The sequence below is a fragment of the Nelumbo nucifera genome, chromosome 1, assembly GCF_055504915.1.
Source record: "Nelumbo nucifera cultivar China Antique chromosome 1, China Antique-T2T, whole genome shotgun sequence".
Taxonomy (NCBI): Eukaryota; Viridiplantae; Streptophyta; class Magnoliopsida; order Proteales; family Nelumbonaceae; genus Nelumbo; species Nelumbo nucifera.
In genome coordinates this window covers 8,428,042-9,004,757 of record NC_142649.1, presented here as the reverse complement: position 1 = coordinate 9,004,757, position 576,716 = coordinate 8,428,042, and the positions used below count along the sequence as shown (strand labels likewise).

Sequence of the window (576,716 nt, the reverse complement as noted above, 5' to 3'; positions counted from 1 at the left end):
GTGTAACTTTCCAGTTTTGCCCACTAGTCTCCAAGGTCCAGGGCATAATTGGAAATTGGTCTGGGTTTAGAGTTTTGAACAAACACACATTGCATGTGCTTTGGGTCTAATCCTGGTTGTTGAGACAGGCTGCCCCAATGTTCTTGGTAGCACATCAATGTTAGCCTTGGCAGGATAAACTTCCCCATGTCTATCCAATGGCTGAGAACATTCTAAACTAGCACGAGTCTCATAAGTGTCCATTTTAAGGGTAATTACTCAGAAACACACCAAATATAACATGAACCAATTATGTACTTTTATCCATTTATAATAAATGGATATGTACATTAATTTGATTGGAGCTAAGGGCATACACTATCTAACACGAACAACCTTTATCGCGTTGCGTTGGGAATATCTCCCCATGTAGTAAAATACTTAGGTACTTAGATATTCCCAGTGTAAGGTTGTGAAGGCTGTTCAAACGGGCCTTGCAGTGACTGAAGCCGATCTCTCCAAAAACAAACTCGATCCTAAAAACACAGCAAAAGCATTGAAAGGGAGTGAAGTCCGATATGTTTGGTGTGAAAGTTGGGTCTACCTCTATTTTAATGTCAAGCTTTGTCCACGATCAAGACCCCTTTGCTTTCATGTTTAAGTCAAATGGTCCCCCAGTTTTCACATTAAACCCAGAAAGATCAAGCTATTAAGCATTGAATATCTAAGACTATGTTTGGTTTGAACTTTGAAGGAAATGGTAGGGAAAGGAAGGGAAGGACAAGGAATCCTATGCAAAATTTGTAAAGATTTCCCTACTTTCCCCTTCATTTCCTTACATTTTCCTTCAAACCAAACATAGCCAAAATGTCCCCTCTATTCTCACTTGGAATGGAAAGAAGTTTTCTTATTAAATTAGGTAAGGGAAATATAGAACAGAGCAAAAGTCCAACTTGTTAGTAATTTTCGCAATTATATCACAACTTAGAATCGTGAATGATTCTAGGTCTGTTTTAAACCTGGGAGTGGAAATGGGACATACTTGATTGGTTACAATATGGCGCTTGAAAAGCCATTCGACGTGGCCAAGAATGGATCAAATACATGAATTCCATTCATCAGATACTAAAAAAAACATGGATTTAAAAAATAAAAAATTCATAAAAAGGATAAAATTTCTAAACTTCATTCTTTTAATATATATTAAATCTAACACTGGGGAAACCTTTACAAACCTTGTATAGGTTCTCCTTCCTTTCCCTACCTTTTCCTTCAAACCAAACATAGCCTAAGTGCTATTTAAAAAGTGTAAATTCACTTATATTCATCATTACAAACTACAAAATTACAAGCACATTCTACCTAGGGACATGAGCCACTTGTTTAATGGGCCTAAAGCCCAAGATTAATTGGACTAATCAAGTGGTCACATGATAGCTTTAGGAGTCATGTGACTTGGGCGAATATGGGTTTGGATTTGGGTCTGGATCAGCCATTGGGATAAAATGATAAGTTTTATCCACTTAAAGAGTTCAAATCCAAATAAATATTTGGATTAGGAGCCTTCAAATTCGATTAGGAGTGGTGATCCTTAAGGTTTAAGAATGTTCATGACCACATGGATGACCGAAAGCTAACATGTTCATGACCACACCATGTGGATGATGGGATATATAAATGAATTGGAGGCTCTTGGATCCCAGCTCAATGATGACACAAAAATCGATAACATCCTAAACTCTTTGCCTCCCTCCTTTAATCAGTTTGCCATGAACTACAACATGAACAAGCTAAAGGTTAGTCTTCAGGAACTCAATAATATGCTATAGAGGGATGAAGAACTGATTAAGAATGATAACCAGTAGCCATGCTTGTTGAAAGTGGCAAATCTGGTAAGAGAAAAAGGAAGGGTAAGAAGAGGCCTCAGAAGAAAGGGGGCAAGCCGAAAAAGAAGAAGAAAGACAAAGCATTAGATGAATGTCACTTCTGTAAACAGATCGGACATTAGAATAGAAACTGTCCTCAATATCTGGAATCCAAGAACAAAGAAGGTAATTTTGAATCTCTTGTCATAGAGACCAATATGTTGATCACTTCTGCATCCTAGTGTATTAACTCTGGGGCTTCTACTCATCCATGTAATACATTGTAGGGGTTTAGAGAAAGTAGAAGGCTGAATGATGATGGGGTGGTTCTTTACTTGGGGACTTCTACAACAGTTGCGACTACAACTATAGGAACTATAGATTTAAATTTTAAAGAAGGAATTGTAACACTTAAAGATTGTTTATGTACCGTTGCTAAGAAGAAATCTGATTTCAGTTTCAAAATTGTGTAAGGATAGTTATTATGTTCTATTTAGTGATACGATTACTATTAAATTGAATAACAAATTTCTTACTCATGGAGAATTGAGAATGGTCTCTATGTCCTCCGTCCTTCTCTTGAAATGAACATAACTGAAATTACGTCGGATTCTAACCACAAGAAAAGAACACGTGATGTGGTTAATCCCACGTGCCTATGGCATTACTGACTTGGCCATATCAACATAGATCGTATCACAAGATTGGTAAATGATGGTCCTTTGGATTTTCTAACTGTAGAAGATCTTCCAACTTATGAACCTTGCCTTCAGGGTAAGATGATGAAACAACCATTTACGGGTATGCTTGAAAGATTAACAGGCACACTTGACTTGATACATACTGATGTATGTGGTTCCATGAATGTTATGATTTGCAACCAGCACTGTTATTTCATAACCTTCACCAATGATTATTCTCGGTATGGTTACGTGTTCCTAATGAGGCAAAAGTCCAAATCCTTTGAAAAGTTCAAGGAGTTCAGGCAAGAAGCTAAGAAATAGTTGGGGAGATAGATCAAAGTCCTTCAATCAGATCGAGGAGGTGAATATCTCTCCAATGAGTTCATGGTCTACCTTAAGGATAATGGGATTATATCACATTTGTCTCCTCCTACTACACCACAATTAAATGGTGTGTCGGAGAGGAGAAACCGGACTCTATTAGATATGATCTAATTATTCCTCGTAGATTCAAAACTACCTATATCCTTTTGGGGACACGCATTGGAGACTGCTATATATGTGTTGAATCAGGTTCCAACTAAATTTGTTCCTAAGACTCCCTATGAGCTATGGACTGGTATGAAACCAAGTGTGAGACACTTGAAGATTTGGGGTTGTCTGGCATATGTTAAAAGAACAAGTGCTGACAAATTGGAATCCAAGACCAACCGTTGCCTATTTGTAGGCTACCCCAAGGGCTTTGTAGGATACCTCTCCTATGACCCAAGAGAGCAAAAAGTGTTTTATAGTTAATATGTCTACTTGTTAGAAGAATATTGCATCTTGAATGATTATCGTTAGGAAATTGTTCTTGATGAGGAGAGCTCAGGAGTAGTGGGAGATGTTCCACAGGTTCCAGATAATACCCAACTTAGAAGATCTACCTAGGTATCTAGGCCTTCAATTCGTTGTGGTTATGATCAAGAAAGTTACTTGATGGAAGCCACAATTAGTGAGGAAGATCTCGTGACTTATATGAAAGTTATGTTGGACATAGATTCCTTGAAGTGGGTAGATGCCATGAACGTCGAGATGAACTCAATGAAAACCAATAGAGTATGGACTCTTGTAGACCCCCCTAGGGTGAAAAGCAATTGGTTGCAAATGGATCTACAAGAGAAAGAAGGGCCCTGATGGAAAGGTTGAGACCTATAAAGTTCGTCTTGCAACGAAAGGGTACACTGAAAAATAGGGAGTCGATTATGAGGAAACATTTTTGCTAGTGGCCATGCTTAAATCCATACGAATCCTTCTAGATGTAGCAGCACACCATGATTATGAGATTTGGCATATGGATGTCAAAACCGCATTACTGAATGGAGATCTTACTAAATATATCTATATGCAACAACCACAAGGCTTTAGTGCTGCTGGTCAAGAACACATGGTGTGTAAACTTAACAAATCCATTTATGGACCTAAGAAAGCTTTAAGAAGTTAGAACATCCGATTTGACTCTATAGTCAAACAGTTTGACTTTGAGCAGAATTCGGATGAGCCCTATGTTTACAGGAACTCAGTTGGAGATAAGGTTACATTCCTTGTTTTGTATGTAGATGACATCCTAGTCATTGGGAATGATGAAGGAATGTTGACTACGGTGAAGGTATGGCTTTCGCAACAATTCTCTATGAAAGATCTTGGAGAAGCCTCCTACATCTTAGGACTTTGACTCTGTAGAGATAGATCAAATAGGATAATAGAATTATCCCAATCTATTTACATTGACAAGATTGTCAACATATATAACATGAACTCCAAGAAGGGGTTTGTCCCTTTCAGACATGGAGTCAATCTCTTTAAGGGTATGTCTCCAAGACTCCTAAGGAGATTGAGAGAACGAGAGATGTTGCATATGCCTTAGCCGTAGGGAGCATCATGTATGTCATGTTGTGCACTCGGCTAGACATTGCTCAAGTTGTGAGTATAATAAGTAGATACCAGTCAGACCCAGAATAGGAGCATTGGACTGATGTAAAGAACATACTCAAATACCTTCGAAGGACAAAAGAGTTTTGTCTAGTATTCGGTGGTAGTTCACTACAAGTCATCGAGTATACTAATGCCGGCTTCTAGTCAGTCCCAAATGATAGAAAGTCCACATTTGGTTACATCTTCATAATGGGGTCCTGTGTAGTTAGCTAGAAAAGTAGCAAACAAGGGTCCACAGTAGATTCTAGGACCGAAGCCAAGTACATTGCCGCAAGTGAAGCTGCCAAGGAAGCAGTGTGGATGAAGATGTTCATTCACGAATTATGAGTTGTTTCATCCATCACATCACCCATTCCACTATTGTGTGACAACATTGGAGTCATTGCTCAGTCTAAGGAGCCAAGAGACCACTCAAAGTTAAAGCACATTGAGAGGAAGTATCATGTACTACGGGAGATAGTTGGTAGAGGGGACGTCCATATTTAGAAGGTAGCATCAACGGAGGATGTGGCAGGCCCATTGACTAAGCCACTAACACAGAAAGTGTTTGAGAAACATGTGGACAATATAGGACTCTGGCTTGTACCCGGTTGGACCTAAGTGCAAAGTGGGAGCTGTTAGACAGTGTATGCCATTTGTAACAATCAGATTGATGTATATATCCATTTATTGTAAATGAATAAAAGTACATAATTGATTCATGTTATATTTGGTGTGTTTTTGTGTAATTACCTTTAAAATGGACACTTATGAGACTTGCGTTAGTTTAGAATGTTCTTAATCGTTGGATAGACTTGGGGAAGTTTATCCTGCCAAGACTAACACTGAAGTGCTGCTAAGAAGGTTGGGGAAGCCTATCTCAGTTGCTAGGGTTAGACCCAAAGCACATGTAGTGTGTGTTTGTTCAGAAAATTGAACCCGTACCAATTTCCAGTTATGCCTTAGACCTTGGAGAGTGGTGGGCAAAACTGAAAAGTTACACCTAACCCCTAGAATCGATTATGATACTACACTGGGTGTCGGATTGGGATGTCTTTGATGTGCCACTCAGTGAGATCCATCAGGGTCAAAACCTGGGTATGTTGGGGTAGTTTGAGAATTCACTCGAGTGGGTGATCATAGTGACAAGATCAGCCCCTTTGTTGGACAAAGTGAATGATCGAGCCTACACTCTTTCTTATGGAAACCAAAACTGTCGGTAGTCAACTTCAAACTTGTTTGAGATTTGTTTTGCAAAATATATTTATATGATAATATATATTTTAAAGAAAAATGTTTGGAAAAGGTTTTAATTCCCAAGATCCATTCGAGTAGAGAGTGCAATACTGCAGCTTGTAGTTAGGGGAAAGGTCATTCCCTGTCGAGCATTAGTTGATCATTAAGGGCTGAGAGGTTAAGTGTAAGAGACCATTTAGGGCTATTTTACCTGATGGGCTATATCTCACTTAAGTCCATTGTTTTTGGGCCTTCATAGGATGGCTGAACTCAATGATCATTTAGTGTAAATGTTGGGCCTACTAAGAGCCCATACTGATGGACTTAGGGGTTCACTGTACTTGATAATGAATTCGGCCAAGCTTTTTCACAAAAGTTGGGCTGAACCCATATGGGTTTATGTGAGGTCATTGTTGGGGTCCCATGTCATACAAAGAGAGCCAAATGGGCCAACAACTACCTAGGGACGTGGGCCACTTGCTTAATGGGCCTAAAGCCCAAGATTAATTGGATTAATCAAGTGGTCACATGATAGCTTTAGCAGTCATGTGACCTGGGCGAATATAGGTTTGGATTTGATTCTAAATCAGCCATTGGGATAAGATGATAAGTTTTATCCACTTAAAGAGTTCAAATTCAAATAAAGATTTGGATTAGGAGCCTCCTAATTCGATTAGGAGTGGTGATCCTTAAGGTTTAAGAACAGAGAGTTCAATCTGCTCTAGATCACTATGCTATCAGCTCTTTCTCTCTGTTCTTGCCGCCCTAGAAACCCTAATTCAATCTCTAGTTCTTGAACTGATAAAGATCAGTTCTAATATCTGAGTTTTCCAAGAAAGCATCAGATCCAATTCGTGCTCACCTCCCTTGCTCGATCCAAGCTATCGGATTACAGTTCTTGCTGAAGAACTGTGTTGCTGAACCGACTTTAACCTACGCTGCGCCATTTTCAGTGGAAGCTGGTTTTGGTACCATCTTTGGGTGTGAACTATCACTTTGGGAGCTATACTTGTGGATTCCGTATCAAGTATATTTCTCCATTTCTTTTCGTTTTAGATTTTGTCTGGTTCGGTGTAAGAACGATTTTTGAAAAATGCGATTTTTCTAAAACTGGGAATACAACTCCCAGAAGGGTAAAAGAAATTTTTGAAATTTCGCCCAACCATCTAGCATGGTTCAAACATCTATATAATGGATTTGCCCTTACTTCAGTTTAAACGGGCTTTGTACTGATTGAAGTCAAGTTCGTTTTTGCACTCTAATTTCAAGGATCAACAACATTGTGTCACAAGCACCAGTTTTAGGGACTAGTGAAGCTATGTTACAGGTATGTATTTGGCTCTACATTTAACAGAAAACAAGGGTTCTGCCCCATTCTTTTTCTCAATTATAGAATAGGGGCTTCGACACATTCTTTTCTTCTTCTCTATAAATAAATATAGAACATTGCTTTTAAGAGAGAAAAAAAAAATTGGATTCCATGAAGTTAATCCTTCCAGGTGGAGAAGATGATGAGTAACGTTGCTTTTCAGAGGGCGTTTGTGTTCCAAAATGATAGAGATTTGATTTCAAATTTTGGTTTGTTAAAGATATTTAATTTAAAAGACGTTTCCTAATAATTGTAGAAGTTCTTGAATGGCGTTGTGAGGGTTTATAGAAATTTCGGAACAGCATCGTTTTTTCAGGTATATTCAACAAACTTCAGATTTTTCGCAATTTTTTTTTTCATAATTTGGTCGGCCCTTAATTTGGTCGCAATTTTTTTTTCATAACTAGGGTGCCGAAAGGTGAAATTTTATGAACCCTAATATGCTATTGTGTTTTCTATTATTGTTAACAATGATAAATTATTAAATTTAATTAATAGTTGTTAATGAATATTAAATTCAATATAATTCATAGTTAATTAATGGTAAATTATTAGTAAAAATTTTATGTTAATTTACTAATAAGTAGTAGAAAAATTTGCTAAAAATAACAGTTAATTAATAGAATATTTATTATAGCACCGCCATTTAAGTACAATTTTTGAAATTTAATTTTCAAGAAATTAATTATTAGAGTTAATTAAATATTTAGGAAATTAAATTTCTGGAAATTAAATATTCCAGAAACATAATCAGAATTAAATATTTTCTGAAAATAAATTTGTGAAAATTAAGTATTCCAATAAAATATCACAATTAAACAATTTTCTGAAAACGACTAAATAAATACCTGAAAATATATTTCTGAAAAACTATCTGAAAAATAACTAATAATTACTGTAGTTATATAATATGAAGAATAATTTAATAATTATTGTTATTCTAAATGATAGAGTAATTTAATTATATAATGTAAATAATTTAATGATAATCCTCTGAAATGAATTTAATTTTGGTAAATTAATTTTCTGACCAAAATCAATGTTTTTGAGAAAATCCGATTTTGGGGGAAACGAAACTGATCACCTGACCTGTTCCCTGTTTTTCCGGTCCGACCTTCTGGTCCAGTCCGGTTTTGAAAACAATGCCAAAGAGTTGTGAATTACGAGATCGAAAGACGAGTCTTTAGGGTTTTAAGGAGGGTAAATTTGGTTAAAAAAACTTCACCTTTTATCCCGCTATTTGATTTTTGCAATTTGTTTCAAGACATATCTGATTTTGTCCATGTATTAGTAAAACTTATATTGTTTTTTTTTTTTTTAAATCCCAATTAACAATAGTTCTCCAATAATAATTGAACACGTCTCTTGTATGTCATTGAGAACTAATAATAACTTTACAACCAAACCCCCTTCTCTCTTTGAAACGCAAACGCTACCCCCTATTTGAAGAACTTTGGAAAATGTGGCGACCAAGATATAGATCGTTTCTCATATAACAACTATTATATGAGAAACTAGAAGAATACACATGATTCTAGCAGTGTGTTTTGAGTTGAACTACAGTGGGTTTTGGAACTAAATATATCACAAAATTTTGAATCACGCCAAAATCTTGTGTTTTAAAACCCACCACAACACTAACAATGACCATACTACAAAATGTCTAATGTGATGCGTAGGGGTATAAATTCATCGAATTTGAATCGAATAAAGCAATATTCGAATGTGAATCTGATAAGAAGATTTCAATATCTAAATTCTATTCGATATTCAATGGATATTGAAAATCAATGTTTAAATTTGAATTCGATTAAATACTCAAATATTTGATTCAATTTGGATTCGACCGATTTATTATTTTAGGTAATTAATAAATATATGAAACAAATATTTATTTATATAAAGTATATAAATATATAAATTATTTAAATATTATATATATATATATATATATTGATGGATCGATTTTTGGTGATGGCCAACTTTTTGTGTTAAGTACCTCGTCATTTGATCTGCTTCAAGTGGCCGATGACTCAGAGGCCAAAGTGGAGAACTTTGGCTGGATGAGGACTTGGATGCCGAGCTGATCAGTCCAAACTGCCTGTGAGGTGTCGGGCTGACCAGGTGGCGAGCTGCCTGTGAGGTGCTGGGCTGACCAGGTGGCGAGCTGCCTATGAGGTGTTAGGCTAACTAGGTGTAGGGCTGCCTATGAGGTGCCAGGCTGACCAGGTGGATAGTTGCCTGTGAGGCATCGGGCTAACCAAGTGCAGGGCTGCCTGTGAGGTGCCGAGCTGCCTTTGAGGAGCCGGGCTGACTAGGTGCAGGGCTGCCTGTGAGGTGCCGAGCTGACCAGGTGGCGAGCTGCCTGTGAGGCACCGGGTTGACCAGGTGCAGGGCTGCCTGTGAGGTGCCAAGCTGACCAGGTGGCGAGCTACCTGTGAGACGTTGGGCTGACCAGGTGTAGGGCTGCCTGTGAGGTGCCGAGCTGACCAGGTGGTGAGCTGGATTGATGAGCTTCGTTGCTCTTTAGAGACCTACAAGGAACCAAATGTCAGAGGACCCAGGGTGGCTAACCCGGTGAGGTCGCTCTGATGCTTAAGTCAACACTCCCATAGTAGACTGCGAGCTAAAAATCACACAGTATGAGAGTTAGAATTTTTTTACTTGCTTGCCTCCTTGCCTCTGGGGTTGGTGCCTTTATATAGGCATTGCTTGGCGTGGGCTTCACGCACCATATTCGAGATTTCTGCGAGGTCGTCTAAGTGGTTTGAGATTCCTGGAGGTAATCGTCATGCACGTTGACCACCCTCCAGATCGTTCAGCACGTGGGCCAACTTCTAAGGATTGTGGGAGTGTTTGGATATGCATGCCGAATTCGTCGGCGAGCACGTCTTGCAAGTCGCCAGGTCGGCGCATGTGCCAGGTCGTGCCTGGGCCAGGCCGTCAGGTCGGTGCCTGTGACAGGCCGCCAGGTCACACCTGTGCCAGGCCGCCAGGTCACGCCTGTGCCAGGCTGCCAGGTCACGCCTGGGCCAAGCCGCCAGGTCGGTGCCTGTGCCAAGCCGCCAGGTCGTTCCTGTGCTAGGCTGCCTGCTCGCAACAGGGCCAGGTCGTGCTTGGGCCAGGCCGCCAGGCCACGCCTGTGCCATGCTGCGCCTGGGCCGTCAGCGAGACACCATCAACTTGGCTAAGGCAAGTTGTTGCCAAAGTGGTTCCGGATGTCACCTAATTGTTCTGAGGTGCCATGTGTCACAATATCATTGGAGGGCCAAATCCGCCCTCATCATATATAAAGTTATTACAAGAAATATAAATGAAACATTCAACAAAAATAAGGGTAATTTCACCTGTGATCTAATGAAGGTTTTTAAAACTGAACCAGACAATGAACTGGTCAGGGATCTGGTTCTTGGGTCAAATCGACGGCTCATTTTAACAAAAAATAAAAAATTAAAAAAAAATGAAAAAACGGCCAAACTGTTGAATGGTTCAACCACTCGGGTCAACGGTTTACTGAGAAAATTAATGGTTTTTGGCGAAATAACGGTTCTGGGGTAAAACAGAACCGATCACCTGACTGGTTTCTGGTTTTTCCGATCCAAACATCCTGTCCGGTCTAGTTTTGAAAACCATGGATCTAATCCTAATTAAATTCCTAAGTAACAATCTTAATCTTAACACCAAACATATAGAGAGTTGATATTAGCATGTTAGTTCCAAAAATATCTCAACGAGAACTTAATTAACCCAACAACCATATAGGCTGGAACACCAAATTTGGTGCTCATAACTTATTATCGAACAAAAATTAAAATTCGGTTACATATTATCTTTCCTATACCAGCAAAAAACAACGACATCTAGAACTTGATATAAAGAAAGATCCTGAATGTGTTTTCTCATCCACGCAATTCTTTCTTTCTTTCTTTCTTCTTCTTCTTCAAGGTTGAAGCTTAGCCTGCCTGTGGGAGAGAGAATGACGACTCGTGCACATCCTGCGTTCATCCATCACGACACTAATGCTTCGGTTAACAAACATGAATTTGTATGCTTCTACAATTTCAGAGCATTCAACTCCAAAAGCATATGGTTTGGATATGATCCTCTAAAATTCTCCATACCCATCTTTATGTCTCAACTTGTCTTGTTCATGCTCTTGTCTCGTTCCATTCAATTTATCCTCAGGCCTCTCAGGCAACCCAAGTTCGTTTGTAATATCATTGTAAGTGAACAAATTTTATTTATTTATTTGTTCTTCTTCCATGAAAATTACAATTAATTCATAATTATTTTAACTTTGTATTCTCTCTTTTAATTTCCTTTCTATTTGCATGATTGTAAAGGGTGGTATAATCTTGGGTCCCTCTGCCTTAGGGCATAGCCAATCTTTCATGGACACGATTTTTCCAAAGGGAGAAATGCGCTTTGTGAATGTATTGTCTACGCTAGCAACAATCTACTTTGTGTTCTTGATTCCTGTGAAAATGAACAGAAATCTGCTACGATGGCCTTCCAAGAATGCACTGAAAATTGGTATCACATGTTTTCTAATTCCTTTTATAATCACTGGTTCCATTGGTTTCTACCTAGGTAGGCTGGTTTCCCACCCTGGGCAAGGATTTTTCTTTATCTTTGTGGCTGCATCTTTGTCCATCACAGCCTTCCCTGTTCTTGCTTACACCATAAGTGAGTACAATCTAGTCAATTCTGAGATGGGGAGGCTTGCGTTATCGTCTTCAGTGGTTAATGACATGATCGGATATTTCTTCATAGCAGTGTTCATTGTTGTAAATCAAACCACCACAAGGAACTCATTGCTTGCATTGATGTCCTTGATTGCTGTGGTGATTTTTGTTTTCTATATGTTACGGCCCGGCATATTGTGGATTAATAGGACAGCATCAATGGGGAGACCAATCAATCAGATTGTCATTGTGCTTATATTGCTTGGAGTATTAATCTTTGCAACAGTTGGGGAAATTATAGGTGCATCTGCTGTTGATTTGCCGCTTCTGCTAGGTTTGGCTATACCTGAAGGCTCACCCCTTGGCATAGCCCTTGCTGAAACCATTGATACCATGCTTGAGGACTTTCTTCTTCCTTTCTTCTACATTCGACTTGGGTTGAGTATTGATGTTTACCAAATCAATGACATGAGAAAATTTCTAGTGCTTCAATCCATTATTATCATTGGATACATAGCCAAGTTGGTATCAACTATGATACCATCCTTTTTCTGTGGCCTCAACCTTAGACATGCATTGTCCCTTGGTCTTATGATGAATATCAGAGGCATAGTTGAGATACTTACCTTCATAACTTGGAGAACAAGTACGGTACGTGTAATGATAAATGACAATAACTTCTTTAATTTACTCACTCATTATATATTTATTTTTCTAATCAAGTTTTTGAACAACTAATCCCTATGTGCAGTTGATAGACGACCAAAGCATGGCTATTATAACACTGTCAACCATTTTCATTACAGCCATTGCAGCACCCTTGTCAACAATTTTTTGTAAGCAGTCTTCCAACTATTTTGCAACAGCAAAGACAAGGGGAACAATACAAAATGCCAGAATGGATTCAGAATTTAGGGTCCTTCCATGCATTCATAGTGATGATGATGTTCATGCCATCATCAGCCTCCTTGAGGCTTCCCACCCAACCAATGACAACCCTATAAGTGCTTATGTGCTCCACCTGGTCGAGTTGGTCGGCCGAGTTGTTCCTATGGTACACCATACAGATATATACAAGCAGACATCAAGTGGCAACCATTTTGATCATGTCGTAATTGCCTTCAAAAACTACTCAAACAACTCAAATGAGCGTTTCTTCTTCCAACCTTGCACTGTGATTGCCCCTTACAAGAGCATGCATGAGGACATTTGTAGACTAGCGCTTGAGAAAAGGGTTGCTCTCATTATCATTCCTTTCCAAAAGAAACACTCTCTCACCAATGGATGGGTGTTTAATAGCTCCTTGAGCAAACTTAATCGAAATGTTCTAATTAATGCACCTTGCTCAGTGGGGATCCTTGTACACCGTGGCAACCATGGTTTCACAATGTGTGACTTCTTCTCTTATAATATTCTTCTAATATTTTTAGGCGGAGCAGATGATCGTGAGGCACTGGCCTACTGCACTCGAATGTCAGCACACCCTGGCGTGAGTGTCACTGTGGTAAGGTTTTTGCTATGGGAAAAGAACCGAGACAAGAACAATGAGACTGAGAGGCGAATGGATGACTTAGTTGTGAATGAATTCAAACTCAACAATATTAGAAATGAACATGCTATGTACTATGAAAAAGTGGTAGAGGAAATGGAGCAGGTGTTTTATGGAATTCGATCTCTACAATATAATAATTACAACCTTGTGATGGTGGGGCGACGACATAGCACAAATTTGATGAACGACATGACTATGGAGGATTGGTTTGAGAATCCTGAGCTTGGGGTGATTGGCCATATGCTTGAGTCGTCGGATTATGCAGCTACTGTGTCATCTATCTTGGTAATGCAACGATGTACGTTACGATAGATGGAAATCATTTTAATTGACAAATTGGAAGTTCACCTTTTGTGCACAAAAATTGTTAGACGGTATGTATGCGTGCCCTCCATTCCAATTGATGTATTATACATATTGTGTTTACAACAATGAATAGACATGGGGAGTCTATCTTCCCAAGGTAGTGGAGTAATGGGTCTCAGCTATTTAGGTTGTGAACTAAAGTGTGAGGATTAGTGCTTATAAGAAACATTGAATTGGACCAAATCCAACATGTTCCTGTGGACTTTCTGACAAGTGGAACAATTGAGGGCTGATTTTAAATCCTAGATTTGATACTGATGTTAGATTGTGTATCAAATTTGTCTATATTTGATATGCTAATTAGTGAGATCCTTTTATGATTAAATATCAAGGTATGTTGGGATATTCAAAGATGGCATGTCAACGGGTGATCAATGTGATACTATGGTAAGATGTAGAGATCCATACTTTGTACAACTTCCTCTTTGGATTCTTGAATCTACCAATATTAGGGTTATCTAAATCTTCAATGAAGGATCCATTAGTGTTGGAAGTTAGACATCATGTCATAAAGATAAAGAGGGAAAAAGTCATTCTTCTAATGTGGTGTTAAGTATTATTAGCAGAGAGATTAATTATATGTGAAAGATTGTAATGTATAGACTTAATTATCACATAATGGGATCAACCAATACAATTGGGCCTTTAGGATGGTAAATAATGGGGTCGTACACTGCCTGGTTTGGTTGCCACCTCGTATATGACATGGCATAGCTTGTGGTGTCAATCTAACCACATCAGGAGCGGATTGGCAATCGTGGAACCACCAAAGAACCCTAGATGATGAGGGATATCGGCCGAAGGGCAGGGACTCTATAACCAGCCATGGTGAAGGAATTGGAACTACCCTATAACCTTGAACAGTAGGCACCTCGGCCTGTGCCATGTGTCCCAAGTATTTAAATGCACTCCCCTTGAGGTATCCACTCTTCCACTCTCTCTCAACTCTCCCTCTCTCCTTTAGCACAACTCTGTTAAGACCAGCTTGTCCTTAGTCCCTTGGCCTAGTCAACCTCATCCATCCTTCACTAACTTGAGTGATAGAGTGCCTTTCCTAGGAAACCTCCTGAGGGCCTTTGAGTTTGTTTTCTCACATGTCGTGTTTGGTGTACCACCTCGCCCTACTCACATAGTCCCAACCTCAACTTCACCTCTCCATATCACTTCCAACTCAACTCGTCCAGTTCAATGAGACACTATTTAGTATCTACTGCTCGTCCACCTCAATACGGACAACATCACTAAGGTTCAAGTGTTGGTTCTCTCATTAAGTTGTGGGTTTCATTCCATACGAAATTTTCTAATTAGAAGGTGTAATTTAAGACCAATCTTACTAGGGTTTTGGATCCTATCCATCAATTGATCCATTAGCCAACATATCTACCGTTAATCTACACTTATTTTGGGATCAAATTATCACCCAAATTGATGACAAAGGTTAGACCTTGCTCTTGGAAACTCTATAGAATTTTCTAAGACTACAAAATCATAGTTGCGCCATTTTCAGCTAGTTTCAATGTTTTGGGTAGATCAAAGCTTGGGTGTGAGCAACACTTTGGTTTATGCAATTATAGACATCATAATCAGGTATTATACTCATTCTTGATCCAAAGATCTGATCTCTCTTCATCAAATATAATCCCAAATGATCCAAGGACAAAAACTGTTTTTTCTCACTCTGCGATTTTAGCATTTTGGTTTTCATCCTTTCTAATTGCTGGAATTTGTTCACATAATGATCACTATATGATCATTTTTTTGTGGTTTCAAATCATGGTTTCATTTGGGATGTTGAACCGTGATGAAATAAATTATTTGGATGCCCAGATTTTTCTTTTTCTTGCATATCGATTTGGGCAATTTCAATTGTTCTAAAAGATTTGATAGTTTAAGTGTTTCACACTCATGGGGCGTATGATCTGAAATAAATTAAGGTTTTATTTTTTTAATTTTAATGTGATTACGATGATTTAGCCATTGGATGATTGTTGGATTCAAGATTTGCAATTGTTACCATTCTTGAATATTTATCAAAAAAAATCGTTATCATTCTTGAATCTCTAGATTGCTAGTTGATTTGATAAATTTGTAATTTTTATTCCTTTTATTCTTTCATTAGATAAAATTGTATTTAGCTTTTGCTTATAAGCATTAGAATTATGGTTTTTCATATTTTATTGGAGATCAAGAATCAATGTGCACATTATGTAGGTGATTTTCACTATTTTCTTGACATTGAAACTCATACTATACCAAAAGGTCATCAGTTAAAGGAGATCCACTAGCTAGGGGTAGAGTCAAGTATATTGGTGGGGTCCTTGGCCCCTCCAAAACATGAATAGAGATGTTAAGGATCACTCTTTAATGCCCCTCTAAAAGAAAATTACTAGCTCCCCCATTGACGCCCACCAACTCTCATATCTATCCAAGCATGGTGGTATATTTTGGCTAATTTACTTCTTATCATAGTATTGTTGGTTCCTTGTTGTATGTTATTATTACACTAATAAGGGTTGTTAGTTCCTTCAAGCCCCTATTGATGTAAATTGGGACCTTGGTAAAAAGGATTTTACAATATTTCAATGGGGACCACTGATCAGAGTTTACATCTGGGCCCCACCCGGAACATCCCAAAAACGCCCCACAAGCACATCTCGGCGATTGGCTGTAGGGGTTTTTGAGGCGCAGATCGATGTGAATTCCACTGATCGTATTTTACACTTTCATCAGTACTCTTTTCTCTGCATTTTTGGTTAATGGTGACTGTTAAGGAGGTCCAATAAGCTTTTGGCTGTAGAGCTTTTAGTCGGTATACATGGTTGTCTATCCCTTGATGAGCTCGACCGACAATCCCATCATCAGGTGATCTCCCACTGGAGAGTTGATTAAGGCTAACCTATGGCTTGGCTGCAATCACTTGCATCTTTTATTCCTTGGATGGGTAGGCGGTGGCTACGGTCGGGAGCTCCGAGCTCGACCCTGTGTCACTATGTGCTTCGGTGCTTAGACACCAAATGTAAGGGTTGTGGCTTTTGCTTGTGCAAAAGCAGGTAGTCACGGATCTCCCAAGGTTAATATTTTATTTCTTTGGGACATGAGGAAGAGGATGGAGTCACACTCACTCGGGCAAGGTTTTAAAAATCGGACAGGATACAGAGCTATTTTGGGGACTGATTCTCGGTGAACAGATTAATCATCTAGTTTGAATGGACAGTATTTCAGTAGATGGTGTAGACTTTTGACTTTATAATTAAATAATTATTTTCTTTTTCGAAGAAAATAATAAACTAGTTTTGGGCCCATGTAAAAATCAAAAGTATTGTTATCAAAGATTTGAGAATCCGCAGTACGCCCTAGAATTTTTCTAGACGTAAATTGAATGGAAACCGTGTTTTTGGACTTGTCTTACACATGGTGGGACAAAAATAAATGGCTCTTGGAAAACTTCAATCTAATTAATTGAAATACTGAAATAAATTCCATTATTATTCGAAAGTTGAAACATGCATCGAATTTACTCCCACGCATTATGAAATGTTTCTCACTAGGGTTAAGTTATATGATATGAAATATCTGAAAAACTTTTGATCAATGATCAAAACTCTTTCTGTATCATATCCTTTCTGCATCATATATTTTCCCATTTCACAAACAGCTAAAGTTTTTCCTCTCTCTCCTAATAATTTCAATTTAAATCACGTTGACGTACGCCGAGGTCTTCTCTCTCTTTAATGGTCTTTTAGTTCGGTTAGTCTTTGCTTCTTTGGTATTCTCAGATCAAACTTCCAAGCTCGAAGACTCTGAACCAGTTGAGGCCCAAGTAGAGGGGGTGTATTAAAAATGCATAAATTATTGGATAGGTTTTAATAATTGGGTGAAACTATAGGGACTCTCTTACTAAATCAACCATTGATTTAATTTTTTGACTGGAGTGGTGTAGCATGGGCATATTTCAATCTATCGGCGCTGCTTAAGCTCTTCAAGGGATTCTAACTATGGTTTTTGAACCGCCGTTGATTGGACGGTCAGAACTGTTCAGCTCAGAAATTGTTCAGGAAATTGGTTATGTTTTATCTTAAACCCGGTCCCTGGTAAAAAACTATTGAATCGATCAATAATTCATTGATTCAGACAGTCAAATCGTCAATCCATCGACTTATTCAACAATTTTTAGCCGTTTTTTTATTTTTTTATTTTTTTAGTTTTTATTATCAAAACAAATCATCCATTTGAACCAGATGATCGAACCATCCACCTAAAAACCAGTGACCAGAATGATTAAATTTCCAAAAGGATTAATCTATAAATGAATTGAGGTTGACTTCTAGCATTCAGATGGAGAATAGAACAGGGTCTTAAACAACTGATATATGCCTCTCGGACATATGGCTCGATCAGGGGTCCATGTTCCCAAAGGGTCTTGAGAATTGCAATAACCATTGGCCGTGTTATTGCAACATCTTCATATATTCAGTCATCTCTACAAGACTGACCAACCTCGATATCTGGGCAAATATATCTGAGCATCCTCAAGCTCGGCAGGCGGCAAAACAGCAAGCTTCACGTTCAGGAATCGATCGGTGACCTCAATCGATGAAGAAGGAAGAAGTTGAAAGTAAGAGATGGATAGAGCCTCTCATGAAGGTGTCTATCTTACTGTTTGCTCTCTTGTCTATGGTTATATTAGCAGGTTTTGAGGTTTGGAAGTTCTCCGATGTTTCCTTTAAGAGGGGATTGGTGGTTGGCTGGGTGGTGGGAATAGTTCCCTTCCTCGGCGGATTTGTGGGAGGTATTGTTTTATTTCCTCTCCCTTGGGTTTCTAACAAGAGGAAGCGAGATTCTCATCAAAGAACCAAACAACAAAATGCAAAGCGTCGAAACAAGCACAACAAGGCAAGCTCTCTCTCTCTCTCTCTCTCTTACAGGAAATTATCAAATTAAACAAACAGATCAGGTATCGACCCAAAACAGAACATCAAAACAATACGACACCCAATTACCTTTAACCTGGCATTTGGACTTGCTAACTCTTTTGTACTTTTCTTCTCAAAATATCCTTTGTATCTCCAATAAATGGTAATTATAGACATCTTATGTGAAGTCATTACAAATAGTTCATCAGAATTCAGAAACATGCATATGAAATGTTTCATATTAAGAAATATATATCTTTTTTGTCACATACACATGGTGGAGGAAGGGGCGTTTGATAACAGCTGCAGTGACTCAACTGAATGATTTATTGCTTTGCTTTTCAGTGACTAAAGTTATCAAATAGGTTCTGAGCCTGTAATAATGATTGAACGCCTGAGTTCGATTGATTATCATACCCTTGAATTTTTACTTATTATATAATTATTTTATACACTAAAAACTAATTCTATAAGTCAAATAATCCGGCCAGTTCACTCGTTTGTCAAATGGTCCCTTGACAATTTGAAGCAAATAAAACCATAAAACCTGAGTATACTCTACTAGATTCAAGAACCAGACCCATCAAATTGACCAGGACCAATGACAAACCTGCTCTGACAATTAAAGCATTAAAAGCCAGCTGAAGAATAATTTTCTGCTACATTAATTAATTTTTTCTAAATGCTTCACTGTTGTTTGTATATGAAATTGGAACATACCCTTTTGGTAATTTTATCCCTAGAAAAATCTTTATTTCCTAAAAGCCAGTTGATTTGCATGTTTGATGCTGTGTCAATATCAATGATAATCGACTACATTAATTTTAATTTCCTTACATTCTTTATTCATGTAAAAGTTATTCTGATCACCAGGTCTCCATGTTGGATGATTTAGTAACTGAAATGAAGTTGGAGGATTTAATGAAATTCACCAAAAATTTTGACAAGGACCATATCATTGGTTCAGGAAGGTCAGGGACAGTGTACAAGGCAACACCGGACACTGATTGTTTCCTTGCAATTAAGAGATTCGAGGATTCTGAGCATTTAGAGAGGCAATTCAGAGCCGAGCTTACCACTCTAGGGAAAGTCATGAGACATCGTAACTTGGTACCACTGTTGAGCTTTTGCATGGCTGAAGAGCAGAGGTTGTTGGTCTATGAATACATGCCCAACAGAACCCTCTATGACTGGCTACATCCTATGGATCAAGGCAAGAGCAAAGCCTTAGAGTGGCCTAAGAGGCTTAGAATTGGGATTGGCCTAGCAAGAGGTCTGGCATGGCTGCACTATAACTCTGATACCCGCATTATTCATCGCAACTTAACCTCCAAAAGCGTCCTGTTGGATGAGAATTTTGAGCCAAAAATATCCAACTTTGGGTTTGCAATGCTCCTCAACTGGGATGAATTCCAGACAAATACCTCCATGATAAGCGAAGCTGGTGACTTGGATTATGTTGGTCTGGACTATACACAAACACCGGTGCCAGCTCTAAAGAGAGATGTTTATAGCTTCGGAATAGTGCTTCTTGAGCTGCTAACAGGAAAGCAACCTGATCAAGTGACTAATGCTCAAGGAAGCTTTAATGGGAGTTTAGTCGAATGGATTGCCCATCTCTCAGATAAAACATCAGGGATCTACAGTGCCATAGACAAATCCTTGATTGGAAGGGGTTTTGATGGAGAAATCTTACAGTTTCTTGGAGTAGCATGTAATTGTGTCCTGTCTCCACCTAAAGAAAGGCCCAAAATGTTTGAGGTGTACAAAACTCTAAGGGCAGTTGGAGAGGGATACGAGTTCATAGACAACGATGATCTCTTGATGTAACTTCAATGCATCTGTAATTAATTCTAGTTTAAGCTCATTAAAGAATTAAATTTATTGGCTTTAGAATTAAATGAGAGAGCGGATTATCTGAACATTTTCTTTTATATTTTTGAGCATAATTAAGTGGATTATCTGATTTTTTTTTAGGGAAATTGTCTAAAACTTAATTTTTAATATTTTTCTTAAATTCACCATTACTTTTCAAAATGTTTAAAATTCAGGATGTAAGCGAGTTTTTATTTTCCAAAACTCACCTTCTGTTAAACCACTTTACTAACAGAAATTATCCACATCAACATAAATACAATTCTCATGACCAAATTACCCTTGACTGGCAAATTAGAGAAAAAAATTACCCTCGACTGTAATAACCGTGTGAACTGGCCAAGAAACTATCACTGTCAGCCAGATGCTGAATCTCAGTAGCTTTGGTAATATATCCCGGCCCGGCGAAGGATTTCAGTGTTTTCTTCAAAGAACGAGAAGCGTTCGAAGTTGAATGTGTTTTTACTCGTCTGAAATGGTACATGATTTTTGCAGCAACCGACTTTCACTACTATCGCTTTTTTAATCTATTTTCTCGGTTTTTTCGTCTTCATTTTTCCAATTACAACAACCGTTTTTCGTTTTTGTGCATGCTTAGTTTTATCGGCGAATTTCCAGCTGGGTGGAATCTATTGTTTCCCCGTCTTTGGTGAGAGTTTCAGACATCCCATTCATCTTGAGAGCTTGCTTGTCTCGAGAATTTGGCATATTGAATGGGGATATTAGGCGAGAATTGATTATTTTCGGAAATGATGACCACCGTAATTCTGAATGCTGGTGCGCAGTAGTTGATACCTAGACGACGTTATGTAGGAGTTGAATAGATGGACCAAATAAATAGATGGGCATGTGGAGTTGAATGACAGTTAACAAAGCTAGCTTGAGCTGTATATATATATATATAGTTAATTCATTGGATAATATACGAATGAAGAGTTCATGTCAATATTGTGTATACTGCGAAGTCTTCGTTGACTAAGAAGTTTGGCGTAGTTGACGGTTCAATAGGAAAAAGCATCTTATTTTCCGACAAGTACTTGAGTGGTTGAGAATAAACACAAGACCAAACCCAAAATAATGAAGAATGATAGATATATATCGGGAAAAAACACTAAGCAAATTAACTGTTAGTAAAATATAGATAGATGTTTCTTGTCTCCATTAAACCTCCTTTGAAGTTTAGTTATTGTAATCACCTCTCCTAAAAGTTTTTGATACGGTTGAAAATTGACCCTCTAGTTAGATTTCTTATAATCTTCTAAAAAAAACAAAAATATCTAAAATACTCATGTAATTACTGATGATGCTGGTTTATAAAAACAATACAAACTATATAAACAACAAAAATAAATAGAGAAGTTAAAGTTGCATCTTTAATTACATTTGAGTGATTATATGACGGGAAAATTTGGAAAATAAATCAATTTCAGAAAAGAGATTGGAAGGATTTGGACTAGTGATTCATATAAAGAGAAAATTTGAAAAATAAATATTTTGGTTATAAAAAACCCGCATGGGTATTTTGAACATTTTGATGTCTTTTCTTAAAAGATTCCAACAAAGGGGGGTCAACAACTTGAAACTAGTTAGGAAATTTAGGAGAGGTGATTAAAATTACCAAACTTCAAGGGAGGTTTCAGCAACAAATAGTAGACTGTTGAAACTTGAAACTTGGAAATGAGTTATTTGCACTTTTTTTCTCAAAACTATAGGGGAGGCTTTTGTTAGGGTCAAAACACAAAGGTGGTTTATAAAAATATTATAAGAGGATATTTTTTTTTATAATTTTACCTAATAATAGTATAAAAAATAATAACAAACCAATAAAATTAGCACTAAGATATAAAAAAAAATACAAAATTATCTAGAAAATAGGAAATTGTCACTCTCATTAAAGCGGAACTTATATTGTGATTGGATAAACCAAGCAGAACCCCCAAAAATAATACTTTAATTGAACTTAGATGGATACTATTTAATTAAAAATGTCATAGAAATAAAGTCCATGCGTCGTACGAGTCCTAACTAATCTTCACTTTATTTTCTGTAGCCGTAACTGCAATTTTCTCTCCCAAAGAGAGAAAGAGGGGAAATGAAAAAAGTGAGGAGAGAGAAGGAAATATATTTCTAATAAACAGTAAAGTTTTCGGAGGAGATTTTCGGTACACGTGTTCCATAGTAGTAAAATAATGGGACAACCATCGGTCCGTCCGTTATCTGACCCATTGGCGCTCCTGTTTCATGCCAATTGCCAAGTTCGCTGCATTGGATGTAACCCACTGGTGCTCTTATTTCATGCCAGCTGCCAAGTTCGCTTTATTGGATGTTGAATGATCCTAATAGTAGCTAAAAGTTTTATGTTAAACTCTGCACAATACATCGGAACGGAGATGTTCCCAGACTGATGTGATCTCCCAAGTTTGACATAAATGGTTGTTAGAACTTAGAGCTGTCAATTGCCTCTAATGCTGTCGTTGGACTGCTAAAGTTGATGTCACCACTTCACCAACTACACCAACACCATCCACCGATGTACCGATGTAGACAACTAATTCAGCACTGATCTCTTGACGATTAACTCATGAATCATGTCCTAAAGCCCTATGCGTGCCTCACTTTTAGAATCCATATTTACCCACATCACCTGCACCTAAATTTCTATGATCCATTCAATCAGTTCTTGTTGTTTACCAACCGCAAGGAGAGAGCAAAAAGAGGGAAGTTGCTGGAGAAAAAAAATGTCAGCGAAGATACTCTAAGCAAGGTTTAAGACATGATTCAAGCCATGAAAATAGGGAATTATTTGGGCAATATTTGGCAGCCAAGTTACTAAGAAAAACAACCACTATAGCTGAACAAAACAACTTGATATTTTCGGATTCTTTTCATGAAAATATTGGCCAACATAATCTTTGGGTATTTTTAGGAGCTAAAACATTGTAAAAAAAATGTGCTTTTTTGTTTAAAATACCAGTTTGTTTTGTTATTGTGATCGCGAATGACCACTGTAGCTAAAAAATGAGTGAGGAAGGAGATATTGCGTCGGGTTTCGACAATTCAAACCGGATCCCAATCCATATCCATGTTTACATTAGTTATATTCAGTCTAGTCAATCAGTCTATGCCGTTTTCTAAGTCCAAACAACTCAGGCCCGACCAACTTGTCATTCATTCTATCAACTCAGGCCCAATTAACAATGGTTTGACCACACTTGTCAATTTAGGCCTAGTTAATAGTGGCCCGACCAACCCAAATTAGGGGTGTTCACAGGTCGGGTTGGGTCGATTTGAGTGATTTTCTTAAATCGATCTGACTTTGTCGGTTTACTTATTGATTAAATCGAAACTGACCAACACAAACATGAAGGGTCGGTTTATCGATTTAGTCAATTTTTAAATATATTTTAAACTGAAATATTTATATCAAAATATCTATTTATATTTAAGTTTAGTTTTTTATTTTTTATGCAAAATCAAAATATATATTTAATTCGATTAGTTTTCTTGTACAAAACTGATTTTTTTGTCAATATATATTTAAATTTATACAAAACTGAACTAAATATTGTACCATTACATTATATTTGTATTGGTTTTGCATTTTTTTGTTTTTATCATAAGTAACCATAATAAAATATATCAACAATTAACATATAAGGTAGGGACTAATTAGTGATTACATAAACAAAGTATCGGTTTGACTTTCACACATGAAAGCCGAAACTGAACTGAGTTGGTTTATTTTCTCACACAAACTGAAATCGATCGGTGGTTTTGAAAAACTGATCAACTCGGGTTGGGTTGGGCCAATTTGGTTGGTTTGACATTTAATGTGAGCACCCCTAACCCAAATTATTGTTAATAATTAATAATTCTAGAAATACTATTAATAATTATAAAAAAAATATTAACATGAACAATTTACCAAGATTTTTAGGAAAATATTATTAGCAAAACCATCATTATATTACTTCCTTTAAATTATGGAAAATTACCTATACTAATTATTTAACTAATCAATCAATATTAAAATTATCAAAATGGTTATTAAAATTAATCATCTATGATAATTAATATTATTCAAAAACCAACAATTGAATCAAGATAATTAGTTACTGATAATTAATATTACATTAATATATCTGATAATTTTTGATAATGATAATTCATATTAAAATTAATATTTCAGATAATTAATAGAAAATGAAAATTGATTTATGACAATTTTTATAACCACTCAAAATTATTTACTACAATATGTTTTATTTTCTATAATAATTATTTGAAATAGTAATTAATAATTATCAATTAACAACAATTATTAACAATTAATAGAAATTATAAAAAAATATTCATGATAATAATTTTTAATAATAATATTGATAGTGATATTAATAATCCTTTGATAATATCTGATATTACTTACATTTTTATAAAAGTATTGATATTAATAGTAATTATTTATCTTTGAAAATATTAATAGCAATTAGTACTTATTAAATATTTATGAAAATTCTACAATTTCTAAAAATATTACCAATTTAATAATATATGAAAACTTGTTTAGTTAAATTATTTAGTTCATGTAAACTTGTTTGTCTTTTTGGTCGATAATTACTTTTATATCCCGCATCAATTTACCTAAAACCTAAACTGTTTGTTCCCAATAACCAAAACCTGTTCAGCTCAGCCCTCGGAATTCTAAGTTGTACATCGAAAACATCTCTTATTCTAGCTAAGTTATCATTCATGAAGAGATGTATGGGTAGCGCCTTCTGGTAAACAAATCTGAGTTCCATCTAACTCAATAATCTCTTATTCTGCACAAACAAAATCGGCTTAGGAATTTTGAGAGTAAACAATCATCGAACACGACTTTAATTTTCTGAAGCGCATATTTCACACGTTTTATTGTATAGGAGCTATTTCTAAACTCTAAAGCGGTGAGAACCACTGAACCAGGGAGGGGTCAATCATGAACTCAACCCATTCGGTACTCCATTGTTCTGCATGCTTCAATTTTATTTCAGTAGATGGTGTAGACTTTTGACTTTATAATTAAATAATTATTTTCTTTTTCGAAGAAAATAATAAACTAGTTTTGGGCCCATGTAAAAATCAAAAGTATTGTTATCAAAGATTTGAGAATCCGCAGTACGCCCTAGAATTTTTCTAGACGTAAATTGAATGGAAACCGTGTTTTTGGACTTGTCTTACACATGGTGGGACAAAAATAAATGGCTCTTGGAAAACTTCAATCTAATTAATTGAAATACTGAAATAAATTCCATTATTATTCGAAAGTTGAAACATGCATCGAATTTACTCCCACGCATTATGAAATGTTTCTCACTAGGGTTAAGTTATATGATATGAAATATCTGAAAAACTTTTGATCAATCAACTAGAATAAAAAACGTGATAGCCAATCACCTGTTATTTATCAAAATTGGTTTTGATTGATCAAAACTCTCTGTATCATAGATTTTCCCTTTTCACAAACAGCTAAAGTTTTTTCTCTCTCTCCTAATAAGTTCAATTTAAATCATGTTGACGTACGCCGAGGTCTTCTCTCTCTCTCTTTGATGGTCTTTTAGTTCGGTTAGTCTTTGCCTCTTTGCTATTCTCAGATCAAACTTCCATGCTCGAAGACTCTGAACCAGTTGAGGCCCAAGTCTTGTTTGTCTTACAGCTGCTAGCCTTCTCATCACTTGTCTATAGTAGTGCTAACCTGTGTTGATTTTCTTGCTTTCTAAATCTACAACTCGCTTCCTCTCTCCCTCGGCCGCCCTTGCTTGGTACTTCTGGATCTTCATCGTTTTCCTTGTGCTTCTTCTTCAATCAGAACAGAACAGATAGAGAGAGAGTCTATAAATATGAATTCCAATAATATTGAAGGCGGCTTTGTCCTACTTTCATTTGTTGTCTACTGCAATTTCTTTTTATAATTTTAAATAATCCTTTATCTCTGTTGTAGTTATATAAAGAAATTAAAAGGATTTTTTTACGATATCGCTATGCAAACGACAATGGGTAGCAGCAGATCTCTAGTCCTCTTGTATTTGTTTATTTCCTTATTGCTGAGTATTCGTAGTGTAATAATCCATGGTACCGAGACTGATATTTACTGCTTGAGAACCCTAAAAGCTTCACTAGAAGACCCCTTCGGCTACTTAAACACTTCATGGAATTTCGCCAACAAAACAGAAGGATTCATATGTAAATTTACTGGGATCGATTGTTGGCACCCCGACGAGAGTAAGGTCCTAAACATCCGCCTCTCAGACATGGGACTCAAAGGCCAGTTCCCCAAGGGTATTGAGAACTGCACTAGCTTGACAGGTTTAGATCTTTCCAGCAACAATCTCTCTGGACCCGTTCCATTGGATATCTCTAAAAGGCTCCCTTTTGTAACCACCCTTGATCTCTCCTCAAACGATTTCAGTGGTCCGATCCCAGCAAGTCTTGCGAACTGTTCCTATTTGGCCTCAGTTAAACTCGACAACAACCAATTAACAGGGAGTATCCCGATTGAATTCAGTGGGCTCAATCGGCTCAAGACATTTAGTGTCTCCAACAATCGCTTATCCGGACGTATCCCTCACTTTTCTAGCGCCAATGCTACTATTTCAGCAGATAACTTTGCGAATAATCTGGGACTCTGTGGACCTCCTTTGGATAATGAATGCATTGGAGCTCCTAAGAAATCACATGGTGCAGTTATCATCGGATCGGCAGTTGCTGGAGTGGTTGTTACACTTTTAGTCGTTTCTGTTGTCGTCTTCTTGTTGCTTAAACTACCAATAATCAGCGGTAGTAAACAAGACATCAAGAGAAACAGATGGGCAAAGGCCCCTCTAAAGATGTTGTCATTTCTCATTTTTCTTTTGTCTGGTATTATTTTCGCAAGTTTGGAAGCTAGGAAGAAGTTTGGTCCTACCTTCATGAGCGGATATATGGTTGGCTGGGGAATGAGCATGCCTCCATCTATAGCTTTTCTTTCCATTTATTCTCGCTGGATGTCTAAGAGGAAGCAACAACATCAGAAAAACAAGCAACAAAATATAACGGGTGGAACCATGAACATCACCAAGGTAGTTCTCTCTCTTTCTCTGTTTCACAATCACTTAGAAACGCGTTCCGATTTCCTTGATTATCTCTTCCTAACTGTTTGATTTTGTTCAAAAATCATCTTTTTTTTTTTTCTTGTTTCCCTTACAATAACAAAGGTTATATCATTCACAGACCTCTCTGTCGGAGGAAGTAGTCACCGAAATTAGTCTTGGCGAACTCATGAAGCTCACCAACAATTTCAACCAAGCCAACATCATCGGTTCAGGGAGGACAGGGACCATATACAAGGCCAAGCTCCAAGATGGAACTCTGCTTGCAATTAAGCGGTTCCAGGATTCTGAACATGTTGAGAGACAATTCAAATCCGAGCTTATGATTCTAGGCAAAGTGAAACACCGCAACCTGGTCCCACTTTTGGGCTTCTGCAGTGCTGAAGAGCAGCTCTTGATCTATAAATACACGCCCAACGGGAACCTCTACGATTTACTCCATCCTGAGGAAGCCAATGGCAAGGCCATAGAGTGGCCTCAGAGACTTAGAATTGGAATTGGGCTGGCAAGAGGCCTGGCGTGGCTGCACTATAACTGTGACAATCGCATTGTCCATCGCAACATAAGCTCCAAATCCATTCTGTTGGATGAGAACTTCGAACCCAAGTTATCAAATTTTGGATTCGCCACGCTTCTCAACTTGGATGAGTCCCATATGAGTAGTACTACCTTCATGACATGTGAAGCGGACATGGATTATGTTGCTGCTGAGTATATACAGACACCAGTGCCAGCCCTGAAAAGGGATGTCTATAACTTTGGAGTTGTGCTTCTGGAGCTTCTCACAGGAGAGAAACCAACCCATGTGACAAAAGTTTCAGAGAGCTTCAATGGTGGTTTAGTCGAGTGGATCGCCCATCTTTTAGATAGAAACTCAAGTCCCTTCTGTGCCATAGACAAATGCTTAATTGGAAAGGGATTTGATGGAGAAATCATTCAGTCTCTTAGAATTGCTTGTAACTGTGTTCTGTCTTCACCGAAAGAAAGGCCAAAGATGTTTGTAGTTTATCAAACTCTAAAGGCTGTTGGGCAGAGATACGACTTCACAGATCAAGATGATCTCTTGATTTGAATATGTCAAGGCTACCTTTTTGCTTCTGTCACCAGAAGATGATCTCTTGATACGACTTCACAGATCAAGATGTAATTTTATGCCATTTGACTCTGTCACCAGAAGATGATTATCTCCAGGCTACCTTTTTGCTTCCCCCAAGTGGGCTTCCCCCACACTAGTTCTTCGTGTACTAGGAAAATTACTTGTTTTTTTTAGTTCATGGAAATTCCCTTTTTTTCCATAGAATGATTTTGGTCCGTGGAATTTAGGGAGGATTTTTCGTATTGAAACTTCAAATTAGGAGATCTTGCAGGGACCTCAAGCAAATCCCCTGTTTTCTTATTAAGAATGATAGATGTTTCACGGCCAAGTTGTTTATTTTCTTCTTCTTGGGTCTTTGTTGTGATTTCTTTTGATTGTGTACTTTACTGGATAAATTTCTCGAACTGATTTCACAATTTAGACCAACGTCACATCATAGAAAGTGGAAATTCTCGTGTGACCATTCAGGCATCCATATATGGGAATGTAAATTGGGACTCAATTCGTTTGTGGTTAAGAAGGCTCACTCCATAACTTAATGATACAATAATTAACTAAATTACTTAATTTACCAATCTAAAGTGGGCATGGCATTATTCAATTCAACCACTGAAATTCTAATTTTGAATCCAATTTGAGATCAATATTTTGGTTCAATAATCAAAATTTATGTTTAAACTAAATGTTTAGTTTAATGATTTAAAATTATTGTTTTATAATATAAGAACATGGATCAGACTTAAATCCAAATCCATTTCATTTTGGTAATATAAAAAATGTAATTTTAAAATATAAGAACTTGGATCATATTTGTATTTTATCAGATTCTGGTTTAATCCAACTTCATTTCTTAAACAAATAAAAATTTAAAATTTAAAATATAATTATTTTTCTATTAGAATTTACTTTTTATGTTAACATAAAAGTAATAATTGGCGCTCAAGCCAATGTTGAGCAATCTGTATTCCTTATGTAATTTAAAATATAATTAATTTTATATTTAGTATTTATTTGTGTATATTAATATAAAAGTAACAACTGGCCCTACAAGCCCGTGTTGAGCAATCCATATTCCTTATGTAACTTGATTTATTATAATAATTTATAAAAAAAGAAATGAAATAGCTGGGTTGCGCTTTAGTTGGATTTGGTCTTGGTTATTAATTTGGATTAGTTAAATGCTTTAGTTGTTTAGGGGGAATTAATGATGAAGTTCTATGCCAGTAATAAATTCATAGGCTCCATAGTAAAAAATGTGGGCTCCATGTATTTAAATATAGGCGTAGAAAAAAACTTTAGCTGTTGGGGGCCAACCTCCTATGCTGTTTAGAGAATTTCTAAGAATGCCACGTTACCCTGAGAATGGGTAAATTAGTAATTACATTTTAATTTACTTTTACTAAAATCCAAAGCATGAGCGTGAATAGATGAACTGCCCAGAACGTGGTCAGCCCAAAAACTGTCTCAACAGCCTAGGGCTGTTGGGCCCCAACAGCCAAAATTAACCCTAGGCGTTGAACCTTATCATCGGTTTTACAGCCCACTAAAACGTTCAGGTAAACCTTGCTCCTTGGTCATGGGCTTGGGGTGATGTTGGCAGTTTAGATTTGGGTTTGATGGATAGGGCACAAGTTGGTTTCTTAATAGTGTGTGTAGTAGTGATGATTGATTATGATGGGTCCAGTGACCCATCTGCAATGATGCTTTTTACCTGAAATACTTAATTTTTTGAAATATATATTTTTTATGTATTTTTTATTAAATTCTTGATTTTTTGACTGAAATATATATTTTCTAATTTTTTTATCATTTTATGTGTTTTGTGCAATTGTTATCATTTAACGTATTTTCTACAACTTTTACTTCTTTTGGTTATATATAATAAATTTTTATCATTTTCTGTATTTTTTGGCATTAGTTGAAATATATATGTTTGTAAATTTTGTATAATTTCATTTGTCCTCTGTAAATTTTGAGATTTTAGTTAAAATATGTTTTTTTTTTTAATTTTTGTAATTTTTATTTTGTTTTTGATTGAACCATTTTGCAAATTTTTAGGGCAAATTATGGACTGCTCCAACTTCCAAATTTGTCATTGACGCCCAGTTTTTCATATTCTGAACAGATTGCTTCCTCTACCTTGCTAGGCATTTTTTGGACCTTTTAATTGCGCATCTTAATAACAGAGGGTCTATGAATATGAATTTCAAAATATGCTTTCCCCCAGTTTAATTTGTTTTAATTTTTAGTTTTAAATCCTTTTATCGTTGCGCAAATGACAATGAGTAGCAGCAGAGCGCCGGTCCTGGTGTATTTATTTATCTGCTTGTTGCCAAAGTGTAATCCATGGTACTGAAACTGATGTTTTGTGCTTGAAAAAACTAAAAGAGTCAATGGAAGACCCCTTTGGCCACTTAAATTCTGCATGGAAATTCTCCAAACATACAGAAGGGTTTATATGTAGATTTATTGGAATCGATTGCTGTCACCCCGACGAGAGCAGTCTTAACTCTCAGACATGGGACTTAAAAGGCCAGTTCCCCAAGGGTATTGAGTCAGTTACGGTTCTGCTATAAGATGTATTTATAATTACCCTCATTTACTCAATACAATTTTCGATGAGATCCTTGCTCTTGAGACGAGTTCTTTGCTCTGTTTCCACTGTATTTTTACATGGTATCAGAGCCTGTAATTTCTTTCGCTGCTGCCTTTCGCCTCTGAAGCAGTCTGTGATTCCTCTCATCACTGAATTCCTTTTTCTTGCTGCTTCCGCTGCAACCATGAAGTCAACACCGGTAATGACATCAACAACAGTGACGGCCATGGAATCCGATCCAGCATCTCCTTACTACCTATACACATCCGATAATCCAAGGAACATTCTTCTATCTTTTCCTTTGACCGGAGACAATTACCCGATACGGCAACGGACCTTGTGAAATGCACTAAGAGCAAAGAATAAATACCGGTTTGTGGATGGATCTTTATCGCGTCCACCAAGATCATCACTAGACGAGAATGTTTGGGTTAAAAGTAATTAAATGGTGTTTTCTTGGTTGTTTAAATCTCTGGCCAAGGAACTCCATGAGAGCATAGCCTTCATTGACTCGGCTTCGGAGATCCGAAGAGAGTTAAAAGAAAGATTTGTGTAGAGCAACGTCCCACAGCTCCAACGACGTGGTGATGCTACAACAAGAAGACCTAACCGTAGCAAGGTATTTTACAAAACTCAAAGGGCTGTGGGATGAACTCGGAAGTGACGCAACGTGACGCACTCGACCAGGTTAACTATACAAGTACCCGGACGATTGAGCCGGCTTCGGACTTGAAGTCTCGCAAAAGAACTAGGCGTAGAGCCTTAGAATAGAGATAAGTGAATAAAGAAATTATGTGTGTTATTAAAGCTCATAAACAGGAGTATTTATAATAGATATTGGTAAACTTCGTAGAGTAAAATAATTAAGTAATTCAGACTTGTAAAACAAGAAGGAAATGTGACTTGTCATCCGATGTCAATGCCTTCGATGCCCACAGCCTGATGTCCACCCTCATCCAAGGTCGGTTGGCATAAGGAGTATGTCCTTCTAATCTTGAGCTGGCGCCGGTTGGTTCGGTGGGTCCCGCGTTGGCCCTCCATCATTCTTCCCCACTTGGAAAGAACTCGACCTCGAATCATGATCAGGATAGGCAAGCGTTGCTTCCGGCAAATAACGATGAAGATCAGCAACATTAAATGTTTTGGAAATACCCATGTGATCCAGCAAGTCCACTACGTAAGCGTTGTCATTGATCTTCTTAATGATCCTGTATGGGCCGCACTTCCGAGGTTGTAGCTTGCTATGTTTCCCCACGGGTATGCGTTCCTTCCTTAAGAACACCATGACTTCATCACCGACGTCAAACACTTGGTGCCTGCGATGCCTATCAGCTGCAACCTTATACTTTGCATTGGTTCTTTCTAGTCTCTGTTGTAATTCTTCCTGTACTGACTAGATCTGTTCTGCGAGCTGCTCTGCAGAAGTGTTAAGGCCGTGTACTCTAGGTAGCTTCACTAAGTCCAACGCATGGTTAGGTACCTTCATGTAAACAATTGAAAACGGGGATCTACCTATAGAGCTATGAACTGCGTTGTTGTAGGCGAACTCTGCCTGTGCTATAGAAAAATCCCACTGCTTCGGTCTCTCCTTGCAGATACTGCGGATCAAGTTACCTACGGTTTGATTCACCACCTCTATCTGTCCATCTATCTGTGGATGAGCTGTACTACTGAAATTTAATGATGAGTCAAACAGTTTCCACAAGGTCATCCAGAAGTGACTTAAGAACCTCGTATCTCGGACCGATGTGATGGTCTTAGGTACCCCATGTAAACGGACAATCTCTCTGAAAAATAACTTGGTTGTCGCTGTTGCATCTGTGGTCTTCTTGCATGGGAGGAAGTGAGCCATCTTGGAGAACCGGTCAACCACTACGAAGACGAAGTCCATATTTCTTGGAGTCTTTGGCACGCCTAACACGAAATCCATGGACAAGTCTTCCCAAATCGCAGTAGGAACAAGTAGAGGCATGTAGAGGCCAGTATTCTGGGTTTGTCCCTTAGCTGTCTGACATATATAGCATCTCCTCACAATAGTGGTCACATCTCTCCTTAATTTAGACCAGTAGAAACGCCCCTTGACAGCCTCAATCGTCTTGTCACTCCCGAGGTGTCCTGCTAAGCCTCTCCCATGTAGATCCCTGATGATCTTCTCGCGTATAGAGATGCAAGGAATGCACAGTTGGTCCCCCTTCATAAGGAACCCATCATGTATGTAGAAATCACCTAGTGGTTGTCGATTCATGCACTTTTCCCAAACCTGTTTGAAGTTTTCATCTTGGGCGTACAGATCTCTCAAGCATTCAAAGCCCACAATTTCAATACTGAGAGTCTTGATGAGGGCTACAGGCCTACTTAGAGCATCAACCACTATGTTCTGTTGTCCATCCTTATACACAATTTTGTATGGGAATTTATCAATAAAAGCAGACCACCTTGCATGCAGATCGCTCCTCAACTGTTTTTGCTTACTTAAATACTTAAGAGCTTGATGGTTAGTGTAAAGGACAAATTCTTTAGCAATTAAGTAATGTTCCCAGGTTTTTAATGCTCTAACAACAGCATAAAATTCTTTTTCATAAGTGGACCACTTCTTCTTGGCTTCGCATAGATTTTCACTAAAGAAAGCAACTGGTCTCTTTTCTTGTGACAACACAGCCCCTATGCCGACTCCACTGGCATCACACTTAACTTCAAATAGTTTATCAAAACTGGGTAGTGCTAAGACAGGAGCGGTGCATAACTTCTCTTTTATGAGAGCAAAACTTTGCTCTTGTTCCCCTCCCCATTGAAACTTTCCCATTTTCAAACACTCAATGATAGGGGCTATAATACTACTAAAGTGTTTGATAAACCGCCTATAGAAAGTTGCTAACCCATGGAAACGCCTTACCTCAGTAACGTTTGTTGGGGTCGGCCACTCCCTAATGGCTCACACTTTCTCCTCATCCACTTTAATTCCGTCCTTACTTATAATGAACCCCAAGAACAACAAGCTATCGCTCATAAAAGTACACTTCTTTAAATTAGCTTATAGTTTGTTCTCCCTTAATGCACTCAATACCTCTCGGATATGCCCTAGGTGCTCAGGGATAGATTTGCTGTAAATCAAGAGATCATCAAAATATACTACAACAAATTTACCAATAAAAGGGCGTAGTACCTGATTCATTAGCCTCATGAAGGTGTTGGGTGTGTTAGTTAGTCCAAAAGGCATGACTAACCATTCAAACAGTCCATCTCTGGTCTTGAAAGTTGTTTTCCATTCGTCTCCAGGACGGATCCTGATCTGATGGTAACCACTCCTGATATCGATTTTGGAGAAAACCACAGCCCCATCAAGTTGATCCAGCATGTCGTCCAGCCTGGGAATGGGAAACTTGTAGCCAATACTGATCTTGTTAATTGCTCTGCTGTCGACACACATCCTCCAACTCCCATCTTTCTTGGGTGTTAATAATGCTGGTATTGCACATGGACTCATGCTGACTTGGATATGCCCCTTTCTCAGCAATTCTTCTACCTTCTCTCGTAAAATCTCGTTCTCTTTAGGACTCATCCTGTAGTGTGGTAGATTAGGTAGACTAGCATCAGGAACAAAATCAATATGATGCTGAATATCTCGCATTGGTGGGAGCTCATTAGGTAACTCATCAGGAACTACATCATGGAACTCATCGAGTAGTCCCTGCACTTCTACTGGAATTTTGTTCTCCTCTAGTGACTCATTCATACTTTCTTCCTTTACTACCAGCAAGTGGATCTCGCGGGTATCCATACATTCTTTTACAAACTCAGAATGGTGATGCGTTATGGTCAGGAACTTTCTCTCTTCTGCCTTCGGAGCCTTGGGTGGGTTCTTTTCTGCCATGGGTAATAAGGTATAGCGTACACCCTCTTTCTCGAGGTGGTATGTATTCTTCCTACCCAGGTGTTTGGCATCTGCATCAAACTGCCAAGACCTACCGAGCAAAATATGGCAAGCATCCATATCCACAATATCACAATAAACCTCATCAGTGTACTTACCAATAGAGAATGGAACCTTGTAGCGTTCCTCCACACGTACGTCCCCGACTTCCTTGATCCACCCAATCGTGTAAGGGTTCGGGTGTTTTTCAGGAAGTAGTTGCAGTTTTTGTACCACATCCCTGTAGATAACATTTTCCTAACTGTCGCTATCAATAATTAATTCAAATAATTTACCCTGTACAGTACACCTAGTGCGAAACAGTCGGTGTCGTTATGTGGTATCTTTGCTTCTCTGAGATAGCATTAGCTTCCTCACGACACACGTGTATTCATCATGCTCAAAGGTACCTTCTTCGTCCTCCCCATCGGGTCCATAATATACTTCATCGTCACACACTTCTTCCTCATCCCTCTCCACCATGTTAATTGTCTTTCTTCTAGGACAATCACTAGACCTATGCCCAATTTCATTGCACTTGAAGCACTTAAAAGGAGCAGGTTTTGCATAGGGATTATTGGGTTTAGGAGGGTTTGAAGTGTTACCTCAAGTGTTTCCTCCCGTGGCAGCCTTAATCTCTCTTCGAGGACTGCCCCATCCTGAAGCTACTGTGTTGAGTACTGTATCAAGATCCATGCCTTGAGACTATGAGAATCACAATCGTTCAAGACATATTTGCGATCACTGCAAGAAAACTGGACACAAAAGGGAGCGATGTTACAAGCTCATGGGTTACCCTGTCAGCTAGGATAAGGGTAGACCAAATCAATCTACAAAGCTTGGCAAAATTCCCCAACAAAGTTAATGTGCTAATAAATACACTAATAATGAATCACCTATCATTGGTCTGACCATCCAACAATATAACTAGTTGATGGGTCTTTTGAGCAAAGAAAACCATGAATCAACTGCAACTATTAATCTTTCTGGTAAGCACTCCACTATTTCTGTTCGATGGGTCCTAGATAGTGGTGCCTCTAACCACATGGTTTTCACTACATCATTGTTATCTAGTCACACTCAACTACATTCTTCCAAACCAATTCATCTTCCGAATGAGATTGTAACAACTGCATCCCATTACAGAACTATGTATCTTGGGTCGAACCCGATCACCTATCATGTTTTACATGTCCCACAATTCCACTACAACTTACTTTTTGTTAGAAAACTTACAAAGGAGTTGTAATGTGTTGTTCTGTTTTTTCTTCATTTTATGTCTTCCAAGACCTAGTCTCTCGGATCGTGATTGGGACGAGTAAACTCATGGATGGACTGTATTACTTTACCACTACTACTTTTGTAAATATTTTTGTTGTATTTACTACAACTTCAAATAAAGGTCAGGAGCTTTGGCACAAACGACTTGGACATGCCTCATCATGGCACCATTCTCTCATTCAAAAATTCCGACTCTTCCTCCAAACAACTGTTGTGACACACGTCACAAAGCCAAACAGTACAGGACACCATTTCCTGTTCGACAATCTCAAGCTGCTCAACCCTTTAACTTAATACATTGTGATTTGTGGGGAGGGTACAAGACTCCATCACAAACAGGTGCACATTACTTTCTTACTATTGTTGATGACCATACGAAAAGTACTTGGACTTATCTTTTGAAATTTAAATCTGAAGTTCATCATCTTATATCATTTTTCACTATGGTTAAAAAGCAGTATGTTTACTCGGTTCGACAAATTCGATTGGATAATGGCAAGGAATTCTTTTCTAGTCATCTTCTTAATTATTTTGCTGAAGAAGGCATAACTCAACAACATTCATGCATAGCAAGTCCTCAACAAAATGGTGTTGCAGAGCGCAAGCATCGTCACCTGTTGCAAGTCACTTGTGCGCTACAATTCCAGGCTTTGTTGCCCACCACTTTCTGGGTAAATGTCTCCTCACGACCATATATATCATTAATTAGTTACCAACACCATTCCTTTCAAGAAAGTCTCCGTCAGAGGTATTACTACAACAAACCCCAAGTTACAACCATATGTGAATGTTTGGTTGTCTCTGTTATGCACACAAGTACAGCCCAAACCTTGGGATAATTTTTCTAGCAAGGCAACACACTATGTGTTTGTTGGGTACCCCTTTTGTCAAAAAGGGCATCGTGTTTTTGCTATTAGCACTCGCCACATTTTTGCATTCTAGGATGTCATATTTTATAAAGATCAGTTTCTATTTCAGAATTCACACTCGCCATCAACTACTCCGATCATCCTATTGCTTGTGCCAAACCATGACTCAATTATATCACCAAATCCATTGGTCCATGACATACCTAACCGCCACCATCAATCACAAACCCACCTACTAGCAGCCTAGAAATAGAATGCTTAGAACCTTCTGAGCATTTGTCTCTTGATGATATACTAGCCAATGCAAACTCATCTAGAACTGCTATTGAAGAGAATAACCAAGTTTCAACCCAACCTAGTTCACGACTGCGTAGACCTTAGCAAGTCTCCACCCGCTTACGCTCCTATGACTACCACCTACCTCCTCTTGCTAACGTGGTTACTAGCTTGGGTGCTTGTCTAGCTACGATTTCCTCAGACATAAAACCATTTTCTTTTGTTGATGCTGTTAATGATGCCAAGTGGTAGCAGACAATGGCAACCGAAATTAAACCACTTGAATGGAATAATATATGAATACTTGTTGACTTGCCACCCGGTAAGAAGGCCATGGGATCAAAATGGGTATATAAGATCAAATTGACGGATGATGGTAGTATTTAGAGATATAAGGCCCATTTAGTGGAAAAAGGCTACAATTAAGTTGAAGGCCTTGACTACCATGATACCTTTGCACTTGTAGCAAAGATTATTATTGTTCGTTGCCTACTCATAGTGGCTAGTGCCAAGTGTTGGGAACTTCACCAGCTTGATGTAAACAATGCATTTCTCCATGGTGAGCACCATGAAGATGTTTACATGCACATCCCTCTTGGATTTTCCAAAGATGGTAACCATCGTGTTCGCAAACTCTAAAAATCCTTATATTGCCTCAAACAAGCTTCACGGATGTCATTCCAAAAATTCACTCATGCCCTCGTACATGCTGGTTTTACCCAATTAGTGGCAGACTACTCACTTTTTACAAGCAAAGCAAGGCAACTCCTTTGTTGCAGCCCTTGTATATGTAGATGACCTAATCATCATAGGAAATGATCCAAGTCATATTGACTCCCTTAAATCTTATCTCAATGAGTGTTTCAGCATCAAGGATCTTGGACCCTTGACATATTTCTTGGGCATTGAGGTGGCTCATTTAGACTCAGGCATCTTCCTTATTCAGCATAAACATATCATTGACATTTTGCACGAAATTGGGATGCACAAATGCAAACCATGTTCAACTCCTATGGAACAACAATGACACTTCAATAATGATGCCAATCCAACACTTTCAAACCCAGCCCAATACAAGAGTTTAGTGGGTCGCCTCCACTACCTTATGGTCACAAGGCCTGACCTTAGCTTCGTAGTATATCAACTTAGTCAATTCATGCAAGATCCATGAGAAGATCACCTCTATGTTGCTTTACGAGTGGCTAGATATCTCAAGACCACTCTTCATCATGGCATCTTTATCCCATCCACTAAGGACTTTGTGGTCCGGATAATCGATGATCCACAACAAGTTATATTACTCGGCAGGAGCGTCAGGGATCATTTGCAGCCCCTCGACATCAAAATCTAGCAGCACCAGTAGGAGTGCCTTCTTGGTATCTTCAATATCGTCGAGGTAGGACGACGAAGCGTACCCCGCCAGCGCATCCAGGTAGTCAGAAGACTTCTTGTACACTTCCACCTACTCGGTCGCTACTTTCTTTGACTGTTCTGTCGAAGTTAGGGCTTCGACAACTTTCGCCTCCGCCTCGGTAGCTCGTCTCTCCGCTTCCATGATGATGCTTTCCAGCCGCACCCGCTCCATCTGCTCCTTCGAGAGCCCTTGCCACGCCTCCTTCAGCTGAGCCTCGAGGAACTCCCAAACTGATTGCTCATCCAAGAGCATCTTTAGGAATTTCTAGTACTTGTCCTCGGCAGTGGCGCCTGCCTTCTAGAGCTTCTCCCTTTTCCTTCTAGAGCTTCTCCTCGGCGGCATTCTTCTCCTTCTCTACCTTGTCAGCATGAGACATGGTCAGTCTTGTTCAGTCCCCTAAACCAACGAAGTGCAAACAAGCCTACCACAAAACCGATTACTACGAATGGAGTCCCCCTCCCGGAGCTGCCATTGTGGGCAGAAGGTCTTCCCAGCCCCTTCGGTTCTCTCGGGGACCCCCTGTATTGATGGAGGGGCTGACAAAGGCCCATATGGATGCTCCCCAGGCATGGACCTCCTCACCACCTCCTTGACCTTCCTATCCGTGTTGGCAAGCATCCACGAGGGCTCCTCCCCCGGCGTGTCTACAACGGGCCTCTTCCTACCCGCCTCGGGCCCATCCGTGTGATTCTTCGGTGCCTCTACCTTGGTGGTGGGCTTCTTCGGAACCTCCATCATCTTCTCCGATGCCACCAACGGCTACTTCCCCTTGGTGGGAGCTTGCGGATCTCCCCCCTTCACCGGAGCAGGGGGCAGCTTCATCGTCGGGCCTCTTTGGCGTTTGCCCTCCAGCTTTCTTCCCGGCCTGCTTCGCCTGAGCCTTCTCCAACAAACGTTGTTTGGCATCCATTGGCACTTCTACGAAGCAACAAAGAAAAATAATTAGTACATTTGTGAAAAAGAAAAGAACGTGGAAGATGCACTAACCACAAAACCTCTCCTACAGAGGGGGGTTGGGCTAATCCCAATGAAGACTAGGGGGACCTCCTCCTCCACCAATGGCTTCGCCTAGAATGTCCCCATCACAAGCAGGTGAGCTATAGTTGCAGCCTCTTCGTCTCAGAATGGTGGGGGACATAACTCGATGATGACACAGGCCTCCCCTTAGTCGGACCTAAAACGCCAGTCCTCAAGGCAAGAGACGTAGAAGAACTTATCCTTCCACCCGTGAACGGATGAGGGTTATGCATAGGCTTCCCCCTCCTCGGGTGGAAGTAATACATGTTGGTCTCAGAAGATTGCTTCCTCAACGCAAACATGGCATGGAATAGTATCAACGTCAGCTCCACGCCCCTGAGCCGAGCCCACACCATCATCGCCACGATGGTCCTGAGGGCGTTGGGTACGAGCTAGCTGATAGTGATGTCATACCACTCCAGCAACTCGAAGATTAAGGTAGGGAGGGGAAAACTAAGGCCAGACTCCAAAATATGCTGGTAGACACAGATTTCCCCTCTTCGGGGGTCCATGGCCTATCACCCACATCAAAGACCCTCAGGTCCATAAGACCAGGATATGTGGAACCTTCTCACCAAGGATTTGACCTGGCACACCTCCAAGGAGTTGTCAAACTCCGAACGCAGGACACAAGCGTCAGCAACCCTTCGGGCAGAACTCCCTCCCACTGGTCCGGCGACGAGTTACACGGCACGATCCTTGGAGAGAGGAGATCCCTCGGGCTCCCTCGATGACACCGAGGCGGCGCTTTCATGGGGAGAGTCATTCCCCACTGACTACCCTCGGTACCCCCTGAGGTTGACCTCTCCCTCAAAACGGCCACCTCCTATCGAAGGGGGGCTACGGCTAAGGAACCCAAAGAAGATAGGAGAGAGGGGGTTAAAGGAGAGCTCCCTCTCGAGATGTTCGAGAGTTCATGGCATTCAAGACCAGAATCTGAAAATGACATGTTTTGATTACCTAAGAGAGGGAAAAATGTCCAAAAGAAGGGAAGAAATAGGAAAATTCTGGAGAGTTGAGAGTTGGGGAGCTGGGTTCACTCGAGAGCAAGGGCATCTAAGTTCAAATGAAGAAGAAAATCACTATCATGGCCCCTATTTAAAAGGAAATGAATGGCTTGGACTTCTCCGAATCTGACGGCTGAAACTAATCCTCTCTCACCATCCAACTGTGATGCGCCACCTGGCGCTCGGCCTCGGAAGACGAAATGATGCCCAAAGCAACGGTTCAGATCGACAAGAATCCAACGGATGCGGGAGCCTCCCGCTCCTGCGAACCAGTCCCACTGCACCTCCTAGCGCATGCCCTCGGAAGGCAAAATGACGTCGGGTGGACCGCAAAGATTGCCCGTAGCAACCCGCCAAGTGAACCGAAAGGCCCACTCATCACAAACCGTTCAACCCAGCAAACACATGACTCCTAGGACGGTCGTCCCCTGCACGGTAGCCCCTAACGTGACCTGCCCATGCATGATACGGGACATCCTCGCCAAGCCGAGGCATCCACATCACATGCACTTCCGAACCGAAGAGAGATGATGCAAACAGCGAAAACGACACCACTGTAGGACATCCCTCAGTTGATGAATCCGAAGGTGTAACAACCACTACTCCCAACGACCGAAGCCGAAGCCTTACTTTGACTACTTCCCTCATTACCAGCCAAAGCCGAGGCCTCACCTTGGTCTCAGAAGTGGGGGGCAAGTGATGTGGGTTAGCTTGGCTCAGCCCACCGAGGGCCGGGAGGCCCAGCCCGCTAACACCTGACAACATCAGTTGCAGTAGGAGGGAGCCCAGTTGCCTCCGTACGGAGCCAACCACATAACTATCAGACATACCTGCCAGGGCCTACAACCTGACCTCGTACGGCTCTCATTCGGGGCGATCATCTTCACCTACCCCCAGCACGCTCAATATAAATAAGAGGTAAATACCCCTTAAAGGGGGCCAAAACAGAAAAACTCCAACACCACTCACTCATTTACTCCCTGCACCTACCTTGTCTTCTTATCATTAATTTAGGGAGATCTGGTGCATCTGAGGACTCTCTCCAAGTGCTCTCCTACACCCTCCCCTACTTTACACCTCGTACTAATTTGAGCATCGGATCCTCCGCTTCGGGTATTCACCCTAGGGCCTCTAACACTCCCTATCTTGCAGTATCTTTGGTCATCAGGGACTTCGCCTCGACTTGTAATCTTCGGCTACCATAGTCCTTGGAAGAAATACTTCACCTTGACTTACAGTCCTCGGCTTCAGTCAACCTTTTTCGAAACCCCAAGATATTCGAAACTTGAAAAATGAATTTACCTCGTTGCCCCCGACCAATCCGCACGGCAACAGATTGAACCTACAATCTTTTTCACCGACTCCATCCAACTGTTGACTGAGTCAACACTGCAAGTCTTAACCTTGTTCTCTCTCTCTCGACTTGCGTCTTGTCTTTCGGGACTTCAGTTTCAGTTGGGAAGCTTTTAATATTATATTTGTTTCGTCATTGGTTTGATGACACATTTGAGGGTTTTGAATCTTCACCTTTTGGTTAGTATAATTCATATTCTTCTTTCCATTTCAACTTATAGAGCTCTTCATTGTTGCCCTGCTTTCCAGAAGTTGGACTCTGTCTGAATATGAATTTACAGGTTTCATGGGTTCTATTTATTTATTTTTCCTTTTTTCTCCAATGAAATTTCTTTATTTGTTTTGAGTTTTTTCACATTTTCTGTGCGCATACTAATAAGGCCTGGGCTTACTATTATATATGTAATGCGTATATAGATGAATGCTATAGGCTCGGGCCTGGGCTTATTATTTCAACCCGGAAACCAAGGCAATAGCCAATTAGCCATATCAACAAATGAAAAGGCCAGCCTGACCTGGTCTATATCGCCCTTACATCATACTAGGCTTTCAACGATATTTCTGAAGGAAAAAGAACAAAATTTCTGGAAGACATATCCACATAGACAATCACGAATAAGAGAGCTCTAACTCTTCTACATCCACAGCCCACAGGCGATAGAGGAGCAGAAATCCACTATAAAGAGCAATAATTGATGAAGATACATGGTTTAACAGCCTCTCACACACACACAGAAAACACTAAACCCCAATACACCCAAAACACTGAAGCCCTCTATATCCACCACAGGCCTCAATGAAATTTCCCCTTTCAGGTTCTTCTCCACAAATATCAGTTGTGGTCATAGAGTGGGTAACAAAGAAAAATTCAAGACAACTCAACATGATGTCTTCAACTTAAAACACTAAGGGCCCGTTTGGTTTGCAGGAATAAAGGTTTAGAATTGGAATCAAAATGGGCCATTTTGATTATTACTGTTTGGTTTGGCAGATTCAGAATCCATTCCAATTCCTAGTAGAATGGCCATTCCCCATTAATTAAATCCCAGTCCAGCTGACCCCAATTCCTCTCTAAACCAATAGACTATAGAAATAAAAGACCATTGCGATTTCAATTCTAATTCCAATTATGAGGGATTTTGATTCCAATTCCACTTCCGACCATAAACCAAATGTACCCTAAAATAGTCACCAGAAGACCCTTTTCTCTATTTAAACTATTCATGTAATTTCGCCAACAATACAAAAGGATTCACATATGGACTTATTATTAGGATCGATTGCTGGCACCCCAACGAGAATAGGGTATTAAATATCCGCCTCTGAGACATGGAATTCAAAGGTCATTTCCCATAGGGTCTTAACAGCCTTGCTGAAGGAAGAAGATGATGAAAGAAACAGAGCAGACATAATTGGTGTAGAACCAATAACATCAATCCTCTCTCTCTCTCCACACATACCTCACAGAACTAAGCTTGCTTAATGGTGGAATATTAAGATCCTGTTGCATTTATTTGTGTATTGTCCCCTCCAAATGAATGGTTGAATTATACCCAACTCTGAATGCCCTTGGAAAGAGATGCTGATGATGATGATGATTTGTTTATATGAATGTGATAAAGGTACAAATAAGAATTGGCTAGGTGTGGATTTATAAAAACAAATTAAATATAACAACAGAATTGGAAATTGAAATGTTTAGTTGTACAACATGAATGTTTTTTATTTATTTATTTTAAATGGCACAAACAAGTTGTTGTTGGTTTTGCTTAAAAACACAAAAGATAACATCAAAATAATGAATTTTGAAAACACAACAAATTTTGTAGTGTAAAGGTTATATGATTTACGACACATCTTATGTTTATAACATTCTGTGTGTTCGCAAACCTTTTTATTTTCTATCAAAACTTTTGTTTTTCTCTTCTTTTCTATCAAGCCAAACATAACCTAAAGTTCAGAGGTAGACAATGGTAATATCTGTCCCATGATCTAGAAATGGAATAAGGTCCAAAGACTTTTCTTCAACCAGTTCTAAGAAAAATGACTAGAGATCTTTGTTTAAGATGATTGTTTTCCAAGTATTTCATGGATATGTAGTTAATCTTGGTCACTAAGAATGCAAATCAGGTTGTCTAGTTTGAAGAATTTTAACTGCATCAGATTAAAGTTTACACTTATTAAAAATTTAATAAATTCCAACTCAACCCAATCTTAGTATACCCTCCCAGTCTCAATTAGCTATAACATGCAAAAGCCTTCTACTCAATGTTCAAAAAATCATTATATATCGATTCGTATCGGTCAATACGTATTCCGATACGCCCCTACTGGTGTATGGAGCATATCAATATTTAGAACCTTACTTCTACCAACTGTAGTAGTTCAAGTTACTACAATCAAGTCTTAGGTTGCATATAGCATTCCTTATTTTAAGGACTTATCTCTTTTTTGCAATTAAAAAATTAGTATTTATAAGAATATTTTAATAGCAAAAAGGAGATAAAGTTCTAAAAGTAAGAAATGCCAAATAAAATCTTAATAGGCATGTGTAGGGATCTTAGACACATGACGGGATCTCCTGAAAGCAAATTCTCTACATCTAACTACACATTAAGAATATCTTCCATCAATTTATTACAATATATGTATAATAGTGTACGGCTGATTTCCATGTTCTCAGTCTTTGTTTTTAGGAGAATTAGGCCCCTGTTGTGGGCTAAGGTTATATCCTCGTTTGTTTGGGTCCAATAGTAACGGGAAGGACTTGGGTACGGAGCTTCTACATGGAAAAAAAATTAGATAAGGTTGATGGACCCATAATGGACGAGTTTCGTTTAGTCAACGATGATCAATCGAGGTCGAAACCAGACCTGACAATGTCTAGTACAGGCTACTTTAAATGTGGGGTAAAATAATTATTACAATCAATATTATTTAATTGAAAAGACAAATAAAGAACTTTGTTTTTGAAAAAGTTTGGTCGTTTTGGTTTCCAATCTGTCCCCGCGATAAGTTGCCAATAAACCCCCTTATGTAGTGACGCCGTCAAAAAACGCTTAAGTCCAAAGAGCAGCTCGGACGTGTTTACGGAGGGAAAACGACGTTAGAGGGCCCGGGCTTATAATTTCGATGGTCAAGTCAGTTATGCTGATTTATCCACGGGGTGGATGTTCAGTGAGTTATAAAGTATGAATTGAATGTTAAACTGCACCTTATATAGGATTCGATCAAAGTATATACGTGTTGGACAAATATAAGACACTTGTCGTAGCTTAAGACAACTGAAACTTGCTCTACCTTGGTGAATCTCGGGTAGGACACCTAGGGCTTTGTCTAGACACCTGTTACCCAAGCTCGGCCACATAGTGCTCGGCTCAGACATCTGTGGCTCGATTCAGGCCATCTGGTATCCAGTTGAGACACCTGGAAGTCGACATGGGCACCTAGAGCCTAATTAAGGCCACCTATTAAGCCACCTGTTGCATGTATCAGCCACCTAGTGCTTAGTTGTGGCATGTTGTGGCCAAGGTTCAAAAAATCGTTATGTATCGGCTCGTATCGGCCGATACGTATCGTATCGAGAGCATCCCGATACACCCCTACAAAGGGTGTATTGGGGTTTTGACCGGTTCAAGGGTGGAGGAACCTTAAATTGGCTCCTCTGAACTGGATTTGAAAAAAAAGTAAAAAATAAATAAAAAAAACAATACTGATACTGCTCGATACGCCCCTACTAGTGTATCGGGCATATCGATATTTAGAACCTTTATTGTGGTGATTTGTCCTCTACATTTCCAATGTATGAAGTGGGCTCGAGACCAGCTACCTGGCAAGATACCTTACATGTCACTAGTCTTGTGGCATGTACCTCCAAGTAGTCACTTGATGGACAAGGGTTAGAGTGTGGAGCTCTCTTGGAAGGGACCTCATCTCAATAGGGAGGCCTCCTTGCGGAGGTCGGAATTACTTGTAGATACGAGTTGAGTTAAGAATCCCAAAGTAGTTTTACATGTCATCGAGGTGACTCTTATTCTCTTAGATGACGGCGGGATGGCGAGTTCTGAGTTGGAGGCAAGGCTGCAAGTCCACCTAAATGTGCCACGTGTCCAGTAGTTTGGAAGTCGGATACTCTCATCACTTGCCCCCCCCCCCTCCAAAGCTGAGGTGACTAAGCTCGAGTGAAGGACGTACCTGATTATGTTGTCTGTTTGGGTGTTAACTCTTTTTTGACCCTTGATTTAAGACCTCAAGAAGCCAAATGGTCATGAACCATTGATCCCATTCGATCGCAGCCGTTTGACGTCCACCCCTTTTGGCTATAAATAAAGTCCCCAAGGGGGGACCATTTGCACATTCATCCTTGGAGTGGTCCCATTGAGGTCAGAGAACTCGTCCTCTGAAGCTTGGTTTGCCCCCTGTTCCAGTTGCTTGTCTTTGTTTCCATCTTATCCCATGTGAGTCTCCTCTTCCCAAGTTCTTTTTCTATTTGTTTAATAGTTCCATGTCGAGATGGAGAGAGATGAACAAGCATATAGGGAGGTCGCGAAGTCAACCTCTCAAGCTCGCAGGGATTCAAGGTAGCTCACCTTGATTCCTAGTCAACACATTTTTATCCCGAACCTACTTGTTATTAGTCCAACTGAAATTTTCACTCCTTCCTAGTCCACTTTGGCCGACCTGCAAAGGGTTTAGCTTCTTTATGGAGTCCCCAATGAGTTCAAGTTTTTAGACTCCCCACTCCCAATGAGATCCCTTGGCATCACAATGACAACGAGGTCTATGTGTTTGAGTAGCACTTCGTTGTAGGGTTAAGGTTCCCCTTACCTCGTATTGTCATCAACGTCTTGTACATTTTCTTTGTCACTTTATGGCAGCTCACCCCAAATACTATTAGGATAATAGTCAGTGTCATCTCGGCTTTTCACACCCATGGCATCCCCATTGACATCCAAACTTTTATTGCCTTGTGAGCTATCAAGCACATTCCTAGGGATGAGAAGTTTTTCTACTTTGCTTTCAAATCCAGTAAGAAGTTCCTTGAAGGTCTTCCTAGCAGGTCTCAGAGTAGAAGTCGAAGTACTTCTTCATTGTCCATGATGGCCCTTGGCAGTTCATTAACCGGTGGGGCGTAGCTATCACCGACCCTAAGGGCCAGTTCTTGTCCTCCGAGGTAAAGAATCGATTGTGGGAGCTTGTGCTTCTCGGGTTGAAGATAGATGACGACTTGACCGAGGACACTCTCCTACGAGAAAGCCTGAGCCAAGTACGTCGAAGTAGTTAGAACTTAGTTCTTGGAACTTTTCTCATGCTTTCTCCTTTCCGAGCCCTTTTTTATTGATCCCCTCCTTTTCTTCCTTTTTTTTAAGATCCAAGTACAGGTATTGACTGACTGGTTGGAGGCTAACTGCTCCAAAGAGGCAGAGGCGGATGAAGAGGAATGCCACAGAGGGTGAGTGGTCCCAAGCTGTCATTGATCGACCTGCCCCTAGTTTAGCAGAAGTCATCACTTTAGAGGAGGAAGTTCCTCCAGCCCCTACAACTGAGGCGCAGGCTCAACGAGAGGGAGCCCCAACACCATTTTGTTTAGAGGTTGTTTCGAACTTCACCGTTCAACCTCCTACCTCAACTACAATAAGAGAGGGTTCTTCTACCTTGCCCCCCCCCCCCCCCCAATGCACACCTATTTGGAATCCGGGCTAGATAGTTCACAGTGGTGACTTTGTGAGGGACCACGTAGTCGCCTGCAAGATGAGTAGGGGCATGGTGCTGCCAACGTCTTGGGAGGAGAAGGAGAACCTCCCCTTTAATGTTCTGGAGACTCATCTTTTCTCCCACATCGTGCACAGGGGGTTTGCACTCGAGCTCATAGTTAGCAGGCCCGAGTTGATAACCTAGCTCAAGTTGAGGAAGGCTACTTGAGCCAGATCAATAGCTGGGCAATGGAGAAGGCCCAAGTCGAAACTGACTTTGCAACCGTTAAGGCCAAGTTTGTACATGAAATCTCTGGTCTCCGGTCCACTATTACCGAGATGATGCAGAAGTTGGAGGCTTCCGATTCGAAGTGCTAGAAGTCGCTCATCGAACTCACTACCAGCATAGAGAGGAAGGAGGCTCTAAAAATCCAGCTCGCAGAGCATGAGGAGGAATGGAAGGTCGAGCTAGAGTTGGCCAGAGAGAAGGCAGTTGCTACTTACAAGCTCTTGGAGGAATTTGATGCTAAGAAGCTTGACTTTGCCATCCCTTTTGTTAGGAAGGGCTTTAGACTCTACAAGCTCCTCTCAACCATCGTGCCTGACCGCCCAATCAGCGAGCTAAAAGTGGAACAAGCACCCAAGGAGCTCATCTTGGCGGTCGATGTGGAGAGAGAGCCCGAAGAAGAGGAAGAAGATGCCCAACCGACGACTAATAATCCGGGGTCTACTACTCCTAGCGACCAGGCCTCCTGGTAATTCACTTTTCCTGTCTTTCAGATGTACTCTCCGAGTTGTTGAGCTCAGTTTTAATGAAAAGAACTTTTGTTGTTTTTGCTCCTCACTCTTTTTTTTTATGTACTGAACTTTTTTTATCAATAATAGAAATATATTTTTTGCCACATCTACGATTTCATCTAAGTTACTAACTTGAGTCATTTACCCAAGTATTTTCCACCTCAGTTGAGTTACTAATCCCTAACTGTTATCCCTTTTCCCCGAGCTAACTTTTTTAGTCTACCCGAGTCATCTCAACAGGTTCCCCGAGCTAACTTTTTTTGTTTAATAGTATTTTGACACAGCATCGAACTACGAGAATAAGGTTCCTAGCTCGGTCTTACTCCAAATTGAGTTGCAACAAATTTGATCGTTGAAAACTCAAAACTTTATTATAATTCCAAGTCTTTTTATACATAATACATTCTTAGGTTCATGGCGTGCCAGGTGCGTGGCATAGCTCGCCCACCTAGAGTCTATAGTTTGTAGGTCATTGAACCCCACACTTTGACAACTTTATAGGGGCCTTCCCAATTTGGACCGAGCTTTCCTACTGCTAGCTCGGGTACAATCATCTTCCTGAGGACAAGGTCTCCTACTCTGAATCTTCACTTATGAACTTGAGCATTTGTAGTACCGTGCTACTTGTTGTTGATATGTTGTTGTCCTTATGTGGGCCTGTTCCCTTATTTCTTCAATCAAATCCATGTTGTTAGATTGTCATCATTGTGGTCTTCCTCATAAGTCACGGTCCGCAATGATTGCACCTCTAACTTGGCTGGTATCACTGCTTCTATCTCGTACACCAGGTTGAAGGGTGTCTCTCCAGTGGCTATTTGACTTGTAGTTCTATATGCCCACAACACACTTGATGAGAGTTCTTCAACCCACCGTCCTTTAGCTCAATCTAGTCGGGTCTTCAATCCTTACAGTAGCGTGTAATTTGTCACCTCGACCAACCCATTGGTTTGTGGGTGGTTGACTGAGGTGAATCGTTGATGGATACCCATTTCTCTGCACTAGTTCTAAAACCCAATGTCGTCGAACTGTTTTCCATTGTACAAGACTAGGGGTGGGTTCGAGCTGAATACTTGGATATTCGAGCTCGGCTCGTTGAAACTGTGTTAGTTTTGAACTCGAACTCGAACTAGAGACTTTAGCTCGAGCTCAGCTCGATTAAAAGCTTGCAAGTTTGAACTCGGCTCGAGCTCAATTACAAGCCATGTTTTTTTTCTAAAAAATAAAAATTATACAAATAAAAATATTTTTATTTTACACACAAAAAATTAAGAATTATAAAAATTATTTATTATTAAACATAAAAGTAAAAAATATACATATAAATTTTTTTTTTATTTTACATACAACAAATAAGAATTATAAAAACTATTTACTATTATACATAAAATAAAAATAGTATATATAATAAAAATTATTTATTATATATATTTATATATTTATATGTGTATATATATGTATATGTATGTATGTATGTATGTATGTATGTATATAATAAAAATTTATTTATTTATTGTACTAGGCTTGTGAGCCTCACGAGCCGAGCTTCACTAGGCTCGAGCTTAGCTCAATTAGAAAATGACACCACATATCAAGCTCGAGCTTGGCTCAAAGCTCAGTTTAAATCGAGCCGAGCCGAGCTTTTCATGAGTAGAGCTTGAATAGCTCGTGAAAAGCTTGGCTTGTAGCCACCCCTATCCGGGACGAGCACCCATAGCAAGCCAAACCTACAAATGATGTTCTTCCAAACAAAGTTTTGTATGTTGCATGATGTGACTATGGCCAGTGGCTCAACTACTACCTATTTAGTGAAATAGTCTATAGCGACTATGAGCTACTTTCATTGCCTTGACGTTATTGGAAAGGGTCCCAATAGGTCAATTCCCCATTAGGTAAAGTGCCAAGGACTAACAAGATACTGGAGGTTGGCAACGAGCTAGCGAGGTATATTAGCATGGCGTTGGCAGCGATCACATTTCTTCACAAGGCGGAGCGCGTCTTCTTTCATGGTAAGCCAGTAATATCCTTGCTGTAGAGATTTATGAGCTAGCGGCCTACCCCAAGTATGTGCCCCACACCTTCTTCCATGAATATCCTAGAGCACACGTTACGCCTTAGAAGGTCTAAGACACCTGAAGTAGGGCAAGGTAAATGACTTTTGGTACAGTTGGTCCTTAATGACTGCATACCAAGCTAACCTCCTTTGTGTCTTTTTCGCTTGTAGCCGATCTCATGGCAAAGCTCCTATCTACAAGTAACTTAGAATTGAGTCCATCCAACTCGCTTCTATATGCACTGTTCTCTTAGAGTTGACATCTGCTAAGCCAGTAGTCTTGATAGTGCATAAGCTTGGGCATTCTGTGACCTGGGAATCTAGCGGATATAAAACTTCTCAAAATGATGAAATAATCCTTGTACTTTGACTTGATACTTGGCCATAGCCAACTACTTGGTAGGCTACCTTACTTGTCAATGGTCTTGTGGCATGTATCGCTAGGTGGTCACTTGATGGACAAGTGTTGAAATGTGGAGTTCTCCTGAAAGGGAGCTTGTCTTGACAATGAGGCTTCCTCGCGGAGGTCGGACTTACTTGTACATACTAGTTGAGTTAAGAAGCCCAAAGTGATTTTACATGTTGCCAATGTGACTCTTATTCTCCGAGGTGATGACAGGATTGCAAGTTCCAAGCTGAAGACAAGACTACAAGTCCACCTAAATGTGCCATCTATCCGATAGTTTGGAGGTCGGATTTACTCTCATCACATAGCTTGTAATCACCACCATTCCATTAGGCTATGTTTGGTTTGATAAAAAATAAGACAAACAAAAATTTGATGGATTATTGTTAAAGAATTTTGTAAAAATTGTTATCAACTTTTCCCTAACTTACTATTTCGGTCAAACCAAACATAAGCATAGAAAACCATAGTTGCAATGGAAAAGTTTTCACTCCTTGGATGAAGAACGTTCAAGGAGGTTATTATAAAGAAGTGAGGATCATATCTTGTGGGTTGATTCAGTAAATCAAAATCAGCTGTGGTCATGCACCCACCCACCAACTAACCAATTCAAATGAATCTTTTCAATCCATTTTTTATTTTTCGATTCTAGGTCTGATACTATACTAAGCTACAAATTAATTTGATAACGCTTTTAAGTTAGAATCTACAAAAGATAAAAATTGGTTTGAGGAATAGCAAATAAAGAAAATGATGAAGGTTCAAGTTTGGATATTACCTACACCAAGAAACCATCCGGATCAATGGATTAACCCCTGATTTCTATTATATCATTTCGTTCACAAGAATAGGGCCGGGTCTACATCCAAAATGATTCATTCTAATTTCAATTATTTGATTGGGCTGAATCGGAATCTGATTCCAGTCAATTACAATTTCAATTTCAATTCTTATTTGCACCAAACAGGTGGGGAAATAAACTATTATGATTTCAATTCCAATTCCAATTCCAATTGTAAATAAACAAAACCTAAAAATAAAAGAAAAATACAAAAAATTGAAACCCATTTGAAGGGATTAGATGAGTCAACAATTAATTCAAGCATCTGAATCAATGGGTCATTGGCAAGGTCGACTTTTTTAATAACGCGTAAGAGATTGATCCGAACCGGGATTGTGACCCGATCACTAGTTAAACCCCAGCTAGGACAAAACTTCAAGACGGGTTGAGACTTGAGAACAATGCTTTTGTGAACTCTGTGAAGTGTGAACCATATGGCGCAATTAATCTTTTTGGAGGGGACCATTGTATTTTGTAAGTCCAGCTCTTTATTGTAGAAATGGCATCCATGTTATGGGGGACCTACAGCATTCTATCCCTATATTAGTTCTACAGCCTAACTAGACCAAATTAAAAAAAAAAAAAAAAAAAAAAAAAAAAGAAAAAGCTTTCTTTTCTCCACCACTTTTTATTAAATATTAATGGGTGCTCTATGAATATGAATTGACTGGTGGAAAGTTTCTACATCCACGACACCACCATTAAAGATGTTTGAATTTATCTCAACTGTATTGACCAGTGAAGAGGGCGTTCTAGGTGAATACTGTAGCTTAGTTGACTGCTCTAGATTGGGAATTGGGCTTTAGCCATTCTCGTTAAGGTTCTGTTTGCTGTGTAAATGTGAATCAGATACAAGTTTTATATTTGTTTGGTTATGATTTATTCTACATGATACAAAATTTGTACTCATTGACAATATAAATTTTGAATCTCAAAAATTGATGCAAAATTTATATCATCTTTCTCCTACCTCAATTCTCTTTCAGACAAAGTGGGAATCACATCATCCTACTTCTCACCACACTCCCACAGAAATAACCTCCTCCTACCTTGGTTCTTTTTCATAGAAGGTGGGACTGACCCTACCATTTTACTTCCCACAAACAAAAGAGACATATATCAAATGTAAACCAGAATTTACATGATCAATCTATTTGCATGAAATTTGCACTCCAACCAAACACAGCCTAAGAGCCATTACTTGGTCAATGGTAAAACCTTGGGCTGGCAAGCATTGGAGCGTGGGTTCAAGTCTGACAGCAACCACACTGTGAAAAAACAAAAAGGATTAGGACTGTATCTGGTGCACCCCTCTCAAAACCCTAAATTGTGGGGACCAACAATGGGAAATGAGTCAAATGACCACTCTAGCCACTCTGATTGCCACAACCCTCAACCCTACCAATCTGGGATGGGATAAAGATGAAAGGGTTGGACTCTAACCAGTCCCATTGCCCCAATATATATTTACAACATCAACCATCTTGTTGTGACTTGCGAGAAGTTCATAAATTTTGTTTCAGAGAAAAAACAGTTTCAGACTGCTAAATGGGTTCCCTATGTTTCCAAGCATCAGCAGGTGTCCCATACTAAACCTAGGTAAGGGAATTCAGTTTTCTCTTAGACTGTGTTTGGTTTGAAGAAAAAAAATAGGGAAAGAAAAGGAAAGGCAGAGAAATATTTATAAACCTTGTATAGGTTTTCATATCTCTCCCTACCTTTCTTTCAAATCAAACCACACGACCATAAGAAATTAGCTAAAATAACTGTTGAAAAAGAAAACTTTCATGCTTCAATAGTTCGAAGTATGGATTTAAATCCAAGAAATCTTGATTTCGTATCTTAGATCTCAAATAAAATGTTTTGAAATTTTAGAATTTTGGACAACTTGTAGTATTTTAATTATAAATAGTACTTCTATTATTTCATATTTATATTTTCGATTTATTTTTTTATCCCATCTGAAATTTTGGATGAAATAGACCAAATACTAAAATTTCGGTGAAAATAAATTCACTCGAAAACATGTTTTTATAATCCAAGTCATTTATAACCTCAAATTAATAAATTCCAAATAACGTAAATTTGTAGTGTCGTAAATACAAAAAGGCACAAAAATGAGAAAATGGATGCAAAATCCGTTAGCATCTAATATCTACATGTACAAGTAGCAGAACCAAACAATTGGTTGTCCTGATTTCTCAAAGACAGTTTTGCCTATCAAATCATCCATTGATTGATTGATTCTCCTAAAAAAATTATGCTTTAGTCTCTGTTTGTTTGCAATGCAAATATGAACCGGATACAAATTTTTTTGTTCATTTTTTGCAACTATAATTTGGATTGTTATTTGATGCAAAATTTGCACTTATTTATCTCATTTGCATCAATTGGCATTGCAAGTTTTGCATCTAAGAAGCTGATGCAAAATTTGTACCCTTTCGTACCGCAGTCGAATCTCTCTTCCACGATTCTCTCCTGAACTCCGACATGAGCATCGTCGAAGAAGAACTCCGTACAAATCTCGTGTTTTCCGACAGCCGAAGGTAGGTTCATCCCTCACAAAGATGTCAGCTTTCCTCACCTCAACGACCAACATCTTCACGCGCCGCCCGGCAATGGAACTGCCAAGTACCTGGGCTACTTAAACCTAAACGGCAGCGGGGATCAAAATGGGAAGCTCGAATCGACGTTCTCGAACGAATTGCGTGGCGATCCCCAGTTCCTGGTCGAATCCGAGCCGTCTGATCCCGCGTTGTATGCGAAGGAGGCTATCGAGCAGTAAGTTCTGCTTGTTTTTCTACGGAGGAAATATTTCAGGAATCGGAGACGCGTTGCAGATCAGTTGCGTGTCGGTGGTGATTACGGAGCGTCCGATTCTGGATCTTCCGTTCATGGACGTGCTGAGATGGTCGGAGACCACGGTGTTTGTGGGGGCGGGAGGAGGGGTTGAGGGGATGAAGAAGCAACTGGATCGCACGTGCAAGAGAGAGAGAGACACGAGAGAATGAAGAATCTAGCCATGGTGGCGAGTCAGCATTTTGTTTGGAATTCGTCCCCGCAGCCGAACGATGCCTTCCACACGGTCATGTATCAGCTGTGGCTGAGACGGCATACGATTAGGTATGCGAGATGGGAATCGATTTGACGAGGGTGATTTGATTTGAACAGTAAATGTATGTATTTGGATTATGAACAGAAAGATAGATGTTTCCAATAAATGTAAACATATTTCAACTTGATTATCTTCTCTCCATTAAAGGTTCTTATTTCTTGGTGTTTGAGCATCAAAAACAGCTTAGACAAATTGAGACGGAACGGAAGCACTTCTTTGGTATTTTGTTGAATTGGATAAGGCTTGAGAATGTTTGGCATCGATGCAACACACAGCATTCAGCACACAACAAACAACTCTCTTGAAGCAGCAATCTCACCCCACCTAATAAACCTTACAATTAATCATCTTATTCCAGCACACAGCATCCCTTTCAAATGTCATTGCTTTGAATAGACTAAATGCTGTCCAAGCCACCGCATCTCTACCCCATCTTCGGGAAAGAAAGTTTTGAAACCATGGTGAAAATACACTCTGGGTTGAGACTATGAAATAGGATTAGGCGCTTAAGGAAACTTCGGTTAAAAAAATGTTTACCAGGTCGATTCATCATTCAGGGTCAGTTTACTCATAAAATATGCATTTAGGTTAACTTGGGTCATTGAACTTTAATGGTGTTCTATGTTGTAACGGATGATGAGTTTTAGAAAATAAGATCTCACTGACATGGTGAGTTTTGTGCGTTTTAAAAAGTGATGGTGAGTTTAAGAAAATTCATAAAAAGTGATGATGGGTTTTGAACAATTTCCCTTCTTGTAAATACAAGCAACTTTATGTACAAACTCCTTAATTTTGAATTTACTAACAATCTTTAAAACTTCCCATAACTTTAAATACCTCCAATTAAGGTCTCTCATATTCGAAAAGTGAGAAGTTTCATTAAGGCTCGGTTTGGAAGGAATACAAATACGAACATGTACAGTGCAAATACATACAAAATATAAAATTTTACACTCTACAAATTTGCATTTGTGCTCCTTACAAACCGAGACTAAATGACAAAAGGAAATTGCAAAATTATTGTAAACGGCCAAAGTGCCACCAATGTGTAGGTAAGGACACACCTGAACCAACAAAATGCATGACTATGAAGGCATATCAATATTAAGCCTTCGGCATCCCAACTCCTTAATAACTCAGTTTAAAGTTTTTATTTTGGCACACCAATGGAAAGCCAAATGAATATATTCAGAGTTACTTTACAGTAAACTCTGAATAATTTGACCAACAAAAAATAGATCATATGGTGCTAATTCCATGACCAGAGAGAGACTTGATGTGTTGTTTAGCATTGCCACTTTTGCTTGCATGTTTTAGGTTGTTCAATACAATGTTTTGAGAAATGATCTTGTCACATTACATCGGATAACCATTTATGTTAAAAGAAATATAGGCATTGGATTGGATGATGGCATTTCTGATAGCAACATCAAAATTGACATTTATAGTAGAAACACCAAACAGCAATGGTACAAAATGTTGTATCAATAACTCAAAGCATTTGTGGTAGGAAAAAACATATTCTCCTAAAACTTGCATTGACCAACCTAAAGCGTTGCAATTAGAAGTGACAATGATACCAAACACAACCTAAATCATCCCTTACTACTTCAACCCATGACTTCTTTCCTTTACCCTAGCCCTTTTCACTCCTTTAACTTGCAATAGATTGCTTCTTACAGGTGCTGGAGATGGCCTTCTAGGGAGCTAAGGCTTTGACCCTTTGGGACAGGTTTTACAGTCCCTTGGATCCTTTGGTATTGGTGGAAAGAAGTGTAGCCACTATTAGACTCTTTGAGTGCCTTCCTACACCTGTGCAAATTCTTTTTGTAGATGATGGTTTAGGTATACATCTCTTTCATTCGTTCTTAATTTGAGGTATTTACCCATTCTAGGTTTTTTTTTTTGGAATTATTTTAATAAAATTTCCTACCCTCCAGGATGTTGGGGGTCAAAACCTTTGTCTGGTAAGAATGGTTTGACTTCCCAGGTCAGCAGGTCACTGATCAAGTCTATGGTTTTTAGCAAAAAACAGTTCAGGGGTGAAACGAAACCAACTGCCTGGATAGGACCAAACAGTCCAACCATCCAGGTCAGCAATGGTTCAAAAACCATGATGTACATGATCAATGGTACACCACTTTAAATATTACACTCATTATTTGGAAAAGTATTGTTAAAGTGTACAATGGTCTTAGGGTGCAATAGTTACAGCCTAAGGTGGCGTTTGATAAATCTAAAAAGTTAAAAAGATATTAAGTGTCTAAAATCTGAAAAGAGACATAGTTGTTTTTCGACTTTTTAGAGGCTCTCAATAAAGAAGGTTGTTTGTATTGGATTAAACGTTTAGCATCTCAAATTCATTGATTTTACTATTTTACCCCTAAAATAGACTATTTAGTAATTTTGAGTTCAATTTGCATGATTTCATAAAAAATAATTTATTAAGTTCAAAATAATATTGAAAAATATGAGTAAATTATAAAAATAAAAAATAATTTATTAAAATAAGAATAAAAATTGAAAAATATATATAAATTTATAAATTATTATGAGTTAAAATACTAATGAAAATAGTAAAAAAGACCATGAAGAAAAATAATAATAATTATTAAATTAATATCTTAAAACTATTAAAAGGAAGGAAGAAAGAAGAGGAGGAAAAGATAACGAAGAAGAAGAGAAAAAAGGATTACCAAATAAGGAAAGAAGAAGATGAATGAATGAATGAATGAAAGAAATAAGGAAAGAACATAACGAAGATGAAGGATTACCATTGGTGCATGGGTTTCATAGTTTGAGATTCAATAGTGAGTGTCATTTCGCTCAAAAAGCTAAAAGGCCAAAGCCTAAAGGTTTTTTTATTTTTTTTTTTTCTGACTTTGGGATTTTGGCCCTTAAGTAACTGGCTTTTTGGACTTTGGTTTTTAGAAGTAGACATTACCAAATAAACAAAGCAAACTTTTGGAAGCCCAAAAGTCTGAAGGTAAAAATTTATCCAAACAGCGCCTTAGACACTTAAGCACCCAATAAAAAGAATGTACAAACCAATTAAACTAAAGCCTAAAAAGTAAATTTCTGAAACCTCCCCTAAAGTTTTGGACCATTGCTAAAACCTCCCTAACGTTTACTAACTGCAATCACCTACCCTGAAATTTATGACACATTTGCAAGTAAATCCCCTTTGTTAGAATCCTCTAAAAAGAGGCATGAAAATATCCAAAATACCCACACAATTACTATTGAGGCTAAGTTTATATAGAAAAAAAAAAAACAATACAAGCTTTAAGAATATTAAAAAAAAGTGAGAATTTAAAGTTGCTGAGCGATTGATATCAAAGGCAATTTTGAAAAATAAATCAATTTCATAAAAGAGATTGGAAGGGTTTGGAGTAAGATTCATATGTAGAGAAAATTTGAAAAATAAACATTTTGATCAAAAGTAATTGTATGAGTATTTTGGACACTTTCATGCCTCTAAAAAATTCCAACAGGGGTTCTTCTTACAATTACGTCTAAAAGTTCAGGGGAGGTGATTGCAATTAATAAACTTGAGGGGAGGTTTCAGCAACAACCAGAAGCTTCAGGCAACATAGTTTAACTTAGGGGGTGGGCAAATGGGTAGGTTCTACCCGGAACTGAATGGAACTGACCTTGAACCGGCCTTGAACTAACCTTTACCCAAGGGTAGGATCTGGTTTCGAATTCTTGGAACCAACCCCCACCCAGGCTTGTTCCAAGTCTAGGGGTTTATTGTACCTGAATTGGCCTTGAAACCGAACTTGACGTAAAATAAACCACAAAATACTTTTGGGAATGTGAAAATTTGAACCCAAGCACTCATGGTTATAAAAGGCCATGGTCTAATTTGACCATTGAGTTACTTTAAGTGATTTGATCATTTGTTTACATGTTAATATTTGAATGTGTATAGTAACTAGTAAGTAATGCAAAATGTAATATTTACAAAATTTAAATTTAAATAAGTTTTGAACCATATAATGATAGCCTACATATTAACTTACTCAATTTAATCAATAAAGATAATATAAGTTTTAAACTATATATATCATATGTATTGAAAATCAAATTTTTAAAGAACATGTTTTTTTTTTTTCAAGGGGAGAGTAAACAAAGAACAGGTCCCACGAATAGACCCTGGAAGTAACCCTGGAACCAACAAGGCCAAAACCAACCTTGAAACTGACCTTCACAAGGTAGGTTCCAGGTTCTACCTTGGAACCAAACCAAACCGACTCATGCTCAACCCTAATTTAACCAAAAAGGAAATTTTAGAAATGTATTCCTGACAAATGGAATCATATTAGTGTCAATGTTACAAGAGTACAAAGTTGAATTCAAACTAAAATTGAACTAACAAAGTAGCAGGTAATAGGGTTGCAAATTGTATTCATTTGTAATTTGATCCACTTAACTGTCATTCCGGTAGCACTGAATCGACTGTCGAATGCTGAAATTGCACCTTTGAATCAACAGTCTGAACACGAAAAGAGTGTGAATTTTTTTCATAGTTGTCTCCGAGCGCTTTTGGAGGTAACAGATAAAAATTCATTTACAATCATGCCCCTTATAAAGTTGGATCAAATATGAATCTATCCCTTTCCAATCCAATATAATCTAATTTTATATGATTAAAAAATATATACACTTTTTCAAAGTAATCAACATGAAAAATATTCATTTAAAGTTTATCTCAGTGTTTTTGAACCATCACTAACCTGGACGGTCAGACTGTTCAGCCAGAAAACCATATAGTCAATTGGTTCTGTTTCACCTTTACTTGTTTTTTGGCCCAAAACTGTTGACTTGGTCAGTAATTTATTGACTCAAGCAGTTGAATCAAGGTTTTTAAAACTGACCCGGAGACCGAATCGGTCAAGAGTTTAGTTTTTGGGTCGAACGGTCAGCCCATTCTGATAAAAAAATTAAAAAATTAAAAATTGTCAAAACCATTGAATGGTTCGAATAGTTTGACCGCTTGAGTCAATGGTTTGCTGACCAAGTCAATATTTTTTTGCAAATATCCGATTTTGGGGAAAAATGGAATCGATTCCTGATTTTTCGGTCTGACCATCCAATTCGGTCTGGTTTTGAAAACCATAGGTTGAATAATCGACCCATTCCACCTGGACTATAGTTTTTGGCTATTTTATTTTAATTTTTTTATTTTTTTTAATTTGAAATGAACTATCTATTCAAACTAGACGGTTGAACCACTGACTAAGAAACCAATGGCCGTGGTTCCGGTTCGACCTCGGTTTATCTTATTTGATTATATCTATTAACAAATTTTTTTTTGAGTGTCATACTTTTACTAATCCATTTTTTGCATGTAAATCTGAATTGGATGTGAATTTTCCACTCACTCCAGGTTTGTATCTGTTTGTTGTAATTATGATTTGTATTAACCAAAATTTGCATTTCTCTCTTTCATTTGCACTCATCGACATGCATCTAATGCAAAACTTTACCACCTTCCTTTGTTTGTCCTACATATAGAATGAGGACCACATTTTACTTTCCACTACCTCTCGTCTCAAACCTATTTCATATAAAATGGGAGCCACATCATTTTATTTCTCACAAACAAACAACACAGTCAAATCTCAAGAAAAAGCAACTCAAAATTTACATTATGATTTTACACCAGTGTAAATGAACCGCAAAACAACGGAGCCTAAGAGATACAACTACAAGTACAATAAAGTGTAAGACAAATTATTTTCAATTAATATTGTTGATCCAAATTCGATTCGAATCCAACGTATGAGATTTGGTTCGTGACACCCACCATGAAAAGGACCCACAGTGGAGACCAATTGCACCAGGAAAGCAACCTCAAAAAACTCCGGTGTCCGTTCGAATCGAAGGCTGCTGACACGATACCGGTCCGACGGTCTTCATATTCATAGTTCATCCTCGGTCAACAACCATGTGAATGGAGCTCAGATTTCACTCCAGTCTTCAGCGATAGTTTCACACTCCACGCATGAAGCATGATAAGCCTAACCCCTTCTAACCCTCTTAAATGAGTGAAAGATCAGCCTCACCGGTGGATTCATGAGTCATCAATGGAGCTTTGGACCTCTGGTCCCACAGCTAATGAAGCCAAACTCTTAGCGTGTGAACACAACACCAGAAATATTAAACACGCAGCTGTAAAATCCATTTTCTTCCACTGATTTTTATCAAAAGCGAGTCAATAATTTGTCGTTATGGTCAGTGATGGCATCACTTGGCTTGAAAATGGCATTTCGTGTTTGACCCGAACCGTCGTTTCTTCATCACAAACAGTCGAATCAGTGAAGGATAGAAGAAGAAAAACCAATCTGGAGTGGTTGTTTTATATAGTGATCTCTCTTTCTGCGTCTTTGTGGTTATTGGGTTTGGCCCCATTTTTTTACTGTTTTGCAGGCTTTGATTTTTTCAAACAAAGACTCGACTTTTGGATTTTTTGGGGGGTCTTTGCGCCCCAAAAGTCTTCGTGCTGAAGAGCGTTGTTTCGTCGTTGTTTCGACCACAACTCTGTGGGGGGGTTACTTTGAGCGTGTTCTGTTAGGTTCTGGGGGTGAGTGTTCTTGGTCTCCTCACTGTCATGGAATGGAAATTGCAGGTCAGTTTCTGAACTTAATGTGTTTGACTTAATTATCTTCCGATTTTTTTTCCATCTGGGTCTCTTTGAATCTCCTTGGTTTTTGATGGGTGAGTGAGGGAGTTCAATTGAGTCCTCGAGTTCTTGGGGTTCGAGGAGGGGAGGGGCGTTGGGAATCTATGGTTTGGAGGTCAGAGTCTGTAATTCAGGGGTTGATGTGGTTTTTCTGATCTAGACATGTTTTAATTTTGGGTGTTTTCCGTGGATCGTAGTGATAAGGAGTCGAATTGCTTTGTTCTGATCTCTTTCTCTCCTCCTCTTTCCCCCCTCTCTCTTTTTATGTAATCTGAATTTTCAGCGGGTTTCTGTCTACAATTGATCTATATCGTGGATTGAAGGCTTGTTCTTTGTATTGAATAAAGCCGTGGACTAGTGGTTGTTGGGCTTGTTCTTCTCTTTCCAGTATTTGAATGTATTTCTACTCGTGAGAATATTTTGAAGAAAAAACAATAAGGGATTTTTGATGGATCTTTATGTGTTGATGACCATGAATATCAATGTTCTGGCTGTTCTTTGCTTTGCTTTTTTCTGGTTGTTGCTGAGTGCTAGTGTAATCCATGGTACCGAGACTGATATTTACTGCTTGAAAACCCTAAAAGATTCACTAAAAGACCCCTTCGGCTACTTAAACACTTCATGGAATTTCGCCAACAAAACAGAAGGATTCATATGTAAATTTACTGGGATCGATTGTTGGCACCCCGACGAGAGTAAGGTCCTAAACATCCGCCTCTCAGACATGGGACTCAAAGGCCAGTTCCCCAAGGGTATTGAGAACTGCACTAGCTTGACAGGTTTAGATCTTTCCAGCAACAATCTCTCTGGACCCATTCCATTGGATATCTCTAAAAGGCTCCCTTTTGTAACCACCCTTGATCTCTCCTCAAACGATTTCAGTGGTCCGATCCCAGTAAGTCTTGCGAACTGTACCTATTTGAACTCCCTCAAACTCGACAACAACCAATTAACAGGGAGTATCCCGCTTGAATTCAGTGGGCTCAATCGGCTCAAGACATTTAGTGTCTCCAACAATCGCTTATCCGGACCTATCCCTCACTTTTCTAGCCCCAATTCTACTATTTTAGCAGATAACTTTGCGAATAATCTGGGACTCTGTGGACCTCCTTTGGATAATGATTGCATTGGAGCTCCTAAGAAATCACATGGTGCAGTTATCATCGGATCGGCAGTTGCTGGAGTGGTTGTTACACTTTTAGTAGTTTCTGTTGTTCTCTACTTCTGGATGCGCAGAGTGTCTATAAAGAAGAAGGAAGAAGACCTTGAAGGAAACAGATGGGCGAAGAATATCAAGGGAACAAAGGGTATCAAGGTAAGCTGATTTAATCAATCCCTTCCCCAATTATTGTTTTTTCTTATTTATTTTTTCCCTGTTCCTACTTTTAGCCACAAAGTTCTAAAAAAGAAAGTACTCTGTTTTCTAGGTTTCTATGTTTGAGAAGTCAGTTTCAAAAATGAGGTTGAGTGATCTCATGAAGGCTACTAACAGTTTCAGCAAAGACAACATCATTGGCTCAGGAAGAACAGGGACAATGTACAAGGCATCGCTCCCGGATGGTTCTTCACTTATGGTGAAGAGATTACAAGACACTCAACATTCAGAGAAGCAATTCATATCTGAAATGTCTACCTTGGGGAGTGTAAAGCATCGTAATTTGGTTCCGCTTTTGGGCTTCTGCACGGCAAAGAAAGAGAGGTTTCTGGTATATAAGCATATGCCAAATGGGAACCTCCATGATAAATTGCATCTCGTGGAGGCTGAAGCCAAGCCCATGGAATGGTCACTAAGACTAAAGATTGGGATAGGAGCAGCCAGAGGTCTGGCATGGCTCCACCATAGCTGCAACCCCCGCATTATTCATCGAAACATAAGTTCCAAATGCATCTTATTGGATGAAGATTTTGAGCCAAAAATATCCAATTTTGGACTTGCAAGGCTCATGAACCCTGTTGATACACACTTGAGTACTTTTGTGAATGGAGATTTTGGGGACTTGGGTTATGTTGCTCCTGAGTATACCCGAACACTGATGGCTACTCCTAAGGGAGATGTTTACAGCTTTGGAATTGTGCTTCTTGAGTTGGTCACAGGTGAGAGACCTACCCACGTGTCAAATGCTCCTGAAGGCTTCAAGGGGAATTTGGCTGAGTGGGTGACACATCTGTCAAGCAACTCTAATCTCCATGATGCCATTGATAAGTCTTTGGTTGGAAATGGTTTTGATGGTGAGCTCCTCCAGTTTCTTAAAGTTGCTTGTAATTGCATAGTGCCAACTGCAAAGGAGAGGCCTACTATGTTTGAAGTATACCAGCTTCTAAGAGCTATTGGGGAGAGATACAATTTCACAGTTGATGATGAGATTTTGGTGCCATCTGACTCTGGTGACGCTGACATCCCTGATGAACTTATTGTTGCTCGAAATGAAGAACCACTAAAAACCTACAAGTAAAATGTGGTACAATATTTTAACAGAAGAACTACAAGAAATCTTTAATGTTTGTACTTGAATAGAATGGTTCTATTTATAGAATTTTGGTTTTCAATTTAGCTGTTCTATGTTGGAAGCTCATCTGTGTATGTTGTATTTCCCATGTAATTGAAGAATTATCCCTTACCTCTGTCTGTCTTTCTTTCTGTTTATTGAATTATAGATGGAATCTGGAATAGATAGGATTTTATTGTAGCTTTAAAATCCAACTTATTGTTTCTCAAGAAATGAGAACCAATGAAAAGTCACAAGTTAAATGCGGTTCAAGATTTTAATGGGTTTTACTACATTTGATCTGTAAATTATGTAGTTGTACACTTTTTGAATGGAATTCTTATTTCACTTATATTGATAAAAAAAATATTCTTATTTCACTTACATTTATGGATGTATATTTATTTGCTGTAACCTTTATATATTGGAAACCTGCTTGTATTTGTTATGTTTACCACTCTAAGTATCATAAATTTATCCATTGTCTTCTAAGCATGTTCTGTTTGGTAATACCTTTCTTTCCATTTATGTAATTTCACATGGGTGGAGTTTTTTTCTGCCTTTGGTGCTTAAATCTGTATCCAAAGAATGTTTTTTCATGCCAGCAAGTTGTTACTTGCATTTCCATGTGCTATATGGTATTCATCATGTTCACCACTGTCAATTATTGGTTAAATGTTCAATGGTTCAGTATTTATGCTGTTGCCAATGTTTTACATTGACTTCATGTTCTTTAAGATGGTATGAGTGAAAACATGATGCATGGATGGATAGGGATTCGGTAATGGACTTCATTTCTATGTTTGTGATATTCAAGGTATCAATGTGAAGTTCGCAGCAAAAACCAGAACCAATTTCATGTGCCTAAACATGATTTTAGAGAATAAAACTTTGCAGCTGGAATTATTCATTGGACTTGTAGAAACCACACATAAATAAATCATAACTCCTGGTCTGGTTGGCCTTTTGTCAAATCATACCTATCTCATATTTTGAGTCTTCTGTGTTCCAAAATTACACTTCCATTCATGATTCTTATTCAATTTTCCAAGATACTCATCAATTCCTTTCAAAGAAGCAACTATCGGGAATTCAGGATTGACTGCTTGTTTTGGCCATAGAGTCCAGTGAGTGGATTTGGGTTTTTACCCCATGTCTGCATCATCTGTGTTCATTGAATTCATAATGAAAGAAAGGGTAAATAAATGGTACATATACTTTTTCATTGTTAAGACTTGGTTATCTTAATTCTGAGCCAGAACTTTGATAGGCAGAGGTCGAATTTTAGGTGGCATGGCTTCTAGGAGAACAGACTACATCTTACTTAAGTTTCGATGCTCAAAAAAATCCAAACCCTAAAGACTTCGGTTTTTTCCCCTCTCCAAGTAATAGTTATCTATGTTCATACTCTTTGTATAGAACATTGATTCTGAGTGTGCCAAATTGTCCAAGCCAAGCTTTTAGTTCCCAACACCTGGAATTTATGTCCTGTCTGTTTCCCTTTTAAATATGGACTCTTATGAATTTGGTTTGAATTTTCAAATTTTTTAAATTGTGGAATAGATTCAATAGCAAATATCTGTTTGCTTCTCATATGGTTATCATTTAAACAACCCACTTCTTCAAATATTCTCAGATTGATTGAACCTTGCCGAGGCGTTTCTCATTGGTTTTTTTCCTGGGTAACGCAACCTTGAGAAGAAGAACAAAATGGACAACTGAATTAGGGACGAAGCTCCTCAGAGAAAGATCTGAGGAGAGTAAAAATTTTGTAAAAATTAAATGATCAGGACACCCAGTTATTATTTTTTTTAGAAACCCCCATCAATCTCAGAAGGCATTCCTCCTGTTACCAGAACCTTTCCTCAATGTTTGTCTCTCTGTTATTTTTAATTAAACTAAACACAGCCAGTGAATCCTGACTTCTGAGATAGTTGAAGTAAAAGAAATTGATCGAGAGAAGGGTGGGGATTTTATGGGTGGAACAAAGTTAAACATGCATATATGTTGCATACTTGCATATATCCTTTAGTCACTCTCCTGATAACCCAGTTCAGGGCTGCAAGTCAGGGTTATGTCAGGTTGGGGTCAACCCTAATCCAACCAAGTTGTTAATGCCGTTCGGGTTGATTGAGATTCTTATATAACAGGGATTTTTCACTTAATTTTACTAAGATCAGCAGATTAAGGTTCACTGACTTTAGGAGTACTAGTATGCATGCATACATAACATATTTATATAATGTTTATACATACAAATATGAAGACACGCTGGGGTGGACAAGGCCTCAACTCTAACCCGATCTGAAGTTAGGGTTCATATTTTTTAACCCTAGCCTAACCCGATATCAATTGAACCCTAATGCCCTAATCTAGTTGAAACTAAGAATTTGGAGCACATGGGGAACCACTAGAGAGTAGGATTTATAAAAAGAGTGCACATCTTGTTCTTACTTCTTACTTTCTTAGTGCTGACTGTATTTCTTTCCATTTGAAATCGCAAATTTGTAAATTAAAGAGGACAGAAATTCATGTTCCTTTGATGGGCATTAAATTATGGGCTTTTGGATTGCCGTACTCGTTTCAAATAGAGTAGCCTTGGATATTGGTTTATTGACCGAGATGCCATAACTTTTTTTTCCTGGCCAGACCTTTAAGCTATGTTTGGTTTAAGGAAAAAGCAGGGAAAGGAAGGGAAATGTAGAGAAACCGTTACAAACTTTGTATAGGTTTCCCTGCCTTTTCCTTCCTTTTTTTACTTTTTCCTTCAAATCAAACACAACCTTAGTTGATTTGCTCCAGCATAAAGGCGGATTCTATTCTCACAACCACCGACTTTGTGGAGAGGTATTATTAGTGTGGTGTGTGACTCCGGATCTCCTGCCTACGAGAACTCTGTCCACGCCTACCCACAATGCACTGCCCCCCGTGAATTGGGAACATTTCCCCCTTCATAATACTATGCAGAGGATGAGATATTCTTCATGTATGATTGAGATAAACGTGAGTAGAGTTCTCGGGGCAAGAGACATGATCTGTCACGATGGAATATATTTTGTTGGGAACGGGTCAGGGTTCAATTATAATGCTTCACACCAGTCAGAAGTTACGGGCCATATACACTTTATGTCTAGTGTGGGATGTTTTGATTGGTCCACAGCCCATAACACAGTTATCAAGTTCAGATAATCCGCTCTGGAATGAGTAGTTGCAACCTGGGAACCTAAATTTTCCATGTGAACCGTGATGCGTATTGAGAGAATCAGGCTGATGATTTGCCCACTGATTCATATGCATAATTGCATATAGTAACAACCATTGGAAAGCTTATCAGATGTTTGATTTTCCTTTTTTTTTCTGACATTCTAAGGTAGTTTCTCCAACGTGAATTTTTTGTTTCTTAAAACAAAAACATGGAAAACATGTTTTTATTGTAAATGTGTTGTTGTCTCTATTCTCTAAAACTAAAACAAAAGGTATCTTCTTGAATTTCTGCTTTGGAAGCATGTTTTTTGATGATTTTAAAAACATGAATTGTTTTTTGAAATAAAACCAACTTGTTTTTGCTTCTCAAAACAAAACATTGTTCAAGAATATGATTTTGTTTTGTCTTTTTTTTTCTTTTTCTTTTTTCAAATGTGGTAACTTGAAAAATAAATGAAAACAAAAACATTATGTTGTAGGATACCTCCTAATTCCTAAATGGTTTGAATCAATATTATTTCTTTTAAAATAAAAGGAAAACAACTAAACCCTGGAAATGGAAACTGAAAAAAGAAATTAATTTTTTTACAAGGCAATGAGGCATGTATGGATACTTCTGGAATGTTGCCACATTCAAGATGCCGAAATTTGATTTTTTTAATAAATTAAAGGGCTAAAGACAGTTCAGCCCAGGGTCAGAATTCATAGGCACAAAGTACAGTTGAGGTAGGTGCCAGCTCAGAATTGATGCCAATTCATAGGTGGATATGGATGCATAGAATGTGGTTTTTGGACCTTTTGAATGTTTATAGATTTGTAGTGTAAATCAGAAATCTGCATTAAGCTTGTTTGTACTTTTCCATAAATTAAATGTGTTAAAAAAGAGTATTATACCTTGGAGGCTCTGGATACGTAATTTTTTCATATCCAGTATATTGATACTCTCTACCAAAATAAAATAAAAAAGAAAAAAAAAAAAACATAAAACACAAAAGAAACAAGCATATCAATATTTTGAAGGGTGAAATACAAAAACCTCCCCTGAACTTTCTGATAATCATAATAACCATTCTTGTAGTTTTACTTTAGCAAAAACCTCCCCGTTATTTTTAAAAAATTAACAAAAACCACCCTTCCATCAATAATCATGATGGAAAACGTTAAACCCATGATCAAATCTTTTCAAATACCTATTTTACCCTTTCATACGTTAATGATTTTCCTAATCCTACTGAAACTGACTATCATTTCCGTTTATCTAACTATAAAATAGGCCTGCCTCCATCTTAAAACCGGAAGAATCATCTGGGTTTGCTGTAGAAGGCTCCGCAAATGAAGAACAACATCGGCAGCAACCCGTGTTCGTGGTTCCAGTCAATCTGTCGACAAGTTTGCAATTCATTGGAAATCTGTCCAACGGGAGTGAGAGCCATACATCGATGCAAGAGTTGTGACAAGACAGTTCCTACATATATCTCATCGGAAACTAGGTGTTCTAACCCATAAAGCTAAAATGTCAAATTAAAGAAACTTAAAAAGGAAGTATTTATCTTACAAAATCATTAATTTAAAAATCAGTCAAAATTCCAAAAGATGTATCACAGTCAAGTTTTTCACCACAACCATTTTTTTAAGAAAAAAAAGGGAATTACAGAACAAAAAATTGTTCTTCCTTCTCCAATCATCCAATTCCCACCCCAATCACACTGATATTTTACAATATCTTAGAATTTTAACACCCCCAATCCCCAGAAAAGAAGAAAAACAAAAATAAAGAGAGACAGACAAAGAGAAAGAGATAGAAGCTACTACCAATAGTGAGATCACAGAGTTTGTGATTCACTTCGATCGGTAATAGGAGTTCAGATTGGCATCAGTGTGATCACACAATTGGTGATGCACTCAGAGTGGTGCTGGGAGTGCTAGCACCATGAACCTGTCGGCTTCTTCGACGGATCATCGTCATGGTAGACGTATGCGAAGCCATCGTGCTAGGTCAAATCCATTCCAGCCATCTCATCCTCACCAAATATCCTCAACAAATTCAATAACGCATAGAACAGATGACCCATGGTGGCACTGACCCACCCAAGCTCCACAAGCAACTGCAAATAAGGCCGTGAATATGATCCCCCAAGCTCCACAACCACCAAGCAACTGCGCCGCCTCAACTGGGTCGTCGTATTTGTACTTCTCAGCAAGCCTGAGCAGTCGGCAGTGATGGCTGCAAACCCACCAAGTAACCCCTTGCAGACGTCGGTAACGTTCCAGTGTCTGAGCTGGTCCGTCAATGCAAAGCAAGGTCGTAAGTGTCTCGTTTCTGTTGTTGCTGCTTCTCCAGTTCCCCAGGCCGTTTATGATCTACTGTCTCTTTAGAACAAGCGAAACCACAGCGAACAAGCTAAGGATGAGGCTGCAGGGGCAAAAGATTTACCTCCGTCAAAAAATGGCAAAACCAAACGCTTTAATGGCGAAGCAGTTGAAGAAGATGAACAATGTTGGAGGATCAGATACACATTAATTCATAAAAGGGTAAAATAGATATTTTTGAAAAAATATCTGGAGGTATTCGTTGATTTTTTCAAAAATAAAAGAGAGGTTTTTGTTAAAGTAAAACTATAGGGGAGGTTTTTATAATTATTAAACATTTCAGGGGAAGTTTTTGTATTTTACCCTATTTTGAATCATGCATCTAAAAATGTATTCTTAAGAAACAATAAAGCAAATGCATCTATATTGGAGAATACCCATAAGAGTTATTGCACAAATTCTTCCCAAATTCTAAAATAAACAGTAAAATTATATATTCAAAAATTTCTACCAAAGAAAATCGGGTTCCAATATGGGGGAAAGACAGAGCCTTATTGGTATCATGTCTTTTCAGTATCATACATGTTTGCAAAAAATATTACATATCAAAAACAAAAAAACAAAAAAAAAAAAATTAACTACTATTGGTTCAAGTTCATTATTGGCCCATCTAACCTTTATGGTTGAGATATATTTAGCCTTAGAATAGAGAAATGGCAAGTTAAGATGTTATTTATTCACTTACGAGAAGGGCTATCAATTGGACTGGATTTGGTCCAAGCTGATCTAGTCCAATATTGGTCCATTTATAAATGGACTGGATCAAATCCGGTCCAAATCCCATACAAATCGGATCCAATCCAGTCCATTTGAAATGCAAATGAATTGGATCGGACCCAATCTAGTCCAAACTAAATGAAACTTTAAAAATTACATGAAAGTTTAGAAAATATAAAAAAAATTGCATAAGTATATTATTAAAAATTTAAAAATATTAAAAATTGCATAAATAAAGCCTACATTAAAACTGTATCAAGAATTATAGTTGTATATGTGAGTATATTATATAGTTATATCTAAAGTTTTTTAAAATCGGACCGGATAGGGAATCGTTCTGGGGCCGGTTCCCATGCCGAACAGTCCGACCATTCAGACCAAATGGACAATCTGTTTTGACAAAAAAAGATAAAATAATTAAAAAGGGGCCAAAAATTATTACCCAAGTCAATGGTTCGACTTCTCAAGTCAGTAGTTCACTGACCAAATCAACAGTTTTTGGCCAAAAAGCGGTTTTAGGGTGAAATGAAACCAATTAGATGATTGATTCCCGGTTTTTCTGGTTCAACCATCCAGTCCAATTTTGAAAGCACTAGTTATATCAAGAATCAAAGCTTGCATTCATTGATGCGAACCCAACCACAACAATTTCATAAAGAAAATTGAGTTAAGTGGGTGACGTGGATTATGGATAAAAGGTTGATCCCTAGACTTCTAAGCAAAGTTTTTAAAATCATATCAAACAAGGAACGGCTATGGGGGCCGATTCTCGGGTCGAATGGTCCAACCATTCGGACTGAACGGACCATCTATTTTGAAAAAAATATATAAAAAATTAAAAAACTGGCAAAAAACCGTTCTTCGGGTCGACGGTTCAACGGTTTGACTTTCCTGGTCAGCAGTTCGCTAACTAAATCAATGGTTTTTGGCCAAAAAGCGGTTTGGAGGTGAAATGGAACTGATTAGGTGACCGATTCTCGGTTTTTCCAGTCTGACCATCTTGTTTGGTCCAGTTTTGAAAACACTGATTCTGGGTGAGTGGACCCAACTCAGATCGCATCTGAATGGTAAACAAGTTATTGTCCCAATATCCAATATATTTGTGCATCAGGGCTGATCATATACTGTCCAAATCTGGTAGGAAAAGAAATCCATATTATCATATCAGGTTTGGTTTCATTTCAAAATATGAACTTTGGTAGATGATCAAAATCCAAAATATGAGTACGAGCAAGGTTGGATCTTGGACTGTATCATTCCATTTAAGGGTGTCAATGGACCGGTTTTGGATTGGATCCCATCCAGTCCAAAATCAATTTGGATGGATTAGACAGATCAATAAGACATATTGGATACCAATCTAGTCCAAAATATTTATTAGATTGGATTGGACCTGGTCTGTCCATAACAAATTTACATTGGATTGGGTTGGATTAAGTTAATATTTGGTCCATTGATATAAGATAAGAATATATGTATCAATGGACCAGGTTTGTGTTGAAACCAATCTAAATCAAAATGAATTTGAATAAATTAGACGGTCCAAACATTGAATTGGACCGGTCCAAATTGGTCCAAAACATTCATTGGATTAGATTGAACCTGATCCATTTATAATAAACTCACATTGGACTGGATCGGATTGGAACAAATCCAGTCCAATTGACACCCCTAAATTTCTGTTTCATCACGTCGCGTTGAGATTGAGAACCGATAAGGGAAGAACACAAAGTCTGCAACATGCTTAATTCTTATTGCAGAAGTCTTTGTAAAATGTGCATGCTTCAATACAGTACATATGGCGTCATCTCTCTGCCTGTGTGAGACTGTCGGTTGGAAGTTTCAAATGAAAAGAATGGTTCAACGAACTTTCGAATTAATCCAACTTCAGTCCATTCTATACATGGACGATTTTTGGTATGGACCGGTCCGAGTCCATACCGTCTTTAGAACTGTCCAATCCATTCATACCACTTCCGATTTGGGTGGTGTCCAACCCGAAACCGGTATTGACACCCCTACTTACGAGTCATTATGATTCTAATATGGCCCAGAATGGGTCTGAAAAATTGAGGCCAAGCATTGCCCTCTATGTATTAGGAATATTCCCCATCAGTAATAACATACGAGTGGCTGAAACATGTTGTGAGATTGGTGTGAGGAATGCTTAGTAAGTAGCCGATTTTGGACCCCCTCTGGTATGACTATAGTTGAGCTTGTTCTTAAAACAACGTACTGGCCCCCTTTCTTTTATAAATGCAATTTACACAAAAGGTCTGGACATGTCCTTTCATACAACCCACCTTATCTGGTGAAGAAATTTTAGAGTTGCATGAAGTCGCTTGCTCTTAAAATTGGCAATAAATGGGGTTGGCTCTGGCACTTTGTGTTTGGCAAAACAGAAAGTCAATTATCTTTTATTCCTCACTTTTATAAAATAAATACCTGGACCATACCACATGAACTAGACCAAGAAAGTCATGGAATCAACACGCAGCTATATCACTGGTTCAAAATATCGCAATATATTAATGCATATTATTCACTACATATCAGTTTTTCAGGGATCAATACATTAAGGGTATGTTTGGTTTGAAGGAAAAAGTAGGAAAAGGAAAGTAAACCTTTACAAATCTTGTATAGGTTTCCCTACCTTTTCCTTCAAACCAAACATAGCATAAATAATTGGAGTTGAGTTATTTCAATTGATTTGATCACTAACAATTAATATGACATGACTCGTGTAAAATTATCAAATCAAAAATAAATAAATAAAATTTCTTGAAGTATTCTTATGGTTTATCTAATTGATTAAGTATATTTTTACTATTTAAAAATTGGTTGGCATTACCCTTACTGTTTTGGACAATTGACTAACTCTACCCTTACTGTTAACATCGGTTAATATTCCGTCAAAACCAATATATACGTGAGACCACGTGACATTTAAAATTCTTTTAAAACCCAATATTACCCCCTCCCTCGTCCCCTTCCTCTGATCGGCAACCCCTTCCTCCTCAGACCTCCAGTCTCTTCTCTCTTACCTCTCTCTATTTTTCTCTCTTACCTAGGATCGTGTAGGTGTAATCGCTCAGAGGAGCAAATCTGGATTTTGATGGCTGACGGAGAGACCAGAGGCTAATGATCGAGATATACTGATGGTTGATGCAAAGACCGAATCAGGAATCATTTGTCTAAGATATACTGAAACTACCATTCGCCTGAGGACAAGTTGATGATTGAGATGATCAAGTTTCCTGGCAATATTTGTTTTGGCCCATTTCTATTCTCTTCTTTAATTTTTTAAGTCTTTAATCTTCCGACCACCTTCTCTCCCCCTCTCAGTTTTCTCATTTTTTTCATCTACAGTCACCACTACAACTCCAACAGTGGCAATGTTTTCAATCTCATCCTCACTAGCAACAGGAGGATAGGTCTGAATCGGATACAAGAAAGACAAAGTCAAACTTGATTTGTTTTCTAGCACTTTTTCTGGCACTGAATCCATGCCTCATCGAGAGAAAATTTCAGGGAGATGGGGGGAACAGGGGCAAGACGAGTCATCTTCGACAGAGGGCAAATGAGTGGCAGTGGTTTGATCAGAGATCTTTTTGATCGGAGCTCATGGCTAACTCCTGTCCCACTATCTCTCTCTCTCCTACTCTTTCTTTCTCCCCTCCTCTTTCACTTCCTCTGTTCTATCATCGCTGTTGCAAGTTGCAGCGGCGGATTTGGTACTTCTCCTTAGTGTTTCAATTCTCCCCTCATGTATATAGAATACACATAGATCAAAACCAATAAATAGAAACCAAACTATCCACCGCTCCACACCATTTTCAAACTCTGCTCAAACTATAAAGCACCAATACGAGATGAAGAAACGATGACCACCAGAGGGAGTGGAAACAAGAAGCAACTGAAATGAATCCCCATCATCGCATTCTCCAAATCCTTGATCACCGACTGGTAAATTACTCAAACTCGCTGATATCGTAGATTCCCATGTAAGAGTTATCAGAGATTTTTGGTGGAAGCAAAACCAGAAGAGGAATTCGGTTTGCGGTAACCCACATAGCCAATGGTGTTCATTCTCCACTCAGGTTTAGATTGATTCTCTACGGTTCAGACTAAGTTCTCCACTCAATTAATGAAGCTATTAAAGTGATGGACAAAAACACTGACACACCACCAGGAGTTGCAGCGGTAACCCACACAGCCAATGGTGTTCGTTCTCCACTCAGGTTCAGACTGATTCTCCACGGTTCTGATTGAGTTCTCCACTCAGTCAATGAAGTTATTAATGCGATGGACAAAAATGGCATCGCACCGTTGGGAGTTGCAATGGTAACCCACATAGCCGATGGTGTTCGTTCTCCACTCAGGTTCAGACTGAGTTCTCCACTCAGTCAATGAAGCTATTAAAGCAATGGACAAAAACACCATCGCATCACCGGGAGTTGCAGCGGTAACCCATGCAGCCAATGGTGTTCATTCTCCACTCAGGTTCAAACAAACATTCGGTGGCTCTCATCAGGGTTTGGAAGGAGAGAGAGAGAGGTCGAATGTTCACTACAATGTTTGAGTTGAGTTAAAATGAGGAATAGATTGGTTGAGTGTTTGAGTTTAAGGGTAAAATGGTCATTTTACATTTTTCGTTTATGTTTAACGACCTTGGTAATGTTTAGACAATTGTCAGAAACAATAGGGGTAGCACCAATCAATTTTCAAACAGTAAGGGTATGCTTAGTCAATTAGCTAAACCATAAGGGTAGTTTAAGAAATTTACCCTAAAAAATACATTTTAGATGCACAAATTTTGTGTATCCAGAGTATACTCTACTTTGAACCATGAATACGGGTATAAATTGAGCTGGGTTGCTGGATTAAAAGTTTGGGTTAAAGTCAGGGTTGAGAAGCATGATCCCAACTTAACATTTGGTTGGGTTAGGTTTTTTTTCGGTATTTGGTGAAAGGTTGATTTGATTGGGTAAGGATTGACTATTGAGACCTTGCACAACCTGATCCAATTGGAATTAGATATGTATACAATTATGGTTGTGTCAGAATTTAGCTTGCTCGAATATTAGAGGAATTTCTTTCCAATCGGAATCAGACATGTATTCAGTCATGGTTGTGTCAAAATCTAGCTTGCTCGAATATTGGAGGAATTTCTTTCGAGGTGCAAACATGGATATATCTATTGTTATTGAGAGGGTAATCACGGTTTCCTCTTTGGATCATCCTGATAAATTCAAGAGGAACAAAGAGAGAATTATCAAGATACTCTTCTCATATGGAATGAAGATGGCAGCAACGATAGGTTTATTGGGTCTGATAGCATGCAATTTGAAGTTATTGTTAGAGAAGCTATTATTACCAAGGATGGTAGTTACTATCAACCAACAGAGGTGGTTAAGCCGAAAAAGATTGAAGGAGATGACATGACAGAGAAGATTGCAAAGGTTTTAAGGATCAAAGTGGTTTTTTACATTGGTCATCAGGATGAGAAGTTATTGTTGGAGAAGCTAGAAAGACTACAAGGAATGGAGATATCTTTCTAGACTCTCATGACAGCCAAGATTGAAATGGTTATGGTTATGAATGAAATCAGAAAACAAACCAAATCCAAGAAAGTAAGTAAAGTGGCATGGGCTCTCATTGAAGGGTGGAGAGTGGGTAGGGATATCTGGTTGACCTATGGATAGTGATACGTGGCATCGGTCGGATGCATCCTGGCCATCCATCATCAACCATTGCTAACTGTCACACCTGCTCCCAACTGCCCATCTTCTAAAGCAACTCTGGCTATAAAAGGGGCTCACACATTAAGGTAAAGACACATAGGCTTAAGCTCTAAGTTTCCTCTCTTGCTTGGTCCGACCCCTTATAGCTTTCAACTAACTTGACTGTTGGAATCTTCGCCCCTGGGCAACTCCCAAGGCCTCTGACATCTTCTTTCTCTCAATAGGTTGGACCCATCGGCCTTAGACACCAGAAATTATGTTGTTGCCCTCGACTCCGTATTTGGCAGCAACAATTAGTGTCGTTTGTGGGAATCGTCTTCAAAAATTTCCCCTAAGAAAAATAAATTTGAACTAATCAACTAGGGTCTCTGAAATGGTTGACAAGCAACACCATTCCTAATGTTCAGAACTTAATCACAATCAGCTAGTTTGAGCTGGTCCTGAATAGGCTGGACAACTTGGCACAGTGGTTGGACAATATAGGGCATTCAGTAGAAGGCCACCCATAGGGTGGCCGCCCCATCAGAAGCCATGGATAGCACAACGAGCAATTTGCCCATACCCCACTAAGCCAGCGCTTGGGTGGCCTAGAGGGGGCCGACCCCTTGGATTCCAACATCAACACCCGACAGACTAGCAAGCCCCGTTCCATGACCTCTCAGCTCCCCAATCGAGGGGTCAACCCCGTGGGGTCCCACGCCGAGCACAAGAACCACGACCGTCAGCACCATTGTGCAGCGACCAACCAAGACGATGGCGGGTGCTCAGGCCACTATAGTCCTCCTAGGGGCAGGAGGTCGGCGCCATGCCTCTCCACTGCTTGTTTTCAACCTCCTTAATGATCATCGTGCCCATAAGGCTTAGGACGTTCCGACGTTCGATCACTCCAAGAATAGGGTCGGCCCTTCCTGTGTAAGAGAGAACCTAGGCTAAACCAGACAATGATGCCATACATCGACTAGTGCCTCAAAGATATTCAGGCACAAATTGGCACCATTCAGGATCAACTTTGACAAGTGAAGGAGGGTCAAGGTGACGCCTTCACTAGTTGCCATGCCTCATTTAGCCGAATGGAGGCCTTCGTGGATTCTATCAGCTCCAAGCCTCTCCTATCGAATTTCAAGGCAGACCTATGATGAGAGCACAGACCTTGAGGACCACCTGGAAAGCTTCTGGGCCCTCATGCTCCTACATGGATACTCTGACGCTCTCATGTGCCGAGCCTTCTAGGCCACATTCAAGGGGCAGCACACCGATGGTTCATGACACTACCTCCACACTCTATCGACTCTTGGGAACAATTCACGGACCTCTTCCTAGGTCACTTTGTGAGTAGCCGACGGTGTTAGAAATCGTCATCTCCCTAATGTCTGTCAAGCAGAAGCGCAGGAAGAGCCTTTGAATGTTTATGAAGAGATTCAACCAAGAAGAACTTGAGGTCAAGGACTTCAACCCCTCGATATCCATGTACGTGGCCATTAGTGGCCTCTGACCTAGACCCCTCAGTTGGTCCATTTACAAGATTCCACCCAAGCCTAAGCTGAGTTCTTGAAGAAGGTCCAGAAGTACATTGCCACCGAGGAGGCCGAAGCCAACAAACACCTCAAAGATCCGAAAGCAGGGCCTAGTGACAAGAAGAGGAAGGAAAGGGATGGCCATGACGATGACCACACCAATAAGGGCGGTGAGAAGAAGTCGTCGGCCCCTTCCTTCAGCAAGTACACACCATTTAACTCTTCCTGAACGCACATATTGATGCAAGTAGGGAAGGAGAAATTCATGAAGTGGCTAGCCAAGTTGAAGAGGAACTCAAAAAAGGGGAACCCCAAGAAGTACTACAAGTACCACTGCGGCACCGACCACGACACCAAGGACTGTTACGAGCTTAAGAATGAGATCAAGTCCCTCATCTGCTACAGGCACTTAAAAAATTATGTTGAAGGTGATGCCCTAGTGTCATCCTTGCAACAGCCACAGGCTGGGCCCCATACCCATTGCCCTCAAGGGGAGCATCTGCCTCATTTTGAAAGGCATATGACAAGCAATGTAACATTCAGACAGAGCCCAACACTAAAGAGGCTGAGGCCAGAGGATCTCATCTCCTTCTCGGATGACGACCTATAGGGGATTTCTATACCCCACGATGATACATTGGTGGTGTCAATGATCATCGCCAACTACATGGTGAAAAGGATCCTCATAAACAATGGCTCTTCGGAAGATATCCTATTTTATGAAACATTTGAGAAGATGCAGCTGACACCAGACCGACTACAATCCATTGACATGCCTCTCATCGGGTTTTCTGGAGCAACTTATAGATAACCCTACCGATCACTATAGGGACCAAACCTCGGTACGCCACTCAAATGACTGAGTTCTTGGTCATGAAGATAGGCTCACCTTACAAAGTCATCATAGGGAGGCCGAACCTTTACGCACTCAAGGTAGTCATCTCATCTTAACGCCTAAACATGATGTTCCCCATAGATCATGGTGTAGGGGTAGTTAGGGGAAACCAGCAAGCCGCTAGACAATGCTACGTTGTGGCGCTGAAAGGCAAGAACAAGGAAGCCCTACTACTATTGGGGTTCGATCTTAGGGACGAACCATCAGGCCAAGGCCAACCAACCGAGGACCTCATCTCTATTCCACTAGACAAGGACGAGCTTGAGAAAATGATATAAGTCGGGTCGCCTCCCATAGGACACCCTTTTCGAGCTAGTAAGCTTCCTCAAAGCTAATACCGATGTGTTTACTTGGTCCACCACTAATATGCCAAGAATTGACCCCTTGGTCATTATTCACAAGATGAGCGTGGACCCAAGATATAGGCCGGTTCAGCAAAAGAAGAGGAACTTTGCATCAGAGCACTGAAAAATCATTTGAGAGGAGGTGGACAAGCTACTCAACGCTGGCTTCATAAGAGAAGTACACTACTCTAAGTGGCTATCTAATGTGGTCATGATTAAGAAAGCTAATGAGAAATGGTGCATATGCATTGACTTCACTAATCTCAACGAGGCCTATCCTAAAGACAACTTTCCTTTGTCGAAGATTAATCATCTCATCGATGCCACCATGGAATATCAGCTACTACGCTTCATGGACACCTTCTCTGGCTATAACCAAATAAAAATGCACCATAATGACAAGGAGAATACATCATTCATCACCGAGCACAACACCTACTGCTACAAGGTGATGCTTTTTGGACTGAAGAATGCTGGGGCCACTTACCAAAGACTAGTGAACAAGATTTTGAAAGAGCATATGGGGAGGAACATCAAGGCCTACGTCGAAGACATGGTTGTGAAGAGTCTTAGGGCAAACTGGTACACCTCAAACCTTGGAGAGACATTTAGGGTACTGAGGAAATACAACATGAAGCTAAACCCTACTAAATGTGCTTTCGAGGTCACATCGGGAAAATTCCTGGGTTTTGTAGTTACCCAATGAGGCATAGATGCCAACCCTGAAAAGATATAAGCCATATTGGACATGGAGCCCCCTCTATCAATTAAAGAAACCTAGAGGCTCACCGGCCAGGTCGCAGCCCTTAGCCGATTCATGTCCAAGTCGGTCGATTGGTTTATACACTTCTTCTGGGCCATCAAGAAATTGAAGGACTTCCAATGGATAAAAGATTTCTAGAAATCCTTCGAAGAGCTAAAGTCCTACCTCACGTCACCATCATTGCTCACGCGACCCATCTCAAGAGAAACCTTATTCTTGTATCTCTCGCCTGGGGATGAGGTAGTCAGCTCGGTGTTGGTTCGGGAAGATAAGGGAATTTAGATACTAGTATATTATGTTAGCAAGGCCCTCCATGAGGTCGAAACCAAATACCCAGAAGTAGAGAAAATAGCCTTTACATTGGTGGCCTCAACCAAGAAGCTAAGGCCTTATTTTCAGGCTCACAACATCTCGGTGTTGGCCAACCAATCCCTCAAGTCAGTGCTCTCGAAGCCTAACAACTCGGGTCGACTAACCAAGTGGGCCATCGAGCTATCGAAGTTTGACTTAAAGAATTAGTCGAGGCCTGGAATAAAGGTGCAAGTATTGGTAGACTTCTTGGTTGAATGCACCTTTAGCCATGGCCACAACCAAGCCCTTGAGAATGAGGAGGAGACTCGGCCAACCTGGACCTTGTTCATAGGTTGATCCTCCAATTCCAGTGGAAGTGGAGCCGGCTTCATACTTCTCACCCCAAACGCTAATGAGTTGGAGTATGCATTGCGGTTCAATTTCCTTGCCTGCAACGACGAAGCAGAGTATGAGGCCTTGCTCATTGGCCTCCAACTTACAAAAGACCTCGGAGCCAAGCACATTTAGGTCTTCAACGACTCACAGTTGGGGGTGAACTAGGTGAATGGAGAGTATGAGGCCAAGGAGCCAAATATGGCCAAATACTTGGTGAAGTTCAAGAGTTAACTAGTCACTTTCAACACTTTGCTATGCACCAAGTCCCACGGGCCTAAAATGCTCGAGCCAACGCCCTGTCAAAACTTGCAAGCTATTTGGGATCGGCCCTCGGTTGCACTATGCACATCGAAAAGTTAACACATCCCAGCATCAAAGAGAGGCAAGTGTATCCCATCGGCTGAACCTTGTTGGATGGATCCCATTCTTGCATACTTGCAACATGAGCAGTTGCCATTTGAAAAGAATGAGGCAAGGAGAGTCCGGCGGCAGTCAGCACGATACGTCATACTTAAAGACGAGTTGTACAGAAGATCCTTCACCTTGCCCTATCTTAAAGACGAGTTGTACAGAAGATCCTTCACCTTGCTAAGAGAAATCCATGAAGGCATCTACAACAATCATCTAAAGAGCAAAGCCCTATCACAAAAAGCATCCAAACATGGATATTTCTAGGTGACCATCCAAAAGGACATTTTTGAGTTGGTACAAAAGTGCGACTGATGCCAAAGGCACTCCAACATCCTCCATTGGCCTGTGATGACCCTCTCGACCCTCAGCAATCCTTGTCCCTTTGCTAAATGGGGAATGGACCTCCTTGGGCCTTTCCCACCGACCAAGGGGAACAGGGGACACCTCATCATGGTTGTAGACTACTTTACCAAATAGGTCAAAGCCAAGGCCTTGGCAACCATTATGGCTAAGACGATTTAGAACTTCTTCTAGAAGAACATTATTTGCCAATTTGGCATCCCATACATGCTCATCACCAACAACGACCGACAGTTCGACGACTCCAAGTTTAGGGAATGGTGTAGAAGCCTAGGAATAAGGCAGCAGTACACCTCAGTCGGTTACCCTCAAACTAATAGGATAGATGAGGTCACCAATAGGGCAATTCTAGACGGGTTGAAAGCAAGGTTAGATAAAGCCAAAAGGGCTTTGGGTGGACAAGTTGTACAACATTCTATAGGCATATCGAACGACACCTCGGACTACCACGGGTGAAACTCCCTTCAACTTGATATATGGAACAGAGGTTGTCATCCCAGCAAAGATCGGCCAGCCAACACTTTGAATTGAGGCATAATAGGAAGTTGAGAACAGTGAAGAGTTAAAGAATAACCTTGACCTGTTAAAATGCGTCAGAGAGTGATGAGGGCAGATTTGGCCCTCCACTGACATCATGATGCATGGCATCTCAAAACAGCTGGATGACACCCCGACATCACCTAGGTGATGACTTGCCTTAGCCAAAATGATGGAGTCCTACCTGGCAAACTACCTGCCTCTGCCGCCGACCTGGCGACCTGCCTTTACTGTCGATCTGGTGACCTGCCTTGACCGCCGACCTAGCGACATCATCTATAAATCAGGCACCCTAATGTGCATGGCTAGCAGCACCTCGTCCAAGTCCAACCTAAGGTACCTCGTCAATACCGGTCGAAGTGACCTCAATGTGAGGAGTGACCTCCCTCAAGGGCTTGCCGACCTGATTGAGGTCCAGGTGGCGACCTGTGAAACGTGCTCGCCAAACAACTCTGCATGCAAATCCAACTTAGGGTTGCGAACTACCAGCAAAAAATTGCAGGATATTACAACTCCCGAATTAAAGAGCATCACTTCAAGGAAGGCAATCTCATCCTTAGAAAGGTCATGGCTCCTAAGTCCAATATCGGAAAGCTTGGCCCAAACTGGGAAGTGCCCTACAAAATCAAGCAAGTAGTATGGCTTGGCACCTTTCGACTAGAATATATGGGTGGAAATCCAGTGCCTCATACATGGAACTTCGAGAATCTCTGAATGTACTATCAATAGCATTGTAAATACCTTAGTGGAAAATTGTAAATGAAAAGTGCAAGTTCCTCTCACTTTGAATCTTTTTTTGTGTAAACATTTTCGTCTCTTCCAACCATCGGGACCACGCGGCTGACCAACCATAGCATACGACCTTCCTTAAGGTTATACTCTCAGACTAAGCATCATCCCAAGGCATACGACACTTTGTGAGTTACACGCCTAGTTGCCTTTTGACCTTCTTTGACTAATGCAAGAGCTTTCGGGACCTTGGCAACTATTGATAAGTGGCCCATGATGGTGGCCTTAAATTCAAATACCCTTAAAAAAGCGAGTCTTTGTAAAGGTCAAACAGCCGACGTTAGCGAATTACTTAATAAAATACTTGATGAAAGACACACCTAAGTAAACAACACTTCTCCACTAGGGCAATTGCTCGCGACCTCGGCCACAAAACCCCCAAGGAATGACGTACTAAGCAAAGGGAATTTTTCACCAAGGCAAAAAGTTTTGAGACCTCGACAATTGTTATCGAGTGACTTATGACATCGGCCTCAACCTAAAAGACTAATACGGAACGTCTTCATGAAAGACTAGGTAAAGAATACTTTCACAAAAAAGAGATACTTTATTACAGAATAGCAAGTTTCTTTACAAAAATGCCTCTTCGAGGGGAGGCATTGGCCCCTTGCATGAAAGAAGAAAGAGAAGAAGAACATCTTTTGACAAAAAACTCATGTTCCATTAACTCAAGTGTCTTTACTAAAAAGGGCCTCTTATGGGGGAGGCGTCGGCCCCTTACAGAAAAAAGTACATGGAATAACCATTGAAAAAAGGCACCTCTGCCCTAAACAAATATTTTCACTGGGCATCTCTAGTTTGAACCTCGGCCTCAACATTCTCTTTGGCCATTGCATCTTGCCTGATAATCTGGTGAGTGTCACCTTGAGCCTCGGTTGTGTCAACCACATCGACCTCTTGTTAGTTCTCGGCAAAGGGATCTAACTGATTAATATCAAAGTTCGGGGAAAACTTTGATACATGGACTTTGTAGTCCGCATACTCCTCCAAGTAGACTATAGAGGCGAAGTTGGCTAAGTCTTTCTTGTGCTCCTCTAAGGCCTTATAATCCTCCACGGCCCAAGAAGATGCTAACTGAAGCCTTTGCTCCATGGACTCTAGCATGGACTTCGCAGACCTCAACTGATCCTTCTTCGCTGCCATGTCAGCCTCAAGTTTCTTCCGACGCTCGTACTCCTCATGAGCCTTCCCATCAACAACCTCTTGGTCGGCCTACACCTCGGTTAGCTGATGCCTCAGGCACCCGATCTCTTCTTGCGATTGGCACAACTATTGTATGAAGACCTCCACATTGTCACAGAGGCCCACTCCACAAGAAGCCACCTACAAAGGAAGAATAACTTCGCATTAGGTGGAAAATTTTAACCAAGGGAGAAAGTAGCACCACCGAGGAAACAAGATCTCTTCCTACCTCGGCTATCTTGTCCAGTAGTGTGTCCCGGACAGCCTAGGCGGAATGTTGTGTCCAAGACTGGCAATCCCTTGAGGGAATCATGTCAACCACCAACTGACGGCTGACGCCTACATAGCCCAAGTTGTCCCCCTCCCTAACATTCCAAACTGGGTGGATTTGATGATGCGACAACGGCTCGTCCTCTAAAGGGTCCAAAGAATGAGGAGCCGCTGGCTGTGATCCTCCAGAAACACCCTCAGCCTGACTATCCTTCAGCAAGACCTTCTTCAAAGTCTGCTGATCATAGACACCTTCGTATGGCCAGTTTTGCGTGACCGCTTTCATCCTTCTAGACTTAGCGCCACCCCTCGGCCATGGTGAGTTCTCCTCATTCTACCTCCACGGCGTCCCCTCAGCCAGGCCCTTTCGGGACTTCATAGCTGCCTCCACCTGTAGCATGGATTTCATGTTATACATTTTTGCCAACAAGAGAAACAAATAAGTTAGAAAAGTGGCATTGAGATTCAAGTAATGTCATAACTGGCAAACAGCAGGAGTGTCCATACTAAGGGGGGCAGGACTAAGGCTGGGCCATCACCAAGGGTCCAAAATGAATCGTCTCGCCTAGCCAAAGCTGATTCGTCACGACTTTCTCCTCTTTGCTACTGCGTGGTGCGATCGTCTTGGCTAGCGTATCTGGGTTCCCCCAACCGGACCGAAAGGACCGAAAGGACCAGCCTTAGGGGCAACCGAAAGGACCAGTGTATCTGGCTAGTATTTCTTCTTCCAATTATGGATAGACGACGGGTTGTCCACTACCTTTCCCCATCAACCTTGGAAATACTACAAGCCTTCCCCATCGGGATTCTTCTTCAATGCGAACAAACTCTGAAATATGTTTAAGAGTTATAGACACATCTCAGAGATGGGCCATCACCAACACAACCACTATAGTCCTAATGTCAATGGGAGCGAACTAGCTAAGGGTGAGCTTATATTGGTTCAAAATCTCAAAAATTAGGGGGTGCAGGGGAAACCACAATCCAAAGTGAAGGTAATGCTCATGGACGCACACCTCCCCTTTAGGAGCGAGCCATGAGCTATCACCAAGGGGACTCTAATGCTATTGTCCCCCAGAATGTAGTACTTCTTGGCCAAAGCCCTAACTTGCTCATTGCCGAGAATGTTGTCTAGGTCAAAGCGGGGATAACGCCTAGTGTTACACCTCGGTGCTTAGCCTTGGCCCACTCCTTGGCCATGGGTTCCTCAGCCTCTTCCACATCCACCATTTCAGGAAGTGCAAGAACAGTTCCTATGGCGCCGGCCCTCGGCCGCGTGGAACCAATACTCTCATTGGTAGATTCCGCACTCTACTGGTCATGCTCGGCCCTGTGAGACATGACCCTCTCCCTGAACACCTGGACGTTAGACGTCCAAGAGGAGCTCTTGAAGTCACTGTTGTCACTCCCATCGCTACTAGGAGTGATATTGGGAGTACTCCAGTCAAGAAGGTTGTATGCTTCACAACCACAATTTGAGGCCGACATGTCGAAGACAGAGGTTCTTTACCTAAAGATGTTAGTGAAAGGAAATCTCAGGAATTGGTTGTGGAAAGTCGAGGTGTCCTCAATAGCTCCAAGACTAAAGGTTTCGAGCAAATGGTGAAGTCTCGCTCAACCAACCTTCCTATTTAAAGGAAAATGTACGACCCATATTCAATTTATCCAATGGCTGCGGATCGACCGATCTAACAACCCAAACCGATGGGCTTCACGTGGCACCAACCTCGGGAGACAAAACGACGCCAAGGGATGGGGCCAATTCGCCCATCGACTCTGGCTCAAGGACGCGTCGGACCGAACCCCCCCCCCCCCCCATGACGTCTCGTGCATGGCCTCAGTCAGTCGACCCTGGCGCCCGTCCTATGTATGGACTTACGACGTATGACATTAGTGCCCATATGGGGCACGAGCAATGCACACGGGTAGCCTACACTCGTATGCCACACAACTGCTGACAAACACTCACACACCCTCCACGTGCATGGGCAATGCATGTGGAGGCTGGCGCCTCCATGTGAATCTACCATACTCTCTTCAGCCGAAGTTGAGGCCTTAACACAACCCGCCAACCGATCTTGGTCGCTATGGCCTCGTGAGGGGGGGCAAGTGATGTAGGGATATCTAGCCGACCTGCGGATCCTGACACATGGCGTCGGCCGAATGCATCCCGACCATCCATTATCAACCACTGCCACCTGCTCCTAAATGCCCCTCTTCTAAGGAAATTCCGGCTATAAAAGGGGCTCCCACATTGAGGTAAAGACACACAGAATTAAGTTCTAAGTTTCCTCTCTTACTTGGTCCGACCGTTCACAGCTCTCGGCTAACTTGATCGTTAGAGTCTTTGCCCCTGGGGTAACTCCCAGGGCCTCTGATGTCTTCTTTCTCTCAACAGGTTGGACCTGTCAGCCTTGAACACCAGAAATTATGTTGTTGCCCTCGGCTCCATATTTGGCAACAACAAAAACTGATGATCAATGGGTGGAGTAAGAAAACAAAGCTTTATCGTCAATTTCTACCTTGGTTACTATGGTTGGTTCAAGAACCGATGGTTGCTAGTAACACTCTGTGAGAAAATTGAAACCAGCAAGAGAAATCTTCAAGAAACATACACCAACGAGCTGAGAATGCCAAGAGGGAAAGAAGCAGCGCTGCACAAGGGTTTTGGAGTTTCAGAATCTTCCCAAGAAGTCTGTGCCTCGTGGGAATACACATATGAGAGCTGCCGGTCAGAGGAATATTGGCCTTTGTTAGATAAGGCCATATAATTTGTTGTTTCATCATTTTTACTCTTTTACTTCTTTTACTGTAAAATGAAAAATGCCAAAAAAGTTGTAAGATGAAACTACTTTTTCATTGCAAGAAGTATCTCAAATAGTTTATTTTTTGTTTTTCTCAGATTGTATCTAGTTCAAACAAATTGGCAATGGTGTTATGAATCTTAACCAATATAGTCTGCATTAAAAATAAAGTGAAGAAGAACGAAGGTTGAAAAGATGTTTAATTTCAGGAATATTAAGGGATTTTAATCCATGTTAAACAGAAACTACTTTCTAAGAAATTCTAAATGAATTCATTCTGTATTTAATTATTGTACTATGAAGTCATCAAATGTTTCATTTTGTCATTAAATCTCATCTAAAAGGAGCTATGCACCTCTGACATTCTTTCCTCTGGTGACAGAAACCAAACACCTTGTAAAATTTGTGCAGATATATAATTTATTTATCACCATCAACCAAGCTTCAATTACTCTCTTTAATTATTGACCTTCTCAACTTAACCTAATGTGAAAAAAAGAATAAATGAGCCTGAAGTTTTATCATTTTCATCTCCTTATCTTTAGCTTGAACTGCTTTAATTTCAATTAAAATCTTCTTTTCGGGAAATTGAACCATTTAATCCAATAATTAATTGTACTCTTTCACATGTTCATTTGCATATAGAGAAATCAAGTTGATTTATTAGTTGAGTGAGATGGCTAATATTGTACAGTTGTTTCTTGTCAAACTTGCAACTAATGGTAAGTTAAAGTATGCAGTTCTCTTCATGCAAAATTAATATATACTCTGCCATAATTGTAAAAGAACTCCACTATTCAGGGGAGTCATGTAATTCTTTGGTGAAAATTGAACTAAGGGCGGAACTACAATATTTTCTTGAGGGGCCAAAACCTAGAAAAAATTAAGGGGGGGGGGCATGGGGCAAAAACTAAGAAACATGGGTAAGGGGGTTAAAATATAAGTGGAATTTAAATGGGTTTTGTGGGAATTTTGAAGGCATAGGGAGGCCATGGTTCCCCTCTGCCCCTGGTTGAACTTAGGGGGCGTTATTTTTTTGGATTTTGAGAGGGGGGAAAGTTGGTCAATGGGATTTTGGTTCTCATTGACCAGGAATCCCATGTTCTTTTTTCAGATTATTGTGGGGATCAGGGAAAGTTTATTTTCCTAAATATCACTTACCCGTGTAAGTAATACCCATCTCCTAGGTGAGTAAATAACTTTCCCACTTGGGGGGAAGTTTCTAACACTTGAATGGGACAAAAATGCCCATTTTAATAATGAATTTTTATTGTTAAAATGGTCATTTCCTTTTTTACTTGGAGAATAAAAGAACATGGGTAAATACACTTACTTGGGTAAATGTTTCCTAGGAAAAACTTACCCAGGTAATTGCATTTACCTGGGTATGTAACTTACCAGAAAACGAACGGGCCTTAATCTCAATATGACTCACAATCTTCCATTGATAAAAGTATGGAATTCCATGTTTCTAGAGCTTTCTGAAAGCATATATCACTTTAAATTTAATAAACAATGGTGAATCAGGGTCATTTCTTGAACCTCAAAGAGTGACCATTTCTCTTGTGATTTTTTTTCCAATGGTTAATAGAATATCAATACCAAAAACTGAACCTTTTAGTTTGTTTAATTCATCATGTTTCTCTTTTTTCTTTTAATTTGGTGATGTCACAATTGATCTATTGCTTTGTTTCTATAGACCTTTTACATTAGGGCCTTGTTCATTTGTAACAATGCAACTTACTTGGGTAAGTGCATTTACCTAGGTATTTGGGTAAATGCACTTACCCATGTTTTTTTTTTTAATTTTAGATTCTTAGGTAAATAATAAAATGATATTTTTACCCACAAAAAATAATTATTAAAATGGGTAAAATGGTTCCATCATGTTTTGTAAAAATTTCTCTAAGGTGAAAAAGTTACTTATCCATAAATAAGTTTTACCCAAAAAAATAAGGATAGTTTTACCATGGGACCCATTGCTTAAGGCAAAAATAATACGGGGAAACTGATCAATGGAAAAAAAATTACCCATTGACCAAATTTACGGCCCAGTATGTTTTTCTTGCTTATGTTCAGGCTAATTTTTGTCATTAACGTAAGAAGAGTTATGAGAAGATTGATAGGCATAAGGGCAAAACAGACATTTTAAAAAACAAGCACATTAAATAGGCTTTTGCGGAGATAGTTGCATATTTTCTAAATTGTACAGGGGATGTTTTTGATATTCTTTCCTCGGTAATAAAAGCTCTTTCGAGTGGTTGCTTAAGTATTTTTCTCTTTTTATTTGCATTTTACGCACGTTACAGTACACGTAGCCCTTTTGATTTGTTTCTTTTTCTTCTATGTGCAACAAGAGGGGCTGCTACCTGGTTCCTTGTATGTTTTGAGAGTCTACAATAGTGTCCGGCGCCTTCATTTTCTTCGTTTTTGGTTGATTCAGAAACCCGAAATGGACCAGAGCCAAGAGTTGGTGGATGAGAATTCTGAAGAAGTTATAGGAAATGTACCCCCGAAGAGTTCTGAAGAAAATGTAGGAACTGTACCCAAGGAGAAGCAGGAAACTCGGGAGGAAATGCTATCTAGGCACCGGTAACAAACTCTTCTTTATATGCTCTGTCTGTCTCCCTGATCTGTCTCTGTTTGGGTTTAAGAAAGATGAACTTATTGGCAATGCAAATACAGGAGGCAAAATAAATACTGTTTTTATTTTATCATTAAAAGAAGCTATTTATTGATAAAGAAAGGGTGTATTTACATCATTGAGTAGCCTCGGCTACCCCTTACAACAGAAGACAGAGAAACCCTAAAGATTTTGCTTTTCTATGTTACAACTGTGCCCAGAATACATGTTCTCTGTTCAGCCCTTGTTTTGCCAACTGATCAGCTAGATTGTTGGCTGATCATGGAGCCCGCTGAAATAATAACTGTAGGTCTTTTGACAGCTTTCTAAATTTTTTTTATCTCATTTCTGAACCACCATGGATGCTTTTCCTCTTTTCTCAGCCAGCTTAGGATTACTTTAGATTCACCTTCAATTACCAGCTTTTGAGAGCCTAATTCCACAGCTTTCTGTAGGCCAAACATGACTGCTCTGCTCTAGTGGAATCCCCTTCCCCAATTGGTCCTGAGAATAATCCCAGCCCCTATCATTTCTTAATACTCCACCTATCCCACAAGGGCCTGGGTTGCCAAAACAGCTGCCATCAAAATTCAATTTGAGGAAATCAGTTGTGGGTGGGGCCATTGTTCTACCAGTTTTTTCTTGAAAGAGGTAGAAGCTGCAATCACCCCCCAGGCAAAATAAATACTGTTTGCTACTTGGAGGTTTATTTTTATCTGGTAATGTGCTTGTATGATACTTGATTTTGTTAGTGAATTGATAGTAGAAAACATATAATTGTAATATGCATGAAATACAAATACTTGTTATCCTTTTAGATTTGTATTAGAATGGTAATTATTTGCATATTGAGATGCATGATTCTTCATTATGCCAATTACTTAATATGAGGTTCAATTTGCTTCCAGTTTATGCCCTTGTCAAAATATTTGTGTCTCAAGATTGTGGCCATCCTTTTCCCTTTTTTTTTTTTTCATTTTGTTCTGCTTATATATGCCATCTTTAATATGGTCATTCTATCATACTCCGCACTAGTTGATTCTATACAAACTTGGTGAAGATTGGTATTGTGAGCATCATTGGTATAGCTTCATAGGTTATTTAGAAATATGGGCTGCAGTGCAGCACTTATTAAGGAATCTTCATATTTAGTAATGGGGTTAATTGGGTTGGAGGTCCTGCCCTCCTTGGCTTCTGCCAGTCTGTAGAGGCCTTTTTTTGCATTTGCAATGAAACTTTCTTTTCATTTGTCTCTTTGAAGAAACTAGATTCTTGAAATAAAATTGGCCCTATTTACTCATAAAAAAATAAATAAAATTTGCCCTATTTGTGCAATCAGAATGGAGGACCCATGATAAAATACCTCATGTATCTTAGAAGCAAAGCTGGAAGCTATAGTATTTTGGTAACTATTTGCCAAATACAAGCATGGTTTTAAATTTCGTCAAAATTTTCAAAATCTTGACATTCCATTTCAGTTTGGTTTACCACTCAAATGAACCATAGATAGATGGATTTAGAAATTTAGACAAAATAGGAAAGCTTCAAAGAGATTTAGATCAGGGAAGTAGGAGAAATAGGCATTTGTTAGATCTTGATGTTGGAAAGGAGAGAAAATATAAATTTTCCAAGCTAGAAGAAAATTTTCTTGTATTTTTGTTCTGACTCTTGAAATTCTGATGAAATCTTGTGAAAAAGAAATTTATTAAGAGGAGTTCAAGATCATCTGAAACCAAATTCTATTTAGGACGCAAAGATACAGATACTGACATGGACATGTATAAAAGAAACAGGGATACAACTCCCCATTTCTAAGATCCTGGATATGGGAACAGCCGTATAGGTTTGAAACTTTGGATATCCAATTTAATAAGCTTGTGTCATGTAATATATGTAATATCTGGTTTTGGAGTATCGATCAAAAAAAATTTATCAATAAAAAAAATATCTGGTTTTGGAGCTAAGTATCACTTAATGATTACAAGAAAGGGCCATTACTCAATGCTTGTCCTAGTTATCCTGGGTTTTGGGAGGGGTGTGCTGGATGCAGACCTAACCTCTGGCATTTTTGGCACAAAGTGACCACTCTCAGACTCAAACTTGCTTTTATTGGTACTTATATCTTGCAAAATTTATTGAAATTCTAACATATAAAGACTTTTTATAGAGTGTTTTAAATCTGCAAGGTGCAAAAAAAAAGAAAAAACAAGTGCAGTGCAAAGGGCATGTTGCACACAAGGCAGAAGGCGAGGTGCATTCCTTTTTGAAGCTAGGTGCAAAATTTAAAAAAAAGTCAATGCAAAAATTGCAAAAAGATGTAAAAAATTCTATACATTAAGAAAATGCTAAAATAGTTAATTAAGAATCAAACTTTAATTTTAAACTAAATGTTTTAAAAATCCTATTAGCTCAGATTAACATACATAAACATAACATATAAAACACATTCAAACATGCTAAACTTTCAATTTATTAATTTTTTTCCCAATTGCATTATTTCAAATAGCTAATGTGATGTTAAACATCATTTATTCCAAATTCATCAAATTTTGTTCATTATTCATCCTAATAAAAGACATTTTAAAAGATAATTGAAATTATAAAATCATTTTTTGTGGGGATTAAGAATTTATGACCCTAACATGGACTTCTTCGCACTTGCCTGAAGGGGCTTGGTCCGGGGTCCAGGGGTGGAGCCCCAGCCTAGCCACTGTACTTAAAAAAGAACAAAAAAGTGCAAAATTTTGAAAAGGCACGCGCCTGAATCGAGACATAAGGCGTACCAGGTTCACGCCTAGGCACATTTAGGTGCAGGCCTTTTCAAAGGGGTTGTGCCTGGGCCAAGTATAATGTTTTTAACATACTACGTATAAAAACGTTATGCTATAATCTATAATTCTGAAGGGGGTTGGAATATGTCATGTGCCCAAGTGTCTGACTCAGCAAGATGAGAAAATGTTGACTCACAAGATATTGCTTTTGTTGCTAAGTAAAATTTTATGAAACGGGTTTCATCTTGTACATTAGCCATCCATTCATGTCAAATTAGAAAGGAGATACAAAGGAAATGCTACAGATTGAGTTTGTCTTGTGTACATTAGCTGTCCATGTCGGTACCCATTGTCACGTTGAGTTTGTCTCGTGTGAATAACACTTTTATTGTCTGCAAAGGATCTAAAATTTCCATTTGAGGAATGAATATCCTTAAAACAGAATGTGAGAGAGAATGGGCAGCCCAGTGCATGACGCTTCCACCAATGTGGGGTCTGGGAAGGGGCAGATATACGCACCCTAACCCCTGAACATACAGAGAGGCTGTTTCAAAGAATGTGAGAGCATCTGGTTGACAAACTATTACGTGTCTGGTAGTCCTACTTAGGTCATGGCAGAAACGAAATGATGTTTCTTTAACCCTGTTACTGAAATAATTAATAACAAACTTTTGGCTAGGAACTCTAAACTCCTATGTTCAAGAGACAAATTGATTCTTCTCAAGCATGTTATTGATAGCAAGCTCATTTACTCTCTCACCAATGACTTCTCTAGTCTGTTCTGGTCAAAATAAAAGAATGTAGTGTCCTTTTTAAGGGAAGAGCCCGATGTTGGTTTAAAACTAAATGGTTAACATTGTAAATAGACCTGTTCATGGGCCAGGCTTGGGCTTAGCTTTTGCCAAAGTTTCAATGGGTCCAACCTGAAGCCTGGCCCATGAACAGGTTTGATTGTAAAATATTAGTCACTATACAGTGAAGGATGGGAATCAAGAAACTCTAGCATGTAGAAATGGCTTCAGGTATAAAATTTGTTGAAATCTTTGACTGGGTAATGGTCTCTGAGCATCTTACTTTGAAAGGTAAATATATTATGTATTGCTGCTCAAAGTTGTCAAGGCGATGCCAAGGCGCCTGCCTAGGCGATAAGGCGCCCTTTGAGGCTCACCTCGCCTAATCGCCAAGCAGTTTTTTACTTTCTATTATAAAATACTTTTTGGTTCATTTTTTTGAGACTATAATTATAAAGTAGACATTATTAAACTAAAATAATCATTTTGTGTTTATATACTATTTTCTTTTTATTATTTTCTTATTTATTAGGGTTTAATGAACACAAACATTGCTAAATGCTGTGTTGAACCCTCAAAGACTTCAAAACCTGAACCAATAAGTAAGGAAGAACTTAAAATTTTATCTAATCAGCACATTTTCTTCTTCCATATATTCTTCTTCTTCTTCTTCTTCTTCTTCTTCTTCTTCTTCTTCTTCTTCTTCTACTACTACTACTACTACTACAACTACTACCAATACTTCCTCTTTTCTTCTTTTCCTATAACAAAAATAAGGGTTCAGCCCCTATATTTTTTGAATTTTATTTTCCTCCTTTTTCTTCTCATGAATATGTTGATTTTCTCTACTTCAATATGAACTTTATACTTTTCATATGAAAATGATGAATAATTATTAAGGAAATATGGTTATGGTACCCATTTATCAAAAAAAAAATATGGTTATGGTACCTAGGGAACTACCTAGGATCTATGTTTTTAACATAAAAAAAAATCCATTGCCTAGGTGACGCCTAGGCGACAAGGTGCCCCCCTGTCGCCTAGCCTTGCCTTGGCGCCTTGAAAACTATGTTGCTGCTTGTACCATGAGAAGAAGCTGAAGGTAAAAAGGGCACTACCCAATGTTTGTCTCAGCTTGCTCTTTTGGCACTTTTTTTGCACTGTGGCCACTCTTAGACTTGAATTGACATTCTTGTGCTTGTCAGTTTGAGATTTTACCATTACACCAAGCAATGACCCCCAAGAGCAAGCTGCAGTTCTGGTCTAGATATCAGGGAGATAGACAAAGGAATATTTATTCTTGGAAAAATTGTTGGTGGGTCTTTGATATTAAGATGCCAAATTTTGGTATGATGAATGGCATTACCAGTTTCTATTGATCAGTTTGGTCAATAATATGTTTATTTTTTACCATGTTTGAAGCTTTAGAATGTTCTAGATTGTCATGACACTCATAATTGGATCAGTTGGGAGGCTGCCTTCCTCCTGTTGTGCTTGATATCCAACATCTTAGGGTTTATTTCATGTCCAAACATTGTTAAAGGGGATAAGTGTCTCCTCCATGTCCATTTTGGTGTTGGTCAGTGGTGTTTCAAATTTCAACTGAGTTCTTTCTAGTTGGTCGAGGGATAAGGCAAGGAGATCCAATATCTCCAGTGCTATTTGTTTTGGTGGTAGAAGTTATAAGTATGATATTGACTAGTGGAAAATGTTGGGCTGATTGGAGGTTTCAGTTTGGGAAGACCAGAAATATAGTATTATACGCCTGCAATATGCTGATGATACCTTGATTTTTCTAAAGGCAGAGGTCAAGTACTTCATGCAAGAGCAGTTTTAAAAAACGTTTAATCTGCTTTCAGGGTTGAAAGTTAATCTCTCTAAGAATGTGATGATTGGAGTTGGAGAGATTTCTCTGGATCTTTTCACTACTGTTTTTATACTGGGCTGCTTTGTAATCTTTTCACTACTGTTTTTTCCGTAATATTCTTTTCAAGGTGCCTCTCCTTGGGATGCCTGTAGGCCCTGTACTAGCTATCATTTCTTGATTAATCAAATCACAATCCAATTATCAAAAAAAAAAAACAGATTTCTCAGGATCTTCTCGAGGAGTGTGCAGCTGAATTGGAATTTAGAATCGCTGAGTTTCCTTTTACACATCTAGGGCTGCTTATTGGAGCATGATCATCATCACCATCTATGTGGCAATATGTGATTGACAGAATTGATAACGGATTGGTTGATTGGAAGGGTAAGTTGCTAAGTTTTTCTCTTTAGGGGGCCATATTACGTTAGTTAAAATTATCCTGTCCACTTTCCTATTTACTATATGTCCTTGTTGAAAATACCAAATTCTATTGCTGATTGCTAGAAAAACTGCAGACTTGTAGAGGAATTTTCTTTGGAATGATGGGATGGAAAGAAGAAATATTTAGTGAAGTTTGGTTTGCAGACCAAAAAAATTTGGTGGTGATGAATGCTGTACACTATCTTTTTGCACATGGGCTTTTGGATTACACAAATAAATATACTTTAACCTTTTCAGAAAAAAAAGTTTGCTGAATTATTCAACAAGATGGTATTGGAGCAACTAGAAGACTTTGATAATGATGAAGATGTTGATATTGATCAAATCTGAAGTTGATTAAGATCAGATCTGAACTACGAGGTTCCTTTGGTGTTTATTCTTCTTTTTGATATTGTTCTTGGTCAGTTTTCATTCAGAATTTGTTTAGTTTCCTTTGTGCCTTTGATTTCCCCCTTGCTAGACCTGTTAATTTAATCTCCCTATTCTAAATCTTTCTCTTCTTGGGGTTCCTGTTATGGGGATTACTTATAGCAAGTTTGTAAATTATTGTAGATAGTAATTTCATTTTCAAAAATAGTAATCATGTTGCATCCTTAAATTGCCTGATTTTTAGAATATTTTTGGAGAATCATTTAGAATTTTTTGATGCCAAGGATGATGTTGTAGAAATTTTGCCCAAATTTCAAAAGAAAATCAGAAATTTACTTACGTATATTTCTGAAAATTGTTCTCTGGATGGTGACTTGGCTTTGTTAGTCATTTGCATATTTTTACAAAGGTAGGAAGTGATAGAGAGACTTTTTGTGAAGTTAGGGATCAAGTGCCCACCTCTTCTCCCTCTCTATATTAGTGTCAACTCAAATTGGGACTATACCTACAGTGTTTTTTGGGAGTGAGTTTTTAGTCTGTTGGCTGATAATTGGTGGAGAAATTATCCATTGTTGAATTGCCTGGTTTTAGATGATTTTTTTGGAGAATTAATTGAAATTTGGTCTGTCTTAAGGAAGGAGTCTTGATACTTTCCCCAAAAAAATGACGAAGAATCAGAGAAAGTTTTTTGTTCAATATTGGATGGAATCTGCTGTGGGACATAGGTATTTCTAGTATGCTTAATCATTTTAGAGCTTAGATGGGTGGATTCTTGAAGTTCCAAGACCTATAGAGTGTTTACGACAGTCTTGTTTTCCGTGCTATGGGGAAGAACTCAGATGTCCAGTTGAAGGTGGAGAAACATCAGATCTAACAATTACAAGAATTGGGATTGGTTCTTTGGTTATGATTTATTTCAGTTGAAGATACTTGGTGATGCATATTGCTGATTTTTTCAAGTGTTTCCAGCACTAAGGTTCTTTGTGCTTTTCACCATTCAGTGAAATTTCTGAAAGGCCAAGAATTTCTTGCTTTAGGGAGTGTTGAAAGTATTAGCTGTTTTTCCTTAAGTTTCTTAGGTCTTGTTTGGTTCATGGGAATAGGGGTCTGGGATTGGAATTGGTCATTCCGATTCCAACTTTTTGGTTGGGCGGAATCGGAATCCCATTCCCATTCCTGCTGGAATGGCATTCCCCCATTCCTTCCCCCTCCCTTGGGAATGAAATCCCATTCCAACTTATTCCAATTCCGATTCTGATTTCTGTCTGAACCAAAAAGACTGGTAATAAGCCATTCAGATTCCAATTCCAAGGGATTTTGATTCTGATTCCGACTGCAAACCAAATGGACCCTTCTTTTTCTTTATAAGTTTTCTTATGTTTCTTTTTTACTTTATGAACTTATTCTTATTGGGCCATGGGCCTGTTTTAGTTTTTTATAGCTCCTTTCTTTCTGCCACCTTACTAAGGACACTTATGTAACTTTTCACATATTTGCAACAACTATAGAAGACACTAGAGAATGATCACCCTGTACCAAGTACGGGACCATTGTAAATTTAGGTTTTTTTATTTGATATTTTTTTGTTATATAGATTTTTTATTTAATATAAGAGATTAAATCAGGTTTTATTTCTATACATTAACCCACTTTATGGATCCTACACCATTTGAAATGAGCTTTTTTTTCCTTTTTAGTGGAGGTAAATACCATTTGAAGCTCATACTTTTTTTTGAGAGTAGGTAGACATGTTTAAAAAAGAATGTTTCTATTTGAGAGTGGAAATAACCATGCTTTTGATTGGAGGCGGGGGGTCATTTTGTGCTCCACTATCTATTTGATTCTCTCTTCTCTCCTTTTCTTTCATTCTCTTATTCTTATATCTTTGCTATTCTCTTATTTAACACCAGATTTTTATTCTTTGATTAATTGTTACTGAATTATTTGAAAAGAGTTCTTCTAGGAAAGATTGAAAAAGGAATTGTTTCTCCTGGGGAACCTGATGCTACGTAGTGGAAGGAATTTAAGGCCATGTTTGGGAGTGTTTAAAAATAAGTGCTTGTTTCGGCCGGGACCACACCATTAAGCACTTATTGGTGTTTGGGAAATAAGCCTGAAACAAGTGCTTATTTTGTAAGCCCAAATTTCCATCTGTTTTTAAGTGCTTAAACAATAAGCACTTATTCGATTTTTTTTCTACCAAAACTATCCCCATTTAGTTTTTACAATTCCATTTGTGCCCTTAGAAGAATCCCAGTTCAAAGGTACTGCAGTTGAAGAATCAGTTTGAACGGTGACTGATTTTCTCTCCAGATTCCGTTCTTCGATATCAATCTGGTGGAGCACGAGCAGCAGTGGATTTCTTCTCTGCTGAAACAGGGCTGCATGCCAGAGCGTGTATTCACCTTATGGGTTTTTTTCTCCACAGAAACAGGATCCACAGGAGCAGCAGCGGTGGCAGAGCTGAATGCCGGATTTCTCCTGGGTCAGAGAGGGAAGGCGTCGCTGTTCTGTTTTTTGTTTTCTTTCTTTCTTTCCTTTCTTATTCGTTCTTTTTCTTCCTTCGTTCCAGGCAACCCAGGCCTGAACTGATTTGTCCTCCCCTGTTCTGTTTCTGCCGCTGGGTTGGTGGCATCATATCCTCGTCACTGGAAGCAGAGAGAGGGGGATGTATCTGAGCGAGCGTTGAAGTCGAGCAAGTTTCTGTTCCCTTGTTCATCTTCATCTTGATCAACCTCCACTCCCTCCTCACACAAGATCCTTCTGTCATTTTTCCTTCATCTGTAACTTTTTTTTAATTGGGGTTTTCATTGTTGTGCCTGATCGGGGCCATTGCCAGCTACCCATCTCTATTTTAAATTTTCTTTCCAAAGATCCATGTTTTGTTCTCCACAATTCAGATATTTGAGGGTATGGGTCTTGACTCGGGATCCATCTACATCTCTTGAGATTTTATTGTGTCAGAAACCTATCATTATCAAGGATCTGCCTTCATTTGCTTTCAGTTCTTTGGCTTCACCCCGTAAAAACTCATTCTTGTCTATTTGCTACCTCTGACTAACAGCTGTAGTAGATGCTTGACCACTCCTAGCAGTCGTGATTCGACACTATGCAAAGTTTACCTGAACGAGTAGTTGTAGTCGAAGTCGAGCGTCAACTTTCTGTTCCCTCATGGCTACTGTCCGGAAGAACAGAGGCACTTCGATCCTTGTCCAAAGAGAGAGAGAGAGAGAGTACTAAACACCCAATATGAAATAAGTGCACACTTGAAAAAGCTGGGTGACAAATGCAAATAAGTGCTTATTCGAATAAGCACTTGTTTTTAAGCACTTATTCTATAAGCACTGCCTAAGAATGGTTTATTCATTGTAAGGTCTTTTTATAATGCTTTAATAAGTAATCTGGCTAATAGAACTGAGGTAAAAGGTTTTTGAGGCAACCCTACCCCACCTATGGTTAAGGCTTTTGCTTGGGTGGTAGTAGTGAACAACATTCTGACTATTGACCAACTGAAGAGGAGGGATTTTCAGTTACCTAGCATCTGTTATTTATGTTTCAGTAATGAGGACTCAAATCCAATTTTTGGTAGAAACAATATAATCAATAAGATCCATTAAATAAGTAATTTTGCTGTACTATTAGCGCATTCACCTTCAAGGGCATGTAGGAAGGTCGGTCATTTATGCCGATTCCATTATGACCTTGTGCTAGTAAATGGTTTTTAGCTTTAACTGAAAAACCATGGCTTGCAAAAAGAGTTTTCTGTTTTTTTTTTTTTTACCTTTTTCAAAGAAAATTACAGTGGCTATTCTCTAACTACCAATATGTGATTCAGCTTCTCCATGAAATTGTTTTATCAAATTACTTTTTTAAGGAAATATTCTTAATTACTAAACTTCAAGATATGATTGTTTGTAGGAAAGAGATCACCCAGTTACAAAACAAGGAAGTTGCTTTAAAAAAGGCAGCTGCTAAAGGAAGCAAGGCTGAACAGAAGGCCAAGAAGAAACAGGTGGAGGATGAGATATCTCGACTTTCTTCGAAACTCAAAGAAAAGCATGCAGAGGAACTTGCTTCATTAGGCTATACCAATAACAATGTCATGGAGAACAATAATCTTGATACTTTGGTGAAGGCAATAGCTGGAGTATCTGTGACTAGTCAACGTGACAATTCAAAACCCAGTAGGAGTGTAAAGAGGCGTGAGAAAAAAGCTCAGCAAGAAGCAACAAGAGAGCAACGAATACGGGAAGAACAGAGTAACATTGTTAGCGATCGTATAATTGAAAACGAGAAATTGGAGAGAAAGATTGAGCCCCTCGGATTGAAGGTTAATGAAATAAAGCCAGATGGACACTGTCTCTATCGGGCTGTTGAGGATCAACTGGCCTATTTTTCAGGAGGTTGTTCACCTTACAATTATCAACAACTTCGGCAAATGGTGGCTGCTTATATGAGGGAACATGCATCAGATTTCCTTCCCTTTTTTCTGTCAGATAATAAGATGGAAGAAGATTATGATAATTCACTTTCAGAAAGATTTGAAAAATATTGTAGAGAAGTGGAATCAACAGCAGCATGGGGAGGACAATTAGAACTGGGTGCTTTGACCCATTGCTTGAGAAAACATATCTTGATCTTTTCAGGATCCTTCCCAGATGTTGAGATGGGACAAGAATACAAGTCTAACACTGAGATTGGCTCCTCTAATCCAAGTATCATGTTGTCATATCATAGGCATGCATTTGGACTTGGCGAGCATTACAATTCTGTTATTCCAATGTGATCAATGTTGTAGTTTATTGTATCTTTTCTGAGAGAACGTCTTTTTATGCGAGTCATATTAACCATTCCTTTTTCTTTTTTGTACGACTTTATATTCATATTTGGTTTTGTTTTAAACTTAAAACCTTATTAATACAGTTTTGCATTTAGGGTAATTTGGTTTCCATACTATAATTTATGGTATTTCTAGTGATTTTCACATATAAACATTATACAAAGAATGGAATTAAGGTTCAAAATATCGATACACCCAATACGTTGGTAGGGGCATATCGTGCAATATTGATACTGTTTTTTTACTTTTTTTATTTTTTTTTTAAATCGGTTCAGGGAGGCCGGTTTCAGGCTCCTCCACCCCCTGAACCGGTCAGAACCTTGATACATCCACTGTAGGGACGTATTGGAGAGGTCCCGAAACAATACATATCGGCTGATATGGGCCGATATTTTGAACCTTGAATGGAATTAAAGTTTTTCTTTTTTTATGCCAATTGAAACTGTCGAAAACTCCAGCAAGTGTATAATGTTAGCTCCATGCAAACAGATTGCATCGAATCTAGACGGGTCTATTCAAATTTGAACCGATAATCTAAATTTGATACAATATCCTGCTGATAAAAACATAGATTTGATTTTGACCCAAGAAAGTTGGGTTGGGAATTTGTTTACTGATGGGCCCAATGTAGTTGAAATTCTTAAAATCAGGGCAACCTAACTTGCACCCCTTGCTAGTCCACTATTTTTCAAGTCATGATAAACAGGATTATGTTAGAATATTTAATTTTAACATAAAAAAATAAACAAGCCCCCACTATGATACCGGAGAGTCATGATACCTGAAACTTAGATAACCAATACTGGCTTAACATCACAAAATATCTTCTCTCTCTCTCCTGTACATTGTAAATTTGTAATTTTCTAATTTTAATTTCAACTTTTTTTTTTTTAATTTTGTGAGACCTATATGAAATAATACAATGTGCAGATATATGGTCAACGAACTTAACCTTTTTTTTCTTTCTTGATCAAAACGGTTGACCTGTTTCCCTTCTAAAAGGAGCTGAAAATAGTCTTCACTCGCTATAAAATTAAGATGGAGTATTAACATACTATAGATTGAAATTTTTAAGCTTCCTGTAGTGAAAGAAAATCAAATCAACCAACGGTGAAGATTGAAGACTCATGCAGTGACTGATTATTCACGAGCAACTACAACTTGTTTTCCAACATTGCGCCCGGTGATGAGTCCTATCAGAGCTGCGGGCCCGCTCTCAAGACCTTCAACTGTGTTTTCTACATAGACAATTTTCCCTTCTCTGGTGTATGGGAGAATAAACTCTAAAAACTTGGGGTAGAGGTGATAATAGTCAAAGACAATGAATCCTTCTAGGCGGATTCGTTTGGTGATAAGACAAGACAATTTGTGAACTCCCTCAGGCTTTTCTAGGTTATATTGGGAGATCATCCCACATGCAGCAATGCGGCCATGGAGTCTCATGTTGAGAAGAACTGCATCAAGCATGTTACCTCCTATGTTCTCAAAGTATATGTCAATGCCTTGAGGAAAATACCTGAGAACGATCAAACAGCAACAAACACTATCATGGATCAAACATCAAAGTAAAACAGAGATAAAGGAACTGTGATCCTAAACAACAGTGGCATTTCAAGACAAGACAAATACAATGTAGTGATGCACTAAGTCTACCCGACCAATTTCACAAAATGCAGGAGGATTCAAGAGTGTAAAGGTTCTCAATGTGTTGGGGGCATGGAGATATTGGCAATAAGTGGTGGTGGTTATTGCATGTGAATTACCTAAATAACTAGTTTTACTTGGGGAACAAAGGGAATGTTTCATACCATTAGCCATCATTGTTTAGAGATGATTGCATATTTTTTGAAAAGGTAAGGTAAAGTTTTATTGAAAGCGCATAACAGAAAAAGGAAAAAGTATACAAATGAGGCCTCTACAAGCCTCTACCGCCAAGCCCAAGACAAGGCAGGCCTTCGGAGACCTCTTCAAGCCTCAACAAAGGCTAGAACCAAAAATCCACCCAAAGAGAAAAGCAACCTAAATAGGACAAAAGTACTATCCTAACTCAGCACACCAAAAACAAGAAAAGGCTGCAAATCTTCCTCTGCCTCGTCTACCCCTTCCTCTTACACTTCTCACACTCCTATTACCTTTCAAGCCACTAGACGGATTTGTAACCTTTACATCATAGAACAAATCCAAGTATTTTGACTTTCTGCTACCTGGGAGGTAATCCAAACTACCGGATGACCAATCCGAGCTATAGCTCAAGGATTCAGTCTCATCTTCTGCAACAGGGCTGTCTACTGTGATTGGTTGAATCAGTTTGGCCACGTTGAAACCTTTGACTTGAACTACTCACGAACCTGGACGTACTGCAATTCATCTAATGACACCCCAAGCAATTTCCCGAGGCTCATAAACTTCTCCACCTGACTAATGCCTCTCTCCGATTCTTGGGATCCACCCACCAAATCCGAAGAAAGAGTAGGGTTTTCCTCCGAAGGATTCAAATGTGATTGACACTCAGGGTCTGTTTGATTGCTGAGAAAATTGGACTGAGAAAGGATGGGATGAAAAATGTTGGGATGAGAAAAGGAAAATTTATTTTCTTAGTTAATTATAATGTGTTTGTTTGCTGAAAAAAATTTTGTGAGAAAATCCACTTTCTAGTGTTTGTTTTGCAAGAAAATTTTTTTGAGCTGATTGTCGCCAATAATCAGAGACAAAACTTTGGATCGCCGCCAGCAAGATTGGATCCAGAAATCCGAAATTACTAGAGATTTCAACTGTCCTGAGATAGCCGACAACCATTGAGACATGAAATTAACCGTCGTGAGGTAGAGATCGTCGGATTCATTGTCGGCGTCGGCGTCGGGTATCCCCCGAAATGGTTTTTCAACGCCAATAGAGCCACCGAGTTCTCTGGATTGCTCAGCACAAGGATCACAGTCTGCTTCATTATGATCTTTGGCATGTTCAACTGTTCCATGCTGGGATGGCGCATCTTCAGAATTCCTGGCGATGGTTGGCTGGGATTGGGGCTTAGAAGCGAGATAGAGCTTTCTCCCGTTTTGTTTGGAACAACCATTGTCTCCAATGCCTTCCTCTTGTTTGAAATCAGGGTTAGGGTTAGGATTTGAGCTAGTGGGGGTGGTGGTGCTGGAGATGCGAAACAGAGCTTTCTCCCGTTTGTGGAGGAGAATCCTGAAATCTTTGAGGGAAATGCAAGGGATTGGCATGAGCCATCGCCGAGGGACGTCGGGCACCCTGTGCAGGTTTCCTCTATACAGTGAGATCGCCACCATCTCGTTACTCGAATATCGATTGATCAAAAACGACGACGACCACCCTTCTGTTCCGTTTCCTATTGCTTCTTTCTATTCGGAATTTGGACTCTCGAGTTTCGATCTCGGATTTCGCCCCTTTTCCTCCTCTTTTGATGTTTCTCGACCGCCTGAAGGCGAAGGGCGCCACCTTCGTGAGGGAATGCCTTTTTTCTTCGTCCGATTGGAATCTATTTTACACCGCATCCCACCTTGTATTAGATTGCTCAGCTTGCATTTTCTTAGCGTTTTCTTTTCTCACCGGGGTCGCACTGTTTTGGTGCGACCCCACTCACTTAATTTTGGGATCCCGCGTCCCTCTTGTTTCTCATCCCAAAACACTGTTTACCAGTAAACAAACACAAGAAAGGAAGAATAATTCAGGAATATTCCCTTTTCTCATTCCTTTCTCAGCAATCAAACAGACCCTGAGGGTCTGTGGGCCCTCACTCTTTGTGGGCCCAAGAATGGGCTTGAATCTGCTCCACACAGTGCATAGTGGAACCAACCTCCTTGCATCACTGACACATGGGCTTAGAACTGATGACGAGTGCAAGCCAATAAGCCTCGTATGGACCACATTTGAATAACCTGAAGTAAGAGGCCCTTTAAAAGATAGAATTCTGTCTGGGTTTGGGCTTAAGATGATGGGCCCACTTGATCTCTCAATGCGTGCTTATTCATCGGGACGAAGCAATGATTCAAAATTTGAATTGCCCGCCTTCACCGGTGACTTACGCGGGAAGACGATAGATAGAGGAACGATTGGGAGGGTTAATGGTGATGGGCTATCCAAGAGACTACCAGCGGTCGAGGATACAACCCCTTCCCTATCCACCGATTGGAACACTAGTGGATCCTCTTCCTTACGCCTTTTGCGACGCCTTCTACGACGTCGTTTTGGACCTCTGTTTTCCTTCGAAATAGGTGAAGGTCTTTGGGCACCTCTAATTACCGCTGATGTTGGTTGATCGGAGCGACGATCCCCAACGCTTGAGAATCGAAAAAGCCTCTCCGTGTCGCAGGTTGCACCTCTTCTTAACCACTCTCCATTTAAAGGGTCTGAAGCAGAGTTCCGCTTCCCTGTTTTACTATCACCATCTTCGACTGCAAGGCCAAGAACATAACTTGTGCCCAGAATTTCTAAACCAACAAATTTTGGAACGTCATAGACTGACCTGCTCCTTGAAAACGGCAGGACACCACGCATGGAGAGGTATTCCAAATACTCTAACCCACCAGCGTCCATATCCGATTGCTTGCCTATCGCTGCAACCTAAGGAGCTCCACCTGGAAAGGGTAATACGAGAACCATTGAACCATGCCTTACCGGAAAGTAATGCCCCAGTCGCTTCCGTTTCTGAAGAGAAAATTAGGAGAACTTTGTTTCCTTCCAACTGCCTCGCTTGTGGCTTAACCTGTGTTTTCCACATCAAGGAAGCCCAACTCTCCACTTCTTGAATAGGAGGGCTTAAACCTGGAAAACCAATAACTAGGCATTGGGGTAGAAAGATTTCACGCTTCCTCAGTCCCTCCTCCAAAACTGCCACTTTGATTGAGGCCCCATAAACTCTCACACAAGCTCTTCCTTCCTCTGAGACACCCAAAGTAGCCATCCTCAGGCTTGTTCTCTACTTCCAGAAAAAAACGCAAGCCTTCTTACCAAAAAAATAAACAAGAAAAATGCAAGCCTAAAACATACTTGAGTGATTGAACTAGATTAAGGTATCAAAGGTATTATAAACATTAATTCATCAAGGAGTTTGATTTGAACACATCTCTATAGCTAAAAAGATGGGGCAAATACACCCTGTAGTTCAAGGGATGTGAGACTTGGCCCCCTGTACTACGAATAAAATGGTCATAACTCAACTTTCCCAAAACAGATAGGATTCACAATATCTTGGTCTTATTGGATGTGTAACTATAAAACCTATATATTGACTCCAAAAATAATACAATTGGATGTGTTGTTGCTCAACATTCAGGCTGCAAGATTAATAAAAAAAAAAAAGAAAACATTCAGGCTGCAAGAAATTTGTTGAATCTGCTAGTTCCAATATTTTGAACTTCAAGTACTGTTTAAATTACTATAGCCTTTAAGATAATTAAACTTGTTCCATTATACCACAAACTAGAAAATAGTAACTCTTAAAATATGAAATCAAGTACATAAAACTGCCACTGGTGATGGAATCTAGAAAAAAAGTTGATCTATACTCAACCTCCCCTATGGTTTTTGTGAAATATTAAGACCTCCCCTTTTACTCAACCCTAGGGATGTTAGTTGATTGGGTTTAATTGAAAACCCACATTGACCCAACTCTTTTTGGGTTAGGGTCAGGTCAACCGTAATAAGGTTGAGGTGAATCCATAACAAAACCAACCAATTGGCGTTGCAGCGTTTTTAGAGATAGCCTTGGTTGAGTATAGATGCACTATCTTGTTTTTGCTCAGTTCAGTTTAAGGTTGAAACTAATTTCGGTTTGGGTACACTATATGAAGACTTTACAATTTTTTATATATTTATTTGTTACACAAAAGGTGCTCATATATTTATATTTATTGGTCTAGGGATGATGCTAAGCGCCTAGCTGCAAAATTATAATTCACTGTAGCAAATGTTGTTAAGAGAATGGAGGTTGGTATAGTGCCATTCTCTGTTGAGAAATACCAAGTTTCCACTGTTTATAAGCTAAAGCTAAAGCTCTATCTGATACGGGTCCCCCCAATAACCCAGACCATCAGCAGGACACGTGGTCACTCATGGAGGAGGGATCAATGGTTAGGTAGCCTTTTCTAAAACTTTTCTTGAATTGGGAATCATCCCCCGACAGTTGTAACAATTTTGTGATGTGACGGTCTCCTGGAGACCTCTATTAAAAGCCAACTCTCGATAATAAGGGCATGCCAATTTTACCTTGAATATGTTTCTGTAGAGTCCTCTTCAGAAGACCTAGCCCCCTTGAGCAGCCGCAACCATAGCTTGGGGGAATCCTAGCCTCTCTCTCCAGCAATGGGAGGAGGTTCGTAACATACTGGTATCAGAGCAGGCTAACCCTGTGGGATCCAGAATGTCTAACCTAGAAGAAAGAATGAATGGCATGGAGAAGAGACATGAGATCAGCCAACAGCTGGCTGCCATTCTTGAACTGTTGAGTCGAGGTGGGGAACTAGCATGACCTTGGATGGGGGAGAGGACAGAGTATCACAACCCATTCTCGACCAGAGCTCGAGAGTGGCAGAGAAGACTTCATTAGCATAGGCCACGACAAACTTCCTCAAGGCTGCTAAACTCAATCTCCCTCGTTTCGGAGGAGATAATTTGGAAGGATGGCTGGTACTCGTTAAGCAGTACTTCGAGCTTCATTTGGTTCTGAAGGATCAATGGGTAGCAGTGTCAAGCTTGGCCTTCGACGGCAAGGTAGTGGACTGGTATTGCTGGTTCAAGGCCTACCAACCAAACCCTTCTTGGCGGCAACTGGTGATGGATCTCGACGCATGATTCGACACCTCCCAAGGCCTCAACCATGTAGGGAGGCTTTCAAAACTTACCCAGACGACCTCGATCCAAATTTACATGAAGGAGTTTCAATGCCTCTCCAATTGGGTGACTGGACTGGCTAAAAACTACTTGGTGGGGTTTTTTGTCATTGGTTTAAAGCCTGAGATTAGAGTGGGTGTGGAGTGGTTCGAACAAGAATCCTTAGCAAGGGCGTTCTGCCTGGCTCAACTAGAAGAATAGGCCATCAACCTGCATAGGCAAGTTGTCAGGGTTGAACAGTTTCACCCACGACCTCCCACCACTCCTGTCCAGGTAGCAACAAAGGTAGGGATGGAAGGGAAGCGGCAAACTTCGGCAACGGCTCGAGAATGTTAGGAGAAGGGACTATGTTATTATTGTGATGAAAAATACTTCCCCCCATCACCGGTGTAAGAATCCAAAACTCTATTGGATGGATGGCACGGTGGAAGAAGGTGAGGACATAGAGGAGGCCGAATCTGAAGTAATAGAGGAGGACCCCCCACCAGAAATCTCATTGCACGCCATAATCGACTTGAGCTCCCCTCAAATGAAGAGGTTGTGGGCCACCCTTCAACAACAACCACTGGTTATGTTGTTTGATAGTGGGCCGACACACAACTACCTCGACCCCCTGTTCGCTAAGAAATGCCACATCCCGATGACCTATGAGTCTTCATTTGACGTAATGGTAGCAAATGGAGAGAAGCTACATGGCTCAGGTAAATGTCTCAATCTGCAACTTCAAGTTCAAGGTACCACCATTACTACTGACTTTTATATGCTTCCTTTACAAGGATATGACACTATATTAGGGGCACAATGGTTAAGGACCTTGGGTCCTGTAACCTGGGATTTTACTAAGATGTCTCTATAGTATCGAAATACTCAAGGAAGCCACACATTGAAGGGCATTCAGGCTAAAGAATGGAAGCTCCTGAAGCCAACCCGAATGGTGAAGACCCTAAACAAGGGGGACATTTGTATGTCATGTGTCTCAGTGCTGAAATAAAGGACTCCCACCATTGCTCTATTGCCCCCGCATATAGGCAGTGATAGAACAATACTCAAAATTTTTTCAGGTACCAAATAAACTACCCCTATTCTGATTCTGTGATCATGCTATTGAAAGGGATGGTAGAATCTATCGTATGGACGCCAAAACAGTTGCGGGATGGGTGGGTGAATTTCAAAAATTTTCTACTTACCTTTCAACTGGGAATCACATTCCCTAATTTCAGAATCAAGATTCAAGGATCCCACTTGAACCAACGAACCAGATCTGAACCAAAAAGAGAATGGAGTAATTATACCTGATCCAGATAAATAATATCTCCCAAAGTTGGTGTTCACGCCCAAAGAAGGCACCAAGATCTACTCCTACTGAAGATGACATAGCAACTGTGGAACAGAACCAGCAGAGTGCGTCCTATACACTGAATAATTCACAAGAATCCTTTGGATGACAATGAGCACCAAACAGAATCAGCCTTTCAACAAAAACTAATATCAAGAACTTTTCTTGATCTTTCTTTGACAGGGAAAAACGAACTGCAATAGATAGTGGCGGCTGCAACAGGAGGGAGCTAGAGAAGAAGATGGTGAACTGTTTTTTTTTTTCTAGGGTTTCTAAGATTCTATCTCCCAAAACTGCAGGGTGTTTTCTATGTAAATCCCCTAGGGTTCGAATTCTAGTCAATCGAATAGGGTTTCCTCCAGTTGCTTAATGATTAAGAAAATATCTCCTGATCATATCAAGAGTTGCCCTTATCCAAATCTATATTTGGATTATGACTCTTCTTTAATCCTATCTGCATATTAGATAAGCTTTGGGGCTCATCCTAATCTCAGATTCGCCCATTGTTAATGACTGATCAAATTAGCCCAGTTCAAAATGGGCTTTAGGTCCAATAAGAATCAAGCGCTCAAAAGTCATCCAAACTGTTGTCCAATTGGGCTTCTTTGTATGGCGTGGGACCCAAGCATTGATCTACACACCAGCCACATGGGTTCGGCCCAACCTCTGTTACAAGGTCTGGCCGAATTCACTAGAGAGCCCAGTGAACCCCCTAAGCCCATCATATGGACCCTATGGGCCCAACACTTACACTAAGTAGTCCCTGGGCCAAGCCATCTTATAAAAACCCAAGGACTGTGGGCAGGTGCAAGATTAGCCCATCAAGTGTTATCCCAAATGGCCTTACACTTAACCTCTCAGCCCATAATGATCAAGCACTACCCGACAAGAGAGGACCTCTCCCTCGGCTGCAAGGAACAGTGCTGCACTCTCTACTTACATGGATCCCAGAAATTAAAACCATTTGCAAATATTTTGAAACCATACTTAAATATATATCATATATATAAATTTTGCAAAACAAAATTCCAACGATTGAAATCAACTGCCGGCAGTTTAGTTTCCATCAGAGAGAGTGCATCCCCGATCATTACCTTTGTCCGAAAAAGGGGTTGATCTTGTCACTATGATCACCCACTCAGATGAATTCTCAGACTATCCCAATATACCCAGGTTTTGACCCCTGCTAAGGATCTCACTGATTGGCATATCAAAGACAGCCCAATCCGACACCTAGTGCAGTACCATAATCGGGTATGGGGGTCAGGTGTAACTTTATAGTTTTGCCCATCAATCTCCAAGGTCCAGGGCAATATTGGAAATCTGGTCCGGTTCAAGGGTTCAAGTAAACCTACACTACATGTGCCTTGGGTCTCACCCTGGCGGTTGAGACAAGCCACCCCAACAGTTGGCGGCACACCAGTGCTAGCCTTGGCAGGATAAATTTCCCCAGACTTATCCAACGACTGTGAACATTTAAAACCAACACAAGTCTCATTAAGTGTCCAGTTTTAGGGTCTTACACAGAAATATACCATATAACATGAATCAAACATGTACTTCATTTATTTTCATTAAATATCAAAAGTACATCAAAACTGATTGAAGCTAAGGGCATACAAAAACTGTCCAACAGCTATAACCTTGGTAAACAAGGCTAAACCAGTTAGCCTCAGGCCATACCACTACTCCTATCAAAAGAATGAAATAGAAAAAAATAATTAAGGAGTTATTGCAATAAGGAATAATTAGACCCAATTAAAACCCTTTTTCGTGTCCTTTTTTACTAGTAAAGAAAAAAGATGGGGGCTGAAGGCTCTATATTAATTATAGGGCATTAAATCAAGTTACAGTAAAATGTAAGTACCCCATGCTAGTGATAGATGAACTACTTGATGAGCTGAAGGGGTCCATAGTGTTTTCTAAGCTCGACCTTTGATCGGGCTATCATCAGATCAGAGTCCAAGAGGAAGATATACCCAAGACAACCTTCTACATCCATGATGGGCACTATGAGTTCGTAGTCATGCCTTTTGGCCTTACCAATGCCCCCTCTACCTTCCAATCCCTGATGAATGACTTATTTCGGCCTTACCTGAGGAGGTTTGTCTTAGTCTTCTTTGATGGCATCCTCATATATAGTCCTACATTGGAATCTCACTGCAATCATTTGAGAACAGTCCTCCATATCCTCAAGAATAGACTTGTTCATGGGTCGGGTCGAGCCGGGGTCGGGCCGGGCTTTGCCTCTTTATAAATAGAAAAATACTAAGCCTGGCCCGACCATTGGGCCTAAATCTTAAGCCTAAGCCTAGCCCTATATTAAGCCTAAAGCCTGGGCCCGAGCCTAAAGCCCGACTTTGATAGGTATTTTATAACATATTAATTATATATGGTTAATACTTTTTTTGCTATTAATTTTATTATCATATAATATATATTATGTATTATTAACATATATATTAAATTTCTATTATATATTTAATATTATTGGGCCGGGCTTATTTAGGGGTGCAACTTGGGCAGGCCCCACCCGAGCCCAAACTAGCCCAACCCGGATTTTTACACGGGTTGGGCTTGGATTTTTAGTCCTTGGGTTGGGCTCGGGCCCAAGAAGTTGGGCTTTTCTATTTTTCGGGTTGGGCTTGGGCCTAGACCTTAGGTAGCCCGAACCCGACCCAAGACCAGTCCAATTACATACATTTATACATATATACGTGTATATATGTAAATGTTGCATACATATTTACATATACATACATACATATTTGTATATATAACATTTGTATAGATATTTTGCAAACATATTTACATACATACATAAATATATGTATATATATATATATATATATATATATATATATATTTGCATAAATACATTTATATATGTATAATTTTAGAGTGGTTCATTGACCCACTCGAGCCCAGCCCGAGCCTGAGCCCAACCCGAGTGCATCAAATTACAGGACAGGCCGGGCTCAGGTTGGGAAAATCGGGCTTGACCTTGGGTTTGGGGCGAGCTCTGGCCTTAAGCCCAAATTTTAGGGCCGGGCCTAGGTTGACCATAAAGTCAGCCCAACCCGCCCGACTTGCACCCCTAGGCTTATTTGGGAAAGCCCAAGCCTGACCCAAATAATAGTCGGGCCCGATTTTTAGAGCTCAAGCCTGAGCCCGTGGGCTTAAAATTTTGTCCAAGCCTGAAGTGAGTTACTTGTGTCATCTAGCTTTGATGAAGGGGGTAAGGGTGGATCTGAATAAAATACAGGGGATGGTGCAGTGGCCACAAAACATTGAAAGGAATGAGGGGGTTCTTGGCTCTCACGGGATATTACAGAAAATTTGTACAAAATTATGGAAGGATTGCAAGGCCTCTAACAACATTGTTAAAGCACGGGGTTTGGTCCTGGACAAAGGAAGTCGAGCTAGCCTTTCAGAAGCTCAAAGAAGCTATGGTAAGCACACCAGTCCTATTCTTACGAGATTTCAGTAAACCTTCTATATTGAATATGATGCTAATGACTTGGGAATTGGAGCAGTGTTGACTCAAGAGAAATGGCCAACTACATTCTTGAGTAAGGCCTTAAGGGGTAGAAACCTGTCATTATCCACTTATGAGAAGGAACTTCTGGCAATAGTAATGGTTGTCCAGAAGTGGAGAACTTACCTATTGGGTAGGAAGTTTGTTATACAAATTGATCACCAAAGTCTAAAGCTTATTCTACAACAAAATATTACAACTCCTATTTAGCAAAGATTGTTGGCCAAGTTGTTGGGTTATGATTTTAAGATTTCCTACAAAAGGGGGAAGGAAAATACTGCAGTTGACGCACTATCAAGGCAAGAGGAAGGGAAGTATATGGCCATTTCGTTTCCTATCCTGTCATGGATTGATAGTTTGAAGACCGAAACTTCTCAAACTTACCATATCTATAAAGACAGGAGAAAATTCTAGTTCCAAGTTCTTAAGGATGGCATCATATGGCGTAAGGGTTGGATGGTACTTGGTCCTAGTTCCCTTCTTAGAAGGAAGTTTTTGAAGAACTTCACTTTTCACCTACAACTAGCCATTCTGGGTAGCACAAGACATTGCAGAGAGTTTAGGTCGTTTTCTATTGGAAGAGATACCACAAGGAGTTAAATGCTTGGGTTCGTGAATGTGATTGTGCCAGCATAATAAGTGAGAATATCCTTCTCTCTGGGGTACTACAGCCCTTACCTGTACCTGAAAAAAATATGGGCTTCCATTTCCATGAATTTTATAGAGGGGTTATCCTTATCTCACCGTATGTCTACCATCCTGGTTGTAGTTGATAGCCTATCAAAGTATGGGCATTTTTTGTCCTTGTCTCACCCCTACACCACCAAGGATATTGCCCAGATTGTCATGGACAATGTGTTAAAGCTACATGGCCTCCCGTCTAGCATAGTGAGTGATAGAGACCCTGTATTTAGTAGCCTCTTCTGGAAAGAACTCTTCAAGATTCAAGGGATTTCACTAGACATGAGCTTCTCCTATTACCCTCAGACTGACAGACAAATAGAGGTGTTAAACAAGGCCCTTGAAGCTTATCTCTGATATTTTTCCAACTCTTGTCCTCAAACCTGGTCTAGGTGGCTTCCATTAGTCGATTGGTGGTATAATACAACTTACCACTCAGCCACCAAGACAACTCCATTTCAAACTGTTTATGGAACTGCCCCACTGAACCTATTAAGCTACGTACATGGGACAACTAAGGTAGAAGCAGTTGAAGCTAAACTTTGGGATCGAGAACAAACTCTCTCTGAACTCAAGGGCCACCTAGCTATAGCCCAAGAGAGAATGAAGAGGTTTGCAGATAACCACCAGACTAATAGAGCCTTTGAAAAGGGGGATTGGGTCTACTTGAGGCGACAACCATACAGGCAGAGCAAGGTATTAGTTAGAAAGAACCAAAAGTTATCAACTAGGTTCTATGGTCCCTTTCAAGTTATAGAGAGAATCAGACCTATGGCATATCGGCTAGACTCGCCGATAGGCTGTAAGGTTCACCCAGTTTTTCATGTCTCTTGTCTCAAGAAGAAGTTGGGATCACACTACATTAGCAGCCCAATCTTGCCTCCACTGATGCAAAATGGAACTCTCTCCCCTCACCCTAAGGCCATACTTAATTGAAGAATGACCAAGAAAGGAAACCGTGCTGATACTGAAGTTTTGATTCGCTGGGAAGGTACACTAGACATCAATGCCACTTGGGAGAGATGGGAAGACCTAATTTGAAAATACCTAGGTGTTAGCCTTGAGGACAAGGTTAATCCTAAGGGGGGTGGAGTAATATGGGTCCCCAATAACCTAGACCGTCCAGTAGAACACATGGCCACTCATGGAGGAGGGTTTAATGCTTAGGCAGCCTTTTCTAGAACTTTTTTGATTCGAGAATCATTCCGTGATAACCGTATTAATTCTGTTATGTAACGGTCTCCTAGAGGCCTCTATTAATAGCCAACTCTTGATAATAAAGGCATGCCAATTTTACCTTGAACATGTTTCTGTAGAGTCCTCTTTGTTGGACAGTTTTTGTATGCCCTTAGCTTCAATCAATTCTGATGTACTTTTGATATTTAATATAAATAAATAAAGTACATGTTTGATTCATATTGTGTGGTATACTTCTGTGTAAAACCCTAAAACTGAACACTTAATGAGACTTGTGTTGGTTTTAAATGTTCACAATCGTTAGATAAATCTGGGGAGATTTATCCTACCAAGGCTGACACTAGTGTGCTGCCAACTGTTGGGGTGGCTTGTTTCAGCCGCCAGGGTGAGACCCAAGGCACAGGTAGTGTAGGTTTACTTGAACCCTTGAACCCTTGAACCCTTGAACCGGACCAGATTTCCAGTATTGCCCTGGACCTTGGAGATTGATGGACAAAACTGGAAAGTTACACCTGACCCCTACATCCAATTATGGTATTGCACTAGGTGTCGGATTGAGTTGTCTTTGATATGCCAATCAATGAGATCCTTAGCGGGGGTCAAAACCTGGGTATGTTGGGACAGTTTGAGAATTCATCTGAGTGGGCGATCATAGTGACAAGATCAGCCCTTTTGTCGGACAAAGGTAATGGTCGGGGATGCACTATCTCTGATGAAAACCAAACTGTCGGCAGTTGATTTCAATCGTTGGAATTTTGTTTTGCAAAATCTATATATATGATATATACTTACATATGGTTTCAAAATGTTTGCAAATTGTTTTAATTCCCGGGATCCATGTAAGTAGAGAGTGCAACATTGTTCCTTGCAGCCAAGGGAGAGGTCCTCTCTTGTCGGGCAATGGTTGATCATTATGGGCTGAGAGGTTAAGTGTAAGGCCATTTAGGATAATACCTGATGGGCTAATCTTGCATCTGCCCATAGTCCCTGGGTTTTTATAAGATGGCTTGGTCCAGGGACCACTTAGTGTAAGTGTTGGGCCCATAGGGTTCATGTGATGGGCTCAGGGGGTTCACTAATCTCTCTAGTGAATTCGGCTAGGCCTTGTAACAGAGGCTGGGCCAAACCCATGTGGCTGGTGTGTAGATCAATGCTTGGGTCCCACGCCATACAAAGAAGCCCGACTGAACAGTAGTTTGGAAGACTATTAAGCACTTATTACTTAATGGGCCTAAAACCCATTTCGAACTGGGCTGATTTGATCAGTCACTAACAGGGGGCGGATCTGAGACTAGGATGAGCCCAAAAGGTTATCTAATATGCAAATAAGATTAAGAAGCGTCCTAATCCAAATACAGATTTGGATAAGGGCAACTCCTGATATGATTAGGAGGTGGAGGAAACCCTAATTCTAATTACAAGAATTCGAACCCAAGGGATTTCGCAGAGAAAATACCTGCATTCTGAATATTAGATCTCAGAAACCCTAGAGGAGAAAAGCAGTTCGCCACTTTCTTTTCTAGTTCTCTTCTCCATCAGCCGCCACCAACCACCAACAGTTTGATTTCTCTGTGAGGGAAATATCAAGAAAGAGTTCTTGATACCAGTCTTTGCTGAAAGGCTGATTTTGTTCGGTGCTCATTGTTTCCAAAGGATTTTTGTGAAGGATTTAGTGTGTAGGACGCACTCTGCTGGTTCTGTTCCACAGTTGTTGTGTCATCTTCAGCAGGAGTAGATCTTGGTGTCTTCTTTGGGCGTGAATACCAACTTAGGGAGATATTGTTTCTCTGGATCAGGTATAATCACTCCCTTCTCTTTTGGTTCAGATCTGGTTCGGTTCTGGTTCAAGTAGGATCCTTGAATCTTGATTCTAAAGTCAGGAAATGCGATTCTCAGTTGGAAGAAAGGTAAGAAAGTTTTTTTTTGAAATTCGCCCACCCATTTCGCAATTGTTTTGGCATCCATACGATGGATCCTACCATCCCTTTCACTCTTTGGAAGACCTAGCCCCCTTGAGTAGTTGTAGACATAGCTCAGGGGAATTCTAGCCTCTATCTTTGGCAACGGGAGGAGGTTCGTAACACTATCCACCTGAACTATATCTTCAATATTCAGGTATGACTAAAGATGCATTACAAAGTCATCTACTTATGCTATCGAAAATCAAAGGCATTAGGAATGAGGTGTACATCACGCAGTCAAAATCTTGTGAAGGGGTAGATGAAGATGGTCCTACCAGAAAATCTCAAGAAGTTGAAGAAAATTGTTAGTAGCATTCCATTTAAAAACTGTTGGTGCTTCCAAAAAAATTCAGAATGGTTATTGAAAAAATAGAGAAAAAAGGTAGTAATCATAAAAACCTTATGCGATTCAAAGTGGGGAAAAAAAGCTCTTCCGGTTGAAATTGAAGGAGCAGCTAAAACACGATGGCTAATGTATAATGATGCAGTTGGAAGGAAGAATTAAGAGAGAAGAAACTTATCGTGTATTGAGGCAAAGAAGAGTAGAGCAGAGAGATGGTATTTGGTTGGTTAATTTCAGTAGCTGCAGAATCCGTTCTTTGAGCAAAACACAAAAACAAAGAACGACGACATTTATTTACTAATCTTGAAAATAGCAAACAAATCCACATATGAGCATTGGCTATTAAATGAGATAATGAAATGGAATCAATTGCCTCGACAATTCCCTAGCCGAATGGTCCAACCGTTTGAATCAACGATAGTTCAAAAAACATATGTCAAGGATGCGAAAAAACTAATAAGGAAAATTTTATTTTAATACCCTGAACTTTGGGGGTAGTGTCAAGTTAATACCCAAACTTTAAAACGTGTCATTATAGTACCCAAACTTTCAAAAACTACCAAGCTGGTACAAAACTGTTAACCGATGTTTATGTTAACAGACAAGTGTGATGACATTGTTCATTCCAAGCATCTATTCGAAGTTGCACTGTTTGCCACTGATGGGTTTGCTTGAAAAATCGATACCAAAGATGACTAATTTGACGATTGAAGTCACCGACGACAACCAGAAAATGTTATTATACCCTTTACATTTAGGGTTTTCGTTTGAGAAATCTTTCTCTCTCTCTCTTATGCCGCTTCTTTTATTTGGCTTGTTGAGTTCACGGATAGGGAGGTGATGAAACCATGCTGCGTTCATTGTGCTTCGATCAGATGTTCTTCGGATAATCCGGTGTGGAATCTCAAAGCTGAAGAAGCAAACTAAATCTCACTGGAAGGACGCATGAATTGATATCCTTTCACATATCTCCTCATCGGAAACCTGGATCTCAAGATTCTGGTGGCTTCCAAACTTGCACGCTCCGGCATCCACCCTGGAGGGCACTTGTTTTGCCCGTGGACACTTTCAGCCTTCATTCAATGCTATACCAACATCTCCCCTTTTCTTCTCATTCAACCCTTCCTTTACTTGCTCCTCCTATGTAATTTCTTCTCCTTATCTTCCATCATTGTCTTTCCAAGTACCCTTTTAATTGAATTAAGGAAGAATAACTTGTGGAAATATTATTTGAAACTGTTCCAGGCTGAACTTTCGTTCTTCTATTCGCTTATAGGTAAAACCAGAAATGGAGTGTGTTGGAGCGAGGGTGTTGGAACTAATCTGTTGCCGCAGATGGCTTTGAAAATTGAAATCAAACCAACAAGTGTCTTGGGATGATGAGTGATATGTTAATGGCGCAAATAGTATTGCAGTCTTGCAGAGGATGATTTTTTTGTGGACGACCTTTTTGACTTCTCTAATGGGACGGAGCAACAGAAATAATTGAATTCAGAGCACAACAGTTAGGTGAGCCATTTATAGTTGCATAAGAACCCTATAAAAGAAAAATTATACATCCTATACTTGATCACTCCACATGCATCTTGGATGACACTAAAAGAAGACCTACATTTTAAAAATCAAACACTATATAGTCAACTAAATCTGCGACTAGAAGGACGAAAGCCTCAAAGACAAATTCAAGAGGGAAAGAAGTTGGTACGATTGGCAAGCTCTTATGACCAATCGAGCCCAGACAAATATGAGAAAGAAAATTGTCCTGATTCTAAGGGGGTGTTTTTTTTTTGGATTTTGAGAGGGGGAAAGTTAAAGTCTCATTGACCAAAAATCACATGTTGTTTTTTCAGATTTATGTGGGGACCAGGGAAAGTTTATTTTCTTGCCCATCTCCTAGGTGAATAAATAAGTTTCTCACCTTGAGAGAAAATTGCCAATACTTGAAAGGGACAAAAATGCCCATTATAATAATGGATTTTTATGAATAAAATTGTCATTACCTTATTTACATGGAAAATAAAAGAACATGGATAAATGCACTTATCGGATTAAATATTTCTTAAGAAACAAATTATCTGGATAAATGCATTTACCTGATAAGTAACTTACCGAAACATGAACGGGCCTACAAGATAGAAACTAAAATCTACTAGGCAAGTAGAATGCGTAGAGAAAAATGAAAATCTAGTTGTAGGGATTGAATAGATGATGCCCACGCTAGCCCCTCTCTCTATCTCTCTCTCTCTTTCGTATGTATCCTGCTCCCTCCTCTCTAAAACCGATACAATACTTAAAAGGGTAGTTTTGACGTTTTGAAAATTTTTATTGTAACATATCACGTGATCGAGATAACGGACGGATTGCTAATTTAAGTACTGCACTGACATATTTTAAAATTCCAGTACTAATTTGACAATATCCCAAAGTTCACGGTACTAAACTGGAAATTTCTCAAACTTATAATCAATCAATCCACATCCTAAAAAGTGATAACCAATTAACCATTCAATTGGGCTGTCATCAAAATTCACGAGGGGGGTTTTCGTCAATTGGGTATCCTTCATTCCTTCTGAACTCATTCTTCTTCGACTTTGTTATTCTTTCCTCGGTAACTGACTTTTCTGGTGGTTCATTTAGTCGTAAAAATAAAACAAAACAAAACAAAATAAAAGCTCTTTCGAGTGATTGCCTATGCATTTTTCGCTTTTATTTGCATTTTTACCCACGTAGCCCTATTGATTTGTTTCTTTTTGAGAGGCTACAATAGTGTTCGGCGCCTTCATTTTCTTCGTTTTTGGTTGATTTCAGAAACCCCAAATGGACCAGAGCCAAGAATTGGAGGATAAGAATTCTGAAGAAGTTGTAGGAAATGCACCCCAGAAGAGTTCCGAAGAAAATATAGGAACTGTACCCCAGAAGAAGCTGGAAACTCGGGAGGAAATGCTATCTAGGCACCGGTAACAAGCTCTTCTTTATGCTCTGTCTGTCTCCCTGATCTGTCTCTGTTTGGGTTTTAGGAAGATAAACTTATTGGCAATGCAAATACAGGAGGCAAAATAAATACTGTTTGCCACATGGAGGTTTATTTTTATCTGGTAATTTGCTTGTATGATAAACTTGATTTTGTTAGTGAATTGGTAGTAGAAAACATTTAATTGTAATATGCATGAAATACTTATTATCCTTTTAGATTTGTATTGGTATGGTAATTATTTGCATATTGAGATGCATGACTCTTTATTATTTCAAGTACTTAATATGAGGTTCAATTTGCTTCCAGTTTATGCCCTTGTCAAAATATTTGTGCCTCAAGATTGTGGTCATTTTTTCCCTTTTTTTTTGTTTTTTTTTTTCATTTTGTTTTGCTTATATATGGCATCTTTAATATGACCATTCTATTATACTCCAGAGTAGTTGATTGTACACAAATTTGGTGAAGATTGGTATTGTAAGTGAGCATCATTGATATAGCTTCATAGGTTATTAGAAATATGGGCTGCAGTGCGGCACTTATTAAGGAATCTTCATAATTGGTAATGGGGTCTATTGGGGTCGGAGGTCCTGGCAAGGGGCTTCTGCCAATCTGTAGAGGCCTTTTTTTTGAATTTGCAATGAAACTTTCTTTTCATTTGGTTCCTTGAAGAAACTAGGTTTTTGAAATAAAATTGGCCCTATTTGTGCAATCAGAATGGAGGACCCATGGTCAAATACCTCACTTATGATGTATCTTAGGAGCAAAGCTGGAAGCTATAGTTTTTTGTCAACTATTTTCCAATTACAAGCAAGGTTGGAATTTTGTCAAAAATTTCAAAACCTTGGCATTCCATTTCAGTTTGGATTACCACCCAAGTGAAAATAGAACTGATTGTATTTAGAAATTTAGACAAAATAGGAAGCTTCAAAGAGATTTAGATCAGGGAAGTAGGAGAAATAGGCATTTAGATCTTGATATGGAAAGGAGAGAAAAATATAAATTTTCTTGTATTTTTGTTCTGACTCTTGAAATTCTGATGAAATCTTGGGAAATTGAAATTTATTAAGAGGAGTTCAAACTTCAAACCCATCTGAAAACAAAATTTTATCTAGGATGCGAAGATACAGATACTGACATGGACATGTATACAAGAAACAGGGATACAACTCCCCATTTCTAAGATCCTGGATGTGGGTACAGCTGTATAGGTATGGATATCCAATTTAATATGCTCATGTCATGTAATATCTAGTTTTGGAGCTAAGTATCAGTACTTACAAAAAAGGGCCATTACTCAATGCTTTTCCTAGTTATCCTGGGTTTTGGGAGGGGTGTGCTGGATGTGGACCTAACCTCCGTCATTTTTGGCACAAAGTGGCCACTCTCAGATTCAAACAATGTAATATCTAGTTTTGGAGCTAAGTATCAGTACTTACAAAAAAGGGCCATTACTCAATGCTTTTCCTAGTTATCCTGGGTTTTGGGAGGGGTGTGCTGGATGTGGACCTAACCTCCGTCATTTTTGGCACAAAGTGGCCACTCTCAGATTCAAACATGCCTTTATCAGTACTTATATCTTGCAAAATTTATTGAAAATTTAACATATAAAGACTTTTTATAGCAGTGTTTTAAATGTGCAAAGGGCTTGTTGCACTCAAGGCACAAGGCGAGGTGCGTTCCTTTTTGAAGCAAGGTGCAAAATTTTAAAAAATTCAAAACAGTAAAAACTGCAAAAAATTCTATACATTAAGAAAATGTTAAAATATTTAATTAAAAATCATACTTTAATTTTAAACTAAATGTTTTAAAAAGCCTATTAGCTCAAATTAACATATATAAACATAACATATAAAACATATTCTAAGTGAAAATGCAAGAATAAAATAAAAATAGAATATAAAACACATTCAAGCATGTCAAACTTTCAATTATTCCAATTTCTTTTCCAATTGCATTATTTCAAATAGCTAATGTGATGTTAAACATCATTTATTCCAAATTCATCAAATGTTGTTCATTATTCATCCTAATTAAAGACATTTTTAAAATATAATTGAAATTATAAAATCATTTTCTGTGGGGATTAAGAATTTATGACCCTAACATGGATTTGTTTGCATTTGTCTCAAGGGGCTTGGTCCGGGATCCAGGGGTGGAGCCCCTGGCCAAGCCGTTGTACTTCAAAAAGAACAAAAATGTGCAAAATTTTGAAAAGGCACATACCTGAATTGAGACACAAGGTGTATCTGGTTCACGCCTAGGCACACTAGGTTTGTGCCTTTTCAAAGGGGCTGTGCCAAGGCCTAGGCAAAGTGCATTACCTTAAAATGTGCCTATGTGCCCCTTTTAAACCACTGTTTTATAGTATAATTTTTTTTTTTTTAACATACTACGTATAAAAATGTTATGCTATAATCTGTAATTCTGAAGGGAGTTGGAATTTGTCATGTGTCCAAGTGTCTGACTTAGCAAGATGAGAAAATATTGACTAAAAAAATATTGCTTTTGTTGCTAAGTAAGATTTTATGAATGGGTTTCATCTTGTACATTAGCTGTCCATTTATGTCAAATATGAAAGGAGATAAAAAGGAAATGCTACAGATTGAGTTTGTCTTGTATACATTAGTTGTCCATGTGGGTACCCATTGTCACATTGAGTTTGTATCGTGTCCAGCCTTTATGTGAATAACGCTTTTATTGTCTGCAATGGATCTAAAATTTCCATTTGAGGAATGAATATCCGTAAAGCAGAATGTCTGAGAGCATGGTTAGCCCAGTGCATGAGGCTCCCACCAATGTGACAATGGGTACCCACACATGGTTAGCCCAGTGCATGAGGCTCCCACCAATGTGGGGTCTGAGGGACAGATATATGCAGCCTAACCCCCCTGCACATATAGAGAGGCTGTTTCCAAAGAATGTGAGAGCATCTGGTTGACAATTATTACTTGTCTGAGAGTCCTACTTAGGTTATGGCAGAAACAAAATGATTTTTCTTTAACCCTGTTACTGAAATAATTAATAACAAAATTTTGGCTAGGAACTCTAAACTCCTATGTTCAAGAGACATTGATTCTTCTCAAGCATGTTATTGATAGCTAGCTCATTTACTCTCTCGCCAATGACTTCTCTAGTCTGTTCTGGTCAAGATAAAAGAATGTAGTGTCCTTTTTAATGGGAAGAGCCTGATGTTGGTTTAAAACTAAATGGTTAACATTGTAAATAGACCTGTTCATGGACCTTGCTTGGGCTTAGCTTTTTCCAAAGTTTAAATGGGTCCAGCCTGAAGCCTGGCCCGTGAACAGGTTTGATTGTAAAATATTAGTCACTATACAGTGAAGGATGGGAATCAAGAAACTCTGGCATGTAGAAATGGCTTCAGGTATAAAATTTGTTGAAATCTTTGACTGGGTAATGGTCTCTATGCATCTTACTTTGAAAGGTAAATATATTAGGTATTGCTGCTTGTACCATGAGAGCAAGCTGCAGGTAAAAAGGGCACTACCCAATGTTTGTCCCAGCTTGATCTTTTGGCACTTTTTTTACACAGTGGCCACTCTTAGACTTGAATTGGCTTTCTCATGCTTGTCAGTCTGAGATTTTACCATTACACCAAGCAATGGTCCCCAAGAGCAAGCTGCAGTTCTGGTCTAGAAATTGGGGAGCTTGATAAAGGAATATTTATTCTTGGAAAAATGCTTGGTGGGTCTTTGATATTGGAGATGTCAAATTTTGGTATGATGAATGGCATTACCAGTTTCTATTGATTAATTTGGTCAATAATATGTTTATTTTTTACCATGTTTGAAGCTTTAGAATGTTCTAGACAGTCATGACACTCATAACTGGATCAGTTGGGAGGCTGCCTTCCTCCTGTTGTGCTTGATATTCAACATCTTAGGGCTTATTTCATGTCCAAATATTGTTAAAGGGGATAAGTGTCTCCTCCTTGTCCTTTTTGCTGTTGGTCAATGGTGTTTCAAATTTCAACTGAATTCTTTCTAGTTGGTAGAGGGCTAAGGCAAGGAGATCCAATATCTCCAGTGATATTGACAAGAGTGGAAGTTGTTTGGCTGATTGGAGGTTTCAGTTTGGGAAGACAAGAATATAGTATTATACACCTGCAATATGCTGATGATACCTTGATTTTTTCTTAAGTCAGAGGTGGACCAAGTACTTCATGCAAAGAGCAGTTTTTAAAACTTTTGATCTGCTTTCAGGGTTGAAAGTTATATCTCTCTAAGAATATGATGATTGGAGTTGGAGAGATTTCTCAGGATCTTCTCAAGGAGTGTGCAGCTGCATTAGAATGTAGGATCGCTGAGTTTCATTTTACATATCTAGGGATGCTTATTGGAGCTTGATCATCATCACCATCTATGTGGCAATCTGTGATTGATAGAATTGATAGTGGATTGGCTGATTTACTAAGTTTCTCTCTTTAGGGGGCTATATTACGTTAATTAAAAGTGTCCTGTCCACTTTCCTATTTACTATATGTCCTTGTTGAAAATACCAAGTTCTATTGCTGATTGCATAGAAAAACTGCAGACTTGCAGAGGAATTTTCTTTGGAATGATAGGGTGGAAAGAAAAAATATTTAATGGAGTGAAGTTGGGTTTGCAGACCAAAAAAATTTGGTGGTGATGCATGCTTTGTACACAATCTTTTTGCACATGGGCTTTTTGATTACACAAATGAATATACTTTACCTTTTTCAGAAAAAAAGTAAGTTGTTGCTGAATTATTCGACAAGAAGGTATTGGAACAACAAGAAGACTTGGATAATGATGGAGATGTTGATATTGATCAAATCCAGTAATGAGAGTTCTCTCCATTTACTGATTTCCTGCCCTTTTGTTGCAGATATTTGGCTTTGGTTTTTTTCTTTGTTTGTGTGCAGGCGGACTTTACCAGCGGAGGTTAATATGTTATTTGATCCCTCCCTTTTTACTTGGCCAAAGAAAAGAGGGAGGATAATGTGGAGATGTGTCAAAGCAACCTTGATTTGGACCATCTGGGAGGAGAAGAATGCAAGAATATTCTTAGAAAATGAGAGAATCAAGGAAGAAATCAGGATTTGTGTGATGGTTAGGGTGATCCATTGGATCAAAACTCTGGAGTTGTTTTCCCAGCTTTCCTTTGATGATATTTGGAGTAATTGGGAAGCAGTTGCTAAAAGTTCCAAGAGAAAGGACAGAATGGAGGTTGTTTGGGCTCCACCAACTGAATGTTTTGTTAAACTGAACTTTGATGGGAGCAGCCGAGGTAATCCGGGCCCTTATGGAATAGGAGGGGTTTTGAGAGATGGGGAAGGTAAATTTATAGCACTTTTTTTCTGTTCCTGCGGGTATGGGTGACTCCCTCAAAGAGGAACTGCTAGCTGCAACTGCAATCCTAGGGGTGAAGATAGCTAGTGAGCTAAACTCATAGTTTTCAAGGCACCAAGGTGAGGCTAGGCAATAGGGGGGTGCCTTGTCACCTAGGCGATGTTTTTTTTTATGTAAAAAACATAGATCCTAGGGTAGTTCCCTAGGTACCATAACCATATTTCCTTGATAATTATTCATAATTTTCATAAGAAAAGTATAGAAAATCAACTTATTCATGAGAAGAAAAAGAAGGAAAAAATTAAAAAAATAAAGGGGCTGAACCCTTAGTTTTATTATAGGAAAGAAGAAAAGAAAAAGTATTGGTAAAGAACAAAATCTGAGTTCTTCCTTATTGATTCAGGTTTTGAAGTCTTTGAGGGTTCAATACAGCATTTAGCAATGTTTGTGTTGATTAAACCCTAACAAATAAGAAAAATAATAAAAAGAAATTAGTATATAAACACACAAAATGATTATTTTAGTTTAATCAAGTCTATTTTATAATTATAATCTCAAAAAATAAATAACAAAAAAGTATTTTATAATACAAAGTAAAAAACTTCTTGGCGATTAGGCGAGGCAAGCCTCAAGTGGCACCTTGTCGCCTATCCGTCTCCTTGACAAATATGATGATTGAAGGGGATTCAAAAGTGATGATAGATAAGAATGGCTAAAAAACCCAAAGTCTATAATTTGGTGCTACTGGATTGAAATGAAAACAATTTACATGGTTAACCAGGAATATGAACTTGAGGATACAATGGGTGAGGAGATCCACAAATAGGATGGCAGATGCTTTGGCTAAGCAAGGGGTGGAGAGGTCTATTTTGTTCAGGGCACATTTGTAATGTGATTCCTTTTATGTATGAGAGGTAGCAGCTCATTCAATCATTTATCCAAAAAAAAAAAGATATTGATCAAATCTGAAGTTGATCATGATCAGATTGAACTATGAGATTCCTTTGGTGTTTATTGTTCTTTTTGATATTGTTCTTGGCCAGTTTTCATTCAGAATTTGTTTAGTTTCCTTTGTCTTTGATCTCCCCCTTATTAGACCTGTTAATTTAATCTCCCTATTCTAAATCTTTCTCCTCTTGGGGTTCCTGTTATGGGGATTACCATATAGCAAGTTTTTAATAAAATTTACCTTACCTTTTTCAAAAAAAAAAAATTATTGTAGAAGACGTTTGGAGAATCATTTAGAATAGTAATCATTTTCTAAAATAGTAATCATGTTGCATCCTTAAATTGCCTATTTTTAGAAGATGTTTGGAGAATCATTTAGAATTTTTTGATGCCTAGGATGATGTCCTAGAGATTTTGCCCAAAATTCAAAAGAAAATCAGAAATATACTTACGTATTCATTATGGTCATTGAAAATTGTTCTCTGGATGGTGACTTGGCTTTGTTAGTCATTTGCATATTTTTACAAAGACAGGAAGTGATAGAGAGACTTTTTGTGAAGTTAGGGAGCAAGCGTCCACCTCTTCGCCCTCTTTATACTAGTGTCAACTCAAATTGGGACCGAAATTATTTTATAATTGGTGGAGAAATTATTCATTACTGAATTGCCTGGTTTTAGATGATTTTTTTGGAGAACTAATTGAAAGGCATTCTCAGAGGAAGTTTTTTGTTCAATATTTGGTGGAATCTTCTGTGGCACATAGGTATTTTGTAGTATGCTCGAATCATTTTAGAGCTTAGATGGGTGGATTCTTGAAGTTCCAAGACCTATAGTGTTTACAAGGCCAGTCTTGTTTTGCATGCTATGGGGAAGAACTCAGATGTCCAATTGAAGGTGGAGGAACATCAGATCTAACAATTACAAGAACTGGGGATTGGTTCTTTGGTCATGATTTATTTCAGTTGAAGATACTTGGTGATGTATGTTGCTGATATGTTCAAGTGTTTCCAGCACTAAGGTTCTTTCTGCTTTTCACCGTTCAGTGAAAGTTCTGAGAGGCCAAGAATTTCTAGCTTTAGGGAGAGTATTGAAAGTATTATCTTTTTTTTTTTTTTTTTAAGTTTCTTAGGGCCTGTTTGGTTCAGGGGAATAGGGGTCTGGAACCGGAATTGGAATTCCAACTTTTTGGTTGGGTGGAATCAGAATCCCATTCCCATTCTTGCTGGAATGGCATTCCCCCATTTGAGGGAATGGCCATTCCCTGCCCCTCCCTTGGGAATGAAATCCCATTCCAACTTATTCCAATTTTGATTCCGATTTCTGTCTGAACCAAACAGACTATGAGAATAAACCATTCCAATTCCAATTCCAAGGGATTTTGATTCCCAATTTCCGATTCCGACTGCAAACCAAACAGACCCTTATTTTTCTTTATAAGTTTTCTTATGGTTCTTTTTTAGTTTATGACATTGTTATTGGGCCATGGGCCTGTTTTAATTTTTATAGCTCTTTTTTTCTGCAACCTTACTAGGAACACTTATGTAATTTTTCACATATTTCCAGCAACTATAGAATGACCACCTGTACAAAGTATGGGACCATTGTAAACTTAGGTTTTTCTTTGCTTGTTTTTTTTTTTTTTGTTATATAGATTTGTTATTTAATTTAAGAGAATAAATCAGGTTTTATTTCTAAGCAATAACCCACTTTATGTATCCTCAATAGCAAAAATAAACCACTTTTTGGATCCTACATCATTTAAAACAAGCCTTTCTTTTTCTTTTTTTTTTGAAAGTGGGTAGACGTATGATTGAAAAAGAATGCTTCCATTTGAGAGTGGAAATAATAAATATCTATCTATCTATCTATCTATATATACATATACACACACACATATATATAATAAAATTGGACTATCCATGTCAGCATGTCTCTCCTTTGAGAGAAGCTATTTATCTATTTTCTCTATTTTTTGCATTTTTTCTATTTTCTTTTGTTTTAAAAATATAAAAAGTAATCATTACCTATTTTGATTAGATTAATAAAGCTGCACACTATTAGAGAGAGAGAAAGAGAGACCTTTGGGTTTTCCAATGTCTCCTATTTTAATGCATGTCATCATTACGTTTAAAGTAAAATATTAATAAGTCAAATAATATAAATAGGTTGAGGTTAAACAATCAAACATAAAACAACAAAAATAAAAATATTAATTTAAAAATCCACTAAACATCCACTTAAAACTAATAAATATTAACAAAACTTAGTAAAAATTAAAAACACTAATAAAAATCAAACTTAATAAACATTAATAAAATTAAAAACATTTCAATTCCACTTAAAAATAAAACTTAATAAACACTAATAAAAATAATAAATTTAAATACAAAAATATTAATTGATAGTTTTAATAATATTATGATTTAAATATGGGTTTGATATATTGCAAATAGAACCCATGTTCTAATGTTGTATTTTGTTTTGTTTATTCTTTTTTATTTTATTAGATAACTTTGTATTAATATATTTTTAATTAATTAATTAATAATTTTTATAAGTTGAGACCTTTATTGTGCATAGTGCCCATACTAAAGAAGAGACTTGTATAAAACAGAAGACCCATTAAAAATGATATAAAAATAAAAAATTAATGAAAATTTAAAATGTAGAACCTGTTTTATCACTTATACAAAGAAGACAAGCTAAACGGGTCTGTATAGAAACCCGTAACGTGTGATACATGACATACAACAATAATAATAATAATAATAATTTATATATAATTTAAAACCTAATAACTATAATTAATAAAAATTACTAAATACAAATATAAAAATTTAGCAAGTTTTTATCTAGCAACTATTAAAAGTTAAGAAATTAATAAAAATTAGTATTAATTTGTACTTAGGGATGACCATTTATAAGAATTAGTATAATTAATAATAAAAATTAATAAAATAACCATTTATTAGAAAATATTAATAGGATAATTAATATTAATTTGTACCCAAAAGTTCGTAAATCACCCCCTTAAGGACTAAAGAACACATGATACAAAATCCCCAAAACCCTAATATTAATAAAGTAATAAAATATAATTAAATTAATAATAAGATAATAATAAAATAATAGCACTATAATAAAATATTACTAAATAATAATAGCAAACAAATATACTAATTATTAAATATAATAATAATGTATAAATAAAATATTAATACAATATATTTTAGGGTAGGAAAAATAATTTGTTATAATAATATTACTACTAACTAAGTGATAAATAAATAATAAAATAAAATTATTAATATTAATAATTAAAAATAAAATATTAATATAAAGTCATTATAAATACTAAGACATTAATTAATAAAAAAGTACTAATAAAATAATAAAATGAGTAAAATTGTTAGTTGATTCCAATTCCAACTCCAAATGAACCAAACAATAGCAATTAGAATCCAATAATTATGTATACATACATATTATGTGTAACTATATAAAGTTTATAATTGATAAATATAATATTTTATGTTTATATACATTTATTATACATATGTGCTTTAAAAAGAATTGATTTTTTAAAATATTTTTATTTTTTGTCATTTCAAAATTTAAACACAATAAGGTGGTTGCAAATTAAATGCGAAGATCCAAAACCCAACATAATAATCAGATGCAAAATGTGGATCTAGATTTCATAATCGAATGCGGATGTAGATGCAGTTGGTTCAAATCTGAATCCAAACCATTTATAGTCCTACTGTCTACATTGTGTGGGGTTGGTGTAGATCTGAGCTAGACCTAGCTCAGAAGAAAATAGTTGCTTGAGCTCGAAAATTTGTTGGTTAAGCTAGGTTTAGGCTAAGTTATAAATGATCATCCCTAAGTAGGAGTCTTAAGACATTTATAATTAGGTCTTTATTAGTTTTAATAATTTAATTAAATTTTATAATTTTTAAATAGAATGCAAGTGGTTTATTTTATTATTTTTAATATATTTAATATTTTTATTATTATTTTATGAATTTCTTAATTTTTAATAGTTGCTAGATAAAAATTTTCTAAAATTTAATTTTACTTATAAGGTTTCGAATTACAGTTCCACAATCCGATGGGGTTGAGGATGGATATTGCCTTGGCAGGGATGGGATTGATAATGATACCCAACCGAGGATGGGGATGAGGATTTATTTCACAGTCTTAAACCTTGAGCTTGGACTTAGATTAATTTAATTATGACTAAAGAAGTTAATTTATAGATTAATTTAATTATAACATTTAATGATTAATAAACTAAAATAAATAAAATAAAACACTAAGGGATAACATGAAAAAAATAATTATGTATTGAGTAATTAGCAATAATTTATTATTTTTATTCAAAATTATTAGTGTATTTAATCTAAATTATTAAATTGTTTTTGTAACAAATTACTAAAATTATAAATATAATTATTAGTTTCCATTGTTTCACTTTTCCTTGAAAAATCTCGTGCACCACACAGGTCCCCGTTAGTATATATGTACGGGAGGAACCCGGATCTACTCCTCATAGTCTAGCACCTCACTACATCCTCTCCATTTCTCCCTTTCGAAACTTCTGTTTTCTTCTCCGGCTCAAAGCCCTTTGCCTCTCCTCTTTTCTCTTTGGCAATGACAGCATGAAACTTAGTGCCTTCCACCAGTTGCAGTGCTCCCCCGGCGGTTGGCGAGTCCACTTGCGATAATAGACACTGGCGACAATACGAGGGCTCCCTCCACTAGAGTTTTTTCCGTTTTTTACATGTAGTCTACTATCACTGGTGACCATTACCAGGTTCAGCTATTTTTCCCGTTTCATTTTCCTTTACTTCTTATTGGCTTGTGATTTTTACTTGGTTCATGAGATCCCTGTTTTTATCTACCTAGCGTGAATTGCCGATGTCCGTTTGTCAGTTTTTTTTTCTCACTGATGAGATCCCTGGCCGTCGGGGAGAGGACTGCAACCAATGGAATGAGGGGGAGCTAGGGGATCGTTGCTAGAGAGAAAAGAAGAGCAGAGGGAGCTAGGGTTTTAATCCTCATATTGTCGCTGGTGTCCATTATCGCCGGTGATATTGCTTGTTGCCAGGGGAGAATTGCAACCGGTGGAGGGAACTAGGGTTTCATACTTTTGCTGCTGGAGAGAAAAGAGGAGAGGCAAGGGGCTTTGAGCGGGAATAGAGAAAGAAAATTAGAAGTTTTGAATGGGGGGAGGGGGCCTAACGGAATGCGGACCTAATGGATGTCAGGCTCCTCCGGTAGTGTAACATGGCTCACATGTTTCTAGGGATGCATGGCGTCCTCAGGTTTTGTGAGGATGCTGTGAGGCGCCCAACTGTTAGGAGCACATCTGGACAAGGAGTGATTCTCTCGTCACTCCTTGTCTCTTCTTTCATTCTCTTTTTCTTCAATCTTTTCTATTCTCTTATTTAACACCAGATTTTTTTCTTTGATTAGTTGTTGCTGAATTATTTGAAGAGTTCCGCTAGGAAAGATAGAAAAAGGAATTGTCTCTCCTGGGGAACCTCATGTTAGGTAGTGTAAGGAATGTAAGAATGGTTTATTCATTGTAAGGTCTTTAATAAGTAATCTGGCTGATAGAACTGAGGTAAAAGGTTTTTGAGGTAACTCTACCCCACCTATGGTTAAGGCTTTTGGTTGGGTGGTAGTAATGAACAACATTCTGACTATTGATCAACTGAAGAGGAGGGATTTTCAGTTACCTAGCATCTGTTATTTATGTTTCAGTAATGAGGACTCAAATCCAATTTTTGGTAGCAACAATATAATCAATAAGATCCATTAAGTAATTTTGCTGTACTATTAGCGCATTCACCTTCAAGGGCATGTAGGAAGAGGAAGGTCATTTATGCCGATTCCATTATGACCTTGTGCTAGTAAATGGTTTGTAGCTTTAACTGAAAAACCATGGCTTGCAAAAAGAGTTTTCTGTTTTTTTTTTTTTTTTTTTACCTTTTTCAAGGAAAATTACAATGGCTATTCTCTAACTACCAATATGTGATTCAGCTTCTCCATGAAATTCTTTTATCAAATTACTTTTTTAAGGAAATATTCTTAATTACTAAACTTCAAGGTATGATTGTTTGTAGGAAAGAGATCACCCAGTTACAAAACAAGGAAGTTGCTTTAAAAAAGGCAGCTGCTAAAGGAAGCAAGGCTGAACAGAAGGCCAAGAAGAAACAGGTGGAGGATGAGATATCTTGACTTTCTTCGAAACTCAAAGAAAAGCATGCAGAGGAACTTGCTTCATTAGGCTATACCAATAGCAATGGCATGGAGAACAATAATCTTGATACTTTGGTGAAGGCAATAGCTGGAGTATCTGTGACTAGTCAACGTGACAATTCAAAACCCAGTAGGAGTGTAAAGAGGCGTGAGAAAAAAGCTCAGCAAGAAGCAACAAGAGAGCAACGAATACGGGAAGAACAGAGTAACATTGTTAGCGATCGTATAATTGAAAACGAGAAATTGGAGAGAAAGATTGAGCCCCTCGGATTGAAGGTTAATGAAATAAAGCCAGATGGACACTGTCTCTATCGGGCTGTTGAGGATCAACTGGCCTATTTTTCAGGAGGTTGTTCACCTTACAATTATCAACAACTTCGGCAAATGGTGGCTGCTTATATGAGGGAACATGCATCAGATTTCCTTCCCTTTTTTCTGTCAGATAATAAGATGGAAGAAGATTATGATAATTCACTTTCAGAAAGATTTGAAAAATATTGTAGAGAAGTGGAATCAACAGCAGCATGGGGAGGACAATTAGAACTGGGTGCTTTGACCCATTGCTTGAGAAAACATATCTTGATCTTTTCAGGATCCTTCCCAGATGTTGAGATGGGACAAGAATACAAGTCTAACACTGAGATTGGCTCCTCTAATCCAAGTATCATGTTGTCATATCATAGGCATGCATTTGGACTAGGCGAGCATTACAATTCTGTTATTCCAATGTGAACAATGTTGTAGCATATTGTATCTTGTCTGAGAGCGCTTTTTTACGAGTCATATTAACCATTCCTTTTACTTTTTTGTATGACTTTATATTTATATTTGGTTTTGTTTTAAACTTAAAACCTTATTTATTGTTACAGTTTTGCATTTAGGGTAATTTGGTTTTCATACTGTAATTTATGGTATTTCTAGTGCTTTTCACATATAATTGAAACTGGCGAAAACTCGACCAAGTGTATAATCTTAGCTTCATGCAAATGTTGTATGCAGTCATCTTCATGATCTTCATTGAGATTGAAATCTTCATCACTGCTCATATTCATTAAGGGAATTATTCACTCTTGTCACTGAGGCTCAGTTAGGAGTACAAATACAAATTTGTAGAGTGCAAAACCTTGTATTATTTTGTATGTATTTGTATTCTTTCCAAACTGAGCCAGTGAGCCTAAGATTCTCAACCAAGAGTGCAAACAGATTGCATCGAATCTAGACAGGTCTATCCAAATTTGATCCAATATCCAGCTGTTAAAAACATAGATTTGACAACTGGAATGATGCTCATATCAACTAACCATCAAATATTAATAAAAATATTTTGTTTTTCATCCATAAGATAGCTTTGCTTCGGATTCAAGTATAACCATAAATGGATTAAAGGGGATCCATAGCCAACTTAAATCATGTAGGCTAGAGATGCATCTCTGGCAACTGGAATGATGCTCATATCATTTTAATTAGTCACAAAATTCACACAAAACACTGAAGATTCATTAGTTTCCGTTTGTTTCCCTTCTAAAAGGAGCTGAAAATAGTCTTCACTTACTATAAAATTAAGATGGAGTATTAACATATTATAGATTGAAATTTTTACGCTTCCTGTAGTGAAAGATAATCAAATCAACCAACCATGAAGATTGAAGACTCATCAAGTGACTGATTATTCACGAGCAACTACAACAACTTGTTTTCCAACATTGCGCCCAGTAAACAGTCCTATCAGAGCTGCAGGCCCGTTCTCAAGACCTTCAACTGTATCTTCTACATAGACAATTTTCCCTTCTCTGATATATGGGAGAATAAACTCCAGAAACTTTGGATAGAGGTGATAATATTCGAAGACAAGGAATCCTTCCAGGCGGATCCGTTTGGTGATAAGACAAAACAAATTGTGAACACCCTCAGGCTTTTCTAGGTTATATTGGGAGATCATCCCACATGCAGCAATGCGGCCATGGAATCTCATGTTGAGGAGAACTGCATCAAGCATCTTACCTCCTACGTTCTCAAAGTATATGCCAATGCCTTGAGGAAAATACCTGAGAACGATCAAACAGCAACCAACACTATCATGGATCAAACATCAAAGTAAAACAGGGATAAAGGAACTGTGATGCTAGACAACATTGGCATTTCAAGAATCAAGACAAGACAATACAATGTACTCAGTCTACCGACCAATTTCACAACAGCAGCAAACATTCAAGAGTGTAAAGGTTCTCAATGTGCTGGGCATGGAGATATTAGCAAAAAGTGGTGGTGGTTATTGCATGTGCATTACCTAATAACTAGTTTTACTTGGGGAACAAAGGGAATGTTTCATACCATTAACCATCATTGTTTAGAGATGATTGCATATTCTATACTTCCAGAAAAACGCAAGCCTACAACATACCTGGGTGGTTGAACTAGATTAAGGTATCAAAGGTATTATCAACATTAATAAGAAGTTTATTTTGAACACATCTCTATAGCTAAAAAGATGGGGCAAATACACCCTGTAGTTCGAGGGATGTGATACTTAGCCCACTGTACTATTTTTTGCTGTACAGTCCCCCTACTTTTATATAATGTCAAACCCCAATGGTGTAAATGATAAATGAGAAATTACTAATTGCCCGTATATCATTTTTATTCTTTCAAAGTAAAAAATCAAAATTACATAATGCCTGATTTTTGTTAAAAGCAGAGATCATATTTTCTACCACTTGAAAACTCTGGCACAACATTTAGATGGTTCTAGATCCATTAACTCATAATGATACCACTTTGACAAACCAGATTATTGTTTTAATTTGGGTACTTCACGTGGATGGGTGAACTAATCCATTGCTATAGGAGATCATTTTGATGCCTTGATTTTTGGGTTGATTTGATACATTATTTGGATAGCATGTATTAGTTGAAATCTTGGTATCTATGTGGATTCAGTACCTTATTTGGATAGACTAAATTATTGCTACATAATTTGGATTGCTGAGATCAATTGAATGATCTTAGGAGGCTATTTTGATGCTCCAGATAATTGACATATTTTGTAGATCACTTTATTTGGCTTAGGTCATTTAGAAATTTTGGTTCTTTACTTGAATGGCCAAAATCAATTGAAACCTTGGGCTTGGATGGTTTAGATTAATTCTTTGCTCTTAGGGTACCTCTTTGATAGCCTAGATATTTTGGGTTTATTCCATATATTGTTTGAACAACTGGTGTTATTTGGCACATCACTTTATTTGGCTCAGATTTTTAAGGCAATTGGTACATTGCTTGGATGATAATGCAGCCAGTGAGATTACAAACTCCTAGGTCAAAAGTCAAGCTATGCCAGGATGGAAGTGAGGTCGCATTTCATGAGACCCAGGAAAACAAGTGTGAGCCCCGTAATATTGCAAGGGGCGAGACTCAACCCAGTGAGGCCAAGAACCCACCCTATGATGTTGCGAGATCACATACGCAAGATTCCAAGTGGTGCCTGTTTTATAACAGTAGAAATCACTGATTGTAGATTTAGTTGAATTTCTTGTGAAAGGAAAAGGGAACGAAGATAAAGATTTCAGTAGTAGAGAAGAAAAGAGAGAGAGAAAAGAGTAGGAAGTCAACCAGGATTCTTGAATTAACCCTAGCCGCCAACCCCTCATTATATTTATACTTAACTCAAAGGATGAGATATTACGAGGATGCCTTTAGTAGGGCGGCTACTAATGTAGCTGAACAGTCACAACTTAAAAACATAAACTAATGGGCCTAAAGCCCAACAACTTCCTAACTAAATAGCTTAAAATAAGAATAAAAAACAACTAGGCCCAACTCAACAACAACATTCCCACTTTGCGAGATCACCTCACTGGAGAAGCTGTATCGCCTTCCTAACAAGCTATCATGCCTGTTTCACGACAAGCTTTTTGCTAAGTTTGTATCATCTCTTTCCTTACTCTCTTGTTGACTTGTTATAGAGCCACAAAGATCATACCCTTAGCACCTCCTACGTGTGTGGAGACTAAGGTCACTATCCTCGTTGAGTTGCAAAACCTAGAGGAAAGCGTTGTCCCATTGCTTCAGTATTTGACTGTTGTAGTGTTTGCACTACCGTTGGTTGTCCTCTGAGAGACTTCATTTAGGGACTACTGGCCACACCATCTAGTATCAGAGCTAATGGCATCTAGGTGTGGAGGCCACAGTACCTAAGAGAGTTCTGTTTGAGGCCTACAAAGGAACAACCCCTTGATACAAGACATTAAGGCCTGCATCACCAACATAGAAAGAAGATTAGACCAGATTTTAGCTTAAGTCCAAGACCTTACCAACTTGGTCCTTGAGCTCTGTGATAGGAGGATTCCCGAAATGCTCACCTATCCCTACTTCCTTCCCTATCCGGCTCACCTCGTAGATCCCATGTGGCTGAGTATGACGAAGCTTTGGCATTGTTCACTTGTGAGTTACCAAAATGAGAGCATTGTTCACTTGTGAGTTACCAAAATGAGAGCATTGTCATCTTGACGTCATGCAGCCATTGAAACACCCCTGGTTCAACACTAGGATGGTGGAACCAAGTGTGAAATCGCTGAGTTTGCAAGTATGGTACATCCTAAGGACTTCATTGGCTAGTTACGCAATGACAAGAAGTTTTCTGATTATAAGATGGTTCTTGAGGATAAGAAAGTTCCCCTCGTACCCCTTAAGCTACGGGGACAGGCCCTTGCTTGGTGGGACAGCCTGGGGTAGAACCGACACCAATAGGGTAAGCCCAAGGTTAGGACCTAGGAAGCCATGCAGTTTAAGATGAAAGAGAGTTTCTTCCCCCTAATTACCACTAAAACCTATTCATCCAACTACAGTCCCTGTGACAAGGAAAAAAGTTTGTTAACGAGTACACCTTTTTGTTCTAGTTACTCTTGACCCGGATGAGTCTCCAAGAACCCAAGGAAACCACTGTTGCCAAATACATTGAAGGACTCAAGCTTACTCTAAGGCAGCAGCTTTTAGTGGCCTCACACATCTACTCCATCTTTGATGCTAAACAAGTTGCACAGAGAATAAAGAAGTTGTGGGCCCAATGACCTCTTAAGCCCACTACACCCTTGACCTTGCAAAACAGCAAACCTGTAGCCCTGACCCCACCAACTCAAGGAGCAACATCGTCACTCAGACCACCAATGAGATCAGACTCGCAAAGGGTGTCTGATGCTTCAAGTGCAACGAGGTCGAACATACTGCCAAAAACTACAAGTTGAAGCGGGTTATGTATGATAATGAAAATCCTCAGCATGATGACCCTCCATTTGAAGTAGAGAATGTTGAGTTTATGGATGACGACTTGGAAAAGACCTGGTCATTTGTAGTAGTTTTCTAGCACCTCAGAAGGGAGAGAGTTATTTTCCATCCTCTAACCACCTTAAATGGGGGGACACATGTCACCCTAGGAAGAAGGATTTATTTTCCCACATTTAACCACTTGAAGTGGGGGAGCACATGTCACCCTAGGGGAGAGAGTTATTTTCCCTCCTCTAACCACTTTAAGTGGGCGGACACATGTCATCCTAGGGGAGAGAGTTTTCTTTTCCCTCCTTAACCCATTTTAAGTGGAGGGACACTTGTCACCTTAGGAAGGAAGAGTTTTCTTTTCCCTCCTTAACCCATTTTAAGTGGGGTGTCACTTGGCACTCTAAGAAGAGAGGAGTGGGGAGTTACTTAACCACCTCCCTCCTCTATATAAACCCCTCTCCTACAAGGAGAAGGGGCTAATGCCTTTTTGTTGGCTAATTCTATTCAGTTGATAGAATTTACAGCAACAAGAGAAAAACCAAAGGAGAAAGAAGAAAAGATTGTGGTGTGGAAGAAAAGGGAGAAGAAGAGAAAGAAGAAGTTAGGGATTGCAGTATTCCTCCTCCACCTCTTCATTACGATACTCCTACAACTTCCTCTATTAGACTTATGTCTTTACTTATACTCCTTTCACACACTTTCCTTCTTTGTTATTATTTCCTTTTTTTTCTCTTATTCTCCCTGTCTCGTTTTAATCATATCTGAGGGAGACAACCATCTACAGCCTTGTTCATGAAACTTGGCTGATTATGTGATAAGATCACTTTGACATTCTGAAAACCTAAGATGGTTCGAGGGAGCTCACCCTCCTGAAAACAGAGTAGAGTAAAGGAGAAGAAGAAGAGAAAGGAAGAGAGGAGGAGAGATGGAGGAGATCAGTAGGGTTTCATTTTTCATGCCTAGAATAGGTGAGGTAATACAATACTTATACTCTCTCTTCAGCCTCTCCTGTACATGGCTTGATTGAGACGGCTAACTAACTGGAGGGACGTGGCCTCCTCATGTAAACAAACCTCAGTGGAGGTTGCACATGGGAGATCGAGTGCTTCTCTCGTGCTTGGCCTGGCTCTGGCTGCTACATGTCATGGGCCTGGGTCACCTGTGATGGGCCCGAATGGGTAGTCGAGGGCCTATCAGTCCCACCCTCTTCAAGAAACACCTTTTCCTCAAGGTTGATGTGAGGATATAGGTCTTGCAGTTTGTCATAGTCCTCCCATGTGGCATCTTCTGGTGGCAAGTTCTTCCACACGACCAGGGTCTGTTTGTGTGACTTCTTGCCCATTTTGACCCACCTTATATTTCTGATTTTTTGTGGCTCAATCAATATGTCCCCGTCTTCCGTGAACTATAGGAGGGCTGGGCTGACCTTAGTGGTAGGACTTAAACATGGTTTCAGCATGTTGACAGGAAAAACTGGGTGTAACTTCAAGGAAATAGGAAGCTCCAGTTTGTAAGCTACCTGCCCTACTCATTCAATAACCATGAATGGGCCGAAATACTTAGGAGCTAGCTTCTGCCAAACCCGTCAGGCTACCGAAGCTTGTCGGTAAGGCTAGAGTCTTAAGTAGACCCAATCCCCCACTGCAAATTCAAGCTCCCGGTGACTGCGGTCATAGGATAACTTCATGCGCTGATGGGCTCTCTGCAAATGCAGCTTGAGGGATCTCAAAATCTCATCTCTGTTCAATAACTGGTCTTCTACCTCAACCACTGTAGAAGTCCCCTTCTCGTAAGGAAGCACAGCTGGAGGATCTCTCCCATAAACTATTTTAAATGGAGTGGTCCCTGCTGAAGCTTGGTATGTGATGTTATACCAATATTCGGCCCATGGCAACCAATAAGCCCACTGTTTGGGCTTCTCCTCAATGAAGCAACGCAAGTAAGTTTCAAGGCAATGATTGACCACCTCGGACTGCCCATCTGTCTGGGAGTGGTAGCTGGTGGTGTGAAGCATATGTACCCCTTCAGCAGAATAATAAGAATCCCAGAATTTGCTCATAAAGAGGGGGTCTCTGTGGGTGAAGATAGAGTTCGGAGTGCCGTGCAATTTGGCTACCTCCTGGACATAAGCTTGAGCCACTGTGGAAGCTGTGTACGGCTGTGGTAGAGCCAAGAAATGAGCATATTTGCTCAGGCGGTTCACAATCACCAGGATCACCGACTTCCCTGCTGATTTAAGCAACCCGGTAATAAAATCCATGGTAATGTCTTCCCATACTCGTTTTGGAATGGGTAAGGGCTGAAGTAGACCTGCAGGAGACTGGATGCTATACTTGTGCTGCTGGCATACGTCACAACATGCCACATTACTCTGAACCATACGTCTCATTCCCCTCCAGTAGTAATGGCTCGCTATCCTCTTGTAGGTTCTGAGAAACCCAGAATGCCCACCTATAGCCGAGTCATGAAATAGCTTGAGCAACTCCTTCTGATACTCTGATTTGCTGGCTACTACCACACGACCTTTATAGAAGAGTGTAGTACCAGTTACGGAATACCCTGGCACTAAAGTGGGATCCTTGCTCCATTGGGATCGGATCCGGCTGAGTTCTGGATCTGATTGTGCCTCCTGCTGGACGAGGACATACAAAGGATAATTGGGCTTAGACAGGCCCATCAACTGGAAATCTTCTACCCTAGATAGTGCATCTGCAACTGCATTTGAAGGTCTATGTTTATATTCAATATGCCCTCCATTTGTGTACTGCTAAGGTAATCGCCATCAACTCTTTCTCATTTGTGGACTTGGATTGGGCCTGGGCTGATAGAGCTCGGCTGAAGAAAGCCAATGGTTGCCCATTCTGCATTAAGACTGCATCAATTCCCTTTCCTTCCTCGCCATGGGTGTGGATAGTCGCTCAAACTACCCCACCAGTGCCAACAAGGTCTCCTTGATGTCCTTCAGTTCTGATGTGGTTCGATGGACTTCTACTTCAATTCGATCAACACGATCATCTACTGCAGTGGATTTCGTATTAGTCATCTGTGCTAAAGCTCTGATACCAATTGATAAGATCACTTCAATATTCTGAAAACCTGAGCTGGTTCGAGGGAGATCACCCTCCTGAAAACAGAGTAGAGTAGAGGAGAAGAAGAAGAGAAAGGAAGAAGAGAGGAGGAGAGATGGAGGAGATCAGTAGGGTTTCATTTTTCATGCCCAGAATCAGTGAGGTAATACAATACTTATACTCTCTCTTCAACCTCTCCTGCACATGGCTTGACTGAGACAGCTAACTAAATGGAGGGATGTGGTCTCCTCACGTAAACAAACCTCAATGGAGGTTGCACATGGGAGATCGAGTGCTTCTCTCGTGCTTGGCCTGGCTCTGGCTGCTGCATGTCTTGGGCCTGGTTCACCTGTGATGGGCCCAAATGGGTAGTCGAGGGCCTATCACTATGGTTTCTCATAACCTATTAACCTATGTGTGAGGGGAAAAACCATCTACAACCTTGTTCATGAAATTTGGTTGATTATGGTTCTTCACACCATGATAAATGCACATAACCACAATTTAAAGGCCATTTGCAGCCTTATTGATGAAATATGACTATTTATAATACCTATTTACTTGTTATGTATAAAAAGTTTGTTTATTTATTTGCTGGTTTTCTCTCAAACAAAGAGGGAATATATACCAGAATTTTCAAAGGAAAATTCTGTAGAAAAATGATACTTAGTTTAGTCTATTCATTTGTACTTCTGAATCAGAATCAAAAGGTTTTCTCTGCCCCTAGTAGAGATGTAATTAAGGGAATATCTACATGATTTCCTGAATGGGGCTTACTCAAATAACAAAAAAAGACCCAGTTATTAGTCTAATTGGGTGAATTATGTTATGTGAGAAGTTATACTAAAATAAATTTTCCACTAACAGATGTTAAGCATTATGCAACCACCTTTGTAGCAAGCCCCTTGAGGCAAGCCTAAACAAATCTATGTCAGGGTCTTAAATTTTTCATTTGTACAAAAAAAAAGATTTTATAACTTCAATCATCTTTTAAAAATCACTTCTATTAAGATCGATGAATGAGCAACATTAGCAAATATGGGGTGGGTTTTCAAAGCTTGTTTGGGCTTGTCTTGATGGGTTTGGTCAAGGGGGTTTGGAGGCATGCGGCTTTTAAAAGTGTTGTGCCTAGAAGCTAGGCAAGGCACATACCTTAAAATGCACCTCACTTGTGTGCCTAGGTCCACCTCAGGAGCACCTTTCAAATCACTAGTCCCTGTGATCCTCATGAGTCTTCAATCTCTCATCAGTGAGTACGCACACACCTCTTTCCAGAAGAGTTACCAAACAATTTTCCCCATTTGTGAGACATCCAACACCAGGTTGACCTCGTCCCAAGCGCCCATGCCCAACCAACCCCATTATAAACTCAGCCCTTAGGAACATTTTGGGCTGCAGCAACAAGTCAATGGGTTGCTTGAGAAGGAACACATCTAGCCTAGCCTAAATCTCTATGCAGTCCCCACCTTGCTCATTCCAAAGAAAGATGACTCTTGGTGAATGTGTATAGTATATTCTTATATTATATATATAATATAAAAACATATTTTACATAAAAATATTTTTCCTAATATGTTATATAATATATTTTTCTATTCTAAAAATATATACGTACTTATGTATGTATGTATGTGTTAATCGAGCCAAGCTTGCTTACCTTGAGGTTCGAACTTGAGCTCGAATAACTAATCAAGCTTACCCTGAGGTTCGAACTTGATTCGAGCTCGATTAGAATCGAACTCAAATTAGCCTAATCAAACTCAAGCCCAAACTGTTCAATTAGAGCTCGATTTGACTGAAGCCTTAGTTGCAACAATCCATGAGTGGCCTACACCAAAGAACTTACACAAGACTGAGTTTCCATGGACTCCCCTCCTACAAGCAATTCATCCATGACTTCAGCACAATTATGGTCCCTACCACAAACTGACTACATAAAGATCAAGAAGAAGTTTTGAAGGACCAAGGCAACACAAGCAGAGCATTTTGCGAGATCCAAGGATAAACTAGCTAGTGCCCCTGTCCTCACACTCCTTAATTTCAATATTCTATTCAAGCTTGAGTACGATGTGTCCAAGGTAGGGTTTGAAGCAGTCTTATGCAGCTCAAGTGACTTGTTACCTAGTTCAGTGAGAAGCAAATAGGACCCTAGCTTAACTACAGTACTTACAATATTGAGTTCTTCACCATTGTTAAAGCACTAAAGCATTGGTGCCACTATCTCATTTCTATAGAGTTCATCATCTACTCTGATCATAAGTCCCTCAAGCACCTAAACTCACAAAGACACCTCAATGTGAGACACGCTAAGTGGATCAACTACATCTGGGAGTTCACTTCTTCCCTGAAGCATAAGACCAACAACAAAACAAAGTGGTTGATGCTCTCAGCAGAAGAGTGTTTGTCATTGCAATGTCACAGATAAAGGTGTTTGGTTTTGATTAACTTTAGAGGGATGTCTTGACAGTATGGCCGGCCAGAAATAAGAGAAAGAGAAGAGAAGAGAAGAAGAAGAGAGAAGGGAAAAGAGAAGAGAAGGGATTTGCAATGTAACAGTGTTGGCGGCGCCAACTTTTATTATAATATATATAGGGCGGCAAAAATAAGAAGGGAAAAGACCCTTGTGCCCCTGCTATAAGTGAGTACAATAACAAACATAACAGAAGTAAAAGATAGAAATAAAAAACACTTTAACTAGCCAAACAGACCCTAACACCAACCACTAAATTATTTCAACACTCCCCCTCAAGTTGGAGCATAGATGTCAATCATGCCCAACTTGTCACACAAATCTTTGTGCCGCACATGATGAAGACCTTTGGTGAAGATATCTGCAAGTTGTTCTTCTGAGCTGACATATGGAGTACAAACTTCTCCATTTTCAAGTCTCTCTAATAAAATGCTTGTCCACTCCAGTGTGTTTCGTCCTATTATGCATGACTAGATTAGTAGCAATATTGATGGCAGCTTTATTGTCACAGTAGAGTGACATAGGATTGCTCACTGCAAAACCCAGTTCACCTAACAGATTTCTTATCCACATGATTTCAGCAACCCCATGAGCCATCGCTCTATACTTTGCTTTAGCACTAGATCTAGCCACCACACTTTGTTTTTTACTTCTCCATGTGACCAGGTTTCCTCCTATAAAGGCACAATACCCACTGGTAGACTTTCGGTCATTGATTGCTCTTGCCCAATCTGCATCAGTATATACTTCCACCTTTAAGTGACCATGTTTCTGGAACAACAAACCAGCTTCGGGAAACTTCTTGAGGTATCTCAAGATCCTCTCTGCAACTTCAAAGTGAGTTGTCCTAGGATTGTGCATGAATTGACTAAGGACACCCACTGCATAGGCAATATCAGGCCTGGTCATAGACAAATACAAAAGTCTCCCCACGAGTCTTTGGAACTTCTTCACATCTTTCAAAAACTCTCCCTGACTGTCTCCTAGATGATTAGATTCAATTGGTGAATCAATTGGTTTTACCCCCAACTTGCCTGTATCTTCTAGTAGATCTAGTACATATTTCCATTGGGAAATAAAGATGCCCTTGTGAGAGCGGGCAACTTCAATTCCAAGGAAATAACGTAAGGGGCCTAGATCTTTCACCTCAAATTGAGTGGTTAAGAATTTTTTTGGTCTCCATATTTCAGCCTCCCAATCTCCTGTGATCACTATGTCATCCACATACACAATAAGAGCTGCAATTTTCCCTTCACCTCTTTTCACAAATAGAGTGTGATCTGACTAGCATTGTTTGAACCCCATCTGTTGAACTTCTAAATGGAACTTACTAAACCAAGCCCGAGGTGATTGTTTCAACCCATATAAAGATTTTTTTAACCTACACACCTTTTGTTCACTGCCTTTGGCACAAAACCCTGGAGGTTGGGTCATGTACACTTCCTCTTCCAAGTCACCATTCAAAAAAGCATTTTTGATGTCCAATTGGTGAAGTTCCCAGTCAAGATTTGCTGCCAATGAAAGAAGGATCCTGATAGAATTCATCTTGGCTACTGGAGCAAAAGTCTCTGCATAGTCCACTCCATATACCTGTGTAAAGCCTCTTGCTACTAGTCTAGCCTTGTACCTTTCAACAGTTCCATCAGCCTTGTGTTTCTCTGTGAACACCCACTTGCAACCCACTGGTTCCCTTTAGGAAGGTCCACCAACTCCCAAGTGTCATTTTTGTGTAAAGCATCAATTTCTTCCTGCATTGCATCTGTCCATTCAGGTTTAGACAAAGCTTCTACCACATTCTTAGGAACGGGGACACTGTCCACAAAAGAGAGGAATGCACGGTATGAAAGTGAAACATGATCATAGGACACAAAATTAAAGATAGGATGATTAGTGGTACAAGACCTAACACCCTTTCTCTTAGCAATAGGAATATTAAGATCATTGATGACAGGTGAATCAACATTTAGAGGAATAGACATATCAATAGGAGCAAGTGTACCTAGCTGATGAGACGGATCTGCCTCGGGTGAATTCGATGATGTTAGTTGCAGTGTCAGGTTCCACGGCTCTTGAACTCTACTGGCTTTTATGGCGACGATGAAAAACCCGAAATGGAGGAGGATCGGGAAAAGGAGGTAGTTGAGTTTGAGTCGCCTGTTTCTCCTCAACCCTACTCTCCCCTTGAGGAGAAACCGAGAAAAAAGGTTGATTCTCAAAGAAGGATACATCAATGGATACATAGTACTTGCGAGAGGTAGGATCATAGCAGCAATACCCCTTTTGGGATAAAGGGTAACCAAGAAAAACACAAGGAATAGCCCGAGGATCAAGCTTACCTCGAGTAGGGGACAAGTTATGGACAAAGCAACGACACCCAAAAACACGCATCGGAATGGTGGACAACGGAGCTGTAGGAAACAAAAGCTGATGTGGGGCCTTATACTCTAGTAGCCGAGAGGGCATGCGGTTGATGATATATGTAGCACACAAGAATGCATCAATCCAAAAACATTTTGGCACATTCATATGAATTAATAAGCCACGAGCGACTTTGAGAAGGTGGCGGTTCTTCCGTTCAGCCACACCATTTTGTTGGGGTGTCCTGACACAAGAGCTTCGCTGAAGTGACCCACTCGAAGCAAAAAACTCCGTGAGATCACTATGGAAGTATTCCTTTGCATTGTCCGACTGGAAGATATGGATTTCTGTTTGGAACTGAGTGAACACCATGTGTTGAAAGTCTTTCACAATTTTTGGCACTTCATCTCGAGATCGCATAGGGTAAACCCAGGTGTATCTAGAATAATCATCAATCAAGGTAATGAAGTACTTATATCCAGCCCCAGTAGGTAGAGTAACAAGGCCCCAAACATTAGAATAAACAATATGAAATGGAAATTCGGATCTTTTATTTCGCGAAGGTAAAGAACTTCTACAATGCTTACTCAATTGACATGTCTGACACTGTAACTAACTCACTGACACGGACTCAAACAACTTTGGAAACCTAATTTTTAATGACTCAAAAGAAAGATGACCTAGACGACTATGCCATAAATAGGCTTGACTCTCACTTGACGAATTCATGGACTCTGTAGCCACAAGACCAACTTTATTCTCCAACACGTAGAGACCATCCACTATGCTTCCTCTACCAATCGTCTTCCTCGAGGCCAAATCTTGAAACTATTAGCATAGGGGTATTTCTGTCTTTATACCTAGATTAATGTTGCTGATCTGTAATGTTGTGTTGGAACATGTGCTCTTAACTTAAGTAAGGGCACATAGGTCTTTTCAGTTATGTTTTAATAATAATATAAATACTTCCTGGCCGATTGGGAGAAGTCATGTTGACTCTTTCAGTTCGAACCAGAATTCTCTCTTCTCTCTTTCTCTCTCTCTTTCACCTTTCTTCTTCTACATAACTGATCTCAGACAGGCAGAACTCTAAGGCAGACCTGAATTCTAACATGGTATCAGAGCAACTTGAATCTGCCTAGATTTCTGCTTGCCTAGGTTTCTATTCTCTGCACACCCTATCTATGGTTTTTCCTTTTTTTCTGTGTTCAATTGGAGATAAGGGAAAGGGCTGAAAAGGAGTGATCGCCCTCTTCCCTTGGAGGTTTCTATGCCTCCAGTCAGGTTGTATGTGGTTGGTTGCTGTGATTTCTGAGATCGCCCTCTCCTAGTAGAGGAAGAATAGAGGGCCGAACTGTGTGTGGCTGTTGTGTGTGCAGTGGTTGTCGTGTGTGGATTGATTTTCTACTCGTATGGGTGTTACTTCAGTGATAAGGTAAGAGATTTTAGAGCATGATATCTGTTATGGATTAAATAGGAAGTGTGTTTCAGACCATATGCTAGGGTTTCAGACAGTAATGTGCTAGGGTTTATGCTGGTTTCTTTGTGCATTTTGAAGGAAGAGATATGATCATATAGTGGTGAGATTTCAGGTAGTTCTAGGAGTAGGGTTTGTGGTGTGAGCACACTTTTCAGCAACAACAAGTGCTGAAATCAGTGTGACAGGTGTGATTTAGGGTTTGTGGTGTAAAGAGCACACATTCCAGCAACAATAAGTGCTGCAATCAGTGTGACAGGTGTGACCTAGTGGTGTGTAGTGTGCAGATCTCAGTGGTAATAGAATTCAGCAAGTGTGCAGAATCGGTGATAACATAATGGGAGATAATAATGATTATAAACCTAGTGTGATGGTGCCTACAGACTACCTGAATGTTCAGATGACCTCCATTAAATTAAATGGAGAGAATTATGTGCCTTGGGCTAAATCCGTTGAAGTCTTTCTGAAGGCAAAGAAGAAGGTAAAACACATTAGAGAGGAGAAACCCTCATCTGACTCTCACAAGTATGAAGATTAGGAGCAAGAGGATGCTCAGATCATCACATGGTTGTGGAACAGTATGGAACCCAGGATTAGTGTGAACTTCATGTTTCTTGATACTGCCAAAGATGTGTGGGACCATGTGAAGAAATTGTATTTGGGGCAGGACAATACAATCAGAGTTTATCAGCTTTATCAAGAGTACTTTAACCTGCAACAGGGCAATCAAAGTCTTGAGGATTACTATGCCAACATGAGGAACATACGTAATGAGTTGAATGTCTATCATCCTCTCACTTCTAATGTCAAGATTCAACAACAATAGAGAGAGCAGCTTGATGTGACTAGATTTTTGGTGGGACTAAAGTCTGAATATGAACCAGTACGGGCTCAGAAATTAGGAGGATCAGCTCTTCCGTCCCTAGAAGAAGTATTTGCTCGACTCTGGAGGATTTCTATCAGATCTACTGAGAACTCTAATATCTCAGATAGATCTGCCTTTGCTGCATCGAGAGGTTGTGGTGTTAGAGGTGGAGCTAGGGGAGCTCAGCCTGGCCGTGGTGGTGGTAGTGGTTCTGCGTATGGCCGAAGTGGAAATGGTGGGTCTACTCATAATCGTGGTGGTGGTCGTACTGGGGGCAGAGATTCAGGGGGAGCCCGTGGTAGAGGACGTAGCTCAGGCCCGAGGAAGTGCACTCATTGTGGTATGGATGGACATACCATCAACTATTGTTATGATCTACATGGTCCTCCTTCAACCTGAGCCAATCATGCCGCGACCGGTGACTCAAGTTCTAGCTTTAGACAGGAGAATCATTCATCTGATCAGATGCCTCCTACATCCACAGATGGTCTCATGAAGGAGATGGTGAGTGTTCCCCGTGATGAATACGAGAGGTTTATCCAATCACAGCAGAACACGACGACTTTTGCTCACTCAGGTATGGCTTGTCTGGCATCTACACCCAATCCCTGGATCATTGATTCTGAAGCCTCCGATCACATGACTGGAACTCCAGGTGTGTTTTCCTCCTTATCTCATTGCTCAACATCACAACTTGTCACCCTCGCTAATGGTTCCACATCCTCAATTTGTGGTGTTGGTAATGTTGACCTAGATCCTGTATCCCTCTCATCAGTTCTGTATGTTCCTAAATTGCCTTTTAACCTTATGTCTGTTAGTAAGCTGACCAAATCACTTAACTGCTCCATTACCTTTTATCCTTCTATGTGTGTTTTTCAGGATCTCAAGATGGGGATGAAGATTGGTGGAGGGCATGAAGCAGGTGGACTGTATTATCTTGATGGTGGTGGTGGTAGAACTTCAACAACTCTCCAGTCATCTCTTTCTCCTCTTCAGTGGCACTACCGATTTGGTCATCCGTCGCTAAAAGTCTTGAAGTCCTTGGTTCTGTCCTTGAGTCAGCTTTCTGTTTTGGATTGTGAGTCGTGTTAGTTTGGGAAACACCATCGTGTTCCCTTTAGTTCTAGGGTTGATAGCCATGTGTCGAGTCCTTTTTCTTTAGTTCATTCAGATGTTTGGGGTCCTTATAAAGTGATGTCATATAATGGATACAGATATTTTGTCATTTTTGTTGATGATTTTTCAAGGATGACGTGGCTCTATTTAATGAAAGAAAGAAGTGAATTGTTTACCATTTTTCAAAAATTTTATGCTGAGATTCGTAACCAATTTGGTACCCACATCAAAGTTTTTCGTTCTGATAATGGCCGCGAATATTTATCCTCATCATTTCAGGAATACCTAGACCAACACGGCATTATACATCAGACCTCGTGTACCTACACCCCACAACAAAACGGGGTGGCTGAGAGAAAGAATCGCCATCTCCTTGAAACAACAAGATCCCTCATGCATCACATGCATGTTCCCAAGCCTTTTTGGAGTGATGCAGTGCTTACCTCTTGCTTTCTGATTAATTGGATGCCCACGTTCATCCTTGATGGTCATTCTCCGTTTCAGGTCTTGTTTCCCACTTTGTCTCCGTTCCCTCTTACGTCGAGAGTTTTTGGGTGTGTCTGCTTCGTCCATTATCTGGGTCCTGGGAATGACAAGTTCGATGCCCGTTCTCTCAAGTGCATCTTCCTTGGATATTCTCGAACCCAGAAAGGGTATAGGTGTTACCATCTTGGTTCTCGACAGTTCTTTGTGTGTGCTGATGTCAGTTTCTTTGAGTCTACTCCGTTCTTTTTGGGGTCCGGTGATGCTTCTTCCTCCTCTTCCACTTCCCGTTGTCGATCCTCCTTCTTTTGTTTCAATCGTGACCAAATCCTTGCCTTCGGTGCCACCACCTGTTGAACGCCCACCTATCCATCACGTGTATACACATCGCCCACGCGCACCAGCTACTACTCCTCCGGCTACATCTCCGCCAACGGATCTGGCACCAAACCTGCACTTAGCATCTGAGCTTGATCTACCCATTGCTTTGCGGAAAGGTAAACGTACTTGCACCCTTCATCCCATTTCTAATTATGTTTCTCTTACTCACCTTTCCGCTTCCCATCGCCAGTTTGTTACCCTGTTATCATCAGTTATTGTTCCTAAAGATGTCTAGGAAGCCCTTGCCTCTCCAGGGTGGTGCCGTGCCATGGAAGAAGAACTCTCAGCCCTTCATCATAATCATACTTGGGACCTCACTACTCTTCTTCCTGGGAAGCAAGCTGTTGGTTGTAAATGGGTTTATACGGTCAAGTATCTGCCTGATGGTAGTGTTGAACGCCTAAAAGCGCGGTTAGTTGCAAAAGGGTACTCCCAAATCTATGGTATTGACTACACAGAGACCTTCTCACCGATTGCTAAGATAGGGTCAGTTCGTGTTGTGATCTCTCTTGCAGCCATGTATGAGTGGCCACTATATCAGCTTGATATCAAGAATGCCTTTTTGCATGGTGACTTACTCGAGGAGGTCTACATGGAGCAACCTCCAGGTTTTGTTGCTCAGGGGGAGGATGGTAAGGTGTGCAGACTAAGGAAGGCTATATATGGGCTTAAACAGTCTCCTCGAGCATGGTTTGGTAGGTTCAGTGAGGTGGTAAAGAAGTTTGGTATGAAACAGTGCAAAGTTGACCATTTTGTATTTAGTCGTGACTCTCCGGGAGGAAAAATACTGTTGGTGGTGTATGTAGATGATATTGTTATTACTGGGAATGATAACATTGGTGTTGACAGGCTGAAGACTTATCTGCAAAATCACTTTCAGACAAAGGATCTGGGTAAGCTGAAATACTTCTTGGGGATAGAGGTAGCGAGATCCAAGTATTAACCTGTGCCAGAGGAAGTATGTGCTTGATTTGCTGGAAGAAACAGGCTTGTTGGGTACCAAACCAGCTGAAACACCCATGGACACAAATACCAAACTAAGCAGTGATATGGGTGAAGTGTTTGAAGACCCTGGCAGATACTAACGACTTGTGGGCAAACTGAACTACCTAACCATTACCAGACCAGACATCTCATTTGCAGTTAGTGTGGTAAGCCAGTTCATGCAAAAACCTTTGATTCCTCATTGGAATGCAGTTATGAGAATTGTGAAGTATCTAAAAGGGGCTCCGGGTCGCGGTCTAATATACAAGAGTGGGGGAAAACTAGAAATAGAAGGGTATTCTAATGCTGATTGGGCCGGTTCTATGTCTGATAGGCGGTCTACTATAGGCTATTGCACGTTTCTGGGAGGTAACCTGGTGACATGGAAAAGTAAGAAGCAGACGGTTGTGGCAAGAAGCAGTGCAGAAGCAGAATATAGGGCTATGGCGCACACCGTTTGTGAATTAGTGTGGCTAAGGAACCTTCTACAGGAAGTAGGGTACAACATTAACACTCCAATGAAGCTCTATTGCGATAATCAGGTTGCAGTTCATATCTCTTCTAATCCAGTGTTTCATGAAAGAACCAAGCACATTGAGGTTGACTGTCACTTTGTGAGGGAGAAGGTGCTGAATGGAGAGATAGACATTACACATGTTAATACAGGAAATTAGTGGGCTGACTTATTTACAAAAGGCTTGAGTCAGGGAAGAGTGGACTACATATGTAACAAGCTGGGAGTATATGATATATACTCACCAGCTTGAGGGGGAGTGTTAGCGTAGGGGTATTTCTGTCTTTATACCTAGATTAATGTTGCTGATCTGTAATGTTGTGTTGGAACATGTGCTCTTAACTTAAGTAAGGGCACATAGGTATTTTCAGTTATGTTTTAATAATAATATAAATACTTCCTGGCCGACTGGGAGAAGTCATGTTGACTCTTTCAGTTCGAACTAGAATTCTCTCTTCTCTCTTTCTCTCTCTCTTTCACCTTTCTTCTTCTACATAACTGATCTCAGACAAACAGAACTCTAAGGCAGACCTGAATTCTAACAGAAACATACATGAAGACGGAAAAAAAGTGACTGAGCAGTTCAAGGAGTAAGTTATACTACTAATAGACAGCAAATTAATAGGTAATTTTGGAACATGCAGTACATTAGGAAGGGTAAGGCCAAGTAGGAGAGGTATGGTAGAAAAAGAAGCATCAACTAGTCTTACCTTATCTCTCCCAGAGAGAAGGTTATATGTCTGAAACAAATTTGACTTACCAGTCATGTGGTTTGAGGCTCCGGAGTCAATAATCCAAGGAGAATCAGTGATATGAGATGACACATGGAAGGCAATGATAACATTACCTGATATAGACGCAAACAAGGTAGAGAGAGTAGGACCAGAATCCATCTGGCGGAGAGTCCTACCATACAATTCCAAATGTTCACGAAAGGAGTTGATAATTTCTTCCTTAAGGTCAAAACTGGGATGCCTCTCCCAAGTTACCAAAGGACTAGTCTCTGTCGACGCCATATTAGCTGAGTTATTCTTTTTCTGATTTTGCTGGCTTGGTTTCTTGCCCTGATCAGGTGTTGATTTATTACCCAAATCCTATGCCCATTTAGGTTTTCCATGGAGATCCCAACATGTATCTCTCATGTGTCGTGTCTTTTGGCAGTAAGTGCACCAAAGTTTACTCTTGTCATCTGTTTTTTTCTAAGAGTCACCTTTTTTAAAACCACCTCCGACATTTGTATCTGAATTTCCCCGGACAGCTAGGGCAACTGACTCCTCTTCTACACAATTCATCACACTTCTTCTACTCTCTTCTGACTACATTAAGGCATACACCTCCTGAACTGATGGCAAGTCTTTACTACCCAAGATCTGCACCCTGATGGACTCATACATAGGATTCAGCCCTAGGAGGAAGGCAAAGACTCGTTGCTGAGATACAAGTGACTTATATGCCTTTGCATCTTCATCACACTTCCAATTCACATTCTGATAGTGATCAAGTTCTTTCCATATCGATGTCAAATCAGAATAGTACATCGAGAGACTCCTCTCCCCCTACTTGCAAGTAGAGGATTCAGCTTGCAGTTGATATATCTTGGCATAGTGTCTCTGCTCTGAATAGGTGGACTTCGCTTGTTCCCATATCTCACAAGCAGTTTCAGCCCACATAAAAGTCTTCCTTACTTGTGGCAGCATGGAAACCAAGAGCCAAGACATCACCATACTATTCTCTTGGTTCCACCTATCATATTCAGCACTTCCGTACTTCGGTTCCTTCACTCTCCCATTGATGTATCCTATTTTCCCCCTAGCAGTGATGTAGAGTTTTATTCCCCTAGACCACTCAAGGTAGTTCAGACCATCAAAGGGAATAACAGCCATGGGAAAACTCGTATCCATTCCCCCACTCACTCCATTGTGGCTCCCTGAAATCTCTGAAGTAGCAGAATTCTCAGACGACATGGTCAAAACAGATAATCAGTCCCAAACACCGGACTTAGGACCCCTCCTTACTCCACAAAAAACGCTCCACTCAGTCTACACCCACACACTTGGGTTTGAAAAACAGTCTGAGCACAAACAGTACCAATTTCAGGACAAAACAGAGGCAATATTCGGCAGATTTCAGACCTGTACGGTTTTAACAGTCCCAACCTACCAGCCTTCCAGAATGTCTAAAACCATTAATCAGCAGGAGAGATCCTTAACACTTATAATCAAGTCAAATAATTGAGATGACAAGTCATCCTTGACCTACAGTCGTCTTAACACATGAACAGGATCACACGATCCAAAAAAATAGAGGTATAAAGATCTGACAACATTCAGCAGCCTAGATTCATTTGGTTTTTCACTTGGTACATGACCAAGGAGGGTAAAGAAGAGAAAACGGAAGAACTGTACCAGTTCTAGATCTGTTTTCCTCAGTCCAAATTTAGATCTCTGTTCCGCCCAGATTCAGCAAGTCTATTCGATCTGTTCTCTCAGTGAAATTTGTTCGATCTGCTCTCTTAGTTAGTATTCCTGCTCTGATACCATCTTGATTGTATGGCCGGCCAGAAATAAGAGAAAGAGAAGAGAAGGGAAGAAGAAGAGAGAAGGGAGAAGAGAAGAGAGAAGGGAGAAGAGAAGAGAAGGGATTTGCAATGTAACAGTGCTGGCGGCGCCAGCTTTTATTATAATATATATAGGGCGGCAGAAATAAGAAGAGAAAAGACCCTTGTGCCCCTGCTATAAGTGAGTACAATAACAGACATAACAGAAGTAAAAAAAATAGAAATAAAAAACACTTTAACTAGCCAAACAGACCCTAACACCAACCACTAAATTATTTCAACAGGATATATGTAGATGACTTTGATTTCTCTTCAATTTTTAGTCCACTTGTAATGGTGAAAACCCTAGCTATCATTTGCATGATGTCTATTTATTCAAGGACAATTGGTTATGTGTTCTCAATTGCTCCCAAACAAAATCTACACCTTGATTACAAAGCAATACTGTTGGCCAAAGCTAAAACAAGATGTGGATAAATTTTTCAATATAGAATTCATCCTCATTCTACCTAGAACCCCACGCAGTGTCAATAGCATTTTGGCCATGATTGATAGATTCTCCAAAATGGCACACTTCATCCCTTGACAAAAGGCCAACGATGCATCTCACATGGCCTAGTTCATGATCTGGGAAGTGGTAAGACTACATTGGGTTCGCGAATCCATTGTCTCATATCGAGACAAGAAATTCTGGGACACTTTTGGCAATACCTTTGGGAAAAATTGAACACTAAATTGAAGTTCAACAGTTCCTACCACTAGGGGTGGCCACGAGCCGAGCTGTTCACGAGCTGTTCGAACTCGGCTCGGCTAGGTCTAAACCAAGCTTTGAGCCAAATTCGAGCCTAACATATGGGTTCGTTTGTTAATCGAGCCGAGCTCAAGCTTAATATAGCTCGGCTCGTAAGGCTCGCGAGTCTAGTTGAGTACATATACATAAGGTGTCACCTCGACTCGACTACTGAAGGAGACCTCGGCTCGACACCTCAGCTACTAAGGGAGACCTCGGTTCAGCACCTTGGAAACTAGGGAGACCTCGGCTCGGTACCTCGGCACAGCACCTCATCAGTTGAGGGAGACCTCGTCTTGGCAGCTCATCTCAACACCTCGACTGAGGGAGACCTCAGCCTGGCAACTCAGCTCAACACCTCGACTGAGGGAGACCTCGGCCTGGTAGCTCAACTCAACACCTCGGTTGAGGGAAACCTCAGTTTGGTAGCTCAGCTCAACACCTCAGCTGAGGGAGACCTCGGTTTGGTAGCTCGGCTCAACACCTAAGCTGCTAAAGAGACCTACAATTAGAGGCAGCCAAGCTTGAACTTCCGAGCTTTTGACTCGAGCCGAGCTCGAGCTCAAGTCACTAGTTCGAACCGAGCTCGAGCCTGATAATTTATGACCAAGCCGAGCTCGAATAGCTAGACATTCGGCTCGGCTCGGCTCGAATCCACCCCTACCTATCACCCCTAGACTGATGGCCATACCGAAGTAGTAAACAAAGAAGTCAGAAAACTCTTACGAGCAAAGTTCAACAAAGCTCCCCAATCTTGGGACACTACTCTATCCCTTGTTGAGCTATACTACAACAAGAGTCCCCACTACAACACGTAGTTCAGTCCCTTTCAAGTAGTCTATGGCTTCAATCCCATGGGTCCCTTGGAGAACTGAACTACCAGTTCCATTGAAGTCAATTGCTATGGTAGAAAACATGCTTGCCAAACACTAGGATATCTACAAAAGAGTTAAAGCATAGCTCAAAGCTTCAAAAATCTATTACAAAGACCAGGCTGACAAGCATAGAAGGAAGGTAACCTTTAATGTAGGCGACTTAGTTTGGATCGTGCTTTCCCCTGAATGCTTTCTAGTAGATGGATCTTGCAAGTTACAAGGTAGAAAACTTGGACCCTACCACATTCTTGAGAAGATCAATGATAATACCTACTGAGTTGAATTTCCTTTACACTTCAAGACTTCCAACGTGTTCAATGTCAAAAATTTGTATCCTTACTTTGGTGAAAATGACACCTATGAAGTCTTAAACTCGAGGTCTAGCTCTCCTCAACCCGATGAGGATAATGCAGCCCATGGAACCACAAACTATGAGGTCACAAGTTAGGCTAAGGCCAGGATGGCAGCGAGGTTGGGTTCCGTAAAATCTAGGAAAACAAGTGTGAACCTTGCTAGATCGCAAGGAGTAAGACTCAACCCGGTGAGGCCAACAATGCATCCTATGACATTGTGAGATCACAAAAACAATGATTCACTTTGCGAGATCGCCTTGCTGGAGAAGTCGTATTACCTTGCTAACAAGCCATTGTGAGATCGCCTCACTCACCACTCAGGTCTTACCCCACAAGCTTGATCCCAGTAATTGTTGAAGCAGTGAAGTTGACTTCCAGCTGCTGGCCACCATTGAACCAACCTGCCAACGAAGATCATGTTGAGTAGCCACTAAATCTTGACAACCAAATCGTGTGTTTGACTTTACCAGTCAATAGTTTGCATTTTAATCTTTTGAGCACTTAATTGATTCAACCACCCCTTTTGCTTAACTATTTCAATGTAATGCTTAGGTGCCAAAGTTGTAAATCTTTTCTCTCTCGGCTACATATATAAGACTGGTTGATCTTGTAACACAGTTGATTTTTGAAGAATTTAACTTTTTGTTAAAGTTTGTCTCATCTCTTTCCTGACCTGTTGTTGAACTTGTTATAGAGCCACAAAGACCAAACCCTTAGCACCTCCTATGTGTGTAGAGATTAAGGTCACTATCCTAATCAAGTTGCAAAACCTAGAGGAAAGTGTTTTCCCATTACTTCAATCCTTGATTGTTACAGTGTTCACGTTGCCATCAATTGTCCTTTGAGAGAATCCGTTTAGGGACTATCGGCCACACTAGATGACCAAGAATAGTTCTTCACTCTTAAGAGACCATTTTGATAGCTTAGATGTTTGTGTTGATATGATACATTTTTTGGATGGCCTTGATTAGTTGAATCCTGGTACATTAAGGTTGAAATTAATGCACTGATCTTAAAAGACCAATTTGATGGCCCATATTTTTAGGTTAAATCAGTACATCATTTACAGACCTTGAGGCATGAGTTCTATGGTCTAGAACTTTTATTAGAAAATCATGACTATAAATATCTCCTTTAGTAATATTAAACAAGTATAAATGGGTAAAGAGTAAAATTTTCTTCTAAAGTAAGACAATGAAATTTTAAGATTTTAAAAATTTCTAACAATGCATATGTCATGACCTGCACATTGGCGAGAAAGGGACTATTTGCATGATAAGAAAGTACAAGGGGCTAAGTGTCACACCTCCAAAGTATAGCGGGTCCTTGTTATTATTTACCCTAAAAATTAATAAATAGGGTGTGTATCTTTCCAAAAGCATGTACTTTTGACTAACAAATGATTAAGGATTTTCCCCCTTTTGGTGCAATAGGTAGACCAAAGTAAAGATACAAGTTGGACCTATCTCTTCTTGCAGGACTGTTTGGAAGAGTACCAAAGTCGAGGAAAGCAGAAGATACCTGACTGAGAGGAGGAAGAATGCTAATAGGTTTTTTCACTCTCTGAATATTTTGGTGATGGCAGGAAGAAGTTAGTTTGCTTTCCTGAAGGGTCAAGGATGGAAGGAGACTTCTGAAGTGTTGCAAGAATTCCTTGGATGATTGGAGGCTGGTCTTGTGAGAAGGAAACCAGAATTGGAACAGAATGGGAGCCTAATAGAGGGTTCCTCTTCGCTAAGGGTAGGGTATTGGAGGAGAGTTGCTAATCCACTGATTTGAAGTTTGAATCTGAAGGGCACATTCATTTTAACCCCCTTTGAGTTGAATAAGGCAGTACTAAATTTAGTTAAAGATGATAAGCCAGTTGTTAACTGTTTTCAATTGGTGTCCTTATTCCAATGTGAAGAAAATTGTTGTTGAAGATGGGGTGATTTTGTGCACCACCGGACTTCCTTTTCACCTATGGAACTTGGAAGTTGCACAGTTAATCTCTTCAATCTGTGGCAGCATTTTTGTTGGATCTTTCTTGCACGATCTTCATTCTATTACCATAAGGTTGGGCAGTGTGAAACCTGAAATATTCCCAAGAAGATTGAAGTAGTTTTAGAAGGGTTAGTGTTCCTGGCTTGGTTGGTTTCTTCTGTTGAAGCTCTGCTGTGGAATGAGAGATGCAAAGAGAGAGATCAGAAGGTAGATGATGAAGTATTATGTGGCACGAGCAGGTTGGATGATTCAAACAAGGGGCAATCTTTGATCAATATGGAGAAACAAAAAGTGAGAAGAGCAAAAGGCACAAGGCAATGTTTGAAGAATAGAGATCATATGTGGAAGGGGAAGAGGCAAAGTGGTAGATTGATGGCGCAGACTTTAACAGGTGTTGACATCAGGCAGAGAGAATTTTTATGTGGTGTATGGGAGAATCTGAAAAGACATGAGGATGGATTTAGGTCGGGTCGAGGGGTAGATGTTAGCCAGGAAGACCGTCTTGACTGCTATGGTTTACTAAGTTGTCATCAGAGAGGTCCTAAGGATGGGTCCCTGGAGGGTTATGGATTGTTGATTGAACCCATGAATGTTGGGCCAGATGTCTTAAATTTCAAGGTTAATGGAAGAGATGGGCTGATGTGTTCCAAGCCCAACAGCTGTGAGCTGAATAACCCCCTTAATAAGCACATGGGTTGATAGACCTTAACGTGGGAACTAAGAAGGGACAGGGGTGGGGGTTTTGATAGACCTTAACGTGGGTCCATCCTCGTCTTCTTTGGAGAGGGCGGAAGGAGTTGCGGGGAATGCAGTGGAGAATAGTCCTTTGCACAAGGCTTCTGAGTTTCCTTCGAGCACGGTTGATGGTTGTGTGTGTAGTTTCTCTGCAGCTACTCTGCCTGATAAAGAGAAGATTGTAAAGTTAAGGCAGGTGCACACAAGATCTGAAGTACTTGAGAATGTTTCAGTGAATCTGCAAGGAGTTGTTGGAATTGGGGATGAGAGGGTAGAAGCTGATGGTTTTGATGAAGCACAGGTTTCCCTGGATGCTTGTGAGCCGCGACAGGTTGGTGAAGGAAAAAAGGAAAGGTATTGTTTTGGCTCCTTCAGATGGGTGGGAAAGAGATTGGAAGGGGGTGGGGGAAGAAGAGACAGAGGAATTGAAGGAAGGGTGTAAAGTTGAAGGAGACAGTTTGGGGAAGGTATATATAACTTCTTTTAGAGGAGAAGTTGAAGAGGAATTCATGGAGACAGAAGAAGATGGGGAGAGAGTTCAGTGGTTCAGATGTCTAAGATTTCTAGAGGGGTGGGGTTGGGAATTACAAGGAGGGATTGGAGAAGGCTGAAGTAGAAGTTGTTAACAATTCAGGGGGCATGGAGGAACAAATAGGTGAAGTGAAGAATTTTGGGGAGTTGGAGGAGAGAGATGAGGTGAGAAAATAAGGGGAAGGAAATGAAGGAGGAGAACAATTAGGTGGTTTAGAGGCTAAAGGATCAAAGGTTTAAAGAAGAAAAAGGAAGAATAAAACTAAACCACTGACAAAAGTGGACTCAAGTGGATATGAAATCATGAAATTATGATTGATGAGACCCACAAAGTTCCAAAAACTGTTGATTTAGAGACTGGTGAACAAAAAATTGGAGGTAAGTAAAATTTTGGGTTTTTTTTTTTTGGGGGGGGGGGGAGAGGATTTCACAAGGAACTTTAGAGAAATGGAAGAAAATTTTTGCAGGTTTTTGTTTGGAGAAAGTTCTAACAATGTTAAACTTAAAAAGGTTAATAAAGAAGATCAGGTGTTTGAGAAAAATGAGGTGTTGAAATTATAAAGGATAGCTTCCAATCAAAAGGAACTACAAGTTTTTGAGAAGGGTCTGACTGCAGCCAGAAGATTTAGGAGACAGAAAGTTCAAAAAACAGTTCGGGTTTCAGAAAATGTTTGCAAGACTGAAGGGGACCTATTTGGTTTGAGTCCTATTAAGAAGGTGAATAAAATAAGGAAAATGCTAAAGAAAAGTAACGAGTATTCTCTCCAAGGGATGGTGTTGATCTGCAGTAAGGATAAAAAGATTAGAGGGGCTCAGATCTTTTAGAAGATGGGATTTTGGTTGGATGGGAGGAGTGGTTTCTGTGAAGTTGTTTAGTTTGCTGAAGTTCTTTGTTTTTGGGTTTTGATCTTTGTTTTACGGGTGGGTAGTTTTTCTTTCTTTTTTTTTTGTTTCTTTGTTTCTGTTGAAGGAGTTTCTTTGTTTTGATTGTGGGTTGTTTTGTTTTGTTAGTTCTTTCTTGAATAAATTTTATTTTTTATTTATCTTCAAAAAAAAAAAACACCAGGGGGATGGCAAGAAAAATGAAAAGATAATACAAAAACAACCAGAGGACTCTCATCCTAACAGCAGATATGGCTCTCAATACAATGGAACAGCAAAGCAGGATTTATGTAAATCATAGTTGAGAATTGAGATAAGCTGCTATAAGTTGAATTGGACAATTAATACAGCTTAAATATTAAAATATTAGGCCAATTTAGAAAGACAATAGAATTCATACAAAAAGGAAGTTGTGTCCCACAGAACAAGTGTGCCACCAAAACTCAAAACAACAATAAGATAAGATGTTCAATCAGTTTAACAAAGCTTGCATTAGATGTTTGGGAATTGAATTTTCTTGCACAAAAATGAATACTGACCTTTTCAATGCAGCATCCAAGTCGTGCTCTTCTTTGTATTTGAAAGCGTCGTCAAACCCAAACTTGTTCTTCAATAAATCAACCTTAGTTTGTGCCAATACGAAAAAAAAAAAAAAAAAAAAAAGAAAGAAAAAAAAAAGTTGACTAATGTCGGTCTTTACAGTGTTGATTACTAACAATAACCATTCTTTCCACCTCCTAAGTTACTATTTTATGTTTGAGGACATTTAGAAATACTCTTTAGGTATCAAGCAGGGGCCATCATTTAGTAATGGTAAAATCTCCGGAAAGCATGACAACATGTGTTTCAGGTTTGAGAGCAGCCACTTGGTGCGAAAAAGAAATGCCAGAGGTTGGGACTGTACCCAGTCTACACCTCCCCTACAGTTGGGACCAACATTTTTTTTTATTAGCAAAAAGGACTGAGATTTTTATTAAAATGTACTAAATTTTGAAATTACAATAAGTCCGATCAAGCCCCAGAAGGTACAAATGTTACAATTGCACCAAAGATAATTGTTGCCTATTTACCCCTTGTTTTGCATGAGTATCAGCCATCCCATTTGCATTCCTTCTTACCCAATTGAATATAATGTTTAGCTCTTATTTTATGTTTTCAATTTCCCTAAACTCATGCCTATAGATCCATGGTGTGAGTTGTTTACTCTTTGCCCAAGAAATGATGAGCTTTGAATCCCCCTCTACTTCCAACTGCTGAAAGTTTGCTTGTTTGGCAAATCTTAAGCCTTGTAGTAGTGCCATCAGTTCTGCCTTTAACAAGTCTCCCGACCCCAAGGGACCTGAAAACATAGCCAAAACTTTCCCTGTGCAGTCTCTAAAAACCCCTCCAATACCTGCCATTCCAGTGTTTCCCATGGAGCTCCTATCAATATTCAATTTTATTTTATTAGCTGCTGGGGGTGAACATACCATAACCCTCTTTTCCTTTTCTCTTGAGGAGGCTGCCACTTCAGCCCATGCCCTTATGATGTCATTTACTGAAAAATCTTTGAATAAATCAATTGCTTTCTCATTAAAAATTCTTCCATTTCTTTCCTCCCAAATAGTCCATACTACTGCAGCCCGAATTGCTTTCCGCATAATTCTTCCCCTCTTTCTTGGTTGTCTTAAGAAGCTTGGGCTGAATAAGCACACTATATCCTGTGGAGATATCCACCTGCAGCCAAAAAGAGAGCAGCAGAAGTCCCAAATACCAAGAACAAGAGAGCAAGACAATGAGATAGGGTTTCACCACTTGCACAGCAAGGGAAGCATATGCGGTGTGAGAGGCTAAAATTTGGCCTTCTTTTCTGAAGCAGATCACAGGTATTTATCTTTCCAAGACAAACTTCCCAACACAAAGCCTGGACTTTAGGTGGGATAGGCTTTCTCCAAACTTCTTTAAAGAAGAGTGAAGTTGGGACCAACATTGGGTAACAGCCTTTTTTACTTTTTACTTTTAGGGATCAAGCAAAGTCCATTCACAGACAGTAGAAACTCAGACAATGTGCATGCAAAGGGTTGAGCTGTTACAACCTTTTGGATAACCAAATTAATATAGAAAAGCATCAAAAGAAACTATAAAATTGAATAATTAGAATTATCCAAACCAATCAAAGAGGAGAAAAAGTTACAACCATCAAATCAGGTCTATGCTATAGCATTACCTAGGTACTAGCAACTCAAATGTTGCTTCTGGATCCCATACATTGATATTGAAAAATAATTGAATTGGAGACTGACCTTTTCCTTGGTTCCAGCACTTCCAACAACATAGCAACCCATTAGCTTGGCAAACTGTCCAACAAGCTGGCCAACTGCACCTGACGCTGCTGATATGAATACATATTCTCCTTTCTTAGGAGAGCAGACCTCATAAAAACCAGCATAAGCAGTCATTCCAGGCATACCTAAGAAGAAAGCATAAGACAATCAGAAGGAGAATCAGAGTCCTTAACAGTTTGGAAGCAGAATGAAAAAAGCATGTAGCCTCAAATTTTCAGATCTGGAAAGATTTTCTCTTTTTATGGTTAACTGTAATTTTACTGATTTTGTAAAAAGAAATATATATACATAGAGTTGTAACTGAAACACCCCACCAATTGGCCTAGTTCCGCTAACCCATAACACATATGTTATACAGGCCCTTCATAGGATCAACGCCACAAAAAGCTTGTTCTCTCTTAACTCCCTGCTTAGCTAATCCATCTGCCAAACAGTATAGTTATGGTTATATTTAGACCATGGTTTTATTTAGATTATATTTCTATATATGTAGGAATCATACAATGGATGTTTATATTTCAATGTTATGGTGTATAAACACTCATCATCATCTAATTCTCATCCCAACTACATGGGGTTGGCTATGTAAGGTGTATACTGTTAAGAAAGTTCAAACGAGAGAAACAGAATTGAAAGGGTGTGTTAAGTATCTCACATGCCCAAAAGTGTTATCTTATATGTGTTTTCTGTATATAAGATTGAAATCAATCTCTACACCCCCCCCCCTCTCAAACTGATGTTGAGGAACAAGCATCAGCTTCTCAACTAAACTGGTGGCGAGCACGTGTCATAGCTTTTGTAAAGAGATTGGCAAGATGTAAAGCAGAAGATACGTGAGGCAAGGAGATATGTCCAACAGAAAACTGATCTTTAATGAAGTAGCAGTCAACCTCGATATGCTGGGTTCTCTCTTGAAAAACAAGTTGGAGGCAATCTTGATGACACTGTCATTGTCTGCATAAATAGGAACTGGAAAGGACAATGGAAAACCAAGGTCATCAAGGAGAGCCCTAAGCCATTGTCAGAAGACGGGGGACATAGCTCAGCTCTATACTCAGCCTTGGTAGAAGATTTCAAGACAATTTTCTGCTTCTTACATTTCCAAGATATGAGGGAGTCTCCAAGGAAGACATACCAACCAGTAGTAGAACGTCTAGTGTCTGGGCTTCCTGCCCAATCAGCATCTGCATAGGTCGATAGACTAAGAGATGTGGATGTGGAGAAGAGTAAGCCATGTGGCAGAGTTCCACGAACTATATGATAATACAAAGAACTGCAATCCTGTGAGGTTTTCAAGGAGAATAAACAAATTGACTAACCACTTTTTTTATTGGAAATTGACTAACCACTTGTACGACATAGGAAATATCTGGGTGCATCATTAGATCAGATTTAAAATTGTCTATAATCAATAAGATCTATGACATCCAAGAATCCAAAGGCCTATTTAAGGCCTAAATCCCAAACTAGTCCATGTTCTGGAAGGGACATAATGAGAGGCCTATTTAAGGCCTAAATCCCAAACTAGTCCATGTTCTGGAAGGGACATAATGAGAGACAACCATGTCTGAGTCCATGGGGAATCTCCATAACTATTTGCCCAAAAGAGAGATTTTTGAGTCTCACCCTACCTAAATCTAGCCTACCTTTCTCTTTGCACCTATAAATAATTTTTAAATCAATCAAACTGACCTTTTTATGGAATCTCCAAGCTACCAAATAAAAGTCACCATAATCTTTCCAAATCTCTTGGTCACTACTACAGGAATCCTCAAAACGAACATGTAATACACAGGAAGGTTAGCAAAGGTGGACTTAATTAGGGTGGCTCTATCCCCTAAGGAGATGCAAATAAATTTCTTCCAACTTGCCAATTTCTTGACAAAGTAATCTACAGGGTTTCAAAAGGTTATGGATTTAGGGTCCTCCCCACCCCCCTAATGGAAGTCCTAGGTAGTTAAATGGCCAGTCAAATACACCCTAAGATGTGGGAGTAATTAGAAACTGTCCTCCAGCCATGAAATACTGCAAGGACCATAGTACTAGAGCAGCCTACTTTGTTGAGCATGTCCAAAGTTAATAGGTAATTTTTTGAATGCAAATATTCAAAATCTACCAAGTTGTAACATGTATGACAGATCATCAATCTTTTAAGTTTTAAGTAATTGGTAAGGTCATGAAAATCAGACATTATACATGTCACATGATTGTTAAGAACTTAAATTCAACACATTAGGAATTTCCATGCAAGTATCTTTATATTTAATAAAAGATGTCTCTGATTCAATTCAAGAATTCGAATTTCATTTCTTTCCAGTAGTAAATATAAAGATTTTATAAAAACAAAAAGAAAATACAAGTGATATACAAACATGCCCAGACATACAAAAAAGCATCCAAGCAGGATCAATCTCTAACGCCCTGAAACTGAAACAAAACATGGATAAAACAGAAGAACACCCAAAACTAGAAACTACAAAGACATCCTCCACAAAGAATTTATATTTCATCATAGGTCTTGTATGCTACAGATATCTGGATGCTCCCAATGGCATCCCCCCTTGTACACATCTTATGCCTACTTTAACCCCCTCCTCAACCTCACCCCACCCCATACAAGTAAATAAATAAAACCCAAGAGGAAAAATTATGTACAGATCAAGGGTTTGAATTTCATTTTCAAATGCATTTCAACCTTCTCAAACAAAATTCAATTTTTTCGTCATGGTTTCAAAGCAAATGAAATGTTGGACTCTGGCCAACACAGGCACCAAAAAGGAGAGAGAGAGAGAGAGAGTTTGAAGGTATGAACTTCTCATCCTTTATTCCTTTAATTCTCTCTTTTTATAGAAGTACATCAAGAATCAAGAATCATGCTACTACAAGACTTTTACAATTCATAACAGCTCTAACTGTTTTTATTCAAGTTGCTAGATGTCAGTTGGTTTGCCAGTTGGCTTTTGCTGACATGGCTTTTCTTTCTTCACCTAGAGTATACCTTTTGTATTATAGGCTTGCTTCCCTTGTTCTGGTCTCTAACATGAAACACAAGAAAAAGATAGGTTTCTTTCTTAAAAAATCTCCATTTTTTCTATCTTATCTCCTTTGGTTATCTATTTCATTTAAAAAACCCACCAAATCTTCCTATTTAATTTATAGTTTCCTATTTCTTCTCTTCTTTTTTTCTTCACTAATCTACCTACACCTGTTTAGGGGTTGACAGTTGTACTTAATTCTGTATTAATGAAGTTACTGTTTCCAATAAAAAATGTATATATATTTTGTTCCACTAGCTTTGAAAACCACAAGAAAATCTTAAATTATCAAAAAATTTGTCAATCAAAAATCCTTGGTGTAGATGCAATTGAGTTTCTAGATTACAAAGTATGTAGTGTGATGCATACAGCACACCATCTAATTAATAGGGCACCTGATATATTTTCTCAGGGGGGAATTAAAAAAAAAAACTTTCTTTTTCGTCTTTTTTTCTTTAATAACATGTACGATATTCATTAAATGTCAAACAAGGGACAGAAATCCCCAAGATACAGCAATGAAAACCTTTGGAGCTACAGCAATGAAAAGAGAAAATTTAAATGGCTGATCAAGAACATGGAAGTTCAGTGTACTTGGGTAAAGAGAAATGCAAACTCCTTTGCTAGGCAAGGGGTGAATAGGGATTCTGGTTTCTGGGCTCAGTTGTAATTGTTCTTTCCTTTTTGGGTGCCTGCCCACTTTCTTGGGCAGTTAAGATACTTTAACTCCTCTACTTTGTAAACTTATTCCTATTTAATGAAATCTGTTGTTATTGATAAAAAAAAAATATATATAGTATTGTTCCTTTCAGAATTCATTATAGTGAGGGGTCATACAAACAGGAAGTGTATGAATAGAATCAACAAATACTGAAACTAAGTGAAGATCACCTAGCATAAATAGATAAAATATAGTCAAAAACAGCTCCCTTGAATTTATGTAGCATGAATAACCATAGATACAGCAACCAAGCACCCTTCTCAATCTCATCTGCTTGTGAGTGTTTTCAAGACAAATGGCATGAGGAAGAAACACTTAAATATAATAATGGCAAGGAAATAGTGCAAATGTTTCATTGTGATCATGCAAAGAAATGACTAAACAGCCACTTCTTACTTTACAATTATCAGATGCAAGACACTCTATATGTCATAATAGTTTTAGATATTATATAACTCATGGAGGAATAAATAAACATTCAAGACACATGGCATTAGGAAGCACCACTTCAACATAACAATGGCAACGAAATAATGTAAAATATTTCATTGTGATCATGAAAAGAAAATGACAAACCAACAACTTTCTGACTTGTATGGTTTAACAAATGATGCAAGACATTTTCTTTTTTATTCATGGTTTAGAATGCCCTTATCTTTCCTATTATTTCCATTACATTTTTCTATTTTTCCTTGGATACCAACATGAAACATTACACATATTCCCCAATGGAACTACCAAAGCTATGTAGAGTACAAGATAACAATTTAAATGGACATTAATAATTCAGCAGAAACAATTTATACAATGAGCATCCCATAGTTTCTTATCATGTTTTCTATTATTATCAAATCCCATAGTTTCTCAGCTTTTTTTGATGGTTTGGAACAAGATAATAATTTAAATGGGTATTAATAATTCAGCATAAACAATTTATACAATGAGCATCCCATAGTTTTTTAGCATTTTTTTCTATTAATTATCAAAAATAAGATAATAATTTAAATGGGTATACCTATACTTCCTTTATCATTTCATAATAATTTAAATATCATTTTATATTTCACAATATTTCCACCATGCCCATAATTTTTACAATATTTCTTTAAGACATTTCCAACATTTTTGACATGTTTCCTATGGTTGGACTTTAGAGGGCAAATATCTTGATCCTATTTTAAACATTTTTTGGTAATTAATTAAAATTTCATAAAAAAGAAAAGAAGATACAAGAAAGGTGATCGGCAATCACCAAATAGATAAGGAAACACAACTTCACATCCCACAGCCCAACCTCAAGAAACACTCCCCAAAGCAACACAACCTACCGAGCCCAACAATGTTAGATATTTTATAACTCAAAATTCATACCCCCAGATTTGTCCAGTAGTGCTTAGGCCATGTTTGTTTCACTGCTCTGGGCCTCATTCTATTAATTCTTGCTCATTCTAGGCAAGAATGAATAACATTAGAGTGTTTGGTTACAAAATTCTTGTCATGGGCCACATTCTTTTTAGAATGAAAAATCAGCCCCATAGCACAAAAATTGAGTAGCCTGCAGCATGAAAAATAATCATGCCCCATCTTACCCATTTTCATTCTTTGTGAAAACTCTGCCTACAGAACTGTTGCCATAGATGTTTACTTTTGCGAAAGCACTTTTAATAAAGCACTAAATCAAACAGTTTACATTATACCAATATCATCATCATTATTGCAAGGGTCAAACTTCATCAAAACAAGTCTTTCCAGATTTTGTTTTGTATTTGTTTAACGCCAACAAACATATAGAGCAAACAAACTAATTAAAAAGATTACCAAGAATTCCTGTGTAATAAGAAAGAGGAACGTCGGTGTGGTGAATTTTAAACAAAGATTCTGGCGTTGTGATGAGGCTGTACTCTTCCCATCCAGTTCTCCACCAAACTAAATCACCTTCTTTGAAGTCTGGATGATTAGAATCCACCACTTTAGACACACCAAATTATAGGCTGCAAGTTGTCAACAAGAAAGTCCCAAATGTAAGCCGAATGGTTCAAAATAGAACTAGAACATTATTTTCAATTACGGATTTTCTTCCCAAATGTTCTATACAAGTTCACAAGGGTTTAATTGAAGTTTAATTTCTCCCAGGTAACCAATCAAATGTATCTTATTTGAATCTACCTAAACTGATTCCATTGGTATAAAACCCTGGTAACATGTACGATGACCTTCAAAAGTCTCTTGCATTGTCGTCCATACCCAAATTGGAAGGGCCACATTTTGTCCTAATACAATTAATTTTCATTCTTTTTTTTGTGATTGATGTAACCGTTTTTGGTCACGTACCATTTTTTGTGATGTATAAATTTTTTTGGCTAAGTACCTCGTGTTTGACCTGGTGGTGACGTGCCTTGGTGATGAGCTACTTGGTGGCGAACTCCCTGGGGGAGAACTACTTGGTGACGAACTGCCTGGTGATGCTCCCTGGTGGCGAACTGCCTAGGGGCGAACTGCCTGGTGGCGAACTGCCCGGTGGCGAACTGCCCGGTGGCGAACTGCCTAGTAGTGCTCCCTGGTGGCGAATTGCCTGACGGCAAACTGCCTGGTGGCGAACTACCAGGCAGTGTTCCCTGGTGGCGAACTGCCTGATGGCGAACTGCCTGGTGGCGAACTGTCTGGTGACGAACTGCCTGATGGCGAACTGCCCGGCAGTGCTCCCTGGTGGCGAACTGCCTGGTGGCGAACTGCCCGGCAGTGCTCCCTGGTGGCGAACTGCCCGACAGTGCTCCCTGGTGGCGAACTGCCTGGTGGCGAACTGCCCGGTAGTGCTCCCTGGTGGCGAACTGCCTGGTGGCGAACTGCCCGGCAGTGCTCCCTGGTGGCGAACTGCCAGGTGGCGAGCTACCTGGTGGCGAACTGCCAGGGGGCGAACTGCCTGGTGGCGAACTGCCCGGTAGTGCTCCCTGGTGGCGAACTGCCAGATGACGAACTGCCTGGTGGCGAACTGCCTGACGGCGAACTGCCTGGTGACGAACTGCCTGATGGCGAACTGCCTGGTGACGAACTGCCTGATGGCGAACTCGTCACTTGACTTGCTCCTAGGCGGTCTGCAACTCAGAGGATGGTGCAACTCAGAGGATGGTGGAGCTCCTTGATGGCGAACTCGTCACTACCCTCCGCTTGAGGTGATTCTCTCTCCTTTGTAGACGGTGGGAGCTGAGGGACCTGCGGGAACTGAATCAGAGGACCCGGGGGTATTTTCCCGGCGGGGACTCTCCGATGCCTAAGTTAGCATTCTGATTACAGAGGGTTTGGAGAGAAATGAGAGAGCTAGAGAGCGAGGGTTACCATACTTTTTTTCCCCACTCTGGCTTTGGGGATCGGAGTCCTTATATAGTGGTGCCCTCGCGGGTTAGATGGGTGAAAAAGCCTTCAAATGGTAAGACGTCATATCCCGTCAGAACCGGGGTACGGCGATGAACTCCTCAAGGTTGTCAGGCTGGCGCTTGTGCCAGGCAGCCAGGTCGGTGCCTGGGCCAAGTTGTCAAGTCGGCGCCTGTCAGTCGGCGGGTCAGTGTTCGGGCCAGGTTGGCAGGTCGGCGCTTGTCTGTCGGCGGGTTGGTGTCCGGGCCAGGTTGCCAGGTCGGCGCCTGTGTCAGTCGGCGGGTCGGTGTCCGGGCCAGGTTGCCAGGCCGGTGCCTGTGTCCGGGTCAGGTTGTCAGGTCGGCGCCTGCGTCCGGGTCAGGTTGTCAGGTCGGCCCTCGGTCGGCGCCTGTGTCCGGGTCAGGTTGTCAGGTTGGCGCCTATGTCCGGGCCAGATTGTCAGGTCGGCGCCTGTGTCCGGGCCAGATTGCCAGGTCGGTGCCTGTGGCAGGCTGATCTAGCCAGGTCGCGTAGACTGCACGCAGGTCGCGCGCAGGCCGCGCATAGGCCGCGCGGATGGTCGCGCGCAGGTCGCACCGGGCCAGCCAGACCGGTGCTCGAGGGGGAGACCAACTTGGTAAGTTGTCGCCTGGGTGCTTGCCTAGTTGTCACGAGGTGCCACGTGTCACAATTTCACTGGAGGGCCAAATCTGCCCTCATCAATTGCCCCCCACTCCCGAGCTGAGAGTAACTCAACGAAGGGAGTAGATTTATTTTGGCCCGTAAGTCGACGAGCTAGTAAGTTTTGATCCAATTCCTTAGGCTTTGGGAGCTGCCTGTACGTGGCGAGCTGCCAGTAAGACGAGGGGGTCTCCGCCGGTTCAGTAGTGTAGCCCTTAGGCTCTGGGGCAACTTATAGTTCACTTTTGCTGATTTTGTTCCTACTAAGAAAGCGATTGGATATTTAGTAGTAGTGTGGCCTGCAGGCTTTGAGAGTGACTCATAGTCTACTCTTTTTTGACTTTTGCTCGTGCTGGAGAGGCGACCGGGTCTTAAGCAGTAATGTGGCCTGTAGGCTTTTGGGAGTGACTCATAGTCTACTCTTTTTTTATTTTTGCCCGTGCTGGAGAGGCGACCAGGCCTTAAGCAGTAATGTGGCCCGTAGGCTTTGGGAGTGACTCGTAGTCTACTCTTTTTTTATTTTTGCCCGTGCCGGAGAGGCGACCGGGCCTTAAGCAGTAATGTGGCCCGTAGGCTTTTGAGAGTGACTCATAGTCTACTCTTTTTTGATTTTTGCCCGTGCCGGAGAGGCGACCGGGTCTTAAGCAGTAATGTGGCCCGTAGGCTTTTGGGAGTGACTCGTAGTCTACTCTTTTTTGACTTTGTCCGTGCCGGAGAGGCGACCGGGTCTTAAGCAGTAATGTGGCCCGTAGGCTTTGCCTGTGAGGTGTCGAGCTATGATTGTGCTGCATTAGCTTCGTAATGCCGGTCACCCACTCCTACAAGAAGCTACTAGGAGCTCGACCTTCGGGGGCAGCACTACTAACTTTAGGTTGCCAGCTCACACGGGAGCCTTGGAAGGCTCGACTGGTAAGGGCGCCTATGTAGTCTGTTGGCCGCCAACTCCCGCGGAAGCCACGAAGAGCTCATCTTTGTAGGGGGACCTTGCGGAGAGGACTGATGAGGCATTATCTGAATTGAAAGTAAGGTTGGTAGAGCTACTTAGTCTGTTAGCCCCCTGCATAGTTTTTGAGTTCATAAAAAATGTAAAGTGATAGCTTAAAAAAAAGTGAGGACTTAGCTTTGGTAAGATGAGAACTTAGCTTTTGTAGGATGAGAACTTAGCTTTTCGTAGCGTTTCCCACAGACGGCGCCAATTGATGTAATCGTTTTTGGTCACGTACCATTTTTTGTGATGTATAATTTTTTTTGGCTAAGTACCTCGTGTTTGATCTAGTGGTGACGTGCCTTGGTGATGAGCTACTTGGTGGCGAACTCCTTGGGGGAGAACTACTTGGTGACGAACTGCCTGGTGATGCTCCCTGGTGGCGAACTGCCTAGGGGCGAACTGCCTGGTGGCGAACTGCCCGGTGGCGAACTGCCTGGTAGTGCTCCCTGGTGGCGAATTGCCTGACGGCGAACTACCTGGTGGCGAACTGCCTGGTAGTGCTCCCTGGTGGCGAACTGCCTGATGGCGAACTGCCTGGTGGCGAACTACCTGGTGACGAACTGCCTGATGGCGAACTGCCTGGTGGCGAACTGCCCGGCAATGCTCCCTGGTGGCGAACTGCCTAGTAGTGCTCCCTGGTGGCGAACTGCCAGGTGGCGAGCTACCTGGTGGCGAACTGCCTGGGGGCGAACTGCCTGGTGGCGAACTGCCCGGCAGTGCTCCCTGGTGGCGAACTGCCTGATGGTGAACTGCCTGGTGACGAACTGCCTGACGGCGAACTGCCTGGTGACGAACTGCCTGATGGCGAACTCGTCACTTGACTTGCTCCTAGGCGGTCTGCAACTCAAAGGATGGTGGAGCTCCCTAGTGCAGCGCAACCCCGACTACCCTCCACGTGAGGTGATTCTCTCTCCTTTGTAGACGGCGGGAGCTGAGGGACCTGCGGGAACTGAATCAGAGGACCCGGGGGTATTTTCCCGGCGGGGACTCTCCGATGCCTAAGTTAGCATTCTGATCACAAATGGTTTGGAGAGAAATGAGAGAGCTAGAGAGCGAGGGTTACCATACTTTTTTTCCCCACTCTGGCTTTGGGGGTCGGAGTCCTTATATAGTGGTGCCCTCGCGGGTTAGGTGGGTGAAAAAGCCTTCAAATGGTAAGACGTCATATCCCGTCAGAACCGGGGTACGGCGATGAACTCCTCGAGGTTGTCAGGCTGGCGCTTGTGCCAGGCGGCCAGGTCGGCGCCTGAGCCAAGTTGTCAGGTCGGCGCCTGTCAGTCGGCGGGTCCGTGTCCGGGCTAGGTTGCCAGGCCGGCGCCTGTCTGTCGGCGGGTCGGTGTCCGGGCCAGGTTGCCAGGTCGGCGCCTGTGTCAGTCGGCGGGTCGGTGTCCGGGCCAGGTTGCCAGGCCGGTGCCTGTGTCCGGGTCAGGTTGTCAGGTTGGCGCCTGCGTCCGGGTCAGGTTGTCAGGTCGGCCCTGTGTCCGAGTCAGGTTGTCAGGTCGACGCCTGTGTCCGGGTCAGGTTGTCAGGTCGGCGCCTGTGTCCGGGCCAGATTGTCAGGTTGGCGCCTGTGTCCAGGCCAGATTGCCAGGTCGGCGCCTGTGGCAGGCTGATCCGGCCAGGTCGCGCAGGTCGCGCCAGGCCGCGCGCAGGTCGCGCGCAGGCCGTGCCAAGTCGCGCCAGGTCGCGCGCAGGCCGCGCCAAGTCGCGCCAGGTCGCGCCAGGCCAGCCAGACCGGTGCACGAGGGGGAGACCAACTTAGTAAGTTGTCGCCTGGGTGCTTGCCTAGTTGTCACGAGGTGCCACGTGTCACAATTTCACTGGAGGGCCAAATCTGCACTCATCAGTGATGTACTCATGTTTTTGGATGCCTTGAAAATTTCCAAACCAGAAGATAAAAAAACTGAATATTAAGAAGAAAAGAACACCCGTTCCTGTAATGTTCACCAACAGAACTCACGATTAAAATAATATCGCAAAGTTTTACATGAATAGGAACCTAAGCAATAAAGAAAGGAATTATTTTATTACCGAACCAAGCTCGAACGAATCAATGTAGCTTGGAATTTCGAGCTTCGCCATTCGAACTCGCATGTAGGGATCGCAAGATAAGTAGAGATTCTTAACCAAAACCGCCTTGGAGCTTTCGGGTACTTTCAACTGGATACTGCCGGTGCTTAGGACCATGTCCGTCTCTTTTGGGAAACCAGTGACGTAGTGTTTTAGTAGAACCTGCTTGTTTCGCACCTCTTCTCCTTTTGCCATTTTTACTGTGCAAACTCTCTCTCTCGATCATCGATCGATCGATCGAAACGAATGTGCAGTCACGGTCACAAGTTTTGGACGTCTAACGGTCAGTGTCTACGAGTGTATGTCTATCTCTGTCATCGACATAATCGAGGATTGGAGGGCTCCGCATTCTTGTCGGACCTGTATTGGCTTTACTCAGGGTATAATACGCTGAACTTTCGAAACCAACCTAAATATGTCTTGTCGGCCGGTCCCACATAATACAAATAGCACAATCGTTGTGTAGCCCTCCAAAGAAATATATATAAAAAAAAAAAACAATGTATTACAGATCATCTTCTTCACTTGAAATCATAAGGTTTCTGACGTTGAAGCATGAGGTTTCGTATGTCTTCTTCACTTTTAAATTCCAATCAAAAACAGTGTTCTTTGCAATGCATATAGTTAAGTTTTCAAACCTTAACTAGATCAACGTTCAACCTTAATCAATTTGCATTTGATTGAAGACTTGGAAGTGTTCAATGTATTATACCCTTTTTGTTGTATAAAATCTTTGTTTTTATGTTTTTTCGTGTATTTTATGTGTTTATAATTATATTACTTGAGGGTGTGACTTCTTGCGCCTGAAACTTAGTGGAGGTCAGTTTTTTTAAAAAAGAAACGTGCATGGGTTTCTTGTTTGCGCACCAGGTGCTTGACAAAAATTCTCATGCAGCGTTGTGTGCCCAAACACACTTCACTAGCCTTGCCCACCCACCTGCCTAGCACGCCTAGCCCATCCAATACACGCTTGTTTGATAGGTCCAATTCTGCTTGAGGATTATCATTTGGTTGAAAATTTTGCCAATTTTGGCAGTGAATGAATCCCAGAATGTGTTGTTTATGCAAGGAGGGCTAGTGCTAAGGGATATTTTGAGGCTACACATGATATTTCACACCTCACATGTGCAGATTTTCTTCAGGCACCTAGAGTTCAGACCCCAGTCATTGTTCATTTCTCCATTGTTATTCATGAACGTGGCAGTCCTAAAACTCTGAGGGACCCCAGAGGTTTTGCTGTGGAATCCTATACAAAGAGGTAACCATCTTACTTAAATCTTTATTTTTATTGCAAAATTTAGCTCATTTAAATGTCCATGTGTTTGGTAGTTTAATTACTGAAAGATGTAAAATACCATGAATATGTTTAATTAGACATGAAGATCTTTCTATAGTCTATACACTAAGTCTAGATAGATGTTTTATGGGCTTAGCCCACCCTATTTTTTTAATTCAATAATCTAACAAACTAACAGCCCTAAACCTCTTGTTCAAACATTTTAAATGGATAAAATAATTAAATTTATAAAATATTGACTCTAAAGCAACCAATCCAATTCCAGTTTCACTTTCAACCATTAAGGAGCTCACAAAAGTGATACTACTACAACAATTATGGAATGCTATATTTCCATGAAGCAAACTATCTTAACAATGATGAAACAACTTCATATTGATTAGTTTGTAGAAAGAGGAACCGCACAATAGGGGATATCTCAATACCAAAGTAATGTGTATTCTGTCATACATATTTTGATTGTTTATTGGTTGTCTTCTTTCTATTCATTTTTTATTTGATATTCAGCCCCTAAGAGGGGCTTACATGTAATTATAAGTAAGGATGATGCTAACAATATATTGATATGTTTTAAGGTGGGGTTCACTGAAGAGAGATGTGATCTCATGAAAGTAAAAAATTCTACAAACATATATACTTGTTTAAGGGGTTGTGATTGATGTAAAATCAAAATGTTAATTTGATTTGAGAACTCAATTCACAGGATACTATTTCAGGATATGAGACCTAGTTTTGAGAATTAGTTTACATGATATTATTTCAAACCATAGCTGTTATGTTTTTGGATATTATCTTATCATTATAGAAAATGTTTTTAGATTGATTTTTGTCTTTCAAAGAATTATTTGGTTTAAAATGGCAAACCATTGCATAAAAACATATATATATATATATATATATATATATATATATATATATATATATATATAATTGAGGACATTTGGGATTTTTTTAGGAAAAGATATCTCCTTAAACTAGCTTAATGATTTTTTAAGTAAATTATTGCAAAATTATTGTATTATTTATAACCATAATCATGCATAATATCAGAGTTTTATGTCTGTGTGGGTTGGGTGGACGTCTTCTTCTTGAGTCTCTCGACATGACAAGACAAAGAACAATGGATGAAAATTTTTTGCATGCCCATATAAGGTAAGAAGTAATGTGTTTATTACTATTTTAATTAAATTATCAATTTGTGTTTACATATAAATAATGTGCTTTTCTTGTTTTCTATTGTCATATGAACAGTTAAGACTTAAAAGGTTGTAATTATTTCCTGTGAAAAGATGAATTGAAGTTTTGTCCCTACGGAGTTGGTATTTGTAGAGTATTTTCATCATAGTGAGATGACTCATATGGAAAACACTTTTAGGTTTGTGCAAAAGCACCTATAAGATAATTGTGCATAAAAAAGTAGTTGCATAGTTGCATATTATGTTAAACATGTTATGCAATTATTAACTTGACATATATTTTTACATGTAGGAACAGGTGGGTGCAACTTCTTTGCTTGGATACCAATGCATGCAGAGTGTAGTATTACAAACAAAATTCAAGTAAACAGGTGATCTTAGGATAATGATTAAGTAGCAAGCAATGGACCCCCAAAAAGGTTTTAGAACATGTTGAAGTAAGAGTGTAGATTAAGAATGATGCATTAAAGAGGGCGTTTGAGCTTTGTGAGAAAATTTTAACTGTGATAAAAAATGTATGCATTAGAGATGAGTAGTAGTGGATCAAACTTATGTAATTTATAATACTTTGGGCATTTAATGTGTAATGGGTATAGAATAGATAGGCAATTTTTTTCCAAACATGCAAAACTTTTGACACCAAATAGAAAAGTCACAACTATGTTTCTTGTATATTCAGTGAGAACAACTTCTTCTTTTACAAGACATTTGAATTTCTTTTTTTGGTAAAAACAGGAAATTTAGATACGTGTATGAAAATTTTGTGATTTATAAATTAGTAATACAAAAAGAGAAAAATTATTTAAGGTTGAGATTTTTTTCTCAGATTCTGAAAACCAAAAAAAGTTATTAAACCCATATGTGGCAAAATTATAACAAAATTTAACCACTTTGGTTATTAGTGTCAAAATATATATCATAAGGATTAGTAACTCAAAAATGAAGAGTGGAATGGTTACTTAACCCCTGCAACTTGTGATCTAGGGCTGATAACTTTTCTCAATTTTCAAAAACCAAGAAAAGTTATTGAACCCATAGGTGGATAAATTAAACTAAAATTTCATCAATTTTTCCATGCATCAATGTCCAAAAATATACATCGTAATGATTAGTAACCCAAGTATAACCAAAGAATTATCACTTGACCACTACATCTTATGATTGAGGACTGAAAACTTTTCGTAGTTTATAAAAACCAAGAAAAGTTATTGAACTCATGTGTGGCCAAATTACAACAAAATTTATCCACTTTGGCCATCAATGTCAAAATATGCATCATAAAGATTAGTAACCCAAAAAGAAAGAGTGAAATTATCACTTGACCCCTACAAGTTATGACTTAGGGCTGATAATTTTTCTCAAATTTTGAAAACCAAGTTATTAAACTCACAAGTGGATAAATTAAACTAAAATTTCATCAATTTCTCCATTAATGCCCAAATATACATCATAATAGTTAGTAACCCATGTATAACCAAAGAATGCTCACTTGACCCCTACATCATGTGGTTGAGGACCGAAAACTTTTCTCAATTCTTAAAAAATAAGAAAAATTATTGAACTCATATATGGCCAAATTAGAACAAAATTTAACCACTTTGGTCAATGCATCACAAAATTTAGTTAAAAGACATGTCTAGACATACTTATCCTTTGCTTCAACAACTGAATATGCAACTGGAAATATACCATTATTTCCATCAAGAACAATGGTGGGTATTAGGACACCACCTTGAAGCCATGTTACCTTTAAGTGGCAACCATCTAATCCAATATTTTTCTTGCAACCATCAAAGAAACCCCCTCCTCATTGAATCCAAACAAATAAAAACCCGCTTGAATGTGGAGACTTTAGACGATTATGATGTTTGAGTTTCTATTCTATAAATTGAGCTAGGATTAGCTTCTGTCAAAGCTCTACAATAACTAGGAAGCTTAGCATAAGATTCAAGATAACTTCCCCTGATCCTTTCAAGGGCTTTTGTCTTTGCCCTATATATCTTCACAAGATGAACATCTATGCTAAACATTTTCATCACTTCCATTTTATGGCTTCCAACTAACAAATTAGGATCAATTCTCAATTGTTCCTCAATTTGTAATGAAAGCCTTGTTAGTTTTCTTGTTTCCCATAACTTGTATGTATGTATGATTGTCCTTTAATGTTTTCACTTGAAAGCTACTCCCATTGTGTGTTTGGAATACATATATCATCCATGAGCAATGCTCATCAACACATTTAGCAATGAAGTGGAATTTGATGTACACCCTCCACCACACAATATTGATTGATGACCTTCCAGGATTCTTTGTTATTTGCAAAGTTCATGCCAACTTCAAATGAGGGGTTTGCGAAATTGAACTTTGCTTTGGAGCGGATGAATACTTTGTTCAGTAAATTGCCATATTCTGTGGGGCTTTCATATTCACTTGTTGGTTTATAATCAAATAATCCATTATCATCATTGCATGATTGCATCCTATCACCACAATTGCTCTCATTGAATTTGGAAAATTCATGTCCTCCATTCCCTTCTCTTCCAAACTAGCATCATAATAATGATAATCTTCATTCCTTTGTCCATCATCATCACGAGCATTCTCCACATGTTGTACATTGTTTATATTATCCCCATAAGAATTGTTGTATTCTATAAATCCACATGTTACAAAGAAAACAATTTCACACAAATCCCCATGAATGTCGAACATGATATCAATGTCATTTTCACAAGTGTCCGCATATATTCATGTAGCTCTCATCCAAATACCTTGTAATTTATGGTTATTATATCACCATCTAGTGTGCCACATAACTTTCCAGATTTTTCAACATTGTTTGTATAGTTTACTAATAGTTTATTTACATTTCACACATGCTGAACATAACCACCAACATATTTCATATTGCTATTATGATAACACCACTTGTCCACAAAGTTAACAATAAATGTAAATATTTTAGTATAAATGCCTACAAAAAAGTCAAAGACAAAAGGTAAGACAAGATGTTAGAATGCAAATTGAACATATAGCTATATATTATAGAAATTGAAATTTAATAAATTAGAAGATTATAAAACCATCATAAATAGTAAATTAGCTAGGGCATTCATTAATAATAATAGTTAAATAGAAGAAAAAATAGAACTAAAATATTTTTTTCTTGAAAGATTTTCATTAATTTTTTTCTTGGTTTTTAAAAACTTAGAAAAACTGTCAACCCTAATTCTCAAGATGTAGGGGTTAAGTGACCATTTCACCATTCACATTAGCATTATTAATCTTTATGATGTAAATTTTAGACACTAATGGCCAAATTGGTGTCTAATTTGGCCACCTACGGGTTCAATAAATTTTCTTGGTTTTGAAAACCAATAAAAGTTTTCCTCCATAATTTAGAAGGTGTAATGGTCAAGTGACAAGTGCACTCCTTGTATTTAAGTTACTAATCCTTATGATGCATATTTGACCACCTATGGGCTTGGTAAATTTTCTTGATTTTGAAAACCAATAAAAGTTTTCCTCCATAATTTAAAAGGTATACGGGTTAAGTAACGAGTGCTCTCACTGTATTTAAGTTACTAAACCTTATAATACATATTTTGACACTAATGGCTAAAGTGATTAAATTTTATTTTAATTTGGCCACATATGGGTTTAATAACTTTTTTTTTGTTTGTTTTCAAAAACTAAGAAAAGTTGCCAGTCCTAAATCTTAAGATATAGGGGTCAAGTGACAATTCTCTTTCTATACTTGGATTATTAACCATTATGATGTATATTTGGTCATTGATGGAAATTTTGATTTTTCCACCTATGGGTGGAAAAATTGATCATTTCTATACTTGGATTAAAGTGTAGTTTAAATTATCCACCTATGGGTTCAGTAAGTTTTATTGGTTTTTAAAAATTAAGAAAAGTTCTCAACTCTTAAACACAAGATGTAGGGGCAAGTCATCATTTCACTATTCATACTTAGGTTACTAATATTATAATGCATATGTTGACATTGATGGCCAAATTGATTGAAATATAATTTAATTTATCCACCTATGGGTTCAACAACTTTTCTTGGTTTTCAAAAATTGAGAAAAATTATCAACCCTAGCTAAATCACAAGATGGAGGGGTTAAATGACCATTTCACTCTTAGTACTTGTGTTACTAATTAATATGATGTATATTTTGACACTGATGGCCAAAGTGACTAATTTTTATTCTAATTTAACCACATATGCATTTAATAACTTTTCTTGGTTTTCAGAAACCGAGAAAAGTATCTTAACAGGTGAGTGCATGCAATTCTAACTGTCTAGAATACAACAATCCTACCAGCGTGATGCAACACTAGTAGCATGCCTACAAAAGAATATAAAAGAAAAAGAAAAAGAAAAAAAAAAGTTTGCATGTAAAATTGTTTCAGCTTCTAGATGGGCTAAGAGTATGTAGGCTTATATAGATAGGGGTTGAATATGCAACACTTCGATTGGAATATCTAGAGGGATTATCATGATTTGCAATATAGGAGTAAACTTGTTGGTCTTGAGTGGAGTTCCACTACTTCTATAGTTCTAGTCATCCAAGAGAAAGAAATGCGCTTTAAAAAGAGTTGTAAGCATCCAAAGTCTCTGCAAGTGACTTTGGTGTATTGGAAGTGGTTCCTATGCAAATTAATAACTCTTGGGAGAGACGGACGGAATAAATAACAAGCATGAAATTTAGTTCTCTTTTGAATTATATAGTTTTCTCTTCTAGGGTGTTGTAGTCATTTTACAAACTTAGTGGGTCCATCCATGGATATTTTTCATATTGAAAATGCAAAATAATTAAGATACCTAACCAATATATACAACCATGGTATAACCCTACAACTTATTTGAGGAGGTGTTAAAATTGTCAAATGTCAACAGATTCATACATTGTTTACACCCTCCGAGATCATGTCCAACCAAGAAACAATTCAACATGGTTCTCATAGATTTTGTTGCCATGTAGCTTGTGGATGTTGGGAACCTAGGATTGTGTCACATGTTTAATGATATAGGGAATTTTGAGAAGCAGGTAATGTTTTGTGCTAATATGCCCTTAGGGTAGTTATTAGAACATTAATAATTTTCTTTGCTAATCAAACTACAATAATAATACAAAGCCCTGATATCTTGTATGATTAATGAAATCTCTCAAGTGATTAAAAGAACTATATATATATATATATATAGGTGAGACTGCCCACCCACTCAGCACGCCCTGCCTGCTACCCACGTAGCCAGAAAATTTTTTAAAATATATAGGTGTTTGTCAAGACACCATATGTCTTTTTTGAAAATCTTTGCCAGAAAAGTTTTCGATGTAATAAGAAAAAAGAGTGCATAGAAATGAAACAACAATTAAAAAGGAAAAATGAAACAACAACAATAAAAAAGGAAAAATATACAAAAAATTAATACAAAATGAAAAAGAAAAATGGCACTAACTTGGAGATCTCAAAATGGTCCCCCCAAAGCAATGTTTTCAAATTTCCATTGACTCAAACAGTCAAACCGTTCGGCGTAGGAACCATCTAGGCAACTAGTTCCTTTTTACCCCAAACACGGTCCGTGGCCAAAAACCACTGAATTGATCAACAACCTATTGGCCCAAGTGTTTAAAGTCTTAAACTGTTGACCCATTTGACCCGTTCAATAGTTTTTGGTCAATTTTTATTTTAATTTTGTTGTCAGAACGGACCATCCATTCAAACCGGATGGTCAAACCATCAACCTAGAAACTGGTGGTCAGAATGGTTCTAGTTCTAAGTCGTTTTTTAAAACATTCCCCCAAAGATAATAAAGCCAGTACTTCTTATGTATGCCCCAAAGATATCATACTAGATGTTTAGCATTAAAAAATAACATTAAAAATGACAAAAAATGAAACTAGCTTGGAAGTCTTAATCACCATTAAAAAAGTGATGAACTAGAAAACAAGGGAATCACCAGTTTCCAATCTTGTTGGGGATTGAAATATATACCTGTTTTACTAAGGAGATCACCATATTCAAATTGTTTTACAACAAGATTTGCTTCTACAGTGAAGGGGACGATGAACAACATTGGGGCAATGTACTTGGAAACAAGCCCCATCTTTCACACTTGTACAAAATACATTAAAGTTTGTTGCCCATCACTACTGAAAAATTCATCTATAGAGGTGGCCATAATTGCCTCTAAAAGAGTAAAAAATGTCTCTATAGGTTATAGGAGGCGGCTAGGTAAGTGCCTCTAAAAGCCCTGTCGCTAAATGTTTTAGAGGCGCTTGGTTGAGCACTAGAGGCGGATTATCTAAATTGGACTTTTAGAGGCACATACGACTGTCTCTATTGCACTGATGCTAAAAGTCCTGTATAGAGATAGTTAAAAGTGCCTTTAAAAATTCAATTTAGAGGCGCATTTAAACACCTCTAAAGGATTTTGCAACAATTTTATGTACCTCTAAAAGAAATCTAAGAAAATGAAAAATCTGTATGATTTAATATTTAAAGGCACTTTTGGCCGCCTATAAAAAGGTTCCATTTTTTTTTAATTACAATATATTGTGAATATTACTATATAAAAATTCTAATTGATACCTGTATGAAAATATATTCAATTAAAACATAAAACCTGTATGAAAATATATATAAAATCCAAAAAAATACACCTTATCCATAAAATTCCAATTGACATCCATTATCATTTTAAGAAAACAAAAAAAACAAAAAAACACAACATTCAACCTTCACTATATTCATTCTTCCTTTTAATACATGTCTTCATTTTTTAACAACCTACAAATCAATGGATGTTGAATTGTCTACCAAGACTTGTTGGTTATGTGAAGCCTCAATGGCATCCACGTGTAACTATGATCGGCACTACCATATTTGGTGCCCGCTCGACAACGAAGTATTCTGGAACCACGTTTCATATTTATCAAAAATTAATTGTAAATCTCCTGTATAAATAAAAGAACAAATAATAAGTTATAAATCTGAAATATAGAAGAAACAAATTTGATATAGAGTTACAAATCTGATATGGTTCAAAAACAAATGAAAGGGAAAATAAAACAACACTGGTTGGATGCTGCTCCTCTGTGGTTAGTAGCTAGTGCTTTGTTTTCAGACTGGTTTGGTGTTTAATTTTCTGCTTTTCTGTTTCTCGGTAGGCTTTTAGCTTTAGTCTTTGTTGCTTTTTTTTTTTTTTAAGTCGTTGTTTTCTTTCTATTGTTGTGTTGGCTTCAACCTTCCTTGTTGTTAGTTTAATGAATGGTTGTTTTACCTGAGGAAAAGCAAATTGGTGTATGCAGTAATAGGGGTGAGCACTGTTTGGTTAAAACCGAAACATCAAACTAAAATTTTTATTTTCAGTTTCAGTTTTCAGATTTGGAAGTTTAGTTTCAGTTTTCAGGCTTGGTTAACCAAACTTTATTATTTATAATATATTAATATATTGATGAACTGAGTAGTCTTTTATTGTTTCTGCTTGAATAAAAATGGTTCAAAACTTTGAATACATTGACCTTCGAATTTGAATCCGATTAAACCCAATTCATTTGCAGTCATATGAGCCTACACTAAATTGTAAGGATTGTTTAAATTCATCTGTAGTATGATAATAAAGGTCAGTGATTCAGCCTACACCATATAGTCCTCTCTATAATAGCATGGCCCTTGATCATTGAGGCTGCTTCTCTTTTAGTCCCCTTTTCTACTATTTTCTCCTTCAAAATCCTAGCATCTTGTGCTCTAGTCTTTTATTTTCTTCTTTTTTCTTTTGGGTTGGAAAGGGGTGTAATTTTAGTCATGCATTACATCTCCCCTCATGGCTAGTGGTGGTAAGCCAACTAGCCAATAAAAAAAAAAAGTCATGCATTACATCTCCCCATCATTTGTGTATACAATTCTTTTTCCATTATCTAACAAATTTTTTATTGTTACCAATAAAAAAAAGTCACATGTTTCTTACCTCCACATTGCTCTGTGTAGAACCATGACAGACTAGTATGATCCGTTTTGCTGGTTTTTCTACCTCAAGAACTCCTTACTACTATGGGTGAATTTGGTGTCTGCAACAACACCATTTTAAAATTCATCATTTCCTTGTAGAAAAACTTCATACTAGTGATGAGAAATTGTAAAATTCAAACCAACCAACTTCTTTAATATAAGAAATGACTTCTATAAAATATAAGGACAAACACCGAAGTCTAAATTCACTAAGTTTAACTCATGTTCATGTAGATATCCACAAGTTTGGCCTATATTCAATCCCCACTGCTGACAAAGATGGCTGAGAGACTAACAAACTAGATTCCTACCTTAAGCTATAATTTAATTGAATGATAAAATTTCTATTGTCCTGCAATATTTAGTAGATTCCAAGCATAAAGTCTATTGCCACCATGACTATTCCGACACAACAGATTGTCAATACTCTTTTTGCACAGCCTCTGTACACATGGCTCTTCATTCTTTCTCTTCAATAAATGTTATTGAATCAACTCAAGGGATGGGTGGATAGCAATTCACTAAGGCAAATGAGGGCGTTGAATAAGTGTAACTGAATGGATTATTGGTGTGTCTTTTGGGCTTAATTTAGTTTGGTAACAATACAAGTACAAATAATATAAATCAATATTACAGATAATATTGGTGGATAGCAATTCACTAGGGGTTTTCCATCAATCCTGACACAAATTTTTAAGATATGGGGTTTTCAATTGATAGAAGCATGCAGGAAAAAAAGGAAAAAATATAAATCAGTATTACAGATAATATAATAACACAATTTCAAAAGGGATAGTGGATACTCCTGTTGCCAAAATTGTTGAAGTAGCATGGAACCGATGTAGTGTCCCATCCTCCATATTTAGTGCAATTACTCCTTGGCAGGTACCTAAAAAACAAGAAAATAAACAATTAAATGCTATTACATATGCACACAAAAGAGTAGCATGTTATTTAATTTCACCAGAACTCAATGGTAGTAAATAATAGGACCAAAGACCTATCAACAAGGTCATTTTAAATTGCTCATTGGATTGGATATGCTGACCTCAACCCTATGCTACATAGAAGTTGATGATTAGATGAGAATATTCTCATCATGATAACCCCTTGCATTTATGACTCACTGGCTTGGAGGTTCAGACTAGAATATAATCAGAAAGGACAACTTTAAAATTTTAAGCCAATGATAATACACAAGGGCCAGCCATGGTAGTGTCACAATCTTGTATGATCATCGCGTGCAAGAAAAAGGATGTAATAGCTAGGTTACTTAATGAACTTGTGGAATGTTCAGGTGGTGGCATTGCCAATCAAGAAAAAGTTGCCACTGTTACCAAAATTCAATGAAATTTCACAGAAACCAAAAAAAAAAGGATTGAAGTGAACAAAATTGAAATCACCAAATTTCAGTCTAAAAAATTGAGCCAGAATTCCAAATTTTAGCAGAAATTTCTCTGTTTTAGGAAAATCAGAAAAAAATCTAGAGAAATGGAAAAACATGATTATTTTCCTTAAAACATCTTGAAAAGTGTTTTAGGATGTACTTGAATCTTCTACCCACAAGAATGCTACCCACACCTACCCACAAGACACTTCAACCACAAATCAAAAACATTTTACTTACACACTTGTATGTTCTCATTTATGGGGAGATATTCCTAATGTTTGGCTGTAATGTCCTTTGGCTAGGTGTGGGTAGTGCATTATCATAGGTGGCAGATCTAGATGCTTTTAGGATAAAAATGTAGACTTAATTCACATACTAAAATTTATTGTTTGAAGTGAATATCAAAGTTTAGAAGCAAATAACATCTAAAAAAACTAGACAGGGACAAAAATGATTTCAACAAATTCTTTTTAGGTATTCTGAGAAAAGGGATTTTCTAAAGTACAACTGTTATGCTTGTAGTAAAAGTGTAAAACTCTGTAATGGAATAGATATTTCACACAGTTATTCAGTCTGTGTGGTGCATCTGAATTTTGAGGTCACATCTCATAGTCCTTAAATAATGGAAAAACAATGTCACAAAAATAAAAACCATTCTTAAGGAACTTTCTTATGAATCAAAGAAACAACACTAAAAAGCTAGAAACCAAATTGCAATGATCAAATTGAAACCATAAGAAATTGAGACATTTATCAGTGGGGAAGAGTTTGCACATCTGTAGTAACTTACCATTACTGTCCATTCGAAGATCCAATGCAAAATATTCCACAAAGAACTGTGTATTATGTTTCATTGCCTGACCATATAGTTTGTGCAACAAAGCATGGCTAGTTCAATCAGTAGCACATGCACAATGGTAGGCCTGCCCACCTATAATGGCAACGTAAAATAAGCAACTTTTCAGATAATTCATGTAATTGAAAATTTTGTACTAAATTTGCATTTTGATACCTTTTCTAAAGTCTAGGCTTTGACTACCAAATGCATGCTGAGATATTTTCCCATCTTCAGTTCGAGAATGGTAATCCATAATATTCAAGCTCTATGACTGCTTTTGGTGCCTCCTTGCACATGTACTGAATAGAATCCCGATCACCCATACAAACCCAATACACTTGTGTATTAAGTATTAAAAGAAACAAAAAGACCTCAAGAGAAATTCTTAATCAATCAAAATAACTCTTGATGGTATTTGCATCAGCACAAGATGAAAAAATTTAAGCCACTAGCTTCCATTAATATGGCATACATTAAATGTTGGATCTTCCTAGTAGGTATTCAACTAAAGTACAGTTGGGAAATGCAGGAAAGAATGTTGAAAAAATATATAGAATATGTGTATCACATGACACTTAAGTGAATTTCTCCTAGACAAGGCTTGAAAGAAGCTCATATAATATAAGAAGCATAAGGTTTTTGCTCAAAATAATTCATACAAGAAAGACCAAGTCTTAGTTATCAAGTGAAGGGAACACCAATATTTTGGAAGAAAACAACTTCTAGTTGAAACAGGTACTACACTTAACCAAGTGAATGGGGTGCAAATGGGTTGTGTAAATTCTGGTTTACTTTTGTTTCAGTTTGACTTTGTTTTGTTTGTTTGTGAGGAGTAAAATAAGAAGGCAGGAGGAAGGTGGTTCAGATGCAAAGTTTGTACCACCAATGGTTCTATTTTATATGGAAATAGAAAATCTCATCAATGACCAATGTGTTATTTGTAATTATCCTTCAATAACTAATGACTAATGTGTTTTTTGCATTTTTTACATTTTTGACTATATATATATATATTAAAATTTTAGCATTTTCAATAATTTTTTGGTATTAACTGAAATATATGATCATTTTGATTGTTTACAAGGAGGGGAACCCACATTTTCTCCATGATTTTCTCTTTTCCTACTTGGGTTTCTGTATAGAACCAAGTTGGTGGGTGCACAAAAGGATGATCGATCAACAATGTTGGCACTTAAGGAAGAGCTCTCAGTACCTAGATGGGCTACTAATGAATTGGATTACTGCACTTGGGCAGGCGTACACTATAACTATAGCTCGAACAGGTCTTTACTGGAATGCTTAATCTTTCTCACTTTGAGCTCCAAGGTAACATAAGTTTAGCCTCTGTGTTGAAAGCTTTAATGTGGCTTGACCTTTATTACAATAACTTTAATGGACCAATCCCTCAGAGCTTTGAGAATCTATCCTAGCTTGAGTTTCTTGACTTATAGTGGAATAAGTTTGGAAGCTTGACTCCCCCTGAGTTAGGAAGCATCAGAAACCTTTGGTCACTAAACCTCTCCAATAACTTTCTTATTGGAAGAATACCCGATGACCTTTAGAATCTGAAAGGTTTACATGATCTCCAAATTTTTGGAAATAGATTGAATGGTTTTATCCCTAAATGGGTGGCCAACCTATCTAATTTGAAAGTTTTTTACAGCCTATGAAGTGGTAGAATTCTAGAAAATTTAGGCTCTTCATCTGAGCTTTAGTTGTTAAACCTTCACTCAAACAATCTTGAATGGCCTATACCAAAGAGGGAAGGACATAGAATACAATAATATTGTATATTTTGTTTCCACAGAAAATAAAGAGCATGAATTCCACTATGCGTTGCAATGGTATCACAGTATTAAAGGTAGTGAACAGTGAGCGTTTGGCAAAGGGTTCAATCAGATACAACAACAACACATGAATCTATAGATTCATAATGTTTTGGTTCTTCTCAATTTGAACATATATCCCTCACTAACAGGTTTGTTGTCATCAGTTATAACTAGCTCTTATCAGGTTAAATAGGCCCCATTAATAATAGGGTTGGTTCTGCATCTATTACTTAACTAACTAGGAAAGATATCCATACAATGCATAGACTGTGCTATGTGTTAAAAAGATACCCATATTCCAGAAGGGAGTGATTAGATTTGAAACTAAATTGGCTATGGGATGAATTTAAATAAAATTCAGAAAAAAACACAAAACTTTGATAGGGATAGAAAGGCAAGAGATGAGGAGAGAGAAAAAGGTAGAAGTAGACATGGAACCCTGCAGAGTGTTGATCATTCTGGCATAAGCAATTCTTGGGCAGATTCATTTGTTGGTGGGCCTCAATCTTCATAACAAGAGACACATGAAACTTGTCTACAAGTCTTGTACCCATGACACAAATCATCTGTCAGTGGTTAATGAATGAATTGCTAGGTCTATCTAGGGGTTAGGTTAGGCCAAGTCAATTTGGTTTAGAGGGTATTATAGACTGAGAAAAGTACTGATTTTCTTGGCCCACATCATCAATCCTACAATGTCCCATTGGACAGGTCAAGTATTGACTTCCTTGCCTCTTTGGCCCAGGTATATCATTTTATCAACTGAGTTTTATTTTCTTCATTTCAATCATATCGCATTTTGTAAAGATACAAAAACTCAGTCCTAAAATTGAGTTTTGGGACAATGAGTGAGCATCTTTTCATTCCATTCACCCTATAGATCATCAATATCTGTTACAAAATCAAATTTACTCTTAACATTGGCAACTCTCATTCTTGAATTTCTAATGAACTGATGATCCTTGAATTCAATTGGGACAAAGACCTACTTTGAACTTTCAGATTTCAACGCTTTGTCCCACCTTCTTAATGGGTTTGAGATAAAGATAAAACTATGAAAATGCCATTCAATGTTATATATTCTTAATGGGTTTCAGAATGCATCTAGTCTATTTAGTTTAAGGGTGGTGGCCCTACCCAAAAGAAGGGGAAAAATAATTTGGAGAGTTATCAAAGTAGCAATTCTATGGACAATTTGGGAGGAGAGGAACAATGGGTTGTTCAAAGAGCAATGTAGGCCCTTAGAGCATAACTAGTCCAATATAGCAGAGGAATGCTATCTATGTTTAGAATATTGCTTTCATTATATATGCTTAAAGGCTCAAGAAGTCTGATCGGTGCCAAATAACCCCTTCTTTGGAGCTTAACTTCAAATAATAATCATCACAAGCTGAATTTAACATCAATCAAATCCAAAGCATTAAGTGCAAGATATTGCTATATAGAAATTGATTTCAGGTAAATGGATTATCATCATTTGAAGCCCTAGTTTCAATGTAAAAAGACATAAGCCATTTAATCTGGTAGGTTTGGAACTTATGGTTTATGGGGTCATAAAATTACTAGCTATAGTCACAGCTATAGGTCATCTATATATTAAGGTAGATATATCTCCATAGTGTATTTAGAAGTGGTACTTTTCTTCTTCTGTTTTGAGGGTGGATTTTTTTAGGGGTCCCTAATTGGATGTCATATACAATTTTTCTCAATTTACAGAGGACTGTACTTTGTCTTCAAAAAAAAATAATAGAGGACCATGCTTTTGATATCAATATGTTTTACTATACTTTACCTTAAAAAAAAGTTAAAATGGGTAGGGTAAAGAACAACATGGAAGGATTATGCAAATAGCTAATGGGAGGGTGGTAGGACTTCAATGAGGGTTTCAGATTTGACTTTTATCTTATTTGTTTGTGATAAGTAAAATGATGTTGCCAGTTGCCCCCACCTTATATCAAAGACAATGGAGATAGGAGGGTTATTTGTTTGGGAATTGGGAGTGAGACAGGAAGATAGGAGGGTTATTCAAGGAAGTAAAATGATGCATGGATGTCGTGGTTCTGATAGTTATTTGTTTGCTTGTTTGTTTTCTTAGTGTTTGTATAGTTTTCTTTGTTTTTCTCTTCCCATTATTGAACTTTCAAATCTGATTATTGAATTTTCAAAATCTAAATCCAATCCAAAATCCGAAATTTCCAAATCAGCACCCATGTACAACAAGGGATTATACAACAAAGGGGCCACTACTCTCAAGACTCAAAACTGTGTTCTTACCTCTTTTACTTGGGATCCATTAAATATATTTACTATTTTGAACTTTGATACCAATTCTATATTTTTACTATTATGTACAAGTTCGTAAGCAGTAAAGTTATGGTCTCTTTACTTGAAATTGGTGAAAATTTGTTTATATACCAAAAGCAATAGTGCCATAGCAACATATAAAAAATTAAAAGAAAGGCTACTACAGAAGCATGGGTGTACCTGCTCAGCCATCTGTTGAAACATTCTTGGGCCAATTTTCTTGTGATAGACCTCATTTCAACAATTGCAACGCCTCTTACTAGGAGCTGGCTTTAAAATGTTCTCTCTCCAAACCTAAAGATATTGCAGAATATCATATGATTGAATTAAAATATTGGCAGATTACCAAACAAATTAAATATTATTTAACTGATCACAAGAGTTTTAATCTTTGAAAGCAACTACAATTATCAAAAAAAAAAAAAAAATCTTTGATAGAAACCAAATGCAAAATCAAAATGGTAGATGGATTCACTAGCATAAATTCAACTGGAGCAAAAGAAGAATCATATAATGGAGTTATTCAATGATACATAAATAATTTATCAGTAAAGGTAAGTTATTAAGTATTATATGAAACTTAAGCTTACAATTTTGTGGGTATAATTTACCCACACCCATAGGAGTAAACAAATACATCTAGAGTTCCAATCCCCAAAAACCAGCCTTACAATTTAGCCCAAAATATTCCAAGTAATCAAAACATCAATAACAAAGATTCCAATTTCTCATTAATGAGTCCAATGATATATAATTGTACCTCAACAACTAACATCATGGTTCTCATCTTCAGACTCTAATTCAGTTTAGACATGATGAGACATAGGAATGTAGCACATCAAAAAGGACACAAGCATGAGTCTTGCCCAAATGAGAGAAAAACTTCATTAGATAACAATCAAGAGTGGTATCAAGTAATAGTATCAGACTTCTTCAATAGTCTTCATCTATTCGTTGAAACATTATATCAGCCATTTCATGCTTCTAAAGGCATAGCGCATAGGAAATGCATGGACTTTTTTTGATAAACTCATACAACTATGACATGCTAAGTTATTCCTTTTCCATTCAACCTTTCCTAACAAATACCCTTGAATGAGAAATGGATTATAAGCAATATTAGGTCCATGGGAATCTTGATTAGAACAGAATCTTTTAACAGATTCTACCAAACAAAGAACCTTTTAATAGAAGACAAAGAGAATCATACTAACCCCAGCCCGCATCTGGTTGAGTCCACCGTTGGTATGAACAAGCAGGAAACCACATGACTCTACTGCATTTAGTAAGAGAAACCCTAAGCCAATGTGGGTTGAAAAATTACCGAACTAAAAAACCACATGTCAAAGGAAGAGAAACCCTAAGCCAAACTAAAAATAACTACTGAAGCAGAGAGAGAGAGAGAGATCACCAGGTACCAATGTGTGAATAGTTCTACATACCCTCTGAGGTCGAGAGAGCCCAAAGGATGCAAGATGGAGATTTGCACAGAGAACATATTTTTGGTACAGAACAAAAATCAAATGGTGAGATTGACTGAATAGAGGGAGAAAGGGATTTACCAACGGTCGGATACCGTTCGATTTCCCTGAGTTCTTCCTCTTGAAGCTCAAGAATAACTTCAGGGATCGCCATTGGAGTTCTCATCCATTTTCTCCGCCCCCTCTTCTGAGATTTAGCCGTCGAAAATTTTGAAAATATACGAAAGAAAAAAATGATCAAATTGGTAGAGAAAAAAATGAATAGAGAAGAAAATATGAGAGTAAAGAGAATGCATAGAGAAGAAATGAGAGAAAAGAAGACAACAGAGGAGGAATAACGAAAAGAGGACTAGGTTTTTCTTGTGTTAGAAAGTGCTCGTCCGAGAGAGAAGAGAGAGGAGGAAGAAAGAGAGACAGTCAGGTTTGCTTCAAGCGAGAGAGCCATCTGCTAGAGAGTATTTTGGTTGTGCGCGCAATAGCGTTTGAGCGGCAAAACCTAAATTAGCAACTAATTTTGAGTCCGCCAAAAATTGGAAGGGTATAAGAGGCATTAAAATTTGCCTCTAAAAAACCTTATCAATCTGCCCTCTTTGATATGATATAGAGGCATTTTTTCCTAACCACCTCCGGCTAAGTGCCTCTAAAGACAAGAATTCTAGTAGTGCATATAGCCTAACCCAAGAGGGGGTGAATTGGGTAATAGAAACTTTCTCTCTTCTAAAGTCTTATAGATTTGACAAATGTAAGAACAATTAAGTAAAGGTTATGTGTGTATGCTATGAAAATGCAGCAAAAAGTAAAGCAATCAAATAATAAGAATAAATGGATAAAGTAAAAGTTGTAGGAATGCAAAGCATACAAAGATTTTTATAGAGGCTCAGCCAATTCTGACCTATGTCATCTCCTTAGGCAACCTCCTCGGAGTTCTTGGGCAACCACCAATTCGACTTCTTGGGTGTCAGTAAAACCTTTACAACTAGTAGGACTTCTAAATGCTTACAAGTCCTTATATAGACTTTATGGGTGCTATCCCAACTTGTAATGGTGTGCCCTTCCTTGAACACCTCAAATACAATAAATAAAAACAATATAAAGAACAAAAACAATGAAATGCCTCCTAAATGTTCTTAAATGTTTACATTTGGTTCTATGATGGCTATTTTGTGCTTAAATTGTTATATGTAATGCTTAAATGCCACATTAGTGCTTAAATGATTTTATCTTGTTGAATGATTAAATATTATATGCACCATTGAGCATAATTGTAATATGTAGCATATTATCTAGGAGAGTTATCTTAGTGCTCTCTATTTGTATTTAATATTTGTTATCATTTATCCATTAATGGTTTTTATCATAAAAAAGGGGAAAATGTTGACCTTATGCGTTTTGATGATAACAAAATTTATTAAGAGCTAGCACTGATCTTGTGTTAAGACTAAATCGAAGTAAGCTTCTTTGAGCCATAATGTTGTTAAACATATCATGATGAAGAAAGTGGAAGATTTACTTGTGAGCTGTTGAACAACATTATCATCATCATTACTCTCCAAAAGGAGAATAAATCTCCATGGAAGATAAAGAGCTACAAAGAACAAGAAGGAAATGAGCAACCTCTAAAGACTTGTTACATCAACTCAACAGAGAAAAAGAAAGCATCAAGTCCATGAGTTTAAATGTTTTTGTGTTTAGGTTCTTGATAAAATCATTTGATTAAGATCCACAACACATTGACCTCAACAAGACCAAACCCAGCTAAACCAATCTTAGAAACCAATGGTTAGAATAGGTTTGGTTTATAGGCTGGACTTCAAGCAAGATTTAAAATGTTAAAAGTCACTTTTGAAAGGCAAGAAAAAGCTTTTCAATCCTTTGGCTAAAGTTTTCATGGTTTCTAAGTATTGGAGTTGTCACTAGTTAACTATTAGAAACCTATAATCAATTATCCTTGGAAGCCAAGGGTAGTAGCAACCTGTAGTCGACTACCTATTTTAGAATAATTAAATACCCTTGACAATCAAGATATGAGAATGCCCTGGCACTATTCAGTAGTTAACTACCCATTTTGTTATGGTTGACTACCCATTATAGCCAAGACAATGAACTTTAACCAATTGAGTAGTAGGAGGAGGTAGTCGACTAAAGGAGAAAAAAGATTCGTCCCTTTGACTTGTAGTCAACTACTAACTCATAATAGTCTACTTTCCTTTAAGTTTGACCATTGGAAGGCATAATAACTAGTTCCATATTTGAACATTTCCTATTGTAGATTCAAGTTTTCTCAACGACTAGAAATTGGTCACTTGCTCTCAACCGTTATATAAGAGGTTTTGGTTTGAAATCAAACAAGAAGAACAAGTGTTAATATTGTATAAACTATATAGCTTTAGAGAGCAAGTTTTTGCAAGAACTCTTTTTTTCTTGAAAGATTTTTGAGCTTCATGAGTTTTGATAGTGAGAAAAACCGAGTAGCCTTGAGTTTTATATGTTTTTATTGAACTATTTTGAATCTCTTCAACTGAACTAAATTATATGTGTTGAGCTATTTTCTGCATTTGAATAGTTGTATTTAGTTTATCTACCTATTTGATTGGCATTTGTTATATTTGAGCTTCATTGTGATATCATTTGCAAATAGGTGGTGTTCAAGCTAGGTTAGAACACTAGAAGGTTTTAATTGGGACCTAGAAGACCAACCAAGGCTTGCTAGAGACCTTGAGATTTACTAGTAGAGATATTGATTGGGACATGAAATTCCAATCAAAGTTTGGTAGAGACCTATAAGATCTACTGGTTGTAAAGTCTTGTTGGCGCCCAAGAAGAGCAATTGGTTTTAGTGGAAGCTCTTAGAAGATTGCTTGCTAGAGGAGAGAACATTGATACTTTTGCAGCTATTTACCCTTCTCTTATTAACTTATATTCTACTAACTACACTAACAAGCACATTGAAGCCTTGTTTGATGATTAAGTACTTGTTAAAAGAAGTACTTACTTCTAAGAAGTACTTATTTTAGCAACCACTTAAGGTTGTTTGGTAACCCACTTTTCAAAATCACTTATTATGTTTTTAAGCACTTATTGGGGTGGGAATGTTTGGTAAGCTACTTTCCCCATAAGTGTTTATATTGACACAAATGACAATTTTAACCCTCACTTCACTCATACATAAATATAATAATTTTCACATGCTATAATATACATTTCAACTATAGCCCACGTGGAACCCCACGTGGATTGCCATGTGGATCCAATTAATAATAATAATAATAATAATAATAATAATATTAATCAATAAATAATAAAAAATAATCATAATAAAAATAATAATAATAATAATAACTAATATTAACAATAATAATAATAATATAAAAAATAAAAAATAAAAAATAAAAAATAATCATAATAATAATTATTATAAATAATAATAATTACTGTAAATAATAATAATAATAATAATAATAATAATAGTAGTAATAATAATAATAATAATAATAATAATAATAATAATAATAATAATAATAATAATAAATAACTAATCATAATAGGGGAAGATGACAGAGAACAAGTCTCCAAGCTGACACAACCCATTGATCCAATTCTCAATACTAGATCTGTACACCTTCCACAATTTTCCGAGAACCGTGTTCACCCATTCCACAGACTCTTTTCTTTGTAAATCCTTCTCCAGGAACAAAGAAAAGCTTGTAGGCACCTGTGGCCAAGTACCAGTCCAAGAATCAAGGCTCTGTTTATTTCTCTTCCTTGATATCCACAACTTATCAAAGACAACCCCAACAAAGAAAAAGAAGACAAAAGGACCCACCACATTCCTGTTGATTGGAGGAGAGGGAATGGGGTGGATTACTCGTAGTTGAGTCCTGAGTTTATCGACCATAGGATCTTCCTAGAAGCTAGTAAAACTCGACACCATTTGAATATGCTCCAGAGCAAGTTCTCCATGGTCCAATTCATCTGCAAATCGCTTAGCAACCAAGACTTTTGCGCCCCGCCTTACTGAATTGCAAAACTCAATACTCAGATTCAGATTTCGACCATCGGTCAAAGGAAGCATACATGCTCTACAAATCCATCTTCTTCGAGAAACCTTACTGGAGACAATTCCAAGAAATAATTTTTTCCCACAACACCCAATTAACCGGAAATTCCTTACATTTCCACCTCCACTCCAACCCCAATTCTATCAATCTTACAAGGATAAACAGAAGGCGAAACCCAAACAAGACGCGAGACAACCCATCTCGCAGAAGCAGATTGCAAGATCATTTAAACCGTTGAAACTTAGAGACCCAAATCCAAAAGGGGCTCTGCAATTCATATGAAGTAAACAAGTAAACATGAATCCAAAGCCAGATTGACTGACAAGGAAGGGAGGGGCGGAAGGAAGATGACGAAGTTGAAGCCGTGAAACATTAGATTGGGGAGTGGGGACAAGTCAGGGAAGAAGATGACAAACAATGATTTTTGGGTGCAGGGGTTTTTTAAGCATTATAGAAATTTATTAGGGACTGGTTCACCCTATTTTTTTGGAAAAGTTCTTCTTCAAGAAGTACTTAAAAAAAGCCAATTTGAAGTCACTTTTTCAAATAAGTACTTCAAAAAAAAGTACTCAACTTTTTTACCAAACACCCATAAATACTTAAAAACCACTTAATGTATGGTCCCATGTCTTAAAAGAAATACTTCTTTTATGTGTTCTCAAACAGGACCTGGATATATTTAATGCAGCCACTTTACTCTCTTGTTTATTTACATATGCTAATTGCTTTACAGTATTGTTTGAATTTTCATTGCTGCAGTTATTTGATTCACTTGCTTGTATTCCTTGTTTACCTACATTTTCTTTAAGTTTACTTCAAGTAGTTATTTAGCTTACTTGTTGAATCTTCCTAAAATTGCTGTAATCGTTGCACACACACACCAAGTCTCCGCAAGAACAAGCCAGTGGTCATACACTCATACCAATTAAGCCAACCACCCATAAGTTGGGTGACTCAGAATCAGCTTGACCCATGTTCATCTATATTCCTTTAATTTCATGAGCTCATTTAGCTTCAATTTCTTTTAACAAAACCCGTGCATTGCATGGGTCCTGAGTAGTAAAAAAATGTAAAAATAATATGCTTTTTCTTTGATAAGTAGGGGTGATGATCATTCTTGACTTGGCCAAGGAAACCTAGCCTGATTCAGCCTACAATAACATATATACAAACATATTTTATTTTATATTAAATATTTTGTAAAAATACAAAAAATTCTAACATATACATATTCGTGAGCCAACACCCTATGCCAAGTCATGGGTCAACTCAAATATGAGAACTGTCCTCATAGGCAAAGGCCTTATTGCTTTCATCTATAAAACGATACACAGTCAAGCCAAACTACGTGTATGGATTAAATGAGGCCCATGCCTTATTTGTTGTGCCATAGGCCCAAAGAATAACCTAGCTTGGCCTTGTGCAATACTTTTTTTTATGTATTATACATTATCTAATTTAAAATTTTAATAAATAATTAAATATTTATTATTAGATGCCATAGGCCAACCGGCCTTACAAACCTCGGCTCTGGCTAATATTTTAAGCCCAGGATCTGGGCCAGGCTGGACTCTGGCATGGGCTAATAACCCTTATCATAGGTGCTAAGTCTGACCCAGCCCAGCCCATGATTACCCCTAATCCATAGCCAACTTAACGAGATCAAAATTTTAATCATGAACCCTGTTCGTAGCCCTACATCCTTGTAGGCTAGAGATGCATCTCTGCCAACTGCTATGTTGTTCATACCATTCCACTTAATTAGTCAAAATTCACACAAAACCCTAAAGATTCATTAGTTTGTGTTTGTTTCCCTTCTAAAAGGAGTTGATATAAAAGAGGGAATATAGCAAATACATTGTAGATTGAAGTTTTCATGCTTCTTCTAGTAAAAGAAAACCAAACCAACCAATCTTGAAGATTATGAAGATTGAAGACTCATGCAGTGACTGATTATTCACGAGCAACTACAACAACTTGTTTTCCAACATTGCGCCCAGTGAAGAGTCCCATCAGAGCTGCTGGCCCGCTCTCAAGACCTTCAACTGTGTCTTCTACATAGACAATTTTCCCTTCTCTGATGTATGGGAGAATAAACTCTAAAAACTTTGGATAGAGGTGATAATAGTCGAAGACTACGAATCCTTCTAGGCGGATCCGTTTGGTGACAAGATAAAACAAATTGTGAACACCCTCAGGCTTTTCTAGGTTATATTGGGAGATCATCCCACATGCAGCAATGCGGCCATGGAGTCTCATGTTGAGGAGAACTGCATCAAGCATCTTACCTCCTATGTTATCAAAGTATATGTCAATGCCTTCAGGAAAATACCTGAGAACAATCAAACAGCGGCAAACATTATCATGGATCGAAGTGAAACAGAGATAAAGGCACTGTTTTCCTAGAAAACAGTGCCATTTCAAGACTACAATGTACTGAACTGCAATTTCACAATAACTGATGCAGGAGGATTCAAGAGTGCAAAGGTTCTCAATGTGCTGGGCATGGAGGTTTTGGCAATAAGTGGTGGTGGTTATTGCATGTGCATTATCTCATAAGTCATAACTAGTTAACAAAGGTAATGCTTCATACATTAGCCATCATTATTTAGAGAAATGATTGCATATTCTATACTTCCAGGAAAAATAAAGCAAACCTACGAGATATCTAGGTGGTAGAACTAGATTAAGGTATCAAAGGGAATTTTTAACATTAATTCATTAAGGAGTTCAATTTGAACACATCCCATTGCTGGCGAGGCCTAGTGAAAAGACAAAATTCCTGCATGCAATGATAAAAATTTGAGAGATGTGACACCTAGTCCACTGTGCTATTTTTTGCTACATAGTTCCAAATACTTTAATTCAGATGTCAAACCCCCTGATGGTACTAATTGCCCATACTTTAACAGCAAAAATCAAAATTAGGTGATGTCTGACTTAATAACAGAGATCATATATTCTACCATGTAAAAACTTTGTCACATTATTTAGATGGCTTAGATCCATTGATGACTTGTAAAGAAATCATTGTGACAAACCAAATCATTATTTTAATTTGGTACATAACTTGGATGGGTGAAACTAATCCATTGCTCTAAGACACCACACTAGTGGTACAGATTTTTTTGACTTCCTGTGAAAGCATTGAGGGTTTGAAAAGAACTAGAAAAAAGGGCTTACTCTATAAGCTTGATCTAGAAAAAGCATATGACTTGGCACATTGGTCCTTGGTGGAGGTGATCAGAAACTTGGGATTTGGAGAAAGGTGTAAATGGATTCAGAGTTGCTTAAAGACTCGCTACTATTCAATCTTGGTGAATGGAACTGTAGTGAATCACTTTCTAGCTCTTAGAGGAATTAGACAAGGAGACCCCCTTTCCCCCTTCATTTTTATCCTTGTTGCAGATGTGCTTGAGAAGCTAATTTGTAGAGCAGACTCTATAGGTTTGGTGAGGGGATGGAGAGTGGGTAGGAACAGGTTACCTGCCACCCATATACAGTTTGCTGATGACACTGTTTTGTTTTACGAGGGAAATGATTTCAGATGGGCAAGGAATTTGAAGTTAGTGGTTTAACTCTTTAAGAGGATGCCAAATTTAAAAATCAATTTCAACAAGAGTTGTGTTGTGGGAATTAATATGGTTGAGAGGGAGATGCCGAATTGTGCAAATATTTTGGGCTGTGAGGTTTCTCAATGGCCAATGAATTATTTGGGCCTTCTTTGGGAGATAACCTGAGAAACAACAGGTTTTGGAACCCTATAGTCAACAGATTCACTAAGAGATTAGCTTCTTAGAAGAAAAATTGTTTATCTTTGGGTGGTAGAATCACTTTGATAAAGTCAACTTTGGTCAATTTGCTTGTTTACTTTTTATGGAACCCTATGGTTGACAGATTCACTAAGATATTAGCTTCTTGGAAGAAAAACTATTTATCTTTGGTGGCAAAATCACTTTGATAAAATGAACTATGGCCAATTTGCTTGTTTACTTTTTATCTACGTTCAAAATCCCAGAGGATGTGAGGAAATCCAGAAAAATTGATGAGAGATTTCTTGTGGGAACTAGGTGAGGAGAAAAAGGACCATAGGGTTTGCTGGGAGATAGTCTGTAGGAGTAGGACTTGTGGTGGTCTAAGCTTAGCTTAAGAGTTAGGAATTATTTAGAAGAAAAATATGGCTTTCTTGAGTAAATGGTTATGGAGAGTGCCAATAGACAAGGACAAAATGTGGGCCAAGGTGATCTTAAGCATTCATGGGTTGTCACTTGAGGGTTCGGATGTGGGAACATGTTTGGGTAGGAGACTCACCTTTAAAACATCAATTTCCTTCATCATACTACATTCAAATTCTAAGAATGAGCCTGTGTCCACTTTTTTGGTTTATTTTCATTTGGAATCAAGTTTGATTGGGATTTGGGATTTAGGAAGAGTTTCAGAGATTTAGATATAGACAATGTCTTGGCCTTAATCCACTTATTACAAGGGCTGTTCTTGGACCCAACTAAAGTGGATAGTAGGATTTGGACTTTATCACCCTCTTGTGCTTCCTTTTTTAAAGCCTTGGTTTAATCTTCTGACAATCTTGGGCTACTTTTTCTTGTTAAGGAAGTGTGGGGTAAATTGGTTCCACCAAGAATTGGGGCCTTTTGTTGAGAGGCCTTTCTAGGAAAGGTTAAAACTTGTGACTTACTTTAAAGAAAAAGCTCTTGGTGCTTGTCTCCTAATTGGTGCATACTTTGTAAGGATAATGATGAGACTTGCTATCACTTATTAATCTCATGCCCCTTTGTTCTTTCTATTTGTGACTGATTTTTATCTGAGTAGTTTGTAGGTGGACTCTTCTGCCCAATGTACAAAGATTATTTGGTTTTTCTGCTGCTAGTTGGACAAAGAAGAGGGAAAAGTACGACGGTGATGTACTAGAGCTGCTATATACTAGAAAGTTTGGCAAGAAAGGAATCAAAGGATTTTCCTTGACAAGGAGAGGAGTAGAGGTGCAATTATTGAAGTCATTACTGCTAGGGTGGTTCAGTGGGTGAAATCCATGAAAATCTGGATATTTCCAATAGGGGCTTGCTTAATAATTGGAAGTGGCTAATTCCGCCCCATTTAAAACTGTAATCAATCCCAGTTGGTCTACGCCAGCTTGTGGGTTTACCAAATTAAACTTTGATGGTAAATTTAAAAATCAATTTCAACAAGAGTTATGTTGTGGGAATTAATATGGTTGAGAGGGAGATGCTGAATTGTGCAAATATTTTGGGCTGTGAGGTTTCTCAATGGCCAATGAATTATCTGGGCCTTCTTTGGGAGATAACCTGAGAAATTTAAAAATCAATTTCAACAAGAGTTGTGTTGTGGGAATTAATATGGTTGAGAGGGAGATGCCGAATTGTGCAAATATTTTGGGCTGTGAGGTTTCTCAATGGCCAATGAATTATCTGGGCCTTCTTTGGGAGATAACCTGAGAAACAACAGGTTTTGGAACCCTATGGTCAACAGATTCACTAAGAGATTAGCTTCTTAGAAGGATGCCAAATTTAAAAATCAATTTCAACAAGAGTTGTGTTGTGGGATTTAATATGGTTGAGAGGGAGATGCCGAATTGTGCAAATATTTTGGGTTGTGAGGTTTCTCAATGGCCAATGAATTATCTAGGCCTTCTTTGGGAGATAACCTGAGAAACAACAGGTTTTGGAACCCTATGGTCAACAGATTCACTAAGAGATTAGCTTCTTAGAAGAAAATTTATTTATCTTTGGGTGGTAGAATCACTTTGATGAAGTCAACTTTGGCCAATTTGCTTGTTTACTTTTTATGGAACCCTATGGTTGACAGATTCACTAAGATATTAGCTTCTTGGAAGAAAAACTATTTATCTTTGGTGGCAGAATCACTTTGATAAAATGAACTATGGCCAATTTGCTTGTTTACTTTTTTTCTATGTTCAAAATCCCAGAGGATGTGAGGAAGTCCAGAAAAATTGATGAGATATTTCTTGTGGGAACTAGGTGAGGAGAAAAAGGACCATAGGGTTTGCTGGGAGATAGTCTGTAGGAGTAGGACTTGTGGTGGTTTAAGCTTAGCTTAAGAGTTAGGAATTATTCAGAAGAGAAATATGGCTCTCTTGAGTAACTGGTTATGGAGAGTGCCAATAGACAAGGACAAAATGTGGGCCAAGGTGATCTTGAGCATTCATGGGTTGTCACTTGAGGGTTCGGATGTAGGAACATGTTTGGGTAAGAGACTTACCTTTAAAACATCAATTTCCTTTGTCATACTACATTCAAATTCTAAGAATGAGCCTGTGTCCACCTTTTTGGTTCCTTTTCATTTGGAGTCAAGTTTGATTGGGATTTGGGATTTAGGAAGAGTTTCAGAGATTTAGATATGGACAATGTCTTGGCCTTAATCCACTTATTACAAGGGCTGTTCTTGGACCCAACTAAAGTGGATAGTAGGATTTGGACTTTATCACCCTCTTGTGCTTCCTTTTTTAAAGCCTTGGTTTAATCTTCTGACAATCTTGGGCTACTTTTTCTTGTTAAGGAAGTGTGGGGTAAATTGGTTCCACCAAGAATTGGGGCCTTTTGTTGAGAGGCCTTTCTAGGAAAGGTTAAAACTTGTGACTTACTTTAAAGAAAAAGCTCTTGGTGCTTGTCTCCTAATTGGTGCATACTTTGTAAGGATAATGATGAGACTTGCTATCACTTATTAATATCATGCCCCTTTGTTCTTTCTATTTGTGACTGATTTTTATCTGAGTAGTTTGTAGGTGGACTCTTCTGCCCAATGTACAAAGATTATTTGGTTTTTCTGCTGCTAGTTGGACAAAGAAGAGGGAAAAGTACGACAGTGATGTACTAGAGCTGCTATATACTAGAAAGTTTGGCAAGAAAGGAATTAAAGGATTTTCCTTGACAAGGAGATGAGTAGAGGTGCAATTATTGAAGTCATTACTGCTAGGGTGGTTCAGTGGGTGAAATCCATGAAAATCTAGATATTTCCAACAGGGGCCTTGCTTAATAATTGGAAGTGGCTAATTCCGCCCCATTTAAAACTGTAATCAATCCCAGTTGGTCTACGCCAGATTGTGGGTTTACCAAATTAAACTTTGATGGTAATAGTAAAGGCAACCCCGGTTGTTGCCTTATTTTTTAGAGTCAATTGGTGTAGGAGATTCACTTAGAGATAAGATCCTGGCTGTCTTGGAAGGTGCAAAAAGAGCAAAAGATCTGAATATTCACCAATTGTTTATTGAAGGTGACTCTAAGCTAGCAATAGGCTGGTTAGAAAAAGAGGAAAATGGGCTGTGGGAGTGAGATACAGTGGGTTAAGAAAGCGTACATCTCCCCTTGACTTTCTATACTTGTATCTCTTTTCTATCCTTTCATATAAAGTTTTTATTGATACAAAAAAAAAAAAAAACACTTTTGATTGATTTAGTGCATTATTATTTGGATAGCATGGATTAGTTGAAATCTTGGTATCACCTGGATGGTTGAGATTAATCCTTTGATCATACAGGACCACTTTAATGGCTTAGATATGTTGATTTAATACATTATTTGGATAGACTAAATTACTTGAAACCTTGGTACATAAATTGGATTGCTGAGATCAATTGACTTATCTTAGGAGGCTATTTTAATGGTCCTGATCATTGTCTTATTTTGTACATCACTTTATTTGGCTTAGGTCATTTAGAAATTTTGGTGCTTTACTTGAATGGCCAAGATCAATTGAAACCATGGTACTAGGGCTGTTCATAAGAATGCCCAACCCGACCAAACCGACCAACCCGGACCCAACCAACCCGAGTCGGTCGGGTTTTCATCAATACCGGTCGGTTTCGGGTTGGAAAAATATATAAACCAATATATCGGGTCGGTTTTGGTTTTCTTGTGTGAAAACCGAAACCAACCCGACCCGAACCGAACTAGTCTTCTACTAGTTCGATAGTTTCCTACTTAACTATAACTAATCTTCCACTAGAACTAGAAGGCCCCTTAGGCAATTACAATTAGAATAGGCAATCTATCATAGTTTCTAACTTTCTATAATCTTTTACACCAAATAGGCAACCCATTAGGCAATTACAATTAGAATTCAATTATGTGTCATTTTGTACAGAAGTAAAACCGAAATCGATCCAAACTAACCCAACCTGACTCAAACCGACTAGGTCGGTTTGGCCTATCAATGGGTCGGTTTCGGTTTTCACCTCAGGTAACCCGACCAGGTCGGGTCGGTTGGGAAAACCCCAATAAACTGACCCAACCCGACCCGTGAACACCCCTACATGGTACATTGCTTGGATGGCTTAGAATGCTTCTTTGCTCTTAGGAGTTAGGATACCACTTTAATAGTTTAGATTTTATGGGTTGATTCTATGCATTGTTTGAACAACTGGTATTATTTGACACATTACTTTATTGGGTTCAGATTTTTAAGACACTTTGGTGTTTTACTTGAATTGTTGATTAGTTCAAATCTTGGTACATTGCATGGCTGATCAAGATTAAATCTTCACTCTTGGGATACCATTTTGATAGCCTAGATTTTTTGTGTTGATATGGTACTTTTTTTAGATGGCCTAGATTAGTTGAATCTTGGTCTATTATGGTTGAAATTAACACACTGGTTTTAAGAGACCACTTTGATGGCCCATACTTTTGGGTTAATTCGGTACATCATTTACTGATCTTGACTCTTGGGGCATGACTTCCATGGTCCATAACTTTTGTTAGAAAATCATGACCAGAAATATCTCTTTTAGTAATATGCACTGCACATGAGTAAAAACTATCAATTGTGAGGAAGGGGTTATTTGCTAATGATAAGAAAGTACAAGGGGCCAAGTGTGACAAAAAAATAGCGTCACACCTCCAAAGTATAGGGGATCCCTGTAATCTACCCTAGTTAAAAATTAATACTAGGGGACTAGAAGTGTATCTATCTTTTTAAAAACATGCAATTTTGACTAACAAATGATTAAGGATGTCTCCCCTTTTGGTGCAATAGGTAGATTAAAGGATGAGAAGAAAAAAATGAAAAGGATAATACAAAAAGAACCATGACTCTCATCCTAAGAGGATATGGCTCTTAATACAATAGAATGGCAGAACAGGATTTATGGAGATCATAGTTGGCATAAGCTGCTTTGAGTTGAATTGGGCAATTAGTACAGCTTAACTATTGGGCCGATTTAGAAAGAGATAATAGAATTCATACAAAAAGGTAGTTGTGTCCCACAGAATAATTGTACCACCAAAACTCAAAACAGCAATAATATGCCAACTAGTTTAGCAAAACTTGCATTAAATGTTTAGGAATTTTCTTGCACAAAATGGATACTGACCTTTTCAATGCAGCATCCAAGTCATGCTCTTCTTTGTAGTTGAAAGCCTCATCAAACCCGAGCTTGTTCTTCAATAAATCAACCTTAATTTGTGCCGATAGAAAAAAAAGGAAAGGAAAAAAAGTTAACTAAGAAATTAGTCTTAACAGTGTTGATAACTAACAATAACCATTTTATGCCACCTTATAAATTACTATTTTTTGTTTGGGGAAATTCAGAAGTACTTTTTAGGGATAAAGCAGGGGCAATTACTTGGTGTAATGATAAAATCTCGGGTGAGCAAGTGTGAGAACATGGGTTCAAGTCAGGCAGCCACCTTGTTGAAAAGAAAAAAGAAAAAAAAAATAAAAAGCCAAAAGCTAGGACCATACCCACTCTACCCCTCCCAAGACCCTAGATAGTTAGAACCAACATTGGATAATGGCCTTTTTACTTTTAAATGATCAAGCAAAGACCATTCACAAAAAGTAGAAACTAAGATGATGTGCATGCAAAGGGTTGATCTGTTACAACCTTTTGGATAACCAGATTAATATAGTAAAGCATCAAGAGACAATAAAATTGAATAATTAGAATTATTTGTAACAATCAAAGTGGAGAAAAGGTTACAACCATCAAATTGGGTCTATGATAAAACATTTTCTAGGCACTAGCAACTGAAATGTTGCTTCTGGATCTATTACATTGATATTGAAAAATAATTGAATTGGAGCCTGACCTTTTCCTTGGTTCCAGCACTTCCAACCACATAGCAACCCATTAGCTTGGCAAACTGTCCGACAAGCTGGCCAACTGCACCTGATGCTGCTGATATGAATACATACTCTCCTTTCTTAGGAGAGCAAACCTCATAAAAACCAACATAAGCAGTTACTCCAGGCATACCTATGAAGAAAAAAATAAGGAAATCAGAGTCCTTAACAGTTTGGAAGCAGAATGAAAAAAGCATGTAACCTCAAATTTTCATTCAGATCTGGAAAGATTTTTTCTTTTTATGGTTAGCTGTAACTCCACTGATTTTTGAGATATATATATATATATATATGTATATATATATTTATAATTGGCCTAGTTTTTAGTTTTGTTAACCCAGAACACGTGTTGTACATGTTCTTCATAGGACCAACAACCCCGAAAGCTTGTTTAGATTATGTTTCCATGGGAATTACAAAATTCCTTTTCAGTTTCAGATTTCTCAACAACAATTCCTTACCCCACTGATCTACTATAAATTTATGAATCATACCATGGATTTTTATATTTCGATTTTATGGTGTATACATGTTCACCTGAGCCTTATTCCTACTACATGGGATCAGCTAAATGGTTTATACATGCTATGAACAAAAATAGATGGTTATTCTATTTTCATCATAGAATGATTATCGATTCTTTTTTCCTTTTTGAATCATTATCCAATAAAAAATCATAATCCAATTAGAAGTTCTCAAGTTATCATAATTTGTAGAAAAAGCTCATTGATTCTTCAACTTTAATGAAATAGTACTAGGCCCACTCATTGGCATACTACTAATACAGTTAGATTGGATGAAATCCAATAGGATTCAAACATTTACTATTGATCCCTATCAATAAGGAACAATTTGAGTGGAAGATCCATATTTTCTTTTAGAATGAATCTGTTTTTATATTATTTTGCACTGTAGAATTCCTTTGCACAGTCCTTTTGTCCAGTTGAAGCAGATTCTTGACCCTTATGTCATCTGTTTTGTTTCCCTTGAGATGCTTCCATAGACTTGTGATTGTTTGTTTTAACTAGTGCAGCCACTGCATAATTTTTGTTAGTCTTAACTAGTGCAGAACAGCCAACAACTAAAGCTCTTGTTGAGTATCCAAAGCCAATTGCTTCTAAGTATAGACTTAGAATATTACCTCCATCTCTGAAGATCCCTCCTATACCTGATAAGCCTAAATTCCCAGTGCTACAGCCAGCAAGGTCCAATTATATTTACCTCCTTTATGGTTGTTGAAAGCATTTTTTTTAATCCAAATAATATTTAAATAAATTAGAACGTGCGTTGGCTAGTCTGCTAGCGAAATCATTAAAACTATAAAAAAAAAGTATCCCGTATGGGAGTTCCCTCTCTTTAATTGGAAGGGACAGGTGTCCTTCACCTAGGAGGATGTAGTTACATAACTACCCCATTCCCTATTTAAGCTCCTTAAGGGGAAGCTGGGAGACAGAGAGACTCTTCAGAGAAAATTTTCACAAGAGATTCTTAAGAAAAGCAAAGATAAGGAGAGAACAAAAGAGAAAGTGCTCAAGGGAAGGCAGGGAAGGAAAAATCTCACTAACACAAGTAGAAAAAAGAAAGTCCTCTTTGTGAATACTTCCTATATATGTCTTTTGCTATGTATCCTTCTTCCTCCCTCTTTTATTTTCTCTTTTGAGAAAGGAAATAGAGGGAAACAAACCACCTACAACCAGGTGCCTCTACTTGGTTGATTATAGTCCCTCTTTCAAGACAAAGTTAGGGATTAAACCATCTACAGTCTAATTGTCGAAGACTAATTATGGTTCCCTTCAAATGAAAATGAAGAGTAGAGGGGAATAAACTGTAGTCATATGAGACTACTGACAACCCAAGCTGTGGTGTATAATCAACAGAAAATTAAGAGGATGAGAGGAGAAAATGAGAGGAGAAAGAGAAAAGAAAAGAAGATTTCGAAGGAAGGATTTCAGAAAAGAAGAGGATGCTTAATCTACCGCCTCTTCTTTCTATTTATATTAATTCTGAAGTAAGGATAAGACTGCTTACATGGCAAAATTAAAATCCTAATAAAAGACTAAAAGACTAAAGTCCTAATAAAAGACTAACAACTAATTGTGGACTAACACTTAAATAATTAGTAGTTGTATACGAGTGCAATAGAAAGAGGTGGGGACCACATAGTTGTTGTATATGAGTACAATAGAAAGAGGTGGGGACCACATTAGTGGTTTCTACACTCCCCCTCATGTTGGGAATAGATGTTTGTCATTCTTAACTTGCATAGATCTGCTTCTAACTTCTTCTTTGAAACTGCCTTGGTGAGAAGATCAACAAGCTGCATGTTGGAGTTGATATATGGAAGACAAACTTCTTGAGATACAATCATTTCCCTATTAAAATGTCGATCGACTTTAGTGTGCTTGGTTTTATCATGTTGTACTGGGTTATGGACTATATTAATAGCAGCCTGATTATCACAGTACAACATTAGAGGTTTCTCATAGGTAATACCCAATGCATCAAACAGTGATTTCAACCATAGTATTTCAGCCACACCATTTGCCGTGGACTAGTATTCAATTTCAGCAATGGAATGAGAAACAACATTTTGTTTCTTACTCCTCCAAAAAACAATGTTACCTCCTATAAAGGCACAATATCCAGAGGTAGACCTTCTATCATCAACACAACCAGACCAAGTTGCATCTGTCTAAACTTCTATCTTCATGTGATATTATCCTTAAATAGTACACGTCTGCCTAGACACCTCTTTAAATATGCCAATATCCTCTCAACAACAAGTAGGTGGGTAGCTCTGGGAGAGTGCATATACTGACTAACAACATTGACTGCATAGCTGATGCCTGGTCGTGTAAGACAAAGATATAATAGTTTACCGACAAATCTTTGGAACATAGCTTTATCTTCAAGAGGCTCTCCACCTTCTACACTAATCTTGTGATTCTATTCAATAGGTGTATCGGCTGGCTTAACACCCAACTTTCCTATTTCTTCTAACAAATCAAGGACATACTTCCTTTGAGAAACAAAGATTCCATGCTTAGACCGAGCTAATACCCAAGAAATATCGTAGTTCTCCCAGGCCCTTTACCTCAAATTCTTGATGGAGAAGTTTTAAGAAACTCAATTTCGTTGTTATTACTCCTTGTTACTACAATGTCATCCACATATACAACAAGTAGAGTCAAGGAAGTATCCACTTTCTTAATAAACAAAGTGTGATTTGATTGAGCCTGCACATAGCCAAACTTTTCAAGGGCTTATTTGAATCTATCAAACCAAGCTCTGGGGGACTATTTTAGTCCATACAAAGATTTATTCAACCAACAAACCTTCTTACCTGTCTCTGTACTATAAAACCAGGAGGTAACTGCATGTACACTTCTTCTTGCAAGTCTCCATTGAGGAAGGCATTTTTAACATCCATTTGGAATAAGGGCCAAGAGTAACTAGCTGCAAGAGATAATAACACTCTGATAGTGGTCATTTTTGCTACTGGTGCAAAAGTCTCCAAGTAATCTATACTATAAGTCTGAGTAAATCCCTTTGCAACTAACCGGGCCTTATACCTTTCAATGGAACCATCAATATTATGTTTCACAGTAAACACCCATCTACATCCAACTGGTTTCTTCCCTTTGGGTTGATCAACTAGCTCCCAAGTATTGTTTCTTAGAAAGGCATCCATTTCTACTTTCATTGCATCTTTCCACTCAGGAATGGTCAGGGCTTCATGTACTATTCTGGGAATGGGAATATCAACAATTGATGTAAGAAATGACTTATAAGAGGGAGACAGGTGATCATAGGACAAGAATTGTGAGATACAGTGGGTTGTGGATGAGGTGTAACGGTGTTTGCCTTTACGGACTGCAATGGGAAAGTCAAGGTCATTCAATGGAAGTGAGGGCTCAGAAGATGGAGAAGGCTCAACAACAGAAAGCTCATCTATAATGGGAGCTGGAAGAGATGTAGTACCTAGATCTGGATCTTCAGAAAGAATTGGGATTGGCCTGGATTGCTAATGGCTGAAATCAACCTGCCTCCATCGTCTGTGATAAACTCTTAAATCCTGACATTTTTGACAACCCTCCCTATTACACCCCTCTTCACTCAATGCATCAGGTAAAGGGACTTCTGATGTGTTAACCCCATCTGTACTACCCTCCCCTTGAGAAGAAACCCTAGAGTAATAAGGTACATCCTCAAAGAAAGTAACATCCATGGATACAAATCTCTTTCTTGAAGCAGGTTCATAGCAGCAATGTCCCTTTTGAGTTTGTGCATAACCAAGGAAAATACATTTTGAGGCTTTAGGGTCAAATTTGGAATAGCGAGGGCCAAGAGTTTGTATGAAGTAGGTACAACCAAAGGTTTTAAGGGGGATAGAAAACAACTCTTTATCATGATATAAAAGAGTGAATGGGGGTTTCATGTTAAGAACCCGTGAAAGAATTCGGTTGATGAGATACACAACTGTGAGAATGGCATCTCCCTAATGTATAGGCACATTGGAGTTGAATATGATACTTCTAGCTACTTCCAATATGTGCTTATTCTTTATCTCGGCCACCCCATTCTACTGAGGGGTATGAGGGCAGGTACTCTAATGGATAATCCCATGGTCAAGAAAGTAAGAGGCTAGTGATGTTTTAAAGTATTCTCTCACATTATCGGATCTGAAAATTTTGATTTTTACCCCAAATTGGGTTAAAATCATCTAATGAGAGGTCTGGGTTATGGTAGGGACCTCATCTCAAGAACGCATCAAGTAGACCCAAGAAAACCGGGCATAGTCATCAACAAATAACAAGAAGTATATGTATCCCCCCATAGCAGTGATGTGATATGGTCCCCAAACATCAGTATGCACAATGTCAAAAGGAACACTACTTCTCTTATTACTTAATGAATATGTTGTTCTACAGTGCTTTGCAAGCTCACAACTTTCACACTTTAAACTGGACATCTGGATAGATTCAAATAAAATAGGAAACAAGCTTTTCAAAGACCTAAAGGATAAATGACCGAATCGGTTATGCCAAAGCATGACTTGACCAATAGACTTAGAAACAAAAGACCCTCTAACTTCATTGTTGTCCCACTGTGAACTTCCTCCAAGCAGATAGATTTCATTTGTCTCATGGCCAGTCCCAATCACCTTCCTTGTCTCCAAGTCCTGAAAAACACATCGATCAGGAAAAAATGTTACTGAGCAATTCTGGTTTTTAGTAATGTTGCTAACTGAAAGTAAATTGGTGCTAAGTTTAGGAACATGCAAAACAGAAGACAGGGAAATGGCACTAGACAACTTGATGTCTCCCTTGCCAGAAATGGGAACAAGTGATCCATTAGCAATAGACACCTTGTCTTTACCAGAGGATAAGTGATAGGTAGTAAATAGTGAAGGCAAACCAATCATATGATCAGATGCACCTGAGTCTATTACCCAACAATATTCAATGTTACCTGGAGCTGAAGCATGATAAGTTGAGGCCTGTATACCTGAATGAGCAAATGTTGAGGTGGGAGGAGCTGATTTTGTGACTGGCTGAGATGACAATGCTGAATTACCAATCTCCTTTTCCAACTGAGTCAACCCAGCTCGGACAGTAGCTAGTGTCTAGTGGTGCATCTTGTGCCTAATGAGGTTGCACAATCAGTAGTAACAGCTGTATTAGCATTCCCCTTTTTGTTCTTGAGTTTTGCGGGAACTAGATGAGGATGTAGCTTCCAACAGGCTTCTTTGGTATGCTTAGGTTTCTTGCAATATTCACATATTAGGTCATTGTCTTCTTTCTTCATATCTATCTCCTTATCCCCCCCAAACTTAGGTTTAGTTGCTGTCAAGGCTGATTCAAGTGGCGAATGCTGTAACATAACTTTCCTTCTACTTTCTTCATTGTGCACTAGAAAGTAAGCTTGTGATAGAGTCACACTGTCTCTTGTTAGAAGCTGTTGTCTCAAAATGTCATACTCAGAATTCAGACCAGCTAGAAACTCAAATACCCTATTGGTTTCAACCTGCTTTCTGTAGGTCACTGCATCCTTCTGGTTTTCCCACTCAATTGTTTCTAAGTGATCAATCTCATGCCACAAGGATTTCAAAGTGGAAAAATAAACCGAGACTAGCTTCTTTCCTTACTTAAGGGTATTCACCTTACATTTTAGCTCATAGGCCCTAGCCACATTGAGGGGTTGGGAGTAGGTTTCTTTCATGATATCCCAAATTTCTTTAGCTGTTTTTGCCCATAAATAATTTCGGTTGATGTGGTTGCATGGATTTACACAGCCATGTCATAACCAAATAGTTCTCCTGAACCCATTTGGTATATATTTGGTAGTCCTTGGCTGGTTCCTTAACATCTCCCAGTAAATAACTTAGCTTTCCTCTACCCTCAATAGCCCTCATGGATGATTGGGCCCACTCTAGGTAGTTTGACCCATCAAATTTTATAGTGGTAATTTGAAAACTATTCTCAGGTATGCTACCAACACCACCAGCCCCTAAATAGTGTTCCCCTTGGCTCTTAAACTCCATTCTTTGTCAACAAAAGATTAATAAATGCCTTTTGTATCACTTAGACTGGGTAATTACACCCAAAATTTGCTATCAGTCGAACCTACTTTATCCTTCTAGGTCGGCAATCCACCCCAAAAAGATAACCTTCCAAGTACAACTTAGAGTGCAGGGCTGTGAGTGAAAGGCTGAAACTAACTAAAGCCCTAGAATTGTCGACAATCAAGAAACTAGAATCTTGAACCTAGAACCAGTCAAAGGTCAAGAAACAAGCCAAGAACACAACCAGTTCAGCCGCACCTCTTAAAGTAACCAAAAAACTATTCTTTTAATGTATCAAGAACAATTCAGGAGGAAAACACTTGCAGTTGAACCTTTGAAATAGCTAGAAAAGGTAATTCTTTTAATAGAAAAGATTGACTTACTTCAGCAAAACTCTGGCCGCAACCTTCAAAGATAAGTCTGAACCCTAATCGTGAGGGTTCTTCCTTCTAACTCTTCCTGATTGCTGGTCATCCTTTGATGCTTCACCAACAATCTCCAAGACTCAGCCGATGATCCCTTTTGCTGGAAATTTTCCAACCCTAGGAAATTCTTATGCAGCCGGCCATGTTAGACTATCATAAGATTTCCTAGGTTGGCTCTGATACCATGTAGTCGTATGAGACTACTGACAGCCCAAGTTGTGGTGTATAATCAACAGGAAATTAAGAGGATGAGAGGAGAGAATGAGAGGAGAAAGAGAAAAGAAGAGAAGAAGATTTCGAAGGAAGGATTTCAGAAAAGAAGAGGATGCTTAATCTGCCGTCCCCCTCTTTCTATTTATATTAATTCTGAAGTAAGGATAAGACTGCTTACATGGAAAAATTAAAATCCTAATAAAAGACTAAAGTCCTAATAAAAGACTAACAACTAATTGTGGATTGACACTTAAATAACTTGTAGTTGTATACGAGTACAATAGAAAGAGGTGGGGACCACATAGTAGTTGTATATGAGTACAATAGAAAGAGGTGGAGACCACATCAGTGGTTTCTACATAAACCATCTACAACCAGGTGCCTCTACTTGGTTGATTATGGTCCCTCTTTCAAGACAAAGTTAGGGATTAAACCATCTACCGTCTAATTCCCGAAGGCTGATTATGGTTCCCTTCAAATGAAAATGAAGAACTGAGGGATGAAAATCATCTACAATCAAATATTCAGTTTGATTGACTACGGTTCCCTTTCTGTATGCAAAATTCCAAGGATTAAGGCTGTCTACAATCAGAATTTCATCTGATTGACTATAGCTTATTGTGAAGAAAGGAGTGAGAAGGAAATTTTCTTTGTATTAAAAAGAAAAGAGAAATGTATTGTTATATAGTTTCTCAATTGTATTTTCTTTTTCTTTCTTCTCATTCTTGTACACTTGATGTAAAAGAAAAGCAAATGAAAAGTTCTTTTCAAGTACCCTATTGTTATTTTCTTTTGTTCTCTGTGTTCATTTCTCCAAGTCAGAATCAAAAGGTGTTCTCCACTTTCTTGTGGAGATGTAATTAAGGGGAACAATCCGTATGATTCCCTGAATGGGCCTTACCCAAAATAATAAAAGCTCAATCACTTGATTGAGTTATGTTGCATGAGAATTTATTAAAATTTTCACACCAACAATGGTGGAGACCAAATAGTAGAGAAACATGATCTTATTGTTGATGTCTTTCCCACTTGTCATTAATTCCTATTTGGTTATTAAAGGAGAAGTTTATAAGTTCCTTCAATGTCTTCACCCATTATGCTCCCCTTACTGATGTTATCAATGACCTCTTCATTGCTTCTTGCCTTTCTCTTTGAAAATTCTTTTGTTCCTCTCCTCCATAGAATTCATAAGGTAGCAGAACTGGGACACCTCCATAATATCTTCCTCTCTTCCTAGTGAGAGAACACAAGGCTGGCCTGAATAATTCTTCCATTGTGCCCTGTGGGGTCCACTTGTCATCAAACAATGAAGAGATATATTCCCAAATTCTAAAGGCAAAGGCACATGAGTGAAATCTGGTAAGACCAACATCCAGTTGATGAGGTAGGTCTATATCATCCAACAAAAAAATTAACAGAGAGGTTCATAAATCAAGCTCAAGCAAGGAACACAAATCCAGTGATAGAAATGGAGGAAAGCTTCGTGGAGGCAGGTTGGTGGAGAAGAAATCTGAAAGTTGAAGCTAAGGACTTCTTGTTTGAGGAAGAGAAAGGTAGAGGAAAGCTGAGTCTGAAGATAAGGGAAGCAAGGAGGGCTATGGTTCTGTTGATTGGGATAGAAGTAGTGGAATGGCTGCAGAAGTTTGTGGAAGGGGCAAGATTGAAAGGTAAGCAAAAGAACAGGCAAGAGATTGCAGCTGAGCAAGGTAAGAAATATATAGTTGAAAACAGAAAGAATGCAAAGGGTTGCTACAGAACTCTGGCTGAGTTTTTTGGTGGAGGAAAGAAACAGCTGGTTTGTTTCCCAGTACGAAGACAGAGTCAAGGTTGGAGGGAAGTGAGTAGTGTGCTTGAGGAATTTTTGCTCCATGGAGTACAAGTAACAAAGGGGAGTCCATGGAGGGAAGAAAGGGTGTATCAGAGTCCAATATGTCTGGAAACATGGAGCAAGAGCCAGTGATTGTAGCAAAAGCCAATGGACAGTACAGGGTGATGGAACATTCAAAGAAGGAAAAATGGATTAGTAAGTTCATAATAGAGGTAGGGTTGCAATTTGTTGTCTGGAGGAGAGTTGCAGATCTGGGAACTATTACAAAATGGATTAGTAGACTTCTCAGCAGTTAATTTTCATACTGATCTAGGAACTATTACAATCTTCAGATGGAATCCTCTCTCTAATGCCAAAAACTTTTCTATTGAAGATGGGGTTCTGGTACAGATAATCGGATTGCCTTTCCATCTATGGAGGCAAGAAGTAGCAGATGCCATTGCACTAATGTGTGGAGGGAGACTAGATGGTGCTTACTGGGGAGACCTCCATTCTGCGGCTATTCTCCTAAGCGGAGTGAGGCCTGAAGATATACCAAGGAAGGTGGAAATAAGAGTGGAGGGTGTTTTTGTTTCAGTTTGGCTGGCTTCCTCCATTGAAGCAGGCTTGTGGAAGGAAGCTAGAATGGAGGGAGGTGAGGAGTTTGAGGAAGAAGCTGTGCATGGAAGAAGCATATTGCAGGGTTCAAAAAAGATTGGAAGTTATACTAAAATGGGCCAACAACTTCTGGGGAGCCAAAAAGACTTGGGGCATATGGAAGGTTAGAGGCTTAAAACACTAGAAACTCCTCTGACACGTAGCAAAACCTTTGCACAGGTGGTTGGGAACACTGTCATAACTAACTTTAATGTTGAAGCAGGGAGTAAAGAGGAGACAAGTGTTAAAAAGAAAGTTGAAGTAAGAAATGAGGTGGTTGAACCAGGAGTTGAGGTGGGTCAAGTTGGTGGGCCAAGTAGTCTTGTGGGGTCGATTAAGAGCACTGAATCCATGGACCCTGTTATTTCTCCTGGGCCAAGGGTGAGAGGAAACCTTAATTCTAATCTTCACGTGACTGAAGTGGGAGGGGATTATCTTCTTTCTCCTCAAGTTCAGAAATCAGGGCAGAGTGCGCATTCTAGTGGCTCTTTTCAGTGGATCCCAACTAAGAGCTTGAATCGGTTGTTGCATGAGAGGTGGAATCCCAGATGCGTCCAAGTGCATTGATTTAGAAAACCTAGATTCTGCAGTTTGGTCTAGAGATGAAAGCAGTAGAGACGATGACTATGAGTCAGATGGAGTCTCGATTTACAGGCTAAACAAAATCTGATTGAAACAGGGAGCCTGAATACGGAAGTTTGTAATTAGAAGAAGAAGGGTCTACTGCAGATTTTCCCAAGGAAGAACAAATGGTAGGAGGTGTTGCGTTTGCTGGACAGATCCCACTATCCCATAATGAGGGAGCCAACGAAAAGTCTCAGGGCGTACAAGACTTAAATGTAGTAGAACAACTCTCTCTTGTGAGCATGGATAAGGGTGAACTAGAAAGGGGAGTAATGGTATTGGGTTTTCAAGAGGGTAGGCTAGACAATGGTGCTTGCTCTACCATGTCTACTCCACAGAAGTCTCCCTGTAAGGAAACGACACCAGTTTCAGTCGGATTTGACAAACAATCTAGTCCTAGCGTTCCTTGTACTATCCCCATCCAACCAGGTACAGATGCCAATTTGTTTTTGCTTACTAACCAGTGTATTATGCCTGAAATAGAGGTACCAACATCCCACCCAGAAGGTACAATAAGGGTACGATTGGAGGTGGAAGAAGGTGGAAGAGTTGGGGATGGGTTCCTTGAAGGGAAGAGTGGGGAGGTAGATAAAATTTGGGGACTGATTTGTACAGAATTTAAGAATCTCAAACAAAAGGAAGGATATGTGGATGGGTTCAGTGAAATGGTGATGGATAGGGGAAAGGAAGGGGATGACTATGATATAGGAGGACTTTAGACTTCATTTTTGGAAGCTATTGGTGAGGGAGGTCAGGTCAAAGAGAGGGCTGAAAGGAAAGAACAGGTGAAAACTTGTAATAAAAAGAGTGAGACAAAAAGGAATAAGGAAAAGAAGAAACAATCTGAAGTGGAAAGATTAATTGGTGACATCAAAGGGAATCTAGAGTTTAGTGGTAGAGGTGATAGGAGAAAGGGTATGAAGTAAGGAGTGGTGGTTTATGACTAAGGGTGTTTGCATGGTCTGTGCCTATGAGAATAGTTAGTTGGAATGTTAGGGGATTACGAAGTGCAAGGAAAACGAGGGTAATAAAGGATTTACTTAGAAGGGAAAGGTCTGACATTGTTATGTTACAAGAAACAAAGTTGTTGGAGTTTTTTTTTTTTTGGATCAGTAACAATGAAATTTTATTAATAATAAAAATCAGGTTTACAAAGGGATGGAGCTAAAAAGTTTTAACTCCAGCTACCCAAGAAACTTTCTGACCATGTAGTGATTACAAAACAACCCAAAATAATGTATCTCTATTTACCCCTTGCCTAGCGACCATCAACCAATGCATTTGCACTTCTCTTTATCCATGTACATTGAATTTTCATGTCTTTGGTTAACCATTTATACTTCCTCTTTTCATTGCTGTATTTCCACATCATAGCACTGTCCTCTTTTAGCCATTTCACCACCGTTTCAAAATCACCTTCTATAACCACTTTTTTTATATTCATTTCCTTGACTTTTTGTATCCATTCAATAGCTCCCAAAGTCTCAGCCCTCAAAAAGTCACCCACCACAATCGACCTAGAGTACAAGGCTAACAAGTTCCCTATTTCATCCCTTATCACACCCTAGCTTCGGAAGGCCCTAGGTTGCCTATGCTGCTACCATCAAAGTTCAGTTTAGTGAACCCAAGGGGTGGAGGAGTCCAACACACTTTTAATATCTTTCTACATAAACCCGAATCTGCAATCTCCTTCCAATTCCTTAACGACTCATCAACTGAGAACACTTTGAACAGCTCCAATGTTCTCAACCACTGTACCATCGTAATGTGGATGATCACCATGATTTCTTCCACACTTCTCTCTTTATTTGAGAATATCCTTGAGTTCCACTCCCTCCACAGTGTCCGACAGACTGCAGCTCTACCACACCACATGATTTTAGCCCTTTTAGTTGGCCCATTAGGCATGGAAGAAAACAAGCTTGGAACATTCAAAGGGGGAGTCCACTTGCATCCAAACAGACAAGTAAACCATACCCAAATAGCTTTAACAAATAGACGAAATATTAGTAAATGATATCCAGACTCACCATCAGGCTTACAGAGAACACACCAATGAGGAGACAAGCAGCTGTTGGTGTTAGACAGTGTATGCCCTTAGCTCCAATCAGAATGATGTACATTATGACATTTAATGTAAATGAGTAAAGTACATATTTGATTCATGTTATTATGGTGTGTTTCTGTGTAATACCCTTAAACTGGACACATATGAGACTTGTGTTAGTTTAGAATCTTCACAGTCGTTGGATAGATATGGGGAGATTTATCCTGCCAAGACTGACACTGATGTGCCGCCAAGTTGGTTCGGGTGGCTTGTCTCAGCTGCCAGGGTGAAACCTGAGGTACATGCAGTGTGGATTTTTTTGAAACCCTGAACCAGACCAGAATTCCAGTATTGCCCTAGACCTTGGAGATAGATGGGCAAAACTAGAATGTTACACCTGACCCCTAGACTCGATTATGATACTGCACTAGGTGTCGGATTAGGCTATCTTTGATATGCCAATAAGTGAGATCCTTAGAGGGGGTCAAAACCTGGGTATGTTGGGACAGTCTGAGAATTCATCTGAGTGGGTGATCATAGTGACAGGATCAGCCCCTTTGTCGGACAAAGTGAATGATCGGGGATGCACTCTCTCTGATGGAAACCTAAACTGCCGGCAACCGATTTCAACCGTTGAAATTTGTTTTGCAAAATATATTTATATAGAAATATATACATACATATATATATATATATATTAATTCTCGGGATCCATGTGAGTAGAGAGTGTAGCATTGTACCTTACAGCCGAAGGAGAGGTCCTCTCTTGTCGGGCAGTGTTTGATCATTATGGGTTGAAAGGTTAACTGTAAGACCATTGAGGGTAATACCTGATGGGCTAATCTTGCATCTACCCACAGTCCTTGGGTTTTTATAAGGTGGCTTGACGCAGGGACCATTTAGTGTAAATGTTGGGCCCATTAAGAGCCCATGATGATGGACTCAGGGGTTCACTGTCTCCTACAGTGAATTCGGCTAGGCCTTGTAACAGAGGCTGGGCTGAACCCATGTGGATGATGTGTAGATCAATGTTTGGGTCCAACACAATACAAGGATATCCAACTGGGCAGCAGTTTGGAGGTAAGTGAGCAGATAGACTTAATGGGCCTAAAGCCAAATTCGAACTGGCTTAACAAGATTAATTAAAAGGAGGCGGTTCTGGGATTTAGATCAATAGAGAGGATAAGGGATTATCCCTATCCACTCAGAGAGTCCAGATCCAAATAAAGATTTGGATCAGGAAACTCCTAATTAGATTAGGAGGGTTGATCTTTATCTGCAGATAAGATAAGGGGTTATCCTTATCTCTGAAAGAGAGTCTAGATCCAAATACAAGATTTGGATTAGGAAACTCCTAATGGGATTAGGAAACTCCTAATGGGATTAGGAAAACCTCTCTTTAAGGCTATAAATAGGAGAGCAGGGCGAACCCTCAGAACACAACAAAATTCATCTGACTGACTACTGAATTTCAGAGAGAGACAACACAGTTTAACTGCACTGTCTCTTTCTCTCCTGCTCTTGCCGCCATACCAGTTCGATCTCCACCTATGGGAGCAATCAAGAAGAGTTCTTGATATTACCTTTTGGCAGAAAAGGTAATATGAAGTCGTGCTCACTAGCCCTCCATCAGATTCTTGCTGAAGAATTCAGTTCTTGCTAAAGAACCATCTTGCAGATTCAACTTCATCCTGCACCGTGTCATTTTCGATGGAAGTAGACTTTGGATCTTTCCTTGGGCATGAACACCTTCATTGGAGGTTATTACTACTTCGTATCAGGTATAACCTTCCACTCCCTTTTGGTTTCAGATCTGGTCTATTTTGGGTTCAAGATTGATCATTGAAAATGCAGTTTTCTAAAATAGGAAATGTAATTCCCACATGGGAGAGAGAGAAATTTTTGAAATTTCGCCCAACCTTCCTGCAGGGTTTGGCCATCCATATGATGGATCTCTCATCCCTTCAGTGGTATCAGAGTCAAGTTCAAGTCTTGAACCAAAATTAACCAGATTTGGAACTGCGCAAATGGGCAGAAGGCGTTCTACCCAATTTGTGCAGATTAGCGTTTTCTAGGAAATTTGTTCCCAGATTTTGGGCGATTGATCTGAAATTAAATATTTATAAGTCTGAATTATATTTAGAATTGTTCTGCATATTTTTCTTGATTTTTGGGTTGTTCGTACAGTGGAGATCAAAATCTTTAATGGCGCAAGAAATCTGCACACCTGCTATTCTTTTTCATTCTTGGTTTGTAATTAATTATTTTTAATTTTTAGACGGAATGTATAGGAATTTGATTTTGATGTAATATTAATAGAAATTAGGTTTCTATTTTATTCCATTCAAAGTTGAAGCTGGAATCGCAAGGAGGAGAATTTTGCAGATTAGGGTTTGGCCATCTATGATTTGCAGTTTGGAAACTGCATACTGCGATCTAACTTCTGTTTTGCAGGGTAGCAATTCTACAAATAGCCCTCGTATTGATTCATAAATGTCTTGTATCAGTAATTTAATTTCAGATCATGTTCTTGAATTAAAAATCAAACCCTACACCCATTCAAACCAGATTGGACCAAACTGGTTGGACCGAATCTGTGGTTCAATGGGGGCTGTTCTCAGCCCTAATTTTTCACTCATGGGTTCGGGAGTTGATGGTTAATTGCAAGATGCAATTCAGTCCACACCTGTAAAACCCAGTTTTAATATGTTAAAACTGCTTTAGCCCATTTCAACATAAAAGCTATATGGGCTGAACTGCTCTTTGCAATTCAGCCCATATACCTAGATAATATAAATCAGTAATATTATGAATCATTATGGGCTTTAATCATGGGTTTTATAGTTATTTAATTGATTGGATCAATTATGTTTTTCCTGTATGTGATGTATGGATGTGTGATGTGCAACGTTCATGGGCCATAAGTACTTGGCCCATGTTGATGCGATAGTGGCTCTTGCGCACACTATGGCTGAATGCACACCATTGCCATGGTGTCCTTAAGATCATTGGATGATATCCTTTTGTGGTGGGCCTCACACTAGCTTCCTCCCCAAGAGGAACCGTGCGGAACCCTAGCCGTTTATGGCCCATCTAAATCTGGCTTTATGAAAGTCAGTGGGAGCCATTTTGGTTTGACCTAAATTAAACTAGGGCGTAATATTTCGTTTCCTCCACTGGAATATGAGTGCATGTGATAGGGAGATTCATACGATGAAGTCTCTAAAGGCCTTCCATCATTAACATGAAGATGGGTCCTTTAGTAATGAGGAAATGCACCATAAAATTAGGTTATCCATTAGCTGCTGGATCTATTGGATTGTTTCATAAGATGACAGGGTTTATGGTCAACCTGGGCCTGGCCCTAAAATTTGGGCTTAATGCCCAAGCCTGGACCAAGCCCAAGGTCAAGCTCGATTTTCCCAACCCAAGCCCAGCCTGCAATGTAATTTGATGAACTCGGGTTGGGCTCGAGCTCGGGCCAGGCTTGGGTTGGTCAATGAAGCCACCCTAAAATTATACATATATTTATGTATATTTGTATGCAAAATGTGTATGTATATATATGTAAATATGTATGCGTAATTAACATATATATACATATGTGTATAGTTGGGTCGGGCTCGGTTCGTGTTCGGGCTACCTAAGGGCTAGGCTCGGGCCCAGCCCGGAAAATAGAAAAGCCCGATTTCTTGGGCTCGAGGACCAAAAATCCAAGCCCAACCTGTGTAAAATTTCAGGCTGGGCCAGTTCGGGCTCAGGTTGGGCCCGCCCAAGTTGCACCCCTAGTCAATATGGACTTTGAGGAGATTGAGGCTATTACAGATTGTCTTCGGTGCTCCATTTCTATTCTTTGTCCTACTTAGGGCTGCCATTAGGGACAAACCCTATAGAGAGTAGGTTTTGGACCCTAGTTATAGAGAAGTTTGAAAAGAGATTAACTGTGTGGAAGAAAAATTACATCTCTTTGGGTGGGAAGAACCTTGATAAGAGCTACCCTTAGGAACCTACTTACTTACTACCTCTCTGTCTTTAGGATACCATCTAGGGAAGCGAAGAAACAGAAAAATTGATGAGAGATTTTCTTTGGGAAACAGGAGAAGGTAAAAAAGACCACTTAATTAGTTGGGAGGTTGTGGGTAGAAGCAAAGAGAAAGGAGGATTAGGGCTTAGGAATGTTCTTAAAAAGAATTCAGCTTTGTTAGGGAAGTGGTTGTGGAGGTGGCTTATGGAGCGAGATAGGTTGTGGAATGAGGGGGTCAAGAGTATTCATGGATGCTTAGAGAGTGGATGGGATGCTGATGCTTCAAGGAGGGCTAACCTAGAAACACCATGGAAAGCAATTCACAAAGTTCTTTCGCAATTCCTCAGTTGTATCAGGTATGCTGCTTGTTCTGGTAATTCTATTCAGTTTTGAGAGGACATCTAGGCTGGAGATCTTCTCTTGAAAGACCTTTTTCCATCCTTGTACTCTATTTCTTTGTATGAAAAAGAGGTGATTTCAAAATTCCTTCAATTTTAAATTTGGCGTCTTTGTCTTGGGATTTTGGTTTTCATAGAGGGTTAAGGGAGGTTGAAGTTGATTGTTTGTTTGCTCTTCTTGGTCTTCGATATAAGGTTTGGTTGGATTCTTTGAAGCCTGATAAGAGGATTTGGTTCATTCACTCTAATGGGTCTTTTTCTTGTGGTTCATTTTTTAATTTCCTATGCCAAACCTCCTCTCAACAAAGTTTCCCTTCCAAAGAAGTCTAGTGTAGGCCGGTTCCTAAGGGTGTCAATGGTATTCAAAAATCTGATTTCGAATTCAATATTCAACATAATTAAATCAAACTCAGATAATTCGAATATCTAATCGGTCGAATTCGGATATGACCTGATTCGATTCGATAAATGTCTGAATTCGATCGATTATTTAATTCTTATATATAATATATAAAATATTTTATATAATTTATATACAATAATTAATTTAAATAAATAATTTATATATTTATATACTTTATATCAATAAAATATTTATTTTATATATTTATTAATTATCTAAAATAATTAATTAATCGAGTTCAAATCAAATATTCGAATATTTAATCGGATTCAAATTTGGATATTAATTTTCAATATCCATTGAATATCGAATCAAATTCGGATATCGGGTTTTCTAATCGGATTCGAATTCGGATATTGCCTAATCTGATTCCAATTTGATCCATTTACACCCCTACCAGTTCCCCCCAAGGTAATGGCTTTGTGTTGGGAAGTGTGGCATAGTAAAGTAAGCACGATGGATAACCTACAAAAGAGAAGACCCTTCCTATATATTTCTCCAAACTGGTGCACTCTTTGCAAATCCCTAGATTTGGCTTCTATCATTGTTTGGTGTAGATGGGGTATGCCAACATAAGCAAGTATAATCTTTAACCCTTCATCATGACACTTGAATGTTAGGACCTTAAATTCAAATGTTAGGAATTCATGCAAGTATCTTTGTTTAGTAAAAGATGGCTCTGGTCCAATTAAAGAATTTGGTCAACTAGAAGTGAGGGGTTGTACAAACGGGAAGTGTATGAATAGAATAATAAAAACAGTGAAACTAATTGAAGATCACCTAGCATAAATAGATAAAATATCGTCAAAAGCAGTTCCCTTGAATTTATGTAGCAAGGATAACCACATATACAGGGAACCAAGCACCCTTCTCAAAACCTCATCCACTTGTGAGTGTTTTCAAGACAAATGGCATGAGGAAGAATCACTTGAATATAATGATGGCAAGGAAATACTGCAAATGTTTCACTGTGATCATGCAAAGAAAATGACTAAACAACCACTTGTTACTTGTACACTTAACAAACGCAAGATATTTTCTTTTTTCATAACAGTGCTAGATATTTTATACCTCATGGAGGAATCAAAAAATTTCAAGACACATAGCATTAGGAAGCACCACTTACAACATAAATAATGCAAAACTGTCTCATTGTGTTCATGAAAAGAAAATGACTAACCAACCATTTTCCAACTTGTATAATTAACAAATGATGCAATGCATTTTCTTTTCTTTTTTTTTGATAAATCTATGCATTTTCTTTTTTAGTCATGGTTTAAAATGCCCATATATTTCCTCATATTTCCACTGCATTTTTCCATTTGCATAGATACCAACACAAAATATTACTGGAATCAAGTCAATCAACATATTCCCCAATGAAAACTACGAAAACCATGTGGAGTACAAGAAATGGTAATATAAGTTGGTGACACTATTGTAGATGTAGAGCAGTAGCATTATTGTCAGCCTAATGGACATGACATATGAGTACCACTTTGAGCATAATAGATTATTTGGTTGATCTATTAGAATCATTTACACTTTCTATGAGTTTAAATTTTGATTGGATTCGCACTATCATGTAGTTTTAAGATTCAATTCTTAAAGCTTACAAAACAACTTGGTAGCATGTTGTGTTGCCTTTTAACCATAGGCATTGTTCTGTCGCATTGAAGATTGATGTCTCAAAAGCAAAAACCCTGAAAAAAAGTACTTCGAAAATTTGAAATGATGCTTTAAGAATTAATATTTAACCATTTTGTCCCTATAGTTGAATCAGATAACGTATATGAATTAATGAAAATTAACATATAAAATATTATAAAAGGGATTAGTTAACCATTTAACAATTAAGAAAACAGAAAATCGATGAAAAGTAAAAGAAATAATTAAAAGGTAATAATAAGATAGTAAAATATACATGAAATATTAATAAAACATAAGTAATAATAATAAAAATATTTTTAGATCAAATATTATTAAAATAACAACAAATGTGAAAATATTAATAGAATGTTAAAAGGTTAATAAAGAATAAAAATAATTATTAATAAAATATAAATAATAAATAATAAATTAGGAATATATTAATATATTAATATAAATAAGATAATTGGAAAGTAGTAATACATTCAGATTAATGAAATCATAACTGGCATTTTAATATTATTCAATACTTTAAATAATATTAATGTTTTTATTAATACATTAATATTTTTTCATATTTTTCTAATTTATTAATAGTATTTTAATAATTTACTAGACTTATTAATAATACTTTGTTAACGTGTTATTATTAAATAATATTATTAGTATTTTCTGTAATAATTTATCATTTTTTAGTTGCTAATCGCTAATATTATTTTTTAATATTTGATCGTTTTAATACTTTTTATTTGTTTTTAATTATTTTAATATGAACAAAATAATATAAGGACAATACAGTAAATTTACATGGGAATAAATTACACTTGTCAGCAAGATTAGACATAAGAGGGCCTTAATAACAATCTTCCGAAATGGTCTAAAGTCTGAGAAGCAAGTTACTTTTCAGGCTTCAGAGGTCCAATTAGACCAAAAGAATGACCCCTTAATTTCTATGCGCTTATGCTTCCTTTATCATTTCATAGAATATCATTTGATTCATTTCTATATTCTTACATATTTCACAATGTTATGACCCCTTAATTTCTATGCGCTTATGCTTCCTTTATCATTTCATAGAATATCATTTGATTCATTTCTATATTCTTACATATTTCACAATGTTGCCAACATGACATTTCAGACATTTCCAACATGTTTCCTATGGTTGGATGATCAATACTACACAGTATTTTAAACATTGTTTTTGACAATAATATTAGATATCGTTGAACTTACCTTTAAACTCTGAAATTTTTGTTTTCAGAAGTTATAATCTAAATTCTAAAGTGGTAACAAAAAAAGGAAATTCAGTGAGAGTAATAAAGGAATTATTTTATTGTAATAAAGGAGTTGAATTATTTTATTGCCTTTTGGGGTTAAATGAACAAATAGAGAGCTAAAATATACTACCTTGGGGTACCAATACATCAGGTAATGGCTTCTTATACATTATCTAACCATTATATGGAGAGAAATAAGACAGGTCATAGAATTTACAAAATAAATAAATAAGACAGGGTAACAGGATAGAATTTACGCCTTTGAATATGATACTTGGGAAACTTAATGGAGATGTCCACATAGGAAAAAATTATTCTCTCTAGCATTCCATAAAAACTAATACATGCAATATTTTCTGTGTATGCTCATACGGTACACCTCCCCACTGTATATGAATGAGGTGAGTCCGGATCTGCTCCTCACACCAACTTCACAGCATGTCCTGGCCATACATCAGGAACATTTCCTGTACTTGTATTTATTATTCATGGGGATATGTTTCTAATATAGGGTGGGATGTGGCTGTGAAGTCAGTGTGAGGAGAAGATCCCAATTCATAGGAAGTTCCCCTCTTTTTTCAGTAACGAAAGTATACTTTATCCTTTCTGAAAATAACTGCTTAATGTTTGCAACCAGATGTCCCACAACGACAATCAATCCACAAGCATGGGATAATGCACTCAATCAAACAGTTTACATGAATTCCCATACCGATATCATCAACATTATTGCAAAGGTCAAACCTCATCAAAACAACTCTGTTCAAATTTTGTTTTATATTTGCTTAACATCAACCAACAAACATGTAGAGCTAACAGAGTTAAAAAGATTACCAAGAATTCCTGTGTAATAAGAAAGAGGAACGTCGGTGTGGTGAATTTTAAACAGAGATTCTGGCGTTGTGATGAGGCTGTACTCTTCCCATCCAGTTGACCCCCAAACAAAATCACCTTCTTTGAAGTCTGGATGATCAGAATCCAAAACTTTAGACACACCAAGTCCAGTTATAGGCTGCACGTTGTCAACAAGCCCCAAATGAAACCCGAATGGTTCAAAATAGAAATAGAAGATTACTTTCAAGTACGAATTTTCTTCTTAAAAGTTCTATACAAGTTCACAAAGATTTAGTTGTAATTTGCTTTCCCAAATTTCATCGACTATTCAATTCTCCCAGGTAACCAATCAAAAATATGTCTGATCTTGAATCTAGATAAACTGACTCCATTCGGTGGATTTTACAAAACCCTGGTAACATTTACAGTGACTTGCATTGTCGTCCCAAATTGGAAGGGGCCTATTTTGTCCTAATATAATCAATTTTCATTATTTTATCTAGGATGCTTCATCATGTTTGTAGTTGAATTGAAAGTTTCAAAACCAGAAAATAAATAATTGAATACTAAGAAGAAAAGGACATTCTATTCCCGCAATGTTCAGTTGTTCACCAATAGAATTCACCAAAACCACCTTGGAGCTTTCGCGCACCTTCAACTGGATACTACCGGTTCTCATGATCATGTCCGTCTCTTTCGGGAAGCCAGCGATGTAGTCCCTTAGTAGAACCTGCTTGTTTCGCACCTCTTCTCCCTTCGCCATTTTTACTCTGCAAATCACCTCTTCTCCCTTCGACCTCGTTTGCTTGTCTGAGCAATGCAAATCCGCCTTTTGGCACTTCTACGTGGAGCGAACAAAAGCAAAACAGTGAACCACGACAGAGAGATACCACGGCAACGGGGTCCTTCGATGATGAAAACAACATGTGGGATGAGAAACACACCATGTGGTATGGACCAATCCACATGACACTATGATTTTTTTAATTGTGGATAAATTGTGTGGAAAAAAGTATGGACCAGTCCATATCTATATTGGCGTTCTATAAGCGTGGTTTTTGATTCAATGATATGCACCAACGTTTTAAAAAACGATCCGGAAACAGAACTATTCTGGTCATCGATTTCTTAGTCAACAGTCTAATCATCCAGTTCAAACGGACGGCCTGTTCTAACAAACAAATAAAAAACGGTCAAAACCGTTGAACAGGTCAACGGTTCAACCACATGAGTCAACTGGTTGTTGACTTTTCCAATGATTTTTGGCCAAAAACCGAGTTTGGGATAAAACGGAACCGTTTGCCTGGATGGTTCCTAGGTTGAACAATCCAACTGTCCGAGTCAACGGCAGTTCAAAAACCTCGATCTACACAGTTAATCATAAATATCTACTTTTTATATTTTATATGATAAATATATTGAAAAATGCATCAATGAATTAATATTAACCAATAAATATTAAGTTTTTTATAAAAACAATAGTAAAATAATTAAAATTTTAGAAAATGTATTTTAAATATTTAAAAATATTATTTTATTGATAAAAATATTAAAAGTTTACAAAAATTTAAAAAATTAAGTAAAATAATTAACATTTTATTGACAAAAATATTAAAATGTGAAACAAACAATATGGTTTCATACTTTCAGCCTTTCAGGAAGAGTGTGAAGTAGGGGATCAAAAATAGTGTGGATGGGCCCTAACCACGAGTTTTTGTTGTGGATGAGAAATCAGGGTGTGGATGGGACTGGAGATGAACATGGTGCCGAACACCACCCACATCACCAAATTATTACCGATGTAATGTTTCTCACGCTGTCTTTTTATGTAATGGTTAGGTGATCCAAGCCGTTGGATTGTTGACTTTCAACTTTTGGCATCATTGATGATGAATTTTAGTGTGGAAAATCAAACAAGATAGATTAATGAATAAATAGTGGAGAGGCCCCTACTTCTAAGGGGCTGGAATGGAATTGTATGGTCATGAGTGGTTAGATTGAGGGCTGGGACCTGAAAGTTTTGGATGTAGTTGAGATGGTCGATGTGTAAGTTGAGCCACAGGAAGACAACGGCGAGGCCAACGGAGCAAATGAAGCTAATGCAACACCGGCAACATCTTCTTCCTTGGGTAGAGGATGCGGCTCAACTGACGCGGTGATTGCAGTAAGAGGACAGCTCGGTTGTAGTAGCTGAACCCACCGTTCTCCCTCGAAGGATTTGCCGCTTCGCAACAGCAGGGGATTCACACATACAAAATGTTTGCATGTGAAATGCAAAATCTACTCGTACGAGTAGATTCCGTTTTCTGAATGGGGAAAGCACCCATTCAATAATAATATATATACTAGCGGAGGGGGACCAGCGTTGCAGGGGCTCACTCATAAACTATCAGGTTCAAGTTCGATTCGAATTAGAGACTTGAGCTCGAGTCAAAAGCTAGGAAATTCAAGCTTGGTTACCTTTGATTGTAGGTCTCTCAAGCAATCCAGGTGCTCCTCACCTGTAAATAATAACGAAATGGGATCTGCTCCTCACACATGGGCGCCTTACAGGCACATCCACCATGCATTGGGAACATCTCTGGTGAATAATAACTTATAAGTATGGGAGATGTTCCCAATGCATGGGAGGATGTGCGTGTGAGGTCGGTGCGAGGTTCCCTATGTGAGGAGTAAATTCGATCTCAATAATAACTTATAAGTACAGGAGATGTTCCCAATGCATGGTAGGATGTGCGTGTGAGGTTGGTGTGAGGTGCCCTGTGTGAGGAGTGTGTGGCCCTACCTTAACATCACTTCATCTAATTCAAGGTGGTAGGGCTACAATTTTATTTTAAAGGGACCTATGTGTATTGTCTTTATTTCAATGGGACCCGCATTGGCGTTCACCTTTAATTGAAAAAAGCGAAGTGATAAATAAACTGCACTCCACCTCAGAAATATGCCACCTCTAATCTACTAGTAGCCCCATATAAACCACATCCTATTCGTAAATTTGGTATCAATCCACAATCATGATTCATCCCAACTATACAGTCGAGCTAAGATTTCTAGGGGTGGACTGAATAGTAAAAATCCTAAAAGCGAAAAGCTATGATGTCGAATAGGAAAATAGTGTTTAGGAAGTTGGATAGGACCAGCCGGTTGAACCATGACTGAGGCACTAACCGATTCAGTCATACCCCAATAATCGGATTTGCCTAAAATCCACTGAAATTCGGCTGACTGGTCAGTTTAACCAAAAAACATATGAACGAGTCTCAATTTCATGAAATTGTCCGGGTCCATACATACATTAAATTATAAACTATTGTTAACAAGTTTTGAACCCAAGGCCTTTTATTTTCACATATTACTTAATTACCACTATTCCACTTCTTTACTTATGCTAAGTAATGACTATTTATTGTACATATTACATTATTATGCACGTATTTTAAAGAAAATATAAGTTAAAAGGCTTGAACCCTAGTCACTTGTTTTAAAAATTAAGAAGCTTACCATCCATCCACCATCAAGGTTCAAAATACCGATATGCCCGATGTGCCGATAGAGGCGTATCGAGCAGTACCGACAGTTTTTTTTTTTTACTTTTTTTAGTTTTTTTTTCCAAATCTAGTTCAGAGGAGTAGTTTAAGGTCTGTCCACCACTGAACTAGTCGAAACCCTGATACACCCTCTATAGGGGCGTATTGGGAAGCTCCTGATATGGCCCAATACGTGTTGATACTTTGAACCTCCTCCACTATATTTAAGTACATTAAATTTTGTAATATATATATATAGTAGTTATATGACCCATGGTATATATATATATGCCACATCATCATAGTTCGACCTCCGATTCAACCCTAGTCGAACCTCTAACCCATGGACCTCTCCCCCCTTCTCCGGTTCTTTGAACATTGATGCCGAAGATTCTGTTCTTCACTTTATGGCAAATACATTCCATCAGTTAATTTCAAAAAAGAATTTCATTTAATTATTAATTATGATTTAATTAATTTTTTAAATATAACATTGAAATCCTCTTAATTGCTCCAATAGTTTCTTTCGAATTTCAGGCTGGATTTAATATCAGAATGAAATGATAGAGGTTTTTTTTTTTTTTTTTTTTTCGGGGGGGGGGGGGGGGGGTGTGTTTAATGTTCAATCCACCCTCAGAAATCCTAGCTCCACTGTATAGTTGGGGTAATGCCAGCTCGGATTTGATGCCTATTCACGAGCAGGTATGGGTGTTACTAGTGGAGGTGTTTATAATTTTGAATTGTTATAGGTTTGTAGTTTAATTCAGAATTCTGAGGTGGAGTATAGTCTACTTATCCCTTTTTTTAGATACATAATAGATATAAATTTATAATTTTGTTAATTTTTTTTTTATTGGAGAAAGGATTGGATAGTTATTTTTTTTGTGTTTTTAATAATTATTTTAAAGTTTATTAGAGATAATTTGGAGAGAAATGCTCTAGTAAATTAGAGATAAGTTAGGAGATAGATAGGAATTAGAGATGATTTAGGAGAAAGTGGGGGAGGTAGTTTAGGATAAAATTTAGGAGAGGAGATTGTTGGGAACATATGGGTAAGAGAGAGAGATTTTAGATAAATTTCCATGAGGAATAAGAGCATCTCATAGGTTCTTTAAAAAATGATATGGAATAAAAAAATAAAAAATTCAAAGAAAGGAGAAAATTTCTTGGCCATTTATGTTGAACCAATCTAATTTCACATTACACCCTAACTCCCCGAGTGAGAGAAACAATTTTTTTACGCTTTTATAATGCTTTATTAAATAATTTTAAAACTTATTAATGTTATTTATTTTTAAATTGATTTCAATTTTTATTAAACATTATTGTATATTTTATTTATAAAATTATTTTTATTAATATTTTTTGTTAACTTAATTATTTTTAGATGAAACTCAAAATTTTTAATATTTATTAATAAATTTGTATTAATTTTATTAATTAACTTAAGGCTTAGTTTGGAAAAAGTACAAATAGAAATATGTAGAATGCAAAACTTTGTATTTTGTATTATTTTCTATGTATTTGTACTATACATATTTGTATGTGTACTCTTTTCAAACCGAGCCTAAAAGAATGAATCAGACATGGAGAGAAATTGAACTTGACAATTAAAATCTTTGAATCAATTATAAATACACTTCACAACTACAAAACTTTGAATCATATGTGTACTCTTTTCAAACTGAGCCTAAAAGAATGAATCAAACATAGAGAGAAATTGAACTTGACAATTAAAATCTTTGAATCAATTATAAATACACTTCACAACTACAAAACTTTGAATCAAACACAAATAATGTATAAAAGCTAAAACTCAAAAATTTTAATATTGAATCACTTACCTATGAAAAATAATTAACTAAAATCATAGAGAGCTTCAGCCACTTGTGGCAAACAACCTGTACAACAATTTCTACATTTCTACACATGGAAGAGTCACACTTCATAAACGAAAAATTTTTAGGTGTAGGTATGTATAGCTCACACAGGCTTTCAAAGAACGCTCGGACAAAGAGAGTAATACCACAAAAGCACTCATGAGAAGCCTACAGTTACGATACGATCTGTCGCTATCTTCACAATGAACCCGCAATGCATTAAGCAAAACCACGATAAATCCATGGACCATCAAGACCGGAAAGCACCCAAATCGGAACAAGCCTCAGAAAGACTCATCCAAAAGACTCAAGCACACTTAGGTGTGCAATGAAGTTGCACCTACCATGACGTGCGATAAACCCACGACTTGCAAACCGGCTCTAGGTAGCGGGTCGGGGAGGACAATGGGCCGAGCCCATGGTGAGGCCTGTATGTGTGCCCAAACACACGCAAACCCATTACAACAAAGCACTTTGCGAACTGCCATGAGGCATTAACAAATACCGACCTTCGGACGATGATGTCATTGTCTCCACGTAGGATTAGTCAGGGGCGCGCAAAAGGGTAGTAGCTCACGTGAATAATGAGGGATTTCGAGGATAGGGAAAGTTGATCCTTGAGAATATCTTCATGAGACATGTGGCGATGCCTAGTAAGCGTGCCTAATAATTGCCAACAAACAATATATTCCCTTTCCCGATACTAAGCAAAGATCCTCATTTCCTACCTTTGAGGATCTTGGGATCTTCTTCATAAATAGAGGGTCCTCTTCACGTTAAACATCATTGAAACCTAAGCATTTTAGCTACTGATACCCTCGAGTCCTTTTAACCTCTCCTCATTTTTCCATGTCTCATACCAAAAAGAGCTTTTGCTCCCCTTGGAGGCCCTCCTTCATCTTTCAAAAAGACCACTCTCCAACCTAGCCTTACACCTCAGTCCTACAACAGAATCTTTGGTTAGTCTTTGATCACGAAGGATGGCCTCAAGAAGGATCAACCTCACTACCATCCCTGAAGAACAGAGCAACGTTCAAGGGTATGTGCCCTGCATACCGGATTGGCATCGACATACCGACATTCACAAAAGTAAACAATAGAACATAAGAATTGCCACACTAAGGGTGCCTTAGCATGCTGCGATGAACTCTACTACATAAAAATTACACAGTGCGTGAAGTAAGAACAACATCAGAAATTCTACTAAAACAAAGATTCTATTACTATACAAAGCATAAGGTAATCTCGAAATGGTCTATTACAACAAGAGTCACTTGGCCCATTCCCCATGAATAGTCGCTACAGTATCCATCACCCCGCTAGCTTCCTCATATTTCTTCAGGGAATCCAACTCTACCTTATAGTCTTCGAGGATCCGTTCCTGCTGCATGCACTCATCCCTTAAATTCTTAAGGTTATCAGTAACCCTGTTCACATTGGCTTTGACAACATTGCGACGGTCCCGAACATTCTTCATGGAACGGAACAAGTCAACCTGAGGAATATCTCGGTTGGCCTCCCAAAAAGCATGTGCCAATACCGCGACACGCCTTTCAATCCAACCCATCGATGAAAAAGCTCTACAGGCCTCCAGCCAGCAGGCGAAATTGGTCCATGATAGTTCCTTTGACGGTTGGCCCATTATACGATTCTTCAAAGTGGCCACCGTATTCAAAGCAGGGCCCACAATCTCTGGGTGCAAATTTCCTTTTGGTAACCATCCTGCCTGAATCGCATGGGACGTGAATGAAGTGACGACACTTGAGATGTTATACTTTACGCCTCTACCCTAGACCAATACCGGATCCACCATCGGGAAGTGCAATAGTGGGATGTTGTGGCAATCGCAGTACCCTAACAACTCTCGCCGTATCTAAAGCAACTTTTCTTCGTATGGTAATTCCTTGGAAGGGAGAGTAAATTCTGGATTCGCCTCATCACTTCTAGAATGATGCTCCGGGTCACCGGAAACCTCTAATCGAGGAGAATTACCCCCTGACACACCACCCAGCTCGACATGGGACCAAGGCTCAACAGTTTCCCTCACCCCAACACCCTTAGAAACATTATCACCATCGGTAGCAGCAATAGCCTCCTCGCGCTGCATCGCTGCATCCGAGCCCACCACCGTTTGCCCGACCTGGCGCATCGCAGGTCTCACCGCATCACAGGTGTTTTCACCACCATCAACACTTCCTATACCCACGGATTCAGCCCTAGGGGGCTGCATCGCCCTCAATTCCTCCATTAAATGTCTGAAAAAGAGCATGCCTGACACACCACCGACACACTCGACAAATGAAGCCTGTGATGAGTTAGACATAACCAGTCAGTTTAACATCCACATGCCAAAACCCAAAAAAAATAAGAGAAGAAAAGAGAGACAACGAAAAGCAGCCGTGACTTACGTTGTGACCAATCTCACCAACCTCGATGACATCTTCGCTGGGCTGAGCCTTACTGCAATCAACTTGCTTAAGGATTAAAGACTACTCCACAGTCAATTATCAGGCCATACAACAAATGCAAAGTACTAACACAGGTTTATATACTTACCAAACCTCCCCCATCAAAGGAGCCCACTAGAACCCCCATTGTCTGTTCTGAAGAGCCCACAAAAGCTTCACTAGCAGTTCACCCGCAACCGCTCCCTGTAGGCTACAAAAGCGAAAAGATAAGTGAATTAGCAAACTTCATTTTAACAAAATCTAGAGGGACGATAGAGTATAGTCACCAAGGGGCTTACCGGACCATCACCTTCGTGGCAATGTCTCAAGCGAGGAGGGGCCTTCCTCTTCATTCGCCCACTTGAGAACTGAATGATGACCCCCACAGCAGAAGGCACCGAAATTGGCAGTTTTCCCGACTTTTCAACCGGGGTGACTCCTCCCATAGAAGCTGTTGATTGTGCCCCTTGGCTATCGACAGATACATGCGATGAATTGATAACCAGAGGTCCTAGCACATCCCTGGATTGTGGAGGACGGGGCACCCTTACAGACCTCGCCCTTTTGATAACCGGTGGACGACTGCTCTCTCCCTCATCCAACACCAAAGGACCCCTCTTACGCTTGGCTACATCCCTCCCCGAGGAACCCATCATGACAGGGTCGGGGACGGCACCCCCGCTGGCGGCGTGACTCTCCGGAGGTGCTAGGGAGTGACGAGGCTTAGGGGCCTTCCTGAGCACCTCTTGGAAGCCCACCAGCAATGCACAAAGATAAGACAATTGCAGAGCTCTACACCTCGGCTCCCTAAACAAGCTGGCAACTGGCAAGCGCGAGCAACCTGGGAAGGCTTAGCTATTCCGATGAATCCAAAAAACATCTTCCCCAGAAGCCTGCAGAAATTGCCCACCCAGATCATCATACCCGAACTGACGCATCACCCGATTTGGATGGTAGATGGCTAGTTGCGATTCACCATTGTGATCAAGGTAGGATATTACCCTAGGCCATGCAACCAATCGCATTATACCCATCGCAGGGTTGCCCATATCTAGAGCACAATGCTGATCCACGTCACTAGGAACAGGCGTGCTAATGCAAAATGACATGGCATTGCGAACCAACTAGGAATAAGGTCTCCACTTAAACCCGTCCAATGAGGCCAGCCGCACACTCATTTCAACTATCTTGAAGCTTTTATGGTGAACAGCTTGCAACCATCGCTTCCCCCTGCACACTTCAAAAGTCTTATCTTTAAATTCGTCCATGTGTAGAGTTGCTACTGGGAACCTGAAGCGCGTAAGCCGATGTGGGGTAACTGCAAAATTGAACCGCTCGCATAAATACATCCAAAGGAATGGCACACAGATATAACTGACACACCGCTTGCAACTTGGATTCACTAACTACTGCATAGTATTGTCTAGCTGCTCATATAGATACCCCACGAACATAGAAGTCAGAGGAAACTGATGGCCAGACGCAACAATGATGACAAGGGGCACCAAGGAAGTACACAATTCATAGTCTGGGGGACCCGGGAAGTGGAACCAGACACCACATACAAAGCCACGAGATGGCACTGACTGTCCCTGCCCCTCACCATTACATTGCGACTACTGTGGGATTCGAACCAGAATTCTAACCAGTGATCCAACGACATTTTCCCGCGAAAGGTGGTCCGATCCTCTCATGCCTTGAACAAACCCACTTCATGGAGAAGCTCATCGTACAATTCTCTGTAATCCGTCGAGATAGACTCAACATGCTGTAGATGGTGGGAAGACAGAACACCACCAACAGGCAATGCTAACAAAGCAACCGCGTCCTCGACTGTCACTGTAAATTCCTGAAAAGCCCCAATGAATGTGTGGGTATGGCAACACCAATGCTCCAACAGTTGCCCCACATATTTCATGCCCTCCCTACCAGCCAAACACGTGTAGCAGTCCACAAGACGAAATAAACCGGAATCCTGCAACATCCAACAGTACATGGGGTTTTCGAAAATAATTTCTGCCCAAGCTGTGTAGCTATTAAGGGTTTTTGAATTATCAGTCCTAGGCTCCTAACACTTATAGGACATAGACTGCTCGGGATGATCGCACAGGAACAACAATCCATTCTCGTGGATACAATCGAATATACCCTCTACGCCTCTCGACACTAGGACTGGAGGCCAAAATCCCTGCATCCCTGAGGCGACCAGAGCGGCTTGACTCTCTGATAACAGCTCTGCCATATCAACTTCCCTAACAGAATCAATGAAAGGGAATTCAACCTTCCTATCAACCTTCTCATCTTCTCTCTGACTTGTTGCTCGGACACTCTAACACCTGACAATGACGGGGAGCCATAGAAGGAAACGAGCAAGAAGAGAAATGAGCACCTCGACTAGGGATAGAAGCACGGTCAACTTTATGGGCACAGTGAGAAATTTCTTCTTGTAATATGCTACGATCCCTCCCTCACAGGGGCCCCAGTCCGAGAAGGGCTGGCGACATAACCACTGCGCCGTAACCAGATAGAGAGGTTGAAGCACACATTGGAATAAGGAAAAATTAGCACCTCGATTAAGTAATCACTATATCCACACCCAGGACGACAATGTCGATGCATTTGATATTAGGAGTAAACATTGCTCAAGTTAGTATCAAACCCTACACACAAAGGGTGTTGCCCTAAGCGTGGACGATTAAGTGCGACTGCAGTTTCATACAATCTATTCCCACAAGCACAAAACAATATAACAAAATAATAATAATAATAATAATAATAATAACAAAACAAGTACACTGGTATGAAGAAAGGTCTATTGCTTTCGATAAAAAAATTGGTTGATTTACATAACTGCAAAACAAAATACAACATTCACATAGCGGTCCACTCTTCCTGTATCGCTTTTATGTCCCCAAGTAGAGGTTCCTAAACTACATACACTGTAAGATCACCTATTTCTGCTTCGCACTCCACCACCATGCGGCACTGTCGAGCACATTGCGCCTCGAGGTCCATGAGATTCCGTGCAGCTGCGACAAGTCTTGCTTCTGCTGCCTCCACACGATGACGCACGTCCGCTAGGGACCGACCATAAACATAAGCAATATGATTTATGTTTATCTGTATATCAATGGATACATTAAATACATAGCAGAGAGAAAGAAGAAGAAATCAAGAAAGAAAAAAAAAAGATTACATCCACCACCACCCATGTCGAGAAGAAGGAATGGTATTTTTTTACCCATAGAGATTGGAAGTACCAAAATGGGTCTCGGCCGAACCGGTCTGTCGAAGATGGGCATTGGAAGGCCACTGGAGCTGATAAATCGATTTACAGCGATGGTGTGCATGTCGGGTATAGGAAGGCATTGGTCTTCTATAAGGGGAAGCCTCCGAAAGGTGAGAAGACGAACTGGATTGTGCACGAGTACAGGATCGCTGAATACATTAATAGTCGTCCAAAGGAAAAACACCATGACAACAGAGTATGGTTTTTGATCATTCTTTTCATTAGTTTTAATCAGTTTTGTGTTCATTCTAGTTTTCTTTGAGCAAGTTTTCCAGCATTCTTCTTATCTTTTCCTCATCGAGGTTTAATATTTGATCCAACTCTCTTGTTCTTTCCGTGCACGGGCTCTCTTGCATTCTTCGTTAATTCTAGTTCTTTCATTTAGATACCTGAGCAAGTTTTCCAAGTTTTTTTTGCATTCTTTGACGTTTCGCCCTCCAAATTACATGTGCTAGCCAAATAACACGTTCTTCGACCTCTATGACATGAAAACTCATCGCGGAGAAACTCTCGTAAGTCCTCGACTACTGCGTGAGGACTGTCCACGAAATTTGCTCACGAGGGAGGTTCATGACCTTGGACATCACCGTCGTGAGTGTGTTCAGCGTCGGACTGACAATTACGGAGGGAAGCTCAACCGGAGGCAGCCAACCAAACCATACAATTGTCTCTGCAAAGCTCTGTATTTCCCACACTATGAACCTATCCCTCGGACGAACACTCGGGACGGGAACACCGTCGATCGCCTCGTACCCCAAAGGGGCTACAACATTCTCCTGACAATGAGAATTAGAACCCATGGACTCATTGACTCATCGGCAGCCAATTGAGCCAGATCAGAACACTAAGGACAACGCTAACTCCACCAAAGGATGGCGAATTAGAACCCATGGACTCATTGGCAACCAATTGAGCATTATTTTGATTCAATCCCATCCCCACCTATAAAGCGTAAAAAGGAAAGGCACACCAAAATCGGGAAGACAAACCAAACACAGAGAAGGATACGAAATAAGGCACATCGTGTCCTTTTATAAATAACTTATGACCCAACGAGAGGGAACCAACAGACACACCCAGACGGAACATTGCAGTACGACCTATGAATATGTCCAAAAGACAAGTCACTACGCGATGCATACCAAGATATAATTATGCATTTAACACCATCGCTTAGAACATTAGAAGCCCAATCGACACACGTGGCACCTTTTACGCTCGATTGAGAGATATGATGATCGCGACCACCGCCTAGTCATCAGATCCCTTCCAGGCCCTCAATCAAACGGCTTCACCCATGGCCACGACTCTCGATGTCTTTTGGTGATTTCCTTCTTGACAACAGTTAGTGGGGGGTGGGGGGCTAGAACACACGATTACCAAACAACACTGACTGCTACCAAAAAACAAATCACCAAAAGTTAGGGGGGCTAAGCCTTAGACCATGATGAGCCACCAAGCACGAACACAGGGAGCATGCGATCTACACAAAATCTTAAAACAGGCAGAAACACTAGACCCAATACCACTGTAAAACGGAAGGACGCAGAACATAATATACTTATCGACAAGCTATCACTTGCCGATAAGCAGGGGGGCTAATGTAGGTATGTATAGCTCACGCAGACTCTCAAAGAATGCTCGAACACCAAGAGTAATACCACGAAAGCACTCACGAGCACCCTACAGTTACTCCTAGCTGCGATGAACTTACAATCTGTTGCTATCTTCGTGATGAACCCGCAACACATTAAGCAAAATCCCGATAAATTCGCGGGCCATCAAGACTGGAAAGCACCCAAACTGAAACAAGCTTAAAAAAGACTCATCCAAAAGACTCAAGCGCACTTAAGTGTGCGATGAAGTCGCACCTACCATGACATGCGATAAACCCACGGCTTACAAACCGGCTTTGGGTAGCGGGTCGGGGAGGACAATGGGCCGAGCCCATGGCGAGGCCCATGTGTGTGTCCAAACACACGCAAACCCATTACAACGAAGCACTTTGTGAACCACCACGAGGCATTAACAAATACCGACCTTTGGATGGTGATGTCATTGTCTCCACTTTGGATTAGTCAGGGCACACAAAAAGGTAGTAGCACATGTGAATAATGAGGGATCTCGAGGATAAGGAAACCTGATCCTTGAGAATATCTTCATGAGACACGTGGTGATACCCAATAGCGTACCCAATAAATGCCAGCAAACAATATATTCCCTTTCCCGATACTGATCGAAGATCCTCATCTCCTACCTTTTAGGATCTCGAGATCTTCTTCATAATAGAGGGTCCTCCTCACGTTAGACAACACTAAAACCTAAGCATTTTAGCTATTGATACCCTCGAGTCCTTTTAATCTCTCCTCATTTTTTCCTAGTCCCATACCAAAATGAGCTTTCCCTCCCCTTGGAGGCTCTCCTTCGTCTTTCAAAGAGACCACTCTCCTACCTAGCCTTACACCTCAGTTCTACATTAGGCATTAGATACAATTTTCTACAACTTTTTTTTTTGAGACAAAACTAAAAATATATTTTGTTTAACCAAGAAACATGTACATATACAACAAAGAGTTGGCAAGAGTGCCAAACAACCAATAGAAGGATCAATCTAGCACATCTCCATCCACCAAAAGCAAAGAGGAAGTTGAATCATTAGGGTTGCAAGTTGTAGGGGTGCAAAATGGATCAGAACATGATTCGATTTGAATTTGAATATATACAATTTAATATATATGTATAACTTAGTATATTAAAAAAATTAATATTATATATAATACTTTTAGTAGGTTTATTATAGTCGGGTCCATTGGGTTAGACCCGATGTCTAAAATTACATACTTTATCAGGTCCGATTCAGTTATGGGTCCTTAGCATTTCTTGTTAAGATAGTTCTGATTCCACTTGGACCCAACCTGTTGAAAGCCCAACTCTTGACTAAGCTCATAGTGTGCATCCCAAGCTTATGATTTACATCAAGTCCTTACTATAACATGACACAATGTAGACTTCTCAGCTTAAAGCTTCCTCCATCCAACATTTATTAATTATTTTTACCTTAATAGAAGTAATTATACTTCAATCACAACCTTGTGGGTGATCCTCTTTTGCAACTACTGAATGAAAACCATGTAGGTGTTCCTCCATTGCCACCGGTACTCCAGCCAAGCCAGGTTGATGCTCCTCCATTGCCACCACCCAACCAAAACAATGGTGGTGTTCCTCCAAAGCCACGACAGCAAAACCATGGCCGGCGAAGATGATGTTTCTGTGTGTAGATTTGTTATCTATATATATATATTGATCAGTATTTACATCTGAGAATTTGATATCTAGAAAGATGATGTCTTAATTTGGGAACTAAAAATCATTCAGGTTTAACAATGACTTTGGTGGAAGTATTTTCAGTCTTGTGAATTGCTATTTCTTTTCTTTGGATATTTATTTTATTAAAATATCTTCTTAATGTTGGCAGTTTGCATAATTCAAGTATGCGTGTATATCTCATGGTCACAAGATTCCCACATGGTGCAAGTCGGATCTAGAGGTTCTAGCTGGATCTTATCCAAAGCCCACGATGTAAGGACCCAAAACCAGATTGTCCAACTCTTTTAAAGAACATCCATATTTTGACCCATTTTTCTAATTCGGGTGGAAATAATGTCTAATTCTAAAGTGAATGGCGTGTACATATTATAGCCATCCAAAACTGACTCAGACTTATTATACCGAATCTATTATGTTAATTCAAAAATGTTCTCTCTCTTTACAAATTGCTATATTGGAGAGGTCGATCTGGTATATCTTCGTTAGTAGTGTAAAATTCTTGTTCAGGGGATCTTTCAAGTTAATCAAGGTTCTAAGTATCGATACATATTTACCGATACATCATTTTCCTTTCCAGGTATACATTAATTCTCTGAAACTAATTCAACATTAAAATTTTCAGTTACTATATTCTTTATATAGAGATTCACTGGATTAATTGTTGTTTATTTGCAGGGTCTAAGAGATAGTGGAATTGGGTCACGAGGAGTCACAAACAGTATTAACTTGATGACCAAGGTCAAGAGCACAGTCATCAACCTTCCATCCCCTAGATGTAATCATTAATTTATCCATTTTCATGGTAACGTGGCATTTCCAGAAATTCTCTCAACAGCTTATGCTGTTGGGTCCTAACAGCTAAAGTTTTTCCCAATTCCTTTACTATGGTTATGTTTGGGAGTGCTAAAAATAAATGCTTATTTAGACCATTAAGCACTTATTGGTATTTGGGAAATAAGCTTGAAATAAGTGTTTATTTTAAAAATAAGGTTTTATAATTTTTTTCTTCAAAAATTATCCCTAGTTGAATTTTAAAATACCAATCATAATATTATCCCTAGTTGAATTTTATAAATGTACTTTTATAAAAATACTTTTATGGAAGCACTTTTATATAAGTACTTTTGCAAAAGTGCTTTCATAAAAGTACTTTCACAAAAGTGCTTTTGTAAGAGTACTTTCTTAAAAGTGTTTTCATAAAAGTACTTTTATAAAAGTGTTTTTGTAAAAGTGCTTCCATAAAAGTACTTTTACAAAAGTGCTTTCGTAAAAGTATGAGCCAAATAGACCATTTCCATTTTCAATTCCTGTCTGGACCAAATAGACTATGGGAATAAACCATTCCGATTTCGATTCCGATTCCGATTCCGAAGGATTTCGATTCCGACTATGAACCAAACAAACCATAAACAATAATAAATAAGAAAATAAAGATTACAAGAAAAGTGAAACACAAAAATTTTTAGAGAGGTTTGACTGACCCCAAACAAGAAAATAAAGATTGCAAGAGGTTTGGCCAACCCTGACCTATATTGTTAAATCAGCTCTAACTATAATTTGACATAATTTGACATATGTATGTATGTATGTATGTATGTATGTATGTATGTATGTATATAGTTGGGCTAGGCTCAAGCTACCTAAGGGATAGGTTCAAGACCAACCAAAAAAAATAAAAAAAGAAGAGCCAAAATTTTGGGCCCACCCAACTCAAGGACAAAAAATCTAAGCTTAGCTTGTTATAAGAGGGCATGTGGCCACAAGCTAGTAAATGGTATTGAGATAAGTGAGAATATTGGATGCAACCACTTAGGGGTGTGTGGTTGGATCATAGCTTAGGCAGTGAGGTTGCCTTTGATAAGGAGGTAATAGGAAAAATGGCTTAAATAACAAAATGGTTAATGTTAGAGGAAAGCAAGTCTTTAATAATGTATGTGGAGGTGAAGTGGTCACTTATGATTATTACTACATTTTTAATGACTTAGATTGATTGATGACTATAACGAAAGTGTTAGTTACATGATTTGTAATGTTGGATTTTATTAGAAGAAAAGGGATTTAATAGGAGAGGGGAGATGTTAGTAGGTATTCAAAATTATGGATTTAATCACTATATATATGCACAAAATGGATTTTAGTTGGTATTTGAAATTATGGATTCTACATACATACATATGAAAACTTGTGTCATTTAGTATTTGTTAGTAAAGTTTCTTTGGGTTCTAATTGGAGAGGTAATTGTAATTTAACATGCGGTGGGTATATATTATTGTTGGAAACCAAAAGAAAGGCATTTGTAATTCACTTGAATTTCTAAAATACCACTAAAGCTGTTTTTGGAGCATGGCAGAAATAATGTAAATGCCGAAGGGAATAGTATTTTGGATTCCACTACCTTTTGAGCTTGGAGCTACTACCCACAAGACTCTACAACCAAAAGATGTTCTAGATGTATGACTGTCATGTCTTGTGGGTAGGGTGTGAATTGCAGTTCCATACTCCTTTCTTTTTAGTCATTAATAATCCGCAAAATTAAAAAATGTGGAGGAAGGAAAGAGTGTTATAAGGAAGGAAATTTCTAAATAGGAAAAGAATATGTTGGAGAGTAGCATAAATGATGAAGAAATTGAAACTCTTTTTTCAGATGCACCCAAATAAAGCTCCAAGTTTTGATGGTTTTAGAAATTTGTTTTCAAAAATATTAGGGGTAATGGGGCAGGTCATCAGTGATGTAGTTAAATAGTTATCCAATTTGGGTCACTTACTAAAAGATTTTAATCAAACCTACATAACTATTATCCTCAAGGTAAAATCTCCTAAGATCTCCATCAGTTTAGACCTATTAGTCCTTATAATGGCATTTATAGAACTATAGCAAAATTCATGGTTAATAGGGTAAAGAAAACATTAAATAATTATATTAGCATAAATCAAAGTGCATTCATTCTAGGGAGTCATTTCAATAACATTCTAATTGCACATGAAATAATCCATTACCTTAGGAAGTCCAGAAACAAAACTATCAATGTCACTATAAAGTTTGATAAAAAAACAGTGATGAAAATATTTTGATTTGAGACCAAGTGGATTAATCATGTGATGGAGTGTGTAACAAAAGTATCCTACGTAATCCTAATTAATGGGATCTCCCGTTGAAACAATTTTCCCATCTAGAGGTCTTAAACAAGGTGACCCCTTATTTCATAAACTTTTATGTTCTGATGTGTTATTTGCAATTCATTGATCTTGCCATAGAGATAAAATCTCAAGAATCAACCTTACAAAAGTTATTTCTCAAATTTTCTTTGCAGACAATTACATTTTCACTAGAGCAATCATTTAAGAAAGAAGGATATTGGACACTCTAACAAGCCTCTGGCCAATAGGTGAATTACAACAAATCTAAAATCAATTGTAGCCCTTTTGTGAATTAGAAATTAAAGAAGATTGTTGCAAAATCTATGTAGATGAAAGAAGTAAGCAAACCTTGCATTTACCTTGGTTGCCTGTTGTTCTTGACAAGTTAAAATATGACTTGTTTATGTATCTCCTAGAGAAAATGTCCAACAAGATTAAGTTACGGAAAATTTTGATGTTATCTCAAGTTGGGAAGGAAATTTTTATTATATCAGTTATTACTATTATACAGTTCATGCCATGTCAAATTTCCTTCTAGCTGAGTCCAACGTAATGAATTTAAGAAAAATAAATAAAAAATGTTCTAATGGAGTAGTTTTAAACATAAATTTAATGAGGATCTAGGCATCAAAGAGACACAATTTCAATCTTGCTTTGTTGTTCAGGCTAGCTTATTGGTGATTTTGTTCAGAACCAAACAACTTCTAGGTAAGAATCGTGACAACTGAATATTTAGGATAAAAATATTTCCTTAAATCCAAGCTCCCTCACAATGATTCTTGGAGTTGGAAGGGCGTATTAGAAGGTATTTGATAGGATGTCAATAAAAGTGATCCAAGCTCCTCAAAAAAATAGAAGGTATTTGATAGGATGTCAATAATTCCTCAAAATGATCCAAGCTCCCTCAAAAGAGTCTCTTTTCAAAGACAGAGACTCTTTGAGGGGTATTTGATAGGATGTCAATAAAAGTGAAAAACATTAAAATATGAATGAACCCATGGTTCCAAACTTGGAAAATTTGATTATTAATATTTATATAATAATAAAATGAATACAAATTATATTTATTTCTTAAAAATTAAGGTATATATTAACTTGTATACATTATAATCATTTACCCTAAATATTATCTAAATCTATATAATAAATATTAAATAATAAATGGCTTTAAAAAAATATTAGCTAATAAATATTAGTATATATACACACACATACATTTTGTTTCCTATTATTTTTCAACGATCACTAATTATTTCTCGATACTTTATATAAATTGTTAAAGAATGGTTTTTATGATTAGATAAATTAATTATAAACACATAAAACTCATTTTTATTGTTATTCATATTTTTAAGGATTTTTTTTTTGGATTTTCTAGTCCATGTGTATTTTGATTTTCATTGTATCTATGTGTTATCCATTTTAACCCTACATATAAAAGTTTTTGTTCATCTTTTTGGAGGTATCATTGGAAAACAAAAAAATTGTATGATTACATTTTAAGGAATAAGAAATAAGAGGAAATGAACACCCAATTTTCTCTTAAAGTTAAAAAATTTCTTTTAATAGTTAAAAGTTAAGAGAAAATAAACAAAAGGTCATTGTTGTAATTGAACTATTGAAGGTCTGAAGTTGGCTTTGAAATTAGGCTTACATCAGATCATTTTGGAGTGCAATTAAAGTCATCATTAACAAAAGGTCATTAAAGGTTACATACACATGCAGAAATCTGTTTCCTTTTACAGGATATCATTTCTTTGTCCAAGAACACTATGCTAAGTTCTCCGTGCATCTGCTGCTATATAGCTGCTCACTTCTCAGCTCGCAGGAGCAAGGTTCAAAGTATTATACAATACCCATATCGTATCGTACTTAGAAATGGTTGAAACACTTTGTTTTTTAGTTTTTTTTTTTCAAATTTTGGTTTTTTAGGAAGCTAAAAACATGTTTTTTATTATTAAAAAAATTGGAGTTCCGAAACACCTGGAAATGGGCATTTCGGACCGTATCTTTTTCAAAAGATAAAATACGATACACCCGTATCGATACTTTAAACCATGCGCAGGAGTTTGTAGGATAGAGTCAGTTTGCCAGTCTTCCATGGCTAACAGATATGCTGAATTATGGATAATCCTCTGTTTTGATTTCTGTTTGGTTATGATCTGTATGAACGTCTTTGTTTACTCTAATACAGTTATCCTTTCTTACCGAAACACACATACACACACAAAATCATGGATTTCTTGTCACTTCTGCACTCCGCGCCCCAAAACACAATAAAATCCAACTAAAAGACAAACAGCCATGTTTATCCTCAAAGACACATGATACATCTCTATATCAATACATATTAAATAAAATTCTCAAAATTTTTCGGGTCAGTTTCAGAAAAAGTAAAAGAGTGAATAAGGAAAATAAAGAAAACTACAAACCCTTGTTCAATCAGGATATGCAGAACTAAAATGGAAGAGAATAGCCACGGAGGTAAGTGGAGTCTACTCCAGACTCACGCACCAATGCCACACGCCCAGTTCGCGCCACCTTCAGGTAAGCATAAGAAACATTGTAAGGGGGAGACTAGAAATAAATGCAAGGGTTTATAGGTAAAACGCAATAGAAGTCATAGACATTAGACTGAGCAATTGCTAAACCCATGTTGCAATATAAGTCGTAAACTTTGTGGAAATGGTTAATCATTTAATTACACACATGGAAGTTGTATCAAATGGAATGATTTGGTAGACCATGATTCTCAAATTGTATATGGACAAACCACAAATTCCAAAAACAGTAGCATAGTTCTTACACGCTACCACAAACTGGAAAAGAAATTACAATTAAGAACTTGGAAATGTTCAAAAAACAGTAGCATAGTTCTTGCTCCATGAAAATTGCCAACGACTTGGATGCATGACTTGGCATGACTAAGTTTGGATGCATTCTTGCTCCATGAAAAAAAATACACTCACTGAAGAAAGTAATACGAGAATAGGAAATTGAAAAGCCACATTTGAAGTTGGTTCTTTTAGAATCTCAAGGCAGCTCTGAACCATGTTTGATGTAAAATTTGTATGCAAGTCAATGCAATGCAACAAAGATGTTAAAACTTAGCCAAGAGTAGGCTATGAGAGGGGTGTCGAACCAGTCCAATATGAACCAGTCCAATATGAGTCCATTATAAATGGACCAGGTCCAATCCAATCCAATGAATGTTATGGACCAATATGAACCGGTCCAATTCAATGTCTGGACCGTTCAATCTGCTCAAATTCATTTTGATTTAGATTGGTTTCAACTCAAATCCGGTCCATTGAAACATATATTCTTATTCTATATCAATGGACCAGATATTGGCTTAATCCAACCCAATCCAATATAAATTTGTTACAGACGGACCAGGTCCAATCCAATCTAATAAATATTTTGGACTAGATTGGTCCAATCCAATATGCCTTGTTGGTCCGTCCTATCTGTCCAAATTGATTTTGGACTGGATGGGGTCCAATCCAAAACTGGTCCATTGACACCCTTAGCTATTACAAAGTCAGATGGCTCAATGTCACCAATCTAGGCTCTGAATTGTATCAGAAGGATCAAGTTCGAATGTGGAAACATACCTCACAAATACCATAGGGTTCCAATAGTCTCTGCAACGCAACCATCTTATCCAAATCACCAGTAAGCTGAAATAGATAACAAAAGCCAAATTGACAATCAAAATTAGTCACGTGTAAACATAAACATATGTCCATACATAGACACTGAACTAAACAAGAAACAAGAAGGTGCTATGATCATAGTTCATAGTTCACAATGGAAGCCAAATTACCACCAGAAGAGTACATGTGAACTGAATGCAAAAGTAAAATATGATGCAACATATGATAAATCCAACAATAGCACTCTCTTAATCACCAAATATATAAACTTGGCTAACCTATAGATCCTTTCTCACCATTCAAAATAAGCTGATATGAATGCTGGCCTACCAGAGGATGAGATTAGTCAGGATCCTGATTTGGCATGATGATATTTCTTGCAAAGTTAATTCTGGATTTTCTTTTCATTTTTTGTCAGCAACCTTCGTGTAATTTCTATCTATTCTCTTTTGTATCTGCCCATAAGATTTTGTTCCATTATTCTAAGCATGGAGGTCCTCCAGGATCCTGGGTCAGGCCCTTAAATATGGGATGCAACTAAGTGTGTGAGTGTTGAGGGGGGGGGGAAGGGCAGTTCTGACTCCACAACCTCTACATATAATGGTATTACAAAGATAGTCTCCTAAAAGCCCAAGAAACAGCAAATCCAGAGGGGGATGCATAGGCCTTACTTCTTAGATAACAGAAAAACACAACACAGATTCTAACAATACGTTACCCTGTTCCAAGAGTCATCTTTGGTTAACTTTTTTGGATAGTAAAATCAAAATCTTTTAAAATAAGAAGAAAGTACAAGAAAAGGTAATAAGAAATCACCCAAGAGAGAAAAGAACATAACAAATGGCACAATAAGAGTAACCTAACCACTAAACAGTCAAATAAAAAATCACCCTGTAGAAAGGATCAATCCATGCTAAAAGTTAACAACTTGTTAAGTCAGAGATCAGCATCCAACATAGTAATAACTTCTTCCACCACCCAAACTTTCAGCTCCATACTTGACTTAAAAAAAGTCGAAAAATCACAAGATCATCAGCCCCTCATCCAGCTCGAATGTAAATAAAACCCCTAATATCATAAACTGGACTCCATCCTAGTGAAAATCAGATCTTCATTCACCAACACTGCTATTTTCACCTTGCCTAAGCCCTCTGCCTCCAATTCTGTTTACCCATATAACTGATGTTTTTAGTAGATTAAAGTCGAGGTCAGATAGGTTGCAGCTAAGTTGCTGTTGACTTTTCTTTTTTGATTGAAAATGGTGACTTTCAATTAATATTAAGCAATGTTACATCAGTCTGAACATCCAAGAAGTGATGAAATGAGAATTACAACAAAGCCAAAAACAAGCTCAACCCCCCATTTGTCCCTTGTAGCCATCTTGTTGGCTGATCTTCCAATCCATCTGAAAATAGCACAAATTTCCCTTCATAGACAAAGAATCTCCCTCATGACCCACCTGTGGGTTCACACCCCCAAATTTCCTATTTGCATCCACCCTATCACAATATCACAATTTTGGAGTCACCTTCCGCTTCCATCAGCTGGAACCTTAACTGTCTAGCCAATTTCAGACCTTGGAGGAGGGCCAAAAGTTCTGCTCTAAGTGAAATCTCCGACCCCTATTGGACCAGAATATAAAGCCACTACTCCATCCCCATCTCTAAAAGATCCCCCAATATATGAAAGTCTAGGGTTGCCAAACAAACACCCATCAAAATCAAGCTTAATTCTTTGTAGTGTGGGACCCAACTCCCATGGACCATGGCCCTGTAGTTTGTCTGGAGACACAAGGATAATTCTTATACCTATACCTGCCTCATTCTTGGCTCTGCCACAATACATCTTCCATTGGCTGGCTAGTTGTTCTGACTTTGCTTCAAGGGTGAGGATGTCCTCATCAGGGAATTCAGTTCGCAACAGCTCGTAGGCTACAAGGGGGTGTTCTGCAAGATGCTTTTCTATGTCTCGACCTTTGATAGAATTTTGTGTCAGATAGGTGATTTCTAACTCTGATAACAATAACTACCACCTAGTGGTCCTTCCTAACAAGGTTGGCTTCTCAAACAAGTACTTTAGTGAGTGTATCTGTACCAAGAGCCAAACCGAGTAAGACAGCGTGTAGTGTTAAAGTCTCTGAGTAGCCCAAACAAAGATAAGATACGTCTTATATAAGTGGGTGTACTTTGCTTCCGACTTTGACAAGTGCTTGCTAATATAGTAGATGATTCTCTTTCCTTCCTATCTCATCATGCTATCCAAGTACTGCTCCCATTCATGTGCATGTCATCAAGAGATAGGCGATGACTAGTTGGCCTAGAATCAATGGTACAAGCACTGCAGGGTTGAGCAAATGCTCCTTGATCTTGTCAAATGTTGCTTGACATTCCCCAGGCCATTCGTTGGAAGAATTCTTTTTGAGCAACTTGAATATTGGTTTGTAGATGGGAGTCAACCAAGGAATGATGATGCAAGACTAAACTCAGGTTGTAGGTGTACAGAACAGAAACAAATATCAGGTTAAAAGAAAGAAGAGAAGATGAAAGAAGATAACCCTAGGCAATCACACCTAAGGGTGAATCACACCCCCAACTTGGCAATCACACCAAATTCTATAGAGAAACCTTCTTTGTTCATCAGCCAAAACTGTCTTTCCAAATGAGCCTTACACAAGCTTAATAAGAAGCAGCTTCTAAAGGAAGAAACTTGCCCCCCAAGTTAGCTTGCCAAACAAGCCACTTACAAAAAGAAGCTAGATTAGACTAAACCTGCCCCAAACAATTACAAACATAAATCCAAACAAAGGGAAATTACTAGACTAAGACCTGTTCCCAAACATAACCCACAAACATGCAAAATTACAAAAACATCCTTGCTGTCCAGAAATGTAAGAAAACCAAATAAGTCATGTCCAGCAGCAAGCGAAACCACACAAAGAGCATCTTAAGGTGGATTGAAGACACTAAGGTCTTCCCAAGTTGATGCACAACTAACCCAGCTCCCATGTGGGCCCCATGTCTTCATAATGATGCCAAATGAGCATAGGAGCAGCTTTGGTTCTCTTTTGATGTGCCTTAGGTTGACCCCCATCATCTCTCCCCAGCTTGGAAAAAACTCGACTCCGTCGAGTAAAAGGAAGGTACCTCTAATACATATCACAATTTAGGCATTGGAACTCATTGGCAGTGATCCAAGTGCAATCAGAGTGAGGACGACCTTTACATTTGACAAGAATCTTGCGATATCCCCCATGTCGTGCTGAAACAATTTGATCATCAATAACATCTTCAATCTCTTCCTTGAAAGTGGGGCTGGAGGTAAACGGCCTACGAATTGGTCAATATAGGTTGTATCACCTTGATACAATGTTAAATCCTCCACATTGAATACATTACTCATACCCATATCCTTTGGAAAATCCAATATGTAAGCATTAGAGCTGATTTTCTTCTTGATTTTGAAAGTACCTGAGCTTCTTGAATGGGGCTTCTTATAAACACCCTTAGGGAAACGTCCAGGCCTGATCCGTACCATTACCATGTCCCCTTCATTAAAATCAGTAAGCATGTGTTGTAGGTCAGCATGAGACATATAGGCTTCATTGCTTGTTGCAATCTTCTTCCTAACCTCATCATGGATCTCCTTGACGTGGTTAGCAAAATTTTCTGCATCTGCACTTGATCTTGCTTCTGATGGCAAAGGAACTAGGTCTATAGGCTTCTTATGCTGAATCCCCATCACTATCTCAAAGGGACTGCGACCTGTAGTTCTGTTCACGGAGCTATTGTAGGCAAATTCAGTTGTAGGCAACACCAAATCCCATCACTCACAAAACATTGCAGTAAATCTCCCAAACTTCTATTCAAAACTTCAGTTTGAGGATGAAAAGATGAAGAGAACATCAACTCAGTATTCAACATACGCCAAAGAGTCCTCCAAAAGTAGCTCATAAATTTGGCATCTCTATCTGAAACAATAGTACTAGGTAGGCCATGCAAATGCACAACTTCCTTAAAGAATAGTTGTGCAATGTTTACCGCATCAGATATCTTGCTACAAGGGATGAAATGAGCCATTTTAGAGAAGCGATCAACCAGAACATGGATGGAATCATGCCCCCGTAGAGTCTTAGGGAGTCCTAGCACAAAATCCATGTTGAGGTCTTGCCAAGGGGAATGTGGAACAGGGAGTGGAGTGTACAAACCAGCATTATGTTTCCTTCCCTTTGCTAGCTGACATACACAACACTGCTTGATAACCTAAGCTACATCCCTTTTGAGTCCTGGCCAATAGAAACAATCTTCAACCATGGCAATGGTTTTTTTTTTTTTTTTGAAAAAAGGTTAACTTTATTCGATAAAAAGAAGAGGTACATGAGGAGATGTACAACAACAATTAAACACTCAGAAAGTTACATAGGCAGAAAACTATCACTAAATAGGTAATCCCTGTGAGTGCCAGATTTAGCTAGACTGTCAGCTTCAGAGTTTAGTTCCCTCGGAATCCAGACCACATGATCATTTAGAGAAGAGAGGATGTCTCTCGCTTCAGCCAGGTAGTGAGCTAAGGCCCAAGGCCCACTGTCAGAATTAGAAAGCCAATTAATGGTGTTGGTTGAATCTCCTTTAATGGTAGATTTAATAAGCCCATGTCTTTTGCAATCCTGATGCCGGTTAGAGATGTCATGACTTCGGCCTTTGTTGAGGAGACAAAACCAATGCTTCGGCCTTTGTCTCGTCCAAAATGACCTGCTACACCCCCTGCATGTAGTTCCCAAATTACCTCTTCCCTAAGTGAGGTATTGGGTAGATACAAATGAGTCCCTTTGAAGAGAAAGCCATCATGTAGTGAAAATTCTGGATATGTTGCTTGCTGTCCTGACTACAAATCTGCATAGATAATGCTGAAATCTCGACATGTAGGGTAGTCTCTTTTGAGCACATCAAAGCCTACCACCCATACAGCCACAGTAGAGAGGATATAGACCACTTGGCTAAGTGCATCAGCTACTTTATTCTCCTTTCCAGCCATGTGTTTGATAACAAAATTGTATTCATGGAGAAATGCCACCCACTTGGCATGTTGTTGATTCAACCTCTTCTGAGAGTTGATGTGGTTCAAAGCCTCGCGGTCAGAAAAGAGAACAAATCCATTGGGAATAAAATTCCTTATCATAGGTGCTATGTTTTTTTTGATGAATAACTGATTACTTCATTGAATTTAAAAGAAAGTGTACAAGAGAAAGTGGGAGAGAGACAAGCCCCATTATCTCTCCCCTTTAACTTTAATTCATTGTCATAGGAGCTGTATTTTAGCTTGGCTTCATTAATTCACTGGGTGACCCTCCTGGCTAAGAGTTCCACCAATCCCAACATGTGAGGCATCACAAGTTACTTCAAAGACCCTACAAAAGTTTGGGAGACGGACTGGTGATGCTGTTAGTCTCTTTTTGATCTCCTCAAAAGCCTTGGTTGCTGCATTAGACCATAAGAACTGACCCTTCTTCATGCAATCAGTTATGGGTGCCATTATGGTGCTGAAATTCTGAATAAAACGCCTATAAAATGTAGCCAATCCATGAAAACTTCAAACTTCATGTGGTGTGCAAAGTATAGGCCAACTAACTATGGCCTTAACCTTGTCTAGATCAGCTTTCACACCATCAGCTGATACAACAAAACCAAGAAATACAACACTAGGCACCATAAAACAACACTTCTACAAGTTAACATAGAGCCATAGTTTTCAAGACGTCTAGACGATTTTGGGTGACACTGGGGTGCCTAGGCATCTCCTAGGCGATAAAAATTTTATAATATAAAAAACTGACTTTTGGATAGTTTCCTAGTTTTATATACCATTCAGCATATATGTTAATTGAAAAAATAGCAATTCTCTTTATTAAGAACATTAAATTTCCTCTAAAAATGTGGCAAATCATCGTCTAAAAGAAAAAAATCTTTTACATATATTAATTTCATTATTTTCAAAAATAATACTACTATAATAAGTGTTTAATAGGGCAAATTCATATTAATTAGCAGCTAAAGAAGGTTATTAACTTTATATGATAAATATTCAAGATGGAAAGTAAAATAGAAAAAAAAAACAAGGATGGAGTTTCTGTTTTATTTAATTAGAGAGAGAATAGAAAAAAAGAACTTCATTATTCTATTCTTTCTTTCCTCTTTCTTTTCTTTCTTTCTTTCTTTCTTTTTCTCTTCTCAAAACCCTTTGACCTTTTAAATTTCATTAGTAAAACATTAAAATAAAGTATAATTGATATATATACCATAAAATAAAATGTATTAACACATACATTAATAAGTCACAACAATATAAATGATATTATAAAAGGCGCCCACATTGTCATTTTTGTTGCCTAGATGGGCACCTATTTGCTAAAAGTCAAGGCGTTTGGGCAAGGCGCCTAGGCAACACCTTGACAACTATGCATAGAGCTTCTCTTGACGGAGAACCCTCATAACTTGTTGAAGGTGGGCAACACGTGTATCACTATCCTTGCTATATACTAGTACATCACCAAAGTAAACAACAAGAAAACACCCAATAAAGGGCTGGAGTACCTGATCCATAACCCACAGAAAAGTGCTAGGTGCATTAGAGAGACCAAAGGGCATGACCACCCACTCATATAAGTCATCCTTGGTCTTGAATGTTGTCTTCCATTCATCACCGGGTCGAATTCTAATCCGATGGTACCCACTCTTAAAATCTATCTTGGAAAAGATTGTTGCACCAGCCATCATGTCAAGCATATCATTGAGTCTAGGAATGGGAAACCTATACTTGATGGTGATCTTATTAATGGCTCAACTATAAACACATATACGCCAAGAGCCATCCTTCTTTGGTGTCAAAAGTGCTGGAACTGCACAAGGACTAAGATTTTCTCTGATGAAACCTTTAGACAACAATTCTTGAACTTGCCTTTTAAGTTCAGCATGTTCTATTGGGTTCATGTGATATGCAAGCAAGTTGGGAAGTTGGCAGCCTGGAAAAAATGGTACAGGTGCTGGAGGTGCATCTACAAGTGGTACAGGTACTGTTTTCTCCACTTCTTTGGCTACTACATTATAGATGACCTGTCTCTTTTCACCATAATTCTTAATTTGTTCGGTTGACATTGGCTTTAAAATAACTTGCTGGTTAATAAGGTGTTTAGCTTTCCACAATGGTATACATCTCGATCATATAGCCAAGGTCATCCAAGTAAAATGTGAGTAGCATTTATGGGAATAACGTCACACCAAATAGAATCTGAATATTGATGAATAGAAAAGGAAATCAAACACCTTTTAGTTACAGGAAGGGAAGTGTTGTTGATCCAAGCAACTTTGTATGGGTGAGGATGTGGTTCTGTTGACAACTTCAAGTGCTCAATAGTTGACTCAGACACCACGTTCATGCAGCTACCACCATCAATAATAAGCTTTTTAGCTAACCAATGTTTGAAAAATAGTTGCATATCTTTACTAAAGTTTCTTGTTATTGATCAAAAAAAAATGTTTGAAAAATAGTAGTTCGCCTCCAATCCTCCTCCTTTGGAACAGAAAGTATACGTCTCACCACATTCACAAGGGAAGCATCTACATCAATATCTTATAAATCAGCACTGTCAAAGCTTCCAAAATCATCTTCTTTGGGTGAGTCATACCCATAACCATGTGGATCATGGGCTTGTGGTGCAGGCCTTTCTTCATGTTGCTCAATAGCTACATGCAAAGCCTTTCTTGTTGGACACTCATAGGCCATATGGCCATGTCCTTGCCAACAAAAACAAAATGGCCTCTTATCTCCCTTGGGTTGACCATCTACCATAGGTGCCTTTCCTTTGGGATCATATGGATCATTAAGTCTAGAGCCATTTGACCGATTGGTAGTGCCATATGGAGGTGCTAGCTGCATAGGTTTGAACAAATCAGCAGGCCTTGTAGTTGCTATTTCCCCAATTTGAGGAGGAAATTTCTAATAGGAGGCTGCCACATGCTCTTCACAATTTTCAAGGCTATTTGGAAGGCTTCATCCACATCTTAAAAATGATGAACAACCATCTGGTTCCTTATTCCAGCCCTCAATCCAGATTTGAAACGTGAAAGCATTTGGGAAGGATCTTCAATTCATCTACACCGAACTTTCAGCTCTTCAAATCTGTTCATGTATTCCACCACTGACATGCTTCCTTGTTTTATATTGCTGAGTTGATCAAAGAGATCATCTTGGTAGTCATAAGGCAAATACTTCTGCTTCAACTTTAGCTTCATCTCCTCCCAATGGATGATGGGTGGTTGTCCAACATCTCTTAAATCATTCTCTACACCAGTTCACCAAACTTGGGCTTGTCCAACAAGCTTCATGACAGCAAACCTAACCCTCCTCTCATCTGATATACCATACCAATCGAAGTACCTTTCTAAAGTAGCAAGCTAATCAGAAAATGCTTGGGGGTCGATCTTACCATGAAAATCGGGAACTTTAACTCATACCTCCTTGGTGATGTCTCCAGCTGCCTCATAGGTATCATATCTCTCATGCTGATCATGCTCTAGTACTTCATGTGCCATCTCCAAAAGAGATGGTTGAGGCCTCTCGTACAGCAGCATTGCTCGTTGGCTTGGCCTTGGTGATGCCGAAACCCTCTCCCTCCTTGTTTCAGCTTCATCCACTTCTCCACTGTTCCTTGGGGCACTAGAAGAAGCCTCTCTAGTGATATTTGTAGCATTAACATATGACTGTTGAGAACCTTGTTGTAACTCCTTGACTTGAGCTTCCAAGGCATCAACCCTTTACATGATCATGTAAAGGAAATCTTCCCGTTGCCTATCACTTAATCTCCTTCTAAAGTTCCTCCCACTACGAGTTGTCATAGTGCTGATCCTGGCTCTGATACCAAACTGATGCAGGACCTTTGTGATTCAGCACTACTCTTGCAACTAAACTCAGGTTGTAGGTGGGTAGAACAGAAACAAATATCAGATTAAAACAAAGAAGAGAAGAGAAGAGAAGATGAAAGAAGACAACCCTAGGCAATCACACCTAAGGGTGAGGGAAATCACACCCCCAACTTGGAAATCACACCAAATTCTATAGAGAAACCTTCTTTGTTCATCAGCCAAAACTGTCTTTCCAAATGAGCCTTACAAGCTTAATAAGAAGAAGCTTCCAAAGGAAGAAATTTTGCCCCCCAAGTTAGCTTGCCCAACAAGCCACTTACAAAAAGAAGCTAGATTAGACTAAACCTGCCCCAAACAATTACGAACATAAAGCCAAACAAAGGGAAATTACTAGACTAAGACCTGTTCCCAAACATAACCCACTAAACATGCAAAATTACAAAAATACCCTTGCTATCCAGAAATATAAGAAAACCAAATAAGTCCTGTCCAGCAGCAAGCTCAACCATGCAAAGAGCATCTTAAGGTGGATTGGAGACACTAGGGTCTTCCCAAGTTGATGCACAGCTAACCCATCTCCCATGTGGGCCCCACGTCTTCATAATGATGCCAAATGAGCATAGGAGCAGCTTTGGTTCTCTTTTGATATGCCTTAGGTTGATCCCCATCCTACTCCAGAAGCCTCTTTTCTCTTTCTCCATCTTGGCAGGTGGCATCTCCATAATTGCCTTGACCTTGATAGGGTCAACTTCGATTCCCCGTTGGCTTAACATGAAGCCTAGATATTTATTAGAGGTTGCTCCAAACATGCACTTCTGAGGATTCAGCTTTAGCTTGAACTTCTAAACCATGGTGCAGAGCTTTTTGAGATTGGCAATGTGTTCTTTCCTTGTCCATGACATGCCAATCATGTCGTCAACATATACTTCAATCTCTTTATGCTTCATGTCATGGAATAAAGTTCATCATAGCCTATTATTAAGTAGGACCAGTGTTCTTGAGACCGAATGACATGCCTCTGTAGCAATAAGTGCCCAAGGTGTGATAAAGGATATTTTCTCCCTGTCTTCTTCTACCATGAGAATCTAATTATACCCTTAAAAGTCATCCACGAAGGAGAGGAAGGCATACCCAGTAGTGTTGTTGACTAGGATGTTGATGTGAGGGAAAGTCATCTTTGGAACTGGACCAGCTCAGGTTCTTGTAGTCTATGCACATTCTGACTCTTCCGTCATTCGACACTAGTACTATATTTCCCAACCACTAAGGGTAGTAAGAAACTAAGAGAAAGTCCACATCACATTGCTTTTTGAAATAGTTTATTTTGTCTTATTTATTATTTTCTGTCTTGTTCGCGTCCGTTTGGTTGGTTTAAATTCTTTTTTTATTTTTTGTTATTGTACTTTACTTACATCAAGGGCTCAAGGGTCTTTCTCCATTTTATTTTAGACGCCCTATAAATATTAATAGAAGCTAGCGCCGCCAGCACTGTTCCATTGTTGCAATCTCTCCTCTTCTCTTCTATCTTCTCTCTTCTTCTCCTCTTCTCTTCTCTCTTATTTCTAGTTGGCCTTATTGTCAAGATGGTAAAAGAGCAGGATTAGTGGCTGTGAGAGTAGATTGAACAAGTTTTCTTTCTTCTTCAACTTGCTGAATCTGGGCGGAACAGAGAACTGGATCTGGGTTGATCGAAACTGATCTACGACTGGTACAGTCCTGTTTTTTCCTTTTTTTTCTTTCCTTGGTTGTGTACCAGGAAAAAAAAAAAAACCTTGTGAGGTTTATACCTCTTCTGTTTTGGATCGTGTGATCCTGTACCTGTGAAAAGGTGACTATAGGTCACGGATGACCTGTTTTCTCTAGCTTTTTTGGCTTGATTACAAGTGTGTAAGGATCTCTCCTGATGATCAATGTTGTTAGACCTTCTGAAAAGTTAGTAGGTTAGGACTGTTAACCCGTACAGGTCTGAAAATCAGTTTGATTGTACTATTTTTTCTGGAAACTGGTACTGCTTTTTTGTGCTCAGATTGAGTGCAAACCAAAGTGTGTGTGGACTGATTACTTGTGTGTGGAGCAATTTTTTTTTCCTGGTATCAGGAGGGATCCTAAGTTGAGTGTTGAGCTTGAAATTCTTTTTTGACCATGTCCTATGATAATTCTGCTACTTCGGGGGTTTCAAGAAGTCGAAATGGAATCAGTGGGGGAATGGATATGAGTTTCCCCATGGCTGTAGTTCTCTTCGATGGACTAAACTACCTTAAATGGTCTAGGGGAATAAAACTCTACATCACTGCTAGGGGGAAAATAAGATGCATCAATGGGAAAGTGAAGGAACCGAAGAACGGAAGTGCTGAATATGATAGGTGGAACCAAGAAAATATTATGGTGATGTCATGGTTCTTGGTTTCCATGCTGCCATAGGTAAGAAAGACATTCATGTGGGTTGAAACAGCTTGTGAAATATGAGAACAAGCAAAATCCACCTATTCAGAACAAAGATTATGCCAAGATATACCAACTGCAAGCTGAATCCTCTACTTGCAAGCAGGGGAGAGGAATCTCTCAATGTACTACTCAGATCTAACATCGATTTGGAAAGATACTAATGTCAGAGGTTCCTTTAAGAAGGGTGATTCTCTGAAGACAACAGATTACAAAAGTAAACTTTGGTGCACTCACAGCCAGAAGACAAGATGCACCAAAGATACATGTTGGGATCTCCATGGAAAAACTAAATGGGCACAGGATTTGGGTAAGAAATCAACAACTGATCAGGGTAAGAAACCAATTCAGCAGAATTAGAAAAAGCATAACTCAGCTAATATGGCATCCCAGTTCTGACCCTAAGGAAGAGATTATCAACTCCTTTCGTGACTATTTGGAATTATATGGTAGGACTCTTCACCAGATGGATTCTGGTCCTACTCCTTCTACCTCCTTTGCGTCTACATCAGGTAACACTACCACTGTTTTCCATGTGTCATCTCATACATCTGATTCTCCTTGGGTAATTGACTCTGGAGCCTCAAACCACATGACCAGCAAGTCAAATTTATTTCAGGCATATAACCTTCTCTCTGGGAGAGATAAGGTGAGACTGGCTGATGGTTCATTCTCCACCATAGCCAGCCAAGAAACCATATCTCTCCTACTCAACCATACCCTCTCTAACGTGTTGCATGTTCCTAAATTGCCTATAAATTTACTTTCCATTAGTAGTATTACTCACTCTTTGAACTGTTTAGTTACTTTCTTTCCGTCTTCATGTTCCTCAGTGAAGACGATTGGTAGAGGAAGTAGGGAGGATGGTCTCTACGTGTTGGAGAATAAAGCTGGTCTTGTGGCTACAAAGTCCTTGAGTTCATCCAATGAGAATCAAGCCTATTTATGGCATAGTCGTCTTGGTCATCTTTCTTTTGAGTCATTAAAAGTTATGTTTCCAAAGTTGTTTAAGTCTTTGTCAGTTAGTCAATTGCAGTGTCAAACATGTCAATTGAGTAAACATTGTAGAAACTCTTTTCCTTTAAGAAATAAGATATTTGAATTTCCGTTTCATATTGTCTATTCTAATGTTTGGGGCCCTATTACTCTACCTATTGAGGCTGGAAACAAGTACTTCATTACTTTGATTGATGATTACTCTAGATATACATGGGATTACCCTATGCGATCTACAGATGAAGTGTCTAAAATTGTGAAAGACTTTCAACGCATGGTGTTCACTCAGTTCCAAACTGAAATTCATATTTTCCAATCAAACAATGCAAAGGAATACTTCTATAGTGATCTCACAAAATTCTTTGCTTCGAGTGGATCTCTTCAACGAAGCTCTTGTGCTAGGACACCCCAGCAAAGCGGTGTTGCTGAAAGGAAGAACTACCACCTTCTCGAAACTCGTGGCTTATTACTCCATATGAATGTTCCGAAACTGTTGGAATAATGTTAAAATAACTTAGTTGCAGATGTTAGGGCCTGTTTGGCTAATTAAAGTGTTTTTTTTGTTTCGTTTTTTTTATTTATGTTATGTCTGTTATTGTACTCAGGGGCACAAGGGTCTTTTCCCTTGTTATTTCTGTCGCCCTATATATAGTAAAATAAACACTGGCACCGCCAAAACTGTTACATTGCAAACCTTCTCTCTTCTCTTGTCTCTTCTCTTCTCTTCTTCTTCTCTTCTCTTCTCTCCTCTTTCACTTATCTCTGGCTGGCTACACTGTCAAGATGGTATCAGAGCGGGAATGCTGATTAAAAGAGAGCAGATCGACCAATCCTACTGTCAAGAGAAGATCGATCAACCCAAAGAACAGATCGAACAGACTAGCAGAAAAGAAATCTGATTTTGGACTACAGAATAGCTACAACTAGTACAGTTCTCCCTATTTTTTCTCTTCTTTACTCTCCTTGGTCATGTGCCGAGTGAAAACCCTATGAATCTGGGGCGGCTGAATGCTGTCGAACCTGTGTAACCCTAGTTTTCATGGATCGTGTGATCCTGTTCATGTGTTCAGACAATTGTAGGTCAATGTTGACCTGTCTTCTCAATGGTTTGAGTTGACTATAAGTAAGAAGGATCTCTCCTGCTGATTAGTGGCTGTTAGACATTCTGGAATTCTGGTAGGTGGGGACTGATAAAACTATACAGGCCTGAAATCTGCCGAATATTACCTCAGTTTTTGTCCGGAATTTGGTACTGTTTGTGCTCAATCTGGTTGGTAAACCCGAGTGTGTGGGTGTGAACTGAGTGGAGCATTGTTTTGTGGAGTAAGGAGGGGTCCTAAGTCCGGTGTTTGGGACTGATTAACTGCTTGACCATGTCGACTGAGAATTCTGCTACTTCAGAGATCTCAGGGAGCCACAATGGAGTGAGTGGGGGAATGGATATGAGCTTTCCCATGGCTGTCATTCCCTTTGATGGTCCGAATTACCTTGAGTGGTCTAGGGGGATAAAACACTATATCACTGCTAGGGGGCGAATAGGATACATCAATGGGAGAGTAAAGGAACCGAAGTATGGAAGTGCTGAGCATGATAGGTGGAACCAAGAGAACAGTATGGTGATGTCTTGGCTCTTGGTTTCAATGCTGTCACGAGTAAGGAAGACTTTTATGTAGGCTGAAACTGCTTGTGAGATATGGGCACATAATGTCGGAGGTGGCTTTAAAAGGGTAGACACTCAGAAAAAATCAAAAGATAAAAGCACGCTTTGGTGCACTCATTGCCAGAAGACACGACACACTAAAGATACATGCTGGGATCTCCATGGAAAACCTAAATGGGCACATAATTTGGGTAAGAAGTCAGCACCGGATCAGGGCAAGAAACCAGGCCAGCAGAATCAAAAAAGGTATAACTCAGCTAATATGGCATCGACAGAGACTAGTCCTTCCGTAACTCAGGAGAGACATCCCGGTTCTGACCCTAAGGAAGATATTATCAACTCCTTCCATGAACATTTGGAATTGTATGGTAGGACTCTCCGCCAGGTGGATTCTGGGCCTAGTCCTACCTCATTTGCGTCTACATCAGGTAATGCCACAGCCTTCCATGTGTCATCTCATACTACTAATTCACCTTGGATTATTGACTCCGGAGCCTCAAATCACATGACCGGTAAGTCAAATTTGTTCCAGACATATAACCTTCTCTCTGGGAGAGATAAGGTAAGACTGGCTGATGGTTCTTTTTCTACCATAGCTGGCCGAGGCACCATATCTCTCCCACTTGGCCTTACTCTTCCTAATGTCCTGCATGTTCCGAAATTACCTATTAATTTGTTGTCCATTAGTAGTATTACTCACTCTTTGAACTGCTCAATCACCTTTTTTCCGTCTTCATGTGTGTTTCAGGATTTGACCTTGTGGAAGACGATTGGTAGAGGAAGCATGGTGGATGGTCTCTACATGTTGGAGAATAATGCTGGTCTAGTGGCGACTGAGTCCACAAGTTCGTCGAGTGAGAGTCAGGCCTATTTATGGCATAGTGGTTTAGGTCATCTTTCTTTTGAGTCGTTAAAAGTTATGTTCCCAAAGTTGTTTGAGTCCTTGTCAGTGAGTCAGTTACAGTGTCAAACTTGTCAGTTGAGTAAGCATTGTAGAAGTTCTTTACCTTTAAGAAATAAAAGATCTGAATTTCCGTTTCATATTGTTTATTCTAATGTTTGGGGCCCTATTACTCCACCTACTGCAGCTGGCTATAAGTATTTTGTTACTTTAATTGATGATTATTCTCGATACACTTGGGTTTACCCTATGCGATCTCGAGATGAAGTGCCACAAATTGTGAAAGATTTTCAACGCATGGTGTTCACTCAGTTCCAAACGAAAATTCATATTTTCCAGTCGAACAATGCAAAGGAATATTTCCATAGTGATCTCACGAAGTTCTTTGCTTCGAGTGGGTCACTTCAACAAAGCTCTTGTGCCAGGACACCCCAACAAAATGGTGTGGCTGAACGAAAAAACCGTCACCTTCTTGAAGTTGCTCGTGGCTTGCTGATTCATATGAATGTGCCAATACAGTTCTGGATGGATGCAGTATTGTGTGCGACATATATTATCAATCGCATGCCCTCTCGGCTACTAGAGTATAAGGCCCCACATCAGCTCTTGTTCCCTAAAGCCCCGCTGTCCACCATTCCGATGCGTGTTTTTGGGTGTCGCTGTTTTGTCCACAACCTATTTTGTCCACAACCTGTCACCTACTCGTGGTAAACTTGACCCTCGGGCTATTCTTTGTGTTTTTCTCGGTTACCCTTCATCTCAAAAGGGGTATCATTGCTATGATCCCATTGCCCGCAAGTACTATGTTTCCATTGATGTCTCATTCTTTGAGAGTCAACCGTTCTTCTCGGTTTCTCCTCAGGGGGAGAGTAGGGTTGAGGAGAAACAAGCGACGACTCAGATTCAACTACCTCCTTTACCCGATCCTCCTCCATTCCGGGTTTTTCATCGTCGCCATAAGAGCCAACAGAGTTCAAGAGCCGTGGAGCCGGACACTATGCAACCAACATCATCGGATTCACACGAGGCAGATTCGTCTCATCAGCCAGGTACACTTGCTCCCATTGCTCCTTTAAATGTTGATTCACCTGTCCCCAATGATCTTAATATTCCTATTGCAAAGAGAAAGGGTGTTAGATCTTGTACCACTAATCATCCTATCTCTAACTTTGTGTCCTATGAGCATGTTTCACCTTCGTATCGTGCCTTTCTCTCTTCTGTGGATAGTGTCCCCATCCCTAAGACCGTGGTAGAAGCTTTGTCAAAACCTAAATGGACAGATGCAATACAGGAAGAAATTGATGCCTTATACAAAAATGGTACGTGGGAGTTAGTAGATCTTCCTGAGGAGAAGAAACCAGTGGGGTGCAAGTGGGTGTTCACAGTGAAACACAAAGCTGATGGAACTGTTGAAAGGTACAAGGCTAGACTGGTAGCAAGAGGCTTCACACTGGTATATGGAGTGGACTATGCAGAGACTTTTGCTCCAGTAGCGAAGATGAACTCTATCTGGATTCTCCTTTCCTTGGCAGCAAATCTTGACTGGGATCTTCACCAATTGGACATCAAGAATGCCTTCTTGAATGGTGACTTGGAAGAGGAAGTGTACATGACCCAACCCCCAGGGTTCTGTGCCAAAGGCAATGAACAAAAGGTGTGCAGGTTAAAAAAGTCCCTATATGGGTTGAAACAATCACCTCGGACTTGGTTTAGTAAGTTCCATTTAGCAGTCCAATAGATGGGATTCAAACAATGCCAGTCAGATCATACCCTGTTTGTAAAAAGAGGTGAAGGTAAAATTGCAGCTCTTATTGTGTATGTGGATGACATAGTGATCACAAGAGATTGGGAGGCTGAAATCCAGAGACTAAAAAAAATTCTTAGCCACTAAATTTGAGGTGAAGGATCTAGGCCCCTTACGATACTTTCTTGGAATTGAAGTTGCCCGCTCTCACAAGGGCATTTTTATTTCCCAACGGAAGTATGTACTAGATCTACTACAAGATACAGGCAAGTTGGGGGTAAAACCATCTGATTCACCTATTGAACCTAATCACCATTTGGGAGATAGTCAGGGAGAGTTTTTGAAAGATGTAAAGATGTTCTAGAGACTCGTGGGGAGACTTCTGTATTTGTCTATGACCAGGCATGATATTGCCTATGCAGTGGGTGTCCTTAGTCAATTCATGCATAGCCCGGGGACAACTCACTTTGAGGCTGCAGAGAGGATCTTGAGATATCACAAGTTTCCTGGAGCTGGTTTGTTGTTCCAGAAACACAGTCACTTAAAAGTGGAAGTATATACTGATGCAGATTGGGCAAGAGCAGTCAATGACCGAAAGTCTACCAGTGGTTATTGTGCCTTTGTAGGAGGAAACCTTGTCACATGGAGAAGCAAAAAACAAAGTGTGGTGGCTAGATCCAGTGTTGAAGCAGAGTATAGAGCGATGGCTCATGGGGTTGCAGAAATCATGTGGATAAGAAATTTGTTAGGTGAACTGGGTTTTGCAGTAAGCAATCCTACATCACTCTACTGTGACAATAAAGCTGCCACTAATATTGTTGCTAATCCAGTTCTGTATGATAGGACGAAACACATTGAAGTGGACAAGCATTTTATCAGAGAGAAACTTGAAAGTGGAGAAGTGTGCACACCATATGTCAGCTCGGAAGAGCAACTTGCAGATATCTTCACCAAAGGTCTCCATCATGTGCGGCACAAAGATTTGTGACAAGTTGGGCATGATTGACATCTATGCTCCAACTTGAGGGGGAGTGTTGGAATAATGTTAAAATAATTTAGTTGCAGATGTTAGGGCCTGTTTGGCTAATTAAAGTGTTTTTTTATTTCTGTTATGTCTGTTATTGTACTCAGGGGCACAAGGGTCTTTTCCCTTGTTAGTTTTGTCGCCCTATATATAGTAAAATTGTGAAAGACTTTCAACGCATGGTGTTCACTCAGTTCCAAACTGAAATTCATATTTTCCAATCAAACAATGCAAAGGAATACTTCCATAGTGATCTCATGAAATTTTTTGCTTCGAGTGGATCTCTTCAACGAAGCTCTTGTGCTAGGACACCCCAGCAAAGCGGTGTTGCTGAAAGGAAGAACTGCCACCTTCTCGAACCTCGTGGCTTATTACTCCATATGAATGTTCCGAAACGTTTTTTGATAGATGCTATTCTGTGTGCTACGTACATCATCAACCCTATGCCATCTCGCTTACAAGAGTATAAGGCCCCACATCAGCTTTTGTTTCCTTCAACTCCGTTGTCCCCCATTCCAATGCGTGTTTTTGGGTGTCGTTGCTTTGTTCATAACTTGTCCCCTACTCGGGGTAAACTTGATCCTCGTGTTATTCCTTGTGTTTTCCTTGGTTACCCTTTACCTCAATAGGGGTATCGTTGTTATGATCCCACCTCTCGCAAGTACTATGTCTCTATAGACGTATCCTTCTTTGAGAATCAACCTTTCTTCTTTGTTTCTCCTCAGGGGGAGAGTAGGGTTGAGGAGAAAAAACACCAAGGCTCAAACTCAACTACCTCCTCTTCCTGATCCTCCTCCATTCCATGTCTTCACCACCACAAAAGCCAGTAGAGTTCAAGAGCCATGAAACTTGACACTATGCAACCAACATCATCGGATTCTCCGGAGGTAGACCCTTCTCATCATCCAGGTGTACTTGCTCCTATTGATATGCTTGATCCTCTCAATGTTGATTACCCTATCATTAATGATCTTGATGTTCCTATTGCTAAGAGAAAGGGTGTTAGATCCTATACCACTAATCATTCTATCGTACACTTTGTGTCCTATGACCATATTTCACCTTCTTATTGTGCACTCCTCTCATCTATTGACAGTCCCTATTCCTAAGAATGTGGCAAAAGCTTTATCCAAACCTGAATGGACGGATGCAATGAAGGAAGAAATTGATGCATTGCATAAAAATGACACTTGAGAGTTGGTGAATCTTCCTGAAGAGAAGGAACCAGTGGGATGCAAATGGGTGTTCATAGTGAAACACAAAGTTGATGGCACTGTTGAAAGGTACAAGGCCAGACTGGTGGCAAAAGGTTTTACACAGGTATATGGAGTGGATTATACATAGACATTTGCTCCAGTAGGCAAGATGAACTCTATCAAGATTCTTCTCTCATTGGCAGCAAATCTTGACTGGGAACTTCACCAATTGGACATTAAGAATGTTTTCTTGAATGGTGACTTAGAAGAGGAAGTGTACATGACCCAATCTCCAGGTTTTTGTGCCAAAAGCAATGAGCAGAAAGTGTGCAAGTTAAAAAAATCTTTATATGGGTTGAAACAATCACTTTGGGCCTAGTTTAGTAATTTCCACTTAGCAATTCAATAGATGGGGTTCCAACAATGCCAGCCAGACTACACTGTTTGTGAAGAAAGGTGAAGGGAAAATTGCAGCTTTAATTGTGTATGTGGATGACATAGTGATCACAGGAGACTGGGAGACCGAAATACAGAAACTAAAGAAATTCTTAGCCACTCAATTTGAGGTGAAGGAACTAGGACCCTTACGTTATTTCCTTGGAATTGAAGTTGCCCGCTCTCAAAAGGGCATCTTTAGTTCCCAACGGAAAGATGTGAAGAAGTTTCAGAGACTTGTACGGAGACCCTTATATTTGAATATGACCAGACCTGATATTGCTTATGTAGTGGGTGTCCTTAGTCAGTTCATGCACAACCCTAGGACAACTCACTTTGAAGCCGTAGAGAGAATCTCCTTAGGTACCTCAAGAAATTTCCAGGAGCTGGTTTGTTGTTCCAGAAACATGGTCGTTTAAAGGTGGAAGTATATACTGATGCTGATTGGGTAGGGGCAGTCGATGACCGAAAGTCTACTAGTGGGTATTGTACCTTTGTAGGAGGTAACTTGGTCACTTGGAAGAGTATGAAGCAAAGTGTGGTGGCTAAATCCAGTGCTGAAGCAAAATACAGGGCTATGTCTCTTGGAGTTGAAATCATGTGGAAAATAGACCTATTAGGTGAACTAGGCTTTGCAATCAACAACCCCATGTCACTCTATTGTTACAATAAAGTTGCCAATCAAATCCTCCATGATAGGACGAAACACATTGAAGTGGATAAGCATTTTATTAGAGAAAAACTTGTGAGTAGAGAAGTATGCACTCCATATGTCAGCTCAGAGGAACAACTTGGAGACATCTTCACCAAGGGTCTTCAACATGTGCGGCATAATGATTTGTGTGACAAGTTGGGCATGATTGACATCTATGCTCCAACTTGAGGGGGAGTGTTTGGAACCAAAGTCTTTTTATTTTCTGTTATATTACTTTACTTACATCAGGGGCATAAGGGTCTTTTTCCCTTTTATTTTAGACACCCTATAAATATTAATAGAAGCTGGCGCCGCCAGCATTGTTCTTTTGTCACCAATCTCTCTTCTCTTCTCCTCTTCTCTCTTATTTCTAGTCGGCCTTATTGTCAAGATTTTCTAATTTTTTGCTTTATCGGTTTTGCCCCTATGATAGACAATCTGTGCACCACTATGTTTGTGTTGAGGCCGATCATGTCTTTGTATGACCAAGCAAATAATTCTTTGAATTCCTTTAATAGTGCAACCATAATTCTCACTCCTCCATGCACAAGGTAGTGCCTATCTTGACCACCTTAGGGTCGTCCTCGGTGTTAGACAGTTGTATGCCCTTAGCTTCAATCAGAATTATGTACATTATGAATTTAATGTAAATGAATAAAGTACATAATTGATTCATGTTCTTGTGGTGTGTTTCTGTGTAATACCCTTAAACTGGACACTTAATGAGACTTGTGTTAGTTTAGAATGTTCACAGCCATTGGGTAAGTCTGGGGAGATTTATCCAGCCAAGGCTGACACTGATGTGCGGCCAACTATTGGGGTGGCTTGTCTCAGCTACCAGGGTGAGACTCGAAGCACATGCAGTGTAGGATTAATAGAACCTCTGAACCGGACCAGATTTCCAGTATTGCCCTGGACCTTGGAGATAACCTTAAATGGGCCTTAAGCCCATTTCGAACTGGGCTGATTTGATCAGTCAATTAAAAAGGGCGAATTCTGAGATGGATCAGCTGATAGGATTAGGCCTAGACCCTATCCACTTAGAGAGTCCAAGATCTAAATGAGATTTAGATCTGGAAGCCTCCTAATTAGATTAGGAGATGGTTGATCTAATCTACAGATAAGATAAGGGTTATCTCTTATCACTTAAAGGGACTTCTAATCCAAATATGATTTGGATTAACAAATTCTAATGGGATTAGGAGCTGATCCCTTTAAGATTATAAAAGAAAGAAAGGGGCGAAACAGTTAGTGATTGGCGTTCAATTTTCTTCAGAGCTGAAAATCACAAGAAGAGAGATTTCTGCACCCTGCAAATTCTCTCTTGCCGCCTCCTTCCTGCCGCCGCCATCACCTTCAGTTCGATCTCCAGTTCTTGGGAGAAATCAAGATCTGATCTTGATTCCAATTTTTGGGAAAAGATTGGTTGGAGCTGTACTCACAAGTCGTCCAGTTGATTCTTGCAAAGGGTCAAGTTCTTTTTGAAGAACATTGCTAATTCTGCTCCATCCTGCACTGCGCCATCTTCAGTGGGAGCAGATTTTGGATCCTTCCTTGTGCGTGAACACCTCCATTGGGAGATATTGCTTCTCTGTATCAGGTACATCCTCCCTCCTACTCCTTTTGGTTCAGATCTGGTTTGGTTCTTGATTCAAGATTGATCCTTGAAAAACATGTTTTTCAATTATAGGGAATTCGATTCCCTGCAAAGATGGGAGAAATTTTTGTCCATTCCGCAAGACTTGGGCGTCCATGTGATGGATATCCCATCCCTTCACTTGGTACCAAGGTTGATGGTCTCAATTTCATCTTTTGTTGCTCAAGACCTCTTTGTGCCGGTTAAATGATTTTGCTAGTCCTTTAGACGTATAACTATGCTTATCACTTGGACCATTCCTGGGGTTAGAAGACAAAACCAATCTTTAATCATTAGAATTTTCATAACAATTTTTTAATAATTATATAAGTTTTTTTTATGATTTTTAAATTTTTTGTTTTTTAATTGGGAAAATCTCTTAAACTACCTCTACTTGTTCACGAAATTGACAAACTGTACCCTTACTGCTTACATACATATTGTCTTAAAATACCTTTAAGTTTTTTGACAATTGTCTAAAACCCCCCTTGTCGTTATTTTTTCGTCACACTCCGTTCACATGTGACATCACTGCCGCTATTGGAGCGCAAAAGCTTGTCATTGTTCTGTCTTCGATTTCCTCTCACCGATTTCATAGATTGCCATCGTGTCAAAACCCTCTGCAACTCAATACCATCCAAATAATCGAATATTTTGAAAGATCACAGGCTCTGCGTTTGGAGAATAGCATTTCGTAGTTGAGGATTCATTAAGAGTGGCAGACGGAACAAAGACAAAAACAAAAAAAAACTCAACAATTCACAATTAAGGGATCATCAAGAGTGGAAGACGGAAATGGATCTTTGTTGATCCCTTCTACCCAAACGCCAAATACCCAAAACCGTCATCTCGCAATACCAAATTCGTCTACGTTGGGGTAGTTTAAGAGATTTACCCTTTTAATTTTGAAAAATAAACAGTAAGGGTACAGTTTGTTAATTTCATGAATAGTAGGGGTAGTTTAAGAGATTTACCCTTTTAATTTTGAAAAATATTTGATTTTTTTTATTTTTGAAATGATGATGCAATGTCGGATGATGTAAAGCTAGTTGATGCAATGCCATATGCCCCCAAGGTGGGAATGCTTACAAACTTTTGTGGGAACCACTAAAAGGTCACATAAATAGCCAAATGACCCTTGGACAGTTTTCCTAATTATAACTTGAACCTATCGTCGATCGGATGCATGTGGTCGGGTCTTTGTCTTGCCCACTATGAATGGGGCCATGATGATGTGGAGACATCCATAAATGTAGAGGGCATCTAATCAGCTTGTCGGATATCCTGTCTTGAACTACCATCACTGGCCACTGCATGATTTTCCCAAGTTGAAGGTGGGTCATGCAAATCCTAACAAAAGTTATTTGTGTGCCCTTCCATACCACAAGGTGTACACCTCCTCAGACCATTACTACATCCTCTGCCACGAGCTCCCCCTAAATCTCAACCTCCAACACATGGATCCACTACTACCACTACGACCAGGCTGAACTCCTTGAGCTCCACCTCTAACACCACAGCCTCCCCCTTTTGTCACTGCAAAGGCAAACCTGTCAGAGATATTAGAATTATCTGTGGGCCCAACAAAAATCCTCCGAAGACGGGCAAACACCTCTTCTAGAGACGAAAGAGCTGACCTTCCTAGTATTTGTGCTCTCAGTGGTTCATATTCAGATTTCAGCCCTACTAAAATTCTGGTTGCATCTAGTTGTTCTCTCCATTGTTGCTGAATCTTAACATCAAAAGTGAGGGGATGGTACACATTCAACTCATTACGAAGGTTCCTCATGCTAGCATAGTCCCAAATCTCCTTGGTTGTATTGTCTTGTCCCGAGTACAACTTCTTGGCATGGTCCCAAATCTCCTTGGTTGTATCTAGGAACATACAATTCACACTAATCTTGGGTTCCATACTATTCCATAACCAGGTCATAATTTGTGCATCTTCTTGTTCCCAATCACTATACTCCCTAGAACCAACGGGAGGTTTTTCTTCTCTTACATGCTTCACTTTCTTCTTAGCTCTAAGAAAGACCTCTACAGATTTGGCCCAAGGCACATAATTCTTTGATAGAAGTCATCTGAACATTCAGGTAGTCGGTGGGAACCAAAACACTAGATTTGTGTTCACTACTGTCTCCCATATTTGAATTCCTCTTTTTCTTCATATATCAAACTTCTAAATCACTTTTCACCACACTGCACACTAGTGAAACCACCTACAGTCACAATTTTCAGCAATAAACGTCACTGATTTCTACACTTTCAGCACCACACAACTACCTGAATACACACCATAACATTGGCAACTCACCAACCACTCGACTGTCCACTACACCACCTGAAACAGCCCCCTTCCTAACATCAATTAGAGGGCTTCCTACAAAGCACCACAAACCTCCTTTTCATCCTTTTTCCCTATCTCCAACAGATGATGAAGAAAACTGTAAAACCCTAAGCTGAGTGGCAATAGAACAAAATTCTGGGCAGATCTAATTTTGTCACAGTGACTCTGATACCAAGATAAAGTTCAGACCTGCACTAAAGATGGAAAAGAGTTAGCACTATATAAAAAGTCCCTTCCCAACCCTTGCTTTGCTAAGGCATCTACAGTTTTATTCATCTCCCTGGGAATCCATCTAAAGAAGCAGTTCAGCAAAGAGGATAACTCGTGAATTTCTACAAGGAGGTGAGCTAGCTTCCAAGGACCCTCTCCCGAGTCTTTTGCCCAATTGATAGTAATTCTTGAGTCTCCTTCTACTGCTAATGGACTGAAATGATTGTTCTTAGCAATTCTTAAACCTTTTAGAAGAGATTAGACTTCAGCTTCTGAGGCGTCTGCAGCTTGCATTGGGCCACTAAAGGCCCACAAAATACCCCCTATTACCAGTCTTATAGGCAGAAGGGCCATTCCTGTCTTTTTGCTCTTTTATTTGATCAATATAAATAGCAATTTACTGGGGTGGCAGGATCATTTTTAAGAATTGCACCCCTTTTTTCATTCTTTCTCTTCTCATCTTCTCTGTTCTCTCCCATTCTGTACTCTTATTCTTGCTGATTTCTTATCAGAACACGGGTGGATTGTCAACAACTTCATCCAAGTGAGGGGAAGTCTTGTAAATAGGGATGTCAATAAGGTTAGGTCAAATGGTAAACCCAGCTTGACCCAACCCTGTAAGATTGGGTTAGAGTCAGACTTATTTGGGTGTAGGGTCAGGTTAGGGTTCCAATTCTTCAACACGAATCAGGTTTGGGTCCTCTTGTCCCAGATTACCTGGTCATGACACCCCTACATATTCTTGTAATTTTGCACGCCTTGTAACCTCATAACCTCAAAATTTAGGATTCGTTTTCATGTTTCTTTTGGATTTTCTTCTTTTACAATGAAGTGACATTGGAAGGCCAAATAAAAACTTAAATGACTCTTGGGTTTTCAAAATATGTTAAAAAAAAAAAAAAAAAAAACAATTGAATACCAGTTAGGTTGGGTTGGACCTATATACATATTACATAATTCACATTTGGAGACCCATTTCATTTACTTGATACAATTATTATATAACTACTCAAGTCTGTCTTCACAAAATAGAAAGTGAAAAGTGAGAGTAACTATTGGCTTCCTAGGTACTACTCAAACTATATGGATTTGGTAGTAGTTCATAGTTTGCTGGTTCGAAACAGGCACTAGAGTTCTACCTTCAAATGATAATGGTCGTAGAGTTAGCAAACTACCAAATACCACTTAAAAGTGTTTTCCAGGTCAAGGTAACAAGATTTAAAATGGAGAAAAATCCTGACTTAGGATATTAACCTCAAGTGTGATTGTATGATCAGACACATCAACAGCCTTCGCACGGAATATGCTGGCAATGTCAAGGACATCTCTTCGGGCAGTGGTGTTCACAGCAATCTTTATCAGCATCAGTTCTCGCTCAGCAAATGGCAAGTGGGTGATATCCTGAACCTGGAAAGGCAACCACCTGCTATGTCAGCCATTTTAATAATTGGTATAAATATTCATATATCTTGAACTAAACAAGGAGTCCCATTGAAGGACTAAAGTCCCAACCATCTGAGCAGTTGCATTCATTTATAATTGGAAAATAGACAGCTCCGAGCAAATGAAGATTAACCTAGTGCATCTATTTAGAAGGGACATTAGTTGGACAGTACCCTACTGCATCTGATGTATTTACCAGAGAAACTAATGGCATTTTGAAAATAGAGTACAAAGATTGTATGCCATCATTACCACATTTGGGGAATGACGGAATGCTACAGGTTGATCTACTCCAAAAGATATAGGTGTCTAATGGATATGTTCAAACAATATAATTGATGGGCTCTATTAATAAATTGATTGCACCATACCTCATGAATGTTAATAAGCTTATAAAGTTGTTGAACCAATTTCCCAATTGATTCATCAGTACCAGGAACAACGGTTGTAATGCGAGAAATGCCCTCTTTTTCTGCAGGACCAACAGCAAGACTCTGAAAGCAGAAGATGATGATAATTAACCAAAGAAGAAATCCATGAGAGAAAAATGAAAAAGAAAAAAACAATAAAAGAAACCGAAGTTATAACCAAACAAACCTGAATATTATACCCTCTACGGGCAAAAACCCCCGTGACTAAGTTGAGGACTCCAGGAGAGTCACTTACAAGCATAGAAAGAGTGTGGGATCGAAGCCCACTTGACTGGGGAAAGAAAAAGAGTGTTAGAATTCATTTTCTTCAAGGAACTGACAACTAGGATTTTGACTTCACTTCAATCAGGAGCTACCTGTCCCAAATAACAGGTCATCCAAGTGGCTATTAGAAGCATGAATTCAGAATAATTCCATTACATGAAAAACTGTTTAAAGCCTGCCCCCAAAAAATAATAATGGAAAAACAAAAGAAATACTACCGAAGAATCCAACAATATAAGTTGCTGCAAATTCATATTTGTCAAAATGGTTGCCCGATCTAAGTATTAAAAGATCATTTTTCTGCAGACTAAAGAACTAAATTTGGTACTTGACCAAGATCAAAGCCAACTTGGACCTAGTCCCTCAAAAAAGTGGTAATAAAACTTATGATGTCCACAACAGAACTTTATTTTAAATAATAAGAAAATAAAATTAATGGATCTAAAAATGGTGCATAAGGTTTCTTACATCTTCATCATTGAGGGCACCCCAATGAGCATCCAAAACCTGTTTCACTGATAATCCATCATAAGGCTCCACAGGGTAGACATCACCCTTCAAGAAGTAAAGAAATAAAATGAAGTTAGCTAAAGCTAAATTTACAATATAATTGAAATAAGAAGAGAGTAAGCAATAGAATTCCAGGATTCAGGAAAACCAAGTGTAAAATTAAATAAATAAAATGAAGGTTTAAGCAAAGTTTCTCATCAGGTTAGCATCAAAGATAAAATACATATCATAGTTTTCAAGGCGCCAAGGCAAGGCCAGGCGATAGGGGGGGTGCCTTGTCGCCTAGTCACCTGGGTGATGGATTTTTTATGTAGAAAACATAGATCCTAGGGTAGTTCCCTAGGTACCATAACCATATTTTCTTAATAAATATTCATAATTTTCATAAGAAAAGTATAGAGTTAATATTAAAGTATAGAAAATCAACATATTCATGAGAAGAAAAAGAAGGAAAAGAAAATTCAAAAAATATAGGGGCTGAACCCTTATTTTTGTTATAGGAAAAGAAGAAAAGAAAATGTGTAGTAGTAGTAGTAGTAGTGCCTATTTTAAGTTCTTCCTTACTTAATGGTTCAGGTTTTAAAGTCTTTGGGGGTTCAATACAGCATTTAGCAATGTTTATATTGATTAAACCTTAACAAAAAAGAAAATAATAAAACGAAATTAGTATATTGTGAATAAACCCTAGTTGTTTCTAGGTCAAAGTAGAGAAGAAGAAAGAAGAAAGAAAAGAGAAAGAAGAAGAAGAAGGAGAGGAGAAGAGTGTTCGGCCAGACTAAAAGAGAGGATGTACAAAAGTACCTCTCCTAGCCGACCCACTTGACTTTTATTCATGAAAAACTTGAGTTACAAGAAAGACAATTTTGTCCCTCATAGAAGATGGGACACAACTTAAACTCAGAAACAATAGACATTTCACTTTCAATAAGATACACCAGAATGACCAAAATACCCCTGACTCGAGCATTCTAACACTCCCCCTCAAGCTGGAGAATATATATCATATAGTCCCAGCTTGTTACAAATGTAATCTATACTTCCCCGAGACGATCCTTTTGTGAAGATACTGCTCACTGATTTCCTGAGCTCACATGAGATCTAGTTATTACCCCACTTATCACTTTCTCTCTCACAAAGTGACAATCCACCTCAATATGTTTGGTTCTTTCATGGAAGACAGGATTGGATGAGATGTGAACAGCAGCTTGGTTATCACAGTATAGTTTCATGGGTTTGTCAATTGAGAAACCTATCTCCTGTAGTAGGTTCTTCAGCCATACTAGTTCACATGTGGTATGGGCCATAGCCCTGTACTCTGCTTCCGCACTACTTCTTGCCACCACTGTTTGCTTCTTGCTCTTCCAAGTTACAAGATTGCCACCCAGGAAGGTACAATACCCTGTGGTTGACCTCCTGTCTGATATAGAGGCAGCCCAATCAGCATCTATGTACCCTACTATCTCAAGAGGTCCTCCTTTTTGGTATAACAAACCACGACCTAGAGCACCCTTTAGGTACCTAACAATTCTCAGAACAACTTCCCAGTGAGGAACCCGGGGATGTTGCATAAACTGACTCACCACAGTCACAGCAAATGATATATCTGGTCGGGTAATGGTCAGGTAGTTCAACTTTCCCACCAACCTTCTGTATCTTCCAGGATCATCAAACTCTTCACCTGCATCCACACTTAACTTGGCATTGAGTTCCATAGGAATCTCTGCTGGTTTAGCACCTAACAACCCTGTTTCTTCAAGTAGATCAAGAACATATTTCCTCTGACATAGGTTGATCCCCTGTTTTGACCTCGCAACTTCTATTCCTAAGAAATACTTTACTTCCCCAGATCTTTCGTATTGAAGTGGTCCTGTAAGAATTTTTTCAGCCTGTCAATTCCATTGTTGTCACTTCCAGTTATGACAATATCATCCACATACACGACTAGCAAGATGTTTCCATCTTTCGAGTTATAGCTAAACACGGAATGATCAACCTGACACTGTTTCATCCCAAAGGCCTTCACCACTTCACTGAACCTGCCGAACCATGCACGAGGTGATTGTTTTAGTCCATAGATTGCCTTTTTGAGCTTGCACACCTTACCAGCCTCCCCCTGAGCAACAAACCCTGGTAGTTGCTCCATATACACCTCCTCAACAAGATCACCATGTAGGAAGGCATTTTTGATGTCAAGTTGTAGGAGAGGCCAATCATACATAGTAGCCAATGAGATCAACACCTGAACTGAACCAATTTTAGCCATAGGAGAGAATGTCTCCATATAGTCCACACCATATAACTGAGAATAGCCCTTGGCCACTAACCGTGCCTTCAATCGTTCCACACTGCCATCAAGAAGATGCTTCACTGTATAGACCCATTTACACCCAACAATGTGCTTACCAGGAGGAAGGGTGGTGAGTTCCCACATATGATTATGTTGTAGAGCAGAGTTCTTCCATGGCTTGCCGCCACCCTAGAGAGACAAGGGCTTCCTGTACAGTCTTGGGAATGGGAACCGATGAGAGTAATGATATAAACTTGCAATGGGAAGCAGAAAGGTGAGCAGTGGAAACATAGTCTGAAATGGGATGAGAAGTACAAGTACGTTTACCTTTCCGCAAAGCAATAGGGAGATGAAGATCTGAGGGAGAAGGGGCAGTACCAGGATCTGTCGACAGGTGCTGAAGTAGAGGAGGAGCCGAAGCACTTCTGCGAGTATACACTTGAGTAATTGGCGGCCTCTCTGCAGTAACCGGCATATGATGTGCATCTGCAGTAGGAGTGGGAACTACGGGAAGGGGGTCCACAACTGGAACAGGAAGAGGAACCACAGAGGGAGAAGAAGAGACCCTGGCATTGGAGAAAAAAGGAATTGATTCATTGAGTAATTGGCGGCCTCTCTGCAGTAACCGGCATATGATGTGCATTTGCAATAGGAGTGGGAACTACGGGAAGGGGGTCCACAACTGGAACAGGAAGATGAACCACAGAGGGAGAAGAAGAGACCCTGGCATTGGAGAAAAAAGGAATTGATTCAAAGAAGGTGACATCAGGGCACACAAACGATTTATGAAACTTAGGGTTATAACACTTGTACCCTTTCTGAGTCCTTGAGTAGCCAAGAAAAATACACTTTGTAGCCCGAGCATCTAGCTTGTCTACTCCAGGCCCCAAGTGCTGAACAAAACAAACACAGCCAAAGACTCTTGGGGTGAGAGGAAAGGGAGACAAAGTGGGAAACAACACGGAGAAAGGGGATTGACTTCCAAGGATTGATATGGGCATCCGATTTATCAAAAAACAGGATATAAGAACAGCATCACTCCAAAAGTGCTTTGGGACATGCATATTGATCAAGGACCGAGCAGTTTCAAGAAGATGTCTATTTTTCCGTTCAGCTACACCGTTTTGTTGTGGGGTGTAGGCACAAGAAGTTTGATGAATTATTCCATGATGTTCTAGGTATTGCTGAAATGATGAGGAGATGTATTCTTTGGCATTATCGGAGCAAAGTATTTTCATATGAACACCAAACTGAGTGCGTATTTCAGCATGAAATTTCTGAAAAATAAAGAACAATTCACTACGGTCTTTCATAAGATAGATCCATGTCATCCTTGAAAAGTCATCAACAAAGATTACAAAATACTTAAACCCATTGTATGACACCACTTTAACTGGACCCCATACATCAGAATGAACTAAAACAAAAGGACTTGAGACACGACTATTAGTTCTTGGACTAAATGAGAGTCGATGATGTTTTCCCAACTGACATGACTCACAATCTAATGATGAAAGATGACTCAATGAAGGAACTAGCAGCATCAAAGCCTTGAGAGAGGGATGATCAAATTGCAATGCCATTGGAGAGGAGTAAGAGACGACTGAAAAGCCACAAGAGGGCCACCACCATCAAGGTAATACAAACCACCGGCTTCATGCCCTCCACCAATCTTTGTCCCCGTCTTGAGATCCTGAAACACACAAGAAGAAGGATAGAAGGTTACAGAACAGTTAAGGGACTTGGTTAATCTACTAACAGACATAAGGTTAAAAGGGAACTTGGGAACATATAAAACAGATGTTAAAGACAATGAGGAGAGATCAACATCACCAACACCACAAATAGGAGATGTAGAACCATTAGCAAGTGTAACTGTCTGAGATGTGGAGGTGCAAGAAAGGGAAGAAAATACATCAGGAGTCCCAGACATATGGTCTGAGGCGCCAGAATCAATGATCCAGGGTGAGGCCTTGGAAGCTAAACAAGTCATACCTGAATGGGCAAGTATAGCTGTGTTCTGCTGAGTTGTTCGAAGGAACTGCTCATATATTGCCCATGGTACACTCACCATTTCCTGCCCGGAAGCACAAGTGGGTGTGGAGGGGGTTGGTGCAGTTTGCTGGCTTTCAGTAATTGTGCTACTACTCCTAGATGTAACATGGTTAGCCCAAGTGTTGGGTGGACCACGCAAATCATAGCAGAAATTAACTGTGTGCCCCTCTAAGCCACAATGTGTACATTTTCTCTGAGCATTACCCCTTCCTTTTCCACAGCCTCCCCCTGACTCACGGCCTCCAGTCCGATCACTGGCCCGGTTAAACATGTGCCCACCACGGTTGCTTGGAGGGCCACTGCTGCCACCACCACTTCTACTTCCACGACTACTCCCTTTAGTCACTACCAAACCATATCTATCAAAGAAGAAAGAATGTTCCACTAGCTCAATGGATGTCCTCTTAAGACGGGCAAAAACTTCTTCAAGTGAGGGGAGAGTTGATCCCCCCAATATCTGTGCTCTGATAGGCTCATACTCAGCCTTCAAGCCCACAAGAAACCTAGTCACATCAAGTTGTTCACGTTGCTGTTGTTGGATCTGAACATCTGATGTGAGAGGGTGATACACATTTAGCTCATTGCGGATGTTTCTCAAACTTGCATAATACTCTTCTAAGCTTTGACTTTCTTGCTTCAAATTGAAGTACTCTTGGTATAACTGATATACCCTAGTTGTATTGTCTTGTCCAGAGTACAACTTTTTAGCATGATCCCAGATCTCTTTGGCTGTATCTAGGAACATGAAGTTCACACTAATCTTTGGTTCCATGCTGTTCCAAAGCCATGTCATTATCTGTGCATCATCTTGTTCCCAATCACTGAACCCAGGAGAATCAGAGGAAGGTTTCTCCTCCCTCACATGTTTTACTTTCCTCTTGGCCTTCAAGAACACCTCCACAGATTTTGCCCATGGCACATAGTTCTCACCATTAAACTTGATGGATGTCAACACTTAGATAATCTGAAGAGAGCATGATGCCTGCTTTGTTGTCATTCCCAACTACAGTTGAAGCCAATCTCAATTATGTCTCCTCTGAATATACACCACAATCTCACACTTGTCACAAGACTTATCTCACTTACAGTACCACCAACCCACTTTCTTCAACTGCACATTACACACTACACTCTAAAGCTGAAATCATTCAGTCAACACATCAAACACTTGGACTGCACACTGCAGGACCATTTACAACCAACACACCACTACTGAAATTACTCGGTCATTTCATCGAACACTTGTTCTGCAAACTGCAGAACTGATTACACACAAGGTCTAGGGGTTCACTTTTAAGCATTTAAAAACATAGATATGTCAGCCACCACAACATAATCAACACCACACCACTGCTGTCGTGGACATCAGCAGTCTACCACTCTTCTTTCAGCACACATGTGAGCAAGAAAACACACAAAAAAAATATGACTGATATGTGTATCAGTTTCACCCAGCACCACAACAACTAACTTTCGAAGCACACAAAAAAATCAGCATTCACAGTCCATTTCTGAACACACGATAGCAGTGTCCATACCTGTATACGACCAGCCCTCTTCGTACACTGAATAGAGGGTCTAGTATACCACTTCAACGACCACCACAGCACCGGCCAGAGGCATTCTCACCTCCAGGCCCTCAAAACAACAACTCCTTTTCAGCCCTTTATCGAGTCTTCAATCAGATCAGCTGTAGGATGATGAAACCTACTATGAAGCTGGCGGCAAACCCAGGAAGAAGACAGCAACAAGAAAACGAACGCCAAACCTTAATGCTCTGATACCATGTGAATAAACCCTAGTTGTTTCTAGGTCAAAGTAGAGAAGAAGAAAGAAGAAAGAAAAGAGAAAGAAGAAGAAGGAGAGGAGAAGAGTGTTCGGCCAGACTAGAAGAGAGGATGTACAAAAGTACCTCTCCTAGCCGACCCACTTGACTTTTATTCATGAAAAACTTGAGTTACAAGAAAGACAATTTTGTCCCTCATAGAAGATGGGACACATAACTTAAACTCAGATACAATAGACATTTCACTTTCAATAAGATACACCAGAATGACCAAAATACCCCTGACTCGACCATTCTAACATATATAAACACACAAAATGAATATTTTAGTTTAATAGTGCCTATTTTATAATTATAATGTCATAAAATAAAGAATAAAAATGTATTTTATAATACATAGTACAAAACTGTTTGGCGATTAGGCGAGGCAAGCCTCAAAGAGCACCATGACGCCTAGGCATCGCCTTGACAACTATGATACATATATAAATCATACTGATGACAAAGGTGGCAACTGCTCATTTTCTTGTTTATGCGGTTTCTTTTTCTTTATTATTTAATTATTTATTTGAAAGGAGGGAAGCTGAAGTTAGGAAAGACCAGCCAGACTAAAGAAGGGAAAAACAAAACTTACATCCTAATGAACCTGGATACTCTAATAAGACATTTTAAAAAAATCTGGAGACATTTTAGTTTGTGCCACACCCACTGAAGGATTCTCTATGCTTGAGAAAGCTGGAGACATTTTAGTTTCTCTATGCTTGTCAAATCAGATCGAGAAACCAATAACAAATCAGCCCAGAACTCGAGTCTGTGCCACACCCACTGAAGGTTTTGAATGTGTTTTCAGCTATGTGTAACTGTCTGTTCAACTCCTAACCCATATAGCACAAAACAATTTAGGCCCTGTTTGGGTTTATTCCTGAGAGGCACTTCTGTGGCTTCCTAAAGGGAGAAGCACACCACAGTTCAGTGGCATTTTGATAATTAAAATAAAATCTCCTTGTACAAAAGCTGGAGACATTTTACTTCGGATGCACTTGTGAATGACCGGTTGAAGAATAACCGAGAATAGACAGAAAATGAAGAGAAGAAGAGAGATGAGAAAATTGAGAGGTAAAAGAAAAACAGGTGTAGAAAGACAAATTATATTCTTACCTGTTAGACATGGCTGAATAAGGGTAGATTAGTCTTTTCATTCTGTTTAAGTTATATGCTTATGTGGCAGTCCTAAAATTACTTCTGTAGTCATCCTGTCCCATACTCAAGTGGGGGCAGTTTAGTCTTTTGCACACTAATTAGAATCCCGAATTCATATTATGGATGACTAGTAGGGATTAGCCTGCTAACTTTGATTGTTTCTTCTTCTTCTTCTCTCTCTCCTTCATTCTCTACTGGTTCGAACTGCTGAAACAACTGTTGTAACATGGTATCAGAGCACTAAACAAAGGAGAAGGCTGCGGCTTCAAGTTTCCTATTCTGCGATCTCTCCTTCTGTTTTCTCCTCTGGGCTACAAAATCTGAGGTACTCAGTCTGGTAACTGTTAGACAGTTTTGTATGCCCTTAGCTTCAATCCGATTTGAGGTACTTTTGACATTTAGTGTAAAAAAATAAAGAGCATGTTTGATTCATGTTGTTTGGTATAATTCTGTGTAAGACCCTAAAACTGGACACCTATAGAGACTCGTGTTAGTTTCAAATGTTCACAGCCAATGGATAAGTCTGGAGAGATTTATCCTGCCAAGGCTGATACTGGTGTGCCACCAAGTGTTGGGATGGCCTGTCTCGACCACCAGGGTAAGACCCAAGGCACATGCAGTATGGGATTACTCGAATCCTTGAACCGGACCAAATTTCCAGTATTGCCCTGGACCTTGGAGACAGATGGGCAAAACTGGAAAGTTACACCTGACCCCTAGACTCGATTATGACACTTCACTAGGTGTCGAATCGGGCTGTCTTTGATATGCCAATCAGTGAGATCCTTAGCGGGGATCAAAACCTGGGTATGTTGGGACAGTCTGAGTGGGTGATCATAGTGACAGGATCAGCCCCTTTGTCGGACAAAGGTAATGATCGGGAATGCACTCTCTCTGATGGAAACCAAACTGCCGGCAGTTGATTTCAATCGTTGGAATTTTGTTTTGCAAAATTAATATATATATATATATTAATATATATATATATTTGTACGGTTTCAAAATGTTTGCAAACGGTTTTAATTCCTGGGATCCATGTGAGTGGAGAGTGTGGCACTGTTCCTTGCAGCCGAGGGAGAGGTCCTCTCTTGTTGGGCAGTGCTTGATCATTAAGGGCTGAGAGGTTAAGTGTAAGACCATTTAGGATAGTACCTGATGGGCTAATCTTGCACCTGCCCACAGTCCCTGGGTTTTTATAAGATGGCTTGGCCCAAGGACCACTTAATGTAAGTGTTGGGCCCATAGGGTCCATGTGATGGGCTCAGGGGTTTACTGAGCTTTTCAGTGAATTCGGCTAGGCCTTGTAATAAAGGTTGGGTCAGACCCATGTGGCTGGTGTGTAGATCAATGCTTGGGTCCCACGCCATACAAAGAAGCCCAACTGGGCAGCAGATTGGAAACTAGTTAAGCACTGAACACTTAAATGGGCCAAAAGCCCATTTCGAGCTGGGCTGATATGATCACCCATCTATGGGGCGTATCTGGGATTAAAGTTAGAAAAGAATAGGGCCTTTTAACCTTATCCACTCTGGGAGACCAAATTCAAATCAGATTTGAATCTGGTAACCTCCTGATAAGATCAGGAGTAAGCTAACTTAATCTGCAAATAGGATTAAGATCATCCCCTATCCAAATACTGATTTGGATTGGGATAACTCCTAATTAGGAGTTTTCTTAATCAAGAAGAAAAGAGGAGAAACTCTAAGAGAGAGAAATCAATATCAGATTTCGAACCTAAGGGTTTGTGAGCAAGCAACAAAACATCCTGCGAATAGAGATTGGATCTCATACAGACTCCAGAAAGGAGAAGCTATTCATCCATCTCTGTCCCAGGAGTTCTCCAGCCGCCGCCATTCTTCCTTACAAGGGTATATCAGCTCTATCAGGAATATTTTAATCTGCAGCAAGGGAATCAAACCCTAGAAGAGTACTATGCCATTATAACTTAATGAGAAACCTCAGAAATGAACTCTGTCTATCATCTCCTAACTCCAGGTGTTAAGGTTCAGCAACAACAAAGGGAGAAACTGGATGTCACTGGGTTCTTAGTGGAGCTAAAATTAGAGTATGAACCCGTTAGAGCACAAAGATTGGGAGGCTCTGTTCTTCCTACACTTGAGGAAGTATTTGCACGGTTTCGCAGGATCGATGTTTTAAAAGGTGTGGAAGGCGTACGTCTGGAGGCACGACTCCAGGTGAGGCGCTCCCAAAACACACTAAGGTGTATGCCAGAGGCAATAACACCGTTGAGGCGTACACCTCAGATGCAAGAGGTGTACGCCTCTTGCGCTTTTTTCATGAGGCGTGCTAGAGGCATATGCCTCATGTGCCTCATGCACATCTGATATAAAAAGACAGAACAAAAAAGGAAATGAAAGGAAAGGAAAAGAAAGGGAAGGGAAGGGAAGGGAAAGAAAAAGAAAGAGAAAAGAAAAGACAAGGAAATGAAAGGGAAGGGAAGAAAAGATAAGGGGAAAGAAAGTGGTTTGCCCCCCTGCCCCTTTGACCCCCCACCCCTTTCAACTAATGTTATGCATCTTTATTCTTCTTAATATAAAAGATTTTTATTAAAAATAAAGAAAAAATGAGATCCCCCCTTCCTCTTCATCGTCCTCCTAACACCCCTCCTCTTAAGGAGGCATAAGCCTCCTTGTGTTCAAGAGGCTCACGCCTCTAGGTAGTGGAATGAATCCCGTCACACCTCCGTGTTTTAAAACATTGCGTAGGATTTTTTTAGGATCCACAAAGAGTACCACACAGTCTAATAGATCAATAATTGTGGTAGCCAGAGGAGGTGAACGTGGTAATAGAGGGGGAGGACATGCATCTCACAGAGGTCCTAACTCAGGGGAAGGTCGTAGTAAAGGAAGAGGTAACTCAACTAGGAAGTGTACACACTGTGGCAGGGAAGGACATTTAGTGAATTTCCATTATGATCTCCATGGCCCACCTTCTACATGGGTTAATCATGCAGTAGCTAGTCTGGTTGATGTCAGTGATAACCAACAGACAGATCAAACACCTTCCACATTTACATCTGCTTTCGGGAAGGAGATGACGAGTGTACTGCGAGATGAGTATGAGGGATTCCTTCAGGCTACTTCACAACATACTACAGCCACCCTTGCACACTCAGGTATAGCATGTCTGGCATCCAAACCCTCTCCCTGGATTATTGAATTTGGAGCCTCTAATCACATGACCGGGACTCCAGGTGTGTTCTCTTCTCTCTCTGAAACTTCGACATCTCAAATTGTTACCCTGGCCAATGGTTCCTCTTCTCCCATTTGTGGTGTTGGTAATGTTGACACGTCATCTCTTTCTTTATCATCTGTTCTATATGTTCCTAAATTTCCATTCAATCTTACGTCAATTAGTAAATTAACTAAGACCCTTAATTGCTCTATTACATTTTGTTCTTCATTTTGTGTTTTTCAAGATCTCAAGACGGGGAAGAAGATTGGTGGAGGGCATGAGACCGGTGGATTGTATAATCTTGACGGTGGTGGATCGTCGGTTGCACTTCAGACTTCCCTAACTCCTCTACAATGGCAATGTCGACTGGGACATCCACCTCTCAAGGCACTCAAGCTACTAGTTCCATCTTTGAGACATTTGTCTTCTTTACAGTGTGAGTAGTGTCAATATGGGAAACACCATCAGGTTTCCTTCAGTCATAGAGTTGATAGTGGTATGTTGAGTCATTTTGCTTTAGTTCATTCAGATGTTTGGATTTATTTAATGACAGATTTATTTAATGAAACAAATGAGTGAATTATTTTCCACTTTTCAAAAATTTCATGCTGAAATACATATGCAATCTAGTATTCCAATAAAAGTTTTTCATTCAAATAATGGTCGAGAATACTTTCTTACTTCCTTTCAACAATATTTGGAACAGCATGGCATCATTTATCAAACTTCATGTGCATCCACCCCTCAACAAAATGGGGTGGCTGAACGAAAGAACCGTCATCTCCTTGAAACTGTCGGTTTATTCTTCATCATATGAATGTTCCTAAACGATCTTGGAGTGACGTTGTGCTTACTACTTGTTTTCTTATTAATCGGATGCCCTCCTTCATCCTTCATGGTCGGTCTCCCTTTTCTATTTTGTTCCCCACCTTGTCTCCCTTTCCATTAACACCCCGGGTCTTTAGCTGTGTGTGCTTTATTCACAATCTGAGTCCTAGTTTAAACAAACCAGATGCACACTCTATTAAGTGTATCTTTCTTAGCTACTCTCGGACCCAAAAAGGGTATAAGTGTTACAATCCCATCACTTGGAAGTTCTATGTCTGTCATGATGTCACGTTTTTTGAGTCCATCCCGTTCTTCTCAGGACCTGAAGTACCATCATCTCCACCATTGCTTCCTCTTCCTCTTCCAGTTAGTGATCTCGTTCCGATTATTCCTATTGGGGTTGAACCTTCAACTCCACTAGTGCAGATTCCTACTGAATGACCACCAATCTAGCATGTGTACACTCATCGACAAACACTGGCACATCCTCTGACTTCTACCTCGTCTGTGGATCCTGTTGTTGCCCTTGTCCCAAAACCTTCAAAGCTTGATCTTCCCATTGCTTTACGGAAAGGTAAACGTAGTTGCACCCTACATCTCATTTCCAATTTTGTTTCGGGCTCTCACTTTTCCACTTCACATCACCAAATGGCAGTGTAGAGCATTTGAAGGCCTGACTTGTTGCTAAAGGTTATTCTCAATTGTATGGGGTGGACTATATGGAGGCCTTCTCTCTTGTGGCAAAGATTGTCTTAGTCTGTGTCTTAATTTCCTTGGCAATCATGTATGATTGGCCCCTGTTTCAACTTGACATTAAAAATGCCTTCCTCCATGGTGACCTTATAGAGGAGGTATATATGGAGCAACCACCCGGGTTTGTTGCTTAGGGGAGGATGGTAAGATGTGTAGACTGAAAAACGCAATTTATGGGTTGAAACAATCTCCTCGTACTTGCTTTAGAAAGTTTAGTGAAGTGGTGAAAAATAATGGAATGAAACAATGTCAGGTTGACCACTCAATGTTCAGCCATGATGTTGAAACCAAAAACATTTTATTAGTAGTCAATGTGGATGATATTGTCATAACTGGTAGTGACAAATTGGGGATTGACAAACTAAAGGCCTTTCTACAAGACCATTTTCAAACAAAAGACCTTAGGAAGTTGAAGTATTTCTTAGGTATATAAGTTGTTAGGTCAAAACAAGGTGTGAACCTGTGCCAAAGAAAATGTCCTTGATCTGCTGGATGAAACAAGGTTGTTAGGTGCGAAACCAGATGAAACTCCCATGGAACCAGATGCTAAGTTGAACAGTGATACAGGTGAAATATTTTATTATCCTTGAAGATATAGACGGTTAGTGGGGAAGCTGAACTATCTGACTATCACAAGACCAAACATCTCCTTTGCTGTTAGTGTGGTGAGTCAATTTATGCAAACCCCCAGATACCTCACTGGGATGCAGTTCTTAGAATTGTAAGGTACCTTAAGGGAGCTCTACGCCGTGGATTATTGTACAAACCATTTTGTGAGGCAGAAAGTCTTTACTGGAGAGATAAGCACAGAACAGGTAAGCTCAAGTGATCAGTGGGTAGATTTGTTTACAAAAGGTTTGAGCTCAAGGAGAGTGAACTATATATGTAACAAGTTGGGATTATACGACATATATTCTCCAGTTTGAGGGGGAGTGTTAGAGTTGGTCGAATAAGGGCAGATTAGTTTTTTCATTCTGTTTAAGTTATATGCTTATGTGGTAGTCCTAATAGTACTTTTGCAGTCATCTTGTCCCATACTTAAGTGGGGCAGTTTAGTCTTTTGTACACCAATTAGAATCCCTAATTCATATTATGGTCGACTAGTAAGGTTTAGCCTGCTATGTTCGATTATTTCTTCTTCTTCTTCTTCTCTCTCCTTCATTTTCTACCGGTTCGAACTGCTGAAACAACTGCTGTAACATTACCATTTTCAAGTTCTCGTTCACCTTCAGAAGGCATCAAGGTGAACTTTTTTCAATCCTTGTAAAAGTTATAACTGTTGGTCAGGCGCCCAGCCATCATGCTTAGTTTTTCTTTCAAATTCCCAATGTCTACCAATATTATATACTACCATGGGCATTACATCACACTACAAAGTATCCTTATAAGCATCAAGATTTCTTCTATCGGGTTGTTCAATGAAATAGTAACAACATATTCCTACTTTATTGATTTGATCCAAAAGTTGAGTGAATCCATGCTAAGATGAGCCCAGATCTGCTGACACAACACATTGCTGGCCACATTCATCCAGCCACATATTGGGAATATTGGCGATATACAGTACAAAAGAGAATATACAATATAAATATATAGTCCTATCAAGAGATGATCAAGACATCAGACACATCATATTATGGCCCTACACAAATTCATATAAGAAATAGAAAAAAAAAAACATATTCATCAGGGAAAAACAGAAAAGAACACAACATATTTTTCATACAACAAAGAAGATAATACCCCTGAAGATTGATCCAAATTGCTATTCAGTGTTCTATTTGTGGCCCCCATCAGAGCATTTACAGGTGTTCCTTCAAGATCTGGATATGAAGCTGCAGAGAATCTCCAAAAAGGTGCTGTCTCACCCATCCTTTCCCGTCTCAAAGCAATCTGTAAGAAGCAACAAAGAAGACCCAAATACATGAAACATACATAAAATACACATAAAGGGTCAGAATTTTTCAGTTATAACCTATAGAAATTTCACAGAAGGAACAACAGCACATTCAGTATTTAAAGTATAGGCATTTAACCTTTCCAGTTCTTGCAAGTTCTTTAATTCCAAATTTGCTCAAGTTTCTCTGCACTGCAACCATCTTCCCAGGATCTCCAGTCACCTGACACATCAGCATCAAAATGGATTGATACCTTTAGGCATCCTTTGTATGATAGTAAAGACAAAGGAGTTTCATTTAAACTACATGGTGAGACCTAATCAGACAATACTCAAACCACAAATGCACAACAGCACAATTACAAGATTAAAAAGGCACTCCAACAAGCTCAAGTGTTGACCATAAACCATATCCAAATTGAGACCAAGATGTATCTCTAAATTCAGGAAGACACAATAACCAATCCATAATGAATGAACCAATACCAGTCACAACTATTCTAATGTCTAGATCTGCCATCAAAAGTTCTGTTCTTTCTCTCCATATAGCCCAATAGACCGCAAAAAGAATCATACTCAAGACTATTTTTGCCTTTTTGGTTCCAGATAATGATGGCCTTTTAGAGAAAATCTCCTTTAGATGGACCGGATCATGCTTAGGTCTTCTGTACAACCCAAAACTTCCTAATAAATTCTCCAATGCTGCACTTAATGAAGAGATGAGAAACACGTGATTACAGAAAATAATACAATACCTTGATAAGCAAATCCCCCTGTTTTTTAGATGATCAATTATGAGAATACTATCAAAAGATAGTTGCCACTTGAAAGCTTCAACGCTTGGAGGAAGATCTCCCCACACACCTATAGTACACACCTATAATATCAGAACACTTAGTCTTGTATCTGATTACAACAAACAATACAATGCCTTGATAGGCGAATCCCCCTGCTTTTCAGATGATTGATTGTGAGAATAAGAGAAACTACATGAATGCTTCAATTCTTGCAGGAATAGAATTTTTTATGAGTAATAATGAAATGTTATTAATTCAGAAACTGATTTAGATTTGTAATATCATAAGGCAGCCCTTGTAGAGGCGTGGGCTGCAACCTCTCCCAACAGATTGCAAAGGAACTAGGAGGCAAAGCAAAATATATAGAGAGACAATTTTCAGCATCCCTAACCCCCTATGAAACCCAAAATCCCGATTTGGAGCCAAGGGTGTTCTTGAGGGTGAGGGAGATTTTGAGACCACCTCTTTTGTATACAATGAAATGGAGAACAACAAAGGAAAAAGGTCCTTTAAAGGGGTATTTCCCACTCAAATATCCTCCCAAAACGGGACAAATTAGCAGAACAAACTTTGTACTTGACAAACCTGAGAAACTAAGGAAGAGTGTTATGAATGGCCTTCCAAGGTGCTGCCTTGATACACCTGTGTCCCACCTATTCTCTGAGCATCCATGAATGCTTCCCACCACTTCATGCCAAAGCCTCTCTCTCTCTCTCTCTCTCCAAAAGCCAACGCCACAGCCATATATGCAACAATTCTAGATTTATTAGGACCACCCTCCCTATCCCCAAACCCCCCCTCCTCTTTGCTTTTACACACAATTTCTGACTTAAGCAAATGATCCTTTTTTCCTTGTCCTGGTTCCCAAAAGGAAGTCTCTCATTAACTTCTCTAACATCCTAGCTTTCCTAGGTGGTATCCTAAAGACAAACAGAAAGTAAGTGGGTAAGTTCGCCAATGTAGCTCTTATTACAGTGATCCTACCACCCAAAGAAATGTAATTCTTTTTCCACGAAGCTAATCTCTTCTCAAACTTTTCTAGCACTAGAGTCCAAAACCTACTCTCCCTAGAATTTGCCCCTAATAAAAGCCCTAAATAGGACAAAGGCCAAGATGAGACAGAACATTCGAGACACTCTACAATAGCCTCGACCTCCCTATCCTCCAAGTTAATACCCGCTATGCAGCTCTTTTCCAAATTTATTTTCAGATTAGAGATTCTTTCAAAACCTTTGATTAACTCTTTTTAAGTTTGCTACCTTCTCACTAGCATTCCCTTCACGAAAAAAAAAAAATCATCAAATCATCTAAAAACTAAAGATGGTTGACTGGGATCTGGTTCCTTCCTACTCTCCAACCCCTAATGATATCTTCCCTAATGGCCTTAGTGATGATTCTATTAAGTACATCAGCTACTAAAGTAAAGAGGAACGGAGAGAGTGGGACCCCTTGGTTAACACCCCTGCAAGGGGATCAGAGCATTTGATCCTATATCTGATAATAGAATCACAAAATAACTTATATCATGAACTTACCATCTATGAATTCCTTCCACCATCTACATCAGGTGTTCATGGTGAAACATCTGAATCTTTCAACCACTTGAACAGATTGATACATTCCTTGAAAACAGTTGCCAATTATAAAAAAATCAATAGCCTTTGTAAAAGGGGTTTCATGTAAGGTGGAAAATGGGGAAAGGTTAAGGTTATGTTTGGATAAGGTTTTTTGAAGTACATTCGTGCTTTGACAGAAAAAAAAGTGTTCATCATTTGATAATGGGTGTTTTTCCAAAGAAAAAACACCCAAAGAATAAAAAAAATGTGCAACAAAAAGCACTAAGTAATAATAGATGACTTTGGGCTTTAGCAGCACCGCAAGGGCCATTTGTGCTTTCTCACTAAACACAAAAGGCACAAACATGCGCAGCACTCCCATATATGTGATACATAAAATTTTCTCTAAACCCTCACCCATTTCTCCCGTTTTTCTCAAGCTCAAGCAAACCTCTGTTGGAGCCCTCAACTGACCAAACCCTAATCAGGTGAGTTTTGCATTGATTTTCAATATTTTTCTTACCAACTTGCAAGATTCTGTCAATCTCATCGGATATTTTTCATGTTTTGCAGTTATATGCCATCATTCATTGGAAACCCTCATTTTCCAGGTATGACTCCATGCCTTTACATCTTCCATTCTTTCAAGTTTGGGTTTCTTGATTGCTGCTCTGATTTGTCTTCCATTTTTTTTGGTTTATTTATTTTTGATCAATAGCAAAAACATTTCATTAGATAATTAAGAATAAGTACAAAGGTAGGGCGAGATAAACTCTCTTAACTCCCCCCAGAAAGTAATAGAAAATTACAATACAGCCCAAAAGAAACCGGTTCCTTTCCACCCCTTGTTTGACTAATGTATCTACAAATGAATTAGCACTCCTCATAGTCAAGGCGCCTAGGCGAGCCTAGGCAACCACAGGGCACTCAGTCGCCTAGGCGATGGAATTTGAAAGTATAAAATAAATATTCCTACCCCTCTTAAGTTACTTTATTGGTTTTTTATACTAACCAACATACATGTATGCTAGCTATTAGAAAAAATAAGGGGGCGGAGCCCCTGTTTTGTTTCCAACATAAGTTGTCCAAGAGGACGATGTGGACTGTGTTTAAGGGGGTGGAGACCCTGTTTCAGGCTAAAAAAATGGAGGATTTTTAAAAGTTAAGAAAGAAGGAGTATCATTTAGGAAGAAGAAGGAGACGAAGCCCCTATTTCATCCCAAAAATATTTCTTAAAGAAGAAGAAGAAACATACCTGGAGGTCTTGGACTACTTGGACTGAACAATGGAAACTTCTCAGTCCCTTGCTTTCTCTTCTCATCTCTCGGTTCAAAACTCAAAGTGTCAAACCCAAAGAAACTTTCATAGTTTTAATGTAAAAGAGAATTACTTTAATAAAAAATGGTTACATACAACAGGGTGTATTCTAATAAAATAAAACAAACCAATAAAATGGTACAATACATATACACATTCAAAAAAATAATATAATATATATATGGGTGAGCACCTAATACAAAAACACCTTGGTGTTGGGCAAGGCAACATCTAAAAATTGCCTAGTCGCCTAGGCACCCACCTAGGCGTCGCCTTGACAACTATGGCACTCCTCTTAACCCACTACAGTCTCACTTCCATACCCTAAGTTAACGATTTGAAGAGTCTTCGTTCATTAAGATAAGGCCACATACACTCATCATCCTTCCCTAACCAACCTATCACCGTTTTTGTGTTTCCTACGATGACCAATCTATTAATACATAATTCCTTAGACCTTTTTACATCCTCCACCACAACTAATAACCTACGCCCGGAGCGAGTCCCCAATTCCAATCGAGCCTAAAAAACATAGCAAAGACCACACCTTCCTATGGGTGAAGAACAATAAAGAGAAGACTCACCAGACAAACCAATAGTAGAGATGGCTGAAGACACTATCTGCCACATCTTTTCCTTGGTAATAATTCCAGAACGCTGCCAGAAATTCTGGAGCTGATTCAAATCAGAGCAGTACATTGGCTTAAGTCTTTGGCTCTTTTTAACACTTTTCAGTGGATGATTTGTTCAGAAATGAAAAGGAAATTATAAGTTCAGCTCAGGTTAAAGTCACATCTTTACCCTCTTGGACTCCTCCTCCTAGTGGTTTTATCAAACTTAATTTTGATGGAAGTAGCATGGGTAATCTGGGTCCATCAGGTATTGGGGGTGTCTTAAGAAATGAGGAGGGAGTGATAATTGCTCTCTTTGGGGCCAATTGGATTGGGCGATTCTCTTAAAGCTGAGATTTCAGCTGTTATCGAAGAAACTCAAATGGCAATTGAACTGAATATCACCAAATTGGGCATAGAAGGCAATTCTAAACTGGTAGTTGATTGGCTGAGAAATGATACTGCTAATTTTTGGAACTACAGCAATGAGAAGAGGAAATTTAATTGGTTAACCAAGAACACTGAGGTGAAGATGAGTTGGGTTAAAAGGAGTGCTAACTCCTTTGCTGATGAGTTAGCTAAACAAGGGGCATCTAGGAACTCTTTGTTCTGGGCTATCTTGTAATCGTTCTCTTGTCTTGTTGTTTTGGTTAGGTGAGATAAGAGAGTTTATCTCCCTCTTCTTGTACCAGTGTTTTTTCTCTCTAATTTTAATAAAATCTGCGAGTTATTGACCAAAAAAAATTCCAGAAGACTCACCTTTAATTGGAGTAGATGCAGGAGGAGAACGAATTGTACTCCCATCTGAATTGTCCAAGAATGTTTGATAAGCTCTATACTGATTTTTCTTATAGCTGAAAGTGTTTCCTTTAGCTGGCCAAGTGGGGCATTCAGATATTATATGCCCATGATGCTTACAATAAGTACATGTATTCTTCTTTTGGCAGTATGTAACAACATGACCATATTCCTTACACTCATAGCATTGTACCTTAGAGAGCTTCTTCATTGGCTTCAGTTTGTTTGTAGAAAATACAGTTTCAGCCCCTGAGTCATACTTTCTACTGATACTAGACTGAGTTACCAACCTTGTTTCTTCCCTAAGAAGTTCCCCTAGGATGGTGTCCAAACTTGGAGTTGTATCCCTACCCAAAGTGTTTAATCTAATCACTTCATACTCAGGCCTTCAATGCAGTAGGAAATGCATGGCCTTTCTTTTATCAAAATGTTCTCTCATACCCTTAACACAACAGGCTGTAAGAGAGCCCCCCATATGCACTAATTTGTATCAAACCATAAATTAACAAAGCCAGCATAATACCCCTAGATTTTCTTCTCTCCTTGGCTGTGAGAGAAGATTTCTGTTTCAATTTGGTATTGCCAAGATAGGTTAACACTGTTAATAAATCTTCTCCACATATTCGTGTTAGACAGTTTTGTATGCCCTTAGCTTCAATCAGAATGATGTACTTTATGAATTTATTGTAAATGAAAAAAAGTAAATATTTGATTCATATTCCCTTGGTATGTTTCTGTGTATTACCCTTAAACTGGACACTTAATGAGACTCGTGTTAGTTTAGAATGTTCACAGCCAGTGGATCGGTCTAGGGGGACCTATCCTGACAAGGTTGACACTGTGGTGCCATCAAGTCGGTTGGGGTGGCCTGTCTCAGCTGCCAGAGTGAGACCCTAGGCACATACAGTGTAGGATTAATTGAATCTTTGAACTGGACCAGATTTCCAGTATTGCCTTGGACCTTGGAGATTGATGGGCAAAACTGGAAAGTTACACCCGACCCCTAGACTCGATTATGATACTGCACTACGTGTCGGATTGGGCTGTCTTTGATGTACCATTCAGTGAGATCCTTAGCGGGGGTCAAAACCTGGGTATGTTGAGATAGTCTGAGAATTCATCTGAGTGGGTGATCATAGTGACAGGATCAGCCCCTTTGTCGGACAAAGGAAATGATTGGGGATGCACTCTCACTGATGGAAACCAAGACTGTCAGCAGCCGATTTCAACCGTTGAGATTTGTTTTGCAAAGTATATTTTATATGAGATATAAAAGTATATATATTATGGTTTCTAAAATGTTTGCAAGAAGATTTTAATTCCCGGGATCCATATAAGTAGAGAGTGCAACACTGTTCCTTGTAGCCGAGGGAGAGGTCCTCTCTTGTCGGGCAGTGTATGATCATTATGGGCTGAGAGCTTAAGTGTAAGACCATTGAGGATAATACCTGATGGGCTAATCTTGCATATGCCCACAGTCCCTGGGTGTTACAAGGTGGCTTGGCCCAGGGACCACTTAAGGTAAGTGTTGGGCCCATAGAGCCCATTTGATGGGTTTCAGGGGGTGCACTGTCCATAACAGTGTATTCGGCCAGGCCTTGTAACAAAGGCTGGGCCGAACCCATGTGGCTGATGTGTAAATCAATGCTTGGGTCCCACGCCATACAAGGAAGCCCAACTGGGCAGCAGTTAGGAAGGTTAAGTGAGCACATAAGCTTAATGGGCCTAAAGCCCATTTCGAACTAGGCTATTTTATTAGTTAATAAAGGGGCGAATTCTGAGATGGATTAGCAGATAGGATAGGGTCTTGACCCTATCCACTCATAGAGTCCAGATCTGAATGTGATTCAGATCTAGAAACCTCCTAATGAGATTAGGATAAAGCTAATCTAATTTGCAGATAAGATGAGGGTTTATCCCTGACACCTAAAAGGGGTCTTATCCAAATCATATTTGGATAAGCAACTCCTAATTGGATTAGGAGCTGATCTTTTAGGTTAACAAAAGGAGGGGGCGGCAGCCTTTAGGAAAAAAAAAACAATCAAATTTTCTTCAGTGCTGAAATCACAAGAAGAGAGAATTCTGCACCCTGCAAATTCTTTCTTGCCGCCTCCCTGTTCTTGCCGCCTTGTTTTGCCAGTTCGATCTCCACCAGTGGGAGAAGTCAAGATTTGATCTTGACATCAGTTCTTGGAGGAAGAATTGATAGGATGCTGTGCTCACGTGCCATCCTATTGTTTCTTGCGAATGACAGTTATTGGAGAAGAACATTGCTGATTCTGCTCCATCCTGCACTGCGCCATCTTCAGTGGGAGCAGATTTTGGATCCTTCCTTGGGCGTGAACACCTCCATTGGGAGATACTGTTTCTTCGTATCAGCTATAATCCTCTCCTACTCTTTTTGGTTCAGATCTGGTTCAATTTATGGTTCAAGAATGATCCTTGAAAATATGATTTTCTAAATAGGGAATGCGATTCCCAGTTGAAGGAAGAGAAATTTTTTGAAATTCGCCCCCTTATTCCGCAATCTTTGGGCGTCCATGGGATGGATCTCTCATCCCTTCAATTCGAACATCTCTTGCAATTTGAGACCCCTCATCAGAATGGCTATGTTCATTTCAATGGACCCTAGAATTAGAATCCAATATGCTATTCTAGCATTATTTTTTTTTTTTGAAGAATAAGCAGAAATTTCATTAAATTTAAAATAGAATAGAAAAGAAAGATGATAAGCTATCACCCAAGGGAAGACAAGTCAAATTAAAAGACAACTTTCGCTACAACAACAAATAGCTACAAAAAACACCGACGAGAAGAAAGAAAGAGAAACCAACTCCTCTAGCACCAGCTCCTCAGACACCTTCCCAAATGATCGGCCACAAACGAACAAAAACGAAACCAACCTGGCGAAAATAGGACCCTAAGCCTTCAAAAACCTCCTCCTGACCAACCTCTTTGTCCGACTTCCATCCACCCAAAGGACCTTTCTTTAAAATTTCTTCCCTCTTCTTCCTCTCAAACACTTCAAAAGCTTTTCTAGCAAATTCCTCACCTCCCAAAAAAATAGTCCCAGGATTTTGCCAATCTCTATGTCTTTTTTAGCTGCTTCCTCAACAAGAGTGCTTCCATATTTCTCCCCCCTTCTCTTCACGGCTTTTATCGATGTCTTTTCCAGTAGATACGACTTCACCTTCTATTACTTCTTCATGATGTCAAGTCCCTAATTGCAAACCCAATTTAGGAGCAGCCAGAGAATCCTCGTCATCAATAGCTTCTTTTGCCGATGTAATAGTCTTACGGCCCTTCCTCTCATACACCCTCTTGTAGTTCTTTGTGGGACCCGCCCCTACTAACCCAAGTTTCAACCTAGAGAATACTTTGGTAACATGAATTGTATGTGAATATTTCACTCCATTGGCTCCTCGAGATTTCTTGAGAATTACTAAATTGTTCACAGATAATTCTTTATTAGTCTTCCTCCTACCCAAATCCACCCCTAACCTTCCTATCACCACCTCCTTAAATAATCGGTGATCAGCTTCAATGCCTTCGATATGGAGCAAAGTACACTAGTTCGCAATGGAGATTCCGCTACTTTTGTCACCAACACCACGATCTCCTCCTACTTCGGCAACAATGACCTCCCCCGAAACCTTCTCCTCCAAACCATTAATTTCTTCTTTATGGATCCCACTAGAATCAATAAACAATATATCTTTCACAATAGGAATAAGGTTCGAAGACGACGTACCACTGTTTTCTTTTAATGTCGAAGATTCAAGCTCCTCCATAGATCTGTCCCTATTTCGCATGCAGCAAATGTGATCCTCTTTTTATTGATAGATAAAGATAATGATAATTTTATTAATTAAAGAACTAAGTATACATCATACAATTCCCATTATGAGGCATGAGGTGCAGCCTCTAAACTACATAAAGCATACAATTGAGCCCAAAAGTGTTGATTCCTATGTACTCCTTGTTTAGCTAGGAGGTCTGCCAGCCCATTTGCCAATCTTCTTTCCCATTGAACTGTGACTAAAATATTTTAAGTCAGCCACTTAAATCTTCTCAAAGTCCCCCTGTACGGCCAGGCTGCCGTCTTTGGTTCTTTTATCCATCCAACAACCAATTTGGAATCACCTTCAATCATTAAATGATCCACTACCAACTCTCTTGCACATTCTGCTCCTTGTAACACAGCTTGGAGTTCTGCACTTACCAAGTCTCCCCACCCTATAGGACCAGAAAATAGAGCTACAATCTGACCCTCATCATTTCTAAAGACTCCCTATTCTAGGTGGCCCCAAGTTGCCCAAGCTACTACCATCAAAATTTAGTTTAATGACGCCTGCATCAGGAGACTTCCAATCCACCACTGGCTTGCTTCTGACTACGGAACTTTTAGCTAGTTGTTCCCAATTTCTCCTTATGTCATCAAAAGTGTAGGAGGAGAATAGATCCAAGGATTTTACCGAACTTATGGCCTTACATAAGATACTTTCTAACTCACAAGTTTGATCCCTCTCCTTGTCATTAAAGATTCTAGCATTCCGTTCCTCCCACATAGTCCACACCAAAGCAGCTCTCACACACCTCCACAAAACTCATCCTCTTCTCTTTGGCCACCTGAAAGTTGTAGGATCAAAAAGATTGCAAATCTGCATCAATTCTGTCCACCTGCACCCGAAAAGATCAAAAAGCTTTTCCCAAAGGCCTACAACAAAAGAGCAAGTGAATAGTAAATGGTAGCAACTATCCTTGTTTGCTTTGCAAAGGGTGCACCAGTTAGGAGAGATACAAAGACTAGGTCTTCTTTTTTGCAAAACATCCAAAGTGTTGATTTTCCCAAGGGAGACTTCCCAACAAAGGGCTCCAACTTTAGGAGGGACAGGTTTGGACCAAACTTCCTTGCTATGAAAAGGTTGAGGCAATGAAGACGAGCACAAGGAAGCACAAGAAAAGGATCCCAAAGGTAAAGGCTTCCAAATACAGGAATCTACAGAAGGAGGGTCCAAGCAAACGGGATCAATGGTTTTGAGTAGAAAAGCAACCTGATCAAGCTCAGAACCTCTCAAATCTCTTCTAAAGCCCAGGTTCCAGTTTATGCCAGAAGAAAAGGAAGAGGATACGAACCTTTGAATTGGCTCATTTTTAAAACACGAGATGGAATAAAAAGAGGGAAAAAGGTCCTTCAAGGCATAGTCACCAATCCAAACATCCTCCCAAAACAAAACCCTATCTCCAGTACTATCAACAAATGTGATCCTCATCGCCGTTGCCATTGCCAAGGCTTTGAACATCATCTCTGATATTATGCCCCTCCACTTTTTCACATTAATCTTCTTCTTTTTGCCTCAACAAATCTGAAAATCTCCCAACCCCACCTTATTTCTTTTCCCCTTCAAAACCTATTCAAATTAAGCTTATTCAATCTGTTGTGTCTAACATTCTTTGAGGGTTTAAAATTAACTGACTTCTTTCTATGTACTCCTAGACTGGGTGGATCGAAAGAGTTTCCTGCACATTTTGGTCTGGTCTTTGGAAGGCGGGCCCCAGCATCCGCCCTGTTTACAACTCCAGCCTCCCCTTCAACATGCAGTAAAGACATCTTTTCATCTCCCTCTCTCCATCCGGATCCCTTTTTCTCTTGGCCTGCCACGTGTTTCTCAGCCTCTATCTCTCTCCTCTGATATCATAATTCATTAAGTTTATCATGCCAGTTTCAGTTTTTCCTTTAGCCAACCTTGTATGGGCCTCATCCATCTCTCCTATTTTCAAACACCTTCCCAAAACTCCCCTTTTTGCCTTCCCAAGGTCTTCAATCTTCCATTGTTTCAGCCCATTACTATCAGATTCACCAGACTTGGCAACCAAACGATCAACATAACCACATAAACGTTGGCCTTCAACATAGAACTGGAAGTAGAACTTCCAGAGAGCATAGTTTCTCCCATCAAACTTAACTGACAGTTGTTCATGTTTGCCTGAAGCCAATTTAGCAATGAAACACCCAAGACAAAGTGTTGCAGCAAGTAAAGGAGATGAAAACAGCCCTTAATCCACTCAATAAAAGATCTGATATAAGTGGAATAGCCAAAGATTATACACCAGCAACTTAGAAATCAGTAATAGTCCAGAAAAGCACCCAAAATATACTGCAGATCAAGTATCAGTCCAGAAAAGGAAAGTCCAGGATTGAAACCTCGAAGAAGTCATAAACCCTACAAGGAATGATCCAAACACTAATCTGAAGTGTTGAGAGAAAGAGGAGATCGGGGCAACACCAGATCTAGGGTTCCACAGAAGTCCAAATGAGCAGGAGTGAGATCTGAATCAAAATACAGATCTGGTACCATGTCCTTGCACAGCAAACAGCAGCAAAAGGACTAATCAGAACAGTCCCTAAAAAAACTGATATCTCCAAATAAAAGGACAAGGAATTGGCCTTCTATTTTCCTTAAAAAGAAGCAATTAACAGTGGGAAAGAGGGCCTTTAGCAAATCCAGATTCGAATTGGCTCTGATGCCATGTCAGAGCCTGTTTGAAAGAGACAAGGGAATCTGAAAAGGGTGTGTCAAGCAATATCACACGCCCAGAAAGATTTGTATTATATATCAGAGGATTACATAAAAGAGAAAAGACTATTGTACCATCTCAAATACAAAAGAAAAGACTATGTAAACAAAGAATGAATAAATGATACTGTACATAAGTTACAAGATAAGATAGTGCTCCCAAATAAGTCAGCCCAATAGTATCTCTACATGATGTGGTCTGCTGCCCTTGAAAAAAGTTTAACTAAAGATGGCCTGCATAGAAAAGGGTTGCAGATTCAAGACCAAAGTTGTGTTCTGTGGAGGCAGGATCTGGAAACTTCTAATCATCTTTTCATTCACAGCCAAGTGGCTGACCAGATCTGGTTGCACTTTGTTAAGGCATTTAACCTAAGCTGGACAATCCCAGCCTCCCTGTAGAAGGTACTGCTTGCTTTGACTTGAATGAATCAGAACTGCTGCTGTGTAATCTGAGAAGGGACACACAGGTTTGAAGAGAAGGAGAGAGAGAGAGAGAAAGAAGAGTGGAAGGAAGAGAAGAGGGAAAGAAAGAAGGGGTTCAGTTGTTGATATCTGCCACCTCATACTTTTTATTATTTATAGCCTTTGATTCTTTACAAGAACAGGAGAGAAACACAAAGTCCTAGTCCTAGTCCTAGTCCTAGTAAGACAACATAATATGGATAAACATAATAAGGCCAGCCGGCCCAATCTTAAAAGAAAATAAAAATTACTAGGAAATAAAAAATAACTAGGTGTGGGTATGGAACCACACACACTAGAGCCTGAGTGTGGGTATGGAACCCCACACTCGTGACTTAGTAACTATTTCTTCACATTGCACCTCCTTGGGATGAACTCTAAAAATAATTTGGGAGCTGATTCCTGCAACTATAATTTGGACAATATGATCTGAAAGGAACAAAAGAATTTTCAAGAACGAAGAAAAGACTGTAGAAGAGCTTATTAATCTGTCCATTGGCAAAAGCCAAGATCTACCATGCCTGAGATGGTTACAAGATCTGACCAGTCTCTAAATGAAAATAAAGATTAAGAAATAAACAACGATGAAGTGTAACCAGAAACTTCAACATTTCCAGAATTACGCCTGAAATGTCATAAAGAGAGGAGAAACTCAAACTACATATACACCTATTTTTCTAATTTCTAGTTTTCATAGACCTTAAGACTCTACAATCCTCTCAAAACACATAACCAGGTCTCTGTTAAGAAAATATGAATAAATAATGTAGATCCCATACAGATACGTCAGTTGCATATAGAACTAAAAATACACCTAATTTAACTTTTTTTATAAAAGTTTCTAATTCAAATTAGAGAGGTAGTTCACATCATTTAATCACAAAAATAAAAAATAAAAAGTTTCCAAAGTCAAGTTAAAAACCCAGCCTATAGGCTTTTAGACTTACCACATAGATTATAGGTACATAATTTAACTTTCAAGTCAAATAAAGAATCCCAACCCAAAGAGTTAACCTAATTTAGTTTCCCATGTTAATTAAAAAACTCATCCTTAAGACTTCTAGGACCTTTTAGGTAGATAGTAGGTGTCATATAAAATACATAGGGTTACAACAGGACTAGATCATTAACAATACTAATAAAAAATTGAGAAGCCAAGAGTCCTAAGTTACCTCTTCCAAAATCCATATTAAATTCCTGTTATAGAAGAAAGTATGTCATTGAAAGTTAAACATTTTCCAAACCCATCAAAGCTTAATATACTAAAACTGCACTGACCTGTAATTTGACAAGAAGCCTACTTATTTGTTAAATTGACACATTTGGACATCATAATATGATAATATTACAAATACATCATGAGAAAAATAGGTATTTTTTATGGCAAATGAGAAAAATAGGCATTAGACTGAGCATATCTTTGTATTATACCAATATAATCAGTTTGGAACAACCAAAACCATTCCTGGCCCAATTATAATCAGAATGAATAATGCAGACTTGGACCCTAGCAAAACAAGGGGTTAGTAGGGAACTTTTATTTTGGGCTCAGTTGTTATCTTTTTTTTTATTGGAAACGGTAACTTCATTAAATAACTTTAAAAATAACTTTCCAGATTTAAGTCCAGCTGTCAACCCATGAGCAGGAGTTGAGCCCCCAGTAATCTTTCTTACAGAACTGCCCAGAACATACTCTCCCTCACAGTCCCTTGTTTAGCCAACATGTCAGCTAAACCATTAGCTGATCTCCTTGTCCATTTGAAGCATGCACAAATCTCCCTTGTTATATTATGGATTTCCCTTATGGGCTTGTTAGACAGTGTATGCCCTTACCTCCAATCAGAATGATGTGCATTATGACATTTAATGTAAATGAATAAAGTACATATTTGGTTCATGTTATTATGATGTGTTTCTGTGTAATACTCTTAAATTGGACACTTATGAAACTCGTGTTAGTTTAGAATCTTCACAGTCGTTTGATAGATCTGGGGAGATTTATCCTGTCAAGGCTGACACTGATGTGCCGCCTAGTTGGTTGGGGTGACTTGTCTCAGTTGCCAGGGTGAGACCTGAGGTACATGCAGTATGGGTTTTCTTGAAACCCTGAACCGGACTAGAATTCCAGTATTGCCTTGGACCTTGGAGATAGATGGGCAAAACTGGATTGTTACACTTGACCCCTAGACTCGATTATGGTACTGCACTAGGTGTTGGATTGGGTTGTCTTTGATATGCCAATCAGTGAGATCCTTATAGGGGGTCAAAACTTGGGTATGTTGGGACAGTCCGAGAATTCATCTGAGTGGGTGATCATAGTGACAGGATCAACCCCTTTGTCGGACAAAGTGAATGATCAGGGATGCACTCTCTGATGGAAACCAAAATTGTTGGCAGTTGATTTCAGCCGTTGAAATTTGTTTTGCAAAATATATTTATATAGAGATATACATATATATATTATGGTTTCAAAATGTTTGCAAAAGGTTTTAATTCCTGGGATCCATGTAAGTAGAGAGTGCAGCACTGTACCTTGCAGCTGAGGGAGAGGTCCTCTCTTGTCGGGTAGTGTTTGATCATTAGGGGCTGAGAAATTAACTGTAAAACCATTGAGGGTAATACCTGATGGGCTAATCTTGCATCTGCCCACAGTCCTTCGGTTTTTATAAGGTGGCTTGACCCAAAGACCATTTAGTGTAAATGTCGGGCCCATTAAGAGCCCATGGTAATGGACTCAAGGGTTCATTATCTCCTACAATGAACTCGGCCAGGCCTTGTAACAGAGGTTGGGCTGAACCCATGTGACTGATGTGTAGATCAATGTTTGGGTCCCGCGCAATACAAGGATATCCAACTGGGCAGCAGTTTGAAGGATAAGTGAGCACATGGACTTAATGGGCCTAAAGCCCAATTCGAACTAGCTTAATGAGATTAATTAAAGAGGGGTGGTTCTAGGATTTAGATCAGCAGATAGGATAAGGGGTTATCCCTATCCACTCAGAGAGTCCAGATCCAAATAAAGAATTGGATAAGGAAACTCCTAATTAGATTAGGCGGGCTGATCTTTATCTGCAGATAAGATAAGGGATTATCCTTATCTCTTAAAGAGAGTCCAAATCCAAATACAAGATTTGGATTAGGAAACTCCTAATGGGATTAGGAGATGCTCTCTTTAAAGTCTATAAATAGAGGAGCAGGGAGAACCTCCAAGATACACAATTCAGTTCAGAGGTTACAAAGAGAAAAACTGCAGTTCAACTGCTCCTGTTTTCTGCTCTCTCTCCTGCTCTTGCCGCCATACCAGTTCGATCTCCACTCTGGGAGCAATCAAGAAAGGGTTCTTGATATCACCTTTTAGCAGGAAAGGTGATCTGAAGTCGTGCTCACTCGCCCTCCATCAGATTCTTGCTGAAGAATCAAGTTCTTGCTGAAGAGCCATCCTGTTAATTCTGCTTCGTCCTGCACCGTGTCATCTTCGGTGGAAGCAGTCTTAGGATCTTTCCTTGGGCATGAACACCTTCATTGGAGGTTATTGCTACTTCGTATCAGGTATAACCCTCCACTCCCTTTTGGTTTCAGATCTGGTCCGGTTTAGGTTCAAGATTGATCCTTGAAAAATTCAATTTTCTAAAATAGGGAATGTGATTCCTACATGAGAGAGAAATTTTTGAAATTTCGCCCTACCTTCCTACAGGGTTCGGCTATCCATATGATGGATCTCTCATCCCTTCAGAGCTGTCTATAAATCCAGGCTCCCAACTTACCAGATTGCAGCCACTCAATCAGTTATCTGTTTTTCTCTTTATGAATTGAGAGATGAATCTCTCACCTCTTCTCAGGATGCTTGTATTGTATATATTGCTTCATTATAATAAATTTTAAAGCTACTTATCAAAAAAACATAATGCAAACTCAAACACTATATAAATGGGTCAGGTCAGCCCAAATCATTGACAACCCTAATTCCAAAACCAAAATTTTATTGTATAATACATGTAAAATATATGTAGGCCCATTGTGCCTGTTTCATTAGTTCTGTCCCAAACCCCATAGGCATGTGTAGCACCAATATAAACACTACAGCCCACTGATCAAAAAGTAAGCATTATAGTCCAAGTTCCATTAGACCAAATGATACAACCAAGATTTAAAGTAAATGTGCAGTATAAATTTGACATGATCACCTCAATAGTTAATGAGTGCTCTGAAATATCCACAACTTTTGCTCTGAAAATGTCCACTAGCCACATGATCTGAATATCAAAAACATCAAGGATAATCAGTACTTGAATGCAAAAAAAGAGAAACAAAACAACGTAAACAGATAAGCTCTCATTTGAAGTTGACAATACAATCTGCAAACAGTGAATAGGGTACTGCCCCTATAGGATACAACTTAGTAACAAGGTTTAAAATGTCGATGTCAACAGAAATGTCAGTCGTCCAAATATAAGAAACATTCAGAAATGTCAGAGATATCGTATGAAAATATTGTAAAAATTATAGACATGGTGGAAACATTATAAAATATGCAAAATATAGCAAGATAATTTATGAAATGATAAAAGAAGCATAGACATCCATTTTTAAATTATTATCTTGCTCCAAATCACTAAACAAAGCTAAGAAACTAAGGTTAATAGGTTATAGACAAAAGAATATGTTCTGAAGTTGCCCTATAAACCTTAAGATTTAGAGCTTCATGATAAAATGAGTTAAAGCAAAATTTAAACTCAGCGAAATTGTAAATGGTTGTAATAGATCAACCAAATAATCTATTACACAAACAAAAATTAATATTTAACTTCATGTTTGGAAATGAATATTGATCTAGCTCAAAGTGGTAATCATGCAATTTAGGTGGGAAATAACATTGCTACTCCACATATCTACAATATTTGTTTTGGTAATAAAATAAATTTTATTAAAAATGGAAAAAGAAAGAACAAGGATGGTGACCAAAAGTCACTCTAGAGAGAAAAGAAAAGGCAAACAAAAAACTCCCAAACAAGAAACCCAAACCAGCCAAACCTCAACAAAACCAGCAAAACCCAAAACCCAAGATGATCACCAAAAAACAAACCCACCACAACCAAAAGCCCAAGCACCTCAAAACAAACATAACCCCAAAGACAACACAAACAAAACACACATCAGCCCCCCAAATTAACAACAAAACTCTCTCAGCAAACCCTTGTCAAAATCACCCTCAAGGACTACATCCATTAAACACTAACCATTAAAAACTTCTTGAGGCTTTCTTGATCTTCAAGATCTTATTGTTTGGTCTAATCCTAAAGAGACTCCCTTTTAGTCTAGCAAAAGACTTTAAGACCAGAATATCTTGATGTTTTGTTTGTTTTTTAAGTCTTCTATTTGCTAAAAGCCTAAAACATTCTTCCTGAAATCCAACGAGCAAGAAGGGTTATGTTATCATTAATCCATTTCATTTTTTTCACTGTCAGCTTCTAGAGACCAAAATGTATTTAAATCAATGTGGCCTTCCTCAATCAGCAGTGAGTGCACCTCAAAATCTCTAGGATTCTCCAATACAGGCAACTCATAGCATTTCTCCAAATCTTGGAACATTTTCCTTGTAAAAGACTCACCTCCCAAAACAAACAGGCCTAGAGGCTAGAGATTCACCTATATCCACAGCCATGTCCACAACCTTAGTTATATCAACAGCTTTATTAATCTAATGAGTCTCATCTATACAAGCTTCTTCCTCACCATCCTCGTTCATGCTTCCATCCTCATCGGAAGATAGGACATCATCTGCACTCATTTGTCTTTTCAACTTCAGTCGCTATCAAAGATCTTGTTCTGTATGCATTCTCCTTGTTATACATTCTGGGCCCTGAGAAACATTGGCTTTCACTTCTGTTTCTTCCCCCTTCCTATAAACCTTTCTCTTCCCAGGAAACAGCATCAACCATACCAGAATTAAAGGCTTATTCTGCCCCTTCCTCTTGCCCCTTCTCCTCCATAGTAAAAGTCATGATCGAACAAGAGTTAAACCCCTCCACTATCCCCTCTCGGCCATTGTCAAAGATCTGCTCAAGAACCTAGATTGTCTCCACAAACAGTGATGGAAAATTCCCCCGTTGTCTCCTTTGGGATCTTAATCTCAACCTTCTTACCCTTATCAAACTCAGAAAACAAAAAAGAGTCAAGATGGCCTACCTCTGAATCAGTAATCTTGTTTACCAAGGCATTGTGACTAAAGGAGATACAATCCACAAGCTCTTTCTCCACCCCCTAAAAGCAGACCAGAGTCCTCTCTCTTCCCGGGATGAGACAAAGTGAGAGCAACCCCAAAATCTTCGTGAGCCCTTGGCTCTTCTCTTGTCTTCTCCAAACTCGTCAAGAATCTTTGATTTTCTTGGGCGGAAGCTTGCTGACTCTCAGAACAATCATCATTGTCATAGGAATATCTCATAACATAGCACACCTCTTCCAAAAACATTTATTGTCTTCCCAAGAATGTGTCTTCTTCCTACTTCAGTTGCCTCTAAATCTTCTAACCCTTTGCACGATTTGTTTCTACACTTTTTTTTTATAAATGAGAATAGTTTCATTAATTCAAAAAAATAGCAGTACATTCAGCCTAGGGAGAGGCACGAGGTGTTACCTCCCCCTAGGACTGAGTCATAAACACTAAACAAACACAAGCCTGAAGCACAGTTACAAAGTGGCCCAAAATAGATCTCCCCTTGACACCCCTTGCTTCACCAAAGAATCAGCTATTGTGTTTGTTGATCTGCTGACCCACTGAAACCCGACTGACATATTCCTTGTCAGCCATTTAACTTTCTTTAACAGATCCATATAGCCCCAACAAGCTGTCTCTGGACTTGTCAACCATCCCACTACTACCTTGGAATCCCCTTCTACTATCAAATTATTCACTCCAAGTTGACTGGCCATTTGTATACCTTGTACCACTGCTAGTATCTCTGCCCATACAGAATCAACAACACCCACTGGTCCAGAAAATAAAGACAACATGTTGCTATCTTTGTCTCTCAGAACCCCTCCTATTCCAGATGGCCTTGGGTTACCTTGGCAGCTACCGTCAAAATCCAGTTTTACCACTCCATCCGGTGGGGATTCCCATTCAGATTGTGATTTGTTCTTTGTGGAGACTGTAGAAGCCACTACTGCAAGGCAGTCGGAATAAACAACAGTTGTACTTCGGAGGGCAAAGTTCCACCTGCACCCAAATAGTGAAACAACCCAGTTCAAAATAATGGCAGCAAAAGAGCACGATATCAGAAAATGGTTACAATCCTCACCCTTCACTTTAAACAAGAAGCACCAAATTGGGGACAAACACAAGTAAGGTTTCTTCTTTTGCAAGTTTTCCACCATATTGATCTTACCCAAGTAGGCTTCCCAACAGAACACTACTATTTTAGGAGGAATTGGCCTTGACCAGTCTTTAATAGGGAAAACCTGAGAGGAGGGGTTGGAGCAGAGGGCTTTAAAGAAAGAAGCACAAGTGAAGGAACCAACCGGGGTTAGAGACCAAACCCTTTTATCCGGGGGTCTAGGCACACTGAGTCTAGAAGCAACAAGAGCTCTGAAACACAAAGAAGTTCTTCATCCCTTAACCCTCTTCGAAACCCAAAACTCCAGTTTAAATCCAAAGGGCGAACCAGGGGGGAAAGAAACCATGAAATTGGTTTTTTTTTAAGAGGGAGATGGAATAGAGAGAAGGAAAGCGGTCTTTTAGGGGTTGAGTGCTCACCCAAATATCTTTCCAAAAAAGAACGGAGTTTCTAGAACAAGCATCATACCTTACAAATCTGAGGAACTTTGGGAGAATGCCATAAATAGCCTTCCAAGGTGTTGTGAGCGAAGCCCTTCAGGATACCCCCGCCTCCCAACCTGATTCAAAACAGCCATGGATACTCTTCACTACTTCATGCAACAACCTCTCCCTCTCCAAGGGCCACCTCCAAAGCCACTTACCTAAAAAAGCTTCATTCTTACCACATTCCCTAAGCCTAGGCCTCCTTCATTTTTGCTTCTACTCACCACCTCCCACCTAATCAAGTGATCTTTTTTCTCTTCCCCAGGTTCCCATAGGAAGTCCCTCATCAGTTTTTCCAACCTCTTTGCCTCCCTTTTAGGAATTCTAAAGACTAACAGGAAGTATAAATGCAAGTTGGCTAAAGTTGCTTTAATCAAAGTAACTCTACCCTCTAGGGAAATATAGTGTCTCTTCCAAGCTGTCAATCTTTTTTCGAACCTTTCCACCATCGGGTTCCAGAACCTACTTTCCTTTGGATTTGCGCCTAAGGGAAGTCCTAGGTAGGATAGAGGCCACTAAGACCATGTGTAATCTAACGAGGCTGCTATAGACTCCATCTCTTCTCTATTCAAATTTATTCCCACAACACAACTTTTCTCAAAATTTATCTTCAAATTTGAGGCCCTCTCAAAGTGAACTATCAAATCCTTCAGATTTCTTACCTCCACCAGATCACAACATTCACAAAAGATTATTATGTCGTCTGCAAATTGAAGATGGGTTACTGAAACTCTATCTCTACCTATTCTCCACCCTCTTAAGGATCCGGCCCTATCCGCTTCTGAGAGAAGTCTACTAAAAGCATCAGCGACTAAAGTGAATAGCAAAGATGACATGGGATCACCTTGTCTCAAACCCCTGCTAGCTGGGAAGAAACCGTTAACTACCCCATTGACTAGGATGGAGTAATGGCAAGAGGAAAAGGCAACTGTTTATCCATTTGTACCATCTATCCCCAAACCCACACTTCCTTAACACGAGTAATAAGACTCCCCAATCCACTAGGTCGTAAGCCTTTTCAAGATCTAGTTTACAAACATAACCTTTACGACCCGCTCTCCTCATCTCCTTCGCACATTCATTTGCTATTAGGATCTGATCTACTATTTGTCTCCCTTGGACAAAAGCTCCTTGGGCTTGGCTGATAAGACAAGGAAGCACCTCTTTAATCCTCAAAGATAAGACCTTAGCCACTATCTTGTATACACTAGTCACCAGACTAATAGGTCAAAAGTCCTTTGGATGCTTGGCCTCTTTCTTCTTGGGAATTAAGGCTAAAAAAGTAGCGTTAACTCCACAACTAATCACTAAATTATCCTCGAATTCCTTGAAGACCTCAATCAAGTCTTCCTTGATTATGTCCCAACAATCTTGAAAGAAAGCCATTGTGAAACCGTCCAACCCTGGTGCTTTAGATCTGTTCATGGAGAAGACAGCTTTTCTTATTTATTCCTCCTCAAAATTCCTTTCCAACCAGCTTCTACTCTCTTCTGGAAGCCTCTACCAAGTCACACCTTCCAACTCCACACTAGGACCTAGGGGCCTCCTTAATATGGATTTGAAATGGTCAACAAAACAATTGGCTATCCTCTCTAGGGAATCAAGGACTAGTCCATCCACTTCTAGTTTGGAAACTAGGTTTTTCCTACTTCCATTGGCTAGTTCATGAAAAAATCTAGTATTCCCATCTCCTTTCCTTGAGCCACCTGCATCTAGACTTCTGTCTCCAAGAAATTTCTTCTCTCAAAATGACTTCATCCAACTCTCTTTTCAGTTTCCATTTCTGATCTCTATCTTGAGAGTTTGACTCTTTGGGATTCCTTAGCATCTAATTCCTCTATTTGGGTCATCAAAGAGGATTTCAATTCTTCTATTCTTACAAAATGCTCCCTATTCTAATCCTTCACATGTGCTCTCAAACTTTTTGTTTTTTAAGAAATCTTACTCCTTTACACTTCACCCCCTTAGGTCTTCTCTCCAACATTCCTCAACCTTCTTTACGAAATCCGAGTGAGTTAACGACATGTTTTCAAACCTAAAGGGTCGGGGTCCTTGCCTAAACGGCTCCTGCCCTAGGTCAACGGGGCAATGGTCAGATGTAACTCTAGGTAGAGCTCTTGTTATCAAGTCCTCCCACTTGTTTTCCAGCTTTCATTGAAAATGAACCTATCTAACTTGGAGCAGGTTGGTGTCTCTTGAAAGTTGGACCAAGTATAGAGGGCTTGCAATAATGGGAGTTCCTTCAGCTCGCAATTATTAATGAAATCATTGAATCTCCGTATGCTAGTTGTAATGACCTGTTGGGGGTTATTTGATTCATTCATAAATCGAATTACATTAAAATCCCCCCCAAGCACCATGGACCATCCCAAATCCCTTGAATCCCATAAAGTTCTTCCCAAAAATCATTCCTTCTCTATAATTGCTTGGTCCATACACATTAGTTAGTGCCCAAGTAAATCCATCCTCTACCATCTTGAATTTTAACGACACTAAAAACTTACCTATTAGCTCTTCCAAAACCTCCACCGTATCCTCTCTCCAAAAAGTGGCAATTCCTCTCGAAGCCCCCCAAGAGGTGCTGAAACCCAACTTATTCCTCTAGATTTCCATATGCTTCTTGCCCATCTTCTATCAATATCAGCTAATTTGGTCTCCTGCAGCATCACTATATCCGGCCTTTCCCTTCTAAGGAGGTCATTAATTAGCCTTCTTTTCCTAGCACTCCCCAAGCCCCTCACATTCCAACTGATGATTTTCATGGAGATAAGAGAATTAGCTTCCCCTTCTGAGGTCAGGCCCCTACTTGGAGGCTTTCCTTCTCTCCCCTCTTCTGCTAAATTCTAAATCTCCTTCTATATCTGAGATCAACCTTTCCACCTCTGATCTTTTCTTCTTCCTTCGGTTGTTTATTGTTCCAGATCTACTTCAGACTGCTTTTGTTATGCTCTGCCATTCCGCAATTCCTGGATTTTCCTCCAAAGATTCCTCTTTTTGCCTATACTCCTCGAGGAAAGCACAAATCTGTCCCCAAATCCTATCTAATTCCTCCCTCTGCATCTTTCCCAAGATTGATTCATCCCCAACTTTTTTGCTGCTTTGAACCCCTGTTTTTACTAAAGCTTCTTGAGCCTCATATTTTCCTACTGCTTCCTCTTTTTTCTTGTACTCCTCCAAATACATACAGTTCTGATCCCAGATCATCTCTAATTCCTCTTCCTGGGATTTTCTTTTCCTCACCTCTTCCGCTTGTTCTTTTTCCCCCGTCCCCACTTAAAAACTTTCCATCCATGGCTTCTGCTTCAAGTTGAGCTGCATAGGTACCTGTTCCAAGCACAAAACCCACATCAATGTCAAAAAACGAATTGATGAGATTACCTGAAAGATTGTGGGAAGGGAGCAATGACTCCTGAGAGACGACACATGGGGGTAAGATCACGGCTAATCCTTCCAAAATAGGTGATTGTGGACTCCCCTTGTGTTTAATCAATGTTGTTCTAGTCCTTGCATTAGAATCTGTCTTTAGGTGTTGTCCCCTGATTGATGACTCTGTGATCGGTGACCGAGATGTGTTCTGTTCTTCTAGTCCTCTATCGATGTCGTACTACTCTAGTGAACGGGAGCATATTTAGGAACAGGTATCCCCTGCCTCTCCTCTATAAAAGCTGCGGTAAACTCCATTTCCTTGGGTAGTTGAGAGTGCTTCTTCTGGGCTGAGTCTGTAATTTCAAAGCCATCAGTTTCCAAAAATAACAGTTCCGTGTAAGCTCTCATCAGCACTGAGTGATTTGGTTTTTTTAAGTTCCACACTTCCGATACTTGAGGAACCTTCCAAATCTGATCCTGAACTGCTTTCTTCCTCTGTTGCACAGTCTTCAAAAGGGTCTGTAACCTCCTGATTTATCGTCTCTGGAATGAAAGAGCACCCTGACTCCACTGTCGTTGGGTGCTTCTTGAACCTCGGGATGCGCCTTTCCGGGGAGCTGACTGTTTTCTTAGAGCTTGGGGCCCATGCCCAGTTCTGATTTGCCGCTCCACTGCGGCTGGGTTTCTTTCCTGCGAGTGGTGGTTGCTTCTTGATCAATGGGGACGATAATAGACCATCTTTTTTGTCTATTATCAACCCTTTTCATTTAGTCATGTGCCCACTTAAAGGGGCACATGACTTCTTAAAGCTTGGATCCACCTGTTTTAAAACAACCGGCCCAGTCAAAGTAAGAGGCCCTTCAATTTCAGATGGGCCAGGGCCCAAACCCCCAACCTCTTTACCAGTCACGTGCCCACTTAAAGAGGCACATGACTTCTTAAAGCTTGGGTCTACCTGTTTTAAAACAACCGGCCCAGTCAAAATAAGAGGCCCTTTATTTTCAGATGGGCCAGGGCCCAAACCCCCAATCTCTTTCCAGTCACGTGTCAACTTAAAATTTCATGCGACTGGTCTTGATTCACTGGACCAGAATAAACTGTCTCACAAGACCGGTTTGAAACGTGAGCCCTTGCCGACCTATGCTCAGTTTCTTTTGAAATTTGAACTTCTGTCTCATATCTGATTCCATTTAATCCACCTGTCACAATCTGAACATTGGATCTGCCACCCTGCCATGCAGACTTTCCCCAAGTCTATGTTTTCCTCTTTTTCCTTTTTCTTCTTGATTTCCACAGATGACTTGGCCCCTTTTGTAGTTACTGTACTGCCTTGCAACCCACGTAACCAAGCTTGTTCTGTCCCTTCATCTTCCTCCCTTCGTCCCTCCCTCCATAGCTGGGCTTCAATGGAGGTAGCAAGCCAGACAGGGTACTACACCATCTAAAACAACCTCTAACTTCCTTGGGATATCACTGGGTTTAACTCCGCCTAGCTTCAATGCAACTGAATGAAGATCCAGATCAAAAACACCATCTAGTCTTGCATCACAGATTATAGCAATGGACTATAATACCTCCTTCCAGAGGTTGAAAGGTAACCCAAGAAGTCTGACTAAGACATTGTCCTCAATCTCAAAACTTTTAGTGTTTGAGAGAGGACACCAGACTGTGGCAGCACCAACTTCTGATTGAATATTTAAAGCTGAAATCTCTACTTCAACTTCACCCAGATCTATCAAAGCTTTACAAGATTCATAAGGTGTAATCACCATCGGTTTTGGCAGGTTTAATTCTCTGAGTATTGACTGCGCAATAACCCTCCAATCCTTTGGTGGCCTTGAAGTTTCCACAACAAAATTTCTTCTCCCAGTCCTCCTTTCCTGCTGTTGCTACCAGTTTACAATTTCTTTTTCCTTTTTCTCCAATCATCCATTTCCTCTCAATAGATTCTTCTTCTCTCTTTTGTTTACCCACTTTCTCTTCCTTTGCCACCACCTCTATTTGTTCTGATTTCAGCTGTTGAGTAAAATCACTCAGTACCTCTGCCACTGCCTTCCATCCAATACCCCTTCTACCTTCTAGGAAGCAAACTAACTGCTTCTTTCTTCCTCCAAAGAATTCTTGTAGAGCTATATAGTGTCCTTTTGCATTCTTTTTACATTCCAGCTCATATCTTTTTCTTCCATCTAAGTTGAACTCCATAAAGCTCACTTGTTTACCTCTAGAACTTGCTTCTGAAAAATCCTTCTGCGTCCATTCGATCACTTCCAAACCTTCCAACAGTATTGTAGCTTTCTTTGCCTCCCTAATCTTCAAGCTCTGTAAGCCTCTGATCCTCAACTCTTCAAGGATGAGGTCTTTTGCTTCAATCTTCATTGCTCTCCTCCATCTTGTAACTTCTACAAACCTATTCTCCATTGTTGATTCACTCCCCAAACCGTACAAACAACCTCCTTAGCAATCCTACGTGGAATTTGAAGAACCTAATTTCAAAAAAACACAAAACTCAGGTTCTTGCCATGTTCTCAGATTTTCATCCCAAGGTTTTACCATTAGATCAAGCACTATTTGTTTCTACACTTGTCCCAAGAAAAACTTTAGTTGGACCGTTGTTGGGTCAAACTGGACCAAGGTTTACCTAGACCAGCCCCACTCAAAACAAAATTTAAATTTTTTTTTCAACTTTTGAAACAGGGGTTTCGAATTTTTCAAATTTGCAAACCAAGCCCTTGACCTTTCATCTTTGAAAGAACACTTTTTCTACACCTCCCCCATTGCAAGAAGACCAGCACTCATTCACTTCAAGTTATTTCCTATCAATATCTCTCTAGCCGCCTTCTGGTCTTTCAAGTGGAATATAGGGTCTTCCCCAGCTATTACAATCCTAGGATTGCAAACCTCATCAAGGTAAAACAAATCCAGAGCAATTGGAATTGAGATCACGTTCTAAGTCTCAGTTAAAATTGTTGCAAACTGAATGTTCTCCCATCTTTTCCTGAAATCAAACCTTCTAAAACTCCGAACAGCATCTCCTATTGCCCTGAAGACTTCCGTACTCCAAGCATGTAGCGGTATTCCATAAACATTGAGACATATAATTCTCATCTTCGCCAATCTTTTCCAAGACAGGGTGACCATTGACTGAAGAAAATGTATGGAAATCTTTTTATTCCTAACCTTTCATCGTGAGGGGTTCTTCCATGTCTTGTTTCCACCTAAAACTGAATAGGAAGAACAACACTCCCAATCTTCTGACACAGGAAAAGCTTCAGCTTTGCCACTCAGCAATCGCCCATCTCTCTGCATCTCTGATATCAGGATCCAAGTGCACAATTCTACCCACCAAACAATGGTTCAAAAACTCCAATCTCTCTTCTGTCTTACCCACTTCCCTAAAAGACATGCCATTTGTTGCTGTCTTCATCTCATTTGCCTTGTTCATCCCATGCACCGTCTTCATCTCATTATCCATTCTTAAGTATCATCTGTTGTTGGTACATTACTTGCAAAGTTGCATATCACAATTTTAGAATTAATAATTCACATAAATTACATACCATGACCTGAATTGTCACCAACTTATGTTATAGAAGAAAAATAGCCTTTTGAAAAGAAATGACTGTTTAAAAAATTGCAGAAAATCAAAAAAAAAAGTAGCAGAAATCAGGTTTCAAGAAGAGTGAAGAGGAAGAAGGTGGCGACAACTAGGGTTCAGAGAGAGATTTTCGAACATAATCTCTTCTTACACCCCTAATTCCTTTTCATTAAGTTAAACTTTAGTAATTTACAGAGAGGCACCTGGTTGGGCAGAAAAATAAAAAAACATAACATAAGAAAGAATAAGGGCCCAGATTAAGGCCCATTACAGCAAAGAACATAAAAGATAAAAAAGATAAACAGCCCATGGGCTATTCAACCCATCTTCTCTACACTCCCCCTCAAGCTGAGCACAGATGTCAATCATGCCAAGCTTTCTAGTATCATGCTGAAGTTTAGCCTTTGGAATGCCCTTGGTGAGGAAATCAGTTAACTGTCCTTCAGAAGTGATGAAAGGTAGACACACTTCTCCAGAAGTCACTTTTTCTCAAATGAAATGTCTATCAACTTCAATATGTTTGGTTCTATCATATTGCTCTGGATTGTGAGCAATGTTGATGGCAACCTGATTATCACAGTATAACATCAATGGTTTATCATGCTCAATAATCAGTTCCTCCATCAAGAATCTAAGCCATAGTAGTTCAGAAACTCCATGAGCCATGGCTCTATATTCAGCTTCAGCTAAAGATCGGGCAACAACTGAGCTTCAAGTTTCATATGACCATGCTTAGCAAATAGAATTCCCTTTCCAAGGGAACCCTTCAAATAACACAGAATCTGCTCTATTGCTACCATGTGAGTGTCCTTGGGAGCATGCATGAACTGACTAATGCAACTGACAGCATATGCAATGTTTGGCGGCGTCATCCATAGATAGAGAACTTTTCCAAGTAGCCTCTGGAAGACTCCCTTATTTTTCAACAATATTCCATCTGAAGCAGAGAGTTTATGACTCATCAATACGAGTAGCAACTGGTCTAGCACCCATCTTCCCTGTTTCAAAGAGCAAGTCAAGTACAAACTTCCTCAATTCCCCCAGATCTTTGATCTCAAACTCCATATGAAGGAAAGATTTGAAATCATTAATCTCTGATACATCATTACCAATCACAACAATATCATCAACATACACAATTAGGTAAACTGCTAAGGATCCTCTCCTCTTCACAAAGAGGGTATGATCAGACTAAGTCTATACATAGCCAAAGCTAACAAGGGCAGCCCTAAACCTTTCAAACCATGCCCTAGGGGATTGTTTAAGTCCATTAAGAGATTTCTTCAGCCTGCAAACCTTCCCTTTCATATCTGTTTCATACATCCCTAGAGGAAGAGACATATAGACCTCCTCATGTAACTCTCCATTCAGAAATGCATTCTTTACATCTAGTAGATAAAGTGGCCAATCTGAGTGTGCAGCCAGAGATAGCAGAACTCTCACAAAAGTCATCTTGGCAACAGGAGCAAAGGTCTCCAGATAATCAATCCCATATGTCAGTGTATAACCTTTTGCAACCAACCTAGCCTTGTACCTTTCAATGGTGCCATCAGCATGATATTTGATGGTAAAAACCCACTTACAGCCTACTGCATCCTTTCCTTCAGGTAAATCAACCACTTCCCAAGTGTCATTCTTGTGCAGGGCATCAATTTCTGTTTTCATAGCATCCCTCCATTCTGAAATAGTAAGAGCTTCTGACACAGACCTGGGAATTGGATAAGAAGCAACAGAAGAAAGGTAGCCAAAATATGAAGGAGGGAGCAAACTATAAGAAAGGTGTTTGGAAATGCAATGTACAGTACACTTCCTTTTTCCTTTCATAATAGCAATAGGGATATCAAGGTCTAGAAAGGATTACTCCAAAGGGGTTGTATCAGTACTTGTTTTCTCTTCTATGACTAGAAGTGTAAAAGGCTCATGTGATGTAGGGGAAACAATCTACTCACTTCTAGTTCTCTGTTGTTGGTACAACTTGGAATTAAAAAGAGGATAAGGAGGTAAAGGAGGAGGGATAGGGACACTGGAATGAGAATGAAATGACTTATCCTCCCTTGACTCAATTGAAGGAGGAAGAGTCTCAACAAAAGACTCAACTGGAACAAGAAGAAGGAGAGCAAACAAATGTGACAAATTCTACCCCTTAGGACAATGCCTCTCCTAAGAAGAATAATAAAAGGAAGAGAGCTCATCAAAGGTGACATCCTATGAGACATACCAAGTGTCAGTCTTCGGATCAAAACAACAATAACCCTTTTGTGTGGGGGAATAACCAAGGAATATACACTTGTGGGCTTTTGGTTCAAATTTATGTCTCTGGACACTTGGAATATGTACATAACAAGTGCAACCAAAGACACGGAGTGGAATAGCATCACCCCAAAATTTTGTAGGGACATGTGAGGCAAATAGGATACATCTTGCAACTTCAACAATATGCCGATCTTTTCTTTTAGCGATTCCATTCTGTTCTGGGGTCCTAACACAGGACCTTTAGTGAATAACCCCCAAATCAATGAGATAACAGGTTAGGTTTTTCTCAAAATATTCTTTTTGCATTATCGGATCTGAATATTATAATTCTGGTACCAAGCTGGGTTAGGACAAATTCATGGAATTGCCTCACAAGTCTTGGAACTTCATCACGAGACTTCATCAAAAATACCCAAGTGAACCGTGAAAAATCATCAATGAACAAGATAAAGTATTTGTAGCCATGCATAGAAGGTAAGTGGAAAGGCCCCCACATGATAACTGTTTCTACAATGTTTTGACAACTCACATGACTCACAATGAAGACTGGACAGACTAATTCCCTTAAACAGTTCTGGGAATAAATGACTTAATACAGAAAAAGAAAGATGACCCAAACGAAAATGACATAACATGACTCGACTGATGGACTCCGTAGATGTAGACCCAAAAGCAGCTTTTCCAAGTTGTCCATGGCTCTGTCCAGGAGTGTCCAACAGATATATTCCATTCGCCTCATGGCCATTCCCAATCACTTTCTGAGGACTCCATATCCTGAAAAACATAGTAGGAAAGAAAGAAGGTTTCACAACAGCTCAAAGACTTAGTTAGGCTATTTACAGATAACAAGTTCGTATTTAGCTTGGGTACATGAAGAGCAGAAGGAAGTACCAAGGCATCTATAGCCTTCATGGTTCCCTTGCCGGAGATAGGGGCAAGAGAGCCATTGGCTAAGGTGATTTTGTCACGGCCAAGAAGTAAATCATAAGAAACAAAGAAAGTGGAATGGCTAGTCATATGATCAGAAGCACCAGAATCAATAATCCAAGGGATCCTACGATTACTTGAATTAGTTGCATGATTGGCAAAAACTTGTATACCTGAATGAGCAAATGCAAGAGGTTGAATTTCCTGGAAGGTTGGGAGAAGAGGCCAAACCCCCTAGGTGACTGATCATCCTTCCAAACTTCTCATACTCTGCCTTCATAGTTGTTAACTGCTCACTAGCAGTCATCTCTTCAGTTAGGCATCTGTCACTATCTAGACCAACAACAATATTGGCACTCCCTGCCTTCATATTATCAAACTTCTTTTGAAACTGAAGAAGAAGAAGCTCAGGATGCAATTTCCAACACTTGTATTTAGTGTGTTTTGGCTTCTTGCAGTACTCAAATAATTTCTTTCTTCCCTGAGCTACTTGGAGTCCCTGTAACTCCCTTGGGTTTCACTCCCATATTAGCAAAGTGATTATTTAGACCAGCCCCTTGAACCTGGACATGTCTCATGCTTTCTTCACTACTTACCAAAGCTGGCATAGGCTTGAAACAGTGAAACACTATCCTTGGATAAGATATTTTGCTTTGTGATGTCGTACTCCAGATTCAGCCCTGTCAAAAACTCAAACACCCTGTTTCTCTCAACAAGTTTCCTGTAGGTCTCAGCATCATTAGTGGTGTCCCAGGCTACAGCTTCTATCAAATCAATTTCTTGCCATAGAGACTTCAGTATTGAGAAATAAACAGCTAAAGGTTCCTTCCCCTATCTCAAACTCTTCACATCACTCCTCAACTTGTAAGCCCTGACCACATTTAATTTTTGGGAATAGGTTTTAGCAATACTATCCCAAATTTCCTTTGTTGAATTCATCCACAAATAGTGTTGACTAATCTGCGGTTGCATTGAATTCACAAGCCATCCAATTACAGTATAATTTTCTTTCATCCATTTTTCATATGATGGATCATCTTCCAAGGGAGCCCTTTTGCTCCCGGAGATAAAACCCCATTTCCCTCTACTGCAAATATGAATTTTTACTAAGTGTGATCAAGCCAGATAATTAGTTCCATCTAGCTTAACTGTGGTCACAGCCAGTAGAGAGTCTACAGAGGCTCCCGGAACCTGTCTGGATTCAACAATATGCTTGTTTTCAACTTTTGAAGGGTTCATTTTCTTAAAATACTTCGAAAATAATTTCTAACTTCGAATAACAACAAATGAAGACAAATGAAGAACTATGTTATGAGTCAACCTCTATGCAGTCGTACCTACTATCTGTGTCACACCCGAAATCCGGGAGAAATAGAAATCTCATCCGCTCCTTGTAGACTTCACAAAACACCAACCCACTTGAATCGATCTTCAAGATGAAGGATGAGAAGACTTTCAGTCACTGAGCGCCCAAACCAAACTACCTAGAAGGGAAAAAAGAGAAAAGTCAAGCCTACTCTGTACCTAGAAGAAAAACAGCCTTTTGAAAAGAAATGACTATTTAAAAAGCTGCAGAAAATCAAAAAGAAAGTAGCAGAAATCAGGTTTCAAAAAGAGAGAAGAGGAAGAAGAAGGTGGCGGCAACTAGGGTTCAGAGAGAGATTTTCGAACATAATCTCCACTTACACCCCTAATTCCTTTTCATTAAGTTAAACTTTAGTAATTTACAGAGAGGCCCCTGGTTGGGCAGAAAAATAAAAAACATAACATAAGAAAGAACAAGGGCCCAGATTAGAGCCCATTACAGCAAAGAACATAAAAGATAAAAAAAGATAAAGAGCCTATGGGGCATCCGGCCCATCTTCTCTACAGCTATTAACCCATCACGTGGTACTTTTAAGTAATCACGTGATAGGTATTAAGAAAGATGGGCCTAGGCTGGTGAAACAGGGGTTGGGTAACTTAAAACTTACTTTGGGCCCAGCTGTTGGGCCTCAAAGGGCAGCAGCACATGACAACTTAAAAGAACACGTGAATTAGAAGGAAAGCCCTTTGATGGATGATAATATTGGTCCATCTTCTTCCTCTTCGATCAAGTCAGTGACAAAAGGAAACTGACAATACCAAAGACTGTTTGGCAATGATCTGGGTATAGAGCAACGGGAAAACTCTAGTTTCCCCTGAAAAGGGAAACCCAAAATTTAATAGATGCGGTGGCAAAGGTAAGGAGAAGGTGCAGGAACTAGATTTAGAATTTGAAGAGAGTTCTAGTGAGGACGAGTCAAACTTGAGTGAACACTCAAGCTTGCGCAAGATAGATCAAACATTGCAGATTGATATGAACGAAGCAGAGAGTTTCAACACTGAAGAACTGCTCTTGGGAGAAGAAAAGGAAAAGTCGACCAATACAAAAGAAACAAAGGAATTTGGACGGACAGTACATGCAGTTGAAGTTGAGCATATGACACCTTCCCCTGATTTAGAGAGACTACCTCCTGTGTTCCAGCAAGAACAGGATGCACAGGAAGTGAGACATGAGGAAACATTGAAGATGAGTATGGGGGCAATAGAGAGGGGTGCATTTGAAAAGGTTTTAGGCGCAACCAGAATTGTTAATAATCCCACAACCACTCATCACAGGCAAAATTCAGGGGCTGATTCTGATTTTCTGGGCTCCAAGTAGGACTTCCCAACCACACTTGTCTTCAACCCTCATCCAATGTCTCCAAGTGTGTCCTTTCAGTTTTGGCTACTGATATGTGTGCTCTACCTGAAACAGGTAGAACAACTAACCAACCTGATTGGTTAAGGAGAGGGGGTGGAGATGGGACTGAGATTAGAAGAGGGAAAGGTAGAAGATAGAAGGGGGAGGGAAGAGGAAGTGGAAAGGATTTGGGGCCTAATAAGTGAGATTCTTGAGGATTGGGAAAAAGGAAGAGACAAGTCAGGAGGGTGTGCAAGAAAAGGGTGACCCAATCTTAAGGGAGAATACAAAAGATAAAGGAATTCAGAAGCCAAAGAAGCTTTCTAGAAAGAGTGAAGAAAAAACAAAAAGCAGAAGAAGAAAAAGAAAAAGACAAAAGTGGAAAGGTTGATCCTTGATGTAGAGGGTGATATCGAATTCGGTGGGAGAGGAGATAGACAAAAGCAACAAAGGTAGGGAGGAAAAGTAAAAAGAGGGTTCAGTTTAAGAAGTGAAAACATGAAACTAATTAGTTGGAATGTAAGAGGTTTGAGGAGTGCAATGCAAACGAGTGTGATAAAAGACCTAATAAAAAGAGAGGATCCTGATGTGGTAATGCTGCAAGACACCAAATTAACAGAATTGGATCAAAGGGTGATCAGTAGTTTGTGGAGAGCAAGAGGAATAAGATGGGTTGAGGCTCCATCTTGGGGGGCTTTCAGGGGGTATAGTGATTTTGTGGAAGGATGAAGTGCTTGAAGCAATGGAAGAATTGATAGGTAGGTAGACTGTATCAGTAAAATTCAAGAGCGTGGAGGATAAATTCAATTGGGTGTTAACTAATGTCTATGGACCAAATACTTAGAGAGAAGTGATATGTGGGAGGAATTGTATGCAATTTGGGGTTTGTGGGAAGGTGCTTGATGTTTGGGAGGGAACTTCAATGTGATAAGATTTTCCAATGAAACTTCTAAGCCCAATCAGTCTATCACCACTAATATGAAAAAATTTAATGAATTCATAGACTTGTGTGAATTGAAGGAGATCTCCATGTTGCAATCCAATTTCACTTGGTCCAATTTTCAGGAAAACCCACTACGCTCAAAACTGGATAGATTTCTATTCAATAGATGATGGGAAAATCATTGGGAAGGTTTGGTTTCCAGAGCATTGCCTAGAGTCACTTCAGATCACCACCTCATTAGATTAGGAACAGAAATCTTCTTACATGGCCCTGCTCCTTTCAAATTTGAAAACATGTGGTTGACGCATCCAGATTTTATTCGCAAAGTGGAGGATTGGTGGAAAGAGGGACTAAGAAGAATAACGTGGGAAGGAATCAAATTCCATAAGAAATTGCAAAGATTAAGATCTAAAATAAAGGAGTGGAATAGGAATCATTTTGGAAGGTTAGAAGAAAGGAAACTGACTCTAATTTCCCAGATTGAAGAGTTGGACAATGTGGAAATTGAGAGAAATCTTAGTGTGTGTAATCTGAAGTGCTATACTCGAAGTAGCAAGAAAGAAAAGAGAATGACAGAAAAGAATAGAATGTCGAGCTGTACTAGCCAGTCGACCAGTTCTTTATTTATAGATGAATATAGTACAAGGTACAAGAAATTACTGGGATGCCCCTAATTAGCGATGGGACACCCAGATGACTTAAATCATTAAACAGGATTAGGCCCATTAACACAAGCCCAGTTACAAGATAAGTTAAACATAAGAATGGGCTAATAAGAACTCTTATCAGCCGAACGTAACTCTAACATTCTAACACTCCCCCTCAAGCTAAGCATAGATATCAATCATGTTTAGCTTGCCAAGTATGTCCCTGAACTTTGTTGATGCCAGCCCTTTAGTTAATACATCTGCAATCTGCATCTCTGATGGAGTATAAGGCACACAGAGTTCTCCTGAAATAATTCTCTCTCTGACAAAGTGTCGATCAATTTCAATATGTTTTGTCCTGTCATGCTGCACAGGATTGTTGGCAATGTTGATAGCAGCTTTATTATCACAGTACAGCTTGAGAGGACTATCTGTCTTGATACCAAGCTCATTAAGGAGAGTCCTGAGCCATAAGAGTTTAGCAACCCCGTGTGCCATAGCTCGGTATTCTACTTCTGCACTTGATCTAGCCACAACATTCTGCTTCTTACTGTGCCATGTGACTAGGTTTCCTCCCAAGAATGTACAGTAACCTGAGGTTGATTTTCTGTCTCCAACAGACCCAGCCCAATCAGCATCAGTGTAGGCTTCAATTTCAAGTCTGCTGTTTTTTCTGAATAAAATTCCTTTCCCTGGGCAAGTCTTCAAGTATCTGAGGATTCTTTCCACTGCTCTCATATGAGGGGTCTTTGGTGAGTGCATGAATTGACTGACAACATGTACTGCATAGGCAATGTCTGGCCGAGTAAGGGATAAATATATCAGTTTTCCTACCAACTTTTGGTACCTTTCCTTATTACAGTATTCCTCACCCATTGATTCTTGTAATCCATGGCTTGGTTCTATTGGAGTGTCTACTGGCCTGCACCCCATCATGCCTGTTTCCTCTAGGAGATCTAGCACATACTTTCTTTGACATATGTAGATTCCTTCTCTTGATCTAGCAACTTCAATTCCAAGAAAGTATCTCAGATTTCTCAGGTCTTTGATCTCAAATTCTGAAGCTAAGAACTCCTTCAGCCTCTTCATCTCTCTCACATCATTTCCAGCAATCACCATATCATCCACATACACAATGAATGCTGTAAGTTTGTCATCCTGTCTCCTTGTAAACAATGTATGATCTGCACTGCTCTGAGTGTACCCTACTTTCTTCATGGCCAAACAAAGTCTCTCAAACCATGCCCGGGGAGATTGCTTCAAACCATATAATGCTTTCCTTAGTTTACATACCTTCTTTCCAACATCATATCCAGGTGGGGGTTCCATGAACACCTCTTCATGAAGATCACCATTTAGGAAGGCATTCTTCACATCCAGCTGATGAAGTTCCCAAGAGAATTTTGCTGCTAGTGACAGTAAAACCCTGATTGTGTTGAGCTTTGCTACTGGGGCAAAGGTTTCCTTGTAGTCAATTCCTTCCTTTTGTGTAAACCCCTTTGCCACGAGTCTGGCCTTGTACCTCTCAACTGACCCATCTTCCCTGTGCTTTACAGTGAATACCCACTTGCACCCAACAGTGCCTTTCCCTTCTGGCAGGTCCACCAATTCCCATGTCCTTGCTTTCATTAGGGCTTTCATCTCCTCATTCATGGCTTCTTTCCACCTTGGATCAGATGCCGCCTCTGAATACCTGGAAGGGACACATACAGAGGAAAGAGCAGACACAAAGGAATGATAGGCAGGGGATAAGTGTGAGTAAAAAACATAATCGGCTATGGGATGCCGAGTGGTACAAGAACGAACAGGCTTACGGAGAGCAATAGGAAGATCCAAATCTGAATTGAGTGAATCAGAATTACCTTGGATTGCAGAGACAGATTGATCTGAGTTCAACTGGTTGCAATCATGAGGTTGAGGGGCATTCTTCCTTCTACTGTATGTAAGTATCTCTTTCTCTTGTTTACTGGAACCTTCAGAAGTATCAGCCGAATCTGGAGAAGCAACTGGCACAGTGGAAGTCTCACTAGGTTGACCCGGAATGTTATAGCTAGTAGTAGTGGAAGGTGTTGAAATGGGAACAAAAAAGAAGGGAGAATGAGAATCCTCTTCCAACCCACTACTCTCCCCCTGAAGAGGATTCTGAGAAGACCCGAAATAGGATTGAGACTCAAAAAAGGCTACATCCCTGGTGACATATTTTTTCTTGGAGACAGGATCATAACACTTATACCCCTTCTGCGTAGGAGAGTACCCCAAAAATATTCCCTTTGTAGCCTTAGGATCCAGCTTGGTCTTCTTTGGATCTTTCACATGTATGAAGCATGTACAACCAAAAACCCGTGGGGGAAGAGGAAATTCTAGAAGAGTGGGACACAAAACAGAGAAAGGGGTCTTCATACCCAGTACCTTAGATGGCATCCGATTTATCAGGTATGATGCAGTGAGAACAGCTTGAGACCAATATTGCTTGGGCACATTGTGCTAGAAAAGAAGGGCTCGAGCTGTCTCCAATAGATGTCTGTTCTTGCGCTCAGCGACCCCATTTTGCTGAGGGGTGTAAGCACACGATGATTGATGTAACATGCCTGCATCTTCCATGAATGAGTTCAGGGATCTTTCAAAGTATTCAGCTGCATTGTCTGAACGGAATTGCTTGATCTTTTTATCAAATTGTGTTTCAACCATCTTGCAAAACATCATAGTTATCCGGGGAACTTCTTCACGTCCTTTCAACAGATAAATCCAAGTGCACCGAGAATAATGGTCAATAAAACTGATGAAGTAACAGAAGCCATCAATGGAAACAATGGGTGAAGGACCCCAAACATCAGAATGAACCAAGTCAAAAGGGGCTTGAATTTCATTACTAGAAATTGGATACATTGATCTACATTGTTTTGACATTTGACACACATCACAAATTAAACTCTAACTCGAAATGCCCTTACATAATTCGGGAAACAACATTGCTAAGGAAGAAAAGGACAAATGACCTAGCCTAGCATGCCACAAGTGCAGCCTAGCTATTGACTCCACACTCTCCGGACTAGTAGTAGAAGCTTGCATGGCTGAGCTGACATCTTCATCAAAGTAGTAGAGGCCCCCATACTCATGACCACTCCCAATCGTTTTCCTCGTCAATCTGTCCTGGAAGACACAATGAGAAGGAAAGAAAGTTATACTGCAGTTCAAGTTTTTTGTAAGCTTTCAAACAGACAACAGATTTGAGGTAAGACTAGGAACATGTAGGACTGATTTAAGAGAGAGATCCTTGCTTAGGTCAACCACCCCCTTTCCAGAGATGGTGGAGAGGGACCCATCAGCTACTCTCATCTTATCCTGGCCAGACAACAAATGATATGTGGAGAATAAGGAGGACATATGTGTCATATGGTCAGTGGCTCCGGAATCAATCACCTAAGAGGTAGAATTAATGGAACTAGATGCACTAAATGCAGAGGTTGTACCTGATTTGGCAAGAGAGGTGGAAGCTAAAGAATTGTTCTTCAGACGGGCTAATGCCCGACTGAGAACCTCTACCTCACTAGCTGTGAAGCCCAAAGTACTTGGTCCAGAGGAGTCGGCAGCCTGCCTTGCGGTGGAAGATGACACTGTCTGAATACTCTGTGAGTTGTCACTACTGTTGTTGGTGGCAAGATTCCCACTTGCTGTGTGGCCCTTCTGTTGCCTTTTGTCCTTTCTCAGAGCAGCTGGCTTCAGATGAGGGTACAGGACCCAACATTTCTCCTTTGTGTGTTTCTCACCACCACAATGTGTACACTTGAGGGACTTCTTGTCTGAAAATCTATTCCCCTTAGTGGAGACTAAGGCTGAATGTTCTCCAGGTTGTTCTGTTGACTGTGTCTGGGAGTCAACTTGCATCTCCTTTCTCCTTCTTCATTCCTCACCAGGTAGTAGACATGGTGAAGCTCAGGTAATTCATCTCTCCCTAGAATCTGTGACCTTATACCTTCATATACAGGGTCAAGACCCGCCAGAAACTTGAAGGCTCTGCCCTCCTCAATCTGCTTATCATGCCTCTCCTTATCATTAGCATTTTCCCAATCCAAAATCAAATGGTGGTCAAGCTCTTCCCAGAGGCCTTCCAGTGTTGCAAAGTAGGTTGCCACGGACATGTCTCCTTGCCTTAGGGCTGCAATGTCTTGGTTCAGCCTGTAAATTCTAGCATTGTTCTTTTTCTGGCCATATGTCTTAGATACTTTCTCCCAAATTTTAGCAGTTGTGGGGAAGTGATGAACAGTTCTGGCCACCCTAGGAGTCATAGAGGCCAGCAACCAAGACATGACTGTGGCATTTTCCTTACGCCACACGGTGTATTCAGGATTGCCAATTTCTGGTTGTTTCTTGTCTCCATCCAAATAGCCTGTGAGGTCACGAGAGGTAATGAACAGCATTGCTGAGACAGACCACTCTCTGAAGTTATACTCATCTAGCAGCACACTTGTAATCTGCAAGCTGTGCAGATTAGGGTTTTCTAGGTTTGAGGACCTTGTAACAGGTCTGTTATCTCTAGAGGAAACTTCACCAGATAGTGAGGACATCTTGACTTCAGTCCAGGAGTTGTTCACAGTGCTGTAGTTGATTCTGTTTAGGACTGGCCGAAGTGGTTACAGTGTTCACCGTGCTGGTAGAAGTGTTCACAGTTCGGGTACTGAACCAGTTCAGTACTGATAACCGAAGTAGCAAGTACAGGGCTGCTAACTGAACCAGTTCACAGTGCTGTTTAGGACTGGCCGAAGTAGCAAGTACAGGGCTGTAACTGAACCAGTTCACAGTGCTAGTAACTGAAGTTACTTCAGTTAGGGCTTGTTGTGCAACTTGAAGTAACTGTGTAGTGCAGTAACTGAAGTTCACAAAGTAGGACTGATAACCAACCTGAAGAGAATCTGTAACTGAAGTTACCACAGTTCTGCCCAAGTCTTGCTGGGGCACGAAGCTGCAACTGTAGAGAAGGCTAAGTCTTTACCACTTGTTCTGCGCAAGTCTTGCTGGAGCACGAAGCTACAACTGTAGAGGAAGCTCTCCCTCTTTCGGCTAGTGCTAGGACTGCTGAAATCAGTCCTCAACTAGGTCTGTCCTATACAGACCTCTCTTAGTAGCCCAATAGCTACTCTTTGCTTGAGATAATCTAGTAGGACATCTACTTCTGGGTCTTACTTCTCTTGAGTCCTACAACCAAGAGAAACCCTAGGTTCGAACTTGCTTTACTCTCTTACACTCCTAGGTCTTCACTGCAACAACCCAGAAAAGGAAGAGAGAAGATGAAAAGACAGCAAGAGAAGAGAGTGCGCCTGCTGAAACCAGGAAGGAGCTAATGCTCTGATACCATGTAATCTGAAGTGCTATACTCGAAGTAGCAAGAAAGAAAAGAGAATGACAGAAAAGAATAGAATGTCGAGCTGTACTAGCCAGTCGACCAGTTCTTTATTTATAGATGAATATAGTACAAGGTACAAGAAATTACTGGGATGCCCCTGATTAGTGATGGGACACCCAGATGACTTAAATCATTAAACAGGATTAGGCCCATTAACACAAGCCCAGTTACAAGATAAGTTAAACATAAGAATGGGCTAATAAGAACTCTTATCAGCCGAACATAACTCTAACATTCTAACAGTGTGAAAGAGGGATTTAAAATGGAAATCAAAAAAAAGAATTGGAAGAAGTCCTCAAGAGAGGAAATATCTTGGAGACAAAAGTCAAGACAGAAATGGATAAAGGAGATGGGAATACACAATTCTTTCATGTGATCGCCAATGGAAGAAGGCGCAAAAAATTTGTGGCTAGGCTGGAAATCAATGGAGAGCTAATCTCAAATCCATATGAAATTGCCAGAATCATTGTGGACCACTTTAAATCCCTTTATAAGAGACCTCTGGAGGACAGATTAAGCTTAGAAGGTTTGGAGTGGCCTTTACTAGATGAGGAGGCAGCAAATTGGCTGAAAAGAGATTTTAAGGAAGAAGAAATAAGAAATGCAATGTTCTCCATGAATAGGTCTAAAGCACCAGGCCCAAATGGATTCACAATGGCTTTCTATCAAGATTGTTGGGAAGTGTTGAAAGATGATTTAATGAAAGTCTTTAAGGAATTCTCAAATACACATATTGTTAGCCCTGGAGTTAATGCAACTTTCTTGGCCTTGATTCCAAAGAAAGGTGATGCTAACCATCCAAAGGATTTCCAACCCATTAGTCTAGTGAATAGTGTTTACAAGATAATTGCTAAAGTCCTATCATTGAGGATCAAAGTAATTCTCCCCTCCCTCATCAATTAGTATCAAGGAGCTTTTGTTCAAGGGAGACAAATAGTTGATCAAATTCTAATAGCCAATGAATGTGTAGAGGAGATGAATAGATCTAGGAATGAAGGTTTTGTGTGCAAATTGGACTTAGAAAAGGCTTATGATATAGTTGATTGGGGTTTGGGGAGAGATGGTGCAATTGGATGTTGGGTGTGTACGATCTTGTCATTTTTCTATCCTTGTTAATGGAGTGTGAAAGACTTCTTCACAGCTTGCAGAGGGTTAAGGCAAGGTGATCCCCTATCACCCTTCCTTTTTACTTTAGTGGCAGATGTCTTCAGTAGACTTCTCTCTAAGGCAGACAGAGAAGATGATTTTGGGGGTTAGAGAGTGGGTAGAGACAATGTCCCACTTACTCATCTCCAATTTGTAGATGATATCATTATTTTTTGTGAAGGAGGAGACATTAGGAAAGTCAAGAGATTGAAAAATCTAATCAAGAAGTTTGAAAAAGTGTCAAATATGAAAGTCAATTTGGACAAGAGTTGCATAGCAGGGATTAATTTGGAGGGGATGGTCCTACACAAGATAGCTGATTGCTTAGAATGTCACATCACCCTGTGGCCTCTGACCTACCTAGGGCTTCCCCTAGGTGCAAACCCAATGGAAAGTAGGTTTTGGAACCCAGTTATAGAAAGATGTAAAAACATATTGGTTGCATGGAAGAAAAGTTACATCTCTTTGGGAGGTAGAATCACGCTGATAAAATCAACTCTGGCTAACCTACCCATCTACTTTCTCTCTGCCTTTAGGATTCCACCAAGAGAAGAAAAGAAATTAGAAAAAATTATGAGGGATTTCCTTTGGGAGCCGGGAGAGACTAGAAAGGACCACTTAATAAAATGGGAGGTTGTGTAAAAGAAAGGAAGAAGGTGGTTTAGGTCTAGGGAATGTAAGGAAGAAGAATACAGCTCTGTTAGGGAAATGATTATGGAGATGGCCTCTTGAGAGAGAAAACTTGTGGGTTGAAGTAGTGGCAAGTATACATGGTAGATTGGAGAATGGTTGGGACGTTGGTGTATCGCATAGGGTTACCTTGGCAGTACCTTGGAAAGCAATTCATAGCCTCCTCCCTTAGTTTCTCAGGTACATCAGGTATGATGTTGGGTCAGGGAATTTAATTCGTTTCTAGGAAGACACTTGGTTTGGTGACTGGCCTTTAAAGGAGGTTTTCCTTCTTTGTATTCTATTTTGTTGTATAAAAATAAGGTCATTTCAAATTTTTTGCTTCTTCCTTCTTTGCCTTGGAGTCTTAATTGGGATCTCGGATTTCGTAGGGGTTTGAGGGATGACGAAGCAACTTATCTGTTACAGCTTCTCCTTCTCCTTGATAGTGTTTGCTTAGAGCTTTCTTGTCCAGATAGAAGAATTTGGTTCCCAAGCTCTAAAGGTTCCTTTTCTTGTGCCTCCTTTTTTAAAGCTCTTTGTCAGTCCTCTTCCTCTCTGTCCTTTCCTTGGAAAGAAGTGTGGTTTCCGGTGATTCCCCCTAAAATTTAGGCCTTCTCTTGGGAAGTGGCTCTTGGGATTATTTGCAAAAGAAGAGGCCTTTTTCTGTGTATTTCCCCGAATTGGTGCACTCTGCAAATCTGATGGTGAATCTTGTTACCATTTACTAACTTCCTGTCCATTTGCTACAGATATATGGGATTGGTTTATCTCTTTGTTTGGGTGCAGTTGGAATATGCCAACGGAGATAAAAATGTTGTTTGACCCATCTACCTTTGTGTTACCAAAGGGGAAGGGTAATGTGAAGGTACACTAGAGCAACAGTGGTGTGGACCTTGTGGGAAGAGAAAAATGCCAGAATTTTCCAAGAGAAAGAAAGGAGCAAACAACAAATTGTGGAGTGTGTAATGATTAGGGTCATACACTGGCTACAAACAGTGGAACTATTCAAAAATTTTACATTTGATGATATTTGGAGGAATTGGCCTTTAGTGGCTTCTAGCTCAATGTAGAAGGTTATGGCAACGTTGGCTTGGGCTCCTCCTATTGAAGGATTTCTGAAATTAAACTTCGATGGGAGTAGTCAAGGAAACCCATGCCCAACTGGAATAGGAGGGGTCATCAGAGACAAGGAAGGAAATTTAAGAGCACTCTTCTCAGGACCAGTAGGGAATGGAGACTCCTTAAAGGCAGAATTGTAGCAGCCCTACAAGATGTACAGATTGCAAGAGAGTTAGAATTGGAAAATTTGGTGATAGAAGGGGACCCCAAGGTGGTGGTGGGTTGGCGAAAAAACCCAGATTCAGTGATCTGGGCTGGGTTTACATAAATGAATTGAAGAAATTCAAATGGTTAACTCAGCAGATGGAGGTAACTATACAGTGGGTGGGGAGGGAGGCAAATGCTTTTGCAGATTCTCTAGCTAAACAAGGGTTAACTAGTGAATAGTTGTACTAGGCACAATTGTAACTTTATGATGTTTTTGTATCAATGAGTGAGGCTGCACCTCGTACCTCATAATGGGATGCTTGTAACGAACTATTTATCATTCACTTCTAATGAAATCAATTGAATTTTATCTATCAAAAAAATGCAAAAAATAGAAATAAAAAATAGCATACAAAACATATTCAAGCATGTGAAACTTTTAATCTCTTTATTTCCTTCTCAATTGCATTATTTCAAAAAGTTAATGTGATGTTACATTTCATTCCTAACTCTACAAGTTGCCTTTGTACCAAGCCCCTTGAGGCAAGCTGAAACAAGTCCATGTTAGGGTCTTAAAATTCTTAGTCCCTAAAATATTGAATTTATACTTTTAATTATCTTTTAAAAACATCTTTTATTAGGATGAATAAATGAACAACATTAGCAAATAAGGGGTTCTTGAAGCTTCAATGAGCAAGCGAACAGGAGTGGGGCTCAGAGGGCGGAGCCCCCCAGCCCAGCGACCATGCTTAAAAATACCAAAAAGGGGAAACATAAAAAAGGTGCATGACTAGGCTGAAGCGCAAGACGCATGCCTTTTGAAAGTGGTACAACTAGGACCTAGGCGAGGTGCATAGCTTAAAATGTGCCTCATCTATGCACCTAGGTGCGCCTTTTAAATCACTGCCTCACCATCAGTGTGTTATCCTCTTCATTTTTGTTATTAAAAAATCTCACATCCCTACTACACCATGCACTCCAAAGCAAAGCAAGTGTATGCACACAAAAGCTTCCTTCTTTTTATGTTGAGGAACAACAGCTCATAGATAACAGTTCTATAATACATGATTGTGGTAGGAAAGGGGTTGTGTACGCCATTTAGCAATGGCTGCTCATCTGAAGCTTACCCACGAACAAATAGAGAATTGACAGACATTTAAGTTATCATGTAGATAAGTCATAGGTTGTGCAGAACACATTGTTGGATTCAATTAACAACCAAGCAAAGAGAAAAGTTACAAAGTAACCCAGGTATCTCGATCATGGCAACAAAATTGGAGGTCCAAAAGGATTCTATGGGTTCCCCTCTCAAATCCAGACAAATAGTCCAGCATCCCCTGCCACACAACCAAAAAGCTCTTTCTGAGGCATTACGTGTCTAACAGAACTTGAAGGGACACTGCTTGGTGCAATAGTAAAATCATAGGCTGACAAGCATGAGGACATGTGTCTGAATGTATGAGAGGACACTTTGTGCAAAGTCCAAGAGGTTAAGTCTATATCCAACCCACCTCTCACAAGACTCCAGATAGCTGGAATCAACATTGGGTAGTGGTCCTTCTACGACTAACAGAACTTGAGTGAAAGGCAAATAATAGTATGGTACATAGCATGCAAGGACTGCATAAGTGAAAAGAAAGTGAAAAGATGACAAATCCAGCAGTTCTCCAATAACACATGGACACATCAAAATGGATATTGTGTCCCATGTTGAACACTTCAACTTTTAGTGCAGATCCCTTGTCAGATACCTTCCCATGGCATTCCTTTAAAATTTCCTCTTAACATAGTTAAATACTCATCTTTTTCTCAACCCATGCATTTATTCATTAAATAATGTTTACACATGAATATATCCACAACACCTTACTGACACAGACACTAATCATACCTCTGTTTTTTGGGGTAGAAAATACTAATCATACCTCTAGTTAAAGGATGTGAACTATATTTACCAGGAAATTGGTGCATAAAAAATAATTTGTAATTACCTCAGCACGGTTACTCGGATCAGCATTAAGTTTTACAAGCATCAATTCACGTTCTACCTGTGGCTCCTTAGATATATCTTCTACCTACATCAAACCAAGTACAATTATGGTAGCCAAAAAAAAAAAAATATGAATAATTACTTAAAAGACATATTTAGTAAGCAAACTGAATGAAAATGTAACCTTCAGAAAATTTGCAAGTGCATGCATGCATATGAATGCATTCTTTATTATCTCCAACCACTTGAGTGAATAGGGCAATCCATTCAGTGGACAATTTTATCAATTGAATTCAATGAAAAATCTTGAGGTGGAGTACCATTTGATAAGGGATCATCACCATATAAAAAAACGGAGTACAGACAGGCCCAATGCAGATTTCTGATTCCTACTGCACAGCTATAAACATTCAAAACGTCAAAAAACCACACCCTATGCACCCATACCCACCCGTGAATTGGCATCAATTCCGAGCTGGCACCTACCCCAAATGTACATTTTGCCTACGAATTCTGACCCTAGGCTGAACCATCATTCTCCCAAAAAAAAACTAGTGGCTCCAACTATAGTACATAAATATATTATGTAAAACATATCAAAGGGAAAATGTAAAAATGAAATCAAACATAAGATCTAATACATATCAAGCACTCAACAATTCAAGTATGTGAAACTTTTTTTTTATCAGAAACGATAAGTTTCATTAGAGATAAATTAAACTGAAATACAGAAGTCAACCCTTATTAGAAAAGGTTGATCCAACAAACATCAAACATTACAGCACTGCCCAATAAAGACTCTCTCTTACAGTCCCTTGTTTTGCTAGGGCATCAGCAAAACCATTTGCTGATCTCCTTACCCACTTGAACCAAACACCCATCTTCCTTGTTATCAGCTGTCTATATTGCCAATTTCCCAGCTGCCCTGATTGCATCCACCCAAATACCAACTTGGAGTCTCCCTCTATCTCAATCTGCTGTAGCCCCAACTGTTTGGCCAGTTTTACACCTTGATGTAGTGCCAAGATTTCCGCTCTTAAGGAATCTCCCACTCCTATTGGACCTGAAAACAAAGCCATTATCTCTGAAAACACCTCCTATACCAGATGGGCCTGGATTACCTATAGAGCTTCCATCAAAGTTCAGTTTCACCCATGGTTGCGCCATTGGAGACCAAACTTCCTGTATCATAGCTTTGGAAGTAGTAGTAGATGCCACAATACCCCAATTTCTATAAATGTCTTCAACTGAGAAATCCTTAAAAAGATCACAGGATTTCAACCAATGGATAACCTTAGTAGTAATTCCTTCCACAACCTTCTGAAGATCGTAAAGCTAGGGGACAGGTGCGGCAACAGTGATGAGATGGTCCCCTAGCTCCAACTCTAAAGACTTCTCAGTGGAGGATGGTATAACCATTCGGATTGTTGGGCTCCCTTTCCACTTGTGGAAGAGGGAGATCTTCCGGTCGATTGCTTCCTTGTGTAAGGCAAAACTTGAAAGTGTTTTTGCCTTAGAGATCTTCGATCAGTGGCTCTGAGATTAAACGGAGTGAAACCTGAAGAAATTCCAAGAAAGGTGCAGGTGCTAAATGATGATGTTTTCTACTCAGCATGGATCTTGACCTCCATTGAAGCAGCTCTGTGGAGGGAGTCTAGGAGAGAGGAAGACAAAGAGCTTGAAGAAGAATACCTACGTGGGTCACAGAGATTGGCTAAATTCAAACTAGCAGAAATTTACTCAGAAATGAAAACTTTGGGGCTGCAGAACATAGAGTACACAGAAGGTATGAAAGTGCAAAAGTTGAGGCGTGCAAGCAAAGTTAAACTAGTCGACTATTGCATGACCTATGCAGAGGTTCTGACGAGGGGAGTTAATGCACAAGATGATTGTAGAGGCTCTCGAGTAAGTGTGCATGACACGTGTACTACAACTAAACAGAAGATGTTTCAGCGAATGGGTTTTCAAATGGGCCAAGGCCCAACTTAGAGCTAAAACCTGTTGCATCTAATTTGGGGCCTGAGATGTGGTTGTTAAATGAAGGAGCTGGGCCTTTGAAGAAGTCATAACAAGTGAAAACTGGACCTAAACCGAAACAAGCTGTTTCAGTAAATGGGCTCTCAAATGGACCAGGGCCCAACTTAGAGCTAAAAGGTCACATGCTATTTAAGTGACCACATGATGAGAGAGGCAAAGAAAACAGGAGATAATAAAACAGGTCTATCATTGTCCCAGTTTCAGCCCTGTTCGAAGGTTCACTTTGTTAAGGCTGCGGAAAAACTGTTTTGGAGGCCGAGGCTGGTCTCCTACTCCACCAGCCCTGCACAACCGAAACCGAGGTATAGCAGAAGCAAAGAGGAAGAGGATGAGTTTGATTCAGATTGGGTAAACTTTGAAGGGGAAAAGACTGATGAGGAAATTTCTGGAGGTTCCAGTATAGGCAGCGTCAAAAGTAGGTGTGGCAAAAGTTTCTTGGAGGAAATGGAAATGGGAACAAGACTTCTGTTCAAACCTTCTTCACCAGCACCCACTGGACTTCCTTTGGGTGATCAGAAGAGCTACGGTGCAGTACTTCCTCACCTGGGCGAGAATAATACCTCGGTCAAAGATGGAGCAGTTCCTATCCCTGTCCAGAGACAAAGCCAAGTTGTTAGTAGAGTGCCTCCTTATTCTCAGCATTCAGCAAGCAAAGCTGCAGGTTTATCCCCATCCCCGGCTTGCCCTTCAAAGGTTGGTTTGGAGGAGAACCCCCAATTTAAAAACCCTTTAGTCCAGTCTTCAGTGGAGCTTATGCAGAACCTTTGAAGCCCGGTATGCTGTGCCAATCCTCTTTGGTTCCTTTTTGTGATTCGACTAATCCTCTTCTCTTTCCGGTTGTCTTGCTTGTTCAGCCTACAGGTGTATCCAAGTCCTACCCAACAGCTGCCATTCCTAGTGACTCGGTGGGAGTAACAGAGGAGATAGGGGTTGGTAAGGATGGAGAAGGGTCTAAGGAAGAAGGGGAGAGAATATAGGAATTAATAGTGATCCTTTTCGAGCAGTTGATAGAGGTGAAAATTCACTCCAAGTTGGGATCAGAAGAGGGGACTGAACTGATTGGGACTACTTCTAAGGAAAAGGAGAGGGAGATTAATAAGAGTGGTGCTGGAACTAAAAAGGCAAATAAAAAACTTAGCAAGAATAAGAAAAAAGGACAAGAAGTAACTCAGTTAAAAGCTTCAAACAAGGGGGGAGGGAGAGATTTCTAAAAGAAGAAGAAAAAAGATGAGTGAAATCGAAAGACTTAGGTGTGGTGTGGATTATGAAAGTGGAGGTACAGGAAGGAAGGAAAGAAAGCTGGGATAATTTAAGCTGAGCTGTGTGAGCTTTTTACTTAATGTTCTGTTGAGCAAGAGAAGAGAGGAGGAAGAGAGGAAGAAGAGAGGAAGAGAGAAGAGAAGAGAGGATAGGCGAGAGGACTGAATGCCCCAAAGAACTTGCTTCATGCGAGTGAAGCATTTGTATTTATACTATATTGGCTGTACAAAACAAGTGGTATGGAAATTACAAAAATACCCCCGTGGGCACTAAATCTGCGTACAGTACATACAATAACATCTAACAACACTCCCCCTCAAGTTGGAGCATAGATATCAATCATGCCCAACTTGTCACAGAGATCTTGATGTCTGGAGTGGTTTAGCCCTTTTGTAAAGATGTCTGCTAGTTGGTCTTCAGAGCTGATATATGGAGTGCATATTTCGCCTGTGATGACTTTCTCTCTGATAAAGTGCTCGTCAACTTCAATGTGCTTTGTTCTATCATGTAGTACCGGGTTAGCAGCAATACTTATAGCTGCCTTGTTATCACAGAGTAGAGTCATGGGTTTGTCCACTAGAAAACCCAACTCACCCAACAGATTCTTTATCCACATACCTCCGGCTACTCCGTGTGCCATTGCACGGTACTCAGCTTTAGCACTGGATCTAGCCACCACCGTTTGCTTCTTACTCCTCCAAATAACAAGATTCCCTCCTACAAAGGTGCAGTAACCACTAGTAGACCTTCTGTCACTTTGAGATCCAGCCCAATCCGCATCTGTATAAATTTCAACTCTCAAATGTCCATGCTTCTGAAATAATAAGCCAGCACCAGGGAACTTCTTAAGATACCGCAGTATCCTCTCTACTGCTTCAAGATGAGTGGTTCTAGGTGCATGCATGAATTGGCTGAGGACACCAACAGCATATGCTATGTCTAGACGGGTCATAGAGAGGTACAATAATCTCCCTACAAGCCTCTGAAATTGCTTCACATCTTTAAGAGGTTCACCTTGGTTGTCACTTAACTTATGGTTGGGGTCAATGGGAGAGTCAATTGGCTTAACCCCAATCTTTACAGTGTCCTTAAGCAAATCTAGGACATATTTCCTTTGGGAGATAAAGACACCTTTTCTTGATCGGGCAACCTCAATTCCAAGGAAATATTTGGCAGGTCCTAGATCTTTCACTTCAAACTGAGTGGCAAGGAAACCCTTCAAACTTTGAATTTCATCCTTCTAGTCACCAATAACAATTATGTCATCCACATATACTATTAGGGCAGCCATTTTACCTTCTCCCCTTTTCACAAACAGTGTGTGATCTGACTAACATTGCTTGTATCCCCTCTGCTGAACTGCAGTATGAAATCTGCTGAACCAAGCTCTTGGTGATTGCTTCAGCCCATATAAGGACTTCTTTAACTTGCACACTTTCTGTTCATTTCCTTGAGCCAGAAAACCGGGGGGTTGAACCATATAAACTTCCTCCTCAAGGTCACCATTCAAGAAGGCATTCTTGATGTCGAGCTGATGTAGATCCCAATTCAGATTAGCAGCAAGAGAGAAAAGTACTCTAATAGAGTTCATTTTGGCAACAGGGGCAAAGGTTTCTGCACAATCAACTCTATATACTTGAGTAAACCCCTTTGCCACTAAACAATCTTTATACCTCTCCACGGTTCCATCAGCCCCATGCTTAACAGTAAACACCCATTTACATTCAACTGAATCCTTTCCCTTAGAGAGATCAACAAGTTCCCACGTGCCATTCTTACGAAGAGCATCAATTTCTTCTTTCATGGCATTTGTCCATTCTGGTACTAAGAGAGCTTCAGCCACATTCTTGGGAATAGGGATACTGTCAATGGAGGTAAGGAAGGCACGAAATGAAGGTGAGATGTTCTCATAGGAAACAAAGTTGGAAATGGGGTGTTTAGTGGTGCACAACCTAACACCTTTCCTGTGGGCAATAGGAAGGTCAAGATCATTAGCAACAGAGAAGTCAAGAACATCATTGGGAGTCAAGTTACCTGAGTGGGTATGATCTTCCCCCGAGGAGTTTGATGGCACTTGAGGTACAGCTTCTGAATTCTCCACAGCTCTTGAACTTGGTTGGCCTTTACGACGACAAGAAAAAACACGAAAAGGTGGTGGATCAGGAAGAGAAGAGGGAGAAGGAGAAGGATTAGGAAGAGGAGGAAGCTGAACCAGTTTCTCCTCATGCCTACACTCCCCCTGAGGAGAAACAAGAAAGAAGGGCTCATCTTCAAAGAAGGTAACATCCATGGAGACATAGAATCTCCGAGAAACAGGATCAAAGCAACGATACCCTTTCTGAGAGAATGAGTAGCCAAGAAATATACACGGAATAGCACGAGAGTCCAATTTCCCCCGGGTGGGAGATAGGTTTTGGACAAAGCACCGACAACCAAAAACACGAGGAGGGATAGAAAGAAAAGGGGCTTTACAGAAGAGAAGCTGATGTGGGGCTTTGTACTCTAACTAGCGAGAGGGCATTCGGTTAATGAGGTATGTAGAACAAAGAACAGCCTCAAGCCAAAATCGTTTGGGAACATTCATATGAAGTAGTAAACCCCGTGCCACTTCAAGGAGGTGTTGGTTCTTCTGTTCAGCCACACCATTTTGTTGTGGCGTGCGGGCACAAGAGCTCCGATGAAGTGAGCCATGTGAAGCAAAGAACTATGTGAGGTCACTGTGAAAAAACTCTTTTGCATTATCTGACTGAAATATTTATATCTCGGTCTGAAATTGAGTGAAGATCATCCGCTGAAAATCTTGGATAATTTTTGGTACTTCCTCATGGGTTCGCATTGGGTATACCCAAGTGTATCTGGAATAATCGTCAATGAAAGTAATGAAGTACTTGTAGCCACTCTCAGAATATAAAATAACAGGACCCCACACATCAGAATGCACAATGTGAAAAGGAAACTCAGATTTACTATTTTTTTGAAGGAAATGAGTTCTACAATACTTGCTTAACTAACACGTTTGACAAGAGAAATCAGAAACAGACACTGACTTACACAGTTCTAGAAAAACAACTTTCAAGGATTCAAAAGACAAATGACCTAGGCAACAATGCCACAAATACATTTTACTCTTTCTGAACTGATTCATAGACTCTGTAACATGAAGGCCAGTCGTATTCTCCAGCATATAGAGACCATCAACCATACGTCCCCTACCAATCGTCCTCCCCGAGGCCAGATCCTGAATCACACAATAGGAAGGGAAAAATGTCACAGAACAGTTTAAGGAATTTGTAACACTACTGACTGAGAACAAGTTCATAGGAAATTTTGGAACATGAAGAACATCAAAAAGTGTAAGGCCGAGAGGAAGAGAGAGAGTTCCCTGACCAGCTATGGATGTGTATGATCCATCAGCTAGTCTCACTTTATCTCTTCTGGAAAGAGGGTGATAAGTTTGAAAGTAAGAGGACATACCAGTCATGTGTTTTGACGCTCCAGAATCAATGATCCATGGAGAGTCAAGGTTGTGAGAAGCAACATGGAAAGCTATGGCAGAATTACCTGACGTGGACGCAAATGAGGTTGTGGGAGGAGCATCCATCTGGCGAATTGTTCTACCATAAAGCTCCAGATGGTCACGGAAGGAGTTTACAATATCCTCTCTTGGGTCAGATCCGAAGTAGCTATGTTGGTCATGTGGTGTTTGAGTCACAATAGAAGTGGAGGACTGATTCTCCCGAGTTACCATGTTGGCCATGTGGTGTTTCTTGGTACCTTGTTGCCTGGGCCTTTTATTACATTTGTGCCTTGTTTCTTAGGCAGATCTTGAGCCCATTTTGGTTTCCCATGAAGATCCCAACAAGCATCTTTGGTGTGTCGGGGTTTCTGACAGTTAGTGCACCACAATTTCTCCTTATCTTTTGCTTTCTTCTGGAGCTCCCCTCTCCTGGAAGAAGATCCACCACTAGTAGAGGCACCCCCTTTTGCCGCCAACACAATTGCATCCCCTCCGATGTTGTTCATCAAGTTTCTCCTGCTCTCTTCAGACTGGACAAGAGCATAGACTTCCTGAATTGATGGAAGATCCTTAGAACTGAGAATTTGTACTCTGATGGATTCATAGATAGGATTGAGACCATGCAAACAGGCAAACACTCTTTGTTGTGAGACGAGTTTCTTATACAATTTTGCATCTTCATCACACTTCCAATCAATATTCTGGTAATGGTCCAACTCCTTCCAAATAGAGGACAAGTCAGAGTAATAAACCGATAAACTTCTCTCCCCCTGTCGACAAGTAGATGATGCTGCCTGCAGTTGATAAATCTTGGCATAGTGTCGTAGTTCTGAATATGTGGATTTTGCTTGTCCCAAATCTCTATTGCAATTTCAGCCCACATGAAGTTCTTCCTTATTTGTGGTTGCATGGAGACCAAGAGCCAAGACATTACCATACTGTTCTCCTAATCCCATCTGTCATATTCAGCATTCCCAGAGGGTGGTTCTTTGATTCTTCCATTAATATAGCATATTTTCCCCCTTGCAGTGATGTATAACTTGATCCCTCTTGACCATTCTAGGTAATTTAATCCATCAAGAGGAACAACAGCCATAGGAAAGGATAGGTCACCACCCCCACTCATTCCATTCAGCATTGTGGAGATTCCAGATGTAGTTGAATCTTCACAATTCATGATTTCAGGTTTAAGAACACACAACACCCAAGGCACACTGCCTCACAAAGCTGCTACAGAAAAGGGATCTTATGTCCTTCGGTCCACAAAAGCACTTGCTATTTCAACATACAACTAGGTACTTCTGACCTACGGTTTCACAGAGAGCCAAGAACAAACACCGTTGCTGAGCACTTGGACTAGTCTATATGACCTACAATTTTTGTAGGAATCCAAAGAACAAACATACAAACACTGCAATGCAGTACATAACCAGGTCCGTATGACCTACGGTTTTATAGTTTTCATACAACTCCTTTAGTAGAAAGAAAGACACAAGGTGATAGTTCACCACACACCTAATTGGCTGACACCAACTTCAGGGTAGCCGAACAATCACTGAGATCAACAATGTTGCCAAACAGCAAGAACAGTCAAAAAACTTCAGTCCATCAACACACACCACATTCAGATTTTTAGGGCATCAACAATCCATCGAAGGGTTAAAGAAGTACAAAAAAAAGGCAGTTGAACACAGCTGCTTTGTTAAGGAATACAGTCCATCAATCGGCTGAACAGTCAATCAGTAGGGCAGCCGAACAGTAGATGACCAGTACCTCTTTTAACTTCAGATGATAGCCTCTCTATAAACTAGAACTCCCTCTACGAACCTCAAATGATAACCTCTCTACAGTCGAACAGACAATGGATACAACTTCTGGGCTGGAAGATGAAAAGTCTCTATGACTTCTGGGTCGACCTGGGTACACCAGATTAGCAGTTCGATGGAGACAGCTCTGGGAGATGAAAAGTCTCTATAACTTCTAGGTCGAACTAAATACAACAGCTTAGCATTCCGATGGATACAGCTCTGGGAGATGGGGAGACCATCTGCTCAACATTGACCAACAGGTTTGCTTGACACCACCCTTCAGGCCTGGACGACTTGCTCTGATACCATGTTGAGCAAGAGAAGAGAGGAGGAAGAGAGGAAGAAGAGAGGAAGAGAAGAGAGGATAGGCGAGAGGACTGAATGCCCCAAAGAACTTGCTTCATGCGAGTGAAGCATTTGTATTTATACTATACTGGCCATACAACACAAGTGGTATAGAAATTACAAAAATACCCCTGCGGGCACTAAATCTGCGTACAGTACATACAATAACATCTCACAACATGTTCCATGAAGATAATCAGTTGGAATGTGAGGGGTTTGGGAAGCTCAAGAAAAAGAAATGTAATTAGGGAAGTCCTTAGGAAAGAGAAACCGACCATTGTCTTAATTCAAGAGTCAAAACTAACAGAGGTGGATAAAAGATGGGCGAGGAGTGTTTGGTCAGCTAGAGGGTTAAGTTGGGCATTTACACAATCATGGGGAGCATCAGGAGGCATCATTACAATATGGAAGAATGAACAGATGGAGTGTATTGAAGAACTAATTGGCAATTTTACAGTAACAATCAAGTTGAGAAGGAAAGAGGATGGTTTTGAGTGGGCCTTAAGCAATGTCTATGGACCTAACTCATATAGGGAGAGATGATTTTTGGGATGAGCTTGCAGCCATAAGGGGTCTGTGGAATGGACCGTGGTGTCTGAGGGGTGATTTTAATGTCATAAGATTCCTAAATGAAACTACCAATTCAAATCATAGGGTGACCTCTAGCATGAGAAAGCTCAACCTTTTTGTGGACTCATATGAACTAAGGGAGCTACCTATGCTGCAAGCAAACTTCACTTGGTCCAATTTCCTAGAAGAACCCCTGTGTTGTAAATTAGATAGATACTTATTCTCTTCAGAATTTGAATCTATATAGAGGGGACTAGCAATGAGGGCTCTCCCTAGACCTACCTCAACCCATTGTCCAGTTAGGTTATCCCAAGAAAACATAAAAGGGGGGCCATGTCCCTTCCGATTTGAGAACATGTGGTTGCTACATCCTGATTTTATAAAAAATGTTCAACTGTGGTGGGAAGAAGACCAAGTGGAATTCAGATGGAAAGGGTACAAGTTTTATAAAAAGTTGCAGGCCCTAAAAGCTAGAATCAAAGCTTGGAAAAAGGAGGAATTCGGAAGAGTGGAAGAAAGAAAAGAGTGGATTGCCAATAGGATTCAAGAAATTGATGGAGGTGAGGCAGAGAGGAGAATGACAATAGGAGAGAGGGAAGAGCATTGGAAGCTGAAACAGGAATTGCAGAAAATCATAAGGAAAGAGGAGATAAGTTGGAGGCAAAAATCTAGGTGTAAGTGGCTGAAGGATGGAGACGGGAATACCAAATTTTTTCGCAACTTAGCAACTGAAAGGAAGAGGAAGAATTTTGTGGGGAGGCTGGAATGGAATGGGGAAGTGATTACAAATGAGGAGGAGATATCAAGAGCCTTTGTGGAGCATTTCAAATCCATTTATGACAGCCCAAGAAGATAGAGAGAAGAAATCCCTGACCTTGATTGGCTACCTGGGAATAGGGTTTTGATGGATCAACTAGAAAAGAATTTTGAAGTCCAAGAAGAAAAAGATGTTATTTTTTCAATGAAAAGATCTAAAGCCCCAAGCCCAGATGGTTTCACGATGGCCTTTTACCAAGATTGTTGGGATATTACACGTGGTGATTTAATGGAGGTCTTCTTGGAATTCTTTGAGAGAGATAAGATAAATTCGGGTGCCAATGCTACTTTCATAGCTTTGATTCCTAAAAAAATGCAAACCACCCAAAGGATTTTAGGCCCATAAACCTAATTGGGAGTATGTATAAGGTAATATCAAAGGTCTTGGCAGGAATAATCAAAAAGGTACTACCTTCCTTGATTTCTCCGAACCAAGGGGTGTTTGTGTCAGAAGACAAATTATTGATCAGATCCTTATTACCAATGAATGTGTGGATTACAGAAAAAGACAAGGAGAAAAGGGTCTGACTTGCAAACTGGATTTGGAAAAGGCCTAAATGATTTGGTGGACTGGGACTTTTTACTAGAAGTATTGAGCATCAAAGGATTTGGAGAAAGGTGGTGCATGTGGGTTAAGGGTTGTATCTCTTCATGTCACTACACCATTCTAGTAAATGGGGGTAGCCAAGGATTCCTTCCCAGCAAAGAGATGATTAAGACAAGGGGACCCTCTTTCTCCTTTCCTTTTCACCCTAATAGTTGATGTGTTGAGTGTCCAGATTACTAGAATCGATGCTAGAAATTTGATTAGACGATGGAGAGTAGGGAGGGAGGAAATAGTTGTAGCCCACTTTCAATTTGCAGATGACTTGATTCTCTTTTGTGAAGATCCAGAGAAGTTGGAAAATTTAAAGGTCTTGGTAGAGAATTTTGAAAAGGTCTCCAACTTGAGAGTAAATTGGAATAAAAGTTGTGTAGCTGGAATTAATAGGCAAGAAGGTCAGGTGGCATCATTGGCTAGATCTCTAGGTTGTGAGGTAAGTGAATGGCCCCTTAAGTATTTAGGCTTACCTTTGAGAGGAAATCCGAGGTCTGTTAGCTTTTGGTACCCAGTCTTGGAATGATTGTCAAAAAGACTAGCGGGTTGAAAAAGGAAATACATCTCTTTGGGGGGTAGAATCACTCTAATTAAGTCAACACTAGCAAATTTGCCAGTGTATTTTTTGTCTACCTTCAAATTGCCTATTAAGATTGCAAACTTGATTGAAAAAATAATGAGAGATTTTCTGTGGGAGCCTGGAGATACCAAAAAGGATCATAGGGTAAAATGGGAAGTGGTGTCTAGAAAGAAAGACAAAGGGGGTTTAGGGATTGGAAATATTAGAATAAGAAATGCAGCTTTATTAGGCAAATGGTTTATGAAGGTTTCCTAAGGAGCAAGAGAGTCTATGGCATAAGGTGATAAGAAGTATTCATGGAATGGCAGCAAATGGATGGGAGGACTTGTGGATTGGGAAACAATAGGATTTTCCAAGGGAAAGAAAAATCAGCTCTTGAAGTTATTGAAGGGATCACCATCAAGGCAGTACATTGGCTGAAAACTCTTGACTTGTTCAAGGATGTCTCTACAGATGATTTAATTAGAGGCTGGAGTATTTTAGCAAGATCTTCTACTTCATCACCTACCATACAAGCAGTTTGGTCCCCTCCTTCGTAGTGTCATGTCAAACTGAACTTTGATGGCAGCTTTATTGGGAACCCTGGACCTTCTGGAATAGGGGGTGTGTTTAGAGATGCGGAAGGAAAAATCCTAGCTTTGTATTCTGGTTCAATAGGTGTGGGGGACTCGCTTAGAGCTGAAGTGTTGGCACTCCTCCAGGGGCTCAGATGGGCCAAGAAATTGGGTTTTCAACAGTTGGAAGTGGGGGGGGGATTCAAAATTAGTAGTAGGTAGGTTGCAATCAAATAGTTTGGAAGCGTTGTCCCTTAGACAACAAGTAAGGGAATTATTGAGCCTCACAAGGGAGCTGGATGCGAAAGTGTATTGGTCTAGGAGGTCAGCAAATGCTTTAGCTGACAACCTAGCAAAACAAGGGGTGAATTGGGAGTTTTTGTTTTGTGCAGTGTGGTAAGATTTTTGTTATTCAGAGGTCACCTTTTCCTTTGGAAGGTGACAGTTGTTTCTTATGGTTTTATCTAATGAAAATTACCGTTTCTTATCAAAAAAAAAAGACTTCCCCAAACTGAGTAATCAGATCATCAACCATCCCCATCTCAGAATCCCTTAGACCTCTTCTCAAGCCCAAATCCCAGGAGTTATCAACAAACACTAAAGAGATCACTTTTCTTTTGTTTTTAGACAAGGAGTAAATAGAAGGAAATCTATCTCTAAAAGAGTGTTCACCAACCCAAACATCTTCCCAAAATAAGACTTTATTTCCAGTGCAGACATCATATTTGAAATAAGGTAGCATAAGAGGCAAAATACCTTGAATAGCTTTCCAAGGAGAACACTGAGAAGCCCCAGAGTCGAGTCCTACATCCCAGTCGTTATCTGCCAATCCATGAATACAAACAATCACTTTAGACCGAAGTCTGTCTTGTTCCATTGATAGTCTCCAAATCCATTTCCCCAGCAAAGCCGTGTTTCTTAATCTTATATTTCCTAACCCAAGGCCTCCATCATCCCTACTCCTAGAAACCACCTCCCACTTCACTAAGTGATCCTTCTTAGTATCCCCTGGTTCCCAAAAGAAATCCCTCATTATCTTCTCTAACTGGTTAGTTACTTTCATTGGTACTCTAAAGGTAGACAGGAAATAAACTGGCAGGTTGGCCAAGGTTGACTTGATTAAGGTTATCCTACCCCCTAAAGAGATGTAATTCCTCTTCCAATTTGCTAACCTCTTGGAGAATCTTTCAATTACAAGGTACCAAAAACTCTCAACCATTGGGTTCCCTCCCAATGGTAGCCCCAAATATTGTAAAGGCCAGCCCCCCACTTCACACCCCAAAATCCTAGCTAGGGAATCCACCTCCTCTCCCTCTAAATTGAGCCCTGCCACACAACATTTTCCCCAAATCACTTTAAGATTGGACTTCCTTTCAAATTGAAGAAATAGACTCTTTAAGTTCTGTAATTCCCCTTCCCGTCACAAAACAAGATGATGTCATCTGCAAATTGTAAGTGTGTGACCACCACCTCCTCCCTACCAATCCTCCAACCTCTTATCAAATTGATTTTCCACTATTTCCACTTTTCTCCACTATATTGAGAAATTGAATAATCTCCTCCTCAACCCTACCCTCTTTCACATTCAGCTCCTCTTTCATTCTGATTCTAAATAGTTCCAAGATCAACTCCCAAATTTTGTCCCCTAGTTGTCTCTCTTCTACTTCTGAACTTTTCTCCCCCACTACCTCTGTCACTTGTCCCAAATCAAATGAATTGGCAGACTTTATAGCTGGGTTGGATTCACCTGTAGGCTAGACACACAAAGGACTTGGGGAGACCGAGTTAGTAACCAAAAATTGAACCTGAAAACAATCCAAACCTTGGGAGGAAGAAGACGCAATATGAGTTGCTAGAATAGCCTGAACCCCTTTTGTTTGACTTTCGCTAGGAATAGGACCCTCAAAATCAAAATCTGGATTGATTGCAGTGGGAAACAGGCAGTTTATAGCTCTACTCGGAGGAACCAGATTGCCAACACACATCGTACAAGCACCAATTCCCTGGTCTTTACAAAGGATTGAATCCCCTTTATTCCCTGTTTCGGTTTTCTCCTCGCCCGAGCCTGTTTTCTTTCTTTCCAACTCCTTTCTAGGCCGAACCAACTCTCCTGGAAGTGTACAAGCCTCTTCTTCGAATAGTAAATTTAATCCTGGGTCATCTTCCTCCCCAATCCTTAAACAACATTTACTCTGTATACTACCATAGCTGGACTCTTCAACATACAACTCCTCTTTCAGAGACTCATCATCTACGCTTACCTAGTCTGAAGCAAAATCCTCCTCTCCTAACTTCATGCGATTAATATCTCGGATTAGGTTTATCTGGGCTAGTAGAGTAAGAGACCAGTATTGGCTGCCACGCTAAAGTCAAACCAAACGATCGTTTTTCTTTCAAGCCAATTGCATAACAATCTGAAGAGAACGAAGATATACCACAGCAAATGTCCATAGTCTTTTAAGCCTTGTTCCACCTCACGTGCCTATTTAAGTGGTCACCTGATTTATCTATGGGCTTACTCGTTGTTATAATCTTATTTCTAGGCCCATCCACTTGAAGTTTATGGCATTTGCTTTACTTCGTGTAGCTAATGCAATACTAAACATTTTGCCTTCCTAATTCCACGAGATTGGCCCTCTGCCTTCGTAAAGGCCCCTTGAGGCAAGCCCACAAAAGCCCATGCGAGGGTCCTAAATTTTTTAACCATATATAAAGAGATATTTTGTGATTTTAGGATTAGGAATCAATTGTTGTTTAATGAAGAGTGTCTTGTATTAAGAAGGATGAAAAAACATTAACCACCCAATCTCCTGAAAGAGGTTCTTCAACCACACTAGCTCACAAGTTGTATGTGTCATAGCTCTATATTCAGCTTCAACACTACTCCTTTCTACCATTATATGTTTCTTTCTCTTCCATTTCACTAAATTCCCTCCAAGGAAGGTATAGTATCCTGCAGTAGATCTTCTATCACACAATGAGCCAGCCCAATCTGCATTAATGTAACCTTCTATTTCAAGGCCTCCTCCAGACTTGTACAACAGCCCATAGCCTAGAGTTCCCTTCAAATACTGCAAAATTCTTAATGGGGAACTCGAGGGTTCTGCATAAACTAACTAACCACACTGACTGCAAAAGAGATATCTGGCTAGGTAATAGTCAAATAATTCAACTTTCCCATTAAACTCTTATACCTCCCAGGATCATCAAATTCCTCATCTACATCAATACTTAATTTGACATTAGGCTCCATGGGTGTTTCAGCTGGTTTAGCACCTAACAGTCATGTCTCTTCTAACAAGTCAAGTACATACTCTCTTTGGCATAAACCGATGCCATGTTTTGATCTTGCAACCTCTAATCCCAAAAAATACTTCAGTTTGCCAAGATCTTTTGTTTGGAAATGATCATGAAAAAAGACCTTCAATCTATCAAGCCCCATACTATTACTAGCAGTTATAACTTATAATAATGTCATCTAAATTTTTTTTATAAACGAGTAAGATTTATTAAAGAAATATCAAGATGATAAGATAATATAGGCTACCCAAGGAGAGGCACGAACTAGTACCTCTCCCAAACAACAACATTGTATTACATCATACTAGAAAACAAAAATTTACAAAGCTGCCCAAAATAATTGTTCCCTTGAAGCCCCTTGCCTAGCTAACCCATCCGCTATGGTATTAGCTATTCTGCCCACCCATTGTGAAGTAACAATTATAATAATGTCACCTACATATACTACCAACAAAATCTTCCCAACCTCAGAATCATAGCTAAATACTAAGTGGTCAAATTGTCATTGCTTTATACCAAAGTCTTTTACCACTTCACTAAATCTACCAAACCAAGCACGTGGAGATTGTTTCAACCCGTAAATTACCATCCTCCCCCTAAGCAACAAACCATGATGGTTGCTCCATATAAACCTCCTCAAGAAGGTCACCATGTAATAAGCATTCTTAATGTCAAGCTAAAATAGGGGTCAACCATACATAGCTACTGAAATAGGGGTCAGCCATACAGGTGAGAAATAATCTACTTTATACAATTGTGGATAACCTTTAGCAACTAGTCAAGCCTTCAACCTTTCTATCATGCCATTTGGTAAGCATTTAAAAGTGTACACCCACTTACAACCTACAACATGCTTACCAAGAGAGAGAGAGGTAAGCTCCTAGGTGTGATTATGTGAAAGTGCAGATAGTTCCTCTTCCATTGCCTAACGCCATCCTAGAGAGGTAAGAGCATCCTAGACATTTTTAGGAATAGAAACAGAGGATAAAAGGATAATAAACTGACAATGAGAAGCAAATAGGTGAGAAGCAAATAGGTGAGAAACAAAAACATCAAATGGGGATGAAAAGTACAGCTTTGTTTACCTTTATGTAATGTAATGGAAAGATCAAGGTCAAAAGAAGAGAAGCAATTGTTGGATCCGTCAATGGAGAAGGAACTAAAGGAAGAGTTGATGTCTGTCTGCAAATATACAACTGCGTGATTGGTGGTGGGTATCAACTGAAAATGGAAGAAGAAACATAGGAAGTGAAGGAGGAACATTAGGATTAGTGAAGAAAGGAACAGATTCAAAGAAAGTGATATTTGGACAAATAAATGAACGTTGGGAACTGGGATTATACATTTATACCCTTTCTAGGTCCTAGGATAGCCAAGAAAGATGCATTTTGTAGTGCATGCATCCAACTTGTCCATCCCAAGCCCCAAATTATGAACGAAACATACACAACCAAAAAAATCTGAGAATAAGAGGAAGATGAGATAGAGTGGGAAACAAAACTTAGAAAGGAGAATGACCTTCAAGGATAGACATGGGCATTAGATTAATGAGAAAACGTGATGTAAGTACAACATAACTCCAAAATCGTTTGGAAACACTCATTGTGCATGATGGACCAAGCAATTTCAAGTAAATGGTGGTTCTTCCATTCAACCACCCCATTTTGTTGTGGCGTGTATGTATAGAAAGTTTGATGAATGATATTGTGTTATAACAAATATTGCTGAAACAATGTAGAGAAATACTCTTTATCATTATCAGAACAAATGATTTTTATGTGAACACCAAATTGCATGCAAATTTCAGCATGAAACTTTTGATAAATGGAGAATAATTCACTTCTTTCTTTCATAAAATAAAGCCATGTCGCCCTAGAATAATCATCAAAAAATTTACAAAATACTTATAACCATTGTACAACACAATTTTATTTGGACCCCAAACATCTAAATGAACCAAAGAAAAATGACTCAAAATTCAACTATCAGGAGACATGTTTTGTTAAAAATTAACAAAACACAACTCCTGATAGAGACGATAATGTTGATACATGACAAATGCAGCCAACCCCAGATAACCAAGATTTAAGGCTAAATTGGGTTAAGTGTATGATACAAATGCAATTATAAAAAACTCAGACTCACACTTTGGCTTCCCCTTGGAAGTCCATGATTGGGATGCTTCCCTAGTTTCTAAGCCTTATCATGTATGATGTGTGTTCTAAAGATAAAGTCTTTTTCTAGGAGGACCTTTGGATTAGCAACTCAACCTAAGGAACCTCTTTCCTTCCTAGTACTCCCTATCTGTGCTCCAAAAAGAACCCATCCAATGCTTTGTTTCATCTCTTTGTGAATGTTGCAGTTGGAATTTGGGTTTTAAGAGAGATTTAAGAGACCATGAGCTTGATCAAACAACCCCACTTTTACAAATCCTTGATTTTGTCTTTTTGGACCACTCTAAGACAAAAGGTTGTATTTAGATCCTCACCCTAAGGGAGTATTTTCCCGTACCACTTTCTTTTCCACTTTGTGTTCAACCCTTACCCCTCAGCCTTTTCGAAATTTGGTCCAAACCCATCCCTCCCAAGGTTAGTGCCCTATGATGGAAAGCCTTTCATAAGAAACTTAATAACCTAGATGTTTTGCAAAAACGAAGAACTTACCTTTGTATCTCCCCAAGCTAGTGTATTGTTTGTAAAGCAAAGGGAGAAAGTTGTTACCACCTGCTAATCTCCTACCCTTTGTTGTAGATCTTTGGGAAAAGCCTTTTTGGCAACAGGTGGAGTGTGCCCTTGCAGATTGGTAGCCTCATTGACCCTACAACCTTCAGTTGGCTGAAGAGAAGAGGTAAGGTCATGTAGAGACGTGCTATAGCCGCCTTGGTTTGGATAATGTGGGAGGAGAGGAATGATAGAATCTTCAATGATAAGGAAAGAAGAGGTAGTTTGGGAATGCATAGTTAATAGGGATATACATTGGGCCAAATCCTTAGACCTTTTTTCAGACTTCACCTTTGAAGATATACATCGGGCTAAATCTGTAGCAAGAAGTTATACTGTGAAGGATAAACCTGTTGTAGGTTGCTTACCCCATGAAGGTTTCACAAAGTTAAATTTTGATGGTAGCATCCTAGGAACCCCAAGGACGTTTGGTAAAGGAAGAGTTTTCAGGAATACAGAGGGCACATTCTTGCTGTATTCTCAGATCCTGTATGAGTAGGGGATCCAATGCATGCTGAATTTCAAGCAGTACTGCAAGGAGTACAAATTTCTAGAGAATTAAACTATGACAATTTGCTAATTGAAGTTGACTCTAAATTGAAACCAGAAACAATGATCTGGAATAACAAAGAAGCAATGAAAAGGTTTAAATGGTTAACTAGAGAGATAATGGCTGTCAGAGTCCAATAGGAAAAGAGGTCAGATAATGGGATCGCTGATTAGTTTGCTAAGCAAGGGGTGCATAAGTCCCATTTATTTGGGGTTCAGATGTAATTCTGTTTATGTAATGGAGTCTGCACCTCGTGCCTCTATAGGATTGTTATCATTGTAAAATTACTTGATCTTGTCAAAAAACCTCAAACTCGCACTAGAAATAGAAATTAAGGCTGTCCAGAAACTTCAATGAAGCTCCCTATGCAACAGTTAGTGTTGCATGGACACAGACACAAGAATCAGAATCCGACGCATGTCTCAAAGTCTGACTTGGCAAGATGAAAAATAAGGAATCAACAAACATATCTACGGACAAGTATAAAGTATAAATTATTGAGATATTCCATATTTTGTTGAACGCTTTTTTGGAAACAAATAAAAGCATACTTTTGTACTTAATAGCATTTTGTTGGAAAATGACATTCAACATGTACAATAACTGTTCATTTCTATCAAATCAACAACGAGAGAAAGAAAAATATCATGTAGAACTATTACTCAAGGATCAATGAGGTATCAATGTGCGACACATGTCCAACATGGAAACTTCATCCATTTAGGAGAGTCCATGCAACTGTGGAAAACGTTTTTAAAAAAAGGTATATACCCTCAACATGGTATGTTACCCAAAAAACAACCAATTATCAAACTAGTTCCTCATACAAGCTCATCACTCACCAGATAGTTTTTTTTTTTGGTTGATACATCAGCTAGACTATTGGCTAGGAACCAAATGAACAAGGACCTTACTTTGGATATCAAAGATCTAAAATTTGTAATCTAGTAATGTGATACATCAGCTAGATTATTGCCTCTTGCTGAATTCCTACTTCCAACTAGGCCTAACTATGCTAAAATAAGTGCACCATTGCTGCTAATGAAAACTCCCCTATTCCCTGATAATCCTGGGTTTCTTGCAAAACACCCATTGTAGTTTAATTTGGTGAAGCTTTCACTAAGAGGGGCATACACCATTGTCTGAACTGTGTAATGTAAGGATTATGGACCTAACCACTACAACTCATGTTCACAAGATTAAATCCACCATGATCTCTCTGAATATATCCAGTGACTGTATCAGGTGAATTACCCTTATATTTTGCTAGCTCAATAGCTACCTAAATGATATTCTTGTTGCTCTGATTAAGAAACAGGTTATCATACAATTGCACCATTATCACTTTTAGCTTCCACCTTGCACCATATTACCTCATTGAACATGATCACAAACACTAAATAGTGAATACATTTTACTTTGTTCTGGTTAGATATGATTGCCTATAATAGTAACAAAAATTTATCATTTCTTATGGTGCTTTAGTTACACATGCCACAAAGAACAATAGTAGACTAGCACACAAGTAGTGCTTCTTCCAAAGAACCAGAGCAGCAAGATTAGAAAAATAGCAGATAAAGCTTATCTGAAAAGCATTTCCTTTTCTGCTACCTAAAAAAATTGAAGAAACATTAGTGATACTAAAAGAGCTTATTTATTTATAAACCACCACCTTTGACCAGGGATTGGTGAAGCTGAATTTTGATGAATGTACTTCGGGAAATCTAGGTCTTTCTTTATGGATTCATATTTAGGGCCATGTGCATTTCAGCACATCTGTAGTCATATTGAGGATTATCCAACTGGATTACATGACTAAAACAAAGCAGTCAATGTACCTTCTAGAGATATTAAAATGACCAAAAGATAAGAAACTATTAGTAAACAGGAAGTCAGAACATAAGATGAGAGCATAAGTTTTGAGGATGAGATCATAACCTTCAACACATTTACAAGCTTAAGAAGCTGCTCTACAACTTGTTGCAACACCCTCTCAGTCCCAGAAACAACTATGGTAAAGAGAGCTCTATCCTTGTTCAGCCCAACAGCCAAGGACTCAATGTTATAACCACGTCTAGCAAAGACTCCAGCAATCCGATTTATCATTCCGCTTTCATCCCCGACAAACACGGAAATTGTGTGGCGTCTCACCCTGCAATGCAAATAAAAATCCATTCTAATATTATTTTTTTCCAACAAACCTTGTATCTTAATCCTTGTATACTTCGAGAGTACAAAATGGAGTGATTTTTTCTCAAATATGACGAAAACAAAAGCACTCTATAACAGGAAAATAAAATATGGTTTCAGTCTAAACCCGATGAACCAACTATTCTAATCCAAAGAAAATATAAAATACCAACCATAGATATCAATAATAAATTAACATTATAATGGAGAGATCAGAGTTCGAATGTCCTAGAGATGCCCTGGGAAGTAAATTTTAGGAAGAAAAAGAGCGAGAAAGAGAGATAGAATCATAGAAAGAGAAGTAGAGTAAAATGTGAGAAGGAAGCAGCAGGAATCATAAGATTTACTTGGACCGTGCACTGGAAGGAGCAGACTGGCTGACGGGTAATGCACCGATACTGCTCTCGCCGCTTGCAGAGACCTCCAACTTTCTGAGCTCAAAACGCCTGGATTTTGATGTCAAATCGAAAGCCGTTCTTGGGAAATCAAGGGTTCTCGAAAAGCTTCGATTGCAACCAACTTCCGAACATGGTTTCGTGGTGTTGAATCGTACAGGCTGAACAGAAAGAGCCGCCATCGTAGAGAGTGAGCTCGAAAGAGAAGACACTGTTAATACTTTATAGTGTCAGGCTTTCGTTGTGCCATCGTGGATCGAACATATCATAATTATAGGCCAGGTTTAAATGGGCCGACTGGGTGAACATTTCGGGCCCGTTTAGCTGGGCTGCAGAGTGCAGATTCAGCTAAGCTGGTTCGGCAAAACTTTGTGGATCATATCATATATAGATTATAGAGGCTGAAGAGGACAGACTTTGTGGATCATATCATAAGCTTGTTTTTCACTAAAACAAGCTTTATAGTTTGTTTGCGTCATCGAATGAGGCCCCCGCATCGTAAAGCCAAAAGCCGCTGGCTGCTGCAATTCCCCTCGGAGGACTGAGCTGAAACGGGCTCTTAGACTTTAGACACGGACGGAGATTTCTGGTAAAAGTAAAACCGACACGTTTTATTCATGAAACGGACTAAATGCGAAAAAAGCCACTGCCACCCTACGCGCATAGAATAAATTTTTCTCCCGTGACTCCGTGAGAAAGTTGGAAGAGTAACGGATTGGGGAATGAATCACAAATTCAATGGCGTATTGAGTCATACCTCATACGTGGAGTTTTTGATAAATAAAAGCCAAAAACCTAATGAACTCTAAATTTTCAGCAGAAGGAATCATGTGCCATGTGGTCATGTCTTTTGGGATAAATTGCAAAAATCCCCTCAAACCGGGGTGTATTACTTTACCGCCTAAGTTTAGACCGTAGAACGACTCAAAAAGTCTGAAATGGGAAAATCTATCATACGGATAAGATATGGTATGAAAAGAGTTATGACCAATCCAAACCCACCCATGAATTTTGATAAATGATACCTCTGATTGCTAGCACGTTTATGATTCTAATTTATTGATGAATTGTTTTTCCCATATCATATTTTTTCCATATCATAATGGAACCCTTTAACATAATATCCAAATACCTAAGGGCCTGTTTGTCATTATCACAGCCTTTGGAATTGGAATCTGAATAGCCCATTCCTATTATCTGTTTGGTTCAAAGAGGAATGAAAATGGGAATTATAATCAGTAGGAATGGGATTTTATTCCCAAGAAAGGAGGAGGGAATGGCCATTTCTTCAAATGGAAGAATACCATTCCACCAAGAATGGGAATGGGATTCCAATTCTGCCCAACCAAATAATTAGAATTGTAACAGTCCATTCCAATTCCGATTTCTGCCCCTTATTCCTGCGAACCAAACGGGACTTAATTATCTTATATTCGATTTGATTTGTTTATATAATTGGATTGGAATCAGATTTTGCAATTTTCATTCAAATGATAATGGGATCAAAAGGAGATTTAACTCCATTATATATATTTATGCACATGTTCAATATCTTATATTTACATTAATTGTTATATATACCTAAGTTAAAAAGTAATTAATTTTTTATTTAAAAAATGAAGTGAAGCCGGGCTAAATTCAAATCTGATCCAAGTCTTATAGGATATGAATCTGATTCAAGATGTTCAAATCCACTCAATTTTTTAATTTTTCTTGTTGTTAGTTTCAAAAATAAATCAAAACCATATAATTTGAAAATAGATTGTTTTCCAAAACAAAAACACAAAAACCCATTATAGGTTGTGTTATGTTTTTGTTGGGTTATATCCCAGCCAAGTACTTGCCACATAGGTATTGATGCGACAAAAACTTTCGAACGAGCTCAGCCACATCAGCAACTTTAGGTCAGCACCAGGGTAGGTGAGCGTGCCATCTCACGATGACCCTGGATGGATAAACCCCAATTCACCTCGCATCAAAGAGTATGGAGCCCACGAAGATCATAAACCTCGACCTCTTTGGGGGGATGATGCACATGACACAGAGCATAACCTAGTGAACTACAACACATGGTTATATAAAGGCATCTCCCCCCAAGGTATTATCTATCCAATCTCTCTTGCTCTCCAGCCCTCTTGCTCTCCAACTTCCTTTACCTTCCTTGGTCTGGACCAACTCGCCCTGAACAAATTAGCCTGCCCAACCCTTTCTAACAAGATATTGACTTGAGCTCTAGAGTGCCTCTTCCTCAAGGACCTCATCCTTGGGACCTCTGACCACACTTCAGTTGCAAGTTATGCTCGGTGCATCACTTTGTCCTTCCACCTCATCTCGTCTAAGTTGCCAAGATTTATCTATTTCACATCCACCTTAGTTTGGACAGCATCAATTTTTCTATTTTCAAAATTGAAACTAAAAACATGTTCTTAAATTTCTAGTTTCAAAAACATATTTTTATCTAGTTATTTAATACTAGTGGAGGGGGCCCTGTGTTGTAGGGGCAAAACATGATGGTAAGTGGCTTGTCAAAGGTAAATTATTATACAGGAAAAAATTTTGCCAAAGTTTATTGGAAAAAAGATATATTTAAAATAAGTAAAAATTTATGGATAATAAAAATATTTAATTTAATAAAATAAAATAATAAATAAATAATCACAACCATTGGGCAATAAAGTGAAAGAGGGAGAGACGATTTTTGTCATTGTATTTTTGTTTTGTATAGTGGAATAATTGTAAATGGTTAAATTATAATTAATTTAATTTAATAAATAAATAAACTTATAAAATAAATGAGATAAATAGACAATCAAGTGAGAAAGTAAATAAATAAATATATACACAATTATATGTCTTACTTTGCTAGCAATAATAATTTGTTAGATTATTAAATTATTAACTAATTAAATAATTTAGTAAAATAAGTAAATAAATAAATAAAACTTTATGTATTATCAACACAAGATTGGTAAAGGCTATCTCAAATTATCTAATTAATTAATTTAGCATTGTTAATGGGTCGGCCTAAACTACTAGCTATTGAGCCCACGAACAGGCTTAGCCGAGTTCATGGCCTAGCCTGGCCTAAGACTTGGCCTATGGACCAACCCAACTCATGGCACCAACACGGTTCCATGCGGGCTCGAGCTAAAATAAAATTTTAAGATCATCTTTAATTTTTTGTCTATTTTCTAATTTATGTTAAATTTCTTATTATTTTTTATTTTTAAAAAACATGGCTTAGCCTGATTCATGGCCCGACCTGACCTAAGACTTGGTCTGCGGACCAGCCCGACCCATGGCATGGCACGGTCTCGTGCGGGCTTGGGCCAAAACAAAATTTTAAGATCTTCTTTAATTTTTTGTCTATTTTTTAATTTATCTTAAAATTTTCATTATTTTTTTTCAAAATTAAAAAAAAACATGGCTTAGCCTGGTTCATGGCACAACTTGGGTCCACGTGGCCTTAGGCTGTATATTATATACAATAATTATATAATATAATATATATAATTTTATTTTCAACTTTATTATATTGTTTCATTTTATTATTGCATATATAAATGATTGTACATATCAAAATTCATATAAAATAAAATTTTAAGATCTTTTTTAAATTTTATTTATTTTTTAATTTATAAAAAACATGGCTTAGCTTGATTCATGACCAGATAATAATTATATAATATAATAATATATAATTTTATTTTCAATAGTACACATCAAAATTCATATAAAATAAAATTTGAAGATCTTTTTTAAATTTTTGTCTATTTATTTTAATATATGCTAAAATTTTCATTTTTTTCAAAATTTTTTAAAAAAATGGCTTAGCATGGTTCATGCCCTAGCTTGGCCTATGACTTGGCTTGTGGCATGACATGAGCCTACGTGGGATCAGGTTGTATATTATATACAATAATTATATGATATATAATTTTATTTCAAAATTTATTATATTATTTCATTTTATTATTGTATACATCAAAATCATATAAAATAAAATTTTAAGATCATTTTTTTAATTTTATCTATTTTTTTTGTCTATGTTAAATTCTTCATTATTTTTTTCAAAATTAAAAAAATTGGCTTAGCCCAATTTGTGGCCCGACCTAACCTAAGGCTCAACTTGCAATTATATAATATATAATTTTATTTTCAAATATATTATATTATTTCTTTTTATTATTGCATATATAAACAATTGTATACATCAAAATTCATATAAAATAAAATTTTAAGATCTTTTTTAATTTTTATCTATTTTTAATTAATATTAAAATTTTCATTATTTTTTCAAAATTTTAAAAAATATATGGATTAGCCTAGTTTGTGGCCCGACCTGGCCTAGAACTTGGCCTATGGGCCAACCCGGCCCATGGCATGACATAGGCCTGCGTGAGCTTGGGCCAAGGGTTGTGCCGAACCAACCCCTTAAAGTATCACAGGATAGGGAAGCATGGTCAGCACGGCATAACCTAACATGGCTCAATTGTAAATAAAATGAGAGATAAAGACAATTTTTAACAAATATGAAAAAGATAGAAATTTAATAGCATCATTATAAATAGTTAGCAGTAGCACCATTATAAATAATTACATGTTTAGTAACAAATATGAAAGAGGAAAAGGAGAAATGACAAGTTGTGATTTTTTATAGGTAAATTTCTTAAACTATCCTTATGGTTTAGTTAATTGACTAAGTGTAGCCTTGCGGTTTAAAACACTACCCTTACTGTTTTTGACAATCGACTAACTTTATCATTGCCAACATCCATTAGTATTCCATCAATGTGGCATTTAAAATTCTTTTAAAACCCAATATTACCCCCCTCCCTTATCCCCTTCATCTTACCGGCAACCCCTTCTTCCTCACACCTCAGATCTCTTCTCTCTTACCTCTCTCTATTTTTTCTCTCTTGCCTTGTGTAAGTGTAATCCTCAGAGGAGAAAATCTGGATTTTGATGGCTGACAAAGAAATGAGAGGCTGCTGATCGAGATATGGCTAACGAAGAGACCGAATCAGATTTGCAGCGGCAAATTCTATTCCATCAATTATTCCAGCAACAGGAGAGATCCCGGGAAAGCAAAAGCCAAGAAGACCGTCTTCAATAGCTGCGGATTTTGATTCACTTCCTCACAGAGGACGTTAGGTTGTGCCGAGTCAAATCTGCTCTGCTTTTTTCCATTGTAAAAAAGAGATCCCTTACCCCCAAGCATTTGAACTCAGGAGCCAGTGAACTAAAAAGTGGGGGTAAGGGATCTACTCTTCAATAGCAGATTTGCTCTTCAATAACAGCGAACTAAAAAGCTATTGAAGACAGTCAAATCTGCTCTTCAATAGCTGTGGATTAAGCTTTTTATTTTTTCATTTAAATGGAAGCAATTTGACTTTGCCACCAAGCATTTGAACTCAGGAGCCAGCGAACGAAAATGCCCATGTCTCAACGATTTCACAACTATATACTAGGAGCTTCGGCAACTGCTTTCATGGCGTGTGGAGATAGCTGGCATTGACATTCCTCAGACGAACGAGAGGGTTTTCTACTTCTCTCAAGGTCACATGGAGCAATTGGAAGCATCAACGAACGGGAGGCTGCAGGTACTATGATTTCTCTAACTCCCAATTGTGTTGCCTTCCCAGGTCTTGCCAGTGTTGCCTGTAGGTCGTGATGTGCCTTGAGATGGCCATCTCTTGTCCCTCTGCCAGTAGGAAATCTGCTCTCGGGTCGTCGCTCTACAGCATCTGGCCTGTCCTCTAGGCACGACTGACTGAAACGTGCATGAAGAAGGCCAAGCTGCCTCGTAACGAAACCAGTTGGCATCTTAATGAAACCAGTCGTCATCGTAACTAAACCAGTCAGTCTTCTGCACGCGTCAGTCCTCCGTCTTCCATCTGCTGTGACCCAGAAGAACTGCCTCGTAATAAAACCAGTCGGCCTTTTGCATGCACATTTCAGTCAGTCCTCCATCCTTTGTCATCTTGTTGATACAAGTGCATCTAGAATCGAACGGCTGAAGTCTTTGGCGGTTTTACTTGCATACAAATAGAATAAGAGCAGCTTCACAGTATCCAACCTCTCAAATAATATGTAAGAGAGGTTGAGAGGATAATTTTCTCATTAAAGGGCTTTTCTCATTAGTTCCTTGACATTAGGAATAACAATTATCAAAATAACCAATTGAGATAAGCATTAGAATTTATGCTCCATCAGATTTGAGACAAGTGTCTCAAGTTGACCAAGTAGTTTGACCAAGGATCTAACTACTTGGTCACCCAGTCTACATTGGGTCAAATGGATATTCATTGACCCAATAAGAGTTCTAATATGGATCCAAATAATCCAACAACATTGGTATCTCCATGCATGAAAATGTTTTTAAATAAATAATCAAATAAATTTGTTTTTATAGAAAATAAATAAATAGGTAATTATTTAAAATGAATGATTGTGTGTGAGAGTGTTGCATGGAGACAACCATCAACCATCAACATGTGGTTTGTCACATGGCCATTGGATATTCCAACATGTTGAAGATTAAACGAGGGCCTATAGTCACTCTACCATCATCTCCCTTTGCTATTTCTTTCTATTTTAATTCCAAGTACATAACTTGCATCACCCATGTCTTTCATTTCAAAGTTAATTTTTAACCAATCATTGGTATTATTAATCATGGATACATTATTTCCAGTAATAAGAATATCATCTATATATAATAAAAGAACAACAAAACTACTCCCACTATTCAAAGAGTAAACACAATGATCAAATAAATTAGGTATAAATCAAAGTCTTAATCAAACCAGTATCGATAACAATAAGGAAGAGACCTTAAAAAAATACTAAAGAAAATTATAAAAACTGAATGACAGTAAACATGTCAACCACCAAGATCTAAAGGAGAATGAAATTATATATTAATGACGCTAGAACCAATAAAATTCAGAACAGAAAAGAGAAAATGTAAACATTGAAGTTATAACGTATGATGTCCAAGTGGCTGTACAAGATGCAGTTCAACAAGTTTTTGGCCCATCTTCTAAGTTAAATCTAAAGTGTATTAATGCTACTCTTATTGGTGATCAAAATTCTACTATTTCCTTTAGGCCAAAGTCTATTGAAGGTCAATCCAAGGAAAACTCAAACACTAGTAATAAAGTTATGGACTCTTTTAAATCTTTTCAAGGTAATCTTGATAACCAGGTTAAAGATGCTATATATGCAGAGCCTATCTGAATGTGGATAAAATGAAGATGATTCATATCTTGAACCTTAATTGAATAATACAAAAATTGAAGAACGGTAGGATGAGGTGCACCTAGAAAAATGTTGATGTTTGTCGATAAGGAATGTTCTTTTTTTTTTTTGGATTTTGAGGGGAGGAAAATTGGTCAGTGGGAACCAACATATCAGGTCATGTTCTTTTTTCATATTTATGTGGGATTCATGAAAAATTTATTTTTCCTAAGTATTATTTACCCCATCTCATAGGCAGATAAATAACTTTCACGCTTAGGGGGAAATTTGCCAACACTTGGATAGAACAAAATTACCCCTTTAAATATAATATTTTATCACTAAAATAGTCATTTTCTTATTTATTTGAGAAATAAAATAACATGGATAAATAACTTTCCAAAAAGCAAACAGGGCCTGGTAGAGGGGACTCTCACTAGTCAATCTATGAGTAAACTTGGACTTGAGCCAACATATTCGTTCGACTGAAACACATCAGAAATCCTACTACAGGTAAAGATGACTTGCCTCAATCTTCACCCACATTTTACTCATAACTTCTGCCCTATTGTAGAATGTTGGAGGGGTTGACAACTAAAAGTTAGTCCTATTAAAGAAACTGATTCAAATTCATTAAAGTTTCCTTTGTATCTAAGATGGAGCTATTCACTGAGGAGGAGTAGGGCTCCGATGTGGCCAAAAAGATTGGGATGCATGGTTATTTTAGCTGGAGATTGCAGAATATGGCCTTTTTTTTTTTGTAAAACACTTTCTATATGGAGTTTAGTTGGCTCTTTTGGTCAATTCTTAATCGTTAGACTGACAGATGTGATTTCTTATAACTACTATCTATATATGGATATGCAATTACCTAAAAAGGCATGACATGTAACATCTTTTAGAGAACTTTGCCTTTAATGTGGATATTGCTTGGCTTTTCAATTAATGTAGTTTCCAATTCGACTGAAAGAGTGAAACGTAGCTTAGCTCATGGGTCAATCAATGAATTTAATAAATTTTTCATTTTAAATCTAGTACGACTAGACTTAGGATTGTGGGTAAGTGGGTAACATATTCACTTGGACCAATGGATGTTCAGTTGCCTGTCTTGACCGTTGTCTTTGTTAAGGTAGATGGCAAGTTATGTTCAATTCTACTGAATTTCTCATCTTAATAAAGCATGCTTTGACCATGCATGTGCCATTGTTGGTAATTATTAACAATGTTTTGTCAAATGGTAATAAACCTTTCAAAATACTAGGTTGGGAACAAAATAGATTTCCTATGATTAACCGCATTTTGGACAATGACAATGAACTACCAATTTTGCTACTATCAAAGAGAAAACTATGAAACTTTTTAAACGAAGGATGTAAAGTGAATGTAGGGATGATAATTTTTCCCATCCCCGGCATAGATCTGACTTTCTCAACTTGATGAAATTGGGGATAGGGATTGTTTTAATGGGGTGAAGATGGAGACAGAGATTAATAGGAATCTCCGATTGGGTCGGGGTCAGGAATGGAGATTGAAGTTCCTGCCCTATATGTATATTAAATATATATTATTATATTATTTCTATATATTAAAATATATTTAAAAACATTATTCATAACTAAAATTTTTAATTTATTTTTCAAAAAATACTGTTATCTAAAACCTGGGATAACAGTATTCAATCTGCCATTGACTCAAACAATCAAATTGTTTGAACCATCATCCAGTCCTATTCCCAGGTCTAGTTTGCTTAAAACCTGGGATTTGACCAAAAACCAATGACTTGGTCAAAAACCTGTTCATCTTGGGTGATTAAACAGTTTACCCACTTGGCCCAATAACTGGGCTATGAGTTACAAGTTACATGTATATGCAAACATCCAAAGGTCATAACTTTATGCTCAGTTGTACGATTGTGGTGATTTTCTTTATTTTGGATAACTTTTCAAGACATATATATATATATATATATATATATATATATATATATATATATATATATATATATATATATATGTGTGTGTGTGTGTATATAAACCTTTTTGGCCTTAAACCCAATTTTAGCTTTTCTTATATAAAAATTTAAAACTAAAATAAAAAATGTATACATAGGTAATGTAATATAATAAATTATCATAAATATAATAAGTATTAAAAATGATATAAAATAAATAATGTGTAAAAAGATAAATTAGTAAAAAATTGCTATAAATATAATAAAAATGTAAAAAGAAAATGTAATGGTAATAAAAATTTTAAAAATATAAAACAAATCATACAATATTATTAAAAATAATATAAAATGAATATAACGTATAATAAAGCAATTTTATAAATATTAAATTAATGTAAATTAAGGTAAACATTAAAGAATATTACAAATCTAACAAAAAAAGCAAAAACAAAGGAGATATTTAAAATAACAATAATAAAAAATTTAAAAAATATAGAAAACACCATATAATATTATTAAAGAATAATAAAAATAAATATAAATGATAATAATAAGGATAAGTAATGATATTTAAAATATTTATAGTAATATAATTAAAAATATTAAAAAAGCAAAAAGGGTTTTAGGTTTAGGCTTGGGTAGACCTGTTCATGGGCCAGACCGGGCTGGGTTCGGGTTGGGCTTTGTCTATGTATCAACAGAATACATTCAGGCCCGAGCCTAAGCTCGACCTGACCATCGGGCCTAGGTCTTGAGCCCGAGCCCGACCCTCATATAAAGCCCGAAGCCCAGGCCTGAGCCTTGCTAGAAATTTGAAAACATTTTTTTTTCTTTTTTATTCAATAATAAAGTGTTTTATTTATATTAAAAACCTTCTAAACTCAAAAATAACAAACATCTCACTATTACTTGAAAAAAAGTGAAGAAAAACAAAGAAAAAATATTGTACATATATTTTTATTAAATAAAAAATATTTTTATTATTTAATATATAGTATCATATTGGGCTTAGGCTCATGCCAGGCTTTTTTGAAAAAGCCTATGCTGGCACACGGGCCGCATGGCCCACTCAGTTATTCTGTGCCAGCCTTACCCATGGACCTAAGACCCCGGGCCCAACATGGCCCGCAAACCATCGTGTCAGGCAGCCTGACACGTTTTACACCTCTAAATAGAATTGTTTCTCCACATAGCGTGCTCCATAGAAAACCCTAACTATACATTGGGAAAATCTACATGTGTGGGTGGAACTGGCAATTTTGACCCCAACAATTTTCATTCATCCACCTAAAATTCCATCTATTTGAACAATGGGTCAATATGGGTAGAGTGACCCATTAGAATAATGGAAAAAAGGGTATGAGTATTATCGAATAACCCTTTATTTAGGTTTTATTCAATCGAAAGTTTCTTTTCTTATACAGTTTAGGGCTTCATTCAAAGGTTTTATTCCCCACATAGCGTGTGCCCTACAAAAAATCCTATTTGGAACATCCCCTATTGTGGGACACATGTGGATGTTTCCAATGCATGGTGGAAATGTGTTATGAGGCGTAACTATGGTAGGGGGTGTAAGTCAGGCGGGTCGAGTTAGTTTTATGGTCAACCCAAGCCCAATCCATATATTTGGGCCTAAGACTGGAGCCTGAACCGAATTCAAGGTCAAGCCCAATCTGAGCCCAATCTACATTTTACTCTGATGCACTCGAATTGGGCTCGGGCTATATATATCCTTATATATGTATTTATAAATGTGTATATTCAGGTTAGGCTCGGACTGGGTTCAGGTTACCTAAGAACTAGGGCTAGGCCCAATAAAAAAAGCCTAAATTCTTGAGCTCGAACCCAGTTCAAAGACTGAAAATTCAAACCCAACCTATATAAAATATTCGAACCAGGTCAATTTGGGTTCGGATTGGACCGTCCAAATTGCACCCTTAATGTGTGGGGAGGGGGGGGACTGGGGAGCCAACCCGAATTCAACAATTTCAGCTAATCCCCTCTCCTCGGACTGATTCATTGGTCCAAATCCGGTCCATTGATAGGCCTATGCGATGTGAGATCACATCCGCGCGGTTCCCGAATTTGTCAGTGGAGATATTTCCAATGCACAGTTGGGATTGCGCGTATGTAAATTCATGCGATGTTAATTCAAAGACGGAAAAGGCGCATGTTGTCTGATTGTCTCCTTGCCAATTCAACATCGTTGATCGTTCCGGAGGTGCATGATATCTCCCAGCTCAACCCTGCAAAACGCCTCCATATCTTTGTGTCTCAGAATCATCAGAATCCTGACAACCATAAATGGATAATTAATTATTAATAACAAAACAACGATGGGCTTTCCGAAGACTTCTCTACGTAGACCATTCTTTTCCTTCTTCTTCTTCTTCCCTTCCAAGCCATTCCTTCTCTCTCGAAGCTGCATTTGCGCGATCCTGTTCATTCTGGTTCCTCGTCTAATCTCTCCTTCTAATCTTCCTTCAACTTTCTATTTTCTCTTCCGTGGTGATCTCGGTCTCTAGTCTCCGGTTTTTTTCTCCATGAGCTGACTAACCTCGTATCGCTCGTGATCGGGGGCTTCTGTAGCTCTTGGCCGAGCTCGCCGTCTCCACTTTTCCTCCTAGCTTTCTATTAAAATCAAGTATTCATATTCGAATCAGTTCTGTTCGCCGAAAACGTTTTACAGGTGTTTGATCTCTCTAATTTCGATTTTATTCGAATGAAGATTTAGCTTGGTGGTTTCCACGGGCAATTTTCGAATGAGAACGAGTCCTGTCGATAAATAATTAATTCTCGTAACCAGGGATTGTTTCGAGGATCCAGTAGGAAAAAGAAGACATGGACTTCGCTTCTCAATTAAAGCGGGGTATTTCCCGGCAGTTCTCGACGGGATCGTTAAGGAAGAGTAGTGGAAGGTTTGTATTCAGTCGGCAGGCTTCGTTAGACCCGAGACGCAACTCGTTCCGTTTCAGCTTTGGAAGGCAGTCATCGCTGGATCCAAATCGTCGGAGTATTGTTCTGGATGATCTGGCGGTGCCGGAACATCTCGATTCGACAATGCGGTTACTGTTCATGGCGTGCAGCGGGGATGCGAAGGGAGTGGAAGATTTGCTGAATGAGGGCATCGATGTGAATAGCATCGATTTGGATGGCCGGACTGCTTTGCACATTGCTGCTTGCGAGGGGCACGTTGAAGTCGTGAAGCTTCTGCTCACCCGGAAGGCCAACATTGATGCCCGTGATCGGTGGGGAAGTACGGTACGTACCGTTTCATTTCTTGATGTTCTCTTTCTGCCGATTCTCATTTCTATGTCTGAATTGAGGCCGTTTGAGTTCATCATTTCTAGTCTGAATTGAGGACCTGAGGTGTTTCAGGAGGTGTTCGGTTCCATTGCCATTGGTTTATTGAGAAAACGGTGCTACGCCGAAACAGAATTTCTCAAAGACAGAAAAAAAAAAGCGGAACGGAACCAAATACTTTTTTTTTTTGTCCCTTAAAACATTGCCATTTTCGTTCAAGAAAACGCTACACTATCATAAAATGATGACACGACATTAAAACCAAACCCTCCTTAGTTTTTGAAAACGGTATGAATGACTCAAAAGTCCGATTTGGATACGGATTTAACTCTATTCGATCTTATTAAAATTGGATTCTCATAAATTAATATCTTATTAGGGTCTTATAAATTTGATCTTATTAAAATTTGAATCTTACACGAACAATTGTATAAAATTCATATCTTACAAATAAGAATAATTTTTATAGATAGAGAATTATAAAAATTGTAGAAAAATTTTAAAACATATTATTTACTTTTATCATCATCATCATAAAAAATTGCCACATACAAAGTATATGGACACTTACTAATATCTACACACAAGATTTTAAGGTTTAAGTATCATACAAAATCCCTATTGAGAGTAAAATGGATTGAAAATATGTACAAATTTCATTAACAAAACATACATAGACATACTATATACATGCATGTATATACGTGATTAAAAAAAGATATTTTATATAAATAAAATGCATATATGCATACTTGTCTTAGTTTGGGTGGCCTCAGTGGTTTGGGCTTGCCCAAGTTGCAATCCTAGTTGAACTCTTTGAGAGTGTTTACCTTGAGTTGTAAATTATTAAATTGTTTACATATCATTTTATGTTTTTAAAGAAAAAAATCAAGACCATGGTGATATCTATTTTTTGTTGTAGAGATCATATATTCTACCATGTGAAACTCTAGGTGTTGCTTAGATGGCTTAAATCCATGGATTCATTTATGGATATCATTTTGACAAAGAAGATCATGGTTTAATTTGGTAAATCACTTGGATGTGTGGGACTACCGTATTTCTCTAGAAGATTCTTTGATGGTCTTGTTTTTTGGGTTGATTCGATACATTATTTTGATGATTGAGATTAGTTGAAACCTTGGTATCACTTGGATGGTTGAGAGTAATCCATTGATCTTTGAGTTAATTTAATAACACATTAAGATGGACCAAGTTTGTTGAAATCTCATGACATAATTTGGATGGTTGAGATTAATTAATTGATCATAGAAAATGGTAATTTCCAAAGAAAATAAGATTGAGAAGTGAGTACCTCAATTTTTTCATCAACAACTTCTTGAAGGGCACTAAAGAGGGAATCCTGTAAAGAAAGAAATGGGAATGGTTTCAAATCCTATAATGGTAAAATTGAAACCATTGGATGCAATTCCTAAGTGCTAAATTGGTGAACTTTGAGATTGGTGTTAAAAAAGGAGTTAGGAGTGACTTCAAGAAAAAAAAAGCAATAAAAAATAAAAAAGAAAGGGAAATAAAAGAGGGAGACGAGAGAAGGCATGAGTAGGGGTGCTTACAGTTCGGTTAGGCCTTTTTTGTAATGGAATTGGCACTATCGATTTTTGGAAAACCGGTAACCGAAATCGAACCGAAGCCAATTGGTTAACCAGTTGACCAGTTCGGATAACCATCAATTCGATTCATTAGTTTTTTCAGTTTTTAAAATTTTACAATATATATTATAAAAATATATATAAATATATAATAAAAATTATAAATATATATAGAATATTATATTTTAAATAATAAATAGTATATCATATATTATAAATATATTTACGTATATAATGCATATTTATTAATTTATAATATATACAAATATAAAATATATATAATATACATAAATATATACAAAATATATAGAAATATATGTATACTGGTCGGTTCGGTTAACCACCGATTTTCTATATTGGTTAACCGAAACTGAACCGGTACCTTTGGTTTTTGTTTAAACACCGAACTGAAATTGAACCGATTGGTTTGGTTAACCAATTTTTCGGTTCGGTTTCAGTCGGTTTGGTTTTTCGGTTTTTTTGCTCACCCCTAGGCATGAGTGAATCAAATATTGATATTGTTGTTGTATGGAATGAGATGCTCCACAGAAAGCCATTAATAAAAGCTGGAGAAAACTTTTTAGGGATTTTACAACAAAACACATTAATCTCAATAAATAAGAAAAGAAGAGGGTCTGCATGCATGTAGACATAGAATGATGGAATAGAAAAATAAAATAAAAGATATTTTGGTATTGGAAAAGTTTGAGAGTTGACAAATGATGCAACTCAAATATAAAGAAAAATAATTGAGCAATTTGATCAAAAGAAACAAGAAAATGAGATTGGATGAAATTTCATTAATATGAGATTGATTACAATGAGGCAACAAGATTGGGGACTCACTCATCTAAGAGAAGAATTTTCAACTCTCAAAGAAAGCTCTAGGCTTCTCACAATAAAGGGAAGAACTAGATTGCTTGTAGCTTGAGATTACAAGGATTTATATAAATAACAAAATTACTTGTTGAAGTATTTAATTTAAAATTAGTTGTTGGGGCATTTAATAAAGTTAGCTGTTAGAAACCCACTAACAAACTAGCTATTAGAAGTCCACTAACAAATTGAGTCTGAATTTCTTGCCCACAAGAACTCTATCCATGTCTACCTACATAACATCACAGCCACACATGGAGAACATCTCATCCTCCTACATAGTATTATGCATGGGGAGATGTGCCCAATGCATGGAGGTTGTGTGTTGTGGGTAGACGTGGGCGGGAGATCTGGAGTCTAACAAACTAGCTGTTAGAAACCCAGTAACCAAAATGGTTGTTGGATGCCCATTAGTGAGTTCAAATGTAGGCCCACTTGTCTTCGTTTAAAATGATATGGTACTTCTTAGGCATGAACTTGAATTGCATCAACAAGAGATGGGAGAAAAACATTGAAAATAGTTGGTGTTATTATAGGAAGCATTTTTGTTTTCAACAAGGTTCTTCTTGAATTCTATTTCTTTATTAAATTTTAATTCTTTACATTTTCTTTAAGAAGTTTAGTTTGTTATTTTGCTACATTGAGTGGCGTGTTAGTTGGATTTTTCTTGTCTCAAGAATAACTTTCTCTCCAATTAATAGGGTAACAAATCTAAAAATGTATGGGGCAAAACAAGGTTTAGAAATACAATATACAAAGGTTTTGCATTGTACATATTTGTATTTGTGCTCTTCTCAACCAGATACCTGACTAGAAGATAACCCTTACTAATTGCTTTCAAAAAACCAATGCCTCATTCTCCCCCTCCTCTTTCCATTAACTCCTTTAATTATCTCTTCTAATTAATTATGCCATTAACTCTACCCTTCAATAACTCTTGCCACTAATTCTCTCTCCTCTTCATTACTACATTAAATTGTCTAAATGCATTAACTTTATCTATATCTATAATTCTATATTTAAATTTAACTATAATTTTATATACATTAAAAATATTTATGTTAAATTATAATTATCAATAAAAATAATTATATTGAAATGGAGATATTTAATTGATGGTGCGCGATCTGGATGCTCATAGTTGGAGGGCAACTCGGATGTTGGTTGCTTAGTTGGTCGGTCAAACTACAAGGAAGTAGAGCTTAGAGGACCCAGGGTCTAACCCGGTGTAGGCGCTCCGATTTTTAAGTTACTGTAACCTGTGTGCGAGTTGAAAGTTTGGTTGCAAGTAAGCTAGAATGCAATAAATCATTGTGTACCTTTTTGAAGTTGGAGGTGAGGCCTATATATAGGTGTTGTTTGGTATGGTTTTCACGCATCGTGTTTGAGGTCTCCGGGAGGTCATGCCTAACTGGTCCGAAGTCCTTAGAGGTAGCCATGCACGTAGACCAGTCTTCGCACCTTGTTCGGTTTCCTTCAGAACATTCGGTGCAGGGGCCAACTTCCGAGAAACCCGGGAGTGATGGGATATGCATGCAGAATTGGTCGGCGAGCACATCTCGCAAGTCGCCACTTGGACCTCAATTAGGTCGGGAAGCCATCGAGGGAGGTTTCTCCTCATGTCAGGGTTACTTTGGCCCGTACTGACGATGTGCCACAGATCAACCTTGGACGAGGTGTTGCTAGCCACAGCCAGATTTCCACCAGGTTGGCGGAGGTAAGTCGCTAGGTTGACGACAGAGGCAGGTCGTCAGGTCGGACTTCATCACTTTGGCTAAGGCAAGTCATCGCCTAGGTGGTGTCGAGGTGTCATCCAACTGTTCTGAAATGCCATGTGTCATCATGTCACTGGAGGGCCAAATCCATCATCATCATCAATGATATATTATTAGGCTAAATAATCTTCTTAAATTTAAAAGATAATTAATTTTTCAATTAATTGATTAAGTAATTTATACTTTAAATAAATATTATTTAGTTCACTCAACAAATAAAACTATTGTTTTAAAAATGGACTTTGAGGCTGAATAGTTTTTGCCTCTAGGCCATGGGTTAATAGTAGACCTAGCAATTGGGTTGGGTCAAGATCCTTTGGGTTGATTTCGGGTCGGGTTGCCAAATGCTAGACCCTAACCCTAAATGTTCGGGTTAGGGTTGACCCGTGGGTCGATTTAGGTCATCCCAAAAAATAACTGAAATTAAAAAAATAAAGAAAAACTACATGAAAATGCCAAAATTAAAAGAATTGACCTTAAAATTCTAAATATAAAATTAAAAAACTTGGACATTTAACAATTTAAAGAGTAAACAATAAAGACTAAAGACTAAATAGAAAAAATTGAATAGTGGAAACTTATAAATAGTCCCAATTAAACTTGACAATCGGGTCAGCGGGTTGACCCATGACCCAATCCAACCCAACCCAATTTTTTCCGAGTTGGGTCGGGTCGGGTCATTCTCACATTTAGGTAGCTAAATATGAGACCCTAACCCTGTTTTTTCGAGTTGGGTTAGGTCGGGTTTGCGGGTTGGGTCAACTTTTTGCCAGATCTAGTTAATAGTTCAAATGTTCAGGTTGAAAAATCAAAGTATGACACATCTTCCATCTCTATATGTATGATATGATATAATATAATTACATTTTGTGTGTGTTTATATTATTTTAGGTTCAATTTTTACTTTTTTTATTTTACTTTTTAATTTTTTATAAATATATAAATGAGTTGGAAACTGAAATTTGAGACCACAAAATGAGTTAGTTTTTATATAGTGGGGGTTGTAAAGATCGTGAAAAGTTAGCCACTCTCACAAAAGTGCGACTTGAATTGTGATAAAATAAATTAGACATAACCCAAAAAAAGCATGAATTGGACTTAAATGAATGTCATTTAATTGGAAATGTCATAAAGCTCTTTTTCTCAATTTTTCATTTTTTCTTAATAAAACCCGTACATCACACGGGTCTCGACTTGTATAATGTGGATTACAAAAAGGTAATTAGGTTGAGAACCCAGTTGCCCAAAGGGGTTTAGGACTTGTTCATCCAAAGAAGATGGGGCTCACTCACCTAAGAAATGACTCTCAACTCTCAAAAGAGAGTTCTAAGTTTCACAAAGCAAAAGAAAGAACTTGATCACCCTTTGCTTGAGATTACAAGGCTTTGTATAGAGAACAAAAGTTAGTTGTTGGAGCATTATGTGAAACACTCAATATTGGAGCATTTATTGAAGCTGGTAGTTAGAAACCAACTAACAAGCCAACTATTAGAAGCCCACTAACCAAAATTATTGTTACAAGTCCATTAGTGAGTTTAAATTTAGGCCCACTTGTCTTATTCTCTGGAAATGATTTGATGCTTTTCAGAGTATAATTTTAAACTACATTAATATGTTACATTTTTTGTGGTTAATCAAGTGATTAGCTAGTTCAACTTTTAAAAACCATCATCTAACTGGAACCTAAAAAGGTCATTGTCCTGGTTTTCATTGTGTGACCATCCATTAGACCTAAATCTTACAAGACTATATGGAATATTACTAAGAAAAAATGAAAAACAAATGATGGGGGATAGAAAACTCCAAACTAATAGTACATCTTATTAGATATACTAGGGTACAACTTAGGTGGGTTTCATGTTAACCTTTTTATAAATTTTCAATATGCTCAACCATATATATATATGTATGTATGTATATTGATTGTTGAATATTATTAGTTGCTTATGGGAAGAATCTATAGGCTTTAAAAAAGGAAGAATTTATAACTTGAATTTTAATTGATGGTATAAATACTTTCAATTAAAACTGTGAGACAATAACAATTTCATATCTTTTGTAGTTTATTGTGATATGGTGTTACTTTAATGTTAGCCCTAAATTAAAGCAACACTTAAAATGTCAATTTGTGTGGAAATGTGGACTACTTAAAATTATTAAACATGTAGGAAATATGAAATATTTAGTGTAGATTTATTATAGAATTTTTATATATTACAAATATCAACCTATGAAAATATTTGTTAACTTTTTGGAAATGGCATACTTCTTTGAATAATTGTATTATTATACGGTGATGAAACTTATGATTGTAAAATGATTATATAATTTCAAGATGGGCTCTTTCTTATACTTTAGAATAAATTTAAAGGTTTAAGAAATTCTTATCTAGTACCTACTATTGATATTTAATTAACATATTTTGTTTTATTATATTTTATTTAATATAAAATTTATGAACATATGGATCTTCCTCTTAATGTTATTAGCTTTCATAAGAGTTTTTTTGATAGAAAATTCTTTCATAAGATCTAAAATATTAAGCATGGATTATATTTTATTTAATTGTATAACTAAACACTTTATTAAAAAATAAAAAAGCCATCAATCTTGGTAAATTTGAAAGAAAAGCTATTATTAAAGAGTTGATAATTGAGAGAGTAGAAAGGTCTCCTATTCTGCAAACTTGACTTCTCAAAAAGATTATAGTTTTCATCTACCACCAATATAATAACTAGTTGTACTGTATTTTCATTTATGATAATTTTAAAACTTGAGCTGGGTATTTTTGCAGAAAATGTTTTTTAAGGGAAAACTGTTATTAAAGTATATGTAATTAGGATAATAGAAGATCTCTCATTGCATGTATTTGTCTTCTCAAGAAATTTGCAGCTTTTAGGCACCAGTAATTCAGCAACTAATATTAGTGACAATAATTTTAAAACTTGAGTTGATATTTTTTTATTGTTGTAATTTGTTACCACTATACCATTGGAAAGTTTGAAACTATGTAATCACTTGGAATACAATTAACACCATCATTTATAAAATTGATAAATTTATATAGATAATGGATTTGAAAAGAATATAATCATATTAAAACAAATCATTTAGATGATGTCTATGTACATGTACATTGAAAACTTTACATTGTTATAGTTAATAAAGTAAAACTTATTAAAAAAAGTATTTTGAAACACTTGAAAAAGTATTTATATTCCAAAATGGTTTTATTTTAGCGTCCATGGAAATATTTTGTGAAAATATTTGCACATTTAAAATATAAATTAAAGTTGACCATGTGCTGGTGTCATATATTAAGAAGGAATCCTGATGATTATTTTATTCTTTTATACCTCTTGACAAAGAGTTGTCTCTGATGGCAGGCAGCTGCTGATGCTAAGTACTATGGAAATGTTGAAATTTACAATATCTTGAGGGCTAGAGGAGCCAAAGTTCCAGTAATTTCAACACTTTTCTACCTTTTGTATCATTTTATGGATAGTTATATTACTTAAAAATATATATATATCATTTCATTACTTTAATGTTGTTCACCAAATTTCTTTTTCCAGAAAACTAGGCGGACACCAATGACAGTATCAAACCCTCGAGAAATTCCAGAATATGAACTTAATCCAATGGAACTTCAGGTTCGCAAGGGTGATGTTATTTCAATGGTATGATCTTGATTCTTTATAAAGAAATAAATTATGATGTGCCTTAAGTCATCTTTGCATTGTCATAATAGTAAAACTAATTGCACAAGCTCTCAGTCTGGGCTTAAGCCATGGCTTTTTCTTTTGCTAGTGTGCGTAATCAATGTTGTGAGACTTGGATTAGACTGGTCAATGGGACTACGAGTACGAAATTGGGAATCAACAATCATTTTAGTATATGTTTCACATCAATGCTGTATAGTTTTTTTACGGTGTTGTATATGTGTGGGTTGGAAGCATCGTTTTTGAAGTAATAGTGTCTTTTTTTGTTTGCAAACATTATTATCAGTTAGGATGTTTCCTTGGGTAATAACAATATCTTCTATTTAGTACCAATGCTCCATATCTGTTTTCAGCACTGATACTCGTCATAGGAAGTCCACATCACTGCCCCATCATGTTCTCGTTGGCAGCAACGAGCTTCAAATTGAGAAAACATTGAATTCAGCATTTTCCTAGACCATGCCTTCTCGATTTCTAAGGCGTGGTTTGGAGCACCGTTTTTTATGAAAAAACGGTTCCAAACATGTTATCATTTTCTAAAGCACCGATTTTTCCAATGTGGTGCTGATGTATCACCATTTTCTGGAATGACTTTGAAGTCAAACACCGCCTTAGTACTTTTTTTCTTTTTTAAATCCTAATTTGTCAAATTTCTGGAAAACTAATAGACCCTTCAAAAGCTAGAAAAAACCAATGAAAATTGGTTGGGTTTTAATGACCTACTCAGATAACTAGTTTATCATAAATTTTAGGGAAAATAATATAGGTACCCTATACTTTGAGGGTAATGACATTTTAGGGTTTGAACTTTCAAGTACAACACATTAGTATCCTAAAGGACCTAAACCTTTTGAAATATACACTCTAGTCCAGCACCATTAATAAATGTTAATGTGGATGACAAAATTATCAAAATGCCCACTATCCAATAATTCATTTATGATTAATATTTTGGAAAAAATAAACAAATTAGAGAGACAATTTAGGATGGCATAATGACTGGAAACACAACTTTAAAAGTTAATAATCTCTAAAAGCCTGCAAGGAGTGGAGGTTGCCTTCGTTATTTGTTTGCTTCTTTTTAATTCACATTATTTTCAAATAAATCTTTCATTTCTCACACTACTGTTTATAGAAATAAAGACATTGAGAATGAGAGAGAGACAAGACTTCATTGTTTATTGTTACAAAAAGGGGGTAGGACTGCACAACCATTATACCTAGTTGATTCAGAACTGAAAAGAAAATGAAGGTTGATGCATAAATCACCATGTTGCTTCATCACATAGTTTATTCAAATTGGAGGACAAAAATGAAAAAAAAAGGGCAGTTTTGGAATTTTAAAATGTTTAATGCAAGATTACTAGCGAAATGCTAACAGTTAAACTTGAGTGTATATTTTAAAAAGTTCAAAGTATTAAAATGGCACATTTGAAGTTGAAGCCCTTAAGTGTCATTAGGTCCAAAGTATTGGGTACTATATGTAATTCATCCTAAATTTTAAAATAAACAACAAGAAGACTTAAACTTGTGACCCGTAGGTTGATCAAATATGTATACATTTTTAAATAAGATAAGAGTGAAGAGACCACTTCTTTTTAAAATCAAGAGACAGATCATTTAGATATTTTGTATATTTCAATACAGGTATATGTAGTGAACAGACTTGACCCCAATCACTTCTTTTTAAAATTAAGAGCATTACATATACATGTATTGAAATATACATTTTTTATGGTATTTATATGATGTCACGGTCACTAGGTCAACCCAACAATTACATAATTTGACATATGACCCAACGGGCATTCAATTTTTATATCCAGTCCGAGTCTTACACAACATTGACATAAATATATTTTGTCATAATTTTATGAGAAGAATCGTCTGTAGCAAAATAAATTGCTCAAGCTTCAATTCCATTATTTCGTATACACTCATTTTGACACTTAAAGTGTGTTTTTTGTATGCCACTCAAAAGCATATTATACAGAAAATTAGAAAAAAGTTAGATTTACTTTATTTGTATTTCTTATGTCAACATGCACTTTTAAGTGGGTTTTCAAAATTATTTATAAAAAAGTGATTTTTCAAATAGTTAAAAATATATAAAAATCATATTTGTTCTGTTATTGTGCTAGACCTGCATGTGATTTTTTTCATCTAATATTTAAAATACTTAAAGAGCTTTATTTTATCTACCGCTCTAATTTCCATTTATTTATTTCATCTAATTTTTATTTTCCGAAATAATATTCTATAGTTTTCATTGTATTGTTTGGTGTATTTAATTGGTAAAAATAAATCTTTGATATGGTGTTTGGTTGTTGTTTCTACATTGAAATGGTGGAATAGATGCAAATTTTATGTACTTTAGGTTCTTTGCACCTTTTTAAAAATTGATATAACCATATTTTCCGTTATGGATGGTTTCATAATAATATTTTATTTTATTTTTCATTGACAGGGTACTTACCAAGTGGCTAAATGGAATGGGACAAAGGTTTCTGTAAAGATACTTGATAAGGAGTGCTATTCGGACCCTGAGAGCATGTATGTGTTCTTTCCCTTTTCTTTGTTTCTTTAACCGAAGAGTTATCTTCATCATTTAAAGGAAAAAACTTTTGCCTAAATATGCTTTGTTATTCCTTTTTTATTTAGAGAAAATTTTCAATTAGTACTTTGTATTTTGGGCCTAGTGCCACTTTGGTCTCTAAATTTTAGAACATGATAATTTAGTACCTAAACTTTTAAAATGTGTCAATTTAGTATCTATCATTAATCAACTGTTAAATGACATTTGAAAAGACACAAATGCCCTTTGGGTGTCATCTAATTTTTTTTATCAACTATATAAACAATAATAAAAAACAAACATTACTAAATCCTTGCCTCTTCTATTCAAGAAATTTGGGGTCATTAGAATGCCCACTAAGATGTAACCCCAACTTTTTTGAATAGAATAGGCAAGGATTTGAGACTGTTCATTTTTTGTCAACATTTGGATGATTGATAAAGAGAATTAGATGACACTCGAAGGGCATTTGTGTCTTTTCAAATGCTACTTAATGGCTAATCAACAGACTAGTTAATGGTAGATATTAGATTGACACGCTTTGAAAGTTCGGATACTGAATTGTTGCGTTTTAAAGTTCAAAGACTAAAATGACACTAAGCCCAAAGTGGATACTAATCGATAACTATTCTTTTTATTTATTTAAAATTCTCCAATGATTACAAACTTCAATAACAAAGAGAATATCAAGGGGGCAAGTTGAAAGATGTTATGGAGCAAGAAAATGGTATGTTTACAAGGGATGAATAGGAATCAACTCCTTTGGACTTAAATGGAAAGTATGGTTTTAAAACTGGTATAGGCTAAAAAGATCTAGCTTACACATGGGATGTGTGTAAACCTCCTGCATATTTATGTTTTTAGCATAAATGGATTCCATTGGATTCAGTTATCGATACATGAAGAAGAAAAAGGAGAAGGGAAAATTTTTTATCAGTACCTTGTATTTTGGCTTGAGTGACAATTTGGTCCCCAAACTTTAAAATGCGACAATTCAGTATTCAAACTTTCAAAATGTGACATTCCAGTATCGGAATTTTCAAAATGTGACAATCCAATACCTACTGTTAATTAGTCCGTTAATCAGCCGTTAAGTGACTTTTGAAAAGTCAAAAATGCTCTAAGAATGCCATCTAAATCTCTCTATCAACCATCGAAACATTGACAATAAAATGGACAGTTCCAAATTCTGGATTCTTCTAAATAGTCATCAATTTTTTTGAATAGAAGGGGTTAAGATTTGGTACTATTCAGTTTTTTGTCATCGTTTGGATGTTTGAAAAAGAGAATTAGATAGCATTCTTAGGACATTTTTGACTTTTTAAATGTTACTTAACAGCTGATTAACGGACTGATTAATGACATGTATTAGATTGTTACATTTTGAAAATTCAAGTATTGAATTATGGCATTTTAAAATTTAGGGACCAAATTGTCACTCGAGCCAAATTACAAGGTACTGCTCTGGAATTTTCCAAAGGAGAAAGAGACGGTAAATGCAACCCTTCTATGTCTCTTAGTATGGGTTTTGCTCTTGTGTGCACAAAAACTATGAAGGCCATTTGGTTGCCAGATATGCATGATCTCTTGGAACTGATTTTTCCAAATCTGGGTGATGAGGACATGTGTACGGGTGCCAACACGTTGGATTCAGTATGGATTTCACCTGAGCCTGACCTGATTACACCTCAACCTTTTGTTTTGTTTTTTTTGCAATCAATTGCACCACAGCCTGAGCCAATCTGTTCTTATGGATAGGATGGAAGATGTTTTCAATGAACGTTGAGATGTATATGTAGGGCGCCAATCTGAGCCCACTGGGTTGGGGTGGTGACAGGGCACAAAGTGGGGCAAGGCAAGGTCAGACAGATAAGATACAGAAATATGTCAATAAAATGGAGAATGAGTGAAGAAAACAGTTGATATCTGTACAGGCTATGGCTTGTTAATCAAGGAACGGAATACCTCGTAACTTGATCCTCTCAGAGCTTGGCATTCCACGATCTGAAATCTACCATAACCTGACAAGGGACATACCAAACCTGTTTCAGTATTAGTGGGAAGGGGAGGGTTACCTCATTAACTCTCTCTAGTGACATCCCTAATTAAGCTTACTGATGAAATATTTAGGTGTTCCTTTATTATATTGATATATCTTGTATTTCAAGTTTTTTTTTTGAACTACTTTACTGACGAGGATTTGCTCTTGTTAGCCTGTGGCCTTGGTTTATATTTTGTTAATCCCTTATTTTCTTATTCTATGATCCTGAACTCTTTTGATATATGATTTTCAGATACAGGGTCAGGGTGAGTTAAATTCATGGTATATATCCTGGAAAGATTTGAATCAGTAAGTTCAAGGAAGTTATCATGGATACTAGTTAATGGGAAATGCATTGGGTGTGCCTTTTGTTGAGCTGATAATAAGACCAGAGCTTTTATAGGGTAATAATCATATAACAAGTACGATCAATATTCCATCACCAATAATGTAAGGAAGGAGTTCACATCTGCCTCTAAGAGAAGGCGTCCAAAAACGCCCCACATGTACATCTCAGCATGCATTGTGTTTTTGGGAAATGTTTCCAATACCTGATTGGAATGTGTTAAGGGTTTTGGGGTGCATTCTGTGGGGGACAGATAGGGGTCTGCATTATTGGGTTAAAACCAAAAAATTGAATAGAAAATTTCGGTTTTAATTTTTTTGGTTCGGTTAATTTGATTTTTGGAAATTTTAATTTGATTACGTTGGTTTTTGAAAACTTTGGTTTTCAAAATTAAAAATTCTGTTAACCGAAAAAACTGAATTAACTAAGATTCTTTATATAATATAATACATAATATATAATATAATATGCTATATTTATATATTAATATATTATTTATAGTATATTATAATGAAATCCAATTTCATAATATATATATATATATATATATATATTTATTTATTTATATTAAGTGTTCAGTCCACCCTTAGAAATGAATCCTGACCGTGGATTGATGCCAAATCCACGGACAGGATGCGGTTTATATTAAGTGTTCAGTCCACCCATATATTATACGTTATAATGTACAATATTTTATGTATATTAATGAAATTTAAATAACTGAAAATTTCGATTTAGATTATTTCGGTTTTCTTGTAATTCGGTTTAGTTTCGAAAGACCCAAAGAAAGCAATAACAAAATACAGGACACAGAAAACAACACCTTCGCCTGACCCTCTGCCGTAATGTCCACTGCATGTGCTAACCTGACAATGCCATCCTCTAAACAGTCTTCTCAACCTCTTCTTGTGACAATCCATAGGCTAGAGAATTGGCTTACCGTGGAATCCAAGTATCCAACTGAGTGAGATTTTCATATTAGTGACAAAGTGCCAATCCATAGGCTAGAGAATTGCCTCCCTGATGAAGTGACAAAATGATCAAGGACATGAATCTAGCCTATTACCATTGCAGAATCTCCTTCAACTTCAAGTATTCATGAGCTAGCGACTTCCTATGTTTCTTGGTTGATGACTTTCGAGTTGGATGACTGTGTAGGGTCTAAAACAGATGGAACCTGAGCCATAACGTTTCTTGTAGTAGGAAGTAGGAAGCTCCATGTTGTTGGGCAAACTAGATATTTTGTTTTGGCATTACATTCTATTGAATCCATATTGTTTGCCTGTCTTCAAAATTTTGCTGCAATGAGTTGGTTTTATTTTTTCTGTTAGTGGTTGCTTAAAAAGCTATTATTTCATTTTTTTCTTCACTAGCATTTTCAGTTACATGACTTTGATATATATTTTGTGGAACAGAAATGCTTTCAAGCATGAATTAACGTTGTTAGAAAAAGTTCGACATCCTAATGTGGTTCAGTTTGTTGGAGCTGTAACTCAGAATATACCAATGATGATTGTGTCAGAGTACCATCCAAAAGTAAGGAAGTTGTTCTTTATGTATGAATATGGTTGGCAGCAAAATGTGAGAATTATTCTATATGCCAGAATATGATAGGATATGATCAAAATACTGAAGGGGCTTGAGCTGTCAACTGCCGGCCATAAGACCACTCTCTTACCAACTAATCTACTGAACTACCTTTGTATTATGCTTATACAGTTCATTTTTTTAACATTTGTTATGTTTTCTTATTTACAAACTTCACTTATTTAGCCATGTATCTGTGCCTGTGCCAGTTACCGTATCTGGGCGTACTTTAAAAAACTCTTTACATTCACCACATACACTATCTAGACTTCAAAGAATGAATTACTGGTTCTCATTTCGGTACGATTTTGTCAGGGTGACCTTGGAAGTTATCTTCAAAAGAAAGGGCGTTTATCACTCTCTAAGGTTCTGAGATTTGCTCTTGATATTGCCAGGCAAGTTCATATTTGCTTCTACACTACAATTATCCCTTCAGGATATTCCTTCTTAGTTTATTGTATGAGATAAAATATTTTATCATGCCCCACATGGCACCTTTGTATTTGCTTCAAAATATTTATAACCATCAAGTTTTTGAGTCGCTAAGCTATTCATGTATTAGAGAATAAAACCTATTCAAGGACATCACTTAACAGCTTAAGCTTTTAGGTTGAATGGTTCTTTGAGAGGGTATCAGAGTCACTTTGACTAAGTGGTCTCGTCACCCCATTATAATTAATTAAGTTTCAGCACATGGTATGGGTGGGTCTGTGCTGCTCATGCTTCAAGCCCAATAGGCTTTCGTGTGAGGGGGCATATTAAAGAATAAAACCTATTCAAGGACCTCACTTAACAGCTTAAGCTTTTAAGTTGAATGGTTCTTTGAGACATGTGTTGTTTACAATGCTGTTTCTTTTTATTCAGGGGCATGAACTATCTTCATGAATGCAAGCCAGAGCCAATTATTCATTGTGATTTAAAGCCAAAGTAAGACAACCAATAGCCAGAGTTAGTTAAATAGGTAGAGTTACGGATTGTGTTTTCTTTGTACTCATTGGGGTGATGTACTGTTCTTTACTATTTGAAGTTTTGGTAAGGTGCCAGAAATATTTTGCTGGATGATGGAGGCAACTTAAAGGTAACGGGATTTGGATTGATAAAGTTGTCAAAACTTTCACCCGACAAAGCAAAATTGGCACAACCAGGCGCTCATATTGACCCTTCAAGTATGCTCTTCCATATGTCCAAATTAATTTAGATAATATCCTTCTGTAATCGAATTTGTTGCTTTAACAAGATTGAAGTTTGACATACAAATAAAGATTCCTAAGCTGGTTATTTTTTTTTACGCATTTACTTGATCAAGCTACTAAAGGTCTACCTATAAAGTTCTGTAGATTTTTCTTTGTCCTTTGATATTTTAGGAAAAATGTTACAGTTATTAGGAAAGGTTTTAGATATACTAGAACTTTTTTTTTTTTGTAGAAAGATATACTAGAACTGAAGGACCCATAAAATGGTAAAACACCCACTGATTTTGTTAAAGCATCTACAAAAATTTAGCTTTATTTTCCCAATGATGAAGCTCATTAACAGAAGGCATATATGAAAAGCAAATTGGTGATGGTAATTGCTTGAAGACCCCCTATCCCCCTTCTTATTAACATTAATAGCTGATGCTCCTCCTTTGAATGGGTCTTTCTTTTCTTGGACAAATGGACAGTCCCCATTGATGTTAAGGAGATTTCAGTGGTCCCTTTTTAATGGGGAATGGGAAATGAATTGGAATGATTCAATTCATGAAGCTTTAGCTATTCCTTTGTCTGATCACAGACAAACTTTATTGAGGGACTTTGGCAAAATATAGAGGGCTAAAATTTCTTAGGTTTGAAAATATGTGGTTTGGACATCTGGAATTCATGGAGTTCATAGAACAAAAATAGAGTAGTTACCAGATGCAAGGAGATGGTTTTGTAATGATGAACAAATTACAATTGCTTAAGGATGATTTGAAGATTTGGAACAAGAGTGTACTTGGGAACTTGAAGAAAAGCACAAAATAAGTATTGGAAAAAAATGGCACGGTGAGAGAGATTGGAAGAAGAAAACTAACTGCCTAGAATAGGAGTGGAAAAAAAGAATGACAGTTGAGTAAGAATAAATAATGCACAATGATCAATTGGATAAAAAAATCTTGAGAAATTTGGTTAAAGGCAGGGGATAAAGCGCATTCTTTTTTCATGCATTTGCAATGAGGAGAAGGAGAAGTTGTATTGCAAGGCTGCAGGTGAATGGAAGTATGGTGGAGGATCCAAGGATATAAAAGTTGTTTGCAACTTCTACAAGAATCTTTTCAAAGCAGTACAATCAAGAAAATGTTTTATGGGGGGAGCTGGATTTCAATATGCTGAATGAAGATAGTGGGTTGTGTTAGAAAGAGATTTTGATGAAGACATTTGGAGGGCAGTGAGTTCTTTGAATGGGGACAAAACACCAGGGTCTGATGACTTTAATTTCGCCTTCTTTAAAACATGTTGGTCTATGGTTAAGGAGATGTTTAATGTGTAGAGATTTGTTCTTATAGAATATGGTGGAGAAAAGTGCCAGTGCTACCTTTATTTCCTTAATACCTAAGGTTGAAGGGGCCATTGAGGTGAAGGTTATAGGCCTAACAGCTTGATCTCATGTGCATGCAAGATAATGGGGAAAGTCTTGTTGGAAAGGTTCAAAATGGTGATTCAACAAGTGATAGGTCTGACTCAAATGGCATTTGTAGCAAGAAGTGGATTTTAGATGGGCCCCATAGACCATGTATAATGACTAAAATACACATACCGTCTAAAAATACATAATACATAAAAATTTCAAAAGCTTCCAGTTTTTTCGTTCTTTGCTCCTGCATTAGAGATAATGTGGAGATGTAAGATAGATGCTACATTATAGATGGTTTAAAAAGTAAATGCCGGAAGAGGAATTACCGCACAAGGCCATTGCAAGATGATGATGAAAAAGTAGCTACTGAAGGGGAGGAAGGAGAGAAGATAATTCAAGTGGAGATGAGGTCACAAGGACGAGGCTCATGAAATTGAAAGGACAGTCAATCTGGAGTAGATGGTAGAAATAGAAGTGGAAGTAAAGCATTAGGGTTAGATATTCTTGGAGGGGTGGGTTTTGCTAGGAAAAGTGTTTAAAGATTTGGAAGAAAGACATCCGATGCCTTTGCAGGATAAAGGAGATTTTGGGTTCAGAAGAGATTGATATCAATTCTAGGTCAAAGTTTATAAAAAAAGTTAAGTTTGTTTTTGAAGGAGATGGGGTGGGTTGCAGAGGATAGGGAGAGTTGGTGTTGGAGCAGTTTTTGAGAGAAACATGGTGCTGGAACTGGAAAAAAGTTAATGATGGTCAAAAGACACTAAGGGTATTGAGGAAGAAGCCTAATGCAGTGAGAAGATTCAACAACCAGAGAACTGCTCAAAAGTATTTGCAAGACTAAAAGGGGGTTTGCTTGGAATTGAGCCTACTAAGAAAGTGAATTCGAAGAAAGCTAGCAGGAGAGGCAAAGAGGTTTCTAATTAAGTTTGTAGAGAGGGTCATTTTTTTGTCTGTTGATGTAGGGTGTTGTTTGTGTCTTGTTTTTGTTTAGCGGGGGCGGATGGTTTTTTTTGGGGGGGTATCTGTTGTTTTTGTCATGTGGGTGGTTGTTTTGACATTTAGAGGCTGGGCTTTGTCTTTTGAGGTGTAGTCTCTTTTTCTTCTCTTGCTTAACTGCTGGTCACTTTTCTTTTCATCCTTATCTTTTTATTTTAATATATTTTTTTTTTCTTTTTATTACCAAAGAAAGAAGCAAATTCTGGATTTTTAAGAAAGATTTCACACAAAATAGTTTTAATGGAGACTATTTTAATAAAGGTATCTCATTAGATGAAGTTATTAAGCCTTTTTGAGCCCTTTTTTGCAGTTATTACTTGGTCTCCTCCTCCACCAAACCATATGCATCTAAGTTTTGATGGCTGTAGTATGGGCAATCCAGGTGGCTTAGGTATTGGAGATTCTAGAAATCATCATGGACACATTCTAGCCAGTTTTTAGATCATCACTGAGGTCCCTTTGACTGTTTATGCTGTAACTGCTATTACCATTGATGAAACTCACATGTTATAAAATTTTAATTTTTCCTTTTAAATATATAAATAAGTTGTTTATCCTATGGTTGTACTTAAAGATCACATAATTTTTGTTCTCATCAATGCTAGGTCTATATTTGGCACCCGAGGTCTATAAAGATGAAATATTTGACAGAAGTGTTGACACCTTCTCCTTTGGCCTTATTCTTTGTGAGGTATTGTTATGGATATCATCATAGTCACCATTATTGTCATTAGCATGTTATACTGTTTTGTTGTGTTTCTTTTCCTGATTTTAGCTTCTTATGTTCAAATGTTACAAATGAAGTTATTTAAATGAATAAGAGGCTTCACATGTCTGATTAAAATTATTATGGAATTCATCAACCATGGACATGCCTTCTAAACTTTGAAATTTTGAGCCTCCAACGTTTCAAAGCAATGATCTGGTCCATCTAATGTTAAGATGGGTAAGATCAGAAATTTTGTATTAACCTAAGCATAAGGGCATATGTAAACACATCAAAACACGTGCAGACAAGAATATCCTTGATGTAGATGTGTGCAATGTGCAGATTTGCTCATCTATCTGGCTATTTCATACACGTTGGGTCATTCCTGGCAGGTTTATACATTCCTCAGTGGGAAGATCTCTTTCAAGACCCAAATCCAGTCAGGATAGCTTTTGTTACTGTTGTTGTTTTTTGTTGCTTCCACTGATGTTGCTTCTTATTCTTATTACTTCTTTAGTGACTTAAAATCATCCAATCAAGATTTTTTAGTTGGATTACTTTACTACAGAATTTGCATATCATCTTTAAAAAAGTTTTCCTTGAATCACATTACAGGTATAGTTCATATCTCACCTCAATGATCAATCCAAATATAACCTAAATGATATGCCAACTAGCTAGTTGGTAAAGTCTGTATTAGTTCATACTCTGGATATTGGAATTAAATACTGACTTCACCCTTAAGGATTAATTACTAACCTGTTAGCTCATTGATAAGAAAATGGAAAAAAGTACAGAAGACAGGTAAAATAATCTGGAAAGAGCCTGCATGGCTCATGCAATACTTGTTTATTTCATGTAAAGGGGAAAAAACTACCTAGACCATCCATATGTTAAGTAGGCCCTTACATTGGAGGGAGATGGACTATCATCACCCTGGCTGGCCAATGCTGAGAGGGAAGCTGTACTTTGTCTGCCACTTTTATTTTCTTCACATGGATGTGGAGTGGGGGGGTGGGGGGGGGGGCATATGATAGAAGTTTATTGGCTACTGTCCCCAAAACATAACACTTATTCATTTAGTTCACCTGTTCAAGGCAAATTTCCTTGATAAATAGGAAGATGTTACCAAGTTCTTTCACATAATGACATAAGGAGAAGAAAAAAAATTACCATGAAGTTGTGATGACAACTGAACAGGGGGATCAGTCCGATTTTGAGAATGATTGATATTTGCATAAAAACACTTGCCACACCCAATATATCATGCACATTTCTTATATTAAATAATCTTGGAGAAGCTGTCTGGATCATTTAAATTTTTACTTCATGGTATGACCAAAATGTTTCATCTTCGATTCAAGTTGATGGCTTATGTAGAGCTGCCATACAAGAGTGAGTCCACATATTTCATGTGATGCCCTGCCATGATGCTGATTTCTTTCTTCTTTTTTTTTTTTTTCTCCATGGTTCAAGTTCATTGTGTAGGCAGTCATATTACGTGTTGATGCATATTATTATTATGGAAGGTTGTTTAATCAGTTGTTTTCTTTTTTTCTTTGCTTGACCGGAAAACAGATGATTGAAGGAGTGCCGCCTTTCCACCCCAAATCAACAGAAGATGCTGTTAAAATGATTTGTTTAGAAGGAAAGAGACCATCATTAAAGACCAAATCAAGAAGTTACCCCCAGGAGCTAAAGGAGTAAGTATATTTCTTCAAATTGTGAACTCAATTAAATATTCTGTCAGCTTGAAGTTCTTTTTCGATGGTTGAGGTGCATTATCTTGAAATGCAATCAGTTAGTAGTAGTGTTGCATGGATGCAGACATGAGAATCAGAATATGATGCATGACCAAGAGTCTGACTCAAGAAGATGATAAAACAAAGTTTTATGTCAAATAAACAGTGAAAGGAAGAAAATGTCACATGGAAGTGTCCCTCAAGAATCCGGAGTGCTGAAGTTTGATACATGTCTGACATGGACACTTCATCCATTTAGAAGAGTCCATGCAACACTGGTTAGTAGCAAGATAATTAAAGCAAGAGGTGCACAAAGAGAAATGTATCATCATTATCATTTTCATCATTGTAATCTAAGAATTATGCCAAGTATATGGGGTCAGCTATGTGAATCCTGTTTTGCCATTCTGTTCTATTTAATGCCATATTCATTGTTAAATTATGAGCGCTTAAATCATTTCTTACTACTTTCTCCCATGTCCTTTTTGGTTTTTTCCTATCCCTTCTAGACCTTTCAACTTGCAATAGATTGCTTATTCTTATGGGTGCTGTAGATGGTCTTATGCATGTGACCAAACCATTTTAGTCTACTTTCTCTTGTTGTTACTCCTAGGTTCCTTAGGATCACTTCATTTTTGACCTTACTCTTTCTATTTTTTCCACTCTTCCACTCATTTTTTGAAATATTGTTTCTTGACTACCCAACACTCTGCTTCATATAGTATTACTAGCCTTACAACAGTTTTACAGAATTAGATGTGATACAGTCCAATAAATCAGAAAAATAAATCACAGATTATAGGCAAAAAGGTGAGAAGAAAGAAGAGAAGCAGTAAAGAAAAGAAGAAAGAAGATTAAGAAGAAAGGAGAAGAAGAAGATAGTTCGATCTCTTCCTCCCTTACTCCTCTAATCTTTTATTAAACTTAACTTAATTGGAACAATTACAAATCTGCCCTTAAAGGGGTGGCCAATTCATAATCATACTAAAAATTAAATAAGAAAGGTTAACAAGCCCATAAAGTCAAGGCCCATTAACAAACATAATAAATAAGAAAACAAAAGATAACATAATAGTGCATTAGGCCCCATTCGACCTAGTATCTCTACACTCCCCCTCAAGCTGAGCATAGATATCAATCATGCTCAGCTTGCTTATATAGTTTATTAGCTTCCCTTTTGAAACACCTTTTGTCAAGACATCAGCCAACTGCTCTTCAAAAGCTATAAATGGTAGGCAGACTTCCCATGAAGCAACTCTCTCCCATATAAAATGTCTATCAACCTTTATGTGCTTTGTTCTATCATGTTGGATAGGATTATGTGCAATGTTGATAGCTGCTTGTCAACGGTATTTGAAAATTTGGATAATTCGAATATCTAATGGGTCGAATTCAGATATCCTATTCATATCCAATAGCTAATTGGATTCGAATTCAGATATGACCTGATTTGATTCAATAAATATCCGAATTCGACCGATTATTTAATTCTTATATATAATATATGGAATATTTAAATTTTTTATATAATTTATATATAATAGTTAAATTATATATTTTATATAAATAAAATATTTATTTTATATATGTATTAATTACCTAAAATAATTAATTGATCGAATTTGAATCGAATTGAATATTCGAATATTTCTTCGAATTCAGATATTGAATTTTTTACACCCTTACTAGCCATTATAGATTGCTTCTTACTCATCCACGAAATAATGTTCTCTACCACCATAGTATAGTATCCCAGGGTGGACCTCCTATCATCAATACATCCAACCTAGTATGCATTAGTGTATACTTCTAGTATCATGTGCCCATGCTTAGCAAATATGATACCCTTCTCTGGAGTACCTTTTAGGTAACATAAACTGACTAGTGACACTCACTACATAGGAAATATCTAGCTGAGTCATGCAAAGATAAAGCAACTTTCCAAGCAGTCTTTGGAACATTCCCCTATCAGCCAATAGTTCACCATCAGTAGCCGAGAGCTTGTGATTCAAGTCTATAGGTGTAGAAGTTGGTTTAGCACCAAGTTTTTCCAATCTCAACAAAAAGATAAAGAACATACTTAGGTTGAGAAATGAAGATACCATCCTTGGTTCGAGTAACCTAAATTCCCAAGAAATATCTGACCTTTTAAGGTTAATCACTTATTGTGTGCCATCACTAGTAACCTCAATGTCATCAATATAAACAATGAGTAGGGTCACGGGTCACTAAGGAATCTCTCTTTTTAACAAATAGAGTATGATCAGACTGAGTTTGTGTGTATCCAAAGGTAACGATGACAACCTAGAATCACTCAAACTAGACTCTAGGAGATTGTTTGAGGCCATAAAGGGACTTCTTCAATTTACACACTTTCCCTTGCATTTCCTTCCTATACACCCTTGGAGGTAAAGGCATATAAACTTTTTCATGTAGATCTCCATTTAAGAATGCATTTTTGACATCAAATTGGTAAAGTGGTTAGTCAAAACTAGCAGCCAATGATCTCAAAACTTGAACTGATGTCATTTTAGCTACAGGGGCAAATGTCTCCAAGTAATCAACACCATACATTTGAGTGTAACCTTTAGCAACCAACCTAGACTTAAACCTCTCAGTAGTACCATTAGAATGGTACTTAATAGTGAAAATCCATTTACAATCAACTAGTTCCTACCCCTCATACAAGTCCATAATTTCCTAGGTATTTTTTTTTATGCAAAGCATCTATGTTAGTCATCATAGCATTCCTTCATTCTAGTTTAGATAAGGCTTATGGGACAGACTTAGGAATAACATGTATAGAAACAAAGGCAAGAAAGGAATAGTAAGTTGAAGACAACCTTTTTCCTTTGTTATGTTCTTTAACTAAAGGGTTGATGGTTTCTTCCATCTCCCCTCTTTAAAGGGGAGGTACCATCTCGTGCCTCTCCCTAAGTTGTACTATCTTTGGCTTTGATTTAATAAATCTGAATATTCATTGATAAAAAAAAGGCTGTAAGACAGGTGTTTGGAGATGCAATGAGCTGCACACTTCCGTTTACCTTTTCGAAGGGCAATAAGGTCATGATCTAGGAAGGTAGTAGTAGGAGTAGAGGAGGGCTGACCTGATACCTTAGTAGTGATGAGAGGAGCAAGAGGCTTGGTTGAAGAAGGGGAAATAACTTGCTCATACACGAGTCTTTGTCTTTAGTACCACCTTTGTACAATGGGATGAGAAGTGAAAATGGGAGGGTGAGCAGGAACATGTGGAGAAGACTTAATTGGAGGAGACCCAATAGAAGTAGATTATTTAATCAAGGAATCAAGAGGAACCAGGAGAGGAACAACTGGGGACCTAGCAAACAACTCTTCAGAATGCTCCCACTCAAGACAAGTTCCAAAGAAAGTAATAGACTTTACAAATGTGACATCCCTAGAAACAAAGTGAGTTCCAAGCACTGAATCATAACAATAATATCCCTTTTGTGTAGGGGCATATCCTATAAAAACACACTTGTGTGCTTTAGGTTCAAATATATGTCCCTGATGACCATGGACATGCACATAGGAAATGCACCCAAAAACTCGAAGAAGAAGAGAAAAGAGATCCGCATCAAGAAAGAGAAGGATAAAGGGGGTCTTGAAACCTAGAACACAAGAAGGCATGTGGTTTGTCAAGTATGTAGCTGTAAGGACAACATCCCTCCAAAATTTAATAGGAAAATGGGATGCAAAAAGGAGGCTTTTGGCAACCTTAACCACATGATGGTTCTTCCTTTCTACCACTCCATTTTGTTGTGGAGTGTAGGAACAAGAGTTATGATGTATAACCCCAAATGCATCAAAATAGGACGAAAGATTTTTCTCAAAATTTTCCTTTGCATTATCAGAGTAGAACATTTTGATCCAATTGTTAAATTGGATAAGAATAAGTTCATAAAACCGTTGCACAATGGTTGGCATTTCATTTTGGGATCTCTTAAGGTAAATCTAAGTAAAGTGTGAGAAATCATCAACAAAAAGGATAAAGTATTTGTAACTCCTCATAGTAGATAAATGATATGATCCCCACACATTAGAGTACATAATATGGAAAGAAAAAGTTGATCTTTTATTACTCACTAAATAGTAATGTCTACAATGATTTGCAAGTTCACATGACTCACAATGAAGACTAGATAGAGATATCCCTTTAAACATTTCTGGAAACAAATGACTTAAAGTAGAAAAAGACAAATGACCAAAACATAAATGACATAACATGACTCAATCAACAGACTCTATAGAAATAGACTCCAAAGCTACCCCATGAAGTGGTCCAAGACTTCCATTAGGTGTATCCATCAAGTATATTCTATTTGTCTCATAGCCACTCCCAATCGTCCTTTGATATTTCAGGTCTTGGATAACACAATGGGTAGGAAAGATTTGGGTGCTGCATCTTGTCCAAGAAATGACCACCTAAGAGTCCCCTTCCACCTCTAGATTGTGGAATCCAAATTGTTTATCAAACTTTAACCCCTGCAGAAAGCTGACCAGTACTGTTGTCAGTGTATCACCATGCTCTAAGGGTCCTAAATACAAAACCACCACTCTTCCTTTTGGGTCTTGGAAGACACCCCCTATCCCAGTGAATGCCAAATTTTCTATAAAACTTCCATCAGAGTTGAGTAGTCGATCAAGACTACAGTCAGTCTTGAATTCCAAAAGATTTCGGATTGAGAAAAATAGAAGAAAGAGGGAGAAGAAGCAGAAGTACACAAGGGTTTTGAAAGGAGGGACAGATCGAATGAATTTGCCGCCGCCACTCTCTCAATATTTATATGTTATGTTCACTAATTGTAGGAAAGGGCAGAATTGCCCTTAATGCTTACATGGCAAATATAACAAATAAAAAACTGAAATAACAAGCTGTCTAAGATAACTACCAACTAACACTAACATAACTAACAAGGGTTACATGTGCTGTCACACGAACACAGTGGGGACCACAGCTGTGGGGCCCACATCAGTGTTCTCTACACTCCCCCTCAAGTTGGGAATAGATATTTGTCATTCCCAACTTGAATAGGTCTGCTTCTAACTTCTTCCTTGGAACAGTTTTGGTGAGAAGATCTGCGAGCTGCATGTTGGAGGTGATATACAGGAGATACACTTCTTGTGATGAGACCCTTTCTGTGACAAAATGTCGATCAACTTCGATATGTTTAGTTCTATCATGCTGCACCGGGTTGTGAGCTATATTAATAGCTGCCTGATTATCGCAATACAACATCAAGGGTTTCTCATAATCAATACCCAACTCTTCAAGTAGTGACTTCAGCCATAGGATTTCAGCCACTCCGTTAGCCATTGACCTGTATTCAGCTTCGGCACTAGGGCGAGAAACAACACTTTGTTTCTTACTCCTCCAAGAGACAAGGTTACCTCCTACAAGGGCACAATATCCAGAGGTAGACCTCCTGTCATCAGCACTCCCAGCCCAATCAGCATCTGTATAGACCTCCACCTTCATCTGATTATTGTTCTTGAACAGTACACCTCTACCTGGGCATCTCTTCAAGTATGCTAATATTCTCTCAACTGCAAGAAGATGAGTAGTTCTAGGGGAATGCATGTACTGGCTGACAACACTGACTACATAATTGATGTCTGGCCGTGTGAGGCAGAGATATAGGAGCTTTCCAACCAACCGTTGGAACATAGCTTTGTCTTCAAGAGGCTCTCCACCCTCTGCACTGATCTTGTGATTCTGTTCAATGGGTGTATCGGCAGGCTTGACACCTAACTTTCCAGTTTCCGCCAACAGATCTATAACATACTTCCTTTGAGAAATAAAGATCCCTGTTTAGATCTAGCAACCTCAATACCCAAAAAATATCGCAGTGCACCAAGATCTTTCACCTCAAACTCTTGATGAAGGAGCTGTTTAAGGGACTTAATCTCACTATTATTATTCCCTGTCACTACAATATCATCCACATATACAGCAAGCTAGGTCAAAGAAGAGTTCACTCTTTTAATGAACAGTGTTTGATCTGACTGGGCCTGTACATAGCTGAATTTTCCAAGGGCTAGTCTGAATCTATCAAACCAACCTCTAGGGGACTGCTTTAGTCCATACAATGCCTTATTCAGTTGGCAAACCTTCTTACCTGTCTCTGCATCATGGAATCCAGGGGGCAACTGCATGTAGACCTCTTCCTATAAGTCTCCATTCAGAAAGGCATTTTTAATGTCCATTTGGGATAAGGGCCAAGAGTAACTTGCTGCAAGGGCTAATAGAACTCAAATAGTGGTCATCTTGGCTACTGGGGCAAAAGTCTCCAAGTAGTCTATACCACAAGTCTGAGTAAAACCTTTTGCAACTAACCGGGCTTTGTACCTTTCAATGGAGCCATCAACATTATGTTTCACAGTAAATACCCATCTACATCCAACTGGTTTCTTTCCTTTGGGTAGGTCAACTAGCTCCCAAGTATTATTTTTCAAACGGGCATCCATTTCAACTTTCATTGCATCTTTCCACTCTGGAACTGATAAGGCTTCTTGCACTGTTCTGGGGATAGGAATATCAGCAATGGAAGTGAGAAAGGACCTGTAAGAGGGAGACAAGCGATCATGGGATACAAACTGGGAAATGCAGTGAGCTGTGGATGTGGTGCAGCGTTGTTTCCCTTTACGAATCGCAATAGGGAGGTTAATGTCATCCGAATGAGGGGAAGTAGCAACAGTAGAAGGTATCTCAGTGGGCCTTGGGACTATAGTACCTAGATCTGGATCCGTAGAAGGAACTGGGGTTGGCCTGGACTGCTGATGACTGAGATCAACCTGCCTGCATCGCCCATGATAGACTTTCAACTCCTGATCCCTCTGACAACCCTCACCATTATAGCCTTCATTACTCAATGGAATGGGTAAAGGAATAACCTCAGATGAGTTAACCTCACTCTCACTGCGCTCCTCCTGAGGAAAAAGACCCAAATTCCCCAAATTCTCACTACTCTTCCCCTGAGGAGAAACCCTTGGATAATAGGGTGCCTCCTCAAAGAAGGTGACGTCCATCGAGACAAATTTCCTCACTGAAACAGGATCATAGCAGCAATAACCCTTTTTGAGTTTGTGCATAACCGAGAAAAATGCATTTGGAGGCCTTAGGGTCAAATTTGGAATGATGAGGTCCAAGAATCTGAACAAAACAAGTACAACCAAAGGTTTTAAGAGGAACAATAAACAACTCCTCGTCTGGGTATAGAAGGGTAAACGGAGGCTTCATATCAAGAACCCGTGAGGGAACCCGATTAATGAGATACATTGCCGTGAGGATAGCATCACCCTAGAAACGGATAGGCACATTGGAGGTAAACATAATGCTTCTAGCCACCTCCAAAATGTGCCTATTCTTACTCTCGGAAATCCCATTCTACTGTGGTGTATGAGGACAAGTGCTTTGGTGAATAACCCCATGATCGAGTAGATAAGAGGCCAGTGACTTGGTAAAGTATTCTATTGCATTATCAGATCTAAGGACTTTGATTTTGACCCCAAACTGGGTTAAAATCATCTGATGAAAGTTTTGGGTCAGAGCGGGAACCTCATCTCGAGAACGCATAAGGTAGACCCAAGAAAACCGGGTATAGTCATCAACAAACAATAGAAAATATCTGTACCCCCCATAGAAGGGATGTGATACGGGCCCCAAACATCGGTATGCACAATATCAAAAGAATTACTACTTATTTTATTACTCAAGGAATAAGATGTTCTACAATGTTTGACAAGCTCACAACTCTCACATCTCAAATTTGACATCTCAACAGACTCAAATAAAGTAGGAAACAGACTCTTCAAAGACCAAAAAGATAAATGACCTAACCGATTATGCCAGAGCATAACCGGACTCACAAACTGAGAAACAAAAGACTTCTTATCCATAGGCTCTTTCCAATGAGAACTCTCTCCAAGTAGATAGATCCCATTCGTCTCATGGCCAGTCCCAATCACCTTCCTCGTCTCCAAGTCCTAAAAAACACATCGATCAGGGAAAAAGGTTACTGAATAGTTCTGATGTTTTGTAATACTACTGTCTGAAAGTAAATTAGTGTCAAGTTTAGGAACATGCAAGATTGAGGATAAAGAGATAGTATCACACAACTTGATGTCACCCTTGCCAGAAATGGGAACAAGAGAGCCATTAGCAATGGTTTATCTCTACCAGAAGATAAGTGATAAGTAGTGAACAGTGATGGCAAGCTAGTCATATGGTTAGATGCACCCGAGTCTTTTACCCAACAATGTTCAGTGTTACCTGGAGCTGAAGCATGGTAAGCTGAGGCCCGAGTACCTGAATGAGCAAATGCTGATGTGGTAGGGGCTGATGGTGACTGAGATGACTGAGCTGAATTTCCAACCTCCTTTTCCAATTGTATTAAGGCAGCCCGAACAGCAGCTAAGGTGTCTAGGGGCGTGCCTTTCGTGCCCAATGAGGATGCAGAATCGGTATTCACAGCCATATGAGCATTACCCCTTTTATTCCTCAGTTTTGCTGGGACTAAATGAGGGTGCAACATCCAACATGTATCTTTCATATGCTTGGGTTTCTTGCAATGTTCACATACTAGATCCCGTTTATCTTCCTTCTTCATGTCCCTTTCTGTATCACCCCTAGACTTAGGTTTAACTACTGCCGGGGCTGGGGGGAAGGGCTAATGCTGCATCATAACCTTTCTCCTGGTCTCTTCACTATGCACCAGAGAGTAGGCTTGAGATAGGGTCACACTGTCTCTTGTCAGTATTTGCTGTCTCACAATGTCATAATCAGAATTCAGGTCAGCCAGAAATTCAAACACCCTATTGGTCTCGACTTGCTTTCTATGGGTCCGTGCATCTTTTGGACTTTCCCATTCAAGAGTCCCGAGATGGTCAATTTCATGCCACAAAGATTTCAAGGTAGAGAAATAAACAGAGACTGGTTTCTCTCATTGTTTGAGGTTATTCACCTCACACTTCAATTCATAGGCTCTAGCAACATTAAGGGGTTGGGAGTAGGTCTCTTTCATGACATCCCATATCTCCTTGGTTTTCTTTGCCCACAAGTAATTTCGGCTGATATGTGGCTGCATAGAGTTGCACAGCCATGTCATAACCAAGTAGTTCTCCTGAACCCACTTGGTATACATTGGGTCTTCCTTGGAAGGTTCTTTCACATCTCCCAATAGGTAGCTAACTTTTCCCCTTCCCCCAATAGCCATCATGGCCGATTGGGCCCATTCCAAGTAATTGGATCCATCAAATCTCACAGTTGTAATCTGAAACGTAGTCTTAGACATACTACCAGAATTGCTATTCCCAAAAACACCTTCTCCCTGATATTTGAACTTCATTCTTGGTTAAGAATCAGTAGTTAAGAACTATTAGGGTTACTGCAGTAGATCAGTTCAAATCTGATCTGAAACCAATCGGCAGTCAGAATATAAGCAGTCCAATAACAGTTTTCACCCCCAAAACAGGCTCGGAAGCCAAAACAGGTTTGGAAATCACTTAGAAAACAATCTGTAATGCCGAAACAGAATTAGGGTTTTAATCGTAGGGTTAGGAAAACCTTTGTGAGAACATAAACAGTGCTCATCCGCACCTTCCAAAAGAATTCACAGTCAAGTCTAGTCGTAGGGTTAATGACAAACCCTAAACAAAACTGATCGCCACTGAGAAAAATAGGAGAGTTCGGCCGCTCCTCCTAGATAGGTCCAACCTATCTTTACTAACAGCAATCTCAAGGGAAAAATAAAAACTTACCCAAAAAACTCTGATTGCTACCTTCAATCGTGGCCTGAACCCTAACCTTCTCTGGTTCTTCCTGATTACCAAAACACTCTCCAAGCCTCTACAAGTCTTCGGACAGTTGCTAAACTTTTCTGGTAACCTCCAAGAATCAGCCAACGAATAGTCCTTTGTAAGCTTCCAGCCCTAGACAGTTCTCATGTGGTCGGCTGGACTAGACTCACATGAGAAACCCTAGATAGGCTCTGATACCAAGTAGTCGATCAAGACTATAGTCAGTCTTGAATTCCAAAAGATTTCGGATTGAGAAAAATAGAAGAAAGAGGGAGAAGAAAGGAGAAGAAGCAGAAGTACACAAGGGTTTTGAAAGGAGGGACAGATCGAATGAATCTGCCGCCGCCACTCTCTCAATATTTATATGTTATGTTCACTAATTGTAGGAAAGGGCAGAATTGCCCTTAATGCTTACATGGCAAATAAAACAAATAAAAAACTGAAATAACAAGCTATCTAAGATAACTACCAACTAACACTGACATAACTAACAAGGGTTACATGTGCTGTCACATGAACACAGTGGGGACCACAGCTGTGGGGCCCGCATCAGTGTTCTCTACAAGTTGTAAGAAACTAGATGCTAGAGGTTTTCATTCTATAACTAGTTCCTTTTCTTGAGCTGAGAGTTCCACATCTTTCCAAGTTCTCATAATATCATTTAGTGAAAAATTTTGGAAAATTTCCAAACTTTTCACATAGTGTGCAACTTTTATTTTAATTATGTCAATAATTTCCATTCCAGTTCTGTTCTTTTCATTGAAAATTCTTCCTTTCCTTTCTTACCAAATAGTCTAAACCATAGCTGCCCTCATTGCTTTCCAAAGTAATCCTCCTCTTTTCTTTGGTTGTCTCAAGAAGTTTGGATCAAAGAGGCTTGCCACATCCTAAGGAGTCTACCTGCACCCAAAGATAGAATAAAGATGCTCCCAAATACAAAGCACAAAAGAACAGGATATAACAATATGGGAAATGGTTTCACCATTATCCTTGCAGAGAAGACACATGTGAGGGGAAATTCATTTATTGGCCTTCTTTTTTGTAGCACATCATAGGTGTTAATCTTTCTAAGAAAATCTTCCCAACAAAGGGCCTGAACTTTATGAGGAATGGGATTGCTCCAAATTTCTTTCACTAGGAAATTAACCCCAAGGTATTTGGTCGTATTAAAAAGTTGAAGATTGAAGCACAAGTGAAAGAACCGACAGGTGAAATTGACCAAACCCTAGTGTCCTCCATAGTGGTAAAAAATTGATTCAAGTCTAGTCAAAAGAAGAATGAGAAATTCACATTACATTTCCTTAAAACCTCTTTTAAATCCAAAGTCCCAACTTAAGCCCAAGGCAAAGAAAGCCACAAATTTTAGATGAGTTTAGATTTGTAGTTGGATAGTGCATAGAGCAAGGGAAATTGGATTTTTAAGGAACATTACCTAACCAGAGGTGACCCTTTTTCCCCATTCCTATTCATTTTGATTGTTGAGGTCCTTAGCAGGATGATTACCAAGGCTGATTTGGATAATTCAATAAGAGGATGGGGAGTGGGAAGGGAGGATGTTGTGGTTACACACCTGTAGTTTGCGGATGACATAATTTTGTTTCGTGATGGTGACAGCCTTATTTCCCTTAGAAACTTAAAGGCACTAATTAGATCTTTTGAGAACTTATCTAAAATAAGGGTTAATTGGGGAAAAGGTGCCTTTTGGGTGTAAATGTGCAAAAGGAAGAAATCTGTGAATTAGCTGAGGTGCTAGACTATGAAGTCAAAAATTGGCCCTTAAAGTACTTATAACTCACTTTATGTGGAAACCTAAGATCAGATAGTTTCTGGAAACCAGTGGAGAGATTTTCCAAGAAGCTGGAATTCTAGAAAAAGAATTATATATCAATTGGAGGAAGAAGAAGAATAACCTTGATCAAGGCCACTTTGGCAAATCTTCTAGTTTACTTTTTCTCCACTTTTCGCATCCCTGCTAAAATTGTTAGGCTGTTAGAAACGATTATGAGGGATTTCTTATGGGAACCATGGGATGGGAAAAAAGACCACTTGGTAAAATGGGAACAGGTGTAGGTCTAAAGAGAAGGGGGACTAGGGATAAGGAACTTAGCTCTTTTAGGAAAGTGGCTGTGGAGATCCCCCTTAGAAAGAGAGTGATTTTGGCACAGAGTTATTAAAACTTAAAAGCATACTTGGACAGTCAGACAATGGCTAGGATGCAAAGGTAGACTCCATTGCAACTTCAGCCTCTCCTTGAAAAACAATTTGTGAGGTATATCCTATTTTCCTTAACCTTATTTGATATGTTGTGGGGAATGGACTAAAAGGTCTAGATGAGTTTAGATTTGTAGTTTACATATGAATCCCTTTCCTCTCTTCTTCTTTTCTTCTATACACTTGTTTGCCACTAAAATTTGGTTGACAATTTGTGTATCCTCTACAAAGCTTGGAAAGGTGAGATCACTGTAGGTAATTCCTTCTTTAGTCTTTTACTAATATTTTATAAAGGCTTCCAACTAAGCTTATCGGCCTAAATCCTTTGGGGTTATAGCTTCCTTCTTCTTGGGCACTAAGGCAATGAAGGTAGCATTAGTTCCTAGAGAAATTTCCCCAATTTGGTGAAATTCATCAAACACTTAGTTGCTTTGCAAGGCTCTGGACTGAACATCTGTCACCTGAGTCCAATACAATTCCGGGAGACTATGTCTTCTCTCCTCTGAACTGGATAGAAAATCCCTTAAAATGATCCACAAAGACTTTTACTATTGCATTTTTAATTAATACTACTGTTAATATTTTCTTAATTTATTTGCATTTTTTTTAAATTTTGGACCTTGCTTCAAAAAGGTGTGTGGCTCACCTTGTGCCTTGTGCCTTGGGCACAAAATTCCCTTTGCACTTTTTTTGCAACTTGTGCTTTTAAAACACTGCTACAGAATAGAGAGAGAAGGGAGAGGAGCAATGGAGAAGAAATACTCGAAATCGTGGGAAGAAATCCAGTCCCCACTTTATTTTCTTTTAACCAATATAATGAAGAATAAAATTGCATTAGTATTTCCTTATGGACGGCCAACAGGAAGTAAACTAATAAAACAAATATGAACCAGCCCATGGGTTCAATAACAAAAGAATAAACAAACCCAACAATAAAAGAAATAAAAGCATAAGTAGGAAAATAAAAGGCATAATAACTGAAATGAAATGTTGGCCCATTATAATCTCAACACTCCCCGTCAGCCTGGGACTGGGAATAGATATCTATCATTCTCAACTTTCCAAGAGTATTCTGTAGCTTCAGTCTAGGTACACCTTTAGTGAACACTGCCAACTAATGATCAGTCTTTATTTAAGGAAGACAAACTTCTCTTAAAAGAATCTCTCATGAATAAAATGATGATCCATCTGAATGTTCTTGGTTTGATCATGTTGAGTAGGATTAAGAGGGATGTTACTGGCAACTTGGTTATCACAGTATAACACAAGGTGAACACTCCAGTCAATCCCTAACTCAAGTAATGATCATAGCTATAAAGATTATGAAAGTCCATGGGCCATCACCCTATTATTTATAGCATATGTGAATAAATATCTTATCATCACAAAAGCATATTTAAATAATCTATAGCATTACACACAAGAACATCATAATTAATTTAAATAGTGAGATTATCAGCAAGATAAATATCTTATCATCACTGTTAGAGCTAGCCGAATAAGTGTAGATTAGTCATTTTATTAAGTTATGTGCTTATGTGGCAGTTCTAATATAGACTTCCTGTCACATACTTAAGTGGGGGCAGTTTAGTCATTGTACAATTAATTAGAGACTAATCTACATTATGGTCAACTGATAGGGTTTGGCTATCAGGTTCAACTGTTCTTCTTCTTCTTCTTTCTCCCTTAATCTCTACTGGTTCGAACTGCTGAAACACAGCTGTTAAAACATGGTATCAAAGCCATAAACGAAGGAAAAGAAGGCTGCGACTTCAAGTTTTCCATCCTGCGACTTCAAGTTCTCTCTCCTTCTCCTTTTTTCTTCTTCTATGGGCTGTGAATCTGAGGTACACAATCTGATAACTGCGGCACCTGCTTATTTATTTTTTTTAGGACTGCCACAATCCCTATTACAAGTGTTAGGAAGGTGCGGCAGCCCTAGGATTTCAGTCTAATACTGCTGTGACATTCCTAGTCGTGTGGTGATGTTTGTGGTGTTTACCCTCTACTGAACAATTTCAAGAGGGTTTGTGTGTGGTTGCTTGAGTTGTTGTGTTGCTGTCATGGTGACGAATATTTCTAGGTTGTTAGTAGTGGTGTGAACAAAAAAATAAAAAATTGTGTGGTTGCTTGAGTTGTTGTGTTGCTGTAATGGTGACTAATATTTTTGGGTTGTCAGTAATGGTGTGAATAGAATTTTTTTTTCATGCTGAAAGAAGTGGCCGAATACCTCAACCTAGTAGTTTTCATCAATGTTTTAATCTGGATGGTAGCCGAATCTGGTTGAAGCATCCAATTCTTAACCTGAATGTTAGTTTACATCAAATTGTTGATTGTGACTAGTTGTGAGATTGTTATCAGTGTTTTGGAGACTGCTGTAGTGTTGCCTTGACAGTAGTATTTGGTTGGTGATTGAGAGTTCAGCATTAGAAATAGCAGTGGGGGACATGACATAATGGCAGCAATGAGAGATAGTTCTAGTGATCAGAAACTGAGTGTGATGATCCCCTCCGATTATTTGGGTGTGTAGATGACTTCAATTAAACATAATGGTGAGAATTATGTGCCATGGGCCAAGTCAGTGGAAGTTTTCCTCAAGGCAAAGAGGAAAGTGAAACACGTGAAGGAAGATAAACCATCAGCTGATTCTCCAGGGTTTGATGACTGGGAAGAGGAAGATGCCCAAATCATGACATGGTTATGGAACAATATGGAACCCAAAATAAGTCCAACTTTATGTTCTTAGATACATCTAAGGACATATGGGAACATGCCAAGAAGCTTTAAAATGGGCATGATAATACTACAAGGGTATATCAACTCTATTAGGAGTATTTCGATCTGCAGCAAGGGAATAAAACCCTAGAAGAGTACTATGCTAGTATGAAGAACCTAAAAAATGAACTCAATGTCTATCATCCCCTCATTCCAGATGTTAAGGTTCAGCAACAACAAAGGGAGCAACTGGATGTCACTAGGTTCTTAGTGGGGTTGAAATCAGAGTATGAACCAGTTACGGCCCAAATATTGGGAGGCTCTACTCTTCCTACCCTTGAGGAAGTTTTCGCACGGCTTCACAAGATTTCTTTGAGATTTACAGAGAGTCCCACACCATTTGACAGATCAACATTTGTGATAGCCAGAGGAGGCGGACGTGGTACTAGAGGGGGAGGACATACTTCCCGAGGAGGTTGTAGTGGTTTCATATTTGGTTGTGGTGGTGGTCGTGACTCAGGGGGAGGTTGTGTTAAAGGAAAAAGTAACTTTACTAGGAAGTGTACCCACTGTGGCAGTGACGGATGTTCAGTGTATTTTTGTTATGATCTCCATGGTCCACCTTCTACATGGGCTAATCATGCAGTAGCTGGTGGGGTTGATGTTAGTGAAAACCAACAGACAAATCTAACACCTTCCACATCTACATCTATTTCTGGGAAGGAGATGATGAGTGTACCGCACAATGAGTATGAGAGGTTCCTCCAGACTACTTCACAACATACTACAACCACCCTTGCACACTCAGGTATAGCTTGTTTGGCATCCAAACCCTCTCCTTGGATTATTGACTCTAGAGCCTCTGATCACATGACCAGGACTCCAGGTGTGTTCTCTTCCCTGTCTGAAACTTCCACATCTCAAACTGTTACCCTTGCCAACAGTTCCTCTTCTCCCATCTGTGGTTTTGGTAATGTTGACACGGTTTCTCTTTCTTTATCATATGTTCTATATGGGCCTAAATTTACATTCAATCTTATGTCAGTCAGTAAATTAACCAAGACCCTTAATTGCTCTATTACATTTTTCCCTTCCTTTTGTGTGTTTTAAGATCTCAAAACGGGGAAGAAGATTGGTGGGAAGCATGAAGCCGATGGATTGTATTACCTTGACGGTGGTGGATCGTCAGTTGCAATTCAGACTTCACTCGCTCCTCTACAATGGCATTGTCAGATAGGACATCCATCTCTCAAGGCACTCAAGATACTGGTTCTATTTTTGAGTCATTTGTCGTCTTTATAGTGTGAGACGTGTTAGTATGGGAAACACCATCGGGTTCCCTTCAATCCTAGAGTTGATAGTCGTATGTTGAGTCTTTTTGCTTTAGTTCATTTAGATGTTTGGGGTCCGATTAAAATAGTCTTATAATGGTTATAAGTATTTCGTCACTTTTATTGATGATTGTTCAAGGATGACATGGACTTATTTAATGAAAGAAAGGAGTAAATTATTTTCCAATTTTCAAAAATTTCATGCTGAAATATGTACACAATTTGGTGTTCCAATTAAAGTTCTTTGTTCAGATAACGGTCGTGAATACTTTCTTACTTCCTTTAAACAATATTTAGAACAATATGGCATCATTCATCAAACTTCATGTGCATCCACTCCTGAACAAAATGGGGTGGCTGAACGAAAGAACTGTCATCTCCTTGAAATTGCTCGGTCTATTCTTCATCATATGAGTATTCCTAAACGATTTTGGAGTGATGTTGTGCTTACTGCTTGTTTCCTTATTAATTGGATGCCCTCCTTCATCCTTCATGGTTAGTCTCCTTTTTCTATTTTGTTCCCCACCTTGTCTTCCTTTTCAGTAACACCTCGGGTCTTTGGTTGTGTGTGCTTTGTTCACAATCTGAGTCCTGGGATAGACAAGCTGGATGTATGTTCTATTAAGCGTGTCTTTCTTGGATACTCTCGGACCCAGAAAGGGTGTAAGTGTTACAATCCCATTACTCGAAAGTTCTATGTCTGTCCTGATGTCACCTTTTTTGAGTTTGTCCCATTCTTTTCGAGACCTGAAGTATCGGTATCTCCACCTTTACTTCCTCTTCCTCTTCCTCTTCCAGTCCGTGATCCCGTTCCGGTTGTTCCAGTTGGGGCTGACCCTTCACCTCCTCCAGTGCAGATTCCTACTAAACGACCATCGATCCGGCACGTGTATACTCATTGACAGGCATTGGCTCCTCCTCCAACTTCTACCTTGTCTGTGGATCTTGTTGTTGCTCCTGCCCCAGAACCTTCAGGACTTGATCTTTCCATTGCTTTATGGAAAGGTAAACGTAGTTGTACCCTCCATCCCATTTCCATTTTTGTTTCAGTCTCTCGCCTTTTCGCTTCACATCGCTAGTTTGTTTCATTGTTGTCATCTATTTCTATACCTAAGAATGTCCAGGAGGCTCTTACCTCACCTGGGTGGCGTCAAGCAATGGAGGAGGAACTCTCTACTCTTCAACATACTCAAACGTGGGACCTCACTACTCTTCCTCCCCATAAGCATGTTGTGGGTTGTAAATTGGTGTATACTATTAAATATTTTCCAGATGGTAGTGTGAAGCGTTTGAAGGCCAAACTTGTTGCTAAAGGTTATTCATAGTTGTATGGGGTGGACTATATGGAGATCTTCTCTCCAGTGGCTAAGATTGGCTCCGTCCGTATCTTAATTTCCCTGGCAGTTATGTATGATTGGCCCTTGTTTCAACTTGACGTTAAAAATACTTTCCTTCATGGTGACCTTATAGAGGAGGTATGTATGGAACAACAACCTGTGTTTGTTGCTTAGGGGGAGGATGGTAAGGTGTGCAGACTGAAAGAGGTAATTTATGGGTTGAAACAATCGCTTCGTGCTTGGTTTGGGAAGTTTAGTGAAATGGTGAAGAATTTTTGAATGAAACAATGTCAGGTTGACCACTCAGTGTTCAGCTATGATTCAAAAGCTGAAAAGATTTTATTAGTGGTCTATGTGGATGATATTGTCATAACTGGCAGTGACAAATTGGGGATTGATAAACTAAAGGTCTTTCTACAAAACCATTTTCAAAAAAAAGACCTTGGGAAGTTGAAGTATTTCTTGGGTATAGAAGTTGTCAGATCAAAACAAGGTGTAAACCTATGCCAAAGAAAATATATTCTTAATTTGCTGGATGAAACGGGACTGTTAGGTGCAAAATTGGCTTAAACTCCCATGGAACCAAATTCTAAGTTGAGCAATGATACAGGGAAAATATTTGATGATCCTGAAAGATATAGACGGTTAGTGGGGAAGCTAAACTATTTGACTATCACAAGACCAAACATCTCCTTTGCAGTCAGTGTGGTGAGCCAATTTATGCAGAACCCTTGGATACCTCACTGGGATGCAGTTCTTAGAATTGTAAGGTACCTAAAGGGAGCTCCGGGCCGTGGGTTATTGTACAAACCTAGAGGAAGACTTGAGGTAATTGGGTATACAGAGCCATGGCACACACTACATGTGAATTAGTATGGCTGAGGAATCTCCTACAAGAAATCGGACTCTCCATGGGCAGACCTATGAAATTGTACTGTGACAATCAAGCTGCACTTCACATCTCATCTAACCCTGTTTTTCATGAGAGAACAAAGCACATAGAGATTGATTTCCACTTTGTGAGGGAGGAAGTCCTTACTGGAGAGATAAGCATAGAACATGTGGGCTCAAGTGATCAATGGGCAGATTTGTTTACAAAAGGCCTAAGCTTAGGGAGAGTGAATTATATATGTAACAAGCTGGGATTATATGACATATATTCTCCAATTTGAGGGGGAGTGTTAGACCTAGCCGAATAAGGGTAGATTAGTCATTTTATTCAGTTAAGTTATGTGCTTATGTGGCAGTTCTAATATAGACTTCCTGTCCCATACTTAAGTGGGGGCAGTTTAGTCATTGTACAATTAATTAGAGACTAATCTACATTATGTTCGACTGATAGGGTTTGGCTATCAGGTTCAACTGTTCTTCTTCTTCTTCTTCTTCTTCTTCTTCCCTATTCTCTACTGATTCAAACTGTTGAAACACAACTGTTAAAACAATCACAAAACCTTCTTAATTATATATTGATTGAGAAATCAATCTGAGCAATACATGAAAGACCTCACCAAGTAGTTCTTCATAGAACACTCAAGATCCCTTGATTTTTCTCTTATCTCCTTTTTGCTCTAAGATCCCTTGATTGTTTTTTGTTCTTTTTTGATTTTTTGAAATATAAAACTATAGATTAACATACATAGAGATGAGCCAATATGGTCTTACATGTCCAACTTCCCTCTTATTCCCATTGGTTCAGTTTCCTATTCAAATAAGGAATTTATGTCTCTCTTCAAAGTTCCATGCATTTTTCTCTCCCACTGTCCCACATTCTAAGTTTCCTTTGCTAAAGTTTTTTTTTTTTAATCAAATAGAGCCAGAGTAGATTAATAGAAAGCCTGGAATCAGAGTTTTTATGTGATTTCTTTAGCAAATAGGTCCTTTGATGGTGTAATGGCACTGCTTGTCACATTTAAGATTAAACTTTATACTTATCTTCCTGTTAAATTGGAAGTAAAATAGATATTTGTTTCTAATAGTATTTTTATATGATATTTACTCAGGCTGATTGAAGAATGTTGGAACCAAGAACCTATGGTAAGACCAACATTTTCTGAGATTATTGTTCGTCTGGACAAAATAATTGCACATGGCTCCAAACAAGGATGGTGGAAAGACACTTTTAAGCTTCCATGGTATGCCTATATCAAATAACTACCAAAGGCACTTTTCTCAAGTTTTTGTTACACACGCACACACACAAGATTCTGAATATAGAACATCTTGAAGGATAGTCTATGCCATTTAGCATCCATTTATTTGTTAAACAAGGGTTTCATTTGTGGTTTTTTCCTAAGATTTTCCAGTCAAAATTTTCAAAGGGGTGCCCATTATTGACTACTAGAAGTTATCAATAATTGGAATTATCCACATACTAATTTCTTAGCAAGCATGAGTGAGAATAGGAAGCCCAAATAGAGTTACAAGATCCATTTTCATTATACATATATCTTTATGTAGGGAAGTGCACTATTACATGAATTGGGCCAATTGCAAGCCTAAACCTAATAACGTACTGGAAGGTTCACATCATCTATTCCATTATCTTGATTTGTTAATGATTTAATCCAAGCTATGAGCCTGTGACAACACTTGATATGTATTACAGGACACATTAAGTAGAGGCCAGATAAAGGCAAATAGATGGTATTAGGATTATTGATCTGTGAAATTGAGATGCAGGAAGGGAGCAGTAACTTGAGTTCAACAAATATTTCGTTTCTGTAAATGAAACAGAACTATAATATCATGTGAAGAGTGGTTAGTGATCTTCCTTTTAAAATGGATGTGGACTGAACCATGTGAGCACAGCTGAAGGATACAATAGTCATTTTCTAGATGGCTTGAAACTTGTTTACAATAAACATTGAAACACTCCTGTTTTTTTAATTTTTTATTTTCTGTCTAAGGTATTTATAACGACAGTTTCACTAATTGTAAGAAGCTTAATATTAGCTGGAACTGGTCACTATATCAAGGCATTAGGAATGCGTTATAGAATTTGAAGTTGAATCCCAAATTTATACTCAACTCCACTCAGTTCCATTTCCCTAGTTGACTTGCAACAGATTTAAAAGAAAATAGGCTTCTCCTATAGACCTCATATAGACACCCACCATAACTGAAAATTTGCTCACCTTTTCTACATTTTCTTATGCTGATCTGAATGTTTAGATTTTCTTCTAGGATAACCTTATGCAGCTTGGATGTTATTTTGCTTTGTCCTGTGAGAAAAAAAATATCCCACTTATCTTACACTATTCAAAGACTCACACAATGCTTATCTGCCTCTTTTTTGTGTCGAGTGTGTTATTGTTGCAAGATCATTTAGCATTGTAAATTCCAAGATCGCCCCATGGTTATGGGTCACCGATAACCATGTTTTCTTTTATTTATTTGTTTTTTTATCCTCTTTCCATATAAGCTTCATAGCTGCTTTGTGAAACGTTCTACCTGTTTGCCTGCAGGAAATGAGATGAGTAGTGGTAAGCTCTTTTAAAAGTAGACAAATGAAATTGATGAGGAGCATGCTGTTGTACTACTATTATCATCACAAAATAAGAAAAGTTTTTGGAACAAATAGCAGGGCTTAACTAAAATCCTTGTTAGCCTTGTATCTTATTAAGGATTGGAACTGTTCTTATAAATAATGTTAGTGAAGTAACCTGTGTTTGTAATTTTGTAATAAATTATTTCCCTAATTGCCAGTTTCATTTTGACTGCTGCAATGTATCAGAACTGCAGATTTTGCTTCATCCTTGAGACCTTTGTCTTCTCTTTGTAAACAAATATAGTGGACCTTAGATAGACCTATAGAGTCCCTTCTCTATATCTATAACTTATATTGCAATTACATCTTATCTGTCTTGGTATATCTTTCCTTCTTAAACATACCAAATTAACAGAATTTTTATCCATGGGATTGCTTGGTAACGGAATTTGGCCAGGGAACTCAGTCATGGGGCGTTGTCTAGAATCACTGAAATTCATCTTAACTGAATTAATTGGCCAAAGGATATACAAATATTTAATGTAGCTTTGGTCATCAAAATTGCAGATAAACAATTTATCTCATGATCATTCTGCAATGTTTGAACATTCCTTATTTCTGTAACGGCTATGCAATTTCAATTTTCAACCATGAGACAAACTCCTCTCTCTCTCTCTCTCTCTCTCTCTCTCTCTCTCTCTCGTTGCTGATTTTTCCTCTTTGATTCTAGCAACATTCCAAGGATTCCTGCCAAAGAGAAAAGCATTCCAAGGACTGCTGTTGCCTCATTGCGAGGTGGAAGGACTCTCCTCATCCGTGCTAATTCAAATTGATTGTCGTCCTTATATCTTGCTTTGAGGTGGATCCACTGAATTCTACCTCAAATATTTGCGGTGGATCCACTTTTGAAGGACTGCCCATACTATAACAGGTCGTGCCCGCCTATTCCGACACCCCTCAAAAGAGAAGCCCAGCATGGCCAGCGGCACAAGCCCAAGTGGGTCTATGCCGTGCTGGGCTGGGCCATGGGTGGCATGATTTTTTTTTTAATTGAAAAAATAATGAAAATATTAAAATAAATTAACAAGATAGATAAAAAAATTTGAAAAAAAATCTTAAAATTTTATTCTAAATTTTGATTATACAATTGTTTATATGGGAATGAATGATCAAACCAATTCTTCACTAGGAAAGGTAAGAAATTATACACGAATCCCTGGATTTTACGCACAAAGCCATTTTCCTTTTGTTCTTTCAAATCCTATAGATCCACTTACCAAACCAACAACCAACTCGAAAGAAAACGTAACCCAAAACACTAACATTACTTGAAGTGCCACATACCGCTGAATTTGGGTGGGGAAATGGCTCCCTCGAAACAGGATAAGTGGCTAAGACATAACCTAACTCAGTAACACTTTTGTCATTGTTCATCATTGCTGGAGGTGTGATGATTATGGATGCTCTAAGGCTGTGTTTGGTTTGAAGGAAAAAGCAGGGAAAGGTAGGGAAATTTATACAAAATTGTGTAAAGGTTTCCCTACCTTTCCCTACTTTTTCCTTCAAACCAAACATAGCTTTAAGGGTCTCCCTTGAAAGAAGAGAACAAATGGTAAAGAGAAGATTATTAACAACGGTGAAAAAATAAGATAGCAATGGATTAAACTATCAATTAGGAAAGGCTGGGAAAAAATGCCTAAAATGTCTCTTAATTTGGTTATTCATTTGAAGATTCCAATGCACAGCTGAAAGCACTGTGTGAAGCGCGTTCTGTGAGGAACAAACCCGATTTTTTTTAAAATTCCCTAGTCACAAGTCACAACCACCCACCAGGCCACGATGGACCCAACATTTTTTTAAAAGCCAAAGGAAATTTCATTCTAACTCAATTACTCATAATACAGTCATGACGCAAACTGACCAAGAGAAGATATGAGGAATACAAAAATCATGTTTAGCAATCAGAGGCTCCACCTTGTTGTGAGCAAGGGGAATACATTTAATTGAAAAGTGGGAGATTCGAACCAAAAAGTACCTTACAAGCGGCAAACAATGTGCTAGGGAGGATTGGAATTTTCACCAATGGGGATCTGATAACAGCGAGAGCATCTCCCTCAATGAATTCAGATATAAAGAAAATTTCTAGTCTGACATGATAGAGGAGTCAAAACCTGTTCCTTATTATTTTTATCTTCAAAACGTTTAAGCTATTGCTTCATTCAGCCCTGTCTTTGGATCACAGTTCACATTATTTTAGAATCAACCTTCATATTATAATTTCTTTCTATCAATATGACTTGAACACTAAAACTCATCCAAACCACCATGCAAAATTAAACAATCAAACTAAAAAAGTTAAGAGAGAATGATTTGTTTTTTCAGTGGCCTCTTTTAATCGTCCCACTCTAAATCTCCGTATCCCTCGTATCATATTTACAAAAATATATATATATATATATTATTTTTTTAGCAACCAAGGGGAAGTCCTACAATGTGAATTGTTTTTCTTGTTTCCGGTTTCAAAAACAAACCAAAACCATTTTGTTTGAAAACAGATTGTTTCTTAAAACAAAGCACAAGAAACATGTTCTTAGTTGTTGCTAGAGATAAATCCACACTGGCCACGTCATCAGTTAGATAACAACAATAATTTGTTATATGTGGACTTATCAATCCCAGATAACAATTATCCTGTTATCAACTTATGATAATCATTATCCTATTGTACTTATCACTTTGTCTATACATTTAAACTTGAATTTCAAATTATGTATCTTCACCTATATAAACTCATGTAACTTCTACAATTCAATCAATGAGAATTAGCCACTTTCATTGACTCTCGTATGGTATCAGAGCCCTAGAAGACAGTACATTGCTTCTTCTGCTACTATTTGGTGCGATAATATGAGTGCTAAATCCTTAGCCTATAATCCTGTCCATCATGGTCGCACGAAGTACATTGAACTTGATGTTCATTTCATCAGAGACTTGGTTGCAAAGAACCTACTCTCCATCCATTACGTGCCCAGCAGTGATCAGCTCGCTGACTTACTTACTAAACCGTTTACCTCCACACGGTTTCTTCATCTCAAGAGAAATCTGACCATTGGTCCACCCCTGTCCAGCTTGAGGGGGGATGCTAGAGATAAATCCACACTGACCACATCATCAGTTAGATAACAACAATAATTTGTTATCTGTGGACTTATCAATCCTAGATTACAATTATCTTGTTATCAACGTATGATAATCATTATAGTATTGTACTTATCACTTTATCTTTACATTTAAAATTGAATTTCAAATTTTGTATCTTCACTTATATAAACTCATGTAACTTATGCAATTCAATCAATGAGAATTGGCCACTTCCATTGACTCTGTAGTTGTGCATGTGTTTTTTTGTTTTCAAAACTGAAATCAAAATTATGTTCTTAAATCTGGTTTCAAAAATATGTTTTTATCTGATTATTCAACACCTTGTTCCATAAATCATAATATTTCTATATTAGAAATTTGTTTTGGTTTTGAAAACTAATATTTTTTCATTCTAAAAACATGTATTTGTTCTTTTGAAACAAAACCAATTCATTTTTTCCTTTGAAAACAAAAGAAGATTTCAAGAACATGTTCTTGTTTTTTCTTTTTTCTTTTATTGATTTATTGGTGTGATAGCTAGAGTTTCCACTGGTTTTTACTTTTTACTGCCGAGGACGCTAGCTAATGGCTGCAAACAATGGTCTGTTTGCATATGCATTTTTAATCTCTTTTAGGTTCCGTTTGGTTCGTGGGAATAAGGCCGGGTTTAGATTAATCGGAATCAGAATGGGTCCAACTGGTTGGTTGGGTGGAATTGGAATCTCATTCCCATTCTTGATGGAATGGCATTCCCCCATTTGAGGGAATGACCATTCCCTCCTCCTCCATTGTGAATGAAATTCCATTTCAGCTGATTTTAATTCCCATTTCAATTCTTATCTGAACCAATAGGGGCTATGAGAATAGACCATTCCAATTCTTACTGCGAAACAAACGGACCCTTATCACTTTTCTTTCTTTTAAAATAAAAAACGAAAATAGAACAAGGGAAGGTGAGAGAAATTGTAATTGAAATAGATAAGCATATAGAAAACCCATTTATTACGTACATGCATCATGCATGGCATTACAAACTCTAGAAGACACAAAACACAAAACAGACAGCCGACACGCAGCCAGAAAATCAAAGAAGAGAGAGAGATAGAGTTACAATTACGGTCGAACTGAAATCCCCAATCAAACTAATTACTCCATTTTGTACTCTTTTAACATATAGACCATCCATGGAGCTAGTGGGACATATCAAACATGATAGCCAGATTTTTCAGTGAAGTACTTATGGATAAGGATAACCTTTAAGATATCCTCCTTGTTATCCTGGCCTTCAGACCGTGCTTAAGCTGAAGAACTGTTGATGGTTTTGGGGAGATGGATTGACCCTCCAACACTTGAACCTGGAAGTTGAAGAGCATTGCTGCCGCTGCTGGCTTCATTTGTGCAAAAGCCATTTCCTTACCTATGCAATTCCTTGGTCCAATACTGAACCCAAAGAACTTCAACTTGGCTTCAGCCTTCAAGTGCCCATTGTCGTCTAGCCATCTTTCTGGCTTGAATTCCAAGCAATCTTCTCCCCAGATCGATTTCAACCTTCCCATTGCATAAGTCGAGTATATGATCTGCATCCCTGGCCTCACAACGCTTCCATCAGGGAGGACGTCTTCTTGCAATACAGATTTGAGGTTGAGAGGAGATGGAGGATATAGCCTCATAGATTCATAGAGGGCTGCTTCCAGATACGTCAGCTCCCTCAGTTCTTCTAGATCAAACATCTCTACACCGTCGACGTGTTTCCGACCGCAGCCGTTGCGTTTTGTGTTCTTTATTGCACGTAAAAGTCTCAGCTCTTCCAGGAGTTTGTTCTCCACGCGAGGTGTCTTAGAAATCAAATAGAAGAAATAAGTGAGCCCAGATGCAACAGTGTCTCTTCCAGCATAAACTAAGGCCAATGATGTGTCTTTGAGGAACTCGTCTTCGTCCAGTAACGCATCTTTCCTTTCTTCTTGAGAGTTCATGTAAATTGCTAGCAAGCAATTTGCTTCCACTCCCCTCTGCAAATCCTCTCTCATCAACGAGACATAGTGTGATGTGTAGCGATCCATTGCCTTTATTGCACCAGGCACCTTCCTCTCTGCTCCAATCCCCAACCAACGCAACAGCTTCCACCATCTACTGGGCATCATGTTCCTATTGAATATGATTTCTCTAGCAACGTCCATTGCTTCAGAAAATTCATTAGATGGGAAGCTTGGTGAAAGAAAACCAGGACTCCTACCCAATATAATGGCGCAGCTGCTATCAAACGCGTACCTCAAGAACAAATTTTGCAGATCTATGACAGATGCTTGCGCATGAACATGGTCCAGCGTAGGGAGGAGAGCGTCCTCCACCAACTTCTGGCTCGCAAAAGCAGCGAAGCTCCTGAACTCTTTTGCAGCAAACATCTTGCTCGCCAATTTCCTTTGATGGTGCCATGTCTCGGTTTCCACGCTGATAATTCCTTGGCCTAGTACTTGCAAGGTCTCCAAGAACTTTTGGCCCTTGGGGAAGTTGGAGAAGTTTTTCTTGAGGATGTACTCAACATTTCGAGGGTCACAGGTAAGAAAGATCATCTGGCCACCGAAGATGGGCCCTTTGAACAGATATGAGTAGCCAACTTTGCTCGCAAGTTCAGTGTACCAGTCATGAAGTCGGTGGAAATTTTTGAGAATGTATGGCAGTGCACCCACAATGGGAAAATTTGCCAACACCTGGTTCTTGAAATTCAGGTACCATCTAATGCAGAGGTAGCAAAGAAATGCCAGACTGAGCTCCGGCCATCCCCTAAAATGGTATTCTAAGGAGGCTAGAATGGAAGGGAAGATCATTTCTAATTCTTCTTTCAACTCTGAGGTGCTATATATCTCTCTGTTTCATGGATATTTTTATAGGGGTGAACTCATATTTATAGTTTTGAAATTAATTGAAGAGCTTGTGGGAGCTCAAGTTGACTGGGCGCATTGCTAATTAATTGATTGTCTAGTTGGAGATCTTACTTGTAATTAATTAATTTAACGTCTCTCATCAGCCAGAAACCTACTAACACTAAATATATAGGGTCCACAGTCCACAGAGAAACAATTAATGGGGTCAAGGAAATGAATATCATCTTAGCACAACCAACTGTGGTGAGTTTGATTTAATTATATATATGTGACACTGTGTGTTAAAGCTTAATTATTGCCCGGTAAACTTGGAGATAAGATGCATGATTCAATATTGGCAATCGGTTTGACAAATCTAGTATGTAGGATCAGCTATTGGCTTCTAAAGAAAAGGAAGGATTGGATCGATCTTTTAACCACCCATATATAATTAACCAAATTTCATAAGTAATTAATGAATTCACTTGATCCATATTTTCTTAGCTAAAAGCTTTCTTATATGTTTAATTGTAACTTTCTATATATAATGTTCTGTAAATTTAATCTTTAATCATCTTTGCATTCACTTGTGGACTTGCATGGTTGAATCATGAAAGCTGGTTGCTTGTAGTGCGTCAAGTTTTCAAGTTTTAACGCAGATCATGAAAATGCATTAATTTAGAGTTCAGTACTACTAGCTACTCTATTACCAAGCTGTCTTAGCTTCTTCGTACGTCTTGGGCCTCTTGGCCCTGTTTTGTGATAATATATTCATCCATCTTAGTTTCTGAGGAATAGAAACTAATTAAGAACTTTCCCTCAACTTTCTGTTTCTCTATTATTTTCTATCAAATCAAACACAACCTTATATATTAATTTGTTTATTTCTTTTTCTCCTAGCTGGGAATGGTTGGAAGTTGGCCGCCGGTGGTGGGATACAAATTTATAGAACATTCATGAAATATTGGATGGCCTCATTCAAGTGGAAAGAGATTCTCGTTGACTCAATACATAAGACCATGAAAGCTATATGCATCATCTATCTTAACTACGTACAACCAGGTCCTAAGCCAAACTAGCTAGTAATTTAGTAAAACTCGTTTTATCCATTAAGGCTACATCAGTTGACTTCTCCCCCTTTATTGGATAAGGATAAGCTCATTTCTTATCAATCAATAATAGGTCCAAATAAAATCAAGTTGATCCGGATGGGATCAGATCTAATAAATGTTTATGAGATTCGGAATGGGTTGTTATTTGTGACAGGCCTGGTCTACACAAAGTGAGACCTGAGCCTGATGCCTATATACTATATTTACGTGATGTTTGGCATTGATAATGATTCTTCCTTGACGATTATTTAAAAATCACCAAAAATTGTTGATTGGTATCATTTTCGAGAAATGGGCTTTGAGTGTGTTTAATACTGTTTTTCAATGGCTAATTATTTTTGTATTAGAATTATTATTATTCAATGTCAGCTATAAATCAGGAAATCACCAAGAAAAGTCATCTCTAAAAAGGGCTGATTTTAATAATCAATTTTAGCCGATTTCCTAAAAAACAATAAAATCGGCATGGTTTCGACATGGCACTGATTTTCAAGAAACCATTATCAATGCCAAACATCACTTTAATTGCAAAAGCTTTTTTTTTTTTTTGTTTCTTTTCATTTTGCCCTTTTGGGTAGGCATAATTACGAAAGCTTTGGTTTCAAGAAAATCATTAGAATAACTCTTACTTTCTTGCAATTGACTTGCTCATTAATTCAAGCTTACTACTATTGATAAAATTATTTATATATGCAACATAGTAAGAACTAAGGTAGGCTGCAAATGAAATGGATCGAATCAAAGTAGTGAAAATATTAATAAATAAGATGAATTAAAAATGATTTTGATATCGTTTATTATGAATAAAATGAATTGAAAATAACTTGTAAGAAACTTAAACCTATGACTCTAGAAAGTGTATATAGCATTTAAACCAATTTTAATTATAGACACACACAGTAAGAAATGATTTAAGTACGTAGCTGACCCCACAAAATTGGGATAAGACTTAGATGATGATGATGATATTGGATAAGGATGGATCAACATTTGATCATTTAATTAGATAAAATATAAATTTTGGATCATCTCTAAACTAAGGAGCCAATTTGGTAACAAGCAACTGTTGAGGTGGCTGACTTAAAGGGCTTATTACTTTATCTTTTACTGAATAAATTGTTACTTAATGGCTGAAACTGAAATTCATTTGATCAATATACACTTAAATATTTTATTGTTTAATTATTTTATCTGCTACATAACAGGGCAATAATGCATGTGGACAAATTTAGAGCGTCATTCGAATCACAAAACTATGACTAGAGTGGGCAGAGGCCCATGCATGGAGGAGGTTATTGTTTAACCAAAAAAGGGAATAATGAAAGATTTTGTAGGGGTGGGAGGTTAAGATAAATGGTAAGAGATACAGAAAAGGGTTTCAGAAAGAAAAACGTTAAAGAAAAAGGGAAAGGGATTTCATTCTTTGAACCTTGTTGACAGTATTATATGTTCTTTCTAAGGTTATCTGTCATTGTTGGGAAAAACTATGATGCGGAAAAGACATGGTATTGAAAGAGTTTTGACCAATCAAAACTCACCTATGAATTTTGATAAATACGACCTTATTGGCTACCATGTTAATGATTCCAATTGATTGGCCAGACATTTTTTAGATATCATATCTTCTCCATATCTTAGTCGAGCCCGTCATTGTTAGCTCATTATAGAAATCTATCCTTCCAATTACCAAAGAAGTAAAACTGAACTCGATATAATTACATGGTCAGTGGTTTTTATGATAAATTTCTCTTTGCATGTATCATAAATGTTCATGTGTAGGGGTTTATTTTGGTTGGTTTGGATTAGGTTGAAGGTAAACCTAAGCCAATGTTAAAAAATGGGCTGAGGTCAAAGTCAACCTTTGCAACCTAAGCCCAGCCTGAGCTAAACCCAATACAACTTGAGCTGGGCTCACGCTTGTGCAGGTTTGTTGGCTCTGGTGGGTTGGTTAGATTTCAAGCCTTCTCATTCATGTTTTGCAATTCTACTTTTCATTTAGACATTTGATTTTTATAGTAAAATGTATAAATAGAATAAAAAATATATACAAATGTGAGTGTATACCATGTATAGGGTATATGCGTAGTATGCATAAAATATGCATTTTCTCACATGTTTGTGCATGTGCATGACATGTAAACTTGTGAAATATACTATTAGAGTGTACATAATGGTGCAAACATGTGTGCCTAAAGAAGCTATATATAACTTTAATAATTTAAAATATTTTTTTTTATTTTTTTACGAAAGTTAGTTCGTCTATACTATATAAAGTGGATATTTGCATGATTCTGATGTAGGTTATAAAAGTTAAATTTGTTTGTATATAATAATGTTAACTTGTATCTTTATTTTTTAGGCCTCGTTCTGTTTTTGGTAAGTTACTTATCCGGGTAAGTGCATTTACCCATATTCTTTTATTTCTCATGTAAATAAGGCAATGACCATTTTATCCATAAAATTCTATTATTAAAAGGGGCATTTTTGTCCCATTCAAGTGTTGGCAACTTTCCCCCTATGTGGGAAAATTATTTACTCATCTTATCCGGGTAAGTGATACTTAGGAAAATAAACTTTCACTGATCCCCACATAAATCTGAAAAAAGAACATGAGATTCTTGGTCGATGGAAACCAAAATCCCATTGAGCAACTTTCTCCCCTCTCAAAATCCAAAAAAAAGAACACCCCCTTATTTGCACACATACATAGCATATGCCCTTACACTAATATCTTTTAATAATCAATTAAATGTAATTTATTTTTCTAACTCAAATACAAATACAAAAAAAAAAAAAAAAATCCAACACCAAGGCTATCAAGACGGTTACTTGGGTATGGATATATGTCATTTCTCTAGATAAAGGTGAGAACAAAAGAAGTTGTTTAATTACAAACCGAACCTTATTTAGTCTCCTCAATCAAAGAAAAAAAAAATCTGGTCTAAATGCTTGCACCATGAATAGTGTACTCTTGCTCTCCTGTATCTCCTGATGGCTCACATCCTTTAGTCACAAGCCAAAAATAAAATCTAAGTTAATTTCCTGAAATAAAACCCAACACAAAGACTTCATTCTTCTCGATAAAGATTTTTTTTTTTAACTAATATAGTTTCCTAAATCAAATAAAAAATTCAGCCAAGCGGCTTCAACCGTTACCACATGAATAGTATCACAAACCAAAAACTTCATACAATTGCCCCATGCCAGTTGGCTAGTATTTTAGTTAAACAGTTACAACTATGGACAACTAAAGATTCTGTATATCTACTCAATCACTTAGATAGTCATAACATAAATGAGGAATCCACTGATATCAATCTATTCTTAAGATTTCTTAATACTTCTTTGTTTCATATTTCCTATGATATCATAGAGTCTGACTCTTATGGTTATCAATATTTTGAGAAAATCTGAAAGACGGCTTCCTTGGTCTTGTTTGCATTTTATTGATAACATGTATTGCTCAGAGTCTGAACTTTGTTATTTTTTTGCTATATACCCATCCTTCCTCAAATCAGATGACACATGAAATAGCACAAAAAGCTAAAGATGTTTTCTAGTTTTGTGGGGTGGGAAATTTCCCCATATTAATTATTGTCTCTGCTTCTTGTAGACTCTGTGATTTCTGTTTTATAATCTCATAGTTGTTTTACCTGTAGTAAAAAAAAAGAAGTTAACTTGGTTAACTTTACTTAATTGGGAGCTTGTATATGCATGTTGAGTTTGGAATTTTGTTTGGTTAAAGACTTTGGGGTTTTAAACCAGATCTAACATATTAGCTTAGCATTATTAGTCTTAGACCTAAGCACTCAAATGCTAGGATTCCTACTCAAATTTATGGTTAAGACAGAATAACAATGAAACAGGATCCATGTAGCTGATCCCATATAGTTTGATATGAGGCGTGGACAATGATGATAATAAAGAAGAAAAATTGTAGACTAATTCCAAACCGGCCAACTATCAAGACATACTGACTTTGTATTGTGAAAAAAAAAAAAAAAAAACTATTCTAATTTCTTTTAATTTTCATCTGCTCAAACTGTGTTTGAATCATTCTTTACATTTTGAACTATTGTCATTCCAAGAGAGAAAAACTTACAAAAATGTTTATATTTTGTTTCTTTTATCTATTTCTTCCCTTTCTTTTTTGGGGTAGTTTACGTGGAGTTGGGCGTTGGCAAACTCATCAAGTGTGTTATCCAATCTCATTAAGTTGAAGAATACGGACTTCAATCATAGAGTTCATAAAAGCATTTTATAATCAATCTTAGAATCCAACTATGTGTATTTATTTTCGTAACACATTATATCAAAATTTCAATCAATTACATTAAATGCATCACATGGTCTACTTGCTTTCATATTTTTATAAGGTGTATTTATCATTAAAAGCTTTAGCAAGGTCAAAGATGTCCCTGTACCTATCATTTTTTTCATTGATTTCTTCATGTTTGAATTATATTGCAGCAATTTCCAAAGAATGTACCATTAGATTTTGCCTCAATCTTATCCAAGAATTTAATCTAAGCCAGAATACAAGTCAAAAGATCTTGCAATGATTCAATAAAGTATCATCAAGGGTTTATTTCCTAGCTGTTTTTGAATATTATTCTACCTTTCTCAAAAAAAAAAAAAAAAAATCATAACCATTTTCCTTAACATTAACTATATAAAGGCTACCATTAAGTTGGACTTGGACAGGACTATGCCTTGGTTGTGTTTTGATATATTCTACGAGTGATTCCATTAAATTGATGCCTGAAAAGCGAATACATGATTTTAGTTATTTATTCGTTTTTTTAATTTGGTAAACTTGAGATGGAGATGGGCAGTGTGAACATGAGACTCAATCGAATCCCATGTTAATGGAAATCATGGTTTTGAAAATTGGACTGGAAATGGAACCGCTTTCACCATCGGTATTCTTAGATTAAATGGTCTAATAATTGTCTAGTCCAAACCCCAGTCAGATGGTTTGGGGGTCCAAAATTGGACCCAGATTCATGACCGATTCCAGAGTCAATTGATCTGATTGTCCAGTTCGGTCCAATTTTCAAAACCATGATGAAAACTATGACTAAATCAAATCCAGCAAGGTCTGCAGTACCCAGTCCATCCAGACTGGACTTGGTATAGATTTTACCCAATATAATATAAGAGAAATTTATGATAACAGAACATGGTATGGTATGGGAAGAGCTTTGATCAATCAAAGTCCACTGTGAATTTTGATGAATAGTACCTCTTTTATGATATTAGTTGTTTGTTCTAAGTTTTCTCGCTTTCATGTCTTTCCTGTATTATAATGAAACTCATAATATATAATATCTAGAGGTTTAGTATGCTGACGTGCAATTCTATAACTATTTAAATTTCTAACAAGGGATATTTGTGATTTTGAGCATAATCGTAAGTTTGCAATTGATAAAGTAAAATTCATATATAATTATAATAATTTCAAATATAAATTTATAATTAAATTGTTCAAAACATAATTTTCATATAATATGAAAATAACTATGAGCCGTACACACTAATAGAATCCTTAAATTTAATATTCACAATAAGTTTGACTTAATATGTCTTAACTGCATTTGGCATTCCTTATTTGAAGTATTTATTTCCTTTTTATGGCTAAAATGACTTTATGAGCATTGAATTTTTAACCGCAAAAAAAAAATAATAATAATAATAAATCCTTAAAATAAAGAATACTAAATGCAGCCTTATTGAGATGCCTAGAGGGTTCTTATAGAACTGGGCCCGGGCATTATTAGCTCTGGTCGGGCCGGGCCGACCCAGACCGCTCAAAATGCTCTTTCCTAGTGTCTTCTCTTCGTTGCAACTTTCACATACTCGTTGAAGCCTTTAATATTTGTACTCCTAAATCTATCAAAATGGCTTGATTCCTATAGATGGAAGATTGGAGGGTGGCAGGACTGATAATTAATTTGTCCTTGTTCGTATTATAAAGTTTAATAAAAAATAAATATGATAAGAAAAGGGCAAAGGTCTCCGCTATTGACTTCAAGTGCTAATCTTTGCCCATGAGTCAATCTTAATTATTAAATTACAACTTTGTTCAAGTCAAACCAATTGAAAAATAAAGAGACCACGTGTTGTTATGAATGACAAAAGGGTGGGTGGAGAGTGGAGTGTTCTCACCATTTCTGTCCCCACTGGTAGAAATCATCTTCATCTCTGTCTCGTTCTTCTCTTAAGGCCCGTTTTCTTTTAGGTAAGTTATTTATTCGGACAAATGCAGTTATTTAGGTAATTTTTTCTTGAAAAACATTTATCTGAATAAGTGTATTTATCCATGTTCTTTTATTTCTCGTGTAAATAAGATAATCATCATTTTAGCTATAAAAATTCATTATTAAAAAGGGTATTTTTGTCTCATTTAAGTGTTGACAATTTTCCCCCTAAGTGAGAAATTTATCTACCCACTTAGGAAATGGTTATACCCAGGAAAATAAACTTTCCCTGATCCTCCCCACATAAATTTAAAAAAGAAAATGGGATTCTTGGTAAATGGGATTCCATTGACCAACTTTCTCCCTTCTCAAAATCCGAAAAAAGGACTCTCCTAAGAATTTATAAATCTATTCTTTGACCGGGTTTTCTGGATCTATTGGATGGAACCGTCAAGTTGTGGTTCTTGGGTATTAAGAAAATTTTGAGCTCCCGATGTCATATGAAACCAGAAGCTGCTTCCTGAATTAGAAATTCTTCCAATGGGGTTCGGTGGGTTGTGTCTTTTCCTGCTTTTATTTCTGGTTTGATAGATAATTTCCATAAATGGTTTGGTTTGGTGAGATATAGCTGTTAAGTGTTTAGAGTTTTTTTTTTTTTTTTTTCTTTTTCTTTTTCCTAGCTAGTGCGGTCCCCAAAATATAAATTTCTAACTAGTTGAATTTATGTATTTTGGATGAAATAGTACTGAGTCTTAGTAATACTATTGCACGTAAATTGTATGTGTTATCCTATGTAACAGTTACATATAACATGTAAATTAAGTTTTATAGGTGCAAGTGTGCAATATCATTTATGGGCCCTATATGTGCAAGATTTACATATATAGGTACAGTGCACTTCCATTACCTGTACGGCTGAATCATTAAATTAGTAAACCCTATTTCTTGGACGCGTGGAAGAAGAGGGGTACAAATGAAAATGTCATGCGCTCCAAGAGGCTTTTGTCAATGTGGGGTTCGAACAGATTGATCCAATAGTTCCAAGCAATTGAATCACATGGGGCTTGCATATAAAAATTGTTTTATTGTTCTTTCTAAAAGCTTATATAAAGAGTAAGGTTTTAAAAATCGACCCTGAAATAAAATCATTGTGGCCATCGGTTTTTGGATTAACGGTTCAATTGTCCAGGTTGAATGGTTCGAACAGTTTATATTATTAGGGCAAATATTGGTATTAATCTTTTAGATTTTTAATTTTTATGAGAAAGAGGTTGTGGTTGCCGGCTAAGAAAAAAAGAATAAGAAAAGAAAGAAAGAAAGAAAGAAAGAAAGAAAGAAATGAAGAAATGAAGAAGAAAAAAGAAAAAAGAAGGAAAGAAATGAGAAAAAGGAAAGAAAGAAAGAAAGGAAAGGAAGGAAGGAGGGGAAAAGGAAGAGGATGAGGAGGATTTGATCTTCATTGGCGATGATGATGGCAACAGCGACTACAACGACAATAGAAACGTAGATCTCAGATCTGATTTCTAATTTCTCTCCAGTCTCCAACCTCTGCAATCTTCTTTTTCATCTTCTTCTTCTTCTTCTTCTTCTTCTTCTTCTTCTCTCTATTGTACCTGGATTTTAGATCTGAGATCGTTCCTGCCTCATGTTTGAGATGTTCTTCTCTTTTTCTTCTTACTTGCAAACCATTGTCTGGGTTGAACGGGTTGACGGTTTAACTGCCCGGGTCAATGGTTCTTTGACCAAGTCAATGGGTTTTGGCCCACGAGCGGATCAAGGTTAAAGATGTACAATGATTAATTTATATAAAAAAGTAACATTAATGAAAGGATAATATTATTCCATCATGTATTAATAATTTTTTGGTGCATATAACTATATAATTTATCCAAATCTAAGGAAAGTATTATTACTGAAAAGCAAACATGAATTTATTTTTTTAACACCTACCAACTTATTTAGCTGAGATTTACCCTACTCAAATTATGATATAATCACTCTTTAAGATTTGGGCTTTAATTATCAATCCAATTTAACTATTATTGGCTAAACGTGGATGGAGGTTGGGGTGGTCGAAGAATATTTATAGAGTGAACTTCTATCCGACCTCTTCGACTCAATAGATTTCATAAATGCTATGGAGTGATGAACCATTGACTCTTAACTAGAATAGAGTTCATAAATGCTCATATTTGATTATGCCAAACTAGTTCATAAATACTCTTAACTATTTAAGCCAAACTAACAAGTCAAAAGCTCATGTTGATTATGTCAAGAAGAAATCCTATTTTGACTTTGTTTCATCTTCTTAAATGCCAATAGTGTACTACAAAATGGGAGTGATAGAACCCCTTGTAGAGCAATCAATTGCTGTTTAAATTGAGCAGTATTGGTTTGACGTATATGGAAGTCAAGGTGGATTGGATAAAAACGTATATAAATAATTGGCCAAGTGTCCAATAATGTCATTAAAATAATTTCTGCCTGTCAAATAAGAATCAAATAGGGGTTTTTATTGTTCAGTCCCATATATTTATGTTATACAACAATAAAATACTTTTGTAAAATAATTAATTAAGTTCTGCTCTTGAGCATTGGGATGTGGTAAACAAAAGTGTGGCAAAGAGTGTTTGAATTGTTTGGTAAGTGTTTTTTTTTTTAATATAAATTAAAATCAAAACATCTTAGTTTTAAGCGGAAAAAAAGAACACAAAGCTAAAATTGGGGTTTTATGCTTTGGGTCTTTAAAAATTTTACGGAGAAGTACGGATACATACGATGCAAAATTCTGAATTCCAGATCCCCCTACTAGTAGCTCTCTCCCCCCTATAAACCACATCCTACCCGTGAATTTGACATTAATTCACGGTCAGGATGCATTCCCCCTGTACTTTGGGACTATAAAATTCTGATCTGAGCTGATTAGTCATTCTCCTAAAATTTTAAGGGGAATGATGGGAATTGGGAATTCAGAAATCTACATTAGGTCTATTCGTAATTTTTCGAATTTAGGGAGAATAACAGTTCAGTTCAGGGTCAAAAATTTAAGGCCCAAAATACAATTAGGGTAGGTATCAACCTAGAATTGATACTAATTCATGGACGGATATTGATATATAAAATGAAGGTTTTTAATATTTTGAATATTTATAAATCTACAATGAAATTCAGAAATCTACATCGGGCCTATCCATACGTTTCCGAATTTATTTAAAAACACAAATCCTTAAAGCTTATCAACCTTATAATTTCATGAACAAACGAAATAATGTTACTACAATGGGTGTGTTGATATTGTCAATTGTAGATTCCACTTATATATTGATTGATGCCTGACCTACTTATGTGGCCATTGCAGTAGTTGATGAGATGGTCACTCGGCAACACATTCTTATACCATGTGAAACCAGGTCTGACCTTTGTCTCTAATAGCATGTGAAATATCAAAGAAGACTGAAAATAAAGCATTAATTAAATATGAAGAGCACATCGATATAAATATTTATAGATTGAGAAATCCCGATCCAACTTAAATTCTATCTTCCTTGTCTCTAATTTCTCATCCTTATAATAACAATCCATTCAATCTTATCTTGATAACCCACTGTAGTCATTATTAGTCCTTGTAATCACATTTTCGCATTGGCCTGATGTGGTTTGTATCCGTACAAGAAGTCAGCTCATAGAAGCCTTTTATAGTTTTATATGACCAAGTTAGTGGTGACCCGTGTAATGTACACAATTTATTAAGAGAAAGTTAAATAATAAAAAGGGTTATACACAAAAATACTCCTTATAGTTTTATGGATTTACTAAAATCTACTTTATAGTTAGTATTTTACTAAAATACCACTTATAATTTGCAATGGATTTAATCAATCTTTCATTAGATGACAGTGGAAAATGATAGTATTGACCCTAATGTTCATTTAAATAAATTTAATCAAAAGAAAATAAAAATAAAAATATCATTTTTGCCCTTAAAAAGACATAGACAACCACTTTATTAGCTACATCTGTTCAATTTTGTTTTTTATACAAAAAAAGTGTTAGGGGTATTTTGGGAATAAAAAATCATGGGCTAAGGGCAAAACAAACACTCAATGAAATCGTGGGCCTAAGGCCCCGACCTCGATTCTAAAATTAACCCCCATCCTTGATCACTGATGGGGATGGTTTCCCCATGGGGACCCGAATCCCCAAAATGTTTTCAGATAATAGTATTTTTTAAAATAAATAAAAATTTTAAATTATGAATAATGTTTTAAATAATTTTTGATATATAGAAAATAGATAAGGTCTTTCATTAGCCTCTTCCAATAAATCCCATAGAGGCTCTCTCTCTCTACGAAACAGCAAGACCGTTGACATACAACTTTTGATCAAATATTGAGTGGATTGTTATGATAAGAATGAGAGAGTAAACTGTATAGCGTAGGATGTAGGGGTGGCAATTTTTCACCCAACCTGCTGAATCCACCCAACCCACCCAGTATCTAATCCACCCATTTATTTGGCAGGTTGGAAATGGGTTGATCACCTAATGGGTCAATTTAAATGGGTTGAGTTGGATTGGGTTGTGGATAACCATTGGTTTAACCACTACATATATAAGTATTAATTCCTTAGTCATTTTTTTTTTAAATTTTCTTAATTTGAATGAAATAATTTATAATTAATGCATTAATTTTCTATTAATTATTGACTGAAATTAGTTTTGTCTTGAATCAACAAACGTCACCCAAATTGACATAATCCAAATCAACTTGACCCAAGTCCAGACCAGCTCAATTTGGTCTAAATATGAACAGACCCGATCACCTCAGTTCGATTCATTTGGGTCAATCAACCCAGTCTGAACCCGACCTGACCTAGGACAGGTTGATCCGGGTTGACCCAAATCCAAAATGAGTCCAGGTGGATGGTTTGGCCCGACCCAAAATCCGCTCCGCTTGCTTTGCCATGTTTGGATCACTTGGTCGGTTTGTATGCACAACCCAACCCGAATCTGGTTCGATCCGATTTACTTATCTTGACCCATTTTGGGCCAGTCGATTCAGTACCAAACTCGTGCACAAACCTGATATGGGCCAATCCAAGTCAAATTTCCATTGACTGGACTGGTCCACTCTTGATGTGATTATCTCGAAGACAATCCAATTAGATAGTTCAATTTGGTCTGACCAGTTTGAACCTATGTGGTTCGGTCAAACCTGAAACCCAAACATAGTCAAATGACTTCGTCATTTGTGTAAAAATAAAATGCATGTAATGTGATTTGAACCTTCATCACTTGTATAAATAGAAACTAGTATTACCACCAAACTGTAACCAACTTATTTATTGAATAAGGGTTAGGTTTTTGTTTTAACTACATAAATATAAGATTAATGGGTTTGGGCGAATTGGATTGGGTTAAAGCAGGTTTGGATTGAACCAAACTCATTTTATTTTATATAACTGCGTCATTAATAGGCTGAAAGATTAGGTAGGTTGAGTTGAACTCAACGCAAACCCAGCCCAACCCAACTCGCCCAATTGCCACCACTAGTAAGAAGATAGAACTATTGAGATTTCTCAATTGATAAATATTAATGTGTTTTTTATATTCAATAAATGCAATATTTTCAATATGGGAAGTTGGTGATTTTATAGAATGAATACAAGAATGAATTTTTCGAACTATTTACACAGTTTGACTTATTCACAATAAGAAAGCTACCTTTAATCCATTGGTGTTGCAAATTGAGAAATGAATATTCGCTAAAATTTTGTTGGATAAGAATACATACCAGTTGGTCCTCCATATGCAGCACATGTGTGGGGGCTCATTAATTTTTTTTTTTTAATATGAATTCATTTCTAACACAGTCTTGTTATTAATACATTATTTTCTTTTTCTTAAATGAAGATTGTCCGATTTGAATCGAGGTATATTCAATTTTGATTTAATAGAAAATTCATATAATTCAAATTTAAATTAGAATTCGTCGGATTCCCTAATCCCTTATTTGAATTTGGATTAGGTCAATTTATCAGATATTCGAAAGATTCGATTCAATTTGATTGAAAAACTTCAAACAAATATCCAATGATCTGATTCAGTACAATCTGATCCGAACCGATCCAATAAAAATTAACATGTAATTCAGCAATATGCTCTGGTACAAATTTACTAATCTTTATGATCACAAATACAAATTAATAATTAAACAAAAAAAAACAGACACATAAATGAATATTACTACCAATATGATCTAATGCAAATTTTAACCTGTAATTTTCATGGTGCATGACAAATTAGTTATCACAATTCTGATCCGGTACAAATTCTATCCTGAAATCTATACAATCACTATACATATGATCACAAAAATGAATAGTATCACTAATCTGATCTAACTTGTAATGATCGCGAATTAACTGATTATCCAGCTAGCCTGTAATCTGTATGATCAATGGATCATTTTCATAAATGATTACCATGGGCACTTAATTAATATTATCCACTTATCTAACTTGTAATCTGTATGAAGTACAACTGATCAAAATCACAAATGAACAGAACTATCACCATGGACACAACTGATTATCCAAATCAAACATTAATTAATTAAGTTCATCAAGTGTAAAGGTAATTATTACAAACCAACATTATCAAAGTTTAAGTTTAATCGTTCAAAAGTTCCAAATGATTAATATAAATATCAAACTTCAAGTCGTTAAATAGATTAAGGACTATTCCTAGAAATTTTGCATCCACTAAATTCCAATCAGCAATGATCATCCATCTCACTGAATTCCTACAACAAAAAAAAAAAAGAAATTCTTGGCTTAGAATTCAAATAAAAGTAAATAAAAATAAAAATAAGTTAATAAAGCTAAACTTATATACCAAATCAATAGATTAAGGACTACTTCTGCCTCATCAACATCTAAAACAAATAAACAAAAAACATTAATAATATGATAGTGCAATAAAAATGTAAATAAAATCTTTAATTTGTTTAAATGAACTTACTGGTTTTATCAGAAGGTTCTAATCAACTTTGTACACATCAGAGACTCTACAACTTTTTTGGTCGTAAGTGTGTTGATATTTATGAATGACAACGAAAAGTTTTTTTCCTTAGTTCTAGAGTTCAAGCTTCCCTTGGATACTATTCAGTTAGTATTTAGTAATTTGCATGTAGAATTGAATAATGGTACCCTAAGGGCGCAAGAAAATTTCAGAGCCCTAAGAACCGTTACTCAGTTAGGTCTCTCTCTCTCTTACATTGTGCCAGGTGCCAGCTGCAATGGCTGGTTGGTAAGGTCTCTGGCAGCTCGTTGTAGTTAGGGGTGTCGATTGGACTGGATTTGCTCCATGTGAGTTCCTTACAAATGGACTATGTCCAATTAATCCAATCCAATGAATAATTTGGATCATTTTGGATCGGTCTAATTTAATATTTGGACTGTCCAATTTTTTTTTTTTTAAATTCATTTTAATTTAGATTGGTTTTAACCCAAATCCGGTCCATTCACACTTGCATTCTTATCTTATATCAATGGACTAGATATTAACTTAATCCAACTAATTCTAATATAAATTTATTATGAACAGACCAGGTCCAATCCAATCTAATAAATATTCTGGACCGAATTGGTCCAATCCATTATGGCTTCTGTCCAATCCATCTAAATTGATTTTAGAAACCAGTCCACTTAATTGTAGTGGAGATTTTGGAATCGAATCCTGCCTGCAATAGGGATGGGTTTTATGGGTTTGGGGATGAATAATTACCCCGTCGAGGTCTCTCTCTCTTACTCAGATACCCAAAATATTAAAAACAGAAAAAGGACAAAAAATAAATTAAAAAATAAAGGAAAAGGAAAGAAGATAAAAAAAAAAAGGGTAAACAGCTGATATAGATTATTAGGCAAGTTTGAAGCAAAATGACAAAGGAACATGGATACTTCTTACTTTGACAAGTCTATTATTTGAAGGCATCTAAACCTTTAAAGACAAAAGATAAATGACATAGAGCCACAGATAGATCAACGAGGGAGAAAATCTACAATAAATTTTGAAGCAAACTGACTACATACCGAACGAAACAAATAGACCCCCTTATATAGTCTATGTTTACCATGCATAGAGTACTGAACATTGAACTAGAGAGAGCATATGTGGATATATATTCTTTGGATTTGACGATCGAGCGATGAAGCTAAGTACCAACATCCTCTAATTAATTAAGCTACCCTGTGTTTGATCTTCACCATCAGGCCATTCTTGAGTTGAAGGATTGTTGATGGTTTTGGGGAGGCAGATTGACCATCAAGCACTTCAACATGGAAATTGAAAAGAATGGCAGCTACAGCCAACTTCATCTGCGTGATAGCCATGTCCTTGCCAATGCAAGTTCTTGGTCCGATATTGAACACAAAATACTTGAATTTGGATTCAGACAATAACTTACCGTCATCACCAAACCATCTCTCGGGCTTGAATTCCAGACAATCTTCCCCCCATATCGATTGCATCCTTCCCATTGCATAAATGGAGAAGGTGATCTGCATTCCAGGCCGAACAACATTACCATCAGGAAGCACATCTTCCTTCAGCACCCCTTTGCGGTTCAGAGGAACTGGAGGATACAGCCTCATGGATTCATACAATGCTGCCTGCAAATACACCAGCGACCTCAAATCTTCTAATCTGTATATACATGGCTCGTTGGGTTTCATCAAACGGCTACTGTCGGCCACATTCTTTGCATGCAGAATCCTCAGTTCTTCCATGATTTTCTTCTCCACTCGTGGGTTCTTTGAAACCAGCCAGAAGAACATTGTAAGGCCCGACGCAACTGTATCGCGTCCGGCGAAGATGAAGTTTAAGACTGTGTCTCTGAGGAACTTATCACCGTTTAGTGACATATCGTTCCTATCTTCATGAAACTTCATGTAAGTTGCTAGAAGATCATTTGCTTCCACTCCTCTGAGCAGATCTTCTCTCTTTGATGAAATGTAATGCGCCATGTATTGGTCCAGAGTTTTTAATATTCTAGCCACTTCCCTCTCTCTTCCCATCCTCAACGAACGCAAAAGCTTCCACCATCTTCTGGGCATCACGTTCCTGAAGAAGATGACTTCTCTTGCGTCGTCAATGGCTTGGGAAAACTCATTGGATGAAAGGCTTGGAGAAAGAGATCCAGGGATTTCTCCCAGGATGATAGCGCAACTACTGTCGAACGAGTACCTCAGAAGTACATCTTGCAAATCTATGGTACAGACTTGTGCTTGGAGGTGCTTCAGCAAGGGGAGGAGCTTATCCTCCACCACCTTCTGGCTCATGGTGGCGATGGAGCTCCTGAAATCCTTGGCCCCAAATGCCTTGTTCGCCATTTTTCGTTGCTGATGCCATGAATCAGAGTCCACACTGAAAATCCCCTGTCCAAGTACTTCCAAGGTTTCTAAGTACTCTGGACCCTTGGGGAAGTTGGAGAAGTTGGTCTTGAGGATGTACTCAACGTTGCGGGGATCGCAAGTGAGTAGCAGCTCTTGACGCCCCAGAAGGGGTCCTTTGAACAAGTAGGAGGTGCCAATGGTGGATAGCTCGGCGGACCACTCATGCAAGCGGTAAACATTCTTGAGAAGATAGGGGAGTCCGCCCACGATGGGCCAGTTTGCTATGATCTGGGTTTTGTAAGTCAGGTAGCACCGAAGAGAGAGGTACCCAAGAAATGATGCCAGACAGACTTCTGGCCATCTCTTGGAAAGGTGTTCCAGATAGGCTAGAATGAATGAAAAGATCATTTCTGTTTTGGGGATGGATGGGTTTATGGCTTCTCTCTGAGGTCTAAGCTGATGCTGATGATGATGGTTATTGTGAGCTATATGACGAAGTTATATATATTTATAGTAGTCTGTCAGTGCCTATTTGCTCAACTCAAGTTGACGGGCCAATTTGATGCGATCAAGTTGCTTCAGATGTGCATGAATTGACAGTCATCTCTCCTCTCACCAGCCAATACGTACCAGCAATAAAACCGATGAGGGCCTACAGATATGGCGAGGGGAAAGAGTAAGAGTTAGGAAGCAAAAGAAACTACAATCAGCTGGTATATTACTAATACAGATGACATTATAATAACTCGATCAGCCATTACTTGTATGGACATTTTATAAGTACAGACTGCCACCCTGTATTTTGGGGCCACTCTAAACTTTCTATAGTTTTATTTTTTTTTCTGAATTCTTTTGTCTTTTCTTATTTTTCTTCATTTTTGTTGTATTTTCTGTAACTTTTTATTTTTTAATTGTTTTTTTTGTAATTTAATAAATTTCTGCAAAATAGTCTCATAACATGATATAAGGGCAATTTCATGTTTTAAATATATTGAAAGACGCACACATGAAAATCTTATCTAAAATTAATTGGTAGAATGCCAACAGTGAGGGCAATATATTGGTATACAGGGAGTTAAGTGTTACTACTCCCACCAAATATAGGGCAGATTATTACTACCAATCAATCAATTTTGCCTTTGACAGGGTGAATATGGTTGGGAGCCGATGAATGAATTATCTCAACTTATCTTTTTGGGTCGTCAATATATAATTAATAAGCAATTAGGACTTGGTTTGAGGCATTGATTTGAAACTTTGGTGGCACGTATGACTCTCATAAATAGATGTAAAGTCAAACAAACAAGTTCCATTAATTTCATTGTTCTCAGGGAGACAAAAATCTTCAAATGCAAGGTAAGGTACTCCACTCTACTCATCAATTGTCTCATTCTTCTTCTAGCAGGAATGAATGAGAGCTTCTCTGGTGGCTACTTCTCTGCAGCTATATATGTTAATAGTAGTCATCCCAAATTATTTTCCGACTGTTCCTTGAATCTGACCAAGGGAATTTCTTGGAATGCAACTTCCGGCGCTGCTTCTTCGCCGCAAGGGCCTACAAATTAATGGTGAAAATTTATTTTCAAGATTTGTTGGAAAAAGTCTGAACTTTTGGGCCTAATCGAAAATCTAAACCCAACCCATATGAAATTACAAGTTAAATTTAAATCAGTTCAGGTTCAAGTTAGACCTGCCCAAGTTGCATTCGGGGAGAATTGGTCAATTGCATTAATTCCTAACCACACATCTCAAATCTCAATAATTGGGATTGCATAGATGGGATGCATTATCTTTTCCATAGTGCACAAGGGGGGAGAAACTTATGCAGCAAAGGTTTCCTCTTTCATCTTTATCCAATGTAACAAGACCATTAAAGAATGTGTAAGCTTCATGGCGAATTGGTCAGTTCATTTGCATTTACTCCCAACCACACTATTGGGAAGTCATGGGAATAGGAATGACCATTATCCTTTCCATAATACATAGTGCACAAATATGGGAGAAACCTATTCGATAATTTTAGGATCCATTTCGATGCCCATGAAATTCCTTAGTATAATTTCGAAGAAATTGGTGCAGTTTTTCTCAAGTGTTTTTTTGATATGTTCTGAAGGACTATACAATCGGGCGGGGGAGTCAATCTCCCAATCCATAACCCCCCAATCAAGGTGCAGGCGGGGTTTGATCCCAAGTTTCCACTATGACCAACAGGAGACCTTACCAACCAACTGATTGGCACTTTGTTGCAAATTTTCATTAGTTGTTTCACCCAGTAGTTTCTCTCCTTTATGAAAGACATTTTCCCCTAATTTGGCTTATACGACGGCCATAATAATATTTAAATTAGATTTAGATTTGCATATTTTCCTCTAACTCATAAATAAGGAGACCCCTCTAGTTCTAGGTTTTTAAGGGTAAAACTGTAAAAGGGATGAAATGGTACAAATCTTATGGCGGGGTTACCTTAAATATAAAAGATAAAAAAAAATTATTAAAACAAAAGAAATATACATCATAAAAGAACAGCCAACAAAAATCTGTGCGGCTCTTCAGCCCCACTTTGAAAAAGAAAAAAAACAAAAAAAGGAGAAGAAGAACTTGATCAACAATTATACACAACCGAGCAACATCTTTCAACCCCAAATAAAGTCTACCAACACTTACCAGTTATCCACTCCAACCAAAGCGACACCCCAAGCTTTCTATATAGCTCTATCAATTTCTTGCACACCTTCCTCTGCCCCTACCTCTATTGTACTCAGATTGGCCGCCACTCCTCACTTTGAAAGAGGTCACAACATCTTTATACAGTGAGGATACTTTCTTGGACTAGGCAGTTGGAACCAAATATAAGAACCTCCTTAGAACTCTCTTTCAGAATCTCCTCCATTACATCACTATACTTGACACATACATCTCTTTAGAAACCTTCACTTCTCACCCCTTTTCCTCCTCGACCTCCCCCGCATTCTTTCTCCCCACCTACAAAGAATAGGTTAAGCTAGGGGTGCTCATGGTTGACCGGTTTGGTTAACCATCAGTTCGGTTTGTCAGTTTTTCAATTTTTTTATTATTTACTATATTTATTATAGAAAAATATAAAAATATATAATAAAATACTAAATATATAATATTATATTTTAAATAATAAATAATATAATATATAATGCATATTTATTAATTTATAATGTATACAAAATATCTAATATATATACTATATATAAATATACATAAAATATATATAAATATATGCATACTGGTCGATTTGTTTCATTGCCAGTTTTCTATTTTGGTTAATTGAAACTGAACCGGTACCTTCGATTTTTTTTAAATATTGAACCGAAATCGAATCGACCGATTTGGTTAACTGAATTTTTGGTTCTGTTTTTTTGCTCACCCATAGGTTAAGCTACCTAAATAGTTTTCTTCGCTTTGCTATCCAATAGCTCAGTCCAAGGTTTTAAAAACCGACCTAGAACCATTTGGGCCACCAGTTTTAGGGTCAATGGTTCAACCATCTGATTTAAACGAATGGCCTGTTCTAACTTGAAAAAATAAATAATAATTAAAAAATGACAAAAAATCGTTGAATGAGTCAAATGAGTGAATTATTCGATCGCTCGGATCAATAGGTTACTGATCAAAAATGGTTTTTGGCTGAAGGCTGGATTTAGAGTAAAACAGAGCTGATTGCCTAGACGATTCCGAGGCCAAACAGTCCAACCATCCAGGTCAACAAGGGTTTAAAAACACTAGCTCAATAAGAGAATTATTGATTTCCACCATTGCTAGTCCCATACTCCCATCTCCAACGTACCCCTAGATTAGTGACCACCCCGATTAGAGTACTAGAGTAGACACCCAATCACCACTCCCTCATCCCCACACATCTCCATACAAGGGTTACCGCAACTTGCTTCACACCCTTGAACCAACTAGAAGTGCATGGCGAGTCAGCCTCTCACCCTGCATTAACATTTTTATACAAAATTAAAATCTGTATGGTTATAGAAATCATTATACTTGGTTTTCCTATTGTTAGACAGTTTGTATGCCCTTAGCTCCAATCAGTTTTGATGTACTTTAGACATTTAGTGTAAATGAATAAAGTGCATGTTTGATTCAAGTTGTGTGGTATGTTTCTGTGTAAGACCCTTAAACTGGACACTTAATGAGACTCATGTTTGTTTAAAATGTTCACAGCCAATGGGTCAGTCTGGGGAGACCTATCCTGATAAGGCTGTCACTGATGTGCCACCAAGTTGGTTGGGGAGGCTTGTCTCAGCCGCCAGGGTGACACCCGAGGTACATGTAGTGAGGGTTCAACTTGAAACCCTGAACTGGAGTAGATTTCTAGTATTGCCCTGGACCTTGGTGATGAGTGGGCAAAACTGGAAAGTTACACCTGACCCCTAGACTCGATTATGATACTGCACTAGGTGGCGGATTGGGCTATCTTTGATATGCCAATCAGTGAGATCCTTAGAGGGGTCAAAACTTGGGTATGTTGGGATGGTTCATGAACCCATCTGAGTGGGTGATCATAGTGACAGGATCAGCCCCTTTGTCGGACAAAGGTAATGATCAATGCTGCACTCTCTCTAATGGAAACCAAGACTGCCGGCAGCCGATTTCAACCGTTGGAATTTTGTTTTGCAAAATATATTTATAATGATATAATATATATGTACGGTTTCAACTCGTTTGCAAAAAGGTTTTAATCCCCGGGGTCCATCCTAGAGGAGAGTGCAGCACTGTGCTTTGCAGTCGAGGGAGAGGTCCTCTCTTGTCGGCCAGTGTTTTGGATCATTATGGGCTGAGTGGTTAAGTGTAAGACTATTTAGGGTTATACCTGGTGGGCTAATCTTGCATCTGCCCACAGTCTCTGGGTTTTTATAAGATGGTTTGGCCCAGGGACCACTTAGTGTAAGTGTTGGGCCCATAGAGTCCATGTGGTGGGCTCAAGGGGATCACTGGGTTTTCCAGTGAATTCGGCTAGGCCTTATAACAGAGGCTGGGCCGAACCCATGTGGCTGATGTGTAGATCAATGCTTGGATCCCACACCATACAAAGAATTCCAACTGGGCAGCAATTCGGAAGCCTATTGAGCACTTGATGCATATTGGGCCTAAAGCCCACTTTGAACTAGGCTGATTTGATCAGTCACTTAAAGGGGTGGATATGAGGATTAGGTCAAGCCAAAAGGATTGGGTCTTAACCCTTTCCACTCATGGAGACCAAATTCAAATTAGGATTTGAATCTGGTAACCTCCTGATAAGATCAGGTGTGGGCTGATCTGATCTGCAAATAGGATTAAGAATACTCCTTATCCAAATACATATTTGGATTAGGATAACTTCTAATGAGATTAGGAAGTTTCTTAATCACTAAGTAAGGAGGAGAAAACCCTAATTTCGAATTACAAGAATTCGAACCCTAAGGGTATTCACAGAACACACTGCAACTTGAGATAGGATCTCAGAGAAAACCCTAGAGAGAAGAAAGCTATTCGCCACCTTCTGCTCTAGCTCTCTCCTCTAGTTTCAGCCGTCATCTACTGCTAGTTCGATTTCTTTGTAAGGGAAAGATCAAGAAAGGTTCTTGATATCAATCTTTGCTGAAAAGTTGATCGTGTGTGGTGCTCATTGCTTCCATCGAGCTCTTTAGAAGGACCTGGTTCGTGGGACGAACACTGCTGGTTCTGCTTCATTATCACTGTGCCATCTTCAGTGGGAGCGATTCTTGGAAGTTTCTTTGGGCGTGAACACCGACGTTGGGAGATACTGTTTCTCCGGAACAGGTATATCCCTTCCCTTCTCTTTTGGTTTAGGTCTGGTTCAGTTTTGGTTCAATTCAGATCATTGAATACTGTATACTAAATTTAGGGAATATGATTCCCAGTTGGAAGAAAGGTAAGAAATTTTTGAAATTCACCCATCCATTCCGCACCCTTTTGGCGTCCATATGATAGATCTTACCATTCCTTCAGTGGTATCAGAGCCACAGGTTCGAATCTTGAATCAAATAAAATCAGATCTGAACCTGCGGAAATGGGCAGAAGGTGTTCTACCCGAATTTGCACAGATTATTTTTTATTTCTAGAAAATTGTTTCTGGATGTGGGGCGATTGATCTGAAATTAATTTTATTAATCTGAAATTGATTTAGAACTGTTCTTTATTTATTTCTTGATTTATTGGGTTGTTCGTACATGGAGATCGAAGAGCAGTTTCAGTGCAAAATGTTTGCGCATTCTTTTAGCAGTATTCTATTCATTCAGTCTGTAATTAATTTTTTTTCCTTTCTAGACTGAATGTATAGGATTCAATGAAGTTGTAATTAATTAATAGAAATTAGGTTTTCTGTTTTTTTTTATTTCTTGATTGAAGTTGGCGGCGGTGCTGGAGATTCGCAGATATAGCTACGCAATCTGCGTTTTTGCAGTTTATGAAACTACAACCATGTGTTCTAGTCTCTGTTTTGCAGGTGGATTTAGTACGAACAACCCCATATCTGATTTATGATGTCCGTAATCAGATTTCTTAATTTCAGATCTTTCTTAAGATTGATTCTTGAATTGAAAATTAGTTTCGGACCATTTCGGACCAGATTGGACCAAAGCTGTTTGGACCGAATCTAGGGTTTGAAGGAGACAGTTTTCATTCATTTTTCTCCCACTTTCAGGTTTGAAACTAATGTTTAATTGTAAGAATCAATTCGGCCCAACTTGTAAATTCCAGTTTTAAGGAGTTAAAACTGCACAAGCCCACTTTTGTGTGAAAGCTATATGAGCCGAACTGCTAACCGCTATTCAACCCATATACCTAGATAATGTTAATTGTTAATATTATGGACTTTTAAATGGGCTTATTAATGGGCTTTACTGCAAGTGATTGATTGGATCAATTCTTCCATTGCATGTGATGTATGATGTGCTGCGACCATGGGCCATAAGCACTTGGCCCGTGATGATACGACAGTGGCTCTTGCGCACACCATGGCTGAATGCACATCATTGTCATGGTGTCCCTTATGGTCATTGGATGACCCCTCCCTTCATGGTGGGCCCCACAACCTTGAAAATGGTCGCATGCGGAAACCCTAGCCGATTTGGGCCACTAGAAATCTGACTTTATGAAAGTTAGTGGGAGCCACTTTGGTTTGACCTAAATTAACTAGGGCATAAATTTTGTTCCCTCCAGTAATATGAGTGCATGTGATAGGGAGATTCATGTGATGAACTCTCTAAAGGCCTTCCATCATTAGCACGACGATGGGTCCTTCAGTAATGAGGAAACACACCATAAAATTGGGCTATCCATTTACTGTTGGATCTGTTAGAGTGTCTCATAAGATGATAGGGGTGTCATAGACCGATGTGGGAGGGGCTTCACCAGAAAATGGGAACTCTCTCACAGTACCTTGACGTAACTCGAATATGATGGGTAAGCACTCACTGGACAGAAAGGTTTACCCTAAAATAGCTATGAACTTTGTCTGACAGAGGCCAAAGGAAAAACTTATACGATGAGTGGATGTGATCCTTCACAGAAAGGTGGTGGGGTTATGTAGCTGAAACAGTTGGCTCCATGCACCCTATGTGATTTCCCACATTTCCAGAGACATTTCTCCGTCTCCATCATTGAAATAGGAGGGAAATCTCATAGATGAATAAATGGAAATGGAACATAGATTAAAAGCCATATCTATGTAGGTTACTTGAATCAAATTAAGGTTGTGGACTAACGTTTTGTTGTTTTACCCGAAAATGGCAAACAGTCAATTTGCAAATATTTTCGACGATAATAAGCTTAAGGGCCCAAACTATGCCGACTAGTATAGAAACCTTATGTTGGTCATAACTTCAGAAAAGTTAGATAAGGTGGCAAAGATTCCTGCACCGGAACGTCTAGGAGACAGGGCTTCAGAAGCCCGTAGGAGGGACTACCAAGAGTGGGAGGAGAAAAACTCCCTAGCCCGTTGCTATATCATAGCCTCCCTAGACAATCCGATATAGAAGCAGTTCGATCAGATCGAACTCGCCAAAGAGATATTTGATAGTCTAGAAACTATGTACGAAGAGTAGAATCGTTCTACTCGCCAAAAGGTCCTGAAGAAGTTCATGACCGCGCAAATGACTAAAGGGCAGCAAGTTCATGACCATTGTCTCCAGATGATGGGTTACATAAACGAGCTGGAGGCCCTTGGCTCCGGGCTAGATCTACTCACACAGATAGACGCCATTCTTAACTCCTTGCCTTCATCCTCCAATCCTTTTATCATGAATTTTAACATGAACAAGCTGAATATCACCTTGCAAGAGCTCAACAATATGTTGCTACGAGTCAAAGAATTGATTAAGAAGGATGAGCCGATAGCCATGCTTGTTGAAACTGGCAAATCTTGCAAAAAGAGGAGGGCAAAGAGAAAGCCCTAGAAAAAGGCCACCAAATCTAAGAAATAAAAGAAAGATAAGGCATTCAATGCCTGTCACTTATGCAAGCAGGCCGGCTACTGGAAGAGGAACTGTCCCGCCTACCTAGAATCTAACAAAGGTAATCTCGAAACTTGTGTCATAGAGATTAATCTGTTAGTTACTTCTGTGTCCTGGTGTGTTGACTCCGGGGCTTCAACTCATGCGTATAATTCACTGTAGGGTTTAAAGTAAGTAGAAGGCTGAATGAAAGGGAAGTGACACTTTCCTTGGGGACTTCTGCAAGTGTTGCAGTTACGACGATAGGAACCGTAGAATTAGTCTTTAGAAAAGGAATTCTTGTACTTAAGAATTGTCTTTATGTATAGAACTTAAGAAGAAATTTGATTTATGTTTCCAAACTGTGTACTGATAGATATAGTGTCTATTTTAGTAATATGATTACGATTAAAAGGAACAATAAATTCATCGCATGCGGGGAACTGGAGAATGGTCTCTATGTTCTACACCCTTCTCTAGAAACTAACATAGCTAAATGGAACGGTTTCTATGCTCCATCCTGCACTCAGACCCCTTTTACCTTTTGCAGCTAGAACATGGGCTGCCTGAACCTTTTCACGACTAACATGGAAGAACTTTGAATCTGGGCCTATCAGAGCAAACATATCATGTAATAAAGGCCACAACACCTGTGGGCACTCGAAAGATCTTTCATTAATAATCTTAACAACAATGCTAGAGTCAGATTCAAGCCACACATTTAAAAAAATTCAAACGGTTAACTATCAAGCAACATTCCAAAATAGCATAGAGTTCAGCAAATTTAGTTGACATAGCCCTACAAGGTCCACACCTTGCTGCCAAAAAAGAGTCCGAGCTAGAAAGTAATAGGAAACCATAACCACTAGAACCTGAACCAGAGAAACTACCATCTAAAGAAGCTTTGCAACAAGAGGCTGGCATCTGACCTACAGGTGTAGGATTCGGAGCAACATTAATCTGAGAACAGTATTGATTCTGGATGGGAAGTTGTCTTCACTTCCTCCATCAGCCTGCTTGCACATATGATAGATAAAGATGGATTAGGCTTAATTTCATTGAAAACGAAATTATTTCTAGCCTTCCAAATGAACCACATCAAGCACACGGAGTAAGAAATTGATTGGAATCCATCATTTCCAACAGAGGTGTTCTGATTCAACCACCATGACCACCAACTCTCAAAGGAGTTAAACACTAGCCTATTGGAGGTTGTTACATTTAATCTACTTCCAAACCAAACAACTTAAACCCGTGCATGGTCACAGAGAAAGAGAGCATGCATAATGTTCTCATCTGCTTCTTCACATAGAGGACAAACAACCTCTACACCTATCCCTTTTTTACTAGAACCTCTTTGACAGCCAAACTGTTATAACAGGTTTTCCACACAAAGTACCTAATTTTAGGGGGATACCAAGTTTCAAGGTAGTTGGAACCCAGTTTTCCAATGGGTTTAAGATAACAGTTGGGGTGGATTCGAGCCGAGCCAAGCCGCCAAGGTTGTACAAGGCTCGAGCTTGGTTTGAGCTAGAACATTGAAATTGAACTCGACTCAGTTCGAGTTCGATTTAAAAAAAAATGTTTTATAAAAATAAAAAATTATTTATAAAAAATATTTTGTATTTGATATTTAAAAATTAAAAATTATAATATTTTTATTATATATATTATTTTTTATAACTTTATTATATATATATTGACGCTGCTCGACTCGAGGTGGTGCACGAACCAAGGTTACAATCAGATAATCATTGCCAACAGGGCGGAGTCAAGGTGGAAGGACGGAGCCGTGCTTCAAGACCTGTGATCAAGAAAAGAAGTTAGAGGCCCAAGGAGTTATCCCTGGGTAGGCACTTCGATGCTCAAGTCAGTAGAAGGTGGTGGATGGTCAGGCTGAGCAATGAGAGTGTTTGTCCGAGCAAGGGAATAGTATGAGTGCTAGAAGTTGGAATCCCTTACCTTGAGAGGGAGATACCTTTTTATAGCCGAAGGTCCGTGTCCTGGTCAGATTAGGCTTCCGGGGTTGCCAAGATGAGGTTAACTGCCGAGGTCTTTGGGATAGTCCTAATCCTCAGTGGAGTTGTCCTCGTTCCTTCTTTTGTTTCTTGGTCTTGCTTATTCACGTGACGTGGCTAAGAGTATAAGGTGAGGGGCAGCGCGGTTATGGTATGGAGTCGATATATGCCGCGAAACTGGTTGGGCGGTGTCGACGTGGCTAAGGTGACTGGGCGGCCACGCGTCATTTAGAGCCAGCTCAACCATGACCCAAACATATATATATATATATATATATATATATATATATATATATATATATTAAATCAAAGCGATCAAGAAATTTTCTCTTTTTTTTGAATTTTTTATTTTTCATCCATGTCATTTTCAAGACAACCAATGAGATGCACTTTCCTAATAAGCTAAACAATCTCTTCTCCTAAAATATCTCCTAAAATACCTTCCCCACTTTCTCCAAAATCCTCTTTAATTCCTATTTATCTCATAAATTATCTGATTATCTCTAATTTCTATTTATCTCCAAAATTATCTCTAATTTCGTAGAGTGTTTCTCTCCTAAATTATCTCTAATTTCTATTTATCTCCAAAGTTATCTCTAATTTAGTAGAGTGTTTCTTTCCTAAATTATTTCTAATTCCTATTTATCCTCTCCCCTACTTTTTATTTATATCTATCTAAAGAAAGTTTGGATTAAAAAAATTTAAGAATTATTTAAATATTCTAACAAAATTATAATAATAACTTCAAAATATTTATTAAAAACACACAAAAAACTAATTGTTATAGATGAGACTATTGTTATTGGAGATTAAACTATTGTTATTTATTAGAGATGAGACTATTAATTTGGCTGAAATTATGAATGTTCATGAGTTGGTTCGGTTCGGACGTAGGCTATTTGGCCAACCAAATTGGCCTGGTCAAGTTGGGGAGTTGGTCGACTGAAATCGACTAATCTTTTGTGAAAATTGACCCACTCAAGTTGTATTGGTTTGGGCCGGTTGTTTGGTTTGGTTAGTCGGTTCAAAATATTTAAACTTAAAAATTAAATTTAGTTTTAAAAATTATAGTGCAACTATTAAAAAATTAGATTTATGATATAAAACATTTTAGACTAAGAAATATGAGAAATTTCCCAAATTTTTATATTAAATTTTATATTTAAAAATATAAATATTAATATATATATCCATGGTTAGGTTGTTCGATTTTGGTTGGTTTCCAAATGGCTAAAGTGAAACTGATCCAATTTGGTCGAATTGGGAAATTTTTGAACCAAAGCCAACCTAAAATAGTAGAAAACCGATCAACTCGGGTTGAGTTGATCGGGTTGGTCGGTTTCATTAGTTTGATGAATAAACCTAATTGAAATTAATTATTGTTATTTTTGTATTATAAAAAAATTATTAAAAGTAGTATATAAAATATGAATAATTATTAATTATTTAAAAAGTTGAAAATATAAGACAATTGTATACTCTTATGTGTTTTTATTAGGCTACATTTTGATGCGATGTAAATCAATAGCCGATGTAAATTTTACATCGGTTCAGTTTTATATGCATTTGGAAAGAGGGTGTATTTATTATCGACGTAAAACTACACTCCAATTAACTTTTGTGTGCGTTTGGATGGAGTATAGTTTTATGTCGATAATAAATGTAAACCTTATTAGCTCTAATGTTTTATATCGATAATTGATGTAAAATCTACATTGATTTTATCGATGTAAAACTTTACACTATTCCGCCCATCATTATTAAAAAAATACAACGACCACTTTTTGGTTCAGTGTAAAACGTCATCAGTGTATTTTCACACTAATTCCAAATGCAGCCCTAGGGTCATTTAGTAGAACACACCTTATAGTTTTACATATTTACTTAAACCTACCTTATAATTTTCATTTTACTAAAACATCCCATATATTTTACAACTTATTTACTTAATCAACTATTCATTAAGGAGTGTTTGTTTTACCATTAGGCCCATATTTTTTATTCCAAAAATACCCTTAACACTTTTTTGTACAACAAACAAAATTGACCAAATATAGCCAATAGAGTGGTTGCCCATGTCTTATTAAGGGCAAAAATGGTATTTTTATTTTTATTTTCTTTTGGTTAAATTCATTTAAATGAACATTACACAACATTGTCATTTTCAAGTGTTGTCTAATGAAAGATTGATTAAATCCATTGCAAATTATAAGTGGTGTTTTAGTAAAATGTTAACTATAGGGTAAGTTTTAGTAAATTCATGAAACTATAAGGGGTATTTTAATAAATAACCATTCCTATTATTTAGCTTTCACTTAATAAATCTCGTGCATCGCATGGGTCCCTACTAGTATAAAATTATTTTATGTTTTTAATAAATATTTAAACTTTATTATATAATTTTGTTAGAATATTTAAGCGAAGGATAAATAATAGAAATTGCCATTTACTAAAATACCCTTATAGTTTCATAGATTTACTAAAACCTACCATATATTTAGCATTTTACTAATACACCACTTATAATTTGCAATGGATTTAATCAATCTTCCATTAGATAATAATGGAAAATTACAATGTTGACCCTAATGTTCATTTAAATAAATTTAATCAAAAGAAAATAGAAATAAAAATATCATTTTTGCCCTTAATAAGACACGGACAACCACTCTATTGGTTATATTTGGCCAATTTTGTTTTTTGTATAAAAAAGTGTTAAGAGTATTTTTGGAATAAAAACTCATGGATCTAATGGCAAAACAAACACTCTTTAATGAAATGTTGATTAAGTAAATAAATTATAAAATATATGAGATGTTTTAGTAAAATGAAAAATATAAGATCGATTTAAGTAAATATATAAAACTATAAGGTGTGTTCTAGTAAATAACCCTAATAGAAACACATAAGAATATACAATTATTTTATATTTTAAACTTTTTAAATAATTAATAATTATTCATATTTTATATTTACTTTTAATAAATTTTTTATAATATAAAAAAAATAATAATTAATTTCAGTTAAATTTATTCATGAAATTTATGAAACCGACCAACCTGAACGAACTCTTGAGGAAATGAGAATAAGGTTTTGAGAGTTTTGGGACTAACGGGACGTCCCTTAGGCCCGCACGCGGGACAAGCGAACAGCGTGTGAAGGGGCGGGTGAGGCGCAGATTTGAACTCCTCAACTCGATGCCCGTGTGAGAACCCCTGTTGGGAACAACGCAGTCTCTGGCACCGACGATAGCTTCGGCAGTCTCACCGTCCCAAGGTACTTTCCGTCTCTCTCATATCATCTCTCTCGCATTCATTATGAGTAGGTATTATTTTTTATATTAATTTTTTTTTTTCAGTAGAAAACAGAGAAGGGGAGGTTACCCACCACCGGCCATCTCCGGCGACCACCAGCATGGTTAAAGATTCTTTTCTGTATTTTCCCAAGCCATTCTCCATTCTTCTTTGCCAATCGAATCAGCCCTTGTCTTTGTTTCGGATCTGATCCTATCGATTTACAGAATTCTGTGATCACCTGAATAAGATTGCTTTAATTTTAAGTCAGAAGATCTCTCACTTTTTTTAGAACAAAACTCGGGCCAGTGAAAAAAATGGAACAAATTAATGAACTAAACAGATTTACCTGGTCTGAAAGACGCAGAATACCTCAAAATAAGAAAAATCAATACTGAAAAAAATGAAGGAACAGAAAAAGAAACGGAACCTGTGAGTGAAGGGCGATGGCTTTGCCTCTGAGCTGATTGAATCGCTTCTTTCTGATGATATTTCGGGTGGCGACCACGATGGGCGCAAATATACCCTTCCCTTCATTGACGTTCTTCATCATGGGTTGCAACCGACCGTATCGCCGTATCGGCTTAGCAACTCGAATCCCTGTTGGAACTGACTTAGCCAGAATGCTATATTCTTCACCCATCAAAGTCTCAAAGAGGTAAGAGAGACGGGAAATACCTCGGGACAGTGAGACTGTCAGAGCGGTCGTCAGTGCCGGAGACGGGCTTTCACACAGGATATCAGGATTACAGGAATCGAGCTGAGGGCGGGAGGATTCCGACTTCTGGGCGAGTCCCGTTAGCTCCGCACGGGTTAGGGGTGGTATTCGTGCAAGAGGACAGGTGGCGAGCTTCGATTGTTTGGGGCGCCTGTGGGGCGCTGATGCATGCGAACTCAACAGGCAAAGGATTTTGCTCACAAACAGCTTCTTCGCTGCCCTTCCTCCGGCATGTATACAGAAATGATCGAAAGAGTTGCAAAGAAGAGAAGCTGCTCACTAATTGGGAGGACAAGAGAACGGAGGGTGGTAATGTTGGTTTTCGGAGCTCCTCCAGTAATTGCTCGATAAATTTTCTTAGTTTTTTCTTTTCTCATCGGGGTTGTACTGTTTTGGTGCGATCCCGTTCATTTAATTTTGGGATCCTAAGTCTCTTTTGTTTTTCATCCCAAAACACTGTTTATCAGTAAATAAATACAAGATAAAAAGAATAATTCGAAAATATTTCCTTTTCTCATTCCTTTCTCAGCAATCAAACAGATCATAAGAGAACATCTGTTTTTTATTTGCCACGTCACCATAGATTTGGCAACGGTTGACTCGACCGTGGATTTCTGAAGGGTAAATTTTATTAGGGCTTGCCCGAAAGCGAAGAAGGAAAAAAAATTCGCTGACAAAAGTAGAACAATAAGGTGCTATTTTTCATCTCTCCTCTTTTCCTCTTCTTTCTATCTTCTTGCACTTGTTCAGATTAATAGAGCATATTGTCAAGTGGCTTTTCCTTGGCATTTGTTTTTGGCGATTGGTTTGTCATGTTTCATTGATCAATCGAATAAATTATATGTTGTTTCGTTTGGTTCTGATTCCGAGAAACGATATTAATCTATTAGGAGATTTCTGGAGTGTGAGAAAATTGGCTAAATTAGTTCCTAGAGACATGTTCTGCGATTAGAAGAGTTTAATCATTACAAGAATTTCTCATCTGTTTTGGCATTTCTATGCAACGTGTTTTATATTTTAATGCCATATAGGTGAGTTTATTATGTGAATTCTTGAATCAGTTGTGTTGAAGTAAAGTAGTTGAACTGAACAATGGGGAAAAGGAAGTCAAGAGCGAAGCCACCACCCAAGAAGCGGATGGACAAACTTGATACCGTCTTCAGCTGTCCTTTCTGTAACCATGGAAGCAGTGTTGAGTGTCGACTGTAAGTCCCCTTTCTGTAAACATTGACCCTTAGTAAGATACATGCTTAGCTCGTAACTTTATGGGTTTGCTTGAGGGCTTCTCTTCATACCATATAGACTGTACAAGGTCTACCAACTCATAGGTTGGGCGTGATCAATTAGTGGGCAAGCTATATCTTGGATGTGATCCAGTCCAGAATTCAGAATTCATGCACAGACTTGTATAGTATGGAGAGTAGGATTAATTGACAGTAATGATCCTTATGAGATGCCATTTCTCCCTTTACCGTTTTGAACTTATAGTTTGATGCAGTTGGATTACATATATGCTTAACATGTATTCAAATGTTGAGTCTTTGTTGTGATATAAAAGAGAAAAAGGCATATCTGATCTCATTTCAGGGATATGAAGAATTCGATTGGTGAAGCCACATGCAGAATTTGCCAAGAGACTTTCAGCACAACAATCACTGGTATGCATTCAATCTTGTTTCTTTTCATAGGTAGTTATTATTATCTTAGTGTCTGGTAGTCTTTGACATTTTGAATGATATGCATCCTTGATGAATATCTATTACCAAATTTCTATGTGCATTGGATCAGTTGTCTTTATGATGGTTGAGATAGAATAGTCATCTACTTCGACTCTTATATAAAGCTATTCAACTGATTAGACTGATAGCATTACTGATAAAAAATGATTAGACTGATATTGTCAATTCAAATGGATATTGCTTGAAGTTCTGTTGATTAGAAAGATATTGCCAATTCAAATGCATAAAGTGTCTAATCAGTGCACTGCCTAGGCACCTTCTGTTTGGGTTACTATCTTCTCCATTTAGCTATGTGTGTTTTTCTTTGTAGTAAAAGAAAAATTTTTATTAAAAGAAAAAGATGCAGATTACAAGAGTGAAGAGTTTTCACCATCAGAAAACAATGCAGGTTCAAAATAAAGGTTACATCAAATACCCCAAATGATCAACCCTATTCACCACACATTCCCCAAGGTCCTATATACTAATGTCCTTGAATTTAGAATGCGAAAGGGCCTATTTCACAATCTCCAATACATATATTGGTAATTATCTTCTCATCCTGAATCTGTTGTCAAATATGTGTGTTGCTTTCTTTGTAATTTCCCAACAAACTGCAATTGGTATAAGACTCCACAAAAATTTTAGGTTTTTTTTTCCTCCCACCTTACATCTTTGGCCACCTTAAAAAAATTCCAAATGCTCATTTTGGCATAACTTTTGGCTATCAAACAAAACAAATAAAAGGGCAGCCCAGTGCATGAGGCTCCTGCCAAGTGGGGTCTGGGGAGGGACAGATGAATGCAGCCTTAGCCCTGCAGATACACAGAGAGGCTTTTTCCAATATATGAACCCTGGTCACACTCAGGTTGCAATGGAGGCTATTTCCAAGATTTCTGACTATTAAACAAATCAAAGAAATAAATTCCCAAAATGAAATCTGACAACAAACAATGTATGAAATGGTGTCTCACATTTTCCTCATGCTTCTTACATATAAAGTGGATATTAGGAAGTTGAAAACCTCTTGGTTTCACATCCTCTGTTGTTAGGATACTGTCAAGCACAACTTATCAAGAAAAACCCTCCACCCTAGGTGGGATCAGATCACTCCATACTCTACTAAAATTGGAGTCCTCAATCTGATTTGTGGTTATGGCTGCATAAAAAGATTTGACAGTAAATTGTTCATCTCTGCATTCTTGACACCATCTTGAGTCTGAAGCATTTGTGTTCATCTTCACTGCTTCCAATCTATTGAGAAGATTAGAGTATTCCTCCAATTCCTGTTGGATAGAGATTTCTGAAAACTAGGCACCATATAATCTGTTCTCTTTTCTCAAAATATTGACTGACACTTGCACCTTTAGGACTTGACCTATACAACTGTAGACAGTGTAACATATCTTCCCTTCTCCAACCAAAAGCATATTATGTCTAACAAGGTATGTCTAACAGAAGATACCTCCCCTGTGTACCAATCAAAATTAGCCAACCCTTAATTATTTACCACAACTTTTCTCCATAATGTTTCCTTGTCTTTCCAAAGTCCACAACCATTTACCCAACAGCTCCATGCTCAAGTCCCCGATTTTTCTAAAGTCCAGCCCTCCTTTTTCTTAAGGGTCCGTAAACCTTGGTTTGTCTTACCAAATGCATATTCTTTCCATTTCCCCCACTATCCTACAATAAATCTCTTTGGTTTTTCCATTTTCTGCTATTATATTTGTAGCCTTCATAATTGATTAAAGTACATCAGAAAACTTCCCAAAGCACTCTTGATGAGTGATTCTCTATCAGTCTATCCTTAATGGTAGGTACATATCAGTGTTTTAAAAGACGTGGGAGGCATACGGCTGGAGGCGCGTCTCCAGGTGAGGTGCTCTCAAAACGCCCTAAGGCGTATGCCAGAGGCATTGACACCTTTGTGGCGTATGCCTCAAGTGCAAGAGGTGTACACTTCATGTGCTTTTTTCATGAGGTGTGCTAGAGGCATATGCTTCATGCACATCTTATATAAAAAGACATAAAAAAAAGAAAAAAAGAAAAAAAGAAAAAAGGAAATGAAAGGAAAGGAAAAGAAAAGAAAGGGAAGGGAAAGAAAAAGAAAGAGAAGAAAAAAAGAGAATAGGAAGAAAAGAAAAGGAAAGGGAAGAGAAGAAAAGATAAGGGGAAAAAAAGTGGTTTGCCCCCTTGCCCCTTTTAGATGCAGCCCAATTTTTTTTTTGAGTTAGGGGGTCTTGCTCGCCTCCGCTTCGACAAGATCCCCCCTTTCAACTAATGTTATGCATCTTTATTCTTCTTAATATAAAAGATTATTATTAAAAATAAAGAAAAAATGATATCCCCCCTTCCTCTTCATCCTCCTCCTAACCCCCTCCTCTTAAGGAGGCGTACGCTTCTTTGTGTTCGAGAGGCTTACGCCTCTTGCATTCTGAACTACGCCTCACGCCTCTAGGTAGTGGAACACCTTGCAATCTTCTTTCCATCCTTTCAATCATCTTTTGCCAAGAGGATAAAGCTGAAGCTTTTGCACCAATTGGAATCCCAAGATATGTAGAAAGAAAATATCCAAATTGACAACCCAATGCACCGACACTTGATGAAGAGGTTCCCCATTAATACCTCCTACTTCAATCATCACTCTCTTACCCAAGTTAACCTAATGCCACAAGATACCTTCTTTCTTTTTAATATATCCTGTAAATTAAGTGCTTGTTCCATTTTGGACATCCAGGGGTGTAAGTTGGTCTTCGACTCTGTCTTGAGGGGTCAGGCAGAATTGTGACAGTTTGGAAAGATGAGGTAGTGGAACCTATGGAGGAACTGATAGGAAGATTCTTTGTTTTTATCAAATTCAAGAATGTAGAGAATGGCCTTATTTGGGTATTAACTAATGTGTATGGCCCAAATTCCTACAGAGAGAAATAAATGTTACAAAGAGAGAAATGAAATGTGGGAATCGATCTCTACTTCATTGGCACCCATACACTAGATTGAATGATTAGGATTTCTTCTCCCCCAAACCATAATGTCTTGTTGATCTCTACTTCACTGGCAGACAAACTGGAACTGCCATTTGCTCCAATCACCACTTCTCCAGAAGACCATCCAAACTCAGTTGACTTTTCTCCCTTCTCACTTGCTTCCATGGTTTCAGAACCTTTCTCTTTTTCAGGCCTGCGGACTTCCTTGCTAGAACTTATATCCCCATCAATTTTAAGGGAAGCAAGTAGTGGCCTAGTATGACTCAGCTGATCTGGCCCCCACACAGTTCTAGAATCGGCTCAGGTCAAACCAAAAAACTTTGCTTCTTCGACCTATGACTCTTCAACTTACCCACATTAGGGTTTCTCCCACGTGTCTCCGACCTCAACACTCAAATTACTCAAATTTCTAGAAATGCTTTCATCTTCAATCTCCCACCCCTTTCCATGCCCAGCAGTAACCATCAATGACGAATCATTATCTATCCACTTGAGTGGAACACTTACTTCTCACTACTAATCTTAAATCAAACCACTCTCCAGCAAAATTCATTGCCGATAATGGTGGGACCAAATGTATTTCCTCTACTTCCACCAACAATTTTTTTATCGGCCTCTATTTCTACCAGCATTCTTGCCACAACTAAGTTTTTCCAGTCTCTAGTATGAGAGTTTATTTTCCTAAATCTTCCACATGCACCTCCTAGTATGCAAAAATCAAAATGTTTGTATACACCACCATACATGGAGAGAAATCCCAAACACATTGATCTAGACAAGAAGACTGCTCCTACTCTGACATTTCATATGGCTCCAACAAGAGGATTCCATCTACCCAATCTAATCTCAGGTGAACTTACTTGGTTGAACTCCCATCAGATCACCTCATCTGCTTCCTCTTTGCAACTTAATATGAAAAGGAAAAAAGAAAAACCCAGCATTGACTTTTTCTAACCTGAACTTTGTCTTTCCTTCGCCATCCCAAACACACCTACTTTGAAGTCTCTTCCTCGTCTGGATCTGTGCATTAACAAATTGACCAACTAAACACGTTTCCTGCAGATTTAAGTGATCTGAAAATTTACCCACATCACTTACAAACAGCTCCTTCAACATTATGAATGCCTTGTCAAGCAGCCTCTACAGATGGCCATAGTGGCAATCTCAAATTCAAAGCAGTGTTACATGGACAAGGACATGGGAATCAAAAATATGTTTGTTCCTTTCCTTCCAAATACCTCAACACAATGTAAAAGGTATACTACCCCAGAAAATTTTTGCATTTTTACCACCATCAATCCTTGGCCACAATGCAAAGATATCTCTAGGCTGAGAGATAACAGTCCACTCACATGTTTCAAACACGAAAGTAGGGCTTCTAGGCTCTACCAAAAGCTCACAAAGAATAATCAGCCTGTGATCAGATATCAGGTTAGATAATACTTCTTGGCCTCTTGGGTCAAATCCTTCTGTTCCTACCAAGCTATGTGTAATTTCTTCCTAGTGTTTGCATTATTTGTTTATCCAATTTAGTTATCTCACTTTGTCAAACCTCAAAATAAAATTAATTGCTATGATTTTATGAATTATTTTTATCATGAACCCATATTTGATATGTAATAGAGATGCAAGAAAATGGTAGGGGGGAACAGAATCTGAAGTTTCATCATGTCATATTATATTGTTGTTTGATGGATAATTTACAGGGCATAGATAATGATTTATTCCTATAAGATCCAGCTGTAGAGTTTGATCATTTTAGGGTCTTTGGTTGAGCACTGTAGGAGTTATTGAGTATTGTTTGTATCTAGTATCTACTTTATTTTTCTTAGTTCTAGTAAATGTTTTCAACCCACCGTTGACCCGGCCGATCAAACCGTTCGAACTGTCAGTCAGAATTCTGGGTCCGGTTCAGTCAAGACCTGTCAGACGGTAAAAAACTGTTGACTTGGTCAAGAACCGTTTGATCCGATTGGTTTGACTGTTGACCCATTCGACTCGGTCATCGGGTCACGGGTTGCACACTTAATACATGCAAACTTTCAGAGGCCATAATTTTGTACCTTGATGTCCGATTTGGGTGATTTTGTTTTTTGATTTTGGGTAACTTTTCGAGATCTATGCGTCCCAAGTTGCCATAGGCACCTTGCCCTGCTATTTTCGTGAAAAAAACTCCTTTTTTGGCCTCAAATTGCTATTTTTAATAGTTTTTATAAAAAATTAAAAACTGAATTGAAAAACATAAATTAAATATAAAATAATATATAACATATCTAATATATATATATATATATATATATATATTATTAGATATGAACCGTTCAACCCGGTCGAACTGGTGACCCGGGACTTATGGCAAAAACAGTTCGGCCTCTGGGTCTATTTTTAAAACGTTGGTTCTAGTAGGATTGGTCACTCGTATAGTGCCTTCATGTTTAATTAGTGGTGCAGGGACAAAGTGTCTTTTTTGTGTTTAATTATGTGATAAAACAAGAGACTTGATACTGCCAGGCCCACTTTGACCTTTTGAAATCTGTTTTCTCTTTTTTTCTTTCTCTTTCTCCTCTCTCTCTTGTTACACTATTCCAGATCTGATTTCGGTTGATTTGCAACCTGACACAACCCTCCGTGCTTGGAATTGGCAATATAAGATAAGCTCACATTAGTGGAGTTATTTAAGCCCAAAGATCTTAGCAAAAATTGCTGTTGTCGATTGTTGAGAGAATTAAACATTTTGAGAGGATTAGAATGTCATTTAATCATATCAAAGATGCCGTAGTGATTTATAGAAAACTTACTACTTAAGCTATTATTTGAACAATTTTCTATCCATCAAATTTAATACCTTGTATGTAGATGCGGTTCACAATCCAGATAATGTAAAAGCAGGTTATTACTTCCATTGTAATAAAATATTGCCAAAGATGATTTTTGAAGATCACCTGCATTGTAAATGTAGTGTTTGCGATAACTGTAAATTAACAAACTATCAAGTCCTAAATAATAGTCAAATTAGAATAATAATTAGTCACTTTTAGCTATACCATTTTTGCGGCTGCCCTCGAGTAAAATCAATTTGCTCTAGAGAAATTTATTTGACAAACTAAAATTAACTAAACATTTAGAAATGTATGTAATTTCAAAGGATTTAATTGTTTCATGTTTCAAGGCTGAACATATTTTGATCAATAACAAGTAAAAATTTTATTGTGTACAAAACCTACAACAAGTGCCAAGCACCCCTAATTAACTGCCAATTCAATAGCTTCCTTTTACAAGTTTGCAGAATTCCACTCATGGGAACTGATCCCCAATATGTCATCTGATTTCCATCGGCCCCTTCTTTTGCAAGCCCATCTTCTATATTAGGTAAATTTGATTGGGGTGTTAGGCCAGTGAGACCTCGGCGCCGATGGGTTATTCAGTTACTCCACCCTGTTTAGTGCATGGGAGATAAAAAGATGAGCCAATGGATTAAAATAGCAGAATATATACAGAAATCAACAGTTTTTTGTTTGGATAGTATTTTTTGAAAACATACAAGAATATAATTATCTTAGTTGCCTTCAAAAGTATTATTTTAAGACAAAATGTATAAAAATATTTAATTTAGCAACTTCTAATATATTAACTGTCCCTATTATATCAGAATGGGAAAAAAATAAATGGGTAAAAAAAGATTTCCGAAGAGATCACTGTTAGATGTACTCTGGAGGAGCAGACTTCGTGCAATTATTTATGCTTCTTTCTAAATATGTAATTCCAATAATGTTATGGACCATTCTGAACTGATATTTTTACTTTTATGTTTGCAGCTCTATCTGAACCCATAGACATGTAAGTTGCAATCTGCTCTATTTCTTTCCAAGATTCCCAATGTTTTTTTTTTTTTTTTTTTTTGGTTTTCTTATAAAATGTATCTTGTACATTGCTTATGTTAAGGAATTACAACTGCAGATACAGTGAATGGATTGATGAATGTGAGCGGGTCAACAATCTTGAAGATGATGCTGCATAGGAGGCTGGCTAGATGTTTAGAAATCTGACTTTCACTGTCCAAGGGAAGAGCTGAAAAATGATTTTGATGGTCTTTCGAGCATGTTTCTTAAAGTGACTAGATAAGTTGCTCTTTGATTAAGTGTTGTAATTCTAATATATACATAGGACGTAGACAACTAATATGAGTACTAGTTTCAAGTGGGTGTTAAAGTGAACTATGTAAATTCACTTTTGTAGAACTTTCTAGGTACTAGTTTCTGTATGGCACCAAGTATACATCAGCATCAGGTACTTCGTGTAATAACCTTTTCCTTTAAGATCATACTCGAATGCTATCATATGAATATATGAATATAATTGGCTCAATGTTGCTAGCAGCTTTATGTAACAATTCACTATTCAGTTCTAGTAAAAGAATTAGCTAAAATTAAAAAAGGGAGACCATCAAGTGAACAGAGATTTCAGAAGGGCTCAAGCCTGACAGCCACAGAACTACTATAGACAAGGGAGAATTGACCTTCAGCTTGTCTTTCCGGGTACTACAATCTCTTCTGCAGTCCTCAATACCAAGACTCCAGTTCTCCCCTAGTTCTCCTTTCCCTCCCGAGGCCCCATTCACCATCCCCGTCCTCGGGAGCTACTCGTAGTCAGTCTAGCCCATCATTCTAATCTCAACAGTGCAAATGGACCCTCATCTCCAGTTCATTCAATCGGGTCCTCTTGCACCTTCGACTTGGTAGGAGCCAAGTATTGCCCATTTGGGTTGCGTAATCCATTAATGAAAAAAGAAGATAACAGTAATGATTTTTCATGTCAATATCCAACTTACACACGTAGAAGCCGTTAATCTTTTTGAGCATATTTTAAACGGAACTACGCATGACCGACTTTTTTCCTTTTGTCCCCGCCTCTTGCAATCCTTCAACCTGGCTGTCTAACCTTTTCCTTCAGCTTGTTACCATGGTTGTTCTTTTAATTTGGTGACAGAGATAACTGTATAGTTAGGTTTAGAATATCTATATGCATCCACTGATAGTCTAATATGTATCGGTTTTTTGAATGACCCTTATCTAAGAAAATTAGAGTTTCTGAAAAGTTGGTATCATAGTGTGTTGATGTTCTACCAAAAAGAAGTGTTGACGAGTATAGGTGTGTATTGACATATTAGTATCGGCGTGTGTCGATGTGTGTTACATGCATATTCAAGCATGATGGTGGAATTTTCAAGGAGGGTGTTTTAGCTAGGGGTGCAATTTGGGTGGGCCCAACCTGAGCCCAGACTTACTCAGCCCACAATTTTACACGGACTGGGTTTAAATTTTCAGTCATTGGGCTGGCCTGGGCCCAAAGAGTTCAGGCTTTTAAATTTTTTGGTCTGGGCTCGGGCCTAGCCCTTAGGAAGTCCGAATCTGGCCCTACCTTATCCTAATCGAAATCTGGCCTGATTGTATACATGTATATCCGCATGTGTAGACACATTTATATGCATACATGCATATATGCACATTTTTGGATAAAAGATTTGAACATACCCTAAGTTTTTATTAATCGACTTAAAGGTACCCTAAGCTTTTCAAATCGACTTAAATATATATACCTTGTGGGCTGACTCCATTGGACTTAAGACATGAGTTTGGATCTCCTACCGATAAGAACTCTACTTACACCTACCCACACCTCACTACTGTACATTGAGAACATCTCCCTTATTTGCATGTTCTATTGATGGGAAGACGTTCCTGATGTACAGCTGTAGTATCATGTGGGTAGGAGATCTGAATTCCTTAAACATACCCTCTATCTGTGAAACCTCAAACGTGGACTTATTTAAAATTTCTTAAAGCCTAATTTGCCCTTCTATGCCTAACACAAAAGACGTAAATTTGACATTGACATCTCTTCTTTTATAATGGCCAGAGTGATGTCGGGTTATGATTCTAGTCTTGATCTCGCTGAACATAATAAGGAGATGGATAGCAGCCCAAATTCAAACATTTCATTTGATAATGGTTGCGGTTAACAAGAGTGAGGAGAGCATGTACATGCTGTATTGGTGTCTCAAATGCCTCATTTCTCCATATAAGACTACCTTCTTCCTCTTCTGTGCAAAGCCCCCACGGCCCCACCTGGTCATCGCCCATCTGAGAGCAAATCAGCCCCCCATTAGATTGTCCCCCACAACGTCCCACAGCACATCCCCGCCATGTATTGGGAACATCTCCCGATGATGATACCAGATATGGTGATGCCATCATTGGGAGATGTTTACAATACATGGCGGAGATGTGCTGTGGGAAGTTGTGGGGGGCAATCTGGTGGGAGGCTGATTTGAACTCCGCCCATCTCTCTACCTTGGATGGCACAGGTTACTTGATGTAATCACAACCTTTGATAAATATCACAAAGATTCGGATGATTCTGTGATGGAGAGAGCTGAAGCTATTCACAAAAATTACAGTAATGTAAGTTTCTACTAGTATGTTTTTTTTACTCTTCAACTTAAAAGAAAGAATTTGAATGCTACAAATCAAATTCTTTGATTATCAAATCTAAATTTGAATGCCACAAATCAAAGTAGAGAAGAAAGTAGGGAGTGGGAGATGCGAAGGAAGTCATATGCATGCTAGGGGTAGACCATAGTAGCATTTAACTTGACTTCTATTTAGGCTTAATTATCACTTATTCTTGAAGCAAAAAAAAATCATTTTATTCATGTATTTCTTTATGAAAATTTGAAATAAAATGAAGGGTAAAAGAGACAAGATATATTTGAATCTATTTAAAAAACTTAGGGTTTGTTTGTTTATTGAGAAAAGAATGAGAAAAGGGAATATACTCAAATGATTCTCCCTTCTCTGTGTTTGTTGTTGGTAAATAGTGTTTTGGGATGAGAAACGAGAGGGACGTGGGATCCCAAAATGAAGTGAGCAGCACCAAAACAGTGCGACCCCGGTGGGAAAAGAAAAAACTAAGAAAATTGGATGGGCTTTGTTAGAGCAAGAAGTCGAAAATGAAAAGGGAACGATTCCTCTTCTTCCCTGTTCGGACCCCAAAGGCCGACCATCCTCCCTCTTCCTCTCCCTTTTCATCTCTTTCCACCCCATTCCGCCCTCACTTCTTGCCATTGAACGGCCGTTGGGCACCTTCCTCGGAAAAAATAGAGTAGTGGCAGTGGCTCTCCAGAAGACTCCCCATCCGGGAGCTCATCGAGTCTTCCTTGATTTTCAGATCATACCCCTGACAGTCTCTATGTTCGGCGGTGAATAAACAACGACGAAGCTGGATAAGATCTCCCCTGTTTTAAATCTTCCTTATACCAAAAGTCAGACCATAGTCATTTCGACGAGCATTTCTTCTCGTCACCCTTCAATTTGCAACATTTAGTCTTTTAGGCTACATATCAATTAGGTAAGGTTATTGGCTGTCTTTTTGCTTTCTTCACACTGCTGGTTTACCACCTCTGTCGAGAGCTTCGAGATGATGAACAGTTCAGAGAGGGGAGACAATACGCCGGAGCGGGAAAAAGGTTACCAAGTTGAGAACTTCCACCGTTGGCTTGCCATGTCCAGACGAGGAAGATAAACAATGCCGACCTCCTTAGGTTTCAGTTGGAAGAAAGGGAAGATGAACAATTGTCAAATTACATGCATTTTTATATTTGAGCATGATTTTTCTCATATAAAATTTCTTGCAAAACAAACACTGGAAAGTGGATTTTCTCACAAATTTTTTTTTTAGCAAACAAGCGCATTATAACTAACTGAGAAAATAATTTTTCCTCTTCTCATCCCAACCTTTCTCAACCCATCCTTTCTCAGCCAATTTTCCCAGCAATCAAACAGACATACATATGTACATACTTATACACACATGTATATCAATTTTAATTGACCAAACCAAGCCCAACATGAGCCCAACTCGGGCCTGGGCCAACCGAAATGCATCAAATTTTAGTGTGGGCTGGGCTTGGGCTGAATAGTTTGGGCTTGATCTCGGGCTCGAGCTTTAAGCACAATTCTTAGGGTTGGGCCTGAGTTGAGCTAAAACCTGGTCCAACCCGCCCAACTTGCACCCCTACTTTTAACCCTTCTAACACCTTTCACACACCTCTTACTCTCAAACTCAAACTTGATCGAGGAGATATAAACAACCCGAGGATGCAAGATCTACACAAAAATAATAATAAAATAAGATCAAAACTTAATATTTATTTCCTCAAAGTGGTTTAGGTGTAACTTGAGATAAAAGTTATGTTTTTTCTTGTGGTTTTTTATGCGAATTCATTATTTTGGTAAATTTACATGACTTCATTCTTGGAATGCATAGATCTATTGAATGTGCTTTATAATTTGATGTCTTTTGCTTTTATAAGTGGATTTCTTTTTTTTTTTCTTAATTTGAGGAAATAAAAAATCACATAAAAAATAGAATGTTTATATCTTTTGCATGACACAATCATTTAGAAGAATTATAGTCTTGATCTATTGGTGATCTGTCATACCCATATTAAAAATTTATTTTAAAAAATAAAATTTATTTAATTTTTGGTAATGTACCGAATATAAAAATAATATAAGATAATTATTTTAGTAATAAAACTTTATGAATTCCATATTTGCATATGATCTGTATGTTGGATTAATGGATTTGTTGTTTCTATATCATTATTTTTCATACATTTAAGCTATTTTTTATATTAAAACTGATGTCTTTCTTTAATTACTAAATAATTTAATCTAAAAAGTAACATATTAGTGTTTAAGATCAAGTTTACCATGTGGCTTAAATTTTAGAGATTTACATAAATAAAAGTAAGTCTGATGCATTTTTTTGGTATTCAATAGTTATTTGAAATTTTGGATATGAATATGATTTACGTACTTAACTCATATAGTTGATAACATGATGACTTAATTCTTTGGTGATTTGAGAACTAAAAATTAACTAAAATAAGATTGACTATTTTTTTTGAAGCCCTTAGGCAAAATCTATTAAAAAAAATACTCCCCAAAAGGTTTACAATGAAAGGAGGTAGGGACCAACCGACCAAGAGTTGTACAAGTATAGGAAATAGCAAACTTTGCCAAATGGTGAGCAACCATGTTACAATCCCTTCGATTGTAACTAATTACACAATTACAAACCATAAACAATTTGCAATCAGGTTGAATTTATGAATATTTTACCATTATCATGAATTTAAATTTATATTCATAATATTTAGAACTCCAAGTCGTACACGGCACACATAATATTTTGAACTTTGATCACAATAATGCTTTCATAAAAATGGTCGTCAACTGTTCTTCAGTATTGTAGTTATATGAGGTCAATTTCTCCTTTGCTAGTTGTTTCGTGTAGAAAGTGATACTTGATCATGATGTTTTTGTTCTACTAATTAGCAGAATTATTGTCATAATAGATCTTCGTCAGTTCCTTCTATGGCTCACCCATGTCTTCAGATTTCAAGTGTTCTTCTTAGCCCATATTGGTTGGCATGTTGCTGTTGCAACTTTGTATTCAGCTTCTGCTGATGATTGTGTTACTATGTCTTGCTTTTTTGATATCCAATAAAATATGTTAAATCGTTGTGAGAAGGCATGTTGTTGGGACTGATATTAGGAGAATACTGGTTGACGCAAGTTGTGATGAGTTTTACTCTCGCAAAAAAGTTTGTTATAAAGTCAATTACGAACCTGTTTTGGTGAATGCCACATCAGCCTCCTTTGACTCCTTGTAATAAATGCCTATATATATTTGATAAGTTTAATGAAGTAAAGGTAACTTTTCTTCGCCATTTTCCTGTTATCAGTTTTACATGGTATCAGAGTGACAAGCTCTCTCGGAAAACTCCAATTATTGACTCTAGTCTTCTTTCTGGTTCTTGTTTCAAATTTTCTTCTGTCATCGACAAGAATGACCGTGAATAGAAGTGGAAACACTGTGTTCATTACCATTGATTAGATCTCCTCTCTCGGTGATCAGAATTCACCTTTCTACCTCCATCCTTCTAACAGCCCTGGTACAGTGCTTGTCTCTTGTTTGTTAAATGGAGACAATTATATGACTTGGCGAAGAGCTATGGCTAATGCTCTCAGTGCCAAGAACAAGATTGGCTTCGTGAATGGAATGATTCAAAAGCCAGATCCAACGAATTAGGCAGAGTTCCTCGCTTAGTCGAAATGTAATTCCATGGTGGTGTCATGGATCTTTAATTCTTTAGCCAAAGACCTCCACGAAAGTGTAGCCTATGCTGAAAACGCCTAAGAAATGTGAAAAGATTTGGAAGAAAGGTTCTCACAAGGAAATGCACCAAGAATCTTTCATCTTAAGCGAGAACTCATGTTGCTCAGGCTAGAAAATCTCCCTATCTCTGTTTACTTCTCAAAACTCAAAGCAATTTGGGATGAATTATTAGCCTACATTGCTGGACCATTATGTACTTGCGAACTGTGTACTTGTGGAGTCTAGAAAAATTTTGTTACAGAACGGGAAAGAGATAAAGTGTATCAATTTTTGCTGGGTATGAATGAAAAGTTTAACAACATCAGGTCGAGCATCTTGAGGATGGACCCTCTACTGAGCATTAGTAGAGTCTATGCACTTGTATCACAAGAAGAAAGACATCAGTTTATGCACTTGTATCACAAGAAGAAAGACATTAGTCTTTAATTGCTCAACACAGTCCAACTACTGAAGCTGCCACTTTTCATGTGGTGGGTCCAAAATTCAACCCAAAAGGAGAAAAAGAAAGGTCAAAGATTCGTTGTGAGCACTACAAGAAACGGGGTCATAGTAAGGACCGCTGCTTTGAATTGTTCGGGTATCCACCGAATTGGGGAACTCGATCGAAGTCCACATCCAAGAACGACACTGGCAATCAAGAAAAGCCTACTGTTGGCACGAGCTCAGCCCAAGTAGCTTTTCCGATCTCCAGTTTGTCCAAGGAACAGTATCAACAGTTATTAAGCACCATCAGTAGTCTATCTGGTCTTTTGAACAAAGATAAACATACTTTCTCAGCCAACTTTGCAAGTAAAATCACCACCTCTTCTTGGCTTTTGGATAGTGGGGCTTCAAATCACATGGCTAACTCTAAATTTTCTACTACATCTATTACATTGGCATCAACATTGAAACCGGTTCAATTGCCAAATGGAACACTGTTATCAGTTCAGTCACAAAGTAACATAGCGTTGTCTTTAGATCTGGTATTAAAGGACGTGTTATTCATTATGGGGTTCCAATGCAATCTCATATTTGTTGCTAAACTTACCAAAGACCTGAATTGTGTTGTGTTGTTCTTTCCTACTTTCTATGCTCTTCAGGACCTAACATCCAAGAAGCTGATTGGTGTGGGCCTGATGCGTGACGGGCTATATCACTTCGCTTCCCTTCCACCATCATTCTCTTTGCACAGTACCCATGCACATGATCTACGCATATGGCATTCAAGGTTGGGCCATGCTTCTTATGAGAAACTTGCTTTGATTCTGGAACTGCACATTACTGTACCTAATAATGATTGTTGTGACACATGCTTTCGAACAAAACAAATACGTATTTCTTTTCCTACTAGTCATAGCAGATCTGATGTGTAGTTTACACTCATACATTGTGATATTTGGGGAGGCTATCGCACCCTGTCTTATTCTAGAGTTCATTATTTTTTAACAATTGTAGATGATTATACTTGAACTACATGGGTGTATTTGTTATGATATAAATTAGATGCTTGTTCCTTTCTTGTAATGTTTTGTGAAATGGTGAAAACACAGTTCAATGCTCAAGTTAAGTATATCCGTTCGGACAATGGGTCTGAATTTCTCTCTGGACCTGTTCAAGATTACTTGACAACACATGGAATCTTACATCAAACATCTTATGTAGACACTCCTCAACAGAATGGGGTCGTTGAGCGAAGGGCCTTACAGTTCTAAGCGCACTTGCCAATCAAGTTCTGGGGAGAATGTATTTTGACAATAGCCTACATCATTAATCACTTGCCTACTCCAGTACTTCTTGGGAAATCACCATATGAACTTCTTTTTCACAAGCCTCCTTCATATAATCATTTCTGAACATTTGGCTCCCTCTACTATGCAAGTACATCCCAAAGTGGGCGTGATAAATTTGATGCTCGTTCCACTAAATGTGTGTTTGTTGGATATCCTAATGGTAAAAAAGGGTACATGCAGTATGACTTAGCTACTAAGAGCATATTTGTGTCTAGAGATGTGATTTTCCTTGAACACAAATTTCCCTTTGTTGATGGGGGCATGCCTTTGGACCCATCTCCACCATCAACCATACCTCTGCCAATAGTCGATGATATGGTGGCTGATACAATTCCTAATCAAACACCTAGAACTGAACCAATTTGTGACAGTTCATAGCCCCCTATTAGTTCAGAACTACTTGAACACACTAGTGACATGGACTTTATCACTTTACCAACTCCTGAACCTGTTGTTTCAAGCCTGCCAACCTCACATAACCATTCCCCACTTCGCTCCAAGAGACCTCCTCCACACCTGGCTAACTACATTTGCCCAACACTTCAGTCACAAACTGACTCATGCAGCACTCACCACCCAATCTCCAATTTTCTAACTATTAGTTCAATCCCCTCTACACAACCCGAGCCTTCTTGTTATGATGAAGCCAGCAAACATAACTATTGGAAGCAAGCCATGTCAGCCGAACTAGTTGCACTTGAGCGCACCCATACCTAGACATTGATTGCTTTACCACCGGGAAAGACTCCCATTGGGTGTCATTGGGTCTACAAAGTCAAGTTCAAGTCTAATGGAACTGTTGAGCATTACAAAGCTCACTTGGTAGCAAAAAGCTATACTCAAATTGAAGGCATTGATTATACAGAGACATATGCCCCAGTTGCTAAGCTCGTAACAGTACACTACCTCTTAGCTCTGGTTGTAGCTTGAAATTGGGAACTACATCAGATGGACATAGGCAATGCGTTCCTCCATGGTACTCTCCATGAATAAATCTACATGGTTCCTCCACCTGGACTCTTGCCTCCTAAGGATCAGCGTGTATGTCGCTTGAACAGATCTATTTATGGCCTCAAGAAAGCCTCATGCAATTGATTTGAAACTCTAGCTCATGCTCTTCGCTAACGGGGCTTCAAGCAATCAGTTGTTGATAATACCCTTTTCACTTCAATACAATTAGGTAGCATTCTTGTGGTATTTGCATATGTTGATGACTTGGTGATTACTGGAAATGATTTAGCTCGTATTTCTGCTCTCAAGGACTACCTATGACAATGCTTTCCAATTAAGGACCTCAGACCCCTTCGATATTTTCTTGGAATTGAGATCTCTCAGTCTTCTTCTGGGATTTTTCTTAATGGAAATATACCCTTGAATCCTTAAAGATGCAGACATGTTAGGTTGCAAACCCAGTATGTTTCCCATTGCACAACAACATCATTTGAGACCTGAATCTGGCATGCCAATTGCTCAACCTGATCAGTACAGACGACTTGTGGGTCGTTTTCTCTATCTCACTATTATGGGACTAGAAGTCACTTATTCAGTTCATATTCTAAGTCAGTTTATGAGTGATCCTAGACAACAACATTTAGATGCTGCAATGCATGTCCTCCGATACTTAAAGGCAACACCTGAGCAAGGAATACTTCTTTCGGCTGATTGTGATCTCCAATTGCGAGCTTACTGTGACTCGAAATGGGCTACTTGCTCAACCACTCGGAAATCCATCACCGACTATCTCACAACTATAGGACAATCTCCTTTGTCATGGAAAACTAAGAAGTAAGCAACAACAGCCCGCTCTTCTGTTGAAGCAGAGTATCGTGCAATGGTAGCTGCCACTAGTGAACTATTGTGGTTGAAGCAAATCTTCTCTAATCTTGGTCTCTCTCATCCACAACCCATGAAGTTATACTGTGACAACAAGGCAGCACTCCACATTGGTGCCAATCTAGTATTCCATGAGCGTACCAAACATATTGAAATAGATTGCCACTTCATACGAGAGCACCTTCCGTCTAAAGCTATAACTACTGCTCATCTTCCTACATCGGCTCAGCCTACAAATATCTTTACCAAAGTTGTTGGATGAGATAGCTTCTTTATTATCCAAGTTGGGCATTTTTAATCCTCATGCTCCAACTTGAAGATGGGGGGGGGGGGGGGTAAGGGGGGTATTAGGAGAATACTGATTGACGCAAGTTGCGGTGAGTTTTACTCTCGCAAAGAAGTTTGTTATAAAGTCGGTTATGAATTTGTTTTGGTAAATGCCACGTTAGCCTCCTTTGGCTCCTTGTAATAAATGCCTATATATATATTTGATAAGTTTAATGAAGTAAAGATAACTTTTCTTCGCCATTTTCTTGTTATCAGTTTTACAACCAATGGTTTTACCCAAGAGGGGGTGAATTGGGTATAGCTTAAAACTTAAATAGTTTAAGCTCAAATACCTTCCCCTAAACTAAAGCTAAGCCTTCTTGAAGATTCAATTCAAGTAGCAATGGAATAAAGGCTTAACAACTGTATTCAACAGTTAATCAGAAGATTGACCAATGTGATTCACTTTACTACTAAATAAAGAACTGCAACTTCAAGCAAATAAGCAATATAAACATAGAGATTGTAGGAGTTAGCAGTTAAACAAAGGGAAAATTTCTTAAACTACCCCTATTGTTTAGCTAATTGACAAACTGTACACTTACTATTTAACCATTGTCTTAAACCACCCCTACTGTTTTTGACAATTGACTGGTTCTACCCCTGCCATTAGCATCCATTAATAATCTATCAAAATCCGTACACACATGACACCATGTGACATAATTTTTCTTAAAATCCAACATTACCCTTCTTCCCTCTCCCTTCTCGCCCCTCTCCTCCTCCTCCTCCTCTTCTTCTTCTTCTGATCTTTTTCTTCTCAATAGCAGCAAGCCAAGCTCTTCACAATGGCAAACAGAGACGGCAACGAGCCTTGCTCTAATATCCCCTCTCTTGCTCTGAGCCATTGAGTAGTTGTCAGTTGTTTGTGTGGCAGTGGTAGATGATCAATGGTAGAAGAAATAAAAGCGGCAGCGGTGGATGTGGGCAATCGGCAAGAACGAGAGAGAAACAATAGGGGGTCTTTTAGAAACACTTGTAGTAGCAAAAAGTCACGCAGACGAGCTTCTGCTACTATCCAACGATTACTTGATTGTCAATCGGCTATACTACACCTCTCCACGCATATCCCATAGGTTGGCTAAGTGGCCAATAGCTCTAAACCCTAATTAAAACCCTCCTCTCAGAATCGCCCATCACTAGTTCCCAACTTCTCGTTGCTATGTATTCCCTTCTGAACCAAAAACAACACACAGAAGATGGCTTCTCACAATAACAACTTTGGCATTCTCCTCCTTCAAAGCCTGATGGGAAGATTGCAACTCCGGTGGAGGTGGAAAGATTGAGCCATCATCTAGTTCCTTTCGCTCTATTTCTAGAAAGACTTGGAATAACCCAATTGTGAAGAGGTCTGATGAAGGTGGGAACAATCATTTCGGTGAGCTCTCTGGGTCGAGCGAGAGTAGCCCGACTACCTCTAAAAGCGTCTGATCTGCTATCGTGGCTCATAATTCCAAGCTGGGTCACAGGAGATCTAATTTTGGTAGTGCCCCATTAATAAACTCAGGTGGAAGCGTCACCAGTCGTAGTGGTGGCAGCTCGGTTATTTCGTCGATTATGAATGTTCTTCCTAGTGGGAACATTTGTTCCTCCTGCAGGATTTTGAAGACGGGCATGGCATGTTGGAGCTCTACTCACAGAGACGTTTTGGGGTATGGGACGGGGAATTATGGGCACATGAGTATAATGCGGGGAGTTGGTGGAGGGAAATTGGGCTCCGACAATGGAGGAGGAGCGACTGGAGGGAATGTGACTGGGAATATACAATTCGCTGGGGAATCAATGATGGTGAAATGAGTGATGGCAAGCAATGAGCAGTATAGAAGAAGAAACTTTATAGAAGCGCTTTGTTTGTATGATCGAGCCATTGCCATATCGGCAGATGCTGGAGCAATAGGGTAGTGGCATTGACAGGGCTTGGTAGGTTGGGCAAGGCCATAAGGGAATGTGAGGAAGCAATAAGGTTGGATCCTGGATATTGGAGAGCGCATTAGCGATTGGTGTCCTTACATTTGAGGTGAGAGAGAGAGAGAGGAGGAGGAGGAGGAGGAACTTGAGTGCTTTGTGTTGTTAGTGTTCTTTTGCCTAGATGAGCTTGAGTACTTTGTGTTGTCGGTGTTCTTTGCGTTTCCACAAATTTTGTCTAGACTTGAGGAGTGAGAGTGAGAGGAATAAGATGGTGAAACCACAACAAAGATGATAGTTCAACAGGTGATGTGGATTTGGGTTACAATGACGATGATAGGCATGGAATCGGGAAGGAGGTGCCAACGTTTGAAAAAAGATGATGGATGGGATTCAATGGAAGGGTAAAACTTACTTTTCATCCTTTTTGTTAGAATTTAACGATAATAACAATTATCAGAAACAATAAGGGTGGTTTAAGACAAGAGAAAATTCCCGATAAGTACCCTATACTTTAGGCCGAGTACCAATTTAGTACTCGTACTTTAAATCATGACAATCTAGTACCTGAATTTTCAATTTGGGACAATTTAGTACCCGAGCTTTCAATTTGCGACAATTTAGTACCCGACATTAGATTTCCGTCAGTTAGAAACTCACATGTGGGTTAAAATTTCAAAATGCCAAAAATACCTTTTATGAAAAACTCTCTTATTTCCCTAATCCCTTGTCTTCGTTCTAGGTTGAGCGAACGAAACCTGTTGTCTTCATTCTGGGTTAGAACGAACGAAACTTGTTGTCTTCATTCTAGGTTGAATGAACAAAAAGCACAGGTCGCTTTTTGGCGTTTCATGCATCGTTTCAACACTCCCCGATATCATCCAGCTACTACATAAGTCGTTGTTATCATCTGTTGATCGGAGTTTCAAGACTTTAAACTCAGCCATTTTTGTAAATCCTTTTCTTTAGAATCTCTTCTCTTTAGAATCCTTTTCTCAGAAAGGAAAACTCTCTCTTGGCTCTTGTATGGCCTGGTTCAAAAAATCAAAACACAATTAGGGTTTTAATTGTCATTTCTTGGGCCATTCAGAAGGAAGAGCAGCGGTAGTGCTGGTGAAGGCATTTAAAACTAGAAAGGCTAGAATAGGAGAGAGATTCAGTGTCCCTCCAAGAGGTGGAATAATCCATCGGAATATGTTCAAGTAAGGATCACACAAAGTGCTAAATGAAGGAGGAAAAAAAGAAATTCCAAATCAAAACATTTGAGGCATAGAAGACAAAAAAATTCAAAGCAATCACTGCAAGGATAACAACAAAAATCAGTTGTGTAGGCTCCACTAGAATTTTAAGTGTCTAGAAAATCAGATAGCATATCTTTGTATTCTAATTGGCGATGCACAATCACATGCAAGCAAATTCAGAACTCCAATAGCTTTGATTGCTCAACATTGATTTTTCTTTACACTAGTAAGTGGAGAGCATTCATGAGAGTTAAAGAAGCACACCTGAGAGGGATAACAATGGCTAGAGGAGTGTTGGGAAACCAGGTCAAAACAAGCCGGACAATCAGCAGAGTGTTATAGATGTTTAAGAAGTTCAAAATTCCATTTGACACCACAATCCCTGCCACTGAATCACCAGGTAAAATGACAACAAAGTTGTGGTTGTACAAGGTATTGAGAGTTCTGGAATTTCTGCAATGAATCTGAAAGAAGATTTTAATGTAGTACTCATGTCTCTTAAGAAATACGAGAAATTTGTGCAACTTAAGTCCTGATAAGGGTTATATGTGCCAACCATTTACCCATGCTGACAACCAACCCAAAACCCCAACCTAACTGTGTTCCTGGGCTACCATAGCTCAAACCAGTTAATAGTCTAACAAGATCAATATGACTAATTTCCATCGACATCCCCATCATCTAAGGCTTGTCCTTACTGACCTTCATCTCCAACATAATTTGGCCCTGCCTGAATCTAACTAATCTCCAACATAACCAACCCATTGCCACATTTAGGTAGGCAAGTTAGCATCTACGGAAAAATGGCCAATTCAAATACCATATGAGAACTACTTGGCTGCAGATATAACTCTTTCAAGATAGACAAAGTCTACATTCAGACTGTAAAATTTTCTCTTGCAAAAACAATATGAGTGTTTGATATTTGAACAGAGAAAATAAATCCCTATCCAAGCCAAGGAATGAAGGAATAGCTTTCCACGTTTGGTTTGAACATGTTCTTTAAGAAAAATTTCTGATTTATCCCAGTGAAGGTTTTGTATGAACGAAAATTCCTAACCAAACAACTTATACATGGTATTTATAATGAGATACTATTTTGATGATGCGACGACGAAAACAGAAAGCATCAGTAAGCCATTACGAATGGATTATGAAATAGAATTTAAGAAAGTATTTTCCACCTTTCCCAATCAATTGCACGTACAAATGCCAATTGCGAGCAGACATTGTTTCAATTACTAGTCATCCTTGGATATGGCAGTCTTGAAGTGAAAATCCGTAATTATCTATATCAAAAGGATTCTAAAGTTTTTCATTAGGGGAAGAGGGGTGTAGAGAATTACCTGCAAGAAGTTGCAAAAAATGACTGAGTTTAAAGTCTTGAAACTATGAATTATTGTGGGGGATTGCTATTTTTGGAACCATGAATTAGTATGCTCGATTCGTTCCAATCCGAGTTTTTTGAACGAACGAAACCTGTTGTCTTCATTTTGGGTTGAACAAACGAAAGAGGAGAAGAGAGCCGACCTTCCTCTTCATTTTGGGTTGAACGAATGAAACCTGTTGTCTTAATTCTGGGTTGGATGAATGAACCGTGGTTGTCTCTTCGGCACCGACAACAAGTCGTCTTCTCTGGCAATGGCTGAGTAAACTGTGGGCAAAAGAATGTTCCAGCGACAGGAAACGGGAGTCGTCCTTTGAAAACAACACTGCTTCTCGGATTCTTGACGGCACAATAATTTTTTGGCGTTGTGTACATCGAAATCAACTTTCCCGGCGGCACATTCGCTTGACACCACCAGCGTGAGGGAGCTGGTTCTCTATAAATGCAAGTATGAATAGTGGTTTCTACTTGCATTGCTTGATGGGTTATTTTAATAATTTTAATCGGTCAAAATAGCACTAGGGGTATTTAAGACTTTTTATCTTCTAATTGACGGAAATCTAACGTCGAGTACCAAATTGTCCCAAATTGAAAGTTTGGTACTAGATTGTCACGATTTAAAGTACGGGTACTAAATTGGCACTCGGCCTAAACTACAAGGTACCTATCGGGAATTTTCCCTAAATTAGTTAAACAATAAGGGTATAATTTGTCAATTAGCCAAATAGTAGGGACAATTTAAGAAATTTGCCCTTAAACAAATTTAAGACAATAACTACAACTAACTACTTGAATATAAATAGCAGCTGAAAGAAAATGTAGCAATAAAGTAAAGGGAAAATTTCTTAAAGTACCCCTAAATTTTAGGAAATTGACTTACTCACCCTTATTGTTTAGAAATTGACTTAAAGTATCCCCAAGTTTTCTAATAATTGACTAAGTCCTCCTACTGTTAGCTCTATTAACAGAATGATGGAGGTCAGGGAGTTGAAAGGAAAGTTGATCGAGGTAATCAATTGTGCAAAAGAATTGCTACAATCAGTCCGGAGTCACTTAGATTATCCGTCAAACAATAGAGCAACAATTGTTGTTGGAGCAACTAATCACAACTCTGCTTTGCAAGATGACTAAGAAAGAAATAGGATTTAAACTAAGCAAGTTTTTGTTGTGGTTTTTGTTATCTTTATAGGAATATTAAAATATCTGGGAGGGTTAGAGAATATTCTATTGGATTTGAGAGATTGAGCTGAGTGATTTTTAGCTTGAAAATCTCAAAAGTTTGAGACATTCTTAAAGATGGGTTCGTTGATTTACAACTTGAAATTTTCAGAAATCCATAAATATCATTTTAAAAATAGAATTTATTGTTATGTGTGTTTGTGATTCTTCCGATGAGACTTTTTTGTTTGTCTGCAACAAAGTACATAGTTGAGGCTTTGAAAATTTAAAGAATAATGGAGGGCAAAATTAATCATAAAAGGGTAATATTGGGTTTTAAAAAAATCTATACATCACATGGTGTCACTTATGAACGGATTGTGATGGAACACTAACAGAGGCTAAAGCAGTAGGGGTGAATAAGTCAATTCCCTAAAACTTAAGGGTACTTTAAGAGATTTGCCATAAAGTAAATGAACTACTATAAAATGTTAGTGCTGTTGCAGTATCTACACAAGAAGTGTGTGCCAATTTGTATAGCTGGAGATATAAGATTAACCACAAAATAATAGCTATGAAAAGTACTAGCTATTGAAATAATCAATGTGAGATTCAAGCAGTTAGAAGATATCTACTAGAATCTCAAGGATAAATTAACTACTCAAAATAAGTGATATAGTTGAATAATAAATGAAGCAATGAATGTAAATGATTTTAATAAAATAAATGTAATGTAGTAATAAGTAAATGATTAGCAGTTGGTGAAAGTAAGTAAAGAAGAATTTAAATTCCTAAACCAAGATGTTAGTGTAATTAGTAGGATTAATGAGGTTAGTAACATTGTAATTGCACCAAGAATCTGTATCTTATCGTTCAAATGAAAATAAACAAGTTATTTTGCAATATCTTCAGATATGCAAGTTTAAGTAGTTGGAGCATTTGCATCATCAGGTTGTAGCAGTTTTTTTTTTATCAAACACATGAAGATATGGTGTTGATCCCCATGAGTTTGAGGGAACTTACCTTTTTTCATCTATAAATATGATGCAACTCTCAGATTTGGTTAATTAATTAATGCATTCAATCATTCTTCTCTGGAACTTAGATAAATTCAATTTGTAGCCCCAGCTTCAATATCAAACGTTGTCCAATAGATATTAACTATAACCTGAAATTTTCTTTAAACTACTCATTGTTGTGAGAAGGGAAAGTATTTCTCTTGCATGCCATGCACACAACGTCCATCCATGGAGCTTGACGTGTCTGAAACAATGCACGCAACTCCATTACCTCGTTTCGCAACTTCTGGTTCTCTGCTGATAAAGCTTGACACAATCGTCTATACTGTTCATGGTCGACTTCTGTTTTCTTCATTTTTATTCTATAACCGCATCATAAGAAGAGGAAAGAACAGCAAAAGAAAATTAAGAAACGGGAATGTTAAGCATCTTATAAAGTAGGGAAAAAATAAACTGACTGTAGAGATAATTTGCACAACTGCTTATAAATATAAACACAACTTGGTACGTATCAACCAGGCAAAATCCAGAGCTTTTCTGTTACATGATTATTCCTGAAATTTGTTAACGAGCGGAGCTATTATCCAGCCAAGGGAGATGATGACATTGGTTCGACTCAAATTGGTGGTGGCTGCATATGAAAAGGATCATTCCTAGGGAGGCTCCATTTTTTTTTTTAATTATACAAATAGAACCCTCCTAGGACACCATGTAATAAGCCAAGCAGAATATATCACCTTGCTAGTTAGAGTGGTTTCTCAGTAGAAAGACATTCCTAGAAAGGAGAGAAATAAATGGAAACCTAAGGGGGCGTTCTACAACATGAATGTTTTCGTTTCCATTTGTTTTTGGAATCGCTACATCAGCAAAAAACAACAAAAATGTGTTCTTGAATTCTGTTTTAATTTGTTTTCCAAGGGAAAAATACATTGGTTTTGTTTCAATAAACGGTACATGCTTTTGAAACCAACAAACAAAAACAAATTCATTAGTAAAGAACTTGTATGATTTATGAAACATGATGTTGAAAAAGCAGACAAAAAATTCAATAACATGTTTTTGGTTTCAATTTTAAAAACACGCACAACCAAGAAAAGCAATTCATGCTGTAAAATGCCCCCTAATACTCTAAACATGCATAAGGTTCAAGAATGTCGGGTTAGTTCGGGAAGGTGACTGGAAATAGGTTTGATATATGAGGAAGCTTATGTGATCATATAATTGTCTATAGTTCGGGAATGTCTGATTAGTTTAGGAAGGTGATGAAACCAATATAATTGTTTATAGTTTGCATACCAATAACGATCTAAACAATCCTTTCCATTTCTTGATATATTATATAGACCAAATGTTCTTCTTTAGAGAAAATTACAAGATATAATGTGATCATATTACACAATTTGTAGTAACATGCAATTATTTGCAATATAACTCACCTTGCTCTTTGATTTTGGAACCACACCAGAACTTGTCGAGGGGTAAGATTAAGTTCTTCTGCAAGTCTAACTTTTTCTCCCTGCTTCTCCACATACGCATACATAAAGTGATGGATTTCAGAATGCATCACAAAATTAGAGATAAAAATCCAAATAACAAACAAGATATAACATTGGTTGGCAAATATGAATACATCATGCAATATTCCTTTTAATCGTAAATAAAACCTATAGAAATTTTTAATTCAAGGGCCTTGATATAGTGCTGCCCCTCTAATCATAAATAACCCCATAAAAATTCAAAGGGTTTATGAATTATGATCAAAACCCTCTTATTATTAGCATTAGTGTTGACCCTTACCTTATCAATATATAAACCTACTTTGAGCCTACTTCTACCAACTTAGCTCTAACTTACATTCAAATGGTGGTAGGAGACAAGGAAAGGAGATGAGATCGAATAATGAAAAGAGGTTCCCTAACTCTTGAATTTACTAACAATAGAGTTTGCCACTAGGATAGGATCCAGAGATTTTCCAGCGGTTGAATATATTAATCTTTTGTCTTAGAAAACGATAGGAGGACCATAACTAGACATGCTTAAACTTCAGGTGATGCATAGTGAAAACACACATGGATTTTTTGAGCCTTCAGCCAAAGAGGCTCTTCAGGAGTCAGGATCAGCCAAAGTCTCTTTGTCGACCTTATTCCTAGTTGTGGAAACTGAGATTATATATAAATACTGGTAATAAAAGGGAATTAGAAGAACAAATGCAGTGAAGGTCCTTTCTTAAAAACGAATGGATTGTTTTGTCAGCTTAAATATTATAAATTAGAGCATCAATGTAAGGGTTAATTTAGGTAGGAAGACGAAAATCATTGAATTAATTAATACAACAGAGTTTCTTTGGTATTACAATTACTTATTGAGTTTTTATAATTGAACAGAACATTCATATGGGTTTTAAAATAGTAGTAAAGTATTCATATTTTTTCAGTTATAATCTGTTACAAATAGTTTCTTTTTTTTTCTTTGCCTTGAAATCTTTTCTTATTTAATTATAAAAACAATCTAAATAGATAGATATGGATAAGTGCCTTGAATTAAATTTAACAGGCTATTCTCAATTCTCAAAAAAAAAAAAGAAAAAGTAACAACAAAGAAATAATAATGTTGATGTCGCATTGCTAAGCTACAAGAAATACTGGTAACCGAAACAATTAATTAGTGTAAAAATAAAGTGAAGAAATTGTTGCAAATTATAGTATACTAGAGAATGACCCCAATACTAAGTATGGGGTAACTAAATGTGTGTATAATTTAGTTTAAAGTTTACTATTTAGTTATCAAAAATTAAATTAAAAAAAAAACTAATATGAGTCTTGCATCTTTGTAAGTGGCAATCTATTCAGACCTATTTTATTTGAAGCCCATTATTAATTTATATTTTTTTAATTTGATTTAATATATTAAATGAGATCTTATTGGTAAACATTAACCCATTTTATTTGGTATTTACTATTTGTCTAATAAATCTATTTTGAGATGTTTATTTTTAAAAGTTAAATTAGGTTGCTTCCTAAAAGTTAAATCAAGTTTATAATTAATAAAGTATTTTCTTTTTGAAAAAAAATCATTTAAAAACAAATGTGAATTTATGATAATCTTTTAACCAATCCTACCATTTGTATTTAATAGACTATAGATAAACATGTGTTGAGCTAATAAATAACTGTCTATTGAGAATGTTTAGAAATGAAACAACCCAATTTTGGGATCATATTTCTTGAATTAATAGGATGCCACGTGTCTAAATGGTGGTAGTGAATTGTGGGCTTTAGTAGCAACTTATCAAAAACTGTTACATGTCTAGCTTTCTAGAAAATAAAAAGGCCACTTGTCTTAATGGTGGTAGTGGTTTGTGGGTTTTAACAACAACTTCTCAGAAAATGTCACGTGTTTAAATTTTTAGAAAGATGAATAGACCACATGTCTAAATGATGGGGTTGTAGCCTAAAGGCCTATAAAAAAATCATGTGCGAAAAATCTCTAACAAGTCATTTATTCATAAAAACATCATGGTTTTAACCTTCCAAATATAATTGCATTTAGAAAATCTAAGTTGAAGTACATTGTCTTATTATTCAAACCTTTTACTATGTTTTATGCCATGGAAACTGCATATTAACTATATAAAGATATATAATGTGGATATATTTACTGAAACAAATTATATATTTTATTAAAGAACATACTTCTAAATAGCCTGTAATGAATATACATATATATATATATATATATTTTCCACCCTAATTCTATACAACTTCAGAATGTAAGACATGAGTCATTGACATCTCTGTAACCATAAAAGCCAGAGAAATTGATGGTTGGAAATGAAAATCACCAAAGCATAAAGATTTTAGGTAAAGAAATATATGATACTCTCACATTTATTTTTTCTTGTACCACTTAAATCCATTTTATATCACACAAAGGGCATGCTGTGTGTGGTACATATAGACAGACAGATTAGGGAATCGACTAGTAGAAATGATATAGTGTTCCAGATATGTGGTGTCTAGTGCCTTTGTGAGGAGTATTAGAAAAAATATATATACTTAGCGACATGGGGTTGCTACCTTGGTTAGTAAGCTGTCTTCCTTGAAGCTTTTTTCTAGGACGGCAATCTGTTGAACAGTTAGTTTCAGTTTCTTTCTTTTTGTCGACGTGCCTTCTTGTTCCCCTTCACATCCTCTCCTTTCGTATTCATGGCTGTAATCACTATTGTCGTCTTCTTTCGGTATCTCATTCATGTCAATATGAACCCTTCTCTTCTTTTCCTCCGCATCTTTTCAAAGAAAATAATCTCAGTATCAAAATCCATGGGAGAAATTGTGTACATGACTCTGATTCGTGCATTATTATTATGAAGGAACTTTTTGACTTATGGAATTTGGAATAGAATCTTTAATGAGAAAAGAAAGATGGGGTCGAGAAAATTCATTAAAATTTGAGATACATCAGGAGAGTAATTAAACAGAAACAAGATGCAGAAGAGTCCTTACTGGGACATGATGGGCTGTTGTTAGAGATAGGCCTGATGGCTTCCGGCATGCTTGAACTGCCCGTCGATTCTTCTTCAAACATTTCTCTCTCTCTCTCTTCTTTCTTCTTCTCCGAAAAGTACTAGAAACAACGTGATAGGGTTTCAGAGAAGAAGCACAGTAGAAAGTAGAAACAACACCTGAAATGGGAATGAATTATGTAGGTGTAGCCTGGAATTTCGCCTGCAGACATTTAGTGCAGTCCATGGAATTACCATTTGAGGAGTAACATAACTATTTGGTTTGAAAAATGATTTATTTGGCAACGGTTCGCAGCGAGTCAAGGAAGTCAGAAAGATATAGTATTGTCCTTGAACGACTCACCATTGACTTGAATCAGAACTGCACGTGTAGACACCAAAGCATAGCATTTGTTTTGGAGATGTGACATAATAAATACAATTGATTTTGCCACGTTGCATTATTGTCTTTTCTGAATTCAACTGTGGTACGAAACGGTATGGTACCTTGAAAACTGATAAACCAATCAATTCATTTTCACCCAAATTCACGTATGGTTCAAGTTTTTCAGATACCATACCTTGTTGTACTGTAAAAATTATATAGGGTAAATTTATGGTTTAGCCAATTGATTAAGTGTATCCTTGCTGTTTAAAAATTGACTATCATTATTCCTATTGTTTAAAATCTTCCAATGGTTAAGTATGAACAGAAAAAGTCAAATGACTTTAACTCAAATTCAAACACTTGCCCTATTAGTCGAAAGAGGGAGGGAGCGCCATCCATGGACGCGACCATCCCTTGCCAACGACGACGTAGCTGCAACTACCGAATGGGGGAGCGTGCGTAGGCGGGCGAAGATCTCTACCGCCCTCCCCCTTCTTCTCTCTACTTTAGAAATTTGATCCTTTTAAATTGCCTGTCCGAACGTCGGTTTGACCTGCCACTTTCAACTTCAGCATTTCTGCAATCACCATTCACTATTCACCATTAAAGCAGTAAGCGGTAGAGGTAAACAAGGGAGTAACCAGACCTATTTAAAAACAATGGCTCCATGATCAGTCGGTTGTTCAATCTCCACTACACGTATGGAGGGCAAATGTTTAGCGCCTTCGTTCTTAGGCTTGGAGGAATCACCACTGTACTCTCCGGCACCGGCAGGAGATGTTGATGCTTTGAACATATAAGTGTGAGAGATGGAAGAGTATTTTCCCGGCCCTTTAATCTCAGCCGTCCACTTGAAATTCTTTTCTACAGCTTCTAGCACACCGTTTTGGATTTTCCTCCCTTAATCTCCGATGTCCACTTATACTTCCAATCGAGGCCACTTTTCTCCGGGGAACCGATCAAATCCCAGCTCGAGAGCAGAGACACGATTGCACAGGCTCCGCAAGTAGAAATCAGTGGCCGTTCGTTCTTGGTACCTCTCGTGTAGAAGAGAATCTGGTTTTGTCGATCTAGATGAGATCGGTAACGTTTTCGATTAAAGTGAGGCGACGAAGAAGAAAAGGAGAAGCATTGGGGAAAGAGATCGAAGTTAGAGAGGCGCGTGCACAGGCGGGTGGAGATCTTTGCCGCCCTCCCCCTCCTTCTCTCTACTTTAGAAATCTGATCCTTTCAGATTGCCTGAACGCTGGTTTGGTTTGATGGATGAGAATGCAGAGGGCAGTGTTTGGGTGAAATACAAATACATGAAATGAAAGGATATCGGATTACAGAGTGCGTTTATATCTATTCAGTATTCACAACAAACATGTGTTGTGTTATGAGAAGAATTGCTGACGTGGATAGATTCCTCAATACGCCCCCTTAAGCTGAACTGGCCATGGAAGACAGGAAGCTTGAAACACAACTTAGTGAACAGGTCTGCCCATTGATCAACAGTAGCAAGGTACCGAACATCTAACTCTTTTCGAAGAATCATTTCCCGTAGGAAGTGAGAATCTACCTCCACATGGCGTGTATGAACCTGAAAATGAAATATACAGGATGAGAGGTCAGGTAGATGGCACCCACATTGTCACACCATAATAAGGGTGCCCAAGTAGAGAGCACGGATCCAGATGTTTTCTTTGAATGCTTTGGCAGGTTTTGTTTAGTTTTTCTGGGTTTGTCTGGTGCAGCAGCTGGGTGTGGGTGGTTCTTCCTTTGTTAGGGTGTGGAGATTTTTTTTCTTCGACATGCAGGAGTTTTGCTCCTTTTGTGGTTCTTTCTTCTGTTTTCTTTTTTTTTTTTTTTTTTTTCCTTTTCCATTGTTTTGTTTTTTGAAAAAGAGAAGGTAGCTTTTATTGAAAAAAAAACAAAGAAAGAAAGTATATAAAAAGGAAACAAGCATGGTAGATCTGACCCCAAAACAACCACTCCCATCCCAAGCACACCCACTCAAGGGCCTGAGACAACACACGAGATAACCAAAACCAAGGCCTCGATCAACCTAACTTCGATGGCCAAAAAGCAAAAACACAGCGGAAGACATGGGAATGTATAGTAGGAAGACAGCTACTCTAACGAACCGATCGAGTTGTGCTATTGCATCTGCTTCTTCTACTCCTCGCCCTCCCCCTCGGGAAGGAAGATCAGCAACCGGCAAATTAAATGACATCGCGAGAGGTTCAGAAGAATGGTCCCGACCACGAGCTATCTATCTCCACTTCTGTATCCGGTTCGGAACAAATGACATCCCGAGAGGAATGAATGATCCTTCACCTGGTTGGCAAAATTAGCTTTAAACCAGTCCCGTATTTGAGGTTTTTGCTCCACTAGGTAGGACACCCCAAGAAATGCAATGAACCTAGGTCCTTCAATGAAACCTCATAAGCTAAAGTGATGATAACTGATTGCATCAATGTAGTTGACTGGCTTGTTACCAGCCGATCATCAACATAAATTAGGATATAAACGTAAGCAGAACAATGTATGACCAATAATGGTTCAAACTTCGAATTATAGAAACCCATGGTTCTTTGTCTGAGTCCATACAAGGCCTTATGCAAACCACACACATAATTGAGGAATTGGGGATATTCAAATCCCTTGGGCTGCTTTATATAGATTTCCTCCTCAATAAACCCATTAGGATGCGTTTGATTTGTGGGAAGATTTTGGTGGGATGAGAAAAGGGAGAATTTATAAAAATTTTTCATGTTCCATTGTTTGGCTGCAAAAAAGAAAATAGTGGAAAAAGCAAACTTAATAACAATTATTAATTAATTAAGTATATAGTAATATTCTTGCAAATCCTTACCATCCTTAGGCTTTATAGAGGCATTTTGTCAAACGCCATTCTCCCCTTCATTATGTACTACCATCACTGCCACCTTGATGGATGACTAAATAGGATTTCCTTCAAAGTATTGTAAAGTTTCTAGTGGTACCAACTCCACTCTATTACATGAAGTCACTTTCTATTAATTAACTTTGCATTTGGATAAGCTTTAGGATTTATTTTTTCAAAGCACAAATGCATAAAGCCCCTATGGGTAGGGTGTAAGTGAGTCGAGCCTATTCATGAGTTACTTGGGCTTGGCTCACCAAATACTCAAACTTTGGCTCAAAGCTATTGAGTTCGAGTTGAGCTTTACTCAATTCAAGTATTTGGTAGAGCTAAATTCGGAGAGTGGCTCACGAGCCTAATTAAGCTCCTCAATATCAGTAACCTGTACCTTAGCGGTAGTGTCAAGTTAGTAAGGGGGTTAATCAAACCATGGACATTTTTTGTAAATTGAACTGGTCCTACCAGTTTTTCATTTTCTCCAAACTGAAACTGAACCGGTACCACCGGTTAACCGGTCCATCAGTTTCGGTTTTTGATCGGTTCGGTTCTTTGGCTTTCGGTTTTTTTAGTTCATAATATATATTATATAAATATATGTATAATATTATATTATAAATAATAAATGATATATCATATATTATAAATGTTATAAAAATATATAATGTATATATATTTATATATAAAATATTGAAAATATGTGACATATTTAAAATATATATACCGGTCGGTTCAGTTAACCGTCGATTTTTTCTAGGGTAACCGAAAACCAAACCGGTCCTTCGGTTTTTCAAAAATACCAAACCAAAACTGAACCGATTGGTTCGGTTAACCGCATTTTCTAGTTCGGTTTTCTTGGTTTGGTTCGGTTTTTCATGGACACCCCTAGTTAGTATCCGAACTTCAAATCATGTCAATGTAGTACCTAAACTTCTAAAAACTATCAATTTGGTCTAAAACCGTTAATATGCGTTTAAGTATCATATAAAAGGACAAAAATGCCCTTCACCTATCATCTAATTTTCTTTATCTACCATACTCACATAAAATGCTTCGTCAACACCTCAACCTCCTGGCAGACATCAATGGGAATAAGTTCTAGTTCCTGGTGGCACAATTCACCTGTGGCACAATTCCTAGCAAACATGTTATTGTTCTGGAAGACAACAACTATATTCCCAAATATGAAATCAATGGTACCATATATATCACATTCTCTATAAAATTGTCTATTAGAGTGGACATAGAGAGTGTCTTGATATCTTTCGAACTGCATCAGTAGAAAACGGATGTTTAAATTCAAATGAGCATAGAGATTCGCCACACACAATAAATGTGGATGCTTTTCTAAGAAGAATACGATTACACAAGAAGGGTGTTTAGATTCTCATTGATGGAGCAATAGCTAATTACCCTCAATCTATTTTGTTAATGTTTTAGATAATGAGATTGTAGTGCTTTTAATTTCTTAATTCTACCCATGGAGGTAACAAATTACTTGCAACATTCTCCACTTCTCTCCTTCCACATGTCTTATTGATTCAACAATGGCAAGAGTGAAATACATAGAGCCATTAGGCAGCGACGCCATTGCTGACAAGAGAAAGGAAACAATGGTGTCCCTTACAGCAGGACAGCCAATGTTGAGGATGGTCAAATTCCTCAAACCCAGTACAGGCTATCCTGGTGAAGTCGTTCAATTCCCCTCAGTTTCCCTCTTATTTGACACAACGGCTTCTTGGCTCCCAAAATGGCCTATAAAGATTACTTTCAAAGGGTGGAGGTGGAGAAGTCCATAGAAATGGAAAGAATGGAACAAGCATTTGCATCCACATTACAGAGACATTTGGAATGATGTCGGTATACATAAAGCAATCAGGAGTTCTGCATGTCAAATTTGAAGCGATGGTGAACTCATACTTTGGCTAGTCGAGTTCTAGTGCTCAGAGACAAACACATTTGTCTTCCCTTGGGGAGAAACAACCATTACATTGGAGGACGTACGTTTTTGTTCTTGGAGGATTCTTGATTCTAGGTGGACTCGTAACAGGTAGCTTGTCGGAAGAGCTTGTAGGGATAGGAGAAGAAATGAAGAAAGAGTGCAAGAAATTTTTGAAAACAAAAGCAAAGAAACCCACCCACTCGGACTGGATTAACTACTTTATGGGTCATGGGGATGAATTGGAGCACGTAGCCTTTCTCTCCTTGTGGCTCTCTATCCTCATGTTCCCTGCAATGGGCGCTAGGCAGATGCCCTGTTTGTAATGGCCACATGGAGTGCACTGCGACAACTATTCATGCAGAGGCACTTATAGCAAATGGTCAACTTGTATCTATAAAACAAGAGACTCACCAACTAAAGAAGAGACCATCAAAATTGACGGAGGGGATCAAGACCGACGTGATTAAGTAGCATCAAAACCCAAGTCATTGCTCTCACAGGACACTTATGGTAGAAGGCAATGAACAATATGGTTCAATCTTAAGACAGAAGACAAGGAGCAATGTCTTCTTTTTGAATGGTAGTTTTGACATTTTTAAAAAATTTAAGTTGCAAATGTCTTCACATTATAAGTTAACTGGTGGACTGCTAACGGTAGGGACTAAATTGATAGTTTTTGAAAGTTTAAATACTATAGTGACATGATTTGAAATTTGGGTACTAACTTGACACTACCCCTAAAGCACAGGGTACTAAACTGGAACTTTCCTTATAATATAAATTAATAAATTTGTAATTGATTTTCATTATATATTTTTATTTATAGTAATTATAATATTAATTTATCTATAACTTTTTAATATATTTAATATGCTTAATACTAATGTATTTATAATTTTTACTACTAACTTATTTATAATCAACTCAAATCGAGTCGAGCTCAAGTAGCTTACATGTACTGACAAGAGTCAACTTTTAGCCAAAAACATGAATTTAGAGCTTTATGTATTTGAGTCAATCTCGAGCTCAAGCAGCCTAATACTCAGCTTTACTTGACTCGATTATACCCCTACCTAGGGGTGCAATTTGGGTCATGTCAGGTTGGGTTGAGGTCAATTGTAACCAACCTGAGCTATTGAACCATAACCTAACCCAAAAACTTCGTGTTGGGTTGAGATTGGTCAATTTCAGGTTGCCCCAACTTCTCTACTTCCTTTCTCCAAATGTTCTTATTTCCTAAACTTAATAGTTGAGGTTGGTTGGTTTATCATTATCTATAGTTATATTTATATCTGTATCTATAATACTATAGAAAGTAGGAAAATTAGAACTTAGATTTTTGGACTTTTTCTTGACTAGAACACCTCTCTTTTGAATTTTGGCCCCTCTCTATTTTGAGGGTTGAGCTCATTCTTTTCCCTCTAATCAAGTCCCACATTTAAGGTATCAGCTACCATTCTCTCAAATCGAATCCTATATTTAAGATAATTTTGTTTTTCATCTTTAAATTTCATATGTTAAATCCATACACAATAACTTTAAGAAAAAAAAAATCTATGATGCCAGAAAGACATGTTATCAAAATGACTTTGACCAATAGAAACCCCTCATGAATTTTTATGAAAATCCACCTGATTATGGTTACCATTTTTTTGCTTGGGTGGTGGGCCAGTGGTTCAATACTTTGAGTCAAATGGGCCAACCCTTGATATTATAGTTAAATAATAAAATTTAAAAAAAATAGAAAAGTATAAAGAATTACGAAAAACCAAAAATTATAAAAAATGGGAACAACTATCTTTGTGGTGTATGGCAGTCTAAACTTCACAATGAAATGGGTCAATTCACGATGTTATAATTAAACAATAAATATTTAAAGAAAATATAAACACAAAAAATACAGAGAAGTACAGAAATTTTGTAAAATAGAACATTTACACACATCTCTAATGTTATATATTCATCATATTAAACAAAAATAGGTGTGAAAAATAAGCATTATTTTTATTAATGATAAAATTGAAAATAAAATAATTCAAATTTTTCCAAAAGCAAAATGGTTTTTCCATCCAAATGCTAGGTCCATGATTCAACCATATAGGTCAAGCGGGTCAACCCATGATGTTATAATTAAATAATAAAAATTTAAAAAAATAGATAGAAATGCAAAAGGTTGTAAAAATATAGAAAAATATATAAAAAATGTAGACATATCTCTAATAATATTATATTTATCATATTAAAAAAATAAGCATTATAAATAAGAATTACTTGTATTCGTGATGGAAGTGGAATACAAAAATTAAGAAAAAAGAGAATTAATCTCTAACCCATCACCCTACTCACTAAGTCAAACAATTCAATGGTACGATTATCTAGGTCACCATGTTGTTGACCAAGTCAATAGATTTTTGCAAGCAAACAATTTGATAGTAAATGAACCTAGTATCCCAATCAGGTGACTACTTAACCAATCAAAATTGGCCAACAATTGAACAATAAGGCCATCTGATTGTTGGTTTTTTGCAATAAACTGGCTTGGTTGGAAAATACTCAAAAATTTGTTCGAGTGATAGATTAATCAATTTGACCATTATTATAAATTATAATAAAATTTGAAAATAAAACTTTAGGTTGAAAGGTAACAAATCCACTAGTACCTCGCACTTCAATTACTTATCTTTGTTATATGGGTTTTGATGAGAACAATGAAATTATTATTTTTGTTATTGTTAATATTATTATCATCATCATCATCATCATCATTTGAAATTACAATGTTCCTCACACATGCACATTTACTAGTTATAAATAAAAGCAAATGGTTATCATGCTTTAGAAAATAATTGCCTTTAAAATTGTTGCATACATACATATAGCTAGATATATAGATACATGCATATATAAATAGATGCATACATACATCTATATAACTATATTTGCATACTTGCATACAAACATATGAAAATACATGTTTCTATAATATTTATACAAACAAATAGGAATTTAAGTCGAGTTAGGTTGGGTCAACCCTAACCCTAACCCTAACTTCATCGCAACTTTTTCATGTTGAGGCTAACCAGCCGAACTTGCAACCCTAAAAGCCCCAGTTTCAGGCTTTGTGCATTAGGACTTGAAAGTGTTTTAACGTTAGATTATTATATTTTCCAAAGCATGTTTTACCAAACACTCAAAACGCTATTTGACTTATTTTTGTTTCTTACAGCCCAAAGTTCAAAAGCAAAACCTATGTGAAAGGAGCCCCAATTTGCTTTCTTTTCTCTATTTTCTTTTTCAGCCTTTTTCTTTTAGACTAGGACACATTGAAAGGAGCCTTCCAGTTCCAGGGAGCTTGGATACAAAACCATCTTCCTTCTTACTTGGGCAAACCCCTCTCTCGCATGAGGAACACACGACAAGATTTGTAGCTGGAACCTGCATATACATTTGAGATGGCCGGCTCAGTGCACGTAGCTCCACCAACTGTCTTCGCAGCCTCCGATTCTCTTCCGATAAAATTTCACAGCATTGTTTAAAATATTCTAAGCCAACTTCTGTTTGCTTAGATTTGGTTCTATTATCGTCGATCATCACAACAAAGAAAAGGACAAAAAAAAGTGTCAAGCAACTCTGAAAATTATGAGCAGTGATAAAATTCTGTAGACTTCAGCTCTAATACAGGAGGAATTTACCTAGACTTATATATCCCAAAAAAGAAAATAAAAATAAGGGTAAATTACAAATACTCCATTGTATTATGTGTCAATGATATTTACCTCTGAATTTTTTTTTCGCTCTTGACTCAAAAAATACTTTTATTTTCTCCAAATAAAACCAGTTAAAATAACAATAGCAAAACAAGTTTGTTAGTTTAAATTCTTATTTCATTTCACTGATATGAACGTCTCTCATCATCTTAAGTTATAAAAATTATCTACTCATTTCTCCAATAAAGAAAAACCAAACAAAACCTTAAATTTATATCTATTAGCTAGAAAGAAACTTCTACCATTTCATCTAAATATTGGATTCAGCTAGAAATCTACAAGGATTTATTAAAGCAATCAAAAGGACTACAATGTTATATTTATAAAACTAATCAAATCATAAATAAACTAATTAAACAGCTGAATAAGAATATTTTTTTGAAGTTAAATGATGGAATCTAACAGAGGGGGAATTTGTCACAAAATGAAAGTTTAGAGGGTTCCGTTACAAATGAAAGTTCAGGGAGTAAATGCCATTGACCCCATAGTACGGGGGTCTTCGTAAATTATCCTAAAAAGAAACCTAAAATAATGAAAACATGGGGATTCATCTAGCATGGAAACTGACCTCAAAAATGAGTTGAGCCGAGCTGATAGCATTTGAAAACTTTTATACATAAGGATTCAATTAGTGGTGATCCTTTCTAGTCCAGCCTACAAATTTCCAGGACTGAGTCTAGGTTATGCATCCAGGCCCAGCGTAGGCCCATAAACATGTGGACAAGCCTGGCTCTATCTATCTATCTATATATACCTACAAATTTCCGGACTGAGTCTAGGTTATGCATCCAGGCCCAGCGTAGGCCCATAAACATGTGGACAATGCCTGGCTCTATATATATATATATATATAACATATATGTTTTTTTATACGACACCAGAATAAGTCATATCCAATCAACTGGTATCATAAAAGGTCAACTGGTGTTCACCAAAATTCATGAAGGGTTTCAATTCGTCAAAACAATTCCAATATCATACCTTTCCAACATCATATATTTACCCTCAATTTTAATATATACATACTAACTATAAAAGAGCGAATACCCCTTCTTTCTAGAATTTTCATTAGACGTTTTCTATCCCCCTTGTCTAAACATACAATGGGCATAAAGAGGGCATATATGTCATTTACTCTCATTTTAGAAACCGCCCACTTATATAACTGTCCAGAAACTGTCCACTTATAACTGTTCAAAAATTATCCATGAATTATAAATAGTTTTGTATTAGAGATACTGTCACGTGCAAATGCACATACATGTTTACTATTAGATATAGATGTGTGAATAGGCATGAGGCATGATGTAACCGGTTTTGGTCACGTACCATTTTTTTTATTTTTTGCTAAGTACCTCGTCATTTGACCTGCTCCCAAGAGAGGATGGTGGAGCTCCCTGTTGGAAACTGTCTGGGGGAGAGCTATGACGAGCTCCCTGATGGCGAACTGCCTGGGGGAGAGCTATGCCAAGCTCTCTGATGGCAAACTGCCTGGGGGAGAGCTATGTCGAGTTCTTTGATGGCAAACTGCCAAGGGGAGAGCTATGCCTAGCTCCCTGATGGCGAACTTCCTGGGGGAGAGCTATGCCTAGCTCCCTGGTGGCGAACTGCTTAGGGGAGAGCTATGCCTAACTCCATGGTGGCGAACTGTCTTGGTGGACTCGCCATTTGACCTACTCCTAGGCGGCCTATAACTCAGAGGATGGTGGAGCTCCCTGGTGTAGCGCAACCCGACTGACCTCTGCATGAGGTGATCTTCTCTCCTTTGTAGGCGGCGGGAGCTGAGGAACCTGTGAGAACTGAATCAGAGGACCCGAGGGTATTTACCCAGCGGGGACTCTCTGATGCTTAAGTTAGCACTCTGATTGTAGAGAGCTTGAAGATGATATTAGAGAGATGAGAGAGCTAGAGAGCAGGGATTACCTCCATTTTTTCCATCCCTTTTCTTTGGGGGTCGGAGTCCTTATATAGTGGTGTCCTGTCAAATCAGGCGTAACCGCCTCTGTCAAGTCAGTCATAACCGCCTCTATCAAGTCAGTCATAACCGCCTCTGTCTATCTGCCGCAGTCGTTACTGCCAGAGCTGAGGTGGCGGGTGCAGGCAGTTGTTGCAGAGTACGGCTTTGCTAGGCAAGGGACAACTCTCAGGGCTGGCAAGCACGACGCCGCCTGGTGAAAGACGTGGGTGCAGGTCACCGGATCTGTCAGGTACGGTTGTCAGGCACGAGATCTTCCTACGATATGTCAAACTGCTCTACCTTGTACCGAGCTACCCTGCAAGTGGTGAGCTGCCTATGGCGAGTTGTGGGGGAGAGCTATGTCGAGCTGCTTGTGGCGAGCTCTACCGAGATGCCTGTGGCGAGCTGTGGCAAGCTCTGTCGAGCTGCCTGTGGCGAGCTATGCCGAACTGTCTGTAAGTGGCAAGCTGCCCATGGCAAGCTCTGCTGAGCTGCCCGAGCTGCCCAGTTGTCAAGAGGTTGCACTTGGTTGGCATGAGGTGCCAGGTGTCACAATTTCTCTGGAGGGTCAAATCCGCCCTCATCAAGGCATAAGCGTTGAGAGAGGTTTTTTTTTTTGAAAAAAGGAGGAAATGATCCTTCATACAACAAATACGAGAGGGGCATTTTCTATGATGGAAGGGTATGATAATGGAAAAACTTTGACCAATCAGGACCTCCCCATCTCTGCCATGCCAATTTTGATGAATACCAGTTGATTGATTATCATAGTCAAACTCAAGCCACATCAGATGGCCCATGTCTTAAAGTTGTCATTAGAACATGGTTTTTGTTTTTTAGACAAATAAAATACTATTCATTGAGGATCGACAATCTATACATATATTAAAACAAGGAAGTCTAGAATTATTTTTTAATTCTGTAATTTTTGAAATAACCAATGAAATGCTATTTCCCAATAAACTAAATAATCTCTTCTCCTAAAATCTCTCCTAAACTACCTCCCTCACTATCCCTCACTTTCTCCAAAATTATCTCTAATTTAGTAGAGAATTTCTCTCCTATAATATTATCTCTAATTCCTATTTATCCTCTCTCCTACTTTTATCTACATCTATCTAAAGAATGTTTGGATTAGAAAAATTGAAGAATTATTTAAATATTCTAAAAAAATTATATAATATATTTAAAATATTTATTAAAAACGCAAAAAATAATTTTATATTTTTACAAAATATATCACCAAATTATGTGCTAACAATTTAAGTTATGTTTTCCGATTATCAATTTAAATGTTTTTCAAATATTTAATAGAGTGTAATAAATTTAAATAAATAAAATTCAAATAAGAAAATTTTTTAAAATATTTAAATAACTAAATATTTATCATAACTAGATTTTAAATAGTTAAAATAACGAAATTAAGCAATAAATTTAAAAAAATCCTCAAAGTAGAAAAATAATTATAACATAATATTGAAATTAATAATGATTTAATATATTACAAAATTAATAATGAAATTATGTAATAATTGTATAAATTATGATTTTATGAATAATTAAATCCAATAAATAATTGATATTTTAAAATTTAAATATTTTACACATTATTTAAGTATTTAAATAACAAAATATTTAAGGTAACTAGATTTTAAATAGTTAAAATAAAGAAATTATGTAGTAAATTTTAAAAAAATCTGAACAGTAGAAAAATAATTAAATAACTAATTTCACTTATATCAACTAATAATTCGAGAAAACAAATTAAAAAAATAATATTTATTAATAATAATTTTAAACTCTTAATCTATATTCATTATATAATTACATATACTAAAATTAATATTTATTGTATTTCAGTAATTATTTATTGTTTCTTGTGATAAATGTATTTTCAATGATTATGTATAAATTTATTTTGTTTTGTTATTTAATAGAAAACTTTCAATAATTATTGGAGGTTAAACTACTATTATTGAAAATTTTAAATTTAATTTATTGTATTTTTGTTATAAATTAATGATTAATATTTATTAGAGATTAAACTAGTATTTGTGATTGTACTATTTATTAACTAAGTTAATATATTTTTAGTACTTATTGTATTTTTGTAATTATTGCATTTCTCTCATTATCAATATATTTTCAATAATTGTATATTTTTCACTATAAATTTTCAATAATTATTAGAGATTAAACTATTATTATTTATCAGAGATGAGACTATTAATTTAGCTAAAATTATGAGTGTTCATGAATTGGTTCTGTTCGGTTATAGGCTATTTGGCCAACCAAATTGACCTGGTCAGGTTGGGGAGTTGGTCAACTAAAACCGACTGACCTTTTGTGAAAATCGGCCCACTCAAGTTATTTGTTTGGGTCGATTTTATGGTTTGGTCAATCGGTTCAAAAGATTTAAACTTAAAAGTTAAATTCAATTTTAAAAATTATAGTGCTATTATTAAAAAATAAATTTAAAACTTAGATTTATGATATAAAACATTTTAGACTATAAAATATGGGAAATTTCTCACTTTTCCATATTAAAAATTATATTTAAAATATAAAATATTAAAGGATATCCATGCTTAGGTCGTTTGATTTTGATCAGTTTAGAAATGGCCAAAGTGAGACTGATCCAACTTGGTCAAATTGGGAAATTTTTTAACCAAAGCCAACCTAAAATACTAGAAAATCAACCAACTCGGGTCGAGTTGATCGGGTTGGTCGATTTCATCAATTTGATAAATAAACCTAATTGAAATTAATTATTGTTTTTTTGTAATATAAAAATTTATTAAAAATAGAATATAAAATATGAATAATTATTAATTATTTAAAAGTTGAAAATATAAAACAATTGTATACTCTTATGTGTTTCTATTAAGGTTATTTACTAGAACACACCTTATAGTTTTATATATTTACTTAAACCTACCTTATAGTTTTCATTTTACTAAAATATCCCATATATTTTACAACTTATTTACTTAATTAACCTTTCATTAAGGAGTGTGTGTGTGTGTGTTTTGCCATTAGGCCCATGATTTTTTATTCCAAAAATACCCTTAGCACTTTTTTGTACAAAAAACAAAATTGACCAAATATATCCAATAGAGTGGTTGCCTGTGTCTTATTAAGGAAAAAATGGTATTTGATTGATATTTTCTTTTGATTAAATTTATTTTAATGAACATTAGGGTCAACACTATCATTTTCCATTGTCATCTAATGGAAGATTGATTAAATCCATTGCAAATTATAAGTGACATTTTAGTAAAATTCTAACTATATGGTAGATTTTAGTAAATCCATGAAACTATAAAGGGTATTTTATTAAATGACCATTTCTTTTTGCTTAATAAATCCTGTGCATCTCACGAGTCCCCACTAGTTTTACAAATATGAGGTTACAACCAAGGTTCAAAATATCGATACGTATCGACTTGTATTGGCCGATACGTATCATGCCGGTGGCTTCTCGATATGCCCCTATAGGGGTTGTATCGGGTCAAGCCATGGTTTAGAGGATAGTCGGGACTTAAACCAACCCCTCTGAGATGATTTTGAAAAGAAAATAAATAAAACATAATAAAGGTACCGATACAAGTAGATACGCCAGTAGTCGATACTTTAAACCTTGGTTCCAGCCATTCAGGTGATGAATCCCACCTCTTAACACCATTGCTATATTTATCTTTTGAGCAATAACATGAGCAGCCCTTGTATAAATTCTTGATTTATACACAAACTTTACGAAAGAGATAGATTTAACTACAGATAAAATTCTATCAGTCCAATTGGAAATAAACCAAAAGAGAGGCAAACTGAATGAACCAGGTCAGGCCTAATTTTACAAGTTATGTGTAGTTTGAACCATAAAATTCTATGTCCATCTTGTGAAAATGCTTGGGTTTGGTTTGGCCTGCACAAGCTGGGACTACGTTTGATCATTTTTCTGGGCCAGGATTACACCCCAAACCTTAAACATAAGCTCATATTAGACCCTATTAGGGCCCAAACTGGGCATATCTGGGCTTTTGAACCTACAATTTTAAACATATTTTTTAATATCTGTTATATTTATATTATATTATTATATGACATAAAATAGGATAAATCTATGATGCTAGAAAGGTATGATACCAGTAGCGCTTTGACCAATGGAAACCTCTTGTGAATTTTGATGAATACCACCTGATTGGTTACCACTTTTGTGATACCGGTTGATTGGATATGAGTTATTCTGGCATCATGTCTTTCTAATATCCTAGTCAAACCCTAAACAGAATGTGCCAAGTTGGCACTTTCTTACTTTCTATTTCTTTTTGAAATAGCACTTAGATTTTTTCTAGTTTTTTGAATTTTTCTAATTTTAAAATTAAATAAAAACAACTTGGGCAATCACTTTTAAGACTTTTATCTCTCCTCATTAACTTATTCTATTTCCTCTTTCTCATTAACTCCTTAAATTATCTCTCATTAATTATGCCATTAACTATCTCTTTTAAAAGCTCATGACACTAATTCTCTCTCTCTCTCTCTCTCTCTCTCTCTCTCTCTCTCTCTCCTAATTACTCCATTAAATTGCCTAAATTTCATTAACTTTACCTATATCTATATCTATTTCAATTTAACTATATTTTTATATACATTAGATGTATTTATATTAAATTATAATTATTAATAAAAATTAATTATATTGAAACAGAGATATTCAATAATATATTATTAGGCTAAATAATCTAATTTCATTTAAAAGATAGTTAATTTTTAAGTTAATTAATCAAGTAATATGCATTTCAACATATATAAATATTATTTACTTATTCAACAAATAAAACCTGTGTTTTAAAAACTGACTTGGAGGTTGAATAACTTTTTTCCTCTATGTCACAGGTCAACGGTTCAACTGTTCATGTTGGATGAGTCAAATTGGGAAACATCCAAACAGATATGTATAATATAATTGCATTTTACATGTGTGTATATTATTTTAGGCCTAATTACTTTTATTTTAGTTTTTAACTTTTTTATAAATAAGGATCCAAAATTGAAATTTGAAGCAAAAATTGAGTTTTTTTACATAGTGGGGCTCAAAGATCACGAAAAGTTACCCAAAAGAAAATAAAAATCACCCCAATCAATAACCGATCACAAAGTTAAGTCCCCCCCTAAGTTTTTAATACATTGTAAATTGTAACCCATGACCCAATGATTAGGTCAAAATGGTCAATGGTTCAATTGCCCAAGTCAAAAGGGTTTTGACCAAACCAATGGTTTTTGACAAAAAAAAGCCGGTTTTAGGAAACTAGGAATAAAAATAAGGTCAAGTGATGGTTTGAATGGTTTAACCATCCAAGTCAACCATAGGTTGAAAACATTGAATAATCCATTTATATTCCATTTGAAAATATTGAAAATTAATTAACCATAGTAAAAATAATTTTATTTGAATAAGATAACAATGATTATTAGTACAATTTGTACAGTTGGAATAGTGGCAAGTGGAGGAATGAATGAAAATTCAAGGGGGTAATGAATCATAGGTGGTGTTGGTAAATAAAACCAAAAAAACTAATAAAAGTCCATGAGGTGGACTAAACTCAAAATTTCCTCAAAATAAATTAGTTGAAGGTAAAGCTGAAACTTTAAATTGTGTATGGTAGTGTCTTAACAGTAATAAAGATATTTTGGTAATTTTGGCGTCTTTCTTACTGAAAAGATGAAAGAAAGGAGGTATTTTCACTTCTTATTTTCAAAACTATAGGGGAGGTTTTTGTTCGGGTCAAAAGTCAAGGGTGGTTTATAAGATTGTTATAAGAGGAGGTTCTCTTATAATTTTACCTAATAATTAATATAAAAAATCCAATAAAATTTAAAAATTGATAATGCACAACTTGGATTAAGTCCTTTTCCCCAAATTAGTGGTTGCAAGAATTGATTCAGTGTCAATACTCGAGAGAACCATCTAATATACCAACTAGCCACCCCTCGACTAGTAATCCAGTTTGATTATATATAAATAAATTTATATTGTATCTACTAATGAAAGTTTGTTCAAATGTTAATAAAGAAATACCATTAACCAATGTTGGTCCGATCTATCTCGGTCTTCATAGGGATGGAATATTAGGCAAAACCCTAACCTTGGGCATAAGTGGCCACCCTCATATTTAGGCCCACATTCTCATGCTTGCCAGTCCAAAATTTCATCATTACATGGCCCCTGACTTCAATCTAAGATCAGCAATTTCATGGCCAACAAGGTTATATCTGTAATATATTGATTTTAGTGAACAATTTAGATTATTGATCAAAAAAATATGCCTAAATCCTCAATGTTAGGTGTTCCTAGTTAGCTAACTAGAATGATTTGGTTCAATTTTTTTCTGACTCCAAACTTAATCAGATTATTAGTCAAATAGCTCGAATTAAGAAACTTAAGAAAGTGGACTGAGTTCGCTCAACACATCATGAAAAGCTTAATATTTGATTATTTTCTTAGTCTATTAATATGTATCAGGAACATTAAATCCTTTTTCTGTTAACCCCTAACTTTACTGAATGTGGAGGAAATTTTACTAACTACAATTCTATAACCTTAAAATCAATATATAAATGTAACTAGATTGAGACAAATTAGATAATTTGAGGTCTCTCTAACCTTGCTCTTCGATTTTGGAACCAGACCTCAATTTGCCGAGGCTTAAGATTAAGTCCTTTTGCTAGTTCGGTTTTCTCCTTCTGCTTCACCAAATAAATAAGAAATGAACTTCAGTCAGACGTGAATATTGTAAATTAAGGTATTCTACTCGATGCTATTTCTTCTTTCCCATAAACAATCATAAACAATTAGGGCTGTAAGGCTGTTCAATGGATCGGGTCTGGGTTGGGACAGGAATGTCTCAGTCGCAAACTGATTATTAATTAAGACAAAATCAAAGACCCAGCACTGTCTCAATTGTATTGAAAATATATTTATTTATTTAAATAACAATTAAAAACATAAGTTTTGATAATATAATCTTAGTAGATGATAGTAAAATACTAAATTATTTATATGCATATTTAATTAATAATATCTTATAATATTATCTATCAAGTAAAAATTTGGATTGACCCAATTATTAATCGGAACAAAATCATAGAACCAAAAATCATTGCAGTTAGGTTTGACAGTCAAACAGAACCAACCCATTGACAGCCCTATCGGCAATGGCCAATGTCAACAGAACATTTTTGGAAGGACATTTTATGCCGATGTTTTGTGAAATCAACCACCTAGGTGGGATCCATATCAAATCACACAGTTACATTATGAATGTAAGGGTGTCAATGGACTCGGTTTTGGATTGGACCCGTCCAGTCCAAAATCAATTTAGACAGATTGGATGGACCAACAAGACATATTGGATTGGACTAATCTGACCTAAAATATTTATTAGATTGGATTGGACCTGGTCTATTCGTAATAAATTTATATTATGGATTGGATTGGACTAAGCCAATATCTGGTCCATTGATATAAGACAAGAATATAAGCGTAAATGGACCATGTTTGAATTGAAACCAATCTAAATCAAAACGAATTTGAACAGATTGGACGGTCCAGACATTAAATTGGACCGATCCAAAATGATCATTGAACTGGATTGGACCTGGTCCATTTATAATGGACTCACATTGAACACGATAGGATTGGACCAAATCCAGTCCAGTTGACACCCCTAGCTGAATGCAATGGCTGTTTAGTTATCGGGCTGTAGAACTAATGATAATGCCCCTCACCAGTCATAAAATATGTGGGGCCCACAATCATCCCATCTTTCATTGTGGGTCCCATGTATTTTATGACCGGCGTGAGGACATTTCTCTATATTATTTATATAGCTATCTCTAATAAATTATAAAATCTACCTTGTCAATAATTTGAGTTTGCTCTAAAAGGCAAATATATATTTTGTTCATGGATGTTGTGTATTATTCCGCCCCATTCGTGAGGCTGGTATATATGACCAGTGGGCCTTGCATTTCTGCCCATTATGTTGTGTATTATGTAATACCGGTCTATATATCATTTCATGTCGTCTTGTAGCCAAAATTGGAGAGGTTCTATGTCTCATGGATGGTTCCAGAGATGAGTCTACAGTAAGTAGCTTTGTGAGCCACCCGTCTTGCCGGCCTACCTAAAAAGTAGCTACAATAATTAAGTAAAACCCAGAAAAAGGATAACCATCTTTATCTTTATTTTTGGATGATAGATCACCAATATTATTCTAGACATAACTTTGTGAGCCACCCCTCTTGCCTTATTCATCCATTGTTGGTTGTGAGATGTACAAGGACTGCATCAAAAGCAAGAAAATGTTCTTTCCTCTATGTCATGCTGAATAGATAGGGAACAGTACTATCGAATCTGGATTTCCTCGCTTAATATTCTCCCACCCACCTTACAACACTTTTAGCCTTGTATTGATTATTGAAAATATCTCCCACAAATTAAAACATACAGATGTTACTGATAGCTGATGTGCAGTCGCAACATGCTGTAAAATGGGTATGAAGACCATTCTGCATGCAAAGAGGAAATCCAAATTCAAGCTACTTCGTGGAGCTATATGAATACACCAAAGGCTTTGGTTTTGATTTTGTTATCTCAACACAATAGCAGCACTACAAGACTATCGATCGACACTGTCTGTCATAGCAAGAGTGATTTGAAAGATAGGGGGCCGGCCCATTCCTCAGTCTGACAGTTTATAAACTATTTTCCATTTAAAATTAAGGTTCAACTATGCTGCTGGAAAGACATGATACTGGGAAAATTTATAGCCAATCAATCGGTGTCATAAAGGTAGGAATCAATCAACTGGGTTTTCACCTATATTTATAGAAGATTGATTTATCAAAACCTTTCCAATATTATATCTTTCCATCATCATACATTTTTCCTAAAATTAAAACTTCATATACCTGATCGAGTGTGTTTTGCTGCTTGAAAAAGTTTTCCAGAATGGCCGTCTGATGAGCAGTCAGTCGATGCTTTCTTCTCTTCATCATCGCCAAGCCCTCTTTTTTCCTTGCTCCGCCTCTAGTCTTTTCATTATCATTGTTGGGACTATAGTTGCTTTCTCTTGGGATCTCGTTCATGTCAATCATCACAAGCTCTCTCTCCTTCCTTTCTACATGTCAGCCAAGGCAAAGACTCTAGGGATTAAAATTCTAGTTAGCAACCATGCCTCTAAAGTACTGCTGTCAATGGATGGGATTGGGTCAGACTGATTAAAGTGGATTCAATCCCCTACCCCAATAAGTTAATGTGTAGAATTTATGGTTTTCAAAACTGGACAAGATAGGACGGTCAGATTAGAAAAACCGGGAATCGGTCAGGTAGTCAGTTTCATTTTACCCTAGACTCGTTATTTTGTCACAAAAAAAAAAAAACCCGTTGATTTGGTCTATAAACTGTTGATTTGGGCACTTGAACTGTCCAACGGTTTTGGTCATTCGACCCGGGAACCAGACCCCTAACCAGTTTATTGTCCGATTCGATTTTAAAAACCTTGGTAGAACTAGTTCTGTACCAGATATTCACAATGTGCAGTTAGATGTTGTACTTTACATAGTGTGCGAAGAGTTTTTACTTGCAGGAGATCCGGATATAGTAGGCTTTCAACACCATTATTATTGCATGAAGTTCATGTCATACAAAAGAAAAATAAGATAAATTGGGTCTGGATATGGTAAGCACGTTAGGTAAGCACAATGAGTGAGCACGTAATAACTGTGTGACACATATCTCAGTTAATATGCTTTTCATCCAAACATTTTTGCTTCGTTAAACAAAAATTGTCCATTATTTTATTATCTTTGTAAAAGTAATTAATTAAAAATTAAAAATAATGAAAAAAGAAAACATAAATGAGTCTCAATTCCCAATATGTTTAGGTTTTCCTTTTTCATTGTTTTTATTTTTAATTATTTTGACAAAAATAATAAAATAATGAATAATTTCTGTGTAACAAAACAAAAACGTTTGAATGAAAGAGATATATATCACACAACTATTACGTACTCACTCGTTATGCTTACCTAACGTGCTTACTACATCCCGACCCAGATAAACTGCTTATATGACCTGGTGCAGACGCGATGCCTTATTTTTCTCTAATGGATCCTGCATTGTCCTCTCAAAACGCCATTTGTATCACTATTACAAGGCCAACAGTGTTAGTGGCCCTGCATTCTAAGTAAATGGTGGACAAGACTTTTTATTATCACTTCATCATGACAGGACTTTGGGTTGTAGTTTGAAACAGATCAAGCAATATGAGATGCACAGAAGGAGAAATGTCTTACCAGAACGAGATGGACCTTCATTGCTCAAGATGTGATGGACGGTGATCGTTTGTTTAGTTTCTTCTCCTAACCCCAAGCTTCCTTCTACTTCCTCTCCTTCCATGAAACAAGACACTGCTCATAGAACTCCGCTGGAAACACGAAAAGATATCTTAAATCTTAGAAGTAAAGAAAACAGTGTAGAACCAGCAGCAGAGAACAATTTACAGATTAAAGAAAGAAGGCAAACACCAATCAAATTAATGCCGACCAAGTAGTCCCCGAAATGACGAAGAAAGAAGGAGCCGAGTATCGCACGAAACCAACGGTTAGTCTTAGTCATAGTCGAGTAAGACGACCATGAGCAGAACATAACGTATTCCTTCTGCCTTCATCTGCCTTCTCTCCATTTTTTGGAGCTCAGCATCTCGCTTGGCGTTTATAAATCACGCCATGAGAGAAGTTAATTTTCAGGAATTCATTAACCATGGTTTGTTCTGTGTAATTGAGTGAAATTATTGATAGGGTAGAGAGATTCGAGAAAGATCTTGTGTTATTTCACGAATGATTAATCCGGCACTGCACATGCACCTTCAGGTGAAAATTAACGACAATTCCATTTAACACGTGTTGAGCACGTGACAATGTTCGGGTAAAGTGCAGACAGGAAGATACCGCCCAACGCGTTCAGTCTCGCCACGTGGCCCATTGGCACAGTATAAGTATGTCAGTCACTCTTTAGCTGTGGAGCCCGGTTTCCTAAACACAAATTAATTGGGCCCCACTACCAAATTAATTGGACTGGACCAAAACCAAAGTTACCCGATTTGAAGCATTTCAACCATTTTGGTTCGACCCATTTCACCCAACCCAAGTTATTAAAGGGGATGTTTGGAATCGTGGCCGTTTTTCAAAAAAATGGTGTTACGTTAGATTTACATAGGCGTTTCAACAAATGTTCATGTATCTTATTGTTTGGTTCAGCTGATTATTAAAAAATCGGGCATGCCTCAAAAATTGGGATCCACCGAATTTGACGTTTCATGCATCGGTGAACCAATTCCCTCAATGGTTGATTGATGTGTATTCTATGTGGTGCTTACCTATCAGTACATACATGAAAAACGGTGACGAAAATCACCTTACCAAACAGCATAGTGTTGCTCACTGCCTATGTGACAGAAGTGTTTTTTCTTATGAAAAACGGGTCTTAGAAGCATGGGTGTTTTTTCTTGAAAATCGGTCCCAAAAAGTATCCACGCTTCCAAACACCATGAAAATTTACAAGTTTTTGATGATGCAGATTGCATGAAGAACACAATATTAAGGGGATTTTATAGATTCTTTTATCACATAATTAATACAGTATAGCTAGTATAGTAATATATATATATAGGTTGGGGGTTTGGGACAATCTATACATACAACTATTAAAAGTGTGAATCTAAGTGCAGAACTTTTGTTTAACTAAAATACTCTAATTTTTGAATTTGATCCCTCACTCATAAATAAAAATGTAATTCAATAATGACTTTTATCATCATTCATATCCCTCTCATTAAGTCTTATATTTAAGGTATTAACTCCCATCGACATTTATTGAATCCTATTCTTGACTAAAATATCTCTATTTTTGAATTTGGTCTTTCTCTAATTGTGATTTTGTGAGGACATAAAATGTAATTTAAAATTCTACATTTATCTTCATTCAATTCCCTCTAATTAAATCTTATATTTAAGATATTAATTCTCATTCTTTCATTAAATCTTATATTAATGGATCATATTCAAACAAATAACAAAATCATCACTTATTTGATTAAAACATGTGAAAAACACATAAACTATTGATTATCCTTCACATAAAATTCAATATATTACTAAATTAATTCAACACCTAATACATAGAATTTATATGCTTTCTATAACAATATGTGAGTCGGGGAGGGTTGGGTTTAGACTAATACCATACTTTATTCGTACCCGTATGGGTTGCTTCAGGTCTAATCTAACACGTAAGACAAATTATTCAAACTTTTTTGGCAGTACATTAGTATTAGCTTTGGTAGGATAAACTCTCCAAGTATATCAAATGATTGAGAACATTCTAAACTAACACAAGTCTCATAAATGTCCAATTTAATGGATAATTTTATAGAAACATACTAATAATAAAATGAAACAATAATGTACTCTCATTCATTTACATTAAATATATTTATACATCAATCTGATTGGAGCTAAGGGCATACACAATCTAACATCTAGGGGCCATGTTCCTTACTTCAAATCCTATATTCCATGCATGTAATAACCACATAGAAGTCGACTTCCACTTCATACGTGAACAAGTTATCAAGAAGCGTTTTAGTGTTAAATTTATCTCCCCTAATGACCAAGTGGCAAAATGTTTTAACCAAACCACTATCCACCCCTTGATTTCGGCCTCTTTAACTTCCAAGTTGATAGTGGTGTGGTTCCCCGGGGCGCTAAGGATAAGGATAAGAGTCAAAAACCACGCAAATAGCTACCACAGCTCATCGAGACTTCAAGAACTTGAGAAGTATCTCAACTCAAACTCTATCCAACCTTATCATTCCTAGCCATCTAGTTCTCATCTATTTGTACTATGTTTGTATTCTATTGTATATCGCAACTATATCTTTACAGATATACCTAAACAGAGTCATTCACCTTTTCCCAAATACTTGTTTTCCTCTATTTGTTAGGAATGTCGATGGTGCATCAATGAGTCCGAAAAGGCATTACCATAAACTCACAATGCCTTTTGGTGGGTCTTGAAACCCAATTTAGGTATGTCCACTTAATGCATTTGAAACTAGATCGAAAAGTTAAGTCATTGAACTCATCAAAAGCTCATCAATGTTTCTTTACTAGGAGCATAATGAGTAGCAAGTATGGACTAGCGCAAAGGAGCCCACTTTCCAGCTTAGCCTTATTACACCAATCTTGAGCATATTAGTAACGGTATTTGTATGAGCATACACAAAGGAGCCCACTTTCCAGCTTGAGTACGTGGTATTTTGATGTTATGCATTCAAGGTAGAAATAGCTCTCTTTACTCATTTTACATGCATCACCAAACTTTTGCAAGACCCAACTTAAGTGGGGGTTGATCAAATCTGAATTTTTAGATGTAGAGTTACCTGGTGGATCCATTATTGATAGAGAAAAACTTTCCAGCAAAACTCGTTCCATTTTCATTTTTAATAGTGTCAATTGCAACCACCACCTTTTCACTAGGAAGGCTGTAAATGAATTGGGTTTTGGTTCGATTCAAATTCAAATCCAATCTGATTAAACCCTATTTAGATATTCATTTATGCTCAGTTAGGAAAGAGTATAAATGCAAATATGTAGAGTGCAAAACCTTATATTTTGTATTATTTTATATGTATTTGTACCATATATATTTGTATTTGTACTCTTTCCAAATTAAGCGTAAATGGATCAAATCGGTAAATAACTTAGGCCATGTTTGGGAGTGGTTATTTGAAATAAGTGCTTATTCGGGCTAGGACCACACCATTAACCACTTATTGGTGTTTGGGAAATAAGCCTAAAATAAGTGCTTATTTTAAAAATAATGGCTTATTTTTTAAGCCTAAATTTCCAGCTTTTTTTAAGTTCTCATACAATAAGAATTTATTCAAATTTTTCTCTCAAAATTGTCCTTGATAAATTTTTAGAATACCAATTATACCCTTTCAATATTGTTACTTTTAGCAACAATTAATATTGTTACTTTTAGGAAAGTAGAGTACTTTTGAAAGCTGTTTTATAAAATTACTTTTACAAAAGCACTTTTATAACATACTTTTATAAATACACTTATATAAAAGTACTTTCACGAAAGAACTTTTATGAAAGTACTTTTAGGAAAGCACTTTTACAAAAGTACTTTTTTTATAAAAGTACTTTTACAAAAAACATTTTTTATAAAAGTACTCTTACAAAAGCACTTTTACGGAAGTACTTTTATAAAGGTACTTTTACTGAAGTACTTTATAAAAAAACTTTTATGAATACAAAAGCACTTTTGTGAATGTACTTTTATGAAAGCACTTTTATGGAAGTTCTATCAAAATACTTTTATTCATTCTCTTTGGATTAGATATTTTGAAAGTTTGAAAGAAAATGAAGGACAAAAGAGCTACAAGTCCTTATTGGAGAAAAAGACCACCAAAAGTCCAATATATAATACACTAGAAAAAGCTAGGTCCCAAATGCAAATAACTGCTTATTCGAATAATCACTTGTTTTTAAGCACTTATTTTTAAATAAGCACTCCCAAACATGGCCTCAATCCGTTTAATAATAATTAAATTGAATTTGGATATAACATGATTTGATACGAGAAAAATCTGATTTGATTTAATTATGTATATTATACATTATATATTCAAATAAATATTCAATTAAATGAAGACAGGACCTATTCACCTAATCTTACTATCCACTTTCTTTTGGTCCTGTTACTCAAACCCGTTTTCATTCCTTGGAAATATTGGAACTAGATATCTCTCTTTTTGTTTGTCTTTAAGGAAGCACAATCAGAGATAATCACTAAAACAAATCTCTCTCTCTCTCTCTTCTCTTATGAGTCCCCTCTGGTTCTTGGTTTTCATCTTGCTCACTCCTATGAAACTAGATATCTCTCACTCTCTAGATCTACTCATTTTCAAGAAAGCACAATTATAAATCTCTCATCTCAAACAGATGGCTCCCTCGACACTGAAAGGAGGCTGAGATCCAAGACAGATATGAGTAGAAACCACCATTTTCAAACTTCAAATATGTTATCTCTGGTACACACATGCCTTCTTCTTTCCATGATTTTGTTCTAACCTTATTTTTTTTTTCTTCTAATTTTCTCTTATTTTTGGTTTCGGATTTGTTTTGTCAAGATATTTTAATTGAATTAGATTTGTTAGCGGATATTCGCTTATTTGTTGAATCCAATTCGAACTTAGGTCTTGCATATCCTATCTGATTCAAATTGAATTTGAATATTGGACATATTCTATTGGATGTTCTATTCAAAGTCTAATATGTTATTAAATTATAAGTACCAAAATCATTTCTAACCACTTTGACCCATGTCTTTTTGATTTACCCTTACCCCTTTTCATCTTAATTTACTTTCTTTCATTATATCACCTATTGGATCTATTCATAAATTCTTTCAAATGACTTAATTTACGATCATATTTCAAATAACTTCTATTTTCCAAAATAACAATAACTTCTATTTCCATATTAAAATATTTGAATTATTATTTCTGTTCTTTTCCCTATGAATTTTTTCCCTTGATGTAAATGACAAGACAAACAAAATGAACAAATAAGATTCATATATAGTTGGGATATGATGATGATGATGTAGATAGCAAGAAAAATTTTTTCATATTAAGGAATGTAAATATACAGTCAAACGAAAATTTTTTATCCATTTCCTCTTGAAGGTAACATGTATGCTACATGAATTACATATATAAATGAACAATATGGCATCTTTAACGTGTGTAGGTATATGTTGGTTACCACAATTGTAATAGCACAAAGGGTGCTAAATCAATGCCACAAAGATACTCGTGATGAGTTCAAGATTCGGTATGAATCTGTGATGAATTCTGAACCTACACAAGCTTGTGATGAATTCAGAGCCTAAAACAAGTTTGTGATGAGCTCAAGGTCACCACAAATCTGCAACAAACCCACAACCGTAATACCAAAGACAATCTCAGAGCCATCGCAAACCTACGACGAACATAAAGCCATCGCGAGGTTGCAGTGAGCTTAGATCCATTGCATATGCGCGATGAGATCAAAGCCATTGTGAGTCTCAGAGCCATCACAAACCTACTCATTTGCAATGAGCTCGAGTCCACCGCAGGTCAGAGACGAGCAAAGAAACACGTGCTTCATCAGTGCTGCGTGTGATAGAACGCCTAGTAGGATTAGAAAATACATGTAAGATTAGTAGCAATGTCATCCGTGCCATGTCAGTCTAGGAGATTTGCAAAAGAAAGTGATATATGTGTATTATGAGAATCCTTAGACGAATGGAAACCTTGTAATTGAGATATCTCATAAGAAACATGGCAAAACCCTAGTGGTGCTCCCTGACAACTGATACCGAATCAAGGATTCCCTTTCCTAGTGGGAATCAAACCCTTTTTTAGCTCCTCCCTTTTGAGACATCGGGATCTCTCCTTACAAATAGAGGTCTAGTTCATAACGAGAACATCATTCTACCATTCTGTCACTTAGAGCCTTTAGCCTATCCTTTGCCCTCAACCTTCCTTCGTCCTTCAAAGAGATCCCCGTACATAACCTTACCACACCACTCACAATGTGATTGGTTAAAATTTTAATTTAATGTACATAAAAAAATTATAAATGCATAAATTGGTTCAAAACATAGATTTTCAAATTGTCATTGAGACATTGACTCAAATGGTCATACCGTTCGGCCCAACAACTATCCAGGCAACATATTCCATTTCAACACTGAATCGTTCATTTGCCACAAAACCATTAACTTGATCAGCAACCCAATGACCTAGGTGGCCGAACTGTTGACCATTTGCCCCGAGCAACAATTTTTGATTATTTTTTTCAATTTTCTTTTAAATTACAATGGACTATCCTTTTAGATTGGATGGTTGGATTATTAACCCAGAAATCGGTGGCCAAAGTGATTCTGGTTTTGGATCGTTTTTAAAACATTTGTTCAAAACTTTTTCCAATTTAGGGTCCCTTTGGTTTGCAAGAATAGGGGTCTAGAATCAGAATCGGAATGGGCTATTCTAATTCCAACTATTTGGTTGGACGGAATCAGAATCCCATTCCTATTTCTACTAGAATGGCAATACCCCATTTGAGGGAATGGCCATTCCCAGCTGATTTTAATTTTCATTCCCATTCCTGTCTCAACCAAACAGACTATAGGAATGGACCATTCCAATTCCAATTCTAGAGAATTTCGATTCTGATCCTGATTCAGATTTCAATACGAACCAAACGGACCCTTAAAGTAATCAAGCGATTGGGAAACATTCCATGGCAGGCGAGATAGGAGTCAGACGTGAATGAAGAATGTCCCTCTGTGGTGAAAGCTGGTTGACCACCAAAAATAATGTTGTGCTGTGGTCGTCTACATTATCCCCTCCAGGTCCAGGCGTGTGGGTTTACGATTTTAAGCTGGGCCGTTCACCTACCTCATTCCTTCCAGGTGGCGATGACTGATCGCTTGATCTTTTCAGTTTTCACATACTATGGGGTCCATGAATCAGTGCCTAACTGTCTATCCCAATATTCCATAATCACACGTGGTCTTATTTATTTTTCACATCGTTTTCAATTCTTATTCCGACCACGTGAATCAATTTGAATTCCGGGCTAACCCAAACCCAACGCAGGGGCAAAGGGGATCGATTAAATCGGTAAAGCTCGCCTGGTTTACGACCAGAGCCAAAGGGATTGCTTAAACCGGTAACTCGTTTTAACGATCAACGTGGCAGAATCAAGTGCATATAGCCAACGTTCCAAAAATGGTTCGCTCAGACCCTGAAAGCTCTCGTCTCGCGACGACTCGGGAGACCCGAATTTTTTGTTTGTTTTGCTATCGCTTCTCTCTCTCTCTCTCTCCGAATTTTTTGTTTGTTTTGCTATCGCTTCTCCAGGATCCTTTTAATGTCGCTTTCTGTAATTGGTTAATTTCATTTGCTATTGATTAGTGATCATTCTTGGTTCAGGGAAATAAGCAAGTTGCTCCATCATCTGAGGTCAGTATCTCTGGTAGCTTTCTGATAAGATTTTTGTTGAAACGAAATTTGGAGTAGGTCTATTTAATTCGTAGTTCAATCATTTGATGTGTTTCCACTAAAAAACAGTGAGTTGTAGAAGCTTATTACTGTTATTCACGGCGTGTGCTGTCTATATAAATGGCATATTTCTTTCTAAGGATTTGATAAATTTTCTGTACGAGTTGTAAATGTTGAAAAAGAAGATTGAAGACGTCTCTGCGAATACAGGTTATTGTCTATTTTATTCTGCATTTTCTTCTTCAACTTATTTTGTTTATTTTTATGTTCTTCTAGAATTTTTTATTCCTTTGCGGGGAAACATACATTTTATACACAGAATGAACTGCTCAGAAACTTTCCAGTTGTCCGAAACATGACATTTCTTTTTTAATTGTTTTTTTTTTTTGCTTCATTGCCTTTATTCTTGTTTCTATAAAGAAATATAGCATTCGGGTTAAAAGGAACATGAGACTTGGTAGAAGCAAGTCGGTTGCACTTTGATAGGGTCTTGGTGGTTTGGTTCTTTTCTATGTTGTGGGCTTCATTGCTAATTATATTCTGTTTTTACTTTGAACTCATTTATTCTATTTCTTTTATGCTTATCAGATTAATTGGGTAGGGTTGTGAGAGATATGACCATAGTTCTCCTTGGGAAGGGAGAAAATATCAACAATGGCTTGTAGAGCACTTCTCAGAAGGAAAAGATTTCTTTTTGATTACTTGAACTCTCCGTCTCGCTCAATTCAAGGATTGTCGAGTTTTGGACATGGCCGATCAACCCAATGTTTGGATTCATGGGTTTCAAGTCGGGTGTCATATAATCCATGTGCAGATTTTAACCATAGAAAGGAGGAGAATGTAGGTTGGGTAGGCAAATATGAATTATTTAGCTTTTCAGAAGCACGATTCATTAAGTGTAATTCATTTGGAATTTCAATATTGGGTTGTCAAAATGGAAGACCAGAGTTTATGTCCCCTTTGGCGATTAGGTGGATGTCACAATCAATTCTTAATGCATCCACAGCCACAGCTAGGCAACCTGAATTGAGCTGTAGGGATGAAGAAATTGCTAAACAGATAAAGGAGGCATCTCCTGAGGAATGTGATCAGGTTGTTGAAGGTTTGAGTTCGGCAAAGGCTAAAGCTAAAGCTAAGCAGTTACAAGAACCCCAAAAGAGTGAAAAGTCCATGCTACAAAGAGTATGGACTATGATTTTGGGGATTGGTCCGGCTTTGAGAGTAGTTGCTTCTATGAGCAGGTTAGAAACCAGTCGTCTTTCTTGTGTAATTTGTCAACACGGTTTCATGTATAGGCATTCCCTTACATTTTGTTTTCTATTTTTCAGGGAGGATTGGGCCAAAAAACTCTGTCATTGGAAAGATGACTTTAAGGCAACTATGCAACATTATTGGCTGGGTACCAAGCTACTCTGGGCTGATGTTAGGATCAGTTCAAGATTACTACTAAAGCTTTCTGGTGGAAAGAATCTCTCTAGGAGGGAGAAGCAACAACTTACACGCACTACGGCTGATATTTTCAGGCTAGTTCCTTTTGCAGTTTTTGTCATAGTTCCATTCATGGAGTTCTTGCTGCCGGTATTCCTGAAATTATTTCCCAACATGTTACCATCTACGTTCCAGGACAAGATGAAAGAACAGGTACAGATCGTGATGGCTGTTGTCATAATATGGTTGCTGCTTCACTGGAAATGAACTGCGTAAGCTGTAAATTGGATTTCATTTCACCTTTCCTTTTGAATTTGAAAGATTTTACCCTTGAGAGAGTTTCCCGTAGTACTTTGGAGACTGAAATTACTTAGGCTATTAGTGCATGCTTGCCGGTTGAATATTATCTTAATATCAGCATAATATACTATTCCTTCAGTGAACCATGCTCACACATACTCATTTTATTTATTTCCTCAAGTTGCCATCATGTTTTTGTTTTTGGTCTTTGAGGAACTTTTCTGTCAGAAGAAGCTGTCTCCATTGTCTCTGTGCAAGGGCAGTGCTAATTGCATCAAAGAGCTTAGATCTCCCACCAGGGGAATATTTTCAATCATTTTCTTTCAATGACAAAGTTATGTCAGAGATACCGGATAGCAAGGCAACATCCAAAGATTTGAAATCAGTGCTAGATATAATGTAAAATCCTTATTCACAGGTTTACACCTATCCTAGTGGAATCCATTATATTGCTGGCCAAACTTGGAAAGGGAATAAAATCTGTTCAGAACCAAGATATTATATGATTTTCCTAACAACATGGGTATTTTTTCAAACCCCTTTCTCAACTTATTGTGTTACCTGGAATTGAATGATGTGGCTATTGGTTCTCCTGGTTGCATTGTCAATTGCCCAAATTTATGTTGGCGCTGTTCAGTGATTGTGCACAAATCCACAAGAAGTTTTACCAGATAGGTTCTTTTAACAGATGGCAAGGAAAGGTTTAATCTATCAGTGGGTCCCAGAAGTGGAATTCCTGGTCCACCTAGCAGTTGGAGGACGCCTATGTTCTTTTTGGTGGAGCTCCTCTATTAGAGACCCTGTGGTTTGGTTTACCTGTGGCAAAGTGCGCCTTCTATGCCAAGCAGCGTCGAAATTCATTTGAGATGGTGAGGGAACTAGTGTTGGAGATGAGGGTTGAGTTTGGAATATAGGGACAATTCTGATTTAGTGACTGTGGAGGAGGTGGTTAGTTTGATTATTTCCTTCTTTCTAATAATAAAGTCAAGTTCTACCAGATGGATATTTTACCTTTCAAAAAAAAAAAAGAAAAAGAAAACAAAAACCAAAAGAAATAATCAAGTTTTGGAAGACTGATGGTGGGGAGAACAAAACATTTCTGAGTTGGTTATTCATTCTCCTCCGGGTTTGGATTTAGATTTTGGTTTTAGAAGGGGTCTTTGGAACCATGAATGTGATGAGGCATTGTCTCTTTTAAATTTCCTGTATGGTTTTGGAGTTTGGAGTCTTTGGGTTGATTTTCTTGCTCCTAGTTTTTTAAATTTCTTGATGCATCTCTTTGTCAGGTTTTCCTTTCCTAATTAAGGCCTTATGAGATAGCCCTGCTCCTGACTCCTCCCATTATCAAAGCATTCCAAAGGGAAGCCATTTTGAAGATTATTAATACTAGTGAGATGCTCGAAATTAGGTGAAAAACTTGGTTTTTTCCCCTCAATTGTGCACCCTTTCCTTGAATAGTGGAGAGAATATTCCTGTCTTGCACTTGTGCTCCTAGATAATATCTGGAACTGTTTTCTCCCTCTCTTTGGAGCTTCGTGGTGCCTCCAAATAACATCTTGAACTTGTTCAAGTCTGGTTTCCTCATAAGTACCGAAAGAAGGAAGATCTTGTGGAGATGTATAAGAGCAGTTACTCTATGGAATGGTTGGAATGAATGAATGATTGAATCTTAAAGGGCAAAGTATAAGAAGTCAGTTCCATTGTTGATCTCATTGCAGTCAGGGTTGCTTAGTAGGTTATAACAATGTAAGGGTCCTGGTTCTTTAGATCTTATGTTGATCTCATTACAATTAAGGATGCTAAGCAGAGAATGATCTGAGCTTGGGCTTCCCTGGAAAGTTGGATAATCAGATTTAACTTTGATGGTTGTTCTAAGTAATTTTGCTGAGTTATGAAATTGGGAATGATCTTATGAGTTACTCTAGATTTATTGGGGAGGAAAATTCTTCTGGTGTTGTACTATTGACACTATTACAATGACTATATCTGGTCTTCTTCAGGTTTGGGCAGCTTGTTGATTGAGGGAGACTACCGAATGGTGAAAAATTGGTTGTTTTCAGAGGAAGCTGTCCTTGGCCCCTCTCATTTTCCCTTGGAGAAGCTAAGGCATTAGCATCCTTTTAGGATTGATTGCTCGTGCATGTGGTTTCCTAGATCTGTTAATGCCTTATCATCAGGTTTGGTTTGTTGGATTTCCTATTCCAGGAATTGATTGATCACTTTTGTTGTAATGCCTGATTGAAGATTTGATTGCAAGAAGTAATGGCTACAGCCTTACAGGTTCAGTTACTGGTGGAATCGAATCTGAATCTGCTACCAAAAAGACACTACCTACACTCTACCCACAAGAAGCTACAGACGCACATTGGGAATCAGTCCCCAATCCCCATCAATGACAACATTCAAGTCTGAAACATATTCCAGATGTGCGGCTGTAGCATCTTTCTTTGTGGGTAGCAGACCTGGTCACATTGGAAGGAGAGTATGTGGAAATAAAATTAAGTTTGCTTGGCATATCTACATTGGTTGGTTTATCTCCTGTGCTTATGTTTCTTATATTTGGGATTGGTTCTCCTCTCTCTTTGGTTGCAGGTGAAATCCTCTTTCGTTTGTGCAGAACCTTTTTGACTCTAGCTTCTTCGAACAACCAAAGAAGAGGGGTAGGGTGATGTGAAAAACAATAAGAGTAGCTGTCATTTGCCGGTGTGGGAGGAGAGAAATAACAAAATATTCCAAGGGCAAGAAAAATCTAAGGAAGCACTTGTTGAGGGCATTACCATCATGATTATTCATTGTCTGAAAGCTTTGGAACTTTTCAAGGGCTTCTCTGTTACTGACTTCTTTAGAGGGTGGGCTTCTATAGCTGGTTCCTCATCTTCTTATACTATAGTTAAGGAAAGTTGGTCCCCGCTGCCTTGCTTTAGACTGAAATTGAACTTTGATGGAATCTCTAGGTAACTGAGGCCCCTTAGGAATTGGGGGTGTTTTCAGAAATGAGGAGGGAAGAGTGGTGGTCCTTTACTAAGGTCCAATAGGGGTGGGAGACTCCTCAAGGGAAGAAGTTTTTTCTTTACTCCAAGGTCTCAGACTAGCAAAGCAATGCTAATGCATTAGTTAGAAGTGGAAGGAGATTCCAAGATGGTAATGGGTTGGATGCAAGCAGGAAGTTTGGGCATGTGGCCTTTCAGACAACAGCTAAGAGAAATCTTGAACCTAGCAAGGGAGCTTGGGGTGCAGTTTAGGTGGGCAAGAAGATAAGCAAATGGAACGGCTGATTCTCTAGCTAAGCAAGGAGTCAACAGGCAGGAATTGTTTTTGGGCCTGTTTGTAAGAATGACTTTGCCTAAGGGTGTTCCATCCAGCCTTTGGATGATGACAGTTGTAATCTTTAATTATAGTTATCAATGAAAGTTACTGTTTCCTATAAAAAAGATTTAATTTCTCGATATAGCACCTATTTTTGTAAACATCTACTTGAATCATATTTCCATTTCTATTACCTTACAGATTCAAAAGAAAAAAAATGTTACTTAGCTACAGCAAAGACGCAGCTGGACGGTAGTAAATTTCGAATTTACACTTAAAGTCAACATGATATGGCACCCTTGTGCAGGTATCTGGTATCATGGCTTAAGAGAGAAGTGTTGTAGATTACTGGATTTTGAGCTTAAATAATGCCATTTTTTGATAACAAGCTGGTCACTTTATTACTTGAGAGAAAGAATGGACTATGTACAGATATGTACAAAGGTGCGAGCTAGCCTGCTGGTAAAGTCTCTAGCTGGTTGTAGCGCAGACCTGGGATCAAGTTCCACCTTCACCTGGGTTGGGGGGGGGGGGCTTTCAGGGTGTGGAGGAGGGCTACCCCCTGTTGTGTAGCACATTACCAAGAAAGAGAAAAAAGAGAAAAGTGTATAGGTATGTGCTGTGCCTCCCCCCTTGTCTTGCCAGCCTTTTAGTCATACAATTAGCTGACCTGTTGTCCATGTAAAAGTTACATTCATCTCAACCGCCAATCTTTTATCTCCCTCATTATATTCTATATATCCATTGACCTTCACTTTTTTTTTTGATCAGAAAAATAATATTATTTGAATTAAAATGTAGAAACAAAATTACAGTAGAGTGGGTGTCCAGTCACCCAAAGATAAACAAGGAAAAAAATACAATTCCCAAGCATAGTTGTGAAGGCGATGCCTAGGCGACAAGGCATCCTTGGAGGCTCGCCTCGCCTAATCACCAAACCGTTTTCTATAGTGTGTTATAAAAACAACATTTATATTCTTAATTTTTTAGGTTATAATTATAAAACAAACACTTTTAAACTAAAATATTCATATTGTGTGTTTATATACTAATTTCTTTTTGTTATTTTGTTATTTGTTAGGGTTTAATCAACACAAGCATTGCTAAACCTGAACATTTTCTTCTTTTCCTTTACTAATTTTGCTAAACTAAAATATTCATGTATTGAACCCTCAAAGACTTTGAAACCTGAACCAATAAGTAAGGAAGAATATAAAATGTTGTCCAATCAACACAGTTGAAAACAACCCTCTTGTAGTCTAAAACAACTTGAGATTAGATACAAAACCAGAAAAAGAACAAGAGAAGCTTAAGAAGTTGAGAGAGGAAGAGAGCTGGCGGCAATGAGAGAGTTAGAGAAGAGAGGTTCGAACTTAACCTCTCTCTAACACTCTAAATCATTTTATTAACTTAATCTTTGAAATATTACAGAGGGGCCCTTGGATGGGCAAGAAATTACAAAACAGAGTATATAAGAGTATGGGCCCAGAATAAGGCCCATTACAGAGAAAAAAACATAAAAATAACATAGAATGACAGCCTATGGGCCATTTGGCCCATCTCCTCTACACTCCCCCTCAAGCTGAGCATAGATGTTAATCATGCCCAACTTGCTAGTGTCATGTTGAAGCCTTGCCTTGGGAATGCCCTTGGTGAGAAAATCTGTCATTGTCCTTCAGAAGTGATGAATGGAAGACACACTTCACCCGAAGAGACTCTTTCTCGAATAAAGTGTCTATCAACCTCAATATGCTTAGTCCTATCATGTTGTACTGGGTTGTGGGCAATGTTGATGGCTGCCTGATTATCACAGTACAACATCATTGGCTTGTCATGATCAATCCCAAGTTCTTCCATCAATGACCTTAGCCACAACAGTTCAGAGACTCCATGAGCCATGGCCCTGTATTCTGCTTCTGCTGAGGATCGGGCCACAACTGATTGTTTCTTGCTCCTCCAAGAGACAACATTACCAGCCACCAGACTGCAATACCCTGAAGTAGATCTTCTGTCATCAATATTGTCAGCCCAGTCAGCATCAGTATAAGCTTCAAGCTTTAGATGACCATGCTTAGTAAATAGAATTCCCTTTCCTGGAGAGCCTTTCAAATAACACAAAATTCGTTCTGCAGCTGCCATATGAGTATCTCTGGGAGCATGCATGAACTGGCTAATACAACTGACAACACATGCAATATCTGGCTGAGTCATGCACAAGTACAGGAGTTTCCCAAGAAGTCTTTGAAAGACCCCTTTGTCTTCCAACAATGTTCCATCCGAATCTGAAAGTTTGTGACTCATATCAATGGGAGTTGCAGCTGGTCTAGCACCCATCTTTCTAGTTTCAGACAGCAAATCAAGGACATATTTCCTCTGGGAGATAAGAATCCCATCCTTAGATCTAGCAACTTCTATGCCAAGGAAGTATCTCAACTCTCCCAGATCCTTAATCTCAAATTCTGTGCAAAGGAAAGACTTAAGGGCCCGAATGCCTGAGGCATCATCACCAGTTACTATAACGTCATCAACATACAATGAAATACACTGCTAGAGATTCACTTTTCTTCACAAAGAGAGTATGATCTGACTGTGTCTTGACATAGCCAAATCTAACAAGTGCAGCTCTAAACTTCTCAAACCAGGCTCTAGGAGACTGTTTGAGTCCATAAAGTGATTTCTTCAACTTGCATACCTTTCCTTGCATATCTTTCCCATACATTCCTGGAGGGAGAGACATATAGACTTCCTCATGTAAATCACCATTTAGAAATGCATTCTTTACATCTAATTGATAAAGAGGCCAATCAAAGTGAGCTGCCAGAGATAGGAGAACCCTTACAGTTGTCATCTTGGCAACCGGGGCAAAGGTCACCAGGTAGTCAATCCCATATGTCTGTGTGTAACCTTTTGCAACCAGTCGGGCCTTGTACCTCTCAATTGTCCCATCAGCCCGGTATTTAATGGTAAAGACCCACTTGCATCCAACAGGATCCTTCCATTCAGGCAAATCCACCACTTCCCATGTATCATTTTTGTGTAGAGCATCCATTTCAGACTTCATGGCATCTCTCCATTATGGAATCTCAAGAGCTTCTGATACAGACCTAGGAATAGGGTTAGAAGCAACTGAAGAGAGGTAAGCAAAGTATGACGGAGAAAGTAGATCATAAGAAAGGTGTTTGGAAATGCAGTGTGCAGTGCACTTCTGCTTTCCTTTCCTAACAACAATGGGGACATCAAGATTTGGGAATGATGGTTCCAAGGGGGTTGGAGCAGAACCTGTTATATCATCTGTGATTGGGAGTGTATTAGCCTCATCTGTTATAAGGGAAACAACTTGCTCATTTCTGGATCTTTGCCTTTGGTACACTTTTGGATTATGGGTAGGATGGGGAGGTAAAGAAATAGGAGCATCAAGACAGGATGAATGAAGTGGCTGATCCTCCTTTGGTTCATTTGGTGAGGATACAGGCTTGTCAAGAGACTCAACTGGGACAGGAAGATGAAGAGCAAATACTTGTGACAAACTCTCCCCCTGTTGGCAATGTCCTTCCTGAGGGGAACCATAAAAAGGTGAAAGCTCATCAAAGGTAATATCCATAGAGACATGCTGAGTACCAGTCTTAGGATCAAAACAATAATAACCCTTTTGTGTGGGGGAAAAACCAAGGAAAATGCACTTGTGGGCTTTTGATTCAAACTTATGTCTTTGGGCACTTGGAATGTGAACATAACAAATACAACCAAACACACGAAGAGGAATCGGAAAAAGATCCCTAAAACCCTGGATGGCATACAATTTATAAGATAGGTAGCAGTAAGAACAACATCACCCCAAAATCTTGTAGGAACATGTGAGGCAAACAAAAGGCTTCTTGCAACTTCAACAATATGTCTATTTTTCCTTTCAACAACTCCATTTTGTTCAGGGGTTCTAACACAAGAGCTTTGGTGAATAACCCCCATGTCAGAGAGATACAAGGATAAGCTCTTTTCAAAGTACTCTTTTGCATTGTCAGATCTAAAAACTTTAATTCTGGTATCAAATTGGGTTAAAATAAGCTCATGAAATTGCCTCACAAGTCTTGGAACTTCATCACGGGATTTCATTAGGTATATCCAAGTGAATCTAGAAAAGTCATCAATAAACATGATGAAATATCTGTAGCCCCCCATAGAAGATAAGTGGTAAGGCCCCCACACATCAGAGTGCACAATATGAAAAGGAAAAGAAGATATTTTATTTATTGCAGGATAATTGTTTCTACAATGCTTTGACAACTGACATGACACAATTGAGACTGGACACACCGACTCCCTTAAACAATTCGGGAAGTAAATGACTCAAAGTAGAAAAAGGTAAATGACCAAAACGACAATGACTCAACAAAATTCGAACTGACAGACTCTGAAGTAGAACCAAAGGCAGCGTTCTTGGGATAATCAAGGCATTGGCCAGGAGTGTCGAGCAAGTATATTCTGTTCGCTTCATGGCCACTCCTAATCACCTTCCGAGATTCCAGATCCTGAAACACACAGTGAGAAGGAAAAAAGGTTACACAACAATTCAATGACTTGGTCAAGCTACTTACAGATAATAAATTTGTATTCAATTTAGGTACATGAAGAGTGGAAGATAAGAGTAAGGAGTCTGTAGGCTTGACAGTTCCCTTGCCAGAAATAGGGGCAAGAGAACAATCAGCTAAGGTGATTTTGTCACGACCACGAAGCAAATCATATGAAACAAACAAAGTGGAAAGGTTGGTCATGTGATCAGAAGCACCCAAGTCTATGATCCAAGGGGTCTTGGGATTACCTGAGGTGGATGCATGGTTAGCAGAAGCTCTTATACCTAAGTGAGCAAATGCGGTGGTGGATGAACTTCCAGAAGGGTTGGATGATGAAGTTACACCTTCAAGCTGGCTGATCATCTTTCCAAACTTCTCATATTCAGCTTTCATGGCTGCCAATTGTGTACTGGCAGACTCAACCTTTGTATCTGTACTTGTGGCTGCATGTGCACTTCCTGTCTTTCTACTATCATTCTTCTTCTGGAATCGGATAGGGACAAGACTGGGATGCAATTTCCAGCACTTGTCCTTGGTGTGTTTCGGCTTCTTGCAATATTCACACACCACCTCCTTCTTTCATGTGCCATTGGGAGCTCCTATAACCCCTTTGGGTTTAATTCCCATATTTGCAAAATGATCATTGATGCTGACTCCTTGAACCTGCACTTGCCTCCTACTCTCTTCACTGCTAACCAAAGCATATGCTTGAGACAATGAAATATCTTCCTTGGACAAAATGTTCTGCTTTGTGATGTCATATTCAGAATTCAGCCCTGTCAGGAACTCAAAGACCCTGTTCCTTTCAACTAATTTTCTGTATGTTTCAGCATCATTAGGGGTATCCCATGTCACAACCTCTATCAAATCAATCTCTTGCCATAGAGATTTCAGGGTTGAGAAGTATGCTGCAAGTGACTTCTCTCCCTGCCTTAGATTCTTTACATCACTCCTCAGTTTGTTGGCTCTGGCAACATTCAACTTCTGGGAGTAAGTTTCTGCAACACTATCCCAGATTTCCTTAGCCGAGTTCATCCAAAGATAGTGCTGACTAATCTGTGGCTGCATTGAATTCACAAGCCACCCAATCACTGTGTAGTTTTCTTGCATCCATCTCTCATAAGATGGATCATCCTCTGGAGGAGCTTTCTTGCTCCCAGAAATAAAACCCCATTTCCCTCTGCTACAAATATGGATTTTCACTGATTGCGACCATGCCAAGTAGTTGGTCCCATCAAGTTTAACTGTAGTTACAGCCAACATAGAATCGGCTGGGGTTCCCAAAGTCTGTCCATATTCAGCAGCATTCTTGCTTTCAAGATTCGAGAAATCCATCATGCAAGGCTCCAATTAGGATTTTAATAAGTTTTCCAATGTACTGGGGTTCTTGATGAACTTAGTTTGAGCTGAATCGGCAACAACAACCAGCTCACAGAATCAGTTCAGTCTTGATAACTGTGACAGTCCAGCACGGTGGCAGCTCTTTCTAGAGTAAGAAATACTATTTCAGCCTTCAAGGGACAACCAACAGACCCCCAAACACAAAGTATTCTAGGTCCCCAACAACCGTTGTCCCAAAGAGAGAGAGAAAAAGTCCACAGTCCTTAAGAGACCTTTTGTCAAACACTCTGTGTGCAGTAGTTAACAGCCTACTGTTAACTAGTAGAAACCACTTCAATAGTGTTCCGTATAGGTCCAAGAAAAGGCTGGGCTGAAATTGAGACTAGTACCACTTAGTCCAAATCAGTTTCAGTAGCTTGGTAGTCCAATAATAGCCGAACTGCTCTCCAAAATAACCCAGAAATTTCTGAGTTGAATCAGTCCAGCAACAGTAAGGCAGAATGGAGGAGGGTTTTGAATGCTTTAACAGCCCTCCCAAGCAACGAAAATAACCCAGCAAAAACTGAAAAAACTTACAGTAAGAGAATCTCTGATTTGAACTTCAAACCAGGCCGAACACTTTGCTTTCTGAGATAACTTCAACACCCTTTTCTCTAATTTCAAATCAGGCTGAACACCTTGCTCTCTGATTCTTCCTGGTCACCGAACCATTCTCCAAGTGTGTAGAGACTTGGGCACCCTCCAATGACCTCCAAGAACCAGGCGAATGACTTTAAGCTTTCAGCTCTAGAACCTCCTCATGCAGTTGTCTGAACTAGAACCACATGAGGGTCACACCAAGCTCTGGCCTGCTCTGATACCAAGTTGCAAACAACCCTCTTGTAGTCTAAAACAGATTGAGATTAGATACAAAACCAGAAAAAGAACAAGAGAAGCTTAAGAAGTTGAGAGAGGAAGAGAGCTGGCGGCAATGAGAGAGTTAGAGAAGAGAGGTTCGAACTTAACCTCCCTCTAACACTCTAAATCATTTTATTAACTTAATCTTGGAAATATTACAGAGGGGCCCTTGGATGGGCAAGAAATTACAAAACAAAGTATATAAGAGTATGGGCCCAGAATAAGGACCATTACAGAGAAAAAAACATAAACATAACATAGAATGACAGCCTATGGGCCATTTGGCCCATCTCCTCTACAAACACATTTTCTTCTTTTCCTTTAATAATTTTGTGTTTTTATATATATTAACAGCCAAACAGGGGAGAAGAGAGGTAGGAGAAGAGAAGAGGAAGAGAGGAGAGGAGAGAAGAGAAGAGAAGAGAGATTTGGAGTCTGCTATAGTGCTGCTACAGTGCTGGCGGCGCCAACTTATATTAATATATATAGGGCGACCATAATTAGAAGGGAAAGGACCCTTATGCCCCTACTTAAGTTACAACATAAAAAACAAAAGAAAAACTGCTTTAATTTGTCCAAACGAACCCTAATTCAGCAGAATACAAACATAATAAATAAAGCTAACATTCCAACACTCCCCCTCAAGTTGGGACATGGATGTCAATCATGCCCAACTTGTCACACATTATTATGCCGCATGTGTTGAAGGTCCTTGGTGAAGATGTCTACAAGTTGTTCCTCTGGACTAACATAAGGAGTGCACACTTCTCCACTCACAAGTTTTTCTCTAATAAAATGCTTGTCCACTTCAATATGTTTTGTTCTATCATGGTGGACTGGGTTAACAACAATGTTGATAGCAGCCTTGTTGTCACAGTAGAGTGACATAGGTTTGTTAAATGCAAAACCCAACTCTCCTAACAAATTTTTTATACACATCATTTTAGCAACTCTATGAGACATGGCTCTGAATTCTACCTCAACACTGGATCTAGCCACCACACTTTGCTTCTTACTTCTCCAGGTGACTAGGTTTCCTCCCACAAAGGTACAATACCCACTGGTAGATTTTCTGTCATCGATTGCTCATGTCCAATCAACATCTGTATACACCTCCACTTTCAAATGCCCATGTTTCTGGAAAAGCAAACCAGCTCCTGGGAACTTCTTGAGGTATCTAAGGATTCTTTCTGCAGTTTCAAAGTGAGTTGTCTTAGGATTATGCATGAATTGACTAAGAACACCCACTGCATAGGCAATATCAGGTCTGGTCATAGACAAATATAAGAGTCTCCCTACAAGTCTCTAGAACTTCTTTACATCTTTCAAACACTCCCCCTGACTGTCTCCTAGCTGATGGTTGGGTTCAATGGGTGAATCAATTGGTTTCACTCCCAACTTGCCTATATCCTCTAATAGATCTAGTACATATTTTCTTTGGGAAATATAGATGCCCCTTTCTGAGTGGGCAACTTCAATTCCAAGAAAATAACGTTAAGGGGCCTAGATCTTTCACCTCAAATTGAGTGGCTAGGAATTTCTTCAGCTTCTGTATTTCAGTCTTCCAGTCTCCTGTGATTACTATGTCATCAACATAGACAACTATAAAGAGACTGGGCTGAATGGGTCCTATTATCTTTTCTTGTAATATCTTTTATTTTCTTGTTGGCTAATGGGCCTGTTATTTCTTTTTGTTTAATCTCTTTATGCTACTGCCTAGCTGGCCGCCCACTTAAGGGCATACTTGTCATTACTCTAACATTAATTCTTAATAAAAAAGGATTAGAGGAGAAAGGGAAGATAATTCGAATCTTCTTCTTCTTCCTTCTCTTTTCGCCATCTTCTTCTCTTGTATTGCTGCTCTTACTTCTCTTCCTTTTTTTTCCCTCTAATCTTCAAATTTACACCTAATATTTGAGGACTGATTTACATCTTGGTATCAAAGCAGGTCTATTTCTTCCTTTTTTTTCTTCTTCCTCTTTTCCCATACACCCTTAGATTAAGAGAGTGTATGGAGAGATGGGTTCTCTATCTCTGGCCTAGTTGGTAGAGGGTTTGGAGAGTTTAAATCTGGCTGGATATTGCCAAGAAGTGGTGTTGTTCTATTGCTGCCCAAAACCCTAGCCAATTAGGCCTAGTTGGTAGAGGGTTTGGAGAGTTTAAATCTGGCTGGATATTGCCAAGAAGTGGTGCTGTTTTATTGCTGCCCAAAACCCTAGCCGATTAGAGATTTTCGAAGGTACAGGTAAAGGTGAAGCTTTGGGTCTGACGCTCTGTGCTTGGGAGGTGTCTTTTGACTCCTAAAGGTGGGCGGTTCAGGTTTGGAAGAGATTGAGAAGCTCTGGTAGGAGCGGCTGCATCTTCTCTCTTCCTCTCCAACAGTTGGACGGAGTAAAACCCTTGTTTTCAAGCATCTGGGTTCTGGTTTGACTTCAAGTAAGTTTATATAGACAAAATTTCTGTTTCTTTGATTTTCGTTTGATTAATGGAGCCATACGGAAGTGAGTTCAAGCAAGTGCCGGTTTCCGGCCTTGGCTCGGTAGATTCCGTTTTGACTGGTGTGACCACAATCAAACTAGATGGGACAAATTATCTTGCTTGGGCACAATCTATAAGAATTTATGTCTGTAGTAGAGGAAAACTCAGGTATCTCATAGGTAGTAAAGTGAAACCCGAAGAGATAGACCCTGAATTTGAGAGATGGATGCAAGAGAACTATACTGTCATAGGATGGTTGGTCAATTCTATGCAACCTCATACAAGTCAGCATTATCTCTGGATGTCTTCGGCTAAGGAGATATGGGACAGTGTTACTGAGACCTATTCACAGAAGTTGAATGTAGCCAGAGTCTATAAGTTGAAAAGTGATGTGAAGAACCTAAGACAAGGGGAGAAGAGTGTAGCAATCTACTACTCTATACTGAAATCCCTATGGCAAGAAATTGATGTTATGGAGACAGTTGTATGGGAGAGTAATAATGATGCTGAAATGTATAGGAAGTTGGTGGAGAGAAATAGGGTGTTTAAATTTCTCACTGGACTCAACCCTGAGTTTGACATCATTAGGCAAAATATCCTGGCCAGAGATGAGGTTACTCTTTCCCAGGCATATGCTATGATAAGCAGTGAGGAGAGTAGGCGGCAGGTTCAGTTGCAGAGTCCACCTACAGAACACTTTGCACATATTGGAATAAAGCCAAATGGTCATTCTGAGAAAAAGGAGCAGATATGTGAATATTGCAAGAAACTGAGGCATACAAAGGACACTTGTTAGAAGCTTCATCCTGAGCTTCTTCCTGATAGGTTTAAGAATAACAACTCTAAGAAGGGCAGTCAGGTAGGAAAGCCTAAGACAGCTAATGTTGCTATAGTACCTGAAGGAGGAAATAAGGAGAGTGAAGAAAAATCAACCATTGAGCAGTTGGCAGCAATGAAGGCGAATTTTGAAAAGTATGGGAGGCTACTAAATGAATTGGAAGCTACTGTTTCTTCATCTCACTCTTCCAACAACAACACATCATCTTCATCTGCATTTGCTCACTCAGGTATTCGTGCTTCTGCAAATCATGCTTCAGTTTCAGGTAATCATAAAATCCCTTGGATTATTGATTCCAATGCATTAGACCATATGACCAGCCTGTCTAATCTCTTCTGCTCATACCACCTTCTCTTTGGCAAAGAGAAAATATCCCTTGTTGATAGGTCTCTTGCTCCCATCTCTGGTAAAGGAGATATAAAGACCTCTGACACCCTTTATTTATCCTCTGTCCTTCATGTCCCTAAACTTAACACAAACCTTTTATCTGTTAGCAGCTTAACTAAATCCATGAATTGTAGCATAACCTTTTTTCCCACTCATTGTGTTTTTTAGGACCTGCAATCTCAGAGGATGATTGGGAGTGGCCATGAGGCAAACGGAATATACTTGCTAGACACACCGGATAGAGCTTTTGGACCACCTCATGGAGTTGCCTTAGAGTCAGTTTTGTCAGAGTCTGTTAACAAAGTCTTGTTATGTCACTTTCGGTTTGGTCATTTGTCTTTTTCTGCTTTGAGTCATTTGTTTCCAGATATGTTTAAGGGAGTGTCTTTATCGAGTCTTCATTGTGAGTCGTGTGAACTGGCAAAGCATTGTAGACATTCTTATTCAGTAAGCAATAAAAGATCTCTTTCTCCTTTTCATATTGTTCTCTCTGACGTGTGGGGGACATATCATTTGCTAACTATGGGGGGTTACAGGTACTTTATCCTTTTTATTGATGACTACTCTCGTTACACTTGGATTTATCTCATGAAATCCAGGGATGAAGTACCAGCTATTGTGCAAAACTTTCATGAACTCATCGTCACCCAATTTAACACTCGGATCAAAATATTCCGTTTTGATAATGGTAAGGAGTATTTTGAGAAAACCCTCTCTGCCTATCTTGAAACTTTTGGGGTTATTCATCAAAGTTCTTGTTCCTACACTCCACAACAGAACGGGGTGGCGGAAAGGAAGAACAAACATGTGGTTGAAGTTGCTAGATCCCTCTTGTTTGCATCCCATGTTCCTATAAAATTTTGGGGAGATGCTGTTCTTATTGCTACTTTTTTGATCAACCGTATGCCCTCCCGGGTCCTTAACTTCAAAACCCCCTTTAGCCTTCTCTTGCCGGATGAGGATATTTTTTATCTTCCTCTCCGTGTTTTTGGGTGCACTTGCTTTGTGCATATTCACAGTCATCAAAGGCACAAGTTTGAACCTAAGGCTCGTAAATGTGTTTTTCTGGGATATGCTTCCACACAGAAGGGATATTGATCCAGTTAGTGGCACCTGCTTTGTATCTCGGGATGTCACATTTGCTGAGTTGACTCTTTCTTTAGCATTTCTCCTGAGGGGGAGAAATCTGAAGAGCCCTTTGCTATGTCTCCAGTTGTTCCTCTTCCCATTCCTCTTGAGTCCTATCATGAGGTGTCTACTTCTCCCTCTGGACCTACCTCCGATATTCCTATTCCTACTCCTCCTCCACCTCATTCTCCTATAATTCCTCCTCATCCTTTTCTCCAAAGGTGGTACCAAAGGCACAGATTCAGACATGGGCAGGTTGTTTCCACTCCTACAGAAGAGCCTCTTGCTCCTCCCATCATTACTGAGGTAACAGGTCAGCCTTTTTCTGACCCATCTACATCTTTCCCAGACCTTGACCTTCCTATTGCTCTCCGCAAGGGCAAGTGGAAGTGTACAGCCTATTGTATCTCCAAACACCTGTCTTACAGCCTTTTCTCTCCTTCCTACTACTCTTTTCTTGCTTCTGTTTCTTCCCATGTGATACCCAGGTTCGTACCGGAAGCCTTATCTAAACCTGAATGGAGGGATGCTATGATGGCTGAACTGGATGCTTTGCATAAGAACCATACCTGGGATATTGTTGACTTGCCTGAAGGGAAGGAACCAGTGGGTTGTAAATGGGTGTTTACCATTAAATATCACTTTGATGGATCTATCGAGAGGTTTAAGGCTAGGCTGGTTGCTAAGGGCTACACTCAAATGTATGGTATTGACTATCTTGAGACATTTGCTCCTATAGCTAAGATGACCTCAGTCAGGGTTTTGTTATCTCTAGCTACTACTTTTGATTGGCCCCTACACCAGTTTGATGTTAAAAATGCCTTCTTGAATGGAGACCTACATGAAGAGGGCTATATGTCTTTGCCTCCAGGGGTGTATGGGAAGGAAATGCAAGGCAAGGTGTGTAAATTGCAGAAATCTATTTATGGTCTCAAACAGTCTCCTCGGGCTTGGTTTGAGAGGTTCAGGGATGCTCTTGTCTCCTTTGGTTACACACAAACTCAATCTGATCATACCTTGTTCTTGAAGAGAAATGGCTTTCTGGTGACCTTCTTGATAGTTTATGTTGATGATATTGTGGTCAAGGGTAATGACACTCAAGAGGTCAGTAAACTAAAAAGATTTCTCATCTCTGAATTTGGGATCAAGGATTTGGGAGATCTTCGGCATTTTTTGGGCATTGAAGTTGCTAGATCTAAGGATGGTATCTTCATTTCTCAGCGTAAATATGTCCTTGACCTCCTTGCTGAGACTGGTAAACTTGGAGCTAAACTAATCTCCATTCCTATTGATCCCAATCATAAGCTTTTTGCTACAAATGGTGAGCTTTTATCTGATAAGGTGGTGTTTCAGAGACTGCTTGGGAAGTTGTTATATCTTTGCATGACTCGGCCAGATATTTCCTATGCAGTAAGTTTTATTAGTCAATTTATGCATTCTCTTAGAGATACTCATTTAGCTGTTGCAGAAAGGGTTCTATGTTACTTGAAAGGTACTCCAGGGAAAGGTATTCTATTTGCCAAACATGGACACATGAAGCTCGAAGTTTTTACTGATGCTGATTGGGCAGGATGTATTGATGATAGGAGATCCACCTCAGGTTATTGTGCTCTAGTCGCTAGGAACATTGTGTCATGGAGGAGTAAGAAACAATCTGTAGTTGCTAGATCCTCAGCTGAAGCAGAATACAGGGTAATGGCACATGGTGTGTCAGAATTACTGTGGCTACGATTCCTTTTAGAAGAATTGGGGATTGACTACGAGAAGCCAATGATGCTCTACTGTGACAACCAAGCAGCTATCAACATTGCACATAATCCTGTTCAACATGACAGAACTAAGCACATTGAGGTTGATAGACATTTTATAAGGGAAAGAGTTTCCTTAGGAGAAGTTTGTTTGCCATTCATCACATCAGACGAACAATTGGCTGATATCTTGACCAAGGGAGTTCCAAGAGGGAAAATGACACACTATATAAGCAAGCTGGGCATGATTGACATCTATGCTCAGCTTGAGGGGGAGTGTAAAGAGACTGGGCCGAATGGGTCCTAGTATCTTCTCTTATAATATCTTTTCTTTTCTTGTTGGCTAATGGGCCTCTCTTAATGGGCCTGTTATTTCTTTTTGTTTAATCTCTTTATGTTAGTGCCTAGCTGGCCGCCCACTTAAGGGCATACTTGTCATTACTCTAACATTAATTCTTAATAAAAAAGGATTAGAGGAGAAAGGGAAGATAATTCGAATCTTCTTCTTCTTCCTTCTCTTTTTGCCATCTTCTTCTCTTGTTCTGCTGCTTTTACTTCTCTTCTTCCTTTTTTTTCCCTCTAATCTTCAAATTTACACCTAATATTTGAGGACTGATTTACATCTACAACTAAAGCTGCAATTTTCCCTTCACCTTTTTTCACAAATAAAGTATGATTTGACTGGCATTGTTTGAATCCCATCTGTTGCACTGCTAAATGAAACCCACTAAACCAGGCCCGAGGTGATTGCTTCAACCTATATAAAGATTCCTTTAACTTGCACACCTTTTACTCACTACCTTTGGCACAGAAACCTAGAGGTTGAGTCATGTAAACCTCTTCCTCTAGGTCACCATTCAAGAATGCATTCTTGATATCCAATTGATGAAGTTCCCAATCAAGGTTAGCTGCCAGTGAGAGGAGGATTCTGATTGAATTCATCTTGGTTACTGGAGCAAAGGTCTCTACATAGTCTACTTCATACACTTGTGTAAATCCTTTGGCCACTAATCTAGCTTTGTATCTTTCTACTGAACCATCAACTCTATGTTTTGCTGTGAATACCCACTTGCAACCCACTGGTTCCTTCCCTTCAGGAAGATCCGCCAACTGACAGGTGCCATTTTTGTGTAAGGCACTAATTTCTTCGTTCATTGCATCTGTCTATTCAGGTTTGGATAAAGCTTCTGTGACATTCTTAGGAACAGAGACATTGCCAATAGAGGAAAGGAATGCACAATATGAAGGTGAAATATGATCATAGGACACAAAGTGAGAGATACAATGATTAGTAGTACAAGGCCTAACACCCTTTCTCTTAGCAATAGGAACATCAAGATCATTAACAACAGGAGGATCAATGTTAAGAGATTCAGTCATATCAATGGGAACAAGTGTACCTAGCTGATGAGGAGGATCTACTTCTAGAGAGTCCGATGATATTGGTTGCATAGTTTTAGGTTCCACGGCTCTTGAACTCTGCTGGCTCTTATGGCGGTGAAGAAAGACCCAAAATGGAGAAGGGTCGGGAAGAGGAGGTAGTTGAACCTGAGTGTGTTTCTCCTCAACCCTACTCTCCCCCTGAGGAGAAACCGAGAAGAAAGGTTGACTCTTAAAGAATGATACATCCATGGAGATATAATACTTGCGTGAAGCAGGATCATAGCAGTGGTAACCCTTTTGAGATAACGGATAACCAAGAAAAACACAAGGTGTGGCATGGGGATCCAGTTTACCGCGAGTAGGAGACAAGTCATGAACGAAGCAACGACACCCAAAGACATGCATTGGAATGGGGGACAACGGAGCTGTAGGAAACAAGAGTTGATGTGGGGCCTTATACTCTAGTAACCGAGATGGCATACGGTTGATGATATATGCAGCACACATAACATCATCCATCCAAAAACGTTTCGGAACATTCATATAAAGTAATAAAACCACAAGCTACCTCAAGTAGATGATGATTTTTCCTTTCAGCAACACCGTTTTGTTGAGGTATCCTGGCACAAGAGCTTCGATGAAGAGATCCACACGAAGAAAAGAACTCCGTGAGATCACTATGGGAGTACTCTTTTGCATTGTCCGACTGGAAAATGTGAATTTTAGTTTGAAATTGAGTGAAAACCATTCGTTGAAAGTTTTTTACAATCTTTGGCACTTCATCTCTAGATCACATAGGATACACCCAAGTATATCTAGAGTAGTCATCGATCAAAGTAATGAAATATTTATATCCAGTCTCAGTAGGTAGGGAAATAGGTCCCCAAACATCAAAATAGACAATATGAAAAGGAAATTCAGATATTTTATTTCTTAAAGGAAAGGAATTTCTACAATGTTTGCTCAATTGGCACGTATGACACTGCAATTTACTAACTAACAAAGACTTAAACAACTCAGGAAACATAAGTTTTAAAGACCCAAACGAAAGGTGACCAAGACAATTATGCCACAAGTAGGCATGACTCTCACTAGAAGAACTTAAAAACTCCGTAGCCACAAGACCAGCTTTATTCTCCAACATGTAGAGGCCATCTACCATGCTTCCTCTACCAATCGTCTCCCCCAAGGTCAAATCTTGAAACACACACGAAGAAGGAAAGAAGGTCACTGAACAATTCAAGGAATGAGTAATACTGCTAATGGAAAGTAAATTGATAGGTAATTTAGGAACATGCAACACATTAGAGAGGGTAAGACCAAGAGGAAGGGAGATGGTTCCTTGACCGGCTATGGTGGAATAAGACCCATCAACCGGCCTTACCTTATCTCTCCCAGAGAGGAAGTTATATGCTTGAAATAAATTTGACTTACCAGTCATGTGGTTTGAGGCTCTAGAGTCAATTATCCAAGGGGAATCAGATGTATGAGATGACACATGAAAGGGAGTGGCAGTGTTACCTGATGTAGATGCAAAGGAGGTAGGAGTAGGGCCAGAATTTATTTGGCGAAGTGTCCTACCATATAATTACAAGTGGTCACGAAAGGAGTTGATGATCTCTTCCTTGGGGTCAGAACTAGAGTGTCGCTCTTGGGGTACCATGGGACTAGTCTCTTGAGATGCCACATTTGCTGAGTTATATTTCTTCTGACTCTACTGGGTCGGCTTCTTACTCAGATCAGGCTTCTTACTCAATTCCTGAGCCCATTTCGGCTTGCCATGAAGATCCCAACACGTGTCTCTAGTGTGCCTGGACTTTTGACAGTGAGTGCACCAAAGTTTGTCTTTGTCATCCACTCTCTTTTGTGAATCTCCCTTTTTAAAAGAACTTCTAACATTTGAACTTGTACCCCCTCGGACAGCTAGTGCAATCGATTCCCCTTCTGTACAATTCATCACACTTCTTCTGCTCTCTTCAGACTGAACTAGGGCATAAACTTCTTGGACTGAAAGTAGGTTCTTACTTCCTAAGATTTGTACCCTCATGGATTCATATGTAGGATTCAGCCCCAAAAGAAAGGCAAATACCCGTTGCTGGGAAACAAGTGATTTGTAGGCCTTTGCATCCTCATCGCACTTCCAATTCACATTTTGATAATGATCCAGTTCCTTCCAAATTGATGTCAAGCCTGAATAGTCCACCGAGAGACTCCTCTCCCCTTGCTTGCATGTGGAGGATTCTGCTTGTAATTGATATATCTTTGCATAGTGCCTCTGTTTTGAATAGGTAGATTTTGCTTGTTCCCATATTTCACAACCTGTTTTGACCCACATAAAGGTCTTCCTTACTTGTGGCAGCATGGAAACCAAGAGCCATGACATCACCATGCTATTTTCTTGGTCCCATCTGTCATGTTCAGCACTACCAATCTTTGGTTCCTTGATTTACCATTAGTATACCCAATTTTTCCTCTAGCAGTAATATAAAGTTTAATTCCCATAGACCATTCAAGATAGTTTAGTCCATCAAAGGGGATTGCAGCCATGGGGAAACTCATATCCATCCCCCCACTCATTCCATTTTGACCTCCTGAAATTCCTGAAGTTGAAGAATTCTCAGAGGACATGATTCAAACATCTTTCAGACCTTACACACACCTTATGATCCCTCCTATCACCAAACAAATAGTCCTAGAAACACCAAGGATGAAACCCACATGCACACACTGCAATTTGGACACAATCTGACCACAAACCAGCCTAGATTGTCCAAAAAAGGCAAGATTTTAGGGTGATCTTAGAGCTGATCTGACCTATCAGTCACACTCCAACTTCTAGACACCCCAAACACATCGACTGCTAGGAGGGGTCATAAACCAGTATGGTTACACCACAAGAGTTAAAAGATAAGGTCATCCACGACCTACAGATCTGAATTCTCAGACATGGGATTGCACGATCCATAAAAAAAGAGGTTCGAACCTCACAGCTTCTCAGAAAACATTCAGCAGTCTGGAGTCATATAGTTTCTTCTTGGTACACGACCAAGGAAAAGGAAAAAAACACAAAAAAATCTATACCAGTCGTAGGTCTGCACTTTTTTTATCTCAGTTGAAGAAGACAGCAGGTTGAAGCTTGTTCGATCTGCTCACAGGCCTAGCAGAACCGCTCTGATACCATATTAACAGCCGAACAGAGGAGAAGAGAAGAGGAAGAGAGGAGAGAAGAGAAGAGAGAGATTTGGAGTCTGCTACATGCTTAAAGGCTAACAAAAGATACTTATGTGGCTTCAAATGCCAAAAGCAAAGGAAGTTGAGGAGAAGAAAATTGAGCAACAAGCAAAAAGGGAAGAAAGAAAGATGGGTTTGGGAGATTTTCAAGTATGTTTAGAATGGGAAGAAGACTGGTTCGAACAAAGATTGTATGTTGGTTTGTCGCGAATTGACTCTGATATTGGTTGTGCCTTGGTTTGTTGCGATCTATGGTGGATGACTTGGTGGTATCCTTAGAAGTAGAGGAAGATAAGGGGTCTGAAGCCGTTTTTGTTCAAGAAGGCGACTGTAACTCTAGCAAGCTGTTTTGTAAGGCCATAGGGGAAGATTGTGAGGAAATGGGGATTGGTTTGAGGGAGGAAGAGGAGGAAGTTGTGAAGGGGATTAAAGAGGGTAAGGTGGAAAGAGTGGTGGAAGAAGGAGAAGTGAGATTGATTGAGAATGCGGTTTGGTCATCTCCTGTGATATCCAAAATGGGATTTAGATATTTCATTACCTTCATTGATGATCATACTCAATATACTTGGATATATTTTCTCTATGAAAAGGCAGATGCCTTTTTTGTGTTTAAACTCTTTCATGCTAAGGTTATCACATAGTTCAATGCTACATTCGTACCTTATGTTTGGATTCAAGGGGAGAGTACATGGATGGGGAGTTTCTTACCTATTTGCAGCATCATGGAATATAGACCTAGAGATCCTGTCCTGGAACTCCTCAACAAAACGGAGTTGCTGAAAGCAAGAATGGCCACATGTTGAGTGTTGTGAGAACCCTCCTTTTGGATTCCCATGCTCCCCCACGTTTTGGATGGAGGCGACCAGCATTTCTGTACATCTTATCAACCTTCTTTTATCCTTTGTTCTTGGTAACCTATCCCCACATCAATCCCTTTTTAAAACACCTCTTGATCTTTCTATGCTTCGTGTGTTCAGAAGTATTTGCTTTGTACACCTCCCTCCTCATGAGCGTACTAAGCTATTTGCTCAGTCTGTGTTATGTGCATTTTTGGGATATAGTTTTGATCATGAGGGATTTATCTACAATGATCCTAAATTCCGTTGGACTAGAATTTCTTAAAATGTAATTTTTCTTAAAAATCTCTATTTCAGCATATTATCAAATTTCCTTCTCCTTTAGTGTCCATTTTGCAATACGTTAAGCCTGCATGTCCTTTAGAAGCACCATCTCTTCTTCAGTTGTTGTGCCAAACTTATTTCCGAAAGTAAGTAGCTGTTCCAGTTCCTACGCTCCTAACCTCTCTGCCTCTTCCAAAGCATGGTTCTTCATCCACTCCAGCTCTTGTAAGTATGCCATCTCCTTTTGTTACAACAACTTCTCCATTTACTGATGTTCTTACCTTACACCGTTCTACTAGAGTTTCCAAACCTCCTAATCGTTGTGGTTTTCCTTCAAACAATAGTTCTTTCTCTACTGTGTTGTCTGTCATAGATATTCCTAGATCCTACCAGCAAGCCATTGCTCACACACATTGGAGAGGTGTCATGGACTTTGAGATTGATCCTCTCTTAGAGAATGATACTTGGGAGTTAGTCTCTCCGCCTGATGCTTTAGTTATTGGAAGTCAGTGGGTGTATTCAGTTAAATTGAAGTTTGATAGTAGCTTGGACAAATATAAGGCTAGATTGGTTGCATAGGTGTACAAGCAAGAGTATGGAATTGAACATGAAGAACATTTGCTATAGTTGCCAAGATGACCACAATTTGTCTTCTCCTTTCTATTTCAGCTATGAAAGGTTGGGTTATCCATAAGATGGATGTCAAAAATGCTTTCCTACATGGATATTTGAAGGAGACAGTTTGTATGAAACCCCCTCCAAGCTACTGTGATGATCCACATCTTGTTTGGCAACTCAAGTCCCTTTATGCTCTCAAACAGGCTTTCTGTGCCTAGTTTGATAGATTTAGATCTATTATTACTGATGCTGGATTCACTCAAAGCTCCTCAGACTACTCTCTTTTCACCTCATAGGGCCCTCAAGGTATCACACTGTTGCTACTTCATGTTGATATTCTCTTCACTGGGATGAGAATTGGAAGTGCACCTTAGTCAATCCTTAGTTAATCCTTCAAAATGAATGATCTTGGACCAGCTACATACTTTCTAGAATTGGAAGTGCACCACAATTCTAGTGGCTACTTTCTTAATCAACAGAAATATGCCATTGACTTGGTCAAGCTTGCTCATCTTATTGACACCAAGACAGTTTATACACCGTTGGAACTCAATTTGAAGTTGAGTAAGGATGACGGTCCACTCTTAGAGGATGCCACTTTCTACCGTCAACTTGTGGGGAGTTTTGTTTACCTCACAATGACTCACCTAGATATCTCTTATGCTTTCCAAATGATCAGCCAGTTTGTTTTGGCTCCTCACCAATCTCATATGACAGCTGTACACCATATCATTCGTTATGCTAGGAAGACTGCTTCTTATGGCGTATTCTTTCCTTCCTCCTCACTTCTTCAGTTGTCAGTCTATGCTGATGCCAACTGGGCTGGTTGTCTAAATACTAGACGGTCCACTACAGGATGGTGAATCTTTATGGGGGAGTCTCTCATCTCCTGGAAATGTAAGAAGCAATAGATAGTTTCTAAATCATCCACAGAGGCAGAATATTGAGCCATGTGCTCAGCATGCAGTGAAATCATTTGGCTTCAATCTCTCCTACACGATCTCCATCTTGATCAGTCATCTCCAGTGCCCCTATTTGCTGACAACCTTAGTGCAATCAAGATTGCTTCCAATTTCGTTTTCCATGAAAGAACGAAGCATATTGAAGTGGATTGTCACTTTATTAGGGATCTTCACACTTTTCGCCGCATCTCACTTCCTCATGTATCTTCCAATCTTCAACTGGTGGACATCCTCACCAAAGCTATGACTAGAGCAAGGTATTCCTTTCTTATGAGCAAACCGATGTTATTCTACATCAACTTTAGGGGGAGTGTAGAGACAGGGACAATGAGGGTTAATTTTGTAAGTTTATTTGTTGTTGTACATATTTCTTTATTCTTTCACTGTCTATTATACATCTTGTATACTAGGGACATATTTGTCCTTTTACTCTTCATTAATATAAATATCTTTCTCTTGGTGTGGTCTATTCAGTTAGACACCACAAATCTGTTCAGTTTATCTGTTTCAAACTGCAGTGACACTTTGAACCTGGGTAAATGATATTATCACTAAACTTTGCATATTTTTTCTCCTTTTACATGACTAATTGGCTACTAAGAATTCAGGTTTCATATTTCTTTTATTTTTTATTTTACAAGTGTTCATCAATACCATTTACCTTATATGGGAATTTTTATTTGGTGGGTTGGGCTCGAGTCTCCTATGGCATGGACCTGGCCAGCCTACTCAGGTATTGGTAATTCAGTATATCTGGATTCAAACAGTTTTCTTTTCTTTTTTCTTTAACTAAGATCTACAGGTTGTCTGGTTGAACTGGTTTTCTGTTTTGGTGACAGTTCATTGGTTTGACTATCTAGAATGGGTCAGACCATTAATCTATTTTGGTCCCTGGATAGGATTATTAAGTTTATTTTAAATATTTTATACCTTTGGTTATTTAGTTCGTACAAAGAAAGAGAGACCAGAGAAGAAGTGGTGGGACCTACCACCATTGCTGTCCTATGTTGCTATCAGTTTTTTTCTTTTTTTTGTCCAATTCATAAGTATGTCCCTCCTCCTTTCTCTATGTTGTTGGCATGCCAACAAAATACCATTGCTCCCATGCTGTTAACTAACTAGATCTCTCTATTTTTTTTCTCTCCCCTTATGCTATTGGCTGGATCTCTTTTTCTCTCTAATTTCTCAGTTTTCTCTCTATTTACTAATTTTTCAATGTTTTTTTAAAGATAGTAGAAAAGCTGAGTTGTTTTTAATGTAAACTTTGTGAAGAAAAGAAGATGCTGAAAGGTTTCAGCTAGAAAGAAAGAAAGAGAAGTAGAAGAGAATGAGAGGTAGCAAAAAAGAATTAGTTCTGGCCGCCCCCTTCCTTTGATTTATATAATTTATAAAAAAGAAGGATTGCACAAATACAAGAATACCCTTAGTAGGTTGGCTACTAGTAAGTAGCTGAAAAGACAAAACTTAAACTAACATAAACTGATAGTTGTTTTTAATGTAAACTTTGTGAAGAAAAGAAGAAGATACTGAAAGGTTTCTGCTAGAAAGAAAGAAAGAGAAGAGAAGTAGAAGAGAATGAGAGGTAGCCAAAAAGAATTGGTTCTGCTGCCCCCTTCCTTTGATTTATATACTTTATAAAAAAAAGAATGTACAAATACAAGAATACCCTTAGTAGGTCGGCTACTAGTAAGTAGTTGAAAAGACATAACTTAAACTAACATAAACTGATGGGCCTAAGGCCCAATAACTTCCTAACTAAATAAAGTAAATAAAAATAAAACAAAGCTGGGCCTAATAACTTAACATCGGCCCAATAACTCAACAAAGATTTCTAAGTTTGGGTGGTCAAACAAACATTTTTTTTATCTGATTAGTATTGAACAATCTGACTGGCTTGGTCAACAGTGGGTTGCAAAAATTAGATCCTATACTATTGGCACCTCTAGCATCTTTGTGTTCATTCATTTATTTGTTTTGGGTATTCAGTATCATTGTGTTTATATGCTTAGGTGATGATTCCCCCTTGCAGTTTCTTTGATTCTCTTACTTCAGATATTTGACTTCTAGGAAGCATTGAAAAGGAGGCTTATTGTGAGAATACAGTATGCAAAGTTTCTTCAAGACACAGTTAAAGAAATGGCCAAGGAAGTCCAGAACTCACGAAGTGGAGAAATTAAGAAAACAGCTGAAGATCTTGATGAATTTTTAAACAAGGTACTTTTTGTTGCTGTATTTTTTAAGTAGTTTCTATTTTTTTCCTTTCTTTTTTCTTTTTTTTTTTTATTTTTTTGAAGCTGGTAGTTCCTTTTCTTCCTTTAGATTGATATTTCTATTTAATATACATTGTTAATTTTTTTATTGAATATGTACTTGTACCTTCAAATAGGTTAGGACTGGAGGTCGTGTTTCTAATGAGGAGATTTTGGGATTTGCTAAATTGTTTAATGATGAGCTTACATTGGATAATGTCAGCAGGTTGGAATTGATATTATTACCTCTATTTTTATAAAAGAAATTACCATTTTGATGCATCTTTGCTCATCTAGCCATTCGCATTGATTTAACATCACTATTTGCATTCAAGGTAACACTGTTGCTTTTAGGTCCCGACTGGTAAACATGTGCAAATATATGGGAATCAACCCTTATGGAACAGATGCATACCTACGTTACATGCTACGTAAGAGACTTCGTTGGTATGATCTATATGTACATTCTAAGTATATTAATTCATTTATTCTCTGATTTCTTTTAATTTTATCATCTTATTATAATTTTAGTGCTTTTACAAATATAAATCTCCATATGTAGTTATACTTTTTTTTTTCTGTTTTGGTTTTGGAGAAAAAGATATTGGATTTGTGATGCAGTACAAGCTAACAAATGAAGGAGGAGAAAAAGATATAAATCTCCAAGGTTTAGTGATTAGGAGAAAGAGGATGCTCAAATTATGACATGGCTATGGAATAATATGGAACCCAAGATAAATGTAAACTTTATGTTCTTAGATACAACCAAGGAAATATGAGATCTTGCTAAGAAACTTTACTCTGGACAAGACAACACTACATGAGTATATTAGCTCTACTAGGAGTTTTTTAGTTTGTAGTAGGGAAATCAGACCCTTGAACAGTACTAATCCAGTATGAGAAATCTTAGGAATGAACTCAATGTCTATCATCCCTTAACTTTAGATGTCAAAATTCAGCAATAAATGAGGGAACAACTTGATGTAACTAGGTTCTTGGTGGGGTTAAAGTCAGAGTTTGAACCAGTCAGAGCACAAATATTGGGTGGATCTTCCCTTCCTACTCTTGAGTAAGTGTTTGCTCGACCCTGTAGGATTTCTCTAGGACCTACAAAGAGTACTACTACTTCTGACAGATCAATGTTTGTTGTAGCAAGAGGGTGCTGTGGGAATAGAGGTGGAGGTCATGGAGTTCAAGGAAGTCGTGGTACCACCATGTTTGATCGTGGTAGTTGAAGTAGTGGAGGTTGTGATTCAGGGGGAGGCCATGGTAGAGGATGAGGTAGCACTCCTAGGAAGTGTTCTTATTGTGGAATGAAGGGACATACAGTTAACTTCTGTTATGATCTACATGGACCACCTTCCACATGGGCTAATCATGCTGTTATTGTTGGTGGTGAAGTGGCTAATAACCAGTAGATTGATCAAACACCCTTACAACAGATACTACTACAAGTGCTCATTCAGGTATGGCTTGTCTGGCATCCAAACCTTCCCATTGGATTATCAATTCTAGAGCCTCTGATCACATGACTAGGACTTCAGGTGTGTTTTCTTCCCTTTCTTAATCCTCCATATCACAAAGTGTTACCTTAGCCAATTGTTCTACCTCTCCTATTTGTGGTGTTGGTAATGTTGATATTGCTTCTCTTTTTTTAAAATCTATTTTATATATATCAAAATTTCCATTCAATCTTATGTCTGCTGGCAAATTAACCAAGTCGGCAAGTCCCTTAATTATTCTATCACTTTTTACCCTTCATCTTGTGTTTTTTGGGATCTTAAGACGGAGGAGAAGATTGGTGGAGGGCATGAAGCTGGTGCATTATATTATCTTTGTAGAGATACAGTGGACCAGACATGATGTTCCTTGTTTATGTGGTCCCATAAGTTTAGTTTTTATTTCTTATTGTAGGTAGCAGGGCATTTTTGTCCTTTTACCTAATGTTATGTTGAACATATAAATAATACTGCCTTGGGCGGCGGTAAATGATTTTTGCCCATCACTCTCTTGCTCTTCCTTTGCTCTCTTTTCTCCTTTCCTTCCTCTTCTCTTCTTCTCTTCTCTCTTTTTCTTCTTTGATTTCTGTCTTGTTTTGTACCCAGAAGTTCTGCTAACAGCAGTAACTTCAAGTTGGTGTTGGAGCAGGTTTAGGTCTGCTCGTAAATCTCATGTAGGCTCTTCCTAACCGGCTACATGAGAGTTTAATAGGGCCGGAGTTCTAGTTCTGTTCGTGGCCTGATTCTTGGAGTTCAAAGCCTTGCCTAGGATGTTTCTGTTCTTGGAGTTTGCCCAGCAGTTAGGAAGAATCAGAGAAAAGTTTTTGAGGTGATGTTTAGGGTTTAAATCTCAGATTGAAGGTGCCGCCCAGAAATTTCTGGGTAGTTTTTCTCCTTAACCCTCCAAAAGACTATTACTGAAGGTTGTTCTTTTCTGAAACCTCTGAGAGGTGCATCTGCTTTTTGGAGTTTACTGGACTGATTAGGGTTTCTGATATTTCTGAGCAATGTGCCCATTTTTCTGAATTTTTTTCTGGACCGAATAGTTGCTTCTCCTTTGTTCTATCTACTTTTGTTTCAAAAGGGGAGCCGAGTGTGGTTATTTTCTTCTTTGTGTTGGTTTCAGCATGGAGTTCTTTGGGGGTGAAAAACCTGCTGGAGAGGGTGCTGAAAGGGCTGTTAGTATGACTGATAACAACCCTTTTCAAGTACCACAATCAGGTTTGATGGTTCTTACTATTTGAAGTGGGCTCAATTTGCCATGATGGCAATTGGAGGAAGGGGAAAGTTAGGCTATGTGATTGGAGACACTAAGGAACCAGCCAAGGATTACTCTTCCTATGCCAAATGGGTTCAAGAAAATTATCTTGTGATGACATGGTTGTGCAATTCGATGCAGCCCCATATTAGCAGAAATTATCATTGGGAAAAGACTGCCAAGGATATTTGGGACAATATGAAAGAGACTTATTCCCAACCACTTGATGTGACTAGGGCTTTTGAGTTGAAAATTGAAGTTAACAATTTGAAGCAGGGGGAGAAACCCGTATCGGTTTATTACTCCACTATGAAATCCCTATGGCATGAGATAGATCATCTTGAAACAATGGAGTGGGAGAGTAATAAAGATGCAACAACCTTTAACAAGTTGGTTGAAAGAAATAGAGTTTTTGAATTTCTTGCGGGTCTGAATTCTGATGTTGACATTGTTAGACAACAATTTCTCACTAGGGAAAATGTTACCTTGTCTCAAGCCTACTCTCTAGTACATAGTGAAGAGAGTACGAGGAAGGTTATGCTTCAAAATTCTCAGATGGAAGTGGCATTAGCAGCTGCAAGACACAAGTATAGTGGTGAGAGGGAGAAAGAGATGAGAATGAAGGAATGAAGGGTGTGTTTTGTGAGTATTGCAAGAAACCTAGGCATACAAAAGACACCTGTTGGAAGCTTCGCCCGAATCTTGTACCGGAAAGACTCAGGAATAAGAAAGGTATTATGATTCGGCCTGCCCTTGAGTTCTATTAGTTTGATAACAGCCAAGAAGAGAGAAGAAGAAAGAAGAAAGAAAGAGAGAGAGAAAGGAAGAGAAAAGGAGAGAAGAAATGTATGGTTTGAATGAGAGAAAAATTACCTCTCCCATTCGGCCAGATATGTTTTATATTAATGGAAAAGACACATGTGCCCCTACTTAAGTGAGGGACACTAGTTCTCACATAATATTACACATCAACAACCTCAACATAAGTATAAAGACAAAAATACCCCTACATACTCGACACTAACACTCCCCCTCAAGCTGGTGAGTATATATCATATAATCCTAGCTTGTTACATATGTAGTCCACTCTTCCCCGACTCAACCCTTTTAGTAAATAAGTCTGCCCACTGGTTCCCTGTGTTAACATATGCAGTGTCTGTCACTCCACTCAGCACCTTCTCTCTCACAAAGTGGTAGTCAACCTCTATGTGCTTGGTTCTTTCATGAAACACCAGATTAGAAGAAATATGAACTACAACCTGATTGTCATAGTAGAGTTTCATTGGAGTGTTAACATTGTATCCTATCTCTTGTAGAAGGTTCCTTAGCCACACTAATTCACAAGTAGTATGTGCCATAGCTCTATATTCTGCCTCTGCACTGCTTCTCGCCACGATTGTTTGCTTTTTACTTTTCCATGTCACCAGATTACCCCTAAGAAAAGTGCAATAACCTGTGGTAGATCTCCCCACTTAGAACCAACAGCCTGCTTCCCAGGAAGAAGAGTGGTGAGGTCCCAAGTATGATTATGAATTAGAGCTGAGAGTTCTTCTTCCATTGCACGACACCATCCTGGAGAGGCAAGGGCTTCCTGGACATCCTTAGGGACAACAACAGAGGATAACAAAGAGATAAACTAGTGATGGGAAGCGAAAATGTGAGTGAGTGAAACATAATTAGAAATAGGATGAAGGGTACAAGTGCGTTTACCTTTCTGCAAGGCAATGGGAAGATCAAGATCAGATACTGGGTTTGTGGCTGGTGTGGGGACAACTGCCGGATCTGTTGATGTTGATGGAGCTGGAGGAGGAGCAGCCGGTACATGTGGGCGATGTGTATACACTTGACGGATAGGTGGCCGTTCAACAGGTGGTGGCACTGGAGGCAAGGACTTGGTCACAGCTGGAACAAGAGGAATAGAATCTGCAACTGGAAGAGGAAGAGGAAGAGGTGATGAGGAGGAAGAAACATCACCGGACCCCAAGAAAAACGGAGTAGACTCAAAGAAGGTAACATTAGCACACACAAAGGAACGTTGAGAACTAGGATGATAACACTTATACCCTTTCTTGGTCCGAGAATAGCCAAGGAAGATGCACTTAATGGATCGTACATCTAACTTGTCCTTCCTAGGGCTCAGGTTATGGACGAAGCAGACACACCCAAAAACCTGAGGAGAAAGAGGAAATGGAGACAAGATGGGAAACAAGGTAGTGAATGGGGAATGACCACCAAGGATAGATGTGGGCATCCAATTAATCAAGAAGCAAGAAGTAAGCACCGCATCACTCCAAAAGGGTTTGGGAACATTCATGTGATGCATGAGGGATCGAGTTGTTTCCAAAAGATGATGATTCTTTCTCTCAGTCACCCCATTTTGTTGTCGGGTGTAGGTACATGAGGTCTGATGTATAATGCCATGTTGGTCCAAGTATTCTTGGAATGATGAAGAGAAATATTCGCGGCCATTATCGGAACGAAAAATTTTAATGTTAACACCAAATTGGTTGCGATTCTTAGCATAAAATTTTTGGAAGATGGTAAACAATTCACTCTCCTATCTGAAATTGTTGTCACTAGTCATGGCATGATTGGCCCAAGTTGAGGGTGGACCATGCAAGTCATAGCAATAATTAATGGTATGTCCATCCATACCACAATGAGTACACTTCCTCGGACCCGAACCACGTCCTCTTCCATGGGCTCCCCTTGAATCTCTACCTCCAGTACGACCACCACCACGGTTATATGTAGGTCCACCACCACCACTCCGGCCATATACCAGACCATTGCTACTACTACGGCTAGACTGAGCTCCTTGAGCTCCACCTCTAACACCACGACCCCTCGATACTGCAAAGGCTGATCTATCAGAAACATTAGAGTTCTTTGTAGATCCAATGGAAATCCTCCAAAGTCGAGCAAACACCTCTTCTAAGGAAGGGAGAGCTGACCCTCCTAGTATCTGAGCCCGCATTGGTTCCTACTCAGATTTCAGCCCCACCAAAAATCGAGTCACATCAAGCAGTTTTCTCTGCTGTTGCTGAATTTTGACATCAAAAGTGAGGGGGTGATAAACATTCAACTCATTACGAATGTTTCTCATACTAGCATAGTACTCCTCAAGACTTTGATTGCCCTGTTGCAGATTAAAGTATTCCTGATACAGTTGATATACTCTAGTTGTATTGTCTTGACCAGAATACAACTTCTTAGCATGGTCCCACACATCTTTGGTAGTGTCAAGAAACATGAAATTTACACTAATCTTGGGTTCCATATTGTTCCATAACCACGTGATAATCTGTGCATCCTCTTGTTCCCAGTCATCATACTCATGAGAATCAATGGAGGGTTTTTCCTCCCTTTTGTGTTTCACCTTCTTCTTTGCCTTTAGAAAAATTTTTACAGATTTAGCCCAAGGTACATAATTCTCTCCATTCAGTTTAATGGAAGTTATTTGAACATTCAGGTAGTCAGTAGGTATCATCACATTAGATTTGCTATCACTACTATCTCCCATTGCTGAATTCTGTTATTGCTGAATTCGGCACACTGCACACTAGACTACACCACACACTGATCACACTGGTTTCAGCACTTGTTATTGCTGAAGATTGCACTCTTTACACCACAAACCCTACCCCATAACTATCTGAAATCTCACCACACTATATGAGGACCACTCCCCCTTCAAATCACACTGAAAACAGCATAAACCCTAGCACACTACAGTCTAAAATCCCACCATACGATCTGAAACATACTTCTTGTTTGATTCATAACAAAAAAAAAAAAAACGCATAGAAATCTCTTACCTCATCACTCGAAAATCAAACCACACAAAAATCAGACCACACAAGACACTCACTGCACCGCACGAATCAACCTTCTTCTCTTCATCGATTAGGGGAGGGCTTCTTAGAAGCCACAACAACCAACCACGAATAGCACAACTGGAGGCATAGAGACCTCCAAGGGAAGAGGGCAACCACTCCTTTTCAGCCCTTTCCCTTATTTCCAACCGATGGCAAAGAAACCAAGAGAAAACCCTAAACTGGGTGCGCAGAAAACAGAAATCTGGGCAGATCCGAGTTGCTTAGTTGTGCTTTGATACCATATTATGATTCGGCCTACCCTTGAGTTTCGTTAGTCTGATAACAACCAAGAAGAGAGAAGAAGAAAGAAGAAAGAAAGAGAGAGAGAAAGGAGGAGAAAAGGAGAGCAGAAAAGTCTGGTTCGAATGAGAGAAAAATTACCTCTCCCATTCAGCCAGATATGTTTTATATTACTAACATAATTGAAAAGACACATGTGCCCCTACTTAAGTGAGGGACACTAGTTCTAACATAATATTACATCAGCAACCTCAACATAAGTATGAAGACAGAAATACCCCTACATACTCGACACTAACAAAAGGAAATGCAAATGTTGCTATTACATCAAATGGTTCTTCCCTTCAGGGGTCTCGATCCACTTCTTTGGAGGCCATAGCTGCATTCAGGGCAGCATTGACTCAGTTGTTGAATGAAGCTAGGCTTGTAGAATCATCTCAGTCTATCTCTACTACTACTGCACCTCCTTCCTCCACATCAGCATTTGCCCACTTAGGTACATGAGCCACTACTTTTCATGCCTCTATTCTAGGTAACACTAACCCTACTTGGATTATATACTCTGGTGCATCAGATCATATGACAAGTTCGTCTTCATTATTTACTTCTTACAACTTGTCTTCAGGCAGGGATAAAGTGTCCATAGCTGATGACTCCCTTGTTCCCATTTCTGACAAGGGAAACATCAGAATCTCTGATGCCATTACTTTATCCTCAACTTTGTATGTACCTAAGCTTAGCACTAATCTATTTTCAGTTAGTAGCCTTACAAAAAGCCAAAATTGCTCAATAACATTCTTTCTTGACCATTGTATTTTCCAGGATCTGGTGACAAGGAAGGTGATTAGGACTGGCCATTAGATGAATGGAATCTACCTGTTTGAGCACCCCCTAGAAGTGATAAAGGAGTTGCGAAGTCTTTTGTTTCTTAGTCTATGAGTCACATTATGCTTTGGCATAATCGTTTAGGTCATTTGTCTTTTGGGTCTTTGAAAAACTTGTTTCCTACTTTGTTTAAGTCAGTTTGGATGTCTTTTTTGAAGTGTAAGAGTTGTGAACTTGTAAAACATTGTAGATCTTCCTATTTTTTGAGTAATAAAAGAAGCAATACTCCTTTTGAAATTGTGCATATTGATGTATGGGGGCCATATCATATTCTTGCTATGGGGGGGGGGGGTACAAGTATTTCTTATGTTTGTTGATGATTACTCCCGTTTCTCATGGGTTTATCTTATGTGTTTTCGAGATGAGATTCCTACCTTAACCCGTGTCTTCCATCAAATGGTTCTCACTCAATTTGAAATCAGAATCAAAATTTTCAGATTTGATAATGCCAAAGAATATTTCACTAAACATTTGAATTCATATCTTCTTGAGTATGGGGTTGTTCGTCAGAGTACATGTCCTTATACGCCTCAGCAAAATGGGGTAGCTGAGAGAAAAAATAAGCATATCCTGAAAGTTGCAAGAAGTATTATGTTGAATTCTCATATTCCCTTTCGTTTTTGGGGGATGTTATTAATACAGCCGTGTACCTCATCAACCGAATCCCTTTCCGTATTCTGGATATGAAAACTCCTTTTTCATTATTGTATCCTGAGAAAGATTTGTACACCATCCCTCTTAAAGTTTTTGGGTGCACTTGTTTTGTTCAAATTCTAGGACCCCATCGTTCTAAGTTTGATCCTAAAGCTACTAAATGTATATTCCTTGGCTATGCACAGAATCAAAAGGGATATTGCTGCTATAATCCTAGTTTTGGTTCTTGATTTGTATCCATGGATGTTACCTTTTTTGAGGATGTCCCCTATTACCCAGGTGTTTCTTCTTAGGGGGAGAATAATGAGAAGGATTGTCATTGTCTTGGAGTTCCTCTACCTATCCCTATTCTTAAAGGAGAGTGTTGTAATGAGGGTGCTTGTTAGAAGTGTAAGGAGTTGAGAGTTTACCACAAGAGGTGGAGGCAAGTTGATTTTGGTGCTCATAATCAGTCCCGGCTAGTTCCTCTCTCCTCTGCAATTCCAGATTCAGGTACTTCTTCCTCCTTGCCTGTTGATACATTACCCTCATCTTTTGATCCTCTACCCCCTCCAGATGATATTGATCTTCCCATTGCAGTCTGTAAGGGAAAGCGTCGTGCACTTCATCTACTGCTCATTGCATATATCAGTTTATCACCTATGATCATCTTTCACCATCCTATAGGTCCTTCTTGGCATCTATCTCTGCTATACCTATTCCTAGGTTTCTACAGTAAGCTCTTGCAGTACTTGAGTGGAAGAATGCAATGGAAGAAGAGATGGGTGCTCTCATTAAAAATAAGACCTTGGGAGCTAATTGACAAGCCAGAAGGAAAAAAAAAAACCAGTTGGGTGCAGATGGGTGTTCACTGTGAAGTATAATGCAGATGGCTCAGTTGGAAGGTATAAAGCTCGATTGGTGGCAAAGGGGTATACTTAGACTTATGGCATTGACTACCTAGAAACCTAGAAACCTTTGCACCTGTTGCCAAGATGAATACCATTAGAGTTCTATTATCCCTTGCAGCAAATTTCTCATGGCCTCTGTTCCAACTTGATGTCAAGAATGCTTTCCTTAATGGAGACTTGCAGGAAGAGGTGTATATGGAACTACCTCCTGGTTTTTATGATGCTGCTATAGGAAAGAAAGTTTGCAAATTGAAAAAGGCTTTATTATGGTTTAAAGCAATCTCCAAGAGCCTGGTTTGACAGATTTAGATTGGCTCTTGAAAGGTTTGGCTATGTACAGGCCCACTCTAATCATACTCTTTTCATTAAGACAAATGGTGCTTCTCTCACCTTCTTGTAGTGTATGTTGAGGACATTGTTGTGACTGGTTGTGATCCTGATGAAATTGATTATTTCAAACAATTCCTTCATGCAAAATTTGAAGTGAAAGACCTTGGTGGTCTACGCTATTTCTTATGCTGTTAGTGTTGTCAGCCAATACATGCATTTTCCTAGAACCACTCATCTATTGGTTGTGGAAAGAATCATTGCTTACTTAAAGAAATGTCCAGGTTGGGGAATACTCTTTAAAAATAATGGTCATATGAAAATCAAGGTGTATACTGATGCTGATTAGACTGAATGTGTTGATGATAGAAGATTGACTTCAGGATATTGTGCTTTTGTTGGAGGTAACTTTGTGTCATGGCGTAGTAAGAAGCAAAATGTTGTTGCCCGTTCAAGTGCTGAGGCAGAATACAGGTCCATGGCCCATGGTGTGGCTGAAGTGTTATGGCTGAGATCTCTTCTCGAGGAACTAGGGATTGAGTATGAGAAACCGTTGAGGTTGTATTGTAATAACGAAGCTGCTATCAATATTGCTCATAATCCCATCCAGCATGACAAAACTAAACATATTGAGGTTGACCATCATTTCATCCGTGAGAAAGTTGCTTCTCAAGATGTTTGTTTTCCCTATGTCGCCTTTGATATGCAGTTTGCTGATCTCTTCACCAAAGCAGTCACCAAAGTCAAATTGGAACCAGACTTGTACAAGTTGGGAATGATGAATAGATATTCCCAACTTGAGGGGGAGTGTAGTGATACAATGGACCAGACATGATGTTCCTTGTTTATGTAGTCCCATAAGTTCAGTTTTTATTTCTTATTGTAGGTAGCAGGTCATTTTTGCCCTTTATGCTTGCTTACTTGTACTATTGTAGGTAGCAGGGCATTTTTGTCCTTTTACCTAATGTTATGTTGAACATATAAATAATACTACCTTGGGCGGCAATAAGTGATTTTTGCCCATCACTCTCTTGCTCTTCCTTTGTTCTCCTTTCTCCTTTCCTTCCTCCTCTTCTTTTCTTCTCTTCTTCTCTCTTTTCTTCTTTGCTTTCTGTTTTGTTTTGTACACAGAAGTTCTGCTAACAGCAGTAACTTCAAGTATCTTGATGGTGGTGTCTCTATAGTACCACTTCAAACCCCTTTGACTCCTCTCCAGCGGCATTGCAGGCTTGGTCGTCTATCTCTCAAGGCTCTCAAGCTACTTGTCCCTTCATTAAGTTGTCTTTCGTCTTTGTAGTGTGAGTCGTGCCAGTATGGGAAACACCATCGGGTTTCCTTTAGTCCTAGTGTTAATATTTGTATGTTGAGTCCTTTTGCTTTAGTCCATTTAGATGTTTGTCCGAGTAGAATTGAGGCCTATAATAATTACAAGTATTTTGTCATTTTTTGTTGATGATTGTTCAAGGATGACTTGGATTTATTTAATGAAAGAAAGAAGTAAATTATTCTCTATTTTCCAAAAATTTCATGCTGAAATATGAATGCAATTTGGTGTTCAAATAAAAGTTTTTCGTTCAGATAATGGAAGAGAATACTTTCTTACTTCATTTCAATAATACTCTTCTCTAGTGGTCCCTCTTCCAATTCCAGTTGACGATCCCATTTGGTTGTTCCTATTGTGACTGAGTCTTACCTCTAGTGTAGATTCGTACTGAATGATCACTGATCCGACAAGTGTATACTCATCGATAGACACCGGCCCCTCCGGCTTCTACTTCGTTTGTGGATCCCATACTTGTTCCTACCCCAATGTTGCCTTTTTCTAAGCTCGACCTTCCCATTGCATTGCAGAAAGGTAAACGTAGTTGTACTTTACATCCCATATCCAATTTTGTTTTTGTTTCTCACATTTCTACTTGACATCACCGGTATGTTTCTCTCTTGTTCTCTATATTTATAAGGTACCTAAGTATATCCAAGAAGCTCTTACCTAACTAGGGTGGTGTCAAGTTATGGAAGAGAAACTCTCTGCTCTTAAACACAATTATACGTGGGAGTTCATCATTCTTCCTCTAGGTAAGCATGTTGTAGGTTGTAAATGGGTGTATATTGTTAAATACTTACCAGGTGGTAGGGTGGGGCGATTAAAAGCCTGCTTGGTTGCTAAGGGTTATTCTTAAATGTATGGAGTATACTATATGAAAACCTTCTCTCCTATTGCTAAGATTAGTTCAATTCGTATTTCGATGTCAATAGCAACTATGCATGATTGTGTATTGTTTCAGCATGACATTAAAAATGTACTTCTATATGGTGATCTTTTAGAAGAAGTTTACATGGAGCAACCATTAGGGTTTGAGAAAGGGTATTCTCTTCTTTAGGCATGGACATATGAAAGCTAGAGGCTTATATAGATGTCGATTGGGCTAGTAGCAGTAGTCAGATCTTTAGATGAGGTAGAGTACAGGGCAATGGGACATGGAGTTTCAAGGTTGTTATGTCTCAGGTCACTTCTAGAGGAGATGGTATTGCATATAATAAACCCTAAATGTTGTACTGTGATAACCAGGCTGCAATTAACATAGCTCACAATTCAGTTTAACATGATAGAACAAAGCATATTGAAGTAGACCAGCATTTCATAAGAGAAAGGGTGGCTTCCGGAGAAGTTTGTTTTCATTGTCTCAAAGCAACAATTAGCAGATGTTATAACCAAGGATGTCCCTAAGGGAAAGTTACAACACTATGTAAGCAAACTGGGCATGATTGGTATCTATGCTGAGCTTGAGGAGGAGTATATAGATAATGGGCTGAATGGGCCTTAGTTTCTTTCTTTTATTTAGTTATGTTTATGTTTTATGTTTATGAGTAGTGGGCCTTAGTTATGGGTCTGTTTCCATCTTTTTTATAACTGTTTTTAGTGCTGGCCGCCCTACTATAGTATTCATGTAATTGTGCTCATATTACAATTAAAGAATAAAAGATAACTTTGGGGACAGGAGAGTGCATCCAACTACTCTCTTCCTTCTTCCCTTTCTTCAATATTCTTCCTCCATTGTTTCTTTCTCTTCCATCTTCTTCAATCTTCTTCTTCCCTTCTATTTTCTATTTTATTTCAGATTATTGTATGTGGGATCTACAATTTCAACTTTCATGGGTTCCTAGATGTGCTAACAGCATAGCTGATGCCTTAGCAAGACAAGGGGTAAATGGAGCAAAATTATTTCAGGGTGAAGTTTTGAGGGGAGCCTGATATAAGGATTAATTGGGATAGATAGTGGTTATTAGTTTACAAGAATTTCCTCTTTAGAATTTCTGTTTTATAGGTATTAATAAAATCCTTGATTGTTACTGATCAAAAACTAAAAAAGGATGTGGATGTGAGGAGATAAACACCAACCTGGTGTTTTTCTTTGAAGTGTCTCATAAGTGTTAATTTCCAAGTGGTATACTTTTAAACAGAAGGTCCTCACCTTGGGACCTATTAAAATTTTGATATGTATGTCATAGAGAATGGAATTTCTCTAAGTCTCCATCTTTTTCCTTTTTTTCTCCCCAAATTTTGATTATTCCTATGAATTCATGAAGCATGAAGCTAACAGGAAAACCAAAGATTTAGACATCCATTTACATTTCTGTTGTTCATTACTTCAATATAATTTTCTAAACCCTATTAATGTGTTGATCCTCTCTCTCTCTCTCAATTACTTTTCTTTTGGTGGCTCTTTCTTTAAATGCATGTGGACAACCAAACAATGTAGAATCTCCTTGGCAAAAGTTCATAGAATCACGTTATGACTGCTTTAGATTTTTTTGACTTTATCATATCTGAACATCTATGTAATCGAGTTGCATGTTGGTTGTATATTATTCATTATAAGGGGATTTATTTTTGTGTTATTAGGATCAAGAATGATGATAGAATGATTCGAGCAGAGGGTATTGAGTCCCTTTCAGAAGCTGAACTTCGTCAGGCTTGTAGGGATCGAGGCTTACTTGGAATGCTGTCCACTGAAGAAATGCACCAACAGGTTTTTCTTTGAGCTTAAACTTTATTTACTTATCCTTTTTCTCATTAACGAATTTCAAATTGCAATCATTCCATATAATTTACGTTGTGGGAATGATTTCAATGATATTATTATGTCTATCATCTGAAATATTTTAAATATAGGTATAGTGATAGTTGGCCTTCTTGTGTAGCATTGATAATCCTTCAAGGGTTCCTGGATATGTTGGCTGGAAAGTGGCTTGGTTTTGGGGAGAAAGGCCCCATAGCTGGAATTTGGAGCTCTTATGTTTTGTAGATTCTTATGTGTTTCACACCTATGGAAGGGCTTAACAAATTCTAAATTCTGTTATTTGTACACTAGTAATGCTCTATTAACTTTCAAAATAAACTAAAATAAAAATTTTTTTAAATACATGAAATCTTATTTCTTACAAATAATATCTCAAATAGCAAAATTTCCAATGAAGAAACAATAATGCAACTAATATCTGATACCTAATCCTAAAATAGAATGAATTATGACAAAAATCACAAAACAAACCCCTTTATATATGGACCACAATTTCAGATTTGGGCACTACCTCAAACCCTTTTGTAGTGAGAATGGGCCGAATGGGCCTTAGTGTTCTTTATTTCTTTAGGTAGTATTTAAAAGTTATGTTTCTTAGTTATGGGCCTTCTTTTATTTTCTTTAATTGTTTCTTTAGTGCTGGCCGCCCCATTAAGGGCATCCAAGTAATTGTACTCAGACTTAGAATTATTAATAAAAGTGATGAAAGGGGGCTAGAAGAGAGGTTCAAATTCTTCTTTTCTCTCTTCCCTTCTTTTCTTCTTCCACAGCCTATTGCTGAAACTTCTTTTTTCTTCATTCTCTTTCTCTCTTTTCTTCTTTTCTTGCATTATCTGAATTATTGTAAGTGTAATTTTCAACTTGGTATCAGAGCGGGTTCACTTTCGACTTTTTTCTCCTTTCTTTGCCCATACATACTGTGTATGGAGAACTGATTGGTTGATCAATCAGCTACATATGCATCCCGGTTAGGAAGGTTTTTGGAGAGTTTTGTGGAGGTTTTTCATCCTTAGTTGAAGCCCAAGGCAGGTTCTTGGAGATTTTTCCTGAAAACCCTGGATAACTGGAGAAACCTTGTTATAGGTTGTAGAGACAATTTGAACTAGGCACTTGGGGATCAGAGATAAGCCTTTTGATTTCTATTAGGGGCAGTTTTGGGTGGATTAAATTTTGGAACCTCTGGAAGGGGCGATTGAAGTTTCTCTCTTTCTCCCCATTCCGTAGGACCCTGTGAAACCCTAATTTTGGGGGTTGAAAGGTTGTTCTTTGCTTAGAACAGTAAATCCAACTTAGTAAAGCCCTAATTTGATTTTCATTTGCATCCAATTTACTCAATGGAGAAAACTGGAGGAGAGACCAAATATTTCGCAAATTCTAGGTTTGGATATGGGGGGTCAGCAGAGAATCTTTTTGGGGCTGTGACCATTGTGAAGCTAGATGGAACCAATTATTTAGCTTGGCCTCAATCTATTAAGATACATCTGTGTAGTAGAGGAAAATGGGGTTATATTACCGGGAGAAAGAAGAAACTAGAGGAGGATGATCCTACCTATGAAAGGTGGATGTAGGAAAACTACAGAATAGTGGGTTGGTTAGTGAATTCTATGCAACCACACATTACTCAACATTACCTATGGATGGAAACTGCAAAAGAAGTGCGGGATAGTGTCACAGAGACCTATTCCCAAAAGCTTAATGTTGCTTGGGCCTACAAATTGAAGAATGATGTGAATAATCTTAGAGAGGGGGAGAAGCCCTTGGCAGTTTATTTCTCTATGCTAAAATCTCTTTGGCAAGAGATTGATTTGATGGAGACTGTTGTTTGGGGTTGCACAAAGGATGCAAAAACATACAAGAGGTTGGTGGAGAGAAATTGGGTCTTTGAGTTCCTCACCGGACTCAACTAGGAGTATGATATTGTGAGGCAAAATGTTTTAGAAAAGGATTAGGTGACTTTGTCTTAGGCATATGCTACGGTGAGCAGTGAGGAGAGTAGAAGATAGGTTCAGTCTGTTGAGCCGTAGGTTGATCACTATGCTAATGTTGGGATGAAGCCGAAGGTTAGCATTGGGAAGAAAGATGTTATTTGTAAATACTACAAGAAGCCTAAACACACTAAAGACACATGTTGAAAGCTGCATCCAGAGCTTGTTCCTACTAGATTCAAGAAAGAAAATGGTGAAAAAAGGGTTGAAACTAGAAAAGGTGGAAATGCAAATGTAGCCACCTCTTCACAAGGTGAACAAGGATAGGGTGGAGAGAAGTTAGTGGGAGAACAGCTTGCAGCCGCCAGGGCTGAATATGAGAAGTATGGACGAATCATCAGTCACTTGGAGTCCATTGCTACAGCTCCTTCAGAGACTGTTCCTTCCTCTGCATATGCTCACTCAGGTATTCGTGCCACTGTACATCATGCTTCTATCTCAGGTACTCATAAAACCCCTTGAATAATTGATTCTGGTGCTTCTGACCATATGACTAGTGTTTCACAGTTATTCACCTCTTACCAACTTCTTTCTGGTCAGGATAAGATATCCCTTGCTAATGGCTCCCTAGCCCCTATTCCAGGAAAGGGAAACATTAAGACCTCTAATGCCCTGACCTTATCATATGTTCTTCATGTACCTAAACTTAATACTAATTTTCTTTTAGTTAGTAATTTGACAATCCCTGAATTGCAGTGTCACCTTTTTTCCTTCATATTGTGGGTTTTAGGACATGGAATCTCAAAAGTTGATTGGGAGTGGTCATGAGGCGAATGGTATCTATCTATTAGACATGCCTGAGTAGAGCCAAGTACAACCTAAGAGAATTGCATTTGTTTCTGAGCCCACTAGTCGTATTATGTTATGTCATAGTCGTTTGGGTCATTTGTCATTTTCGACATTGAGTCACTTGTTTCCAGAGTTTTTTAAAGGAATTATTCTATCGAGTCTTCATTGTGAGTCTTGTGAGTTCTCAAAGCATTGTAAGAGCACTTATCCTTCAAGTAATAAAGATCAACTTTTCCTTTTAATATTGCTCACTCTGATGTGTGGGGGCCTTACCATTTACCATGTATGGGTGGGTATAAATATTTCATCTTGTTTATTGATGATTTTTCATGATATTCTTGGATTTACCTTATGCGCTCTCGGGCTGAAGTGCCTAAACTTGTGCAACAGTTCCATGAACACATACTCACTCAGTTTAATACTCGCATCAAAATATTCTGGTTAGACAATGCTAAGGAATATTTTGAGAAGGACCTTACCTCCTATCTGATATGTTTGCGGTTATTCATCAGAGTTCTTGTGCCCACACTCCACAACAAAATGGAGTAGCGGAGAGGAAAAATAGACACATCGTGGAAGTTGCAAGGAGTAATCTTTTTGCTACCCATGTTCATGTGAAGTTTTGAGGTTATGTAGTTTTAACAGCTACATACCTTATTAACTGCATGCTTTCTCGAGTCTTGGGGTTAAAATCTCTCTTTGGAGTCCTCTTTCCTGATGCTGAGATTTGTGGAAAAATAAAGAGGAAGAGAAGAAGAAATGAAGAGGGAGTGAAAAGAAATACTTCTGTATTGATAATGTGTTGATAAAACATGTTGAGCATACAACTTAAATAAGAAAAGATAGGAGAGACAAACTCCTAGGATCTCTCTCAATTACTCCTAGAATCTATCTCAATTAGGGGACTTTCCTAATTTTATTCAAATCTAATCTTTCCTAAATTCATTCAAATCTGTAATCAATCAAATTTGTAATGAATCAAATCAAATCTTTCTAAATTTGCAGCAAATCATATCTTTCTTAATTTGCCGCAAATCATATCTTGTCAACACTCCCCCTCAAGTTGGTGCAAAGATATCTATCATGCCCAACTTGCTAACTTGAAGTTCAAATGGTTGTCTCAACAAGCCCTTAGTCAAAACATCTGCAACTTGCTGAGTGGTTGGTACAAACGGAGTGCAAATTATTCCTTCTTCAAGTTTCTCCTTTATAAAGTGCCTATCAATCTCAACATGTTTAGTCCTGTCATGTAGAACCGGATTATGAGCAATGCTGATAGCTGCCTTGTTATCACAATACAGTTTCATAGGAAAACTCACTGGTCTCTTAAGATCTGCTAGCACCCTCTTTAGCCAAAGAACCTCACACACTCCTTGAGCCATTGATCTGAATTCAGCCTCAGCACTGCTTCTAGCAACTACACTTTGCTTCTTGCTTCTCCAAGTAACTAAATTGCCCCAAAGAAATGTGCAGTACCCCGAAGTTGACCTTCTATTAGTGATTGAGCCTGCCCAATCCGCATCTGTATACACTTCAACCCCTGTCTTCTCATTTTTCTTGAAGAAGAGTCATTTTCTCGGTGTGCCTTTTAGATACTTAAGAATTCGATACACAACTTCAAGATGTTCTTCGTACGGGGAGTGCATAAATTGACTCACCATGCTCACAGCGAAGGCAATGTCAGGACGTGTATGTGACAAGTAAATCAATCTTCCTACCAGCCTTTGGTATCTACCTGCATCTACTGGAACCCCATCTTTAACTTCTCCGAGTTTAGCCTTAACTTCTATCGGAGTGTCTGAAGGTTTGCATCAACTCATTCCAGTTTCTTTCAAGAGGTCTAAAATATATTTTCGTTGCGAAACCACAATGCCCTTCTTTGATCTAGCCACTTCCATTCCAAGAAAGTACCTTAGCTGGCCTAAGTCTTTAATCTCGAATTCCTTGGCTAAGCTCTGCTTTAGTCTGCTCATCTCTTCAATATCATCTCCAGTCAAGATTATGTCATCAACATAGACAATCAGAACCGATACCTTGTCTTCGGTGGATCTTTTTGTGAAAAGAGTATGATCAGATTGTCCTTGACTATATCCTTGACTTTTAACGAACCTTGTGAATCTTTCAAACCAGGCTCTGGGAGACTGTTTAAGTCCATATAGAGACTTTTTTAGTTTGCATTACCTTAGTTCCAAACTTCTTAGTGAAACTAGGTGGAGGCTCCATATATACTTCTTCTTCCAAGTCTCCATTCAAAAAGGCATTCTTCACATCCAGTTGATTCAGTGGCCAATCAAGGTTAGCTGCAACAGATAAGAGTACTCGAACTGTATTTAGTTTTGCCACTGGAGAAAAGGTCTCAGAGTAGTCCACTCCATACATCTGAGTAAAGCCTTTAGCTACTAGGTGAGCCTTATATCTCTCCAAGGATCCATCTGAGTTGTACTTCAGAGTGAACACCCATTTACAACCAACAATTGTCTTTCCATCCGACAGATCCACTTTCTCCCAAGTAGCATTCTTTTCCAAAGCTCTCATCTCCTTAAAAACAGCTTTCCACTCAGGAACATTTAGAGCCTCCTGGATACTATTAGGAATGGAAACACTGGACACTTGTGAAATAAAGGCACAATATGAAGGTGAAATATTTTTGTAAGATACAAAATTTGACAGAGGATGTTTTGTACAAGACCTAACACCTTTCCTAAGAGCAATGGGAAGATCAAGCTGACTGGAAGAATTAGAATTACCTGGAGGAATATTTTCAAGTATTTCAATGCTAGATGTTCCCTTGAATATACAAGGCCTTTATACTGTTTCGCACACATCTCTGTTGTTTCAGCTTTATTTTGAGATGGCATCACCGAAGGTTGTTCATTTTCAATATTTAATTCATTTGTTTCCACTGGTTTTGTACTTTTTGCCTTACTTTCTTTTGGTGACTGGTTGTGAGGAACATCATTATGGACAAATTGAAACATTAAATCAGAACCAACTAAAAGACCATCTTCACTAGTGTTGCTCTCCCCCTGAAGATGGGAGTGTCTGTAGTAGGAGGTTCCTTCAAAGAATGTGACATCCATAGTCACAAACATCCTTTTCAAAACTGGATCAAAGCATTTGTAACCTCTCTGATTAGTGGGATAGCCTGCAAAGATACATTTATGTGCTTCTGGATCAAGTTTTGAACGTTTAGGATCATGGTTATGAACAAATGCCACACTTCCAAAAATTTTTAAGGGATTGTTTGTCACTAGCCGAGAGTTTGGAAAATAGTCAGTGAAAACCTGTATGGGTGTTTTAAAATCCAAAATTCGTGTAGGCAGTCTGTTAATCAAATAAGTGGCTGTTAAAACGGCTTCTCCCCAAAGATACTTAGGAACCTTAGTTTGAAAACTTAGGGTTCTAGCAACTTCAAGGAGATGTTTGTTTTTCCTTTCAGCCACCCCATTTTGTTGAGGTGTATTATTACATGAACTTTGGTGTACAATTCCTTTCTCAGCAAAAAAAATCCCTAACACATTGTTAAAAAATTCTTTTCCATTAACACTTCGAAAAATTTTAATCTGAGTCTGAAATTGTGTTTGAACCATGTTATAGAAAGTTTTAAACACAATTTCAGCATCTGATTTCTCTTTTAAAAGGAAAACCCAAGTGACCCTAGTATGATCATCAATAAAAGTAATGAACCAACGCTTTCCAGAAAGAGTTGTTACTCTAGAAGGACCCCAAACATCATTGTGAATCATGGTAAATGGTTTTGATTTTTTATATGGTTGGGACGGAAAAACAGCACGATGATGTTTTGCTAATTCACAAGATTCACACTTAAAACACGAATGATTTTTATTCATGAATAACTTGGGAAATAGATGCTTTAAATATTGAAAGCTAGGATGTCCTAACCGATAATGCCATAACAAAACTTCACTGTCACTAGAAACCGAGATAGAGTTGAAACAAGTTTGTCGGTCTTGCCTTCCAGAGGTTGATCCTTTATTAAAGAGGTAGAGGCCACCATCTAGTTTAGCACCCCCAATCATCTTCCCCGAGGTTAAATCCTGAAATTCACAACAAGAAGACCAAAGATTAACCCGACAATTATGATCAAGGGTTAGTTTGCTGACAGATAAGAGATTGTATGATAGGTTAGGAACATGTAGAACATCTTTAAGATTTAGAGAAGGAGAAATAGACACAGTTCCTTTTCCAGCAACAGTAGCAAAGGAACCATCTGCAATTTTAACCTTTTGATTCCCTGCACAGGGTGTATATGAAGAGAAGAATTGTGAAGCGCCGGTCATATGACTAGTGGCACCTGAATCTAATATCCAGGAGCCATTAGATTTGGTACAAGCAATGGTTGCAATGAAAAAATTACCTGGCTAGGCTAGAGAGCAGGATGGGTTAGAATTTCTTAACGATTGAGATTGAAACATTTTATATAAGTGCTCTATTTGTTCTTTTGTGAAAGGAAGAGACTCCGAGGATGATTGCTGCCCTGGATCCAAATTGCTTACTTGAAGTGTGCGGACATCTCCCCCTGACTTGTTGTCACTGTCTGATTTTTTCTTCCAACCTGCTGGTTTCCCGTGCAACTTCCAGCAAGTTTCCCGAGTATGCCATGACTTTTTACAATGATCACACCAAGGTCTTTGCTTTCCTCCTCGTTTTTCTCCGTCTACGTCTACACCTCGGGCCACAAGAGCGGACCCTTCATTCTCAGTTTTTGTTTCATTAACATTCTTCAACATCACTTGCCGCCGTGCTTCTTCTCTACGCACTTCTGAAAAAACTTCTCTTATAGTAGGCAAGGGCTTTCGCCCTAAGATACGTCCCCGAACCTCATCTAGTTCTTTATTCAAACTAGCCAAGAAGACAAAGACCCGACCTCTTTCTATCTTCTTTTTGTACCGAGCACTGTCACTCGGACTTTCCCATTCTTCTTCTTCAAATAAATCCAGCTCTTGCTAAACAACCATCATCTCATTATAATAAGCAGTTACATCATGCTTACCTTGCTGCATCTTCCACATTCAGGTATTCAGTTCGAACAGTTGTGAATGATTGTCCAGATCTGAATACGTTTCCCTAACAGCTTCCCACACATCACGAGCAGTCGGCAAGAACATGAATGGTTTTCCAACCACAGGATCCATAGAGTTGATCAACCAGGCAGTAACCATAGAGTTTTCAGAACGCCACTGCCTGTACTTTGGATCATCAGTGGCTGGTGGTTTTACTTCGCCATTCAAATAGCCGAGTTTCCCTTTGCCGTCGATCACCAACCGCATGGACTGAGGCCACTCAAGATAATTCTTTCCATTCAATTTGTGAATGGTAATCTGAAGAGAATTCTCAGAGAGAGAGATGGCCGCTGACTGAATACCTCCCTCCAAAGATGTCACACCACTGGTAGCATCCGAAGAGGCTGAACCAGAGCCAACCATGGCGGCCTTAAAATTCATGATTGGACCCTAAGGCTCTGATACCATGTGGAAAAATAAAGAGGAAGAGAAGAAGAAATGAAGAGGGAGAGAAAAGAAATACTTCTGTATTGATAATGTGTTGATAAAACATGTTGAGCATACAACTTAAATAAGAAAAGATAGGAGAGACAAACTCCTAGGATCTCTCTCAATTAGGGGACTTTCCTAATTTTATTCAAATCTAATCTTTCCTAAATTCATTCAAATTTGTAATCAATCAAATCAAATCTTTCTAAATTTGCAGCAAATCATATCTTGTTGACAAGATTCTCTCTATTCCTTTGAGGGTCTTTGGTTGCTCTTGTTATATCCACATTCCTAGTTCCAAAATACACAAGTTTGACCCCAAGTCTTAGAAGTGTATCATCCTTGGTTATGCCTCCACATAGGAAGGGTACTATTGTTTTGATCCCATTAGTGCCACCCGGCTTGTTTCCATTGATGTCACCTTTGCAGAGTTGGTTCCTTTTTGTAGCCATCATTCTGAAGGGGAAAGATCTCTTGAGTTGTTTTCTTCATCCCTTCCTTTACTAACTCTAGTTGAGTATTGTGTCAAGCCCTCCACAGTTACCCCCATTTCTGTAGAGGGATCGTCTCCTTTGAGGTCTTCCACTCCTGCTCCTCCCCCGCCTCCTGCTAGTCCTCTAGTTTTTTCCACTCATCCTATTCTCTAGAGGTGGTACTAGTGGCAAAGGCTAAGGAAAACACAGGTTGATCCCATAGCTCCAATTGAGTCTCAGGCTCTCCCAATTAGTGAAGAGAGGACATGTCCATTTCCTCCTCCACTAGCACCCTCGTTTCTAGACCATGACCTATCCATTGCTTTGAGAAAAGGTAAGAGGAAATGTACAAATCATTGTATTTCCAAACACCTTTCCTATAGCTTGTCCCCTTCCTACTATGCCTTTTTAGCCTCCATTTCCTTTCAATCCATCCCAAAGTCTATTTCAGAAGCCTTAGCCACACCAGATTGGAGGGATGCTATGAGTACTGAAATAGAAGCCCTTCATAAATACAATACCTGGGATATTGTTGACTATATAGCTGGGAAGAAACCTGTTGAATGCAAGTGGGTTTTCACTATCAAATATCATGCAGATTGGTCAATTGAGAGGTATAAGACTCGACTTGTTGCCAAGGGATATTCCTAGGTATATGAGATAGATTACACTGAGACCTTTTCTCTAGTTGCTAAGATAACTTCGGTGAGAGTTCTTTTATCCTTAGAAGTGAGCTATGATTGGCCTCTATATCAGTTTGATGTTAAGAATGCATTCCTGAATGGTGATCTCACTGAAGTGGTATATATGTCCCTTCCTCCTGGTATATATGGCAACGAAATATAGGGTAAGGTATGTAGATTGAAGAAATCACTTTATGGCTTGAAACAATCTCAACGTGCTTGGTTTGACAGGTTTAGGTCTGCTCTTGTTCAGTTCGGATACACTCAAACTCAATCAGATTATGCCCTCTTTGTGAATGGTGATCTCACTAAAGAAGTATATATGTCCCTTTCTCCTAGTATAAATGGCAAGGAAATGCAAGGTAAGGTGTATAGATTGAAAAAATCACTTTATGGCTTGAAACAATCTCCACGTGCTTGGTTTGATAGGTTTAGGGCTGCTCTTGTTCAGTTCGGCTACACTCAGACTCAATCAAATCATACCCTCTTTGTTAAAAGAAAAGGCACTCTGGTCACATTTCTTATAGTTTATATAGATGATGTTATGGTTACTGGCAGTGACACTGAAGAAGTTAGTGCTCTCAAGAAGTTTCTCAATTCTGAATTTGAAATTAAAGATTTAGGGGAGTTGCGGTATTTTCTAGGCATTAAGATTTCTAGGTCCAAGGAAGGTATCTATATTTCTCAACGGAAGTATGTGCTAGACCTTCTTACTGAGACTGGAAAACTTGGTGCTAAACCTGCCTCTACTCCTATTGATGTGAATCACAAACTCTCAGCTAATGATGGAGAAATTTTAGCCGACAGGGGAGCGTTTTAGAGATTACTAGGGAAACTTCTTTATCTATGTATGACTCGTCTAGACATTTCATATGTTGTGGGTGTCATAAGCCAATTCATGCATGCTCCCAGAGACACACATATGGTTGCTGCAAAAAGGAGGGTGTTATGTTACCTTAAGGGAACCTTCGGGAAGGGTATATTATTTTCTAAACATGGACACATGAAGGTAGAAGCATATACAGATGCTGATTGGGCAGGAAATGTGGAAGACAGGAGATCCAAATCAGGATATTGTGTTATGGTAGCCGAAAATATTGTTTCCTAGAGAAGCAAAAAGCAATTAGTGGTTGCTAGATCTTTAGCTAAGGTAAAGTATAGAGCTATGGCCCATGGTGTTTTTGAGTTGTTATGGCTTAGATCTCTCCTTAATGAGATAGGTGTTTCATGTGATGAGCCACTGATGTTGTATTGTGATAACCAAGCTGCTATTAACATTGCTCACAACCCAGTTCAGCATGATAGAACTAAGCACATTGAGGTAAACAGACACTTTATACGGGAGAGAGTGGCTTCAAGAGAGGTGTGCCTACCTGTCATTGCATCAGAAGAGCAGCTAGCAGAATTTCTAACTAAGAGAGTCCCAAAGGCAATGCTTCTACATTATGTAAGCAAGCTGGGCATGATTGACATCTATGCTCAGCTTGAGGGGGAGTGTAGTGAGAATGGGCTGAATGGACCTTAGTGTTTTTATTTCTTTTAAGTAGTACTTAAAAGTTATGTTTCTTAGTTATGGGCATTCTTTTATTTTCTTTAATTATTTCTTTAGTGATGGCCGCCCCATTAAGGGCATCCAAGTAATTGTACTTAGAGTCTCAGACTTAGAATTGTTAATAAAAGTGATGAAAGGGGGCTAGAGAGAGAGGTTCGAATTCTTCTTTTCTCTCTTCCCTTCTTTTCTTCTTCCACAACCTATTGCTTAAACTTCTTTCTTCTTCTTTCTCTCTTTTCTTCTTTTCTTGCATTATCTGAATTACTGTAGGTGTAATTTTCAAAGGGTGGGGATATATCTATTCTAGTGGCTATGTTTAATTTGAATTAATAAGAATTGTTAAAATTCAAAACATTTTCCTGAGTTATATACTCGTTTATGCATGTAGAAATCATCAAAAGAGAAAAAGTTAAAAACCTTTATTTGAAATATTAAAGTTTTAATATATTGCCAATTCCTTTGTTGTGGAAGTAGGAAAATTAGTGACATTTAATTAGTAATTTCTCTTTGCAGCTCCATGATTGGCTTGATTTATCTCTTAACCACTCAGTGCCATCTTCTTTGCTGATCCTTTCTAGGTAAAGATACCTTCTTAGTTCATTTCTTCAACATTTTGGTCAATGTAACTTTTATCATTGTGGTCCATAAAATCTGCAGAGCCTTCACTGTTGCTGGAAAGATAAGGCCAGAGGAGGCTGTTCAAGCTACATTATCCTCTCTTCCAGATGAGGTTGTGGATACTGTTGGTGTAACAGCTTTGCCATCTGAAGATTCTGTTTCTGAACGGAGGAGGAAATTGGAGTTCCTAGAAATGCAAGAAGAACTTATTAAGGTTGATAGAATTTCTGCCTTGTATCATGTTAGGAGTTTTGTCTTGAATATCTGGTGCTTCTGTTTTTGGTTTCTTTGATGTGTAATGTCTTATCAATATATCATTTTTTTCTTATAAAATTATCAACAAGAGGGTATATTTGCAAAAGATTTTATACTATGTCTTTTCTTCAAGTCCTTCATTGTGCAGGCATCTTAGAAGACCGTGACAAATTTACTGTCTGTTGCATACTTGCATCCCATGCCTTGTGCTCTTTCATGTGGGTTACTAGTAACTGATAATAATGCCTGTCTTTTGATTGACATAGAACTTGAGCTGAATGTAGTACACTAAACATTTGAGAAGTATTTTAATATGACTAATCTGCTAGTTGTTAGATAACAACCAAGTTTTGTCTCTTCCACATGATCTATGCTTTTGAATGGATGGCCCAATTTTAGAGATACACTCGTATGAGTTTCTAGTTTCATAGTTTTCTAATGTGATGTTTGATTAGTGAGAATTGGCATTCTAAATGGTGGTTCTGAATAAATAAATTATAGGAGGAAGAAGTGAAAGAAGAACAAGAGCAAGCCAGGATGAAGGAATCTGCACTTAGTCATGAAGATGTGGCTTTGAAGGAGATGACTTTATCAACAGCAAGAGAAGCACAACAGCAGGCAATAGCACAAACATTGGAGAAGCAAGAACAGCTCTGTGAGCTTAGCCGTGCATTGGCTGTTCTAGCTTCTGTATCTGTAAGGACTTGACTCTAAGAGCACTTATTTCTTTTGAAGATTCTGTAATATATTTTGGCCTGATGTTCTTCCATCTGTCGTAAATCTTACATGTTTCTTTTTGTTTCTAAACTGTGCAGTCAGTAAGCAGGGAGCGAGAAGAGTTTTTGAGTTTGGTCAATAAGGAGGTATGCTAAAGTGCACGTTTCTTATATTTGTTTTCTTTTTTGTGCATGTGAAATTTTAGTCTAGATCCTGGTAACTCAAGAAAATCATGGTCATTGGAGGTTACTGCATAGGGCTCACCTTAAAAGTTGATAATTATCCATATTTATTCTTTTTCATTTTCTCCTCCTTTGTTCACAATTAGGGCATTTTTCTCATTGGAGGCAAATCTAATAGGTGTCTGGTGGACTGCAAAATATGCATTACCAATATGGAACCCTCTGAGTTCTACATTTCTTTCTTACTCTGTTACTTATTTTTCTTTTTCCTTTTTTCTTCTTTTTTTGTGGTGGTCAGCCTAGTGTTGCTGTCATAGAATAGTAAAAATTCACTATTAGATGGTTATTAAATAATCATGTCTCTGTTTTCTTTAGGAGATGTTCTAAGGGGAATTCATCTGATTAGTCTTCAATGACTGTATTACATGTATAAAACAGTTTCTATGAGCAGAATACTTCTTTGCTATTTGTTGTAGTTTGTTATTATTATTATTATTATTTTATTTTTATTATTACTTTATGTTCTTGTATACAAGGCTAACAAACACAATGACTACCATTAAGGTTCTGACAACCTGAGCCACTTCTTCTCAGTAACAATTCAATTTTTGTGCCATACATGTGAGTGGTACATGCAAAATCAAAATTTTAGACAGATCTAATGCTTTTCCTATTTTAGTTATATCTGTGTTTCTCTTCTGAAAATTAAAATGTGAAGTACCTAATTTATATTTTGTAACAAGTTGTATTTTGTTGAAATCTAATGCTATAATGTCTTTCCTCGCAGATAGAATTGTACAATAGCATGGTGGAGAAAGAGGGAACAGATGGTGAAGAAGAAGCTAAAAGGGCATATAGAGCTGCCAGGGAGGAGAGTGACCATGCTGCTGAAAGGGCATTAGGTGACAAAGTTTCTTCAGCTCTTATAGAAAGGGTAAGAGATTCTCAAAAAATTTGAAACCCATTGTACAATATCGAGTTTCTATTCTTCATATATGCATATTTTGTTGTTTAGCTTATTGATTGTGGTACTCTCCTTGTGTACCTTAGCCATGCTCTTGGATTTCAGGTTGATGCAATGCTTCAAAAGCTTGAAAAGGAAATTGATGATGTGGATGCCAAAATTGGTGACCGTTGGCGACTACTTGACAGGTTAGTGCTTTTGGGGCGTACTTTTATATTTGTCTTGCATATATCATTGCTTTACTCATGGCCATTGCTTCTGTTATAGACCAAACTGTTAAATTTACTAATGATATTCTTGATATTCTGCTTTAAAATTCATGGATTTTTAATTTTGAGTATTGGTAAGGCAAGTAATCTCTCATTCAATGAGCAACTAGTACTTGCTTTTATCTAGGTTCCCAGTGATTGATTAGATCCTCCAATAACCACAACTAGGTAGAAATGATTTCTTGTATACGCATAAAATGATCCAGATACAGATAGATATAGATATTATCTATGTGCGTAGCATGAATCAAGAGTTCTACTACCAAAATGATGCAGTAAGATAAGAGGCTTAGGTGAGTAGCGAAGAATGGTTGGATGTGGGGAAGCATTTAGAAAAGAGAGGGATAGTAGCACCAGTAACACAGCTTTAAACAAGAATCTTCAATATCTTAACTTGAAACAATTCAAGATTGGACTGGTATTAATCATTCAGTGAATATCATGTCAACAGACCCAGAGCAGAATACAAAATTCTGGGATGAAGAATGGATGCTTCGACCCTACCCTAAGGGTCCTTTATATAGAAAGTGAAAGTTACCGAAATTACAAAGAGGCCCTTCTAGGGCAACACAATTTAGAGAATTTACAAGGAGGCCCTTGCAGGGCTGAAGTGAAAATAACAATAAATAAGAAAACAATTCAATAAGGACTACAATAAAATGGTACATCAGGGAGTTTCTTCACACTCCCCCTCAAACTGATGCAGAGGCATGAGCATCAGCTTGCTTACAAGAAATAAGTGTTTGGATCTCTTCATGGTCTTTGTGAAGATGTCAGCAACTTGCATATCAGAGGCAACATGAGGGAGAGAGATTGAGTTTGCAAGAAACAGATCACGGATAAAGTGGCAGTCCACCTCAATATGCTTTGTCCTTTCATGAAAGACAAGATTAGAAGCAATTTTAAAAGCACTAGTGTTATCCGCATATAGAGGAATGGGCATAGGAGAGGAATGTTCCAACTCCTGAAATAAAGATTGAAGCCAAACAACTTCACTACAAACAGATGACATTGCCCTGTATTCTTCTTCCGTAGAGGACTTGAAAACAGTCTGTTGTTTCTTGCACTTCCATGATATTAGAGAGTCACCCATGAAGACACACCATCCGGTAGTGGAGCGTCGTGTGTCGGGGCATCCAACCCAATCTGCATCAGCATAGGCTTTCAGTTGGAGAGACAAACTGACTAACAACCCGAACTGCATGTGATTCGATGAACCACAGTCAAATGAGGTTGACGAGGTGCAGAGACAAACTGACTAACAACCCGAACTGCATGTGAGACGTTAGGACGAGTCATGGTCAAATAGATGAGAGATCCTACAAGTTTCCAATAGAGGGAAGCATTAGGAAGCAGGGAGCCTTCTGATTTGGATAATTTGACATTCAACTCCAAGGGAGTATCAACCTGTTTATTATCACTAAGTTTGGCCAACTTAACAAGACTAGAGGCAAACTTATGTTGGTAGACAAAATAACCTCGGGAGCTCTGTTGCGCTTCAAGTCCCAAGAAATAGTTAAGAGGGCCGAGATCCTTCATGTGGAAGGAACTATGGAGAAGAGACTTGAGGTCTTGGATTCCTTCTATATCATTTCCAGTCAATAGTATGTCTTCCACATACAATAAGAGAATGGTAAGGCCTTGGGGTCTTTTTTGAACAAAGAGAGAGTAGTCCGATGCACTTTGGCTATATCTGGCTTGCACGACAACATCTCTGAATTTTTCAAACCAAGCTCGAAGGGCTTGTTTAAGCCCATATAGGGATTTCTTTAGTCGACAAACAAGGGAGGGATCACTGCAGTACCCTGGAGGAGGTTTCATATATATTGTTTCCTTTAGATGCCCATGTAAAAAGGCATTTTTCACATCCAGTTGAAAGATTGTCCAAGAGTGAGTAGTAGAGAGCTAAAAGAACACAAACTGTAGTAATCTTGGCTATTGGAGCAAAAGTCTCTTCATAGTCAATTCCATACTCCTGTTTATATCCTTGTGCCACAAGCCTAGCTTTGTAACGGTCCAAAGACCCATCAGATTTCAGCTTGATGGAATAGACCCATTTTCTCCCAATAATAAAGCCATCTGAAGGTGCTGGGACAAGGTCCCAGGTGTCATTCTCATGCAAAGCTTGAATCTCTGCATCCATGGCTTCTTGCCACTGAGGGCTGCTACTAGCCTGCTGGTAAGAGCGGGGAATATCTGTAGAGGTCAAAATAGTAGAGAAGGAGCTATGGTTTGAAGGAAACCCATAGCGGTAAGGTGGTTTGGAGATACGAGCAGAACGACATAAAGGAATAGGAGGAATAATTGAGGAATCTAAAGTTGGAGCATCACTTACAGGGTTGTCTATGATGGGCGAGGAATCTGGACCAGGAGGAAGAGGGGTCGTAGGCATAAGAGCTGGACCACGAACCCGCTTGCGAGAGAAGACGAGAGTTTCCTTCTTAGCAGTGGATGATGGAGAACTTGTTGTTCAAAATCATTCAAAACTGAAACAAAGGGTACAAATAACTTGGCAATTCCTAAAAAAAAGGAGACATGCTCAAGAAAAATCACATTTCGAGAGATACGAATTCGACGTGATGAGGGATCGTAACAAATGAATCCCTTGTGGTTCGGGCTATACCCTACAAAAGCACACATGACAGACTGAGCTGAAAGCTTTGAACGCTCACGAGGAGGAAGATGAACAAAGCATAGACACCCAAAGATATGAAGACGAGAAAGATCTTGGGGGGATCCAAACATCTTTTGATGAGGAGAAATGTTAGCAAGCACAGGTGATGAGATACAATTGATCAGATATACTGCAATGCTAGTTGTCTCAACCCAGAATGTGGGAGGCGCATGTGATTCTTGTAGGAGAGTCGTTAAAACATTGAGAATGTGACCATTCTTTCTCTCCACCACACCATTTTGCTGAGTGTTTGGGCAGCATCGTTGGACTTGTATGCCATGATGTTTCAGGTAAGCCAAAAAATCTCCATCACTGTATTCTCCCCCTGAGTCTGAGCGTAAGATTTGCACATTCACTTGGAAATGAACTCGAACCATGTTATGAAACTACCTAAAGGTTGGAAACACTTCTGATTTGTGTTTGAGAAAGTAGATCCAAGTGTACTTGGTACAATCATCAATAAATAGCACAAAATACTTGTTTCCCATCCGAAAGACAACAGAAGAAGTCCCAACATCACTATGAATAATTTCAAAAGGTGAAGTAGCATGTTCAACTCGGTGAGTGAATGGTAAAATATGACTCTTACTCAAACAACAAGAAACACAAGATGTATCAAAGGATTTCATAGAAGGAATTTTAGTTTTAATAAAACCAGACTCAAACAAGTATTTAAGTTTATCAGAATTTGGGTGGCCCAAGTGTTTATGCCATAAATCCCAAACATAGTTTCTCTAACTCAAAATAGGACTCAATGTACAAGAGCTCTAAAAAGCAGAGGATGATGCTGATGGAGATTTCTTAAACTCCAATGCAAACAAGTGGCCCATCCTACACCCCTTCCCTTTCACCTTCCCAATGCACTGGTCTTGAATCAAACAACCATCAGAAGAGTAGACGTTCAAGACTGCTATCAGTCTTGAACCCTAATGGATTTCAGGTTCGAAAATAGAAGAAAAGGTATAGAAAAGAGAGGAGAAAGAGAGAAGAGAGAGCAGTAGAACACAAGAGTTGAAAGGAGGAACAGAAGCATAATGTTCTTCCGCCGCCACTTTATTTAGTATTTATAGGTTATGCTCATTACATGGAAAGGACAGATCTGCCCTTAGTATTTACATAACAAATAGAATAAAATAAGACTGAAATAAATAACAACTGACATAACTAACTGACCACCAGCTAACCCTAGAAAGACTAGAACACCTTCTACCCTATGAACACAGTGGGACCGTAGCTGTGGGGCCCACATTAATGTTCTCTACATTCCCCCTCAAGTTGGGAATAAATGTTTATCATTCCCAACTTCGATAGATCCGCTTCTAGCTTCTTCCTTGGTACAGCTTTGGTGAGGATATCTGCTAGCTGCATGTTGGAGGTGATGTACGGGAGACACACTTCTTGTGATGAGACCCTCTCTCGTACAAAATGTCGATCAACTTCAATATGTTTGGTTTTGTCATGCTGCACCGGATTGTGTGCTATATTAATAGCCGCTTGATTATCACAGTACAGCATCAGGGGCTTCTCATACTTAATACCCAACTCCTCAAGTAGTGATCTCAGCCATAGAATTTCAGCCACTCCGTTAGCCATTGACCTGTATTCAGCTTCAGCACTAGATCGGGAGACAACACTCTGTTTTTTACTCCTCCAAGAGACAAGGTTACCTCCCACAAGGGCACAATATCCAGAGGTAGACCTTCTGTCATCAACACTCCCAGCCCAATCGACATCCGTATAGACCTCCACCTTCATGTGGTCATTGTTCTTGAATAGTATACCTCTACCCGGGCATCTCTTCAAGTATGCTAATATTCTTTCTGCTGCAATTAAGGTGCGTAGTTCTAGGAGAGTGCATGTACTGACTGACAACACTAACTGCATAACTGATATCTGGCCGAGTGAGGTAGAGATATAGGAGCTTTCCCACTAATCGCTGGAACATAACTTTGTCTTCAAGAGGCTCCCCACTCTCTACACTAATCCTGTGGTTCTGTTCAATGGGTGTATCCGCAGGCTTGACACCTAACTTTCCAGTTTCCGCCAATAGATCTAGAACATATTTCCTCTGAGAGACAAAGATCCCCTGTTTAGATCTAGTAGCCTCAATACCCAAAAAATATCGAAGAGCACCAAGATCTTTCACCTCTCTTAATGAAGGAGCTGTTTGAGGGACTCAATTTCATGGTTGTCATTTCCTGTCACCACAATATCATCATCATATACTGCAAGTAGTGTCAGAGAGGACTCCACCCTCTTGATGAACAGTGTATGATCTGACTGGGCCTATACATAACCGAACTTCCCAAGGGCTAGTTTGAATCTATCGAACCAAGCTCTAGGTGATTGTTTCAAACCATACAATGCCTTATTGAGCCGGCAGACCTTCTTACCTGTCTCTGTATCATAGAATCCAGGAGGCAACTGCATGTAAACCTCTTCCTGCAAGTCTCCATTCAGAAAAGCATTTTTAACGTCCATTTGGTACAAAGGCCAATTGTGGCTTGCTGCAAGAGATAATAGAACTCGAATGGTGGTCATCTTGGCTACCGGGGCAAATGTCTCCAAGTAATCTATACCATAAGTCTGGGTGAACCCTTTTGCAACTAGCCGAGCTTTGTACCTCTCAATGGAGCCAACTGGTTCACAGTAAATACCCATCTGCATCCAACTGGTTTCTTTCCTTTGGGCAAATCAACTATCTCCCAGGTATTATTTTTCAACAGGGCATCCATTTTGACTTGCATTGCACCTCTCCGCTCCGGGACTGATAGGGCTTCTTGCATTGTTCTTGGAATAGGGACATTAGCAACGGAAGTAAGATAGGACCTGTAGGAGGGAGATAGGCGATCATAGGATAAAAACCGGGAAATGCAGTGGGTATAGAAGGGATGGGGTCCGAGAAGCTGAACAAAACAGGTACAACCAAATGTTTTAAGGGGAACAGTAAACAACTCCTCCTTTGGGTATAGAAGGGAAAAGGGAGGTTTCATATCAAGAACCCGAGAAGGAACCCGATTAATAAGATAAACCGCTGTGAGGATAGCATCACCCCAGAAGCAAATAGGGACATTGGAGGTAAACATAACACTTCTAGCCACCTCCAAGATGTGCCTATTCTTCCTTTCTGCAACCCCATTCTGCTGAGGTGTATGAGGGCAAGTGCTCTGGTGGATAACCCCATGATGAAGAAGGTAAGATGCCAATGGCTTAGCAAAGTATTCCTTTGCATTATCAGATCTAAGCACTTTGATCTTGGCATCAAACTGGGTTAGGATCATTTGGTGGAAGTTTTGGGTCAGGGCAGGTACCTCATCTCGTGAACGCATAAGATAAACCCAAGAAAACCGAGTATGGTCATCAACAAATAACAAAAAATATCTGTACCCACCCATAGAGGGGATGTGATATGGCCCTCAAACATCAGTATGCACAATATCAAAAGAACTATTACTCCTTTTATTACTCAATGAATAAGAGTTTCTACAATGTTTAGCAAATTCACAACTTTCACATTTCAACTGGGACAACTCAACAGACTCAAACAAAGTAGGGAATAGACTCTTTAAGGACCGAAAAGACAAATGACCCAATCGGTTATGCCAAAGCATAACTGGACTCACAATTTGAGAAACAAGTGACTTCTTATCCACTGACTCTTCTCGACAAGAACTCTCCCCGAGCAAATAGATCCCATTTGTCTCACAGCCAGTCCCAATCACCTTCTTCATCTCCAGGTCCTGAAAAACACACCGGTCAGGGAAGAAAGTTACTGAGTTGTTCATATGTTTGGTAATACTACTAACTGAAAGAAGGTTAGTATCAAGTTTAGGAACATGCAAGACAGAAGACAAGGAGATAGTATCTGATAGTTTGATGTCACCCTTGCCAGAAATGGGGACAAGAGAGCCATCAGCAATAGATACTTTATCCCTACCAGAAGATAAATGATAAGTGGTAAACAATGAAGGCAAGCTAGTCATATGGTCGGATGCACCTGAATCTATTACCCAATAGGGTGCAGTAGTACCTGGAGCTGAGGCATGGTAGGATGAGGCTCGAGTACCTGAATGTGCGAAAGCAGATGTGGCAGGGGCTGATGGTGACTGCGGTGACTGAGCTGAGTTGCCAACTTCCTTTTCCAACTATATTAGAGCAGCCCGAACTACAGCTAAGGTCTCTAAAGGTGTGCCTCTTGTGCCAGACGAGGATGCTGAATCAGTAGTCACTGCCACATGAGCATTACCCTTCTTGCTTCTCAACTTTGTCGGGACCAAATGAGGATGCAGCTTCCAACATGTTTCTTTTGTGTGTTTAGGTTTCTTACAATGCTCACATACCACATCTCTTTTATCTTCCTTCTTCCTGTCCCTCTCTGAATCACCCCCTGATTTGGGTTTAACAGCTACAAGAGCCGGTGTAAGAGGCTGAGGTTGCATCATGACTTTCCTCCTGGTCTCTTCACTATGCACTAAGGAGTATGCCTGAGAGAGGGTCACACTATCTCTGGTCAAACTCTGTTGCCGCACAATATCATACTCTGAATTCAGGCCTGCCAGAAACTCAAACACCCTGTTTGTCTCAATGTGCTTTCTATGGGTCTGTGCATCTTTGGGACTCTCCCACTCAAGAGTCTCTAAGTGATCAATCTCATGCCACAGGGACTTCAAGGTAGAGAAGTAGACTGAAACCGGTTTCTCTCCTTGTTTAAGGGTATTCACTTCACATTTCAATTCATGTGCTCTGGCAACATTAAGGGGTTGGGAGTAAGTTTCTTTCATAACATCCCATATCTCCTTGGCTGTCTTTGCCCACAAGTAATTGCGGCTGATATGAGGCTGCATAGAATTACACATCCATGTCATAACCAAGTAGTTTTCTTGGACCCACTTGGTATACATGGGGTCTCCCTTGGAGGGTTCTTTCACATCTCCCAAGAGATACCCTACTTTACCCCTTCCCCCAATAGCCATCATGGCTGATGGGCCCATTCCAAATAGTTTGATCCATCAAATCTTACAGTTGTAATCTGAAAACCTATCTCAGAAACACCACCATAACTGCTGTTCCCAAAACTGCCTTCTGCCTGATTCTTAAACTCCATTTCAGTCAAGAACCAGTAGTCTCAAAATTAGGGTTACTACAGTAAAGAAAAACTGCACTTGGACTATCAACCACAATCACCAAATCAGTATAAAACCAATCTGTTTTCATGGCAAATATGCATGAAACAGGTATAAGTCTGATCTGAAACCAATTATCAAACACAACAGCAACAGTCCATACAGTTTTCACCCCTTAGAAGAGTTCGAAGTCCCCCCAAAAGAAATCTGAAAACAGCTTGGAGAATAATCTGATATGCTGAAGCAGAATTAGGGTTTTAACCAGTCCTTAAAAGCAAATTCTCAGCCACACTCCAGACAGTATCGTACGGATCACACTTGTAGTAGGGTTAATATGAAACCCTAAAACTGATCACACTTAAGAAAAGTTTCACAAATAGATCACAAGGTTCAGCCCAGTATTAGGGTTTGCCGCAGGGTTAAGACAAAACCCTAGAGAATAGAAGGAAGAAAACCCTAGAGTGGTTCGGCCGCCCTTTCTAGATAGGTCCAGCCTATCTTCTCTGATAGTACTTCTCTCAGAAAATAAAAAACTTACAAGAGAATGCTGTTCACTGCCTTCCAAAGTTACCCAAACCCTAGCCTTCTCTGATTCTTCCTGATCACCAACACTCTGCAACCGTGGAAAATCTTCAAACAGCTGCTAAACCCTCTGGCGATCTCCAAGAATCAGTCAACGAACTCTACTTTCTCAGCTTCCAGCCTTAGATGGTTCTCATGTGGTCGGCTGGACTAGACTCACATGAGAAACCCTAGCTCTGATACCAAGTAGACGTTCAGGACTGCTATCAGTCTTGAACCCTAATGGATTTCAGGTTCGAAAATAGAAGAAAAGGTATAGAAAAGAGAGGAGAAAGAGAGAAGAGAGAGCAGTAGAACACAAGAGTTGATAGGAGGAACAGAAGCATAATGTTCTGCCGCCGCCACTTTATTTAGTATTTATAGGTTATGCTCATTACATGGAAAGGACAGATCTGCCCTTAGTATTTACATAACAAATAGAATAAAATAAGACTGAAATAAATAACAACTGACATAACTAACTGACCACCAGCTAACCCTAGAAAGACTAGAACACCTTCTACCCTACGAACACAGTGGGACCGTAGCTGTGGGGCCCACATCAGTGTTCTCTACAAGAAGAAAAGGTTAAAATATGACCTTCATCAACTAATTGACCAACTGAAATAAGGTTGGCAGTAAGATTAGGAACAAGGAAGGTTTTAGCAAGGGAAAAGGAATTTGAGGGAGAAAGTTTGATACACAAGTCATCACTCCCAATGATGTCAAGTTTCTCACCATTAGCAGTGACAATGTGTCTATGGTTGGTTTCAGACAATCTGTTTGAAGGTTCAGGATAAGCCCCGGTATATGATTTGTAGCAGTAGAATCAATTATCCAAACGAGAGAATAGCAATAACCGAAAAACTCACCAGATAGGCCGATAGCAGAAAAGGCAGATGAGATGGCAGAAGATACCAGTTGTTGTATCTCTTCTTTATTCATGGAAGCAGAGGATTCTCCCTTGGCAATGGGGGTATCGAACCAGACGCTTGATAAGCGTGTAGCCGATTCTTCTTCATGTGTCCCTTGGGTGGACGAATTGGGCAATCTAGAATGATATGTCCATGTTGTTTGTAATATGTGTAGACATTCTTCTTTTTGCAATGAGAGGATATATGTCCATTTCCTTTGCATTCATAGCATCGAGTTTTAGAAGGGTCATTTCCACCAAATTTCTTATTCCTTCGTGCAAGAAAGACCTCCTTGAATCAGGATGTTTCCCTTCTATGTTTGCAGTAGTTAGGAGTCTAGTTTCTTTCCTCAACAATTCTCCCATTACAGAGTCTAAGTCTGGAAGAGTTCCTCTACTCAAAATATTTGACCTGATTATTTCATACTTAGGTCTCAGCCTCAAGGAGAAGTTGGTTAACTTTCCTATTTTCAAAATGTTTTTGAAAATACTTGACACATTCAACGGGATCAGAGGGTTCAGTATGAACAAGTTCATATTCAGCCCAAAGATCAATAAAGCCTGAATAGTATTCTTGAATCTTTTTGTCCCCCCAGCAATAAGCAAAGATTTCAGATTCAATCTGGTATTGCCGTGACATATTGGACTGATAATACACCTTTTTCAAGTAGGCATACATCTCATAGGCAGTCCTTAGTCTTCTCATAGGAACACTAATGTGAGGTGCATTGGAGCTCAAAATCCATGAGACTAACTTTCTGTTGTCAAGCTTCCATTGTGTATAGGCTTTACTATCAGCCTCATCCTCATCAGGTGTACTTACAGTCCCATTCAAGTAACCTTCAAGTCCCTTTCCCTCAACATAGAAATCAAAATGGAACTTCTACATATTGTAATTAGTTCCATCAAATTTTACAGGGAGAAAATCTACTTTGTCAGCCATCAAGAATAAATAAAGGCAACCCAGGAAGAAAAGTAGTAGCACTGAAATTCGAAGTTCAGGGATGTTAACCACTTCACTTAATTCAATAGCAGTTTAAGTCAACAGTTCAATCAAGGTTGCAGCAAGCAGTTCAGACAAACAGCAATAAATCTGGTCTGGAAGAGAAATATAGTCAAATATCTTCAATACTGATTTGCCACCCTGTAGAGGAATCAAAATCCTCCAAGAAATTTATCCAGAACAACTCCAACTAGTTGTGTTGACAGTCCAACCTGATGGTTCCAGGACTGTTGAACTAAGGAGAGGACTGAATGCCCTCAGTACTGAACACAGCTCCTACCAAGTAGCCCTAGGACAGCACAAAGAAAACTAGGGTTGCAAGAGAGATTCACCAACCTGATGTGTGCAGTTAAAATCAGCCACCAATAGGATTCGGATAAGCAGATTGAAAGGGAATGAAGAGGTCTGTTGAAACCCTTCAATCTGAAGCACCAGTAGTCAAGAACAAAATGTTCGAAGTTTTGAGAAGGCCTGAGAATACAGCAGTCCAAGGGAAAACTGCTGCCGCCCTTCAGAGAAGACCAGAAGAAGAAGAAAACTGCTGCCGCCCTAGAGAGAAGACCAGAACTCCTCCAAAGCTTGACCAATCTCGAAGAAAGCTTCTGAGTTAGAGGAACAGACCAGGACAACACAATCAATCAGGTTTCTTTACAAATAGAGGCATTCCAAGAGAGTTCCAGGAAGACCTCTCTTGCAGAAATCTCAGAACAGAGAGCAAGGATTAGGGTTGATCAGAACAGCCCTATCTTCAGACAAAGCACCCAGATGCCAGCAGCCTTTGAGATATCAGAGAGAGAGCATAAAGCAAGAGCTGATTACAGAGCAGCCTGCTTTGATACCATGTCAACAGACCCAGAGCAGAATACAAAATTCTGGGATGAAGAATGGATGTTTCGACCCTACCCCAAGGGTCTTTTATATAGAAAGTGAAAGTTACAGAAATTACAAAGAGACCCTTCTAGGGCAATACAATAAGGACTACAATAAAATGGTACATCAGGGAGTTTCTTCACATATCATACATCTTGAGATAGTTGGAGTGACATCATCAAGGAACAAAGTGCTAAGAACAATTGTCATTCACTCAATTGATCACAGAAAACGAGCAAGTTCACATTATAGACCAATCTTGCCACAAGGAAACTAGTATTAGAGCTCAACTTTTACTTCTTAACTAATATTCCTAAAAAACTACAACTTTCCGTACATTTCTTTGTGGCCATGTACTTGACCGCATGTTCACTTTGAATTAATGCTGTCTTTCTCCATTCCTTGTTTTAATTCCAAGAAATATGCCTTACCTACATTTCTAATACCAAAACACCAACACTACAGTACATTCACTTCCTAATTAATGATTTCAAGGTTTACGAATTCGAAAAATGAGTTACTGATCTAGGTATGGAAATAATTTATGGGTATTTGTTTGGATATAGTTTGGATAATGGTACTATTCATGATCTTGGGTGTAGTATGGACATGGTTCCAATGTCTGTAACATACAGAAACAATCATATGATTTATAATATGATGCATGGCTTGATTGGATTCAAGTTTCTCTACAATTTATGATATGATTATGATTTTCACAACATTGCTTGATCAGAGAAGAGCAGCAGAAGTTCAATCCCCTGCCCCCCAAATAAGCCTCCCAAAAGTCCTTCAGCAGGAGCCCAAGTCCTCTATTTATAGAGGAAGCACTCCATGCTACCATGCACAGCTGAAACTGTTCTAGAACATTCTCTACTTTGTGAGCAAGTGGGAAACGCATCCCACTTTCCTCAGTAAAGGAAAAAGGTTGTCTGGGGGACCACTGTACCAATTGCAGACGTTCTTGGGAGTCATCCTGGTAGAGACATGTGTCCAGAGATACGAGGTCTATCCCACATGATTTCCCTGGTCTCCATGTTTCTGCTGCATGAAGGTCTTAATCAGGGGCTCACGCCATGCAGGTCTTCCAGGAACAAGACTGACTCCACTCTCTCACACCTAGTTATGGGCTTAATGATAGACTTGAACAAGACTTTAACCTATAAAGGGCAGCCAGTACACGAGACTCCTGTTAATGCGGGGTCTGGGGAGGACAGATGTACACAGTCTTACCCCTGCACATATAGAGATGCTATTTCCAAGACTTGAACCCTGGTCACCCAGATCGCAATGGAGCAACCCAACCGTTGCACCAAGGCCCACCCTCAAGACTTTTAACCAATTTATAGGCCTAAACAATGGCCCCTTTGGTTTCTCATTCAGGGCTGGTATGGGAATCTAAAATCAATAATAATCTAATATAAGGTATTATCTTCTTTTACCATAGTTTCAGTTCCGTAAAGAAATAAGAATTCTAGTAGAAAGATTATACAACCTTCTAGAAGAGACGTGCACGGTCTGACATCATTGTGGTCATATCATCATCATCATCATCATCTGAGCCATTTCCCCCCTCCCAATTATATATTGTCAATTAATCTTGTGTAAATTCTAGGGGTGATCATGGGCTTGGTCTTGAAGTTTTAGGTTCAAGACCAAACTGTCTTGTATGTGGGCTCAAGTAGGCCAGTATGAAAACATAGGTCTAGTCCTTAGGCCTGGAACTTATTGGCGGGGCTCGGAACAATTTCCCTTAGAAACTTGCATTTTCTAGTAATGTCTTTTGTTCCCTGTAAGCATGCTTAATGTTGTGGGCCTTGGATGATTTTATGATTACTTCGGATGAGAATAAGCATGAAAAAGGCGACTGGTGCACCTCTATTGGGCCCTATCTATAATCAGGAGGAGCCGCTTTGGATAAATATAGTTGACACAAGTGGTCACATTGATAAGTCTTATTGTTCATTCCTCTGGTGGAAGTCATGGTTTACAGGTGGAGATTCATTTTGTAGCTTAATCGCCATGCCTTGTCTTTTACATGCTACATTGGATTTTGATGATTTCATTTGTTTCGTTTGTATGAACAATAACTAGCAATATTTATTGAAGGTATTAAAATAAATCCCAATATTTTTATCAGTTTATATTGCTCTAGAGGTATATCACTCAGCAAGCATATATTGACATTGGTACCTGAATGGTCTCCACTTTTTCCAAGATGCATTATTGCATTAAATTATACTATATCTGACCATGTCTATATTTCTTGAGATCTATATTACACATATAGATATGAATGCCCTGTTTAATATGATGACAGAATTAACACCACAAATAGAGAAAAACGCTAATAGGGGGCTATTAACATGTGAGGGGATATACGATATGGAGGATGGAACATTAATTGCACAAATAAAAACATGATTCTGTATCTTGAAAGGCCAAAAGCATATATCAGTCAATAAACTAGTAGGGATCTTCTAAATTCTGTCCTCTTTACTAGTTTTAAGGGGGTCCAAAATTCCTGCAGTTTGCCTAGTTGATTACTAAATAATTAAAGTTCTGATGTCCTGCCTAATTTAATTAAACTGGTAGAATTGACAAATTATATGTAGTATAATTTGTTGTAATATATAGACAATACACCTTGTAAATGTCCAAGTGGTATTCCAAGTAATATATCAGATAACTATCATGTCCAAACAACTGCATAAATCATGTAAAGCATGTAAATTATCAGCTTGAAACTTGATCATATGAGGGACACAATTAATTGATCTTTATATTATTGATCTGGTTAGGAGTATTAGAAGTTATGTTGGAATGTCCTTGTGTAGGCAGAAAGGTATTTTTGCCCTTGCTTACATATACACAGCTCGACTGCTCAAGTAGTGACTGGTATTTTATATTGTAATTGGTTGGCAACCAGCATATGGAAACTGATTTTTTTTCTCTGCACCAATTTCTTTCTATTCCTTTTCTCCTTTTCTATTTTATGTTCTTTCTCTTTATCAAATCAGTGGTTCAGTTAATTTATTACAAATATGATGTATTTTTGATATTGAAATTTTAGTGGTCCTTAGTTTGTGTTTTTGAGCAATGCGTCCAGATGTTATAAAATTTGGTTGGAATTTATGTACTTGGAAGTCTGAATATAGTGAGACAATTGGTGTTAATGAACACCTATTTCTTATGAAATTCATTACATTCAGCATATAGACAAAAACTTATCGGAGTATCTCATTGACTTCATCTATATGATGCAGGGATCGTGATGGGAAAGTTACTCCAGAGGAGGTGGCTGCTGCAGCTTTATACCTCAAGGACACGTTAGGCAAGGATGGAATTGAAGAGCTTATAAACAACCTATCAAAAGATAGAGGTTGGTCACTTAATATTCTTTCCTGCAGTAATCTGATTCCTTTTCTTGTTCCCTGAATGTATGTCTTTTTACAACCAAGAGATCTCTTGAGCCAAGTCAAATTATCTAATTTGTTGCATTTTCTTAAAATGTTGATAAATAGAAGGTAAGCAGATAAAAATAATTCAAGGCTAAGCTTTCGTAAGAATTTTATGTTATGAGATCTCTTATGTAGACCATGAATGATGGGTTCTTCATCATGAGCTCAAATGTGGTACTGCACTAGGACTGATGGATTTGCTCATTTCACATTCTTGTTTTCTTTGCTTATTGAATTCAACCAATACTTATTACCTCGTGAAGTATGTAACCTAAAATTTCTCTCACAACAGAAGGAATGATTCTCGTTGAAGACATTGTCAAATTAGGCAGTCGTGCAGAAGATGCCAATACAACAGAAGCAGGAAGAACTTAGATATTAAAATATTCAAAATTGTATATGCTTTATTTTTGAGTTTTGACTCATTATGTTAAGAGGCAGAATTGCATGATGTTCTAGAGTGTCTACATTTTACCTGGACGCTTCGGATGCTTTGTATCAATGAATAGTCTTCGAGGTGTTATGGCAGCATACCTGGGATTTATTACTCAGCTCAGATGCTGTGCAATCAGGTCACGTGAGAAACATTAATGATTCTTTGCTGCAGTTGATGAAAAGGAAGCTTTTGTTTCTGCTGTAAATTTATTGCATGGGAAAAGAATAAACATACATAAATGACAATGCCACAAGTTCTAATATTGCTTTTGAAGTTTTGATATTTGACGGTGGAAATGAAATAATGGATATGATTTTAGAAGTTCTATTTTTCTTTTTTTCTTTTCTTTTTCTTATGGACATAACATAATACGATTTTAAAGTTGATCATCCTTTATCATAAGGTGAAAAATGGTTTTTGGAACTTAATTTTTGCTACCATCAGCAATTCAAAAAACAAATGCTACTTGGTACAATTTCTGGACACAAAAGGATGATGGCTACTGCAAGAAATATGGCAGGAATAAATGCTATGATAAGTTCCAGTTTTAAACCGTGGGTGGATTTTATGAAGCTTTTCGTTTCGGGTAGTTTATATATCATGTCTTGTAAGATCAATACCCATATCTTATTTTTTTCTTTTTTAGTTTGATAATTTACAAATATGTTATTATTATTATTATTATTATTAAAAATCCCAAACTCCATGTATTTTATGTATCGGTGACCCTGAAAACTGACTGATACGTATCATATGATATGGTTTGATATGTATAGATACCATATTCTGTTATAAGCAGCCTCTTGATTGATTCAATTCAAACTTGTGATGCGACGTGGGTTT

The 576,716-nt window shown here is 38.4% G+C and overlaps 14 protein-coding genes, 2 long non-coding RNA genes and 3 pseudogenes across 25 annotated transcripts; 11 read left to right on the top strand and 8 right to left on the bottom strand.

Moving 5' to 3' along the window:
- Positions 1–10,987: 10,987 nt before the first annotated feature.
- Positions 10,988–13,871, top strand: LOC148802880 (cation/H(+) antiporter 15-like). The gene is made up of 3 exons (XM_088888543.1): positions 10,988–11,307; positions 11,429–12,421; positions 12,522–13,871. Exons 1-3 carry the CDS (start codon positions 11,062–11,064, stop codon positions 13,632–13,634), a joined length of 2,352 nt encoding a protein of 783 aa, XP_088744669.1. The 5' UTR covers positions 10,988–11,061; the 3' UTR covers positions 13,635–13,871.
- A 3,754-nt stretch (positions 13,872–17,625) lies between these two features.
- LOC148802879 (probably inactive leucine-rich repeat receptor-like protein kinase At5g48380) lies at positions 17,626–20,508 on the top strand. Its single transcript, XM_088896653.1, has 2 exons — positions 17,626–18,581; positions 19,475–20,508. Exons 1-2 carry the CDS (start codon positions 18,282–18,284, stop codon positions 20,429–20,431), a joined length of 1,257 nt encoding a protein of 418 aa, XP_088752779.1. The 5' UTR covers positions 17,626–18,281; the 3' UTR covers positions 20,432–20,508.
- A 5,855-nt stretch (positions 20,509–26,363) lies between these two features.
- Positions 26,364–28,812, top strand: LOC104586799 (probably inactive leucine-rich repeat receptor-like protein kinase At5g48380). Its single transcript, XM_010244152.3, has 2 exons — positions 26,364–27,570; positions 27,722–28,812. Exons 1-2 carry the CDS (start codon positions 26,494–26,496, stop codon positions 28,670–28,672), a joined length of 2,028 nt encoding a protein of 675 aa, XP_010242454.3. The 5' UTR covers positions 26,364–26,493; the 3' UTR covers positions 28,673–28,812.
- A 24,652-nt stretch (positions 28,813–53,464) lies between these two features.
- Positions 53,465–55,476, top strand: LOC104586800 (uncharacterized). Its single transcript, XR_733511.3, has 2 exons — positions 53,465–53,806; positions 54,660–55,476. It is a non-coding gene; the product is annotated as an uncharacterized LOC104586800 (long non-coding RNA).
- A 6,214-nt stretch (positions 55,477–61,690) lies between these two features.
- On the top strand, positions 61,691–64,628 carry LOC104586801 (probably inactive leucine-rich repeat receptor-like protein kinase At5g48380). Its single transcript, XM_010244153.3, has 2 exons — positions 61,691–63,325; positions 63,438–64,628. The coding sequence occupies exons 1-2, from the start codon at positions 62,459–62,461 to the stop codon at positions 64,461–64,463; spliced, it is 1,893 nt and encodes a 630-aa protein (XP_010242455.1). The 5' UTR covers positions 61,691–62,458; the 3' UTR covers positions 64,464–64,628.
- A 24,733-nt stretch (positions 64,629–89,361) lies between these two features.
- LOC104586802 (OVARIAN TUMOR DOMAIN-containing deubiquitinating enzyme 5) lies at positions 89,362–100,886 on the top strand. The gene is made up of 2 exons (XM_010244154.3): positions 89,362–89,679; positions 99,865–100,886. Exons 1-2 carry the CDS (start codon positions 89,540–89,542, stop codon positions 100,730–100,732), a joined length of 1,008 nt encoding a protein of 335 aa, XP_010242456.1. The 5' UTR covers positions 89,362–89,539; the 3' UTR covers positions 100,733–100,886.
- An 18,333-nt stretch (positions 100,887–119,219) lies between these two features.
- Positions 119,220–133,101, top strand: LOC148802878 (OVARIAN TUMOR DOMAIN-containing deubiquitinating enzyme 5-like). Its single transcript, XM_088896680.1, has 3 exons — positions 119,220–119,302; positions 119,503–119,651; positions 132,080–133,101. Exons 2-3 carry the CDS (start codon positions 119,512–119,514, stop codon positions 132,192–132,194), a joined length of 255 nt encoding a protein of 84 aa, XP_088752806.1. The 5' UTR covers positions 119,220–119,302; positions 119,503–119,511; the 3' UTR covers positions 132,195–133,101.
- Positions 132,264–132,947, top strand: LOC104586803 (OVARIAN TUMOR DOMAIN-containing deubiquitinating enzyme 5-like). Its single transcript, XM_088899857.1, has one exon. It carries the CDS (start codon positions 132,264–132,266, stop codon positions 132,945–132,947), a length of 684 nt encoding a protein of 227 aa, XP_088755983.1.
- A 543-nt stretch (positions 133,102–133,644) lies between the features above and the next one.
- On the bottom strand, positions 133,645–173,447 carry LOC104586806 (2-alkenal reductase (NADP(+)-dependent)-like). Its single transcript, XM_088899822.1, has 5 exons — positions 173,034–173,447; positions 167,804–167,969; positions 162,188–162,354; positions 160,445–160,527; positions 133,645–134,260 (listed from the first exon to the last, which is right to left on the bottom strand). The coding sequence occupies exons 1-5, from the start codon at positions 173,265–173,267 to the stop codon at positions 133,882–133,884; spliced, it is 1,029 nt and encodes a 342-aa protein (XP_088755948.1). The 5' UTR covers positions 173,268–173,447; the 3' UTR covers positions 133,645–133,881.
- Positions 173,448–182,249: 8,802 nt separating this feature from the next.
- On the bottom strand, positions 182,250–192,661 carry LOC148802877 (uncharacterized). 2 transcript variants are annotated; one of them, XR_016085733.1, is made up of 6 exons: positions 191,366–192,661; positions 191,169–191,230; positions 190,135–190,248; positions 184,397–184,482; positions 183,553–183,652; positions 182,250–182,539 (listed from the first exon to the last, which is right to left on the bottom strand). It is a non-coding gene; the product is annotated as an uncharacterized LOC148802877 (long non-coding RNA). The 2 variants fall into 2 exon arrangements; XR_016085729.1 differs by having other exon boundaries at positions 183,553–184,482.
- Positions 192,662–197,264: 4,603 nt separating this feature from the next.
- On the bottom strand, positions 197,265–227,431 carry LOC104586807 (2-alkenal reductase (NADP(+)-dependent)-like). Of its 2 annotated transcripts, none has more exons than XM_010244156.2 (5): positions 227,171–227,431; positions 226,537–226,714; positions 205,576–205,742; positions 204,858–204,940; positions 197,265–197,825 (listed from the first exon to the last, which is right to left on the bottom strand). In XM_010244156.2, exons 1-5 carry the CDS (start codon positions 227,297–227,299, stop codon positions 197,447–197,449), a joined length of 936 nt encoding a protein of 311 aa, XP_010242458.1. In that variant the 5' UTR covers positions 227,300–227,431; the 3' UTR covers positions 197,265–197,446. The 2 variants fall into 2 exon arrangements, with proteins under 2 accessions (XP_010242458.1, XP_010242459.1); XM_010244157.3 differs by having other exon boundaries at positions 227,189–227,431.
- A 19,001-nt stretch (positions 227,432–246,432) lies between these two features.
- Positions 246,433–355,039, bottom strand: LOC104586808 (acetolactate synthase small subunit 1, chloroplastic-like). The gene is made up of 12 exons (XM_010244158.3): positions 354,693–355,039; positions 354,094–354,307; positions 333,502–333,585; positions 304,956–305,024; positions 288,792–288,875; positions 288,499–288,648; positions 274,610–274,696; positions 274,044–274,148; positions 273,818–273,940; positions 273,258–273,410; positions 247,762–247,827; positions 246,433–246,685 (listed from the first exon to the last, which is right to left on the bottom strand). Exons 1-12 carry the CDS (start codon positions 354,920–354,922, stop codon positions 246,602–246,604), a joined length of 1,449 nt encoding a protein of 482 aa, XP_010242460.1. The 5' UTR covers positions 354,923–355,039; the 3' UTR covers positions 246,433–246,601.
- An 11,307-nt stretch (positions 355,040–366,346) lies between these two features.
- Positions 366,347–408,969, top strand: LOC104586836 (integrin-linked protein kinase 1-like). 3 transcript variants are annotated; one of them, XR_016080418.1, is made up of 12 exons: positions 366,347–367,194; positions 374,884–374,958; positions 375,073–375,177; positions 377,687–377,772; positions 381,597–381,717; positions 382,084–382,163; positions 382,633–382,695; positions 382,813–382,934; positions 385,962–386,047; positions 387,644–387,768; positions 387,893–388,085; positions 407,218–407,351. XR_016080418.1 is itself a non-coding variant. In XM_088894744.1 (12 exons), exons 1-12 carry the CDS (start codon positions 366,775–366,777, stop codon positions 408,686–408,688), a joined length of 1,422 nt encoding a protein of 473 aa, XP_088750870.1. In that variant the 5' UTR covers positions 366,352–366,774; the 3' UTR covers positions 408,689–408,969. The 3 variants fall into 3 exon arrangements, 2 of the variants coding, with proteins under 2 accessions (XP_088750870.1, XP_010242504.1); XM_088894744.1 differs by lacking the exon at positions 387,893–388,085 and adding an exon at positions 408,682–408,969 and having other exon boundaries at positions 366,352–367,194; positions 407,218–407,349; XM_010244202.2 differs by lacking the exon at positions 387,893–388,085 and having other exon boundaries at positions 366,352–367,194; positions 407,218–408,623.
- A 4,132-nt stretch (positions 408,970–413,101) lies between these two features.
- On the bottom strand, positions 413,102–414,670 carry LOC104586837 (alkane hydroxylase MAH1 pseudogene; annotated as a pseudogene).
- Positions 414,671–430,256: 15,586 nt separating this feature from the next.
- LOC104586838 (alkane hydroxylase MAH1 pseudogene) lies at positions 430,257–431,819 on the bottom strand (annotated as a pseudogene).
- A 13,438-nt stretch (positions 431,820–445,257) lies between these two features.
- LOC104586839 (protein PROTON GRADIENT REGULATION 5, chloroplastic pseudogene) lies at positions 445,258–445,970 on the bottom strand (annotated as a pseudogene).
- A 509-nt stretch (positions 445,971–446,479) lies between these two features.
- On the top strand, positions 446,480–454,984 carry LOC104586809 (transcription elongation factor 1 homolog). 2 transcript variants are annotated; one of them, XM_010244159.3, is made up of 5 exons: positions 446,480–446,606; positions 446,976–447,119; positions 447,502–447,572; positions 454,435–454,456; positions 454,577–454,984. In XM_010244159.3, exons 2-5 carry the CDS (start codon positions 447,007–447,009, stop codon positions 454,635–454,637), a joined length of 267 nt encoding a protein of 88 aa, XP_010242461.1. In that variant the 5' UTR covers positions 446,480–446,606; positions 446,976–447,006; the 3' UTR covers positions 454,638–454,984. The 2 variants fall into 2 exon arrangements, with proteins under 2 accessions (XP_010242461.1, XP_019051463.1); XM_019195918.2 differs by lacking the exon at positions 446,480–446,606 and having other exon boundaries at positions 446,738–447,119.
- A 29,114-nt stretch (positions 454,985–484,098) lies between these two features.
- LOC104586810 (homeobox-leucine zipper protein HAT14-like) lies at positions 484,099–497,777 on the bottom strand. 3 transcript variants are annotated; one of them, XM_010244160.3, is made up of 5 exons: positions 497,539–497,777; positions 497,308–497,438; positions 495,922–496,130; positions 493,613–493,695; positions 484,099–484,795 (listed from the first exon to the last, which is right to left on the bottom strand). In XM_010244160.3, the coding sequence occupies exons 2-5, from the start codon at positions 497,408–497,410 to the stop codon at positions 484,516–484,518; spliced, it is 675 nt and encodes a 224-aa protein (XP_010242462.1). In that variant the 5' UTR covers positions 497,411–497,438; positions 497,539–497,777; the 3' UTR covers positions 484,099–484,515. The 3 variants fall into 3 exon arrangements, with proteins under 3 accessions (XP_010242462.1, XP_010242463.1, XP_019051454.1); XM_010244161.3 differs by having other exon boundaries at positions 484,106–484,795; positions 497,558–497,776; XM_019195909.2 differs by having other exon boundaries at positions 484,143–484,795; positions 493,613–493,692; positions 497,558–497,774.
- A 7,095-nt stretch (positions 497,778–504,872) lies between these two features.
- LOC104586811 (uncharacterized) lies at positions 504,873–576,200 on the top strand. Of its 3 annotated transcripts, none has more exons than XM_010244171.3 (15): positions 504,873–505,097; positions 505,725–506,377; positions 506,465–506,777; positions 532,938–533,084; positions 533,257–533,345; positions 533,474–533,566; positions 546,655–546,781; positions 558,341–558,405; positions 558,485–558,659; positions 559,202–559,396; positions 559,516–559,563; positions 560,387–560,533; positions 560,669–560,751; positions 575,243–575,358; positions 575,730–576,200. In XM_010244171.3, the coding sequence occupies exons 2-15, from the start codon at positions 505,791–505,793 to the stop codon at positions 575,810–575,812; spliced, it is 2,268 nt and encodes a 755-aa protein (XP_010242473.1). In that variant the 5' UTR covers positions 504,873–505,097; positions 505,725–505,790; the 3' UTR covers positions 575,813–576,200. The 3 variants fall into 3 exon arrangements, 2 of the variants coding, with proteins under 2 accessions (XP_010242473.1, XP_010242469.1); XM_010244167.3 differs by having other exon boundaries at positions 504,873–505,346; XR_016081231.1 differs by lacking the exon at positions 575,730–576,200 and having other exon boundaries at positions 504,873–506,377; positions 560,650–560,751; positions 575,243–575,257.
- Positions 576,201–576,716: the final 516 nt, after the last annotated feature.

Bases quoted from the DNA above. Each gene is read 5' to 3' on its own strand.
- LOC148802880 (XM_088888543.1), top strand. From the start codon at position 11,062: ATGACGACTCGTGCACATCCTGCGTTCATCCATCACGACACTAATGCT. The intron at 11,308-11,428 runs GTAAGTGAACAA...ATGATTGTAAAG, and splicing joins AGTTCGTTTGTAATATCATT to GGTGGTATAATCTTGGGTCC. The intron at 12,422-12,521 runs GTACGTGTAATG...CCCTATGTGCAG, and splicing joins TAACTTGGAGAACAAGTACG to TTGATAGACGACCAAAGCAT.
- LOC148802879 (XM_088896653.1), top strand. From the start codon at position 18,282: ATGAAGAAGGAAGAAGTTGAAAGTAAGAGATGGATAGAGCCTCTCATG. The intron at 18,582-19,474 runs GCAAGCTCTCTC...TCTGATCACCAG, and splicing joins GTCGAAACAAGCACAACAAG to GTCTCCATGTTGGATGATTT.
- LOC104586799 (XM_010244152.3), top strand. From the start codon at position 26,494: ATGCAAACGACAATGGGTAGCAGCAGATCTCTAGTCCTCTTGTATTTG. The intron at 27,571-27,721 runs GTAGTTCTCTCT...TATCATTCACAG, and splicing joins GAACCATGAACATCACCAAG to ACCTCTCTGTCGGAGGAAGT.
- LOC104586801 (XM_010244153.3), top strand. From the start codon at position 62,459: ATGGATCTTTATGTGTTGATGACCATGAATATCAATGTTCTGGCTGTT. The intron at 63,326-63,437 runs GTAAGCTGATTT...TCTGTTTTCTAG, and splicing joins AGGGAACAAAGGGTATCAAG to GTTTCTATGTTTGAGAAGTC.
- LOC104586802 (XM_010244154.3), top strand. From the start codon at position 89,540: ATGGACCAGAGCCAAGAGTTGGTGGATGAGAATTCTGAAGAAGTTATA. The intron at 89,680-99,864 runs GTAACAAACTCT...GATTGTTTGTAG, and splicing joins GAAATGCTATCTAGGCACCG to GAAAGAGATCACCCAGTTAC.
- LOC148802878 (XM_088896680.1), top strand. From the start codon at position 119,512: ATGGACCAGAGCCAAGAATTGGAGGATAAGAATTCTGAAGAAGTTGTA. The intron at 119,652-132,079 runs GTAACAAGCTCT...GATTGTTTGTAG, and splicing joins GAAATGCTATCTAGGCACCG to GAAAGAGATCACCCAGTTAC.
- LOC104586803 (XM_088899857.1), top strand. From the start codon at position 132,264: ATGGAGAACAATAATCTTGATACTTTGGTGAAGGCAATAGCTGGAGTA.
- LOC104586806 (XM_088899822.1), bottom strand. From the start codon at position 173,267: ATGGCAAAAGGAGAAGAGGTGCGAAACAAGCAGGTTCTACTAAAACAC. The intron at 167,970-173,033 runs GTAATAAAATAA...TGCAGCCTATAA, and splicing joins ATTCGTTCGAGCTTGGTTCG to TTTGGTGTGTCTAAAGTGGT. The intron at 134,261-160,444 runs GTCAGTATTCAT...GATCGTTCTCAG, and splicing joins TTGGATGCTGCATTGAAAAG to GTATTTTCCTCAAGGCATTG.
- LOC104586807 (XM_010244156.2), bottom strand. From the start codon at position 227,299: ATGGCGAAGGGAGAAGAGGTGCGAAACAAGCAGGTTCTACTAAGGGAC. The intron at 205,743-226,536 runs GTAATCTTTTTA...TTTTCTTCATAG, and splicing joins TTATTACACAGGAATTCTTG to GTATGCCTGGAGTAACTGCT. The intron at 197,826-204,857 runs GTCAGTATCCAT...GATTGTTCTCAG, and splicing joins TTGGATGCTGCATTGAAAAG to GTATTTTCCTGAAGGCATTG.
- LOC104586808 (XM_010244158.3), bottom strand. From the start codon at position 354,922: ATGGCGGCTCTTTCTGTTCAGCCTGTACGATTCAACACCACGAAACCA. The intron at 274,149-274,609 runs GTAAGAAACCTT...TTCTTTCCCCAG, and splicing joins GTGCCCTCAATGATGAAGAT to TCAAGTGGGCTTCGATCCCA. The intron at 246,686-247,761 runs GTATGTTTCCAC...GCTTACCTGAAG, and splicing joins AACCCTATGGTATTTGTGAG to GTGGCGCGAACTGGGCGTGT.
- LOC104586836 (XM_010244202.2), top strand. From the start codon at position 366,775: ATGGACTTCGCTTCTCAATTAAAGCGGGGTATTTCCCGGCAGTTCTCG. The intron at 377,773-381,596 runs GTATGTGTTCTT...TTTGTGGAACAG, and splicing joins TATTCGGACCCTGAGAGCAT to AAATGCTTTCAAGCATGAAT. The intron at 381,718-382,083 runs GTAAGGAAGTTG...CGATTTTGTCAG, and splicing joins TGTCAGAGTACCATCCAAAA to GGTGACCTTGGAAGTTATCT.
- LOC104586809 (XM_010244159.3), top strand. From the start codon at position 447,007: ATGGGGAAAAGGAAGTCAAGAGCGAAGCCACCACCCAAGAAGCGGATG. The intron at 447,120-447,501 runs GTAAGTCCCCTT...ATCTCATTTCAG, and splicing joins AGCAGTGTTGAGTGTCGACT to GGATATGAAGAATTCGATTG. The intron at 454,457-454,576 runs GTAAGTTGCAAT...TTACAACTGCAG, and splicing joins CTATCTGAACCCATAGACAT to ATACAGTGAATGGATTGATG.
- LOC104586810 (XM_010244160.3), bottom strand. From the start codon at position 497,410: ATGGAAGGAGAGGAAGTAGAAGGAAGCTTGGGGTTAGGAGAAGAAACT. The intron at 496,131-497,307 runs GTAAGACATTTC...GCTGACATGTAG, and splicing joins TGAAGGTCCATCTCGTTCTG to AAAGGAAGGAGAGAGAGCTT. The intron at 493,696-495,921 runs GTATATGAAGTT...TATTTGGTGAAG, and splicing joins AGCAAAACACACTCGATCAG to CAGAAGGAGAAAACCGAACT.
- LOC104586811 (XM_010244171.3), top strand. From the start codon at position 505,791: ATGGCTTGTAGAGCACTTCTCAGAAGGAAAAGATTTCTTTTTGATTAC. The intron at 558,660-559,201 runs GTTGATAGAATT...AATAAATTATAG, and splicing joins TGCAAGAAGAACTTATTAAG to GAGGAAGAAGTGAAAGAAGA. The intron at 559,397-559,515 runs GTAAGGACTTGA...TAAACTGTGCAG, and splicing joins CTGTTCTAGCTTCTGTATCT to TCAGTAAGCAGGGAGCGAGA.